At 51.6% G+C, this 546,883-nt stretch overlaps 147 protein-coding genes across 147 annotated transcripts; 74 read left to right on the plus strand and 73 right to left on the minus strand.

Annotated features, from left to right (window-relative positions):
• Positions 1–66,595: 66,595 nt before the first annotated feature.
• On the plus strand, positions 66,596–67,774 carry MYCGRDRAFT_47386 (uncharacterized protein; the record flags this gene model as incomplete). The annotated part of the gene is made up of 1 exon (XM_003849413.1): positions 66,596–67,774. One exon carries the CDS (start codon positions 66,596–66,598, stop codon positions 67,772–67,774), a length of 1,179 nt encoding a protein of 392 aa, XP_003849461.1.
• Positions 67,775–68,865: 1,091 nt separating this feature from the next.
• Positions 68,866–71,599, minus strand: MYCGRDRAFT_95836 (uncharacterized protein; the record flags this gene model as incomplete). Its single annotated transcript, XM_003849603.1, has 2 exons — positions 68,866–71,426; positions 71,479–71,599. The coding sequence occupies 2 exons, from the start codon at positions 71,597–71,599 to the stop codon at positions 68,866–68,868; spliced, it is 2,682 nt and encodes an 893-aa protein (XP_003849651.1).
• Positions 71,600–74,298: 2,699 nt separating this feature from the next.
• On the minus strand, positions 74,299–75,127 carry MYCGRDRAFT_105757 (uncharacterized protein; the record flags this gene model as incomplete). Its single annotated transcript, XM_003849602.1, has 3 exons — positions 74,299–74,557; positions 74,628–74,991; positions 75,082–75,127. The coding sequence occupies 3 exons, from the start codon at positions 75,098–75,100 to the stop codon at positions 74,464–74,466; spliced, it is 477 nt and encodes a 158-aa protein (XP_003849650.1).
• A 792-nt stretch (positions 75,128–75,919) lies between these two features.
• MYCGRDRAFT_110820 (uncharacterized protein) lies at positions 75,920–77,793 on the plus strand (the record flags this gene model as incomplete). Its single annotated transcript, XM_003849414.1, has 2 exons — positions 75,920–76,351; positions 76,405–77,793. The coding sequence occupies 2 exons, from the start codon at positions 75,920–75,922 to the stop codon at positions 77,791–77,793; spliced, it is 1,821 nt and encodes a 606-aa protein (XP_003849462.1).
• A 252-nt stretch (positions 77,794–78,045) lies between these two features.
• Positions 78,046–78,914, minus strand: MYCGRDRAFT_75738 (uncharacterized protein; the record flags this gene model as incomplete). Its single annotated transcript, XM_003849601.1, has 3 exons — positions 78,046–78,409; positions 78,577–78,767; positions 78,867–78,914. 3 exons carry the CDS (start codon positions 78,870–78,872, stop codon positions 78,337–78,339), a joined length of 270 nt encoding a protein of 89 aa, XP_003849649.1.
• Positions 78,915–79,212: 298 nt separating this feature from the next.
• Positions 79,213–81,458, minus strand: MYCGRDRAFT_105760 (uncharacterized protein; the record flags this gene model as incomplete). Its single annotated transcript, XM_003849600.1, has 4 exons — positions 79,213–79,602; positions 79,661–80,428; positions 80,483–80,957; positions 81,347–81,458. The coding sequence occupies 3 exons, from the start codon at positions 80,921–80,923 to the stop codon at positions 79,348–79,350; spliced, it is 1,464 nt and encodes a 487-aa protein (XP_003849648.1).
• A 1,230-nt stretch (positions 81,459–82,688) lies between these two features.
• Positions 82,689–85,159, plus strand: MYCGRDRAFT_62567 (uncharacterized protein; the record flags this gene model as incomplete). Its single annotated transcript, XM_003849415.1, has 5 exons — positions 82,689–82,770; positions 82,957–83,158; positions 83,220–83,336; positions 83,392–84,677; positions 84,729–85,159. Coding segments are annotated over 4 exons (1,992 nt in total), but the record flags the coding sequence as incomplete, so codon positions are not given.
• Positions 85,160–85,882: 723 nt separating this feature from the next.
• MYCGRDRAFT_101270 (DDHD domain-containing protein) lies at positions 85,883–88,645 on the plus strand (the record flags this gene model as incomplete). Its single annotated transcript, XM_003849416.1, has 2 exons — positions 85,883–86,860; positions 86,951–88,645. The coding sequence occupies 2 exons, from the start codon at positions 85,883–85,885 to the stop codon at positions 88,643–88,645; spliced, it is 2,673 nt and encodes an 890-aa protein (XP_003849464.1).
• Positions 88,646–88,816: 171 nt separating this feature from the next.
• MYCGRDRAFT_101271 (uncharacterized protein) lies at positions 88,817–91,870 on the minus strand (the record flags this gene model as incomplete). Its single annotated transcript, XM_003849599.1, has 3 exons — positions 88,817–91,684; positions 91,734–91,805; positions 91,856–91,870. 3 exons carry the CDS (start codon positions 91,868–91,870, stop codon positions 88,817–88,819), a joined length of 2,955 nt encoding a protein of 984 aa, XP_003849647.1.
• A 178-nt stretch (positions 91,871–92,048) lies between these two features.
• MYCGRDRAFT_110826 (uncharacterized protein) lies at positions 92,049–93,170 on the plus strand (the record flags this gene model as incomplete). The annotated part of the gene is made up of 4 exons (XM_003849417.1): positions 92,049–92,186; positions 92,250–92,299; positions 92,352–93,022; positions 93,103–93,170. The coding sequence occupies 4 exons, from the start codon at positions 92,049–92,051 to the stop codon at positions 93,168–93,170; spliced, it is 927 nt and encodes a 308-aa protein (XP_003849465.1).
• Positions 93,171–93,736: 566 nt separating this feature from the next.
• On the minus strand, positions 93,737–96,672 carry MYCGRDRAFT_95845 (uncharacterized protein; the record flags this gene model as incomplete). The annotated part of the gene is made up of 2 exons (XM_003849598.1): positions 93,737–95,671; positions 95,953–96,672. 2 exons carry the CDS (start codon positions 96,670–96,672, stop codon positions 93,737–93,739), a joined length of 2,655 nt encoding a protein of 884 aa, XP_003849646.1.
• A 1,039-nt stretch (positions 96,673–97,711) lies between these two features.
• On the plus strand, positions 97,712–101,734 carry MYCGRDRAFT_47599 (uncharacterized protein; the record flags this gene model as incomplete). The annotated part of the gene is made up of 3 exons (XM_003849418.1): positions 97,712–100,570; positions 100,652–101,422; positions 101,465–101,734. 3 exons carry the CDS (start codon positions 97,712–97,714, stop codon positions 101,732–101,734), a joined length of 3,900 nt encoding a protein of 1,299 aa, XP_003849466.1.
• Positions 101,735–102,063: 329 nt separating this feature from the next.
• PKS2 (polyketide synthase) lies at positions 102,064–110,274 on the minus strand (the record flags this gene model as incomplete). Its single annotated transcript, XM_003849597.1, has 8 exons — positions 102,064–102,260; positions 102,329–102,842; positions 102,904–109,046; positions 109,110–109,673; positions 109,724–109,789; positions 109,843–109,926; positions 109,986–109,989; positions 110,047–110,274. 8 exons carry the CDS (start codon positions 110,272–110,274, stop codon positions 102,064–102,066), a joined length of 7,800 nt encoding a protein of 2,599 aa, XP_003849645.1.
• A 593-nt stretch (positions 110,275–110,867) lies between these two features.
• On the plus strand, positions 110,868–111,828 carry MYCGRDRAFT_47392 (uncharacterized protein; the record flags this gene model as incomplete). The annotated part of the gene is made up of 4 exons (XM_003849419.1): positions 110,868–110,931; positions 110,999–111,216; positions 111,274–111,439; positions 111,542–111,828. The coding sequence occupies 4 exons, from the start codon at positions 110,868–110,870 to the stop codon at positions 111,826–111,828; spliced, it is 735 nt and encodes a 244-aa protein (XP_003849467.1).
• Positions 111,829–112,749: 921 nt separating this feature from the next.
• MYCGRDRAFT_117758 (putative major facilitator superfamily transporter) lies at positions 112,750–114,393 on the plus strand (the record flags this gene model as incomplete). The annotated part of the gene is made up of 3 exons (XM_003849420.1): positions 112,750–112,799; positions 112,848–113,240; positions 113,301–114,393. Coding segments are annotated over 3 exons (1,536 nt in total), but the record flags the coding sequence as incomplete, so codon positions are not given.
• An 863-nt stretch (positions 114,394–115,256) lies between these two features.
• Positions 115,257–116,564, minus strand: MYCGRDRAFT_95850 (uncharacterized protein; the record flags this gene model as incomplete). The annotated part of the gene is made up of 3 exons (XM_003849596.1): positions 115,257–115,499; positions 115,560–116,119; positions 116,252–116,564. 3 exons carry the CDS (start codon positions 116,562–116,564, stop codon positions 115,257–115,259), a joined length of 1,116 nt encoding a protein of 371 aa, XP_003849644.1.
• Positions 116,565–117,714: 1,150 nt separating this feature from the next.
• On the plus strand, positions 117,715–119,938 carry MYCGRDRAFT_110828 (uncharacterized protein; the record flags this gene model as incomplete). The annotated part of the gene is made up of 3 exons (XM_003849421.1): positions 117,715–117,748; positions 118,302–118,385; positions 118,653–119,938. The coding sequence occupies 3 exons, from the start codon at positions 117,715–117,717 to the stop codon at positions 119,936–119,938; spliced, it is 1,404 nt and encodes a 467-aa protein (XP_003849469.1).
• A 4,032-nt stretch (positions 119,939–123,970) lies between these two features.
• Positions 123,971–124,621, plus strand: MYCGRDRAFT_95852 (uncharacterized protein; the record flags this gene model as incomplete). The annotated part of the gene is made up of 1 exon (XM_003849422.1): positions 123,971–124,621. The coding sequence occupies one exon, from the start codon at positions 123,971–123,973 to the stop codon at positions 124,619–124,621; it is 651 nt and encodes a 216-aa protein (XP_003849470.1).
• Positions 124,622–125,932: 1,311 nt separating this feature from the next.
• On the plus strand, positions 125,933–131,010 carry MYCGRDRAFT_110829 (uncharacterized protein; the record flags this gene model as incomplete). The annotated part of the gene is made up of 4 exons (XM_003849423.1): positions 125,933–126,104; positions 126,717–126,754; positions 126,834–127,137; positions 127,189–131,010. 4 exons carry the CDS (start codon positions 125,933–125,935, stop codon positions 130,584–130,586), a joined length of 3,912 nt encoding a protein of 1,303 aa, XP_003849471.1.
• Positions 131,011–131,304: 294 nt separating this feature from the next.
• MYCGRDRAFT_47614 (uncharacterized protein) lies at positions 131,305–134,088 on the minus strand (the record flags this gene model as incomplete). The annotated part of the gene is made up of 4 exons (XM_003849595.1): positions 131,305–131,787; positions 131,910–132,022; positions 132,078–133,982; positions 134,049–134,088. Coding segments are annotated over 4 exons (2,541 nt in total), but the record flags the coding sequence as incomplete, so codon positions are not given.
• Positions 134,089–135,392: 1,304 nt separating this feature from the next.
• On the minus strand, positions 135,393–137,801 carry MYCGRDRAFT_75752 (uncharacterized protein; the record flags this gene model as incomplete). The annotated part of the gene is made up of 3 exons (XM_003849594.1): positions 135,393–135,668; positions 135,738–137,501; positions 137,556–137,801. The coding sequence occupies 3 exons, from the start codon at positions 137,640–137,642 to the stop codon at positions 135,393–135,395; spliced, it is 2,127 nt and encodes a 708-aa protein (XP_003849642.1).
• A 191-nt stretch (positions 137,802–137,992) lies between these two features.
• On the plus strand, positions 137,993–138,807 carry MYCGRDRAFT_75755 (uncharacterized protein; the record flags this gene model as incomplete). Its single annotated transcript, XM_003849424.1, has 1 exon — positions 137,993–138,807. The coding sequence occupies one exon, from the start codon at positions 138,004–138,006 to the stop codon at positions 138,805–138,807; it is 804 nt and encodes a 267-aa protein (XP_003849472.1).
• Positions 138,808–141,504: 2,697 nt separating this feature from the next.
• MYCGRDRAFT_95857 (uncharacterized protein) lies at positions 141,505–142,130 on the minus strand (the record flags this gene model as incomplete). Its single annotated transcript, XM_003849593.1, has 3 exons — positions 141,505–141,582; positions 141,655–141,732; positions 141,984–142,130. 3 exons carry the CDS (start codon positions 142,128–142,130, stop codon positions 141,505–141,507), a joined length of 303 nt encoding a protein of 100 aa, XP_003849641.1.
• A 1,021-nt stretch (positions 142,131–143,151) lies between these two features.
• On the minus strand, positions 143,152–145,182 carry MYCGRDRAFT_95858 (uncharacterized protein; the record flags this gene model as incomplete). The annotated part of the gene is made up of 4 exons (XM_003849592.1): positions 143,152–144,119; positions 144,177–144,387; positions 144,449–145,056; positions 145,113–145,182. 4 exons carry the CDS (start codon positions 145,180–145,182, stop codon positions 143,152–143,154), a joined length of 1,857 nt encoding a protein of 618 aa, XP_003849640.1.
• A 1,845-nt stretch (positions 145,183–147,027) lies between these two features.
• MYCGRDRAFT_95859 (uncharacterized protein) lies at positions 147,028–150,846 on the plus strand (the record flags this gene model as incomplete). The annotated part of the gene is made up of 1 exon (XM_003849425.1): positions 147,028–150,846. The coding sequence occupies one exon, from the start codon at positions 147,028–147,030 to the stop codon at positions 150,844–150,846; it is 3,819 nt and encodes a 1,272-aa protein (XP_003849473.1).
• Positions 150,847–151,442: 596 nt separating this feature from the next.
• On the minus strand, positions 151,443–152,441 carry MYCGRDRAFT_95860 (uncharacterized protein; the record flags this gene model as incomplete). Its single annotated transcript, XM_003849591.1, has 1 exon — positions 151,443–152,441. One exon carries the CDS (start codon positions 152,439–152,441, stop codon positions 151,443–151,445), a length of 999 nt encoding a protein of 332 aa, XP_003849639.1.
• Positions 152,442–154,442: 2,001 nt separating this feature from the next.
• On the plus strand, positions 154,443–156,254 carry MYCGRDRAFT_75758 (threonine synthase; the record flags this gene model as incomplete). Its single annotated transcript, XM_003849426.1, has 3 exons — positions 154,443–154,502; positions 154,573–155,163; positions 155,220–156,254. 3 exons carry the CDS (start codon positions 154,446–154,448, stop codon positions 156,252–156,254), a joined length of 1,683 nt encoding a protein of 560 aa, XP_003849474.1.
• A 718-nt stretch (positions 156,255–156,972) lies between these two features.
• Positions 156,973–158,936, plus strand: CDH (cellobiose deshydrogenase/glucose-methanol-choline oxidoreductase; the record flags this gene model as incomplete). Its single annotated transcript, XM_003849427.1, has 3 exons — positions 156,973–157,262; positions 157,315–157,493; positions 157,554–158,936. Coding segments are annotated over 3 exons (1,665 nt in total), but the record flags the coding sequence as incomplete, so codon positions are not given.
• A 1,117-nt stretch (positions 158,937–160,053) lies between these two features.
• On the plus strand, positions 160,054–161,502 carry MYCGRDRAFT_75763 (uncharacterized protein; the record flags this gene model as incomplete). The annotated part of the gene is made up of 2 exons (XM_003849428.1): positions 160,054–160,656; positions 160,714–161,502. 2 exons carry the CDS (start codon positions 160,054–160,056, stop codon positions 161,500–161,502), a joined length of 1,392 nt encoding a protein of 463 aa, XP_003849476.1.
• A 1,843-nt stretch (positions 161,503–163,345) lies between these two features.
• MYCGRDRAFT_28986 (uncharacterized protein) lies at positions 163,346–163,726 on the plus strand (the record flags this gene model as incomplete). The annotated part of the gene is made up of 1 exon (XM_003849429.1): positions 163,346–163,726. A coding segment is annotated over one exon (381 nt), but the record flags the coding sequence as incomplete, so codon positions are not given.
• A 1,983-nt stretch (positions 163,727–165,709) lies between these two features.
• MYCGRDRAFT_105763 (uncharacterized protein) lies at positions 165,710–166,127 on the minus strand (the record flags this gene model as incomplete). Its single annotated transcript, XM_003849590.1, has 1 exon — positions 165,710–166,127. The coding sequence occupies one exon, from the start codon at positions 166,121–166,123 to the stop codon at positions 165,737–165,739; it is 387 nt and encodes a 128-aa protein (XP_003849638.1).
• Positions 166,128–169,994: 3,867 nt separating this feature from the next.
• On the plus strand, positions 169,995–171,854 carry MYCGRDRAFT_95865 (uncharacterized protein; the record flags this gene model as incomplete). The annotated part of the gene is made up of 3 exons (XM_003849430.1): positions 169,995–170,064; positions 170,144–170,249; positions 170,360–171,854. The coding sequence occupies 3 exons, from the start codon at positions 169,995–169,997 to the stop codon at positions 171,852–171,854; spliced, it is 1,671 nt and encodes a 556-aa protein (XP_003849478.1).
• Positions 171,855–172,202: 348 nt separating this feature from the next.
• Positions 172,203–173,395, plus strand: GALE (UDP-glucose 4-epimerase; the record flags this gene model as incomplete). The annotated part of the gene is made up of 2 exons (XM_003849431.1): positions 172,203–172,929; positions 172,998–173,395. 2 exons carry the CDS (start codon positions 172,215–172,217, stop codon positions 173,393–173,395), a joined length of 1,113 nt encoding a protein of 370 aa, XP_003849479.1.
• A 562-nt stretch (positions 173,396–173,957) lies between these two features.
• On the minus strand, positions 173,958–175,053 carry MYCGRDRAFT_75774 (uncharacterized protein; the record flags this gene model as incomplete). Its single annotated transcript, XM_003849589.1, has 1 exon — positions 173,958–175,053. The coding sequence occupies one exon, from the start codon at positions 175,017–175,019 to the stop codon at positions 173,958–173,960; it is 1,062 nt and encodes a 353-aa protein (XP_003849637.1).
• A 791-nt stretch (positions 175,054–175,844) lies between these two features.
• MYCGRDRAFT_95868 (uncharacterized protein) lies at positions 175,845–177,947 on the plus strand (the record flags this gene model as incomplete). The annotated part of the gene is made up of 1 exon (XM_003849432.1): positions 175,845–177,947. The coding sequence occupies one exon, from the start codon at positions 175,845–175,847 to the stop codon at positions 177,945–177,947; it is 2,103 nt and encodes a 700-aa protein (XP_003849480.1).
• Positions 177,948–178,636: 689 nt separating this feature from the next.
• On the plus strand, positions 178,637–180,850 carry MgAGL1 (uncharacterized protein; the record flags this gene model as incomplete). The annotated part of the gene is made up of 3 exons (XM_003849433.1): positions 178,637–179,405; positions 179,462–179,552; positions 179,665–180,850. The coding sequence occupies 3 exons, from the start codon at positions 178,637–178,639 to the stop codon at positions 180,848–180,850; spliced, it is 2,046 nt and encodes a 681-aa protein (XP_003849481.1).
• Positions 180,851–181,366: 516 nt separating this feature from the next.
• On the plus strand, positions 181,367–182,095 carry MYCGRDRAFT_47547 (uncharacterized protein; the record flags this gene model as incomplete). Its single annotated transcript, XM_003849434.1, has 3 exons — positions 181,367–181,642; positions 181,718–181,867; positions 181,925–182,095. The coding sequence occupies 3 exons, from the start codon at positions 181,367–181,369 to the stop codon at positions 182,093–182,095; spliced, it is 597 nt and encodes a 198-aa protein (XP_003849482.1).
• Positions 182,096–182,598: 503 nt separating this feature from the next.
• On the minus strand, positions 182,599–183,392 carry MYCGRDRAFT_101277 (uncharacterized protein; the record flags this gene model as incomplete). Its single annotated transcript, XM_003849588.1, has 4 exons — positions 182,599–182,701; positions 182,754–183,062; positions 183,144–183,270; positions 183,332–183,392. The coding sequence occupies 4 exons, from the start codon at positions 183,390–183,392 to the stop codon at positions 182,599–182,601; spliced, it is 600 nt and encodes a 199-aa protein (XP_003849636.1).
• A 189-nt stretch (positions 183,393–183,581) lies between these two features.
• Positions 183,582–184,517, plus strand: MYCGRDRAFT_62604 (uncharacterized protein; the record flags this gene model as incomplete). The annotated part of the gene is made up of 3 exons (XM_003849435.1): positions 183,582–183,751; positions 183,810–183,957; positions 184,047–184,517. The coding sequence occupies 3 exons, from the start codon at positions 183,702–183,704 to the stop codon at positions 184,191–184,193; spliced, it is 345 nt and encodes a 114-aa protein (XP_003849483.1).
• Positions 184,518–184,793: 276 nt separating this feature from the next.
• MYCGRDRAFT_75780 (uncharacterized protein) lies at positions 184,794–185,549 on the plus strand (the record flags this gene model as incomplete). The annotated part of the gene is made up of 3 exons (XM_003849436.1): positions 184,794–184,976; positions 185,042–185,207; positions 185,263–185,549. 3 exons carry the CDS (start codon positions 184,794–184,796, stop codon positions 185,547–185,549), a joined length of 636 nt encoding a protein of 211 aa, XP_003849484.1.
• Positions 185,550–185,681: 132 nt separating this feature from the next.
• On the minus strand, positions 185,682–187,442 carry MYCGRDRAFT_87579 (uncharacterized protein; the record flags this gene model as incomplete). The annotated part of the gene is made up of 1 exon (XM_003849587.1): positions 185,682–187,442. One exon carries the CDS (start codon positions 187,440–187,442, stop codon positions 185,682–185,684), a length of 1,761 nt encoding a protein of 586 aa, XP_003849635.1.
• Positions 187,443–190,250: 2,808 nt separating this feature from the next.
• MYCGRDRAFT_110840 (uncharacterized protein) lies at positions 190,251–191,538 on the plus strand (the record flags this gene model as incomplete). Its single annotated transcript, XM_003849437.1, has 1 exon — positions 190,251–191,538. One exon carries the CDS (start codon positions 190,342–190,344, stop codon positions 191,536–191,538), a length of 1,197 nt encoding a protein of 398 aa, XP_003849485.1.
• Positions 191,539–193,643: 2,105 nt separating this feature from the next.
• On the minus strand, positions 193,644–194,318 carry MYCGRDRAFT_110841 (uncharacterized protein; the record flags this gene model as incomplete). Its single annotated transcript, XM_003849586.1, has 1 exon — positions 193,644–194,318. The coding sequence occupies one exon, from the start codon at positions 194,316–194,318 to the stop codon at positions 193,695–193,697; it is 624 nt and encodes a 207-aa protein (XP_003849634.1).
• A 412-nt stretch (positions 194,319–194,730) lies between these two features.
• On the plus strand, positions 194,731–195,879 carry MYCGRDRAFT_75784 (uncharacterized protein; the record flags this gene model as incomplete). The annotated part of the gene is made up of 3 exons (XM_003849438.1): positions 194,731–194,941; positions 195,004–195,163; positions 195,220–195,879. 3 exons carry the CDS (start codon positions 194,925–194,927, stop codon positions 195,877–195,879), a joined length of 837 nt encoding a protein of 278 aa, XP_003849486.1.
• Positions 195,880–196,117: 238 nt separating this feature from the next.
• MYCGRDRAFT_101279 (uncharacterized protein) lies at positions 196,118–198,583 on the plus strand (the record flags this gene model as incomplete). The annotated part of the gene is made up of 7 exons (XM_003849439.1): positions 196,118–196,600; positions 196,666–196,956; positions 197,037–197,193; positions 197,278–197,693; positions 197,747–197,808; positions 197,865–198,479; positions 198,536–198,583. 7 exons carry the CDS (start codon positions 196,474–196,476, stop codon positions 198,581–198,583), a joined length of 1,716 nt encoding a protein of 571 aa, XP_003849487.1.
• Positions 198,584–198,937: 354 nt separating this feature from the next.
• On the minus strand, positions 198,938–199,463 carry MYCGRDRAFT_82188 (uncharacterized protein; the record flags this gene model as incomplete). The annotated part of the gene is made up of 1 exon (XM_003849585.1): positions 198,938–199,463. A coding segment is annotated over one exon (158 nt), but the record flags the coding sequence as incomplete, so codon positions are not given.
• On the minus strand, positions 199,445–201,682 carry MgHetC (HET-C domain-containing protein; the record flags this gene model as incomplete). The annotated part of the gene is made up of 3 exons (XM_003849584.1): positions 199,445–200,400; positions 200,480–200,974; positions 201,027–201,682. Coding segments are annotated over 3 exons (1,776 nt in total), but the record flags the coding sequence as incomplete, so codon positions are not given.
• Positions 201,683–202,211: 529 nt separating this feature from the next.
• Positions 202,212–203,201, plus strand: MYCGRDRAFT_47503 (uncharacterized protein; the record flags this gene model as incomplete). The annotated part of the gene is made up of 2 exons (XM_003849440.1): positions 202,212–202,851; positions 202,948–203,201. 2 exons carry the CDS (start codon positions 202,212–202,214, stop codon positions 203,199–203,201), a joined length of 894 nt encoding a protein of 297 aa, XP_003849488.1.
• Positions 203,202–203,414: 213 nt separating this feature from the next.
• MYCGRDRAFT_75791 (uncharacterized protein) lies at positions 203,415–204,698 on the minus strand (the record flags this gene model as incomplete). The annotated part of the gene is made up of 1 exon (XM_003849583.1): positions 203,415–204,698. The coding sequence occupies one exon, from the start codon at positions 204,696–204,698 to the stop codon at positions 203,415–203,417; it is 1,284 nt and encodes a 427-aa protein (XP_003849631.1).
• A 703-nt stretch (positions 204,699–205,401) lies between these two features.
• On the plus strand, positions 205,402–206,234 carry MYCGRDRAFT_95879 (uncharacterized protein; the record flags this gene model as incomplete). Its single annotated transcript, XM_003849441.1, has 2 exons — positions 205,402–205,657; positions 205,726–206,234. The coding sequence occupies 2 exons, from the start codon at positions 205,402–205,404 to the stop codon at positions 206,232–206,234; spliced, it is 765 nt and encodes a 254-aa protein (XP_003849489.1).
• A 701-nt stretch (positions 206,235–206,935) lies between these two features.
• On the minus strand, positions 206,936–207,721 carry MYCGRDRAFT_47666 (putative Syn8 snare; the record flags this gene model as incomplete). The annotated part of the gene is made up of 1 exon (XM_003849582.1): positions 206,936–207,721. One exon carries the CDS (start codon positions 207,719–207,721, stop codon positions 206,936–206,938), a length of 786 nt encoding a protein of 261 aa, XP_003849630.1.
• A 2,818-nt stretch (positions 207,722–210,539) lies between these two features.
• Positions 210,540–211,966, minus strand: MYCGRDRAFT_75796 (uncharacterized protein; the record flags this gene model as incomplete). The annotated part of the gene is made up of 2 exons (XM_003849581.1): positions 210,540–211,677; positions 211,732–211,966. The coding sequence occupies 2 exons, from the start codon at positions 211,950–211,952 to the stop codon at positions 210,540–210,542; spliced, it is 1,359 nt and encodes a 452-aa protein (XP_003849629.1).
• Positions 211,967–212,262: 296 nt separating this feature from the next.
• Positions 212,263–214,045, minus strand: MgSCP3 (serine carboxypeptidase; the record flags this gene model as incomplete). Its single annotated transcript, XM_003849580.1, has 2 exons — positions 212,263–213,654; positions 213,785–214,045. The coding sequence occupies 2 exons, from the start codon at positions 214,037–214,039 to the stop codon at positions 212,389–212,391; spliced, it is 1,521 nt and encodes a 506-aa protein (XP_003849628.1).
• A 779-nt stretch (positions 214,046–214,824) lies between these two features.
• MYCGRDRAFT_75800 (uncharacterized protein) lies at positions 214,825–215,592 on the plus strand (the record flags this gene model as incomplete). The annotated part of the gene is made up of 1 exon (XM_003849442.1): positions 214,825–215,592. The coding sequence occupies one exon, from the start codon at positions 214,837–214,839 to the stop codon at positions 215,590–215,592; it is 756 nt and encodes a 251-aa protein (XP_003849490.1).
• A 233-nt stretch (positions 215,593–215,825) lies between these two features.
• On the minus strand, positions 215,826–223,589 carry MYCGRDRAFT_161269 (putative cell morphogenesis protein; the record flags this gene model as incomplete). Its single annotated transcript, XM_003849579.1, has 1 exon — positions 215,826–223,589. One exon carries the CDS (start codon positions 223,587–223,589, stop codon positions 215,826–215,828), a length of 7,764 nt encoding a protein of 2,587 aa, XP_003849627.1.
• A 1,747-nt stretch (positions 223,590–225,336) lies between these two features.
• On the minus strand, positions 225,337–225,803 carry MYCGRDRAFT_28705 (uncharacterized protein; the record flags this gene model as incomplete). Its single annotated transcript, XM_003849578.1, has 2 exons — positions 225,337–225,610; positions 225,661–225,803. Coding segments are annotated over 2 exons (417 nt in total), but the record flags the coding sequence as incomplete, so codon positions are not given.
• A 3,762-nt stretch (positions 225,804–229,565) lies between these two features.
• On the minus strand, positions 229,566–231,751 carry MYCGRDRAFT_75805 (uncharacterized protein; the record flags this gene model as incomplete). The annotated part of the gene is made up of 2 exons (XM_003849577.1): positions 229,566–229,862; positions 229,921–231,751. The coding sequence occupies 2 exons, from the start codon at positions 231,703–231,705 to the stop codon at positions 229,566–229,568; spliced, it is 2,082 nt and encodes a 693-aa protein (XP_003849625.1).
• A 2,672-nt stretch (positions 231,752–234,423) lies between these two features.
• MYCGRDRAFT_95885 (uncharacterized protein) lies at positions 234,424–237,249 on the plus strand (the record flags this gene model as incomplete). The annotated part of the gene is made up of 1 exon (XM_003849443.1): positions 234,424–237,249. The coding sequence occupies one exon, from the start codon at positions 234,424–234,426 to the stop codon at positions 237,247–237,249; it is 2,826 nt and encodes a 941-aa protein (XP_003849491.1).
• A 443-nt stretch (positions 237,250–237,692) lies between these two features.
• Positions 237,693–239,613, plus strand: MYCGRDRAFT_219764 (putative major facilitator superfamily transporter; the record flags this gene model as incomplete). Its single annotated transcript, XM_003849444.1, has 4 exons — positions 237,693–238,316; positions 238,432–238,934; positions 238,993–239,240; positions 239,294–239,613. The coding sequence occupies 4 exons, from the start codon at positions 237,693–237,695 to the stop codon at positions 239,611–239,613; spliced, it is 1,695 nt and encodes a 564-aa protein (XP_003849492.1).
• Positions 239,614–239,800: 187 nt separating this feature from the next.
• Positions 239,801–242,059, minus strand: MYCGRDRAFT_75806 (uncharacterized protein; the record flags this gene model as incomplete). Its single annotated transcript, XM_003849576.1, has 2 exons — positions 239,801–239,980; positions 240,035–242,059. The coding sequence occupies 2 exons, from the start codon at positions 241,877–241,879 to the stop codon at positions 239,804–239,806; spliced, it is 2,022 nt and encodes a 673-aa protein (XP_003849624.1).
• Positions 242,060–243,110: 1,051 nt separating this feature from the next.
• Positions 243,111–244,853, minus strand: MYCGRDRAFT_11243 (uncharacterized protein; the record flags this gene model as incomplete). The annotated part of the gene is made up of 2 exons (XM_003849575.1): positions 243,111–244,501; positions 244,589–244,853. Coding segments are annotated over 2 exons (1,656 nt in total), but the record flags the coding sequence as incomplete, so codon positions are not given.
• A 604-nt stretch (positions 244,854–245,457) lies between these two features.
• MYCGRDRAFT_110849 (uncharacterized protein) lies at positions 245,458–247,751 on the plus strand (the record flags this gene model as incomplete). The annotated part of the gene is made up of 3 exons (XM_003849445.1): positions 245,458–247,188; positions 247,245–247,478; positions 247,544–247,751. The coding sequence occupies 3 exons, from the start codon at positions 245,544–245,546 to the stop codon at positions 247,555–247,557; spliced, it is 1,893 nt and encodes a 630-aa protein (XP_003849493.1).
• A 1,624-nt stretch (positions 247,752–249,375) lies between these two features.
• MYCGRDRAFT_47526 (uncharacterized protein) lies at positions 249,376–249,600 on the minus strand (the record flags this gene model as incomplete). Its single annotated transcript, XM_003849574.1, has 1 exon — positions 249,376–249,600. A coding segment is annotated over one exon (225 nt), but the record flags the coding sequence as incomplete, so codon positions are not given.
• A 463-nt stretch (positions 249,601–250,063) lies between these two features.
• On the plus strand, positions 250,064–251,859 carry MYCGRDRAFT_110850 (uncharacterized protein; the record flags this gene model as incomplete). The annotated part of the gene is made up of 2 exons (XM_003849446.1): positions 250,064–250,185; positions 250,668–251,859. The coding sequence occupies 2 exons, from the start codon at positions 250,127–250,129 to the stop codon at positions 251,857–251,859; spliced, it is 1,251 nt and encodes a 416-aa protein (XP_003849494.1).
• A 572-nt stretch (positions 251,860–252,431) lies between these two features.
• MYCGRDRAFT_47531 (uncharacterized protein) lies at positions 252,432–253,347 on the plus strand (the record flags this gene model as incomplete). Its single annotated transcript, XM_003849447.1, has 2 exons — positions 252,432–253,026; positions 253,103–253,347. The coding sequence occupies 2 exons, from the start codon at positions 252,432–252,434 to the stop codon at positions 253,345–253,347; spliced, it is 840 nt and encodes a 279-aa protein (XP_003849495.1).
• A 1,620-nt stretch (positions 253,348–254,967) lies between these two features.
• On the plus strand, positions 254,968–258,248 carry MYCGRDRAFT_95893 (uncharacterized protein; the record flags this gene model as incomplete). The annotated part of the gene is made up of 5 exons (XM_003849448.1): positions 254,968–256,083; positions 256,412–256,499; positions 256,792–257,093; positions 257,151–257,303; positions 257,415–258,248. 5 exons carry the CDS (start codon positions 254,968–254,970, stop codon positions 258,246–258,248), a joined length of 2,493 nt encoding a protein of 830 aa, XP_003849496.1.
• A 1,347-nt stretch (positions 258,249–259,595) lies between these two features.
• Positions 259,596–261,241, plus strand: MYCGRDRAFT_47943 (uncharacterized protein; the record flags this gene model as incomplete). Its single annotated transcript, XM_003849449.1, has 4 exons — positions 259,596–259,693; positions 259,787–260,104; positions 260,158–260,329; positions 260,384–261,241. The coding sequence occupies 4 exons, from the start codon at positions 259,596–259,598 to the stop codon at positions 261,239–261,241; spliced, it is 1,446 nt and encodes a 481-aa protein (XP_003849497.1).
• A 429-nt stretch (positions 261,242–261,670) lies between these two features.
• Positions 261,671–262,912, minus strand: MYCGRDRAFT_110851 (uncharacterized protein; the record flags this gene model as incomplete). The annotated part of the gene is made up of 2 exons (XM_003849573.1): positions 261,671–262,118; positions 262,186–262,912. 2 exons carry the CDS (start codon positions 262,632–262,634, stop codon positions 261,671–261,673), a joined length of 897 nt encoding a protein of 298 aa, XP_003849621.1.
• Positions 262,913–264,496: 1,584 nt separating this feature from the next.
• On the minus strand, positions 264,497–266,992 carry MYCGRDRAFT_20590 (uncharacterized protein; the record flags this gene model as incomplete). Its single annotated transcript, XM_003849572.1, has 2 exons — positions 264,497–265,455; positions 265,630–266,992. Coding segments are annotated over 2 exons (2,322 nt in total), but the record flags the coding sequence as incomplete, so codon positions are not given.
• Positions 266,993–268,756: 1,764 nt separating this feature from the next.
• Positions 268,757–273,420, minus strand: DCL2401 (dsRNA-specific nuclease; the record flags this gene model as incomplete). Its single annotated transcript, XM_003849571.1, has 2 exons — positions 268,757–272,654; positions 272,705–273,420. The coding sequence occupies 2 exons, from the start codon at positions 273,418–273,420 to the stop codon at positions 268,757–268,759; spliced, it is 4,614 nt and encodes a 1,537-aa protein (XP_003849619.1).
• Positions 273,421–273,764: 344 nt separating this feature from the next.
• On the plus strand, positions 273,765–274,835 carry MgTAP42 (phosphatase 2A-associated protein; the record flags this gene model as incomplete). The annotated part of the gene is made up of 1 exon (XM_003849450.1): positions 273,765–274,835. The coding sequence occupies one exon, from the start codon at positions 273,765–273,767 to the stop codon at positions 274,833–274,835; it is 1,071 nt and encodes a 356-aa protein (XP_003849498.1).
• Positions 274,836–275,131: 296 nt separating this feature from the next.
• MYCGRDRAFT_62649 (uncharacterized protein) lies at positions 275,132–276,222 on the plus strand (the record flags this gene model as incomplete). The annotated part of the gene is made up of 2 exons (XM_003849451.1): positions 275,132–275,581; positions 275,643–276,222. Coding segments are annotated over 2 exons (993 nt in total), but the record flags the coding sequence as incomplete, so codon positions are not given.
• Positions 276,223–276,451: 229 nt separating this feature from the next.
• MYCGRDRAFT_62652 (proteasome regulatory particle subunit RPN1) lies at positions 276,452–279,453 on the minus strand (the record flags this gene model as incomplete). The annotated part of the gene is made up of 2 exons (XM_003849570.1): positions 276,452–276,668; positions 276,724–279,453. The coding sequence occupies 2 exons, from the start codon at positions 279,451–279,453 to the stop codon at positions 276,645–276,647; spliced, it is 2,754 nt and encodes a 917-aa protein (XP_003849618.1).
• A 349-nt stretch (positions 279,454–279,802) lies between these two features.
• MYCGRDRAFT_87598 (uncharacterized protein) lies at positions 279,803–281,267 on the plus strand (the record flags this gene model as incomplete). Its single annotated transcript, XM_003849452.1, has 4 exons — positions 279,803–279,865; positions 279,920–279,995; positions 280,117–280,841; positions 280,899–281,267. 4 exons carry the CDS (start codon positions 279,803–279,805, stop codon positions 281,265–281,267), a joined length of 1,233 nt encoding a protein of 410 aa, XP_003849500.1.
• A 2,419-nt stretch (positions 281,268–283,686) lies between these two features.
• Positions 283,687–285,397, minus strand: MYCGRDRAFT_47603 (uncharacterized protein; the record flags this gene model as incomplete). Its single annotated transcript, XM_003849569.1, has 3 exons — positions 283,687–284,895; positions 284,985–285,169; positions 285,220–285,397. Coding segments are annotated over 3 exons (1,572 nt in total), but the record flags the coding sequence as incomplete, so codon positions are not given.
• Positions 285,398–286,407: 1,010 nt separating this feature from the next.
• On the plus strand, positions 286,408–287,118 carry MYCGRDRAFT_47510 (uncharacterized protein; the record flags this gene model as incomplete). Its single annotated transcript, XM_003849453.1, has 1 exon — positions 286,408–287,118. A coding segment is annotated over one exon (711 nt), but the record flags the coding sequence as incomplete, so codon positions are not given.
• A 974-nt stretch (positions 287,119–288,092) lies between these two features.
• On the minus strand, positions 288,093–290,203 carry MYCGRDRAFT_75829 (uncharacterized protein; the record flags this gene model as incomplete). Its single annotated transcript, XM_003849568.1, has 3 exons — positions 288,093–288,263; positions 288,522–289,721; positions 289,793–290,203. The coding sequence occupies 3 exons, from the start codon at positions 289,862–289,864 to the stop codon at positions 288,093–288,095; spliced, it is 1,443 nt and encodes a 480-aa protein (XP_003849616.1).
• A 1,166-nt stretch (positions 290,204–291,369) lies between these two features.
• MYCGRDRAFT_62658 (uncharacterized protein) lies at positions 291,370–292,845 on the plus strand (the record flags this gene model as incomplete). The annotated part of the gene is made up of 3 exons (XM_003849454.1): positions 291,370–291,915; positions 291,970–292,145; positions 292,203–292,845. Coding segments are annotated over 3 exons (1,113 nt in total), but the record flags the coding sequence as incomplete, so codon positions are not given.
• Positions 292,846–300,353: 7,508 nt separating this feature from the next.
• Positions 300,354–301,095, minus strand: MYCGRDRAFT_62661 (F1F0 ATP synthase subunit f; the record flags this gene model as incomplete). Its single annotated transcript, XM_003849567.1, has 5 exons — positions 300,354–300,494; positions 300,547–300,612; positions 300,686–300,836; positions 300,985–300,999; positions 301,054–301,095. 5 exons carry the CDS (start codon positions 301,078–301,080, stop codon positions 300,469–300,471), a joined length of 285 nt encoding a protein of 94 aa, XP_003849615.1.
• A 185-nt stretch (positions 301,096–301,280) lies between these two features.
• On the plus strand, positions 301,281–302,075 carry MYCGRDRAFT_87601 (uncharacterized protein; the record flags this gene model as incomplete). The annotated part of the gene is made up of 3 exons (XM_003849455.1): positions 301,281–301,537; positions 301,594–301,704; positions 301,766–302,075. The coding sequence occupies 3 exons, from the start codon at positions 301,281–301,283 to the stop codon at positions 302,073–302,075; spliced, it is 678 nt and encodes a 225-aa protein (XP_003849503.1).
• A 1,471-nt stretch (positions 302,076–303,546) lies between these two features.
• On the minus strand, positions 303,547–304,277 carry MYCGRDRAFT_95907 (uncharacterized protein; the record flags this gene model as incomplete). Its single annotated transcript, XM_003849566.1, has 2 exons — positions 303,547–303,921; positions 304,221–304,277. The coding sequence occupies 2 exons, from the start codon at positions 304,275–304,277 to the stop codon at positions 303,547–303,549; spliced, it is 432 nt and encodes a 143-aa protein (XP_003849614.1).
• An 805-nt stretch (positions 304,278–305,082) lies between these two features.
• Positions 305,083–306,195, plus strand: MYCGRDRAFT_75839 (uncharacterized protein; the record flags this gene model as incomplete). The annotated part of the gene is made up of 1 exon (XM_003849456.1): positions 305,083–306,195. One exon carries the CDS (start codon positions 305,083–305,085, stop codon positions 306,193–306,195), a length of 1,113 nt encoding a protein of 370 aa, XP_003849504.1.
• A 564-nt stretch (positions 306,196–306,759) lies between these two features.
• On the plus strand, positions 306,760–309,752 carry MYCGRDRAFT_75841 (Ca2+/Mg2+-permeable cation channel; the record flags this gene model as incomplete). The annotated part of the gene is made up of 11 exons (XM_003849457.1): positions 306,760–306,845; positions 306,941–307,075; positions 307,124–307,812; positions 307,868–308,060; positions 308,111–308,174; positions 308,225–308,335; positions 308,386–308,441; positions 308,576–308,675; positions 308,756–308,790; positions 308,858–308,921; positions 309,309–309,752. 11 exons carry the CDS (start codon positions 306,760–306,762, stop codon positions 309,750–309,752), a joined length of 1,977 nt encoding a protein of 658 aa, XP_003849505.1.
• Positions 309,753–316,647: 6,895 nt separating this feature from the next.
• Positions 316,648–319,415, plus strand: MgGpr1 (putative G protein-coupled receptor; the record flags this gene model as incomplete). Its single annotated transcript, XM_003849458.1, has 3 exons — positions 316,648–317,377; positions 317,438–317,459; positions 317,519–319,415. 3 exons carry the CDS (start codon positions 316,891–316,893, stop codon positions 319,308–319,310), a joined length of 2,301 nt encoding a protein of 766 aa, XP_003849506.1.
• Positions 319,416–319,852: 437 nt separating this feature from the next.
• Positions 319,853–320,520, minus strand: MYCGRDRAFT_47092 (uncharacterized protein; the record flags this gene model as incomplete). Its single annotated transcript, XM_003849565.1, has 2 exons — positions 319,853–320,326; positions 320,389–320,520. 2 exons carry the CDS (start codon positions 320,518–320,520, stop codon positions 319,853–319,855), a joined length of 606 nt encoding a protein of 201 aa, XP_003849613.1.
• Positions 320,521–322,006: 1,486 nt separating this feature from the next.
• Positions 322,007–322,522, minus strand: MYCGRDRAFT_18313 (uncharacterized protein; the record flags this gene model as incomplete). The annotated part of the gene is made up of 2 exons (XM_003849564.1): positions 322,007–322,092; positions 322,144–322,522. Coding segments are annotated over 2 exons (465 nt in total), but the record flags the coding sequence as incomplete, so codon positions are not given.
• A 10,641-nt stretch (positions 322,523–333,163) lies between these two features.
• Pkc1b (kinase C-like protein) lies at positions 333,164–336,835 on the plus strand (the record flags this gene model as incomplete). Its single annotated transcript, XM_003849459.1, has 4 exons — positions 333,164–333,611; positions 333,661–335,113; positions 335,174–336,714; positions 336,774–336,835. 4 exons carry the CDS (start codon positions 333,164–333,166, stop codon positions 336,833–336,835), a joined length of 3,504 nt encoding a protein of 1,167 aa, XP_003849507.1.
• Positions 336,836–337,368: 533 nt separating this feature from the next.
• On the minus strand, positions 337,369–339,626 carry MYCGRDRAFT_75846 (secreted peptidase-S8; the record flags this gene model as incomplete). Its single annotated transcript, XM_003849563.1, has 6 exons — positions 337,369–337,459; positions 337,520–337,652; positions 337,705–338,102; positions 338,166–338,428; positions 338,481–339,284; positions 339,357–339,626. The coding sequence occupies 6 exons, from the start codon at positions 339,492–339,494 to the stop codon at positions 337,369–337,371; spliced, it is 1,827 nt and encodes a 608-aa protein (XP_003849611.1).
• A 1,432-nt stretch (positions 339,627–341,058) lies between these two features.
• Positions 341,059–341,995, minus strand: MYCGRDRAFT_47221 (uncharacterized protein; the record flags this gene model as incomplete). The annotated part of the gene is made up of 2 exons (XM_003849562.1): positions 341,059–341,865; positions 341,942–341,995. 2 exons carry the CDS (start codon positions 341,993–341,995, stop codon positions 341,059–341,061), a joined length of 861 nt encoding a protein of 286 aa, XP_003849610.1.
• Positions 341,996–347,401: 5,406 nt separating this feature from the next.
• ERG8 (ERG8, Phosphomevalonate kinase) lies at positions 347,402–349,152 on the minus strand (the record flags this gene model as incomplete). The annotated part of the gene is made up of 2 exons (XM_003849561.1): positions 347,402–348,530; positions 348,631–349,152. 2 exons carry the CDS (start codon positions 348,894–348,896, stop codon positions 347,402–347,404), a joined length of 1,395 nt encoding a protein of 464 aa, XP_003849609.1.
• Positions 349,153–349,664: 512 nt separating this feature from the next.
• Positions 349,665–353,877, plus strand: MYCGRDRAFT_101297 (uncharacterized protein; the record flags this gene model as incomplete). The annotated part of the gene is made up of 3 exons (XM_003849460.1): positions 349,665–350,308; positions 350,396–353,657; positions 353,740–353,877. The coding sequence occupies 2 exons, from the start codon at positions 349,665–349,667 to the stop codon at positions 353,544–353,546; spliced, it is 3,795 nt and encodes a 1,264-aa protein (XP_003849508.1).
• A 630-nt stretch (positions 353,878–354,507) lies between these two features.
• On the plus strand, positions 354,508–355,329 carry MYCGRDRAFT_75855 (uncharacterized protein; the record flags this gene model as incomplete). Its single annotated transcript, XM_003849461.1, has 3 exons — positions 354,508–354,634; positions 354,709–354,737; positions 354,805–355,329. Coding segments are annotated over 3 exons (573 nt in total), but the record flags the coding sequence as incomplete, so codon positions are not given.
• Positions 355,330–356,780: 1,451 nt separating this feature from the next.
• On the plus strand, positions 356,781–357,766 carry MYCGRDRAFT_75856 (uncharacterized protein; the record flags this gene model as incomplete). The annotated part of the gene is made up of 2 exons (XM_003849462.1): positions 356,781–356,987; positions 357,038–357,766. The coding sequence occupies 2 exons, from the start codon at positions 356,781–356,783 to the stop codon at positions 357,764–357,766; spliced, it is 936 nt and encodes a 311-aa protein (XP_003849510.1).
• Positions 357,767–358,243: 477 nt separating this feature from the next.
• MYCGRDRAFT_95918 (uncharacterized protein) lies at positions 358,244–358,796 on the plus strand (the record flags this gene model as incomplete). The annotated part of the gene is made up of 3 exons (XM_003849463.1): positions 358,244–358,315; positions 358,389–358,566; positions 358,630–358,796. 3 exons carry the CDS (start codon positions 358,244–358,246, stop codon positions 358,794–358,796), a joined length of 417 nt encoding a protein of 138 aa, XP_003849511.1.
• A 357-nt stretch (positions 358,797–359,153) lies between these two features.
• Positions 359,154–360,408, minus strand: MYCGRDRAFT_95919 (uncharacterized protein; the record flags this gene model as incomplete). The annotated part of the gene is made up of 4 exons (XM_003849560.1): positions 359,154–359,475; positions 359,962–360,038; positions 360,105–360,217; positions 360,279–360,408. The coding sequence occupies 4 exons, from the start codon at positions 360,406–360,408 to the stop codon at positions 359,154–359,156; spliced, it is 642 nt and encodes a 213-aa protein (XP_003849608.1).
• A 1,187-nt stretch (positions 360,409–361,595) lies between these two features.
• On the minus strand, positions 361,596–362,201 carry MYCGRDRAFT_47489 (uncharacterized protein; the record flags this gene model as incomplete). Its single annotated transcript, XM_003849559.1, has 2 exons — positions 361,596–361,901; positions 361,956–362,201. 2 exons carry the CDS (start codon positions 362,199–362,201, stop codon positions 361,596–361,598), a joined length of 552 nt encoding a protein of 183 aa, XP_003849607.1.
• Positions 362,202–365,455: 3,254 nt separating this feature from the next.
• MYCGRDRAFT_95921 (uncharacterized protein) lies at positions 365,456–368,092 on the plus strand (the record flags this gene model as incomplete). Its single annotated transcript, XM_003849464.1, has 1 exon — positions 365,456–368,092. The coding sequence occupies one exon, from the start codon at positions 365,456–365,458 to the stop codon at positions 368,090–368,092; it is 2,637 nt and encodes an 878-aa protein (XP_003849512.1).
• Positions 368,093–368,261: 169 nt separating this feature from the next.
• On the minus strand, positions 368,262–369,600 carry MYCGRDRAFT_75862 (uncharacterized protein; the record flags this gene model as incomplete). Its single annotated transcript, XM_003849558.1, has 4 exons — positions 368,262–368,545; positions 368,674–368,895; positions 368,957–369,225; positions 369,291–369,600. 4 exons carry the CDS (start codon positions 369,539–369,541, stop codon positions 368,262–368,264), a joined length of 1,026 nt encoding a protein of 341 aa, XP_003849606.1.
• A 6,707-nt stretch (positions 369,601–376,307) lies between these two features.
• On the plus strand, positions 376,308–376,877 carry MYCGRDRAFT_87613 (uncharacterized protein; the record flags this gene model as incomplete). The annotated part of the gene is made up of 2 exons (XM_003849465.1): positions 376,308–376,635; positions 376,690–376,877. 2 exons carry the CDS (start codon positions 376,308–376,310, stop codon positions 376,875–376,877), a joined length of 516 nt encoding a protein of 171 aa, XP_003849513.1.
• A 151-nt stretch (positions 376,878–377,028) lies between these two features.
• MYCGRDRAFT_101300 (uncharacterized protein) lies at positions 377,029–377,869 on the minus strand (the record flags this gene model as incomplete). The annotated part of the gene is made up of 2 exons (XM_003849557.1): positions 377,029–377,057; positions 377,112–377,869. 2 exons carry the CDS (start codon positions 377,827–377,829, stop codon positions 377,029–377,031), a joined length of 747 nt encoding a protein of 248 aa, XP_003849605.1.
• Positions 377,870–379,483: 1,614 nt separating this feature from the next.
• MYCGRDRAFT_20435 (receptor-activated Ca2+-permeable channel) lies at positions 379,484–382,618 on the minus strand (the record flags this gene model as incomplete). Its single annotated transcript, XM_003849556.1, has 2 exons — positions 379,484–381,844; positions 381,884–382,618. Coding segments are annotated over 2 exons (3,096 nt in total), but the record flags the coding sequence as incomplete, so codon positions are not given.
• An 850-nt stretch (positions 382,619–383,468) lies between these two features.
• MYCGRDRAFT_101301 (uncharacterized protein) lies at positions 383,469–384,122 on the plus strand (the record flags this gene model as incomplete). The annotated part of the gene is made up of 1 exon (XM_003849466.1): positions 383,469–384,122. One exon carries the CDS (start codon positions 383,706–383,708, stop codon positions 384,120–384,122), a length of 417 nt encoding a protein of 138 aa, XP_003849514.1.
• A 6-nt stretch (positions 384,123–384,128) lies between these two features.
• Positions 384,129–385,511, minus strand: MYCGRDRAFT_48084 (uncharacterized protein; the record flags this gene model as incomplete). The annotated part of the gene is made up of 3 exons (XM_003849555.1): positions 384,129–384,752; positions 384,805–385,328; positions 385,391–385,511. The coding sequence occupies 3 exons, from the start codon at positions 385,509–385,511 to the stop codon at positions 384,129–384,131; spliced, it is 1,269 nt and encodes a 422-aa protein (XP_003849603.1).
• Positions 385,512–385,758: 247 nt separating this feature from the next.
• On the minus strand, positions 385,759–386,577 carry MYCGRDRAFT_47551 (uncharacterized protein; the record flags this gene model as incomplete). Its single annotated transcript, XM_003849554.1, has 1 exon — positions 385,759–386,577. One exon carries the CDS (start codon positions 386,575–386,577, stop codon positions 385,759–385,761), a length of 819 nt encoding a protein of 272 aa, XP_003849602.1.
• A 583-nt stretch (positions 386,578–387,160) lies between these two features.
• MYCGRDRAFT_110869 (uncharacterized protein) lies at positions 387,161–388,392 on the plus strand (the record flags this gene model as incomplete). Its single annotated transcript, XM_003849467.1, has 3 exons — positions 387,161–387,945; positions 388,043–388,307; positions 388,369–388,392. 3 exons carry the CDS (start codon positions 387,185–387,187, stop codon positions 388,390–388,392), a joined length of 1,050 nt encoding a protein of 349 aa, XP_003849515.1.
• Positions 388,393–388,843: 451 nt separating this feature from the next.
• Positions 388,844–390,415, minus strand: MYCGRDRAFT_110870 (uncharacterized protein; the record flags this gene model as incomplete). Its single annotated transcript, XM_003849553.1, has 3 exons — positions 388,844–388,903; positions 389,019–389,658; positions 389,708–390,415. The coding sequence occupies 3 exons, from the start codon at positions 390,064–390,066 to the stop codon at positions 388,844–388,846; spliced, it is 1,059 nt and encodes a 352-aa protein (XP_003849601.1).
• Positions 390,416–390,657: 242 nt separating this feature from the next.
• MYCGRDRAFT_105787 (uncharacterized protein) lies at positions 390,658–391,275 on the plus strand (the record flags this gene model as incomplete). Its single annotated transcript, XM_003849468.1, has 1 exon — positions 390,658–391,275. The coding sequence occupies one exon, from the start codon at positions 390,666–390,668 to the stop codon at positions 390,900–390,902; it is 237 nt and encodes a 78-aa protein (XP_003849516.1).
• A 105-nt stretch (positions 391,276–391,380) lies between these two features.
• On the plus strand, positions 391,381–392,529 carry MYCGRDRAFT_47097 (uncharacterized protein; the record flags this gene model as incomplete). The annotated part of the gene is made up of 1 exon (XM_003849469.1): positions 391,381–392,529. One exon carries the CDS (start codon positions 391,381–391,383, stop codon positions 392,527–392,529), a length of 1,149 nt encoding a protein of 382 aa, XP_003849517.1.
• Positions 392,530–393,262: 733 nt separating this feature from the next.
• MYCGRDRAFT_48195 (uncharacterized protein) lies at positions 393,263–395,161 on the minus strand (the record flags this gene model as incomplete). The annotated part of the gene is made up of 1 exon (XM_003849552.1): positions 393,263–395,161. The coding sequence occupies one exon, from the start codon at positions 395,159–395,161 to the stop codon at positions 393,263–393,265; it is 1,899 nt and encodes a 632-aa protein (XP_003849600.1).
• Positions 395,162–398,055: 2,894 nt separating this feature from the next.
• On the plus strand, positions 398,056–399,366 carry MYCGRDRAFT_62699 (uncharacterized protein; the record flags this gene model as incomplete). Its single annotated transcript, XM_003849470.1, has 5 exons — positions 398,056–398,081; positions 398,137–398,271; positions 398,323–398,426; positions 398,484–398,587; positions 398,644–399,366. Coding segments are annotated over 5 exons (1,092 nt in total), but the record flags the coding sequence as incomplete, so codon positions are not given.
• Positions 399,367–399,717: 351 nt separating this feature from the next.
• Positions 399,718–400,415, plus strand: MYCGRDRAFT_47571 (uncharacterized protein; the record flags this gene model as incomplete). The annotated part of the gene is made up of 6 exons (XM_003849471.1): positions 399,718–399,737; positions 399,803–399,875; positions 399,950–399,989; positions 400,047–400,061; positions 400,121–400,189; positions 400,243–400,415. 6 exons carry the CDS (start codon positions 399,718–399,720, stop codon positions 400,413–400,415), a joined length of 390 nt encoding a protein of 129 aa, XP_003849519.1.
• A 1,714-nt stretch (positions 400,416–402,129) lies between these two features.
• MYCGRDRAFT_110873 (uncharacterized protein) lies at positions 402,130–404,572 on the plus strand (the record flags this gene model as incomplete). Its single annotated transcript, XM_003849472.1, has 3 exons — positions 402,130–403,211; positions 403,915–403,938; positions 404,089–404,572. The coding sequence occupies 3 exons, from the start codon at positions 402,130–402,132 to the stop codon at positions 404,426–404,428; spliced, it is 1,446 nt and encodes a 481-aa protein (XP_003849520.1).
• A 233-nt stretch (positions 404,573–404,805) lies between these two features.
• MYCGRDRAFT_75881 (uncharacterized protein) lies at positions 404,806–406,070 on the minus strand (the record flags this gene model as incomplete). Its single annotated transcript, XM_003849551.1, has 3 exons — positions 404,806–405,210; positions 405,266–405,811; positions 405,870–406,070. The coding sequence occupies 3 exons, from the start codon at positions 406,068–406,070 to the stop codon at positions 404,806–404,808; spliced, it is 1,152 nt and encodes a 383-aa protein (XP_003849599.1).
• A 146-nt stretch (positions 406,071–406,216) lies between these two features.
• On the plus strand, positions 406,217–407,119 carry MYCGRDRAFT_47396 (uncharacterized protein; the record flags this gene model as incomplete). The annotated part of the gene is made up of 1 exon (XM_003849473.1): positions 406,217–407,119. One exon carries the CDS (start codon positions 406,217–406,219, stop codon positions 407,117–407,119), a length of 903 nt encoding a protein of 300 aa, XP_003849521.1.
• A 324-nt stretch (positions 407,120–407,443) lies between these two features.
• On the minus strand, positions 407,444–408,698 carry MYCGRDRAFT_110875 (uncharacterized protein; the record flags this gene model as incomplete). Its single annotated transcript, XM_003849550.1, has 6 exons — positions 407,444–407,515; positions 407,589–407,671; positions 407,726–407,891; positions 407,951–408,279; positions 408,340–408,444; positions 408,643–408,698. The coding sequence occupies 5 exons, from the start codon at positions 408,404–408,406 to the stop codon at positions 407,444–407,446; spliced, it is 717 nt and encodes a 238-aa protein (XP_003849598.1).
• A 200-nt stretch (positions 408,699–408,898) lies between these two features.
• Positions 408,899–409,704, plus strand: MYCGRDRAFT_75885 (uncharacterized protein; the record flags this gene model as incomplete). Its single annotated transcript, XM_003849474.1, has 2 exons — positions 408,899–408,997; positions 409,057–409,704. 2 exons carry the CDS (start codon positions 408,950–408,952, stop codon positions 409,702–409,704), a joined length of 696 nt encoding a protein of 231 aa, XP_003849522.1.
• A 766-nt stretch (positions 409,705–410,470) lies between these two features.
• ALD1 (aldehyde dehydrogenase) lies at positions 410,471–412,279 on the minus strand (the record flags this gene model as incomplete). The annotated part of the gene is made up of 4 exons (XM_003849549.1): positions 410,471–410,715; positions 410,773–411,063; positions 411,117–412,106; positions 412,161–412,279. 4 exons carry the CDS (start codon positions 412,220–412,222, stop codon positions 410,565–410,567), a joined length of 1,494 nt encoding a protein of 497 aa, XP_003849597.1.
• A 1,291-nt stretch (positions 412,280–413,570) lies between these two features.
• On the minus strand, positions 413,571–415,081 carry MYCGRDRAFT_75892 (uncharacterized protein; the record flags this gene model as incomplete). The annotated part of the gene is made up of 3 exons (XM_003849548.1): positions 413,571–413,832; positions 413,886–414,115; positions 414,609–415,081. The coding sequence occupies 3 exons, from the start codon at positions 414,858–414,860 to the stop codon at positions 413,571–413,573; spliced, it is 744 nt and encodes a 247-aa protein (XP_003849596.1).
• Positions 415,082–417,603: 2,522 nt separating this feature from the next.
• On the plus strand, positions 417,604–418,461 carry MYCGRDRAFT_47567 (uncharacterized protein; the record flags this gene model as incomplete). The annotated part of the gene is made up of 1 exon (XM_003849475.1): positions 417,604–418,461. The coding sequence occupies one exon, from the start codon at positions 417,604–417,606 to the stop codon at positions 418,459–418,461; it is 858 nt and encodes a 285-aa protein (XP_003849523.1).
• A 1,667-nt stretch (positions 418,462–420,128) lies between these two features.
• On the plus strand, positions 420,129–421,115 carry MYCGRDRAFT_95938 (uncharacterized protein; the record flags this gene model as incomplete). Its single annotated transcript, XM_003849476.1, has 1 exon — positions 420,129–421,115. The coding sequence occupies one exon, from the start codon at positions 420,129–420,131 to the stop codon at positions 421,113–421,115; it is 987 nt and encodes a 328-aa protein (XP_003849524.1).
• A 3,692-nt stretch (positions 421,116–424,807) lies between these two features.
• Positions 424,808–427,827, minus strand: MYCGRDRAFT_47902 (uncharacterized protein; the record flags this gene model as incomplete). The annotated part of the gene is made up of 2 exons (XM_003849547.1): positions 424,808–426,458; positions 426,509–427,827. 2 exons carry the CDS (start codon positions 427,825–427,827, stop codon positions 424,808–424,810), a joined length of 2,970 nt encoding a protein of 989 aa, XP_003849595.1.
• Positions 427,828–428,758: 931 nt separating this feature from the next.
• Positions 428,759–431,091, minus strand: MYCGRDRAFT_82218 (uncharacterized protein; the record flags this gene model as incomplete). Its single annotated transcript, XM_003849546.1, has 1 exon — positions 428,759–431,091. The coding sequence occupies one exon, from the start codon at positions 429,931–429,933 to the stop codon at positions 428,932–428,934; it is 1,002 nt and encodes a 333-aa protein (XP_003849594.1).
• Positions 431,092–435,918: 4,827 nt separating this feature from the next.
• Positions 435,919–437,642, minus strand: ARP2406 (actin-related protein, ARP3 class; the record flags this gene model as incomplete). The annotated part of the gene is made up of 4 exons (XM_003849545.1): positions 435,919–437,050; positions 437,105–437,151; positions 437,214–437,461; positions 437,526–437,642. The coding sequence occupies 4 exons, from the start codon at positions 437,558–437,560 to the stop codon at positions 436,058–436,060; spliced, it is 1,323 nt and encodes a 440-aa protein (XP_003849593.1).
• Positions 437,643–438,326: 684 nt separating this feature from the next.
• On the plus strand, positions 438,327–440,246 carry MYCGRDRAFT_87626 (uncharacterized protein; the record flags this gene model as incomplete). The annotated part of the gene is made up of 4 exons (XM_003849477.1): positions 438,327–438,454; positions 438,506–438,705; positions 438,760–438,975; positions 439,456–440,246. 4 exons carry the CDS (start codon positions 438,327–438,329, stop codon positions 440,244–440,246), a joined length of 1,335 nt encoding a protein of 444 aa, XP_003849525.1.
• Positions 440,247–440,532: 286 nt separating this feature from the next.
• On the minus strand, positions 440,533–444,072 carry MYCGRDRAFT_95942 (uncharacterized protein; the record flags this gene model as incomplete). Its single annotated transcript, XM_003849544.1, has 2 exons — positions 440,533–441,428; positions 442,635–444,072. 2 exons carry the CDS (start codon positions 444,070–444,072, stop codon positions 440,533–440,535), a joined length of 2,334 nt encoding a protein of 777 aa, XP_003849592.1.
• Positions 444,073–451,024: 6,952 nt separating this feature from the next.
• Positions 451,025–451,393, plus strand: MYCGRDRAFT_47312 (uncharacterized protein; the record flags this gene model as incomplete). Its single annotated transcript, XM_003849478.1, has 1 exon — positions 451,025–451,393. A coding segment is annotated over one exon (369 nt), but the record flags the coding sequence as incomplete, so codon positions are not given.
• Positions 451,394–451,524: 131 nt separating this feature from the next.
• MYCGRDRAFT_105798 (uncharacterized protein) lies at positions 451,525–452,403 on the minus strand (the record flags this gene model as incomplete). The annotated part of the gene is made up of 2 exons (XM_003849543.1): positions 451,525–451,815; positions 451,868–452,403. The coding sequence occupies 2 exons, from the start codon at positions 452,343–452,345 to the stop codon at positions 451,691–451,693; spliced, it is 603 nt and encodes a 200-aa protein (XP_003849591.1).
• An 18,941-nt stretch (positions 452,404–471,344) lies between these two features.
• Positions 471,345–472,868, minus strand: MYCGRDRAFT_47411 (uncharacterized protein; the record flags this gene model as incomplete). The annotated part of the gene is made up of 3 exons (XM_003849542.1): positions 471,345–471,686; positions 471,735–472,091; positions 472,146–472,868. The coding sequence occupies 3 exons, from the start codon at positions 472,866–472,868 to the stop codon at positions 471,345–471,347; spliced, it is 1,422 nt and encodes a 473-aa protein (XP_003849590.1).
• Positions 472,869–473,573: 705 nt separating this feature from the next.
• MYCGRDRAFT_75897 (uncharacterized protein) lies at positions 473,574–474,734 on the plus strand (the record flags this gene model as incomplete). Its single annotated transcript, XM_003849479.1, has 1 exon — positions 473,574–474,734. The coding sequence occupies one exon, from the start codon at positions 473,574–473,576 to the stop codon at positions 474,732–474,734; it is 1,161 nt and encodes a 386-aa protein (XP_003849527.1).
• Positions 474,735–475,720: 986 nt separating this feature from the next.
• MYCGRDRAFT_47142 (uncharacterized protein) lies at positions 475,721–481,041 on the minus strand (the record flags this gene model as incomplete). Its single annotated transcript, XM_003849541.1, has 5 exons — positions 475,721–476,377; positions 476,451–477,561; positions 477,628–478,337; positions 478,557–480,916; positions 480,981–481,041. 5 exons carry the CDS (start codon positions 481,039–481,041, stop codon positions 475,721–475,723), a joined length of 4,899 nt encoding a protein of 1,632 aa, XP_003849589.1.
• Positions 481,042–483,999: 2,958 nt separating this feature from the next.
• MYCGRDRAFT_75902 (uncharacterized protein) lies at positions 484,000–485,555 on the minus strand (the record flags this gene model as incomplete). Its single annotated transcript, XM_003849540.1, has 4 exons — positions 484,000–484,257; positions 484,316–484,679; positions 484,728–485,121; positions 485,173–485,555. The coding sequence occupies 4 exons, from the start codon at positions 485,474–485,476 to the stop codon at positions 484,000–484,002; spliced, it is 1,320 nt and encodes a 439-aa protein (XP_003849588.1).
• A 200-nt stretch (positions 485,556–485,755) lies between these two features.
• MYCGRDRAFT_117814 (uncharacterized protein) lies at positions 485,756–487,528 on the minus strand (the record flags this gene model as incomplete). The annotated part of the gene is made up of 2 exons (XM_003849539.1): positions 485,756–485,928; positions 485,979–487,528. Coding segments are annotated over 2 exons (1,723 nt in total), but the record flags the coding sequence as incomplete, so codon positions are not given.
• Positions 487,529–487,982: 454 nt separating this feature from the next.
• Positions 487,983–493,450, minus strand: MYCGRDRAFT_117813 (uncharacterized protein; the record flags this gene model as incomplete). Its single annotated transcript, XM_003849538.1, has 3 exons — positions 487,983–492,480; positions 492,537–492,972; positions 493,027–493,450. The coding sequence occupies 3 exons, from the start codon at positions 493,448–493,450 to the stop codon at positions 488,112–488,114; spliced, it is 5,229 nt and encodes a 1,742-aa protein (XP_003849586.1).
• Positions 493,451–494,960: 1,510 nt separating this feature from the next.
• On the minus strand, positions 494,961–495,440 carry MYCGRDRAFT_105802 (uncharacterized protein; the record flags this gene model as incomplete). Its single annotated transcript, XM_003849537.1, has 1 exon — positions 494,961–495,440. One exon carries the CDS (start codon positions 495,431–495,433, stop codon positions 495,119–495,121), a length of 315 nt encoding a protein of 104 aa, XP_003849585.1.
• A 73-nt stretch (positions 495,441–495,513) lies between these two features.
• On the minus strand, positions 495,514–495,927 carry MYCGRDRAFT_95947 (uncharacterized protein; the record flags this gene model as incomplete). The annotated part of the gene is made up of 1 exon (XM_003849536.1): positions 495,514–495,927. One exon carries the CDS (start codon positions 495,925–495,927, stop codon positions 495,514–495,516), a length of 414 nt encoding a protein of 137 aa, XP_003849584.1.
• A 14,211-nt stretch (positions 495,928–510,138) lies between these two features.
• Positions 510,139–511,785, minus strand: CYP-11 (putative P450 monooxygenase; the record flags this gene model as incomplete). The annotated part of the gene is made up of 3 exons (XM_003849535.1): positions 510,139–510,527; positions 510,583–510,633; positions 510,687–511,785. The coding sequence occupies 3 exons, from the start codon at positions 511,783–511,785 to the stop codon at positions 510,139–510,141; spliced, it is 1,539 nt and encodes a 512-aa protein (XP_003849583.1).
• A 1,103-nt stretch (positions 511,786–512,888) lies between these two features.
• On the minus strand, positions 512,889–514,040 carry MYCGRDRAFT_87633 (uncharacterized protein; the record flags this gene model as incomplete). Its single annotated transcript, XM_003849534.1, has 2 exons — positions 512,889–513,368; positions 513,444–514,040. 2 exons carry the CDS (start codon positions 514,038–514,040, stop codon positions 512,889–512,891), a joined length of 1,077 nt encoding a protein of 358 aa, XP_003849582.1.
• Positions 514,041–514,536: 496 nt separating this feature from the next.
• MYCGRDRAFT_75907 (uncharacterized protein) lies at positions 514,537–515,904 on the plus strand (the record flags this gene model as incomplete). The annotated part of the gene is made up of 1 exon (XM_003849480.1): positions 514,537–515,904. One exon carries the CDS (start codon positions 514,537–514,539, stop codon positions 515,902–515,904), a length of 1,368 nt encoding a protein of 455 aa, XP_003849528.1.
• A 162-nt stretch (positions 515,905–516,066) lies between these two features.
• MYCGRDRAFT_75909 (uncharacterized protein) lies at positions 516,067–517,996 on the minus strand (the record flags this gene model as incomplete). Its single annotated transcript, XM_003849533.1, has 2 exons — positions 516,067–517,372; positions 517,489–517,996. 2 exons carry the CDS (start codon positions 517,953–517,955, stop codon positions 516,067–516,069), a joined length of 1,773 nt encoding a protein of 590 aa, XP_003849581.1.
• A 2,215-nt stretch (positions 517,997–520,211) lies between these two features.
• MYCGRDRAFT_95951 (uncharacterized protein) lies at positions 520,212–524,753 on the plus strand (the record flags this gene model as incomplete). The annotated part of the gene is made up of 7 exons (XM_003849481.1): positions 520,212–520,346; positions 520,459–520,599; positions 521,227–521,291; positions 521,356–521,438; positions 521,822–521,885; positions 522,438–522,540; positions 522,711–524,753. The coding sequence occupies 7 exons, from the start codon at positions 520,212–520,214 to the stop codon at positions 524,751–524,753; spliced, it is 2,634 nt and encodes an 877-aa protein (XP_003849529.1).
• An 832-nt stretch (positions 524,754–525,585) lies between these two features.
• Positions 525,586–526,824, plus strand: MYCGRDRAFT_95952 (uncharacterized protein; the record flags this gene model as incomplete). The annotated part of the gene is made up of 1 exon (XM_003849482.1): positions 525,586–526,824. One exon carries the CDS (start codon positions 525,586–525,588, stop codon positions 526,822–526,824), a length of 1,239 nt encoding a protein of 412 aa, XP_003849530.1.
• Positions 526,825–527,914: 1,090 nt separating this feature from the next.
• Positions 527,915–529,247, plus strand: MYCGRDRAFT_47776 (uncharacterized protein; the record flags this gene model as incomplete). Its single annotated transcript, XM_003849483.1, has 7 exons — positions 527,915–528,138; positions 528,211–528,300; positions 528,368–528,433; positions 528,498–528,532; positions 528,602–528,727; positions 528,780–528,955; positions 529,038–529,247. 7 exons carry the CDS (start codon positions 527,915–527,917, stop codon positions 529,245–529,247), a joined length of 927 nt encoding a protein of 308 aa, XP_003849531.1.
• Positions 529,248–529,468: 221 nt separating this feature from the next.
• MYCGRDRAFT_105803 (uncharacterized protein) lies at positions 529,469–530,179 on the minus strand (the record flags this gene model as incomplete). Its single annotated transcript, XM_003849532.1, has 1 exon — positions 529,469–530,179. One exon carries the CDS (start codon positions 530,118–530,120, stop codon positions 529,470–529,472), a length of 651 nt encoding a protein of 216 aa, XP_003849580.1.
• A 2,696-nt stretch (positions 530,180–532,875) lies between these two features.
• MYCGRDRAFT_95955 (uncharacterized protein) lies at positions 532,876–538,614 on the plus strand (the record flags this gene model as incomplete). The annotated part of the gene is made up of 1 exon (XM_003849484.1): positions 532,876–538,614. One exon carries the CDS (start codon positions 532,876–532,878, stop codon positions 538,612–538,614), a length of 5,739 nt encoding a protein of 1,912 aa, XP_003849532.1.
• A 671-nt stretch (positions 538,615–539,285) lies between these two features.
• On the minus strand, positions 539,286–540,016 carry MYCGRDRAFT_110884 (uncharacterized protein; the record flags this gene model as incomplete). Its single annotated transcript, XM_003849531.1, has 1 exon — positions 539,286–540,016. One exon carries the CDS (start codon positions 540,000–540,002, stop codon positions 539,286–539,288), a length of 717 nt encoding a protein of 238 aa, XP_003849579.1.
• Positions 540,017–540,930: 914 nt separating this feature from the next.
• Positions 540,931–542,808, plus strand: MYCGRDRAFT_95957 (uncharacterized protein; the record flags this gene model as incomplete). The annotated part of the gene is made up of 1 exon (XM_003849485.1): positions 540,931–542,808. One exon carries the CDS (start codon positions 540,931–540,933, stop codon positions 542,806–542,808), a length of 1,878 nt encoding a protein of 625 aa, XP_003849533.1.
• A 638-nt stretch (positions 542,809–543,446) lies between these two features.
• Positions 543,447–543,848, plus strand: MYCGRDRAFT_95958 (uncharacterized protein; the record flags this gene model as incomplete). The annotated part of the gene is made up of 1 exon (XM_003849486.1): positions 543,447–543,848. The coding sequence occupies one exon, from the start codon at positions 543,447–543,449 to the stop codon at positions 543,846–543,848; it is 402 nt and encodes a 133-aa protein (XP_003849534.1).
• Between the last annotated feature and the right edge of the window lie 3,035 nt (positions 543,849–546,883).

Raw genomic sequence — 546,883 nt, forward strand, 5'->3', positions numbered from 1 at the left:
AACCCTCTACAGGAAGAAGACACTCTACCTAAGGGAGAAGAAGATAACATTAATAAACAAATCCGCAAGGAAGAGGCCGCTACCGCCAGACAGGAGCGCCTCCTCTAGCTTAGCCTTCTCTAGGCACGCAATAAGGCTATAAGGGACCGTATTGCCTAGGTACAGAACGGATCTATCCCTACTGTCCTACCCGATGCCCTAATTCGGCTATCTATCCCTAAGAACGCGCTCCTAAAGGCCCGGAATCCCTATATCTTCGAGGGAAAGAACCGCGCCGACTAGGAATAGTAGCAGGAAGATATTAACCGAGCAATTAACCGGGCTAGCATAGCTACCGACGAAGAAAAGATAGAATTCGCTAAAGAATAGATAGCGAGACCCTAAAAGCAGTACTAGAAGCGCTACCTTCTCGACAAGGCATCTGTTCGGCTAATATAGAGCGATATATAGCTCGTAATGCTAGATTCTATAGGTACAAAAGACAAACGTACCTAAAGAGCTATAAATAATATTAAAGAGGCTAAACAGGGCGATAGGACCCTAACTGGGCTAATAAACTACCTAAAAGAACAGTAGGATAAGATTAGTTATACCGACATTCCTAGGATGATCTATAAATTTAAGGGAGCTCTTACCCCGGCGGTTAGAAACAGGCTCGAACAGGGCTAAGTTACCCTTACGACCCTTGTAGATGTAGAGGAACGAGCTAATATATCGTACCGACAGATACAGGAATTTAACAAAAAGCGCTTAGTAAAGACTTCCGTCGATAAGACTAACGGAAGGCGCCTAAACAAAAACAATAAGCCCCCGAGTAGGCCGAGAAGGGCTAAAACCCCCCCGAAGGCGGCTAATAAGGAGAAGTCGGCTACCGCCTGCTAGATATGTAGCAAAGAGGGCTACCGGCGCTAGGAATGCCCTAATAAGGACTAGTCGGGAAAAGGGAGAGCCTGTAGTAGATCTCCTCTAATCGCTGCGGGTTAAGTCTAGTACTTAGAGGCCTAAAGAAAGGCTGCCGAGCTAGGAGGAATTCCCCGAACTACAGGGGAAGGGCTAATATACCTTAAAGTAGAGATGCAGGGTCCTAATAGGACTAAGACACTCCGAGCACTACTCGATTGCGGAGCGCAAAGCAACTTTATAGATAACATAGCAGCTAAAGAGCTAGGCCTAAGCCCTAAGTTAGGGCAAACGGCCTAATACGTAGTACTAAACGGCTAGAGGATAGCTGTTTAGGGAGAATGCCGCGTCCCGTTTAAAGTAATAGACACTTAAGGACATATAAGAGGATATATAGAAACCTTCGTAGTCGGAAGAATCTACGGGTTCTAACTAGTCCTCGGTATGCCCTAGCTAGAACGATAGAACCCGAGGGTGAACTTTATCTGCAAAAGCGTTACCTAGAAGGGGACGAAAGGCAGACAATAGAGGCTAGTTAGGCTCGTCTTACCTAAAGAGTTCTAGAAGGACGCCTCCGGCATCCCTTCGGGGCGCGTTTAGGCCCTTACCGCTTAACGCACAGACGACGCGCTAAAAGAACCGGAACTTCTAAGCGAATTCTCGGACTTCGCGGACGTTTTCGCAGAAGGAAATAAGTCCCTTCTCCCCGAGACAGGGCCAAATAAGCTTAGTATCGACCTCGAAGAAGGCAAGGAGGCCCTGTACGGCCTATTGTACAACCTCTCTATAACAGAACTAGAGACTCTGCGCAACTACCTCGCCGATAGTCTAGAAAAGGGGTAGATCCGCCCCTCGACCTCCCTAGCGGAGGCAGGTATCCTCTTTGTAAAGAAAAAGGACGGTAGCCTACATCTATACGTCGACTATAGGGCCCTTAATGCCGTCACTATTAAGAATAGACACGCCCTTCCCCTCGTCTAGGAATCTCTAGACTAGCTAGCGCCGGCAAAGTTCTTTACAAAGCTAGATATACGAGACGCGTACTATCGCATCTAAATTAAGGAGAGTAACTAGTAGAAAACTGCCTTTCGGACGAGGTATAGCTACTTTAAGTACACTATAGTCCTGTTTAGGCTAACTAACGCCCTAGCAGTGTTCTAAGGATACATAAACTACGCCCTCCGGGGCCTGCTAGACTACTATGTTATAGTATACCTCGACGATATCTTAATATACTTATAAGACGCCGAAAGCTACAAGAAACACGTTAGGATAGTCCTCGAGAGACTTAGAAGACACCGACTCTTTGCTAAACTGTTAAAGTGCGAGTTCTTTAAGCGGCAAGTCGGCTACCTTAGGTTCGTAGTAACCCTAAAAGGGGTCGAAATAGAGGCAGAAAGGATCTAAGCTATCGCTAACTAGCCCCTTCCGGCCTTAGTTAGGGACATTCGCATCTTTATCGGATTTGCGAACTACTACCGCTAGTTTATTAAGGGATTCTCCCGCATAGCTAGCCTACTAAACCGCTTAATAGAGAGAGGCCTAAATAGTACTAAAGGAGGATACCGACAGAGAAAGGAGGAATTAGTTCCCCTCGAACTCCTACCTAACGCAGTACAAGCATTCTAGCAGTTAAAGACCAGGTTTATTAAAGCGCCTATCTTACGGCATTTCGACCTAAAACTGCCTATCCGCGTCGCAACAGATGCCTCTAGGTTCGCCGTTAGGGCAGTACTGTCCTAACCGCATAAAACGGAGGGCAAAATGCACTAGTACCTAGTAGCCTTCTTCTCTAGCAAGATAAACGCGGCCGAAAGGAACTATAATACACACGATTAAGAGCTTCTCGCTATAGTCGAGGCCTTTAAGTACTAGAGACACTACATTAAGGGCGCTTTGCACTAAATTAAGGTCTTAACAGACTATTATAACCTAAAATGGTTTATAACAACTAAGCAACTAAGCTAAAGACAGGCAAGATAGGCAGAGCAGCTGTTAAACGTCGACTTCCGCATAACGTACAACCCGGGGTCGCTTAATACCGCCGCGGACAGAGTAAGCAGACGCCTAGACTTAGAAGACAGGGACTACTTAGGACGGTGGATTAACGAAAGCGACAGTGCTCCTGCATTAGACACCCTTCGGCACTAACTAGGTCTGTCTAAGGGAATAACGGCCGAATCTAGCCCTATTCGGTCTATAATAGCAGTTATAACCTACTATCTGCAGCTCGCTAGGACCTACTGTAGCAAAACGTATATAATAGCGAGCACTCTAATAGAAGAATTATTAGACTCCCCGCTAATTAATACAATACGCGAAAGCCTGAAATATAACCCTATAGCATCGATAGTCGAACTAGCTATAAATAACCCGGATCCGCCGGAATAGACCTAAAGGTAGGCTATACAAGGCGAATTCCTCTTCTACGAACGGAAACTGTACATGCCGGCGGGCCTAGTACGCCTAGCAGCTCTCCGCTAGTGCTATAACGATCCCCTAGCCGGCTACTTTGGTTTTAAACGGACCCTAGAGCTGTTATAACAGTCGTTCTACTAGCTAGACATAAGAAAATACGTTAAGGACTACGTAAACAGCTGCTAGACATGCGATAGGGCGAAGCTACGGCGATATAGCCTATATAGAGAACTCTATACGGAAGCTCTACCAAATAGGCCCTAGGAGGACCTAACATTAGATTTTATTACCGATCTGCCCCTAAGTACGTTTATAGGGTACACATACGACTTAATCCTCGTCGTTATAGACAGGTAGTCCAAAATAGCCTACTACATTCCCGTACGGAAGGACATTAACGCCGAAACCCTCGCGGAGGTCTTCCTAAGAGAAATCTTCCGCCTTTACGGAACTCCTAAGTTAATTACGTCCGACAGAGGACTAATCCTTATATCCAAGTTCTAGAGCACGCTTTGCTACTACCTTAGGGTCCGAAGGAGCCTAAGTACCGCATATTACCCCTAAACGGACGGTTAGACGGAACTTTAGAACTAAACGCTAGAGCAATACCTACGAGTGTACTACAACTACGAACAGGACGACTAGGCACAGATGCTGTCGGTAGCCGAATTCTCTTACAACGATAGCGTCTATGCGACAATAGGGGTAACACTATTCTAAGTATGTAACGTTCGCGATCTAATTGCCGCTAGATAGCCCGACCTGCCCTAATTAGAGGGCAAAGCTCCTAGTGCGGCGGAAATAGCGTATAGAGTAATCGGCCTATAGAAAACGCTACATAAAAGACTAGCTACGTTACAGGAGAGATATGCACGATACTACAATGCTCGCAAAACTGCGAAAACATACAAGGTTAGCGACCGTATGTACCTCTCTACTCGATATTTAAAGTCTATCCGGCCGTCGGAAAAGCTTAATTACAAGTATGTCGGCCTATATAGGATTAAGCAAGTCGTGAACGACGTCGCGTACACGCTAGAACTGCCGGAAACGATAAACATCTATCCTACGTTCTATATCTCCCTGCTAGAGGAGGAAAAACCTGCTAAAATTACCGAACGGGCCTAGAATAGCCTAAAGGAGATCCGATTAGAGGAACCCGACGTTTACGTAGTAGACAAGATCCTAAAGCGTAAGAAACAACACGGCAGATAGATATACAGGATCGCGTAGAAGGGCTGGCCCGCGTCTGAAAACACTTAGGAACCTGCGACTTATATTAGCCCTACTGCGATAAGAGTATTTAATAGAAGCACGGGAGGTACTAAGGGCAGTAGACTAGCACGATAGATATACAAACGCGTTATTAGTTACTATTAAGGCCCAAAAGACACTAGTTAACACTACACTAACTCCTTAGTCCGGTTCCTAGTTACCTAAAAATTTTCTCTACCTTAGAAGAATTTTAATCTAATAAAATCCTAGGGGGGGAAATTAGGGGCCAAACGGGCCCCTAAGGACGACATTATCATACAACGAGAGACAATCGAGCATAGTAAAGTCATTTTGATTCTATCTAATCTATAAGTCGCCAAGTCGTAGCAAAAAGAAACAACCCGGGCGTTACCGCGCCTATTAGTCCTAAAACGAGCCTAAAAGAGGCCAAAAGAGACAAAAGAAATACGAAAAAGCGCTTATATGCTTATTCCTTAGGCTTAAGGTCCCTAGAGAGATCGTACTTAGTCGGACGGAGCACTCCCTCTACAACGGAGGCCTTCGAGCCCTTCTTAGCGCCCGCACGGGTGTAGACGGTGTCTAGAGCGGCCGAAAGGGCCCGAACGCAACGCCTTAGGCGGTCCTCGGTAGATCCTTAGGCCAGAATAAGTCGCTTGCGGGGGGTGTTAGGCACGTCTTCACCCTATTAGGGTTAGTAGGGCACTTTTGGGCAAGAAGGGACGCAAATACTTACAAGCTCCCTCTTTCGCTTTACAGCCTCCTTAGCGAGCAACTTCTCGCGCTTTCTAAGCACAAGCGGTCCCGTCTAGTCGAATTCGGCCTTGCCTTAGTACAGATAGAGGCCGTTAACACCGGTAAAGGAGTTAAAGCGCCTAAAAGGGGGTTAACGGAGCTAAACAGACCCGAACTAACTACATATACCCCTTAATGCGCACGTAGACTGCCTTGTAGGCCGAACAAGCCGCCGCAGCTATCGCTCTAGTACTATCGGCGGCAATAGCGGCCCTATAGAGCTTATTAGCCCTTGTAATGTCGCCTTTAACTAGTTCCGGCATCTTTTAACTACATTAGCCCCCGAAAGCCCCCTTTTAACCCCGTATGTACATACCTAGAAACAATCGCGGTTGGAGCAATTATAATACTTTAGGTAATATTCGTCCTTATTATTAGTTGCCTACTTGTCCGGCGATTCGCGCGTAAAGAGGCAGAACTAGGCCAAATCGGCCTTGTTTAAGGGCTTATTAAGGCAGTTGACGCACAGATTGCCCTTAAAGATGCTGTTAGCGGCGAATTGCTTGCGTTAGGTCGCGATAGAGGCGGGTTGCGTTATAATAGGCTCGTTCGGTCGCGGATAGGGTCGTTTAGTAAGAATAGCGGTTTTTCGATAAAATTCGAGGTCGTCCGGTATAAAATAGGGCTAGAAGGGAACTAAACGCTACGTTAGCACTATACAGGCTACAAATGCCCCTTAAGGGGGCACTTTTAGACCTATTTAGCCATCGGATAGGATTAAGTCACACTTACTAAGTCTGCACAAGGTTGTTAAAGAAGAGAAGAACTCGAGGGATCCGAGCCTAGGTTTTAAAGCCGCAGTAGACCCTAATTAAGGCCTTAGGCTATTAAACTTAGCAAACACCAAAAAGAATTCACTCGAGGTAAAACCGTTCAGAGCGCGACGCTCTGCGCAAGGAGGGGGGCTATGTTACATCTGCCTCCGCCGAATACCGACAATCGGCATCTAATCCCCTGCCTTAGCGGCATATGCACCCCTACTAGGGCCTTTTAAGCTCGTTTAAGCCAGATTGCGCCTATAGTATAAGGATACGTAGAATCTCCTCCTTCCGAGAGAGTATCGAATCGAGTCTGTTCTAAAGTGATTCATACTGCTACTCTATTCTTAACTGCACCTTTTACACCTACCCTGAACCCCAAGGTTGCTAGTTCGAGCCGGAGCTTTCCGGCCGGACCCTGACATAATTTTAGAACAAAAAGGGTCGTAGTGCGTTGTTAGATGCGCCTCGGCTTACACGCGTTGCGACATACACTGCGTAGGGGCTGCTTTTAAAGGCACCCCCTGCCTTCTAATCCGTACGTCCGGAGAGGTCGTACGGTACCCGCTTTTCTGCCTGTAAATAGGAGGGAGCGGGGCGGGGGAGGGGAGGTAATGTCATAGGCTGTGCCTAGGGCATAGGCTTAGGCTACGCTAAGCCTTTAAAAGTGGGGCGCAATTTTAGAACACCGTTCTAAAATTCTTATCTTTTGGCACTTTTGGCCTAGTAGTAAAGCGCCCTACCCTAAACCCCAAGGTCGCCAGTTCGAGCCGGAGCTTTCCGGCCGGACCCTAAAATAATTTTAGAACAAAAAGGGTCGTGGTGCGTTGTTAGATGCGCCTCGGCTCACACGCGTTGCGACATGCACTACGTAGGGGCTGCTTTTAAAGGCACCCCCTACCTTCTAATCCGTGCGTCCGGAGAGGTCGCACAGTACCCGCTTTTCTGCCTATAAATAGGAGGGAGCGGGGCGGGGGAGGGGAGGTAATGTTATAGGCTGTGCCTAGGGCATGGGCTTGGGCTACGCTAAGCCTTTAAAAGTAGGGCGCAATTTCAGAACACCGTTCTAAAATTCTTGTCTTTTGGCACTTTTGGCCCAGTAGTAAAGCGCCCCACCCTGAACCCTAAGGTCGCTAGTTCGAGCCGGAGCTTTCCGGCCGGACCCTGACACTAAGCCTCGCTTAGGGTATCCTCGGGTCTATATTAGGTCTATATCGGGCCTAGAACAGGCCCGATTTAGGCCCGGAGTAGCGACACCCTAGTCGTTCCCTAACAGTATCCCCCCCTCCCCTAGCGGCCTATCCTTAGGTCGTAAAAGAAAAACAAGTAGTAAAAAGAAACTTAATAACATCTCGAAACCGACTAACGGGGAAGGAATGTATAGTGTTTTATATACGATCTCCGGTAGGTTAGTCCGTTTAAGCGCTACTCTAGCTAACTAGGCGCGACGAAGTTAGTTTACGTATAAAAGCGCGTAATTAGATAGAGTAAGCGACCGCGCGTTAGTATATAAATGTAGCTACTAGCGCCTTCCTAAAACGGAAATCGGTATAAAAAGAGGAGCTATAAGTTAGTCGAAGACGTACTATCGATAGGGGACTCGAACCGACGGGGCTATAAGAGAAAACCGACGGAAGAAGAAACTATTAAATCGACGCGACGACTACTAGGCTATCGGAACGGAGGTAGTAGTAATCTAGTTATATATATAGGTAGAGAAAGGGGGGGGTAGAGGTCCGGTTTCGTCGTCGCTATAGTTTCCGGTCCTTATAAGGGGACTAAAGAGGGGTTCGACAGTTTAAATGCTGTCCCTAGCCTATATCCGGCGTAGCTTAGGCCTACCGGCTATTATATCTAAGACTCGGACCGAGGAGTCTAATCGTTAGGTCCTCCCTAGGTACCTACGCTATAGCATTGCCTCTTAACTACTGTTATATAGCATAAACAGCCCTAAATCCGGTCTCGTAGCTACCTACCTAATACCTAAGGCTCGTAATTGTCCGTAAATTCTTCCCGTAACTCCTTATACTCGTAATATGTTAGTAAATTCGAGTCCTTAATTATAGGCGTAGTCTATACATTCTTACGTATAAAACTACGCCGTTCTACTTATTCCTTCCTTCCTTCTTTATTAACCTCCTTTACTTCCTCGTCGACGCTACCGTCGACATTATTAAGCTAGCTCTAGCCTTCCCCCTCGTGTCTATCTAAGAAGACTTTCCGCGGAGAGTATTTAGTAATAGCTTCTTTCTATTACCGCCCTTTCCCCGGTACTCCGCCGCGCCTCGCCGAGTTTCTACTATTATAAGCTAGTAGGGTTTCGTATATAACTATCCCGGCGGTAGTAGTAGTAGTAGTAGTAGTAGTAGCCGTCCTCCGAGTAGCTTTCCCGCTATTAATAGCCCCGAGGGTTAGCGCCTCGATTAGCGTAATCGTAGCTATAGTCGGCGTACTAGCTAGGAGGCTAGTAATAGTCTGCCGACATCCCCTTAGGCTCTAGGGAATGTGCCTCGGTCGAATTCTAATAGCTCCCTTACCTAGCGTTTAGGTATATGTCCGGTCTAATTCTAGCCTACGACTAAGCTAATATAGATAGGGCCTCCTATTACCGTTCCTCTAAAGGCGAAGATTCCTACGGGTTTCTATTCTCGTAAGGAGATAGCCGTAAGCGACCTTCCGCTTACTCGCGTTCCTTACCTTCCTCCTTACCTATAGCCTCGCCCTCTAGCTCGTATATTACCCTACGTTAACTATATCCGTCGCCTCTAGCCTGTCGGCTAATATAACCTCGCGCCTTAATAGCTCCCCGTTACTACCTACTACGATATAAGGAACGATCCGAGCGGCAAGTACTCGTAGTACATTGCTAATAAGTAGACCGATCGCTACTACCCCGTGCCGGAGGAGGCTTTCCGCGCCGTAAACATTCTCGATTATCTATAATATACTATAAAGGATTACCTTTAGCGGAACCCCGGTGTTACCGTCGACGATACTACTAACGACCCTATAGTAAAGACCGACGCCGCGAAGCGTGACAAGGGAACGTGTGATCCGGAAAGTCAAGTGTGTGAAAGCTGGTTTGTGAAACTATGGAGCTATCGGTGAAGGTATACCGGAGCCGGAGTGCTAAGCATCCGGGGATCCGTAATATTACCCCCCCTCCTTAGAAACAAAACGCGTTAACCACAACTCTGTTAAAAAAACAAACAACTCGCTCCTTATTCCTACCTGTCCTTTCCTTACTCCTAGTATTCCTCGCCCTTAATAGGCTAGGCAGCCTCGTCTAGCTTCTTGCGCTTAGAGCGGCGGCTAGTGCCGCCGGAAGAGGCTAGTGTAGCTAGCATAGTCTCTGCACTCTCCTACTTGCCTATCGGCGTAGCTATACCGGTTGCGACCGAGTCGGCACGCTTGCGCTTGCTTAGACCGGTTAGGTCGAATACTAGCAGTAGGCTGCTGTTAACATAGGTAGCAGAGGTCGGAATGTCGGTGCCGCCCGGGTTAGTAATAATATTAGGGCCGCTAGGGTTAGTAATAGCTAGGCCGCCTAGGTTAATGTTAGGCAAGCCGCTTAGGTTAGTAATAGATAAGTCCGGGTTAGTGCTATCCGTAACCGTAATACTGTTATTAAGTAGGGTCTACGAGGATGCAGAGAGCTGTTCGATAACGCCGGAGGTATAGGTGTCTATATAGCGGATTAATTAACTAAGAGCGTTGGCCGGCACCTAGATGCCCTTGCGGGTCCGGACTGCGTTTACTATCGCGGCAAACTCCCGCTAGAGATCTGTAGTCGGCAACAAAGATGTGCGGTACCTAAGAACATTCGGCACCTCTACACCGGCGTTAGCAAGGTCTGTAGCTAACTAGTTTCCGTAGTCTGTAACTATTTCTAAGGATGCTTTAAGCTGCAACAGCGCTCCTTAGCCCTAGACAACTGCGCGGGCCTGCCCTATTATGCCGAGCTAAGCTAGCATAGTTAGGCTTAGGATAGGTTGCGTACTCGGTAGGCGTATTTCTACAAACTTTGCATACGTAGGTAGTTTTAGCGTTCCTAGCAGGATCGCTCCCGGCAGGATCCGCATCGCGGTAGCCTAGCGTGCTAGTGTAGAATCCGCTGGTAGAGGTAGCAGGATCGCGGGGGTCTTAACTTAAGCTAGCGACGTCTAGGGATCGATATGCGGAGGATAAGCGGTCTATGGATTAATGCGCGGAGGATAAGCGGTAGCATAAGTAGTGCCGGTCTGCGGACTAGACAGGGAGGTCTACGGCCCAGGGTTAGCGGCGCGGCGGTTGGGTAGTAAGGTTAGCTCTAGACGGGCCTTCTGCTCGAGCGTAAGATTGTTATATCTTAGCCGAAACATATAAATATTTAGCATAGCCTTGTAAAGTAGCTCCTAGTAAGCCTTTAATAGTGTAGCCGCTAGAAAGAGGTACGGCGGTGCGTCCGCGGCGCCCTCGTTCTTAACTGTCAAGCGCTTTAATCGGTAGGGCACCTCGGTATTCGTTAGCTAGGAGTAGGTGTCGAGTATATACTAGAGCGCGCTGCGGTCCTCCGTAGTAATAGTATTATCGTCTGCTGTAGATTGGACCTCCTTTATTACCGAGGGAGTTATTGCATCCTAGTCTACTTCCGTCGGCAGTATGCATTCGGCCGCGCCGGAGAAGACCTTGTCCGTTAGGGTTAGACGCGGCACCTATAGACCGTTACGTGCCGTCTTCTGTCCCTCCTTAGTGTACGCCGTAGTTAATGTAAAGTTCTTACCGTTTGCATCCTTCGATAGCATTAACTATAGTAGGTTATCTACGTCGTCGCGGGTAGTACATCCTAGATCGATCTTCTCCGCTACGTCCTCGCCTATTAGCACGATTATTCTACTCTACTTGCCGAAGTATGTACAAGCGTCGTCTCCGCGCTCCTCGTACGCCCTACCAAATAGTCGACAGTTCGCCGAGATGCACCCTCTAGAGCTAAACTCCTTCGGGTAGTTCGTCTTAAGGACCTCCGGAGTAACCTCTCTAAGGTCTATAAGTTTAGTTATTATCCCGATTATAACGTCCTCCAGTTTAGTGCCTGTAGGTAGTATACTGCCTATAGCTAGTAGCGGACGGATGGCGATATAGAACTTGTCGCTGGCCTCCTCTAGGGTTATGCTATACTTCTACTAGTTGCTACGTCTGGAAGTGCGGAATGTTAGCTATCCGGTATTGCGAGCTGGCGAGGATGCTTTACTAGATAGCGCTTTGCTAGGCGCTTTTCCGGAAGGCGCTTTACCAAATGGTGCTTTGCTAAAAGATAGTAACTCCGGTAGGGGTAGCGGTAAAGTCTCTGGCGACGAGCTTAGCGCCCGTGCCGTCTCCTTAACTAGCTCTGTGAAACCTTCCTAGTAGATAGTCTAGTCTACTAAGTTATCGCGGGTAATGTCGGTAGTCTCGTTAAAGACTTGCTTAAAATAAGGCAAGACCTTCTTTGCCTCGTTTCGGATAAACGCGCGAGGGTCGCTATGCAGCAACTCTAGGTAGCGATACACTTCCGTATCGGCTTTAGTAGGCTCTTCTCCGCGTATCCTAAGCCTCGGAACACCTTAAGCTAGCAGCTGCATACATGTAAGTCCTTTCTAATAGATAAATAGGTTGCGGACGTTGTCTAGGGTAGCCCTATCGCCGTAGTGCCGCATTGCCTTAACTACGGTCGCTACATCCTTAGTAGGGTCCTTTCGGAGGGCTGCGAGGGTGTCGTAGGCTGGAATAAACTCTTTCGCGACGTTAATGCGGGGCAGTAGTTCGCGTGGCTACTCGGACAGCAGAGAAGACGCTTGCTTAGGCTTGGCCTTTATAACGTATGCGCCGTCTACGAGTTCGTAGAGGGGCTCGAACCTTATCTTCTCGTTACCCTAGCCAGCACAGGTCTCCTAGTAGTTATCGGACGTACGGATTATATAGGAAGCTTCTCCGTAGTCGACGACCGCGGTGCGCCGAGGGTCGTATCGCGAGTGCGCCTAGAATTTCGTAGAAGGTATGTAGCAGTATTCCTTACCCTACTCGGCGGGGTTCTCTACTACTAACTTCTAGTATGCTAAGTCCTCCGCCGTGTACTTGTAGTTAGCCGAGTATCCGGGAAGGTCCTCCGGTGTAGCTGTTAGTGCAATAGAGGGTGCTACCGAGGCAGCGGCGCGCAGGTATAAGGTTGTTAGCGAGGCCTACCTAATTAAGGCAACTACGTCGAACAAGCCGCTAACTACCTCTAGAGTGAAGTAGTAGGTGTCGAAAAGGATTTGGCGGACTGTCTCCTTTAGGAGCTCTAATCCGGCGAGGTAATTAAAGATAACAATGTAGTCGTTGCCCTAAATAGCTATCGGTAGCTGTTCGCCGGTAGCCTTAAATTGCCGCAGGTCGTAGGCGGTAGGCAGCACGATAAGGGTGCTGTTGTCAACTATTCGGAATACACTAACGTAGATAATGCTAAAGCAGTCCGGTAGCAAGCCGAAGGTGTTAGACAAAGTCTGCCTAGCCTCCTAAGTAATAGGGCTGTTATATGCGACCGGGGTACAGCCTTTAAACGCGATTAGGACGCTATACGCGCTTAGCTTCTAACGGCGTAGCGACTCTAGATCGCAGATCGGTTAGCAGAGCGCCTTTAGGTCTTCGTCGCTAAGCTAATCCACGGTAGTATTATCTTAGTTCTTTTCTATGTCCTTTTGCTTCTCCTAGTTCTCGTTATCCCCCGTCTTCTTCTTTTTAATAAGCGCCGAGCTACTAAGCTAGAGTTCTTAGGTAGTCTCGGTCGTAACTAGCAGCGTGCGGTTTCGGGTATGTTAGGTAGGTTCCTACGCGCGCTGCAGCGAGGGCTGCTAGACAAACATGCTAGTGCTGTCTTCTAGGGAGCCGGCATTATTACTCTCTAAACCGAGGCCGTCGAGGCTGTTGTTAGCCGGCTTGTCGCCTGCGGTGCTCGTGTTTCCTCCCTAGCTGCCCTTGCCCTTAGCCTTGTCTAACTCGGCCTTCGTTAGTAGGCGCTAGGCGTTCGCTATATGTCGGTCCTTCGACTACTTCCGGGCTATCTCGGTATGCGCAAGTCTAGGTACTTGCGTAGGAATTCGGATGTAGTAGTCTGGCGCGGTAGGATGTTCTAGAAGGGAAGACAAACTAGTAAAGCTTATGTAGCGTATATGCGCTTCGTTAGTAAATGCGCTAGAAGTAAATAGCGGTTTATTAAAACAACAATAAGAAGAATGCGCTCTAGCTTAGCAGAGAAAAGTAGATGCCTAAGTAAGTGTATTCCAGATCTTGGCGTCGGCGAGTTAGTCGGCTTAATGCCGCTGACGACGCCTCGTACGCATAATCTCGCGATCCTCGGTTTGCTCTGCTACTATACGGCGACGAGCTTGGCGTCTAAGGACTAGTAGTAGTTCTAGGTAAGTTCTGTCGTACTTGTAGATATGTTCTAGAGAGTCGCTTAGGTCGTCCAGATCGTACTATATGTTCTTATTGTCAGGGTAGCCTAACTACTTAACTAGATACTAAGTCTTGCTGCGGTGGACACGCTTCCCGAGCAGGCGCTCGACCTCGTAGTAAGGGTTCTCTGGATCTAAGTCTTCCTCTTGTATCTAGACTAGCCCTAGTCTCGTTAGCGCGCGGTAGAAAGGGTCTTCTCCGAGTAGATACTTCGAGAGCTAAGCTACTAAGATTACGGGGTAGATCTTTATAGTTAGTAGCAACTCGAGCTCGTATACGAGACTGCTAATGCGGCGTTTGATCGTAAAGGGACCGGTGCGCTAGTAGGAGAACTTGCGGTTAGTGTAGCCCGGGATCTTATACCCCTTGTAGAGCTTAAGCATTACCTTCTAGCCTACTCGGAAGAAAACCGGGTTATAGGATACGTCGTAACGGTCCTTTATCGCGGCGGCCGCCTACGCGAGAGCGTTACAAGCCTAATCGCGTGCTTCCTGTCGAAGGTCGACGTAGTCTTAGGTCGGCAGCTCTACTAGTAGATTAAGAGCATCTAAGTTAGAGCGGAATCCCTGGATTATTACCTTAGGTACTTTACCCGTAGAAGCGTTCTTCGCGTTGTTAAGCTAAGCCTGTATATATAGCAAGGCCTTAGTCTATTGCGAGCCTAGATTGCAAGTTAGGTAGAACCGGATAGCTATCTCGACTGTCTAGTTAGTGCGTTCGGACTAGCTGTCTGCTTGCGGGTAGTATGTAGTAGTCGCGAGAAACTAGGTGCCGATTTTCTCGAAGACCCCTTTAAAGAAGTCGGATAACTAGATTAGGTCCCTGTCGCCGATAAGGATTGCTAGAAGGTTGCGCTCGGTCTTAATATACGCGAGCAGGTAGTTGTAACCCTGCTTACGAGCACTCTAGGTAGACTTAACCGGTGTTAGAAGGATGTCCTTAGAGAACTTGCAAGTCTCGGCTAGAAAGCCGTCGAAACCTTCCTATGTTACTAGCAAGCCCTTAACCTAGTCCGCAGTTGCTGCGTACTAGGGGATCGGCAACGTATGTATTAAAGCCAGCTTACCTAGCGGCCTGTCTCGCAACGTTTGCGTATTATAGCAAGGAGGGCACTACTCGATATACCGGCGAAGCTCTCTAGAGAGGCTGCGGATGTAAAAGCTAGCATACACGTTAGCGTACGCTCGGTAGAAACTAGCGTAGTAATACTAATCGTGTGCTATGTAGAAGACTTCCTTATACAAGGCGGGTAGAATGCACAGGCGCTCGCGGCCGTCCTTCTTATCTAAGAAGTAGATTAACCCCTCTCGAAGGAAGAAACGCAGGTTAAGTAGACTAGACTCTGGCTCGCTAGTAGTGCTAGCGTTTTTATTATCTAGCGCCGGAGCTGCCTCGATTGCACGCTCTAGCTAGTTAAGACGCTTCTTCTAGCCTGCATTGTCTTAGTAACCGGCTTTAAGACGACGCTTGAAATCGTCGGAGAGCTCTACCAAGATCGCATAAAACACTACCGGGTCGTCTGCTGTCTCTACAGGACTAGCATCTTCGTATACGTACGTGTCCAGCTCGTCCTACTAAGGGTCCGGTGGACTTATTTCGTCGACTAGTCGGCTAAGGGCATCTAGGATAGTATGCAACTTCCTAGGACGATATAGGATAGTAAGGCGGTATTAGGAGATGTACTAGGCTGCCCTTACTAAGCGCAAATTAAGGCGATCGGTCGAAGAAGTCGTAGTTAGGGAGTGCTAGGTTGCTAATCCTAAGGCGGCGATGTAGTTAGAGAACATATATACTTCCTTGCGAGTTGCCTGGACTATATGTCGGGTCTTGCGGAGCACCTAAACTAAGCCTGCGACTTCTAGCTCGGTTGCTAGGTAGCGTTTTTCGGTGTCTAAGAGAGCCTTGCTTAGATACATTACGACCTAGATATTAGTATGTAGAAAGCGTACTACTTTACTAGCTAGGAGGGTTAGATTAGGGTCGCCTTTAACTATATAGACTACGCATGCAGCTCCTAGATATAAGGAGTCTAAATTAATATAAAGCCGGCGGTCGGCATCGTAGTAGTGTAGGAAGGTCGTGTTAAGATACAAGGATTTTATTATCTCGTATGCCTTCCTCTAAAGAGTTAGGTCTTCGTCGGTCTGCTACGTAGCTGTCTTCGCGGAGAAGTTCTTACGGGCATAGCCCTTGTTAGAGGGTAAATTCTTTAGTAGGGCTGTCTTGCGGGCCTCGAACGGTACTACTACGTGTATGTAGTAGGGGATGTAGTTACGTTGCTAACCGGTTAGCCTAAGGTAGAATTCGAGCTCCTTTAAAGTAGTAGGGAACTTAAGGTTAACGATTGCAGCAACCTTTTCCTCGTAGGTAGTATAGCCTAAACCGCTAACCTTCTAGCCTAGCAAAGTCGCGGAAGGAAACCTAAGGAAGGTCTTATGTAGGTTTAGGGTGACATTAACTAACTCCAGCTTGGCGAACACTAACTCGAGGTGCCGGAGATGCTCGTCCTCGGATCGTAAGAAGATTACGATGTCGTTAATGTAAGCTCGGCAGAACTTGCGGAAGTCTAGGAGGATGCGGTCTAGTTAACGCTAAACATACTAAACCGAGCCGGAGTATCCTATTATAGCTACGTTTAGGTGCTCCTGTCTACGGTATGTGTTAATCGTAAACTTCTCGCGGTCTTCCTTAGCTACTAACTACTAGTAGAAGAAAGCTATAGCGTCGATAACCGTAATGTAGGTGCAACCCTAGAGCTACGCGATTATGTCTGCCTAGAGTAGCAGGGGGTAGCTGTCCTTAAGGGCCGCGTAGTTTAGACCTCGGACGTTAACTACTATACGTCCTGCTCGCACTAGTTTCTTGTCTGCGAAGACATCCTTCTAGACGACGAATACCGGGGATGCAAAAACCGTAGGCTGGGTAGACCGCTCGAGCTTAGTAACAATGCTGTCTCGCAGCTTGTTAAGGGTCTTGTCTATAACTACCTTATCGGGGGCGCTCGCCGGATAGGGCTTTAACGAGATCTTTATAGTGTAGGCATCCGGCCGAAGAGGTATTCTTATATACTCCGATTCTAGTACGTCGACGATACTACCGCGGTTAATCTAGACTTCCTAGTGCCGATGTACTAGCTTCTCTACCTTAGCTTAGAAGCTGTTTAGGCCGTATACGGTAACTCTATTCGGGAGCTTCTTCTCTAAGGAAGGGTCTGTCTTAAATAGTCGGAGTAGTAGCACTGCTAGACTATAGTCGACTAGATCAGCTGCGTAGCACCCCTCGATCTCGCACTCGTAGAGTTAGCCTAGTCTGGTGCCTCCTAGAACGTAGATCTCTTAGTCGGTATCGTTTCTTACTAATACGAAATCCGTAGTAGCGTCTACTATGTAGGCGTACATAGACAACTTAGTAGGCACTTGCAAGTTAGGGATAAACTCGAAATCCCTATCCTTTGGCCGCTCGGTCGCTACGTTAATCGGAAGGTAGGTAACGGTATATGCTAGCATAGTAAGGTCGTCTGCGGATGCTACACCTGATCGGTATTTTACGTCGTCTCGGCGCTTAATTAAGAGAGGCGCAAGGGCTCCCTAGCAGGCGCCAATTGTTACGAGCTTGCGCGGAATGTCGATTCTTATCTCTTCCGGTCCGATAACATCTATAGCGATAAGCATCTTAGCACGCAGTCCGCTAGTTAGATGCATCTCGTACTTTATCCGGGTAAGCACTCGCTCGCCTCGAATAGTAGCTAGCATCCAGAACTCTAGGTTAACGTACTCTATGCAGAGCGACTCGCCGATCCTACGAACCTAGAAGGGCGTCGCTAGCTTGTGGATCTTAATATTCGGCAAGCAACCGCGAAGCTAGTTACTATCGATTAATAACACCGTCGTACTAGTATCTAGGCAAACCGGGTAATCCTGTTGATCTACGCTAAGTCTTACAGGCACTCTTAAGTAATAGTAGCTCCGGAATGCGAAACTACCCTTGCTAGTACTATTAGCTTTAGAATGCACTACGCGGAGCGGCTCGTCCGCCGACCTCGACAGACCTGGCTCTAACCTAGGGTAGCGCTCTCTGCGATGCTCGTGTAGGTTATTCTTAGATAGGAAGGTCTCGTTGCACGAATAGCATTTGCATTAGGTGCTACCTCCGGAGTATGTAATTAGCGAGAGAGAAGCCGCTAGGACATGCCTAGTAACGCTCTCGGCATAGTTGATAAAGGCAAACGGGGTAGGGGGAGACACCTCTACGAAATAGTCTGCGATCTCTTAGTAGTTGTTTGCCGGAGTGTCGAACTCGTCTCCGTAGTACACTACGTCGTTAAAAAGGTTGTCGGCTATATTAGGTGCAGGGGAGCGTAACCTCGATCTAGATTGTCGACAGCGGTAGGCGTCCCGCTCTAACTTACTAGACGATCCTTCTTCCGCGTAGTAGTTCTTAGGGCGGTCCGGGCAGTGGCGAGCGTAGTAACTAACCTTTCGGCACACCCGGCATTCGTCGCGGCTAAGTAGTCGATCGTCCCGGCGGTAGTCATCCTTTAGACGGTTATTTCGGCGACGGTAGTTACGCCGGTCAGCTAAATCGGACTCTCTTAGCGCGGACTTCTTCTCTTAGTTAGTCGCCTTCTAGGCGTCGTTTCCTCCCTACTACCGTTTGTTAGAAGTGTCCGCTCGGGGATTGTCGTAGTACGACCGTCCGTACGAGTTGGCGTTGCGGTTACCGTAATCTAAACAGCGGGTGCTATCTCGATCGCGATTACTACTTCGCTGCCCTCGGCCAGAGTCGTCCTTCTAGGGGTACTTACTCTTCTAGTACATACGCTTCTAAGCGTCGATGTAGTTATCTAGCCTGCGAATGAACCTGTTAATCGAGGTTCGTCTTAAGGGTTTCTTAACTACATTCTAGAAGTCCGGGTCCAGGCGGAGCTAGGCTTGCGTTAACTGGGCTTAAAGGTCTAGCACTACGGCTTCCCTACTCTAGCGGACTACGTTTATTACAAAGGACTGTACTAGCCTGTTCGCGCGGACGTCTTCCTTGTCGAACTTCTCGCAGTTAATACGCTCCTAAGCCTCGGTAACCGACATGCGGTACTTCTTCGAAAGAAGCTTCTCCCACCGGTCGATGCGTTTTCCGCAGCGTACCTATTCGCGGGTGTTCCTGTCTAGGTGATATATAAACTAAACCAAGGCTTCGCCCTTAAGGCAACGGCTTAGGTATCGGCGTGCCAGTGTAGCCGAGCTAGTCTCCGCGTAGTCCCTCGCGGAGTCGATAAACAGCTAGATAGAGCGGAAGAAACACTTCCCGCCCTACTCGATTATATTATCCAGTTCGCCCTCTTCGGCCTTTAGGTAGGGGTTAAAGAAACTAATGTCCTTCGCATTAAAGTTGCGGATCTTCTGCTTAGCGTCGTAAGAGACTAACCGCTCGCGGTAACGGTAATCGTAACGATCGCGGTAGCAAGAACGGCTGCGCCGAGAAGAGTAGCTATCGTAGACGAAGTCGTCCTTAGATGACGAGGACTCCGAATCGCTCGAAGAGCTTGATAAACTAGGTAACCTACGCCGATCCTTCTTGCGTAAGGCCCTCTTACGGTAGTCCTTCTTACGTCTACGATTATAGGGCGAGGAGTTACTGTTCGAATCGCGATGCGAGCTAGGGTAGTAACTATCTACTAGGCGAGTGTATTAGGATTGGCGTAGCTCTCCGGAGAGGCTACCGGACATTGCTAGCTCTCCAAATCCTACGGTAGCTAGACGACGAGCTCTTCCTTATACAAGTTAACGCTCTAGGTGTGCTTCGTCTTTGATCTACTCTACTCCGCGGCGCGGCTACACTAGCAGTTAGGCGGCCGGCTGCGGATGTTGTTAATTAGCATACAAACGCGTAATAAGGTCCCTTAGCTAATTAGCATTAAGCTAGGCTAGTTGCTCGGCTAGTGGCACTCCCTCGTCGAAGTTTACTAGTTTAGCACGGTTCGGTCGCTACGGCGGAGGAACATCGTCTCGGCGACGCTGCTAGCAGCGTTCCTACTAGTCTTAGAAACGCTACTAGTCCACAACTACTAGAACCACGGGTAGCTAGTTACCTCGCGGCGCATGCTCACGCCAGATCCCGCCTTACTAGTTGTTCTATACGTCTTCCGCCACCCGTGGTAGGTTTGCAGCTATCTCGGGCGACAAAGGCTCTAGAGTCGGCCTACGAGGCGACAGGATATTCGGCACTAGATCTTCAGGTTTAGTAGAAGGGTGGACTTGCCGGGCTTGCTCGAGCAGCGAACTAGCGGGCGATTCGAAGGTCGACGAGGATTCGGTCGAGTAGGAAGCGCGCTCTAACGCAGGCGGCCACTAGAAAGGTTCGCTCTAGGTCCGTCTATACGAGGCCGGCGAGGTAGGCTGCGATAGCGTATACGAGAGAGCCGGCGAAGCTAGTAGGTCCTATCTCGGTACGATCGTCTAACGAGGTAGTCTTAATAGGCCTACTTAGGCTCTACGTTCTATGATCGTTGCTAGTCGAGTATATAGGCGTAGTCCAAAGTCCGCTGCGGGAATACCGGCGAGGGCAGTCTAGCGTAGTTGATCCTACTATGGCGGTGGTTGTCGTATTACTATGTCTACACTAGTCTCGCTGCTGGACGGGCTCTGCGAGTTAGCCGGAACTACTACGTTAGCGTTTCTTAGGGCTATTAAGAGGGTCTTCGCAGCCTGTGTTACTAAGGACTTGTCTACAATCTAATCGTTTAGAAATCCTAATAAGTGTGTGTTGTCGGGGAGCACGGCGTCTTCTAGGTAGTACACCTCTAGTGCCGGCAGCCGGCGTATTAACTCGTATGCAAGGGCAGGGAGCTCCGGGTGTCTCTTCATAATAACCCTTAACCTATTCGGCTGGCTAACGAAGTAGCGGAAGCTATATCCTAGGTATACAATTTCGTCGGGTAGGCGTAGGGTAGCTACAATAGCAAGTCCGGGTAGCTGCAGGCAGGTAGTCTAGACTAGGTAAACACTCGGACTTAGGGAAGGAGGCCTAAGGGTCGGTTAGGTCGTGCTCGAGCGGCTAACTTACGGCGGTAAGGCCTGTTCTAGGCTGGCCTTGCAGAAGCGTCTAATGTCGGAGGGCCTTGTAACGTTCTCTTATAGTTGCACTCGGGTACAGGTTACGGTCGTCGCAATCTAGGCGAGCGTAAGCGTAAAAGCGTGCGTCGAGCGGAATGCGACCGTGTCGGAGGGCGTAATTCTCGATAGTTTAAGCGGGTAATCGTTCGTCCTAATGAGTCTCAGGATCTTTAAGCTTCTTAGCTACTAATTAACAAGGGAACGTATAATCCGGAAAGTCAAGTGTGTGAAAGCTGGTTTGTGAAACTATGGAGCTATCGGTGAAGGTATACCGGAGCCGGAGTGCCAAGCATCCGGGGATCCGTAACAAAGCGCCTCCTACGCCGGACTAACGCGGTTCGTAACTACGCCGCGAAGCTATACCCTTAGATTACGTCCCTAATTAAGGAGGTCTTCGTCGCCGGTATAAATGCTCCTACTTACGCGCGTATTCTTACGTTCTTTACTAGGGCTCCCCCCCCCCGCGCGTAAGTATAAGGACTTAACTTCTAAGCCTACGGAGGAGTAGTAGATAGCCTACCGTTAGTCTCGTCGCGCCGATATAATTAGTAAGGAGACGCGGTTTATAGCTAGTATAGGGGTGTCGTCGTAGTAGCCGTTTAACATCGTTACGGATAGGCCCTTCGAGCGTCTTATTGTTTGTTTGTTTGTTTGTTTGTTTGTTCCATTTACGTCCTTTCGGAGTCCAAGACTATGTAGGACGGCCTTGCGCGCAAGGCAGTAGATCTATTTACAATCAAATTCTTTCGGTATTCTTTAACCTTAGGGGAAAACCCCGTGCCTAAGGTAGAATCTACAAAGCAGAATCTACTAAAGGACTTCAAAAGCAGCGCAAAACAGAGGAAATCCAACGAGTGTCGTACAGCCGGGGCTATAGAATTTTCGCGCCAAGCTTTTTGCAGAATTTTCAGCGGATCCTTCCGCTTCGTACGCACATATGCTACAAATTCGAAACGCAGTGCAAAAGCAGTGCAAAAGCAAAAGCAGCTGTCCAACTCGCTGCCTTCTCTTATCCTTAATATGCCTTTGTGGAACTGTATGCCGCTTCTAAACGTATACAGCTACGCAGGTTAATCGCAGAGTTATAGATTCTACTAACTGTTCCAGCTCTTTAAAGTGTTTCGGTTCGGATTTCGAGGAGGTGCGCGTATAGGGCAGAGTGGATTGCTTCTTCTTCTTCTTCTTATTTGTAGCGTTTGTAGCGTAGAGGGCGTTCGAGTCGTGCTGTTGTTCTGTAGCTTGTGTTTTAATAGGAGGCGTACCTCCAGGTCGTGTTGTTGTTGTTTTTGTTTTTGTAAGGGAAGAGGGATCGACGGCCTCTCCAATCCTCCGGAGGAAACTTAGCTCTGCAACGACGGTATCGTCGCAGGTTCGTAGCCGGCACCACGTACAGGTGTTCCTCGTCGCCGACCTTCGAGCGTCTTATTATCGCGGACATAAGCCCTCGTATACTCCGCCTCGTATACTACGGCTATTCGGCCTTTTAAGGGGCTATCGGTATAGAATAGGTATAAGGCGGGGCTCTTTTAGAGGGCGTTAGGGTATAACAGATAACGTCGGTATAGTATTAAAGACTATAGCGGGGCCTAGCCTATTAGACTCCTTAGTCCGGTTCTTTGTTTTAGGCTATAGAGCCTTTTAATTTCTAGCGTAGAGGGTAAGGCAAAAGCGTGCGACCTTATCTACGAGTTCTTTTCTTCTTTAGTCGCGTAGGATACCTACCTATAGTAGTATTCGGGCCTATTTTAGGCCTACCTTCGGCCTATAGCCGGGCTTACTTAATTTTAAACTCTTTAACAAGTTTACTCGCTCCTTCTATATTTCCCGCCGATATCTACTTATTATATTCTAGGGAGTACCCTAACTATCGTACTAGGTATTCCCTCGTTTCCCGCGTATCGCCCCTTATAGCTAGGATCCCTTCTACCTCCTAGTCGTCTTCCTTATTATTATTAGGCTCGAGGGACTATACTAGGGGCGGTTAGTATTCCTCTCGGGCCCGATATAGCTCTAGTAGGGATACGTAGAAGACGGAGTAGAACCGCTTTATCGATAGCGGAAGGTCGAGGCGGTAGGCTTACGTCCTAATCCGTTCCGTAATACGGAAGGGCCTAAGGAACTTATTATCTAGTTTCCGATAGGGTCGCCTAGTCTCGATATTCTTCCTTAATAGTAGTACCCTATTACCGACGTTATAGAACTTCTCTACCGTTGTCTTGTCGTAGTACTTCTTCTAAAGGGTCGCTATATACTCTAGGTGTTCTTTTACTTTAGTAAACTCTATCGCTCTGTTCGCGAGGTATTCGCGCGCGGCGTTAGCTAGCGACCTTACTTTAGACGTTAGTCCCTTCGTAGGGAAATCCTTTTATAATACACTATTAATAGCGCCTAAATTAGACCTATAAGCGAGCTTTATTAGGCTAAATCTAGACCTAGAATAGACCTTAGTGTTGTAGGTATAAGCCGCTATAGGGAGAAGGACAGCCTAGTCGTCTTAGTCCTAGTTATAGTAGATGCGGAGGTAAGCCTCGAGCTGCTAGTTTATACGCTTAGTCTAGCTGTCCGTCTACGGGTAGAAGGCTGTACTAAGCCGTTTCTTAATAGAGAGGTAGTAGAACAGAGCGCTCTAGTACGTACTTATAAAGATTAATCCTCGATCCGATACGATGTCGTCCGGGGGGCCTGTCTTATATACGATTCGGTTATAGATTAGGTCTCCTAGGGCGCTAGCGTCGATCGTATCGTTTACGGGGAAGTACCGGACATACTTAGTAAACCGGTCGACGATAACTAATATAGCGTTATATACCTTACCGTTAAATCCCTTAGATAGTAGTAAGCCGACGATAAAGTCTATCGATAGTAACTACTACAGTCTATTAGGAACGGAGAGGGGTTATAGCCGTCTATATAGCTTATAGTGTTTTGTCTTAGTCCGCTAGTATACATCGTAGGTTCCGACGTAGTTATTAATATCGTTCGTAAGCCCCTTCTAATAGTATTTAGAGGCGATAATCTCTTACGTACGTTAGCGACTATAGTAGCCTACGGTAGGGTCGTCGTAATTCCTTCTAAGGATTTCCCTTCTTAGCGATACCGCGTTAGGAACGTAGACTTTTCTATCGCACCGTAGGATTCTACTAGAGTCGAACGCCTACCGGTCGTCCTCTCCTACTAGGTCCGGGTCTAATTCGGGTATACCTAGGGCCTACTTTAGGGCTAAGGCGGCTATACCTAAATTTCGCGCGGTTATTCGACTTCTTCGTTCCTAAACAAAGGGATCCGCTTGCTAGACATCCCTAATTAGATTAACGAACGAGGCCGGTAGCTCCGCCGAGTTTGCTATCTCCCCCTCCGCCGTAGCGGCAACGAAGTAGTATAGAACACGTATAACGCTTCTAATCGAGGTGTCGTCCTCGATGCTATAAACTACGTATATACTCTATTCGCGTATCGAGAATCGTGTTTCCTCTAACGCGTTAGGCGCGTAGCCCTCCGGGCTACCTATTTCTTCTATAGGCTCCTACACCGATATAACTATAGGGCTGTTGCTAGCCTTATACGGGTCTAAAGTAGAGCCGTCCGGGAATAGTATTCTTAGCGACTATTAAAGGATAGGGAGGGCCCCTTATAGCTCGTCTTCTTTTGCGCCTTCCTTAAAGCCTACAAAGTAATTAGGGCGGCGTAATAAGCTATCCGTAGGATTTAATTTCCCTAGCTTATATTTAATAACGAAGTCGTACGCGGCGAGGGTCTCGGCGATGCGAGCCTAACGCCCGTTAAGTGTCTTCGTTATTATAAAGTAGCGTAGGTTATAGTAGTCGGTTATTACCTATATTAGATAGGTAGCGCCCTCTAAGTAATGCCGCTATGTCTTAAAACACTCCGATATCGCTATTAATTCCTTGTCTAGTATATAGTACCGGATCTCCGGTCCTACCTAGCTCTTAGAATAATACGCTACCGGGTACTAGTAGCGGTTACTATCGGCGTCCTCTTTTAGCTATAGGAGGATGCCGGAGTAGGCGGCATCTAATATATCTATAATAACTATAATCGGGAGGGATAGATCGAAGTACTAAAGTAGAGGTGCGTCCGTAAAGGCCTGTTTTAGGTCTAAAAACGCTCTGTTAGGGGTCTTATTCTACTCGAAGGGTCTACGGACTACTTGCTTCTTCCCTCGTTTCCCCTTATCTACAACCTAGCTACCGGATAGTATGTTATTTAGGGGCCTCGCGATCTTCGAGTACCTATATATAAACCTCCTATAGAAGTTTACGAACCCTAAGAACACCTATACGTCCCTATAGGACTTCGGTGTAGGCTATTTATAGATAGCCTCGATCCTTCTTTAGTCTATAACTATACCCCTTAGTATAATAACAAACCCTAAGAACTCGACGCGATCCGTATAGAACTCGTACTTCGCGGGTTTAGTATATAGCTTCTACTCCTCTAGTCGCTTAAGGACTTGTTTAACGTAGCGGCGGTATTCCTCCTCGTTCTTCGAGTAGATAAGTATATTATCTAGGTATACTATATAGATAGTGTCGACAAGCCCTATAAGGGCCTTATTAATATACGCTTAGAACGTCGCTAGCGCATTAGCTAGCCTAAATAGCATAACTAGGTACTCGAACAAGCCGTACCTTATTTTAAACGCCGTCTTCTACTCGTCTCCCTCCTTAATCCTTATCCTATAGTAGGCGTCCCTTAGGTCTAATTTAGAGAAGATTCGGGCCTAACTTAGGCGATCTAGTATCTCGCTAATAAGGGGGAGAGGGTATCGGTTCTTAATAGTAACTCGGTTTAATCCCCTATAGTTAATATATAGCCTTATCTCGCTATCCTTCTTAGGGACGAATAGGATAGGCGCCCCGCATAGGCTCTTACTAGGCCTAATCTAGCCCTTCTTTAAGGCCTTATTAATATACTCGCGTAGGATAACTAGCTCCTTCTATAAGAGGTTATATATCGGCATTTAGGGGGGTGTCTTCCCCTCCTTAATGTCGATTATATAGTTATACTAGCTGTTACGGGCTATAATACCGGCGAGCTCCTTACTAAATACGTCGTAGTCGCGGTATTCGGGGGGAACGCGGTCGAGGTCCGCTTATTCTACCGCGGCGACGGTATTGTTTGTTTGTTTGTTTGTTTGTTTGTTTGTTCCATTTACGTCCTTTTGGAGTCTATGACTATGTAGGACGGCCTTGCAAGCAAGGCAGTAGATCTATTTACAATCAAATTCTTTCAGTATTCTTTGACCTTAGGGGAAACCCCGTGCCTAAGGCAATGCCAAAGGACTTTAAACAAATGTAAGACAAAGGAAATCGAACGAGTATCGTTGTCTGTTGTCTGCAGCCAGGGCTGCAGAATTTTCGTGCCAAGTCAAACGAGTGTTGCAGCCTAGGGCTGCAGAATTTTCGCGCCAAGCTTTTTGCAGAATTTTCAGCGGATCCTTCCGCTTCGCACGCTGCGAATTCGAAATGCAGTGCAAAAGCAGTGCACAAGCAGCTGTCCAACTCGCTGCCTTCTCTTGTCCTTAATATGCCTTTGTGGAACTGTATGCTGCTTCTAAACGTATACAGCTACGCAGGTTAATCGCAGAGTTGTAGATTCCACCGAGTTCTAGCTCTTTGAAGTGCATGTATACTTCCTTCGAGGGCGACGAAGTCTCTAGAGAAGGGACATGCGATTTCGATTCGGATTTCGAGGAGGTGCGCGTATAGGATAGAGTGGACTGCTTCTTCTCGTTCGTAGAGGGCTGTTCGTTCGAATCGTGCCGTTGTTCTGTTATAGCTTGTATTTCGAGGCGGATTTCGAGAAGGATTTCGGGCGGATTTCGAGAGGTTTTCGAGGAGGTTTCTTCTTCCAGACTGTCTTGGTTTCCCTTCTAAGGAAGGTACTTACGACGGCCACCGCGTGAAGGTGCAGTCTGTTCGGCCGTCCCGCGGCGACGGTAAGTATAGTCCGATAGACCCGTTTCGGTAGTTCGCTTAGCTCTAGTTTATCCTTATATACATCGCGGTAGCGTTCGTAGCATAATAGCGCTACGATCTAGTGTTCGTATCGCTTGTTCGGGTCTACCTCCGTTAGGTCGCGGTCCCTATTAATATAAATCGCTATAGGTTCTATAATAGCGCTATCTAGGGCGTTAATGTCTACTGTTTTAGGGATAATGTCGGCGTCCTCCTTATCCTTCTACACCGCCGATCCGACTAGGAATTGTCCTTCCTATTCGAATGCGGCCTCTCCGCTAAAGATAGCGTATAGTGCTATACTAGTAGGATAGTCTCTTCGGGGCTAGCTCTCGTCCTCTTCTTCCGCGTCGTCGCTATCGTCGTCGGCTATAGCCTATACGAATCTCCCCGACCGGAAATAGATAAGAGGGTTAGATACGAGGATCTAGTCCTATCTAAGTACTATATCGTATCCGGTAAAGGTAGCTGCCTAGAAGGTCTAGTTTATACCTCTTTCGGCCCCTTTCGAGTCCTTTACTAGTACTGTTAGGTCGTAGCCCTTATAGACCGTTATCTAATAGTCGTTTAAGAACTTAACTTTTAGTACCGGTGCCCTATTACTCGGGAGCTAAAGTAATTAGACCTTATATTAGGAGATAAGGTTAATCTAAGCGCTATAGTCGACTAACGCTGTTAGCGTCTAGAGCCTACCGTCGCCGTCGCGGATCTAGACGTTAATAGCTAGTCTCCTTTCCTTCCCTCTTATTTTCGGCCCTAGCTTAAGGGAGCTAAGTTGTACGACGACAACTTTAACTAGGGCTACTCTTTTACCTCCCCGACCTGCCCCGCTAGTATACGATTAACGCCGGAAGTAGGTATGTTGTTTATGTAGTAGGCGAAGTTTCCGCGGCTACCCCTCTAGCCTAGTCGACCTCCGCCCTAACCCTTCGGGGTCTAGGACGGATTCGTAGCCGTAGTAGGGCCGGAAAGGGGTTGTTCCGGGTCCTTCCTTAGTTTAGCATCGCGAGCCCTAGGGCGTCCTTTTAGAAAATAGACGTTCTCGTAGATCGCTACGATATCTATGAGTTCTACTATATTATACGTACTAGCGAGCTTCTCGTTCTTATTAATCTCTTTTTAAAGGTCCTCCGACAGCTTAGAGTAGTAGAAACTCTTCCGGTTCTACCTTTCTTTATCGTTTATTATTAGTACTACGTCTATGCGAGCCTCGAGCCCTTATATATATATATAGAAGTTGCCTATAGACTAGTTGTTAAGCTGTTTATAGTACTAATATTAGGTCGCGAGCTCCGCTATACGGGTCGCCTTCGGGGTAATCTGGTCGCGGAGCACCTCCTTAAGGTCGCTCTATTCGAAAATAGCATCTAAGGCGTAGTCGTCGGGGTAGTCTGCCTAGTACTATACGATAGTAGCGCGGAGGTCCTTCGGCTTAACTCGTTCGATAGCCTAGGCGGTACAGCGAGACCGGTTATTAGCGGTTATATTATAGGGAACGTTGTAGAAATAGAAACGGTTCTCGTAGTCGCTAACCTATATACGAAGAGCTTCTAGGGAGGAGGTCTCTAGCGTATATCCTAGTCCGGACTTAAGAAGGCTCTAAATCGGGTCTAATTTAGGCCTAATTCCTCTCTCTACTAATTGTAGGCTAGAGGGAGCTCTCTTCCTTTTCTTAATAAAGTCTAGCTCTATGTCGTATATAGCGGCGGCATCTTAGCGAGCCTTAATATACGCCGCTCGTTGCTTCGCCGTTATAGGCGCGATCTAAACCTACCTTAGTTCCTAGATATAGTCTCTAATATACTAAGGGACCTATAGATAGTCTAGGTCCGTATTCGGGTCTGTTCCTATGTCCGTTAGGGTCTGTTCCGGATCTATATCGGGTGTTCCTATATATCGGCCTCCTATATTATCTCGCTTATCCTCTTCGTTCGGTAGGTCGCTAAGTCTCGATAACGATAGGGCGTTACTCGGGCCTCGGCCGTCCGGCTATATCTTAGGAGGCATTTCTTAGTTCTAATTCGGCGCTAAATCGGGGGTTAATAGTACCTACTCTAGTGCTTAGTGCGGCTAATCCCTTAGTAGGTTTTAAGGTAATATACTATAAGGGTAGTATAACTAGGTAGCAACTAACACGTATAAGTAGTCTATATACGAATGTCTATATTACCTACCGAGTATAACGAAGGGAGGCGAAAGGGAACAAAAGGGAATGTATGTACTAAGCCTCGCTTAGGGCATCCTCGGGTCTACATTAGGTCTGTATCGGGCCTAGAATAGGCCCGATTTAGGCCCGGAGTAGCGACACCCTAGTCGTTCCCTAACAGTAGTACTAGGAATATAGTATAGACGATATAAGCCGTCTAACGTTTACCGACTTTCGTAAGTTCGTATAAGACGTAGTCGGGGATCCGGTAAATCGTATACTAGACGTTACCTTAGAATATAAAAGAGTATACTAAGGATACGATATAGTATAGAAGTTTGCTTTAAGGCTAAACATCCTAGAGGATTAGCTCGGCGACTATACCGAGCCGTAGAAGATTCGCTACCTACTCGTAAAGCTATCGCCGTCGCTTCGCGACACTATTATAAAGCATTATACTATTCCCCCTAGTAGGTAGGAGTTAGTTAGTTTAGCGACTAGGATCGAGACTACCGATAAGTCGTTCGGTAAGCGAGCCGTAGCCGAACCTTATAAGTCTCGCTAGCCGAACAAAAAGAATAGGTTCGATAAGAAACCTTCTAACTAGTAGGCTAGCGGCCTACTACGAGTTTAGTAAGTAAGCGACTCTCGTCCGAGTAGCGGAAGGAACTTAGGTCTACCGTAGGGCGATCGTAATCGCGAGTAGATAGCTACTACTAAATGCTATAGTTATAGTAAGAAAGGCTACATCTCCCCTTACTATCTAAATAAGAAGGTAGAGGTTCGTAAGGTCGAAGCCGTTAAGGAGTAGGAGAAGAGTAAGAAGCTAAAAAAAGGAAGAGGTCTAGGGAAGGGTCGCGACTAGACCTACGAATTCTAGTCGATTTAAGGTTTACGACTCGTAAGCGAGGTATAGTCGTTACGCCTACGGGTAACGTAGTAGTAGACTTCCTTTTAGACGACTATGCTAATATAAACGTAGTTTTATAAGCATTCGCCCTAAAACACGGATTAAAGCGCATTAAGAATGCTATCCTTCTAACCGTAGGTTCCTATTAGGGGAACTAGGGCACTAAAGGGTACTACTATAGAGCGTATAAGGTGCGCCTAAGACTCGCAGATTCTAAGCAATTAGTTCGTACCTTAGAAGTAATCTTCTATAGGATTAATATAGAAGATAACGCTCTTATTCTTAGGAATCCTTAGCGAGCCTAGAATAGTATACTAGTAAATAGCGTACGCGACTAATAGTTATACTTAACCGAGTCGTAGGGTATAGACATACGAGAAGTATTTAAGTTTATTAATAACCTTAAGAAGTCGGATTATATATATACAATTATAATCCGTAGGGTTACGAGTAACTAGGGTACTACTATCGTAATCGAGGGACTCCTAGAGGAGTACCGAGATTTTAAGGATGTGTTCGTAGGCGCTAATTAGGTGTTAAGTAGGCTACTAATAGATGTAGAGCATACGATCGACCTCGAGGAGGGTAAGAAACCCCCCTTTAAGGCGATGTACTATTAGTCGCAAAACGAGCTAAAACTGCTTAAGGAGTATATCTAGAAAGCCCTAAAGCATAGCTAGATTTAGCGATCTACTAGCGAGGCGGGTACGCCTATCCTGTTCGTCCCTAAGAAGGATAGTACTATTCGCTTATACGTCGATTACCGGGGATTAAACGTAATCTTATTAAAGAACCGGCACCCCTTACCGCTTATTAGTAAGACTCTTAACCGCTTATAAGGGTGCGAGTTCTTTACGACTATCGACTTAAAGGATATATATTATCGCATTCCGATTAAGTATAAGGATCGCTAGAAGACCGCATTCCGAACGCGGTATAGTTATTTTAAGTATTATATTATGCCTTTCGGCTTAACTAATGTACTAGCGACCTTTTAAGGATATATTAACCGTACCTTAAGCGGGCTAGTTAATTAGATCTATATAGTATACTTAGACGATATCTTAATCTATAGTAAGACGCGTAAGGAGTACATACGCGCTACCCGCAAAGTACTTAAGCGGCTATAGAAGTTCGCCCTTTTTGCTAGTCCTAAGAAGTACTTCTAGTTTAAACAAAAGGTCGACTTCCTTAGGTTCGTAGTTACCCTAAGTAGGATCGAGATAGACTCTAGTAGGGTAACCGTAGTCTCCGAGTAGCCGACTCTTAAGACATACGTAGATATCTAGTAGTTCTTAGGATTTACCGGTTTCTACCGGCGGTTTATTAAGTACTACTCTAAGATCGTAAAGCCCTTTATAGATTAACTTAAGGGGATAAAGAAGGGTAAGAAACCGGGGTTTCTCGACTAGGGAGCAGCTAAGGAGCAAGCGTTCCGCTAGCTAAAATCCGCCTTTACCTCTACTCCGGTGCTAAGATACTACGATCTATCGAAGAAGCTTCGACTTAAGACCGACGCCTTAGGCTATGCGCTAGCGGGGATTATGTCGTAAGAGTTCGACTCGCAATAGCACCCTATCGCCTTCTAGTCTAGGAAAATAATCCCTACTAAATATAATTATAAAGTCTATAACTAGGAGCTTTTAGCGGTAGTAGAGTGTTTTAAGTAGTAGCGACCGTACCTCGAAGGCGCTCCTTATACGATTTAGGTACTAGTCGACTACGCAAATCTAAAGGGGTTTATGTTAGTTAAATAGCTAAATAGACGTTAAGTAAGATAGGCTGTTTTCCTTACGCCCTTCGATTTTGTAATTAAATATCGTACTAGGAGGACTAACCCCGCCGATACGCTATTAAGGCGCCCGGACTACGTAGGCGAGAAGTAGGTAGTAAATACGCTTCTCCCGACCCTATAGAATAAGCTGTCCTATTAGGTAGCTAAAGGCCCTTAAGGAGAAGGACCTTTAATCCGTAGGATTACTACTACCTATAGGTAGTAGTAGTAGGAACTTAGTGTAACTCTTATACCGGGAGTAGGTCTACCGCCGGCGTTGCCCCTTCGTATAGTAGTCGCCGCGGTTGCCGATAAATAGGCATATATACTACTATTAGAAATAATTAAGGGAATAATTAGAGTCCTATAGAAGTACGATAACGAGTATAGTAGGCACCTCGCTAAGGGACCGTATATAGACTTTACGATCGAGAATAGCCTTATATATAAGGGCGCAAAACTCTTTATACCTAGCGATCTCGCCTTACGTAAGTAGGTAATTCGTATATATTACGACGACGCCCTCGCTAGCTACTTCGGCAAAGCGAAGGTCTTATCCCTACTTAGAAGGAAATACTTCTAGCTAGGGATAGATAAGGAAGTAGCCGAATACATCGCTACTTGCCCTATCTACTAGGTATCGAAGGCTCGGCGCTATCGACCCTACGGCGAACTATATACGCTTCCCCTACCTAATAGGCTATAGTAAGAGTTGTCGATAGATTTTATTATAGACCTACCGCCTAGCGTACGAGACGGGAACGTATATACTACGATCCTTATAATCGTCGATAGGTACTCGAAGATAAACGTATATATACTAACAAACAAGACTTATATAGCGGTAACGCTTACGAAGATCTTACGAGACGAGATCGTACGGTACTACGGAGTACCTACTAGCATTATGTTAGATAGAGGGTCTCTGTTTGTTTGTTTGTTTTGTTTGTTTGTTTGTTCCATTTACGTCCTTTCGGAGTCGAAGACTATGTAGGACGGCCTTGCCCTAAAGGCAAAGCAGTAGATCTATTTACAATCAAATTCTTTCGGTATTCTTTAACCTTAGGGGAAAACCCCGTGCCTAAGGCAATGCTAAAGGACTTTAAACAAACGCAAGACAAAGGAAATCAAACGAGTGTTGCAGCCGGAGCTGCAGAATTTTCGCGCTAAGCTTTTGCAGAATTTTTAGCGGATCCTTCCGCTTCGCACGCACGCTACGAATTCGAAAGAGAAAGAGGAAATGCATTGCAGTGCAAAAAGTAGTGCAGGAGCGACGCAGATGCGCAAGCAGCTATCTAACTCGCTGTCTTCTCTTGTCCTTAATATGCCTTTGTAGTATCGTAGTAGCAGTTCTATCTACGACAACGCAGGTTGATCGCAGAGTTGTAGTTCTACCGTACTCTAGCTCTTTAAAGTGCACTTATCCGCCGTGTAGAGGACCCGAATCTCTACGAGGAAGAAAGAGGTGCAGTTCGGTTCGGATTTCGAGGAGGTACGCGTATAGGACAGAGTGGACTGCCTCTTCTTCTTCTTCTTCTTCTTCTCGTTCGTAGCGTAGAGAGCTGTTCGTTCGAATCGTGCTGTTGTTCTGTTGTAGCTTGTATTTCGAGGCGGATTTCGAGAAGGATTTCGGGCGGATTCGAGAGGTTTTTCGAGGAGGTTTCTTCCAGACTGTCTTAGTTTCCCTTCCTAAGAAGGTACTTACGACGGCCACCGCGTGAAGGTGCAGTCTGTTCGGCCGTCAGGGTCTCTGTTTATAAGCTAGTTTTAGAGCGACTTCTACTATAAGTCGCATATAACTCGTAGGCTGTCTATAGCCTTCTATCTACAAACTAATAGTTAAACTAAGCGAGCAAATTAGATACTAGAATAGTACTGTTATAGGGCAAATAGTGCTAAACATAGTTTACGGTATAGCGTAGTTTTAGGTCTTAGCGATGTATAGTAGTCGGATTCTTCCTTTTTTTAAGGATCGAACAATAACATTACTAGTCGTCGGTAGCACTTAATGCACTTTATAGCTACTACTTATTTCTTAATATAATTCTACGCTCGATACCGCGCACTTATGCACTTACCTCTTAGTGCCTTAGGTTAGTAGTAGTCGATTCTACCTACTACATTTTCTAGTAGACGATGTAAGACTCTTTACGGCTCCTTTATACGAAGGAAAGGGCATACTCGGTAAGTACATAAGTCGTCTATATTATATATAACAGTTATAGGAAAACTCGGATCTACGGACGCACCCCTTAAGAACTTAGATATATAGTACTAAGAAAGACACGCGGCATATAGAAGCTTCACTCGTACCGAAGACGGCAGTCGTGCACTCGTTCGTACTATAGGCTATTAATAGGGCGAAGTAGAAGTACTTAAATTAAGGAAACCTAAGCGTATACCGAATCTATAGCATAGCTTATGTAAGGTTACTAGAAACATAGCATATTTAAGAACACTAGGCGCATAGTTACTCGTATTATAGCTTATTTAAGGCTTAAGGAAACCTAAACGCACACCCGCTTATAGTATAGTTTATATAAGGCTTATAGTTTACCTCTGCTCTAAAGACGGCGTACGTATACCCGCTCGTACTATAGTGCGCTAACATAGAGTACGAGGTAATCTCTTAATGTTTAAGGTTACGGTTACTAAACGTATAGTCGCTCGAATTATAGTTTATTTAAAGTTAAGGCTTATAGTTTACCTCTGCTCTAAAGACGGCGTATGCATACCCGCTCGTACTATAGTACGCTAATATAGAGTACGAGGTAATCTCTTAATGTTTAAGGTTACGGTTACTAAACGTATAGTCGCTCGAATTATAGTTTATTTAAAGTTAAGGCTTAAGGACACCTCTAATTTAAAGACGGTGCACGTACACCCGCTCGTGCTATAGTGTATTACTATAAATTGTAAGGTATAGACGGACGTATGCTCGTACGTAGTATAGTCCACTCGAGATTAAGGAATTAAGGAAACCTAAATGCGTGCCGAATCTATAGTACGGTTTATGCATTGTTGTTTGTTGTTTGTTTGTTTGTTTGTTTGTTCCATTTACGTCCTTTCGGAGTCTAAGACTATGTAGGACGGCTTTGCCATAAAGGCAAAGCAGTAGATCTAGTTACAATCAGATTTTTCGGTATTCTTTAACCTTAGGGGAGACCCCGTGCCTAAGGCAATGCCAAAGGACTTTAAACAAATGCGAGACAAAGGAAATCAAACGAGTGTTGCAGCCTAAGGCTGCAGAATTTTCGCGCCAAGCTTTTGCAGAATTTTCAGCGGATCCTTCCGCTTCGCACACACACACGCTGCGAATTCGAAAGAGATGTAGCGCAAGGCGATGTAGCGCAAAGGCGCAAAAAGCAGCTGTCCAACTCGCTGCCTTCTCTTGTCCTTAATATGCCTTTGTAGTATCGTAGTAGCAGTTCTATCTACGACAACGCAGGTTAATCGCAGAGTTGTAGATTCTACCGAGTTCCAGCTCTTTAAAGTGCATATATGCTTCCTTTCGAGGGCGACGACGTCTCTAGGGACATGCGATTTCGATTCGGATTTCGAGGAGGTGCGCGTATAGGGCAGAGTGGACTGCTTCTTTCTTCTTCTCGTTCGTAGCGTAGAGGGCTATTCGTTCGAATCGTGCTGTTGTTCTGTTGTAGCTCGTGTTTCGAGGCGGATTTCGAGAAGGATTTCGGGCAGATTCGAGAGGTTTTCGAGGAGGTTTCTTCCAGACTGTCTTAGTTTCCCTTCTAAGGAAGGTACTTACGACGGCCACCGCGTGAAGGTGCAGTCTGTTCGGCCGTCTTTATGCATTGTTACTATTACTAGAAAACCTAAATGTACGTCTACTCGTAGCGTAGTTTATGCACGGCTTAAGAATTATAGGAATTACGGATTAATAGTATACCTCGAAGATACGAAGAAACTAGATAAAATCTAACTAGAATTACTAGATATCTAGAGCGTAGGCATACTAAAAACCCTAAAAACTAGATGCCTCGCGATCGATACAACACTTCTTCTCTAAGGAATCGGCGACTACAATCGTCGATTCCTATATTCCTCCGATACTTTCCGGCGATCGCTTATCGCTACACATTTTACTAGTAAGATTACTACTTAATCTATAATACCTCGTTTGCTATTAAGGATCGAGTAGTCTAAGGGCCTAACTTAGTAAGGATATCGCTATTTAGAGCCGGCTCTTAATATTGCGGTTTATAGATTACCCTCCGAGTAGGGAACGTACCGACTATATTAAAGAATCTTATAGAACCGAGCATTCGTACTTAAGTACCTCCTTATGTATGCCCGACATTTCGAGGAATTATCGCCTTCTACACTAATTAGTTAACGATACCTTAGCTTCCTTATTTCGTAGTTTATACCCCCCTCTTGTTTTAAACCTTACCGACACTAATCGCTATATCTTTAGGCAATACTAACGACCCTACTAAGGCTACGGCTTCTTCTACCGCTCGTGCTAAAACTAGCCCTTCCTTAAGTAAGGATAACTCGGAGTCTTCTTAAGGTACTAATCCGACTATACCTAGCTAAGATAGCCTAGATTCGACTAAGCTTACTAAAGGGATTAGCCCTAACTAGGTTATGCGTAAACCGAAGGGCGACGTTGTACTCTCGGACTCTACCGATAGGCTAGAGGTTACCTTCGAGAGTAGTAATATAGCCGACTATATACGTAAGCCTATAGCCGCCGGAAGACGTAACACCGTAGCACTATTCGTTCGTCTTACCCCTTTAATGCTAATGCCCGGAAGCACCGATGCTCCCCTCTTTAATAGTACCGATGTAACTACCTTCTTCGAGAATGTCGAAGACCTCTTTAAGGACTACTACGACCTGTCTAAACTGCCGGATCGTAAGAAGATCCGTAAGACTATTAAGTACTATGTCCCTACGCTACGTTCGTAGTTTAAGTTATTCGACGCCTTTACTAATAGCGACTAGTCTATATTTAAAACAGAGGCCCTTCTTACTTAGCGCTAGTTTAACTCTACGGCTAGAACTAAGGACCGGTCGTTTCTCGAACAGCTAGTAGCTCGACAATCTAGTCGTTACGAGACTACTAGTAACGAGGAGCTTCTTATATTCTATAGACACTTTAAAGCGATTGCTAGATGTCTACAACTAAACTAGCTCGATAATGTCTCTCGCATAAAGATGTTCTTTAAGGGACTTCTAGCCTGAGTTTCTTGCTCTATTTATAGTCGCCTCGGTATTAACCTCCGTAATCCTACTACGTATACTAACTTTAGTACTATCTATAAGGCGGTTTTTACTAAGATTAAGGGTAAAGCTAGATTTAAGGAACTTAGCGGCGATGTAGAAGATAGCGTTGCGGCTAGTCTTGTTAGGGCACAAGAAATATAGAAGCCGGTACCTATAGTAGAGCGTAGCTCGCATTCCCTATTTAGTCTATAGCGGCAACAAGAGCATAAACCGAGTGCCGCGATTAATAAGCTTAATCGATATATATAGGATCTTAAGATCTTTCGATCTTAGACTTAGTCTACACAGCAACCTTAAGTGCCCGTAAATCCTCTAATTAATGCACCTACTTACTACGCCCCTATAGAAGACCTTAGTTTCTAGAGTTATATATATGCGAACGCCGGTTTACTACCCCCTTAGCTTAGCCCTCCGGCACCCCGTCGCAACAGCATAGGAAGTACTAGCGCGAATAGGTATAGAAGTAGCAGAGCCGGAACTAACCGTAACGAACTTATGCGCTAAGGTCGTTACCTTAACTATAGAATGCCTAGTTATGTAGCCCGTAACTGCTATTTTATAAACTTCCTTCTTAACTAGGGTTAGGCGCACTAAGACGCCGCCTACTACTAGTATACTAGAAAACCCGGTAATCCGAATAAGAGACTACTACAGTTCCGAGGGATTAATTAGTAGCCGAGACTCTAGCTAATACTACCGAAGCTAGAAGACGTATATAATATAAGGATTCCTTAGCTAGCATCCTTTAACTTCCCCGCCGTAGAGAGATCTTAGAGCTCTTATAATATAAGCTAGATTAGCGGTCTAATTACTAGTGCTCGTAAACTCGGCTAGAAGCCTATTAGAACACTTAAGTATAGTCGCCCTTCTAAGCTAGATCCGGATGCGGTTTCTTTAGTACCCCCGGTGCCCGCGCCTACGACTAGTTCTAATACAACCCCGGTTAGTAGCCGCTAAGGACAGACTTCGAGCTCCTACTTTAATAACATCCTCTACATTAAAGAAGATAGGTACCCTATTCTAGTGCCGGTTTATAATACCGAGGTTCTAGTAGATGCCGCGGTAGTCCCTAAGAAGGCGAACCTAGCAGTCGGTAGTATCTTAAAACTATATAATAAGAACTACCGCGTACTAAAAGAGCGAGTTATCGTAGACTAGTCTATAGCTAAGATTAAGACCCTAAAGTCTTATACCGCAGATGTAGTTCGTTCTTAGTCTATACTACCTACTAATAGCTAAACGATATAAGGAACGAACTCGCTATTATCCGTTCGCTTCTTAGAACCGCCGGTAGAATCTATCGAGCGAGATTCTTAGCGCTAACTAGCTACTAAAGACTATATAGAAGACGCAGACTCGGATACCGAAGTTAGGCTAGTAAACCCTCTAAAGGAGCTAGCTAAGAAGAGAAGGACCCCTTCTAAAACTTAGCGAGCAGATAACTATATCCGCGACAGGTTAGATAGTAACGAAGTGCTAGTTAAGCAGATATAGAAGGCTCCGGTATCCCTTCTATTTAGCGAGCTTCTTAGACTCTCTAAGTTAATATCGTAGAAGCTCTTCGGTCGTATACAAAACACTCCGGTATTTGTAGACAAGCTAAGAGGTAGGCCGGTAGGTCTACTACTATCCGATAACGTAGTAAAGCTAAACTCCGTTTAAGGGGATAATAAGGTCGAAGAGATACTAAGGGATAGCTTTACCGTAGAAGTCCGCTCCGGTATACCGTAATTTATAACGATAGCGTTTCGAGCCGACCTTATAGAAGAAGGTGTAATACCTCTTTCCGACCTATACGAGGATCTAGCTAAAGCCCGGTTTATATTTAACGACTACGATTATATAACTATACCGTCGCTAAGAGTCTCGGCTATAATCGGCGATTTTAATTATAGAGAGCCTACCGCAGTAATTAATAAAGGCTCCGAGTCTTATATTATGTCTACCGCGGTAGCTCGCCGTACCGGCGCCCCGATCGGTACGGGAATTAAAGTCTTAATAAAGACGGCTTCTAGTGTTCTACCTTTCCTTAGCCTGTCTACTAGTATACGGGTGTCGGTTTATAGTATTGCGGTTTACGTTCCCTTCTTAGTTATAGACTCGGATGCACCGACTCTTCTTAGGCGACCGTAGTATCGTCGGGTCCGCCTAACTTTAACTAACTGCGATAATAGATCTTAGTAGGGCACGATTGCGGCTATAAACGGTCGTATAATTAATTTTATTAGAGTTTAACTATATAGTCTAATATACCGAGTCCTTATACCTACTAGCACTTCGGGAAAAGCCGAGTTAAGCCGCTAACTACCTCCTCGCTACTTAGTAGTCTATTAGAGGTCCTACTTCGAGCGGTCTAGTACGTATTTCCGGAAGAGTTAAGTATAAAAAGGACTTCGAGTCGAGAATCCGCATTTAGTAGACGAGGTCGAAATAAAGCGGGCTATCCCGAAAGTTCGGCTGCTCCCGAAAATCTTAGCGCCCTAGGTTACCCCTAGGGTTAGGCCGGGGAAACTTCGGAAGAAAACTCGGCGAATTTACTTATCCCCGAAGCTAGCTAATATCGCGATGTTTAACCTTACCTTATATCGATACTAAGCCCTAGCTCCCTTCTATTCGAACTTAATAGTATCGACAATAAATATAACGAGCTACTCGAGCTCGCGGCTACTACTTACTACCTCCGCTACTACGAAGAAAGAAATAGATCGCTATACGGGGGGAGGAATTTATAGTTTTCCGAATTTTCCGTCGACTACTATATACTATATAAGAGGAAAGCGGACAAAGTTAAACTAGTAGAAGCTTTAGTTTATAATACAAAGAGCGTTACTAATAAGGTAGGGAATTAGAAAGAAGCTAGCCTTAAGTTCGAAGCATCTTTGCCGCGGTCGGATCGCTAGTAGGACAACAAATACCTAATTTAGAAGTTCTCCGAGCTTAAGAGGGGGACGAGATTAACACCGGAAAGAATTAAGACACTAAATATTAGGATAGAGCTGTTTAATAAAGAGCGTAAGCTTTTTATAGAATGCCTATATAATAGGGAGGCTGCACTTTCCTTCGATTTCTCTAAATGCGGCCGCCTTAAACCCTCGGTCGTACCGCTATAACGAATACGAACTATACCTTATGTTCCCTAGTAATTAAAGGACTTCTATATTACTTATAGCCTTCGAGATGTAGCATCTAAGATAATTAAGAAGCGACTAGACCGCGGAACCCTCGAACCCTACTATAAAGCATATAAGAATCCTTAGTTCTTAGTTAGTAAGAAGGATCTTAACGAGAAAGGACAAAAGTAGTACCGGCTTATTAATACGGCAATAGAAATTAACCGAGTTACTCTTAAAGACGTATATATGCCCCCGGATACTAATAGATTTTCTGTAGACTTTGCGGGCCTTTAAGTTATAACACTAATTAACCTTTTCTCTAGCTACGACTAAATCCTACTAGACGAACGAGACCGAGACTTAACTAGATTCGATACGCCGATCGGCTACTTCCGCTAGACTAGTATTCTAATAAGAGCTACGAACTCGGTAGTATAGTTTTAGCGAATTATGTGCCGAGTTCTTAAGGATTATATATTCTACGCGGCTCGACCGTATCTAGATAATGTTAGTGTTAAAGGCCCTCGGTCTCGGTATAATAATAAAGAGGCTAAACCTAGTATTCGTCGATTCGTACTCGAGTATATTTAGAACCTCAACGGGGTTCTTACGGATATAGAAAGAGTAGGGCTAACTATTAATCTAAGTAAGATATTCTAGTTCTCGACTAGCATAAACATTATTGCACGAGGTACGAGTGCCATTTTATAAAAGACTGCAGCCGTCTTCTTCCACCGACAGGGATCTTTCAAAGGTCTGTTTTGATTGGTTTTCCTAACAAAAAGAGGGGTCTATCAAAGCTCGCTTTTAATTGGTCCCTCGCATCGTCGCATTCTCGTATTCTCGTACCGTCGCAATGTCGCATTGTTACCTCGGGCAAGGTAAGCTCCCTTGCCGTACTTCTGCGGCAGAAGAAAAAAAAGAGGCGTCGCATCGTTGTATTATCGCATCGTCGCATTGTCGTCGCATTGTCGTCGCATTGTCCGCATTGTCGTCGCATTGTCGTCGCATTGTCGCATCGTCGCATCGTCGTATTGTCGCATTGTCGCATCGTCGTAACCGTCGCGGGTTCAATTCCTTCTCTTTTTGCCCCGTCGTACCGTCGCAATCTATAAAGGTTAGGACAGTACGATTCGACGGGGCAAAAAGAGAAGGAATTGAACCCGCGACCTTAAAAGCGAGATTCAACCGCTCTTTCTAATCAGCTAAAACGCCGGCCGATTAATTAGTCTAAAAGATGACTTAATATATTAGGCTCGTAGCTCTTCCTCGTGCACATACTTGGACGTAGAGAGTCCGCTAGAAACCTTGTTAGCTACGTCTACGACTCGGCTAGTCGCTACCCGGACACCGCTAAGGTTATTAAGATTACCGAGTAGGGACTACCTATAGATACTACCAAAGCCCGCTTATTTATTAGAGTTGTAGTATATTTCCGAATCTAGATTCCGGACTTCGCTATTCTGTCTCGCCCTATCTACGTAGTAGCTAAGCCGGGTAGTATCTTCGCCTAGACGCCGCTCGAACAGTATACGATATTGTTTGTTTGTTTGTTTGTTTGTTTGTTCCATTTACGTCCTTTCGGAGTCCAAGACTATGTAGGACGGCCTTGCCCTAAGGGCAAGGCAGTAGATCTATTTACAATCAAATTCTTCGGTATTCTTTAACCTTAGGGGAAACCCCGTGCCTAAGGCAATGCCAAAGGACTTTAAACAAATGCGAGACAAAGGAAATCAAACGAGTGTTGCTGCGGCCTAAGGCTGCAGAATTTTCGCGCTAAGCTTTTTGCAGAATTTTCAGCGGATCCTTCCGCTTCGCACGCACGCTGCAAATTCGAAAAAAAGGAGCGTAGAATACAGTGCAAAAGTAGTGCAGAATGCAGTGCAAAAGCAGTGCAGAATGCAGTGCAAAAGCAGTGCAGAATGCAGTGCAAAAGCAGTACAGAATGCAGTGCAAAAGCAGTGCAAAAGCAGCTGTCTAACTCGCTGCCCCCTCTTATCCTTAATATGCCTTTGTAGAACTGTATACCGCTTCTAAACGCATACAGCTACGCAGGTTAATCGCAGAGTTGTAGATTCTACCGAGTTCTAGCTCTTTAAAGTGCATATATGCTTCCTTCGAGGGCGACGAAGTCTCTAGAGAAGGGACATGCGATTTCGGTTCGGATTTCGAGGAGGTGCGCGTATAGGGCAGAGTGGACTGCTTCTTCTTCTTCTTCTTCTCGTTCGTAGCGTAGAGGGCTATTCGTTCGAATCGTGCTGTTGTTCTGTAGCTTGTGTTTCGAGGCAGATTTCGAGAAGGATTTCGGGCGGATTTCGAGAGGTTTTCGAGGAGGTTTCTTCCAGACTGTCTTGGTTTCCCTTCCGAGGAAGGTACTTACGACGGCCACCGCGTGAAGGTGCAGTCTGTTCGGCCGTCGAACAGTATACGATAGATTAGCTTAAGGAGGCGCTTATTACGGCACCGGCCCTTGTTACGATCGATTACGTTAACGGAGGGGCTATAATCGTAGTAGTAGATACATCTAGTCTTAGCTAGGGAGTAGTGCTAATGTAGGTAGTAAAGGGCAACGACCGCCGTAAGCATCCGGTTCAATTTAAAAGTAGTTTGTAGACTAAGGAAGAAGCTAAATACGATGCTAGCAAACGAGAGTGTCGTAGTGTACTCTATGCTCTTAAGAAGCTTAAAGCATATATGTTCGGTATTTACTTCGTACTAGAAGTAAATGCGAACACGCTAGTTTACTAGCTTAATATACCGGCGAACGATCTTCCGACCTTAGTTACGGCTCGATAGATTACTTAGATTCGGCTCTTCGACTTTATAGTTAAGTATATGCCTAGCCGAAAGCATAGCGCCGCTAATAGCCTTTTACGAAAGCCTTAGACTCCGTCTAATGCCGCGGATAAGGAACATAATATAGACCCGGATAATATAATTAACCGTAACTTCTTTTAGGTATAGGTACATGCCGGTAATATTAATATTAAGGACATTATAGAAGGCGAGCTATCCGAATTCTACTAGAAGATTACGTACTACCTAGCTACACTTTTACGACCGCCCTCGGTAGATCTAGCGGATTTCTATGCCCTTAAGAAGAAGTTAAGGCGGTATCTTATTCGCGATAGGATTCTGTATCGCTAAAAGCGTATTAATGCGCTACTAGCTCGAGTAATCGATAATAAGGATAAGCGTAAGACTATACTTTTGTACTATTATAATTTCCCGGATGCCGGTTACCGCGGTCGCGAAGTAGTGTTCTATAAGCTCTCTAGTAGGTACTTCTAGAAGGGCATATATAAGGACGTATCGCGATATATTAAAGGGTGCCCGTAGTGCAACCTACGTAGTACGGGTAACTACGCGAATGCTCTACTACCTATACCTAATCTAGAGCCTAGTACGATCTAGGCGATTAACACTATAAATGTCGACTTAACTATAAGCATTATTATAGCAATAGAGCTAGTTAGCGGCTTCCCGGAGGCGCGTATTATAAACAAAAGTAGGCTTGTTAGTACGAACGGTGTTAGCTCTACTATAATTACTAGCTTTATATACGAGATGCTCTTTTATAGGTATAGTGTTATAAAATTAATCCGGCTTAATAGTAGCCGTAAGAACTTCGGTAAGGTGCTTACTCTACTTATATAAATAGACGTACGACTTAGTCGCGTGTCGCCCTATTACCCTTAAGGAAATAGAATAGTAGAGCGAGGGCACCCGAACATACTCGATGTTCTTACTAAGTGCACGAACGGAACTATAAAGGGATAGCGCCGGTATTTCTATGCCGCGCTATAGGCTAATCGATCTACTGTTCGAAGAACTACCGGCTATGCACCTTCTAAACTCTAGTATTCCTTTAATGTTATCCTTCCGGTAGAGCTTAAGTTTTAGACTTAGAATACTATAGCTTAGAACAACATTCGTACGGAAGAAGATCTTATCGCCCTACGTACCGAGCAGATCCTTATAAGGGAAACAGACATTAAGGAAGCCCGCCTTCGTAGCCTACGGCTTCGAGAGCTTACTAAGGAATACTAGGATAATACCTATAATACCGACGATACACTAATCCCTCTTAGCACTATTATTCTTATGCGCCGCGGAGAAAGAAAGTTAACTACGGAAAAGCTATTGTTCCGATAGAAGGGACTATATTATATACACTTATACCTAGAAGCTACGTCGACGTATAAGATTAAGGAATTTACTAGCGCCGTTCTTACTACGACCTTTCCGCGCCGAATGCTCCGCCCTATACCTAAGTAGGATTCTATACGCGTATTACTACCGGAAGTCGGATCTACTACACCTCTAGAGGACGAGCTTAAAGAAGGGCATAATCTAAGCGACGAAGACGATAGTCTACTACCGTCCCCGTAGGTACGACTACCTAACCTAGCCTTACTAGACGTGTCGTAGTACGAGCGCTTTGTATAATAGCCTTTAGGGGGGGGGGAAAGAGTACTCGGCGTTATTTGCTCGACCTCGTTATTTATATCTATACTAAGTATACTAACATAGATCGCCTAAAGTAGTAAAGTAAGCTCTTTTCGCCTACAACATCGCCGTCCCCGCCGCTAATTATCTACTACCGGCACCGCTAAATAGGAAATAAAGTTTAAGGGGCGCCTATACTACTACCCTTACCCGACTATAATAAATGCCGGCTTAAACGACATCTATAACATTATAGCCTAAGATAGGGCGCACCTCCGTATAAGAAGTTAATTAGCCGATTAGTCGCTATCCTACCTACCTATACTGCAATGCATTTCCTCTTTCTCTTTCGAATTCGTAGCGTGCGTGCGAAGCGGAAGGATCCGCTAAAAATTCTGCAAAAAGCTTGGCGCGAAAATTCTGCAGCCTTGGGCCGTAGTAACACTCGTTTGATTTCCTTTGTCTCGCATTTGTTTAAAGTCCTTTGGCATTGCCTTAGGCACGGGGTTTCCCCTAAGGTCAAAGAATACCGAAGAATTTGATTGTAAATAGATCTACTGCCTTGCCCTTAGGGCAAGGCCGTCCTATATAGTCTTGGACTCCGAAAGGACGTAAATGGAACAAACAAACAAACAAACAAACAACAAACGATACTACTAAACATAGGACTAAGGTATAGAAGCCTCCGCGCCGGGATGTATTTAAATTTAAGAAAGGCGCCTATTCTCTATACTAAGCTCGCGACACCGGTATCCGTACTACCTTTACTTAAGCTACCTCCGAGCTAGACTCCGAGGAGACTTCTTCTTCCGGCTACTTAGACTTAGACTACCCGGTGATACTAACTAATTTAGTACCGACGGTGCCGAATTCCTAGATTCCTATAATAGCCTATACTACTATATCGCGCATTCCGATGTCCTTAAACCTCTTCTATACGTAGCGGAAGCTTATACCTTCTCCGCCCTCGCCGGATACTAGTATATTAAGGTACAAGGACAGGTTATATACCTCCTCGACGGCTATTACTAAGTTATCGTAATTAGGCTCTTTACTAGCTAGCGCCTAGCGATAAACCTTATAGAATATCTCGAATTCGTCGTAAGTCGCGATAATACTAGCGTCGGTCTATGTTCGCATCCGATTAGCGCGCTAATAATAAGCCTACTCTCTACTACCGCAAATGCTTACGTTAAAGAACTCCTAAAGCCGTCCGTCGTATGTAGTAGTAAACTCGCACTACTAATGCTAGGTAGCACCGCGCGCTTCTTCCTACTCCGAGAGGCCGGGAGGCGGTCCGGTCTACGCCTATAGGTTCTCGACCGAGTAGAGTAGCTTAATAAGCGGAATTATCGCTACTAGAACACTACTATTAATTATAAGGCTTAGTAAGGAAGAAGAGGAGAAAGAATAGTAAGTAGTAAAGCTTTTTAGGGGCTTAGCTACGCTTCCGGAACAATTATAAGCGGTTTCTAACAATTAGAAACAATTTACCTCTAATAGAAGGTTTATAAACATCTAGAATTTACTAACAACTATCGCTGCGACTAGTATTGTTATATCGCGGCTACTGCCGCCGTCCCCGCTACCCCGTCCCGGTATTGCCCTAGGCTACCCCCGGGGGTAATCGAGGGAAAACAGCCGCATTAAGGCAGCAACTAGCACTAGCTCGACTATCTAGAAATAGCGAACTATTAAACTAACTACGCTCTTTAATGTGCGCACTAAAGCGCAACTACTCGCACTTAACATCGACACTTATAGTAGGTACGTGCTAACTACTACTTTCCGCCTTAATTAGGAGTAGCCGGCTAGCCTTATTTTCTCCTACCGGTAGTTCTTATACATTTTCTCGAGTTACTTCTTACGACTACAACCTCTTTATTAACATCCTCGTTTACTACCCCCTTTATAACCGGCCTAGATAGCCGACTCGACTTTATAAGCGCTTACGCTTATACTATAAGGCGCGCTACTTACCCCTATCTAATATAACGGCAACACCTTTAGTAGTATTAATAAAATTCGTGCCTACGTAGTAAACTTCGATAAGGAAGAAGCACTCTAGTTCTACGTAGACATAGCTAAGAAGCTTAAGGCTTTCGGCGTAGCTATAAAGGTAACTACTAATAATATACGTATACTATTCGATAAGGAGCTAGCAGTCTACTACCTAGTCGAGGTTAATCGCTTTAATCTACTCGATAGTGAAGTTAAGAACTACTCCGCTAATCTTTAAGTTTCTCGCGACTTGGTAAAGCGTAATAACTAGTATCGCCGTACGTTAAGTACAAACCTTTAAATCGAGGATGCCCCGAGCATAGTCGCACATCCGTACTTTATAATTAATAAAGTGCGCTCTAACGACTTTAACAAGCACATAAGCGTACTTATTAACTCCTCGAAGAAAGTAGAGCAAACAATTAATGCGCTTACTCGTACTATAATTACTAATATTAGTAAGACCTGTACTACCTATACGACCGAAATTACCGTTAGCAATGTTAAGCTAGCAGTTTAGAATATTAAGAACGATCCGGATACTACTATGCGCGCAATTACGCGCTCGGAATTAGAAGAATTAGAAAAGACTATTAATAACCGTAGTAATAAGATAAAGGCGAACCTACTCTTCTACTCTTAATACCGCATTAATACATAAGGTACGCTTGTTGGATTCTACCCTGCTGCCGCCCTTACTATCGACTACCCTAAGAGCCCGGTTAATAGCCCTAAGCCTACTCGCACTTTATTACCTAACCGTAGCCGTACGCGCTCTAGCGCTAAATTTACGAATAAGTTCGATACTAGCGCGGTACGACAAGTTAAGGAAGACGAGCTCTTAGCCGAGGCCCTTTAAGATATCGATAACTAAGAAGTGCGTCCTCTTAGTAAGGATGCGGCGAGTGCTCGGCCGAGTATACGGCTACGCGTAGGTGCCCGTACTACTACTACTACGCTTGTAGCTACGCGCGGCGATAATGCTAAGGAAGATAATACAGATAATACTAGCAACGACGACTTTAAGGACAAGCTAGGTCGTCGCAACCGCGGTATTAAGACTGCGGCTATAAAGGCTAGAATTAAGGATAACTATATATACTTCCGCCCGAATACATCCGTAACTACTAACCTTTCGGATAGCACTGTTCGGAAAGCCGCCTTAAAGGCGGTTATTAAGAAAATTAAGAAGCTTACTCGCCTTAAGGACAAGGCTACAATTACCGTAGCTACTCGTACTAAAGTTAATACGGTTATAGCTCTTACTACTACCTACCTAAGCGACGGTTACTACATCTACTTCGCGCATTAGCATTAGCTTCTTAGAAAGGCTAGATATTACGTTAACGCACTTAGCTACGACACCGCTATATAGCATATTATCGACTACGCGAACAACACCGGTAATCGGATTGCGGCTTTCTTATTAACTAATAATGCCTACGCTAATGTTAAGAAGTTTGCTCGGTCCCCTTATCCCCGCGACGCCTATCTTATATACCGTAAGATCCCTAACAAATTAGTGTTCGAGGTTTATATAATAAACGACGATTTCTCTATAGCCGCTAAAGCTATGCTACCCGGAGTCTACGATTAGTTCTAGCTAGACGGCACGATCGCTATTAACATCTTTAGCTAGTAGAAGAACTTCGACCTTCTATACATCTTTAAGAGCGAGTTTAAGATGTATTACTATTATTTCCTTATACCTCCCGGCACTAACGATATTAGCTAGTTACGCAACTACTTCTACTCGCTAATATAGTAGAGTATGCGCTAAGACCTAATGTACTACGCATTATACTGCCTTCTTCGACTAGATAAGGCAATAAACCTCTACTTATACCCGTACTACGCTAAGCTTATGCTTCCGGGGGCGTTTACTACTTTTAAGTATATAGATTATAACCCTGTCGACATGCTCGAGGATAATAAGTTAATAGTAATAATAATTTAAGGTTCAGTTTCCCTTACCGATAAAGATAAGGAGAACTGTACCCTAATTATCCCCGGTATGCACCTACACTAGAAGAAGTAGTATGCTAATATAGAGGAGCGTACGTAGGCACTTATCGACTCTAAAGTCGCTAAGGGTATAGATAAGGAGGCTGCTACGAAGGATGCTCGCTTTAAGCTTAGTCTACGTAATACGATAGTTCTAATAATTACCGATAAGATAATTACTACGGAGGATCTTCGGGAATTTAAGACTAACTAGCATCTTTAGCTAGTAAAGGCCGGTGTTACTCGCATCTTTTATCTACTACTTCCGTATAGATCTACTAGACTAGCAACTAAGCTACGTATAACTGCTCTACTATAGTTTGTCGCTAGAAAGCCCGGTAGTGCTATTAAGAATACCTTAGCTAGTACCGTCGCCGAGCTAGCCTATTCCTACTCCGTACGTATGCCTAGGTTTAAGACTCCGTCTAGTAAGCCTAACAACTACGGTATACCGACTACGCCCTTCCCTACCTCGGTAGTTATCCGTACGTAGAGTGCTCTATTAAACGCTGTTCTCAGTGCCGCTACCTACCTCGATACTAGTGTTAAGGCTAACTAAGATGCCCTCTTCTCTAAGTCTAAATTCTACCGTAAGGAGTACGTTACTAAGACTCGCGCTACATTAGTCGCTCGCGTCTTCCTTACTATAGCTAACTACGTCCGTCCGTAAGAGTAAGAAGCCTTTAGATTTAATAACAGCTACTTCGGCGGTAGTAAGTACGAGAAGGTAAGCGCGAGTAATGCGGAGCGTGCTAAGCGCATAGCCGCACTAGCTAAGAACAAGAGCAAGCTATAGGTTAAGGAAATAGCCTAGGAAATTAACGACCGCAATAATAGCAAGGGTTTAAAGGTAACTATTAATGCTAAGGGCAACATAGTCGAGGAGAGTAAGGCTCGCAACCCCTCGGCTAAGACTAACACTAAGGATCTGCCTGTTTTTAGTACCTCCGGTCGCGTTGCCGACGGATACGTACCGACTATAGAGTAGGTTTACTAGCAATACCTACAGTTCGGTAGTAAGGAAGAGGACTAGCTCGCTAAGAACTAGCTTAATAAGCTAGATCTTCGTAACGACGACATTAAGGAACTTAGTCGCTATTAAGTAGTACTTATTATGTCTATAGCATAGATATATAATAAGTAGGGGAGGAAAATGTTATAGGGCAAATAGTACTAAATATAGTTTACGGTATAGCGTAGTTTTAGGTCTTAGCGATATGTAGTAGTCGGATTCTTCCTTTTTTTAAGGATCGAACAATAACATTACCGGTCGTCGGTAGTACTTAATATACTTCATAGCTACTACTTATTTCTTAATGTAATTCTACGCTCGATACCGCGCACTTATACACTTACCTCTTAGTGCCTTAGGTTAGTAGTAGTCGATTCTACCTACTATAGTACCTACGTTGTTACTATAGTAAGTTCTAAGATAACTAGGCCGAACTATTAGTTTAGGTAGAATTCGCGTATAATAATAGCGAACACCCTACGTTAGGCATAAGCCCCTTCTACGTAGCGTATAGGTAGAACCTAAGCCTCGCTACGGAAGTACGTAAATCTTAAGTCGAGATTCCTAGGGGAAGAACACCCGTAGTAATTAATATAGCGAACCGCCTAAAAGAAACGTACAAGAAGCTAAAGGAACGCTAGAAGAAAGTAAGTAAGTCGTAGGCAAAGTACTATAATAAAAACTATAAGCCGAAGCACTTTAGTATTAGTAATAAGGTAGTATTATCGTCGAAAAACTTAAGGCTTAAGTAGCTAAAGAAGACTCTAGGGCCTAAATAGGTAGGCCTATTTAGAGTAACGGACGTAATCGGGACGTAAGCGTACCGCCTTACGCTCCTAAGCGAGTCGCGAATTTATAATATATTCTACGTATTATACCTAGAGCTATATCGCGAACGCCCTAGCGAATCGTATAAAGGAAGTATACCGATCGTAGACGAAGAGGGCGAGTACGAAGTCGAGGAAATTATAGCTAGTACTAAGGACAGGAAGTTTTACCTAGTTAGGTAGAAGGACTAGCCGCGAGAGTACGATAGCTAGTAGACGGCTAAAGAATATAAAGGTGCGTCTAACCTACTAGAAGTATAGGAAGTACTAGAGGATAAGGTAATACTAAAGGGGCCGAAAAGGCTAAAGAAATAAGGGTTCCCTTAAGGAGGGAGATTACTTTCCTACTTAAAGGATATAATTTGCTACGCTACGTAGGCGTAACGCTAGAGGCGCGTAACCCGCTAGTAATAGACTAACCGGTATAATGCCTACTTAAATACTACCGTTACCCTCTATGTCGGCGTCTTCGTCGTCGTTAGGCTACGACCCGCCTACGTCCGACCCGCCTTCTACCTACGAGTCGTCGTCGTCTAGTAGGACTACCTCCTACTCTACCTAGTCGCTACCCTCGTTAGCGAAGGCCGAGGCGGCCGCCTCTAAGGCCGACGCCGAGGCGCCTAATAGGCGAAGCTCCTATAAGCTATATTAGCTACGTATAATGCGCGTATAAGGAACGTAGGATATACCTCGTACTTTAGCTCGAATATGCCGCGGGCAACGGCGGCCTCGTTCTAAGCTTAGCGGAGGCTAGCGACCGCGATCGGTCTACTAGACTACGAGCCGCCTACGCCTCCCTTACGAGGCGTAGTTAGACCGCCTACGGACTTCCCGCTATTAGCCTACTTAACCTTAAGTGTAGCCTTAATGTTACGGCCGATAGACGCTATCTTAAGGAGTACGAGCTACTCCTCGCGTAAGCCCGTCGCGCTCTCGCTCTACTCTACGCGTAGCTCTAGTAAGCGAGTCGCCTACTTAATAAGGTCTAGGTACTCTAGAGTCTCGTAAGGGTAGTAGCTATAAGTTATATTAGCCGCGTACGCGAAGCGTATACTATCCGCTAGACGTACATCTTAGTATAGCGCTAGTACTTCTTCTTACTACCGATAGTTATAATACTATCGTAGATCTACTTGTTAACTATATAGGCGGTTAGTAAGAGAAGCGCAACCTACGCGTAAGATAACCTACTGTCGTACGCGTACGGCAAGTAGCGCTCGTAGATACGAACCTACTTAGCCTTACCCTACGCATCTATAGTAGTACAAGGTAGGAGGTTAGGCCGCGGGCAGGCTAGCTATAGTCTAGGAGGTATTGCGAGCCGCTTACGAGCTACTTACGAGGTGTATATATAGTTGTTAATAGGCGCGAGAGAGGAGCTTACTTTTTCTATAAGGCTTAGAGATGCGTACTGTTCGTATACGATTATAGTGCGGTTCGTATGCGAGAATAGTAATAGTAGCGTAATAAGAGCGTAGAGAGAAAAAACTTTATAAAAACAACGAAGGTTACTAAGCTATAAGACTTACGGTTATTAGGTACGACGTAACCGAAGCGTAGGCCGTAAACAATTTACTAGTAACGCGTAGCTAGAGCGCAACAAGTTAACAAAGCTAGTTACGATATAAACGGTATAAACGGAAAATAAGATAAGGCCCGCCTAGTAGGACGACGAGTGCGTCGCCGCTGTTCGGCATACTAAGCGTATAATGCGCGTAGGAGCCGAGACGTCTCCTTCGAAGGAGGGAGATAATTATTAAGGAAGCTAAGCGATATACTTAGGATTTAGACGTAAAGTCGAGCTAGGGCTCGGCGCAGACGATAGCCGAGAGTACGTAGCCTCTTAGCTACGCACGTAACGCATACTCGTATATTAGGAGGTACGTAGGTGCCTCGTAACAATAGTAAGAATTAGTTTTATTACTAATCGGACGATTAGTTAGCGTTCTATATACTGCGACATCTTTATACTTCTTATAATCTACTAGATCCGTCGCTTATGCTATCGAAGTTTAAGGAGCCTTAAAAGGCTAATAAGGGCACTAATACGAGTAACGAGGGCTCCGGTTTATCTAGACTATATATAGCCGATATAGAGACTTCCGTTATCTCTACGAGCAATTAGCGGTACATTAGAGCCCTTCTAAGGGACGTTATTTAAGAGGCAGTTAAGGGCTTAAACAAGACGGAGTTTTAGAAGCTAAGCAACACCGTTCTTAACCTCTAAACCGAGAATTACCTCCTTAGGAGCGAGAACAATAGCCTCCGGCAATCCTTTAAGTATAAGAAGTAGAAGCGACAACGTAGTAAGCTATTACTGTCGATTCCTTATAACTAAGCTACTTAGTTCTATTTACTAGCTAAACTATAAGCTAGTAAGGCATTGCTCGCTTAGAAGGAGGCTAAGAAGGTCGCTAAGAAGTAGCGTAAGGAAGATAATGCTATTACGAAGAAGGTGGACTAATAATTAAGAGCTAAATAGCGGATACAAGCTATAGTAGACAGACAGCATAAGGCGGCTTAAAGGGCTAGATAGAAGGCTATATAGAGGGAGACTAAACAGGCTAATTTATAGCTAAATACTAACCTCTAAGCCTCTGCTCGTAAAGTAAGCCGTCTACTACCGCGAGCAAGATAGCCTAAAGCGCAGGTAGTAGCTAAAAAGCAGCTAATCGTAGTGTTAAAGGTGCCCTTGCACTAGAGGGGGGGTGCATAGATAGCTAAATCCTCCTAGCCTCTAACACGTATAATATTAAGGCAACGACTTTAAGCTACTTAGAGCTAATAGATATAATTAATGCAATAAATTTAAGCTATTAAACACCTAGTTGTAACTACTAGTTGTAAAGATATTAGCTATTAAAGTAGTATAGTAAATAAAGCTATGCTCTTATAAGAACGTTATATTACGTAATCCGTGCATAGCGTAAGCACCACTTCTACGACCTCTTGTAGGATAATAGCTTAACATTTAGGGCTATGTTAGCATACTCCCCCGGTTAGGCTATTCGTCGTATAGTAAAACCCGAATAGTGCCGGATCCGATGCGCTTATATACGTCTAACTTTTACCTCGTAGACGCCGTTATAGGGGCTATAGACTTGCCGGTCGGCCTTTAAGGATTAAATTAGATAGACTTTAAGGGCCTAGAGGCACTAAAGCACGCCTACTAGACTAGAAACGGCAAGTTCGAGGGTGCGGAGGCGAATGCTCTAGGAGAGAGTTTAAGTTATCTAGCATAGTCCTAAGTTATAGGTTACTCGTCGTTACGTCGGGGGCCCCGGGCGGTAATCTCGTTCTTAAGCATAGGGTTAAGAATCCTATGCCTAATCTAGATGTGCCTACGGCGCCCCGTAGCTACGCCGATACGTTCGCATACTCTACTATAGCCTATGCGTTATATCGGAACACGGACTACTTTGCTAGCCTACCTCTAACCCTACCGAATAAGGTAAGCGCTAAGCGGCGACGACGCTAAGCACTAATAAGGATTAAGTAGTCCTAGAAATCCGACACCGTTACCTAGATGTAGTAGGTGTTCTATTAATAATTACTAAATCCTCTATGTCTGTCTAGTTAACGTAGCGTAAAATTAAGGCTATATCCGCGTAAAGTCCGGACCGACCTCGCTCGGGCGTCTTTATATAAAAGAGAAATTTAACATCTATATCTATATAAGACCTTTTATAATCCTCCGACGTAGTAGATTAAGTAGAGTTACTATCGTTAAAAGTGCCTTAACGAGGACTTAAGTCCTTAGAAGGTATTCCCGGGTTCCGACTACCTCGCTACGAATTCCTTAATTCAACCTCTCTTCTAGATACAACATAAGAAGAAACTTCCGCATTAAGAGGCACTCCCTAAGCAATACTAGAGGAATGCGCAAAATGCGCTACTCTAGAAACGAACACAGACCCGGATGCTAACTCTTTAAATCTCCTAAAACCCTACTTAAAATGCTACATAACTAATTAGGGTGCGTTTACCTCCTACGAATTAATTAGTTATTTAACGTTCTTGTATTCACGTACTACCGGCAGTCGTTAAATAGTTATTAACCGTTTAAGAGGTAAACGATGCTATTAATTAAGTAGATCTATAGCGCTGTTTACGGAAGTTACCGTCTTAGCTACGCCGTCTACCTTATTACGCGTCTTCTAGCTCGTGTTATATACGTATGTTATATTACTATCGTTAATTACTATCGTTTATATAGATCCGCTCTACTCCTCGGTCGTCGTCGCCGTCGTAGCTATTATCGTACTCGTATACTCGATAGCGCTATTACTAGTCTAGCAGATCCGCCGCTATTATCGTCCTACTAGTATTATATAGACACTCGTAGATCTACGCGCCGGTGCTTAAGAGGCGTTTAAATACATATATAGACCTAAGGACTACTACTATAGCACTACTCGGTTAAAGTAGCTAGTGTTCCGGAAGTTCGTAAAAGAGCTAGAGTATTACGGGTAAATAATGTATATACGAGAGTTTAGAGTCTATGTTAGATATAGCAAGTTCGATAAGGAAGTAGCCTAAAACCTCGCGGTAAGCGTAGAAAAGAATGTAGGCTACTAAGACAAAGCACGGGGTTACGCTACGTATTATAGAAAGGGCGCTAGTCCCTTACATAGAGGCTCGTAGAGTAGGTAGAACTATAGATACCGGTATATTAGTCGCCGAGTAAGTAGTAATATTCCTAGACTTCCTAGGCTATAATTAGTCGATGCGGTAGCTAAGAAGGACGTACTAGCACTCGTTTAGGACCTTCTATATTATTATTAAACGTATTAGTAAGATCGTATGTTTAATAAGCGAGGAATATATCTAGATACCGAGTTAGTATATACCGCCGCCGCCGTATAAGAAGCTAACGACGAAGGAGAAGAACGATACTAGCTACTTACCGTTCGGCAAGTTCTACTAGTTTAAGAACGTCGTTAGAGCTATTAATAGTACGCTACTACCGATAAATCTACCGGAAGAAGTTAGAGGTATATAGAACAGTCGTAAGGGGACGATCTTATAGAACGCTATAGTAGCTTACGACCTCGACATAGTATTCTAGTTCGTGCTCGTTAGATACGAGGGCTCTATACCGGATAGCACCGTATTAAAGAAGGCATATAAGGAGGGATTCGATGTGCCGCCTAGTCGGTATTACCTTACTAATAGCGGTTACTCTACGGTCGATAATAGGCTCCTTATACTATACGAGAAAACGCGGTATTATATCCGCGAGTAGAGGGTAGCGTAACGGCGACCTAAGACGAAGGAAGAGCTATTTAATCTACGGCATACATAACTACGTAATGTCGTTAAGCGTATCTTCGGTGTCCTTAAGAAGCGGTTTCTAATCCTCGTATAGGGCGTATATAGTAGGTATAGTATCCGTAAGTAGACGCGGTTTATCCTCTACTACTTCGTACTCTACAACTTTATTCTCTTAAGCGGTAACTAGCCTCTGTCTTCGGAGCCGGAGTTATTAGGCCCTCGCGATAAGGATAGCGACGACGATGCGGACAGTAAGGATAAGGACGGATTCGAGGACCTTAGAGATATTAGTAGTAGCCGTAGGGCGCGCTTCCGAGATAAAATAGCCGAGTTAATATAGAAGGATTATTAAGAATTCCTCGAAAAAAGGGGCTTAGATATAAGGGGACCTTAATTAGACGACGAATTTAACTAGTAATTCCGTAAGAGACTCGGAAACGTCGTTATTATAAAGAATATATATATTTGCTAGTTAAATCGTATATATCTTACGCTAAGGCTATAACACTAACCTCTTCTAAGATACGCTAAGATTCTTACATTTATAGATAGAGAACAGAGCGGGGCAGGAAGATACCGCGCAGTACTTAAAGCTTAAAATTAGCGCTAAAATAAGGTAGCTCCTTCCTAATCTGGACGAAAATCGACGAATTCTTAAAACACCTCTATATAAATCGATAGTATAGCCCTACTTTTATCTCTAGTAAGGTACTTAGGCGTATCTTACCTTCCTATACGTATCTCTACTATTAAAATTACTAGTTTTGTATTAGTAAGCGACTTTTAATATTACCTTTTCTAACTTCCGCTTCTTAAACTCTACCTCCTTTATTAACGACTACTATATAGACCGCCTTATATTATACTAATCGGCGGCAGCGAGCTTCCGTAACTAGCCTACTAATTATAAAGTCCCTAGTATAGCGCTAGCGCTACCGGCGGTAGAGTTAGAGGTAGAGCCGGAGCTAGTTTAGCCTTCGTAATAATCCTTCGTAGATACGACTCGAGGTAGCTACTTAACTCCTTCTTAAGGTAGGGTTTAGCGGCGACGGCGAGGTTAGGGTTTGCTAACAACTCTATTAAAAGTAGGTCCTTATCGTCGTCGCTAATATCTACGAGCACGCCTACTTCCGAGAGCCGCTTACTTACTAGCTCTAATAGGGTTTGCTCCTTCTCCTTCTACTTATCCTTCTTCGCTAGGGCGGCAACGGTAAGCTGTAATAGTGTTACTATCTTTACTAATGCCTTTAGATACTAAGGATTAACCTTGCTAATAATAGACTCCCTCTTAGCCTTCTTCGAGCGTTCCTTATTATCCCTTTCTAACTATACGGCTCTTAGGATCTACTCGCTTCCTTCTACCTCTTCGACCTTAATGTTCTACGACTCGCGCTCCTCGAAAGCATCCTCGTCTATACCGCCCTCGGAATCGTCGCCGCTCTTAGCTCTACCCTTACCCTTATCCTCGGAAGGAGTAGCTAGATTACGGCCGTTTGTAGTATACTCGCCGGTAGCTATATTAGAGCCTATAATCGCAAAGATAGCTTCCGAGAATAGTAGACAATTATCTCTAAACGGCTCGTACTTAGGGTAAGCTTTGTAATAGGCTACTTCGACGTCCTCGTCTACTAGCTTCGTAGGGTGTCTATTCTATCTACTAATATACTTTAGGTAAGCAGCATATAGTATATATGCCTTCTTTAGGTTACGCTACTTGTTCCCTAGCGACTAAGCGTTAAAGAAATGCTATTACCGGTTATAAAACTTATAAGTAATAGGTCGTAAGTCCCTCTTCGAGAACGAGTTGTTATACTATATAAGAGCGCGGTTCTTAAGCCTTAACAACGCCTCTAACAACACGGATATCTCCTTATTAGCTTAGCGACTAAGCCGTAGTAGCTTACTACTATATTTAAGCTACTTCTTCTACTTCTTCCGCGGCTTCTTACTCTTACTCTTACTAGATCTAGGCACTACTACTACCTTACTATTATTATCTTCCTTATTATTAGTCTTATCCTTCGACCTACGCTTATAGCTAGAGGCTAGCTCCTTGCCCTTCTTCTTCTTCTATAGTATTAGCTCGGTCGGCATTGCGAAGAATAGTATATATATAACGAGTAGACTAGATAACCGCCTACAATACGTATATAACGCGCTCGGTAACGCGATATTGCTACGGACTCGGAAGGTTTATAACTATGCCGTTTATAGCACCGTACGGGCTAGAGCTATAGCAATTAATCGACTATAGTGTCGATTAATTGTAAAACCACTAGGACAGCTATATACTAACCTTATGTAGATATAGAGCAGCGAGATTAAGCATGCAGCAAATAACTAGTTAATTTATAGCGACGGTAAGGTAAACGGTTGGAAGAATGGCCATTATCTGCCGTTTTGACCAAATAACTGATTAATTCGTAGGAGGTAAACGCACCCTTATTACTGCAGTCGAGACTGCACGAAAGCGAACTTCAAGTCGCACAAGAAAGTATGCTCGAGATCGGTCCAGGCGTATGCGGAGAGCGCGGACTATTAGGATTCTGTGAGGAGTCGAGCGTCGCCGAAGGAGGGATTTCGAGGGGGTTTGCAGAAGTGGCAGGCTAAGACGTAAGCCGCCTTGGACGGAAGATGGAAAGGCGGTCGGCGTGCGTTTAGGCCTAGCTCAACTTCGTGCGGTGCAGTTGTTTATGTTTGTTCGGCGGAGGCCCCGACGGTAGTAATATGCCTCCAGGAGCACGGTAAAGGAATCGAACCTTTATACATCTATACGCGCCGGTCTTACCCTATAGTAGGGGTGAACTAATGCCTCGCGTTCTGCACCCTATTAGGTAGGCGCGTTACGAGGTACGAACATAGTATAATCGCCTATGTTAGACGTACGCCCTAGAACTAGGGTACTAATTTACTCGTTGCGTCTAATATTATGTACTAGAGGCAGAAGGGGCCCTTTAACACTTTTATGCCTTTAGCCTCCTTACCCTATAGCTTTTTAAAGGTTGCCGGTAGACACTACTTACTATTATAAACCTCCGACATCGCTGCCGCCCTATCGGTAAAGATATAGCGTTTTAGCGATTCTATAAAGTAACTCTTCGCTAACTCCTCCTACTAATAGTTCGCCCTCTTGCTAAAGGAGTGCGATAGGTAGCACTTCTATAGTAACTAGAAGGCAACCTAGTAGATTGTAAGCTAACGCCTCTTATCTAGCCCTCGGAGGGGTAGTCCGATTGCTAGTAGACTAATTAATTCCTTTAATATAGTAAACTTAAAGAACGGTAGTGCCTAGAGCTTATTAGCGATTCGCTGCTATACTAGGCGTACCTCCGTCTAGACGGACTTCGCTATTACACAATCTATCCAAATGTAGGAACATTTAAGGTTAGCTATGTTAATTAGGTACTACTATTGCTCCTCTAGTATCTAATCGAGCCGCCGGCCAGTCCTAACCTCCCTATAAAGGAGACGCTAGATAAGGTCGCCGGTCTTTAGGACACTGTATAGCACCCTTGCTCTACGCTACAGTTTCTCTGCGGTTAACTCCCTACTAGGAACTAACCTGTTATATACCGCTATCGTGCTAACGACTTTAAAAGTAAAGTCGGTCGTTAAGAGCCGTCGCTCTAGGAACGCTTAGTACATCGTTCGGAAGCCGGTCTAAAATAGGCTTAGTTCGACTAGGTCGTCCTCGTTCTTTAGACCGCCTTTACAACGAAGGGCTGCAACTAGCATACCGCCGCCGTAAAGAGGCTTATAATACACCTCGCTAATAGTGCGGTGCCTTCGCATCGCGGAGGCGTACTTAATTAGAAGGCTATTAATAAACCGCTAAACTACAACGAGGGCACGTCCACTCTACACGCTATTAAATGTTAGCGGTGCGACAAAAGTTTAGGCCTCCTCGTCCTATAGATTAATTAATTAGCGTACTCCTGCTTCCTACAATATTAGCTAAACTCGCGCTGCCTATTTAGGTGCCCCGTGTCCTTCTCTCGACCTAGCAAGTAGGTAATAGAAGATCGGTATACCTAGGACGTCTGCTCGTGTTGCTAGAGGCTTAAATTAGAATATGCTGTCCTCTAGGTAGAGGACGTGCATCTTTCTCTATGCGAGCTAGTAGGAGCCGAATGTGCCTAGTAGCGCGCGTATAGCTGTCGACTACCTTTAAAACTACGGGTACTTTAACGCCGCCGATATTAGCTTGCCCCTTATATACCGAATTAATATCTCCGTTACGATTCGAACCTAGGGGAGGTTAGGGTTAGTCGAAGCGCGGATAGCTACAGATGCGACAGAGGCATCGACTATCGAGTCGAGGTCCTAGCAGCTAATGCCTCCGTGTTTAAGGACATAGTAGGCATACAAGCCCTTTATAGCTCCTCGTAAGCGGTTATTCTACACTAATTAGTAATACTCCTTCGTAAGCTGTTTGCGGACGTCCGCGGGGATATAAAGGAATTTAACGTAATAGCGTAAAATAGATATAAGCATTAAGTTCGCTACTATTACTCGTCCTTTTAACGAGAGGAACAACTTAAGCTATATATCCGACCTATCTACGTACTTTTAGATTATTCTCTACTAGAAGGCTTCGAGCTGCTTCTTTGTATCGATACCTACTAGTATACCTAGGTAAATATACAGGTTCTCCGTAGACACTAGTTGTATACTAGGGATATATATAGGTAGTACGTTGCTAACTTTAAGTAGAAAGGACTTCGACTAGTTAATTCGAGCACCCGAGCTAGAATTGTACGTATTAAGGAGTTTAACTGCTATATCGGCTTCCGCCTAGTTGCGCAAGATAATCTAAGTATCGTCTGCGAAGAGTCTAATCTTAATAAGCATATTTCTAACCGTCGTTCCTCTAATTCTTAGATCTTTAAGGACCGTAAGGGCTAGAGCCTTTATTACCGCAATAAATAGTATATAGCTAATCGGGTCTCCCTGTCGGACACCGCTTTTTACTATAACGAATTTACTAAGGAAACTATTAATATATACTCTAATGCGTGTATCTATGTAGAGAACTCTTAACTACTAGATAAACCGCTCTAGTATTCTAAGCTTCGAGAGGCACTCCTATAGATATATATAACTAACCTGGTCGTACGCTTTTTCTTAATTAAGGAAGAGGATAGCTATGCCTTCTTCCTCTAGAGGCGGCGCGCCGTTGTTGCTAGGGGCATGTAGGTCGATAAGGTACTAAATCGTATAGACGTTGTCGTTAATTAGACGTCCTAGAAGGAACGCAGTTTAATATAACCTAATTACGTTTAATAGCGCCTTAACTAACCTTTGCATTAACACTTCGGTGTAGATCTTATAGTCTACGTTTATTAGGGACAGCGGTCGGTAGTTCTTTAGGTTAGAGCGTTCGCCTTTGTTCTTAAATAATATTGTTAAGACACCTTCTGTCTATCCTTCCGGTGTTGTTCCTACCTTATTAATTTAATTAAATAGAGCAGCTATCCGATAGCAGACTTTAGGCGCCTTTTAGGCATTCCTTTCTTTGTCGTACCTAGAGTACTCTACGTCCTATCCTCGTAGTTTCTTGCCCTCTCTTAGGCTATCTCGTTCCCCTTTGATTTAGCGTATAAGAGACTTATAGAGTTTACAAGGCAGGCTATTAATACCCGGCGACTTACCTATAGCCGTACGCTGTATCGATGCTAATACCTCTATAGGGCTAATCTGCCGAACGAGGTTCTCCGCGTCTTCTTAGGGGACTACCTTTGTATATAAGTTAATTAGTATCCTACGTGCGCTATTATCTAACGGCTTTATATTATATAAGTAACCGTAGAAGTCTGCCGCTATTTAAGTTATCTCCGTAGGGTCTGTCTTAACTATACCGTCTAGCCCGCTAAGGCCCTTAATAAGCTTTATATTAAATACCTTCGCGCGGGCGTAGAACTACTTTGTCGGCTTCTCGTTGTATAGCTGCTTCTTAGCATACGTAGCGTACGAATACGCCTTATGTTGCTACTCGGCTAGACATTGCTACTACACTTTAACCGCCGCTATACGATCTTCGAGTCTAAAGTCGGGCTTAGCAATCGAACGCTGTTTTACTAAATTGTCGCGCCTTTTTATTAGGTTGTACGCTAGCTTACCCCGTTTCTTATACATTTCGGTAGCTATTTCTTTGTACGCCTTCTAAATAGCCGCTTTAAACGATAACTACTCGGTAATAGGATTAATACCGGGCAGAACTTTAATAGAGTTATTTAGGCTATTCGGTATCTACTACCTATCGAGTAGTATCGGGTTTAACCTCTATCGACCGGGACTACGCTAGGCGTTAGCCTCGAATCGGAGCTTTACTTCTACACTATAGTGATCGGTGTGTAGTCCTAAATAAACAATCCCCTAATCTCTCGCTATATAGAGCTAATCGTCTCGGACGTAGAGACAGTTAATCCGCGAGCAACCTCTTCCTCCTTTATAAAACGAGAATTCTACTATGTTAGGGTTGGTTTCTCGCTAGCCGTTAATTAGTATAATCTCGTTTCTACCTAGTGTAGTAAGTAGGGCGTTGTTCGCGTCTACGAGAGACCTTCGTACACTCGAACGGGTCCTCTTATCTATTAGAAGGAGGGCCTAGTTCTAATTACCGCCTACAATATTATAGGCCTTAATCGCTTAAGTCCCTTAAATGCTCTATGTTACATTAGTTAACTAAGTAAGGCGTTAGCCTTTATTAGTTGGACAATATACGCTAGAGACGACTAAAGGCCGTCCCTTATATACAACTTTAACTACTAGCAACTTACCTACGTAGTCCTTGTAGATAATATAGTCCTTAGGGTCCTAAGCGGTAGTGTTAGAGTTAATTATTATAGCGACTCCCCCTACGAACGCGCTATCCGTCTCGACTAAATAGCTCGTAATCGCAATTAATAGGAAGGCGGACACATTTTCTACTACGATGTCCTCTGTTAGACGGGTGTCTTAAACGAGGAGGACATTAATATAGTTTATACTTATTATAATAATCAAACTACGGAACCGGGCGGGGTTTCGTATTAAAGACATATTAAGGGAACGAACAACTATATTAGTGTAACTTATTAATCTATAACTAGTTTTGTCTACGTTAAACCCTCTAGCAGCTTTTTACCGGAGAACTAGTAACCGATAATATCGGGGTACTCGGTCGCTCGATAAGAAGACTTACCGCACGCCTCGCACTTGCTACTAGCTAGGTTTACCGCCCTAAACCGAACTATAAATAGCTTCGTATGTCTCCTATACGGCTTGCCGACCGGGACCTTAAAGGAGGTTATTCCTATAACGCTATTAAAGATAACGACAACGATGTCCGACCAGGCTATACCGAGTCGTAACTAACCTATCTAGTAAGGGATGTCCTTGCGCGTCTTTATGCTTATAATGGCACAAGCAATTAAATACGCGTCGTCGCGAGTAAGGCGATTAGCAATAAAGGCCCTTAGTGCTCCTGTTCGGAAGATTAACGTTGCGCACTTATGCCCTCGAATAACGACTAGTCGTCCTTCGGCACCCTACGCTGCCTCTATACTGCTACATTATAGTACCTAACTATTCGCATCTATCTAGCTCTAATAAAGAAGGTCCGAGACAGTAAGGACCGAGGTCGTTACCGTAACGAATACTTCTTTACGCGAGAGCTTAATATTACTACCTCGGAGGGCTAGTGCGAGTTTGACATATAGGTGCATGCTATCCCCGTATTAAGACCGGCCAGGAGCGACTTCTACCTCGCCGCGCTTATAACTCCTCGAGAAGGCGACCTTTAGCTCTATATAAGGAGCCGAGGATACCTTCGGAGGTACAAAAGACAGGAGGGGAGTCGAGGTAGTAGATAATCCTAATACTAATAAGTTACGGAACGAGCTAGATAAGTAATCTACCTCGGTCGAGCGACTAGGGCGTTTCGTACCTTTTCCTTTAGTTGTCGGGGCCGACATTAGTACCTTTAGCTCCTTTGCCTTCGCCGCAGCCTTCTTCGTAGGCGGCTTTAATAGGCTAGCCTTATTGTTGTCCTTACCCTTTAATGCGGGTTTAGGCTTCGACGCCGCACTCTTGTCCGCTTTAGCCTTCTTACTAATAACCTTAGCCGGCGAGGTAGGGTTAGTCTTAACCCTACGCTTGCCGGTTACACTTTCTAAGCTAGAGGAGCTTAACTTAGAGGCTACTAATTGCTTTATCGCTAACGCGTATGTCTTTAATAGTGCTACGGATTTATCGACGAAGGGATTAAAGCGCGGCGTAGCGGGTACGGTAAAGTTTAATAAGGGGACTTAAATAGTCTCCTTAACGGCTTTATCGTCCGCCGACCCTATTTCGATATCTCTATTAATGTCCTCGCCCTCGGATAAGGTAGAACTAGCAACCGCCGCGGTGTTATCCCTAGCTTTGCTAGGAACCGCCTTAGATTTGGTAACCTTACCGGGGCAAGGATTACTAACCTAGTAGACCGTACTATATACGCTATGCGGCTTAGCCGGCTTTTTACTACGCTCCTTCGCCTCTTCCGCGTCTTTAACGCGCTCGTCTCGCTTCTCCTTGCCCTTGCCCTTCTTAGTCTCCTATCGACGTGCCTTCGCATTAATCTTCTCTTGTTTCTCGTTAGCCTCGTCGGCCTAGTCGATCTTCTTCGAGGAGGAGGATAGCGTTAGTTTGTCTATAACTTTCTTGTAGCTAAGTAGCTAACGAGCATACTAGTTAGTATCTAAATCGTAATCCATTTCGAATAGAGCATTAATATCGGACGCGTCTAACTTATATTCCCCGGGCTTTGGTTAATTCTTACGGTAGTGTCTATTAACGGGTTTAAAGCTGGAGGAATAACTCTTTAATAAGGAATTTTCGCCGGCTCGCGTAAACATCGCATTTGCTTTATGCGCTATAGGCTTGCAGATCGGTGTTACTTTTCGGGTATACTTCTTTATAAAAAATAGGGGCAGTTCGTAATATTTAAAACCTATTATAGGCGCCGCGCCAGCTCTAGACGGTTTAGTAGGGTTAGGTGTTATGTTCGTACTAATCGGTAGTTAGGAGAGGAAGTCGCATTACCCGAAGGTATACGAGCGGGTCCTCTCTTTAAACCGATAGGCGAGCACGTCCACTTAATCCGCCGGCCTAATAAGGGGCTAAGCGCTTAGGTCCGAATTACACTATTACACCGTAGGTAAAAACTTAATCGCCCTACTTATTAAACCGACCTCGTATCGGGGCAACCCTGCTACCGCTAGGCAGAGGAGGGAACCTAGAGCGGAGTAAGTCGAGGGTAGCGTAGTACTGCGCGCGAAACGTATTAGAGAGGGTCTGTCGAGGTCGCTAGCGGCGTACGTATAGTATAAAGTCGTGTTTAAGAGCCTAGCACAGTATCAGTTCAAGTCGTGCTATTCGTTTTGCTTAGTTAAAGAAAACTCAGCTAATTAATCCCTTAGAGCGTCTACGAAGAGGCAATAGCATACGCTTAGAAGCATCAGACGACAAGCAGATCTAAATGCTCCCTAAGTCGTTTATCAATCGTCACTGCGAGCAGTTCGAATTGACTCCCTTCCACAGGGGGCCTGGCTTAACTTCAAGACATCGTGCAGGGCGTCTGAGTAAGGTATCAGATGGTGTCGGTCTAGTTCTATTTCCGGCACCTGTCTGGGCACGTCTTGCCCTTGACTCCTTGAGATCGTCCAATGCAGGGAAACGCAAGAACAGTCCAGTAATCCTCGCTCTGGCCGGCTGTTCGAATTCGAGACCAAGCTCCATCGCGCAGGCCCAATATGGACACCGTACGAGATCTCGGGCTGGATCTGGGACCTCATATTTGGCGGGAGGCTTTCTCGTATTTGGCGGGCGACATATACAAATTTACTCTGGCAGAATCGCTGTTTTAACTTAGATGCTAAATACGTTGCAAAGGCCTACGCAACTATGTTAAAAAGTAAGGAGCCGACGTACGAGCGTAGGAGGCTTGCCCTCCGATGCGCGCGAGCACTCGAGGCGGTCCGCAGGGCTAACATACTATTGTCGTTGTCGAAATAGTCGTTTCGGTAACGATTGTTGGATTTTAGTGGGGCCTCCCGCCAAATATGAGAAATGCTCCCGCCAAATATGAGGTCCCCTGGATCTGGACCTCCTGCATACGTTCGGTCAAGGAGATACCTGGTACATATCCTTGTGATCACGCTATTGTAAGGATCCAATCCAACATGCCGAGATATTGCCATCGGCAGTCCTGGTATTCATCGCCATTGAAACCGAAAGACTTGACAGCGACCAATGCTTGCATGATGCTACTGCCATCGATGAAGTCTCCGCTAGTATGTGGGCAATGGCTGCATCCCCCAGGCTTCTTGAGAGAGCCCATGGACCACTCCATTTTCGTTTCCACCGAATTTGTCTCGAACAGGGGCTCGGTCGATAGTTCTATTGCTGGGGCTCAGGCAAGTACCGATTCCGATGTAACCTCGTACTCCAAAACTGGTACAAAGCTTACTGTGATCAACCCTAGTTGTGACCTTCTCTAGGATGGGAGTCAAACCACCAAAGCGGACGCAGACGCAAAAAACGACCACTCTGACTGCACCACCAGGCAGAAGTCATATTGCTCGGGCAATTGCAGGGCAAGGAACGTCCTCGGGAGTCAGATCATGTCGACGACTTTCTTCTCTGCTGCGACCAAGTTGAGGTCTGAGCAGAACTCAATTGCTACGGCAGATTGACCCATCGGAGTGCCGTCCGTCCGAATCTGGCCTAAGGTTGAAGGCCTGTCAAAGTGGAATGAGGTCCAATATTGCCCCTGCTTCGCGGAAGTGGACGGCACTCCATTTCGTTCCAGCGTGTTGTGCTCCTGCGACATGCTCTGAATCTTACGATCATGATGGCCTGAATTGACGGCGACCTTAATCTACAAGCATGGGGTATAAAGTCAGTCGTCGCCGTTGCCATGAACATGCTTCCCGCCTCCCTCGTCCTCCACTTGCACTTCTTGTTCTCGAGAACGAAATCCCGCCTTTGTCAACCCGCAAGATACGTTCATCGCCTCTACTTTCCTCTATCCCGCAAGATCACCTGCAGCTCTTCTTACTGCATTTGGAAAACGCCTTTCTTGTCCAACCCAGGAGTCGTACACGTCCACCAACGTCAAGATGGGCAACATTCTTCTCTACGCCGCTTTCGTAGCATCCGCTACCCTCTCCATGGCCCAAGGTACTGCTCGCTTGCAACAGCAGCCTGGTCGCCGATTCATCAAAAGCGGTCCAATTGAAACACTCAAAGCGTACGAGAAGTACGCCAACGGAAACATTCCACCGGAGATTGTTGCAGCCGCCGCAAATGCCCGCGCCCATCAGAAGGGCGGCCTGCAGGACGGCGCGACCGGCAGTATCCCGAATTGGCCCGCTGACGCCTACTCTACCGAGTACAGCATACCTGTACAGATTGGCAGTCAGAACTTCAATATGTTGTGGGACACTGGCAGTCCTACGGTGTGGGTGTACTCCGTTTTCGAGCCCGCAGGTGAAACCTTCTGGCAAAATCGATACAAACCCGGCCCATCCGCAGAGCTGCTATCCGGCGAGAAATTCGTCATCAAGTATGGAGACGGCAGTTACGGTGTCGAGGGTGACGTGTACACCGACGCAGTCAAGTTGGGCGGTCTGACCGTTCCAAAGCAGGCTCTTGGGGCCGTCACACATGCCTCGGATGATGTTACATCGGCGCCCTTCGAGGGCATCATCGGGGCGTCGTTTGGCGCATGCGACGACATCCGTCCGAATAAACAGAAAACCTGGGTTGACAACATCATACCTACTCTTTCTGAGCCGCTATTCACTGTCGACTTGAAGAGAGGCCAACAAGGATTTTTCGACCTGGGACATATCGACCCGACTAAGCACACCGGTTCTATCAATTACGTGCCTGTTCCCGACACCAGATGTCTCTGGACGCTCACCGTTGGTGGCTCTTCCGCCGGATCTGAGCCGGTCAGTGGTAGCATCGGCAAGGCTGTTGTCGATACTGGTACGAGCTTGAACTTCATCCCCGATGCCGCTCTCAAGTCCTACTACTCTCATATCCCCTCTGCGGTATACAGCGATGATTATGCCGGATGGGTCTTCGACTGTAGTGCTACTCTTCCGGACTGGAATGTGCAAATTGGCAGCGAGACCTACACGGTGCCAGGACGGTACATCAACTATGCGCCGATCGCCGACAAGGACGGCAACCTTGACGGGACGTGCTATGGGGGCCTCCAAACCGGCCCTTTCAATGACAGTGTCCTGGGAATCATTTTCCATAACGCCGTCTTTATTGTGCATGATTTCAACAACGGATCTCCGCGGCTCGGCTTCGCTCCAAAAGCACTGTACTCTTGAACGCTTTTCGCGAGAGTGTCCATGCGACGCGCATGGAGCCAGCTCGGAAGGAGCTGCAAGGCTTGCTATTGGATTGGCGAAGTGCTCTCGCACGGAGGGATGGAACGGAGCGCCGGGTTTGCTTTCTCTGTCGTTCGTAGGCGTTTGAAAGCGAACTTCTTCCTACCGTGACACTGCGTGCCAACATCTTGTCCCGTCCTGCGTTCCGCGGCTGTCGAAGCGCCACGCTGTTTGAAACCTGTCCGTTGTAGCCTTACTTCATTGAATGTATTGTTGCCAGAATGGACGAGCCAGCACCTGAATGATTGTCAACCGGCTCCAGGATCAAGATTTATCATCCCACCCCAGAGAGCATCTCGACCGCTTCGTCGCCCAGCTCCTGGGCCCAAGCTCCCATCCTAAGAAAGAGTCGGATGCGGAGGCATCAGCATTCCAGTCAGTCCTGCCCAGCCATCTCAACCTCATCGAGATGCCATCACACACTAACCTCACACCTCCATCTCACACGGTTGCAGTTCAGGAATCCGCGTCCATTGCGGCCTACCATTCACGCCGTAGTATCCCGAGTGCAAGCACTACAGATAACCATACGTTCCCCACGGTCGTAGGCCACCGGAGCTTGACGGCATACTGATGGAGGCTGACCTTTCTCCTCTGCTCAAGATCACTGCGGCACCTTTACATACTGATCGAGAATGACCTTCCTCCTCTGCCAAAGACCACTGTGGCACCTTTCTTAGTGCTACCCCATGTTGTGATGAGTCGAAGTGTATCACAAGTGATAGGTTTAGCCTTCGAGGGACATGAACATCGCCTAATCCGGCATGAGGGTGGTGGAGGCGAGGATGAGGGCCAGGATCATCGATCAGAAGGGTGAAGGTGAAGATGACCAAACACGTTCTCCTCTCGAAACGTGACAGCTGCATTATGATGCTCAGCTTGGGAATGATTGCGATATGTAAGCACTGCATGCGAGGGGGTATCTAAATATCATCGTCCGAACAAACAACTCCAGCAAATCGCACATATCATGTTCATAATCATGTTCGCATTTACATCGTCCTTCCGACTTCTCCTTACAGAACCCCTGCTCAACGCTGTCGAGCAGGCGCAGGAGGTCTCACGATCTTTAGCAGCGGCTGCACACGCTGCATCCTGTTCAAGCCGACGCGATGGATGACCTTTGAAGTCGGCTTGATCGGGGAGTGAGAGTTGGGATTCGGCTTTGGAAGAGGTTTGTCCGCGGTCGTGGAAGTCGAGGACTTTGCCGGTATCGCTTCCTTCGTGGCATCCACCGACTTCGGGTTGGTCTTCTCGCTCCCGGGCTGATTCTCCTTGTTGCTCGAGATGTCAGCTTTCGGCTTCTCAGGAGCACTCGACTTGGCTGGGCGGCCACGAGCCTTCTTTCTCGGTGGTTCATCGTCCTGTTCTTCCTCATCATCCACTTCAGCTTCGGAGTCGTCAAGCACTTTCTCTGCTGACTTTGGTGCAACTTTCGATTGAGTCTTGGTCGCGACGATGGTCTTCTTTGGTGGCACAACAATGTCGTCCTCTTCGGGCTCCGCCTCCGAATCCTCAAGCACTTTCTCGGCCGACTTTGCCTTGCTCTGGTCCTTGGCCTTGGTAGCAGGTCGGCCTCGCTTCTTGGGCTGCACTATGTCCTCCTCATTCTCGTCAGACTCCGACTCGTCGAGCACCTTCTCCGCAGACTTTGCCTTGCTCTGATCAGTACCCTTGGCAGGTCGACCTCGTCTCTTTGGTGGCACGATATCCTCGTCGTTGCTATCGACCTCGGACTCGTCGACAATCTTCTCAGTCGATTTCGCCTTGCCATCGTCTTTCGATTTGGCCGGTCGGCCTCGCTTCTGCGGCTGCACAATATCATCGTCGTCGCTATCGACTTCGGACTCATCCAGCACCTTTTCCGCAGACTTTGATACTTTCTCAGGCTTGCTCTTCCCCGGTCGACCAGGCTTCTTCGTTGCCGCAGGCTCTTTGGAGATGGGATCCCTTGATAATTCGTCTTCATCGTCATCCTCATCGTGCACGACAGTCTGTTGCTTCTTGCGAGTAGACTGCGACGCTACACGGCTCACCGGCTCCAAGGTCGCCTGCCTCTTCGCTTGCTGTTGACTCAAGCTTGGTGACTTTTGCACTCTGCTCAGGTCAACGTGGTCCTCGAAGATCGTGGTATGACTTCTTCGAGACTTCCTGGAAGCTTGTGAGGAAGGAGGTGGCATAGCGAAAGCAGCAGCATCAGCGGCTCTTTTGGCAGATGCTGGCGTGGCAGCTTTGGTAGCTGGTGGCTTGACGGGTGTGGATTCTGAGTCGGTGGATCGCAGCATGAAGCCCAGGTCTTTCAAAGTCTCCCTCGCCTGTCCGCGGTCGATCTGCTTCGCTGCCGGAGCAGGTTGCTGCTTTTCGATCGATGGTATGACTTCGAGCTTGTCTTTCGGAGCGGCAACCTTAGTCTGGGTCGTCTTTGATGTCTCAGGTTGAGGCTCAGTCCTTGACTGTACAGAAGCGGTATCTTGAGCCAGATGAGAAGCATTCTGTGGAGGTTCAGTCTGAGTTGTAGTAGCGTTGGCGTTTGTCGTCTTCCTTCGCTTCTTTGCTGCTTTCTCAGGAACCACCGAATAGTCGACTGGCCTTTCGACCACCGCCGTAGACCTCCTGCGACTTGGTCTTGGCTGGTAACGCTCCTTTGGCAGACCAATGGCAAGGTCTTCTGAATTCAATGGCTCTGAGCTCTCTGCTTGGGCCTTTCGCTTCTTGTCTATGGCGCTTTTCTGTGTGCCGGCTTCGTCCGCAGGGACAGACTTCTTTCGCACACGCGGGACCGAGACAATGGGACTTGATGATGCTGGCTGACGCTCTTTCTCAGCAGCACTGTCGGGGACGGCCTTCGAAGCCACTTCACCGGATCCTTCGACTGTGGCCGCCTGAAGACTCTCGTCCGCGTTCTCGGGCACCTCACGAAGTGAAGTTTGCTGCGAGACAGCAGGAAGCTCGGCACCTTCGCCATGCTTCAGCTTTTCATTTCCGTTCAGTTCCTGCTGCTGGCTTCCGTCACCGCCACGCTTTGGGGTCTGTGATTCTGCTGCATTGGACCAAGGAAAAGGCGAGCTGTCCGGCTTGTCCAGATCCGGCAGTCTTATCTCGGTGATTGGCGGCGGCACATTCTCCTGATTAAGTGCTTGCTCGACCAGTCTCTGCTGTGAAGATTCATTGTAAGCCACTGTGCTCCCACTGTCCCTGAACATGACTGTCGGTTCGTGCTCTGCAAAGTGTTGGAACATAGTCCCAGTCGGTAGTGCGCTGGAACGATGAGCACCAGCGGAGTGCTCCGCGAACATTGGGAGTTGTGAGTGATCCGGCAGAAAGTCGTCTCGAAAAGCGGCCAATTGATCTTGTGACCGAGCTTGCTGCTGGCTTCTCGATGCGTATGAATCCAAGGTGGACTTTGCTCGCTTTGCAGAGCTCCGAGGACCAGGCACAGGCTCCACAGCGGGCACAGTCGTATACCGGCGATCTGCCTTCTTCGCGGCGGGAGTTGTGGATGACTTCATGTTGTGGTGAGTCGCGGAGAGGTGATCTGAGGCCGAGTCGAAGAGTCCGCGGCCTGCATCAGCGATCTGTCTGTTCAAGCTGCCTGCGAGACGTCAGATGATGTTCATGAGGAATTGGAGCTGATGAAGTCGCACCTGTTGACAGACTGCTCTTCTCTTGCCGTGCATTGGTCTCATCGGGCTGGTCGTTTTCGGCTCCTAATGTGAAGTCTTCGTTGTCGCCTTCATCCTCGGAGTCCTGGATGATCGGAGACATTGTGATGGATAAATGGCTTCGGGCATGTTCTGAAGTGAAATTCGTCGAGTTGCTTGCCTGGAAGACGCGTGACGCGATCACCCCGATGAAGTTGGGGAAAGAGCGTCGAGATGGAAAGCGCTTCACCGTGTGTCAAGCACTTTCCAATGGTGTCTATAGTACTGGCACCGACTACGACGTCGTTCTGCTTCCGTGTTCACAATCAAACATCTTCAAGAAATGGCCATGGCCCCGACATCGACAATGCCCGCATCACGTGACTTCGCGTCAGTTCCCCGCCACCTCCAAATTCGCCTACACGTCCGCCAGCTGGCTGGCCCGTTTGTCTTTCGAACATCGACTCGACACCATTTCCGAATATCTCAGATATTCATCGACTCCGACCGAGTCCTCCGATCATCCACTACTGGACCTCGATTCGACTCCGACGCCTCGAAACCGCTACTCAACCTCGCCGATCTGGTCCCCTTGGCCGCGTTCCTCCCTCGAGCATCTGTGATCTCTCAACAACACATACCACCAAGCACATACCCTCCCCACAGTCCTTCAGACGTCCATCGTTCAGTGTCGCTCGCGGCGCTGGCAACGGTTCACTCCGCGCTTCTTCCTCTGGCCAAGTCGGATGACAATCCTCGAACCTCACAGCATGGTCTCACTTTTTTGTCCCCGGCGAAGCTACTGTCGAAGTGGATGCGATGTTCTGAAGAGCTTAACCCTAAGCGATTTTCTCGGTTTCCACAAGTCTCGCGATGTCCTCTACTCCTCATGTAGAGACAAGCAGCTGGCTTCTTCAACTAGTCTACGCGGACTCTGATCTTGCACGTCAGCGTAGTTGATCTTGCATCGGCGAAAGTGGCGGAATGGTGAAAGAGGATGCTGGACGAAAGAGTTGCTGGTCATGTCCGGTTCTTCCTTAACTCAGCGGCATCATGCGTCGGTTTGATAAGACTTCCGAGGAGGCGCGCGTCGATGCTGCTGGCTGGACTCTTGCTCTGATCACGAATGCACAGTTCTGATGGACTTCACTGGAATGGAATGGGAAAGAGTCGGATGGAAAGTGTCGGGCAGTGCCATCATCGGCGCTGTCTTTAGGATCTGCATTGGCTGGAGGTTTCGGGGTGAGGTCGAGGGTATGTTCGTGGGTGTCTGCAATACCAGGTGCCGGTCGTTGGGTTTCAAGACTGCTCGAGTCTGCATCACTAGCACCTTTACTGGTGTCTCCCGTTGGTTTGATGGCTTCTGCAACAACTTGACTTGAGAGGAACACGGGAAGAGCATAGCAGTGTCCCTTTGAGGACTTCAGCCAACACACAGACGGCGCGATCTTGGATGTTTCATCAATCTGGCACCATCTCACACTCGTCTGAATCGTGCTCGCAATATCTGCAGTACGTAGCGAGGTGAGTGGGCTCACACACAGAGACATCCAGATCTGCGCTGTCGACTCGCACGAGTCCGGCATGCTATAAGCTCCTGCACTCCTTGAAGACTCGACTGGTCTCGTTGCGTGCATTGGTCCATCCTCCATGACAGGTCGTTCAGCTCTTGCAATCTCTTGTCTCTCTACACCTCGATCGGACTTGCAACGCATCAAAGACCTCACGCCATTTCTCGGTCAACACCACCACGCTCACCCCTCGGCCGCGATGCCTGCACACTTCTCCCACCCGCTACACTGCCTTCGCAGAAAGCCAACCACTCTTCACCCCAGCCCATCCCCAGCCCAAGCCATCAAAACCCACACCCCAGCACCTCGCTACCGGCGTGGTTCTCTTCTGAGATTGTCCGATCAGTCGCGTCAATCATCTCCCTCCACGGTCCCCTCGTGGCGGTCGATCGATGAACGCCGAACCCCCCACCCCCTTGCCCTGCCTCTGCTTCTCCGCGGACGAGCAGTGCGTCCCTCGCTCCACTTGCGAGATGGCGAGCGGTTTTTGTAGATGTACTTTGTCCGCTTGCGCCCGTTGGGGTATACTGCCTCTCGAAACCTGGCTGCGAAGCTTTTTTTATGCTTTAACGTCGGGCGGAGAGATGGAATTCAAAGACTTGTCTCTGAGTGGGAGTGCTTATTCACATACGGAGAGATCACGATGCCTGAGGATTTGGAATGTGTGCTAAGAACGACTGGTGAAACGAGCTGGTGTGTTTCGGAGAGCTGAAGATGAGGGTTTGAGAACGAAAGTTGGTGGGTGAGAAGGCGGATGGAAGGAAGGAGTGAGATGGTGCGGGTGTTTCACGGCGATTGCTTTGAAGCTGGACGTTGTTGCATTGCTGACGAACGATGGGATCGGGCTTTGGGACTTCTGACCGCGAAGGCTTTCTGTCATCTGATCGGGCGAACTCTAGCTTTTTGCGACTACTGCGATCGACACTCAGGTCACCGTGCGGGAAACTACGAATTGGCTGTACTCGCCAGCAAACCGGATCACAGGCGTGGAGAAGCGGGACCTCTCTCGAGTGAGGATCAAAGCTTTGGCTTGTCTGTCTTCAATTGCCTGCCGGTCTGCTCGGCAGTATGGCTATTCTTGTGCTCTTGCACGCGTGGTGCTTGTGGAGAGAGACGCTGGCGTGGAAGGCGATGACGAGATAGCTGCGAAAGGTGAAGGGAGCTGGAGTTGAAGGCACTAAGGTCTGTGAACGGGAGTTGGAAGTCGATGCGACAGCATCCGGTGAGCGGGCGGTCTGCATACAAAGCGCAGCGATGCGCTGAGCCGTCTCTCGATCCTGTGAAGGGGAGAGGACGGCCTTTTTCACTTTTTTATAAGTCTCTTCAGAATTTCGTATGTCTGCGCTGATGGAGCTGACTATTTTGACAGGTTTGAGTGTCCTCCGCGGAGATTATGGCCTTCTCTTTTTTTGTGGTCCTAAGCGGCTGGGTTTCCCAACACGCGAGCCGAGCGGATCAGAACCGCAAACGCAATTCCCGTGCAGAAGAAGTAAAGAATACTCCTCAATCGCCTACACACACACCAAACGTCAGCACATCATCACCCACACCCACAAGGTTCAACACCGCTCAAAAACTCACGCCCAAGCCCTCGTCTCCGTCTTGATATACGCGACGGTATACAACACCCGACTAACCATCCACCCGACCACAAACCGATTCAGTCCAACCTGATCCTCACCCAACCTCGCATTGGCGAACAATCCCGCAAACACGGCCGCGACGAACAACGGCATATTTTCCATGTGATTTTTGTGGCAGGCTTTGGCGCGCTCGAAAGCCGCGAGTTCGCGGGGGGGGAGCTTCTTTTTGAGGTACTCGGCGTAGGCGGCGCCTTGGGGGTTTTCGTTGTGGTGCGTGTTGATGTTGCCGGCGTTGGCGCGGGAGATGGCGATGCCGTGGGGGATGAGGGCGAGGATGTAGTAGAGGGGGATGGAGATTAGGGCTGTGGTGGGAGGAAGGGAGGGTTAGCTAGGTTCTGGGAGGAGAGGTGGATTGGGTTGAGCGTCGTGAAGAGGGTGTGGGTAGGACTTACGGATGTTGTAGGACGACATTTTGGCTGTTTCTTGCGGGAAGGTCAAGTTCTGAGTGATGTTGAAGGAAGGAGAAGATGTCTGTGAGGAGGAGAGTGAGATGGAGCGTTGGGCACAAGTGGCCTACCTTAGTTAATATTTTGGACGATGACGGAGTGGCCTGACGTTTTGGAGAGCGTTCCTCGGTGCGAGCTCCAGTCCAATGGCCCGACAACAAGGAACGAGCTCTCGGATCGGCGTTGGTGGGGAGGGCAACGTTCAAGCCACACGACAACCTGGTTGCAGTCAGATCAACTCATCAACTCTCACCAAGCACCAGTCTGGGGATATCGACTTCATTCTGGTCCTTTCTACCGTAGACGAGCAAATGCCTTGGACTGTTCAGCACACAGATGCGCGATCGTGGTGCACTGAACCCTGACCATGTTCATCCCGGTGATGGCATGGAAGACATGCATGCAAGAGCTCAAAGCCGGACCCCACTTGAGGAAGATGTCACCAAGGCTCAGCACTTCGAACGACTGCGAACATCCTTCAAACATTCTCTTGCACAGAAATCGCTGCAGCTTCTGTACGAAGAATCATCTCTCTCCAGCCACTTCGGCAGAGGAGCTCTTCCCGAAAGCCAACATGCAACCCCGCACTCCTCCATGCACTTCCAAGGTAGCACACCATCCCGCCCAAGTCATGCACATTGGTCGACTCACGATACTTTTCGTCTTGCGCCGAGCATTGGCAGGGCTGCTTTCTCTCGACCAGTGTTGCATTGATTGAACACCTTTCCTACTCTCACACAACAGTGTCGAAGCAGTCATCTCGTGAGAGAGCACTTCTGAAAACATGCTGTCCTTCCTCACCATCATCGCCGGGCTCGCCGCATTCGCCCCGCTTGCCCACGCACAAGATGATCCCGAATACACCGTCTGGTCGTCCGTCGTCCTCACCCGCACAGGAGAACGTACACCCGATATGATCACCGACTCGCCGACCGTCTTGACTTCAATCGGAGCAAATCAAGCATATGCTGCCGGCGAATTCTTCCGCAATCGTTATATCGATTCAAATTCCACCGACAATAGCACGAATGGGGTTGGCACTGCTCGAGCGCCGATACGAGGACTGAATGCCGATACATACGATTCTCTACAGACTTGGGTCTTGACAAGAGATCAACAATACTTGAGTGCGACTGCTCAGGCCTTCCTTCAAGGTTTATATCCTCCACGGTCTCCAAGTGCAGATCCCAACGACATCACAGCGGACGACACATATGTGAGTACTCGAACCCATCAAACAGCACGTCTTCATCTAACCGATTCCCCAAGATCACCGGCCCTCTCAACGGCTACCAATACCCCTTCATCCAAGCCGCGAGCGACCTCGACCCAAACTACATCTACCTCGACGCAACCCACCAATGCCCCTCCTTCACCCGCTCCGTCCGCCAACTCCGCTCGAACACCCAATTCAGCACGACCCAAACCTCCTCCTCATCCCTCTACACCACCCTCGGCAACGCCTTCTCCTCCGTCCTCGACCTCCAATACTGGAACTACCGCAACGCCTACGCCCTCTACGATTACCTCCGCCACCAAAACGCCCACAACAGCACCGCCCGCACCATCCTCTCCAACCTCCTCACCAACAACTCATCCACCACCGACCCGCTCTCCACCCTCCGCTCCCTCGCCGACGCCCAACAATCCGCTCAACTCGCCAATCTCACAGCTTACAACCCCGCGACCTCCATCACCGGCTACCGCGCCCATTCGGGAAGCATCTCAACCATAGCGGGCAACTTCCTCGCCTCCTCCATCCTCACTTCCCTTTCCACCGCCCTCCGCACCTCCACAACCTCGAATAAACTCACCCTGCTCTTCACCGACTACACACCCTTCACCTCCTTTTTCGCCCTCGCCTCTCTCCCGTCCCAATCCTCCAATTTCACCGGCCTGCCCAGTTTCGCCGCAAGCATGGTCTTCGAAGTCTTCTCATACCTCAACGCGTCCAACAGCACCATTCCCCCCATCGAAGATCTCCGCGTCCGCTTCCTCTTCCGCAACGGAACGGACGACGGGGAGAGATTCCTTAGTTACCCACTTTTCGGCCGACCGAAGGCGCAAGCGGATATGTCCTGGCCGGACTTCGCCTCTGCGATGCGCGACATCGCGATCGACGACGTGAGTAGCTGGTGCGACATCTGCGGTGCTACTCGATACGATGCGTGGATTTGTGCGGCGAATGACTTTGGCGACGGGGGGGATGGGTATACTGAGGGGATGGAGAGACGCGAGCGGGAGGGTCTCAGTCCCGTGGTATCGGGCATCATCGGCGCGATCGTAGCACTCGCTGTTGCGGGACTAATTTTCGGGGCTGTAATGCTCCTCGCCGGGCTACGACTTCATAGGAGAGACGCCTCCTCCTCCAGCAGCGGCGGTGGACGGAAGAGTTCGCTGGGAGGATTCAAAGGCGGGCGGAAGATGGCTAGTGATCAGGACTTGACGATTCCGAAGGGTGGGGGAGCGGGGGCGACGGTCGTGGTAGGGGTGGGACATGAACGGGTGGGGAGTTGGGAGTTGGGAAAGGCGGATGTGGGGAGGGAGGTTGGGAGTGCGAGGCCGAGTTTGCAGAGTGGGAGGCCGAGTATGGAGGAGAGAGGGAGGGATGCGTTTGTGGATGATTTGAAGCCTGTGGTGCCGCATGAGAGGGTGTAGAGGAGGGGAGGGGTGGGGAGATGTGAGGTATGACTTGAATGTGATAAATGATATACCTCTCAGACTCGGTCAATTGTGACCGGAACTCGTTCAACGTAGGTCTTATCTCGACATCACAGTCAGATCTTGCTGCGCTCAGGCATGTGTAGCGCATTTCACGGAGCGAGCTGTCTGGCACAAGGCTTCCGCTTTTAGCTCTCGATATCAAAGCATAGCATTTTGTCAAGTTGGTTGCTACTGACCTATTCACAAGTCCATATGCCCTTCTGTCCACAATTTGGCTTCAATGCAAGTTGGAACGCCGTGAACGCCGATGCTCTTTCGCCTGATGCACCAGTTCGTGAACTCGAGCGGTATGGAGAGTCGCTGTTTCGCGCGATGCGCTTTCATCGTTTTGCGCAGGCATCCTCCATCAACCGCCGTCCGCATCGTCGTCTCCACCGACCTTCACTCGCTTCTTCTTGTTCTTCTTCTCTGTCCTGCGCCTTCGTAGCGCGTAGTCGTCTTCAATGCTCTTGGTCGTGTCTCCAGCCGCAGTCCGTTCTAGCCATCCATAGCCGTATCTCCATTCGTTCCCTTGGGGTTATACGCCGAAATCCACAACACGTTGTTGCACCTGCACATCCTCGTCAGCAAAGAATTCTCCGTGTTCCGCCCTCATGCCCTCCTCCCTCCCTCATCCTCCCCCCTCCCCTCCCCTTGCACCCCCATCCTCCTCTCCCTCCTCCCCTCCCCATCCCCCCTCCCCCCAAAAAAGCTTAAAACCCTCAAAGAAAAACATACCTTATCAAAACCTGCCCCAAATCCCCCTGTTCGTCGCCATCCTTCCACTCCTTCGCATTCCCCAACTGCACATTCATATAGCTGTCCACAGAAACCAGTCTTCCCGTGTATTCCTGTCCCCACTTGATGCGGATGAGGACGTCTTGGTTGACCAGGGCTTGCAGCATGGGGCGGGGGTTGAGGGGGATGAACTGTTGAGGACTTCGGGTTAGTGACTGAGAGAGGATGGGGGAGGAGGGGGGGAAGGGGGGCATGGGGGCATGGGGGCATGAGGGGAGGGGAGGACGGACGCTCATTTTTGCGGTTGTGTTGATTGTGGTGTGGGTTGTTTCGTGGTGGTGTGGACAGAGGTGGTGGGCGTTGGTAAGTTTTGAGATGCGCGCCGGTGAGATGGATTTTTGGCGCAAGACGAGATTCGAGCTGGGCACGTGACCGAGAATTTATAGGCGACAGGAAGATGCTCACTTTTGACGAGCTTCACGCCGGGCATTATTCCCGATGGACTACTACACTGTGTTGATTCACGTTGGACGGCCGGCATCTTCGGTCTCAAAAATGACAATCGGTCAGCAACAGCAGGATATTCGCCAACATATAATCTATCGGATTCCTGCGCCATCTTTCCCAAAAAATGCCCATGCGCAATGCATAAGCACGAATGCACGCGCATCGCAAATACGAACTTCATAGCAGTGGTACTCCTCCCCATTTCATTCGCCGTGTCACAACTCATACACAGCCCTCCTCTCCTCAACCTCTCTCTCTCTCCATCTAAGCCTCGAACTCCTTCACACTGTCATTCATCTTACCCGGCACGAGCGCCAAAGGCACGATCCCGGAGACGTGCATCTCCGGACCGAACACGTGCATGTTGAGATCCAACTCTTTGCCCACGGCCTTGATGTTCTTGAGACCTTCCTGGTAATTGGGACCGGCGCGACGGACCCAGATTTGGACCTTGTGCTCGTTGAGGAGGGGTGCGACTTCGCGGATGGCGCGGATGACGCCCTTGAATGTGCTGGCGACCTGGGATTGATTTGTTAGTTGAGTCTTGAGGAACTGTGGCCACAGGAGTTTTACTCACATTGGTGAAGTTGGCGATACCACCACCGATGAAGAGAATCTTGCCCTCGGGGTGTTGCGGTGCGCGGAGCATGAGGTCGAAGACGGTGCGTGCGTAGTGGAAAGTCTGAGTCTCGGTGGGAGCACCAGAGTACTCGCCGTAGTTGGCGAGCTCGGAAGCGAAACCAGCGGATGCAATGGCATCAGCATACACAACGGAAGCACCACCTCCAGCGACCAATGTCCACACGCGACCTTGCGAGTTCAAGATGGTGAGCTTGAGTGAAGCACCAGTCTTTGCGTCCATCTCAGCAATGTAGGCCTCCTCCTTGCTCATCTCACGTCCGAATGGAGCTGGGAATTCGAGTGGTGGACCAGCGTCGATCTGAACTTTGGAGTCTTTTGATGCGATGACTGGGATTCCGAGAGCAGCTGGTGAACGAGCAATGGCCCACTTCACACCACATTCGAACTCTGCGGTTTGATCGATCTTCGCGGCCAAGTCGAGGAAGTGCACCTCCGCGGAGGTCTTGTCTGCGTTGGGAATGGCGACCAATGGGTTGATCTCGAGGTATGTGAACTGGCAGTCGACGTAGACGGCGTAGAGGCGGGAGATGAAGTCGATCAGAACGGGGTGGACACCCTTGGGCACCTTGGAGAGGAGACCCTCTGCGATCTTCTCGTTGCTGGGGAATTCGGACAGATCGACCGGGATGAGGAGCTTCTCGGCCTTTTCGTCGACATCACCAACGTCCACACCACCCTCGTGGTAGAACAGAATCCAGTCTCCCTGCGTTATCTTGTCAGCTGAGGGTCTCTACCACGGAATCTCAGAAAATCTCACCTCGCGAACAGAGTTGATGTTGATGTAGTACTCCGTCTCTTGCGGGTGAGGCACAAATGGCTCCACGAGGAAGTTCCTCAACGCACCCTCAACATGCTCCACCTGTTGAATCTTGTTCGCGCGTTCCGCAATCCACTCTTTAGCCTCCGCCCATGTTGCGTTCAGCTTCAGCAGTCCCGACTTGCCTCGTCGCTTGATGAGCATGTCTGGCTTCGCAACGAATTTGGCACCGGATTGGAGGAGGAATGGGTATTTGGCCTCGGCCGCGTCGAGCACTCCTCGAACATCGTCGCCGTCTGCGAATGTGATGGTTGCGAGTTTGGCGGGTGGGTTGTGGGTGGTGGACGGAGGGAGAGGAGTCGGCTTGATGACAGGTGCGCGCGTGAGGTGGTAGTTGAGGATGGCCTTGCCGTCGGCCTCGAGGATGGATTTGGCGGACATGGTGGGAGAGGTCGAGGAGGTGGTTTATGAGCTGCTGAAGCGGATTTCTCGTCAGTGATTGGACTCGTAGCTGCTGTCACTTGGTTGAGCAAAGGAATGCTGTAGCGAGGAAATCTTTGCAGGGGAACAGCTCGAGCGGAGAATGCAGCTGGGTGAGAGAGCTTCGGGACGTTTCAGCAGCAAAGACGATACCAGGTAAGGATTCGGGCGGTGGAATCTTGCGGTTTCTGCGGTGAATCCGTCGGAGGTCCGAAGCTGAAATCTTTGGTGCTGCTCGTGCTGGTGATCCTGCTGCTTACTTCGGAATTGATCTTGCTGCTGCTGGTTGTCTCGTGGTGGTGTGAATGTCGTCGTCGGAGTGTGATGGCATTGGAGGAATTCCGGACTAAAAACAGAGGGCAAGGTGGGCTGTTTGGGACTTACGCTGAGCTTGGATATCCGACTCGTGAGGCTGTCTCGGTTTCACGGGGTGTATGAAAGGTGTCGTGTGTATGAAGGTGATGTGGTATGAACAGAGGGTAGTCAAGAAGGCACGATAGAGGAAGTTGAAAGAACAATCGTGTCACAATGGATTCCACCCGACCTGCAGCTCTCTCGTCCTTCCCTTCTCTCAGCAACAATTCTTTCTCCCCACAAGCTCCGGAAGCTTTGGTTGAAGGCTGGCCCTGCCCTGCCCTGGATTTGGGGCGCGCGCTAAAATACCGTCCGTGCATATTGACGACTCCCGCGCCTCGGGGAATCCATCGGCCGTTGAATATCCTTGACCACAGAATCAAATGCGCCGACTCATATCGTCTCTGTCAACATTGCAATTCTTCGATCAAGACGACCTGGCACTTCGTCCTCAAGGGAAGATCAAGCATTGTCCTCGACCGAACAGCGGCATTGGAACAGTTCATGTTGAGAACTTGAGAGCTGCATCCAATCGGCATTCAAAGGTCCATATTCAAGGTACCCGGTACATACAAAAGTATATTGTACCAGCAGACCTGCGTCATCCAACTCGACAATTCATGCAATTGAACAGATTTCTCGCCGGTTGAACAGAGGAAGTACCACACTGGAGACGTCCCTCCCATCACACCGGGTTCCCCGGCAATCTCATGGGGTTGGCGGCAACATCGCCAATCTGTTCCAACTCAACAACCCGAATGCAGGTACAAACTATGGGGTGGTGATGGGCTGAAAGCGATAACGAGCAATAGGATCAACCACCAACCGTACTACGCCAACTTGGTAGAATGCTCGCGTGCTTGTCCGTAAGATTGGGCCGCAACTCTCCGTAGCAAATCGTACGTTTTCCGATGGTCATCTTGGACCATTCCTTCGGTGTTCACAGCTTGTTTCAATGATCAGAGTGAGGGAGTTGCAGTTCGGGCTTGACAGCGATATGCCCTGCAGGAGGACCTGCGGAGTCTCGTCAGACAGCTCTCAACCACGAGGAACAGATTCCTTCAGAGTCAACACGTATACAGAGTACAGCTGTTCTCTTCCTTCTGCAAGATTGTCTATAGGATGCCCATCGTTATCGCATATCAAAAAATAGCCAGGGGAGAAAACGCCGTGAAACCTTTCCTTCAGCCCACTTCCGGGCCGAAACGGCTCCCCTCGTGGTGGGCAGCTCCCGTCGGACGTTGGTGAGAAAGCCAAAGCTCCGTCTAGCGTCGGCAGGGATCTGCTCTGGAAAAAGAGGGTGAGGTCAACAGCGTTGCGGAGGGCTGCTTTGAATTGTCCGGCACGAGTCTCTCAATCTGCTTTCCATTGTTGTCCGACTTCCTTTACCACGGCCACCTCACTCCTCAATTCCGTCCTCTCTCTCTCTGTGACCGCGAATTGAAATAACACCCGTGAGTTGTTCCTCCCTCAAGCTGAGACGCACCTTGAAACGCGGTGCTCTCCTCGAAAAGTTGCCCAAGCCAAGAATCCGGAGCTCCAACCACGAACTTCTCATCTGCTTCTACACCTCAGCACTTGACACAACATCAGCGAGAGGATCATCAGAAGACAAACCGCTGACATTGATCTTCCCTCAGCTCACTCTCCCTCCAAATCCATACACCCTCATAGAGAGCTCATCATGGCTCCCGCAACCGCCAATGGCACCAATGGTGTCAATGGACACGACACCAACCTTTCCGCGAACGACAACATCCAGCGCTTTGCTGCTCCCAGCCGACCACTAAGCCCACAAGCCAACCACACTCTCTTCCACCCAAAGACGAGATGTTTCGTCTAGTGAGTTTGAGCTTCGAGGATTGCAAAATGGCAGCAGCAGCAGGACTAACACTCATGACAGCGGCATGCAGACGAAGGCTGTCCAGGGCATGCTCGATTTCGACTTCATCTGCAAGCGCAAGACGCCTTCAGTGGCTGGAATCATCTACACATTCGGCGGCCAGTTCGTCAGCAAGATGTGAGCATCCAGTGATTCGCACCACCTCCACCACCTCAATCTGACTCTCCTCCAGGTACTGGGGAACATCCGAGACCCTCCTCCCCGTCTACCAAACCGTCGAGCAGGCCATGTCCAAGCACAGCGATGTCGACTGCGTGGTCAACTTTGCCTCCTCCCGATCCGTCTACACCTCCACCATGGAGCTTCTCGAATTCCCACAAATCAAGTCGATCGCCATCATCGCCGAGGGTGTGCCAGAGCGTCGTGCTCGTGAGATTCTGCACGTGGCCAAGAAGAAGGGTGTCACAATCATTGGACCGGCCACAGTCGGTGGTATCAAGCCTGGTGCGTTCAAGATTGGAAACACGGGTGGAATGATGGACAACATTGTGGCCTCCAAGCTCTACCGCAAGGGTTCCGTCGGATACGTCTCCAAGTCCGGAGGTATGTCCAACGAGCTGAACAACCTTGTCGCCAACTACACCGACGGTGTGTACGAGGGTGTTGCCATTGGTGGTGACAGGTATCCGGGAACCACATTCATCGACCACATGCTCCGATACGAGGCCGACCCGAACTGCAAGATTCTCTTGCTGCTCGGTGAAGTCGGTGGTGTTGAGGAGTACCGCGTGATTGAGGCTGTCAAGGCTGGTGTCATCAAGAAGCCAATCGTCGCGTGGGCTATTGGTACCGTTGCCAGTATGCTCAAGACTGAGGTTCAATTCGGTCACGCTGGATCTCTCGCCAACTCTCTCCTCGAGACTGCCGCGACCAAGAACTCCAGCATGCGTGAGGCAGGTTTCTACGTCCCCAACACCTTTGAGGAGCTCCCAGAGATGCTCTCCACCGTCTACCAAAAGCTCGTCAAGGCCGGCACCATCGTTCCCGCACCAGAGCCAGGCGTTCCAAAAATCCCAATCGACTACTCCTGGGCACAGGAACTCGGTCTCATCCGCAAACCTGCCGCTTTCATCTCCACCATCTCCGACGACCGTGGTCAAGAACTTCTCTACGCTGGTCTGCCCATCTCAGACGTCTTCCGGGACAACATCGGTATCGGTGGTGTCATGTCTCTCCTGTGGTTCCGTCGCCGTCTGCCCGACTACGCCAGCAAGTTCTTGGAAATGGTTCTCATGTTGACTGCCGACCACGGTCCCGCCGTGTCTGGTGCCATGAACACCATCATCACCACTCGTGCCGGCAAGGATCTGATTTCCGCTCTGGTTGCTGGTCTCCTCACTATTGGTTCTCGTTTCGGTGGTGCCCTTGACGGTGCCGCTGAGGAGTTCACCCGCGCTTTCGACAAGGGTCTCAGCCCGCGTGATTTCGTGGACACTATGCGCAAGGAGAACAAGCTCAGTAAGAAGAAAACCGTCCAGCTCGTTTGACTACTTACTAACATTCTCGCAGTCCCTGGTATTGGCCACCGCGTCAAGTCCCGCAACAACCCCGACCTTCGCGTCTCCCTCGTCAAAGAATACTGCCAAGCCAACTTCCCCAACACGAAGCTCCTCGACTACGCGCTCGCCGTCGAGAGCGTCACCACCTCGAAGAAGGACAACCTCATCCTCAACGTCGACGGCTGCGTGGCCGTCTGCTTCGTCGATCTCCTCCGCAACTCCGGCGCCTTCAGCAATGAAGAGGCTGAGGACTACCTCAAGATGGGTGTGCTCAACGGTCTGTTCGTGCTCGGCCGCTCGATCGGTCTGATTGCCCATTTCCTCGACCAGAAGAGATTGCGTACGGGTCTGTACAGACATCCTTGGGATGATATCACGTACCTCCTTCCGGAGCTCGGAAAGGGTGCTCCGGGTAATGAGGGTCGTGTTGAGGTTGACATGGCTTGAGTGGGTTGACTCAGGTCATGGAGTGTAAGAGGGTGGAGTTGATAATCTCGAGCTTATGGCAAGAGCGGCGTCTGGCTTTGCGATAGACATATCGGCGAAAGTTTTGTTATTGGGTGGACAGCTCCTCACACGGCGAATAGCCCCTCGAGGATCTGCTGCGCCTCTTTTTTGCTACAACTATACAGCATGTACGAATTGACATGATATGATTGAAAGCATCGACCACATAACAAAATCTCAAAGTCTTGCCTCATAGCTCGTTGTGAGTCGGCATAGACCTCACGCTGATCATACGTACAACAAGTTGCCGGCGATTTGCATGTGACACCGCCAAAAAGTGGTCAGCTGTGCAGTGTGTCGTCATTAGCGTTTACCTCTTTTGACAACACTTTCTTCACACAACTCGATTCCAAACAATTTTCTCCGACGGTCGAGTGGACAGAATCCTGACCACTTCTGACATGGATCATCCTCCGACCTCACAGCTTTGCGTGAGCTGTGCTTGTCCTCGACCTGCGGCGCGGTAGTCGACGAGAGTTTCCGTGGTTCCCTGCAAACGGAGAGGAGAGGAGAGCAGGCATCCATTTGGTACACTTTCAGACGTACAGCATAACAGGACAGACACGATAGACACGCTCCGACTCGACCGCGATCACCCCACAAGACGACCACCTCCTCCTAAGACCAACAGTACCAGCACCTGCGCTCCCGCCCACCATGTCACCCCCCACCACCACGGCAGCAAACCAATACATCCGCCAAATCCTCCACCACACCGACCCACCCCCTCCCATCGCCGCCCGCTTCTTCTACACCTCTCCCATCCCCATCGACGACCCCCTCTCTCCTCTTCCACCTCCCACCACCGCCGCGACGGTGAATCTCAAGCAAGAACCGAAAGCTTTCTCGGAATATGATAATACGGCGCTGGATCGAGCGTGGAATGAGTTGAGGAGGAAGATTTTGAGATTTCATGAAGAGAGGGGGGAGAAAGGGGAGGGGGAGAGGGGGAGTTCGGCCGTTGGGAGGAGAGAGGGGGAGAGGGAGGGTGGGGTGAGGGGGAAGGGGAAGGGGGTTGGGTCGGGGTTGGGGAAAGATGATGGGTTGCCACAGAGGGAGGAGGAGGAAGCGGAGGGGTCGGACCATGCTGGTGTTGGTGTTAGTGCGGCGGAGTTGTCGTCTAGTCCTGCTACGACTGGGACGCCTTTTTTGCGAGCTCCGTCGCGGAGGAAAGTGGAGTCTTCTTCCGTGGTGCCGGGTGTTGAAGAGAGGCCTGCGAGACCGAAGGTGCGGCAGCTGGATACCTATGACTGGGAAGATGCTTCGCATTTGGTGGATCATAGTCCTGCTCCTCGGAAAGTGTCGAAGGCGAAGAAGGAGGAGGCTACACCGACTATGAAAGTCGCAGTGGGCGTCTCTCGACTGCATCAAGTGGAAATGCCAGATCTTCAAATGACGCCGATATACTGGACACCGGTGAACGACGTCGCGCAAGTGGTGCGTGGAACATGGTTCTACCAAGATACGATGTTACCCGTGGAAACTCCCGTCGCGAACATGTTGGAAGCGGGATACATCGATCTGCAATGCTGGACGGAGACGTGGAAGGACGAACTGGATAGTGCGGTGGAAGTGGGTGCCGCGGGGGAGATGAAGATTGTGCATATGCTGTGGCCGGATAAGCCTCCTGTGAAGGTACCGGAGAGTCGACCGTCGAGTCGGCTTGGGCAGGAGGAGGGTGGGGAGGAAAGTCTCGTTCGGACGGCCGCCGCGGCGTTGTTTGAGGGAGCGCCGGAGACGGTGGAGCAGAGGCATGAGAGGGCTGTGGAGGCGGCGGCGGATATTATTGATATTTCAACGGGGCCGGGAGGGTCGGACAATAAGGCTTCGGGGGTGACGACGTGGGGGAGAGCGGGTGCTGTGAGGGTTTATGCGAGTTGTGGTGTTATCTACTCGAACGAGAGGGAGGCGACGATTCTCAAGCCGACTTTGCTTCCGTCGGCGTACTATGGCAGACGGCCGCTGGCGAACTACATTCGCAAAGGGAGGCAGATTGGGATTCCCGTTGTGCGAGGATTTGATCAGGCGGTCTGGGATAAGCTGCATCCACCGAAGACGAGCGCGAAGAAGACTCAAGCTGAACGTGGGACTGCGACTTCAGGAGCGAATGCGGCGCGACGATCTGTTGAGGATCCTGCGCTGGCGAAGAGTGATCGACCGCAAGTCTCGGACCTGGTACTGGTCATTCACGGTATCGGACAGAAATTGAGCCAACGCATGGAAAGCTTCAACTTCACCCACGCCATCAACGACTTCCGACGAGAGATCCAAGTCGAATGTGGTAAAGAAGACGTCAAGACCCATTTCCGCCCCGACATGGGCGGCATGATGGTCCTACCCGTCAACTGGCGCCATCAACTCTCCTTCGAAGAAGGCGGCTACCGCAACGACGACGGCTCCAAAGACCAGTCCTCTGACGACTTCACCCTCAACGACATCACCCCCGACTCCCTCCCCTCCGTCCGCGGCATCGTCTCCGACGTCATGCTCGACATCCCCTACTACATGTCCCAACACCAACCCCAAATGATCGCCGCCGTCATTGCGGAAGCCAACCGCGTCTACCAACTCTGGTGCCAAAACAACCCCGGATTCGCTCAACATGGCAGAGTGCACATCATCGCACACTCTCTCGGCAGCGTCATGGCGATCGACATCCTCTCCAACCAACCCACCATCCTTCCCCCCTCACTCGCCGACCCGACATCCATTGACCTCAAAACCACGACGCTCGACCACCTCCTCTTCCAAACCCACTCCCTCTTCCTCGCCGGCTCACCAGCCGGTTTCTTCCTCCTCCTCCGCCGCGCCCGTCTCCGTCCTCGAATCGACTTCCCTTCCACCTCCGCCCTCGCCGATCCCACATCCAACACCCCTGATATATGCGGTCCCCGCGGTCAATACGGCTGTATAGCAGTGCACAACATCTACAACATAATGAACGGCTACGACCCCGTCGCCTACCAAATGAACGCCACCGTCGACCGTTCCCTCGCCTCTTCCCTACGCAAAGCCATCATCCCCTCCAACACTCCCGGCTACTGGTTCGCCGCCGGAACCTCCTCCACCACACGGTGGTTTTCCGGTCGTCCTCCCACCTCTTCCACTTCTTCTCATCCAGTGCTACCGCGCCTCCCCTCGCAGGTCGAGATGGAAGTCCATGACTTCTCAAAAGAGGAAGTCGCGGAGAAGAGAATGGTGTTGTTGAATGATAACGGACAGATTGATTTCTATCTGAGATATGGAGGGGGATGGTTGGAGATTCAGTATTTGACCATGTTGGGGGCGCATAGCAGTTATTGGGGACTGAGAGATTTTATCCGGTTGGTGGTTGTGGAGGTGGGGAGGAGAGGGGGCAGGGAGGGGACGTTGGCGGGGTTGAGGGGGGTTAAGAAGAAGGGGGGTGGTGGGGGGAGGTGAGGATGTTGTATCGGGTGGTGGATAGATTTGGAGTTTTGTGTTGGACCTATGATACCCAAGCGAGTACATTCCTATGAAATCGCATGTATAGAATTTCTTGAAGAGCGTCATTTTATTCTGGACTTTCCTGATCTTCGCATTCTCTCTGTGTAAGGTACCTATCACTCAAAGCTATTCTGCTGCAACCCCACCAACACTCATCACCCCCCGTCCAAACCACTCCCCCACAACCCCAAACCGATCCCTCTCCACCCCCCTCAAACTCTCCATAAAAACCTCATGCCGCCCCGCACTCTCCTCCTGCGCCCTTCTCGTCTGCCGTACAATGCGATTCCCCGCCTCACAAATCGGACACTCAATCTCAACCCGATCCTGCACCCCCTCATGATCCGGCACATTCAAACACCTCTGATGAAAACTATGTTTACACAAAAAATGCACCGTGGGAAGGTCCAGCGTGGTTCCACATTTCGAACATCGCGTGGCGCTGAAAGAGGCGGGTTTGGTGGCCAGGTCGTCGATTTCGATGAGTTTGGTCGCCGTGTCGGAGCGGTAGGTGGATATGAGGCGGCGGTTGGCTGCGATTTCGGCGCGTTCTCGCGAGACGGTGGTGGTGAGGTAGGATTTTATTAGGCCCATGGTGGCGACGGCGTTGGTGGAGAGGGTTTGGATGACTTGCAGGGGAGCCATGAGCCCGTCGTCGTCGATTTTCTTCAGCACGGCGGCGACTTCGGTGGGGCCGGCTTCGGCGAGGATTTGGGGGGAAGAGGTGAAGTAGGCCAGGGCGGCGGGGTAGAGTTGAGGTTCTTCTGGACCGTATTTGTGCAGGGCTTTGATGGCGCCGGCGGTGTCGTGGGCAGAGGTGTAGGAGCGGAAGACGTCGAAGCGGAGGCCCTGTTTTTCCGAGACGAGGATTGTGCCGTCGCGGAATTTTTCGAGGTCCGAGAGGAGGAGGATGGTGGAGGGGTCGATTGGGGCGGCGTTTTCTTCTTGGTCTTCGATGAGGGTTTTGGCTTTTTTTTCCCATGTGGATTTTTCGGAGGAGGAGGTGGTGGTGGCTTTGTGGAGGTACATTTCGAAGAGGGTTGTGTGGAGGTCGGCGCGGTTGGAGGGGTTCACGTTGGGGTTGGAGATGCAGGCTTCGAGGAAGATGATGAAGGCGTCTGGGTGGTCGATGAAGGCGGAGAAGGCGACGCGAGGTTTTGGGACATCGTACTCGATGAAGTCGCCTTCTGTGACGCTTTCGACTACTTGGGCCTGGCTCACTGTGTCTTGTGTTTCGTCCTTTGAAGGCGATCTTTGAAATGCGCTCGTGCTCATGTATGGTAGTGGAATGAGTGCTGCCAGGTTTTGAGCGGCTGATGTTGCCATTGTACCGAAGCCACCTTGTTGCTGTGCGACGGATACCTCTTGTATGACCACAGCGTCTTTCTTCGGCTTGAAGGTGCCGGTGAAGTAGTCGATGAAGAGCTGTGTGGCTTCAGTCGGGCAGTGTTCCAGCAAGACTGTGCCGTATTTCATGAAATTGGGAGAGGCCTCCTTCGGTTCGAGGCGGACGATATATGCCAGTGCCTCGGCATACTTTTTCAAGTCTTCGATGAGAATGTCCACAACAAGGCTGTGTTCGTCGTGCCTGCGAGCGAGGAACGCCGCTTGATCGTAGTATCCTCCCTGTCTGCACATCAAGATTGCTGTATCCAGATCGAACTTAAGCTCTCCAGGTTGCTTGATGAACTCCTCAAGCTTGTCGACATCTTTCAACTTTGCGTAGCAATTCAGCAGCAGAGTGGTATGATCTGAAGTCGCCTTGTGATGCTCATGTAGCTCTTCGAGGTATTCAATCAAATTTCGTATCCGTTGGTTGTCCAAGAATTTGCGGATGATCTGAGACGGTTCTGTATTGTCGATTGCTCGCAAGTATTGCTGCATCGCCGTGTCGTAGTCGCCCTTCTGGTATAGCCAGTCTCCGTACCTGCGGAAAATGACATTTTGCTGTACAGGATCGACCTTGTACTTTTGCGACAGGTTGATGGCCAGCACATAGTAGTTGTATTGGTAGAGGATCTCGAGCTTCTGTTGGAACGTCTTTTCGTGATAGCGCCAGAGCTTGCCGTCGATCGTGAGTAGAAAGATATCACCCCAGACGTTGAAGATGTGATTGATCTGGCTGGATACTGACTCTGACTGGGCGATGAATTTCAGATCGGTGTTGAGGATGGAAAAGGTACTCGTGTTGAAGATTTCATCCGCCCTGCTGCCCGCGAAGGCTTTCAGACCAGTAGCTCGGCCGAGGTTGTTGGATGGTGGTGCCACGATCAGAACGTAGTCTTTGCAGACGTCAACGAGCTTCTTGGAGCCTTCGTATGCGTATGATGTAGCCTTGCCTCGTGGACCGTAGGTGTAAATGGCATCATCGCGTGCCACCACAATCTCGTTCGATTGAGGATCCAGTGTCATGCAGCCCACAGCGCAGCCGTTTTCATCCAGCGTTCGTGCTGGTGTGCCTTGAGATTTGCCTGAGATCGCGAGAGCTAGTATACGATTCGTCGTCGAGATGTAGAGCGCAGTGGTGTTGGCTTCTCGAAACTCAAGTCCAGTGATAGGCTCCTCTGATTCGAAAACAGTCCGTTGCTTCGTTCCTCGATCATGAATCATATCACCGCGAACAACAGTGACACTTCCGTTCCCGAATCCAACAGCCAGCTGCGCAAGATCGCTCGTCACTGCAAAGGCAGTCACGGGGAAGCTTCTCCGTCCATTCTGAATGGTGAGTGTACAGAGACATTTCGGGATCCCGGTCTTCTTCTCACTTTGGTCGAGGTTCCAGACTTTCAATTCGGGCTCAGTTGACAGTGTCTCGGCCAGAGTGAGTAGGTAAGGTGTTTCCGGAATCTGGACAGCACGCGTGAGGCTGCCGGCATCGTGAGCCTTCCATGAACGAGCTGGCTTGAATGTTTGATCGAGGAGGTGAATGTAGCTATCAGGAGTGCCGACGAAGATGTGATTTGTCCCAGCTCCTATCGAGGAGATATTCGCTTGCTGCTTGAATTAGTATTCAAGATCTCGATGAGCTGAATGTTGTACTCACATCGAGCGATATAGCACCTTCTCCATCTGCTATTCGGACTTGCGAGACATCGAAGAATCGGAAAGCTTTCCACTGCAATCTGTTAGTTGGGGTCTTGTATTATTTGAATGCCCATGACACACCGATGTCAGCGCCATAGTTATCGAGCCATATCACAATGTATCGCAGTCGAAGGAGGAGGAGTGAAGTGGCTGGCAACCTCAAATGCGCCACGAGTTTCGGCCTCAGGCCCGCAACATACGTCGACCTCACATTCGAGCTGTCTTCCTGGCATTGACTTCACAACAACCAATCGACATTCGCTACCTCATCACAATGGAAGACGACGACGACGACTTTTACGGAAACGGAGGCGGAGAGGAGGAGGCGCAAGATGCGATGGAGACGGAGGCAGACGGCAAGGATCAAAAGATGGAGAGCGACTCTGGCTCAGAGGAGGACAGCAGCGACGATGTATGAAGATATGGATTCGTGGACGCGAATGAGGATACAATGCTGATATGAGATCTTTCGTAGGACGTACAAATCACACTCGAAAAGCCCGACGGCGCAAAGGCAGAACCTCCGTACGTCTCGCTCCCAGCTGCTCCACCAACCCTCTTCTAACACAATCCACAGTCCCGGCTCAAAAGCAGCCCGCGAAAAAGCCGCCTCCCTCAAAACCGCCGCCGCCTCCACAACCTCCCCCTCCAAACCCTCCAAAAGCAGCAAACCCCAAATCAAAAAAGACCCATCCGAACGACGAGGCTCCTCCGCCGCTCCGAACACCGTCAAACCCACCCTCACCCACAACAACAAAGAAGGCAAAGAGTTCCCCGCCCTCCGATCCAGCGCAGTCGACGTCAACGACACTCCCATCTGGCCCGCGAATGGAAAACCCATCACAGCCATCGACATCGACGCCGACCTCGCCGAACACTCGAAACCCTGGCGCTTGCCGGGGACGGACCAGACGGACTTTTTCAATTATGGGTTTGATGAGTATACGTGGGTGCAATATAGTTTACGGCAGCAGACGATGGGAAATACGATTGCTGGGTTGAAGGCGGAGGATGCGCAGTTGAAGGCTATGTTTGGGGAGATGGGTGGGCCAGGGAGTGGGGGACAAGGCGGTGGAGGAGGTGGAGGTGGAGGAGGGATGCAGGGGATGCCGCCGGGGATGCCGGGGATGCCGACTCCGGAACAGATGCAGGAGATGATGGCGCAGGGACTTGTGCCGCCGGAGTTTGCGGCGATGTTGGGGATGGGTGGGGGTGGGGGGATGGGACAGCAGCAGGGAGGACAATTTGGTCAGCAGGGTGGAGGATTTGGTCAGGGCGGAGGTGGATTTGGAGGGAACAGCGCGAGCCCGAATCCACAGCCTGGACAGGGGTTCCAGCCGCCGCAGGGACCGAGTGGAGGGCAACAACAGCAATGGATGCCGCCGCAGGGGAGTGAGAATTATAGTCCGCAGCAGTTGCAGATGTTGCAGGAGCAGCAGATGGGTGGAGGTGGAGGGGGAAGAGGACGAGGGAGGGGGAGGCGAGGAGGGTGGTGAGATGTGGCGGGATGAGACGAGGGCGATATACAACGAGCTTGTGGAACTTCGATACCACTTGCGGACACGTGGCTTGGAGAAATCCAAGGACGGGGAAGAAGATCTACGATGAAGATGCAGGATATCTTATTGATATACCGAGCGACTCTCACGCCTGGCGATCACGAAAGGCTTCCGGGAGGGGAGCAAATTCGAATTGTCCCCAAGAGCGAGGCTGTCGCTCCATCGAATCGACTGGCGTTATCAACAGCGCTCCGAATACGATTCGCAGATGCAGTGGACGCAACACGAGTCCGGTCAGTGCAATCCACGAATACAGAGCTCGGCTCCGGCGAAGAAGTCAAAACAAATCAGAAATGAAATCAAATCAAATCAAACATCTCCCGTCACTGTCAACACTGTTCCTCCTCGTTTTCCACTATCTGACACTGTAACCACAACTCAACCCATCCTCCCAACCTCGCCATCACATTTCCCCACCCCCACCACCCCTCCACCTCCCATCCACAACCCTCCCAACCCGTTCCAACACCCTCGTCCCACCCATCACAGCCGCGAATCTCCTCATCCTCTCCTCCTTGCTCATCATCACAAACGCCGCCAGGCCCGTCACAGTACCTCCTCTCCTACCTTCCGCCCCACCGTCGCTCATCATCGAGTCTCCACTCCCGTCCCCGACCCCTCCCCCTCCCTCCTCGCCCTTTCCCGCCTTTAGTAAATCGAGCACAACCTGCGCCGCAAAAGCATTCATCCCCGCTCGCCTCAACCATCGTTCCCACAACGTTTCATCTTGCAGAACCGTCATTCCAGGGTCGAGGTTTGGCGCGTAGCGAATGATGGCAGCGGCGATCCATTGTGCTAGCACGTCTGTTCCGTCTCCTCCTGGTGGAGTGGGGATGAGGGAGACTTGTACGTCTGTGTCGGGGATGGAAGTCGTGGTGAAAAGGGTGAAGTCCATCATCGCTTCCGCGTCGCGTGGAGAGAGCGGGTGGTCCGGAGAGGGTGTAGGATGGGTGATGAAGACGAGCAGGGTTTCGTAGCGGTCAGCTTGGGCGGCGAGCTGGGTGCGGAAAGTGGGGTTGTTGGGGTCGGGACGGGTTCCGGGGAGGGGTTTCTGTTTGAGGCGTTGGAGGGTTGTGAGGGTGAGGCCGATGCTGGGGGAGAGGGTTAGGTCGGCTTCCGGGGTGGGTGGTTGAGGAGTGGTGTAGTCGCGTTCGATGAGGGAGAGGGTTGGAAGGTGGTTGTTGAGGGAGCGGATTAGGGGACGGTTGGTGAGGAGGGTGGTTGAGATTAGGATTGGAAGGGGGTTGTCGTCGTGGGTGATTGATGGAGTGGGGAAGGCTTGGGTTGTGGTGGATTGAGGTGCTGGTGGTGGTGCGGTAGGTGGTTGAGCTGTTGGTTCAGGATCTGCTGCGACGGGAACTGTCTTGATAAAGCTGGCTACCGGGGTGATGCCTTGCATTGACAGGAATTCGGATAGGTGGCCTTGGCCAAGACTTTGAGTGTGTGTGTTAGCAGTCGGGCCTGCAGGATTTGGCTTGAGCTGGTCTTTGCGTTTCTTGAGAAGAGCATCGAGGCTGGAAAATTCCAATGGCTCTCGCGGAACTGTCAACTGTGGCTGGTAGCCTGGTGCGTGTGCAGCTGATTCTTTCGTGGAGCCTTCCGTGGCATGCAGGACTCGCTCCACTTGTGGAAGCTCCTGCAAGACTGGAGCAAGCTGTGGCTGCACTGCTGATACCGGTCGAGATGGCAGGTCGATTGTGTGTCCATCCAGCTCTCCAGAGGCTGGTTCAAGATAGTCATCGTCGTCCTCGCCAGGATCGAGAATGCGCAGACCTTCCTGCTTGCAAATTATCGACGAGATGTCAGGATCGCCCTCTACATCCAACTCGGCCAGATATCTTGCGAGTGAGCCATCGTCAAATTCTCCCTCTGGCTTTGGTTTTCCAAGGCGAGAGGGAAATGCGTTCCATTGCAGATGACGCTCCAGGCTGGTGATACCACTCCACTGCTTCTCGGTCTTGTCAAGTCCAGCTTTCACGTCTTGGATGAGAACGTGCTGGGTCCCGACATGCACTTGCCACGGTGCTGCTGGGGGGATTTCGTCGACTGCCGGTACCGGAACTCTCATGGTTGTGTCAACCTCGATGAGCTCTTCGTCATTCGCTTGATCGGACGTGACGTCCGCGAGTGGAGCTATCATCTCCGCAACTTCTTGCATCGCATCTTCTGCATCCTCGTATGGGTCCTCGTCAGCATCATTAGACTCGAGTGAAGGTAGGAAGCTGGCCAGGTCGTCTGAAAATGCCACAGTCTTCGCTTTCTTGGTCGGTGGCTCTGTGGGGTCCAGCGGTAGTAAAGGACTTGAGATCTTCAGCTCGTCCAATCGTCTGATCTTTCGCTGGAATGGTGAAGAAGATGAAGTATCGAGATTGTCGGACACTGTTGGGTTCGGGCGTATTTCTACGTCGTCTTGATGCATGATCTGAGCCTCAAGTCTTGCTGCTTCATGCAGGTTCGGATCTTCCGGCGTCGACGTGAGTGGAACTTCCTCTTCGACTTGAGCCAGGATATTCTGAGGACTGAACGGCGGAGAGAGTGGAAGAAGTGGAGGGCTCACTGGTGTAATCGCAGCCTGAACAGATTAGTCGACATCGCCAGAGATATGGCTGGCAGACGAACCTTGGTCCTACAATCTTCCAGGAGTAGTGCAGGTCCTTCCATGTCTTGAAATACCTCTTTGAGAAAGTTGGCCGTCTCACTGTCGACAACGACTTTCTCGGAGGCGATCTCCTTCTCTACCTGATCGGGCAGCTTCAATGACTTCTTGTCCCAAGTCAGGCGCTCATCCTTTTTCTTGGACAAGACGAAAAAATCCATGCCAGCAGTTGTCACGCTCACTACATTCCTCTCATGTAATCGTTGTATGTCCACGATCGGGTCAGTCGAAAGAAGAGGCTCATCGACCTTGAATTTCCTGAAGCCCAGGTGTGCGTCATGCTCCGGATCCTCCGAAGGCGACATCAGCGACATGACGGATGATAGAAATTGCGCCGTCTCTCTGTCAACGTTCCACTTCTCCTCCTCGAACGTCGGTGGCAGTTTTGCGAACGGATCCATCAGGGCATCCTCCGGACCTGGTGGCGTGAGAGGCAAAGAGATGCCCTGCATCGGATCGGTGCTGAAGTAGTCATGCCTTGCCGCCTTCGCGAGATCCCACTGCATGGACTGGGAATCATCATCGCTGCTCAGGAATGGGTCCGTCGAGGGAGGTTCTTGATTGTCGGAGCCGTCAAGATGCGGTGTGCTATCGCGATGGCAGACCTGAGAAGTTTGGTGACGATGTCCCTCGTCGTCGTACTTGACGAAGTCGAAGTAAACCATGGCGTCGTCCGCGTCCATGTTAACGCTGGTGGGTCTTGAGTGTTCCAAGTGAAGTGAGTCGAAATAGAGGTCATGTCAAGTAGAGGATGAGAACGGAAGAGGTGAAGTTAAGCATTGGTCTCCACGCGAGATGGAGCCAGCAGGCACCTACGTGAAGTCGATTTCGAGAAACGAGGCTCAAGAGATCTATACTCACGGCTGTGATCTACCAAAGAGGAGGCATACCTTCGCGGACGTTCGACAACGTGGACACACCCTCTTCTATTGATCTCCCGCCGATTGAGGATGCTTAGTGGAAGTTCGCATTGAGGCGAGACTGTCCGACTCACGTTTTGTGGGCATTCTGATCCTGATCAGACGGCCATGTGAAGGAGAGGGAAAGTCGCAAAGGGAACCTGAAGTTCTGCTGTGGAGGACTTCGACTTCCACCTCGGATTCGGGTTCGGCTGATCTTGGAAATGTGGCGATCTGCAGCAAGGATTCTCGCTGCTTGCTCGCGTGTCGGGTCTTGACGTCTAGAAAGATTTGCTGCCATCGCCGACGACTCCAAAGCTCCTATTGTTCAACCACCCAACTCGTCGCATTTCGTCCCTTTCCTCCGTGCAGTCCATCTTCCATCAAGAGGCTGCGTTGGCGATGAGCGACGTCGCAATAAACTAATACTGTGCATATCAGTGCGTCAATCATGCTCGTTCGCTCTGCTGGACGTAGACAACGCCGCCAGACCTCCCAGATCCTCGCCGCCTCTTTCGCACAACTATACCTGCCATGGCTTGCTCCCGCACAGCTTCAATGGAGTGCGGCTCGATCATCCTCTTCCTCCTCTTCGACTCCGACCCTTCGCCGCAATGCGCCACGAACTCCCACTCGACCACGGACTCGAGCACTCGCCACAGCCGCAGACCATCACATTGTCCCCACCGATAGCCGAATACCGCCCATTGGCTATGGCTCAGGTTTCCGCGACGCCACGTACGATCCACATATCCCGTTCGATTTCGCAAGAGACGGCAGAGTCGGGTTCAGCGGCCTGGGAGTGCACCATCCAGAGCCGCTGATGGTACCTCCGCAGATTGGACCTGAGCCTGCAATAGTCAAGATCGGAGGCTTGAATTTCGCGGCTCGGGATACCTTGACTCATCTGGTCACCAGTCTCAGTGTCGGTCGCCGTGACAGAGCAACGGCGATTGTGCAGAGGCTGTCCGAGAAATGTGCACGCGATGCGCCGGAGCTTCTGCTCGCTCACACAGTGTACTTGGAAGATTCTCTACGGCTGGTCATGGCACACGGAAGGGACTCGCCTCAGTCGCATGTGATATTGAAAGAGATGCATAGATGGTTTGAAGTGGAGATGAGGGAGAAGGGCATTCCGCTGGAAGCGAGCATGATCGTCACAATGTTGCGAGCAGTCATAAGGACTCTGAGCGGATCGCGAAGGGATCGTTCAATACGTCGGTACGCCGATCTCGCGAGTCAACTCGGTCCGGAAATGCTGGAGAATGTGCTGGAGTCTGAGGAATATGACGACAATGAGTTCGCCATTTTGGGTCGTGCTACGGTGGAATACTACGAGGACTTCGAGGAGGAGGCAATGCCTTCGCGGGAGGAAGCGGAGCAGGCCATCGAAGACGGTGTGGCCACTCAGCATCATGAATACGTCGATCTGGTAAACACACCAGAAGTGCTTGCCACCCAACAGAAAGGAGAAGGTCTGAAGGGGATCAAGCGAACGATGGACGTTTTCAAGGACTTTCCACCACTACCGCCGACCGCAACAACAGAGGAGAAAGAGAACAGGGCAGCACAACGACAAATTGCATTGGAGCGAACATCTGTCGAGGTCGCAGTTGAGCGATGGAAGAAAGCCGACGAGGAATTGAGGAAGAAGGGTATCAGCACGGCAATGCAAACAAAGGACATGTCATCGATGATGTGGCAGTGGCATCAGCAATTGCTCCCAGCGCTCAAGCAGGAACTGGAGGAGGTCCAGAAGGAGATGGCTGATCCGGGCCGCGAGCACGATAGACATCTTTACGGACCATTTCTGGAGCTTCTGCCGCTCGAACATATCGCGGCGACGACAATCATGGTAGCGATGTCCAGCATTGCGCATGGCAAAAAGGATACCAGCGGCCAGTATGAGACTGATGTCAAGCTGAGCCACCTCGTCAGTGCTTTGGGCAACACAATCGAGTCTGACTGCAAGGCAGAGAAGGCTGGCAGTCAGTCGCGGAGAGGCGCGAAGAAGGCTCGGAGCGCAGGTCGCTTGAAGAAATCCGCTGCGAACCCTGCCTTGGAAGCTCCAGACGCCGACAAGACGTCAGCATCAAAAGGCAAGCCGAAAAAGCCATCGAATAAAGAACTGCTGGCTGAGCTGGAATGGTCAAATCCAGTGAAGTTCAAGCTTGGGGCCATGTTGATCTCCAAGCTGGTCGAAACTGCAAAGCTGGCATGTCGGAGAGAGCATCCGCGTACAAAGGAGATGATCGAACAGATGCAGCCAGCTTTGCTCCATCAGATGAAGTGGATTCGGGGCAAGAGACAAGGCACGATTGCGCCGAACGTCGAGCTTGTCAAGAAGCTTTCATCTGAGCCGATACCTGCTCTGATTGCGAAGCGCATGCCCATGGTGGTACGACCGAAGCCGTGGAAAGGATGGGAGGACGGCGGATATCTCCGTTTCCCTTCACCTATCCTTCGTCTGCCTGTGGGAGACAAGCAAGGGAAGAGCTACTTCCTCGCCGCCGCAGAGCGAAACGAGGGCAAGGATCTCGAGACGGTCTATCGAGGTCTGACGGCATTGAGCAGCGTGCCTTGGAGAGTGCATCCAGGAGTCTTCAAAGTGCAGTTGGATGCGTGGAATTCTGGCGAGGAAATTGCAAACTTTGCGCCTCTTCGTCCCGCTACCGATCTTCCCCCAGAGCCAGAGTCGACTGACTTCGCCGAACGAAGAAAGTGGCTCGCACAGTGCCACGAGATCAGGAACAAGGCGACGGGCCTACACTCGAAGCGGTGCTTCCAGAACTTCCAGCTGGAGATTGCGCGGACCATCGTCAACGAGACGATATACTTCCCGCACAACCTGGACTTCCGTGGGCGAGCTTATCCGATTCCGCCGTACTTGAACCACATGGGTGCCGACAACGTGAGAGGTCTGCTAGTGTTCGCTGACGGCAAGGAATTGGGCGAGAAGGGCTTGCGATGGCTCAAGACACATCTGGCCACCGTTGCTGGTCACGACAAGGCGAGCATGCAAGAGCGTCTGGACTTTACCGAAGCTCATTTGGACGACATCTACGACTCCGTGCGCAACCCGCTTACCGGCCGAAGATGGTGGCTCGAAGCGGACGATGCGTGGCAAACGCTGGCCGCATGTTTCGAGCTGACCGCAGCGTTGGACTCGCCAGATCCCACCAAGTTCGTCTCGCATCTGCCAGTTCAACAGGATGGTACTTGCAACGGTCTGCAGCACTACGCTGCACTTGGCGGTGATCGAGCTGGTGCAGCGCAGGTGAACCTCGAACCGAGCGATCGTCCTGCTGATGTTTATACCGCCGTTGCTGATGCAGTCAAAGCCGAAGTCGACAAAGACGCTGCAGAGGGCAACCTCGTCGCGCAAGTCTTGCAAGGCCGCCTGACACGCAAATGTGTCAAACAGCCGGTCATGACCAACGTGTATGGCGTGACCTTCTACGGCGCAAAGGAGCAAGTCAGGAAACAGCTCGAGGTCCTCTTCCCGGAGGTCGGACCGTACGGCCCAGTCAACATGGGTAATATGTCGCACTATGTTGCCACCAAGATCTTCAAGTCGTTGGGAGACATGTTCAAGGGCGCACAGTCGATCCAAGCATGGCTCGGACAGTGCGCCGACCGCATCTCGACAAGTCTCACACCCGCTCAAGTCGAGGAGCTCAAGGTGACGCAAGGGACCGCCGGCAAGCGCTCCAGGGTGGGTAAGAGGAAGCCAGGACGAAGGAGCAAAGCAGAGCAGGCCGAGGAAGAAACCTCAACAGCAGCACCAACACCAGCCCCCTCCAACCCCGTCCTCGACACCCTCGCCTCGGACGTCAACAAGACCAAACCGCTCTTCAAGCAAACCGTCGTCTGGACCACCCCGCTCAAACTCCCCGTCGTCCAGCCCTACCGCGCCAGCAAACCCCGCACGGTATCCACCACCATGCAAACCATCGCCATCCAAGAACAACACGTCTGGGACCCCGTCAGCAAACGCAAACAACTCCAGGCATTTCCTCCAAATTTCATCCACTCCCTCGACGCGACCCACATGCTCCTCTCCGCGCTCAAGTGTACCGAAGAAGGCATGACCTTCGCAAGCATCCACGACTCCTTCTGGACGCACGCCTGCGACGTAGACGACATGTCCCGCGTCCTCCGCGACGCCTTTGTCACCATGCATCGCGAAGACATCGTCGGCCGCTTGCGGGAAGAATTCCAAGCGAGGTACAAGGGGTTCATGTACATGGCCAGCGTGGTGGCGCAGAGTCCCGTGGGGCGCAAAATCGCCGCATGTCGCGCGAAGCTAAGGAAGGACGAAACGTTGAAGATGAGTGAGCTTGCGTTGGAGGCGGAGAGGATGAGGTTGAAGGGGAGTGAGGATGCGGAGGAGAGGAGGAGGGGGGAGGAGATGGTTACGCCGGGGAGCATTTTTGAGAGTGAGGGGGATGGGGAGGCGTTTCTGATGCCGTCGGAGATGGCGGGGCAGAGGTTGGGGGAGTTGCCTGGTGGGGGGAAGAAGTCGAAGACTGCTGTCGATGGTGACGATGGAACCGCACGAACCGCTGATATCGAGGAGACGAATGTCGACGCGGACGTCCTTGCTGCGGACTTGGAGAGTCATGACCTCCCTGACGAGCTACCAGACGGTGGAGACGCACTCGAAGCATCTGCAGACGAGGCGTCGACTGAACCCGCGACGGAGAAGAAGAAGAATAAGACCCCAACGAAGAGGCCCACGCCCAGGAAAATCCACGTCTGGCTACCGTTGACGTTCCCCGAAGTCCCCGAGAAGGGCGACTTTGATGTGAGGAGGTTGATGGAGAGTCGATACTTTTTCCACTGAGGAGGTGAAGAGGACGGGGTTGGATCGGGTGGGACGTGTCTGTATATTTGTACGGTTGGGATTTGTGCATAGCGAAGGAAGGGCGTCTAGGGTATTGTATTGTGGGACAATCGGGGTATGATGGATGGTTCGATTACGAAGAGGGAGGGAGGTGGATGAGGTGGCTGGTGTTGTACGATACCCTCATCTCGTAGCGTTGAATTGCACACAGGCTCAAAGAAGCACATATTTCTTCCTTCGGACATCACACGACACGCGGCCCGAACATAGCCGACTTTCCCACTCCGAGCGGTCGTGTACATCTCCAAGAAGCTCCAATATGCATCTTACTACTCACGCCTAACCGTCTCCGAAAGCACAGCACTCTTCCTCGCAATATCGACCGCGAGCTGACCAATAGGCTTAGCATCCAGCAGCTCGAAAACAGACATGGCCGCTTCGACTTCCGCCGCACACCAATTGCGTAGTTCCGCCGCCACGAGCGAGTCGACGCCGTACGAGGACGTCGGGAGAGAGATGTCGATGTCTGGTATTGTTAGTCGTTGAGCACACTTCCTTCCCCTCTTTGCAGCGGGCGGGCGGGTTTAGACTTACCCTCCGGCGCCATCATGAGCGACTTGGCGAGCTTGGCTGTCAGAGCGACTTGCACGATCGCGGCGGCGTCGGGGATGGTCGTCGCGGCCGCTAAGAGGGTTTTGAAGTTCGCGCTGGGGGTGCTGGAATTGTCGACGGTGGCAGTGGGGAGGTCCAGTTGGCGGAGGTAGCGGAAGCGGCTTTGTGCGTTGAGCCAGAAGTATGGATCGCGAGTGCCGTCGGCAATGTGGGCTGCGTTGGTGCCGCCTGAACCGATGCCCATGATTAATTGCGTTGGGCACGTGTTGGACTTTGAGGTGTAGCCCGTCACTGCGCTCTTGAACATGGTCAGTAGCTCCGTTGGCTCGATTATCAGGTCACCTAGAGCCTCTGCGATTGATGATGCTTCTCTGTGCTCTTCGAGCCAACCGAAACTTCCGATACCGCCCAGATTCATCGTGGTTGCTTTCAGACCCATCTTGCGTCGGTAGTGGCACAGTGCGTCTTGATAGGTGTTGCCAGAGCTGTAATTGGACTGAGATGTATGTCAGCAGAGCGTTGCCACTCTGCAAGGGGCCTGCTTTCTCCTGACTTACCTGACCAGGACTGCCAATGAGGCCGGCGATCGAAGACAGCATGATGAAGAAGTCGACGTCTTTGGGCAGGACTTCGTGCAGATTCCAAGAGCCTGCAATCTTTGGCCGGGTCGCTGACATCCACTGTTCGTGGGTTAGGTTCTCGTACAGACCGTCTTGCAGGACCATAGCTGCCTGTACAACACCGCGAACTTTGGGCATGTCCGCCATGCTTTCCAACGCACTCTCCACATTCTCTCGATTTGAAATGTCGCAGCCAATGACTTTCACACGAGCATCGAGACTCTCAAGGTAAGCAATGGTCTGGGCGGCTTTGTCACCCACCTTCGTGGAACGAGACAGTAGGGCAAAGTTTCGCGCTCCGCAGTCTGCAAGATAGCATGCCAAAGCGCGACCCACGCCTCCTAATCCGCCTGCAATGACATAGGTGGCATCCGCGGTGAGCTTCAAGGGATGCTGGTCATGTGGCATTGTCAACACTTGCGAAGTCTCATCCAGCCGCAGAACGACTTTGCCAACGACGTCACTTCTCTGCGCCGCAAGGAACGCAGCCGTCAGATCGGTGTAGTTGAACACCAACGGCTTCGAGACCGGAGTCATACCCAAGCGGAACAATGCAAAGACTTTCGTCAGCAGAGTCGAGGCGAGCTGCGGCTCGTTTTGCAGGATGTACTTCATGTCAATGGATTTGAAGGAGACGTTTCTGCCCAAAGACCCGAGTCGGAGTGGTGCGTTGGCCTTGGTGTCTTCTAAATTGAAGTTGATGATCCTGCCGAGCGGTGAAACACAGCCGCAAAGCGATGCCATGTCTTCCCCTCCGAACAGGTTGAAGACCACATCGAAACCTTTACCCCCAGCGATGCGCCAGACCGACTGCGCAAAGACCGCACTGGACGAGTCTAGTATGCGATTGGGTGAGAATCCAAAGTCTCTTTCGAGCACTATCCGTTTGGCCGAGGAGCTGGCGGTTGCATAAATGTCCGCGCCAAGATGGTTCGCTATGGTCACCAGAGCTTGCCCAAGAGAACTCGCGGCCTGTGATATCAAAATCTTTTCGCCATGCATCAACCGGGCGGAGTCTACGGCTCCATAGTATGCAGCCATGAACACGAATGGGGTCGCCGCTGCTTCCTCAAAGCTCATGGAGTCCGGAATCACTTGCGGGATATCCTGACTGACTGCGATATGAGTCCGGAACGCATTTGGAATCACAAGAGCAACTCTGTCGCCCACCTCCAGTTTAGTGACAGCGGATCCGACCCGAGAAACAATGCCTGCAGCATCGGTCCCGAGCATGAGGCTGGGCTCCTTGCCAGAAGCTGCTCCAACGTCGGAGTAGTTGATTCCGTGCGCCTTGGCCTCGACTTCAACGAAGGTAGCAGGTAGCATTGTCGCCGCATCGTCGTCTACGGAGAAGAACAGAGTCTCTACACGGCTGTTCTTGGTCGTCTGTAGCTTTAGAGGCCGTCCGATCTGCTTCATCTGCTGGAGTTCTGGCTCTGGAGCTCCACCGAGATTCCGCATGATCCCATTCAGTGGTTCATCGTCCATGATTCGTGGCACGGTCATGTATCCATGGGCCTCCGACAGCTCGTTCTCATTAGTGATACTACCCTCCACAGCCCACAGCTCAGAAATGGTCGCCCACAATCTGCTAGCTGTGACGTGGAGTTCGCTCTGTGGCCGAGCTTGCAGCCTAATCTCGAATGGCCGAACAGCAGGATTCTCCGAACGTGCGACTCTCATCAGACCAGAGATGGCGCATGCCTCAGGTGGACAGATACCATTCTCATCATTGTTGCAGGCGCACCAGAGCAGCAGATTGCTCTTGAGAATAATGGTGCGGACTTTCTCAAACAGCTCTTGCGAAGGATTGTGGAACACTGGCGTTTCAACCTCGAGCAGAGACACTACAGCGATGTTCTTGGCCGAGAGTTCGTTGCGGTGGGCTATCAGAGCTGCTTCTTCGAGTGCAAGAGATGTGGTGTTGACACCCTTGGCCCCGAATTGTTGCTCCAGTGCGTGGAGGATCGAAGTGGCCATGTCTGATGGTATGTATGGTTTGACAATGAAAGCCTTGTCGAGGGCTGGCTGAACAAGATCCTTTGGCTTGGTCGACACCATAGTCGACAAGATCCTGGTGTTCTCGTCGTCTTCGATAGCCACGGCAACGTCAAGTCCTGAGAATTTGGCTTTCAGGAGGACCTCGCTCCACTCCTCTTGTGTCATCAAAGGGCCGCCGGTGCGCCCATCCTCTGATAGCCACCAACCTGGAAGAGTACCAAATATGACGCCAAAGTGATCAAGACGCGCTGTCAACTCTCCAATGACGAGCTTGCCACCCGGTTTTAACAACTTGAAGCAATTGCTCAGCGTTACGTCAATTCGCTTCGTAGCGTGGAGGACGTTGCTGGCGACTATCACATCATATGTCTCGGCCTCGAAGCCTTGCTCGAGCGGATCCAATTCAATGTCCAGCCTTTGGTACTTCACATAGTTCTCATATGGCTTCAGATGCTCTTGAGCTTTGGCGAACCAGCCAGTGGAGATGTCCGTGAATGTGTAAGAGCCGAAACGAGGTGCCCGGCCGTCATCGTGTCCAAGAATCGTCACCACAGGAACGCTCACAGATGCCGTGCCTGCTCCGATCTCCAACACTTTCATGCCAGGGTTCTCATGGCCGAGCAGGTCGAACAATTCTCGGATCATGTTCAACCCTGACTTCGAACACATTGCATCGGCGTAGAAGTTGGACAGCGTATCGTCAATGAGCATTATGGGCAACGGCTGCTGACGTCCTGTCAACAGGTCTGAGAGCTCGCGACCCACTGCAACGAGCAGTTTCATATCGTGCGGATGCATCTGTTCTGCGCTTTCGAGAAACTCTGTCTCCTGCGCGGCAGTCATATCGCACCAATTGTCTGTTGATCGAGCTTGACCGAACAGCCTTCCAGCTCGACCGTCTTCGTATTTGTGCTTGAGCCATTGAGTATAAGGTATCCAGTGCCCGGTCAATGTCGCTTCCACCTCTGGAGTTAGAGCTTCCACAGCCCGTTTAAGAAAAATGAACGCTGCTTGGGTGAAGACTGCCTCGGCCATTCCAACTGAAGTTCTGGACTCCATATCCCTTGCAATGAGTTTCTGCATGTCAGATCCTGCCGTGTCGACGAGACTGACCACCGGCTTCCAGACATTTTTGGCTGCCAGTCTTCGCTCGACTCTTCCTTCAAGATTTTGCTGTTTTGAATCTCCAAGGCCTGTGAAAGTGCAGTCGCTGAGCTCAAGTAAAGTCTCCGACCAGTCCTTCCTGGCTACCTTGATTGTTGCAGCACAACTTTTCTGGCTGATCCAGGCAGATTTGACGAAGCCCAAGAATCCTTCGCCACTTGCTGTCGACAAATTGTTCGAAATGCGCATGAGTTTGAATTCAGTTGGAACGATGGTTTCACCTTCACCTTCGTGTCTGCCGTGGGTTAGTGCTTGGTATGCAGACTGCATCGCGCTGTCGAGGAAATTTGGATGAAGGACATAGGGGAACTCAAAATGAGCGGGCATCGTCTTCTTGGTGTCGCTGACTTCGATCTCGAATGTAGCGTATCCGTCTCCGGTTTTGACAGCTCTGAGACCTTGGAAAGACGGTCCATAAATGAGGCCAATCCTTGCAGTCGCAGCATAATGCTCCTCGGCGGTCATAGCACGCGTACACACTCCTTCCGCATGCTCGAAAACGGCCTTGTCAGCGGCATGCGTAGCCGTGTACTCGGACACACTGGCTGGGTTGTCATCGTCGTAGACAATCGAGATCTGACCCGAGCAATGCTCCTTGTACCTCCGCTCAGGCCCGTGAGATATCTCAAGGGACTCAAAGCTGAAATCATACCAGTTAGAAAAGCCTCGAGTTCCGCGCCGCTGAGGCCGCAACTTGGTGAAAACTTCAAGTCCCGGATCGGACGCAGGAATGACCAGTGCACGACGGATGGCAACGTCACGAAGATCGAAGCTTTTGATCATCTTACCAGGCACCGCGCACTGCTTGACGCCCTCGATGGCTGCACAAATCATGGCTGCGGCAGGAAACACATCGCTGCCACGAACGACGTGGTCAGCAATCCAAGGCTGCTCCGAGACATGGATATAGTTCTTCCAAGTCGGCTCTGCCCATGAGAATTCTCGGATCGGCTCTCCCAGCAAGTCGGTGCGAGGCGAGTGACGGAAACGTAGACTCTTGGACAAAGTGCTTTCCTGCCAATATCTGGTCTCGTGATTCCACGGATATCTGGGCAATTCGATGACAGGAGCCCATGGAGCGACGATCTGAGGACGACTGTTCACCCTGGCAATGTCGACGAACACACCCGCCGACCAGAGTGCCCCGGCGGTGGTAAGTGCCGAGAGCTGTGCATTCTCCTTTCGCTGCAGAATGGAGTGGTATGCGATGGTGGCATTGGCGGTGTTGGTGCCGAGGATCTGCCGGAGCGGCCCCGCTAGCGCGGCCGCAGGACCAATTTCAACCACCTGTGTTATGCGACGACGTCCTGATCCTGCTCGTTGAAGGGCGGACTGCACAGCGGCATCGAACAGCACGGGCGAGACCATGTTTTGCACCCAATAATCAGCACCAAGATCTTCCGGCCGTACAAGAGCGCCGGTGACGCTGGAATACATGGCAACGCTCGCATTGCGATTGACTTTCGTGCTGACAGCGAGATGCCGCAGGCTTTCACGATAGTCATCCGCAAGCAGCTGCATGTGCTTGGAATGATATGCCATCTTGACGCGCAGCCGGCGCACGAAGACGCCTGCGTCCTTGAGCTTCGCCTCTAGCTGGTCGAGCAGGCCAACATCGCCAGAAACCGTGGTGCTTTCCGGCGAATTGCAGCATGCGACGCTCACCACCTGCGCGTCCGATGGCCTCAATCTCTGGATGTACATCTCCGTATCGGTTCGGGACAGTCCCACGGCCATCATGCCGCCACTTAGGTTGGGATGCTGCCGGGCGAGCTCTTCGGCAAGACGACCGCGATGGAAGGCGACCTGCCAGCTGCTGACCGCGGAGAGAGTGCCCGTCGCGTAAGCTGCAGCGATTTCGCCAGAGGAATGGCCAACAACGGCACTCGGGAGGATGTTCCAGTGCGCCAGCAAGTCGACAAGAGCCACCTGGAGCACGGTGCACAGAGGCTGCGCCAGGCCGGGTGCGCTGATGTCGGCATCAATGACCTCTTTAGCTTCAAGTATCCGCAACGCGCTCCACGTGGCGCCCAATGAGCGTAAGCAATCGTCTGCGGTTTGGATCGATCGTCGAAATACCTCGTAGCGGAGAAGCTCCCGGCCCATTCCATACCATTGCGCACCCTGGCCGGTGAAACAGAAAAGCACCAATGGATTCTTCCCGGCGCGTTCGGGCTTGACAACATTGCTCTGCAACTTGGCAACAAGAGCCTCGATCGAGTTTGCAATCACGGCTTGGCGCCACTGGAACGTCGTCCGACGATTGCTGTATGTGAAAGCCAGCCTTTGCAGGAGCTGCTGGGCCTCAACAGCGTTGCCATTGAAGCAAGCCTGCAAGTAGTCCGCATGACCTCGTACAATGCGACTCAGCGCAGCTTGGTCTGGTGCTGACATGATGAACACCTTGCAGTCCGCCTTGACCTTGAGATCGTGGACGCTTTCGGTGTCGCTAGACTCGGAGACAAACCCGGAATCTGCAGATGGAACACCGGCCGTGGGTGCGCCTGTGATCCTGTCGGTGTGGATACTGCGCTGTGTGTTTCCACTCAGCCCTCTGGCAGCGAGATAGTGCTCCGCGTCATCAACAATACAATGTGCGTTCGTTCCACCATAACCGAAGGAATTCACGGATGCTCGCCGCAAACCATCCCTCGGCCAGGCTGTGGGACCTTGTACGACCTTCAAATTTCGCGATTCCAGTCCGAGCCGAGGATTGGCATTCTCAAACAGAATATTTCCTGGAATGATGCCGGACTCCAAGGCCAGGATGGTCTTGATCAGTCCTGCCATGCCCGCTCCCCCTTCAAGATGTCCAATATTTGGCTTCACGGACCCGATCAAGAGAGGTTTGCGCCCTTCTTTCTCTCTTTGAAAGGCAGCCGCAATGGCTGATACTTCGAGTGGATCGCCAGCAGCTACGAAAAACGCCGATCGTCAGTCCGGATATCACAATTTGAGAGAGCAGATAGGCGATTCACCTGTTCCTGTGCCGTGGGCCTCGAAATAACCAGTCTCGTCCAGACCCAGGCCTGCTGACTCGTACGCTTGACGTATCAGCGACACCTGCGCGTCCGAGCTTGGCAAGGTGATGCCCGGCGTTCTACCATCTTGATTGCAAACGACGTTCCTGATGACGCCGCGAATGTAGTCTCCGTCGCGCCTGGCATCGTCGATGTGTTTCAGTAATACGACACCAACGCCCTCGCCTCTGACGTAGCCATTCGCGCGTTCGTCGAAGGAGTAACACTGGCTGTCAGGACTGAGAAAGTTAAGTGGATTCATCGCGGTCATCTGGTCTGGTAATAAGATCAGGTTAGACCCAGCAACCAGGGACTGACGGGTCGTGCTTTTCGAGTCGCGAATATTCTGGACAGCCAGGCTGAGGGCCACCAAAGAGCTCGAACATGCCGTATCGAGAGTCATGGACGGTCCCCGGATGTCGTAAAACCAGCTCAGGCGGTTAGACATCATGGTAAGACCGTTTCCGGTGGTCGTGTATGGCAGGGTGTCATTCAAGTCTGTCGAACAGACGATGTGGTATTCTAAGCCGGTCAGCAAGGTGAGTGACTGCAGCTGTGAGACGGAATCGCACCTCTGCTGAAGCCACCGACATAGCAAGACATGTCGGAGCCAACGATCGTGCTCATGGGAACGCCAGCTGGTCATCATCGTCAGTCCACCGAGGACCTTGAATTCGGGTCCACAAGATACCATTTTCTAAGGTCTCATAGGTGACCTCGAGTAACATCCGATGTTGAGGATCCATAGCGTTCGCTTCCGCCTGGGTCATAGAGACTTGTCAAAGGAGATCAGTCGGAAAATCGCTGTGCCGTCTTGTTCAATCGTGGACATACAGAACTATCATATGTCAGCGGCTGAAGACCTCATGAGATCGCTCTGGAACGCTCGTCTTACTGGAGCATCGAACAATCCAACGTCCTCGGAGAGAAAGTGTCCACCACGGGAGACCGTCGCTCCTTTGCGATCGTGGCTCGGATGCCAATAAGCATCGACGTTGAAGCGATCCTTGGGAACCTCAGACCAGCCGCTGCGTCCAGCCAAAAGCATCTCATGGAACTCCGTAGGGGATTTGGCGTCGCCAGGGAATCGGCAACCCATGCCAATGACAGCAATATCTGCCATTGCGCCGTCACCTGTCACATCTGGGGCCATCGCGGTCTCTTTGGAGGACGATATAAAGTGAGGGTCGAGTCCAGATCTGTGAGATCACGGATGCAAATTGTGAGAGGTGGTCAACCAACTGTGCCGAATGCCTCATGCCTCGAGCAACATCACGCTCCTTATTCATCCTTTTCATATATTGCGATTCGGACTCGACAGAACTGTCTGCAAGCCTCAGCCCTCCAGCCCTCCATACTGAACCCGAATCCGGTGAGCTTCGAGGAGGATCGATCCTGTTTGAGTGGGTCCATTGGCTGCGATTGGTCCGAAGAGCCTGCCTTGGCCTCTCGTCTATAAGCGGCGAGCATCTATGGCTTATCATCCCACGATCCCAACAAAGCTGCATCAATAAGTGGGCTCGGTCGCCCTGAGTGTCTTGGCACCTTGTGAGCCCGCTGCTGTTGCGTCGTGTGGCGTTCAGCAATCTCCAGACGCTTGCGCACGGTAGGTCAAAAGGATGCAGCTGATATGATCCCAGTTCCTGAACGTTGCTCCTCATATGCGAAGAAGTTCAAACTTGAAACTTTTGCGTTCGCACGCTTACAACTGGAACAATGGTACGGATTTTATGTCTCCACGGCACGGGCTCTAGTGGCGCGATCTTTGAGTCGCAGACTGGTATGCATCAGCGAAGACTCCACCTGCTGCATGTTGTTGAGGATCTGACATGCTCGTTTCTGGAAAGCTGCGCTGCGAGCGATGCTTCCGAGCCACTGGGAATGGTTCTTTATCAATGCCGAGCTCGAATGCGGCGCTCATCCTGAGCTTGCGGACTTCTACCCCGGCCCATACTATACGCCAGTCGCCGTACCCACTGTCAAGAGCATTGCACACTTTCACAGTTGGTGCTTGGATCTTGTCGCAGAAGAGGGACCTTTTGATGGTTGCATGGGTTTCAGCGCTGTAGGTCCATCTTTCTGAGCTCGTGCTGAAGAACAGTTTGATTCAAAGTCATCACAGGGTGCATGCCAGCTTCTCGGCTTGATGCTCAAGCTGCAGAAGGATCAACCCTGCCAGCAGCCTCTGTTCCGGTTCTTGATCCTAATAGCTGGTAACATTCCGTTCTCTGGGGACGAACAAGAAGGCATCGATGTCACAGACTGGATCTCATTTCATCGTGAGCCATGTGCAAACCTCGACGAACTCATAGCATTTAACGACTGGGCAAAAGAAAATCCAGATCAACGCCCGGATATCATGGACCCGACAGGCATCCATCCTTCTTTAGTTCCCCTGCTGGAAGAATGTCGCACCGGAGAGTACGCTCGAGATCGGTATCTCACCCGATTCCTGCATCCAGAGGTCTGCAAATTGAGGCTGGATCTGCCCACCGTCCATGTCCACGGCCAAGCAGACCATCTCTATGAGGGGGCGAAAGGCATGGCTGAGTTATGTGCGCCAGCTCAGCGTGAGATCTGCACACACGCGGGAGGGCACGAAATCCCTAGAACCAACAACGACATGCTGCGACTCAAGCGCATGATTGAGAAAGCGGTGATGAGATCGCAAAGCTGAGTTCTCATAGCAAGGTTTCATACGACTCTTGTTGTTGCGTATGCCATCCTCTCAGCTCTCACCGTTGCTCGGGTATTGGAGCCAGTGATCCACCTGCGTTCAGCCGCAGCGACATGGCGTCCGACCGGTGTCTTCAAGTCCCGCGTGTGCCACCATCTGCATATGATCAAGTGGTAGTACAAGTGCTCCACTGGACGCTTATCGAGGTGCAGGTCGGCGGCACACTGCAGATCGGTAATGTCGTCCCATCCTGCAGGACTCCACACGTCTCTGCGTCTACTCCAAGGTCCGAGCGCGGGAGGCTTAGAATTTCAGCTGCTTGAAGACAATGAAGGATTACCCCTCGATTGCATCCTCCACACCCTGCAGTTGCAGCAAAGGTTTAGTGGTGTGAAGGAGCAGCGGCTGAAGTCCGAACGCACGCCCAGCTCCTCGCATCACCTAACCGCTTTTAATCTATTGCGTCAAGCGAAGGATCGCTTTCAAAGTCTCGGAGTCGCATATGCCCGCGAGGCGTATCTGCAGCTGACTGCTGTCCCGCCATGCATCGACCGGTCGACAAAGACCTTCTAAAAGCGCGAGTACAAGTTCAGGAAGCATGCTGCATGTCTGCGATTGTTGGTTTTCTATTGCAATATCCAGAATCCACCCGAGGCTGCAGTCATGCACGATAAAATGAGTCCAGGAATGGTGAGCGTGGATAAAGCGTCCACGCCTGCTTTCGCCATTGCAGATGCTGCGCATACCACCAGATCGGACGGCTTCGATGCCTCCGCGGCAGGTGAAGGTTCAAGCAAGCAAATTCCGACATGGCGGTTCGTCCTGCTCAGCGTCAGGTAAGCAGAGACTCATTCTCCACATCGAGGAGCGAATGATGGGCGTGATTGTGTCGCTTCGTACTGACGGAATCTCAGTCTCGGCATTGGCCTCTTCCTCTCATTCATCGACTCCTCCATAGTATCGACTGCAATGTGAGAATTTCAGAATACCGGGCCTCCGCTGTCCCTGACAACCCACAGATTCACCATTGGCACTGAATTCAACGCAGCCACGAGAGTCTTCTGGGTCGCTTCGGCGTACACATTGGCCAACGTTGCATTCGCGCTCCCCTTTACCGCAGTAGCTGATGTCATTGGACGGTTCCGGGCATATCTTCTCGCATCGGTCGTGTACCTGGTGTTCTCGATCGCTTGCGGGTTCGCGCAGACGCTGAATCAACTCGTTGCGTTCCGTGCTCTGCAGGGCTTGGGTGGGTCTGGTCTTTACGCTCTCGGGCAAGTCATCTGGCCAGAGATGATGACAATCAGCCAGAGACGATGGTTGGGCGCGGCTATTGGTGGGATTCTCGCCATAGCGGGAGCGGTAGGGCCTCTGCTGGGAGGAGCCATTACCAGCGGTGCAACTTGGCGATGGTAAGAGATCTTGAATGAGATGGAGTGTGGTGTTCTTGTACTTGACCTGATGCTGTGTAGGATCTTCTGGTTCAAAACTCCAGTCGCTGCTGTCGCGCTGATGCTATTCCTCGTATCATGGCCGAGACAGGCTCGTCACCACGTACGTCGAGCCATACGGACTCTTGACTGGGTGGGCTGTCTACTGCTCATTGGAGCAAGTACACTGCCAACGCTTGCCTTTCAAGAAGCAGGAAGAAAGCCCATCTCGCATGAGGCGCTATTCCTGGCACCGCTAATCATCGGTATCTGCTTGTGGATAGTGCTCGTCGGCTGGGAAATTTACATCGCCAAATCGGAGCGATGCAGCTGGAAGACGGTCCCGATATTCCCGCCAGACCTGATGAGAACCCGCCGATATACTGCGGCAGCGATCAATACCTTGTTCACAGGGTTCGCCTACTACATAGTCGTGTACGCGATACCATTGCGCCTCCAGGGCGTCAATGGAAGAACCCCGGTACAAGCCGGCATCGCTCTAGTCCCGTTGCTAGGCGCTGCAGCAGTCGGTAGCTTCTCGACGGGAGGGTTGTCGTTCAAGAAAGACATGCTAGGCTGGACCTCAATTGCTGGATCTGCACTGATGGCAATTGGTACTGGCTTGCTGACGACTTTGGAGGTCCATGATACTCGTGCTATACCAAAAAGTCTGTACGGCTTTGAGGTGTTTGCCGGTCTTGGTTTCGGACTTGCAGTGGCCTCAGCCAGCATGCTTGCCAACTTCGAATGCGAGCTTGAGCATCACGCTGTTGCGCAGGGCATCGTCTCGCAGGCCCGTGTCTTGGGTGGTTCACTGGGTATTGCTGCAGCTTCGGCCATTCTCGGCCGCGAACTCCGCATACAGGCCAGCATCGCAGTCAGAGAAAGCAAAGATGCTTCATTGTCCGGGACGGCCAGTGACGAGCTGAGCAAAAGCGTTCAGATTGCGTACTCCGACGCTTTTTCCACCACATTACTGGTGGCATGTGTTGTGTGTTGCGTCGCATTTTTCTCAGCGCTTGGTACGTGGGACCGCCACAAGCAGGGCCTGCGAGAACGAAACGCCGCGCAGGAACAGCGAGAAAGCGATCGCATTGAGCGTCTCACCGCGCCCACTCGCGTTGGACCTGGATGACCACGATTAGAAAGTCGGTAGTGTCGGCGAGTGTGATGCGTCCAGTGTATGCACTCGTTGATCTCGCCGAAGAGTACATATTCAAGACGGCAGAGTGAGCGGACAAGCTCCCTTCGTGCCACGAGTCGAGGGTGGATTGTTAGTGCACACCACGTTCGTTGTCTTCCTGAATTTGACAACGCAAACGATGCATAAGAAACTCAAAGACGGCAGCTCCATGGTCCCGCTCAGATCGCACCACGTAACATAGCCACCATTGGCTCGGATCGTGCAGTGTGTGTCGGAGGACGAAAGTGTCATAGTTGCTGGTTTGCTCCTGCGAAGACAATCTTCTTTCTCTGGTGCAGACTTTTCACACCAAGCCACCGGAGTTCGAGACATGCGGTGCAATTCGAGCGGGATCGCGGAGATAGAATGAGGTCTTGTCTGCGCGCGAAGGGGACGCTGAAGATTGGGGGCGCCGGCCTCCGGTCCGCGTGGATCGAGAACTTTAGCTCTGACTGGCTCGCTTACGATCAACGCTAACGGATGTTCGTCTTCTCGCCCCGATGCCAAAAATGAAAAGTCCGAATCCGTGGAGTTTGGATTTAATTGCTGGTGATTGTGATGGGTATTTCTTATCGATAAGAAACATCATTTTCGACTAGAAAACGCCCACACTGGACTATACACTTTTGAACATGATTCAATAACCCTCCTGCGCCCACACCGAGCATCGATATGTGCCGATGGGCGCGTCATTTGGCGGCGTCTCGCGATATTCCAGAGGCAAGGACTCGCTGTTGAAAACGACATAGAAGTAAAAGAAGCAGACACGCAGAAATCGGGTTAACTTTTCCTCTCAATCTTGGTCCTCAGCAAACTCATAATCCGGGTCCAATTGGCCCATCCACAATGTGCAAATACAAACACCACTTCTGGATCTCTCTACCGTCCACGGGCTTCGGGCAAGTGAAGATGTGCACTTGCTCGATCACCCTGATGCCCAACTGCAACTTGTGCTGCGCAAGTAACCACACAACCCCGACCGTGTTGGGTAGCGTCAACGCCGCCAGGCCTTGTGCTTCGCCGGTGCTGAAAGACACACCTGGCCAGGGGCCGGGAAACTGCAAGACAAGTCATTAGCGTTCGCACGTTCCCTGCTGATGGACACGACAAGAACATACCGTCTCCGACACCTCCTCGTCCCTGCCCAAGATCGACTTCATCCCGTCCTGCGAAGCTTCATTGGCGACATCGTGCCGGAAAACATGCTTCAGCCCTCTTGCATCCTCAGGGTTGGCGAACAGCGCTCGCCAGGTCAGAAAAGTCAAGTCCGACCATCTTTTCAGCGGCACGATCGGGGGCTCGACCTGGAATGTAGCAGCCATGTAGTCAGGACTGTAGCTACTCAAAGCTACCATCGCGCCGTCCGATGGATTGAACGACCACACGTATTCTCCTCCGGATGCTTCGTATTCGGGTCCGGTGGGATCAGGACGACTATCCGAGCTTTGTTCCATCATAGCCTCCTTCCGATGAGCGTTGTCGTCGTTGATGTTGAGCGCTTCGAAGCTGGATCGAAGACCGTAGAGGTCGAAACTGCGGTAGTTGTCTAGTCTGTTCCAGCCGTAGGTGGAGATGTCGAGGGCGAGGTCCACCCAGGTTGATTGCTGGACGCGATCGGCCTGGCTGTTCATTATGCAGAGGAGATGGGTGCCGCGGAAGACCATTTTGGCGCAGGGATCTGTGAAACCACAAGGTGGAAGGGTCAGCGGAGGTTCGAGATCATTAGGTGCGAGTACGAGCTGAGCCCTGCTGCCCAGGTCTAAGAGATGGTCTCAGGCTGAGCTGCAGACCTGCTGCCTTTCGATCATACCAAGCTCGTCGGGATTGACATCACCGAGCGTCGCGACGGCGGCGGAGAGAGCGGCAGTCGCCCAGTCGCATTGCATGAAGTCGCGTTTGGTTACGTTTGAGGAGCCAGCAGATAGAGGATCAAGGTACGAGATGGGGAGGCTCGAAGTGTGGGAGGTGAGGTTCGCATCATTGGCTCGTGGGTGGAGTGCTCGTGGTGGTGAATGGGATGGCGAGTTCTGGAGGTATGGCAGGATTGTGAGGATCCACGCACATAGAAGTGCTGTGACTGCGAGTCTTGCTAGCCAGGTGTTTTGAGAGGGAGAGGTAGGCATGGTGTATTGTGGAGGTGTTTGAAGGAGGTTTTCGGCGTTGATGCTCGAGAGTGGTAGTCAAACTGGTTGGACCTATCGATGAGCATGTTGGTCGTTCAAATCACACCTGGAGTCTTCAGCGGAAGCGTGAACATTGGCCGTGTTGTCTTCAGGTGATGGCACATGCCTGCCATGCAGACCTGCTCTCATGAGCTCAAGGAAGACCTCACCAGTACCGCACGAGCAGCTGATGTCTTCAACTTGCATGAGTTATGAGACTTTTTGATCGCATTTCTCAGAGGCTTGGGAAGACGAGGGCTTGGAGAAGAGTTGCCAATGAACACAGATCTGCGACGTTACTCCTATGCGAGCCTCGTCGTCGAGGAAGGTCCACAATCATTATTCGATGCATGATGGGACCATGATCAGCTGGCGAGCGGAACACGATGACCGACATGGTGTGAAGTCGTAGATCTCACAGATCAGTGCAGCTTTTCGACAATCGAACGAGCATCGTCTTCGTAGAATTATGAAGCTTCTCCAGCATCCAGCCTCAAGTTTCGTCCCACAGAAGACCACGAAGTAGAAGAGACTTAGTCACGCTCGTGGCGTCCGTTTCCATGCGGCCAGCTGAAGATGGCCATCTTCTCTCACAAGCAGCGGACAATGGACGGAGTCGCGGACATGGCGGAAACCAAAGCAATGCTGACGATACCGGCGGACTGGTGCGGGCTAATGCAGCTCTGTACAGCGATGATCCCTGGAGCTCGCTGGAAGGAACAAGGCGAGTGGCAGAGTTCCGGTCCGTGGATCGCGAGTCGAACATTGCGAATCCCGGCTGACGGGCTGCTGGGTCATCGAAAGAACTTCCAGAATCCTCGAATGGCGTTGACATGTGGTATCTGGTCGTTCGGACCGCTGCAAATCCGATATCTGCTCTGAAGTGTGATAGATTGTGAGGAGGGAATCTGGGTGGGAAGAGACATGGAGAGGATGATGTAAGGGAGTTTTAGCCAGGGGCAGGGGTCTTGGAGTTACTTCCATTTGTTCGTTCTTTCGCTAATGAGTTCCAATGTAAGATGGCATAAAATGAATCTGATTTGGTCAGACGAATACCTTGCAGTCGATCAGGTCATGTCTGCCTCATTCCAAGCAGTCAAATGTCAACACGATGATCAAGAAGAAGCCATCGCGATGGCTGCAAAGTACCTCTGATCCATCGACTTGGCGAAGGATTCGGGCCATTCGGTCGAACCGGACTGGGGGATCGTTGCGCTCCAAGCTCGGACCACTTCAGCCTCTTCTCTCTCAGTGAATTTGCAAGCGGATTCCAAGCGGGTGGTCCTGGGATTCACTCACAAACGACGTGGCTTCTCACCATAATCTCACCAGCGTGAGGCGTGGCTTGCGTTGGCTCATCTGTCAGCCTGTGGTTCGAGTGGTTCACGCTCTGTTCTGCCTTTTCCTCCGCCCTGGAAAAAGTCAGAGAAACTCCACCGAGACCCATCTCACGGCTTCGGTGGGTTTGCTCCGGGGATGTGGTATCATCCCTGTCGCTGAGATCTGTACTCGTTTCCCGTTTCCCGTTTCCCTGGTCAGACTTCTACTTTGCTACTTCCTCGTCTTATCGCTTGGCTGTCTCTCGCTTCCTGACCCTTTCGTGACCATCGACATACACAAGCGTTCATCGCTATCGACCCACCGCGACCAGTTCTTCCACCAGACTATCAGCCATCGCTACCACTACATCGCCCACAGCCCGCCTCGCTACCACGAAACACTACTATCATCCCATCTTCGAGGGTCCGGCTCCGACCGCTGTAGTCTTCGACATCATCAATTGTGAGCCGCAACGCAAACCTGTCGATCCTCCGCAACTTGCCATGGACAACCTTTAGCACGAGCCGATCTTTTGCCAGAAACGTGGACACGTCCGAGACAATCTGTGATCGCCGTAGGGCGATCCGCACGGAAGATCTTTACCTGAGTTGTAGCGCGCTCCGACCCTGCGACGACCTGTCGTCCTCGGAATACATCTATCGACATATAACCCTCTGCGGCAACATCACTGGAACTGTTGGAAAGGATATCACGCAAAGATGAAAACAGCGGAGAGAAGAGGAAGCTTCGCAAGGGCGTTTGATCGGGTGCGTTCGGTGATGAAACGCAAGAGGAATGCGACTTCGCCGGATCTGGCCACACCAATGGAGGCGCCACGGAGAGAGAGCGTGGATTTGGTTTTGAGACCGGCGACTGCGAAAGCTGTTGCAAGAGGAGAACAAACGGAGAGCTCAGCACAGACGTCGGCACCGACCACATCATCGAGCACTCCGAAACGCACCACAATGGACCTACCAATCACGGTCGATCCTGACTACGAGTCGGAGGAAGCGCTTCTCCCCATGGTCGACAGCCGCTCGGACATCAGAGATCACCACATTCAAGAGCTATTCTCACGACATGGGTCGCACGGGTCACAATTCAGACCACACTACCGGGACCTGTCACCGGACCGGCCTACAAAGATACGACGAGTTGAAAAGCCGATCCGCATCAGAATACACTGGACATGTCACCAATGCGATAGAAACTTCGGCCGCGAGCAGACATGCGTGCAATGCGGACACCAAAGATGCAAGGAATGCCCGAGACAGCCACCAAAGCAAGTGAGGGCAATGCTGGACAGCGCGCGATGCAGCATGGAGCGCGACGAGCGAGAAAGACTCGGCTTGACATCAGACGAGGAGGAAGCAGTGGCAGTCCGACCATCCTCAACCGCCAGCTCGCCGGCCATCCTCACTTCACCCATACCCTTCACCTCCGCACCTCTCGACATCGACTCGAGCACAGACGAACAAGAGTCGACCCTCGACCTCTCCTTCTACACCCGCCCACGTTCCGCACTCCGCACCTCTATCCGCTCAACCCGGCAACCTCCAACCGTCATTCACCAAATGTGCCACGAATGCGAAGCACCTCTCCTCTCCACCACCACCTCCTGTCCACACTGCAACCACACCCGATGCGAGAACTGTCCCGCTCCAGCATCACCCAACACCGCCGCCGCTGCAACCCAATGGATTGCCGCCCGTCGAGCCCTCACCTCCCGCAGCCTCTCCGCCGACAATGCCCTCGCCGCAACATCACCACCAATGCTCAAAGCCGTCCGCCGCGTGTACCGCAAACCTCGTCAACGCGTACGCTATAATTGCGAGCACTGCGGGACAATGTTCATCGCCGGCGACCCGTGTCGGGAATGCGGACACGAGCGATGTGGGGACTGCCTGAGGGAACCTCCACGTAGGACTGCGACGAGTTTTGACCCCGAATTGTTGGCGTTGGTGAATGCGAGGTTAGCGGCGCATGCGGCGAGTTTGACGCAGCCGGTGGCTTAGATGAGCGAGATTGAGATTGTGTTGTTTGCCATCATTATACCCTTTGCTGTCATTTCCGGAGGAGATACTGCTGGTGCACGACGAAGACTTGAATGTCTATATGATACCATTTTGCTGTTATCTTCAAGACGTATATACATCTATGCTCACGACTACGACATTTGTCGACTTCACCTAATCATCGCCCTTTCACCATTCCCTAGGATCATATTCCACTTTGACAGAGACAGGAGTGGCAAACCGCAACCAACCCAACGCAAGGGCTCACAATCACTGATGAAAAGAGCGAATGCATGTTCACATTTCCGGTCCCGCGTGCAGGAATGAGTTTCAAAGCGGTGTGAGAGGTAAACGCCACCAACGCATGCGAAACGCACGGTAGCGAGGCACGTTTTCGGGCCACGAGGTTGCCATGCTTTGCTTTCCCTCGTTTCGAAATGATGGTGATCTTTGGTTACGACATTATTTTGACTGAGTCACGTGGTAGGACGATGGAAGCGAGGACCTTGCTGCTTGCACTGCTCAAATGCCCTCTCGCCTTGAGGATTCACGACGGTAGTTGTTATCTAAACGGGCCAGCTCCGCGCTCCCCTTCAGTCTTCTGCCCCTCTCGTCCGGAAGATGTGGTTCGAGCGACCGCACACAATACACTTTCCCACCGCGCATATTTAAACTTTCCACTGCTGAGGATCCTCCACTTTCTTCACAGAGAGCTCGGTGATCGATCCACAGTCGGTTGGGCACGTTGGAAACGAAGGAGGGGTTTCCGGTCTGGGCCGTCTTTGGTCTTCCCCAACTTCATTCCATCTCGCCTCGCGACTTGCGAGTCGTCGACCGACAACTCTGGTCAGAGTGCACTCCATGTCTCACCGCACGCCAGCACATCGTCCGAAACATGGCGACATCATGGTTCCCTTCGAAGCTCTGTGCTCCGAAGCGAGGTGGCGAAGTGTCAAGATTGGTTTGGCACCGCTGCTTATCTTGCGCATCACTGATCGAGTTGCGCGATCAAGTCCTAGCGTTGCTGAAATCTCTCACGCACGTGTTCGAGATGCGGACGGCGATGATGGAATCGGCATTGGCGTCTGCTGACAGACGTGCGTTCGCTCCCGGAGCTTTGGGCTGGGATCGTCGCTGCTGCGCGCTCCACAGCTACGGCTGACGCCGGATGGGAAAAGTCAATTGCTTGCGTAAGCCAGGTGGGGAGGGCAAGAAGTGTAAAGTTGATGTTGTTGGTGGTGGAGGTTTCTCCACCTGTTAATGGGAAAGACTAGGGCGAGAGGAGGGATTGCGGATATTTGCGCTTTCGAGGTTGTTCTTCTTCTTCATGGAGATCTCAGATCAGGCCGTTGATGAAAGGGCCATTCACTTCTGAAGTGCTAAACTCTGCTCCGAAGAAGGCAATGCAAAACGGCGGTCATGGCAAGTTGCACTCGACGACACACGTTGTCGGCCTTGCGAGACTCTCGTTGTTGAGCTGCCAACTCTGACCTCACTGTTGATGCATATGCCTTCATTCATTCCTGCCAAAGGTCCTGTGAGCCGTTCCTGTCAGTCGACACACCCGTCCAGCAACTCTACGCGGGCTACCAAGCAATTGATCCATCATCATGGTGAAATAGGACCGAACCCGGATGGACTTTCTGAACCCGGGACTTGGGTCGGTGTGTCCAGCGTCTTGGGATGAAGACTCCGCCTGGTCCGGACGACGTTACGCCATGTTTCCTCCACAACCGTGATCCTACGGCCGCGCGAAGTTCGGAGTTTGCGGTCAACGTCGTGGAACGGATTTTCATCACGGCTTCGGAGGTCGGATCACAGGCCCGACAATCCGCAGGCAGCCCTACCAGGACCCATCGAGATTCGAGGCTGAGGTCAGGGCACACATCATTCTTCACATCGTTGCCGGTCTTGTGAGCGTTGTGTCCGCTGCCAATTGCAGCTGGAAGACGTTGCAGCCCACAGCGGACGCAAAGCCTTCGATTGCTGCCTCGCCAGATTTCACCCAACACCGTGGAAAGTCTCGCCGCAGACCCGGTAATGTCTCAAGCCTCACTAAAGCTCCTGCTCAAGCATATATCCCTCAGTCGGCGACTCCGAGACACAACATTCACCTGGGTCTGACTATCGACCACATTCACCGCCAGGAAGCCATTAATGGCGTTCACAAAATCTCGGAGCATCGTCTATTGTTGCTCTTGTTCTGGACCTGGAGAATAACCACGAAGCGTAGCGCCTCTCGCGGAGAATGCTCCGACCAATGACAAGCTCGGGGAAAGACTTAGGTATGTCTCACAAAAACTCAAAGATGTCTGAGGTTCTGGCTGAGGACTTCCAGACCTTCTGTTGAGTTTGCTATTGCCGCTGAATATGGGAAAAGGTCCAAGGATTATGGTTGTTGCTGCTTGCTATACCGGATTGAGCTGCAAGTGCCGTGAGGAGACGTTAAACTCTGATCGTTTTTCGGGATTTTGAAAGACGTTGGGTTGAGAAGTTGACTTCAGTTGTGTCGGTACCGAAGGGGGTGTCGCAAGCATTGTTCGAATTATCGGGAACCTCACCCATGCCAGATGACTCTGATAACTTCCTGGATTTGCAAATCATGAGGATGGACACTTTGGTGGCCAGCTTCCGAACAAAATGCTGTAATGCCGCCATGTCTCACGGCAACGTTGCTCGATATGGCCCAGTCTGCAATCCAGTTCTCTTCTTGAAGACCCGCCCATGGACAGCAGGTCTGCTCGTCATTGGGACTGGACGTACAGCTGTTCGCAGAGTAAAACCTTCAGTACTTCTGTCTTCGAACCAGCAGAGGAGCGTACTTTCCGATCTTTCTGTTGAGAGAGCTCGATATCCTCGACTTCCTGCGATTGCTGGCGAGCGAGCTGATCACTGGTCCGCGAACGGCTCTCAAGCTTCGCTCGCATCAAGTTCGTGACGAAGATCAGCCATCGTGCCACATCATCAGTGGCTTCTGAAGGTCTATCACAAAGCTGCGATACAATTCCGTGGTCAACCTACCGCACCAGCATGTCATCGCGCAGTCTACCCATTCCTCGATGCATTGCAGCGTCATCTATGATACCCGCCGCCATCTTTGCTTTCACCATGGCTGGCACCAGCGTCCGCACGAGAAGACCTCAACACCGGCTTCAGGATTCAGGAGCTACAACTACTTGGTCACTTGAAATCGAGAACCGTAGGGAACGCCATTGGTACAAGCACCATCTCCGTTACACATTCAACTGCTTGTTACCACCGTCAGCATTCCATGGCGCTCACACAAGCTCGACCTCCAATATAGCAGCTCCAATCACGCATTTCTTACATTCGTTCGCCAACCTGACTGCGACTCACCGCAATTGTCAACGTTCACTGTCACCAGTACCTGCCGATGGCGTGCTCCAGCACCACGAGCCGATTGGCATGAGAATCAGCCATCGTTCTTCTCTGACTCAAAGACCGAGCTCAGGACGGTCGCATCCCAACAGCATCTTCTGCAAAGGGCAAGAAAAGAGGGCAAGAATATGCATTGGTCACGTCCGTGGCGATCAATTTGCGCGAATCGATACGAAGCAAGGATATGACACGATCCCACCAGCGCAAAGTCCGCGTAGCAAACAACATATTCCTTGGATCATTGGCGGCACACGATCACTCGCCCTGCGGTCTTCCAAACCGCATATTGTCGAACTCAAAGCCCGATGATCGGACAAGCTCCGAGCTGCCTGACAGCTCGCCGTGGTTTTTGTTGGAACTAAGCCCCTGCGCTCCATGGTTCACCGAAAGGATACCCTCTGGTAACGCAAAGAATGACTTCACGCACCGGCTTGGCGGGGATGTAAAAATGTGGCAGCCTGGTCATCCCGCTCTGTCTACCTACTTAAGTCACACGATTCCTCCGACTTTTCGACCTTCCACCGCCTCTGAACGGAAGCCCAGCTCGCGACGAACACTTCGCAATACGCTCGAAGCCAACTTGCATCAGAGTGCTCATCAACTCGCGTGAAAGACTTCTCCAATCACCCAAAGATGGACAAAAACATCTGGACCGACAATGCCATCGAGGCTGCCAGGCACGCGGCCGACCAGCACATCAAGGAAGGACTCAGAGTCGCCTACATTCCGGTCGTCTTGCTGCTGGTCGTCTTCCCTCTGATCACCTGGACATTACCTTCTGGTATCAGGAGAGCTCTCGCGAACATCACGCCACGCCTTGTCAATTACACTCTTCTGGTGAGCTGTACGACAGCATTCGTGGTTAGCGGCCTCATACCCGATTTGATGCGGATCCTCATGTACACTGGCTTCCAGTTCGGTCAACGACAAATGCTGCCGCCCGTCCTTCCGAGCTCATGCGAGCTGGCGAGGCAGATCGAGGAGAGAAACGATGTGTGGCCATGTGCGAAAGAAGAGCTACACGCGGCCTGGAGGACTGGTGGTCTGTCCGCGGAGGTGCTGTGGCAGAACATGCTGTGGTGGATGTTGCTTCAGGTCGTCTGGGTGATCGGCTTTGGCTTTGCAGCTGCCTGGATGAGTGAGACAATGAGCTCGAAGGAAGGCAAGGCTTGCACGCTGCAGAGCTGTTCATGCCACAACCCGGAGCAGGTGGAACGCAAGGAAAGCACTGTACTTGGGGCAAAGTCCGAGGCACAGATCGACTTCCCGCGCCCAAGTGCATAGCGGCAAGTCACGCCAGACCATCAAGCGAGACACGATCTCGACAAGGCCCTGGACGCAACACATACCTCGACTATCTGATCCATCCAGGGACATCAAAGGATGCTGTTCACTCACAATTCAGGGGATGCTGATTGACGGTCCGAGACCTTGATCTCTACTCATCAGAACGGGTTTACGGTGCAAGCAAACGCAAAGTGCATGCAGTTATACGGCTGGGGGGTATTGTCTGACTGACAACGGGCTCGAGGTGCTCGGTGGGCGGATAGCATCGAGGTGGAGGACCTAAGTGGCACTGGTTTTGTGGGCGGGCGGTTGCTGCGATGGTGAATCACACTCAGTTATGTCTTCTCCATCGAAAGCCATGTGCAGTACCCCAGATACAACTGCGTTCCCCGCTTTATCGTCGATAGCATATCTTACCACACTTCGCCTCACTTCTCTCGCAGTTACAGCGGTTTGCGCATCGGAGGCGGTGGTCGGCATAGCGTTCGAGCATAGGAACAGTATCGGAGTTTTCATTTTGTGTGTTAGCCTCCGGACGGTGTAGATCTGGGAAGCCCAAATGACCTTTGCTGCAGCCATGACCCTGGAAGTTTGCATACGACTACAGTGAACATCGTTCATCCAAGAATTAGCATGGTCCTCGGCCAATGTACGCTTGAGAAATTGTCGATACCTGCTAAAGCAGGGCTTCGATAGAGGACTTTGGCTAGCGTAAGCGATAATCCTATGCGTACGTAGGCCCCTGTACCTCTTCTCAGGCGCTTCGGAATCTTGAGAAGAGCAGAATCGAGTGCAGGAGCGGATTTCGAATATGCAGCTTAGTCGTCTGGAACGGGCCTGGAGGGACTTCCAAATATCCGAAAAATAGCTTCGATTTGGCATAGTTGTCACGGAGATTTCAAGCACCTCAAAGATTGGCTTGATCATTGGGCCATCCTGTCCCCCAACACGGATTCGACGTGCTACGAGGATAATACGGGACGATGAGCTTGCGCTGGGGTGTCACGAAGTATATGCGAGTGTAGTCAGTCATGCGGGTCTAGAACTACTTCGGGGCTGGAGAATCCTTGTCGAAGATATGGTCATCGCTTTTGCTCGACTGACGTCGAAGCAGAGATCTGTTTTGATGTTGCACAGCACGAGAGCATCGGTTCACGACGTAACGAAACTGTCAATCAGACCTTGCTCGAATACGCCAATGTGTCTCTGTCCAATACGTATGGTCGACTAACGCTTCTCCCGAACGGAGAGAGGCACGCCCTGAATCAAGCCATTCCGGACCCGAAACGCTCCGTCCTCTCTCTTACAATGCTTGTGCAAGCTCCAGGATGTGAACGTCGTTGCAAAGACTTTGATTCCGCGGCACGGGTGGAGCAGCACTCGGCCGGAGCAGAACTGGCCGTCCATCCGTCCTGCGTAGTGGAACTGCTGTATGATCACCAGCGTGAAGTCATCCTCCATTCGCCGACGCTGTGCTTCTGTGCGTCTTTGCAGTATTTTAAGCCTCCCTGCAGGACGGCATTGACCTCGTGATCCGAGTTGACACGTGCCAATCCCAGATGCCGATTTGGCGGGGATCTGCCCTGAGGAAAGTCAATCGTGACATTGCAATGGCCGTGAAAGGACCAGAACAGCCCATTGTACTTCCACATCCTGTGACCGTGTCGCGTAATAAGTAGCACGAGAGGGGCGGGAGTCTCATCGCTTGTATAGAATTACCACGTCGTGGCAACCTTCCCCGTTCCGCCCAGCCCAGCGAAACGACTCACACGATTCAAGCAGTGCAGTCGTTGTAAAGTCAATCCCGTCAATTCAGGGTCTTGCAGAAAATCGGGCCAGTCACAAAGTTCCATCGATGCACGCCATCGTCCATAGGTCCATTTTTGCGACTCAACATCGCCGTGTCTTTTTCAGACTGACCATGGGGAAACAGGCGGACGGCTGCAGTGAATGATGCAGTTTGCTTGATCTGTTGCTGCGGTGAATCCAGGGCCGGGTCATTCTCCTACTTCACTGATCTTGGACAGCGCTTTGTCACAAAACCCGGCACAAAGGCGTAGAAGCTCGACTTGATCTTCTACTACTACTCCAGGTAGTGTCGAGCGAAGAAAGCTGCGTCTGCGCCTGCCGGTGTGATATCACAGCTCTCTGTGTGAGCCTCACTGCACGCTGTGCATGAGATCAGCATTCGCGTGCCTCTCTTGCACAGTGCCGTGCACTCTCACGCTCGTCACCTCCTACTATCGTCACCTATTATCCCACCGCTTTGTCTACACTCGACGATCCCTTTCCTGAGCAGTGGTGTCCGGTCGGACACGCTCTCGCCGGATCTCAGGCCGGTCCGACAACACCCTCAGCTTCGCCCTCACTCAAGATGAAGTTCGGACAGAATCTCCCACGAAACCAGGTCCCGGAATGGGCGTCCTCCTACATCGACTACAAGGCCCTCAAGAAGTTGATCAAGGCCGCGAAGCAAGAGACCGAGCAGAATGGAGAGGAGCCAGATTTGGCTGGTACAGTGAGCCCGTATAGTGCCCAAGATTGATGATCTAACTGTCCTCCAGAGTTCTTCTACACTCTGGACCGCCAGCTCGAGGATGTCGACACCTTTTACAACCGCAAATACGCCGAATTCTCCCGCCGACTACGACTGCTCTTCGATCGATATGGCATGGCTTCGAAGCTCAAGGATGGCATGGATCAGGGTGATATGGAAGATCTGATGGGCACTTTGTTGGAGTTGAGAGGACAATACCGCCATCTACAATGGTATGGAGATGTGAACAAGAGAGGGTTTGTCAAGATTACGAAGAAGCTGGACAAGAAGATAGCGTCTTCGTCTACGCAGACTCGGTATCTGGCGACCAAGGTCGATCCGAAAGCGTTTGCGACAAACAACAAATTGACGCTGGACATGCGATCGATCAACGAATGGCTGTCAAATTTGGGCGAGGTAAAAGTGGTGAGCGACTCCGATTCAGTACATTCAGGAAGCTCAGGATCAATGCATCGCATGGGATCACGGACGGCTTTGAAGATTGCAACGTCCGCGCTAGAGGCCATGGAGCTTGCTGCTAGAGAGGATGACCCGGAGAAATTGCTCACACTGGTCGCGGCCGCCACACCGAATGCTAGCGAGACTGCTGAACGAGGACTCCTGTTGGACCTTTTTCAGCGAGCGATTTCGTTCAAGTCGATGAGATGTATCCAAGCGATCATTCGAAAAGTGCCGTCGATCGATCGGGAAGACGACATGAACAAGCGCAGCTGCTTGCACAAACTTATCATTGCGGCAGGACGTGCCAGAGCGTCGCAAAATGCTGGTGGTTTCGACCAAATATCCAAGACAATAGCATTTATAAATGCCGCAGAGCCGCCGGTCAGAGTTCCAGGAGCCTTCAAAGTTGAGGAGCGAGATCCAGAGCAGGAACCTTTCAAGGACGACCAAGCGGAGCGAGTGATGGACTTCATCCTCAGCATGCTTAGCGAGGAACAGCGCTCAGCGGTAATGACAAAGGACATATACGGACGCATGCCATTGCACTATGCAGCACAGTACGGGCTGGTCTTTGCCAGTCAATTGCTTATGAAGTATATGCAAGATTGGCACCTTTTCGATCTGACAGAAGGCATCGACTCTCCCATATGGCAAGATCTCGAAGGCTTTGCACCTCTGCATCTGGCAGTCATTGGAGGACACTACCGCACATCCAAGGCTCTACTGCTGGTGGACGACTGGCACAATTTTACAGACCACCGACTAACGAGCAAGCACGTCGAAAAGAGCGGGCTTTCCCTCGCATTGGCAACCAAGTCAAATTTTCACAAGATTGTCAAGCTGCTGGTCGATGCCGGAGTAAATGTCAATTACCAGGATGAGCAGGGAGAAACTGCGCTTCACATTGCCGCTAGATTCGGCCATGAGGATTGCGCCTCCGCTCTGCTTGCACCTGTCAATGGAGAGCGTCAGGTCAACCTTGAGCTTGCAGAGAAGTCATACAACTGGACGCCACTCTTCATTGCTTCGGTCAATGGCCACCTCCCCATCGTCAAAGCCTTGGTCGACGCTGGCGCTCGAATCAACAAGGTCGACTCATCGCAATGGACGCCGAAAGAACATGCTGCCTTGAGAGGCCACATGGACGTTGCGAAATACCTGGCTCAGTTCACACCACCTCCTAGTATGAATCCAAGTCCGGACCTCGCGGCGCAGCTATCTGGATCTCCACCTGCTGCGTCGTCACTTGAGGACCGTCGCTCGAATGGTGCTGAGAAAGAGCAGCCTTTGAAAGCTCGAGTTCCGGAGCCCGTCAAGTCTTTCGGTCATCGATATCTCACTGACGAGACGATGGTTCTGGTCAGTCTGGGCACTCTGGACGAACACAAGGACATATCGCCGATCAGTCTGGAGAACATTGCGATTACAGATGCGCACGCCACACAGCTCGATACAGCTCTATCATTAGTGGTGTCTGCGCAAGGAGCGAGTGGTGAACCAACTGTCATCGACCTGCCGATTCAGGAGGAGATCAGTACGGCGTTCATGACCTTCACCACCAAGGATCCTTCAAAGGTGAAGCTGTTGTTCGATTTGGTGCCTACATACTCTGGATCTACCAACAAGCGTATTGCTCGTGCTGTTGCATTACTCTCCAGCATCAAGCCTGGTGTTGGCAACAAACGCATGACCTTGCAGACTGATCTCAGTGTGCCACTCCTGGCCGGTCCTGACTTCGATGTCATCGGCTCCATCAACTTCAACTTCCTCATTATCACGCCTTTCACACACCCTGCGCTGAGCATCAGTGAGGAAAAGACGTACTGGACCAAGTCGTCTACAATGGTCATCGGACATCGTGGTTTGGGAAAGAACATGGCAACCAAGACATCACTCCAACTTGGAGAGAACACGATTCAATCCTTCATCACAGCCGCCAATCTAGGAGCATCATACGTCGAATTCGATGTGCAAATGACGAAAGACCACGTCCCAGTCATCTACCACGACTTTCTCGTCAGCGAAACCGGAGCCGACGTCCCAGTCCACACCTTGACCCTCGAACAATTCCTCGCACTGAGCGAAACACCACGCAGCACCCGACCAACCACTCCCGCCCACTCCTCCACCAACAGCAGATCCGAACAAGACTACCCCGATCCACGGCGTCCTCAACGCTCCTACTCCCTCGGCGGCGCCCCAATCCCCGACAAGTCCAAAGACCGCATGCGCCACACCCGCGACTTCAAAATCAAAGGCTTCAAAGGCAATTCCCGCGGCGACTTCATCCAATCACCCTTCACCACCCTCGAGGAAATGTTCAAGACGATCCCCGAGGAAGTCGGGTTCAACATTGAGATGAAATACCCCATGCTCTTCGAGTCCGTGCAAGAGGAAATGGACACGTACGCCGTGGAACTCAATTCCTTCGTCGACACCGTCCTCCGCATGGTCTACGATCTCCGCAAGAAACGCAACATCGTCTTCTCCTCTTTCCATCCGGACCTCTGCCTCCTCCTCACGTTCAAACAACCCTCCATCCCCGTCCTCTTCCTCACCGACGCGGGCTGCTCTCCCGTCGGCGATATCCGCGCGAGTTCCCTGCAGGAGGCGATTCGTTTCGCCAGTCGGTGGAATCTCCTCGGCATCGTGTCAGCCGCGGAACCCTTTGTTCTCTGCCCGCGACTCATCAATGTCGTGCAGAGCTCGGAACTGGTCTGTGTGAGCTACGGCACTTTGAATAACGATCCGCACAATAGCAATTTGCAGGCTCAAGCGGGGATTGACGCGGTGATTGTGGACAGTGTGGCGAGAGTGCGGAAGGGGTTGACGGAGGCTGTGGCTGGGACTGTGAAGGAGGAGATAGGTCGAGGGAAGACGGAGGAAGCGAAGAGTGAGGTGAGTGACGGGAGTGATGAGCAGACACTTTCGAAGGAGCTTGAGGGGAGGTTGGAGTTGGTCTGAGCATTTCTTTGGAGTTGCTGCATTTTGATCTGCGATCTCATGCTTTTATTGCTTGTTACGATTGCATGGATTGAGGCCTCAGCTTTCGATACCGTTAGCCGTGGCGGGAAGGATTCAGCATTCAACATGAAATGCCACTACAGCAGGCATCGAGGAAGATGGCAAAGGCGTTCTGCTGAGATTCTTGCTTTGGGCAACAGAATCATTGGCCGAGGGAGTTCTGCTCAGATGTCTGACCGTTCGGGTCCTTGGGCTGAGTTCAGTTGCCTGGTGTGTTTGACCAGTCGGCCACATTCAGTGACGAGAGGAGCATGTCGGGAAGCATTTTCGGGTTAAAATAGGTTGGGCGGCGCTCGCGTTCACAATCTGAATCGCTTGAGCTTGCCGTTGATTGCATATTTGAACAGTTATAGAATCGATCTTCCTTCGTTGTTCTGGCATGGCCTTCATTTGCGAGAGTGCTCACGCCTTCCCACTCTTGCAGGATGGATGCGGACGGCCGAGTGACTTCTCGTTCAGTGCATGTATCGTTATAGCAATGCTATGCTATGCTACGCTATGTATGTATTCCCGGGGTATACCAAAGAAAGACTTGCGCCCAAAGGACATTCACCTGTCGATGAGTCCCGATATGCTTCGCTCGCCGAAAGAAACGACCGACTTCACTCAAGTCCATCTCCCGTCCCCTTCCTCCTCCTCTCCATGCATCCTCTCACCCTTAATAATAGACCTTCTCCTCCCAAATCGGCGGTCTACCACCATCCCGATCCCACACAATTTTCCCCTCTTCATCCAAACTCGCACCCTCATCCGTAATCGGCACCACCTTGCCCGTCTCCTTTACTTCCCTCCGACTCACCCCCAACGCATCCCTCGGAATCCACAATAACGGCACCTCCGCTGTGATAGCAGGGTTGTAAAACGCCGTCGCCTCGGCTTGCGGCGTGTAGTGGATTCCAATCTCCTTCGGCACCAATCTCCTCATGGTGGCATAGTCAGTGTAAATGTCAGGGCGCAACCACTTGACGAAGAAGTTGGGTTTCTTGTGCGGTGCCGGACCGTCGGAAGCGGCGTCGTTGGTGGCGGTGCGAGCTTCCTTACCGGCGTACTGGTCGCCTTCGGACGTTGCGCCGGAATCGATTTCGAGGAGACGGCGTTCTTCGGCGTCGAGAGATTTTGGGAGGTAGTGGAGGAGAGGAGCCTAAATATCAGAGGGTATAAGGGTCAGCGATGTTCAGAAAGCACAGCGATACAGACTTAGACCTGCAACAGGCCGAGACACAGTCTCAGGCGCCGCAAGCCTTGCACCCTTCAAAGACTTACCATGGCAGAGTTGAGAGAGATGTGGTAAAGAGCGGTAAAGATGAGGAAGATAATCATCATGATCATGGGACCGAGAGCGCCGATGCTGGAACCGGTAGCGATTGCGAAGAGGCCTGTGAATTGAGATTAGTGGGTGTGGGCGGCCAAAGCTTCGATGGATGTACTCACCGATCAGGCACACTTCTGCAACGTAAAGACCGATGAACAAATGTCCGAGAGCGCGCGGGTAGACCAGACCCTTTGTATCGACGGCGACATTCGACACGAACAGGAGATTGTAGCGGTACGCAAAGTAGAACAGGAACAATCCCACCGCCGCGAACCCGAGGACCAAAGGCGCGACAACAGCATAGCAGATGGCGATGACGAACAAGTTGGTGTAGATCGGGAAAAGCGTACCCCAGCCAAGACCAGAGAGGTTAATCCAGCGATTGTACATCTTGCGTGGTGTGGTGTCGAGGAACTTGCCCATGAGCGTGAAGATGACCAGACCGACCAATCCGAGCATGAGGCCGGACACGACTCCAAGACCCTGGAGGATGAAGTAGCTGATGTAGAAATTCGAGGCCAATGGGATTGAGCTTGCCAGGAGAGATGTGACACTCATCGGATCCTCGACAACCTTAGAAATCGACGCCGACGCGGCAGATCCGAGAGTCGCCACGAGGAAGACTTGCACGATCTGGAAGGCAAAGTAGCTGTTCTGCACAGTCAACTCGACGGCACTGAGCGTCGGCGCGCCACCGATCCGGGCCATCAAGCGGAGAATGATGGGTAGCAGAGCCATGAGCACAGCCAGGAGGATGACAGGCAGAAGACCGGTGACTACTCCCATGATAACATCAGGGATATCGTTGAGGAAGCTCAGCCAGGGCAGTTGGCAGATCAGGTAGTTGATGTTCGAGATGGCTCCGACGATGGCAACAGGAATGGACCAGAAGATGACGAGAGCCACCACGAAGGTGATGGTGAGAATTTGGCGGATCACTCGTTCCCACCATTGGATGCGGAGATTGGACCAGATGACTTCTTCAGGCGACATTCCAACGAATCGAGGGGCCATCTGGAGAACTTGGTGGTGAGCCAGACTTTGGTATGCAGCCTGTGCTTGGGCCAGCGTTTCGAATTGTACGAAGACGGAGTTGAGCTTCTTGCCCTCTCCATTTCTGTGCGCGGCTTGACCTCTCTCGACTTCCGGAACCAACTTTTGAAGCTCGGCGCGGCACCAGTCGATGGTGTCCACTTTTTTACCGACGAGCAACTTGAGCTTGTGGGTTGGGCGGTCCTTCTGTTGCACGTATTGCGCCGCAGCACCATCATCGCCGATCGCGGCTTCGTCCGAGTTGGTACGACCTCCCTTCTTGTCCGCCTTTAGCTTGTTGGCGGTTGCAGTCTTGATGAGCTTGGTCTCTGCAGTCTCCAACTTGATCGCCGTCTTGTTCCGCTCCTCGACCTTTTCCTCTAGCTTCTTGCAATCCGTGGCCATCCACACATGTCGGACACCAGGATCGAGCATGCGGCGCAGCTTCGATTCCGACATGTAGTCCTCCGGAACTGAAGTGAACAGGACCGTGCGGGAGGAGATCCGACTGGCGTAGAGTGGAGACATGAGATATGCCTGGCGCAGGTTGATGTAGTAGATGCACTCGCGAGTGATCATGTAGATGATGAAGCTGAAGTAGAGCATAGCACATCCCGCGTGGGCGAACATCTTGTAGTAGTTGTCGGTAACGTTGGCCATGGTCAGCATATCAAGCTGCTTCAGTCCACCTCCACCGGTGATGTTGACCGGGAACAAGACAGGCCAGGTAATGGCACATCCCACCAAGCAGCACACGATGCAGATTTTGAGGAATCGCAAGAAGAGATAACCGTCGAGAGAGTGGTGGTTGAGAACGTAGGAGTCCGGAATGGCCCAGAATTGCGTGACCCAGGCGAAGAGGCCATCTTTGAGCTTGGGACTTCGATGTTCGTCGTGTAGACTGTTCACGAATGACCGGGGTTGGTAGTATCGCGGGAATCGTGTCCGTAAAAGAATGAAGAGGATGAACCACACGAGGGCGTATATTGCGACTGTGAGGGAATGAAGAGTAAGCGATGCAGATCAAAGATCTCGTTGTGACAGTCATGCTCGCATACCTGGCGCAAGAGTTGCCAACAGCGATCTGGCCGAATTGGACTCTCCACGAGCAGAGCCCACATTCTCATCGCCGGCATTGCTGCTGCATTTGTTGCCCTTCACCAAAAGTCAGTCTCCGAGGTCTAGTCTCACACGTAGGATCATTTGCGTTTCCGCCGTACCATGATGACCACACTAGGCTCCTGAAGGAGCGTAGGTGCAACAGGTTATCGCAGGGCTGATCGTAGACTGCTTCTTTGTCAATGTGTCGGTAGAGGAATGCCGCGAATGTTCAGGTTGGTCGTAGTGGGCTGGTATAGAAAGAAGAAAAGCGTGACGACCAGGAAGAAGACGTGTAGTGTCTGTGGGTGACGCACTGACGATGCAGATGCAGGCGCTCTCTGGATGGTTGCCCTGTGCTCCTGCTGGCCCTGGCCGTTGGTGTTCGCTTGCACGCGAAGGTGCAATCTAAACATCCACGGGCGCGTCGATCATTTCCGGCGGCGGCTGCAGGGGTGAACGACTGGAGAGGCGAGACTTCGGTTGTCCAGTTGAAATATTGTCTTGAAGACCGATCTTGAGGACCGAAGCGTCAAGACAGATGTCAAGTCCATCGTGTCTTCTGTCAAGTCTCAGCTCGCACCACGCACGAACCAGTTTGCCTCGTCCCACCATCCCAGTCGCAGTGTCGCACTCATATCCCAGCGATTAATAAACATCACGCCAGCCTGGTGCATCTACGAACCTTGCTGGAAAACTTGGAACTCAATCAAGCCACAGGGCTGCGTGGCGTCAGCCTCACGAAACGGTCGGCCGAGCAGCCCGTACTCTCGCATGATGAGAAAATCACCGTCGACCAAGGAATCGAGTACGATGATGCTTGAGCATCTCGGGGAGGCTGTGTGCTTTTCCATCCAGCGTACAGAATGATCAAAGTGTCAGCATCGTGCCCTGACTCCGAGCAGGTTTTATCCTGGTCGAGTCTTCATATCTAAAGATCTGAACCTTGCTGGCTGTCAGTAGTGCAAAGGCTATCTGTGTTCGAAGAGAATCAGAGATCAGACAAGCGAGTTTAAATGCTGAAGATCAAGAAAGAGCAGACATGTATCAAGTCAAGGTCTCTCCGATCTGTCGAGGACCAATGGATCTCGCCAAGCGAAACAGAAGTGAACCATGGGCGGCGCGGCTATATTTGACGCTGGAGTCTTGTTGGATGACCAAAACACTTCTCGCAACAACTCTCAAGAGGTAGGATATCCAACACATCACTTGTCCGGAATTCAGAGGCTGTACTGGAAATCCATGTCCTCTCGCGGCCCATCTACTGTAGCAGTACATATATACACTTACTGTCATATTCTGCTTCAACAACTCCAAACCCCAACAACACCATCCCTCCTCCCCTCAATCATATACCCATCCCGAATCTTCACCCTCTCCACCACCGCCGGCCTCGACCCATCCTCCTCCGCCATCGCACCCGCGCCACAGTCCCACTGCCTCCCATCCGTCTTATCATACACCTTAACCACATCCTCACCCGCGGCCGCCACGATTCTCCGCGCGTCGAATTGCATACTGGTGATAGGACTGTCGTACGCGAAGGCGTCGTGGATGTTGCCTGTTCGGAGATCCCATATCTGTTTATCGTGTTAGCATTGACTCCACATCACATGGTGGGAGAGTGTATAGGAGGCATGTAGACTCACCCGTATACTCCGATCCCGACTCCCCGTCACGAGATAGACATCATCGAACTGCAATGCCGTGACGGGACCCGTATGCCCCACCAGACTCCGATGCACCATTCCCGACCGCAAATCCCACAGTCGTACCATTCCATCCGCAGTGCCACATGCCAGTGCCGTTTCGAATACCTGCAACGCACCGATAAAGTCCGACTCTGCACTTTGCAGTCTGCCACCCGTAGGACGCCACCATCCTCCTGCATCGACGGTGGTGCTCGACCCGGCGGTGTTGACGCTCGGAGCAGCGGAGGTGTTGAGCGTAGCAGCTTGTGCGGCGGCCCAGAGCACGTCGAGTGTTTGCACGCAGCGGCCTTTTTCGAGGTCCCATTGTCGGAGAGTCTTGTCCGCGGAGCCTGAGACCAGAGTTGAGCCGCGAAAGTTGAGGGCTGTGATTTCCGCGACGTGGGCGGAGAGGGTGTACATGTGGCAGTCTTTCATTGCGTCGCCTCCGGCTTGGTGGTCGGGTTGGAGTGGAGTTGGGGAGCTGGGTTCCGTGAAGAGTTGGTCATCTTCGCCTTCTTCTTCTGGTACTTTCGTGCTGATATTACTGCTGTTGTTAACTTGAGGGTTGTATTCGGCTTGGCTGAGGTCCCATAGGCGAATACTGGCGTCCATGGATCCGGTCGCTACCAGGCTATCCTCAACTTGTAAGCACCTCACGCTAGAGAGATGCCCCTCGAGCATGCCCATACAGCGGCCAGCGTTGAGGTCCCACACTCGGACGGTATCATCGAGTGCAGCAGTCACTGCAATACCGAATGGAGCATCGAAGTCCAGAGCCGTAATAACATCCGTATGAGCCTGCAATTCTCGTATCCGACTCCCAGGCTCCATGTGCTCGTGCAAGACAGGCATGCTGCTGACTCTCCTCGATGTCTTCTTCCGCTTCGCCTTCGGAGTCGTTGGCGGCGGCTCCTTCACCTTTGGTAGCTGCTCGTATATGCTTTCCGACATGAACGAATCTGCCTCCTCCAACCCAGCATCTTTCTCCTCCGTGACAGGCGCCAGTGCGGGACTGCTATGGGCGGCCAGAATCGCCTCATCCGCCAATTGCTCTTGCAACGTCTCAAACCGTTCCGTCACCTCCCCCAACTCCGTGTCCAGCTCGCGCTCTTCATCCTCTAGACCTGCCAGCCTCTCCAATATGACTTTCCGCATGGTGTTCAGATTCGCAATCTTGTTATCAATCTCTCGAATCTCGCTCGCACACATCGTCTTTCGAATGCCCATCATCTCAACCCGATGTCCCAGCCGATCTTTCTCTTTTCGTAGCTTCTGCAGCTTCGGCGGCCCACTACGCTCCTCTTCCACGCCCTCCAACAATTTCTGATTCCGACTGCCATGACGCGAATGTCGTTTCCTCCTCACTGCTTTATCCGCTGCTGCGTCGTCTTCGGGTAAGCTGGCGCGAAAGCCCTCGAGTAGACTGAATGGAGAGTTCGTCTGCGGGATGTTTCGCAAAAGATCGTCCGGGAGATATGTCAACGCTCGGTGTTCGATTTCGTGGGTGTTGAAGTTGGAGCGTATGAGCTCGCGTGGGTTGGCTTTGGCAAAGGAGAAGACGCTGCGTTGGATCATGGGTCGTTTCGAGAGGCGGTGGACGGAGGAGAGAGCACTGCGGTAGTGGTCCTGTCCTGGTGCATCGTGGCTGGATGTGAAGGGAGAGGTGATGAGGGAGGAGGCTGTTGCTTGTACTGTTCGGGAGAAGGCTTCGATTTGTCGAGTCTGTTCGATATTTGATCAGCGGGGCATGTTGTTGTAACAATGCATTGGACTGACGGGTAAAAGTGATTCCTCGCCTCCAGATGATCCAGGCCTGCCTGATCTCCTCTGAGGCGAGTGGCTACGTCCTCGCGGGGAGGCCATGTCGATCGGAGGGTTGAGATTGTTATGATGATGGTCGCATCGTCGTCATTAAGGCACAATTTCGTTGTACTTTGAGTGTCTCGATCGGTGTATTCAATGGTGCTGTGGTGCCGGGTTATCTCTTTGCAAGTTCTCGTCTGTGTTGTTCTCGATGCTGTCACAAGCAAAGCAATGAAGCTCTCACGAGACATTCACGACATCCTGGAAGTCGACCGCCAAGTCTGCCAGGATCACAAGCCACTCCACTCCAACCCCGGCTACGCCATACAATACTCCGAGCCGATCTCGGACTCTGACACAAACATGCCATTGGACACTGTCCATACTCTCTGACCCTCCTCCTGCTGCACCACCTGCAGCCATGGACTCCGCCATCGACCTCTCCAATCCAGAGAAAGCCCTCTCCCTCGAACACATCCGTTTCCAGCTCATCCGCCTCGAAGACACCGTCATCTACAACCTCATCGAACGAGCTCAATTCACCCTCTACACCACAATCTACACACCTGGAGCGATTCCCCTCCCTGGCTCAGAACTCAGCTTCTCGGACTGGGTCCTCCGCGAGCAAGAACGTGTCCAAAGTCGGATCCGCCGCTACCAATCCCCAGACGAGTACCCATTCTTCGAAGACGCCCTAGAAGAACCCATCCTCCCACCAATCGAATACCCAAAAATCCTCTGGAAGAACGACGTCAATCTCAACAGCGAGCTGAAGAAGCGATATGTCGAGAGCATACTCCCAGGCGTGTGCCACCAACCGGTACGAGAAGAGCGGACGCGTGAAGCGCAAGAGAACTATGGCTCTGCAGCCACCGCCGACGTGACGGCTCTACAATCCCTCTCTCGCCGGATACACTTTGGCAAATTCGTGGCGGAAAGCAAGTTTCGCGAGAAGCCTGAGGTGTTTGTCAAGTTGATCAAGGCGGCGGATCGCAAGGGGATCGATGAAGCGATCACAAACGCGGCGGTGGAGAAGAAGGTGTTGGAGAGGTTGAGGCAGAAGGCGGAGATGTATGGAACTGATCCAAACATGGATGCGGAGAAGCCGAGGAAGATCAATGTGGATGGTGTGGTGGCCATGTATCGCGATCATGTGATTCCCCTGACGAAGGTGGTTGAGGTGGAGTATCTCATGCAGAGACTCAAGGGGACGGAGTGGGAATGAGGGATACGATTTACGACGACTTTGAGATCTTGCGGCATCAATGGTTGGATCTACTGGAAGTGTTTTGGAGGCGATGTGCACAATTTGGCGGCGTTTTGCCTCCCGTGTACCTGCTCGAACTGCACACTCCAGGCCACCAAGGTGGGTTGTGCAGTGCAGCTTGAGCTTGATCATGGAGGTATGAGATCTACTGCTTGGGACATATGGGGATCATCTTGCGGCGCCTAGGCCTGTGTGGCGCCAGGGCTTTGCAGAGCTCAGGCTCGGATACGAAACGTTACTTCATGGTGAGTCTCAATTTCTCATTCGATTCGATCTTGTAACCCTGGTTTCTCCAACGTCTGTGAGGCGTTATGCGGGCCTTTCTTCGCATGACCGCATGAAGTCCCGGAATGGTGAAGAGAACGTTGCACCTTTTTCGCCGCGTATGTTCCCTCTCTCCTCGCTGCCTACCAAGACCGCCACTTCGACCTCATCAGTGTTCCGCCTCGAGCTGATCGACACTCCTGTATCTCCTGCTGCATGATCTTGAACCTCGAACGCATCTGTTGTGCCTCAGCTCTCTTCAACATGGTCCGGAGCAGCTCGCCCATTGTCATCGCGTCCGCCCAACGGCCGTCACCCACCCATGTTGTCCACCAACTGTCTGCAGGAGGCGTATAGTACACCCCCCATATATCGCCCGTCCAGCTCAACGGCTGAACGACCAACATCCGCTGCCAGCTGCTTTTCCGATCTTTCTGCTGCAACTCTTTCATTCGATCGAGGGTCCTGAATCCAACGTCGACATCCAAAACAGATTCGGATGACGATGTGCGTCGCACGCCCACGTGCGTGGAGTTGAGACCGATGGACTGCTTGATGTCTTGCGCGAGAAAGAGGGAGTTGACTTGGGGCTTGCCAGGATCTTCTCCTCTGACTGCGGTGTTGCGCTTGACACGGAAAAAAAGCTTTTCCTGAAGAGACGGCGAGCTGGTGATGGTGTTGTTGAAGTCTCTCGATACTCTCTGGCTGAGGAGCAGGGTTCGCATGTCGACGTCGAGCAGAATCAGCTCGAGCAGCTCTGCGGTTCCGAAGACGTTGGATGCGGCGGAGGTCATGGATGTGCTTGTTGGTGAAGGCTGCATCGTCGGGCTTGGTGGTGCAGCATCCATGGTCGGAGCACTTCTCTTGTTCATGTTGATGTTTGAAGGTTGATGTTGGTGAGTAGGAGAGAAACGTTAGAAAGGCAAGTCGTCACTGTCGTCACTGGAGCTTCTTCTCAGGCACCTCTCACATGTCATTTGGAAATATTGAGCTCCGTTTGTCAGCTACCAGTTTTCAACCTTAGTCTCTTGCCATGTGTCGCTACCGACTCTAGTCGCCATTCTGCTCCAAACCTGCCTCACTCCTGCCGCTGAGCACTGCCTCATGCCAACATCGCCCTCTCAAAGCAACGAAACCGCACTCACTTCAAACTCCTGATGAACTTATCAGGCTTCGTCTTCGGACCGCCCGCTTTCACCTCCCACGGATTCGCCGCCTTCCTCTCCGCCCTCTCCAACAAGGTCCTCACCAGCTCGTCCATCGTCACAGCTTGACGCCAGTTTCCCCATCCCACCGCCGTCGTCCACCTGCTCGTCTCATCAAAAGCATAACTAAGATGCCACACATCCTCACTCACACTCGTCGGCTGAACAATCAGCATCCTCCGCCAGCTTCCTTCCCAATCGGTCTCTTCCAGTTGCTTCAGTCGCGCGAGAGTGTCGAAAATGATGTCGATGTCCAGATACCATCGGTCTTCGGCGCGCCGTTTCTGGTGGATTCGGGCAAAGTTCAGGCCGATGCGGGAGCGTGTTCCAGGTGCGCAGAGGAGTTTGTTGATGAAGTAGGGCGAGCCGAAGACTTTGCGGTTCCCGTTGGCGGGACGAATGCGGAAGAAAAGAGTTTCTTGGAGAGCCTTAGAGCCTGTGATGGTCTCAACGAATAGTTTGGAGACTCGTTGGCTGAGGAGGAGGGTGCGCATGTCGTTGACGTTGAGAAGGATCTGCTCGAGGATCTCGGTGGTTTCGAACAGGCGTTCCGCAGCTGACCTGATCGGTGCCGGCGGGCTCGGTGTGCCTTCTGAGACAAGTTCCATTATTGATGTCGTTCCCAGGGAAGGCGAGTGTACCATACGGACCAGCGCAATGTACCACGCGGTACGTGTGAGTATGTCAGAGTGTGTTCGAGATTCGTCTGCGAATGCTGCCGAATCTTAGTTTTGTTAGCAGGCTTTCATTCACTCGCAAACGACTTGCCAAAGCGTCAAACTTTATTTCATCAGATTAAGAAACATCCAAATTCCATAAATTGTATTCGTGGCTTCGTTGCGTAAAGTCAATCTGAGTCAAAGCAGTGGTATCAAGCGCTCCAAAACATGTCCTCCCGCGATCGGTGGGCAACTTCAATCATCCACCTCGATGGTCCGCCCTCCAAGCACATTCAAGCACATTCGCGACCTTGCGGAACATCTCCCAAGGGTACAAGGCTTGTAGGGCCCGAAATCGTCGCCTTTGTCAACTCCCGTCTGATTCTGTACATTATCGTATTGTCTGCGCGTCGCTGACCCTCGTGCTCTTTGTTGTTTAGGAGAGCAAGGCTAAGTTCCAGTGTAATTCGGGTTTACTGGTGCATGGTGATTAGTGACCGTGGCAGTCTCTGGTCTGTTCTCGAGATCTACCGCAGGCGTTGTCGTAGCGCCGCGCGCGGAACGACCTGATGAGTGTCGACGCCAACCCGCGAGGCCGATAAAGACTGCAGTGACGCAGAAGAGGACGCTGAACCAGTCAGCAACATGGAAGTACACCACAACCTCATCTCACTTACAACTGTATTACGCTGAACGCGATCGCCGCCTGAAACACTCCCTGGTAGTCGCTGTAGATCGACCTCTTCTCCGGACTTCTTCGGTCGATGTTGTAATAGTTTCGGGACCGTCGTGATCCTCCTACGAGATCCGCGTAGAGTCCTGCGAGGGCTGCCCAGGTCGCAAGCCAGAAAACCACGGCGAGGAGTTCGAGCGCCACGATGGCCATCCAATGATAGGCTCTGGGAACGGCATGGACGGCGACGAGGTAGTAGGTGAGGATGATGATGCTGAAGAGGGACTAGAGGATGTTAGTACAGACAGAACGTGGGTGATGGAAAATGCTCACCGTAAAGACGGCGAAAGCATGTGCGTCGAAGGAGGCGACATCGACGTTGGCGGCTGAGAGACCGAGGACAATGACTGAGAGTACAAGCTGTACAATCCTGATCGGCCAGATGAACTTTGGAAGCTGGAGATGGTGGTCGTGCGACATCTTGACCGTGTTCCTGCAATTCCTTTCTTGTGGTATGAGGGCAGATGTGGGTGAGCGGCTGGAAAAAAAAAACTGGGCTTGGTTACCAAAAGGGAGCTCTTAGTAGTATTAGAGTGACGTCCCGCAAGCCACCAAATATACGACAAAGAGGTGACGCCTCATGCCATGCTGAGCTTGGATCATCCTCTTGTAGGCCAAGGAACAGCAGTGGTGACCGCGTGACTGACGATCGGTGTTGCACAGCAAACATCGCTCGGCTTTGCTTCAGATCGATTGGTTCGTAGGCTGCCCAGTGGTGGCCAAGTTCTTCAGTTGCCAGCAGTGCATGTAGGATGGCGTGGCTGTCGCAGAGAGCCTACCTTACCTTGCGATTCTGCAGGCGAAGCGTTTCTTGGTTTTCTTGGTATTTGACGTACTTTCGTGGCTGACGATCATATGAGTCCGGGATCCTGGCAAGCCGCAGCAATCTTCCAGGCTTGCGTGCCAGAAATGATTCATCATCACAACAAGCACGATAGCTTATCGGAAGTGTCAGCACACTGTCGCAAGTGCCAGGGCGCCACATTCTCGCATGAGCGCTTCCGATGCCAGCGACCGTGGATGCGGTGTGACTTTCTTGTGTCGTCGCGAATACGAGAGGAGCTTGGTCAGGCCACCCTCAACAAGCGACAGCGGGAAGGGGATGCATTCCTCCCGCGCGGAAATCCGGAACAGTCATGAGCCATCGATGGATGTCTTCGCTGGCTGTCAACGGGGCCGAGCGACCGAGATGCTGTCTCGTTCGAGATGTTATGGAAGATGGGGTTCCGATGGCTCGAGTCCGCAGCAGATAACAGAATGGCTTAGTCAACCTAGCGTGCCTGCCCTTCCAACCCGTCTCTTGAAGCAACGACATCTCTCCGAGAGGCTCGGTACCTTACCGCCTTTATAGAGATGCTCGAGTCCACAGACGGTCGACCGCTCGGGACACGCACGATAAACCGGGTGGCATTTCGACACACTCTCCGCCCTGACATTCTATCTAGCTCGGCACCTGAGTCGGCTCCAGCCCAGCATCCGCCATCTCAGCATCCGCCATCTGAGCGTCATTCACCATCGCAGCGACTGCCCGCCCAGATATTGCCGCTCCAGCAGGACGGCCCTGTAATTCCGCATTCAGCTGCCTCGCAGCTCCATCATCTCCACTCGTCCACGACGGATCCATGCACATCCCCATCTTGTACTCATCCTCCAAATACTCCAACGTGTAAGTCTCTGAACCCTCGACATTCCTCCCAGTTCTGGCCATCTGAATGAACTGCCTCAATTTCGGCTGTAGATTCCCGACATCGTCTTTCAACCTCTTCTTCAACTCCTCAAGAGTCAGTCTGTCGTGGGGGACGAACTTCGTGCAACCCTCGATCAATTGGAGAAGCGTCTCGCTATAATATTTCACCATGAACTGGTTTCTGCTATTGTAATCCTTGCCGTCGAGGAAGTCCGGCTCGTAGTTGGCCGTGGGCCGGTCGATGCCGCTGGCGAGGTGCCACATCATGCGGCCGACGGCGAAGACGTTGGTGTAATCGAGAAGGGGCCATGCATGGACAAAGTCCATGCCGTGTGCGTTCGTGTAGGATGACTGCTCGGGGGCGCGGTACGGCTTTGTTCCAGCTCCGCTGTTGTAAAGTCGAGGATTGAACGGATCGCTGGCCGAGGTCTCGAAGGCGAGACCAAAGTCGCCGAGTTTGGGAACGGGATAGTTTGGGAATGAGTTTGGGTCGGCGGTGTCGAGGAAGACGTTGTTAGCCTTGATGTCGCGGTGGACGATTTGCAACCACTTCGGATCAGTCGTTTCAAGATCTCCCTGCCGCATGATCAGGCAAGCGTCGACCATTCTGTCGAAGATCATCCAAAGAGCGGGTTCGGTAATGGGTTGTTGTTCGTCTAATGTTGCACGTCTCTTTGGCGAGTGGTAAGAGTTTATGACAGACTGCAGATCGGCGTGCGGGCCTGGTCGACATTAGCCATGATGGAGACAAAGATTCAAGATTGCCAGAGACGACTCACAGTATTGCATGTAAATGCGCACCATCAGGTGCTCCATAATCTGCGCCCATTTTCGCACTGTCGGAAACGATTGTGGGCGAGCATCAGCACACTTCTTCTGGAGGTAGTACTCCATCGACACCCGATCATCGAACTTCATGGCGTCGCCATACCAGTCTCTGCCGCCGGTGAAATGCTGCTCGTTCATGATCTGATCCTTACGGACGAGTTTCTATTCCAACCTCACTCAGTCAACGATCTGTTCGGTCTCCTTGTCAGCCAGCACAACTTACGTCGATAACGATGTTTTGCTCATTGAGTTGCACCCACAAAGTGGTGTCACCCATATTGTGGCCCAAAGTCTTCTTCCACTGCCATTTTCCTCGAGAGGAGTCCAAGTCGGTCGAGTCCTGCATATACGCCTTGCGCAACATTTCCGTCCTCCCTTTCGCATCGTATGGCTTCTTGTCGAACTGGTCCCACCTCTCCCTCCTTCTGAGTTCCATTTCGAGAATGTTCCTGGTAGCTGTGATATGCTGGTTCTTCGCCTCCTCGTGCCTAAGCTCCTGCAAAACTCCCCTTTGTGTTATGGGTGAGAAATTGTGAGATTTGAGAAAAGTGTCCAGGCTAGTGAGGCACTGCAAAAACGTCGTGTGTAGGAGCAAATATTCTCTAAACATGGCCGTCCATGTTCTCAGATCCTCCAGTTGCAGGTCTGAAGCTTTGCCGGTGTTGTACGGCGAGCGGCTGACGAGCGAATGTTGTTGGAGGAACTCTTGCTGGCACTTGTAATAGTTTGTCACGAATTTGCGGTACTCGAATTGATCCTTGCCTGATCTTTTGCTGATCTCTTTCTTGATCTCGTTCCTGAGCTCGTCTTGGACTCTCAGTCTTTCCGCGTCTAGACATGTCAGTCTTTCATGGCAGTCTATCGTCCTACAAGCCATGGGAACTCACTGCCGGGTCCTTCGACTGGTAGCCGGAATTTCAGCTCGAACTTGATGACAGCTTCGGCTGAGTCCGTCATTTAGATTAGGCGTACTGAGTATGAAGATCGAATGGTCTGTTGCGTTGCACGAGCGGCACCGAAGTCTTCGAGTTGCCTGCATGCCGCATTCGGACACAATAAGACGTATGTCGAAGATTCATTGTGCACATTCTCGAAGGTGGGCCAATGAAGGGGTTTATTCGGATCTTTGTTTTGACAAAGAAACTATTAAAGGAGCCGCTGCATACAACTCACCGTAGGCCCGATGTGCGGACTCGGACGTTTTCGTGGTGTGTCAAGAGAATGGCAATTGTGAGCTGGACAGAAGACTGCTTACCTTGACCATCATGGCGAAAGCAGTCCATATCAAATGAACCGCAGTGAGACTCACCTTAGCAACGCTGACGTCCCAAACCATCTCGGTCAACACCACTGAGATGTATGCATGCGACACGTTGATCGTGCACTTGGTGTCGCGGATGAAGCGATTGCTATGCGCCGTGGGAGGTGAACCGGCGCGTTCTCGAATGTCGTCAGATGCGATCCGAGTGTCGCGATGTGATGTTTGGGAACCTTGGTGGCTCAACGCCGGCGCGGGTCGGATTTCGCGCAAACAAATTTGGCTCCTTTCATGGGAGCATTCTGTTTGGCCAATTTATTGTCAGGATGACAGCTTGCCATGCCATGTCGTCGATTCTCGAGCCAGCGGGGAGTTCGGACCGTGAACCACTCTCCAGGAGAGCCGAGCAATAGCCTTTGTAGTCCGCCTTTTCCGTGGCCCACGGGTTTGAAATGGCGCCTGTGCCGATGCTCCGTATGCGAGATGATGCCCGAGGGTGCCCATCGCCGCAGAGTCTGATGTGGTCAGAAGTAGTGAATTTGCGACACGTCGCAAATGCGATGTGAGAAAAGTCAGGGGATGACAGCAGAGCAATGGGAGGTCAGCGTTCGGTCACGTTCTCGGATGAATGGTTCGGGTAGCAGGCTGCACGACATTTCGCCGTTCCTTGCAAGCATCTGGGATGGATAATCCGGAGTCATGCGGGTTGCGAATGCTGAGATTTTTGACAGCAATCGAGGATCTCTGATGTCATCCGTGAGTACCGGAATGAGTAGAAGTCGTGGAGTGAGATGAGGCAGCGGAAGTATACGAAGGTTGCAGTGCCACGCAATCCGATGATCAACAGGTCCACCACCTTGTTTTGCGGTGCATTGCATCGCAGTACCTCCACAGCAACGTACATCCGATAGCGTATCTTGGCTGCGATGATTGCCGACGTTCGGCTCGTGTACCGAATCGACGTTTGCTCCAGGATCAGTGCAGAGATCACCAGGGGTGAGGCTGAGTGTCAGGAAGACGGGCGGGGAGGACTTCCACAGCGGCGGTGGGGTCGAATAAGTTCAGCGTCGCCAATAATTTGCCCACCCCCACGCGCCATAGGCTGTGAAGACGGTGTCAGGTACAAGTGTGCAATTTCAAGAGTCAATGGGAGTTGTGGGAGACTTGGGAGATTCAGTTCACCGAAAAGTCCAGAACGTCATGCGACGCTAGCAATCCGAATCTCCACTCGAGCTTCTCGGTTTTGGAACGTTGTCCGCTGGCTGGCTCTTTCCCCAACTTCACCATTCACACGTCGCCGCCCTCCAACGTGCCCCGATTGCCATTGCGACTGCCCTGTCGGCACCGCCCTCCGTTTTGCACTCACCTGACCGTGTCCTCGTCCCAGTTCCCACCGGCCCACGCTCCGACCGCCGCTCGCTAAGCCTTATCGACGACTATCGACGAGTCGACCGACGCATGCCCACGCCTTGCCATTGTCGGCACCAATTGGGAGGCGAACCGTGCGCGGGGATAGCATCGGCATCAGTAATGGTCAGCCACATATGGCACCAGTCCTGCGAGCGCAAGATCCTTGGGACCTAAACCCTCGCAAACATGCGAGATCCAAGCAGATGCGTCCGCCTGAAACGTGCCCAGGAGGAGACTCTCCTCCAGACTTGACACGACTCTCCAAGCTTTCCGGCTCTGCTCATTTTCTTGGTGATCACAATGGCTCGATTGACGCTGTCATAACTTCTCGACCCAAGGCCACCCACCGCAGTCGCACTTTAGGTGTCCCAGTCCGCGATGTTGTCACCGAAAGAGAAGACATCTTTGCTACTCATTACCACGCCGACAGCAACAGTCCTGTGACATTGTCGCCCACCATTGCACGATCCGTCAGCCGCCAGGAGGGCAGTGCGGACGACCGCGGAAAGAGCGACTCCAGTATCCGCAATGGTACAGCAGCCACGATGGCCACGACCACAACAAAGCCGCTGCCGACGCGCTGCAACTCGGTCGACTTCTCGCCTGCCCTCCACGAATACCTCCATGATAGCCCGACGTCTTCAGCGCCGCTGTTCCGAGATCCGAGCATCTTCCACGACACACCGCCGCAGTCTCGTTCAGAGAAGAACAGCCCCGCCGCTCAATACAACCGTCGGTCACTGTACGATTTCCACGATTTCAGCTCATTGACGGCGAAAATCTTACACAACATCCAACACAACGGCGCTCAGCTACCGACGACGCCGCAAACGAGGAAAGAGTCATTGCCGATCACACCCATACCTGGCGTGCAAAGCCATGACTACGCGCAAGACCTGTCGCAAAGCGCCGAACGTCAATCATACCGCTCGTGGCGCACAGGACAGGCAAAGGTGAATGGAATGACCATTGCCGAGTCTCAGCGTACCCAGAACAAAACCGAAAAGCACATCGACGCACAATTACCCCAGCCAGAACCGCTCATGGCCAATGTGCGCAGTCGCAAGGCCAGTCACTACCTGGGCTTGTTTCGGGAGAACGACGCGGAAGAGAGGAGAGATAACGAGCAGAAAAAGGCTGGGAAGATAAAGGATGGACGGACTGATAAGGACGGAGTGACATCAAACCAGGCATGGCAAGCCCGTGAGCCCACCATTTCAGAAGATGTGGAATCGGAAGAGGATGGAAACAGCGTCACAGTTTCGGAGGAGCGCATGTCCCATACCTTGCCAATTGGATTACTCGAAGAAATTCGTAACAATCAGCATTTGGTGCCTGGGCCGGCGTCGCGTAAGACACCGAACCCTAAGCATGTTCCCTCCAAAGGTCTTGAGCATCGCGTAAATGCACTCATTCAGAATGGTTCCAAGTCTGAAGACGAGGAGTCTGATCGCGAGCACATCTCTTCCGCAACTTACTTCCCGCATCAAGGTGTTACCCTTGGCGATTCACCTACAGAAGACCAGCTCACGAAGCGAGAGCCAAAGGCCAAGGCCGAGTTGAAGACAGTGTCTGATAAGGACTCTACTGGCAACGTTCAGGTCTCCCTCAACTCCGAGGACGGCCGAGATTACTTGCAGGGCATCTCGCGTGCACCTTCTACCACCGACTTCGAACCTTTGCCGCAGCCAGCGCTACCGGCAGATTACAAGTCCGACTCTGATTATGAGTCCGACGCGTACGGATATGATTCGACGGCTTCTGGGGAGGATGAGGAGGATGATGTCGAGACGACTCCCACAGCCACTCCGCTGGTAAAAGCGATAGACCAAAGGAGCCCTCCACAGCGAAGACGCCAGCACTCTCCGACCCCGATGAATGCGGTGGAATTGAAGCCATACAAGCATCAAGTCGGCGGGCATACAACCATGTTCTCCTTCTCTCGAAGAGCCGTGTGCAAACAGCTCAACAGCAAAGAGAACATGTTCTACGAGACTGTCGAGAAGAATCATCCAGATCTCCTTGGATTCATGCCTCGATATATCGGTGTCTTGAACGTCACATACCGGAAAGAGACCAAGCGGCGTAAGCAAAACAGTTCCGAGGAATCGCAATCTCAAGAAGTGGACTCCAAATCTGAGGCCGACGGGCAGCAAAGCAAGTCCGGGAATGGCAATTCTGCGACCAGCGCTCCTCGCCTTATTAGCCATTCGCTCCAGCAAACGTCTTCCTCTATACCACAGGTGATCTTCGAGAACAACCGGCATCTCATTCCGGACGAGCTCTTCCACCTCAGGCATAGATCAAAGACACCAGACTTGCCCAGGGCTCAATCCTCGCCAGTCATTCCGGGTGGTTCAGAAGACCATGATGACTCTCCCGCCGATTCACGTCGTCCGTCGCTTAAGCCGGCCTCTAGCTGGGGCTTCACTACGCGAAACGACAAGCTTCGAGACCATGTATTGCGTGAGGTCTTTACGCCTCCGGTCATACACAAACATGATCGGCGAGATCGAGCGTACCATGGACGCGCGCTCCATAAATACAGCAAGCCGGTTCAGGAGGAGATCAGCGGAACTCGCCAGAAATCAGTGGATATTCCTTCGACTAGGCGATACGAAGCTCTCACTAAAAGCGATCAGCCTATGCTCGCGATACCACGGCGCTTATCTCGCAGAGATAATGAGAACGGTCTCGAACGTGCCACGTCAAATGTGGAGCAACTTCTACAAGATAGCAGGGCAGCCCTTAGTAGGAGCGCCGATATGTCCGAAGATCCAGTCCCAACTGGCGGCAGCTCTCGTCAGCATCGACGCCGTCACTCGGGTGGTGGTCTCACCCGAAAGCCGACTGACATTGACGGCTCTCGTGGAGACTTGGAATTTCACGAGGATGAACACTATTCTGCTGCTGACGCTGAGGAGGATGTCTTCGCTATGGACGACGTGAGAAGGAAGGAGTCTTTGACGAAGCAAGATTCAAAAGTTGGACCGGTCGAAGAGTCGACCAGCTCTGTCAGCAATGATTTGGGACCTGCTAGCCCTGGAGCACCAGCAGACAAATACTCCGCACCACGCCTAGGACCCGCTATCGACCTAGGCGCACCAGGTCCTCGCAACCCCGAAACGTCCCTCGTCCAACATGACGAACGCGTCGAACACTTCCTCCTCCTTGAAGATCTGACCGCGGGCATGCAAAAACCCTGCGTCCTCGATCTCAAAATGGGCACCCGTCAATACGGCGTCGAAGCCAACGAAAAGAAGCAAGCCTCGCAACGCATGAAATGCAAAACCACCACTTCCCGCGAACTCGGCGTGCGTGTCTGCGGCATGCAAGTCTACAATGTGAAGTCCCAAAAATACTCCTTCGAAGACAAATACTTCGGCCGCGACCTCAAAGCGGGCATGGAATTCCGCGAGGCCCTGAAGCGCTTCTTCTTCGACGGCATCGGCCACGCTCAGGCCATTAAACACGTGCCCACCATCCTCGAGAAAATCACCGCTCTTGAACGCATTATCCGCCAATTGCCACGCTATCGCCTCTATGCCAGCAGCTTGCTCATGATCTACGATCGCGGTGATGCCGACGAAGCGGGTCGTCTCCGTCCTTGCTCTCCGCGGGAGGACGGCAAACCCGCACAGTACCCCGACATCAAGCTCAAAATCGTGGACTTTGCCAACTGCGTGACGGCCGAGGACGCAGATGTTGTGAGGGGGAAGCCTTGTCCGCCGAGACACTTCGAGCAGATTGATCGTGGATATCTGAGGGGTTTGAGGAGTTTGAGATTATATTTTCAGAAGATTCTGGTGGAGTTGCAAGTGGATCGCCACGTGGAGCGAGGTGAGGGGGAGGGGATGGCGGTCGAGGGAATGAGGGGTGTCGGAGCCGGGGCAGGAGGGAAGGGGTGGATGGAGGGATTTGCTGAGGAGGATGCTGGGGAGGTCAGTATTTGAGTGGGATCGAGAAGGGAGTTCTTGGGTTTGGGATTGCGACTCGAATGGTTCTGCGGCGTGATGAGAAGATATTGTAGCGCGAGCTGGATGGTCTGCTTGTCTTGCGAGTCTATTAGCATGGCGCTGGATGGCTTTTGTGTGGTGTTCAGACTGGAAAGGGATGGGTGGAAATGGCGTTCCAGGGGCTCTTGTTCGAGGGCTACTTCGACTCGTGGATTGATAGATATAACTTAGGTGTATGTATGTTTATCGCTTTTGAGATGTGCACGTCCTCTTGTAGGCTTATACAGGTGTTGTTTGTAGTTCTTGGGACCTGAATCTGTCTGTTCGACAGATGTCCGTTGTTCTACAGGCATAGAATCTAGCACAAATTTTGTTCTGAGTCTGGAAATGGAAGTCATTGGATGGTAGGAATTGGGGTTCATGCTATAATAAGGCTACTAAAATCTCTCTGTTCGTAGACTTTGTGAAACTCATGGAACTTTTTGATGATATACCACTTACTCTTGAGACCTACCGGCGATGAATCGAACTTCGACTCTTACGATGTTCGACTGCCAATCTCAACGGTCATTGGTCAGATCGTGGATACTTGTCTACTTACCAGCAGCACTCGACTGACGGCCGGCAATGTTGACTTGCCGCGCAGCCGTCCAGCTGGTCAGGCGAACCGGAACAGCCACTCCAAGAACAGCGGGCATGACAGCTACGCTGGATACCGAGACCGCCGCAGCCGTGTGCACTGTCGCATGAGTAGCAGGCTCGTCCTCGAAGCCACGATTGATGTGACACGCATCAGCAGCATCGAGCAGGAGTTGCGAGGGCCAAATCATAGGGAAGCGCAAGTCAGCAGGAGTCAGCGCGGGAGTGAAGGGAACCATAAGTGCAGTTGGAGGACCGTCCTCCATCTTAGCGGCCTCCACAGCTCCGTAGTTCAAGTTCGCGAAGATTCCGAGGATGTCCTCTTCATCCTCCTTACCAGACGAGAAGGCCACGGATCCTTGACCATCGCGAGCTTGATACGGTTCGCCGAGGAAGATTGCGAGCGAGTCGTCGGAGCAGGAGAATTCGGAGTCGGAGTCGGAGGTGTGGTAATGCCACGTTCCCCAGACCACCTCTTCAATCTCGCCGACGCACTCCAAGGGTTCCGTGTTCGTGAGCGGGCTGATGGGTGGCGGCAGAGGAAAAGCAGCAGCTTTCTTCCAATTTGGGGTGGTGAGTGTGACATCGGGCCAGTGCTTGTCTTCTTTCTCATGCAAGTTGATTCGGCGCTGTCGTTCCCAGAGCCATTGGTTGCGGTGGGAGCCCTGCCAGCCGTTCGGGTCGCACTTGCGGCCATAGTCGGTCTCACGGTTCCAGGCTCGGCGGCGGGCGAGGAGGCTGTCAAGAGGCTCGCCGATAACGACAAAGTCGGGTTGAGCAGTTGGGCTGGTTGGGGATGTGTATTGCCAGGGGTTCGCGTCCCAGACTGATCCGATGCAGAGTGTCGAAGTAGGAGCGGTCGATTCTGAAGGAGAGTCGGAGGTCTCGATGGTAGCTGTGTCAAGCCGAGGAGCTCTGGGCTCACGGCGACTGAAGTTGGGAAACGAGGCCATGTTTGCGGTGTTGGGGAGATGTTTGAGCTACTCGTATGATCCTCTGCGAGTTGGTTTGGAAGGGTTGCAGATACTGATCAGTTTTTCCAGAAAACTGTTCGATGTGATGCAAGAGGGCGAGAAGTAGCTGAGAGGAGAAAAGGACGTGTAGCAGGTTAGATGTGGATATATGCAAAAAGGAGAATGAGCAATGGCATCGTGCTCTGTGCAGTTGTGAATAAAGCGATTGTGACTTACGAATGACGATGGCATTGTTATACAACAAAGAAGATTGTTTGCCTCGCCGTCCATCGTACTCATCGATTGACTTGCGGCTTGCCGATGAGTCCTTTGTCGCGGCCGCATCGCGGAGATCTCCGCTCGATCGATCCAATGAGGCCGTATCGCCAATTTGTAGACCTCAATAACGAGGAAGGCGTGATCTGAAGCCTGCGGAGGAAGAAAACCATAGTCTTGACGTCGTTGCTGCAATAGTGTCAGTACCAGGCTATGCAAAAAACGACTGCCATCTTTCCCGCCCTCGAAGTGGAGTCCTTCCCTTCATGACGAGCGCTTGCGGGTATTCCCAGGTCTTCCTGCGATATGATCAGTATTCTTAACTTTTCAATTGCCTTCTACAATGACCAGTTCCTGGCCAACTTGTTGCCCTCCATGGAGACTGGACGCTGCGCCTCTTCGTCGTGATCTTTATAGACTCCTCGCTCTCCCGTCTTGCTCCTCTTCCTTTGACCATCATCCATCAGCTCTTCTTCTCAACTTCTGCAATCACTCCTTTTCAACTTTCCTCCTGCGACATCTCACCTTGGCCACGCCAATATACCAGGCAAACCTCCTCTCTCCGATCCCATCAAATCCTCACTCGAAGTTCTCCCGTCACCGTCCGACGACCAGCTTCAGCCTCGCATGTCGCCGACCGTGGCATCAGTTCGCCCGACACACGCACCATTCCAGGCCAGCCGCATATTCCTCGAGGTGAGTTAATCCTTGCACTGCGACGATCCGACCTTGTTACGACCGGAGGCACAATGAAGGAACTGGGGGCTCATTTGGGATCGGGGGCCGAAGACGAAGACCAACATCGGGAGTGGTGCACCACCTCTCACTCAGCTCTTCCAAGAGCGCTGACACAGGTGGCTTTCATACAGGTTTTGAAGACACCGCCTTGGACGCTGGAGCAGTTTGACGGACAAGTCAGGGCTGTGCCGAATGATCAGTTGTACATATATCATCTTGAATACAAGCGTGGACGTGTTGCCTGCGTGACACCCGACTGTTTCATTGACTTTTCAGTTTCTGTTTCGTGGCCTCAGAGGTTGTATTTTGCAGCTGAACGAAAGCACCAGTTGCCCGGCACTCACGCTCACGCCGATCTTTCTTCATCAAGAGCCTGCCTCCCTTGTTACGACAAGAGGCAAGATGGGATTTCCATCGGGGATCAGCAAATTCTCTCACTCAGCTCTTGCAAGAGGGTGGCGAAGAAAGAGGGACCGAGAGAGAAGTTGCGGAGCTTTTGAAGGAAAGATGGAGGCGCCAAGCTTGCTTTCCATGGTACTTCTACTGACCAGCGGGAAGGCTCGCTCTCTGACCAGGCCAACGAGCAACTCAAATCCGATGCGAGCTTCAATCGTATCGTAGGTATGAATCCATGCAGTCCTTTGCAGTGATCAGATATTTCCAGTAGAATGATCCCGTGGACATATGTCTTTGAGCGTGAGCTGGCATCCTCTGGGGTACGCAGTTCAGCCGTGCTCGAAAGCTACCCCAATCGGAGCACAAAGAGTCCAGGAGTGCGCTATATCGCAAGGTTGATTGTTGATCTCCTGTCCATGCATAGTAAAAGAGAGGTCTTAGTCTAGCACGTCGTATGCGAGAGAAGACGTGAAGTCGGATATTCGCATCCCGCTGACCGCCGATCTCGCTCCGGCCAAACGAGGGGCCCAACTTTTTCCTGGGGACAACGACAGCGTGGCATTGACTCCTTCCATACCCGTCAAACCTCGCGCAATGGTCTCCCCCAAAGCCTCTCAGCGCTACTTGAGCACGCGAGGCGGCTCATACGATGTACGAAGCAAGCATCCTCAAACAAAGTATTGATCGCAAGCATTGGAGCTCACGCTGAGAAGCATAGTAGCTTTCCTTCGAAGAGGTCGTCTTGAAAGGCCTCGCGCACGATGGCGGCCTTTTCATCCCCGAAGACATCCCTTCTCTCCCATCCGACTTCCTCACCAAATGGCGCGACTACTCCTTCCAAGAACTGGCCTACGAGATCTTCTCCCTGTACATCTCCCCCGAGGAGATTCCCGCCGACGACCTGAAAGACATCATTCACCGCAGCTATGCGACATTCCGCGCTGATAATATCGTCCCACTGGTGACATTGGACAAAGAGAAGAACCTGCACTTGTTGGAGCTGTTTCACGGCCCGACGTTCGCATTCAAGGATGTTGCGCTGCAATTCGTGGGCAATCTGTTCGAGTACTTCCTCGTACGACGGAACAAGGAGAAGGAGGGCAAGAGCAGAGACCATCTTACAGTCATTGGTGCTACAAGTGGAGATACTGGCTCTGCGGCCATTTACGGCTTGCGAGGCAAGAAGGATGTGTCGGTCTTCATCATGTACCCAAAGGGTAAAGTGAGCCCAATTCAGGAGGCTCAGATGACCACAGTCACGGATGCGAACGTTCACAACATTGCCGTGGAGGGCACATTTGACGATTGTCAGGTAGGCATACTTCTGTACGCCATTGCGGTGGAATATGCTGATTCATCTCTCTCCAGGACATCCTCAAGACACTCTTCGCCGAACCCGAGATCAACAAGACACTCCGTCTCGGAGCTGTCAACAGCATCAATTGGGCTCGCATTCTGGCCCAGATCACGTACTACATCCATTCCTACTTCTCCCTCGCCCGACAGACCAATACCGAGAAGCCCATTGCACGTTTCGTGGTCCCGACCGGCAACTTTGGCGACATTCTCGCAGGATACTTTGCGACACGCATGGGCCTGCCAGCAGACAAGCTGGTCATTGCTACCAACGAGAACGACATTCTGGACCGTTTCTGGAAGTCCGGCCGTTATGAAAAGCAGGCCAAACACGGTGAGGAGGCAGAGGGTGGGTTCAAGGCGGATGGTGCTCTCGCAGATCCAAGCGGCGTGAAGATGACATATGCTCCGGCAATGGATATTCTGGTCAGCTCAAACTTTGAGAGGTTGCTGTGGTATCTGGCTTTCCGCACAAGTGATACCGAGGAGGTCAACAGGCGACGGATGGAGGCGGGAGAAAAGGTCAAGGGCTGGTTGGAACAATTGAAGAAAGAAGGTGGATTTGGAGTGGAAAAGGCCATACTGGAGGCTGCAAAGGAGGACTTCGAGAGCGAACGTGTTAGCGATTCGGAGACCATCGACACGATCAAGGACGTCTACAGGCAGAAGGGGGTGCCTGCTGCGACAAATGGAACCACAAAGCCGGCTACCACTGGAATGGTCCACGATGGCCACTACATCCTGGATCCACACTCGGCCATCGGTATTGCTGCGTCTCTCCGCTCCATCGAGACCACCAAGTCGCGGAAAGACATCCACCATATCGCCTTGGCTACAGCACATCCCGCGAAGTTCTCTAATGCTGTCGAGCTGGCACTGAAGGAAGAGGAGGGGTTCTCCTTCGAAACTGTTCTGCCGGAACAATTCCAGGGTCTTATGGACCTGGAGAAGCGCATCACGGAGAGCAAGGCCAGCTGGGAGGCTGTCCGGGATATTGTGGTCAAACAAGTGGAGGAGGAGTTGAAGGGCGAGCGCTCGACGTTGTGATTGAGCATGAAACATAAGAATATCTGGGGCGTTGATACGGGTTCGATACGGAAATGGTACTACCATTGGGGTAAAAGTCGGTCTGGAGATCGATTCAGATCTTTGCACATTACCACTGTGCTTCGCTAGCATATGGTATGTTGTCTATGAGCAGATCTCGTGGAGTCCTTTGCTAGCTCACACGATGATGCGGATTCTAAATATAGATCCGATCTACAAGCACCATGACGCTGCTCACTATCGGCAGGGATGGCTCAAATGCCGTCGGCACACGTCACCTTCGACATGGGATGGCTTTCTATGATTTGATTTCGTCAAGCAACAAGTGTGACAACGTCTCCTCCAGAATGTCCTTCTGGAAATAAAGACCCAGAAGTTGTGACCGTCGCACTCTCCGAAAGCCCACAAGGCGAAACCAGCCTTTACAACTTGGAAAGCTTCGGCCAAAACTGCCGGGATAGTTCTACCTTGACGAGGCTGAACAGTAAGGTTCTGGACACTCGTCGGCGACTGCCATAAACCTTGCTCGCCATACCTTTTCTTACCCGCAAATACGAAGCCTGAATCGCTTGCACTCGTATTGCCCTGGCCGGCCTTCATCCGAGCACCGATCGTATGTCATGGTGAGATCTATTCCTGGGCCAGGTTATCCTGGTGCAAACAGCTTTCCCGCTATAGCTATGACCAAGTGGTTTGTTTGCTGTATACATCTACAAGCAAATCCTGAATCTGGTCGACTATCGTCACACACGACTACTTCAGCTCTGCTTACTGGTCAGCCTTACAGCAAACTGCATATTTGCCTTCTTTCCATTCTCCCTGATTATCACTACACCGCATCGAGCGTTGGCAGCGTTGCATTATTCTAGCCAGACGGCGACAGTGCCTCAAGACCAACAGCAGACATGAGGGTCAGCCAAGCAGTATCGTTGTCGTTAGCTGTTGCTGGTGGGCTTGCTCTCCCAGCAAGCACGACTCAGCAGGGACAGTGGGATGTTATCATCATTGGTGAGTGTCTCCCGTTCCTTTCATTATAACTCGACGTACTGACTTTGAGAAGGCGCCGGACCCGCAGGCATCGTCGTAGCAGATCGCATGAGCGAAGCAGGAAAGAAGACACTTCTTCTCGAACAAGGTGGCCCATCATATTATATCACCGGAGGCCGCGAGAGGCCTGACTGGCTTGCGAACACCAACCTCAGCCGGGTCGATGTTCCCGGCCTGTACAATTCGATCTACGTGAGTAGAGACTCCGGACCCATGACCGTCTTTGAGTTCGTTGCTGATAGTAAATGCTAGGCCACCAGAGACAGCGAGCTTCTCTGCACTGAGCAGGTTTTGAGTGGCTACGGCGGCTGCACAGTCGGAGGCAGCACTGCCATCAACGCAGGGCTCTTCCATCTACCTCCAGCATCAGATTTCGACACATACTTCCCAAAGCAATGGAGCTCAAAAGATGTCGCCAACGCGGTCTCCAAAGTCCGTGCCAGGCAGCCATTCACAGACAACCCTTCTGCGGACGGAAAGTACTACCTCCAGTCAGGCTATGACGCCGCGAAGGAGTGGCTGGTCAAGGGAGCGGGGTACGCGGAAGTTGCTCTGAACGATGTGCCCGACAGGAAGACTGGCGTCTTTGGTCATGCTACCTTCAATTATGAGGGCGGTCAGCGGTCTGGACCAGTGACAACTTATCTCCAATCTGCGCTAAAGCGTTCGAACTTTGAGCTCCGGACTGGAGTACAGGTCAAGGCCGTTGATCGAAACGGGAAGCAGGCTACTGGTGTCACTGTCCAAAGCAACGGACAGGAGTCGACAATTGGCCTTGCGAGTGGTGGACGGGTCATCGTCAGTGGAGGCGCTCTGTTCAGCCCTGGAATTCTTATGAAGAGTGGAATCGGCAACCCAGACGAGCTCTCCAAGCTGTCCGAAGCAGGTCTGCTGAAGCTTGCTTCGTCTTCCTGGATCAACAACACTGCCGTCGGCGACAAGCTCTTCGACAACCCGAACACCTTCATCGAACTCTCCGGATCGAACATCAAATCCTACACTTATAACTACACCTCTCCAGAGCAATCAGACAAGGACCTCTACTTGTCCGCTCGCTCCGGCCCATACTCCTTTGCTGGTCAGACCAGTGCCTTCTGGGACGTGATCAATATCAACGACACCATTACAAGCGTGCAAGGCACCATCGGCGCTGCAGGCTACGGAGAGTACACTGACGACAACACCATTACACTGAATGTATATGGCACCGCCGGTCTCCGCTCCAGCGGCCGAGTCGTCATCGACACCAAGACCGGCCGCCCTGGTCGCGAGAAGTATTTCCACTACACCGACGAGGGCAACATGGACAGCCTCGCCATCGCCACATTTATTCACAAGATCTTTGCGGCTTTCAAGACTTCCAACTCGGGTTTGACGCCTCGCAACATTGCTCAGGACGCAAGTGTCGAGCAAATTCAGCAGTACATCACAAGCAGTACGCCGTATACTGGTAAAGATGTCAGCCATTCGAGTTCGAGCTGTCGACTGGGAAGCTGCGTGGATTTGAACACGAAAATCATTGGCTCAGACAACATTTTTGTTGTAGATGCCAGTATTATTCCGCCACTCACAACGAACCCGGTGGCGGGAATTATGATTGCGGCGGAGAGGGCGAGTGAGTTGATCCTTGCGCTGGATATGAACAAGTGTTAGAGGACGGATGTGGGAAGTACATGGCTGTAGCATATTACTACTTACGAGGATAACGAACGCTGTCCTTGCACTTACGTCTTGTCTCTTTCGTGGTGTATCCAGAGCTCCGCCAATTCGGCCCCACGTCAGAGCTGACTTGCATCGTCTATCATCTGGTTTGAGCTGTGTCTCTCTTCTCTATCGAACACTTTGACCACAAATCAGCACTCAGGACACAATGGATTTACCAACACCCTCTGCTCAGCAAAACATGCTCTGGAAACTCCCCGCCGAACTCCGCGAACTGGTCTATATCAATGCGTTCACCTGCTCCGAAGAACACGCCTACTGCCTCTGGAAAGACGGAATCTTCCTCACCCTCGTCGACGGCAGAATCTACAAACCTGCTTCTCACAAGTCTCACAACCTCGGACAATCCACCAAGTGCGGTGCCTGTGCTCTCGGCTTGCTACGTACCTCCAAGGCAATCTACGACGAAGCTCTGCCCGTCTTCCATCACGCTGTAGAACTGCGCCTACACGTGGACGGACGCTATAGATCACCTTGGGAAGGCGTCGAGCTCGGAGCGGTGGGCGAGATGGGTGTCTTGAGGAATGCGAGGGTGTGGGAGATCACGGTGCGACTGAGCCGGTTCGAGGATGCGGATCGACTGGTCGCTCAGCTGAATAGTCTGCGAGAGATCGTGGAAGGCAATCGGGCGGTGGAATGGCGGAGTATATCGGTCCAGATTTCGCGGTATTTGGAGGATCCCGAGCTTGGTGATGGTATATTGCGAGCGGTCAGGACGATGACTGGAATTGAGAGTATCGATGAGATCAAGGATCCTTGGCGAGAAGGTACGACGGTGTTTGATCATCAGGCGGAATGCGCGAAGCGAATGAGCATATATACCTGATGATCCGAGTCATTTCGGTGATGATAAAACTGTTTTCAATGCTCTCGTATGTTGTTGTTTCTCACCATCGCCCGCCCAGCCCAATTTACCCGGTCCGACCACAGCTGGGGTGCGACTTCGGACGTCACTCCTGCCTCACGTTTTCTTCAGCCACACCACCTGCCACTGTCTCTTCGAAACTCTGCTTCTCTTCACGACAACTTTATGGCAACCTCATTACGGGACACTCTGCTCGCTGGGATTGCCAAAGAACGAGTCACCGACAAGACTCCTCCCACGGCTGGGGATGAGCTGGATGCCGACAGATGTGTACCCCTCCACAATGTGTTAACACTGTACGGCTGGGTCTCTTCCGGCAAGAAAATCTCAGAACTGAGGAAGCGAACATGGTGGAGCACACACGGGACACCTGAACTGGAGAAAATCCTTCGACCCAAATTACGGCGATATCTGTCAAAGATCTTCGAGGTGCCGAATTACAACTTCTTCTACCATGTTTCCGGTCTGGCGTCGCCCAAGCACATGCTGCAACTAGCGGATGTACTTGAAGACGACGACCATGTGGAGAAACCAGAGGACAAATACCGATTCGTGATCCTATACAAGACCTCTGAGCATTTGGTCTCGCAGCCAGCAGGCATAGTGTTTGACCAGCAGACGAGCAAGGCGATTTTGATGCCCACTTATCATCATTTATTTGACCTAAAAGGTGCTGACCTACCATGGCAAAACCTGGAGACGATCTTGTCCGCGTACGTTGACATGATCCAAAGCGAGAAGGCTTTGGCCATACATGACGAGGCTATTGTGGAGGATGCAACTGCACAGCACGCCGGCAAAGGCGGAGACTTGGAAAGGAATAAGACCTTTGCAAGATACTCCACACGACCATGGATTCTTCAGCCGTACACTCTGGATGATCTGCACGAATGTCTGGATACATGGACGAAGCTTGTCAAAACGATCGAGCAGAAAGCTGGCATCAAGCGCAGCGAAGAAGTCGCCCCAGAGGATGAAGCGCCGCTGGCTTCGAGGACAGCGCTGAACATCGCCGAAATCCCGCGAGGGTTTGCGTATGAGATCTTGTCCCACGCTCGACAATCAGAAGTCTGGTTTGTGGCGCCAGGTTTGCGTTTACCCAAAGTCGAAGAGTTCCTGCAACAGCCATTCAAGGATATTCTAAAACAGTATCCCGAAGAGACCAGAGGCATGAAAGTGCCCTTCCTTTTCTTGCGATGTCCTGGAACAGTCAGCGCGAAAGAAGCCAAGTTCAGATACCCCTTCTCAACATTAGAGTCCGTACCCTGCGGACTATACCTCGATGCATTCCCCAACGCACAGAATCCCTTCGAGGATGCATGTCGACTGGTGTTACCCATTCGACTAAGCGACAAGCGACGCTACGCACGAACGTCAGATGGACGACTACTGTTCAGAAGTCACAGCGACTTGTATCAGACAGGTATCAACCCCTTCGTCATGCGTCATGGGCCCAAGCTGGTTGCAGTATTGGACAATTGGAGGAGGCAAGTAGAGACTGGACACTGGGGTGTCAACGAGAGGGGTGTTGAGGGTGGGATTGGCGTGTGGAGGCAGGCCGAGACGAGAGAGCATTGGTGGCGTTATCAGAGCGATTCGCATTTGTTCATTTAGGTGATTCTGGGCCAGGCATGTGCAGGCGAGGTCGGATGGTTTTTGTGTATACAGGAAAGCGTTGATGTAATGCGGAAGCATGAGTGCAGTATGCTTGGGACACATCAGAGCTAGAGACGACATGTTGATGATCGACGATGACCACCGGGCTCTGCACGCCGCATATCGGTGAGGAGGAAGCTACCACACTGACGCACGATTGTGGCTCTCTACTTCTGCCGCATCGGGTAAGTTCTACGCTCAACATGCGGGCGTAGAACGACTGCAGACAATCACGCAACGCGCTCATCTAGATTGGGGTGTGCCATACAGTCCTTATCGGCTTCAGCCTTCCAGCATGCTGACCGGCAATTGATCGAAGGACGTTGAGGGAGAACGAGCACATTAAAGCGGATTTCTGCTGAGGTGGCATGAATACGCGTGAGATTGTCGATCTATAGAGCTTAAAGATCGACAGTCTGCAGAAGCGGTGCAGTAGTGGTGAGCACTATAGGATGTTGCCGGATCTGCAAAGTTCAAGGCGGTACCAGTGAGAGAGAGCGTAGCAGCTGTCTCGATGGAACTGGAACGTCATGGCGAGAGCAAAGAATATACTTATTCATCGTGTACTGTCCCAGAGCGACCTAGAGAGTACGAAGACGCTCCAATCGAGGACGCCGAGTGGGGTACCAACTGCAATGAGGCGTCCGGTACCAAGAACGACAATTACCGCTTAAGCAAAAGCTAAGCTCATGTCCAAGCCCTCTATGTCACACCAAGCACTCGACCTCGAAGCTTTTCTCCACGCGGCACGCCTTGGCTGTGCGGCTGCTCGAGGTCATCCCTGAGACGATCTCTCGTGTTGACCACATGGCAACGTTACACTGCTGTGTGCTGCGCAGCATCTTGTCTCGGCTCTTGGATTGTCGTGCAACGTCGAGTCGATTATCATTCTTTCTACGATCACGATCAGACCTCACCTCTTTGACTTGACTGTGAGTACTTCTCAAGATCCTCTTCCCAAGAAAGCCACCGGCGCGAGCGGGGCATGAAGGGTCTGCTGGAGTCGCTATAGCTGCATGTTGCGCTATCTCTCTCCTCCTCTTTTCGATAGCCACCTCGTCAGACCACGGCCAGAATAAAGCTAAAGAGCTCATGAAGAGGATGTTCCGGAAGCCCGCAAGCTGCATGAGCTCCCTGCGTTCGCTAGAGCCAATGAACCGTCCATCTTGGAGCCGCTATCGTGTCGATCAACTCCAAAGCGGGACATTGCAGTGTGGGAGCTCGCGTTGACTGTGATGCTCACACGCATGTCAGTGTGTGTAGCGGCATCCTCAACAGCGCCGTATTAGATCATGTATGTCGAGGGGCTGAGTTTTTCCCTTGGCGGTGATGATCGTCACTCATACACGGTCGAAAGGCCACATGGCGATGAGCGGCGATGGTTGCTGGATGAGATATATATTCTCCCTCTCGCTCAAGATGAAGAGAACCATCTCACCATCCAAACCACAGCATCAACAACATCAGCCACACCAAAGTCAAGAGGCATCTCTCCGCATCTCTTTGCAGCGTCAACACATCGTCTAAAGTCCTCTTGACTAGTTCGGCTTCCTCATCTTTGTGTTGACCTCGTCTGCTCACCTCCACGATGCACTTCACCTCCAATATCGTCGCCCCCATCTTGGCCTACTGCGCCATCCAGGTCGCTGCCCTGCCAGTTCCTCAGCTCGCCGGTGTCGGTCAGGGCTGCGACTCAGTCTTCACCCAGACCGACAACGCCGTCGGCTATGGCATTGAGTACGCCGAAGAGAACACCGCTGGAAACCTCAGGAATGCTCTCAGCAAAGTCCACACCCGGCGTCAACTCGCCGGAGTGGGTCAAGGTTGTAATTCCGTCTTCACCGAGTTCGACAATGGCCTCGGATACGGAATCGAGGACGCCGAAGAGAACACCGCAAAGCTCATCAGCGGCAAGGGCGGTTCGGGTGGTTCGACCGGCGGCTCCGCTCCACCACCTCCTCCACCCCCACCTCACCACAAGGATCGTCGACAGCTCGACAAGATTTCCAATGGCTTCCAAGCCATCTCAAACGCTGTGGGCGCCGGCAGCTCGACTTCAAGTCTGACCACTGAGCTCGACAATCTTGATGGAACGGGCACCAGCGGATCCGCTCAGATCGGAGCCGCCATCGGACAGGGAGAAGTCGACATCCTCGAAGGTATCGGCAAAGCGATTCCCAAGCGTCAGCTCGACAAGATCTCGAATGGTTTCCAGGCCATCGCCAACGCTGCAAATGTGGGAAGCTTGACTTCGGGACTGACCACCGGACTCGACAACCTCGACGGAGCTGGCACCAGTGGCTCGGCTCAAGTTGGAGCGGCCATCGGGCAAGGAGAGGTCGACATTCTGGAAGGAGTTGGCAAAGCTGTGCCATGAGTGTGGAGGTTCGATTTGACGATTGTATGACTATGAGCGATGTCATGGATGTATAATGTCTCTGCGTATGGCGATGCATTGGGTGGCTTCGTTGGATTTAGCGATCCTGTTTTATATCATCATCAGCAATAGTGTTCATGAATGTATGGCAAATAATGTCTCGATCATCCAACTCAACCCGGTCTGCTTGCGTCAAGGACCAGGTCTGTGCTAGTCTTGGCCTGCTGGGCTCGTACTGTAGCAAGAGGATGACTCGCGATATGTTTCGGGTGATATCCGAGCAGATCTCTCCGGTATCAAAAGCTCTTGCGTGCCACCGAAGCGATGACTTCTGATCCGTCCGGGTACGAAGCGAGCTTGGAGGTGAAGATACGAGGCTGCCAAACTCAGAAAAGGAACGAGCCAGAACCAGCCGCCTCGGCCAGCCCTCGCAAATCGACCTTCTCCTTCTGTACAGAACTACACACCACTTCCCTACCATCACAAACCCATCCACTCCGAAGATCGAACTCGAAGCGCCCACAAATGTGACAGCGGCACCAGCGGCAGACGTCACAAACATCCTCCACCCGTTCACAGTTCGCAGTAGCGGCCGCTACTGTACGAAATCCGAGGTGAACAGGGATAGCTCCGGTACAAAGCGACACGAAAATCATTCCCGAGTCCGATGGGTGGGAGAGGGGAAGTCGTGGGATGTGTCATGTGCCTGCATCTGTCTCAGAACTCGGCTGCAGGGAGTTGGGGGTCGGAAGTTGTACCTGAGGTACTTCGAGGTCGGGGGCGGCGTATTGCTTCGTACTGCCGTGATTGATCGAGGGCGTGCAGCGGAGTGGTGAGGGAAACGGACCGGAGGATACGCGCTGACGTGTGGAGTCAGCATCTATGCTATCGCGGAAGGCTGCGGCCTTCTGCAACATCTTTGTTTCTAAATTGAGGAGTGTAATCGGCTCCGGAGAGAGAGGAAGAGGTACGACTACGTACCGTTCCCAAGCCCACGGCAAGGAAGCCCCGCAAACCGTGGTTCGCACGTGGGATAGAGTGAGGATGTCTCGCATCGGCAAAGAATGGAAAGGACTCACCTTAGAATACACTTCACCCCTGTAATGTCGATGAGTGCGCTGGAATGAGGACGATCATGCGAAGAATAGACTGTAAATATTGATTAACAAAACTTCTGCCTGCCGATATGCTCAATCACACATCTCTAAACCTGGCAACGGACCGCCTCCTTGAACCGAAAACAAAAAACTCCTCAAGGACATCCAGCCCGAGCCACACCACCTAGAACGCAAGCGCAAAAAATCAAAACTCCCATCATCCCCCAAAGAGATCCCCTGAAAAGCCCGCAAGGAATACTCGCACAAAAGGGTATATGGCGGAACCAGCAAATGAACACCCCCAAGAAACACGACAACAATCGCAGTCCTTCTCGCTTTTTTTCTGTTCGCCGACCGTGGCGGAAAGATTGAACACCGTCTATTCCTTTGAGCCCAATTCGCTCCCTAAAAGCAGATGCGAAACGCTGCGCGCAATGACTCATTCTTCCAACCCCTGCTGATCCGGCTTCGGGCTCCATCGCTGCCCGAAGAACCATTCCTCTCTTCACTTCTCATCTATTCTTCGCCTTCCAGTCAAAGGCTCTCTCGCTTGCAAAGAAGCAACAGCCTGATTTCGTTTCGAACAAAGTCCAGTAGACATGGTATATGCCCGTTCATTGGGTATCATCTTGCAAAAGTGGCAAAGGTGCTCACATGTGAAAATCCTCGAAACTGCGCCACGCCAAAACATGACTCCGAACTCCAGGCAGCAGCCACCTTACGCACTGGGGTTGCGCAGGATATCCTCGCAGTTAGCATCGAACCGCATGCTCCACAGACGCATTCCGGTCATCATCTTCTCGGTGCGAGCCAATTCCCGATCCCGGCCAAAAATCGCATCGACGAATTCGCACCCGCTGTTCTTTCCCATCGTGACGTTCTTCGCATTGCCACTTTCCTTCTTCGCCGCCTTCCACATATAGTTCTCGCAGATTTTCAACAGTTTGTTGAAGCGTTGCCAGAGTCGTTCGCCGGAGTCGAGGAAGTCCTCCACCATGTCCCGTGAAGCGGTCGATCGGACCCGTGGAAGGCAGTCTTCGGCGCGCTTGACTTTGTGCGCGAGTTGAATTAGAAGCAGCCAGAGTTCGCCGGCGACTTCGGACATGGGTGTTGCGGGTCCGTAGAAGAAGACGGTCCAATCGTAGATCCATTTTCCGAGGGAGTTGGCGTCGAAGACGCTGCCGAGGAGGAGGATTGGTTCTTCGGTTGGATCCCAGTTTTTGTAAGAGTAGCCTGCTGGGATGCCGGCGCGACGCGCATCCGCTTCGGTGGCCTTGGCCGGTGGCGACTTGCTGGCTGTGCTGGGCCGCGGGCGAGGCGGTGGCACACTTGGCTTGGTCGCGTAGGATGCGCGGCGTGGGCGTGCGTGCTTCGAGGGAGTGTCCGCAGCTGCTGCTGTGTAAATTGGAACCTGATCGCGGTGTAGATGATCAGTTCGCGGTTCGTAATGGTATTGACTTGTTCGGTAGTAAGGCGGCGGCCGCTGCTCATACTGTTCGTAGCGCGGCAGCTCCTCATGCGACCGGTCGTAGTAGTAATCGTCGCCGACATACTCATACTGCGGTCGCGAAGAGTAGTGCTTGCTGTTCGTCGAGTACTTGCGCTGCTTGGTCTTGGGGGCCGACGAGTCCTTTGTCGGCACGCGATAGTATCGCGTGCTTTCGCGTTTGCGATCAGAGCCACTTACATAGTCGTTGGTGCGCGGGAGCGGCGTCGTGTGCGCAGACGTGTGGTAAGTGGGCTCCGGAGTCGCATACTGGCCCGTTCGTCGCGGTGCCGTTGTATATGTGTAGGTGTATGTTGTCGCATCGCCGGTCGCGGTCGCTCTGCGAGTATGTCCCTTTGGTGGAGTCGTGGAAGGGTAGCTGTACTGTCGCGGCGAGTAATATGCGTATGCGCCGGAGGTCGGTGTCGTCTGCGGCGGCGGCGTGCGATAGCTGCCGAACGAGGCGAAGTTGTGTGGAGGCATCGGATAGCCTGCTGTCTGGAATGTTGCCATCGAGGGCGAGGCTTCCAGACGCGCCTCGTGGGTTGTGTATCGTGGATTCGATCGGTATGGAGGTCGTTTCAAGCGTTGCGGAGTTGCTTAGTCCGGACCGTGCGGTCGACAATGAGGCAATGGCGGACGAGAGGAGGAGGTGATCGATCGAGTGCCAGCTTGTCGTCGTCCGTACATTGAAATGTCGTGAGTGGTGATGTGCGTTGGGTAAGTGAGTCGAAATGTCGATCGGAGGTCTCGGATAAGACCTCGTGAGTGAGTTGGTAGTGTTGTAATGGTCGTCTTAATAATGTCTCGCAGCCTGGGAAGATCTGGAAGAAGAGAGAAGCCGGAGGCTGGAGCAAAGCGACGGTTTATTCACGAGCCGAGTGCGACGGAGGCGCTAATCTTTTAGCGGCAACGGCTACGGCAAGGAGACGTCTTGGGCAGCAAGGTGTGGCTGAGCGACAGAAGATCAGGGGAACAGACAGCGATCTAGGTTCGAATATGGAAATGGTCGACGAGTAAGTTATGGAAACCCCTGTGTGTAAGAAGAGCGAGGCGTGAGGTGGGAGTCGCACGGCTCCGTTTTAAAATAAGGCAGCCCGCGGACGGAACGGAAGCCAGTCTGCAGTCGCAGCCCAACTCAACAGATGCCGATGCTGGGATCATGCTTGCTCGTAGCGAGCCTTATGAATGCACGTCGCCAGCCCCTCGGCTGCACAAAGAGGTGTGTGACGAGCTCGACGAGAGGAGTCGCTGCTGTATCACAAAACGACTGCGCAGTCGCTCTTGCCGTAGCACCACTCGGTGCGTATTATTATCAATACGGATGGTCTTCGTCAGCTGCCGACGACCACCTTGATCATCTCATCTCATCGAACCGTTCAGAAAGAATACGAACGGAGGTGCCACTGCCTGGTCGATTGCCGTCTGTGCTGCCATGACTAGGAAAAGGCCTTGCCGTCGATAGCCCGGACGCCCGCGCGATATTCCAACTTCTGTCTCCTCGTCGCGTGTCCTTCTTCAAGGGTGCTGAAGGAGAGTAGCTGCATGCCTAGCCGTTCATGCCAGCTCACATCATCCGTCACTGCAATTCAGGACCAATTGGAGGTGTGCCTGCAGAGCGGCAATGGGGTAGCGTACACATGCCATGCACCCATCGCTGCATGCGGCGTGCGCCTCTTCGTGTGATGCGTATTGCCGCCCCCATGCATCACGCATCCCTGGCAGAATTAATGCATTCGTCAGATCCTGGTCGGATGGCTTCCAGAAGGTGATCCGTGATCCTTCAAACTCATCGCAGAAAATCGACTCATACAATTTCTTCGTCTGTCAGCAACCATGATCGCACCCTTGGAACAACCAGAGATTCGACCAGATTCAAGTCCGTGTCCGTGTCCTTCATCCCGGGCGGGAATTTTGCCGTGCAGAATTTTCATCGTCACATCAAGCCCGCTGGAGTTTTCTGCACACCTGCTGCTCTCGGACCTGTCACTGGCGGGACGCTCGCACAACAAGGCAGACCTCTACGCTGTTGGCAGTCAAATCCCAGCGAATGATTCGCAGGAAAAAAGAGAGCGAATGCAGCCAACGACGAACAGCGCACCAAGAAGGCTCATTCCTCCCGCTTCGGCTAGAGCTAGCGACCCGCCCCACTTCCCCTGATTGGTTGCGGATGATCGTCCACCGTCAGAAATGCGACCCAAAACCTTCTGTGCCAAGTATACCGTCCATTGTGTCCTCAACGTCTGCTCTCGTCCAACTAGGCGGTGACCATCATCTTGACCTTGCACGAGGGCGGTGGCAGCAATGGAGTGAAAAGTCTGCTTGCACGTATCCACCGCGGAACATACAATCCATGACCATCTTCGATTGACCCATAGCCGAGCAGAAAGCTTGGGTTTCAGACTGGTACGACCGATCATGCCACTTTCCGTCGTTATCAGCATACCCTAGGCAGGAGCTTAACTCATGCGCCACAGAGTCCGCGCCGGTGGATGACCGTCCCCAAGTCCGTTCACCGCTGCCTGGACACGAAACACGGAACATATTCACTGTCAAGGAACGACAGGCGAAACGAAAGGCCGCCATCTGCCTGGGACTCAAGCAGGGCAGCGAGGGCACTGAGTAATGCCACCACACTTCCCCCTTGCAAGCTGCGTTCGTCCCACCGGGTGCTCGCAGTCTGTCAATTTTCTTCCCGCCTGCCCTCCTGTCAATTTCCTCCAAACCATCCACCCCGCCACGCCGCAGCGGCGTTCTCCACCACCCAAACCGGCCAGCTGCAGTAAACCGCCGCCGCGAGTCCACACTCCGCATTCCCGTACGACCTGATACCTTGCAGTGCGTTTGATCCAGTGCACGCTTTCAGACGAACCGCAGTGAGTGCAGCCAGCCGTTGTTTGTGGTTCGTTTGAGCAACGCGAACGGTGAGGTTGTGACTATCGGCGGCATCGCGCGACTGCGGCGGGAGAGTGCATGAGCATGTGATCGTTCCGACAGGTGAGGTGCGTTTACTGTTGCCTTTCCAAATTCTGTGCTGTTTGTGCGAGGAGTGGCGCGGAGTCTGGATTTCTTGTCCTGCCCACCATCATTTCTGGTCCGTTCCTGCGTCAATGCGATGCCAGAGATCTCAACGACTGGTTGAGAGACTGTCATCGCCTGTTTGCATAGTTGCCCAGTTTTCCGATTTATCTCAGATTAATTCTGTGGAGCACATCTCCATGGCAAAAGGCAAGCATCTCTCCTCAATTTCATCATCTTTCCATCATCCGCCAATGGTTCATGTAACACAAGCCCCCACAGCAAAATGCAGGGCCCAACTCGGTTCCGTTCAATGTCGTCAAATAATGGCTGGTTCAATATCCACAAATCAATGCCCACGCGGAGAAAGAAGTTTATCGAAATGCCTCATCCGTGTTTTGTGCTTCCACACTATTTCTTTGTTTCCCCACGCTCTCGCTTGGTCTGTCTTTGTGCGACGCGGAGGTGGGCAATGGACAACTCGACATCGGTCGGCAGTGATGCTGTTTTGAAAGCCCACCTCATCGAAGTTCTGTCGATGGGTACGAATTCCATCGACGGACGTTCGAATTGTGTGGGTATGTTCTCATTCTGAGTGTCCATTTGCATTACGACCTCCAGTCCGCGACTCTCGCTTCTCATTCTTGTGGATTTCTTGCTCGATTACGGCTCGCACGCGCAAGCAGCCAGCGATATGGTGCTTACAAGATGCAGAGAAGCGAGCCATGTAGGTGAGCATCTATCATGATTCACTCTATTCTCAACATTCGGCTTGTGAGTGAGACAGACTTGCATGTCTCATTCACATGATTCTGAATTTTCACATGCTTTGTTCAGCGACAACGTGGCCAAGAACGGCCTGTTCACATGTGAAGAGAACAAAGCAAGTCCTCACTATGCTTCCGAGACTACCACTTTCTACCGCATACCGGAATCCACGACGAACACAACCATAACCGCCACTGTTCTAATCAACATGGCCCACGTGTCGTTCGCACCCGGCGGATCAACTCCAAGCGACAATGGCCACGCATACGACGATGCTACTCACTCACCGCGCGGTCCTCTACGAGTGACGAACGATTCCAACCACAAACACAAGCCACACGATTTGAACCTCCAACACACAAGCCCAACCAACACCGAGGAGTCACTTGAAGACTCGCGTCAGACCTCCCTCGGCTTGGATCCCGCCAATGCCAACCTACTCCTCGATGTCATGATCAAAGTCCGCTTAATACCCGTCGCTCTCGGTCTCAAGCACTCAAGGAACTTCGAAGACATCAGTCGTGCTCTGACAGAAGCCTACGCCGTCCACAAATACGCCGAAGCATGCGGCGCAAGCACAGCGATCGTAGCGAGATGTTGCTACTACATCGCCGTCGGCGAGTACGGCGTCAATGGAAAGGACAGGTATCGAAGCCGGACTTACCTGTGGTTCGAGCAGGCTCTGGATGCGGCTGGAGTCTACGATGAGAGCATCTGGGCACAGCAGTGGATCGACTACTACGACGACTTGATGCTCAATCCGGGGAGAAGCGAGGCGGCGAGGAGGAAGATGTCTAGCTTCGGCGCCGCTCACGACCGAGTCCGCGCCGCAAAGGCTCAGCCACAGACCTCAGACAAAAGCGATATCCGCCATACCGAACTCCTCACCGAGCCCGAACCTGGCGTTCTCATCCTCACTCCCGTGAGCAAACGCTTCTCGCTGGACGTCAGAGACGACTACACCTCCCCTACCTCTCCCAGCGCCCCCTCGTCTCGACGCTTCTCCGCGGAAATGTCCACCATCTCCGGCGACTACAACACCGAATCCCCTCCATCCACATCTGATCGTGCCGGAGGTGAGCGGATCCCCGACTTTTCCAGCGAGGAGGGAAGCGGGTACAGTTCCTCTCCGTGCCCAAGTCTCACGACCGGCACGACCGTGCAATCCATCACCAACTTCAGCCCGGACTTCAATCTACAGCAACCAACCTCGCCTTCCGGTCGTAAAGACGCTGCGTCTCTGGCGGAAGAGCTTGACCGCGCACAATCGCCCAAGACGCCGTCGAAACCGGAGCGGCCGGGGTCTTCGGGCACAATGGCTGCAGCGGTCGCGGAGGCGGAGGCGAGAGAAAAGGAGGAAGGGAAAGAGTTGCTTGGGAAGAGGAGTCAAGGAAGGAAGTCGATTGAGTTTGTGAAGAGGAGTGTGAGTGCTTTTTTGTTTTCATCGAAAGAGTCGAAGTTGACGGAGGGGTTGTTGGAGGATGGCGAGAGTCCGGATTTTGGACCGAAGAGTGGAGGAAGTGTGAAGGTTGAAGGTGAGGAGGGGTTGGGAGAGACGTGGTAGTGTATAGTTTGGTCATTGTGTAAAGTATAGGTTCCTTTGGTTGTCAATAACAGGGAGCGATGGCACTCGTTCTATTGCATCGGTCTTCGTTGAGATGGTGCCTTCGACTATACTCTTGAATTTGATGTCTGTCAATCCGTTAACCATGACCACCACTCTGCTCATGCTCCAAAGCCTGTGATATGAAAGTCGTGTTGTTAGAGAAAGTGATGATCTCGTCGGGCCGTTCACCCACATCCCGGTCTGATCGAGGGGCATTGGATTTGGGAGAGCTCAATTAAAAGTTGAAGCTCACCGCCCCTCCTTCTTCACACGAACACAACATACATTTCTCCACCACACCCACTCTTCAACATCACCATGGTCGCAGGATCTTGCCTCATTACCGGCGGCACGGGCTACATTGGCTCCTTCACCGCCCTCGCCCTCCTCGAAGCCGACTACAAAGTCGTCATCGTCGACAACCTCTACAACTCCTCCGCCGAAGTCCTCAACCGCATCGAGCTCATCTGCGGCAAACGCCCCGAATACGTCCAATGCGACATCACCGACGAGAAAAAGCTGGACGAGGTCTTCGCCGCACACCCGGACATTGACAATGTCATCCACTTCGCAGCGTTGAAAGCCGTGGGCGAGTCCGGCGAGATCCCCCTCGACTACTACCACACCAACGTGTACGGCACGCTATGCCTCCTCCGTTCGATGAAGAAGCACAATGTCACCAACATCGTCTTCTCCTCCTCTGCCACCGTCTACGGCGACGCAACTCGCTTCCCCGACATGATTCCCATCCCTGAACACTGCCCTCTGGGCCCGACGAACCCCTACGGCAGCACCAAGTTCACGGTCGAAATGATGATCACAGATTTCGTCAACGCAGAACGCTCCAACGCGAAAAAAGCAGGCACAGACGGGGAGAAGTTCAACGCTGCACTCCTCCGATACTTCAACCCAGCGGGCAGCCACCCCAGCGGCGTGATGGGCGAAGACCCTCAGGGCGTACCATACAACCTTCTCCCTCTCCTCGCACAAGTCGCCGTCGGCAAGCGCGAGAAACTCCTCGTATTCGGAGACGGTGAGTCTCAACTCCCTTATCCCTGCATACGAAAACCTTAACCCACTGACACATCGCCCATGATTCAGACTACGACTCCAAAGACGGCACCGCCATCCGCGACTACATCCACATTCTCGACCTCGCCCGCGGGCACCTCGTGGCTCTCAACCACCTCCGCTCCCACCACCCCGGCGTCCGAGCCTGGAATCTTGGAACCGGCAAAGGCAGTACCGTCTTTGAGATGATCAACGCCTTCTCCAGCGCTGTGGGCCGCAAGTTGCCGTACGAAGTTGTAGGCCGGAGAGCGGGAGATGTGTTGAACCTGACGGCGAATGCGACGAGGGCGAATGAGGAGTTGGGATGGAAGACGGAGTTGACACTGGAGGATGCGTGTAAAGACTTGTGGCGGTGGACGGAAAATAACCCGCAGGGGTATAGACAGGAGCCGCCGAAGGAGTTTGTGGAGGCGCTGAAGAGGAAGTAGAAAGAGAGTGGGAGAGAAGGTGGGACAAGTGGACGGTGGAGAATTGGATCATAGAGGATACCTGCATAGGAGGGGGTTTCGCAAGAATGATTTGCATAGAGCGCTGGTTCGCAGCGTGCATATATTGTTAAAAGAGCGTAGATAAAGTTGGTGCGCATCAAATCACAAAATCATCGCGAGAGCAATAGTCCTCCGACCTGTTGAAGATCTGCCGGGGCCTCGTTGAGTAGGCTCAAAAGTGCAATCTCCCTTCCCTTTCTTTCCACTTCTCCTCACTCCTCCTCCTCGCAGCTCGCCGATCTCCAGGCTCGGGAATATACTGAAGCCAGCTTCGTGGCTTGAGTGAAGACTCGATCTCGAGTCTACGGCAATCTGCCGTTCAAAAGCAATTCCTGCTTTTCACCCATGTCAGCTAGACAGGGTGAAAGGTGCATTTCGCACCTCGATCAAAGACAGATCATCTTCGGTGGAAGATAAAAGTCTCAGTACGAGACTTTTAGCACATTTCGTGCTCGATAAATGACCACCTTACGTGGTCATACCGCTCCTTTCCGCCTCCTCTTCAGCCACTGCCAGTTGGCTCAGAGTCCCCGCTCACCATCGGCTCCCTCCCCTCCTTCAACGGCAAATAAATCCTCGTCCACAATTCACTCGCCTCCCCGATCGTATACCCCAACTCCACCATCTGCATGCCCGCCTCCTCGTCCCCACCTTCCATATGTTCCAGTTGAGAAATCACATGATCCAACCCCAACGCTTTGCCAATCGCTTGCGTCCCCGTCGCATCGAGGTTGACATGCACGATGTGGATATGGAAATGATAATACGTGGGCTGGTAATGCACATAGAATTTCAACATATCGACTTCCACATCGGGGTACATTCCCGCCACCGTCGTAGCAAGGGTAGAGCGGAGATGTCGCAGCCAAGGGACGGAAGACTTCTTCAGGTCTCGCACGGACCAGATATCGCGACGGGAGACGAGAGCGAGGAGGTGCAGTGACGACTCCGTTTGGCGATCCCAGTTCAAATCCGGGAGGAGGAGGAAGTCGTCTTGAGGATCCGACTCGGCGGAGCGGAAGAGGACGTTTTCTTGTTCTTTGCGGCCTTCGAGGATGTTGAAGACCCAGTTTAAACGCCCTTCTTCCCGGCATAGACGCATGTACGGACGTACATACTTGGAGTAGATTTCGGGGGTTTCGACGACGTAGCGGACTTGTTGGAAGGAGTGTTTCTGGATGTGCTTTTCTGTGCACGGGTAGATGAGGTTGAGTTTGAGGTCGGGAGGGGTGGGGTTGTCGAGGGTCTTGGTGGGGGTGCTGGAGGCGAGGTACCAGCGGTAGATGTCGTTGTCGCCGAGGTTTTGGATGTGGGAGAGGAGTTTGGGGAGAGAGGTGAGGTGTCGTGGGTCCGTGGAGAAGGCGCCGCGTTCGGCGATGAGGAGGGCTGGCTGGGAGCTGATTGTTCCGAGGAGGATGATGCGGCGGCCTTGAGAGGTGGTGTTGAGGAGGCGGGTGAATTTGAAGTCGGTGAGGAGGGAGTTGGTTGCAGTTTGGGAGGTGGATGCCGTCTTGGAGTTGTCCTCCGTTTGAGAGCTGGCTGCCTCCTGGGGTACTTCTGCCATGTTGACTTGCGGGACCAGTCCTGGCAGTGATTTGGAGTGAGAATGGCAAGGTGAGGTTCAGTCGCAATAGCAAGGTGGGCCTGCAATTCTCCGAGAAAGCACGGAAGAGTGGTTCTCCCGCTCGGCCCGTCCCGTCACCAATGACCCGATTGAGCTTTAGCGCGACGCTGGCACAACAACACGAAAGCGGCTTTGAACTTCACAACTCTCCGTCTCTCTCTGGAATGCGGCACGACGGGATGCAAACGGAACAATCGACCATGAACAATTCACCCTTCAACTCTGCGCGCATCTCTTCTTGCTCGATCACATTTGCGCAGAGAATGTCTCTCCCATTCACTCGCGCATAACATCGCCAGGAACGCACTTCACTCTCACCCACGCCAACCGTGTCGTCCACTTCACTTCCTCCACCAGGAAAAACATCTGCGCATTGTGAAGCGAAAGACTCGACAATCACAAGGAAACCCACGGCCCGGACCGTGCTCAAGCTCCAGCTCGAATTACTTCATCCCACCGACTCGACAAATTCTTCTCTTCTTCTTCCATCACCACCATCACCACCACCACCGCACATTGTCCGCCGCTCCTGGCCTCCACCACTCCGACTGTGCCGTCTTGGTTCGATACCACCACCCATACAACACTTGCGCCGCCGAGAGGTCACCGCCCTGTTCACCTTCACATCTCAATCACAACCCTGTTCCGACTTCATCGACATCACTCGCAAGCGCAGCGCCAAGCCAAGTCACTCGACAGCTTCATCCTCTCGCTTCGCCACCACACCCACCACGCCGCCTCTCTCATACCAGAACCATCACCATCATGGCCACTCCTCGAGTCACACGTTCGCGCGCCTCCGCCACGCCGCAGCCGCAAGCCCTCGAAGCTGCGCAGCACCGCCCAAACTTCTCGTACGGTACCCGCGGTCCAGCTGCTCCCAATGCCCAGGTCGCAAATGATGAGGCAAATTTTGATAATGTCTTCCAAAGCAGTCGAGCCACTCCGCAACCAGAGCCAGTGGCCAAGCCAGGCAAAGGCAAGGCCAAGCAGCAAGACAGCATGGAGCCAGAGAGCGCCGTCGGACCACGGCCACCCACTCGTTTCCAGAATCCCGGCCTCTACGAGGACGGTGAACCGGGACCGCCACCCCGCCCGCCAGTCCCAGCTTTCGACGCCGCTCCTCTCCGCACTGCTCCCCGTGTTCAAACCCCTGCCGCCGCCCCTCTCCGCACCGCTCCCCGTGTTCAAACTCCTGCCGCCGCTCCCATTGCCACAGCTCCTGTCCAGCCAGCCGGAAACGTTCAGCCCTGGTCGTTCACCGTCTTTCTTCACGCCGTTCCACGCTGGGTGAAGGAGGCCACCATGTTCAAGAACTGCATGGCCTTTCTCTTTCTCGCCACCTTCCTCCTTGGCGTTCTCACGGCCGGCTTGCTCACAGCGAGCTTTCTCCCGGTGGGACCGCTTGGTCCGGCGAGGGACTCTCTCCTCGGCGGCTTCAAGCGCACCCTCGGCCTCCCATACTTCGACCTCCCTCCGAACAGCACAGTCGTTGATACGCGCCTGTGGGGCAATTCACCCGCCTTGCAGGAGCAGATCAACGCGCAGACCTACTGGAATCGCGAGTTTCGCAATAACATCCTGGCGCAAATCGAAATCACCGGCGGTTTGAGGAGGGATCTCTCTCTGGCGAACGAGACACTGAGCCAACTGAGCCAGATACTGCCGTCCATGATGGCTGTCGTTGAGAGAGACGGAAAGCTCGAAATTCCGGAAATCTTCTGGGATGCTCTGCTCGACAAGGTCGGTTCGGACGCTGCCGCTCCACTTTGGGAGAACTTTCTGAGGCTCAACGAAGACTGGCTCGCCAAGCAACAAAATGCCACACTTCAGGGGAAGTTGGACACCTTCCAGGTCGATCGCAAGCTCATCGATCGGGAAGAGTTCACCGCAACTCTGGAGCGCAATCAGGCATACATCGACAGCCACCTCGACGAACACCTCGACGCTTTCCGCACCAAACTCCTGCACGATGCCCAGAGAGAGGTCCAGAGACAAGCCACCACAATCCTCGAAAGCTCACCTGCCTACAAGATCTCCCGAGCCCAGCTCTCGACACTCGCCCTCACCAACCTACTCATGAACATTAACGATGCTCAGAGAGACATCAATTGGTTGACGCGAGCTACAGACGCACTGATTGATCCTCGATACACCTCCAAGACCCAGGATAGCCGAATCGCCAGTGCCAAGACCTGGTACCAGCGATTGTTCATCAAGCTCGTACCTGCTGCTGTCCCTGCCTACCCACCGGCCATGGCACTGCTGGGCTGGGATGAAGCCGGACAGTGCTGGTGCACTCCCACCAGTAAAGGCGAGACAGAAGCCGGTCAGCTGGGCGTCCTTCTCGGCCACACGATCTCACCTCAAAAGTTCTACATCGAACATGTTCCAGCCAGGGCCACCCGCAACATCCATTCAGCGCCACAAGAGTTTGAACTCTGGGCGCAGATGAACTCGTCCGCTGAAGTCAAGCGTGTGCACGATATCATGGTCGACGACGATTACTACTACCAGTACCCACCCGAGAAGGCCTTCAAGAATGGAGGACCTTGCGGCAAACCTCCCCGAGGCGAAGACACCTGGATTTGCATCCTCCGCCAGAAGTACGACATTCACAACCACAACCACTTCATGAACTGGGAAGTACCATTCTCACCGGCGCTCAACATGACCACCAACCGTATCGTGGTGCGAGCGAAAACCAACTGGGGCGCTCCCCACACTTGCTTCTACCGCGTTCGCCTCACTGGCGTCGAAGTCCGCGATGAGCCTGATCCGGAGAGACCCATTCCGAGAATGGAGCCGAAGGAAATTGACAATTCTTACATGATGAAGACCATGGCTGTTGACCGCCGCTTCATCTGATTATTGAGGAGAGTGATGGAAAGACCTGACTCGGAGTCAATTGTGCATGCATAGCGAGGTGTTTTTGACGGACTTGATTTGCATAGCGAAGGGAAATACCCATGGGATTGATGGCGTTTTTGGGAAGTGCTGCTGCAGAAAACAGCAAAAAGAGGTTGAATACGTGCTGCGATGAGTGCAGGATAGGTCACTGTAGCAGTCAGTCGATGAAAGGGAATCAGAACCTCAATGCAACTTTCGAACATTACTTTCATGCATTTCCTGCATTGTCATACATGTCGTTGACGACTACTGATTGAGCACAGTAGCTGCTCGTGAGAGGAAGCGTATCCCTCCGACACTCACGCCAACCCTTGAACAATCGCAGCCACGAGTTCCTTCGCCGGTGCTCGAACAAACATCCTATCGCTACGCTGATCGATCGTTTGCTTACACTGAACGACCTGTCAAACGCCTACCTCCATGATCATGCGAGGTCCGAAGAACCTATTCACGACATCCATAACGGCAATGCGTCTCGACTCTGTTCCCAGATATATACACAACGCTCCAACCTCAACAAGAGCTCTCCTTCAACACAACAGCTTCAACAGCTTCAACACCTTCACACCCAGACCACCAACCCACCAACCAAGCCAACAAACCCCCAGCCAAACCCACACAACCAAGCAACCCCAACCCATCCCAAAATGGCCCTCCCAGAACGAGACCTCACAACCTCCCCCTCCACAACCTACGATCCCGCCCGCGACATCCCGCAACCCCACCCCTTTCCTCCACCTCCCCCTCCACCCAATCCCACAACAACACCTTCTCCCCACCTCCCCTCCCTCGCCCCCGACTCCCTCGGCCGACCCTGGTGGAAATCCATAATCAGCTACCAAATCTGGCCCATGTCCTTCCAAGACTCCAACGGCGACGGCATCGGCGACATCCGGGGCATCATCTCCCGCCTCGACTACCTCCAAAACCTCGGGATTGACTGCATCTGGTTGAGTCCCACCTATCAGTCGCCAATGGAAGACTGGGGCTACGACATTTCCGATTACGGCGCCATCCACGATCAATTCGGCACGCTCGCCGATATGGAGGATTTGATAAGAGAGGTGCATGAGAGGGGGATGTATATCCTTCTTGATCTGGTGATTACGCATACGAGTGATCGACATGCCTGGTTTCGGGAGAGTTGTTCGTCGAGGACGAATGGGAAGGCGGATTGGTATACTTGGGCGGATCAACGGCCGAACCATGAGATTGATGGGCAGGTTGTGGAGGAGCCGACGAATTGGCGCGCGGCGTTTGGAGGGAGTGCGTGGACGTGGGTTCCTGCGAGGGAGCAGTATTATATTCATTTGTTTTTGGAGAGTCAGCCGGATTTGAATTGGGAGTGTGAGGGGATGAGGGAGGCGGTTTATGAGAGTGCGGTGAAGTTTTGGTTGGAGAGGGGGGTTGATGGGTGTGAGTTTGTCCGAGGTTTTGGGGATTGGAGGTGGATTTTGCTGACTGTGAGACAGTTCGACTCGATACCGCGAACCGGTTTTGCAAGGACATGTCGCTTCCGGATGCGGAGGTCAAGGTCGAGGGAAAGTGGCAGCCTGGATCGAAGTAAGTTTGAAGGATGCCGCTCGAGACGTTACTCTTTGCTTCGGCGAGGTCTTCAATGCGACTTGAAACCTCCTCCTTTGAGCTGCAGCTGACGCTCTCCCTCTGTTCTCAGGTATTACATCAACGGCCCGAAGATGCACGAATGGCTCAAGGAGCTCCGTACCAAGATCGCCGCAGACACCAACGACCGAGACATCATGCTCGTCGGCGAGCTACCCCTGACTCCGTATGAGGAGCTTCTCCGCTATGTTCGACCAGCGGAGAAGGAGTTGAGCATGGTCTTCGACTTTGATGTCGTCAAGCTCGGTAACAACGACAACCCTGACGAATTCGCGAAGCACGAGGTCAGCAACTTCAGCGACAAGGATGAGAGTTATACACTTCCCAAGTTCAAGACCGCTGTCCAAAAGGTGCAGAACCTGATGACCGATACTGACGCCTGGGGTACGGTGTTCATGGAGAACCACGACCAACCTCGCTCCATCGCTCGATACGCAACTCCCGAGCCGAAACACTGGCGCGCAGCCGGCAAACTCCTCTGCCTACTCCAGACGACTCTCTCCGGCACGCAATTCATCTTCCAAGGCCAAGAAGCCGGTATGCTCAACATGCCCACCAACTGGAAGGAGTCCGAGTTCCGCGATCCCGACGCAATTATCTACATCCGAGACTACTGCGACATGCACCACAAGACCGACCACCGCGCGAATCAGAAAGCAATGGAAGGTGTGTTCAAAGTCGGCCGCGACAACTCCCGTACTCCCGTCCAATGGGACGATGGCCCGAACGGCGGTTTCACGGGCTCCAATCCCAGCTGGATGTCCGTGAACCCGAATTACCACTGGCTGAACATCAAAGCTCAGCAAGATGAGCCGGACAGTATCTGGACCTTTTGGAAGCAGCGCATCGCTATGCGGAAAGAGCATAAAGAGCTGTTCATGTTCGGCACGTTTGCAGTGTACGATTATGAGAACCGCCAGACGTTCACGTATACCAAGATGGCGGCGGATGGTCAGACGGCGCTGGTCATGTTGAATTTCTCGGATGAGGAAGTTCCGTTGAGTACGGTGCAGAGGCATTTGCTTGGGCATGAGTATCGACTGTTGGCGAGTAATGGTGGGCAACTGAAGGAGGGGTTGAGGCCGTGGGAGGGGAGAGTGTATATCATCCGGGAAGGGTTGAAGGCGGAGATGGATGCGACGAGTGTGGTGAGTGAGCTGCAGGATCGTGAGGGCAGTCATGGTCGTGGGGATGGGCGGGAGTTCTGCGATCCTGCTTGGTCTGGTCTTGATATGTGATTGCGGTTGTTCTTTCTGCGGTTCTTCATCTTGAGTTGTTTCCGTCCTGCGACCGTTGATCCTGTGGTCATTGGTTATGCAATGCGCGTTCTGCGTTCTTCCTGCGATCGGTCCTGCACTTCCATCAGTCCCTACAGCTTCAATGAGATGTGCTATTGCTTGAGTGTGCTGTGGTCTCGTGATGGCATGTGGCTACCCCACGGATGTATGACGCAGTGTTCGTTAGCATCTTCTCTTGCTGTCGCGTTCTCATGAACTTTGTCGCATGTGAAAGTGAGGAAGAGTGCAAGACAGTGCTCAAGTGAAGTCGAAATTCCACTTTAACCGCCACGCGTGTCTCACGCGTCGCAGTTGCCATGGATATCAACGCTTGGACCAAACCTTAAATTCATCTCAGAACAATGACGACAATCTTCCAGAAAGTACCTAGATCACTACAAACACCATCGACATCGACGACAGACATTCTCTGTAGCAATATCGGCATACTATACTCCATCCACAATCCTAACAACCATGCCTCCCAAACGCCGCTCCAACACACCGCGCACGACACAGCGTCAACAGGGAACACTCTCCTTCCACGGCAAGAGTAAAGTCACAAAACCGACCTCTCCTCGCGGCGCAAAGTCAAAGAAAGATCCCGAGCAGTACGAGCAACTACTGGAGAAAGATATCAAGCCCGAGGTCGAAGAACCCACCACCGCAGAGAAAGCAATCACAGAACAAGTCAAAGCTGAAGTCGCAACACTCGAAGATCCTCTCGATACCACAATCAGCAAGACCGAAGATGTCCTAGGCGGAAGAGCCACACAGAGCGAAGTCGGAGCTACAGGTGGAAAGGGATCAGGCTGGGTCGGTGACGAGGAGTCTGAAGCGAGGAAGGTTTCTGCGACGCAGATCAACAAATACTGGCGAGCAAAGGAGGCGGAGCGAAAGGCGCCGCGGGTACATCAGCAGGACTTGAGCACGCATGAGAAGATTCTGAGGGAGTGGGATATGAGTGGGAACTATGGGGTGAGTTGGTTTAAGGACTTGTCAGTCATTGAGTTGTTGCTAATAGTATTTTCGCAGCCCTGCATCGGAATAGCACGCCTGAAGCGCTGGAAGAGAGCCAACATGCTTGGTCTGAACCCCCCGATCGAAGTCCTCGCTGTTCTGCTGAAGGAGCTTGATGGTGGGGAAGTCAAGTCGCAGAGAGCGCATGTGGATGAGTTGATGAGCTCTCGCTTTATCGAAACATGAGCTTGTACGATGTTCGGCGACAATCTGATGGGAATGCAGGAAGGCATGCAACACGGCGTTCAATGGAAATGGCATTTGTGGGTTCATGCTGGGAGTCGTTTCGTTTATCGCGGGTAACACACAGAACCGTGCTGCGGAGGCTTTATTGAGAGTGACTACGACATCCTGCTCGCTATGTAGATTCTCAAGAAGATTCTCCCTCAATGTCTCGTGCAGCAATCCGTTGTCAGCCCCCGTCGCAGTCACTATCCTTAGCCAAGTGTCGGTGCATTCCAGACCGTCACTTATGGCGCTAGTATTGCTGAGCCTGCATAGAATACATACACGGCCATTACTGGAGATCGCTTTTGATCAGAGTCTATTCAGTGCAATGGCAAACTCCGCAACGCCTGCAATGTTATCGAAGTCTCTTGAAGTCTCCTGGACCCGGCAAGCCGCGGTGGATCTGAATGTACAAGGAATCCTGTCTGAGAATCATGTCCGACCGAATTCTTCCGTCATCCTCACTCGAAGTCGTTCGCATTGCCACTAAGCAAAAGCCCGATGATCAGGCCAAAGAGTCCAAGCACGGACGAGAAAATCTCAATGACGAGAACCTTCACGAACCTAACAGGAGTTAGCACGGCATATGATCATCTGAACATCACCAGAAACTCACAAGCTCGGGTCCGCCGCATCCGCCAATGCAGCACTGGAACCGTTGATGCCCACACTAACACCGCAAATCAGATTGCATCCTCCGACCAACAGCCCCGACCAGAACAGCGCATATCCCGTGAAGTAGTTGCCCGCCGAGTGTACCGCTTCTGATCCCACACCAGTCAACTTGGCCGAGAAGACAATGCTCATGATGACGCCGTAGATGGCGACAACCTCGCAGAAGATGATGGAGATCAAGTTCTTCGTTCGAATTCGAGGTGCTTTCACACCACCTCCGAGGATCGATGTGCCGGTGATGAAAATTCCCCTGGTCTCGTCTCAGTATCCGATTCATTGTGTCCGTCCTGCCTCTGCCATCTCGCTCCTGACGCCCTGTTTCTGTACTGACCATGCTGCTCCCACGACCGAAAGTCCAATGCAAAGTCCAATTCCAGTCGTTGCCCATGCGTAGGGGGATATTGATTCGAGGAACGCGCCGACGTTGAAGGCTTCTCCTTCGCCCTGGAAGAGCATGTCTGTGAGGCGTCCATCGTTAGCTTCCCTGATCTGCCTCCATTCGCCATCTTGAATCCGTACATAGACCGATGATGGTCGCGGCTGAAGTGGCGCCATAGCCGCCGTATGTTAAGCCTCCCATGATTGTGTCGATGTGCTGGAGGGTGAAGTGAGGTCTGTCGTGATGTTCTCACATGCGATGCGGGAGATGCTCATGACATCGAAGCTCTCTCGCCGTCCGCTGATGCTTGGCGGTTGAGTCAGCAGCTTCGCGGACATCGGTCTGGGCTACCACGACGCTTCACCAACACTTCTCTCTCTCGACAGACACCTCGCTCGCCAACATTTTTCAGAGGTCGTTCCACCGCCTTCACAAAGCTCTCGAACTACCAGCGTCTTCATCGCTCGCCCATCCACGAACATCTCCGCCGCACGCGCACGATAGTCGAGAATGGCGCAGCCAGCAGCGCAGGGCTTCTACGAGCTTTACAGAGGCACATCGTATGCTCGCTGCTTTCAACGGCATGCCTTGAACATGTGCTAATACAGTATCCCTCAGCATCGGTCTCGCGCTGGCGGATACGCTCGATGATCTGATCAGCAGCCGTCGCATCGAGCCGCAGCTTGCGATGCGCATCATGGCCAACTTCGATCAGCATATTGCTTCGGTGCTTGGGGAGAAGGTTAAGGCGAGGATGAATTTCAAGGTAGGTGGTGATGCGAGTAGGAAGTTCTGCTCGGCAAAGGGCGCAGAGTACGAAAGATTTGAGCGATAGCTGACCTGTCACTCTGTCAGGGCCACTTGGACGTCTACCGATTCTGCGACGAAGTCTGGACATTTGTGATCAAAGACGTCAAGTTCAAGATGGATAACAACACACAACAATTGGATGCGGAGAAGGTCAAGATCGTGGCTTGCCAGACGAAGGAAAAGGCGACGTAGAACGAAGTTCGTCCAACGATGGTGAAAGCCGAAGCGAAGGTCGAGGATCGGAGTGAGGACTACCTAGTCCCGATCAATCCGACGAAGGAGCGCAGAAGGCGAGTCAAGCGCGAGCAAATGGAGTACAAGGGGTTTTGAGAGAGGACGACTACGATACCCACGAGAACCGCGAAGACCGGCATGATGATGCGCCTTGGGCCCTGATGCCACGCTGCAAGACTGGTCCTCTCCATGTTGCTGGACCCGATGTGTCTGCACTTAAGGCCTCGAGCGCTATAGTCAAGCGCCAGGAGTAGCCTAACGATATCCATATGCTTTGAAATGGCAGCATGGATTACCTGAAAGTTCAAGTCGAACTGCACTACGATGGAAAGCGTTGAAATATGCTTGTAGCAAATAGATAAGACTATAAAGATTCTTCTCGCCTTCAAGCAAGCAAATCTTTGTCTCCGGTTCTTCCTTCGTGATGTGATGCTGTATCGATTCGCCTTGGCCCTTCTTGATCGCCATAGTACACCCGCCAAGCCTTCGACCTCAACCTCCTGATTCACGTTCGTCGACCATCTCCATCAACCACAATCACACGTCTTGCACATCACGATGTCTTCAAAACCAAAGCCACAATGGCTCTTCTACGCCATCGCATCCGGTGGTTGCGCAGCACTCAATGGCGTCTTCGCCAAACTCACAACAACGCAATTGACTACGACATGGGCAACCGGAATCTCGCATCTCTTCGGCTTGAAAGAAGCAAGTGTCGTTGTAGAAGGTCTTGTTCGAGGCGTAAGTCTAGAGTCTACATGCACTGATTACTTCCGGTATCTGCTTTATGCTAATTTGTCGTCTAGTTCTTCTTCCTCATGAATCTCGCCTTCAACGCGGTCATGTGGGGACTCTTTACACGCGCTCTGACCCTCGCCACAAGCACGGTCCGAGTCAGCGTGATTAACACAAGTGCAAACTTCATGTTGACCGCTGTATTGGGAGCGATGATCTTTCGCGAGGAATTGCCAGGTCAGTGCTTGAATTATGAACCGTCTCGAAGACGCATGCTAAGGCAATACTACAGGACTATGGTGGCTCGGCGCAGCACTGCTCGTCACAGGATCCGTCATCATCGGACGGAGAGAGGAAGGCAAAGAAGTCGGTGCAGCTGGAACGGCTGGTGCAGAGCCTAGTGTTCTGGCCAACGATGGGGATACGGACTACACGGATGAGCCAGATGCTCCGCCGCCCAGTGTGGGTAGAGACCTTTCGAATGGGAGACGGCAAGGAGCTTACGACGAGAGTAGCAACGACTTCGAGTTGATGGGTCCCAAGGCGGGTCAGCTCGGCGAAGACGAGGTAAATAGGTAAGCGACTACGACTATAGAAGAATGTAAAGGTCGCGAGAGCACTAGCGAATGATATGTCCTGACCTTATCCCCTCATGGACAACTTCGACAGTCCGGCCTCAAACTCCGCAACAAGCCGATCAACTTGAGCATCCTAGTCCAAGAAGTTGATCAAGGTCTCGAGCATCTCACGAGTATCCTCGTCCTCTGCACTGCCACCCTCGAGCCCTGCTCGCTGCTCTTCAAGCGAGGCTTGAATGGCGTCCAATTCCTGTTCGTTGCCTGAGACGTTGAGAATCCTGGCCTTCACGGCAGGCTCCTCGGCGACCAGCCAGGCGAGTATAACACCTATCGTCTGCAAGCAGAACAATCCTCCATCCAGCCGCAGCGAGAACCACTCATCTGCTCTCTCCTCGATCTCATCTTCGGACAACGTCGCTCGCTCCCGCGCAATCTCTTTGTCCACAGACGCAACTTTCCGACCATAATCTTTCCGCAGTTGTACCAGCTTTGAGACTGTGGCGTAGTCCTTTTCCCTGAACTTTGCCAGCGTCCGAATGCGCTCCGACGACGGGCCAGGGAGCAATCGTAACAGCGCCGCGAAGATGCCCAGCAAGTGCTCGGTGTTCGCACTGTCGGCTTTCTTCATGAATATGCTGAAGAGAGTCTTCAGTCCAGCCGCGTCGACCACTTTTAGACAGACACTGGCTGCGGCTTCGCCATGTCCGCCAACCGCATGATCCAGCACTCGCAATGCGCGATGTGAGATGTTCTTCGTGCCCTCCTTGAGCATGATCAAGCAAAGCTCCACACCTTCTGCGTCCACAAACTTGGTCTTTCCTTCAGGCTCGTCGACCACGCATGTCAGAGCGTCGAACAGATTCTCAGACCATTCTTCTTCGTGGGAGTCCTTTGCAGGATCGCGTTTTCGATATGTGGCCAGTAGTTGCAGGAAGAGGTCCACGCCGTCGAGGTCTTCTGCCAGCTTCCGTCGAAGGGCAGGTGATGACTGCAACAAAACCTGCAGCACTTCCGCTGCATACTGCTTGTTCTGTCCTGTCGGCTTCTCTGCACGTTTCGCCCGGTTACAGAGCCACAACAGCACTTTCTCCTGGCCCATCTGCTCTGCCACGGCCGGTTGACTCGCGAGATTCTCCATAACCGACAAGCTGTGATACACCCCACTTCGATCACTCTCGTTCTGCTCGTCCAGCCTTGCCAAATTGCTCATAAGCAACTCCATCAAGTCGGAATCCAGCAACGCCTTTGTGACTGCGCTCCACTGTTCAGGTCCGGCCTCGACATCCTCATCCAATAGCTCCGCAATGATCTCAATCGCGCCAATCGCGATGTCCGTATTCTCATGCGCCAATAAACCCACCAAATTCGGTACGGAGCTTGACTCTGCAAACTCTTCGTACAGCTCCGGGTGTTCGCTCAGCAAACTCCAGCTCTTGACCTCCGCATCCAGATCCGCTTCTGAGTCCATAAACTTCGCCGGATCACCCTCGTACCTCGCGCGCAGCTCCGCATTCTTGTTCACTTTCTTCTCAAAGCTCGTTGCGAGTCGCCGTAACCATGCCGAGTCAATAACCTCTTCCTTGTAACCTTCCTCGTCTTGATCGTCGAGGTAATCCAATGCCTCTTCTGCATCTTTCGTCACACCACTGCCGAAGAAGCGGCCGTCTTCGTCGTCGCCATCGTCATCAGGAGGAAGCTCTGGCCCAGCTTCTAGATCTTCATCTTCGTCTGCATCCTCAACTGTCGCGCCGTTGGTAGATGTGCCATTTGGTGATGAGGAGCTTGATAGCTTCGTGGCTTTGTATGCAGCTTGTGCGTCGGGGGTCTCGAATTTGCGCTTGTTGGAGGATGATGGCAGACCAGGCTTTTTGAATAGATCGTCTACGCTAGTCATGTTGTTGAAAGTTCAGGTGGGTAATGGAGTGTTTTCAACGATGTTTGAATGCTTTCCAGAGCTGCAGCTTGAAAGGAAACTGCTGACGTAAGATGCGATCTTCAGCAACTTCGTGCTTGCCGGCTCACTCCACCATCTCACAACCACACACGCACCATTTTATCCTCTTTCAGCCATCCCCGATGGACATCCAAATTACTGCCCGAATCGGCTGCTTCAGCGGCAAAGCTGAAGCTGGTCTACAATGGACTCCAGCAAAGAGCCGGCAGATAAAGGCGGCCTCACAAGACGAGGCCATGCGTTCTGTCATGTGTATTCCATACGCTACCTTCTTCGTTCAATGGATCAACATCGCCAGCGAACTCGGCTTTGAGTTGGACCATTGAACTCTGAAATGTCTTCGGATGCGCATTTTTGGGTTTGCTCCGAAGAGTGAAGGCTAGTTTGACTACCGTCTTTGTCATCAGTCGCGCTTCTGTGTTCTAGCGGTCGGCATTCAACATCGCAACCGTGGCATTGATGAGGCACACGAAGTCAAATTTAGGCTTCTAAGAATGTCAGAAGACCGATGTCCACGGATCGCACGCTCACACTTCCGAATCCTGTATCGCCCGCTCTCACTTGGACGAAGCAGTGCGCACGATACCATACGCACTTCTTGTCTCCCTTCCTGCAAGGTGTCCATGAATACACCCCAGGTTCCCGGAGTCGTTATTCGGTCCGTTGTTATATCCGTCCTTGTCAGATATGTATGCTGGTTGCTGGCAACACAATACCGAAGCTGCCGGTCCCGACAAGGACAAGGGATCGCGCATTCGTACTGATCAGCATCATCACCTTGCACCAATTTCGACTTTGAATGTCTCGCTTGCGAGGCTTTTCTTCGGTATGCTGCATGCAGTCGCACGGGCCGTTCACTCAATGGGAGCACAGACTGTGCTAAATACACTGACGACCGAGAGAAAATAAACTATTGCATGCTTTGAACGGTGCAAGAATCCTTCCCACTAGAATTATCAATATCTGCGGAACAACTTGCCTCGACAGCGATGCTCGCAACAAACGTCCCAATTCGGAGTGCGCCAAAGTCTCAGCCTAGCTGCGCTTCTTAGCAAGGTTTAGAAGAACTTCGGTTCGCGACGGCACCGTGCGTGCCTCGGCCAGAGACCATATTTCGCGCGACCTCCTTTTCCGGTCTGGTCTGTGATCCAGACCACCATCGGCTCCGCCGGAAACAGGTTTAAGAGCCGCCCATTTTACGTTTCTCGTGGCTGTCGAATGCCCGACTTTGGCGATCGATTATCGAAGAACTACAGCGTATGGGATCTGCAAAATACATGAGCAGAGTATCCTATTTTCCGAGGAAGCGCCTGAGCTGTACATGCACGACCCATGCAGCTTTCCAGGTTTTTGTGAGCTCCATTTGAGGAAAGTGGAACTGAACCCGGACGTTTGACCGGGGCCGCCGCCGTGACAGGTGACGGTCACAAGGGCAAATCTTCCACGGAGTGATTGCCGTCTTTCCCATTCGCTCATCCTCGAACGATGAGCATAACCATGAGCCATCCGATGCGGTTTCGCCATACAGAATTTTCTGCTCCTGCTTCACTGTCGCATCATGATGAACATGAACATCCCGCAACGCAAAGCTTGGAGAAGCTCAGCCGGGCAGCATGACTCGATCAGCTGAGAGAAGCGGGGAAGAACTTCTCGATTCTGCATGCGCAGCGTCGGGGGTACTTCTTTACCTGTCGAGACGTTATTCCAAATGGAGACAAAGCACGTTTCGATTGGCTCGAGGATCCTTCTTGGTGCCACATGGTCCGTGAACCGCTGCTCTGATGATGAAACAATCAGGTGATGAGCAGCACACCACTGTGCCGTCCCATTCGACTCTGATCTATGCGATCACGCGAAGACAGGACAGCGGTCACTCAAGATGTCTCGTCGTGCTTGCGCTTGCATGCGAAGCACTAGGTAGATGAGATTTCGTGAGCAACGGCGCGGAAAAGCCAACCTCGGACTTGGCGGCGATGGAGGGGTCTCGCAGCCGCGACTGTTTGTACCGATCCGGCAAGTGCAAGTCTCACACAGAGAGAAATTTAGCTTTCTGGGAGGACGACGCTGTCGACTCTCGTTTGGAGTTGCGTGCGCGCCTGCAAGCGTGTCTCGTTCCGAGTCTTCTGCCCATGACAACCGAACGGCAAGCAGCTGTCGATCGGTGGAAGTCGCAGAAGCGGATTGCGTAGCAAGTGAATGACATGATCGATGCGATACGAGTCGCAATCACTGCTGCGGGTAGCCAGCGTACTGTGATGGCGACACGATGCCACTCTGACGGCACGCGACGGGCGAAATGGCTGAGATCAACGCTCCTATCGAGTCGCATCAGTCTCCGTGTGCATCTCGACAGAATCCCACAGTCCACTGTGTATGCCTTTTAATTACCTTCCCAAATGGTGGCTTCCTGAATTGGATTTGGAAAACGCCCCATTGGGCCCAACTCCGCGTGGGCTTGGTCGTAAGTAAAGTCTACAATGTACTAGTTGGGTCGGGCTGGGGCCAATTGGTCCCGGTACACCGCACGATAATTGATCTAGAGGAGACCGCTGGCTCTCCCGCAGCCACTAAAATTCATGGATGTTCGCCCGCTCGCGCCCGTTGGTCGTAACTTCATCATCTGACCCGAAAAGAGTCCTGTCCTGTCCACTCCTTTCGTTCGGTGCCCTCTGCCTGCTCTTCGCAAACCGCCTCTTTCATTAAAGCCCTCCCCGCATCGTCGCCGCGCGTAGTCTTCGACTCGACCATCGCTTTTTCACGAACACAGCCCATATTCTTACGACCGACACGGCATGCGTGGAGCGGACGGACTCGCCGGGACATCAATGCGGTAATCATCATGGAAGCCATCCTGTTCTACGGTGACGGCGGCCATCGCGACGAGGCCACTCGCCGACAGGTGCGCTCCGTGGCCGCGCAGTACAGCCATCGCATAGGACCCCGCAAACGCAAAGCAGCAGTCAAACCACCTACCAAGGCCGAAGAGCAACAGGCGCAGCAGTTACAGCAGCAGCAGCAGCAGGACGACAAATACAAGAAGATCGCATCGGTACCGCCGGCTGCTGGCGATGCTTCTGGCAGCAGGGTCGGTGCTGCAGGGCCGTCGCAACCACCTACATACTATCCCAATCACCCTCCACCACAACCTCTGGCTTTCGTCGCACAACATCCTTCACATGACGCAGCACCACCGGACTCAGGACCGCCGGGCGTGGCAGGCGCAAGACCTCTTCCTAACGTGAGATGGCAACCGCACTGGCAACCTGCGCCGTATGCGCCTGGAGGTCCAGAAGGCTTGGAGCGTCCGGTCAGTGAAGGCCATCCACAGCGGCACAACGGAACCTACCCACCACAATACCCTCATCCACCGCAGTACCATCCGCAACACGATCCTTACCAACAACACCATCAACAACAACATCACTACCAGTACCCGCAACCGCAACCACAACCACAATCACAAGAACAGCAGAGACCTGAGTCAAGTCGAGCGCTTCACACGCCACAAGCCGCTCCAGCTTCTTACTTCGACTACAACGCACCCCGACCACAAAGTCAATCAACGACTTCGTCCTCCGCCATCCGACTGCCCGAGTACTCATGGACCGAATACCCACGCTACAGCCCACACTCCGAGTCCTTCGGCTCCATGACACCAAGTCCAGAGCGACCCAAACCGAACGACCGCCGTTCCGCCGACTTCCCACGTCCATCTCTCCCCATGCCGATTCTCACGCGCCCCGAACCACCGCGCACGACGCCAATCAGTGGTGAACCGCCGCCACCGTCGCCTACAGCAGCCGAAGGACTCGATGTCTTCCTGACAGGACGAAAGAGGCCGACTTCACGTCCCGAGCAACGAGGAACAGGCAAGGAGCGGGAAGTGGAGAATACGTTGACGCCGTTGGGACAAGCGCCGCAGGGCGATATGAGGATGCAAGTGAGCAGGATGGCTTCGAGCGCGGAACTTCCGCCGCTTGCGATGCCGCCGAGGGATGTGCGGCAGGACAGTAGTCTTGCGAGGACACCGGGTTGATGGATGGTCGATCACTGAACATATGCAATGGCGTCGGAGGGCGTTCTAATTCTTCACAGACCGCATGGACAGGATATGTCGATGAATCGGAGTTACGGGAGCGAACATGCGCTTTACATATATACGAAGTCACGCGCAAGCACTGGCGTTTATGGGGATTTGAACAATGAATGGGATGGGACGATTTGTTCTTTTGGAAGGGCGTTCTTTTTTGCGAATACGGACAAGGCTAAAGATTACCAATATTGTCAAATTGAGAGTACGCGCTATTAACACCTGATTGACCTTTGAGTTTGCATCGCCAGCGTGAGGAGTGTGTTGCTTGCTGGGCTCCGAGCTGGGCTGAGCTGGATGGTAGTGATCGAACAGATGCGCAAAGAACCCGCACAAGTCCGCTCTCACTCCATCGTGTGAAGACTGCATGCAATGACGGATCTGTGAGGAGTGCTGTACGTCGCAAATTGCTGAACAAGGTCAAGCGTGGGAGATCTCGAGACCGGGAGACAATCGCGCATAGTGACGCAGCATTTCCCTTTTCATACCATTGCTACAAGTTCGGCTGTGGTAGGACCGTCATCGCAGCATTTTCCTTTTCGTACCATTGCTATGAATTTGGTTCTGGTGGAGACCGTCTTTGCTCGTCCCGGTTCGATGATCACATGGGCGGAATTCGTACCGACTCGAGTTGCTTTGGTCGAGATGGGGGATAATTTTGAAGCTGTAAAGAGTTCGGCTGTTTGAGCGAAGCTTTCTTTGCTCTTTCCGGCGTTTCAGAGTCGTGGATTCCGCTGGTCCTAGCATTCGTGTGGCTGTTCGACTTCTGACTTCGTGCTATCTACAGCTTTGCCCTAGCGGTAGCACCATAGTGGTGAAGCGTAGAGAACGAAAAGCTCGTGCCCCTTGACTCTGTTTGGACATGCCGGGGAGCATGTGGCATGAACTAGGTGAGACGATTTGAATGCTCCAGTCTGTTCCTCTTCCTTTGTGCCGATCGAATGGTTGGCCGTAAGCATGCTAATTGCTTGGAGCATCGACAAAAGACTAGTGACGTCCGCATTGCAGCAGATTCCGTGAGTCGGGATCGCACTCCCTGAAACCTGATCATTGGACATTTCGCAGCGCTTAGGACATGCGCGGAGATTCTGTCCAGCAAGTGCGTGGATGTCAGCGCCTCCCCGCTGGAATGAGTGGTGACAAAGTGAGCGATGGGAACGTGGCTTCGATCCTCTGAGGGAGGGAGACAGAAGTCGTATTGCATCCGCGATCGATCGAACAGTAGGAGATCTTCCTCGGGAATATGTTATCCTCCGTGTCTGCGCTGTCGACATGGAGTTCCTTTGAGGTCGTCCAATAGATTCGAGCACACGCGCAGTCTGGTATCGCAGCATGCGACCACAGCACAGCAAGCGCCAGTGCTGGTGAAGTCTTTCGGCGGCCGTGGCCCCACGCGAAGGAGGATCTCGATGTGCCTGGAGCAAATGGTCTCTGTGGTACCGGCAAAAAGCATGCGCAATAGCTCCGCCATCCAAACCAAAAGGGGCTCGAACTCGGGAACGAAAAAGACCAAAAAAAAAAGGGCAGCTACAGACTTTTCGTGGCTGGTCCAGGGCTTTACGAACAGTACAACAAGTGTTCAAGGTCGGCGCTCTTAACGTAATTCCACAGGAACATTGTTGGTCCCCCCTGGGGCCTTACTTGCTATCTGTGGTCTAAACCATTTGGAGTATTCACACACAGCTAGCTGCTGATTGGTCGCCAGAAATTCTCCTTTATAAAGGTCAACCACAAGCTGGCGCCGAAGTTCTGCCTTGGCAACGCAGGAGCGGGATGTCCGGGCGGTCGGCGGGGTCGGAGGCTTCGTGCGCGGTGTCGTCGTCGTCGCTGTGGACTGAACTTCAACACCGCTGCGGCGCATTGCTTGTATCCTGCGGCAGGAGACCGATGTCGCAAGGAGCATTCCCCGTGGCATATGACATTGCTGGAGCAGACGACATGTCAGAAGCGCCGCGCCTCCGTCCATAGGACTGGGCTCATCCTATCTCGTCCGGACCTCGGATCAGCAACAATGCCAGACATGCATACTTACCGCCAGCAACAGCAGCTCTGGCCTCTAGGACCAAGCAAATCTTTGCGGACTCTCAAGAACTCCACGCTCATCAGTACATCGGGAATCGGGAACCAATGGTCTGTCTCCTCTGGTCCGCAATCTTCTCCAACGCCGACGTCTTCCTCAAGTATGTTGCCATAAACTTCCGCCAGTCCAGCTGAAGGAGCTCATCTCTTTCCTTCCAATCAAGCTTGTCGTATCTTCCTGTGGTCGTATCGCTGCTCGGACAGACACAATCCTGCCATGCTCGGCCTTGCATGTTCACCAGGAATTGCGGCGGCAGAGTGACTCGCAGCATGAGCGGATCCCGGGCAGCCACTGGTTCAGCACGCCCTTTCCATCTAGCAAGTGCCCTCTGCTTCCGCACCTCAGGATCGGATCTGATGACAGTATACTGGGCAACCTCGGTTCCATCGTCTTCCCACTGCGTGACCTGGCGGAAGCCGAACACGAGCTGTACATCTCCGCCTGGTCGCAAGGGATATTCACTCTCGAGTAGTACATTCAGGCTTATCTGGAAGTCGGGAAGAATCTCATTGCGGAAGATGTCGTCGGCGCAGGACCTGGAGCGGCGATCTACGAGTCGGACGGTTCGGAAGAGTGATTGTGAGTCGACATGCCGCAGGATCGAAAGCCAGATCTCAGTGGGTAGGTCATAGGATGATACTGTCATTTCAAGCAGCGATCGAGCAGTGTAGAGATTGATATTGTGAACCGGAACAGCGCAAGTGTGAGAGTGAGAGCAGAGGTGAAGTTCACTTGCATGGTCCGTGCATTTTTGTGCCCTATCCGGATCCCACTTTCTCGAGGAAGTCAACTCTCCAAGGAACACAACATCGCAGGATGCGGTCTTCGTGAACCTGCCTGCAAGCAAGGTGCACCTTCCACAGCATACTCACTGCATTACTTGGATGTTACCGAGAAAACTGTCAGTGGCCCGAACACTCTCTGATGAGCATTCAGGGCGGCACCTAGATCTGCCGAATGGAAGCCTACATGTTTTATACATTGCGAAAGTCCCACATTCTAGTGTGTGACATTCTCGTCCTCGCTCGAAATCATGCGATCCAGTGATTCTGATCCGGAGCATGAGTGCATTCTTCTGATCGTACATTGCTTTTACCAACCTCGAGAAGAGCCATGTGAAAGAACCCCACATCCACATTCGATCACCCCGCCCTTTCCCTCGTCATTCTTTTAGACCGAATCCAATCCTTGCTGCTTGCAATTGTTCTTCAAGACTGCATCGAGATCAAGAAGTCCGCCGTTGCACCTCATCATGGCGCCCTCCAAAGAGTACGTGAAACCTCTCACATGAAGCCTTGCACTGCTCACAGAACTGATGAGCAGGTCCGCAGTCTTCCCGCGATCAGAGCCTGTCTATTCGACATGGACGGCCTCCTCATCGACAGCGAAGACAAGTACACGATCTGCACAAACGAGGTGCTGAAGAGATACGGGAAGCCTGAATTGCCATGGCATATCAAGGCACAGATGCAAGGCAGACCAGGACCCTCAGTACGTTTGCGCAGCACACTCGATCGAAGCCAATGCTCATGAAACTGTACGCATAGGCTGGAAAGATCTTTCAGGACTGGGCACAGCTGCCTGTTCAGCGTGAAGAATACATGGCTCAAGTCAACGAATCGCAACGCAAACACTTCCCGACCTGCAAACCTTTGCCCGGTGTACCAGAGTTACTCTCAACGCTGGCGAGAAGAACCGACCCACCAGTATCGATCGCACTAGCAACGAGCTCGCACAAAGGCAATTTCGAGTTGAAGACGGGACACATGGCGGAGCTATTCGACGTATTCGAGCAGGAGCATCGCGTGCTGGGCGACGATGAGCGGATACCTGCTGGCCGAGGCAAGCCTGCGCCGGATATCTACCTGTTGGCATTGGAGACTATCAACGCGAGGCTGAGACGGGAGGGCAAGAAGGAGATTGCGCCGGCGGAGTGTCTTGTGTTCGAGGATAGTGTACCCGGCGTGGAGAGTGGACGGAGAGCTGGCATGCAAGTTGTTTGGTGTCCTCATCCGGGCTTGCTGAACGAGTATAAGGGTCGGGAGGAGGAAGTTCTGGCTGGTCTGACTGGGGAGATGAAAGAATCAGGGGAGAAGATGCCAGCGCCAGGAGCAATTGGAGATGGGTGGGCGAGGCTGTACTCCTCCTTGGAGGGATTCCCGTACGCGGACTATGGACTGCAAGTCAAGGATGGTGAGAAGTTGTGAGGGGATTCAATGCTCTGGAGTGTATATATCCATGCAGTATCCAGTACATATCGATGTGTTGCAGAAGTTCCAGCAATAGTTATTCCTCCAAATGCCCCTGTGCGAAGAATGAAAGGGAGAAACCTCACCCAATAGAATTCGACGTCATAAGTCAGCATCTGTGGAAGGCTCGGCGAAGAAGCGAATCGCGTGGAGAGCTTCCGCTTCGCCTTGTACCAACACATCTTTCTCTGCCATCTTTCCTGCGCGTGAACTATTGTCTTACTCTCCACTCCACCTGCAACAGCACTCGGCGATGATATAGGATAGTCGACCTCACCTCCTCCAATCCCTACCTACACCTATCCCGACGCCGGTGTCCTCTCGAGAGCTCCACGTCCCCCTCTCTGCCGATTACTGCGAAAACTACCTCCCACAGCGACCGCGACGATATCCTGAACTCTATACTACACCTCCCCAAGCGGCAACCATCGATTCTTTGCGATAGTCTCGCTAAAACAATACGACGTGCAGCCACCATCACCCCAGTCGGGCACTCTTCCGGATACCCGCAATGAAGGCGAGCTAGCACCATTGCCTTTGCGATTGGCGGCTATGGATGGTGAAAGCCAGGCTCAGAGGGATGCGAGGCTGAGCCAGTTATGGCGGAAGCTGGACACCCGGAAAAATGGCACGCTGGACTATGCTGATTTGAAGAGAGGGTTGGATGGGATGAACCATCGTGAGTGACGAAGAAGAATCGTTTCAACATGGATACAAGTGTAGTGCTGATACAAATCACAACAGCTTTGAAGGATGCCGACGCTCTGATCAAGGACATGCTGCGCGCCTGTGACATCGATCACGACGGCCACATCACTTTTGAGGAATTCAGCCGATTCTGTACACAGACGGAGAAGGAGCTCTGGCAATTGTTCCAGTCGATCGATCGCGACCATAGTGGGAAGCTGGACAAGGCTGAACTGTCAATGGCATTCGAGCGAGCTGGTGTGGCTGTATCGAACGCAAGGCTGGACCGCTTCTTCAACTACATTGACAAGGATCGTGATGGCACCATTGACTTCAGCGAATGGCGCGGTAGGCAGAACCCACACTTCGTCGAGGACTTTGAGGACTTGCTTGCGGCAAGGACATTGGCTGATTTGATTTTCTTGCAGATTTCCTCCTTTTCATACCCACCAACTCCCCTGGCCTCAAGGCCGTCTTCTCTTACTACCAATCCACTTCGAAACTCACATCCGAAGGAGACGTACAATTGAGCGACGAGGCAATTCAAGGGTTAGGTACGATTCTACATTTCCTCAACAACGCGCTGTTCGGCGCCATCACCCAGCTCGTCAAGCCACCCGGAGCCGCAACGACCACGTCCAACGGACCGGTCCCTATGTGGGACGGAAGTCAGAACAAGCCACAATTACATATTCCCGACGAAGACGACGACAACGCGATCGGAGACGACCCATACATTCCACTGAAGCCCGCCCGCCGGAAAAGGGATGAGTCTGGGGAATTGGCGCCGGACGGACAGCAGCTGCAGCAGGGCAAAGCCAAGAAGGAGGTAAAGCTAATGGATTTCGTGCCGCATATAGGCTACTTCCTCGCTGGAGGCCTGAGTGGTATCACCTCCAGAACCGCGACCGCGCCTCTCGACAGGCTTAAGGTGTATTTGATCGCACAGACCGGGCCTGCAGATGAGGCTGTAAAAGCGGTGAAGCATGGGAATGCAACGGCGGCAGCAAAACATGGTGCCAGGACGTTGTGGATTGCTTGCAAAGATCTGTGGGCAGCAGGCGGCATGCGCAGTCTGTTCGCTGGTGAGTCGTGGAAAGACGCACTCCTGTTGTCAAGTACTAAATCAGGTTTCCAGGAAATGGCCTCAATGTCATCAAAGTCATGCCAGAATCATCGGTCAAATTCGGCGCGTACGAGGTCAGTCTAGCGTTTCGTTGCTCGACATGCGCATCTTTCTGACATTCTCCTCCCAGGCTTCAAAACGAGCAATCGCGAATCTAGAAGGCCACGGCGATCCGAAGCGCATCGCTTCTGCTTCCATGTTTGCAGCAGGAGGAACAGCCGGCATGATAGCACAAGCGGCCGTCTATCCTCTCGACACGCTCAAATTCCAAATGCAGTGCGAAACCGTCGCGGGCGGCGAGCACGGCAACAGACTCATCTTCTCCACCGCCCGCAAGCTCTGGAACAAAGGCGGCATCCAAGCCTTCTATCGCGGTCTGCCTATGGGGCTGATCGGCATGTTTCCCTACGCGGCTATCGATCTTAGTGTGTTCGAGACGCTGAAGAAGAAGCTGATCGCGCGGAATCGCCGCTTGCATCCGAATGTCAAGCACGATGAAGATGCGTTGCCGGGCAACTTTTACCTGGCGCTCATGGGCGGTTTCAGTGGAGCTATTGGCGCCAGTGCGGTCTATCCCATCAATCTGCTGCGTACGAGGTTGCAGAGTCAGGGGACCGTTGGACATCCGAGGACGTATACCGGCATTGGAGATGTTACGAGGCAGACTTTGAAAGGAGAGGGTGTGAGAGGACTGTTCAAGGGGTTGACTCCGAACTTGTTCAAGGTCGTGCCGGCGGTGTCAATCGTGAGTAATCTGAAAGTGCGAGATGGAGTCGAACATTTGCTAACAGTTTCGACTAGACTTATGTCGTCTACGAGAACACCAAGAAGGCGTTGCATTTGCAGTGAGCATACTGCGTGGAGAGACTGTTAGCCTACACAAGCTCGAAGACGCATCAAGTCTTCCAGTCGGGCATTTGGAGAGAGGTGCGGCCAGGTCAGTCGCATTGAATCAATAGCGGCTGTAGAGGAACGGAAGAGGCGGAGGAATTCTGCATTTTGGATCTGAGAGCGCAAGGCAGCGTGTGAACAGTCACACAGGATGCACATCCGCAGCGGGACAGAGCACACCTGTGATAGATACCCTTTCGAATGCCAAAACTTCATCTTTACGGCGACTGCATCGTGAATCTCGGGTCGAGCTGCATTAAAACTCACAAAACTTTTTCGTCAATTTCTATTCGTACTCGCCGACTATCGGCTGCTGTGACAACTGAGGTTCTGCAAGTCGTTGGTCTCGTCACTGTCCATGCCCCTTCGTCACTCCGAGGTCGACTAGTACTGGTTGTATCCTTGGTGTCCGTAGCCTTGCTGTCCGTAACCCTGCTGGTTCTGATCATACCCACCGCCGTATCCGCCCGCGCTGCCCTGCTGGTAGCCACCCTGCTGATATCCGCCTTGCTGCTGGTCATCACCGCCATAGCCTTGCTGAGGCGGCGGCTGCTGCTGTTGTGGCTGCCAAGGAGCCTCATAGCCCTGCTGATACGTAGCTGGGTACGTCGCGTTGCCAGCATCGTATTGCGCCACAGGTTTCTGCTGCGGGTACGCACCCTCAGCATCCAGAGGACCCAATTCTCTTCGGCTAGCCAACATGTCAAATACGCCGCCTTTGGTCGCGCTGTGGCTACCTGTCCCTGTACCGAAGTTCACACCGTGCTGTTGGGCAAGGTGCTGCACGCCGGACAGACTGGACTGGATGTTGGCCACTTGATGATTCTTGCCCGCCTTGACGCTCTCGGAGGATAGGATGTCGTTCAATTTCGAGCCGCGATCGGGCCGCTTTTGCACCCATGCTTCGACAACGTTGAACATTTTGCGGTGGATCTCGACGTTTTGGTCGCGCGCGGCGGGATGGTGGAAGACTCGGCCAATGTCGTCGAGGATCTCGCTCTCCGGTACTTCTGGGTGCTCCCAGCCGTAGATGACGCGAGGCGCGACGTATTGTAAAATCTCGGCGGCGAGTTGACCGGCGGGACCGTTGAGGACGTTGCTGAAGTGGTCTTTTGAGAGCATACTGTGGGTAGGATCGGAAGACGTGGGGTCTGTCCATACCAAGAATTGCTGATTTGCCGAGGAATCGATGACTACGCCGGAACCCTGCTTGAGGGCATTGGAAGCGGAGGCGATAATAGGCTTGATGAAGGGAGCGAGCAAACCCATGACGAACAGAGTAACCTTTTCGGTGATGGTGTCAATCATCTTCTCAAGACCAGGGATTTTGGAGATGATCGCTGATATCTGGCGGACGACCTTGTCGCGGAAGGAGAGGATGGGATAGATCTTAGCGATGACGGCAGCTGCGTCGATGGTCGGAGGCGCAGAGAACGTAGTCTGTCCGGGAGCCGCAGCACGAGAGCCGCTGTAGTCGTTGTCGTAGGAGTAGTCGTCCATCCCGCGGTTACCACCACCAGAACGCTCATTATCTGCGGCCTGGCGATCAGATGCGGCCTGCAAATCGACCGCCTCCTGGATCAAGGAGCCGGTGCCCGGAATCTTCGCCAGTAGTTCCGTCAGCGGGGATGCTGCAGAAGCTGGGTCTCCACCACTCCTCTTCGAAGTGGCTGAGGCCTGGCCAAGAGCTGCGTTGAGCTGATCGACTTCAGAGTCGTTCACTTCGGTAGAGATCATGGTATCGCTGGCTTCGCCGAGAACAGAGTGAAGGAAGTCTGAAGTAAGTATTAGCGATGGCTGCACAGGAAACGGTCTCGGGCGACGCTGCAGGCCTCGTCTCGGCCAAGAACTTACCGACACCTCCAAAGGTACCCGTCACCAGCGGGAAGACCTGTTTTCCACGGAGGTTGACCATGGACTGGGCGCCAACATGAGGAAAGACATTGTGCATGCCCATTTCGCGCAGGGCAAGCTCTGTATAGTTTGTGTGAGCGCCAAAATCCTCGACACAGTGGAGGCCCTGGCCGAGACATCGAAGAGCTTCGCAAAGGTCCTCCTCGCGCCCCTTCCGCGCGCCGCTCGTGTACTCTCTGCCAAAGTGAATGCTACGTGCAAAACTCCACTTGATGTAGCCGAGAGATGTTGCAATACCAAGATTTTCGTTCGCGATGTAGTTCTTCATCCCAGTGTTCGGATCGATTGCTAGCTCAATTGGCTGCACAGGTCCTCTAAGCCTTGGGTCAAGTTGTCGAGCATCGATATTATCCGCGTAATCCTTTGGGTTATCGATGTGTTCTTCGGGACGGTACACACCAAGGCGTTGAGCTGTAACTTCGAACTCTTCAGTGGCTACGATTCGTCAGCTGTTGCGTTCATATGAGCGATCATTTAGTATGCCCACCATATCCGAAGGACATAAAAGCCAAGATCCAGACTAGAACACGGATTGTGTCCGCTGGCACGCCTTTCAGTGTGCCGACATCTACCGCTTGCGAATAGTCACGCAGCCAATTGCCAAAATATGCACGTTTGACCATCATGCTTGTCCATTTGTGACCGCGGATGAAGGCGACGGTCGTGAGAAGATCTTCGATATCTCCATGGCGCCAGTTGTGCCCTTCTACGTTGGAGATCGAGGCGATGTTGCCTGCTCCGAACGCTGCCACTGGCGATGCGAAGAGCACAAGTCCGACCAGGCAGAACACTAGCAGAGTGGTGGATCCCATCGTCGAAAGTCGTCGCGCGGAGTTGTGAAAAACCGGTGAAGGCTGTCGTTGAAATGACAGTTGCTTCGAGACGCTGACTTATGTAGGACTCGTCTTGTCCGCAGTCGGTCGTGCAGGTCGTGGCCAGCTGAAGCGCTGAATCAGCTGTGTGGCTGAGCTGTTCAAGTGTTCGCTGTTTTGAGTCGGCTTTGGAGCAGTCCGTTCGAATGCTATCTCCAGCGGCAGACGATGGTACAGATTCGATGCTTCAGGGCGGCGAAGATGATAGCCAAGTTTGGATGCTCCAGTGTTGTCTGCTGTCCCTGCCGACAATCTAGCTATCAGAACTTCCGACGACAAATGTTGGTGAATGATTGAATCCACATGAAGTCATACCTGGCCCTTAGTAAGCCAGCATTACATAAGCAGTGGTGAGCCTGAGGCATGAAATGCTGTCCAAGCTGTCCTCGTCAACCAATACCGTCTTCTCCAATTACCTATCGATCGCACAGTTTTGTGTGGATCTTGAGCATCAAAGGGCGCCTGATGAATGCGTAATCCTCCGATGGAGTGTAAGAGCTAGTTTACCGCTACAGCAAGCGGCAGTACATACTAACATGTTGCTATCGTAGGAGCCGATATTCGTTTCAGTCAGAACGTCCTGCGCTGACAGCCAACTGAGAGTCGTGCTATGATCAGATTGGACCCAGCATGCATCGTTACCTGATCCCTTTGTATACAACGACTGCCTTTGCCGCTTCTCGGCTTTGAGCGATGGGAAGCGACAGATTGCTTGAATCCGCAGCTGCTCTTGCATCGACCACGACCGAACATGGCAGCGTAATACCATTTTGAGAATTTGTTTGCCCCTCGGAACTATCATGGCGGCCAACTACTGGGACTCCACCCAGGCCAAATTCTGGACGTTCGCCAAAGCAGAACTCTCTGACCTACGGAAGGATCTGGAGAAGACCAACCAGCCACTGCACAACCGATACACTTTACCGGACCGCCGCTTGATGAATATATACATTCAGCAACAGCTCGTCAAACTCGCCCGGAGGATGAGTCTACGCCAGCAAGCATTGGCCACAGCTCAAATCTACATCAAGAGATTCTACTTGCGGGTCGAAATGCGAAAGACTAATCCATATCTGATCATGGCCACGGCTGTATACTTGGCATGCAAGATGGAAGAATGCCCTCAGCATATCCGTCTGATGCTCGGCGAAGCTGCTCGTCAATGGCCTGAGCTAGGCGTGACGGAGACTAGCAAGATCGGCGAATGCGAGTTTGCTCTCATCTCAACCCTGTCCTCTCGACTCATCTGTCATCACCCGTACAGATCGTTATCTGAACTCGGTCCCATATTTGGACTCAGCAGCGAAGAGACGCAGCTGGCCCACTCGATCCTCAACGACAGCTACAATACAGACCTTCCACTTCTCTATGCCCCGCATATCATCGCCATTACAGCTGTCTTCCTCGCTGTCGTCCTCCGACCCTCAGGCCAGCCCCCGGGTCTGCAAGCTCATTCGACACAAGGCTCGCCCGTTCAGCTCAGCTCGGGCATGATTTCGCCTTTGTCTTCCTCCATGCCCAGCTTTTCTCCATCAGTATCGGGGAATGCCGCACAACAAGCCTTCCTGGGCGGCTTCAGCGGCCTTAAGCAGGCAGGACCAAAGCTGAGCAAACTCGTCGACTGGCTGGCGGAGAGCAAGGTCGACATGAACTCCATCGTTGATGCCACTCAGGAATTGGTCAGCTTGTATGAAGTTTGGGAAAGCTACAGTGAGCGGACTTGCAAGGAGGCGATCACGAAGTTTGTCAAGGACGCTGGGATGGCAGGTGGCGGGCTCTTGAATAAGTGATGTGCAATCATTTGGCGAGAGCTTGCGGTATACATGGAGTAGCCGGGATCCTGGGCTCTATGGAAGAGGACGACTGATTGAGGAAATGATCGCTGAGCAGGGCGGAATTGTGTTGGTTTAAGGAGGATGACGTGCACGCCATCTTCGCGAGCCTTTCTTGAACGATAGACGGCCGAAAAATTGTACAATGGGACTTCCGGGTTGATGCCCGAATCAGCCCAAGGCACGAGACAGCTCTTCCCTTGCCTTCTCAGCCTCTCCAGCCATGTCGACACTCCAGATCGATCGCAGCCTTTTCTTGGTCAAACAGATCCAATCGTCCAGTTCCTGGCCTTCAAGCTTTTGGTCGTAGACCTCGCAGAAGCGAGGTCCAGTAATAGAGCTCAGACGATGAACTTCAGCAGACCGTGGCTTCCTCACAGCTTCAAATGCCTGCATACCAGCCTTGACAACTTCTGAAGAAGGCCCTCTCTCCTGCATCACGGACAGCACTTCGGACAGCACATACGCATCCTCTACCGCTTGACCGGCGCCCGATCCTTGATGCGGTGGCATTCCATGAGCACCATCTCCAATCAGCAGGACTCGACCATCGTAGAACGACTTTGGCTGTTGAATATGTTGAAACGAGCCCCAAAGAGCCGGATCCGCATCAAACAATGCCAGAATCTTCTTGGACCGCTCTCCCCAATCTTTGAAGCCCTCTTCGAATCTAGACTTTTGACCAGGTAGGAGCCACTCATCGATTGGCCATTGCTCTGGGACCAACTGCCACGCTCCACAATTCATCATCTTCCCGCCGCTCACTGGATACGTGATGAGATAACCTCCAGGACCATGGACGATCTGGCTCACACGCGCGGATTCTCCAATCGCCTCGATGGCTTGCTCCATCGGGACCACTTTTCTGTACAGGCCTGCATGGCTGAAGTGCGGACTGCTGACGGCGTTGTTCTCGCCAAACATCGCGGTCCTCACCCTCGAATGAATGCCATCGCAACCTATGAGCAGACTCGCAGTCTCCTCACTCCCACCCGCAAACCTTATCGTCACCCCGTCCTCATTTTGCTCATACGACGAAAACTTCTTGTTGAACTTGGCATGCTCAGTCCCCATCTCTGTAGCCATCAATTGCAGAAGTTCTTGTCGGTGAAAGGTGAGGTTGCCCGTGCCAGGAGCTTTGAGCTGGAACATCAAGTCGCCGTCTTTGTGATCTCCCGACGGTGCGCCATAGCGAAAGAGCATCCATGTCTCTTCGTTTGGGGGCGGGTTCGGTGTAGCGAGTTTCATATATTTCTCGCCCAGAGACGGTTCGATAAGACGAAGAGACTGCGAGGCCGTAGGTCCAAGGTTGATTCCCGCGCCGATCTCGGTGAAGGATTGCTTCGCTTCGTAGATGGTGAAGGAAATGTTGCGATGTTTGAGAGCTATTGCGAGGGCTATGCCGCCGAGACCGCCGCCAACGATGGCTACGTGGAAGGGTTTCTTGGTCGACATTTTGGATTGCGCACGGGTAATGCAACAACACGAAGCTCAAGGAGGTCGAGGTCGAGGTACTTAAGCTAGGCAGCAATCAGTGGATTGGTAAGCCGATATGGGATGGTTTTGCGATATCTCACGCAGGATACATGCTTCAGCTCAAAAATCGTGCAGGTGTGTTGTTCAGATCGTCATGCGTGCAGCTCGAAACGGCAGTTCGGCGCCGAATGTTGGAGGCGTTGAAGGAACTCAAACCACCGAAGGATGAGTATACATAATATGCAAAACCTCGCGGGCAGAAACGAAAGCTGCTGCCTATTCTCGTGCTCCATGCGATTTGGATTGGAACGTCTGGTTCCCTGAGAATTCTTTCTACAGACATCTTCCAAAGTCATTCACTTCGACAAGGTTCAGCCAAGCCTCCGTTGCATCGATCCAAGAACAGAGCGACCGTCTTCACTACAGTCGCAACTTGAAGTAAAAGCGCCCAATGCTACCACTCGTACAACTTCTCCCAGATTGTCTCACGATATTCCTACATCCAGCCTTGTCAGAAGTCGACAACAAGCAACAATGAATTCATCGTCCTTTGTTCAACGTCGGGCACATTCTACACTTTTCCGTCGATCGAACAAAGACTGCAAGCCCCCTCAAGGTCCTGGCAATAAGCCATGGCAACGAGCTCCCTTGTCTCCCTCCTGTGTCTGCATTCGGCGCCGAGATGGCCAAAACATACCCGTTCAGAGCATTAAATCCCAGGACCAAGCGATGGAACACAGTTCCCGCCGTGAAGAAGATCAGCAAGATCCGATTGAACAAAGCAGAATGGATCGCAGCAGCAGCTGAAAATCGTTCGGCCACAACGAAAGGAGGGAGGCAATCCAAAAAGTCCAAGAAGTCCAAGAAAACAGGAAAGCCACGAAAGACACCGACTCGAGCGATCGATGCCATAAGTCACAGTGATCCTCAGATTGATTGTCTGCATTGCAAGTCTCCTCCTCATTGTCCAGAACATCCAAAGAGGGCTCTGCTAACGACCTCGAAGGTGGACTGCTAGGCAATGACGAAGCTTGCAACAACGAGTGCTACGACGACTTCGTCAACACCGTGCTCACAAAACCACGCATCGATATCATCGGCCCTGGCAAACTAGGGTATGGCGTATTCACAGCGGCCAAGACGTTCATCAAGAAAGGCGACTGGCTGGAAGAGTATATCGGCGAAATCCGACCGATGAACACAAACTCGTTGTATGCCTTCGAACTGCCGACCGAGTGCAGACTCGACTCGCTGCATGCAGGGAATTGGACGCGATTCGTCAACTCCAGCTGCAAACCGAATGTCCGAGCAAGGGCGGCTACTGTAGGGAAACGCCATGCGATCCTGTTCCAGGCGGCGAGGAATATCGGTCCGGGCGAGGAGTTGCGAATCAATTATGGTGGGATGTATTTTCAGCAGGCGGGGTTGCTTTGTATGTGTGATGTGAAGGATGGGCCGCATATGCCAAAGGGAGGCAAGAAAGTGAAAAAGGATGACGGCGAGGAAGATCTTTGAGGAGACGAGTCGCGGGTGCCGCTGGTCCGGACATTAGGGATTTCTCGTGCAGCTTAGACGTAGCGTATCCTCCAGACCAGTCAAGTTCATTACACGGCGTGTTGACTGGCACAACACTTCCTGGTGTTCATGATCGCATAAAGCCTCGCTTGACCGCTGTACAAAGCGCGCTTCTTCCTCAATCTCAACAAATACCCGACTTGGACCCGTCCCTCCTGGAAAACGCCCTCGATGGTCATTCTTTGTGCTTTCGGACCACTCTCAGCAACCCGACTTGAGCTCCCTCTCAATCTCAGTCTGCTTTGGTGTCTTGAACCAGCTCCTCCCGCTAGAATTAACCCCGCTTGCCATACTGATGGCGCCACGTCGTTGGAAGGACGCAAGTTGCTTGTGGGGCCATGCGTTGATCTCATCATCTGGGTCCCGGGTGTCGGGGACCTCGACGGAAGAGGTCGTCGCGGTCAGGTTTGAGCTGGGCGATTGGGGCTGCGGCGGTTGTGGAGTTTTTGGCGGCATGTTTGAGGAGCGTGTGTTTGTTGTTTTGGGTGTAGTGGAAGGAAGTAGTCGAGGCCAACTCGAAGGGAATTGGGGTTGGCGTTTCAAGGCTTTAGCGCATGGCGGAGGCGATGTCTCAGTATTGAATGGTGATTCGGCTGCGTCGTACGATGGTGTCTCGACGCCACGGGTCTCGTGTCCGCTTCTCACTTCAATACGACAATCACCAAGATCAAAATAATGATCAGAATCGTGATCGTGATCCAGTTCCAATTATCCTTCCCTTTCCTCGCGATCCGGCCCAACCTCCTCTGCGCGCCATCCAGCGTATGACTATGTCGGTCCACGCCCTGCTCTACGTCTTCCAGTAGGACATTCTGTTCGTCCAGTTCGTTGCCCATTTGTATACCCAACATTCGTTGTCGTCCGATGCTCGCTCCCAATGAGTCCAGTTGCTCGTCTTGTTCACGGAGGACATTTTTGTGATAGGCGTGGATTTGTTGGTTGTCGAGGTTGGACTGGTCAGGTACTTCGGGTTCGTCTCGATAAGGTTGTCCTCCGCTGGCAGAGTTGAACAATGCGGCGCGATTGGCGATGTCAACAGTGTCTTCTTCCTCGTCTGGATCGTCGCGGAAGCGTACGCCTTTGTTACGACTTTGTGCTGATAATGGCTTCGATTGTGCGGCGGCGAAGTCGGGTGCTAGGGTGGAGTCGTTGGGTTGTTGAATGGTAGAGGTCGGCGGCGCGGAGCCATGGTATTGAGCGTACAGATCTGCATATTGTGTTCGGAGGCGGGAGAGGTCGGCGGAATTGGATTGTTGAGCTTCGAGGGAGATGATGCCTTCGTGTAGATTTGTGAGGGAACGGACGATGTGGGTGTCTTGTTTTGTGGAGTCGAGGGAGAGGGAGATGGCGCGTTGGCGTTCGAGGAGAGAGAGCTTGAGGTGGTCGGCGAGGAGGAGGAGTTGGCGGGTGGAAGTTGAGGTCGACATGGCTGTGGAGGTGAGGTTGGCGAACTGTGTCGGATGGTCTGGGTCTGGGTCCGGGTCGGTCGTGTGTTCTATGTTTCGAATAGTGCTGCCTTATCCAGGCACCTTTCGGTATGTCGTCCCCATGTGAAGTCATCCATCCATTCATCCTCCGCCGGCCGACGATCCGAGCCGCCATCGGGATCGGAAGGATGCGGGGCAGTCCAGACCCAGAGCAGGGCAACAGGGATACATATGCCGAAACACGTTTACTCTCCATCTCCCTGTCGCTTCATTCGCTGACAATCCCTCCATCACCCCGTCGCAGGCCGATGCCATCTACATTGCGGACGTTCCACAGCAGTTCTCTAGGTTCTCTGCCCTCGCTGAGGCGTCCAACGCAACTCACTCCGCCGTGGCTGGGTACACCGCTGGTCCGGCGCTCATTCATTGTTTGCTAGAATTACTTCCTTCATCCTCGAAGTTCAGCATCGCCCATCGTTCAACCCTGCGGAGCCACGGATTCTGAAACCGTCAAACTATTCTGGTATCAATGTCAAATCCGCCCAAGACACTGACACAACTCTACTGCCCCCAACCTGTCTGGCGGCTGGATACTTCCTCCATCTCCGGATCATCACGCCAAGCGACTCGTCGATTGCGCTTGCAGGGGCTCCACGAGGCACTTGACCAACCGAACTGCAGCTAAACTTGCCTAAATCGCCATCACATCACCATGTCGAGATCACCTTCCTTCTTCTCCCGATCCAACCGGAACAGTGGCAGCAGCTTCTTCACTTCCCACCGCAGAGGAGGCTCATATGCCGAACCAACGTCAAATACCTTGGCCCCACCGGATGTGCGATCCTCTCACCGGAGCAGCTCTGCCAATCGAGTAGACGCAGACATGCCTTCGTCACGAACACTGCCGCGAGGCATCGCGAGACTGGAGAAGCGAAGGACCATGGAGGAAAAGAACTTTCTCCAGGCCAAGGCCAGATCTCAGAACTTGAATCCGCCCGTGGACTTACGCATGTTGGACTTTGTCACGCCTTACGATGAGAACCTGATGTGTCCCATCTGCCGCTGCCCGTTCGTGGATCCCATTGTTTTGAATGAATGCGATCACTGCTTTTGCCGAGATTGTATACGGCAGACTTGGACTACATCGAACACTTACAACCCACATGGACCACGCGGTGATTGCCCGACCTGTCGTACTCCCGCGAAGCTGGGCGCTCGCTCGTCAATGACCAAGATCTTGACCAACATACTAGACGATCTTCTGGTCAAATGTCCCAAAAGTGACGAGGGCTGCAAGGCGGAAGTAAAACGTGGCGAGGCCCAGGATCATATGTCAATATACTGCGGATATGCTCTTGTGGATTGCGTGTCCGAGGATTGTAATCTCGCCGTCCGGCGCAAGGATGCGGAGAAAGGTTGTCTTCACCACGGAGTGAGCTGCATGTCATGTCGCACAGAGATGCAGGTCTGCGATTTGGAAACGCACTGGCGGGGTAAGTGTCCGGACAGGCTGGTCTCGTGCAACCTTTGCAAGACTCCGGTCCTCTATCGCGAATTCAACGACCACAGTCAGAACTCATGTTCTGCTATGAGCGTGCTGTGCCCGGGAGCATCGATTGGTTGCACTGTTCAAAGCAAGCGAGAGCAGGTGGAAGTCCACGTTGAAAGCTGCATATTTGCAAAACTTGCGCCTGTCCTCGCTGCACAGGCTGAAAAGATCGGCTCTCAAGAAGCAGCACAAAGACAAATGAGCCGGAAATTGGAAGTCCTCGAGAATGGCTTCTTCTCGATGCAGTCCATCCTGTATCCTCGCCTCGACGATCCTGATCGAAACAGCGCCGATTCCACATCGATTCCTATGCTACACCGCACCTCCTCTGAAGGGGAAGAAGCAATATTCACACCCCAGCCAGACTTGACGACATGGCGCGACGACCGGACATACCGCCGACGGAACGACTCCACAACATCTATGCCCGGCGACCACATCTTCACCACCGATTTCGATCTCGCCTCTCCCTTCCCACCTCCAGCCGCGGACAGCCCGTACGCATCACCTTTGCATCATCTCCTCTCAATGCACGAGGCACTCCGCGACGAAATGTCCCGCCTCTCTACATCGCTCCAGGAACTCGAAGGCCGCACGCAAATGCAGAGCTTGAATGAGAATCTCCGAACCCGCGAGGAAATCACATACGTCGGCGCGCAAGTCGCAGGACTGGCAAGACAGGTGCACTGGTTGACATCTGCACAACTGCAGCGACAAGGCGGGAGTGGGCGAAGCGGGACTCCTGGTGCTGAGGGAAGTGTCGGCGAGGCGATCTCTTCCGCTGTGAGAGGCGCTGCGAGGATTGTTGGCGCGAGTGCGAATGCGGCGGCACCTGCGGGTAGCACTGCGGCGGCGGGGAGCAGCAATGGTATGGTTATGAGACGTGGGCCTAGTGAGGAAGGGAGGACGAAGCTGTGAGAGGCGATTTATTCTTATGTCAGGCATTTTGTGCATTTTAAGCGGGTGGAAGAGAGATTGGCATGATCTCAAAAGGTGGAAGTGGTCAGCATGTCTTACGAAGTCGTCGATTTCCAGGTTAGCGGCGCATGAATCTCAAGAGACGGAGCAGTGTGGATATATGCATCATGTCCGTGGCATACTAACGCCACATATCTCTATGATTATCCAAATTTGACGACACATTCCTGCTCAAGTCAGAAATTGACAGAATGCTTCATTCCTTCTCGACAACCTCTCAACCTCTCAAACTCTCAACCTTTCATATGCGTCTATGATTTACTCTACATGACTTCGTCTGCTCAATTCATCCTACAGCTTCGGAAACCGCACCCGCAAAAATTGCGAAGGCCACGCGACATCAACTCCCAATCTCCAAGCCACTTTCAAAACCCACTCCGGTTCTCTCATGAACTGTCTCGCGATCAGAACCACATCAGCCATCGGCTCGCTTCTACCCCTCGGCTCGGTCATCTGCTTCGCCGCCTCGGCTTCGACCTTGAGATCATCGCTCCTCGTATCGACAATATCTCTCGCCTGCTCCGCCTCCGTAATCAACCCAACCGCTCCAATCAACAATTTCTTCCCCGCCGCTTTCACCTCCCTCCGAATCTGCGCGGCGATTTTGGTCTGGTAGTCTTTGGTGTTGAACATGTTGATTCTCTGCTGAGGATGATTACCACCAGACGACACGTCGAGGAGATCAACGCCCAAGTCGGCCACGATTTTGGAGATCTTGATCGTGCTTTCGACATCCCAGCTTCCGAGGCGTTTGCCGATGTCGGTGTCTTCCATCCATTCTGTAGAGGAGAGGCGGAGGAAGAGAGGCATGCTGGAGGGCATCGCGGCTCGGACGGCTGTTACGATTTCGACCAGAAGGCGGGTGCGGTTTTCGAAAGGACCGCCGTAAGAATCCGTCCGGCGGTTGGTTATAGGTGAGAGAAATTCGTGGATGAGGTAGCCGTGCGCGCCGTGGATTTCGATCACATCCACGCCCGCTTTCACCGCCCTCTTCGCTGCTGTCGCCCAGTCTTGGACCATCTCCTTGATCTCTCCTACCGACAACTCTCTCGGCGCAAAATACCCGCCCTTCGGATCATCACTCTGCACCCCATCCCAGGTGTGCTCCTCCCCACCCGACGGACCCACGACGTTCTCCGGCCATCCTCCCGCCTCCGCAGTGGCGCGCTTGCTGGGTAAGCGATGCTGCGAGGCCACGAATGGAGGGAGGGTACTCGCTTTCCTCCCCGCGTGAGCGAGTTGCATTCCGCAAAGAGCACCTTGAGCGTGGCAGAAGTCGGCCACGGCTTTGATCCCAGGGATGTGGCTGTCGGACCAGATTCCGGGACAGTTGGGGCTGATGCGGCCGTTGGGTTGGACGCCGGAGGCTTCGATGAAGATTAAGGAGGCGCCTTTGAGGGCGTAGTGGCCTAGGGTTGCGATGTGGTAGCTGAGAGGATGAGATGATGAGTAGGGTGTCTTGGGAGTATACCAGGATACTTACGGTGTGAGCGCACCTATTTGAAAACCCGCTTCGGCGGTGGAGTACTGGCACATGGGAGCGACGATGATTCGATTTTTGAGGGTGGCTCCGCGGATTGTGAGGGGTGTGAATAGAACGGGAGTTTTGTCGTCGGGCTTGAAGGGCGTGCCTGGATTTGAGGCATGTTTGGGGGAGAAGTATGGTAGGCCTTCGACTGGCGCATTGTAGCTGCTTGGAGCCATGGTAGGAATATAATGCCACGGGCAGAATAATGAAGAATAAAAGTTGAGAGTGAAAGTAGTCTATCAGAAGGTGAGGTCGAATTTCAAAGCAGGACAGGTTGCCGATCTCAACGCCTCGGGCTGTCGGCCCCACCGTGGACATGTTCCTTGAGCGTACACGTATCTAGCGACTAGGACCCTACAAGGATGATCAGAAGCATGGCGCCGAGAACAGAGTGGCAGAGCCGGTGTTCGGTTTCAATCTCACCTTGTCGGCTCCAACAGCGGCGAGAACGATACCGACACCGGCAATGACAGAGATGAGGGACTGAGCTATGTAAAATGTCCGTTCAGAGCTCTCGTCAAGGGTGTTTTATGCTGACTCAAGACAATATGCAGGAGGAATGGCACTCTGTCCATCCTGCCTGCTGCTATTCACCATGCTCTCTTCGAATGCTCACTTCCCACCTGCCCATGGCTTCTTCAGCCCTTTCTCCTCATACCACTCCCCCACCCACTCGGTCAACTGCTGCACAACCTCGTCAATCACTTTCTGCACCCCCGCATTCGCAAGACCACACTTGGTGAGCAGATCAGTAGCGTGGATTCCATTAGGCACAACCTTGACCACCACCTGTTTCGAGCTGATCATGGGGCCACCAGGGCGAAAGTCCGACGACACACCAGCTTCTTTCCACGGGTCGAATTCGCCGCTCACGTGCAGCAGACGCTTAGCATTGTTATTGTTCCAGCCGCTCGTCCAGGCGTTGACATTCTCCACAGTGCGGCCATGAGCGTATGTTTCACCGTGCGGGCCAGTTGGGAAGAGGAGCTTGCACTGTCGCGTGAAGTACTCGGCCGTGGTCAGGCGGGAAACGAGCGAAGGTCTCCCTACCGGTGCGCCGGTCTGCCAAAATCCCAAAGGCTCGTTGCAGAGCAGCCAGAGATATTGAAGATTGATGGCGCTGCCCACCGATTTGTCGGTGAAGTAGTACGAAGACGGGTCGCGACTATCCGCGCAAGCAGCATCGCTATATTCCGGAGGGCACGCTATATATGAGCGCCAATACTCGACGCCGAATGTGTTCCACCACTTGGCGTAACCGTCAAGCGCGAGTTCGACGCCGACACCGTTTGGTCCGGCCTTGCCGGGTTGGCCGACGGCGTTTTCGATGTGGTCGCACCAACCGAAGAAGACGTGGTTGTCGTCGAAGTCGTCGCTCTCAGCATAAAGGTTGTGGCCCTGCCAGGACAGGAGCGCCATCGCAAGAGCGTTCATGAAGTCGTCGTTGTAGGGCAGCGACTCGAAGTTGAAGCGAGCTTTAAGGGCGGTAATGTCCTCTTTGCTGCCACGGAGGAGAATGTCGTCCATGTGGTCTATAAGGGCTGAGGCGTCTTTGCTACAGTTCTGTGGCATCCCATGTTGTATTGGTACATAGTATTGCCAGAAATCGTTGATGACCTCCGTGAGCGGGCTGGAAGCGTAGTAAGTCCAGAAAGTTCCAGGATCAACGACAGCGGTCCAGGCGGCAATGGCACCGGTGTACGAACCACCTACGAGGACCCACGGCACATCTTTGGCGGTGCTACTACCAGTTGGTGTGACGAAGGGAAGGTCGACATTCTGTGCGAAGTAGGTGAGATCCTTGATCACGTTTTTCACCGTAAGGTATTGGAGGTTTTCGGTCGTGAGGGCTTCGAAAGGGCTGGAGTCGCCATAGTACTTATTGCAAAAAGTAAAAACGTCAGCCGTAGCTCGAAAAATCAAGATTCGATAGCGACGCAAAGCCCTGGCACAGCGCGAACGATGCCCTCGAAAGGGCCGCAGGGCTTTCCTCAGTGGAAGCACTTACGCGGTGTTCAAGGGCAATCGCAGCGGCACCGATCTGTTCGGCCAAGACACCATACGTCCCGAATTCAGAGACGATGAGGCCCGAAGTGTCCGATGCGTTGTTCTCGCCGCTCGCGAAGAGTATAATGGGCGATCCAGGGCCTTTCCATGAGGCCGCTTGATAGTAGTACTTTTGCTGAAATGTGCCTAGTGATGGATTGCCGTGATCGATGAGCTGCGGGAATTCAGCGATTTTGATGTCGTCCGTGGTTGCCATTCGAGGGAGGATAGAGCGTCGCGGAAGTAAAGCAGACGCCTGTATGCCCAGCGAGGCAAGGATAAGCAGGGAGATCATGGCGCGGACAGGAGAAGAGTATTGATGTTGGCAGAAGAGTCGGTCGAAATGTATGGCTGAAGAGGAAGTAGTTAACACACCTGCTGGCGGCCTTCTTTTATTGATTTACCGCATCTGGTGACTCGGATCCATGTCGCTTCCCTGTAGTAAGCCAAAAGGAGAAGAACATGGCCTGTCGAATATGGCCCGTCTGACATACCATAAGCTTCGAGGCAATCCTTGGAGCTGAAATGAACCCGTATCGCGTGATGCTCTGCTGTTCTAGACTCTCTGTCGGTATACTAGCGCTGCAAAAGCGACATTGCTCTTGGCGATAGCGGTGCGGCATCAGGGAACGTTCAAAGAGGGACTGCTGTTGTGAAGCCCAATCGCTACAGTTGGTTCAATCCCTTCGCGAGCGAATGAAGTATCGCGACCAAGATCCTACAAGAATAGACATAGTCAGCAACATCATAAAAAAAGTGCTTTTCGATGAATAGTCGCCGCTTTCGCTTGTGAACACAGAGGTGATGTGAAGGAGGATGGTGTTAAGCGGCAAGTGGTTCAGCCGAACCCTGATCTTTCTGCCACAATGATCTACAGCGAGGGAGTGGTCAGCACTTCGCATCAAGGGATATTTCTAGCACTGAGTGCATAGAGACATTAATGGGAAAGTTTAGACATCCCTACCCGCAAGACTGACCGTAAAGACATCAATTCTCAGCCCGACTGCTCCCAAAATGTCATCTCCTCCGCTCAACGTACTCATCACCGGCGCTAGCCGAGGCATTGGTCGAGCAACCGCCATCCTCGCTGGCGAAAGGCACTGGAACATCGGTATCAACTATGTCCGCGATATGGAATCTGCCAAGTCCTGCCAGGCAGAAGTCCAGGTATCCGGCGGTCAGGCCATCGTTGTAGCCGCCGACATGAAGCACGAAGACCAAGTCCGGGAGCTCTTCGACGCCGTAGAGAAGGAGTACGGCACTCTCGACGGCGTGGTAATCAACGCGGGCATCACTGCTCAAGCCATGCCCTTAGCAGACATGGAAATTGAGCGGCTGAAGCGAGTGTTTGATACGAACATTCTCGGGGCGTACCTCTGTGCGAGAGAAGCCGCGAGACGGATGCCGGCTTCCAAGGGTGGGCGAGGAGGTAGTATTGTGTTTGTGTCCTCGGCCGCAGCGCGACTGGGAAGTCCGAACGAATATGTCGACTATGCGGGTTCGAAGGGTGCGATTGATACCTTGACGACCGGCTTGGCGAAAGAACTTGGTCCGCTGGGAATTAGGGTGAATTCAGTGCGTCCTGGTATCATCAGGACGGATATCCATGAGCTTTCGGGAGATCCTTCGCGTGTTGACAGGCTGGGCAATCAGGCGCCCATGGGGAGGGCGGGAGAGGCGAGTGAGGTTGCGGAAGCGATTGTGTGGCTGTTGTCACCGGCAAGCTCATATGTTACCGGGACGTTTATTGATGTTGCTGGTGGAAGATGACGCGTGGCAGTGCTCGACTGTGGTGCTTATATCAAGAGACCGAACTTCTACATCTCGATCACTTCGATACTGGAAAGTGCGAACCAATGCGGTAGTAGTGTTCTCATTCTTTCAGTGGGTATCGATGCCTAAAACAGCCAATGCTCCTTCCCTTTCTACACGCTCTAACGCGTCAATCAAAGTTTGTACAGACTTCCAACTCCTTTCTATGCATTTCCTGACTCCGTACGACGTCAAGGTTCCGCCGAGAACGGCCCTTCTTTCACATAGTAAGCAGGCATTTTCGGTACCTTTGGAGACTTGCCCGCAGTGAGAGCAGCCGCAACTCTCAAGGCATCTCTCGCCTCCTTGTTTCCTCCACTACTCGTCAACCTCCTCAAGTTCGACTTCAGAGTCCTGAAACCGCCTCCGGACCCGGACGTCGGCATGTTTTTCGCTGTATGGTGCGGAGCCCGCGGATGAGCTTCCTCGGCGGTCTGCGAACGGGCGATGCGCAGTTGATGATTGGGTAAGTACTCCTCATCGCCGTCCGAGAAGAAAGCCTCGCGTTCGTCATCGGCAGTCTCGTCGCCTGAGAGGACGGCCGGGTCGTTGCGAGACGAGCTTGTGCTGAGCGTCATGATCGGCGACGTGACAGAGCGATTATGGAGGCCCGGACGGAGGCTGGTGTTCGAGGACGCAGGGTTTGCAAAAGCGGCCGGATTCATAATAGCTGGATCGGGACGCTGCTGAGGCTGGCGACGGAATTGCTCTGCAAAGCCGGTCTGGAAGGAAGTTATGCTCGCATTCCGCTTCAAAGATCGATGGAGAATAGGGAGGGCTTGCTGATCGTAGAGACTCTCACGCCGTTCGTCTGCAGCGTATTGCGTCACTGTAACATTGCTTGGGTAGACGGGTGGTGTCGCCGTGGCCTCGTCAAAGAAGTCGTCAAGAGTGTCCAACTTCTCGGCCAGCTCTCCGAAATTGGGATCAGCAAGACGAGTGTCATCCGAAAGCATTGTCGCCGTGCGGTCCGCAAAGTAGGAGTCGTACTGGCCGTAATCATCCTTGTGGAACTCGAACTCCGGCGTGGCGTCAGTCTCGTGGTATCCGTCAACAGTCGCGTTTGCAAGAGTGTGGAATACTGCGTGCACATTGGCTCTCGTTCGCGCGGAGTGTATAGCAGGCATCGGAATAGACCAGCCAGACTCTTCGGGAATGCCGTACAGACTCTTCGTACTGTCGTACTCCTTCCGGGTCGCGCGACTCGAGTGCGAACCAGCCATGCTCATGCGAAGGTGCTTGTTGTCGAGTGGTGTGCCAGTCATATCAATGACGTTGTCGAGGACATCCAACGCTTGCTGGCAGTGCTCCGTTTGCAGCAGTCTCAGCAGTGGCGATATGAGATCTGGACCTTGAGTCGCAATCTCCGGTTTTCGCATGTCGACATCTGGAATCATGACGCACAAAATTTGCATCGTCTTGACTTTGAACCAGGCCGTCTGGTTATTGACCATGCCGAGCAAGAACACCAAGCTGTTGAACTCCTGCAAAGGGAAGAACGCGGTGCGGATTGCTGCGATGCACTGGGAGAGAAAGTCTTGCTCGTTCTTGAACTTCCCACATGCAAACGCCTGCAGCGTCCTCGCGAGACTGACATAGTTCTGGCTCTCCGCTGCAAATCCAAGCACATCAGCAGATTCCAGACAAGACGCATTGCCGTCATTGTCGAACCAGTGCAGATATCTTGGCAGGTTCGCCAGGATCGTGAACAGCAGTCGGTCATCAGCTCCAACGATATCGCTCGATGGTAGCTTGACGAGCTTCTCCATAATTTGTAGTGAGCGCTCCATTGATCCACTAGACCTCACACCCTTGTAGATGAGTGCGTGGAGTCCCTTGAAGCCACCTTCCCACGTCGGCGGCTGACTCTCTTGCAGAATCTTCAACACAGCCGGATCACTGAGGTCCATCTTTGTCAACAGCAGTCCCAGCATGCTGAGACATTCTTGGAATTCCCTTTCGAAGATGGTGTCCAGGCAGGCGCACGTATTCCAGAACAGTTGCGGATATGGCAATAAATTCAGCGGATCCAATGCGTCGATGATGCTCCTCAAAGTAGTGAGAATCTCGAGCGAGAAGACGAGGTAGTCGTGGTTCTCATCGTCGGCGATGGTATTTGACAGCCTTGCTAGCATATCTGCCAGCATGGGCTGGTCCAGCGTCGTTGACACGCATCTGAAGACTTGGAAGCTCCGACATGCGACGTGCCGGACCGCGCAAGACGTAGCCCATTGCATAGTGACCTTGCCCAACTCTGCTCGTATACCAGGATACGTGATGGAAAAGATCCTCACGACTTCGTCGACCACATAGGCCATGGGCTCAGAGACAGCTCTGCTGTCCTCCTCGCCGGCACGCACCTCGCTATCCGTGTAGGACCAAGAAATCTTCGGATCCTGCTGTCTGACCAGCTCGATGAAGTCTTCAATTGATTTCTTGTCTGGCTCGGTCGTGCTCTCGTCGATCTTGGAGATGACCAGCTCGTGAATGAGATGAACCAGCATCTCACGAGCTTGATCTTGCACAACACTGACGTACTGATCCCATTGCACGAGGACGACTTGAAGTAAGACAGGCACCTTGTCCGCGGCAAGCTGGAATGGCGACACGACCAGATCGACCAGTAAGATCATGCTCAGCTGTCCCAAGGACAGGCCGTTCTGTTTGGCGCCGCTAGGCAGAACCACAGCCAGATCGGCAATGTAGGGCAGACCGGCAGTGTCGACAGGAGTCTGCATCGGCTCTCGTCGCTCCGCGACCATTGTCTTCGGCACGATTTGCATGATAAGATGCTCCACCACTCGAGCACCAGCAGGCGTCTTGGACAAGAACACCACAATCTGCTTGGCGTAAATGACGAAATTTTGCTCCTTCTTGTCTAAGCAGATGGTTATGATGAAGTCGAGAATCAGCTGCACATTTCCGCCATATGGCCCTGTCGCGAGAGCTTGCCAGAGAGCTTGAATCTCGTTGTGCAGAGCAATGCTACTTTTGACAGTGATTTCGAACAGATTGACCAAGAGCATGTGCGAAGTTCCCGTCGGTCCTCCGTTGGGATCCAATTGCAGCTCGATGGCCTGTATCCACGGCAGCATACCCGAGACCATATTGCGTTGATGGTCTGGCTGGAGTTCGTTGAAGTATGCCGAGAACTCCGAGAAGACGTGGAACGCCAACTCAGGATGCGCATTCGCCAGTCTTCGTGAAATCTCAAACTGTGCCAGCTTGTACACCGCCGTTGTCTTATCGGACACACTGATGTCCAGATCTTGGAGCTTCGACGTCCTGCCTAGCCGCTCCTCCAACGTGCGCAGCAGGCGAGCCGACTTTGTTCGTACGCTGCTGTCCTCATTGCCCAGCGTGTACAAGCAAGCACAGAGGATCTTCCAGAAGGGGGTGTGGACATTGCTATTGTCCGTCAAGACTTTGGTGACAACCTCAAAGTAGCTTCCCAGCGCCTTCGGCATACGGGCGATGTAGCACATTCTCATCGTCTGCGCCACAAGATATGGCTGATCGAGATTGTGAGCGATGAGGTTCTGCAGAGCCTTGCGGCCTACAGCGTGCGTGCGATCACTGGGTGCTTCGAAGATGCCATTGATCCACGACAGCATGCGACGCACATCGAACTGCATGAGCACTCTGTTGTCAGCAACGAACTGCAGCGGGCCAGCGCAAAGCATAGCCATAGCACTGAGCGCAGCATGTTGCAGCTCGTTCTTCTCCTTCTCAATAGCCGAGTTGATGATGGTCCTGCTTCTCATGTCGCCTTCGCGGTCCAGAATTGACCGACGAATATGTTCCTGCTGTCTGCGAAGCTGAGATTCGTTCGGCGAGAAGCCACACCAGTTTTCCAGCAGCGCGAATGTAGCCTGACGAGATTGAAAAGACATCCATTGCGAACTGTCCTTCAATTTCCGAATGCAGTCGTAAAGGCCTTCCGTCAGCGTGCAGAAGTGTGTGCGCAGCTTCTGAAACTCCAGGTCCGCTTGAATGTCAGTATCGCTCAGAAAGATTCGCAGGTGCTTCGTGTAGTCGACCATGTATGTCATGATGTAGTCTTCGCCGAGAGTCGCAGGATCTTGCAGTAGAGGGCAAGTCAGACTAAGCAGATGGGTGATCTCCGTACGTAGCCAATCCGTCTGTCGGTTTCGACGCGGATTGGTGACGCTGCGTTGATGGGACGCTAAGCGATCTTTGGCGTCAGCACTGCATAGCGCGATGAATGGCTGTAAAGATTCCAGAAGAGTCTGAAACAGCGTTGCATTGGTTGCGCCCAGCCCAGCGACCGCTGCGCTTCTCACGTTGGCATTTGATGCCGATAGAAAAGGCACGACACGAGTAAACAGCTCCGATGCGGAAGCGATCTTCTCCTGGCTGGTCGCAGATGACTTGGAGCTTTTGCGTGTATGCTGCGAGCTCTGACTTGACACGAGCGGGTAATTCGGCGCTCCACCGATGTTGGTCAAAGTCGTGCAAGCGAAGATGAGGTGGATCTTCCATTGCTCGATAACAATGTCTGGTGAGGTACTGTTGAGGCGGGTGGGAGGCTTGTTGGAAGCGAATGCCTGCTCCAGAGCATTTTGCGCCTGCTTGCTACCTTCTGCTAGGTTGCCGATTGAGCGATGGCTATGCGTCAATCGTTGGCAGACGAGCTCTCTTGTCAGTGCGACTGCGTGTAAGCAGATCTCTGAGCTCAGACGGATGAGGTTCGGAAAGACCTTGAACCACAAGTTGGCGTCGTGTGCAATGTCACTACTGCACAACTCAACAAGGGTGTTGTTGACATTGCCCTTCCGTAAACCCTTTTGAAGTCGGCTCCGTTCTGCCAGCGTGAGGCGCTCATCGTTCACATCAATCACTTGATGCGAGCCACCCTCGAGTATACTGATGATTCGTGTACAGGGCTTCCCAAGCGCCGTGTCAAACTTGGTGATGAGGCGTAGGACATTGACTGCAACAGCTCGCACAGCTCTCGATGGCGAGCACAAGAAGAAGAGTCCATGCGACTCTACTTCATCCACATGTGCTAGGACACCGGCAAGATCCAGTGGCAGGGGTCGGATGCCCTGGTCGTCTTCATCGGTTGGATCCACAACGACGGCCTTTCTCGTACGCTGCTGTATGTCGTCGATCCAGATTTGCAAGAGCTCGACGTACAGCTTGAGTGTGTTCTCAATGTGACCGGGACCCAGAAGACTGCCATCCGAGACGGTGGCATATCGATCATCAAAGTTGAAAATGAATCGGGCAAAGCCAATCGTGACTTGCTGCGCATGCGACTGTCGAGCGATAGACTTGAGCGACTGCGCCGAGGATGTAGCAATATGTGACTGGACGTGAGCTGTGCCAGTACACAGTAGATTGACCAAAGAATTGATAGGCAGATGGGGCGAAAGACATCGTGGTAGAGCCTCTACAGCGACATGCAGCAGATCATAGTAATGCTGTCTGACGTCGGTAGGGGTCGAAAATTCGTCTCTCCGATTGAACGTGAAAGCTTCTGCCATGGGCGTCTTCGGCGTCGTATGGGAGGAAAACTTCTCATCGAGGACAGCTTGACCTCCAAAAGTATTGTCGCAAATGATGGTCAATTGGCCGAGCATCTTGCAAAATTTGACATAGTATTCGCGAGCAACTTCATTAAGATTCGTGGTCATCACGGGTCGTGAAAGGCGTTCTGTCCGACCAGCGGAGAGGACAAATCCTTGAGAGCGTGTTCTTCGATGAGTGATGGGAGATCGGGAGTGCGGGTCCATAAGAGAATCGCACTCAAAGTGGGTGGGAAAGGGAGGAGGCTGACCTCCTTCAAGGTCTGCCATGATGGCGAGAAATGCTCGAATAGCAATGACAGTCTTCTCAGGGTCGAGATTCTCAATCTTCAAGTCCTTCTCCGGACTTGAGAACAGCTCCGCGTTCATAAGTGGGAAGATGATGGTCCGGAAGCACAGGTCTTGGTGTTTGTATCCAATGATCCGTATCAGCTGGATGAGAGGGTCCGCGATGGTTGGATCCGTGGATATCAGCACACGCTTCCCGCCTTGAAAGACAAGCTTGACAATCTCATCCAGCTTCCGTGTCACTGCATTCATTGATTCTGAGGTGCGGTAAAGGTATCGCCAGACGAGTCGACAAATAGCCTTAAGCGCATGTGATCTTCCTGCCCGGTCTCTTGCCTTGGGTTGAAAGGTCGTAACGAGAGGAAGCCATTGTGATGCGAAGTGCTCTGCAGGCGAAGCACATAACAGGACAGCCTGCATCGGATAGACATACGGCCAATGGTCCGCCTTTGACAGCATCTGCGTGATCTTTGGCTGCAGTACAGCCACCACTTCCTTCCACCTGGGCATGTTCAGTTCAGATGTTGCAGTGGCCGCGATGGGTAAGAGCAGATGCTCGAACAGCTCCGCGTAGGCATGTTTCATGGTCCGGCCGTGAACTTCCGCGAAGAATCTTGCCAGCAGCTGCAGCATCTGACATGACTGCTCCCACGCCTCGTCAGGCTGAGACCGCACTTTCAGCCATCTCATACTCTGGACCAGCAGAGCAGTCTTGGCCGCGAGTTTAGGCTCAGCCAGTCCTTTCACAGCCAACCGCTTTTGAGCAGCCTTAAGGTCCTTCAGAAATCTCTCCACGACTTCATCGAAACGAACCCCACTCATGACACCCAAAAGTTGTCCGCGAATGACCCAATTCGCCTTAATGACAGGTGAGGTCGCCAGTAAATCGGGATCAGCGCTCTGGAGTTGTCCGTAAATGACATCTTCAAGCCGTCCTGCGGTGTTCAAAGAGCTGTCCGGACCATTTAACGCCTTCAAGGTTGTTTGACCAATGATCTCGATGAGGACCCGGCAAAGGATGTAGATCGAGACCGTCGACCGTCGATCCGCCATTGCAACGTTAGTCTCCATCAACGTGAAAGTCTGGCTACTTGCTGAAGGTCCTGGTGCTGATGTTGGTCCGTTCGTCATCGCGCGCTGCGTGGCTCCTGCAGTCTCTCGCATGAGCTTGAGTTCGTTGTACACGGTGTTCGCTGTGTCTGCCTTCTTCTTGCGCCAATGAATGACCGAATCGATCAAAGAATTTGGTTTATGACGGTTGATATGTCCCAACGAACTGATCAACTGATCGAACGCCGGATCAGCTCCAGGGCCGCAGATGCTCTCAATTCGAAGCTCTGGCTCGCCGGCCTTAATCATACATCGCTCGATCCGCTCATCGGCCTCTGCAATGAACGACGTGAACAGGTGGTGTAACGCATATTCTCCAACGGTCTTCGGTTCTGGCTGTGGTTGTTGCGGCTGTGCTCTTGACTGTGACCTCTGATGTTCGTGACTTCTCTTGACCTTCCCACTGTGCATTCTCTCTGGTTGCCGCCTTTGCAAAGGACCACTTTCAAAGCTTCGATTCGCCGCAATCGCCGCACCATTACTTGGAGGATTCGCATGCAAAGTCGACATGGACGGACTCTTATGCAGGACTGCCATCGGATTATAGGCACCCGCACCTGTGTCTCCACCACTATTCGCCATGATCTTCTGCGGGCTCAACGGACTTGACTGGGCAGAGGATAACATGCTAGGATTTCGCGAGTGCTGTACGCCATGCACTATGGACGTCTGTCGATGGTGGCCGTAGGTCACTGAAGGTTTGCGCTCGGATTCTAAGCTGGGTCGCGACTGCGATGCTGGTGTTGTGGCTCGCGGCGATGCATTGCGGATGCTCGTGGCACTCAGCGCTCGGCCACGATTTATTGGCGATTCGCGTTGATTCGGATTAGGCGGCGGCGGTGGATAGGCAGCGGTGGGTGGGGCGACCAAGAGAGGCTCCGGCGGTGGACTGCTACTCGGATCGGGATAGGGATGTTCGGAGTTGAGGGAGAGCAACGGACGTCCATCTGAAGGTGTAGCAACGGCTGTCAAGACGCACGGTGTCGTCAGTAGAGAGTCCTGCATAGCAGATGACTGGTTCCTTTGGCAGAACACAGTTTCGCAAGTAGGGCGACATACTCATTCTATCTCACCGCGTGCAGATGCATCGCCTCGTCTGATCCAAACGGGCGAAAGCTGGAGCGTTCGCGTTTCACCAAAAGTCCGGATTACTGCGGCGAGCTTCGTGTACGTGCGCTGACAAGGTTGGCACGCCGCACGGCCGGGTAGAACGAATATGGTTGAAAGGATGATAATAGTGGTCGTAGAGGACGAAGTGGATTCATCAAGATTCACAAGTCTTCGTGCCTTGCAGATGAACGGGACGATCTGAACCCTAAGGTATCCACTCGGGGACAGCGCAGAGAGTTCGAACGTTCCGGGGGAGGCTGATCCTGTGATCCTTTCACGTAAGCACACCGTCCCTTTTTATACAGCCAATGATGATTCGACAACCTTCTTTTTTCTCACCTCGCACAAGAACCATGTTGTCGCCAGAAAGCTGGACAAGCTTCGGAGCTCCGACGATACGAGGTTGCACCGGACATCTGCACAAGCTCGTCCGGCCGAAGGATGCGGCTGAACGAGAAGACGATGACCGCGCTGTCCAAGGCGGCGACGGCGGCGCCATCTGCGGACGACAAGACATCACGATGGAATAATGTGACCGACTGGACAAGACGCGACATTCGCAACGACGACAAGCAATTGTAACAGTCTATTTACTTTTGGATACCATCGAGTCATGATTCATAGCAGCGACAATCCTCATCCATTATCCGTTCTCCATTCGACGCCTGTGAAGGCTACATTCTGGTGGCAGCCGCGCTGAAGAGCAAAAGAAGAAAGACACCGCAAACGCGAAGAAAGAAAAAAGCTGTTGTCTGTATCTGCGACCCAAAGATATTCCATTCCCAAGTCAGCCATGGCGGCATGACGAACACACATTGTTGATGTAATGCTGTAATATGCCACCATATCACACTGCATATGCGGATAGTCTTTGGCAGTGAGCGACAGTGGGTGCGATCAGGGACCGGTCGCGGCGGTAGGAATGCAGCGTTGCGTAGTGATGCGGTGAGGCGATGCGTGGTGAGAGACGCTCGTACTCAATCGTGAGCTCAGAATGGCAGCCGTGTAGTCATGATCGTGTACAGTGCGATGTACGCTCGGTCGACAGTAGTGATGTTGGGAAGAGGAATGCCTCCTACTCCTGCTCTGCTGGAGCGACAGAGTCGACTGTGGTGGTTGCCTGAGCAGTGGCTGGGGAGCCGGTGGCAGGCTTCGAGTCGGCACCCGCGTCGGTCGGAGTGGCCTGGCCGTCGGTCTTGGTGGTGACGTTGAGCTGAGCTGCGTTGGGTGTGTATGGAACGGCACCCAGAGGGCTGCGACCTGGCATCTGGCGGATGGCGGACTGGGCCCAACGCTGGCCTTGGATGGGGACTGCTGGAGTCGTACCGAGATACTGATCAAACTCGTTGGAGTTCTGACCGTCATGGGTGTTGGAGCCGGCATATGGAAGCCGGCCCTGGCGCCAGGCCTGCGTAGCGTACTCGTACTCTGCCGATCGGAACTGGCGCGCAGCTTGCGTCTGCTGCTTGAGCGACTTCTGCTCCTGAGTGTCGGCGTAGCGAATCTGAATCTGCATCTCCTCGCCGCCGGAGCTGATGGTGTGGTTGTTGAAAGTCTTGATGACCTCCTCGCAGACGTCACGGGTGTTAAAACTGGTGAGGGTCAGCGATAGGACAGATAGTGAGCATGAGAAGGTGACTGACCGAGCGAATCCGACACCTCGACCATGTCCCTCCTTGGTTCGAAGCACCTTGGATGACGCCACCTGATGAGGAGCGAAGAGGTTGGCGAGCTCATGCTCGTTCATCGACTTGGGCAGGTTGGAGACGTAGAGGTTGGTATTGGACGTGTCGGCAAATGTCTTCAGCTTGGAGTAGAAGGACTCCCGAGCGAAGCTGACTTCGTATCCAAGGTAGTGGAAGCCGCGGATGCAGTTCTCGGCGTCTTCGTAGTTGTGGTACTTCACAAACCCGAAGCTGGAAGATGTCAGTAAGAGGGAACAAGGTTCGGCACGAGAGCCACATACCCCTTGCACAAGCCAGTATTGAGGTCGATGATAGACTTGGAGCTCTTGATATCGCCGAAGCGAGATCCCCAGATCTCGAGAAGCTCGTCGGTGGTCTCGGGGAGGAGGCCACGGATGTAGACGTTGGTCTCACCACGCTGGTTCTCCAGCGCACGATCCAAAGGCTTGAGCGGCGACGATGGAGCAGGAATCGCGCGTGGGATAATTGGCTCGCGAGAGATGAGGAGCTTGATGCGTGGCGAGACGTCGACCTGTTCAGGCTGCTTGGCGATGGGCATGCCGTATGCACCAACCATGGACGTGGGTGATGGAGTGCTGTGCGTGAAGACGCCACTCGGAGAGCGATTGATGGCGACACCGCCGTGTGAGTAGCCATGGTAGCCTGCATACGACGGAGTGGTGGGCTGGTCATTCTCGTTGGACGAGATGGAGTCTCGGCGAGGTGTGATGAGTGTGGGCACTTCTCCGTTGGCACCAGCCGTGGTCGGTGTCCAGTTCTGAGACATTGGGCTGTTATCGTGTTGCTGCTGATATGCGTTGCCATAGCTGAGCTGCTGCATGTACTGAGACGCATGTGGCGTGTACATGCCCGGTGACTGAGCCGTTTGTGCCGTGGCATAGTTGTTGGGAAAGACGTATTGGCCAGCATTGGCATACATCGTGGCGGGCATTGAGGTAGCCACGGAGAGGCCACCGTAGTTGCTGGCACCAGACGACATCATTGCGTTCTTGGCCTGAGCAGCAAAGGTCTGAGCACCCATGTTCATGCCTTGGAACCCATGAGCGAGTGCGGCCATAGAGTCGGAGCCGGAATTGTGTTGCATGCCGTAGCCTTGACCCTGCTGAGCACGAGAGACATATTGCTGCTGACCGCCGTACATCGTGTTGCTGTTGTATCCGTTGTTCTGGCGGTTGTAGTTGGTGTTCTTCGAGTCCATGGAAGCCATGTTCTTGTAAGCACCATCAGTACCTGCTTGCCGACGTAAAGGATTCCCAAACGAAGATTGTTGGGTATTGAAATTGTGGTGGCCAAAGTGTGTCATGGTGAAAGACTCTGGAGTAGGCAAGGGGATGTGTGGGATGATGCTCTTTCTGAGGGGTGTGCTGGGTGAAGTGGTGTCGAATGGCTTGCCAGTCTTGCTGTCGTTACTGCAATGTGCAGATCACAACGCAGAAGAGGCTTACCGGTGATGCGTGAAGTGGATGGATATCTTCCGGTGAAGGTTCGTTCGGAAGGGTGGGTGATCTGGTTCTGCGAGTTCATGTCAGTGAGAGTCAAGGGGATGGAAATGATGCTTGATGAGTTTTGCCCTCACCGTCTCCCAATGGATGAGATGTCGATGGCGAGAGGTGACTTACCTGCTGAACTGAAGCGAATGGGATGGCCGGACAAATTGCAACGGTGAGTTGGCGATAGCTGCAGAGCAGGTGTGATGAGCAGGATGCTATGCTACCGGTGGTGGTGGTATGGTCGACAGGCGTATGCAAAGACGAATGAGAAAAGGCTGCACTGCGAGTGTTAGTTGTTGTTTGTGGTGGAAGAAGAAGAAGAAGAAGGAAGAGAAGTCGAAGATGGAGGTTTTGGAAGTTGTGAAGTGAGGGTAGGTGCTTGGAACTCTCGGGCCGTCTGGTATGAGGTTGAAGGAAGGAGCTTACCTTGATGCCGTGGAAAACGCTGCGGAATCGAGAAGGCGCCTGGAGATGTTGGCGGAAGGATGAAGTCGGTCGGTATTGATGAGTGGGATGATCGAGTCCTGTTATATGACGGTGCGCGGAAGGCCGGTCGATCTCGTCTTCGAGGAGGGGGAGGAGGAGGGAGTCGCCGCTATCGATAACGACCTCGATATGTTCCAATTTCTTCCAACGCCAGACGATACCACTCCCCAATTGATGCTCTCACGCTCGTCTGAATTGTTTTGGCCTCTCGATAGCCTCTTACTTCCTCAAAGTCCCTTATTTCTGCACAACCAGATCGATGCAAACGAAGCGCAAAGATACTTGAAGCTAAGGTAATCCGCTGAAGCTGGGGAGATCGAGGAGTAAAAGTACAGTATGAGGAGGAAGAAGAGGACGACTGAACGTCAAAAGGAAGAAGAATGCCTTACAGTACGATGTGCACTAATGCCGAGCTCCAGGGCAGACGAATGGTCGTGTTATGGCCTTGCAGATCCGACTCTGCGTACCTGTCACAAGCACGTCCCTCCGGTTGTTTTGCACCATGCAAGCCCTGTCGGCTTTGTTCAAAACAGACAAGGCTCAGTAGACAGCTCTGCGCTGTTTGGTCCTGCGACCATCCTCCCGCTGCATGATCATCATGCGGAGAACGCCACAGAATGCTCGCTCGCCCCGGTTTAGACGGTCCAACACTGCACCTGTGGATCGTTACCTCTCTCCACCTGTCCACTGCTTGGTCGCTCACTCGCTGACTCCCATCTTGATAGCACCCGGTATCTGGCATTGCCTCTGCCATCCGATCTGAATAGGGAAGAAGGCGTCTGCGATGCCCCGCTGTGCCGCACTATGCCCGTGAGCGTCTTCCTCTTTCGGTCGGGACCCGTTTGTGATAGATCACATTCGGTTCCACCCTGTCGGCATTGCCATCGAGAAATCCTTTGACAGGTGTCGTCGAGGTGAAGCCTTTTCCGAAGGTGTAGCGCCGTTGTATCGATGCTATCGTGGGTAGACCATCTCTTGCAACGAGCGCGCTCACCACCATACTGATGCAATCGTAGCCGCATTGTGAAGAATCTCACGGCTTGGGGTGGCACAGAAGAACTTCGAGTCCTGGTCGTCCAAGCACGGCGGCAGAAATAGCCCAGTCGAACAATGGAGATCATTGGTTGTACCTGCATCGGCGCTTGTTCCCCTGATCGCCTGTCCTTGAATACCGGGCTAGCAGTGCGTTGGCGATCTGGTTGAGCTGCGGCAGTATTGCACTGCGTGCCAACGCACCACATACATTGACTGGTGGTGTCCCTCCAATGTTGATGTGCCATCGACTTTCAAGACATTTGACGGAATTGATTCCTCCTCTTGCTTTCGCACGTTAGCATCACTTCTATCTCCAGCAGCGCCCTCAAAAGGCTGCGCTGTCCACAATACATGCAAGGGACCGGCAACAATGCGGAACCTACAACACTGTGCAACCAGCAACTTTGATCAACGAATCCTTCACAAAACAAACGCGCCTGTGCCGTCCGCAAGCAATCTCTCTTCCTCTGATGAGTCGATGACCTCCAACCACCAGACATCACCCATCGATGCACCGCAGCTGCAAAGTCGATCACACACCCTGCACCCTCGGCCATCTCGGTCCGTCGGCGTACAGCATAAAAATCGACAGCGCTTCCTTCGTCGACGCAAGACTCAACCCCTCATTGTCGCTGTCAGAGAGCAAGACTGCAGGTGGCCGAACCTGGTCCGCGGGCGAGGAGTGCGTCTCTAATGGCGAATTGACGAGTGCCTTCATACATCTGCGGCCGGGTGTGATGATCGCAACGGGCGCTGAGTGCGGTACGACCGTCAATGCCGCTTTCCGGAGCGACCGATGTATGCTGTTGACTTGCAAGAGGGTAAATGGAGGGAGAAGAAGTAGACGGAAGAAACGTCAGAATATCCTCCACATGCCCTGTGCTTCTCAAGGTTTTGAAGTCTAAATGAGTACCTTGGTACTGGGCATTGTTCGATGAGATTCAGCAGCATCACGATAGTGGAGGATTCGGTGTAATGAAGTGTACTAGATCAAAGACGAAGCATCGCAGCAGGAATCCATGCTATGTCCCATCCTCAACACCTATCTACAGTCCGCTCTCCGCCATGTCTTCCTCATCTCTCCCTCTAAACGCCAGCCCCGAACAAATATCCGCTCAGCCTGTATCCTGCACATTGTATAGACCGAATTCCGTCTACGACCAGACATCCTCCTGGTACAAATTCCCACTCCTCATGCCCTTGACCACATCCTCGGCCTTCTTCTTCTCAACACCCCGTTGCTCACTGATGATTGTCGACAGAGTCTCATTGACCTCTCGTGCCATGTTCGCCGCGTCACCGCACACATAAAAGTACGCCTTCTGCTCCAACAGCTTGTTGACTTCCTCGGCACGCTCCTTCAGGCGGTGTTGGACGTACACCTTCTTGTCGCTTTCGCGGGAAAAGGCGGTGATGAGCTCGAATTGACCGTCGAGGTCTTTAGTATATTGCTGTGAAGTCATGTCAATCCTGGCAATCTCGTCAAAGGCTATGCGACGCTAAGCTTACCTCCCACTCCTTTTCATACATGAAGTCCTCCTTGCGACTTCTGCTGCCGGTGAACAGTAGTGTCTTGCCAACCTTCTCGCCGTTCTTCGCTTGCTGAGCACGCTCCTGGACGAATCCTCGGAATGGTGCAACACCAGTTCCCGGTCCGACCATGATGATCGGCTTGCTAGGGTCTGACGGAAGTTTGAAGTTGGAATGACGAATGTGAACAGGAACGTGGACGCCATCGTACTTGTTTCGAGGACCGGTGATGGCGTAGTTAAGACCATGTGGATCGGGGTTGGACTGGCCTTCCTGCTTGAGCTTGAGAGAGAGTAGGTAATTTGTTGTAACACCCTTGACGATGTGAGGCGCACCAGGAACCGCAACCGAGTCGACCACGGCAGTGATGGAGACCTTGTTCTTCTGAACAAGAGATGAGGACGAGATGGAGTAGTATCGGGGTTGGATTTTGTTCAAAGACTCGACAAAAAGAGCAAATGGAATCTTATCCCACGTTTGACCATTGCCGATGTGCTCAAGGAATTGCGCAATGTTGAAATTCTTCTTGGCGACTTCGGCGGAAAAGGTCTCCTTGTCACCGCCAATCTTTGTCATTTTCTCCTTGATTTCATCGTTGGGAGAGAACTGGGCAAGAGTAGCGACGAACTGTCGAGAGACTGGGGCGCAAATTTCCAGCTGGTAGCGGAAGACAGTGTCGTAGGTAGTCGGCGTAGGGAAAGGAACTTTGGCGGTGGCATCCATACCCTTGACGGTGATCACAGTGTCTGCCTTCTTCTTCAATCCAGTAACCTTCAGCAACCGTTCCACCTCGCGGCCGGGGTTATTGGGCCAAACAGCAATATGATCACCAGTAGTGTAGGACAGGTTCGATCCGGAAATGTCAATCTCCATGTGCAGGCAGTTTCGTGATTTATCGTGGAAGAGCTCGTATGACTCGGCGATGGGTGCGATGTACGGGTTGTGTGCGTTGTAGGGACCCTTTGACTTGCCTTCAAGATGATTCTTGTTGGGCTCGCCTAGGTAGACCGTATCGTGGGAAGCGTCCATATTCTCCTTCTCTGTAACCTCAAAAACGGGCTCGTAGACGGCCTCGCGCTCTTCCAAGTTCATAGCCTCTGCAAGTGCGTTCCACATGGGCTCCTTCCAGGCCAGGAAATCCTCCTCCATAGTGCCGGCACCATCATCGCCCTCACCAGCCTCTCCAATACGCTGAGCGCCGAGTCGCGTAAGGTACTTGTCGACATTTCGAACCATGGAGTTGTAGTGCTCGTAAGTATTGTTTCCAAGGCCGAAAGTGACATATTTCATGCCGCCCAAAGGAGACTCTTCGGCGCTCTTCTCGCTGAATGAGACATCCTCCCCGCCGATGAATTCGTAAAACTCCACAGCATTGTCGGTAGGCTCGCCCTCGCCATAGGTGGCCAACACGAAAAAAGCAACCTTGTCATCAGGAAACTTGTCCAAGTTCTCGTAATCGTACTCTTCCAAATCGGCGGTCATGGTCTTCAATCCAAAACGCGATGAACCCTCCTTGGCGAGGCGAGAAGCATAATCTTCGGCCGTTCCTGTCTGAGAGCCGTAGAAGATGACACAGTTCTTGCCCGTCTCTTCCAGCTTTTCAAGAATGTCCCTGCTCTTGCCTGCCTTGGCGGATCCATTTGTGAGAGACGCGTACGGGTCCTTCGGTGGGACTGCCCAGTATGTGCCTTTGGTGAAGTATGCGATGGTTCCGAGGAGGAGGATGGCCAGGACGACGATGTCCAGCGTGTCGAGGGAGGCCATGGCGTGAGTGTGCCTGTGCGAGTGAGGTGAGAGTAGTGGGAGCAGGTGGTCGTGAAGGGGAGTGGTGAGGTCGGTGGATTCGACGGCTGAAGTTCCGCGCCTATCGGTCCAAATTTGTGAATAGTCGATGCGGCTGGGACAGCAGGCTCTCGGGTAGCGAGAACGGAGATATGACAAAGATACAAGAAGTGGAGTGCCAGGTGGGCAGATTCTACGGGTTTACAGTGGCAAGGCGTAGTCCCGGAAAAGCAGTGTCCGCCTTTCGGGGTCGGCTCTGTTCAGGGAAGCTTGGGAACGAGATGCACCACGTCAACACTTCGGACTTCTTTGTTTTGAAGCGGTCCTCGGAACGAGGGTCTCGATGCTTACATTCGACGATCCTTCGCGACAACACCTATTCAATACGACAGACAACACGACGAAGCAATTCATGTCTGGACCGTCATTCGTGGCCTTACATTCAGTCGGTCTGACGTTTCCTGCATACTCGTACGATAAAAAGCATCGAATTGACAACCCTGTAGCTCAACGAACGCGAGCATGGAATTACGACTGAAGCAGAGCAAGATTTCGGACGGAACACAAGCTAGCCGTTCATGCTTTTGGAAGGCCGCAAGCTCCCAAGCGATGCAAGCAATTCTCATGTTCATGCTGTCGCCTGCTATACGATGTCCGCCACAAGCGTACTCGCAGCCATGAAGAACCACGCGAGCATCCATCTCCGTCTTCCTGCCGTCGCCACCTTTGTCAGTCGAGCTTGTCCGTCCAGTATCGCACCTGCCCTCGATACATCTTGTCAATGCAATCATTGCAAAGGAAACAATATGCGGGAACTGCAGAGTCTAGGCTGCATATCGAGGTCGGCCAATCTCTCAGCCAGCGCCTATGGAGGAGCGCGGAATGAGGCCGCTGTTTCTGATCCATACTGAGAATGTTCTCTCTTGCGTCCTCTCTAATTCAGCCCAAGCATTGGATAGACGTCCATTCGGATTGAGTCCAAGGTTGCTTGTGCGAGGAACTCCTTCGAGACAGACAAGCGTCTGTGATACATGATGTCGATCAGATTAGATCGTGGCCGAGCACATGGCAGCCACCCAAAGAGTCAAAGACCTGAACCGGCGATCACTTATGCTAAAGCCGAAGCACACTTCGTCCTTCCCTTGTGCAGGTCCTTTCTTAATCCTGCTTGCATGGATGCTGGCCGCGTTAAACTTGAAAAGAGCAAGTACAAAACGTGATTGCGTCTGGAAAGCATAACCCTCAGCAGGGAATCCCGAACAATTTCCCACACAGGGCTCGCCCGGTTGAGACTCGAAGAGGGAATGCAACAATGGTAAGGTTCTGGACTCATCGTATCCGACAGGCACTGATGAGCAGCAGCACATCGGCACATGATGGAGATCTCGCCTTGCCGGCCATGCTCCACGCGTTCGCCGGAAACACTACAACACCAGGGAGCCGAGACACGGAGCTGCCGTTCCATCGGCTCGTTTCGCATGTTTCGTCAAACGCGCAAACACATGGTCAAGGTTCTCGAGAGAATTCGTCATAATGTCAACGAGGTTGAATTACCAAAGAATCGCGTCTGTGCACGACGACACTTCGAGCTTCAACGAACGACAAGCACAGCATTCATCACACGGTGTTCAATATTGCATGCACTGCCACAGCAGTCATTGGCGATGGTCGCTATTTCGTGCTATTGTTTCATCTGAGCACAACAGGCCATGCATGGCGTGATCGTACAAGTTTACACGACTGCTTTATTACTGGTGCGATAGTGACAAGGTCTTCGTCTTTGCGTCCACGTTCACCTCGCAAATGAATGCCCACTTGAAGAGGCGCCCGTCCGATCGAAGGCGCATAGCGATGGAGGAGCTGTATTCTTGAAACCTCGTGTAGATGGCGCCTGTCCACAAGGTTCTGGGTCACCAGCCACGCGGGCGCCACCGACGACGTTGTTATATGCATTGTCGCAGCCAACAGCGTCTCGACCATTCCCTCAAAAGACTGTGGTGTGCTTGTCGACTGTCGAAGAGTGTGGTCGTTGCTGATCCATAGCATCCGCAGTAAGCACTGTGATGCATATAGCAGCAGTACGGGACTAAGCGAGACCAGGCACCCAGTTGTGCAGGTACAAAGCACATCCGACGTCTAGACCTGGCGGAAAACGGGTCTGCATGATCGACGCTGTAGAGTCTCAAAATGGCAGTGCTAAGGCTGCGCGGCTCAAGCGCTATAGTCGTTTGTCCTGTTCTCGGCGAGAGGATGTACCTTTGTGTGACCTTGCTTCATCGTGCACTCGATATCGAATTCATGGTTGTGTACGACCGCTCGCATTCGACCCAGGCCAGGGCGACTCATTGGTCTCTCGCTACTGGTCAATCTCACATAAGTTCCATGTTCCCCGTGAGATCAGCCAACCTCCCATGGGCCGTCGCGACCCTTCTTCTCGCCTCTCTACCAATAGAACTACAGTACCTTAATCATTCGCTGCCGCCACCGTTCAAGGCTGTTCTCGATTGCCTTGCGCGCCATTCCGCGAACCTACACCACCGCAAAATCGAACTCTGACCATCTTTTACCTTCTACGACGCCGGCCACCTCGTATCTGCAAGAACACCTGTCAGCCTCCCTGCGAAGAACCTGCATCAAAGAACAGGGATGCGACCGAATCGAACTCTTCACGCGTAAGCTGTCGCGAGAGTCCTCGCTGCCATGGCCATGTGGCCCTTCAAACGACGTCGACGCGCTGTGGACTCTAAGGAAGACAAAGTGAAACCAATGGAACCTAATCAATCCGCCGTCGAGCGCGGTACCAACGACGGTACCTCCAAACCTTCAGATGCTCTCCCATCGACCCCTCCGGCACCTGTTTCCGCACCTCGATACGTCGCCTCGGAAAAGGAGAAGAAGCAAAAGCGGCGGTCTTTACAACAAGCACAAGCGCCTGCGAAACCGTGGGTTGACCTCGAGAAACGTCCGAACTCTGAGAACAAGGAGAACGTGCCTGGACCCGCGCCCGGCTACACCAGCAGAGAGGACATCACCGCGCTCCCGAGTCAACGTCATCTCGATCGAAGCCCACATCTCAGACCGGTTGATCAGGAGCGAGCGCGGATACCGTACAACTTTCGACCCTACGCCACGTCGCAGACGAGTCTCCAGCAAGACGAGGCTCTCGGCAGCCTGCACAGACCAAACACTCTCCATTCGGAACGGACAAACACATTGCGCTCGAAACGAAGCAAATCCGAATACGGTGGTCCGATGAGGAAGTCGTCGAGTAGGAGATCGAAGCGGCGGGAAGAGCGAGTGCGCGAGGAAGAGATTCGACAATTGGCATCTTCTCCCATTCCCATACCGAAGAGACCAGGTGATGGCCCTCTCCGAAGAGACAGTAAAAAGTTCCGCAGTACAAATTTGAGGGATTCGACCGTGTCCCTGCCTCCTGAGGGCTCGATACACTCCTCAATGTCAGGCGCGAGAGAACAGCGAGGGTGGGAAGTGGGCACCTTAGACATCTTCAACCCACGACCTGCGGTGCGATTGTCGGGCACGCCACAGTTCTCCGTCGCGCGTACGGCTGCGCCCAATGGTACGGGCGTCATGTTCACCATCGAATCGCGAAACGGCAAGGAGAAGGCGCCAGTGTCACGCGGTTCTACTCGCAATGACAGAGTCATCGGCGACGAAGCAGATGGGCTAGGCTCTGGTGACATTCGCGCGATCATGGAGCGTGAAGCCAAGCGGAAACAAAAGCGAGAACTGGAACGACAAGAGAAGCTCGATCGCAAACTGCGGAACAGAGTCGCACGCGATCGAGCCGATAGCGAAAAGAGAGCGCGGGATGCAACGAGCGATAAACGGGCGGAAGAGGCGAGAGTGCGCGCCGCAGAACTCATCCAAGCTCGTCGTTCACCGGATCCGCCAACTGCCATTCATCCCGCTCTACGAAGTGACACTGTCATGGCTGACGCTGAGCCCGTTGGACTGGGTATTGGCGACAGACCACAGGCATCATCCCAGGCAAAGGAAGCGACAGAGAAAGAGACAGAAGACCCCTTCTCCGATGCACAGGAGCATTTGGACTCTCCTGCACTACCCCACCCTCCACCCACAGCTGGCGTGCAGGAACCGTCAGAATCACCGTTTGACGATACTGTGGTACAGACCGCTACAGCTGTCCGCCTATCACAGGCCTACACACCACCTCTGTCACCTGTATACAGCCGAGGCGCGGCGCCCACGAGCTCAGCCCAGCTCGAAGACACTGCTCGCCAGCCGAGCACGTCCTACCAAAGTACGTCGTACTACAGCATACAAAGCGTGTCAGATCTCACCAAACCGCCACCGATCAAGCACGAACCACGTCGCAGTTCCGACACATCCAAAGAGCGTCGGACAGGCAGCACATGGGCGACCATCTTCCGCCGCGGCAGCAATTTCCGCAAGACTGGCCAAAACGATGTCAAATCTTCTTCATCCGAATTCTCCTTTTCCAACACTTCTCGCGAATCTATGCGAAACCAGCCCATTCCGGCGCATCTCATTGATCCCAACGCCCGCCGACCTAGCTCTCAACCTCGCACCATTTCCGGCACCCCTGCTCGCACCATGTCTCGCTTCCACGAAGACCTCCCCGGAATGCCCATATCCCCACCGGTCTCCCGCACGCAGTCCCCTGATGTCACCGTCGCCGCCGCCGCGGCTGCCACCCAACGAAGAAGCGGACGACTCACCCCTCAACCCATCGACATCCGCACCGACACACCTACAAGCCAACAGCGCGGTCCCAAAGTCTCCAGCTCTCTCGCTTCGATCGACTCCGAAGGCTCCTGGCTAGCCAGTGGATCCCTGAAACGCGCTTCCCACCAGTCCGTCCCAAGTCGCACTTTCAGCCGACCGACAACCGGCAAAGACTTTAACTCTAGCTTTGAAGAGCTCGGCATTGCAGATGGTACTGGAGCTCACCAAGACCCAGACGCGGAATATCTCGCTCGCAACTCCCGCCCACCAGGCAGTAATCCCGCTCTCATCGGCGCCACGCCAGATGAGGAGTTCGAGGACGAAGAGCTCGCTGTCGCCTCGATGGTGGCGGAGGAACCCGCGCTCACAGTGCGCGGCTCTGTCCGTCGCAGGCCGACTCTCGTTCAGCGTGACGAGCGCTTGAAGTCTCGCGAAGGCCTGGTCACCGAGTACCTCACCTCATCCGGCACAGAGGTCCACCCGGCCCAGTCCGGCGTCATGGACTCATACGACTCTCACTCTCACGATGACACTCCTCTCACTTCAGACGGAGAAGACGAAGAAGGAGATGAGCAGTACGACAATTCTACCATCGTAGAAGTCGAACGCGCGAGGAGTGTACAGTATGGCTCGAGACATTCCAGGCAGTTCTCCGCGGGAAGTGCAAGGCTGCTGGATGTAAAACCTGAGGGCGGTATCTCTAGGGAAAGGACGCCAACGCCAACAAGGGCAGTTTTTGAGCCGGCGGAGGAAGAAGTCACTCAGCCTGGAGCTGAGAAATCGGAGGAGGTTTGATGTGTATCTTGTACATTTTCTGGCGCTCGTCGCTTGTAACATTTGAACAGGAAGAGGACAGATCTTGATGATACCCACTCTTTAAATTTGATGATGATGGCACATATGACCAATGCATCAACAATAAAACATTCTCGACCTACTCGTTCCTCTTTCCGACATTCCGTCTCTCTTGAAGCCCGCTGCACAACCACAACGGCCACCGACGTGCTCGTCTCGAGAGTAAAGTTCTTGATCTAATTTTCCGTGCCAGGGGTCGTATGGTAGGGATCCTTGGAAAGTGCAGGACTGGTGAGAACGTGATTTAGAGATAACTTTTTTGACAGGTTTGCTCTTGCACAAGTTTAGACTAACGCAAACTCTCTGCCCGAATGTGATTTTCAATTGAAGGACAGAAAGCTGTGAGATACTACCAAGACTCCCTCCTCAGGCCCGCACAGATCATGCATACCGCATTCAGTGAGAAACACGATCCGATATCGCTTTCTGGAGCACTCACCAGCTCTCATCGGGATACTTTAATCTGTCCCGACAGTATCGAGCTGCAAGTTCCCATCAAAGAACTTCATAATGGCGTGCATGGGACCACTCTTACGACCCAGAAGACTCGCGATGAGCCCACCTCGTCAGTGCCCAACACCTCTTCGGATCTACACAGTTCACGCACACTCTCCCGTACTCGATCCGTTGTGGTGGTAGCTACCATGACCGGCCTGATGGTGCTCAATTCAATGGGCTCAGGCATCCTCATCGCCGCGACTCCTCGCATCGCCTCTGATCTAGGCCTCTCGCAAGCCATGATCCTCTGGCCTGCAGCCGTTTACTCCCTGGCCGCCGGGTGCCTCTTGCTCATCTTCGGCGCGGCCGCCGATGCCATTGGCGTCAAGCAAGTCTGGCTGGCGGGCGGGTTCCTGTATACCTTCTTCACCCTTGCCATCGGCTTTGCGCAGACGGGCGCGCAGATGATCGCCTTTCGCGCGCTTTCTGGCGTGGCGATCGCGATGTGTATGCCGACGTCGGTGAGCCTGATTACCAACACATTTCCATCAGGTCCTTGGCGCAACACGGTAAGGAATCGAGGTGTAGAAGGCCTGCGTGGTCTGAGATTGTCTCGGACGCGAGGCCTTCGTCCATCCCAGACTGTCTCAGACATCCGCTGACCTTGTACGCTTTGCTTCCTAGGCGTTTGCGATGAACGGGATGGGTCAGCCGCTGGGTTACGCCGTGGGACTGGTCCTGGGCGGCATCCTGACGGACACGGTGGGCTGGCGGTGGGCATACTACATGATGACCATTGTGAGTTTCTGCCTGACGACCGCAGCGTTTGGAGCTTTGCCGAGGGTTCCTCGCCATTCAGACAAGCCGTGGAGGCAGCAGCTGCTCGAGGACATCGACTGGATCGGTGCCTTCGTCATGAGTGCAGGACTCGGATTACTATTCTACGCCTTGGCAACGGTGGCGAGCTCGTACGAGAGCATCCGCAGCGCGAAGTCAATTGCGATCTTGATCCTTTCGATCGGCCTATTGGCAGCATTTCCGTTCTGGATGCAGTTCTGCGAGAGACATCACCGACCCGCATTGATTCCTAACAAGTTGTGGCAACAGGCGAGCTTCACCACCGCTTGCATCGCTGTGTTCGTCTGCTGGGCAAGTCTGATAGGCATCGAGTACTTCACTATGCTTTAGTGAGTGTGATGACTCGACATCGACACTGCCACTACTTTTGTGCTGACCCCAATATAGTTTCCAGCAAGTCGAAGGCATCACCGCGTTACAAGCCTCCATTCGCTTCCTCGGGGAAGTCGTAACGGGTATCGTCGGCAACATCGCAACCGCATACCTAGTGTCCGTCGTCGAGATTCGCTATCTGGCCGTTGTCACCGCGCTTGTGACCATGGTCGGTCCACCACTCATGGCCACGGTCGAGATTGGCGAGAATTACTGGTACAGGCCGTTTTGGGCATTGTTGCTTGCGCCCGTGAATACAGACGGTACGTGATGCGTCATCGTATTCGAGAGAGATGCGTATTGACCAGAGTTGCAGTCCTCTTCACCGTCTCGAATCTGATCATAGCCGACGCCTTTCCGGGCTCATTTCAATCCCTCGCAGGTGGCGTTTTCGCGGAAGTCACGCAACTGGGAAACGCTTGTGGTCTTGCCGTAACGGCCGCCATTGCCGCGAGCGTCTCTGATCGGCAAACTCAGGCGTCAGGGACTGAACTCTCTTTGGCAGAGAAAAGGGAGGCTTTGATGACGGGGTTCCGAGCGGTGTTCTGGACGGTGTTCGCTGGCACGTCGATTGTCGCTGTGGTCTGTTCGGTAGGGTTTAGAAGGGGAGGAATAGTTGGGAAGAAGAGAGACTGAGAGACGGGCTGAGCCAGCGGTCCGTGACTGGGCGAGGCGTGTTGTCGAGGGAACTGGAAGGGAGTATGCGTGCTTTGAAGTGCGATGTGCAACGGGATATCTCGGTCGCGATGGACAAGCCTTGAAGCGGAATTTGGAAGATTTGCATACGTTTGTTGCGAAACTTGGGAGACGTACCCTGTCCGTCCCATCAATCCGCTGCATTTCTCCTCGCCGCTTCTTCCGATGCATTCTCGAACGACGTCTTCCAGATATAAGCGCCTTCAAACAACGAAACGATAGCCAGACCAATAGCGGGACCAGCCCACAGGCCAAGGAGGTCGTAATGCAGAGCGAAGCCCATAGCGAAGGAGATTGGCAGAGCGATCTGTAAAGTATCAGTACTCAGATCACAAGACAGCGTCAACGAGAAGTCACTTACCGCATAGTATGCGAACAGATTGATGTACCCTCCGATCTCCTGCTTGCCCAATCCTCTCAGGATACCGTTGCACTGCGCCGCCAGACTGTCAAAGAGCTGGAACGCAGCGTTGACAGGCAGACAAGCCGCTGCTAAAGCCACGACGTCCGCTTCCGAGCTGAACAGCCAGGGAATCTTGTGTCGTAGGAGCGACAGCGCAATCATGTTGAACACGCCCAAGATTGTGCCAATGGCGAAAGCGACGTTGGTGGTGACCTGTGCGGCGGCGGGCAGACCCGCACCGATGAGATTCGCAACACGGGTGGAGACTGCGATGGAGAGAGGAAAGGGAAGTTGATATGTTAGCACGGAAAGCGATTGCAAAACAGTGTTGGCGGCCAAGTGCGTCGCGGAGATTCGGGCGGATGCCAGAGTGAGAATTTCGAATGCGAGGAATTCGGCGAGGGCCATGATGAGACCTGGGATGGCGAGGCGGATCATTGGGCCCCAGTTCGTGAACGCTTTCTTTGTGAAGCCAGGCCAGCACTCCATCCCTCCGACGAAGCGAACGTATAGGAACAGCAGAATTGGCATGAGAGTCTCCGTGGTCACGACCGCAATGGGACAGCCAATGAAGCCCCATTTCAGGTGCCAGACCAGGAGCCAATGCAGGAAGACATTAAGCGGTGCGGCGAAAAGCAGGACGTACAGCGTAGCCTCGAAACGGCCTTGAGCTTGCACATATCGTTTGCCGGCTTCAAAGCAGGCGTAGCCCGGAGCGCCGATAATGAGGACTTTGAGGTATTGGCCGGCGAGCACGGCGGTCTCCTTTTCGGGGATGATGGCGGACAGGATCTGCGTAGCGGAGAGCCAGACTACGGCGATCGGGACCGTGATGGTCCAGAGGAAGTAGATCATGCGTTGGAGTTGCAGGCCGACAAGCTTCTTCTTGCCGCTGCCGTAGGCTTGGGCGCAGAGGGTGTCGAGGGAGGTTGAGAGGCCGTGATAGACGGAATAGCCAGTGATGTTGGCAGTCATCGAGCCCAACGAGACTGCGCCAAGTTCGATCTTTCCGAGATGTCCGACAGTGAATACCGAGACCAGGGTCAAGGAAGTCTGCAAGACGAATGTCAAGATCAGAGGTGCAGCGTATCGAACGAGCACTTTGGTCTCCCGCTGCCACGTCGTCTGGATCTGGCCATTCTGGACTGCCTCTTCCCATTTCTTCGCAATATTCGCCGGGTCATCCTCTCCGCCATAGGGCGCCGAGGGATCTCTTCCAGTCACCTCCGCGCCCAGTAGCCCTGTTGTCTCGTTCGCTCGTCCGTTTTCGTCTTCTGCAATCTCCGCTGTAGCCACGCTCTTCTTCCTCGAACTGAAGCCTGACATACTCAGAACCCTCCTCAGCCCGCCTTCCTCTTCCGCACCACTTTCTGTCCTCCGTGGATGTTTTGGTGGAATGATGTTGTTGTCTCTCAGCAAACTCCTCTCCTCACTCAATGCCGCCTCCCAATCCTGCTCGACAGGTATCACTGCTTCCGGCATCTGAGCGCCGAGGAATGGCCGCCCTGTCGTTCCAATGTATGAAGGCCGGCGAAAGTGTCCGATCATTGAGTGAGAGCCGTAGGTCGTGGAGACCAAGTCGCCGCTTGGTGTCCGGTGAAGTCCCACTTCTTGCGAATTGTCGTCCTCGAGGGCGTCGTCTTCATCTTCGAGGTCTCGTCGGACAGATTCTTCGGCAATGCTTGCTATGTAGCTCTGGCCAGCATTGGACGCGCGACTTGCACCGAAGCTGCGGGACAGTGAATGAGGGTTGGAAGTGTCGCTGCGGTTTCGCGGTGTCTGTATGGGGCGGCGTTCGGTCATGGTAGGTGGTGATTTGCGTGTGGTTCTGTCACTCAATGGTCTCCAAGAGTGCTTCCCAAGTGAGAGAAGCTTCAGACAAGCCCAGGGTCTACAATGTTCCCGGCTCTTGAATCTCTGCACTCTGTCAATCTGCTTCCGTGAAGGATCTATTCCACGGCTCGCTGAATCGATCACGCTGTTGTCGCCAGAAATGCTGGATGGTATAAGGATATGAGGATGTGAAGACAATGGAAAGGAAGAAAGAAAGAAACCACACCAGGACCCCCTACCCACACTAGCACATTGATGGTCACCGCATGGCACGCATAGAGTTGTGATTAGCGGCCTGTCCTAGCGGGGCGTGAGGTGAGTGTGAAAATCTGGATAGACGGATTCGGAATGGCCAGCCGAGGGGGAAGGCGGTAAGAATAAGGTAGCTCGACGACAACATCACCTTGTCATGCTGATATATGCACATGGAGAGACATGATGAATATACCGCAAACGATGGGTAGAAGAACAGCAACAAGGACATCACGCCTCTCGACTGCATGCGAACGAATGAGTGAGGCGCAGTGGTCCAAGGCGTCCAGCGCTTGCCGACAACGCCACGGCGTGGGATGTAGTACCCTCCCTTGTCTGCACCGACATGTCTCCGGGGACATTGCCGCAAGGCATTAAGACAGGCATGATCGTGCTGAGTCGTCTGCGTGGCGGCTCCAAACAATCATATATACGTATACGAGCATGCGGCATGCAACAAGGCGGAGCAGCAATGTACTCCCTCAAGTCCACCCACGACCGATGGATTATCATATTCATTTCGTATCCAACACCACACGCCATCGCTAAATGCAAAATTGCCGCCCTAATCTGTTCATTCGAAACCGTCATCTCTCCTCTCCCTTTCCCTAACCGGACTCAACGTAGTCTGCCCCTCATGCGCGCTAGACATGGCGCCCAGAGGATCGAATCCCATCGCAGACGCCGATGAAGCCGACCCGCTTATACTTCTCCTGTGCGCCCTGGCAGCGCTGCTAAGATCTTGCACCTGTCCCAGTTGCTCGCTCTCCACATCCTGTGCCTCGACCTCAGGGTCGCCGGACAAGAGATCCTCCCCATCGATGTGATGTACACCCCCACGATTTCTCTCGATTGACTCTCTCAGCGCCAGCAGAAAGCTGTCCATCGCATCGAATCGCAGCACGCCTTCGACCTTCGCATCGTCCTCCCTGCTCTTATCCTGACTTTCGTACAACCTCAATGCCTCGCCCAGGCATTTCTCCGCTTGGCGTGTCTTTTCGCCTTTCATCCATGACTCCGCTGCTAGCATCCACCAGAATGCTGACTTTCTTCTTCGACCGTCTCCAGTCGTCACGAGCCCAGTCGTCTTGGCTGAATAGCAATTTGCGATTCGTTCCATGATCAGAGAGTAGCCGACCGGACCGACCAGGCGATCTTCGAGAACTTTCGCACACCACCTCGCGGCGTCGTCAAGGGCATTACCATCTCGCATCTTGAGTAGCTCCACCCCTAGAAGAAGCGTTCGAAGAGCATGATAGGGCATCGTGACGCGGGTGATGTATGAGTAGTACGCCGTCTCCAGGTACTGGTCGATACCTTCGATGCGGATCTTGCTATTTGCGGGTGTGGAAAGCAGCAGACTGACAGCAGCCATCTCGTTCGCACCTGCATAGTGCCGCCAAGCTTTGTCATTTTTGAAGTCCTGGCAGAGGATCTCGTAGACGCCATGTGCGAGGCGGAAGTCTCGCAGCATCATGCAGTAGTCCGCTAACTTGCGCATGATGGCTTCGGCAGAATCGGGGCGATAGAAGCCTTGCTGGGCGTCGAAGTTGGAGCCTGCACCGCCGAGACTGGGACCGGAAGCAGCGCGGCCTCCGAAAGTTGTGAAGCGTTTTGAGAGGGACATGAAGCGGCCGGAGATGCCTCGCCGGCGGGATGCGACTTGATCGTTCCAGGTCGCGGAGGCACGCTCCATTGAGGGTATGATGGATTGCGTGACCATTTCGCGGACAAAGGTGCGGACGGCTGTGGCGTCGGACTCGAATATATATGGTGTCGGATCGTCCTCATCGTCGGTGGTTTCGCGGCGGCTGATCTCGGCGAGTTCTTCTGCGGCAGCGTTCCATTCACAAGGTGGTAATCGGGAGCTGTCGTCATCAGACGGTACGCATTGAGTGCTGCGGAGTCGGAGCAGGTGGCAATGCAGGCCGAAATGTCGTTTCATTTGATCGTACAGAGACATGGACTTTGTAATGTCGTCGTAATCTTCGTCGTGGATGAGAACGTAGTATCGTAAGAACTCATTGTGTACCCATTGCGGCAACCGGTGCTCGCCAGTGTTGGAGGAATCGTAAAGACTTCGGAGCTCCTCTATGGGAGCTGGTGAGCGAGAAGAAATCGCTATGACCGAGGCTACGGGATGCGATATTGATTCGGATGGCACCATCGGGATGCCGGAAAAGATTCGACGAAGGTATAATGAGTAGAATGGAGAGGTGGCTCGCGGATCCGGCAACGCTGCTTCGTCATTTGCTGTGAGATAGTCCGTTCCAGCGGGTGCTGACTGCTCTTCGGAAAAGGTGAGGTGCCGCTCCACGAGCTGCTCGACCTGTGGCACATCTCCTCCAGTCCGTAACCTTGCCGGCTTGAACTCCAACAGAGACGGCGTCTTTTCAGATCCTTGTTGTAATGTTGCCGAGTCTGCACTACTCCGGTCTGCACTCCGGGGACTCTCCAATCCATCCTTGACCGCAACAAAACGGACCGAGTAGTCCTCCCATGACTTGCTTACTCCCGAGCTGTCCCGTATTGTAACCTTTCCTGATATATGTTCTCCAAACGGTCGTAGCAACTCCAACAGTCCTCCTGATATACCTTTATGCCGTATGAGCTCTTCCGTATCTGGTGAAGCCAGCACAGACACATGTGGTGAGAAGGCTCGAAGGATCAGATCTCGTGTGTCGCTCGTAGTTGAGGGACCTGTCAGAGAGGGCGACGGCGATCTCACGGCCGAAATCCGCGGTGGAGAGAATGCGCCATTGAGAGGGGCTGTAGTAGGAGTACCTCCACGCGAGCCTCCAGGTGATCCAGGATTCGCCAGCGTCGGGAGGGAAGAGGTGGAGGCGAAGAGATTGGAGAGGTTGGCATTGGAGCGGCGGTATGGGAGAGCGGTCGATATGGCGGAGAGGGCAGACCTGCCGAAGCGTCTCTTCTCGACTGTTATGCCCGCATCGGAGTCGGAGTCCAGCGGGTCATCCGTCGGTGGCATGAGCGGACTCGGTGATATGTAGCGACGTGCGGAGTGTGGACCATGGGGTCAGAGGTCGATGCAGTCGTGGTAAAGGAGCGGCGAAGTACGATCGAATGGGCGCGGAGGGTGGAGTGAGGTCTAACGAGGTGGACGGCCATAGACTTTCGGACTTTCCTGGTTGACTTTCTCGTGCTTGACACGAGGTCGAACAACAGCTGCCAGATGCTTCGCCGAAGAATACCCGACCAAGGTACCTTTTCTATACAGCTTCCACAAAAGTTAAAGAAACATTATTGAATCAACACTTTTCTTCTATCGCCCTCATTCTCGATCAGAACCCACCGGCATTCACACACGGCACTGGAATGACCACACGTCATATTCTATCGTAAAAGGGAGACCTTCAAGTGAATGCGTCCTGTCAATCGACGACTGACTCACTTCATCACCAACAATTCATCAACCCGCGGGCTTCCCGTTCGCACTCTTAGCAACCACTTCAGATGCGAGGCTCCTTTTTGCATGTCTCCGGCTCGCTCAGCCTCAGCATCACCCAGACCATCGAAAAGGCGTAGATTCGACTCTCCTTCCGAGCAAAGGCACTTTTCCAGAATGGCTCCCATGTTGGTCCAGGAAGTCGAGGACGATGCACCATCATCAAACACGCTTGAGCTCACGCCTGTTGAGCAGACTCTGACTCGACTTCTCCTCGATGTCTCTCATCATATCGATGAGCATCCCTCAACACCTCAAACGGAGAGCCACGTTGAGCTTCCAGCAGAGCTCGCCAATGAGAAAATCGTCCTTCGCTACACTGGAGGATGGGTCCGCGACAAGCTTTTGGGCGTACCGAGCCACGACATCGATGTGGCGATCAACAAGATGACCGGCTTTCAATTCGGCCTCAGGATGAAGCAGTACCTTGAGATTCCGGGCAACCTCGAAAAGTACGGTCTGGAGTCTCTTGCTGCCAATGACAAACAGAGCTTGAAAGCTGGAACTACCGACAAGTCCAAGACAGTTGGCGGCCTGCACAAGATCGAAGCAAACCCGGAGAAGTCGAAGCATCTTGAGACCACGACCATGAGGATCCTAGGTCTTGACATCGACTTGGTGAATCTTCGCAAGGAAACGTATACCGATGACAGCCGCAATCCCGAGATGGAATTTGGCACGCCCGAAGAAGATGCCCTACGTCGTGACGCTACAGTCAATGCCATGTTTTACAACCTCAACACCAAGGAGACAGAAGATTTCACACGCCGCGGTCACAAAGACATGGCGAGAAAAGTGATCTGCACTCCTCTCGAACCATACCAGACTTTCAAAGACGATCCGTTGCGAGTGTTGCGTCTGATACGGTTTGCTTCGAGGCTTGGCTACACAATCGAGGCAGAAGTGCTGGAGGCAGCGCGGAATCCAGATATCAAAGAAGCATTGCGGAGGAAGATCAGCAGAGAGCGTGTGGGTGTTGAGTTGGAGAAAGCGCTCACAGGACCAGATCCACATGAAGCGCTGCGACTTGTCTTCGATCTCGATCTGTACGAAACGATCTTCTCAGACCCAGCCGTGGCGGATGTGGACCATTACTCACCCGACGTCGACGGCTGGCAGATTGTCATCGATGCTCTGAGCGATGTCTTGAACAACGGTGGCACCATCGCAGACAATCTTGCACGCGATAAGGAGGAGCAATACTTTGCATGGCAACTTGCAGCGATGGTCCCATATCGCGATGCTCCGAACCCTGTCCAAACAGATCCAAATCGGAAGCCGCCGCCTCCCGTGGCCGTCACTGTGGTGAAGGAGGGCATCAAGGCTACGAATAGAGTATCGGATGTCATTCACGCCTCCGTTCGAAACGAACCCGAGATTTCAGGTCTTGTCGACAAGCTTTACGACAGAAAGCGAAGACCGGACAAGAGCTTTGACGGTGAAGATGCGACAGCTCGCGATGTCATAGGCATGGCCATTCGTAGATGGGGAGCCACTTGGAGGAGTCAGGTCGTCTACGCAATGCTTGTGGAGATTGCCAACAATCAAGTTCAGGTCGAGGGTGAGTTATACCAGATCTGTTTAGCCTACAGACCAACCACTGACGCTTTTGCCCAGCCATCGAACGCAAATACACCACATTCATCGAACAAGTCGCCTCCCTCTCCCTCCTCGATGTGATCTCCATCAAGCCTCTCCTCGACGGCAAGGCCCTCGCCAAAGCCATCGGCGCACCTCCCGGCCCCTGGATGAAAGACGCTCTCGACGTAGTCATGGCCTGGCAATTGCGCAACCGGACCGTCACCGACCCTCAACAAGCGATTGAAGAGGTCAAACTCCACCGATCCAATGGTGAGCTCTCCTCCAATCTGATCCGCCACTTCCTCAAGCTGACGATCCGCCCTCTGTTCATCAAGGCCAGTCCGTCTAGTGTTACCGAAGCGGGAAGGAAAGTCACAACGGCGGCACTACCTCAGAAGTTATCGCTGCAAACGGAGGACGAGACATTGACGAAGCCATGGAAAGGCACGAAAGGTGCCTTCTCGCTAGACATCCTGCGCTGGGTCGTAAACAGACTGGACTCAAAAATCATAGCCGAAGTCTGGCCGCTCGTCATCCCTCCAATCTTAACCCTCATCGACGACCACCAACCTCAATACAAAACCATCGGCGCCTCACTCCTCGACTGCCTCCTGAAGAGTACTCCACCCCCTCTCCTCTCTCGCACCGGTCTCGGCGAAGTCTTCGAAGACGCCCTCCTCCCCTGTCTCACTTTCACTCCACCCCTCACGCCCATCGACGAAGCCATTCCCCTTCTACAAGCGACATACCGCGCCCTGCTCACACTCGCATACGTTCGCTTTCCCGATCCACAACCACAAAGCACAACAACCATCCTCCCACCTTTGCCGCGAACGAACTTCCTCGACAAGATCCTCCGCTCAGCATTCATCACCCCTCTCGCTCACTCCCCTTCCGCCCTCCCTCCACCCTTTCTGATCCTGATTTACACCCACCTCCCCCTCTACCTCTCCGCTTTAGGTCTCGCTTCCGTAAAGCATATGCAATACATCCTCCCTCTGCTCACTTCAACACTCACCCACCCGACGTCTCCTGCCACACCTGAAGTCCTGGTGAATGCGAATGCGACGCTACAAGCTGTGATTCGGAATGGGTGGCCGAGGATTGGAGGGTATAAAGGTGAGGTGATCAAGGCCGTGGTGGGGTGTTGGGTTAGATCTTATGGGAAGGAGGGGAAGGAGGGGGTGAGGGAGGGGTTGAAGGAGACGGTGGGGCTGCTCGTTGGGGTGTTGGAGGAGGGTGATAAAGCGGAGGTATTGAAAACTGGACAAGAGCTGGTCGCTGTTGATGGGAGGGTGAAGGGCTTGTTTGAATGAGAGGATATTCAGATTGATAGCGGAGGCAAAGAGCTCATTTTGTTGAAATTTTGTTGTCTGTCGTGGTGATTATATCCTGTTCTGTAAACTCTGCTGTCATGGTAATTATGTCCTGCTCTTTGAACCTCGCGTGTTCCGTGTTGAAGTCTCAAAACCATCACATTCTCCTTCCTATGTTCTTGCGCCTGCGCCTGTTCCCATCATAAAAGCATCGTTCTTGTACATCCGTCCTCCCTTCATTTCCTCGTCATCCCTGGTCCTCATGCCCCCGAAACCCGATCCAACACCTCAAACGCCCTCAAGTCCGACACATTACATTCCCTCCCATCTGCGCAGCCCAGTTCTGCTTCCAGCTCGCCACCTATATGTGGGTTGATACTGCGGATCATGTTCGCGACGGCGTAGCAGGAGGATCCGTTCTGTTGCTGATCTTGTTGATATTGATCTTGCGGATTGAGAAGATGCTGGCTATCGTTGGGAGGCAGGTAGTAAGACTCCGGATCGGGTTGGATGTGGAATTGTGGAAGTGGGGAGAGGGATGTTTGCAGAGGAGTGGTGGAGGTTGATTGGCCGCAGGTAGAGCCACATGATGGATTGACAGTCGGAGGATACAGGTGTGTTTGTTGGGGCGTGGTTTCCGGATAAGGTGCGAGACCACGCATGGAGTCGGAGGGTGAAATGGGTGAAATGGGCATTGGCAAGCGCGAAGAGGCAGGAGGAGCACTGCATTGCCTCAAATCGGCATCTCCACAAGCCCTCCGCGTTGATAGCATAGCTCCCAGCGTCCTCGCATCGTCAGAAACCGGCGTATCTGTATAGTCCTGAACTTGCACCCGAGAGAGATCCGGATCCGATATGCCATGTGATTGGAGAAGGACTCGCAGCCGTCGGTTTTCATCGGCGACTTTCCTGGCCGCGGCTTGGATTTCTGTGGATGCAGAGGCGCCGATTTGTTCGCAAGTTCGGTATTTGGTTTCGAGTTCCTGGAGGTATTCCTTCCGGCGGGCGCGGGATCGACGTTGGTTGTCGCGGATGCGGGCTTGGGGAGATGGCTCGGATGGAGTTGTGCTGACCATGGTGGGCTGTTTTCTTGCGGATGATCGGTGGCGTGCTGTCCGTTAGGGTGGATGGTTTTTTTGATGGCAGGTGGGATGAAACGTCTTGTTAGCAAGCACAGATCATGTTGACACTCGGCGTAAGGAATCGAGTGTGGTTGACCGGCAGAGAGTAAGGTAATGGTAGCGTCTAGGAAGGCTACCGAGGTCTTGACAAGTGACGCTCCGTTGAGGTGAATTGACTGAGTCCTTCTCCAGTTCAATGTTCACGTCGTGGTGGCCACCTTCGTCAGTTATTAATGCGTCAGAAGTTAGACGACTGCCGTTTGCCGCAGGATCCTAGTCTCCGAGAGGACGGGAGCTACGGAGCGGGCCTTCCCTTTCTCGCCAAGCTTCCGAGCTCGACACGTTCAGCCGCGTCTTCTCATCAAAAGTTGCGACTTCACTTCAGCTCCATCAAGAAACAACAATACGAAACTTTGGCGACAATCGGGAAAAACACATCAACAATAGCCCAAGGAGCTCGACAATATAAGAGAAAGGCGCCATGGCTTTCGGACGGTCTAACTCGCTGTCCTTAAATACAGGCGCGACCAACAGCATGTTGTATGTATCACTTCCATTTCCCTCTGCCGCCCATCACACTCCCAAAGCACATAACCATCCCCAACAATGCCTGGAATGACCACGACCACCACCTCGGCGCCAGTCGATCCTGCCCGCGCCGCGCAACGGAAAGCGTACAAGGAGAAGCTGGAGTCGGTTCCTCTCTTCGGGGTGATGCCAGACGACGTGGCCAACAATGGCGTTCCCTTCGCGGGAGCCTTTGTCACCCCGGCGGGAGGTTCCTCTCCGGCTTCTCTTCCTCCTGCCGTCGACACTGGCAACCGTAACGCTGTCAGACGCACAGCCCAGCCTCTCAATCTTGAGATGATCCCAGTCATCTCCGCTCCTCCTGTCGTCGACCATGGCAACCACAACGCCATCAAGCGCACAGCGCAGCACTTCAATCTTGGGATCGTTCCGGCCAGCGTCTCCGTCGAAATCGCACTTGGCTCTCCCATGGACTTCATACTTACACCTCCAAGTTCACAGCAGCAACAACAATCACAGGCCAATGCCGCACCAGCGCAAGCCACCAACCCATTCGCGAGCTTAGGCGGCCAATCCTCGACTCAACAACAGCCCATCAGCAGCATGTTCGGCAGCTCGACTACACAGAACCAAGCAAAACCAGCAAGCAATCCCTTCGGCAACACATCTTCCAACAGTGTTTTTGGCGGTTTGGGAGGTCTCGGAGCTACAGCGCAGCAGTCTTCAGCGATCAACATGTTTGCAAAGCAGCCGACCACCACTCAAGCACCGACCGCCGCCAGCAGCATCTTCGGCAATATGAATGCCTCACAACAAGCACCATCACTCCTTGGCGCCGCACAACACAACAACCTCAACCAATCACAACCTTTCGGCAGGCTCAGCATGGGACAAGCTAACGGCGCCCCTTCCAACACGGTCGGCGCTGTCAAAGTTTCTCTCAACGACCTTCGCCCGACCACCCGCTTCGAAGACTGCATCGATGAAGTGAAGTCGGAGATGGAAGCCATCGACAAGATGATTCAACGTCAGGAGCAATTCGCGAAAGAGCTCGAAGCTTTCCTCCCAGCACATGAAGACAATGTCAACTCCATCGCTCCCGACGTCGACTTCATCCGCGACAAAGCTGAGGATGTCGAGCAAGCTTTGTCATCTGATGCGCAAGGTGTTGAAGCCCAGCGCAAGAACGCCGACAAAGACGTCAAAGACCTCGAACGCTGCCAGCGCATCATCACCAATCTCTCCCTCCCACAAGGCTTTCAGTACAACGGCATGAACTCCGGCGGATACGGCAGCATGTACGGATCTCAACAACGCCCCGCACAGCGACCAAGCTCCAACGCGGGCGAAGACTCGAACCAATACGACACAGATCTCGTTAATAACTACTTCGTCCCCAAAGCTTCGGAACTACAAGGCATCATGAACATGTACGCCAGCAGTCTCGCCGAGATTGAGAGTCACATGCGTGTGATTGAGATGTCAGCGGTGTCACAGGCTCAGCAGTTGGCGCAGCGGAGATCGGGCATCAGCGGTGGACAATCGACTAGTAACGAGACTGTGCGCGAGTTGGCGGATACGCTGAGAGGGTTTGAGGAGAGCATTCTTGGCGTGGCGGGTGTCGTTGGTGAGAGCAGGGATGGAGTGAATGAGCTCGTGCTGGGACGGATTGGTGGTGGATACTGAGTGGTGAGGAAAGGACGGACGGTTGCATTATGGGCGGAACACTGGCTTGATCGCATGGAGCGATGAGAAGCCACAGAGCATTAGCGACGGCGTTGTCTTGTCATTGTCTTCGGGTTGAGGACTTCAAGTCGGCAGAGAAAGCTTCGAACTGAAGATGAGAGTCGAAATACTTGAAACGTTTTCAACCAGAGCTCAGGAATACATGCGTTTCTCTCATATGTGCTTTTCTCTTTGAACAAGGGCGCATATAAGCTTATTTCACAAGCGCATCGATGGGTGCACAAAAGAGTTCATCCGGACAGCTTCTAGCGCGATCGTGGGAGAGCTTCATCGATGACGCGGTATCGTTGGAAACGAATTCGGAACGCATGAGCTCACCATTACAAGCACATCTAGGAATCCAATCCCATCTCCACGACCTGTTCAGATCACTTCACACTTCACACTTCACACTTCACAATCCACACTCCAATCAAGTCTACACCAGCATTCCCTCACCACCAGCAACCATAGCGTCCCTCCGCCCCACCCTCCGCCTCGGCCAACTAACCCACCACCTCCACCTCCGCACCATGGCCTCAACATCCAGCCCCTCCGTCCCTCAAGAGGCCCCGTGGAAGAAGACGTTCTTGGACCACATCTCCCAAATGGACTCCCCCGAATTCGTCTTCTCCTCCCTCCACCAAGCCCCCGACAAATCCAATAGCCCCACGCCCTACCTCCCCCGCGCCCGTTTCTGCATCTACCGCGGCATGTGGGCCCAACTCCCCGAAAACAAACACAACACCGCGCCGATGAACGAGCGAATCTTCGAGTCGGAAATGCCGACTTTCACGACGGATGTGCGGATGCAGAAGACGTTTGAACTGTTCAACTCATCGGCGGGACATGCGGATAGTACGAAGTTGACGCAGGGATCTGGCGGAGGGGGGCCTTGTGAGGCGGTGTGGTGGGTCAAAGGGGAGACGATGGTGCAGTGGAGGATCAAGGGAGTGGCGTATATTGTGGGGCCGGATATTGAGAGCGATGAGGAGAGTAGTGGGGTGAGGACGGTGAAGAGTGAGTTGGGGGAGAGGATGAGGGTTGTCAAGGAGGAGGGTAGGGAGGGGTGGGGGTGGGGGAGGGAGGTGACGGCTTGTTTTGGGAATATTTCGCCGGGGATGAGGGGTGAGTCTTGCGATTGAGAACTTGAAGCATTGAGGATGTGAAAAAACGTTAGGCTAACGTGTGTGTTGTGCTGTAGGCTCGTTTGCGAACCCACCGCCTGGCAAACCTGTCGATCAATCCTACGACGACCAGAAGTTGAAGTTGGGACAGAAGGTCGAGGACTTGGAAGATCCCGTCGCAAGAGAGAATTTCCGCGTGGTGGTCATCAAGCCGGAAGTCGTGGAGAGTGTCGATCAAAAGGATCCTGCGACGAACCGACGACATGTGTGGACTTTTGACAAGGCTACAGGTGGATGGGAGCACCAGGAGTGCTGGCCATAGAGGAGATGTGCATTCCATCGGGGGGGTGATTGAGATGGACGTGGACGACCGGACCGCCCGATGTGCACTGCAGCTGTTCACGGGCACGGTGCAATGCCTGGACGCCTGGTTGACGGAGCGTGTCGTCGTACAGATGGTGGCAGGAAATGTAACGTCGGCAGCTGAGCGCAGATGACAGTTGAGATAGATGCAACATAACCAGCATGCATTGCATGCCAACACATCGACTCGACTGCGACAGTTCATGCACCGTGCTGTAGCAGCAGTGCATGAGACGTCTAGAACTATCTCAGCACCAGATCTTGCATAACATAGCTTTCCCGCATTCTGGCAGAGAGCGCAACCACCACCAGAAGCAGTAATACACACAAACCCCTCCACCCCATCAAGAAGATGCAGATCCCCAATGCAGCTTGCGAAAGAAGTTGGCCATCAATCCTGTCATGCGTCTCATGAATAAACACCCATGTCCGTCCACAGCTGCATGTCACTTGCGTGGATCTAATGCATTGTATGCATGCAAGGCAATGGCTGTGAAGCCCATTCGCTGGTTTTGATTTTCGTGCCGCATGTGCCCAATCATTTGATCCTGCAAATCTGTAGTGCTGTCTGTGCGGACGTTCTGTGCGTCGATGTGGAAGAGATGTTTGGTAGGCAATTGTGGTTCTGCTGCAACGCTGCGATGTACTGTAGTTTGGGATTTTTGACATGCCTGATCTGGAAGTCGCAGAGGTTGCATTCGGATCACGGCAAGGGCTTGTCCTTAGATGGCCGTTTTAGCGCTCACACCTCTGCGAATGCCGCCTGGCGGTGCCGATGTACTTTTGTAGTTCTAGTTCAGCCTCGGTGATGGAATTGCTCTCAGGCTGATCAGATCACCCGTCACTTTTGAAGAAGATTCTGCATCTCCAACAATGGGCATAATCCCTCGCCAACTCGCAAGAGAGTGTCAATATCCATGTTTGACCACTACAAAGCGGAAACATCAGCCTCATCTATTCGACACACCCATCATCTCTCCTCCCCCAGTCCAAGTATTTGTCAAAAGCACAATGCCACAAGGCGAAAAGAGTAGCACAGCAGCAAAAAAAGCGGGACCCGCAATCCCGCAGCGCCTTTCGTCACGGGGAAAGACGCAACGCTGAACCTTGATGCTGATTATTGATGGAGCGATGAGCAACCCCCAGCAAATTCGTCAAACGAGCCGACCATACACAGCTCGTTCGTCACTCTTTGAGATCCGTCCTTTTGGCCCCTCCGGACTTCCGCCTTCGAGCACTCTCGCTGCTCGTCGTGGGATTGGCTGCCCGGTGCTGTCTGCCTGGTTGTCCATCATCGTGAGCTGCCGGTGCCGTCGTCTGCCCTGCCGAGACCCTTCCCGTCCGTCCGCCTTGCTACTCTCTTCTTTGACACTTCATCACCTCTCTGCCTCTTCTAATGTTCTCGTGATTTACTGCGATTTACTGCGACTGTTTCTGGACTGTCTGTATAGCGAATGTTGCCTGCACCTGCGACTACCGATCAATAGACGACTCACCGCCAGATTATACCGGCTTTGTACCGACCGCCGGCTTTTCACCGCACCAGAGGCGGATCTGGATTCCAACTCGACACTCCGACATGGCGGACGATGCTCTGAGCTGCTTTCAATCTCTACTGGACACCGTGCCGACATGGCTCGCAGAATTGCAAGAGATATTGAAGGGCGCGGCGGAGAAGCAAGAGGAGATACTGTTTGCCAATAAGCCGTCGGATGCTGGCGTCACTGCGAAGTGCACACCCTCCAAGACATCGTCTTTGAAGTCGAGGAGATCTACAGATGCTGTGGAGGACAACACAGCAGTCACTTCGAATCCTATCCGACCGGCTCTGCGGCACCTGACACAATCAGACGCCCTACGCTTATCGCAACGGAAACGAAAGACGGCTTCCATCATCTCTGGCGAGTCCGGCCCTTCACGATTCCGCACGAAATACGCTGCTGTCGTTTACTACGACGGCGACACACAAAAACGCTTCGAGACATTGGTACGGGCAATCGGCAGCTCTCGAAATGCGATCCGAAAGGGCAAAATGAGCGCCAAGGTCGACGGTCTATCACGGTCCTCGTCCACGTGCAGTGAATCAAGCAAGAGCGACGAAGAAGACCTCAGCACTCCTTTGGGCAAGACGGGTTACAGACCCAGTCGACCGTCCGGTTTCCCTGCTTTCAGTCGCATCACCAACGACACGCAGGCTTTCGACCAAGTCGACGGAAGATTGGAGAAGGCACAGGCTTCGTGCGAACGGGCTGCTCATCAGGTGTTGAGGGAGGGCGATTGTACGCCGGAGGTATCTCAAGCGAGAGATCACTTCACCGAAGCTTTGCGTATGGCTAAGGAGGAAATTCCCGCGCTGGAAAGGAAGGCGAAGAAGTCGGCTGAGAGGCGACGTCGGAGCGAGGAACGGAGGAGGGTGGAGGAAGAGGTGGAGGAGCAGAAGAGGGCAAATGATCTGGCGGTGAAGAGGATTGTTGAGGCGAGTTCGGGGAATCAAACTGCACCTGCACCTACTCTGGCACCGGAACCGGCTCTGATCTCTGCCCGCTTTGCGAACGACGAGGTGCAGCTCGAAGTGGACGATCTGGAAGTGGACTCGGACTCGGAAGGCTCGGATGGGGAGGAGTTCAATATCACCAGTCTGCCGTCTTTTGGAAAGTTCTCTGCGATGCGGAATGCGAGGCTGGGATCTCCTGTTGTGCGGCTTTGATGAATCGATTCGGTCTTTTTGCGGTTTTGGATTTTGCGGGCAAGCGTAAGACAGTGCGTTCGAGCGGCAGCCATTGTGTTTTTCTTTGATTGGGATTTCAGCGAGGAGTCTTGGGTGTTTATGATTGAACAGTGAACAGCACGCAAGCGAGGGGTTGAGCATGTGGAAAAGCGATGCGAGTAAGGACAGGTTGATTGGATGGAACGGTACAGCGGTTGAAAAGGACGGGGCTATGGGTCAGTGAATGTCTTTCATATCTTGGGTCCAGCTACTAGTCTACGTAACGGAGGGGAATGAAGCTTGCTTTTGATTGTAGCCGTCTTTCACTGATGTCGCGGCGGTTCACCCGTCACGGCGTGATTTGGAGCAGTACCCTACGTTCGTGGGACATCACAGCGGCGTCGGTAAGTCAGCAAGAGGAGTTCCAGACGGTTCATGAGCAGGTGCAAGACAGTGAAACCTCGCTGCTCGGGGCCGGCTGGGCACTGCGACTGCAACGCGGAGCACTTTCCTTCCTGCCTCTGTCTGAACACGCTCAACACACGTCCGCCTGGAACTTTGTTTGAACCTCACTTCACTTCACTTCACTTCACGCGCACAATGTCACTTCTCATCGGCAACATCAACGACATTCCTCCATCACTTCTACACTTCACCGACACCGACACACTCGCCGGCGACATCTCTACCGGCCAGCCTGTCCACTTCACTTCCTCTCCGTCGTTTCCGTCTCACTGCCCACAACCATCACCATGGCTCGCTCGAAAGCACTCAAGCCATCACAAATCACCGTCGAGATCTCCTCCGATGAAGAGGAACCACGGCTTCGCGGTCCACTTCGTGGCCTGAACCCACAGAAGAACATGCTGCCTCCTGCGGCAACGCCAGCGTCTACTATCGAGACGCCACAGAGCGATGCTGGTGGCGAGAAACATCTCACACGCGGAAGCAGACACGGTCGATCAGACGTCAGCTATAACATGAAGTATCACCCTATGGTCAGTGCAAGCAACAGGATGGCTTTCACCCACTTCACCTTGTGCTGACCCACCCAGGACGTTGTCACACGACCCAACTCCAAGGCTGTCCGAGAGAGGTCTGGATCCGCACTCGCCCGCGATGACGATGACGATGAAGAGAGCGATCTCTCCTTGCCCGGCGAAACGGACGAAGAGGAGGAAGAATCATCGTCATCCGATGATGAACAGGTACGCCGCCCGCGCCAGCGAGTCGCACTCACTCCTCGGACGCCAGATCCGAATGCTGTAAGGTATTCATCCAGAGCTGAGGCGAGGAAGCCTGTGCTGTACAATACGAAGTGCCACCCCCAGGACTATTGCATCGATGGGTACAAGCACAAAGCTATCTTACCGACTCCAGCGGATGATGAGGATGATCGGCCCCGACCTTCACAGAAGCGCAAGCGTGCACAGTCTCCCGTCGAAGTGTACTCGGACGATGATGCCGAAGTCGATGAAAGCATTCCAGCTCGTGGTCCACCTCGAAAGGCTCTCAAGAGCATTCAGAATAACAACCAGCGCTCAAAGGGCAAGAAGAAGCACCGTGCGACCAAGTCGACCGTCATGAACGAGAGCGACCATGAGGAGAGTCACAAGTCAGCCGGAGATGGACATGTCGATTTGATGACATTGATCGGTGATGTACTATCAGAGAATTCGGCTGATGGCGGCCAGCCTGAGGACACATTGCAGAAAATCCCGGCGTGGATCGAGGACAAGTTTGCGTTTGAGCACAGAGAGGACCCGAACGCTACGCTCACTAAAGACATGGCCAAGAACATGTTGCTGGATTATGCTCAGTCTCACTATGGAGTGCCGATCATCATTAGGAAGCCGTACCTCAACCAGACGTGTGGACCACAGCGGGACGAGAGCACTACCTCCTCAAGAACCATTGCTGAAGACTCTGCGAAGGAGACGCCGGCCGGTACGCTGGTAGAAGGAAGTAAGCCGGAAGCACCGCCGCCAGCCTCGACAGATAACCATGACGTGGAACATGCTTCGCAATTTGAAGAGCAGATGGCCATTACGGATCTGCCTCCGTCGTCGTGGTCTTCACTCCGTCCGGCCGAGAGCGATCCAGATCTCCTGTCGACTGCAGAGCCTTCTCCTCAACAAAGCAGCGAGCTGTAGGCTTGGAGCCGCAGCCAGTCCCATTCTGCCTGTACTTTCAGCCGGGCGTGATGAAGGAGAGAAGGCAAGCGAGATTCCGGTGTCCACGGCGCCATGGCATCGGTTGAATAATGTCCATTCCAAATGTATCGATATGCCGAGAGAAGTGTGTGTCGTGTGAGAGAATATTCCATAGCTAACTGTCTGTATGAATCACGAACTGTCATCTTCACTTCTCCTCTTCTTGACTACCTTGGCAGTCGCGTGGACTGTGGGTCGCAACGGACAGTAGTGAGGATGAAGCAGCAGGAGGATTCCATCACGTGGAGACCGTCCAGTTGGGAACTCCGGTGCACTGCATGATCGCTTATGTCTTGATGGCCCCTCTCAACAGTGCGTTGTATCATCAGCCGCATCCCTCTGCGAGCGCTGCGAGCAACTTCAGGACTTGCCAAAGCTACTTCCTGCAACCGGCAATTGATCTTGAACCACACTCCGAACTCCCTCCTTCAAGCCATTGAGGGGTAACCTCGCTTGCAGGCGTCTTGCTCCTTCTAACAAAGACATCCAAGACCGCGGCCAAGACACGCAGCCTCATCCATCTTGCACAACTGCTTCCTTCAACGAAGCCCAGCCGCCATGCCTTGAGCCTTACGGATCCAGACAGACATCACCCGGACGAAAGGCAGCTCTTACACACCCAGCATCTGTACATTCCCACCTCCGCTCGTCCATAATCTTGGAACAATCTTGAAGAAGACACTCCCGTTTCCCGCCAAGTCTGCCAAGACGCATAACCCATGCTGGGCAATCCTCCCACGTGAACGCCACGCAGACTCCACTCCACAACAAAGCCCGCCAGCCCATGGGGAAGCGAGAGGGAACCCAGTGGGGACCCCAGTCTTTCTCTCTTTGACAGCCTACAGGCTGATACGCGCTTCGGCGAGCGGATCCCCAGTACAACCGGATTGCCCGACCATTGAGGCTGCAGCTGCTTGCTTGGCGGGCCTGCAGTCCACACGCTCCGCGCTTCGCCGCTTGGATCGTGTGAGATTACGGGCCTACGGGCCTACGGCGCGATTCGGTAGATGGGTCCATGGATTGCGCTTGGGAGGATTGCTCGTGCTGATAAAGAGTGGTCGGTTCCGCCCTGCTTGCGCCACGGGGCTTTGTTCTTTCTTTCCCTCGTGACCTATCTTGTTTTCTTCCTCTACCTCTCTTTCCTGCATTTCTATCGTGTCTAGTTCTACTTTCTGCATACAGACGAGATTAGACAAGATGGAGAAAGATCCAAAGACTGGCGAGCTCCGGCTCGAAAAGACGGGTAGCAATTCCGATGAGAGCTTGAAGCAGGTTCGCACTCAGGCGATGCAGAATGAGCTGGATGCGATTGAGGACCCGGATCCGAATGCCACGCCTGAGGAGAGAGCGGCTTTGGATAAGAAGTTGATGAGGAAGGTTGATTTGTGAGTTTACGAAGGATCTTGCTCCCTCTTGAATCCTACCTCTTTTCGACTTGCCTGGGCGAAGTACTGACCATCCGACTCTTTCCCTTCTAGATGGCTAATCCCCTGGCTCTGTTTACTCTACCTGCTCTCATTCCTCGACCGCACGAACATCGGCAATGCCAGAGCCGCAGGCCTCGAAGCGGACATTGGCATGACTGGAACGCATGACTACAACCACTCGCTCACCATCTTCTTCATCTCCTACGCCTTGGCCGAGCCCGTGACCAATGTACTGCTCAAGAGACTCACGCCGAGGATCTTCTTCACCGGCATTATCATCTCTTGGGGTGCCATTATGACGCTGATGGGTCTGGTGGAGAATTTCTCTGGTCTTCTGGCGGCGCGGTTTTTCCTTGGGTTGGCTGAAGCGTGAGTGATGCCTAGGGCGAACGGCATTGAGAATGTTGCTAACTTCTATTCAGCGGCCTCTTTCCTGGAGTCAACTACTACCTCTCCTGCTGGTACAAGCGATCCGAGCTGGGTATTCGTGCTGCAACTTTCTTCTCTGCAGCAGCATTAGCCGGCTCGTTCGGTGGCCTTCTAGCCGCCGCCATCGCACAGATGGACGGCATCGCTGGTCTCGACGGCTGGGCAGTAAGTCTACTCACTCCATCACACAATAGAATACAAGCTGACAACCTGGCTTAGTGGATCTTCATCATCGAAGGCCTCATCACCGTCTTCGTCGGCTGCTTCTGCTGGTGGATGGTCTTCGACTGGCCCGAGACCGCTGGCTTCCTCACTCCCGCAGAGAGACTCCGCTGCCGTCGCCGTCTGGTCGAGGACAACCAGTCTTCTGCCGCTGAACACTACGATAAACGCCATATCTATGCTGCTCTTAAGGATTGGAAGACCTGGGGATTCGCTGTTATCTACATGGGTTGTTTGTGCCCGCTCTATGCTTTCAGCTTGTTTTTGCCCACTATCCTTCAGGGGATGGGCCACGCCGGCACTCGCCTCCAGCTCCTTTCCGTCCCACCATACGCCGTCGCCGCCACTTTGACCATCATCATCGGATACCTCGGAGATCGCCTCCGACAACGTGCTCTGCTCAACATGGGCGTCGCATGTCTCGGAATCATCGGCTTCCTCATGCTTCTTATCAGCGGAAACCCAACTATCCAATACGTTGGAGTCTTCTTCGGAGCGGCAGGAATCTACCCGACCATCCCGAACACTTTGACCTGGGTATCGAACAACATCGAAGGAGTCTACAAGCGTGGTGTGATTATTGGAATCGTCGTTGGTTGGGGAAACCTGAACGGCGTTGTCAGTTCCAACATCTACCTCAAGGAGGATAAGCCGCGGTACTTTACCGGCCACGGCATCGTTCTGGCTTACCTGGTCGTGTGTCTCCTGGGCGGAACGATTTTCATGTATACTGGATTGCGGATGGAGAACGCTAGGCGGTTGTCTGGAAAGCGCGACCATATGCATGATGGCTTGACGGAGGAGGAGAAGTGGGTCGCTGGAGACAATAGGCCGGACTTCATCTACAGCATGTGAACGGCCATCTAGGCGGTTGGACGATCTTGGCATAGATGAAGATGTGGCCCATGCTGGAGTACATAGACGAAGATGAATGATCGATATGAACAGACACAATACTGAATCAGTGTGACCTACCTTGGGCTCGTTCGAAATGTCGTTCTGTCCAAGCTTTGGTTTGGCACACCTTCCACGAGGCGCTAGTATCGCTGGCGTAAAGCTGCTGCGTTCAATGGACTTCGTCCAGATCCCAGCACAAGTATTGGCCTGGCCGAACGCCCGCAGTCTTGACAGCCGGATACGACCACGAAACGGTAGCGTAGGAACACAAAATAGGAACACAAAAGAACGTCATTCAGACAAACTACATACCGGTTGACATTCTGTTTCATCCTCTGCTCAAGTGCTCATCATCCTATCCCAATCACTCCGCGCTACAGCTCTCAATCACTCCACAAACACCCCACTATCCCCGTCCGTCTCCCGCTTCTTCGGCTCTCTAACCATAATATCCAACTCCACCGCCTCCCTCTCCCTCTGCAAATACACCTTCTTCACAACCTCAAACCCCATCCTCCCATAAATCCTCTGATTCACCTCCTTCGAGCTTTCCAAATAACACGCCCTGCCCTCTCGATCCGCCACATCGGTGACATAATCAATCACCTTCCTCGCGTAGCCTTTACCGCGTCCGGAAGCGCGAGTGCCAATGTAGACGAGGTACCAGCTCGAGTCGTCCCGGTCGCCGAGGACTTGGGCTTTGGTGCTGTTGAGGAGGGGCAGGAATTCGTCGAAGAATCGCTTGCGGCCTTCGGCGCTGAGTTGGTAGTTGAGGCGCCACATGCCGCTGCGGAGGATGGTGAGGTAGTCGTCCATGTTTTGGCCGGGTGGCATCCTGAGGTGGAAGAGAGTTAGTGATCCATGGTGCTGGCGGTATCGACAATGACTGAGATATGACATACCAAAGTGCGACGCAATCATAGTTTGGTCCAGCACTGAGTACCAGACCCTTCAAGATATGCGCATAGGTGATGTACTCCATTATCTTGACATGCAGTTCCCAACGCTGCTGTTCGGACCAGTCCTTTCGGTCTGGCGTATGAGTGAAGTACATGCTCGAATGGTCGTCCTTGAAGGCTTCGGCCAGAGACATAGCAGCGCCCTTATAATCGGCCAAAGTCAGGACACGCACTCCATCCGCATTGCTGCTACCGCTAGGAGTCTTGAGGTTGTCATTCCTGGCTGTATCGCCACTCTTCGCAGCAACGACTTTCGCAGCCGCTGACGAGCGAGTGGTGACTCGAATCTCCGTAGCAATACTGCTCACGGCCGCCTTCCCTGCGTCGTGAGAGATAGCTGCAGCGGAAATGGTATGGACCTTGTCATGCTTCGGCTTCACGACATTGTCCATGATTGCGGATTGGAGTCGGGATACAGCGGTTTATTCGGTTTACTCAGCGGGATGAATGTGCGGCCTGACTTCTTGGAGATGGGTTCGAAAGACGACATCAACGAATTTGGGTTTCCCATGCGGTATCCGGGGGGTTTCTGGCGGGTAGAGGCGGAGGAGCAGCTGACTTGAAGCTCCAAGATAAGAGATATATAGATCGCACGTAGAGAGAAGAGGAGAAGTTCTGAGCTGTAATATCTGTTCTTCGAGCAGTGAAGACGTGTGCACGCAGAGGACGAGATTGCTGTGGTGTGGAGAGTAAGAAGGGAAGAGGAGCGGGAGAGATAGAGAGATCCTGAAGTACCTACTCTCGGGTCGTGATCCGAAGCAAGGTGAGGTCGTATCGGTCGACACAGAGGGACCACCAACCCCACACTAGGTATCGCCAGCTACAGCCCTGCAGCGTGCTAAGCATGTGGCCATTTGGTCCGGCCAGGTCCGCAGGAGATAGCGGCACGCCTGGATTGGAGCAAAGGCGGGTCATCGTCGGGTATCCAAGTACACTCCCTCGTCGTATCTTGATGCCCGTGATGTCTTGTCCAGTCCAAACGGCCTGTCTTGCTCGTCGACTTCTTCCAGTGTGTACGATAAGCGCGGGAAAGGCGTGTGTCGTTCCGGCAGCTGACGAAGGTCGACGCAATCGGCTGGAACTTCCCGAAGAGGCATGGCGCGGTTCATGAGGAGTCCAGGTGACCACTCATCCTTCGTGACTCTCCGCGACCTCTTTCGATGTGATCCTTGGCTGGTGCCGAGAGCAGAGGGCATTCGCGTCACGCTTTGGAAGCCAATCGAGCAACAGCGTTGTTGATGTGAATCATGCGATAGGTGCGGCAGGCTGGGAGCAGAGCCGTGGTTTCAACATGTATAGGAGCATGACGATGTCGTCTGCTGTGAGGACTTGCGTGGTAGTCATCATGAAGAAGTGATGATCATAGCAGATTGAGCAAAAGGGCGCAGCAGAAGCAGTCTGATGGAGGTGAAGTCGTCTTATAGATCCAAGCTGCCAGTTGAGGCATTTTGTGCAGTAACGTGACCGCATTTTTGAGCGAATTTCGTGCTCCAGCGGACAACGACACACAGATCTGGCAATGCTATATCTTGTGCAGGAACTTGACCTTAGATGGCGAGAGATCAGCCACGACATGATCAACCGCACATTCAAGACGTGCCTCCAAATCCAATACCCTTCAAGGCTCTGGAAGCCATGCCCTTCTTCTTCTCCTCCTTCCCCTCTTTAGGGTCTTTCGTCTTGAGCTTGATGTTTTGCGCGCCACCTATAGTACCATCGTCAGTCATGTCCTTGTATTCTAGGGAATTTGTTGGAAGAACTCACCTCGTCCGTAAACCCTCACCTCACTCTGCGGCTTGATCTTCTCCCGCCTCCCTCGTTGAGTTGTCGATGTCTCGGTCTCAGCACTCTTCACACTCCTCTCATCCGGTCTCAGTGGCTCCGTCTTGTTGAATACAAACGTCGTACCACTTGACCTCTCGGTACCATTATCCTTACTCACTGACGGCGCAGCCTTTTGCGTATACTGCGACGTGGAACGATACGGCGACGGCTCGCTTTTCGGCATGGACCTCGGCGGAGACACAGGAATTCCGCGATCTTGTTGAGTATAGTGGTAGCGAAGCGAAGATGGATCGCTGGTGCTGGCCTCCGGGAACGTGTCCGAGAGTGTGCCGACTTCACTGGTGAGGTCGTATTCGCTTTCAATGATGCCTCCGCGAGGGTAGGCGCTGCTCATTGAGTGCATGTCCATATTGCTGAGGCCATGGACGCTGCCGTTCCGGGATAGATCGTTGCGGATGGAGCCGGCTGATTGGCTCTGCAGAGATTGATAGTCGAGCTCGAGGTCGGTGTGCCGTTCGAGGAGGCGGGTGTGCGCTTTCTTCAACGCAACGAGTCTACCTTGTGCTTCGGCAAGGGCTTGCTGGAGAGCGAGATACGCCGGGGAACTCGCGGCAACTGATTCGGAGCTGACCTCCCGTGGCGACATCACGGAACTGGGCCGGCTGGCCTGGACCTCCAACTCTGTGACTCTGTCTGCGTAGACTCGTTTTGCCCTTTCGCGATCGATTTCTTGTCGTTCCAACTTCATCTGGAGCGTGTCCTTCTCGCTCTTCAAGATGTCCACTTCTCGTTTCGCCTGCTCAAACTCAAACTCCTTGTACTCCATCTCACGCACCCTTGTACGGGCTTCTTGTAACTGCGACTGAAGCTGCTCCAATTGACCCAATTCTCGCTGGATCATTTCAAGCTTGTGAGATTTGTTCAGCTCGCGCGCCTCCGCGGCGGAGAGTAGGTCTCGGTAGTGCTTCATCTCAATGCGTAGTCTACGAAGCTCGTCTGCATCGGCAGCCCAAATCTCCTGCTCCCTCTTCATCTTGTTGAATCGCTCAGTCATATGACTCTCAAGATTGCTCGCTTGCTTCCGGGTGAGATTGCTATCCTTGATCGTCGCCTCGCGCGCATTACGAACCTGTTCCAGTTGCTGCTTTAGCGCTCGATTTGCGTTGATCAGATTGAGAGTCTCGGCTTCCACGGTCGCATCTTTGATGTTCTTGCGCATCAGCTGACCAATGTGCTGCGAATATTGAGACTTGTGCCATCGTTCGAAGTTGAGATCGTTCTTGAGCAGTGTAAGCTCTCTCTGGAGATAAGAGAGATTGGTAGAGGGATTGGCCGGCTTTTCAGATGCCGCATAAAGACTACCAAGACTTGCAGTGGGCATCGGAAAGTCATCAAGCATCGACGAATGTCGTGATTTGTCCGTGTCAACTTTGCTTCTCGGCCGCAGTAGCTCTACATGTTCATGCTTGGGTCCGAGGATAGGGCTTTCTGGGTCCATGGTCGTGACGCCAGATACGGGAGAGTATGGCTCCCTCGAGCTACTGCCAGCTGCAGAACGCAGACTTGCGGGACGCGAGATCGAGCCGTTGACATTGGACGAACCAGTTGCGAGAGTAGGTAATTCGGGCAGCTTACAAGCTGGTGGTGGCCCTGGACCGATGTATGATGGTCTTGGATTGGTAGCGAGACTGTGACATTCAGCTACGACATCTGCGGCGTCCATCTTCGGCCACTTTGGATCGATCAACTCTTCTTCCATTGTCATGTTGTAAAAGTTGGGATGAAGCAGATGCACCTGCCGGAATTGATCGCTTCTGCTTCTGATCACAGCTTGATCCAGATCAAATTCGTCGGCGCCTGGGAATTCGACATTCTTGAGATACCGGCGAGGTTTGCGGATGTAGCTCATGAAGTGTAAGGGATACAATCCGTACAGGTATGTATAGTAAGTCATCAGCTCCGGTGTCGTTGCTTGAATCTCTCCTTCGCTCGGTCGAGCCTTTTCCCAATTGGCATCGATCCCAACATCTCCGTTGTCCCTATCCGGTGAGGAGTCATCCTCCATCGGGTAGCGACTATCGGTAACCAGATTCTTTTGCGACGTCGAACTCAGGGCAGAGAATCGTTCCCAGCATAGCAATCTGCTGTATATGAGAAACAGTCGTGAAAGTCGAGAGCCCAATGAACCGGGAATATGTGGCAACAACATGATCAGACATGTGATTGCGACTGACAGAATCGTCGTAGAGGTGTCATTCATCAAGCACTTCAGCAAGTGATCGACCAAAGGCGTATGGATGACCGTGTATAGGTGCGGCGCTTGGTGTCGCAGAAACGAGCTGAGAAGTGTCAGGCCTTGGAGACGAGTGTCCGCTTTCTGAATTAGATCGTCGAGATGGTGGAACAAATGCTTCGGCATCTTCTTCCCAAAGGTCACCAACACGGTCTCGACTTGCTGTGCGACTTGCGCATTCTCCGGTGCGACGAACCCGTCGTCTTCGGCCACGCCTCTTGTGCGAGCAAGATACACCCTCAGTAGATCGCCGCATATCTCCTGCGAGGTCCTCGCACATACTTGTGCGTTCTCCTCCGCCTCGTCGTAGATCAACAAACTGGCCACAAAACCCTGCGCATCTTCCTCCGCTTGCTTGTTGAAGGAGGTCCCTGTCAAGACTGGCTTCGCGGCATCATAATACCACTCCAGTAGATCCTCGTCCGTAACAATAGCCAATCTCAGCTCTTTCAACGCTCCAATGAATGCACCGTATTTCTGCGAATTCCCGCTCACGTATCTCTCCCAGAACTGCCTGAGCTCCTGATTCGCCCCTGCGGTCTCGTCATGTGCGATTCGTCCCGCGTGTTCATCGATGAAGGATTGCAGCATGCGCCGGCTCTCGGAAGGCAGTGACAGCGGAGTTTTCGGTCCGGAGAAGTGAACGGACAACGCCTTGGTGGCATCTTTGAGGGACCTGTTCAAGTTGACGATGTCTTTAGCCAGCGCACATCGGACGGCTGTGATCATTTTCGAAGCATTGCAAAGCCGCTGTTCAAGCGGGTTTGCGTTGCGTAGGACGCAAGCATTTTGCTGCTCACCTCGTCATATCTCCTCTCGGAGCACGTCCCGATCTGTCGGGGACAGGCAGGGACCTGCCAGGTCAGAGGTTTTGCGTTGCGCGCTGTCAACTATGAACTAGCTGGGATCGAGGTCGAGGTTGTGACGCTGGCGTGGGTGCTGAAAGTTTAGCTCCGACCCTGACCATGGCGGGGTGTGGAGTGGTCGTTCGGTCGCTGGACGGGAGAGCAAGGAACAAGGGCGATTCTGTGTCCGTTCGGGGTCGAGAACCGATGCAGGTGAAGTCTGAGTTGGAGAGGGAGCGAGACTGCGAAGGACAGACGTCGTGGGATGGATGGACAGATGGAGGAAAGCAGTTTATGCAACCTACATATGCAATGCGGTCTATCCTGCAGCCGGCAGACGATGGGGGTTGCTCCACTTCGTGATCCGGGAGACAGAGTTGAAGACGGCGACAATAGCGATGGCAGAGAGCCGAGACGTGGGATACGACTGCGATTGGTGCTGTGCAGGTCGAGCGATAAGAAGAGATGGATCCTTCGGACGAGGCGTTCAACTTGGGCGGAGAATCTCCCTAAACTCTAAAATTCACATGGCGAGGGCTCGGAACATGCCCCTTTTGTGCCAACATGCTCTTCATTGTTGACCAAGACAACTATCTGATCTATTGCGATCACGCCAAGAACATACTCAATTGACTTCGTCCTGGCATATTCGTGTAGGCGCGGTCCTATCCGATGCACACCAGGTTCACTCGAGCGAAGGGACATTGGAGAGTCTTGGACAATAACTATCAGCCTCGCTCGAAACCCGCTCCGGTCCAAGCAGATCCATCGAGGCTGAAGGACCGTGCAAACCCACGAATCCATCAGAAGTTCAATCCACTCTCCCGTTCAGCTCAGACCGCGCTTCATCTTCCATCACGTGTAACCTGCATAAGCGAATGGAGACGACCCGGCATACAAACCCTTGTTGTCGGGAGCGAGAAGAGCAAGATCGCCGGCAAGAGTCTCAGTCTCCGACTACATTCGTACGTACTGGCCGCCTCATTCGAGATTTAGCCGCAGTCGATGTCGTGAAAGCTGGAACCGGCAGGCATGCTGCATCTGTCACATTTCATCCTCTCAGCTGTATATGTCACAAGGAAAGGATCTCCCCCGACTGGTCTATCGTTCTCTGGCACACACATAGTCTACAAGCATCTCCCACGTAGAATCGTCGATCACACGATTCCGAATCCACGTTCTCGGGCATGTAGATTCGCGTGGAGGCATCGACTCACTTCCCGACGTTACACAGTCCTCGTCCTCCGAAACCTCTCCCGATGCCCGGGTCTTGGGTCCAGCCTCACGCATCTTTCACGCTGACATCTGTGTACCGAGCAGGTCCGATTGAGGTCTCCAGACGATGACACCTTATCAAGGCTTCGTGGGCAAGTTGATTGATTTCGTTGTCGTTTCGCCAATACGCTGTATGCTGCACGCCTTGTCAATGCAGATGCTAACTGACCTAAGACGCCATGAAATGCTCCATAGAACGAAGTGCTCAAAGCGCGCCTCCATGAAAGTCGCAAAAATCATGCAACCCTCATCGTCGCCCCATACCAATAATCATCCGATCTCGTGGTCGGAGATGTCGTCGAAACACAATGTCCCATCAAACTCCACAATCCGCACCGACTGTAATCACCTCTCCACTATCCTCTACGCCCTTGCACACGCAACCAAATTTCTCACGAAACTCGAATGGCGCCAATCCATCCAAAACCTCCAGCGCCCGATTCGCCACCCTCAATCTCGCATACCGTCCACTCTTTCCTCCACTTGAAGCCACAATCCGATCGTGAATCATCACCACCGCCACGACGTCCTTCCTCTCAGCGCCGCCCTCCACGTTCGGCAACTCCTTGGCCATGAGTCGGTAGTCCATACACCCGAACCCGGTCTGTAGACGCTGGTGCAGGTGGGTGCATGGATGGTTGTTGGCAAAGGTGTCGTAGATGGACATATCCTCGAAATACCACTTGACGTGCTCTTCGAAAAAACGCTGGACCTCTGCAAAGTTGAAGTTGGAGTCGATGAACATAGCGCCGACAAAAGATTCGATGACATCGGGCAGGCACTTCGGTGGGTCGGAGACGGTGGTCCAGTAGTCGCGGCAGTCTGGACCGGAGGAGGTTCGCGCTTCGACGAGTTCGTCGACGTAGGCGTGGATCTGCTTGCCGAGCGAGGAGTGCGAGTGGCGGAGATGTTTGTGGAAACCAATGTTGACGCACAGTGCGCCGAGGAACTTGTTGGAGACCATTGCCATCTTGTGTTCGGTCAACCATTGTGGGTCGGCAGCAGGGAATTTGTAGAAGAGGTAAGAGATGCTGGCTTGGTCGAGGAGAGCGTCGCCGAGGAACTCGAGGCGTTGGTAATTGGGCACTTGAGCGTGCATGTACGGGTTGGAGGGGTGGGAGAAGGCTGAGTACAGAAGACGAGGGTAGTTGAAGCTGTAGGCATGCTCAAGTTGGATCTTCTCCGCCAGGTCGCGTTGAACGGCGGTGACGTGTGCAGTCTGATAGTCTGGAAGGAGGTATGCGGCTTTGTAGTCATCCATGGTGAGCATCGTGTGATCGTCACTCTTAACAAGCTTGGTGACGGCTTGAATCGCAGGCTCCCAGTGATGAGGCTGCCACTTCTCGTCCGGCTGGTTGTGGGTGAGAAATGCAGCACCGATAAGAGCCTCGCATACGTCGGCGATGGTCTTCTTGCCGAGCACATGTGTCATCTCAGAGTGATACATTTCTTTCTCCTGACCTTTGATGACCCCGGTACCAGCCATCAACTTCATGCCTTCTGGGTACCAGGTTCGCCTGTTGAATGCCATACTTCGGATATACTCGTAGAGCTTGTACTCCAAGGCATGTTCGAAGAGATTCTTGTTGCACAGCATCTGCATGCGTCGAACGTGGAACTCGAACTCGTTGTCGTTTGGGTTCTGGATGAAGGTCGAGATCGTCGTGGCGGTTTTCAGAAACGTATCGCCGATGAACTCTAGTCGCTCGTAATTCTCGCCCATGCCACGTTGGAAGTTGACTCGCTCTTGCGCCTCATGCTCACCTTGATTGTCGGAGTCTTTCGTGAAGGCAGCGAGGGCGAAAGTAGGATCGCAGGCAACTCCAACTGAAGCTGAGCCCTCAATGCTAATGAGGTACGCTTCGATTCGATGGATGACTGCCGGCCAGAAAAGGAGAGATGTCGCCAACTCAGGTGGAATGGCGGAGATGCGCAATGGCTCGGGGCAGATGTATGCCTTTGTGCTTACACTGACCTCCTGCTGGTCTGGAGACGCCAGCATGTTGCGGCGCAAGAGCACTTTCTCGGCCTCGATGACGGGCTGATTGTCGTGCCATTGTGACTTCTTATCAGCGTTCTTCCACAATCTAACGCTGTAGTCCATGATCGTCTTGCCGGTCCATTTGGCTCGCGGAGGCACGACATCTGAGGGAAGGTCGTCCGTTTGTCTGAGTGATCCATCGACGGCCTTGGAATAGAACTTGCGGCTACCATCCCAAGGATCGGTGATGAACTTGTTGGCTAGAAAGTCATTGGGCATTCCGGGTGTCCACTTGTGTTCCTTGTTATCGAACACACTCTCGACGAGGTTCCAATCGATGACTTCGCGGGGATCGATTGAACGAATGCGATCTTTGCTTGCCTCGTCTCCGTGCAGTGCGATGGTGGTGGGCACCAACCAGTACGAAAGCTTCGCATCGTCTTCTTCGTACGTCTTGCTGAAGACGTCCAGGAAGATCCTCAGCGTGAAAGCGGTGAGCTTCGCAAGCAGTTGGCTTGTCACTTCAAGAGGTCGTGAAAGGCTCGCGGAGACCACGTCACTTGACTTGCCAATACTCGGGAAGACCGGGAACTTGGGCAGTTGCAGGATCGAACTTCTCGTCAACATGGCAAAAGATCGGTGCGGCCTGTCCAAACCTTGCGGGAAGTCAACGAGGGTGATCCATAGCTGGCTCGGTACTATGCCTCGCTGCTCGGCCCAGATCTTCGGCTTGACCTGCATGGCGAATCCCTTCGTCTTGTCCATGCCCGTGGCAAGTAGAGCATTCCGCATGGCTGGAAGCTTCTTTTGGTAGATCGGCATGAGGTGTGCATCCAGGTACTCTTTCTTCCGAAGCTCGAGACAAGCGTTGAAAGCGGCGGAACATTTTGCAAGCTGCTTCCTCTGTTCAGGTCGACCAAGCACGGAGCGAATGGGAGAATTTCCAGGTAGGAGGACCTCTGCGAGAAACTTCTGGCCAGTGACAGAGATCACACACGTCGGATGCTGAGGCTCGTCGCTGTCGGATGGGACAGCCGACACGAAGTGCGCGAGAATTGACAACGCATTGCCATAAGTCAGCTTGGCTCCAGTGGCGGGTACTGTGTAGGTGCGCGTGTTCTTCTCCTTTTCCAGAAGCTCATTGAGTCCATCTTGGTTGCCGTCCAGCTTGCGGTCCGCGGGGAGCAGGTTACAGAAATCCCTCATGGCTTTCTCCTGGTGCCGGACTTCGTTGAGAAGATTCGTTTGGATGGAGTTTCCCATCTCCAGCATGTGAATGAATGTTGAGTTGATGTTGCGAGCCCTACCACGAGATTGAACGTACTGAATCATCGTCTTGTACATGTCGAATCGGACGACGAGATTGCAGTCTGGAACATCGAGACCTTCTTCGGCGACGGATGTAGCGAAAAGGCAGTTGAAGACACCTTTTCTGAACTTGAGTAGAGTCCAAACCTGTTGGCGGAAGGTGAATGAACCTTCATCGGCGTTGCCACTCCCATGCCCGATAAGAAATTGACTGTGCAGGTGCTTTGTGCCAATCTTTTGGAACAAGCGAGTGAGCAGCCGAGCGGTGTAACGCTGGTCGACAAACACGATGCATCGATGATTTGAAGGTCGTTCGAATTGCGCGTCGAGATGGCCGCGCAAAGACCATACCTTGGAGCTAACATCATCGGCCGTGACGGTAGCAAGGTTGGCTGTTGAGGTAGCTTGCTCTTGAACGTACGCAACTGCATCTCGGAGCTCTTTCAGCTGTCGCTCAAGTTCGGCTTGTCGTGCCTCTGAATCTGCGGCCTGGCTACGGTCTCGAGCATAGAATCGCCTCTCGACGGTGGCTTCCAGCTTCTTAAGCTTATCACTACCCAGGGCATCGACGAGATGACTGTCAGCGCACCACCTGCCGAGAACACGCGAGATGTCTGTCGCCTGCTCGAAGGTCTTGTTGAAGACTTCAACGTGGCCATAACGTGCTTTAAGCGATTGAAGGAGAAGGGTTTCCGCTCCGGTCTGTGGAAGTGCATCGTATTGCAAGACACACTCTTTGGGCTTCTTGATGGACTCTGCAAGGCTCATGTCCGAGGTGGTGGCAATCCGACAGCCAAGGAGAGTTTCCAACTCGGAGGCAGCTTGGACAACGTCCGTTTTGGCGTCGATGGGGCTGGCAGTCATACCGAACACGCGAGGGCATGATGTTGCGTCTGGCTCTGTCAGGTAGAAGTCTTTCACGATCCTGGCAATCATCAGTGCATGCTAGTAGACAGGGTGAGAAGTGGTAATAACCTGGCGAAAGGGTGATTTTGCTTGGCGTGGTGAGCTTCATCGAAGATGAGCAGATTGATCTGCTTCATTGTGATGTAACTGCGCGAAAGACACTGGAACAGAATCTCAGCAGTGCATACAATGACCTTGTTTTCGTAGAAAAGCTTCTCCCAGCTAGACTTGTTGAAGCGGTCGACATTGTCAGCACCACACAAACGGGCGACCTTGTGATCCAGATTGCACTCCAAGACGGAGTGTTGCTGGTAGACAAGGGTGACGGAAGAAACAAGGAAGAAGGAAACTCGCGAAGGCTTGCCAGCGGCTCGATCTTCGAGCTCATTGTCAATCATCCAGCGAAGCAGCAGAACAGCAATTAGAGTCTTGCCCGAGCCTGTGTCAAGGACAGCGATTGTGTTCTCCTTTTTCGCGCGCTCGAAGAGCTCGATTTGATACTCCCTGGGATTCTTCACGATCTGGACACCCTTCTGTTGCTGAGCAAGCAGTGAGTGAATGGACTGTTCTTCATCCTCGATGCCTTTCGTCTTGCCATCCTTGTGCTTGGGTTTCAATGCTTCTTGGCAGGCGGGCGTGGTGATCCAATGCTCGAACACGGCCTTCTGAAGGCGGCGCTTCTCAACAAGACTGACTGGTGCGCCCGGTGGCAGTGGGTCTTCTTCTGCGCCCGAGTCGTTGGCTTCGGCGTCTTCTTCAGCAAGAAGATCTGATGGCGCAGACATGGACGGCGGATTTGAAGGCAAATCCATTGACAGCGCACCCATGGTGGGTGGTTGGATGGTGATTGAGAAGCGTGGAATGTTCAGTCAGTCGAAGAGCAACAAAAGCAATTTGTGTGCTTGAGAAGTGAAGAGATCTTCGTCATCGATGCACATGAGAAATCGACGTCAGCACATGCGCGCCTCTCAATGTTTGTCACGTTCGTTGCTGTACAAACGAAAGGTGCAAGGGAGAAGCTTGACAGCTGAAGACGGGTCGAGCGGACCCACCTCCGCTGTTTTCACATGAGAGAGAGCATCTTCCAGCAACCTTGTCCAACCCGGGGACAAGCTCTCGACATCACACCATGGCCGAAGAACAACGCAGTCTGCGAGCAGTATACGAAGATGCCGAATCAAAACGAAACACCATCGAGAGCAGCTTCGACAGCAACTCCTCCGACTTTCAGGACAATCTTCTCGCCGCCATTAAGCTCTACGAACAGTGTCTGCAAATAGCCGACCAGATCTCTCTCTTCAGTCCCAATGAGTCACTCGAAGACATCAGCTCCGTCGATCTGCAATACCTTCTCCTCAACTACCGCATCGCCGAGCTCATCCTGCGAATAAACTCGCGAGAGCAACGAAAGGCCAACATCGAACGAGGACAGCGGAGCTATGAGAAGTTTCTCAAGCAGCTGGACAACTACGATATACTCACAAAAGATGATGCAAGGTTACTGGAACAATACCTCGACTCGCCGACCACATTCTCGGTCGCCTCAACCGCAGATGCTGCAGCAAGACGAGACACAAAGATCAAGCGTTTCAAGGAGGAGAAAGCACTAAGGCAAAAGTTGGAATATCTTCGCAGGAATCCGCTGGCTTTACAAAACGACGATACCGCGTATCGGGACCTGCAACTCACGAATGTGGCATTTGCAACGCACCAGTCCTTCGCCGCGTTGGAGTCGATCGCACAGGAGCTGCATATCCTGTCCCTCGCTCCTCCACCTCAAGCTCCGTCATCACAACCTCAAGTCCTAGATGCTCGTGAACGGAATGGCCGTGGGGATGGCTACAGCGAACGTCTCGATGCACCGATGTCCCACCTTTCCGCCGGCATGAAGGGTCCTCTGCTTGACAAAAGTGGCAAGCCACTGAGGCCGTTCACGTTGACAGGGAAGAGAACAGAGTTTCGAGAAGGTGTCTTCCGGCCGGACCATAGTTTGCCCACGATGAGCATAGACGAATACCTGGAGGAGGAGAGGAAGCGTGGAGGCATGATAGATGGTGGAGGACCGCAAAGCCAGTTGACACCGCAGGTCGACGAGGATGATTATGATTTGGCGGACAAGGCGACAATGAAGGCAAGAGATTGGGACGAGTATGTTGAAGCGAATCCGAAGGGCAGTGGGAACACCATCAATCGGGGATGATCAGATCAAGTCTGAGGATGCTGAAGACTATATGATGTGATGAAATGTCATGGGCTTGATAGCGAGATAGCCATACCGCACACGTCAGCCTGTAGGATTGCTGACCATTCAAACGATCCTCCATTCCTCCATGTTGTCGTCGAAGCGTGGATAGAATATTATTATGGAGTAAGATCCATGGATCTCACCAACAATGTCACCCCGCACAGCCGCAACCACGCGGATCAAAGAGCCCCACCAAAAGCGAACCGTCCTTCGCCGAGGGAGCGGAGGATGGGCTAGAGATATTAGAAGGGTCATGTTGGCCACGCTGCCGCGACCTCCTTCTATCCAATGCTCTTGCAGTCGTCTCGATTCCTCTCTCGATCTGCCGCCACAAAGACATGCCGTGCTGCTACCCATCATCTCCGCTGCTGCTATAACTCGAACCAACCCTCCTCCTCCGCTTCCCGCACTCGTCCGCCACTGGACCCCGCCTCTCCCGCTACGACATCCATATGCACGAAGGTGATGCCCGCCGGAGATGAGTCGGCGGCGACCGCGGGCGACGGGTTCACAAGTAACAATGTCACGCCGGTGAAAGACGAGATTGAGCCTACGCAATCGCTCGCGGAGCAATGCGAGCGAGTCCATAAACGAGTCTACGAGTTTCTTGAAAGGAAGCCGGTCTCAAGTCGGGTTGAGCAGGTACAGAGACAGACGAGAGAGAGTTTAGCCGTGGTGGAAGAGGCTCTGCAGAAGTTTAGGTGGGCATATACATACACAACAAACTCCAGAGTCGACGACGAGTGGCTAACGACTCCCCAGCCAGGATGAACTCTCCTTCTCGTACAATGGCGGCAAAGACTGTCTAGTCTTGCTGGTCATCTACCTCGCCGCTCTCCACACACATTCAAAGCGTACCGGAGCGACTCTGCCACAAACCCTCCGCAGTGTATACATCGTCTCGCCCAACCCATTCCCGGCCGTGACCCACTTCGTCGAACACACATCCAAAAAGTACCACCTCTCCCTAACTTCACACCACCAACCCATGCGGGAAGCCTTCGCCGCATACCTCGCCGACAACCCAGCAATACGCGCCATATTCGTTGGCACAAGACGAACAGATCCACACGGTGCTCAGCTTACACATTTCGATCCAACAGACGGAGGGTGGCCGAGTTTCGTTCGGATACATCCGGTCATTGATTGGCATTATACGGATATATGGGGGTTCATCAGGGAGCTGGGCGTCGAGTATTGTGAGCTGTATGATATGGGATATACAAGTCTGGGAGGCACGGACGATACGCATCCCAATCCGGCGTTGAAGATTGAGGGACAAGAGGGGAAGTTCAGACCGGCGTTTGAGTTGGTGGAGGATTTGGAGGAGAGGTTGGGAAGGGATCGGTGAGGTTGTGAGGTCTGAAGGGAAGGCAAAGGCTATACATGGCCTGGCAGATTTTGGCTCTAACAGAGATCTACGCTTCTGAGAGCACCCCAGTTGGCAAGCGTACGTCAAATATTAGAAGCATGCCCTGTGCAACGAATGATGAGATGTTTGTCAGAGCTCTAGCACATCGTCTTCACAAGTCAAGCTACGATAGCGCAAAGACAGGATGAGACTTCGCAGTGGAAACGAATGAGGAGCTTGCCGTGAACTGACTGTATAGTATGGTCGCTGCTGGAGAGCTTGCGGGCCTATGCCAGCATCCACCATGCTGGAATCTAAGTGTGCTACCTAGACATGATCGCGAAACTCGGTCGAAGCCCATCATACTTGAAGGGATGTCACTGCTCTGCCAATGCTCGCCGCTCCATAGCTTCTTACGGAGCTTGCCACTCCGGGTTCTGGAGACATGTTAGCGGAGACTTGATTGTGGATGGTGGGAACTCCACGACTCACCTTCTTCAATATGCAGATACCCTCCATCACATTCGACAAGCAAATCCACTCCTCGTCCTCCAACTCCGCACGCTCGCCGTATCCGAGCAGGACTGGAGTCGACTGTGTTTGCCAGCCAGTGATGGTCTTGGGACGACCAGCTTGACCGACCACATCCACCGCCTGACCGACTCGCACATTGACCTGCACTGGCTTGAGATCCTCGTCCAGAGTAACCAGGAAACGCGGGTACATGGCTGTGACCAGGTAGTAGAGGAGGTAGTGGTTGTCTCCCAAGATGAAAGCCTTTGGGTTATCGATGAGAGAAAGTGTGACGGTGAGGAGACCCGCGGCAGCGACCTTGGACAGAACTGAGCGGTCGGTGTGGAAAGGGTTGATGGTGAGTGTGCCCTTGCCCATGTGCAGCAGGCCTTGGGCGATGCGGACCATGAAGAGAGCGTTTGCATCGCGGTGGTAGTAGGAAGCGAGTTGTCGAAGGAGTTGCGCAATACGTGCGTTGTTGGTGCCTGCTCCCAGCATACCCATTGCGAAGATGGAATTGACGGCGACATCGATGTCGTTGTCGTGGGAGTACCTCGATAGCGTGTCGTAGACTTTCATCTGTGGGTTTGAAGGGCTGATCAGACCCATGGCAAGAGGGACGGCTTTGCGGATGTTGGGCTCGCCGTAGTGCATGAGATGGCCGAATTGACGCAGGACCATCTCCTGTCCGACCTCCTCCCCCATTGCCACCAGACTGAGACCAAGGACAGCGTACGCTTGGACGAGCTGCTCGCCAGCGACATCGACCTCCTCGCCGTCCTTCTTGTCGTCCTTGTCATCCTTGTCATCATCCTTGTCCTCGATGTGCTCGTTGCAGACGTGGAGGAGTTGTTGTAGCTTCAACACGGCGCCAGTTCCAGCCCACGCACAAATCTCGGCAAGCACAGACGCCGGCTTGGACATGGGGTGGTCGATGGCCTTTAGCGTCTCCAGAACTACGTCCACCTCTTCTTGCTGACCAAAGTACAGGAGTGCCAGACCGAGAGTCATGAATCGGGTCCACTTATCCTTCAACTGCTTGTTGCGATCCTCGTCGAGAAATGTCTGAATAATCGCTTCGCTGACATCAGATTGTGCCGAGCCAACGAATACGAGGCCAAGAGACAGTGCCGCGACAGCAGACAATTGCATATCCAAACCAGTATCCGTGACGATGGGGAGGAGCAGCTCGAGCAGGTCCTCCTTGTTCGATCCGGCATAGGCGAGACCGAGACCCATGATTCGGGACACGCGCTCACTGACCGACTTGTCCTCAAAGTCACCAAGCAGTGCCATGGTAGGGTCACTGTCGAGTCGAACACCAGAGTTCATGATACCCATAGCCATCGCAGCCCCGGCCTTAATTTGGTCCTCCGGCACGTATGTGTATGCATCGATCTTGTCCAGGCCCATCTCAACGTCCCACAGCATGAGCATACCCGCGGATGCTGCCGTCGAAACCATGCCCTCCTCTTTGACCTTCCAGATCCAGCTTTGCTTGACGCCTCCTTCGACCAACATCATCTTGTCATCACCGAATCCAGCGTTGACGAAGGCGTTGACGAAAGCGGAAGCGAGGTTGTGGCGTGCAGAGTCGGTATTGGTGAGGCCTGCGGTTCGGCTTGATTCGAGATGCGACTTGTAGATGTCCTCCGGCACTTTGGGATCAAGCACGTTGAGCTCTTTCGCGAGTGACTTGAAGTGCTCAGGCAGCTTGGTGTTGTTGAGGCACTCTTGAAGCTCAACATCATCAGCATCCTCGCCCTCCAAGTCCAGGCATATCCGCTGTCTCGCCAGGATGAACGCAAGTTGACGCTTCAGTGCTTTTTCTGTTGCGGCGTTGAAATCCGATTTGATCAACTCCATGTCGTTGAGTCGAATGGCGAGAGAAAGTGCTTGTGGGAGCTGTTTGAAATGGACGTAAATGTCGTGGGCGGTGCGGAGGAATCGGTCGTTTTCGGGGTATGTGAGCAGAGGGACCATGGTGACCATATACAAGCATACACGTCGGTAAGTGTTCTCATCGAGATGGTCCTTGATGGACTCAATCATCTCCAGCTCGGACAGGATATCGACGGCGTCGGCATCGGCGTTGTGGGAGAGGAAGAAGGGAACGATAGTGAGGACGAGCTGCGTAATATCATCAATATCCTTGCCGTCGTCCAACCTCTTCTGGTACTCCTGCCCGATTTCCAGCGCGAGATGGCGCATGTACTCGTGTCCCCAGGAGCCAATGTCAGTCCCAGGCGCGAGCAGGCGGTATTTGAGTGTATCTCGACGATCTTCATCATCAGAGTATGTCATGCCCAGGACGGACAATGTGTCTGCAAGAGAGTCCTTGTTCTCGCCTTTTGGCCACCGCTCGTATGCCTCGCAGAGCTTATCGTAATGTGGTCGGAGGAACTTCAGTGGCTTTGGCACCGCCGTCATCGAACTCGTCGAGGTCTTGATGCTCGTCTTGATGGCTTCGAGCGCCGCCTTGTACAGAGACGCATCCGACTCTGTTAATCGCTCCACAAGCATGTCCAGCTCGTCCTTGAGCTTCTGATCTTCCTCATTCAGCTCTTCCGGTGGCATGATCAGGTCGCCATCCTTCTTTCCATCTTTGCCAGCTTCCTTGGTACCGTTGGCACCATTCGTCGGTTTGCCTTCTTCTGCTTTGCCTTTACCCTTGTCATGCGCCTTCGGCTTCTCCTCCTCCTTCGCCATGATGCACGGCTGGTGCGTGTGCTCTTTGGCTGTCGATGGCAAGCTCTATGGTGGCGTGAATGCGCGGTATTTCGTTTATCGAGGTGATGCGATGTGAGGTGTCCTCGAAACGAAGTCGCGATGGTGTCGATAATGTAGATGTGATGAAGTGTAGGTCGTGGTTGTTTGATGTCGCGTTCATCATCGCCTGCAGCTGTTAGCTTCACTCATCAGCCAAGCCTTGCGGACCGGGGAGGAGCGCCCTGACTAGCTTTCGCCGCCAGCGACCTCACTCGCAAATTTCAGCGGACAACTTTTGTACATTGATGGAATACCTTGAGATGACATAGATCAAGTCAATTTTTTGATCATGAAGCTCGATACGGCCGCCCTCCGATATCTGAATGACGACGATTGGCGAGTCCTTGCAGCAGTAAGTGAGAAGATATCGAATTGGTAACCTTAACACGCTGAATCGTATAATCAGGTCGAGCAAGGAAGCAAGAATCATGAGGTCGTTCCAACACCGCTGATAGCGTCAATTGCTCATCTTCGTGGAGGGAGTGGGATCCACAGGAACATCTCCAATCTAGCAAAAGAAGGACTCATCGGCAAGGTCAAGAACACAAAATGCACGTCCACTGTTTGCGATGTTCAACTGTGGTTTACTAATTTGAGGATCAGATGACGGCTACCGTCTCACATACGGTGGTTTTGATTACCTCTCCCTGAACAACCATCGGAGAAGCAACACCATTTTCAGCGTTGGGAATCAGATCGGCGTTGGCAAAGAGGCAGATGTCTACATCACTGCATCGCCAGATGGAGAGCAAATGGCGCTCAAGCTACATCGACTTGGTCGTATCTCCTTCCGCACTGTCAAGGCCAACCGTGATTATCTGCGCAACCGACACGCCGGATCGTGGATGTATCTCTCCCAGCTCGCAGCGCAAAAGGAGTACTCGTTCATGGTCGTTCTGCACCGCGAAGGCTTTCCCGTCCCGAGGCCGATCGCTTGGAGCCGTCATACAGTAGTGATGGAGTTCATCGATTCATTTCCCCTGCGAGGGATCGAAAGCATACCGGACCCTGGCAAGCTCTACGCCGAGCTCATGGACATGATTGTACAGCTGGCGAAGCGAGGACTGATTCATGGTGATTTCAACGAGTTCAACATTCTGATCAAGGAGAAGACGATCGGTGAGAAGATCGAGCTCCAGCCAGTCTTGATCGACTTCCCGCAGACGGTCAGCACAAATCATGCGAACGCCCAGTGGTACTTCGATCGAGATGTGGAGTGCATCAGGAGATACTTTGAGCGCAAGTTCAAGTATACCTCGGATGCGCGTGGTCCCTCTTTCAAAGACGCCGTGAAGGGAGCCGATCCTGCAAAACGGCTGGACGTGGAGGTGGAAGCAAGCGGGTTTTCACGAAAGATGGGCAAAGATCTCGAGCGCTTTATCGAGTCTACGGGGGGCATCAAATCGGAAGCGGACGCGGACGTGGATGATGATGAGGACGACGATGATGAGGAGGAGGAGGAGGATGATGATGACGAGGACGATGAATTCGAAGAGGTTGCTGAGAACAACGCAGATGCGCCAGACGGGGAGGATGGCAAGGTGCAGCCCGGACTTGAGCAGAAAGAGGCGGCTTCTGTGGACGACGCGGATCTGGTGAAAGATGTAGAAGTACTCACAGTCGAAGACGACACAGAGGGCAAGCAGTTGATGCCCGAGAAGTTTGGCTTCCAGCCTATGGACTTACCCAGGGAGGCTGATGTCGCCGCTGAGAAAGTTCGATCGAAGAAGAAGGCCAGCGGATGGGCTATATAGCCGCTTCTACCAGCGCTGGACGATTCTTTGTAAGTGTTCAAGTTTCCTTCTCCTCTCTTAGTGACCTGCGCGCTGTTTCTCGTGCCTGAATTTTGTTATATGTCTTGGCTGACGCTCCTGCCTGAAAAGCAAACGCGCCTGCCAAGCTAAAGGAACACCAACGCCGCCCGCCCACTCGAGCAGAACTTCAACCCGGCAAACTCTTCCACTCTGCGAAAGACCATCCGTCCTTGCGATTAGAAGAGATCTTCCTAGTCACATCATGGCGGAAACATCTCCCAAATCTGGCGCACTGCGCGAAGTCATCAACTCCTCGAAGACCGTTCCTTCCGACGACACTTCACCGCCGAAGACTGCCAGCCATGCCCCTGGACACTCCACTGGCCATGACTCTGCGATCTCCTGCAAAGATAGCACTACTTCACCACCTCATGCGGCGCAACAAATCAGTGCTGACAATGGCGACGTTCCAGATGTTTCGACGCTACAGCTCGGTCCCAAGCACCTGTGCGCTACTTCGGCGGAAGGGCAATTCAGCAGCATTGCCGAATGCTCCGCCGTCAAACCGGGGCCAAGAGACGAGGCGACGCCATCGGCTTCATCGAAGACCGCAACGCCACCACAATCAGACCCACTTCTCACAGGCGCGCACTCCAGCGCGACAGTCTCAGCATCCTCGACTCGATCGCAGAGCGTTGCGTCCGGCCCCAGCTGCAGAAGCACTGCGCTCAGCGCAACCGCCTCGCCATTCGTTCCTTCGTCTCCGACATCATCGACCGAGCATGGGAGCTTGCCTGCGCCACTCTTCAAATCGCAGTTGTTCGAGCTCCGCGAGACTCTCGACAAAGGCTTCGGACTGTTCGCCATTTCCGACATCTCAGCCGGTACTCGCATCATCTGCGAAACACCACTGCTCGAGATTCCTCAAAACCAGTTGCACTCTGCATGGCTGTACTACTGCAAGCTCACCCCGCAAGCGAAAGCGATTTACGATGCACTTTGCGATTTTGCACCATCCAACCTCGACTTTGACCAGGCTGTACGCATCCCAAACGACTGCCCAGACAAGGCAGGTATGTGGGCTGCGCAAGTCCACGCCATGAAGATTTTCTCCGTCAACAGCTTCCGCATGTACAACGGCCACTTAGGCGTGTTTGCTCTCGCCTCTCGCCTCAATCACTCTTGCGTGCCGAACGTCCACTTCCATAGCAACGCACAGCTCGGAAAGTCCACGGTCCACGCAGCTCGGGACATTCAAGCTGGAGAAGAATTGCTTGGAAACTACATCGGCGCCCAGATTGCATACAAGACTACCGCTCAGCGCACGAAACATCTACATCTCAACTATGGCTTCCTCTGTCAGTGTCCTGCGTGCTCGGATATCACAGGTACCTGTGATAGACGGCGAGAGGTAAGCTGATCCGCCGCGTTGTTTTTCGTTCTCACCACATACTGACATGACAAACTTCAGGCTCTGACTCTAATCACCTGGGGTCTCAACGAATTCAAGAACAACAGCTCCGCCGACCAACACGACAGCCATCCATTCTTCCCATCTTCACCACAAGCAGCCCTCGCGCAAGCCGAAGACGCCGTCAACATTCTCAAAGGAGAGCGTCTCTTCACCCTGGAGCTCTCGACGGCCTACCACTTCGCCTCAGACTTCGCCTTGGAGTGCGAGGAATGGGAGAAGTCGGTGAAATATGCTTTCAGCCAACACGATGTCGAGAAAATCCTGCTCGGCAGTGACGTGGATGATCGCGAATATCTCGGCATCACGAGCGCTCAGTGGATCAAGGTGGTGCAGACCTACATGAGCAGGAAGCCCGGCAAGCATAAGTTGAGTAAGAAGTTCTGGTTGGAATTCGCGGACCACAAGGGTCTCTGGGAGAAACTTGGGAATGAGGCAGTGGTCGAGCGTAAGGGGAAGCAGCCGGTGAAGCAGCCGATGAAGAAGCCGGGAAAGAAGTCAAAGGCTCTGCGGGTATCAAACGGGATCGCTAGCAAGGAGGACAAGAAGATGAAGGAGCTCAGCGGTGCAAAGTCTGTCGGTCTCGCTGCAGCGAAGACTGAAGGTGCTGCTGCCTGAGGGAGTTCACGACGTGTTTGCTCAAAAGTTACTTGGTTTTGTTTGTTAGAGACCTTTCGTTCGGATCGCACCATGCTCGGCACACCGCAGATGGACAGTATGATTAGATATACCCGCCGGGCCTCGCAGAAAGCGAATGCAATATCGACTTCGAGTCGTTTCCAAAGAAGCTGCAGTATCAGAAGAACTCTATACTTGTCTACGTCTTTGCTCTACGTCCCCGATCTGCTTGTCGACCGACTCTGGACCTGATCCAAAGCACAGTAATACGATCAGTCTCATGCATAACCAATCTCCGCAACCTCTCACAGCCCACACTTCCATCCAACTCTACCCCCTCAACACCCTAAAAATCGGATACTCATCCCCCACCTCCAACGGCACCAAACCGAACGTCGCAAACGAATCAATATTCTCCGGCTCCAACGCCACAAACGCCAACGCCGCATTCTTCTGCGCCGTACTCACCCAGAAACTACCCGCCGGTAATTCCACATCTATCATCTCCGACTCCATGACTAACGTATTGAGCACATGCCCTTCATACAGCGATGTGTCGAGCGTGCTGTTTTTGACGTACAGCGCTTCTACACTCCCGCGATAGGTGGACTCGAGGGTCTGCACTTCCAGTCCGAGGACGCGGAGGCGTGCAGCGACGTCCGCCCAGGCGCGAGGGATGAGGTACGCCGCGGGACGAGAGCGGGTGAGGTTCGCGATGGAAGGAGTCGTGGCTATAAATGTGATGGGGACTTGTTCGACTTGGCCGGTTTCGCGGTTGACGAGGGGGAAAGTGGCGTTGGTGGGAGTATAGCTATCCGTAACCACGATGTCTTCGGTCCCGTTGATGAAGTCCTCTCGTGCGGACTCGACGTTGGAGAAGACCTCGTCGGCATCGTCGCGGGCTGTTTCGAGGATGGCTTCGATTTTAAGCAAGGCGGTGGCTACACGGCGTTGGAAGTGCTGGTCTGCGATACGGATGCCTCTCATTTCTAGTAAGAAGCTGATCGCTTGCGATAGACCCATTGCGTTGCGACCTGTGCGAGCTTCGGTCACGGCTTCCTCGAAGACGATCTCCGAGCCGGAGACATTCGACCCTGCGCCAGTAACATAGGGCGCCCAGCGAAGATTGTAGGACTCCAACCTTCGACCCATAGCGGGGATGAAGCGATCAAGGACTTCGGAGCGGATGGTGGGATGGATGTTTGGGTTGATGCCGCCGGAGATAAGTGCATCCGCCGCGTGCTGGTAGTCGCCGCCGTAGATCGTCGGAGCCGTGAATTCGTGGAGGTCAACGGCAATGTGTGGGCCAAAGTCGATGAAGCGCTGGCGGATGTCGCGGGACTGTTGGCGGTCGAGTTTGATAGCTTCGCGGTTACCGTCGAGGTTGTTGGCCAGGGCACGTTGGAAGTAGTGGACGCCGTCGACATTGTAGCGAGGGAGCATGAGGATGTCCATCTTTGAGAGGAGAGATGCGGTCCAGGTTTGATTGGCGTCCATCTTGCCGAGGAGGGCTAGTGCTGCTTGGTCGGCCGCGGGTTCCTGAAAGTATTGAGGATTAGCAGATGGTCAACAATAATAGGAGAGAGGCCAGGAAAGCTCTCGCCATGTCTGCTTTTCATTTGGCTCACATTTCCATGAATCGCAGCCTGAATATACACCTTCAACTTCGTACTGTTCGCCGTAGCCGCCAGTGGCTCTACCGATGGCTCTGAGAGATAGACATAGTTGATAGCCCGACCTTCCTCAGACAGGAACTCGCCAGGTCTGTAGCTCATCCAGTCGTTGCGATTGGCTAAAGTTCGAATGAAGTAGTCTGTAGGATTGTCAGCCTTGTATCAAGGATATCGTAGGAGTCCTACTTACCCAGCTCGCTGTCATCTGTAGGTCCCTGCGTGCCATTGGCGAAGCCCTCGTTCACAGATTCTGGTTCCATGAAGAACGGCGAGAGCAGCTCAATACCGTCGACGTCCTCGAACGCCGTGGAGACGACATCGCTGTCCCGAGTCGTTCGGAGGTAGTTGCTGCCATATGTAGAGCCTGATCTTGGTGTTGGATCAGATTGAGCTCGAACTGTGGCAGTCAGAAGTCCAAGACATGCAAGCTGTAAGCAACGCAAACTGCTCCACGAGTTCGACGCTATGCTTGCTGGCAATACGTTCGTTAAGAGAGCCGCGCGGTCGGGAGTTTTATACTTGATCTGGTGCTTCGCTCTACCGTGGGTCACACACTATCTTATATACCTACCAAGGCACATTGTCCAGCCCAAGCCAACCAGAACCATCACGATCTCATGACGTGCTAGGAGTCCGCCTACACAGCATGGCCGGTACATCAACGACCCGACTAGGAAGGAGCTCCTCGAATGCAATGCAACGCGAAGAAGCATATCTCTTGGCCGACCTGGTCGGCGAGGTCGTTCGTGAGGGGTTGCGATACCGCTGGGTCTTGGTATACTTGGCGACGACCAAGAAGACATGGTTTAGACATGTGCCGGAACTGCCGCTCTGAGGCTGTGTGCATTGGAATTGTGGATCTTTCTGTGTCTTGTTGGCCGCAGAGTTCAGGAGCATTTGGCCGACAATGTATTCGAGCATGTGAGGTACTGCTTAGGGTTACCTTAGGGTTGAGGAGGAGCGTACACGCGGGTCAGGCTTGTGATTGTCTTCGGCATGCATTGCATCGAGCATGTCCTTACTTCCAGAAGGGCCGCTTGTATGGAGTAGAGATGTTTGATATGATTGTTAAAGTGATGTTGAGCAAGCAAGAGTTGAAAGAACGGACGAATGTTTCGTCTTGGCATCTTTCACATGCTTGCTCACGTCACAGCAAGCTTCGAGCTCTCTACTACTTCGTACATGAACTTCTTCCCACACAACTAACTACAACATCCACGTCCTCTCCACCACCAACACCAACACCACCACCCCAAACCACAACCACCACAATCATGGCCTCCCCCGACACCTCCCTCAAAAAGCGCTTCGTCCCCCTCGGTATACCTCCCTCCACCCCCACCCCCTCCAAAACCCCCACTAACCTCCCTCCTCCCACCTAGAAAACAACCCCGAAGTAATGACCACGCTCCTCCACAACCTCGGCCTCTCCCCCACCCTCTCCTTCCACGACGTCTACTCCATCTCCGACCCAGACCTCCTCTCATTCGTCCCCCGCCCCGCCCACGCCCTGCTCCTCGTCTTCCCCGTCTCCTCGTCCTACGAGTCCCACCGCCGTACCGAAGACGCCTCCTTACCCACCTACAGCGGATCCGGCCTCCTCGAAGATGTAATATGGTATCGACAAACGATCGGCAACGCGTGTGGACTCATTGGATTACTGCATGCTGTTTCGAACGGCGCGGCGAGGGGGATGGTGCAACCGGGCAGCGAACTAGAGAAATTCATCAACGCGGCTGTGCCTCTCTCCCCTGCAGATCGCGCGGCACTCATTGAGAACTCCGACGTCCTAGCCAACGCTCACGCTTCCGCTGCCGCGACGGGTGACACCGTGCCGCCGGAAGCGGGAGACGATGTGGATTTACATTACGTGTGTTTCGTCAAGAGTGAGAAGAGCGGGAAATTGTGGGAATTGGATGGACGGCGTAAAGGGCCGTTGGATCGCGGGGTGCTGAGCGAGGGGGAGGACGTGTTGAGTGAAAAGGGACTAGATGTGGGCGTGCGGGCGTTTTTGAAGAGGGAGGAGGAGGCGAGTGGAGGGGGGGAGTTGAGGTTTAGTTTGATTACTTTGGCGGAGGGGTTGGATTGAGAGAGAGAGATGAATGCTGTGAGGAGAGGATAGCAGGAACGTCAGCACAAGAGCCGCGCAGAGTCGATCACCAGGAAAGTCCAGTCGCCAGCTGGGGTGAGAGGAGGCGATGAGTGAGACTTGCAAAGTTGGACGATCGGGCCACACCACCATCCGAATGGTGATTCTGGCCAACGCTCTCGAGAGCAGACTGCTGCCAACCACCACCACGAAGAGCATCTTGATTTTCGGTCCACCTTTATTCCACTGCCTCTTCACGCAGCACGACGAGATCAGCCGGTACGAGAGACACCAGGCTCTTGCTCAATCGACCCACCTCGCACGCAGCAAGACAGGAAGGGAAGAAAGCAAAGCGAATGGGTGGCGTGAAAAGAAGACATGCGTGAGAATCGAGCAAGTTCGCTGCACGAATGCAACTAATAAGCCACGGATGATATACGAGTAGCACGCGAGTTGGAGAAATAAAGAGCAAGGACATGTAACGCAACATTTGCTTTGTGTCTGTCACACAACGTCTATATGTAAGGTACCATGGTCCTCTCCGTCTTGGTGCTGCGCTTTCCCCAAAATGCGTGTACGCGGAACGTTGGTGAATTGACGGAGAGGGTTACAAAGATGAATCATCATGACTCTCCATCATAGCATCCATTGCACAGTGAGAGTTCCTCCATTCCTACAGATTTGCAAGAGAAGACAGATCATGTCTCGTTATTCCTCTCTACCTATCTTCCGTTCCAAAGTCTCCTTGAACGATGAGAAAAGCAGGCCTGTTCCAGCAGCACCCTTTCACGCTCTCCCAACTCCAGAACGAATGCATGCCAACATCCGTATCCATTCAAATGCACCACCCTCCCTCTCCCCATCCAATATTATACTAAAATGCTCCCACGGCTCGGACGACCGTCTACCAAGTAAAGCAAAAGCAGAAGAACACAACACCCCGGCTAATGTGGTAAAAGAAGATCGAGAACCGCTTACAACAACCTCTCCCTCCGACTCGCTTTACCAATACACTCCACCCGAAACCCAATCCCTTCCAACGCTTTCGTGTCGACAATATTCCTCCCATCAAACACCAGTCGAGGACGTTTCATCGTGCCGGCGATGTGCACCCAGTCGACCCTCTTATCCGCTTGACTTATCGTCTCTACAGAAGAAGAGGTGGATGGTTGAGGGAGAGTCGTGGTCGGCGCGGCCTCGGACTCGTTGAACGGCGTACCCAGCGCGGAGTCCTGGAAATCAGATCCCGCGTCGGAAGAAGCGGAGGAGTGAGATGTGGACTCTTGAGAATGAGCGTGGGAGTCATTTTTCGCGCCGGCGCGAGTGGGGAGGGGTTTGATCGATGCAGATGCAGAGGCGGGGATTTTGTCGGATTTGAATTCATCCCATTCGCAGAGGATGACGACGGCGGAGGCGTTGGCGCATGCGGAGTGGGCGTTTGTGTGAACTTCGACTCGTTGCTTGAGGACTTCTGCTGGGTGAGTGATTGACAAGTCGCGGTGGATTTGCTCCTCGCTGACTTGAGGGTCGTAAATGGCGATTTTGGCGCCCTCGGCGATGAGTTGCGCTACGATGGTGATGGCTGCGGATTCTCGGGTGTCGCCCGTGTTTTTCTTGTACGCAAACCCGAGGATGGCGATTTTCTTCCCGCGGAGGGTGTTGTACAGTCTCCGGGTGATACGTTTGGCGAAACGCTCTTTTTGGTACTCGTTGATGTCGACGACGGATTTCCAGTATGCTGCTACCTCGGGAAGGTGGAGGTATTCGGCGATGTATGCGAGGGAGAGGACGTCCTTTTTGAAACAGGAACCACCGAACCCGGCACTGGCTTTGAGCATTTTGGGACCGATGCGGGAGTCGAGACCGACGGCAAAGGAGAGCTCTTCGATGTTGGCGCCTGTGGCCTCGCAGATGGCGGAGAGGGAGTTGATCGATGAGATGCGTTGAGCGAGCATGCAGTTAGCGGCGAGCTTGGCGAGTTCGGAAGACCAAAGATTGATGGTGATGATGCGTTCGCGAGGCACCCAGGAGGAGTATACTTGGGCAAGCAATTCTGCTGCAATACGGGCGCGGTCGTCGGAGAGGGAGCCGATGAGGATGCGATCCGGATGGAGGAGATCATTGATCGCGGTGCCTTCTGCGAGGAACTCCGGATTGGAGAGGATGTCAAAGTGGATGTCCGGAGAAGCATGAGCGTCGAGGATCTCTCGAATATTCTCCGCCGTGCCGCATGGTACTGTGCTCTTCTCTACAATGATCTTGTCGGATGTGGCCACCTCTGCAATGTGTCTTGCTGCGGATTCAACGTATGCCAGGTCTGAGGCTCCTCCTGCACCCAATCCTTCCGTCTTTGTAGGTGTGTTGACGGCGATGAAGATCAAGTCGGCCTGGTCGATGGTGGTGGAGATGTCGGTGGAGAAGTGGAAGTTGGGAAGTCGTCCGTCGGTGCCATCTCTGGCGACCTCGACGACCTCATAGAGACCGGGTTCGTAGATGGGGAGGGCTTTCGACTTCCACGCTGCGATGCGGGCTTCGCTCAGGTCGACGACGGTGACGGTGATGTCGGGGTTTTGTTTCGCAATCACGGCACTGGTGGGACCTCCCTGGTGGTTCGGGTCAGTTTTATGCAGGGAAGGTGTGGGTGAGTCTGGAGGAGGGGATTGTTGCAACTTACGACATAGCCCGCGCCGATACAGCAAATGTTCTTGATCCTTCGTACGGGCGCCGAACGTGATGGAGACGACATGATCGATTCGGGGGGTTGTTAGAGGAAGAGTGACGTGCGGCGGCGCAAGGAAAGAAAAGGGCAAGGCGAGCAGCAAGGGAGGGATGAGAGAGAGTTGCCCGGGGTGTTGGAAGTCATCACGCGTCTGAACATTGTGCCCAGCAACCCCTCCTAGTAGTGGTGATGAGCTGAATGTTGGCGGCGGGCGGATCCTGTGAGAGTGAATCTTTCCATGTCGTGGGACCGGCGCTCGTCCTGACAGGTTAAGACGGATACAGGCCCGCCAAGGGCTCCGGAGGATTTGCAAACGGCCAAGGCGGACCTCTACCGACTGGGCTTTGATGGCTGTTGCGGTGGGGAGTTGAGGTTCTGTTGTCCGCAAGACTTCTTGTCGTAGTCTGCATTCAATGTTCTTCCATACGGCATCTCGTACGACAATCGTCGACGCTCGATCAACGAAGCCGACCGCGTAAACCAGAGTGAACAAATTCCGATTAGATTGGTTCCTTACCTAGTTCATTGGGACCTGCGTCACAATCTAATCTACAGGCATTGTACACCCAAGCCCTGGCAAGTAGTGCGCCTCATCCTTGTTGCAATTTTGCCGACCAGCCGCGTGTCTCCAGTCTCAACCTGATGCGAACCGTTCGAGGATGGCGTGTCACTTGCAATATGCCGATGTGATATAGGAGACACATCACCTCGTTGCAGCGATTATCTTGCAGCGGACAAACAAGATATCGTTGGCTCGGTTCTCCTCGCAAGGGAGCTTACGACGAGTATGGAACCCCTTGCGTGATGCATCCATCAAATGCTCACGGACCGACGGTGTTCACCACTGTGCATCCGCATCCTGGGCGCCATGAACAACCAGTTCCCGATTCTTGAAACAAACTTGGCGATTCACCGTCAGCAACTCAGCACGTCAGCCCTCCCATGCAATCGCGTCCCCATCGTAAGATGCGATGCATTCGTAATACCTCCCTCGCTCCTGAGCATCGTCCGAGTGAGACGCATCAACGCCCCCAGTATCAGCCGCACGCAGGAGTTGTCGTAGTCGTCAGCTTTGAGATGCTGTACCACCACACATCGACACCACCATATCTCAAGGAGTGGAGTATGTGATGCATCCTGGTCGAATCAACAGAGTAACAGAGTGCCATCAAATGCCGAGAGTCTAAAGGAGAACGTGGCTTGGCCGCCGGAGGCGTTTGAATGTGAAGCCGACGGAACCAACGGACGTGGTCACTGGTGGCGTCTCTTGGTAGACTTGTACTGCGACTCCCGATCATGTTCCGAAAAAGTCACTTCATCAATCACCGCTCCCTGCGCCTGCGTCTGCGCCTGCTTCTGCTTGAGATTTGAATCGAAAAGTCGTCGTCAGTTTGCCCTGCCCTAGGAGAGTCTTTCTCAACTTATCCGTGCCGAATTCTCGGCGAGTGGCCTTATCACCAGAGTCTCCACTCCCTTGTTACCTAGTTCTACCCTGGTCGCGTGTCCGCGATCATCCTTCACAATTCTCCACATCTTTCTGCCTCTTTCCACTCTTCGATTCGACATCATCGCGCTTCACCCTCCCGCCTCACCAATTCCACCTCCATCCTCCTCCTCCAACCTGGACCAACTCGATCCTGCCAGGTTGACAGATCTCAGCGTCTCGGTCGCTGCACCACATTCCACTCTGCCGCAGCTCACCTCCCCTTGACGATCCACTCCGAGATCCACCTCGTCTCCCGACTTCCGACTTCATCCTTTGCTCCTCCCGGAGGAACACTAGAATGTCCGACGAGGCAAAGGACGATAGACGCATCTCATTCAACTCCATGGATTCGGACAATACCCTCTCCGGTACCACTCGCGCTCAAAGTATGGAGGAAGCACATCGATTACTGGCCAAGGAGGAGCCACGCGACATTGAAGCGCAACAGCAGTTCGAGCAATTATCCCTCCCGCAAACACCTACCACTCCCATGGAATACAGCGTTTCTACCAACCGAAAGTTTCTCTACCTTGGTTTATATTTTCTCCTCAATTTGAGCGTTACTCTTTCCAACAAGGCGTTATTGAAGATTGTGAGTATTGATCTACAATGAACATCAACATCTCAACTGACACTCCATTCCCAGGCATCATACCCATGGCTTTTGACCTTCTCTCACACGTGTGCGACGTCCATCGGCTGCACCATTCTCCTCGCAACAGGCCACCTCAAACTCTCAAAACTTCCTCTCCGCGACCACCTGGTCCTCATCGCCTTCTCGACCCTCTTCACCCTTAACATTGCGATCAGTAATGTCTCACTGTATGTTCTCGTCCATCCCATCGATCGCACCTTTTGGTCTCCTAACATGCCATCCAGCGACCTCGTCTCCGTCCCCTTTCACCAAGTCATGCGCTCCACCTGTCCCATCGCCACAATCCTCATCTACCGCCTCGTCTACTCCCGGACTTACTCTCACGAAACCTATCTCTCCATGATACCTCTAATCATCGGCGTCGCCCTCGCCACTTTTGGAGACTACGACTTCACCCTCCCCGGCTTCACCCTCACTGCTCTGGGTGTACTCCTCGCCTCCATCAAAACTGTCGCAACCAACCGCCTCATGACCGGGTCTCTCAAATTGTCCGCTCTGGAGGTCCTCTTCCGCATGTCGCCCCTCGCCGCAATCCAATGCCTCCTCTACGCCGCCGGGTCAGGGGAACTCTCTCGCTTGCAAGTCACTGCCGCAGACGGACTTCTCACCCGTGGCTTATTGTCTGCCGCTGTCTTGAATGCGAGCATGGCGTTCGGATTGAACCTGGTCTCCTTCCAGACGAACAAAGTCGCCGGCGCGTTGACGATAAGCGTGTGTGGGAATGTCAAGCAGTGTTTGTCGATTTTGCTGGGAATTGTGTTGTTCAACGTACGGATTGGCTGGGTCAACGCCGTGGGAATTGTGATTTCAGTGGGTGGCGCGGCGTACTACAGCAAAGTGGAGTTGGACATCAAACGAAAAACGCAGGCGACTGCAGCGGCGACTGCAGGACGGTAGCACGTAGTGGAGCGCATATGGAAATACGGAACTCTGCTCGAAATCGATAGCAGAGGATAATCATCACTGTGTATACCTACCATTCAATCAATCGGACGAACGACACAAAACAAGCACGACCTCCTCATCACAACCGTTCGCACGCTCTCAACTGCACTGCACAACAGCCTCCTTCCACGCCTTAACACGTGCACACACACACACCCCTCCACGTATGCATGCATGGATCATCGCCTCGAATACGAGCCCTCTCCCTGCACCACACACCGAGACAACGTTCAACCCTCGCCTGCTTGCTTCGTGGCAGTCGTGGACGAGCTGCCGAAGCATATAATTGGCAAAATCCACTACCAGACCATGTCCCTGCCCTGCCATGCCCGCCACCGGAGTCGGAGCCGTGGCCGTTCCGAAGGACGACTTTCAATAATTCCGACTGGAGGGCGGAGGGAACTAGGATGTAGCTGGAAGGTCAGGGATTGATTCCCTCGATTGTAGGAACGCCACGCGGACGTTTTTGAGTCTGCCTGCGGTCCTGACGAGCGTGTATCTGGACATGCGCAGACGAACGTCGAGCCCTCCTTCTGCTCCTCCTCCGCCTCCGCCTCCTCCTCTTCCTCCCTCGCCTCGGGCGGAACCCGATGGCACACATATACAACTCGCGATCGGTCGTGATCCTCGCCGCCCTAGTCTCACCCACACCCCCAGGGAGAAGGGATCAGGGATCAGGGAGCGAGGAGAGAGATGAGCTGATCCTCAGCTGATTTCTTCCGATCGGGGTCGAATACGAATCCACACGACAGGGGAACGGGACAGGGGTTCCCGAGGCTTGGTGAGGCTTATTATTTTTTGCTTGGGAGGTTCACAGCAAGGTTTTGTGACTGCCGCTCGTGAGTGGGGGATGAGAGATCGAGGAGGTAGTTCTACAGCGTGTGATCAGAGCGCATCGGAGTGCTCGGCGCTGGTGGGCCACTTACAGGCTCATGGGGGGCCATGTCTGGCATGTCTGGGACCGGATTGGCCCACTTCCTCGTAATCAGGTCAATTAGAACTAACCTTAGACGAGGTTTTGGAAGGCGAGCACTCCGATGCGCTTATTATTACACGCTGTATACTTTGGTGTGTGAGAGGGTATAATGGACTGGATATTGTGGCCTGTTGTGGTTTGCTGTGGTTTGCGAGGCCGACGAACCCTTTTTCTTTTTTTTTTCCCCCTTTTTTTTTTTTTACTCACTCACTTTGTTGGAGATTGGTGAGTTTCGGCTTGAAAGTTGTGAGTTTCGGCTTGAAAGTTGTGAGTGTCGGGTTGGGGGTGTGTAGGTTAGAGGGTTGGTGGATGTCAGGGGACGGGTGAGGGTGAGGAGGAGAAGGAGGAGAAGAAGGAGGTCTGGTAGCGCTTTTTGTGCTTCTGCGTTGTTTGCGCTGTTGTGATACGCAGACGAGGAGAGGCCGCGTAATGAAATCGGGTTGCACGGCATCGAGAGAAGAAAGACTAAGCGATCATCAACGAAGAAGCATCAGCTCGCTGCTGGGATAAGTCGATTCAGTCATGCATTGTCGTGGTCGTGGTCGTTGTCACTGTCAGTATCATCCTCTCGTCGCATCCCTCCTCTCCTCCTCGTCGGTGGTGAAAATGTCAATCGGTAGTGAGAGAAGACTTGAAGGCTTCAGAGTGACCTCCGGGTGGAAGGAGAAACCGCGGCAATGAGATCGGACGAGCTGGCTCTGTTCGTTCGAGCGGGAGTCGAAACGGCGGGTTTGAGAATCGATGTCGTGGACGGAGGAGAGGAAATTTATATCGACGAAGAAGCAGCTTTTTTCGAAATGAGGCGAGGATGTCGTTTCTTGCTGGTGTTGTCTTGAGAAGCAGAGAAGTAAAAGGTCGATGGTAGTACAGTAGTCGTCTGTTGACATTTGTTTTCTTCGACTGCAGCTTGGATTACACTTGCTAAAAGTTCATACACTAATCGCACACAACGCTATCTGTCTGTCCGTGATCTGTCTGTCGACGCCTCGCGACCTTCGCTCAGAAGTCACAGCATGTCAAAGTAGTCGTCCGAGCATCGCATAATGCACAAGTCGCAGAAGTCGCCATCTGCGCTTCGCCGAGCAGTGCTCGTCTCAGCATTCGTACAAATCTCCTCGCATTCGAAATGCTTCACGCCGTCTGGGCTGCCGCAGCGGCAGGCGCAGCGTGAGCGATCACATGGCCACCGCCACGCGCACCACCACGTCCACCACGTGCGCCGGTCCACCCGGACTTGCGCCTCTCCGGAAGCACACCCTCGTTCTCAACGGCTGGCTTCTTAAATCCGGCATTGCCCTCCCCGCTCCCACCAACGATCGAAGCAGCAACGTTCTCAGCACCGTCCTTTCCCTTGCCATGCTTGTTGAACTTGCCACTCGGCTTCCTCTCCTGCTGAGGACCCAACGCACCACTAGCCTTGCGATAGGAATGCTCGCTCTTGGGACGATACACCCTCTTGTCCTTCAACTGCGTTCCCGGAATCGAGAGCCGGAACTCATTAGACTTTTCGAAAAAGATTCCCAAAGCGGACGTCGGTTGCACGGGTTTCATAAACTTCGCGTTCGAGCCCACCAGCTTGAGAATGTGCTTGTGTCCAGGCTGCGGTGAGAGATCGTAGGCGATGTTGTTGCGAGGGATCTTCACTTTTGGCATGGAGCCGAAGCTGAGCTCCTCATTGAACATGCGGTCGATGGTCGGCTTGGTCGCCATGTCTTGAACCACCGGGGCGGTGATGCGGCCGCCATAGCTGGGAATGCGCTGTGCTTGTGGGAGAGATACCATGGCACTGGCGGCTGCGTCGTCGTACGGAGCCCTACTAAGGGAAGCGGGCGCGAGAGCCATGCGCGGAGGGGTCTTTGGTGGCGAAGGCGGAGTCTCCGTCGAGATACCAGTACGGTTGAACAACCCGTTGAATCGCGCTTGCCAGGCCTTATCCATGACAATCGGACGTGCAGCGCGTGATGCTGGCACGGCGGGACCCCAAGCTGATCCAGGTTGCTGTGGCGAACCTGGATGAAGCTGCGCGTTCTGCTGGCTGGAGGGTGACAGCGGTGGAAGGCGAACCTTGACTTGTGGACGTGGAAGCCTCACGTGTGGGTGGATTGTGTCGGTCCCATCGTTCACCGGGTGGTCTTCAGTCTCAGGAGGCGGTGGTGATTGCTCTTTCGACTCAATAGCAGGCGCTAGCGGCGCAGTCGGGAAACGTGCTTGATTATAGTAAGACGTCGGAGCGGAATACTGCTGAGGACGACCGATTGGAGCCTGTCGAGCGGCGGTGCCGCCGTGCGCGGGATTCTGCGAAAAGTCTGGAATCTTCACGGTGCTGCCAACGTTCTGCCCATTGCGAGCATCCAGCGCAGGTGAAGCACCTGAGAATGCTGCAGGCGGTTGCGTCTGCGCTGTTGGGGGCGCTGGCGAGGTCGTGGTGATGCCGCCCGATCCACCAGCTCCGTGAATGATGATCTCGGCTGGTTCGTACTTCCTCGGCGCACCGAACTTGCCTTGCTCTGCGGACGTCTTCTTGAAAGTTTCCTGGAATTTGTTCTCTGACGGCGGTGCCACAGCAGTCAGGTCTCTCCTCCGCACTTCAGCTGCAGCCGCCGCTTCGGCCGAGTAGGCGGATGGAAGCTGACGCGCGACATTGCCCCAACTAGCTGCTGCCTCGGATCGAGCAATAGGCTGCTGCTGTGTCCGAGAAGGTGGTCCAATCGGGCCAGGAGGATGACTTGGGCGACCAAGACCGGATGGGGGTGCTACACCAGCGTGGCGTGCTTGATTGAAGGGGTCGGTACGCTGATCCATCCCAGGGGGTGCAAAGCCACGTTGCTGCTCCACCATCTGCTGCTGATGCATGTTTGGCGACCGGGTGTCCTGTGCATATCCCTGGGGTGAGATCCTGGACGCGGTCGGTGGGCGACCCATACCAGGGGGCGGCGGGAGCGATGAGCTTTGCTGATTCATCGGTAGAGGCGCGAACACGCCTGAGCTCTCGAACGTGCCGTTTCCAATCCCTGCGGTACCCCACACGTTGCTGTTCGGTGCCGTGGTCGGCCAAGGGGTGAACTCGCCGGTGTTGAGATTGTTCGGGGAGCGGCCGAATGACTGTGGTTTGCGGTCGCCTGGTGAAGAATATGACGAAGTGGGTGCCTTGAAATTTGCTCCAGATTGTTGATAGGGCGCTCGGTTGCCGGCTGCCGGCGATAAATGCGCGCGGGCCGGCTGCCTCGAGGAGGCGTCCGTCGTGTCTTGTTGTCCGACGGGAGATTGTTTCGGCGGAAATGGACCTTGTGATCTGTCCTCAGCTGGCATGACCTTTTCAGCTGTCGGCACGCGTGATTGGTCTGCCTGCGGTGCGGTTGGTGTCGACGCTGGCAGTGACTGAGCTGGGCCAGGTTGTGATTGAGCTTGAGGCGCAGTTTTGTCACCGGAAAGCGCTGCTGCAACAGCCTGCTCGCTGGCAGGTGTAGTCTTTGATGCTGCCGTGGCAGCAGCGGCAGCTTCAGCATCACGCTCCTTCTTCGATTTGCCGGCGCCCTCCAAAGACGCCAACTTAGCCCGGAGGCGTTCCTGCTTGGCCGCCTGTTCGGCTTGTTCCTCTTCTTGCCGACGCTTCTTTGCAAGCTCTCGTTTCTCCTTCATAACGCGCTCTTGTGCCTTGATCTGATCTTCTACCGAGAGAGCCGGTTCGCCCATTGGCACGACTTCAGTCGCCACATCGCTGGCTGGACGTGCAGGCATTTGCTGATCCCAAGCAGACTGCTGCGGAAATTGAGGTTTGACAGGACCACTGCTGGCCTGCGAGCCTGCATCGAATGGAACCTCGGGGGTCTGGCTGAGATCTTGGCCTCTGGCAAACGACATTCTCCTCGCGGCCGGGTTGCTACCCTGACTCACGCTGGAACCTCGTCTTCTGCCCCAGCTACTACCGTCCATCTGTGAGCTCGTTCGTGACTGGAAAGCGGCCGAGGGCTCAGCAGGTGTGAGTGCGCTATGAGATGGCCTCTGAAGTACTGCCGGCTTTCTAAAAGCAGAGTCCTGCTTAACAGAGCTTCGACGGCCTTCAGGAGCCGGCTCATACCGACCATTGGTGGAGTTGAAAAGCTCTCGTGCACCTCCTTCACCCTCTTTCCAAGACCGGTCGAAAGTATCCGCTGCAATTTCACGTGCGGCAACGGGTGGAGTTGAATCATAGACTCGCCCATCTTGAGGTGCAAGTCGTCCGTCTTGAGGCGCGAGACGTCCATCTTGGGATGCGAACGGCGTGGGAGCATGTGGCATTTGCGTCGGAGGGATGATTGGTGACACGGCATCAGGCTTTGGTACTGGTGCCCAGGGCGACTTCTGCGGGGGAGCAGGACTCTTAGCTTTCAACAGAGGCTTCTCCGTGCCTGGTCCAGCGGGCCCATTCTGCTTGGCTTGAATTGCCGCAGCGCCAGGTTTGAGAATCTTCATCGTCTGGCTGTCGTTGCGCTTCATCGTAAGGACCGGCTTAACCGCGTCCATAGACTTCGCGGGCCCAGAGCCTGGAGCAGGCGTATTGGCAGTTTCGACTTGGCTCGTGGATGGTGGAAGAGGTGCAGCAGAAGGAGCAGCAGAAGGAGCAGCAGCTTGCGCCGTTGGCTGTGCTTGAGGTGTCTGCTGCTGCTGCTCCGGAGCGGGAGCTTCCAGCGGAGCAACGGTCGATTTTGTTCCATCCATCCAAACCACAGCTTCCGGTGCCCAGTCATCTTCATCATCGTCAATGTCCGCCCACTTGTTGTCGTTACCACCTTCGTCGGCTTGCAGACGTGTTGCAAGATGAATGCCATATCGCTGTTTGAGTTCTTCGTCCGTAAATTGTTTCGGAGGTGGCTGTTGCACCGCTGGGATGATGTTAGAACTGGTCTTGCGTGGTGTCAACAAACAGCTACTCACGTCTGTTCTTATTCCACACCTTGCTGGCATCAGGGCCAGCTGCACTTTGCGGACCCGCGCGGGGCTTCTGAAGATTCTGCAGAGATGAGCCTGCTTTAGCCACAAGTCTGGGTCCGACCTTGGCTGTCAGAGCTGCTGCCGCGGAAGGGCTTGCTGTAACGTTGTCAGTGTTTCTGCCAACAGACACCAGGCGGCTTTCAACTTACGCTTGTCCCCAATCTTGCCGGAAGCAACAGTCGTTGTGGGCGCAGCTTTGTTCAGGAATGCCTTGGTGACATTGACCCTGCTGAAGGTTGTGGGCTTCTTCACTGAATTTGCTCGGATTTGTCCTTCCTCCTTCTTCTCCATGTCCGCTCTGCTCATGTCTGTGTCCGAGTTCACGCTCATATCCACTGACACATCCGCCGTGCTTCTGTTGTCATCGGCATGACCCTCATCTTCATGCACCCCATTCACAAGATCACCTTGTGTAGTAGACTTTCCCTTTCCTTCTGCGCTCGAGATCACAGCATCGCCTTGCGTTAACGCGGGTTTGGGCGCAGCTTCGCCAGCACTTGGCTCCGCCGCATCCTTGGCCGCGCCAGATTCCACGAATGTCTCTGCCGTGGTCGCATTGGCAGAGGTCGCGTGCTCGGTCGAGATATTCGAGTGAAGTATCGAGTCGCTCGCGGTGTCTTTGGAGGTATTTTCGGCTTTGGTAGGTTGTGCGGTGCCTTTAACGGCTGATTCGGTGGTGCTTTGGTTCGCAGCAGCGTCAACAAGCGGCGAGCCGCTCGTCGACTCCCGTTCGTTTACCACATTGTGGCTAATCTGCTCTGCCATAACAGGGCCTGGGTCTAGGCGCGCGAGAAGTGTTGTGTCAGTAAATGCGGATGTCGCGTGATAGGCCGCGGCTGGGAGTGGGATGGGTGGAAAGGCTGAAATCATGCTGCTGTGCTTCTGCGCGCGGTGATTGAAGGGAAGAAATGCCGCGAACTTCCAGCGCAAGCGCGCATGCAGCTGCGAGACTCGATGGGGATGAAGTACCTCAGTTGCGCTTTCCTGATCTCGCCACGGTGTTGGTTGGCTAGCTTCGGAGGTGGAAGTTCGGTATCGCAGTCTTCACGGATCGATTTTCGACGCGGGTATTGCGCTTCGAAGCGTCGAGAAAGCGGGTTTCCGGCTTCGACGAGCTCGGAAGGGTGAAGATGAAGATGATGTGTGGTGAGTGAGGATGAGGAGAATTGGGGGAGGTTGATGGACTTCGGGCTTCAGGCCCAGCTCCTTTGCGACTCACGATGTCAAGTGACTCCACTCGTTTAGCTTTAGCTCAGCGCCACGATTAATGGCTGTGCAAAGCGAACGATCAGAAACACGATACTTAGTAAACATAGGATCTCTTCGGAACGACACGGCGACTGATGATCACATGTCTCATCGTCACTATCGACATGAGAAGTCATGTGAGAGACCAGGTTATACCGTACTCTGACACGACGGCTGTTCGCGTCACGTGACTCGCGAGCAGGTCGAGATGAGATGGTAGACGACACATCAAGCTCGCGGCTCTGAAGCTGTTGGATGATCCTATGTACAGATCTTCAACTCCATGATGCTCTCCTTCGCTCCTTCCCTCCCGTCTATAACATTTCGGCTGCCCCGATCGTGTCCAGCATCTAGTGAGCGTTGTTCTTGTGGTGGCCTGTACATTGTCAGTCCTGTCCGATGCTCGACGTTTCTACCAGGAGACTCACGAAGATGGAAGTAGTAGTTCTGAGCGTAGCCAATGAGCATCAGACCTCCGATGATGTGGACGAGCGCTGTCGCGGTGTTAGCCTCCGGTCCACGCATTCCTTCCTCTCTTCTCTCCTCTTCCTCGTGGATCGCACTCACGCATTGGCGATGGCTTCTTGCCAAAGTATCGGTTCCTGTACCATTGTGCCGGTCCGCGAGCGGTTGGTTCTGGAGCTTGACCGCGTGGGAGCTTCTCGTAGAATCCGACAACGTTTTGCATGCGCGCGGCATCAGCTGCACCGCCGATGGCCTGTAGGTCCCGATATTAGCCCTGTGGTCTGTCGCAAATATCCGTCTCTTCTGCCGAAACGGGTTTCAAGGTTCAATGCATCGTGTCGAGGTGCTGAGTGAAGCCGGAAATGGAGTTGGCGAGCGCGAGTAATCGAAGGTGAACATACGTTGGGTGAGGCAATCTGCGCGCAAAACTGTCAGCGGTCATTCAATCACATATCACGTTTCCTCCATACCTTTGGTGGCACTATCGAGGAAACCATGGCTGCTGTGTAGTGGTCGTTCAAGGGCAGTGGGTGTCGACTGTAGCCGATGAAGTTAAGAAGTCAAGTTGGAGAGTGAGGTGTCTTCCGCCAATCAGCGGCCGAAATAGCCCGTGACCTCGCCATTGCCCGCAACACCACCTCCCCGACTTCACGCATTCATTCAGAGACGCCTGCGGACAACACGACACACACTCACGATGGCCTCCCTTCGATCAGCAGCGACATCTGCGCTGCGGACTTCCAGCGTCCGACCGACAATCTCCCTCCGCACACCCGTCCTCGCACGCTACCAGTCCGATGGTTCCGCCAAACCGAGAGCCCAATCAGCGAGCGGTGAATTGGCGCGGCCGCCTTCAGGTTCAATGGGACACGCTGTTGTGAGACGGGAGAATCCTCCTCATGGACAAGGGAAGCATCAGCCGGACTATAACGTGGCGGTGGACTACAGGACATCGTAAGAAAAAGTGGTCCACGGAATACGAGCCACACAGCTAAGCATGTGGTGCACAGGAACTTCTCTCCAGTACCGATGCGCGTGATGGACGGCAGCGAGCCCGGCGACGATACACCTGCGGCGGTGCTCTCTGGTGCGCCTATCGAGCTTCAAGCTCGTACAGTTCGGTACAAGACCACGATTCGCATTTTCCGAGAGCTCATACACTGACCACTTACTTGCTCTCAGCATCTACAAACCCTCCAAAACAGCCACTCAATCCGGCGACTGGCACGGACATCAATGGCGCATGGACTGGGACCCACTTTCAAAAGGCCACCGATGGGAGAACCCTCTGATGGGCTGGCAGAGTTCGGCGGATTTCATGCAGGGCACACATTTGAACTTTGACACGAAAGATGCGGCGGTTGCGTTTGCGAAGAAGCAGGGATACGAGTTCTTTGTGCAGGAGCCGAACGAGAGGAGGATCATTCCGAAGGCGTATGCGGATCAGTTTGTGCACAGCCCGAAGAAATTGAAGCAGGTCAGGACGAAGTAGAGCGTTCGGGACAGGAAGATGTTGGGGCGCAGCGGCTCCGTGTATATGATGGCGCGAAGCAAAACATATTTGACCTGCTCCAGTCTGCTTACGGTCTTCAGGCAGCATTTTCGACTGTCGTGAGACCACTGACGCTTCGACCACGTCCCGGACAATCTCAAAACTGCAGCTGCGCCATCGGAAACCTCGGTATGTGTACAAGGATCACGCGCATGCTATGACAATATACATTCTCAGCCCTAGCGAGCATTGCTCCCTTGCCTTCTTGACGTAAGATCGATTCCGCCTCGCGAGTACCGGAATTCTCTCACGGGACCATGCATGCTCTTGCTTTCCGGTCATGCTTGCGGTCCTGAGATACAGTAAGCTGGCATTCCGGATCGCAACTTGGATCTTTACACTTCAATCCACCTCCACCGATCACGCCAGCGAGCAACTTCTTCGTCGTGTCCACTGCACTCCATCTTGCATCCACTCAAAGCAAACAGACACTACGATGCAGCTTATTACCCATCTCTTGATCTCTGAAACCATCTTCGGAGTAGCTGTGGCCTACGACAACCCGGGTGTCAAACCTCTCCCGTGTGCCCGGGTGCAATGCATACTTTCCGACGAGCTCTAAAGCAATTTGTGGAGACGTGAATGGTGTTCCAGTTCCCTTAAAATGCAGAACGCGTTCAGCTCTACATTGACCACGGAAGGCTCGTTGCTAGTTTTTCCTGTGCCGCAGGGTTTGGCAACGAGTGCTTCCTCCCAGGGGACAGACAGACAGACTAGGGGACCTTTTGCTACAATCATGGCGGGAGAGACGGGCCCAAACACTATGGCGTATGCCTACCTAAGGATGATGGGCTTTTTCGACTGTTGCAGAACAAAAGCTGACCAGTGCAAACCTTCTGGGCAAGGTAATCGTGCCTAACGCCTGTGCGTCGCCCTCGCCTCCTCCCTTGACCTCTCTCATCCGTCTGTTCCAACTCCTCCTCGGCGCGCCTACCATGATGGACAATGCAACGTGGCGGTGGCAGTGAGGTCGACGGCGAAGAAGTTGAAGCTGGTCAGGACGAAGCAGAGCGGTATGTGAATATGAGATGCTGGTCTACTGTGGCTTTCTGTGTATGATGGCGGAGAATAAGATATTTCATGCAAGGGAATATGAATCTGCGAATCCACGACGAGGCAAGTTCGTCCTGTCTCGATTGTCTTCGGTATATCCATGGATTGTGCAAGAGAAAGTTTCGGCCACTCTCGATTTGCTCCTCCAAATTGATCGGTAAGTGTTGAGAATCCCTCATACCACCGTTATGCTTGTTTGTCGTTTGTTGGCGTCGTACGACACAGCAGTTAATGTGATCTGCTTGCCCCTGAGGCCACTCCTCGATATATTCGACCGTGACTGAGCTGCGCAGTGATCTTGCGGCAGCGATACTGACGGCGGCCCGGCGCCGTTAGAGTGCAATCGTTCAGTACGCTTTCAAGGGATTGGGAGAAAGACCGTGGGTCCCATCGGTTCATGGTCTTTCCAGAAGATCGGACCGTGGCAACGGTGCACGATATTTGCATCGCACCAAGCCACATTCTCTGCACCCTGGACATCCTGCCTAAGATCGTCGATTTCCGCCGAGGAGATCCACATGGCCGTCGGTTCGGAAATCAGCGATCCCAATTTCGGAGGTACAGACACGAGGAGCTTCACTCGTACAGCATCCTGACGTAGAGGATTGTTGTGCTTCTTGAGCTTCCTCATAATCTGTTGAAGGTGCTTCTTGGACTGGTGGAGGCACTTATCACTACCGAACTCTTCTCTGCGGATCTCGCGGACCATGCTCAGGCGCTTCAGGCCGAAATTCTGAACCCAGGGTTCGAGCTCACTGTGCTATCCCCGTTTGAATACATTGCAGCCATAGAATATTGGTGTTGCCACAGCTCGGATGACAGGATGAACCTCAAGTAGCGGTGGCTCTTCGATGAATGGTGTGGATCCGGATGACGTCCGTTGATACTAAGGCGTATGCGTAGATAGGGTTCTGAGCAGCGAGCGTGGAGTCAGCCAATGCTGCTCGAAAAGGCACAACCAGGCCGAGATCCAGTATAGCGCGATGAATGGTCTTGCACCGCACTGCAAGCCTTCTATCCTTCGTTGCTCACCTGAAGTTCTGCCGACAGGTCGAGAAAGCTTGTCTTTGGCGTATAAGTGAGCGCCATCATGTAGCTGTAGCATTGCGGTGGCACAGACTCTAGACCTTATTCTTGCCAATTTTCCGGATGGTATGAGAAGCCGCGGGGTGCAGAAGTTGTTGTTCAGAAGTTGGTTGTTGAGTCTTGTGTCCAGTCGATTGTGGATGTTGTGGCAAGCTGCCGAAAAGCTGGAGGTAAGATGATAGGACCTCGATATCCTTCACTTGACATCCATCACTTGACATCCTTTACGGCTCATCTTGGTCCGGCTCGTGATTTTCACATGTCAAAAGCACAAGGCAACGCACGTGCGAGACAAGCCAAGTAGATCAGGACTCACCTCCTTCTCATGCCATGCTGACTTGCCTCCTGGCTTACTCGACCATTCGATGGCCTGACATGCTACGCTTATGGCATCTTCAGCCGTCGTGCCAGATCAACGATAGTTGTACAGCACGGCCTGGGAGAGGCGCAAGTCTCCTACTTGTGCGAGATCTTGAACTGTCATGCCAGCTCATACTTAGTCGTATGGGCTGGCCGAAAAGGCATGATAGTATCTTGAACGCGCACCACTTCGTGCGTCAGTGTCAGTATCACCAATGGCCGGCTTGCATCGAATACACCATGACTGGTGTGCGTGGCTAAGGTCGAACAAAGAAGGGGCAGTCCCCCAATCTGGAAAACGCCAAGCTGTCGATCGAGCTCTCTTTAGGCGGCCCCGCGTCGTCATGATCTCGGTACGGCTTCGTAAGACAAGATCACTGTGCATGACAGCTTCTTCTCTATCACTCCTCTCCTCGAACAACACCCATCACAACACACAACATCCATCATGGCCGACCGAATACCACCCGAGAACGTCCTCTCCGGCGCCTACCTCAGTCGAGTTATGGTAGCCTCATTGCCCACCGATGTCTCGCCCCACCTCAAAACGCCGGCCGATGCAATCGCACTCGGAACACATGCTTCCATGCTCGCCGTTGGTTTCCGATTAGTTGGCCTAGGTGAAGACCATCGCATCGAAGCGCAATCCGATTCCAAAGAAACTCAGCCACTTCCCTCGGAATGGAATGCGCAAAATGGAGGCTATGCATTCAGATACAAGCATCAGCAAAGCAGCATGGAGTTTCTGGTCAAGATCAGCCGGATGGGAAGCAAAATCGTCGTGAATGCGATGGGCCTGGGAGATGACAGAACATGCACATTCGACCTCAAAGCGACGGATTTTGTGTCAGAAGGCAACCTGCCACTCACAATCGAAGGCACAAACAAGGATGAGGCGGATAAGAAAGTGATTGATACCTTCATCTCTGTTGGCCGACTCAGTGATTTGGGGAGTCTCATGCGTGTTAAGCTCATTCAGAAGCTCGTCCCGTCGCTCAACAAGGAGGGCTACGAGGAAGAGCAAGAAACGTCATCATCGAGCACACGAGAACCTGCCCCGGGACGGGAAGACAACAGACCACGTCGAGACCCATTACGTGAGGATCGCGACCCGCTCGCACAACCATATCCACTACATGATCCTCTCGCTCAGCCTCGACGACCTCGGGGTCCCCTACCGGAGCCCATTCCTGGTTTTGAAGACGAGTTCGAGGTCCAACGCCCGCCCAGAGGCATCGGACAACCAGGAGGCTATCCGCGCATTGGCGATAGAGATCTCTATCCACAAGGACTGGGTCCAAATGATCCGTTCCGAGGCGGCATGGGGCCTGGTTTTGGTGGTGGTATGGGAGGAGGCGGAATGCATCCTACGTTTGACGACCCACTCTTCGCGGGACAGGGTGGAAGAGGTGGCGGCTATGATCCACAAGCACCGCCAGGGAGTCGCTTCGATCCTCCGTTTGGACCTGGTGGGCCGGGAGGCGGGCATCCTCGCGGTGCTGGGATGGGAGGACGTCCTCCAAATCCGTTTGGGGGATTCGGTGGTGGAGACTTCATCTGAGCGCCGAGGCGCCGAGGAAGGTGTACGATTTGAGATGTGTTGTGCCGATTACGACGAGAATGAGGTATGAAGAAATGAATCCGGAGCATGGACTGCCAACTGTACCACGTCCGCGAGGCAACAGTATCGCCGTGGAGCTAAATCGTAGGCTTGTGAACATTGTACATCATATCACAATACGAAACCACAGCTCTTAGCCTCCACGTCATCTTTCAAGCAGTTTCCCTCGCCGAGATTGGGTGCGCAGCACACTAACCGCGCATAGCGTATCGTGTACTTTAACATTCATAGAAATAGCTTCATCAAAGAACGTCAAAAGAAGCTTAAAAAAGGCAAAATCTACCGCACTCTACCGACGTGACCTAACCTGGTTCACACCATGACAACGAACGCCTATGACCGCCCACTTGACCCATCCCTTCCACCCTTGCAACATCGGACGCGCTTGCGGCTAATTAGCCGCCGAAGCGCCACAAGCGCGCGTCTAGCGGCAGTTTGAGGCGGCTCCTAAACCTTTTCCTGAACGATCATGCCACGCCATCTCCTCCACAATCTTCGCCAAAAATGCGTTCTATCACGACACCCCTACCGGCGATCCCGAGGATCAAGGGTGACGAGAACTTTGATGATCTAGTTCGGGCGTTGTCTGTGTACGTCCCATCACGCTCCTTGCGCATGAAGCGCTTCAGCTGAGCCGCCAGCTTTCCCTGGCGGTGCTATTTGACTGATATTAGTGCGGCCATAGATTCTTCGTTGAGGCAATCGACACGAGTCTCGAATGGGACGAGTTACGAAAGGATGTGTATCCACAGGTGTTGAAGCCGCTGGTGAGGTACCTAGTGGGCGAAGTACAGCATGAAGAAATCGTTTGTGCGCTGCTGTAAGTGGTGTTGAGTCGAGGTGGAAATTGTGCTCTGACACCGTGCAGCGCTCTCAAGTGGCACTTTGGAGTTCTGGAAGATGGCGATGATAGAGGCGTCAATGAGACGCGCGGACTGGCCTGCGAGATGGTTGCTTGGAGATTTGTGACCCATCTCACCCGGAAGGAAACGATCGACTGCCTCTGCCACGAGCTTCCTGCGGACAACAAGTCTGAGTCGCGACCCCACAGCGCCGACGATGTTGAAGCCGCGAACTTAGACGGCGTAATGGAAGATGCTACCATCGAGCAAGCGCCACTTCTGGGAGGTCGCATGCCAGAGCTGGACGACTCATTCTACGACGAATACCCGCGACAGAGCGATTACGCAAAGGACGCTCATTTCTCTACGGTCTTTGCCACTCTGAATGCTCTGGAAATCGCTGCGGTCGCGGAAGCGAAGAGATTTCTGAGTCAAAAGTCCATTCAGCACATTATCAATGGGATCTGGAAGGGCGATGTCGTGTTCTGGACTTCCCTGCAGAAACACTCGACGAAGCGGGCCAAGATATACAGGAAGAACCACTCGGATCCATTCTGTCGACTGCGGGTTCCGTTGTATTCCAAGCTCTTCGAGGTCCTGTTTTTCGCAGCATTCTTGGCGTTTTACTATGCGGTGCTGGTGCAACGTCCGGTTCAGCATATCAGCACACCAGAGATTATGCTGTATGTCTGGCTCGTTTCTTTCGCCTACAACGGTATGTTGGCGACGATGACTCCTCGCCTACCTGTCACTGACTGTGTCATGTTCAGAGCTTGTGGAATTTCTTGATGCTGGTTCAACCTTTTACGCAGCCGATTTCTGGTCTCTGTGGGATCTAGGTATCATCTTCGTGGGAATGGCCTTCTTCATTTTGCGAATGATCGGTCTGGCAAAGAATGATCACTATGCTACTGACATAGCGTTCGACATCCTCTCGATCGAGGCTCTCTTTCTTGTGCCGCGGTATGTGGTACTGATCGATCTCGCTGATCTACCGCTGACAGATTGAACAGCATCTGCTCATTGCTGAGTCTGCATCCCTACTTCGGAATGTTGCTGCCTGTGCTGAAGGAAATGGTACGCCGGACCCATGTCATTTGCAGTCCAGCTCTGACGATGTCATGCAGACAAAAGACTTTGCCAAATTCGCCGTGCTCGTTGTGATCGCCTACGCTGGCTTCAGTTCTGCCTTCAGCGTCCTGGGCAGGGACCACTACACCTTGGGAAGAATGAATTGGGTATGGGCAATTCGATTGACAAGTGCAGATCCCACAACTGACCTCCTCAGATTCTGATCAAAGTGTTCTTTGGCAGCTCCTACCTGGGATTCGTAAGTCCACAAATGTATCCTGCATCGCCATTGAGTCGCATACTAATTATGGGCAGGACATCGCGGAAGAGGTATAATCACTCATATGAGCAACGCCACCAACGCGATCCACATCGGCGAATACTGACGGCTCCCACTTGCAGATCAGCCCAATTCTAGGACCACCCTTGATGTTCCTGTTCGTCGCGATGACGAACATCCTGTTGATCACATCCTTGACCTCATTGTTAAGCAACAAGCTCGATAAGGTAGGTGGAAATCGGGGTTCATGCATCTAAGCGCCCATCTCGGAATCACTGGCTGACAGCACTCTCCCGCACCACATTAGGTCATGGATCACGCCCGCGACGAGTACCTCTTTGTGTAAGTCCTCCGCCTCAATACAATAATAAAACAGTGGCAGTACAGTGGAGTTGACGGCTGTGTACAGATACGCTGTCTACGTCCTAGAGGCATCAACCTCCAACCGATTGACATACTTTCTTCCCCCACTGGTATGTTACACCCTTCCTTGGCCTGCACTATCATCCCGGGAAAAGGAAATGAAGCTGTTGGTGTCGCCGACACCAACAACTCAACTCCACAGTCTGCATGCACCGTCGACCATGTGATGTCGTGGAGCTTCTGCCTACAGTCATGGCATTACTGCGGCATGCGTGCAAATCTGCCCTGTCGATGCCTCCGGGACGGCAGCTCTTGGGCGAATCATGACAGCATCATTCAAGTATGGATGTTGGTTTCCGGATACCAACACAATCCGTTCATTTCATTTGTCAACGCAGCCTTGTCTCTCCGCTCGATGCCTGCCATGGAGGGTAGTAGCGTTCGAACGGCTGCATGTTGGCTGCAACATGGGACCGAAGCTAACGGACACTGCGTAGAACCTCATACCGCTGCTACTCCGTCCGTTGCGGCTGGTGCTGCCGAACCAACAGCTACGCACCTTGAGGATCTCTCTGCTCAAGGCGACGCACTTTCCTCTGGTTGGTCTGATTCTTGCTTACGAGAATGGGCGCTTATGGATCCATGATCGCCGGACTACGACTCCCGGAGACAAGATTGGCGTTTCGAAACGACTCAGTCGCCATCCGATCGGTCGAAAAGCGCTTTCATCCGCCCGCGTGCATCTATTGGACGAGCAAGCGCAGGCGCCAGACAGATCTGCCGAAGCGAATTCTCCGAAAGAGGATCTTTCTGCGGCAGCCAATGCATCTGACGAGACGATTGAGGCTTTGACGACCGCTGTTGCCGATTTAAAATCACAGATCGAGTCGCTCAGTGAGTTGTTGAAAAAGAAGTCGGCAATGGTGTCACAAAAGTCGTGATGGTGCGACAAGCCTTGAAATCCCACGAGAGGGTCACTGACAGGCGGCCTGGCTCCACAAAAAGTGTGACGGAAGTCACTTGCAAGGAAAAGGCTGATGAGCACCCCTCCGCAAAACGAGATCGGCTCGTCCTAAGCGCGAGGTGATGCACGGAGCGACGCTACCCTCGTGCTAGGTTAAGCGGATTCACACCATGGCTTAGGTCTTACCACTACGTCGGGATTCGCCAAGAGTATCGACTGGCCCGCCCGTCCTCTTGCCGGAAGTCTGATGCGCAATACTTCCAGACCATAGAGGCGATGCCAGTGGGGTCTGCGCCGACACTGCCCGCTCTTCGATTCGTCCCGGTCGTCATTCACGCTATCGCTGCATACAGCCCCGTCGACAGTCCCTCTCTTCGTGTCTTGCCTTGCTCTCATACTAGGGCATGCATAATCGAACCTTACTACTCCTGCTCCAACGCCTCTACCAGGGCCTTGCATCGCCCATCATGACATCCTGGCCATGTTGTCCGCGGCGAGAGCCGTTGGGCCTCTACTCGTCAGATCACTCTCCAGTCTCGCTTGGTTCATATCCCTTCATTCATTCCTTGACACTTCGTGTAACCGCTGGCGTTCATCGCATACTTGCAGACACTGCCTGCTCGCAAGCTTGATATCTGCCTAATGCGATCTATCACTTGGCCTCATGCTGCGCACTCTCATGTGACGAGATCCATCCATCCTTCCGCCTTCTTATATCTCCGGCTGGTGCAGCTGCCAGGAACGCTTGCAGATTCACCAGATCCTCCCGTTCCATCGCCACCATGAGCTACTATCCAGATTCCCGAAGTCGCAAGCCACAGACAACCGGATCAATGGTTTCCAACAACGCCATGGACTATTCTCCGGCATCAAATCTATCCACCTCTTTCAGTCAGCAGTACGAACAGACCCAATACAACAGCAGTACCTCATGGGCGGACGTCGGTGCATCCCTCGAAGATCAATACGCCATGGCACAGTCGATTGCTTGGTCCACCGATCCTTCGCGTCAGGTACTGCTTGACTCGATGCAGACACCCACACAGGCAATGTTCATGGACATGCCTTTGTCCCAAGGCAACAGCAATGTCACATCATCAATGACTTGGCCGGCAACACTCGCCAACTCCCTTCATTCGACTCAGTACCCCACGAGCCAGCAAGGCCATATCTTTGCGGCGACGCAGAATTGCTACGTACAACCAGATTCCCTTCAAGGACTTTCCAGCGACCCTTCGTATGCGACCTGGCCGCTCCCACAAAACAGTGCCGACTCTTACTTTGTCCGCAACAACCTATCGCCTGGTCGCTCTGACTACAGCGTATCGTCGCAGTCCGGCATTAGTCTATCTCCCTACGCGAACTCAGAGCCCGGGCGCAACGACACAGCCCACGTGAAAGTTGAAGAGCTTTACGAGCCCGCCCGCTCTCGTCTCAACTCTGACGGCGCTACCGACGTCCAACATCACCACGTCAACCTGAACGACGTACACCGTCCTCCTCGCGCTGTTGCAGAAAAGCAGCGAAGATCCTCTTCCCGCTCATCGCTTCAGAGCGAGTACATGGAACAAAAGCCTTCCATGAGCACTTCCCGAGTCTCGCCCGCCCTCCGTCGCTCCATCTCCTCCAACAACGTACGCGACAATCGCGCCGACAAACGTGGCTTTACCACCAAAGCCAACTCGACTTGTGCATGCCAGCTTTGCGGGCGTTACTTCCAACGAACGTACAACTTGCGCGCACACATGGAGACGCACAATCCAGTTCGGGATCAGCCTTGGAAGTGTCAGCACGAGGGATGTGAGAGGCGCTTCGTCAGGAAGACGGACTTGGTGAGACATTGGGACAGCGTAAGTTTCCTGTGGCTTTGACCCTCGTATTCCAGAAGCAACGTTGACGATGCTTCAGGTCCATCTCAAGGCACGACCACACCATTGCAAACTCTGCCTGAACTCATTTGCGCGCAAAGATACGTTGCGACGGTACATAAAATCTGATCGTCTTCTTTGATTGGGCTCGTGAGTTGACATATATCGGCAGGCACATCGAAGATGGTTGTCGCAGCCGTCCAGAAGGACAGCGACGAAGCTCTTCGAGGAGGGCGTCAAATTCGTCAGCCAACCACGCGCAACAACATCGGCAGCAGTACTCCGACACAGCGCCATTCCCGAAGGTCGAACCAGAGGACGAGTAGCTCTCCGCTCACCGCGCAAATTGAGAGAAAGAGAGTAGAAAGTAAAGATCAGTGCAAATTGCGAGATACCACTTGAATTAAGGGCTTGGACATTGGGCGAGACGGGCAGCATCGTTACTACATATTGCATAGCATGGCATGACATCGCGTCGGTAAAGCGAGCGGAGGCATTTGAGGATTACGTGGAAGCGGCCGAAAGTCAGTAGACAGATTCAAATGACATAGCATATGAACCAACATATCTGGACGTCGTATCTACTCTCTCAGCCATCGAGTATCGACGTCGCAATTCACGCAGTTCACTGTGATCTGCTCGCCCGGCTTCGTGCCTTTCGCTCTTCTCGTTCTCGGCATGATCAAGAGATCGACCCAGCACGACGGCACCGCGTGATCTCATATTCAACAAAAAACCAACACGACATGGCTGCTGGTCAACCCGCTTTCATGCCGACCATCGTCCGCCACAGTGTGATCGTTTCGCAACCACCAACAACAAGTCCTTGGAAGCTATTGAACGTTCCACAGTGTCGGGCCGATGGACGCGGGACGTGTCAAATAATACACTCATATCACCTGACGTTGATACACGCAGTTGCACGCGAGTGCGTTCGCTCCGACTCGTGGCGTAAGGGGAGATCTGAGATTGGGGGCTGAAGTTTATCGGGATTGTGACGATGATTCAGTTGGTTTCAACGGTCAGAGATTGGGGGCTGGGAAGTTCTCGGCTTTTTGCATTCATCAACGTTGGGCTGAGGACTTTGATTCAGGCATTGCCAACCCACAGAGCGACTCTCTGGCCATCAGACATGCTGTTACGTGGATGCCTACACTTACGTGCTGGAGACGGAAAGAAGAGCTGCTTCTGGCTGCAGCGTTGATGTCGGTTCTACTAGCCACATTAGCCGATGTCTTCATGCACGCTGCACGAGCGGAGCGGCCGAAAGACTTTGGACCGAATGAACACTCTCCATCTAGGCGCCGATGTTCTCGCATTTTGTTCATTGGTTGTCTGTGGTGAATCTCTGGACAGGGATTGGCCAGAGCCGGTTGAATTTCGCCATATTTCTGTGGATCCGGATGGGCCCCCCCTTGCTTGCATGGTTCAAGGCTGTTGATGATGGGGACGGAAGCCGTGGACTTGACTCCTTGAGGGTAATATTCGCCAGTTGATGGGCGGCGAGACTATCGTCGGACAGCAAGTTGGGCCGAGTGCACCAAAGGTCGCCGGCGCCATCGCTCGCTGGGGTCCTCGGGGGCAAGGCGCCCCGTCGCGGGTCGAATCATGAAGCCTGTCAGCGAGAGTCGGCAGTTGTGGTCTGAAAACGATACCCAGCTTGCATCGATGCACAAAGGGTTCGAAGGAGAGGTTCTTCATCGAGAAGTCTCCCGTGATGCTTTATAGTTCCAGGAACTACGCGGATGAATGAAGCACGCTCCCTTTCAATCGAGGAAAAATATAAGACCTTCGACAACCTACTCGACCTTCTGTCAGACGCGCGTCGACGTGGGCATCTACAAAGGTACCTTGTTGCCCGCAAAGGACTTTCTGCTGGATTGAGGTTATCAACGAGTGGTAGCATCATACCCTCAAGGCTCCTTACCTCCACTCACCAGTGGAGACTGACTTCAGCCAGATACGAGTACACATCGCATCGGACGGCATCAGCGTGCTCTTCAGCATCAACTTGGCAGCCGCGATCCCTTGCATCGAGCCGCATCACTGCTGAGAAGAGTCAAACATCGGACAGCATTGGACATGCCTCTCCAGACCAAACGGATCTCCGCCGCATGCAGCATGCACGAGCGCCTTCGATAAAGATTCGACACGTACTGGAGTTGTCTTCCCTTGGCTTCCGCTTGGACCTTGAATCGGCTCTACTGCAAGCCCTCTGGGCTGCTCCCAGTGCAAAGGACCACGCCTCCGTTTCATGTTCACAAACTGCGGCACGTATGAAGCGACGCTCACCTTCACAACGCTGTGCCATTTCTTGGAAGCATGCGCGTCTTCGCAATGGACGATCGTGCTGGATCTGTGGATCTGATCGACAAGTTGCTGGGATGAGATCCTTTGGCCAGAGCTGTCGCCAGTCCCGGACCCGTCAGAAGCTGTGGGAGTGATGCATGATCTCCTTGCTGATGCCTGTCATGACTCGACGTACAAGGGACTGCATGGGAGAATTGAGTCCTTTCCAACAGCTGTCTCGGGACCGAGATCCCCTCGGTGCCTTCTCCGAATTTCCACTGAAGGAAGCGAGTACAACACCAGGTTTTCTTCATCCGATGCATATCTACTTGGCAATGCGAGCTTGTCAATTCCTCGATGAGGCGACTCGGGACCGAGTTCTTGTCTAGTCCGCGAGACCTGATGACCGAAAGTATAGGCAATGCCAACAAGATTGGTTTCGAATCAACGATGGGACTGTCAGCCTTGCGTTTCGACATACGGACAGATGGGCAATGCTTCCGATGTATTGCAAGGTGCAGCTCAACATATCGTTGATGAATGCTACAAAGTAGCGAAGCCTTTCTTTCATCGGCACAATTGGCGATAAGTCCTCATGATGTGCTGTCAGATTCAACTCCATGATCGTCTCGGCGATGAAACCGCCACACCTGTTGTCAATCGAATGTGCCGTGGAGGAACATTCCAATCATCCAATTCGTGCCGCTCCGATGTGATCGGAGCAGGTACAATCTCTAGTGTTGTGAAGTAACCAGGTTCTGTGCATGAACGTTCACGCCCCGGTGCAGGGATGTTTTGACACTTGCAGGATCCGTGAGATTGACAAGGGCACCGCTGCTCTCGCTCAATTCATCATCAACCCGTCTAAATCGCCACCTCCTCTTTACGCCTCATGCTCCAAATGTTGCAATCGCATCCACAGCCAAGGCGGAAAAATATGCGTCTCGATGGCCGAGCAAGTCCGATGAAACTCGCTTCTTTCACCGTCATGCAACGATCCGTGAAAATACGTGTCGTCAACAATGCACCGCTGATCCAACCACGACGAGGTCGCACGAGCGTTCGAAGCCCTGTGTGGAGTGTGCACGACCAGATCCACATCGCCGTCCATCCCTTTGCGGGCCCGCATGAAGCTCGGATCATGTGATACAAGCGTGGAGGGACCGTGTCCGTCCGGCGGAAGAAGCTGGAGTTGGAAGGTGGACTCAGTTTTGCCCGAGTGTGGACTCTGGCCGTCGTCGAGATTGCAAGTCGCTCGGATAACGTCTTCCGGAGCTCTCTCATGAGTCGATCCTCAGAACGTGGATTGTCTGGATTGGTTCGAAATTTGGGTCATGTCTGCAGCATGAGACAACCTCTCTTCTGCCAGGCGACATAGCCTTTGGCTGATATTGACTGTCGAGCCAGATCTGGAATCAATCGCGATGAAACAATGCAGAGGTGGGTTGAGATCCGGAACGGTTTCTCGTAACAAGATCGCAAATGCTGTAATCGCGGATTCACAGCTCTTCGCAGAACTTGCTGCGTTTCCGGCCAGGTTGGTCTTCAACATCACTTCTCCGATGGCCACCACGACAACCCTTGTCCGGATCTATGGTCGACACGCGCGGAGCCTGCCCGAAGAAAGAAGACAATTGCTGGTATTCGACGAGACTCTTCTGCAAGCAGATTCCCATGGATAGTCTGCGACAGACGGTTGCACCTGTGCTCTGTCTCATCCAGGCACATCGCCTGCTCCGCGCGGTGTTCAGACACGTACGAACAGCTGTATCTGTCTGGACCTCGACGACATGATGTCTGTGATGCTTGTACGGCACCCGGAAGATATACTGCTAATCTTCAAGTTTGCGTTTGGCGCAAGTTCTGTCCCACATATGTCACAACGCTACGCAGACCCCGCCGAGCGCCACTGCCGGAGCTACCAGAGAAGACATGGCGAAAGCAATAATAATTCGACATTTGCGCATCTTGCGAATGGAAATGCTGGCATAGAAGAAAGAGCATTGAGCAAACGAGCGCAGGCACGAAGCAATGCTTATGCTGTCTCTCCTGGCATTTCCAGCATGTCGAAGCCATATCAGACCTGCATAGTACCAGCTCGGCGACTGTTGGTAGATGACAAAACCAGATGCGGCAATTGCACACCTGCTTCGCTCGACATGGCCCGGACGTGTACTGCGATTATGCGAAGATCAATCGCTCCAAGTTGCGACGCGCGCTCAAGTATGGTTCGGAAGACTCGTCCTGTGTATGAACCATGGTCCATTTGCCCTGAGAGGTGAAGATCTTCATTCATTGACGATAGTCGTCGGCTGTCCCGAACTTCCTCCCCGCTCCACATTCCGCCGTTTTCATCGACTGAAGGAATGTAATCTCATGTCGTAGCAACACCCAGGTTGCTGCGTGAAATTTACGACAGCGACACGATCCGTCATCGACAGAAACTCTTCGCAGCTTGCAGAAGGACTTTTCGGCACTACTTAGCAGCTTCGACTCGACCTCCAAATCGCCGGGGAGCAGATTATTTAGCGGTTAGCAGCAGACCTCCGGGACGATCACTCCGCATTGCGCGATCACCCTCGATTCTGCATGCCGCAAGACCCCGTCTTTTGGCGTTTTTCCCAACATCCGCTTGCAGCGTCATTTCTGCGGTTCTTTTGAACTTGAGCAAAACATCCGTTTGCGACGCATCTGCCTTTCCGACTCAGGTGTCCTGGAGATCTCGCAGCATCTGCACTACCGTGTGCAGACGGCGAAGAGGTCTAGAGCATCTTCGGGACTTTCTAAAAAATCAGCCTCCTGCCCTCCTGCCCTGCTCCGATCATGCCCGCATAGCATTCTTCTCGGCTACTGGATAACGACGAGTGACTCCTGGTGCTCAGTAAGCTCACTACCCTCATATGTTGCGTCCGAGGTTACAGTCTCGGTTTGGTCAGATGCCGGCTCTCCTGGACTGCTATGCCCTCCATACCTCTTGTGGACTCCCATGACGGTCCGTTCCAAACCGTGGGAATCGTCGTGCGCAAAGCTATAGATCTGGCCACAGGAACAGCAACCCAGCATTTTACACAGCCCGAATCGCAGCAGGCGTCTGGAACACAGCAACATGGATTACTGGAGGCTCGAGCGTCCTCGCTCGGTGCCAACCCGAATTTTAGTGCTTCGACGATCCTACTGCAACGCCAACGCTATCAACTGCAAGTCATAGCAGCCACTTTCTCCAGCGTGAGCGTATTGGCGGCGATATGCGCCCTCTACTGGTTCATGATGATGCGTCGAAACTTTCGCCGCGATCTCGTACTGCTACTGGTAGCCGGCGATTTCTGGAAGTCAAGCTGGTTTTTGATTTCCGCCAGTACTACATTGGCGGGCGTGGATGTTTCGACACCAACGCAGATCTGTCAGGCGAGTGGCTACTTCCTGCAGATGGGGATAGAGTCGTGTGGTATGTGACCGTTAGATGCAAGAGGGATAGCTGCATGTTGCTAACAAGTCACGTTTCTAGATCTGGCCATATTCTTGATGAGGTACGATTGACATCAAAGCCTGATACTCGAACTACAACTGATATTTAGCTTGTTATTAGCCTCCACATGTCGCTCCAGATCTTTCCACCAACTCGCTCGTTTCTCGGTCACGATGGCTTGTATCGTGTCCGCTACTACGTGCTTGCTGCATGGCTGATAATTCCGGGAGCTTTCGTCAGCCTGGCATTCGTGAACGCTGGCCATGCTTTCATCGCTCAAGGTGGATTTTGTACTCTGCCCATCCGACCGTTCTGGTATCGTCTCGCTCTGTCCTGGATCCCTCGGTACCTGAACTGGATCTTCATCATGGGCGTCGCCGTTCGCATCTATAGCCACGTTGGTTACGAGTTCAAAGTGTTCGCCGATGAGAGCGATCACAGCTCTAGTGCTGGAGCGATTCCGGGTGGTAGTGATGGTACACAACAGACTAGGCTGCCAGGAGAAGGAGACACAACTCGGCACTCCTATATGGAACAGTCGGACGCAGCTGGCGTTGAAAAGGCCGCAGACCAGAATGACAGCATTGCACCGGATCAGCGTGGAAACATAGTATCAGCGATCAAGAAGCCATTACGGCCGGGGATGGCTATGCTAACATCTAGGGAAAGTCGAAGACAGTCGGTCCCAACATTCACATCAGTGTTTGGTAGTGGCCCTACATGGGATGACGGAACTACAGCTGGTCAAGATCCGACACTACGACCCATCAGCCAGAGCACTCCTACCTCCCGCAGAGGCAGTAAGCAGGACAACAACGGCGGACACATCTCCACTGAGGACTTTGCACCTCCCCCTCTATGGACGCCGCAACCACGAAATCACGGCTCCTTCTCCACCATCAACTCTAACAAATCCTCAAACTCCTACGACCCTGGCCATCCAGCTCCTCTCCCTCCCATCAAGGAAATCAAAACATCCACCTCGAACTCTGTGTCAGGCGCTGCCCTTTCACGCGACAATGCCGCCACTCGCGCACTTCAACTTCGACGCAAAGCCATCCAGCGCCAACTCCGCCTCCTCTTCATCTATCCGGTCATGTATCTCATCCTCTGGATCATGCCATTCATCTCTCACGCCTTCTCATACTCCAACCACTTTGCTCAACATCCGGTCTACCCCATCACCGTATTGAGCATATTCTGCCATTCCATCATGGGCTTTGTGGACGTCTGCATCTTCTGCTGGCGCGAGAAGCCATGGCGGCACATACCTGGTAGCGATGGAACTTTTCTCGGAAGCTTTGCCTTCTGGCGATTCGGACAGGACTCAAGATACAATGCGGCATTCCATCAACAGAAGTCCGACGTCCCGAGTACCTCGCCTGATGTGCCACTGACCGAGAAGGACGAAGACAGCCGACAGCTCACCTCATCAGAAGGACTTGTGGGCTACCTCAAGCGTTGGAGCAAGTCCTTTTCTTCCCACTCCGGAACGACTACCACCACCTCCGGCTCCCGCGCTACTACCTCTCCAGACCTCCTCGGTACTAATGCCACCCCTTCGCCACGCAAGTCCCACTTTCCGCCGACCCCGCCCGTTGTCGTCCCGCTTCAGAAGCGCCCTCACCGCCGCACCCACTCCGGCCGCTCTGATCGCCGCATACTGGAAGCCGAGCATGCGCAAGAACGACTGGCGATCGAGCGTGCCGAGGCTTGGAGGAGGAGCGCGTTGATGGAACCCGACGGGCGACAAGACGGGCGGAAAGGCAGCGCGACGAGCGATGGTCAGCAGAGTCTGGGTGGTGGACTTGTGCAGCCGCCGCCCGCAAAGAAGGAGTGGTGGGATCGGCATTTGAGTTTGGGCGGGCAGAGTGTGTTTGGAGGTGATGAAGAGGAGAGTCATAAGAGCTGATAGCGCGCTGGAATCAGCATGGCATAGCTAGACAGCAATGACTGCTAGACGTAGACGACGTTTCGACACTCGAAACGATAGACTAATAATTACTAATGCGAGCTACTCTCTCCTCTCCTCGTGGTCTTTGGACCTCTATTGTGAAGCCTGTTGGGAAGGACCACGCGGGATGGCGAGTTGGAAAGGTCCGCGTCGGATGGTATGTCTCTTCATAAATGTTCACAAAGCGACCAATCCGACTTGATTGCTTCATGCAAACGGATGGCCTGGTAGTTGACGTGCTGTCTGTGCTTGTCTAGACTGTCTCAGAGTACACATTTCGCCCACTTGAGTATGTCTGGTCGCCTGTTTGTACAAGTTCTCTTCGTCATTACTGTATGCACCATACCCGTCTTGTACAAGTTCCATGTTGCACATTATGCGTTATAAAGTCATCCATGCTTCAAGTGGTAGCGCCATTCTCCTTACTCTCCAGGTATCATCGTTAATGCAAATCGTAAAGATTACGACCACGCGAGCAGCCAGGACCGAGATGTCGTTCGTCACTCAGATGTCGTCCTCCTCATCTTCGCCATACAGTTCTGGAAACCGACCAGATACCGTTTCTCCTTGTCGTCCTCGTTCCATCGCACGGGTATCACGCTGACCAAGTTCGCAAAAGGTGTGCCTTCTCTTGTGTAGTTCCCAACCATAACCTGCACCTCCTCCCTCTTGTGCACCGAGTCCTTCATTCGTAACAATTCCTTTTGCTGATCTCCCTTGTCGCCAAGCGGAGAAAAATTCCCTTTTTGGGACAGAGGAGGATCTCTGATCTCGTCGCTGCCACTGGGACTTTGTAGGAATCGACAGTTGCGTCCGAGGATTTCGGACTCGCTGTAGCCTGTTAGAAGGCTGAAGGCTTCGGAGCAGTACACGATCGGTGTGTCGGGTTCGAAGGTGTCGCAAACGATTACGGCGGCTTCGCAGTCGATGGGTCCGAGGTCGATTTGTGGGTTAGGGCGCCGAGCTACGCGGACCTGCGCAGATGCTGTTAAAGGAAGGACTTTCGAGGCTGATCAGACGGCATGCGGACACCTACCAGTATGCCCATGACATCGAATCCTCCCGGCGCATAAGTCCAGTTGTGGAAGTGCGAACTGCTCCCGGATATTGTTGGCTTGTTCGCTGGCTCAGCAGCAATGTCTTCGATTTGCTCATGCTCCTCTTCCATCAGGCGGCTTGACAAGAGTGTAACAGAAGTTGGAATGTAGCCAATCGGGGTACATTTGCGCGCAAAATGATGAACGAAGGAGGATAGAATGAGGCGAGGAGGTGTTGTCACGGTATAGATATCGTGAGCATCACGCAACACGGTGACGATGGTCTGCAAGAGGGTTCCATCACCATGCGGACCCGGCATCTCAATCTGGGGTCCACCTTCTTCACAGCGGCGAATGACCTCATCCAAAAGTGAAGTGAATGTTGCGGCATGTGTGTGATAGGACAAATTGGCGGCCCTACCTCCGCCTCGCGCGTGCGGAATCGCGATTTCACTCGGGGATCGACACGCATTCTCGATGGGGCCAAAACCCTATGTCGCTGGGGTGCACATTTTGGGCTCGTCACAGGATGTGCCGGCCTCTTCAAGCCTGCTCGTCCCTCTTAGCCCTGGAGAGTGCCCTGGACCGTCATGACGCCGTGGCTGGTACGGGAGCACTTGCCGAAGGATGTACCCTGTAGGGGTTCTCGTCGTGACCAGCGTGACTAGGAGGTATCATGTATGCTTGATACATACGAGTGATACGACTGCCACGTCACCAATCTTGAAGATGCGACTATACTAATGCTGCTTTAGAGGCAAGGCGAAAAGAAGCAGCATCGGGTTCTTCTGATAGCTAGGAGTTGTGCTTAATATATACGACTGCAACGTCACCAACCTGCGGAATGCTATCATATTGGTGTTGCTCTGGAGGTGAGGCGAAGACGAGCAGCATCTCTCCCACTGTCATCAAGCATACAGCGTGTGAACACATCGGAGTGGCCACCCCCTTGTCACCTTCCAGGGGGTGTCCATTCCGATGCACGCTGTATACGAAGGATTTGTACAATTGAACAAGGGGTAGCGTCATGGCGGTCACGAGTTGCGAGCACGATTGAACATGGATAATGCGGAACTTCGGAAGAAGCAAGGCCTTCAAACTCTGAGGACCAAACCTTGTGGGAAATGATGGTCTAGACTCTAGCAGCTGTCTCTGTATGCACCTATGCGCAAGCTGACTGCAAGCCTGCTATTCATATGACTCACTATTGGTGTAGAGTAAACATCACTAGCTCATGTTAAGACCTCCCACTTCGTATAACTAGCTCTTTCTCTTTGGGAGGCGGACATCGGGTAGAAATAGAGGGACGGATTTCTTCGAATGAGCTGGAGAAAGTCTAGAATGCCGCACTTGCACATCGAGTGTTAGCGTTTAGAGGATCGCATGAAAAGTAGGCGGTAAGACACAACCCTTAATGTTCCAGTAGTTGAGCAGAAGATTTGAGACAACTACATCAAGAACTATACCTGGCCAGCAGAACTCATGACTGATATTCTTCCAACCTCCAAGACTCCGCGCCAGCATCGACAACGAGTTTATGGGTGTGGAACGTGATGCTCTCATACCTACATCCGTTAGCACAACATCGGAGATCGAGAGGACTTTGGACCGCACGACATACATGACCCTCGCAGAAGCCCTCGCCTGCTTGTGCCACGGACCAGCACCTCCTTTGGCAGCATCCTCTCGATGACTCCACAAGCCTGTTGTCATCGAGTCAGCACATGTTGGGCTACCTCCCTCTCAGCACTTACAAGTCGCCAGATTCCTCCGCTGTCCATCGGTGCTGCCAAACCAATACTTCAACAATCCTCCACTCTCGCAAGCTTCGCGGTGTGACATTTCGTCCAGTAACCCTAGCCTCTCGCGGTCTGCAGTCTCCAGTAATTTCGACCGAAAGATGACCACGTAGAACTCGGATGCTTGCCACTCGTGGTTGGATCGATGGCACAATGTGCGCAGGAGTGCGAAGACATCCGACCAGTTGAAGGATTCGAGGTATGGCGCCGTGGCGTAGTCTGGGCGGATTGGTCGGAGGGCTGAAAGGGCGAGCGCGAATAGGCGTGAAGGAAGACTGAGTGAGGGGAGGTGGAGTTGGTTGAGAGCATCGGAATAGGGCGAGGAGATCAGGTGGGTTGCAGTGAGGTCCACTGTTGGCGGTAGCGGCGATGAGGTTGCGGGTGTTGATGGAGTTTTGCCGGCAGCCTGTTGTGCTGAGGATGCGGTATTGTGGTGGAGTTCTGATAGTGGCGTCCTTGACCTTGGAAGATGCTGTTGTGCGTGAACGTCCTTGAGAATAGCAACGTCGGCCATGATTCGCTTCCAAGGCTAGGTATTTGGTTTGCTGTATTTATCGCTCCGAGAATCCCCGTCAAGTCGGCATTCGCTGAGGTATCAATGTCTCTGCAAGCTCCTTTCTCAATGCAGGAACAATTTCTCATCCGGCGCAATACTCACATATTTATTGAAAGCAGCGGATTGCGTGCCTGGCGGTCACACCATCGCACGCAATGTCGCCAATTTCACTTTTGACGGGACTCCCCAGTGAGACGGGATAGCGACATTTCTCCGCGCACGCCATCAGCAACTCACTCTGAGGGCACATAAATAGAGACTGCGCATCATCGCCTCGAGACATCTCCCAGTCGTCGTTCCTGTCGGATAGTGCAATTTGCAGGGTTCATCGTATGTGTTCTTCTCGCTCATATGCCGTTCGTCTGATGCTCTCTTTAGTCGGGGGGAGCTTGCTTCTTCGGTTCACACGCTGGAGCTGTCCTGCTGTCTGAAGATCTCTGATCCTAAGGACCTAGATGAGAGGTTCTCCCGCTCGATGGAACAGACTGCGTACTGATGATGTGACCCATTGGAGTCGTTGTTGCGGCTTTGATGGAAGAGCTTCAGCAATTGGAAAGTGGTACCTCAGGCTTCATGACTGACTAATCTTGAGACTCGCCATACCCGGCCTCCTACCAGTGCGAGCGATAGTACGAGGCCGCTGACTTAGATCCTGACAAAGATGCTCACCAACTGGGTGCAGGCTCGCGGCCAGGATGCTAGAAGTGGTGCTCACGCTATGCACGGATCACGTAATGCAACGTTCTCGAATTCTTAGAACGTTAACAACTATAACATTCGCCAAACTTCTACGAATTAATGTGCAATAACTATAGCTCTAATTAACAAGGCGTTAGACGAGCTAATAGAGAATAATAGAAAGAATATTTAGCAAATTGCGGATAAATATGTAGTACACTGGACGACGTTGTAGCGCCGCTCTAAAAAGCTAATTAATTTAGCGAGGATACGCGACAAGAATAACTTAATTCTTTTATACTAATAAGAACGCACCCTCGTACTGTTACATCTGCCTCCGCCGAATACCGACAATCGGCATCTAATCCCCTGCCTTAGCGGCATATGCACCCCTACTAAGGCCTTTTAAGCTCGTTTAAGCTAGATTGCGCCTGTATTATAAGGATACGTAGAATCTCCTCCTTCCGAGAGAGTATTAAATCGAGTCTGTTCTAAAGTAATTCATACTGCTACTCTATTCTTAACTACACCCTTTATATACGATTCGATCCTCCCTATAGTACGACGAATTACTTCCAAGATAGCTTCGTCTCGTCCTAGCCTATTAGGGAGCAAGAGCACCCGTCGCCGTGCGAACGAACCCGCTAACAACCCGAAGACTATAGAAACCCCTACTTAGACTGCCGTTAGTAACAACGAAGACGCCGAAGGCAGGCCTAAAAACCTAGAAGAACCTATCGGGTACTAGGATACTACTAACGAGGGCGAAGAAGAACTAGAGAACCCTCTATAGGAAGAAGATACTCTACCTAAAGGAGAAGAAGACGATATTAATAAACAAATCCGTAAGGAAGAAGCCGCTACCGCTAGACAGGAGCGCCTCCTCTAGCTTAGCCTTCTCTAAGTATGCAATAAGGCTATAAGGGACCGTATCGCCTAAGTACAGAACGGATCTATCTCTACTATCCTACCCGATGCCCTAGTTCGGCTATCTATCCCTAAGAACGCGCTCCTAAAGGCCCGGAATCCCTATATCTTCGAGGGAAAGAACTATACCGACTAGGAATAATAGTAGGAAGATATTAACTAAGCAATTAACCGGGCTAGTATAGCTACCGACGAAGAAAAGATAGAATTCGCTAAAGAATAGATAGCGAGACCCTAAAAGCAGCACTAGAAGCGCTACCTTCTTAATAAGGCACCTGTTCGGCTAATATAGAGCGATATGTAGCTCGTAATACTAGATTCTATAGGTATAAAAGACGAACGCACCTAAAGAGCTATAGATAATATTAAAGAGGCTAAATAGGGCGACAGGACCCTAACCGGGCTAATAAACTATCTAAAAGAATAGTAGGATAAGATCGGTTACACCGACATTCCTAGGATAATCTATAAATTTAAGGGAGCTCTTACCCCGGCGGTTAGAAATAGGCTCGAATAAGGCTAAGTTACCCTTACGACCCTCGTAAATACGGAAGAACGAGCTAACATATCGTACCGACAGATATAGGAATTTAACAAAAAACGCTTAGTAAAGACTTTTGTCGACGAAACTAACAGAAGGCGCCTAAACAAAAATAATAAGCCCCTAAGTAGGCCGAGAAAGGCTAAAACCCCCCCGAAGGCGGCTAATAAGGAGAGGTCTACTACCGCCTACTAGATATATAGCAAAGAGGGCTACCGGCGCTAGGAATACCCTAACAAGGACTAGTCGGGAAAAGGGAGAGCCCGTAGTAGATCTCCTCTAACCGCTACGGGTTAAGTCTAGTACTTAGAGGCCTAAAGAAAGGCTACTAAGCTAGGAGGAATTACCCGAACTATAGGGGAAGGGCTAATACGCCTTAAAGTAGAGATGTAGGGTCCTAATAGGACTAAGACACTCCGAGCACTACTCGATTACGGAGCGCAAAGCAACTTTATAAATAATATAGCAGCTAAAGAGCTAGGCCTAAGCCCCGAGTTAGAGCAAACGGCCTAATACGTAGTACTAAACGGCTAGAGGATAGCTATTTAGGGAGAATGCCGCGTCCTGTTTAAAGTAACAGACACTTAAGGATATATAAGAGGATATATAGAAACCTTCGTAGTCGGAAGAATCTATAGGTTCTAACTAGTCCTTAGTATGCCCTAGCTAGAACGATAGAACCCGAGGGTAAACTTTATCCGCAAAAGCGTTACCTAGAAGGGGACAAAGGGCAGATAATAAAGGCCGGTTAGGCTCGTCTTACCCGAAGAGTTCTAGAAGGACGCTTCCGGTATTCCTTCGGGGCGCGTTTAGGCCCTTGCCGCTTAACACATAGACGACGCGCTAAAAGAACCGGAACTTCTAAGCGAATTCTCGGATTTCGCGGACGTTTTCGTAGAAGGAAACGAGTCCCTTCTCCCCGAGACGGGGCCGAATAAGCTTAGTATCGACCTTAAAGAAGGCAAGGAGGCCCTATACGGCCTATTATACAACCTCTCTATAATAGAACTAGAGACTCTGCGCAACTACCTCGCCGATAGCCTAGAGAAGGGGTAAATCCGCCCTTCGACCTCCCTAGCAGGGGTAGGCATCCTCTTTGTAAAGAAAAAGGACGGTAGCCTACGTCTATACGTTAACTATAGGGCCCTTAATGCCGTTACTATTAAGAATAGATACGCCCTGCCCTTCGTCTAGGAATCGCTAGACTAGTTAGCGCCGGCAAAGTTCTTTACAAAGCTAGATATATAAGACGCGTACTATCGCATCCGAATTAAGGAGAGCGACTAGTAGAAAACTGCCTTTCGGACGAGGTATAGCTACTTTAAGTATACTATAGTCCCGTTTAGGCTAACTAACGCCCTAGTAGTGTTCTAAGGATATATAAACTACGCCCTTTAGGGCCTGCTAAACTACTATATTATAGTATACCTCGACGATATCTTAATATACTTACAAGACGCCGAAAGCTATAAGAAACATATTAGGATAGTCCTCGAGAGACTTAGAAGACACTAACTCTTTGCTAAACTATTAAAGTGCGAGTTCTTTAAGCAGTAAGTCGGCTACCTTAAGTTCGTAGTAACCCTAAAAGGGGTCGAAATAGAGGCAGAAAGGATCTAAGCTATTACTAACTAGCCCCTTCCGGCCTTAGTTAGGGATATTCGCATCTTTATTAGATTTACGAACTACTACCGCTAGTTTATTAAGGGATTCTCCCGCATAGCAGGCCTACTAAACTACTTAATAGAGAGAGGCCTAAATAGTGCTAAAGGCGGACACCGATAGAGAAAGGAGGAATTAGTTCCCCTCGAACTCCTACCTAACGTAGTACAAGCATTCTAGCAGTTAAAGACTAGGTTTATTAAAGCGCCTATCTTACGGCATTTTAACCTAAAACTACCTATCCGCGTTGCAACAGATGCCTCTAGGTTCGCCGTCGGGGCAGTACTATCCTAACCGCATAAAACAGAGGTTAAAATGCACTAGTACCTAGTAGCCTTCTTCTCTAGTAAGATAAACGCGGCCGAAAGGAACTATAACATATACGATTAAGAGCTTCTCGCTATAGTCGAGGCCTTTAAGCACTAGAGATACTACGTTAAGGGCGCTTCGTACTAAATTAAGGTCTTAATAGACTACTATAACCTAAAATAGTTTATAATAACTAAGCAACTAAGCCGAAGATAGGCAAGATAGGCAGAGCAGCTGTTAAACGTTAACTTCCGCATAACGTATAACCTAGGGTTACTTAATGCCGCTATAGACGGAGTAAGCAGACGCCTAGACCTAGAAGATAGGGACTACTCGGGACGGTAGATTAATAAGAGCGACAGTACTCCTATATTAGACACCCTTCGGTACTAACTAGGTCTATCCGAGGGAATAACAGCCGAATCTAGCCCCGTTCGGTCTATAATAGCAGTTATAACCTACTATCTACAGCTCGCTAGGACCTACTATAGTAAAACGTATATAATAGCGAGCACTCTAATAGAAGAATTATTAGACTCCCCGCTAATTAATATAATACGCGAATACCTAAAACATAACTCTATAGCATCGATAGTCGAACTAGCTATAAATAACCCGGATCCGCTAGAATAGACCTAAAGGTAGGCTATACAAGGCGAATTCCTCTTCTACGAACGGAAACTATACGTACCTACGGGCCTAGCACGCCTAGCAGCTCTCCGCTAGTACTATAATAATCCCCTAGCTAGCTACTTTAGTTTTAAACAGACCCTAGAGCTGTTATAATAGTCGTTCTACTAGCTAGACATAAGAAAATACGTTAAGGACTATATAAACAGCTGCTAGACATACGACAGGGCGAAGCTACGGCGATATAGCTTATATAGAGAACTCTATATAGAAACTCTACTAAACAGGCCCTAGGAGGACCTAATATTAGATTTTATTACCGATCTGCCCCTAAGTACATTTATAGGGCATATATACAACTTAATCCTCGTCGTTATAGACAGGTAGTCTAAAATAGCCTACTACATTCCTGTACGGAAAGATATTAATACCGAAACCCTTACGGAGGTCTTCCTAAAAGAGATCTTCCGCCTTTACGGAACTCCTAAGTTAATTACGTCCGATAGAGGACTAATCCTTATATCTAAGTTCTAGAGCACGCTTTGCTACTACCTTAGGGTCTAAAGGGGCCTAAGTACTACATATTACCCCTAAACGGACAGTTAGACGGAGCGTTAGAACTAAACGCTAGAGTAATACCTACGAGTATACTACAACTACGAACAGGACGACTAGGTATAGATACTATCGGTAGCCGAATTCTCTTATAACGATAGCGTTTATACGACAACAGGGGTAATACTATTCTAAGCATATAACGTTCGCAATCTAATTGCCGCTAGATAGCCCGACTTGCCCTAATTAGAGGGCAAAGCTCCTAGTGCGGCGGAGATAGCGTATAGAGTAATCGGCCTACAGAAAACGCTATATAAAAGACTAGCTGCGTTATAGGAGAGATACATACGATACTACAATACTTGTAAAACTGCGAAAACATATAAGGTTAGCAACCGTATATACCTCTCTACTCGATATTAAAAGTCTATCTAGCCGTCGGAAAAGCTTAATTATAAGTATATCGGCCTATATAGGATTAAGCAAGTCGTAAACGACGTCGCGTATACGCTAGAACTACCGGAAACGATAAACATCTATCCTACGTTCTATATCTCCCTACTAGAGGAGGAAAAACCTACTAAAATTACCGAACAGGCCTAGAAGAGCCTAAAGGAGATCCGATTAGAGGACCCCGACGTTTACGTAGTAGATAAGATCCTAAAGCGTAAGAAACAATATAGCAGATAGATATACAGGATCGCGTAGAAGGGTTAGCCCGCGTCTAAAAACACTTAGGAACCTGCGACTTATATTAGCCCTACTACGATAAGAGCATTTAATAAAAGCATAGGAGGTACTAAGGGCAGTAGACTAGTACGATAGATATACAAACGCGTTGTTAGTTACTATTAAGGCCTAAAAGACACTAGTTAACACTATATAAACTCCTTAGTCCGGTTCCTAGTTACCTTAAAAATTTTTTCTCTACCTTAGAAGAATTTTACGAACCTAGTAAAATCCTAGGGGGGGAAATTAGGGGCTAAACGGGCCCCTAAGGACGACATTATTATATAACGAGAGACAATCGAGCATAGTAAAGTTATTTTAATTCTATCTAATCTATAAGTCGCTAAGTCGCAGTAAAAAGAAACAACCCGGGCGTTACCGCGCCTATTAGTCCTAAAATAGGCCTAAAAGAGGCTAAAAGAGACAAAAGAAACACAAAAAAGCGCTTATATGCTTATTCCTTAGGCTCGAGGTCCCTAGAGAGGTCGTACTCGGTCGGACGGAGTACTCCCTTTATAACGGAGGCCTTCGAGCCCTTCTTAGCACCCGCATAGGTATAGACAGTATCTAAAGCGGCCGAAAGGGCCTAAACGCGATGCCTTAGGCAGTCCTCGGTAGATCCTTAGGCTAGAATAAGTCGCTTGCAGGGGGTGTCGGGCACTTCTTTACCCTATTAGGGTTAGTAGGGCACTTTTAGGCAAGAAGGGACCTAAATACTTATAAGCTCCCTCTTTTGCTTTATAGCCTCCTTAGCGAGCAACTTCTCGCGCTTTCTAAGCACAAGCAGTCCCTTTTAGTCGAATTCGTCCTTGCCTTAGTACAGATAGAGGCCGTTAATACTAGTAAAGGAGTTAAAGCGCCTAAAAGGGGGTTAACGGTGCTAAATAGACCCGAACTAACTATATATACCCCTAAATGCGTACGTAGATCGCCTTATAGGCTAAACAAGCCGCCGCAGCTATCGCTTCGGTACTATCGGTAGCAATAGCGGCCTTGCGGAGCGCATTAGCCCTTATAATATCGCCTTTAACTAGTTCCGGCATCTTTTAACTATATTAGCCCCCGAAAGCCCTCTTTTAACCTTATATATACATACCTAGAAACAATCGCGGTTAGAGCAATTATAACACTTTAGGTAATATTCGTCCTTATTATTAGCTACCTACTTATCTAGCGAATCGCGCGCAAAGAGGCAGAACTAGGCCAAATCGGCCTTATTTAAAGGCTTGTTAAGGCAGTTAACGCACGGATTGCCCTTAAAGATGCCGTTAGCAGCGAATTGCTTACGTTAGGTCGCGATAGAGGCGGGTTACGTTATAATAGGCTCGTTCGGTCGCGGATAGGGTCGTTTAGTAAGAATAGCGGTTTTTCGATAAAATTCGAGGTCGTCTAATAGAAGATAGGGCTAAAAGGGAACTAAACGCTACGTTAGCACTATATAGGCTACAAATGCCCCTTAGGGGGGCACTTTTAGACCTATTTAGCTATTAGATAGGGTTAAGTTACACTTACTAAGTCTACATAAGATTATTAAAGAAGAGAAGAATTCGAGGGATCCGAGCCTAGGTTTTAAAGCCGCGGTAGACCCTAATTAAGGCCTTAGGCTATTAAACTTAGCAAACACTAAAAAGAATTTACTCGAGGTAAAACCGTTTAGAGCGCGACGCTCTACGCAAGGAGGGGGGCTATATTATATCTACCTCCGCCGAATACCGACAATCGGCATCTAATCCCCTGCCTTAGCAGCATATGCACCCCTACTAAGGCCTTTTAAGCTCGTTTAAGCTAGATTGCGCCTATATTATAAGGATACGTAGAATCTCCTCCTTCTAAGAGAGTATCGAATCGAGTCTGTTCTAAAGTAATTCATACTGCTACTCTATTCTTAACTACACCCTTTACACGTACGATATATCGACATCCTTATACGTAGAGGCATTCTACTAACACCTACTATACTTAGATCCTTCGTCTACGACATTATAAAGGTCTATCTAAGCCGCTACTAGGTCCTACGATTTATACGTCGATATAAGGATTAGATCGATTTATAATACCTTAATCTACTAGATAAGAGTAGGAAGAAGGTAGACTCTATAAGGTAATATAAGGCATACTACGACCTATTAAAGAGTAAGATTAAGCTAATAAGGGCACTAATACGAGTAACGAGAGCGGCTCCGGTTTATCTAGACTATATATAGCCGACATAGAGACTTCCGTTATCTCTACGAGTAATTAGCGATATATTAGGGCCCTTCTAAAGGACGTTGTTTAAGAGGTAGTTAAGGGCTTAAACAAGACGGAGTTTTAGAAGCTAAGCAACACCGTTCTTAACCTCTAAACCGAGAATTACCTCCTTAAGAGCGAGAATAATAGCCTCCGGTAATGCTTTAAGTATAAGAAGTAGAAATAACAACGTAGTAAGCTATTACTATCGATTCCTTATAACTAAGCTACTTAGTTCTATTTACTAGCTAAACTGTAAGCTAGTAAGGCATTACTTGCTTAGAAGGAGGCTAAGAAGGTCGCTAAGAAGTAGCGTAAGGAAGATAATACTATTACGAAGAAGGTAGAATAATAATTAAGAGCTAAATAGCGGATATAAGCTATAGCAGACTAATAGCATAAGGCGGCTTAAAGGGCTAGATAGAAGGCTGCATAAAGGGAGACTAAACAGGCTAATTTATAGCTAAATACTAACCTCTAAGCCTCTACTCGTAAAGTAAGCTATCTACTACTACGAATAAGATAGCCTAAAGCGTAGGTAGTAGCTAAAAAGCAGCTAATCGTCGTATTAAAGGTACCCTTATACCGGAGGGGGGGTATATAGACAGCTAAATCCTCCTAGCCTCTAATACGTATAATATTAAGGCAATAACTTTAAGCTACTTAGAGCTAATAGATATAATTAATGCGATAAATTTAAGCTATTAAACACCTAGTTGTAACTACTAGTTGTAAAGATATTAGCTATTAAAGTAGTGTAGTAAATAAAGCTATGCTCTTGTAAGAACGTTACATTACGTGATCCGTGCATAGCGTGAGCACCACTTCTAGTCCATTGCCGATAGACGTCCAGACTGGCAGAACGCGCTGCATATTCTTGTCGAGGTCGATTGCTCCTGTCTCCTATTATCACCTCCACTTCAAGTGGATGAACACATGAGATGCCTTTGCTTCACAAGGTGCTACAAGAGCGATCGATGAGATGAGCCGGGGTTGCCGTACATTATTGCGGGTCCATGCAAGTTGGCGAGCCAGGTTTCAAAAACTCGATACAAGACAGTGCGACCATCACACGCACGAATGGCTTCGATCGAGTGCAGGTATCAGATACTTCTTCTTCAATAAGTACAGTAGTCAGTAATGCACAGCACACGATTACACAGTCCTGTAACCACTTCCCAACGTCAAAACTTGTTGAGCAGTCATGTAAGAGCTCTTCTGCCCTGAGCAATCATCATCAACATTGAAAGCGTTCCCCTCACACATTGCCCCACTCTCCCTCTCCCAGACGATTTCTCCGCTGCATAGTTCTATCCTTCGGCGGCGCCTGATCAACCACAACACCATTGCATGATCGTTGTCTTCTCCGCATTGTCGAGTCTGTCCTTCTACCATTCTCTCCCTCCACAGGGGACTCCACATCGCCACCTTTGCCGCAGCGTCGTACTGCTCGTGGCTGTGTTGCAGTTTAGAGGAACTCTACCTTTTGCTAGCAGGGTCACTAAATCCTCTATTCTGTGGTCTCTGCATCACCCGGAACTTCTCCTCCACCACCGAGGGGCGCTGTTTGCTCCGCTACTGGATCTGCGGCACAAACAAAACACTAACACAGTGCTTTCCCACCACGGCTTAGACGGTTCGCCCTGCCCGCTCGCAGATAGAATCCTGAACAACACACACGCCCTGCAGCTCCTGTTTCTTACCGCACGAGGACTTCGAATTTATTCCACGTCTTCGTCCTGCCGCTGAAGGTACAGTGAGACGACGTCGAACCTCAGGCCGCCAGCAAAGCAAGCCAGCCTGGAAAGCGGCTCGTGTTTGGGCCTTCCTTGGAACGTTCGAGTAAAAGCTCTCTCCCGCTCTCCCACACATTCCTACCTGCCAACGTTTCTCGACGGCACGTGCTTGAACTGCTGGATACGACCTGCGACGCAAGCTTTGCACTCGAGTGTTGTGTTCCGCTCACCACCGACAAATCTTCTCCGGAAGTCCGCGCGGCGAGGTGCTTCACTTTGCAGGTCCCACTTCGCATCCCCGCTGGCTGATAGCTACATCCATCAATACGCCCACCTACGTTTCCTCACGTCTGGGACAGCACCGCACACCGTCTCAGACTCCTCCACCCCAACCCGCCCATCCCGGGCCAATACACCGACACCATGAACGAAGATGCGGCCATTCAAGATTTGCACCGCAAGATCGATCGTGAAAAGGCCATCATTAATGCCGCAAACCAGATGCGGCAGGCAACAAACAATGCCTCTGTCAATTCTCGCGTCGAATCCAACATTCGCGATGCCAGGCGGAATATTGCATACTTTGAGCAGACGCTACAAGACTTGAAGGCGCGAAAGATGGGCAATGACATGGGCAATCTTTCCGTGTCTGGGAATGGAGGACCGGCAACACCACACCATGGATCCCGAGGAGGCTCTGGCAGCGGCATCAACAACGAGCAAGGCTACGGCGGAGGTGCCGACTATGGGAATCCAGGTCCTGGAGGATATAGCATGGGCGGTGCGCCTGGACTCATGCCACCTCGAGCACCATACGCGCCAGGTCCTACAGATAGGTCGCCGCGAGCGCGTCCGAACTATAGCAAGCTCGGTGAGCAAGGCCGAGGGTATGGTCTGACACTCCTGCTAACTTTTGACAGATCTGATCAAATACGACACCGCTCACCTCGGCCCACGAATCCAGCTCATGTTGTCCCAGCTCGAATTCAAACTTTCCGTGGAGAAGCAGTACAAGGACGGCATTGAAAAGATGGTCACACTATACCAAATGGCAGGCGATCGTAAGAGCAGAGGCGAGGCAGAACTGCGCCGAATGGAGAGCAATCAAAAGATCCAGCTTCTTACGAGGGCACTGCGGAGATATGAAGACCTTCACGTTGATGTTGAGAATGGCGCAGATGGCGCGGATGACGATAGTCTGGACACTCCCAGCCAGCGCAAGCCGCTCACGGGTCACTTGTCGGTCAAGATTCATGCTGTGGCAGATGTGGACCATGCAGCGTCCGGCCGGTTCACGCGAGGGCCGGACACATTCGTAATCATGAAAGTTGAAGATGCTTTCAAAGGTCGAACGAAGGCGACCAAGACGGATCGATGGACCGACGAGACGCACGAGTTCGATGTGGACAAAGCGAACGAGATTGAATTCACGGTATACGACAAATCGAGCGGAGACCATCCCATTCCAATTGGCCTCCTATGGATCCGGCTATCTGACCTCGTGGATGAGATTCGAAGAAAGAGGATCGAGACAGAGTTCAACCAGGCCGGGTGGATTACCGCTGATAAGATGGACGGTTCTCCTCGCCCGGATATGCAATTTCAACCACCTCCCAACTCTTCTCATGGCGGAGGAATGGGCGGATCCACTGCTGCTGCTGCTGGAGGTCCTGCTGGCTCAGGTCTCGCCCCGCAGACAGGACCCGTATACGTCGATGCCTGGTTCTCACTGGAGCCCGTCGGAAGAGTTCAGATCACGCTCGGTTTCGTCAAGCAGACCAAGGATCGCAGGCCATTTGATGTTGGTCTCAATCGAAAGGGTGCCGTACGTCAAAAGAAGGAAGACATCGTGGAGCAATACGGCCACAAGTTTGCCGTGCAGACATTTTACAACATCATGCGTTGTGCTTTGTGTGGCGACTTTCTCAAATACACCGCAGGCATGCAGTGTGCGGACTGCAAGTACACTTGCCATCAGAAATGTTACTCAAAGGTGGTCACGAAGTGCATCAGCAAGTCCAATGCTGAAAGCGACCCGGATGAGGAGAAGATCAACCACCGCATCCCTCACAGATTTGACGCATTCTCCAACATGGGCGCCAACTGGTGTTGCCACTGCGGATATATGCTGCCACTGGGCAAACGACAATCGAGAAAGTGCTCCGAGTGCAAGCTTACGTGTCACTCCAATTGTGTGCACTTCGTTCCGGACTTCTGTGGTATGAGCATGGAAAGCGCCAACCAAATCCTGGCTGAGCAGAAGAGAGCCAAGGGTCGCATGCTGCAGAATAGCACCAAGCTGCGCCCACCCGGGCAAACCTCAACTGGCAGACCGACTCCACCCACGCAGACTCAGAGCTTTGCTCCGACACTGTCTCATCAAGATCAGGTTGCTCAGGCGCAGAGAGACGACGGCGCGAGGCCTCAGGACAGGTTTTCGTACGGCAAAGATCGCATGTCGGATTCGTACGACCAGCCTCCACGAACATCATCATATGGTCCAGCTGGTGCTGCCGATGCCGCCAAGGCTTCAATGAACTCTCCCGGTTCTCCCGAAAGCATGCACAGACCGCCTGCTAACCGCACACAGTCCTCCCAAGCTGCTGCAGCCGCGGCGGCTGCCGCCGCAGCTTTGTCTTCTGGCGGCAAGCCACAGGATCGGCCAGGCTATAACAGAGGCTCGACCGAGTATGGCCAGCAACAGCCATCATCTGGTGGCTACGCGGACGGCTATGCCGAGAGCAAGAGGCTGCCAGCGCAACCTCAACAAGCATCTTACAACCCAGCCCACTACGCGGCGGTCGCCGGCTACCCACCTCCATCGCCTTATCAGCAGCCAGTGGCCCAGCAGGCACCGAGACCACCACCGAAACAGGCCCAGTCGTCCCCGTACCAGCAGCAACCACCTCAAGTCTCTCAATCTCCAGCTCGCACGCAATCTCCCAGCACAGCACCACCGCCCAGCATGTCCGTCACCGCACCTGTGGTCGAAGAGAGGAAACCAGCTCCTCCCGCCAATTCTTCTGGCACTGGACGACGCATTGGTCTGGATCACTTCAATTTCTTGGCCGTGCTTGGTAAGGGTAACTTTGGAAAGGTCATGCTTGCAGAGACCAAAACCAGCAAGCAATTGTACGCCATCAAGGTTTTGAAGAAAGAGTTCATCATTGAGAATGATGAAGTGGAGAGCACCCGCTCTGAGAAGCGCGTGTTCTTGATCGCCAACAAGGAACGTCATCCCTTCCTCTTGAACTTGTACGCCTGCTTCCAGACCGAGACAAGAGTCTACTTCGTCATGGAGTACATCAGCGGAGGTGATTTGATGTTGCACATCCAGCGCGGACAGTTTGGCACCAAGCGCGCACAGTTCTACGCGGCCGAAGTCTGCCTCGCACTGAAATACTTCCACGAGAACGGCGTCATCTACCGCGACTTGAAACTCGACAACATTCTTCTCACGACCGAAGGCCACATCAGAATCGCCGACTACGGTCTCTGCAAGGAAGACATGTGGTATGGCTCCACGACCAGCACCTTCTGCGGCACGCCCGAATTCATGGCGCCGGAGATATTACTCGACAAGAAATACGGCCGCGCCGTCGACTGGTGGGCTTTCGGTGTGTTGATCTACCAGATGCTGCTGCAGCAATCGCCCTTCCGTGGCGAGGACGAGGATGAAATCTACGATGCTATCCTTGCTGATGAGCCCTTGTATCCGATCCACATGCCGAGAGATAGCGTGTCGATTCTGCAGAAGCTGCTTACCCGCGAACCGGAGCTGAGACTTGGTTCGGGTCCGACTGACGCTCAGGAGATTATGAGCCATGCTTTCTTCCGGAATGTCAATTGGGAGGATGTCTACTGCAAGCGTGTGCCGCCGCCTTTCATCCCGACTATCAAAGGACGGGCGGACACCAGCAATTTCGATTCGGAATTCACGAGTGTCACGCCGGTGCTCACGCCCGTGCAGTCTGGTGAGTCCGATTGTGTGTTCCCTACATTTTCAGAAATTTATGCTAACATATTTTCGCAGTACTTTCGCAGGCCATGCAAGAAGAGTTCCGAGGCTTCTCGTACTCTGCCGACTTCGTTTGAGAGGACTTCGACTTGGAAGACGGAGGCGTGACTGTCGTTTCAGGAGGTCGACAATGGCGGGTGCGAACGTTTGTGTGATACCCAGTGAAGGAGGCAGTTCGGGAGTGGGGGTCTCACGATGGACGAACAGTAGACGGAGAAGGCGCAGAGAGGGGGCCCGGCGATGTTGATGTTGATGTGGAAGCGTAGATGTCAATTCTCGGCACCAGCATTGTGGGGGTTCGGAGACGAAAGTTGACGACTTGAAGGAGAGAGAGAGGTTATGACTTGACGATTGGAGTGGACAGAACCCCGACACGAATATGTGCTAAGCCGACAGTAATATCAGCCGCTTCTGTTCGAGTTTTCTCATGATCTCATCGTTGATGCAAGCCAGACTGTAATACTGCAGAGTTCCACGATCGGGAGCTTGGTGTGTTTACTGTTGTTGTTCGAACGACCTGTTCATTCTGGTTGTCTGTCTTTCTCTAACAATACCTCATCTGATCATCCGGCGTAGACCTCCCCTTCAGCAAGCCCTCAACGACCCTTCTCTACACACCAAGAGCGGCGCGAATGTTCTTGAAATCAGGCGTGCCATATCCAGTCGCCAAATCCCAACCATCCTTCGCCGGGAAACCAGATCTAATTCTCAATGTCAGCCAACGCACTTCGCCCACAAAAGCGACCCAATGGAAAACTCACGTGTTACAACCCCAAATGTTGCCAACGGTGATATCGTTGAAACCCTTGCCAGCTCGGCTGTAGAGCCACGGGTTCATGAATCCAAGAGGAGGACGACCAGCAGCGATGAGAGCATCGTTGACGTTGGTGAGGACTACATTCAAGTCAGTACTGATTTCCCGAGGAAGACTTTCGAAACAACTCACTTCCAGCAGCCGCCGGCGACGAAGCACTGGTTCCGTCGACGAGAGTATTCTTCCCTCCGTAGACGACCACGAATCCGTACCCCTGAGCCGAGATATCCGGGTACGCCCGTCCGTTGGGGTTGTACAGTCCCTTGTGGAGATTGCCGATGCTCGCGAGGTACTTTTTGACGGCGGACTTTTGGTACAATGGTTGGGGGAAGTAGTTGGAGACACCGCCGCCGGCCACGTAGCCGTTGCGCACGCGGTAGGCGACTTCTTCGGGGTTGATGTTCTTGGTTCCGCCGACGGTGGTGACGTATGGACACGAGGCTGGGAAGGACGGTTGGAACTTGGGGGTGTTTTTGCCGTCGTTGGAGAGGCAGGTGCCGTTCTTGCCGACGCCGTTGTCGCCGGAGGAGCTGGGTAGGGGTCGTTAGCAGACGTTTGGAGGGAGGTCGAGATGTTCTTCGAAGAGAACTTACAAAAGGAGAGTGGAACCACGAGCTCCCAGGGCGGCGAACTCAGCGCAGACACGCTGGGCGTAGCTCTTTGGGACGGACTGCTCATCGTCACCGTAGGAGGTCGAGATGGTGAAAGGAACGGAGGGCTGCGAGAGAACGTAGTTCACCCAGGTCAGGTAGGGCTCGTTCGTGTTTGTTGGGGTAGCGAGATCTGGAGTGAAAGGAGGAGAGCCGCCGGTAGAGTAGGTGGTGAAACGAGTAGGGTAGGCAATGCCTCCGACGGTCTACGATGATCTATTAGCGAGCGATTGCCGTCGCACAAGACATGCAACTCACCTGAACGTCCAAGTTGGCCTCAACATCTCTCTCGCCGTAGAATTCAGTCTCCAATCCCTGGAAGTTGATACCGTTGTCCACAATCTGGTAAGAGTACTGGTACTTCGAGTCCGCGTCCTTCCTCTGCTGGGACATGTAGATGTGGAAATCAGAGTAGTTGGCAGTCTCGTTGAGGTAGTTGGTCGTGCCGACGTAGTTCAAGTGGGGTACTTTAGGTGTGTAGTCGACGGTCCTGTACAGCGTGCGGAGGCAAAGACTGGAAACGGCGGAAGTGTTGCACACGGCAGCTGCGTCGTTGCCACCGTAAGTCTCCAGGTTGGTGGAGTCGGCGCTGACAGTGGCTTCCTGGAAAGTCAAGCCTTGATCTTCCAGTCCAAATGGCAGCTTGGCCATGGCTTTCGGATCGCTGAAGTAGTTTGTAGGTTGAATGGTGTCGATGTGTTCGTGGAGCCACTTGGGCAAGCTGTACTCTGGTGTTCGCACGATGCGGCTGCCGGCATCGTTCCCATAGACGTGGTATTCGGTGTCAAGCAGATCCTCGACTTCGGTCACTGGCAGGTTGACGATCACCCAGTCCTTCGCCGGTGTGTAGCGGACTTGATCCAAGCGGATGTTGTTGTCTTCAAGCCAATCGTGCACAGCTCCGAGAGCTTGCTGAGAGGGTGCAACGAGGGAGGTGACATCGTCCTGGGACAAGTGCTTGCCGTAGAGGTGGTGTTCTGGGTCGCTGACTTCGAGGAGCTGTCTTTCGAGTTCCTTGAAGTTGCCCTGCTTCACGCCAATGCGGAGGCTGATTGTGTGACTCTGCAGACAGTGTTAGTCGGTTGTGATTGTAGGCCGTGTTCGATCGATGTTTGTGCCATCGGGACAACTCACTGGATGTGCTTTTCCGAGCTTCTTCCATTGACTCGGAACAAAGTGTGAATCTTTGATGGCATAGTCGGCCTTCTTCTCCAAAGGAACGGCAAATGTCGCCGACAGCCCACAAAGGGCGAGGAAGATGGAACTCCTCATAATTTCTCAGGATTGAAAAGTGATGCACAATAAGATATGCAGTATGATCAACGAGCTGCTCAACGATCGATGCCGCTTCTCCGTCTCTTCAAAAACGCTGCAATGCCTGTCTCTAATCGAAGGCGAGGAATGGCACAGAGACGACTTTCTCAAAGATATACAAGCAGCAAGGACGCAAGGTCAAATGGGCGCCCACCTTCTCTTTAAACGGTCGTACTTGCTCGGCACCCCCATTGTGCTTTCGACGAATTCGTGACGCCGCGCCGATAGCTCCTGCACATCATCATGCAGGTGCACGGCGAAGTGGTGCAATCCATTGGTGGCTTCCTGATAGACTCTCTCCGCCTTCTTGGCCCGGAAGCGATCATCGTCCGGAGAGGTCCACCTTCCTGATCAAGCTACGATAAGATTTCAGCAAAAGCATCCCCAAGCGTTTGCCAACCACTTGCTTGGTTAGTATCCGACTCTAGGCCAAGCGATTGAGCCGAAGCATGCGACTTGTTGGTGTTCCATTGCTTGCTGCGGTGACATTATTGGCCGCCAGCGCCAACATGCTTTTTGCGGCGATCTGCGAACTGTGTATGCGAGCCTGTACGAAAGCATGAAGAAAGCAAGGTCGGGCCAACTCTGCCGTGGTGGGGTTTTCTTGACTCTCCACAATTATCCTGTGGATCAATGTCCCTACCTTATTCTTTTCAACTCCCTCGCGGGGCTTTGGCTTTCAACTTGACGCCGATTTCTCAGATGCTCGCGGGATATTATCTGTTCCCCCTTCATCCCTTGGCGAACCTCGATTTAACCAACCTACGCCAGCTACGGCTGTAGCCAGGCCGGACTGTTATTAGCAGAGGACCTCCGCATCGCCCAGTACGCCCACTTTTTGTCGGCATCGCGGGGACGGGCTCCACACTACGGTACCGACACTTTACTTCAGACACCGCCTTTGTACATCCGGTACACTTTGCTTCTTCCACGGTTGGAACAACCTCAATGATTACAACCCTCCGCATTGATGGAGTCATCGATTAGTGTCGTTGCAATATACCCCTGGACGGTCATTCACATAAGGCGATAAACCCTGGAGATACCATCCACAAACCCTTGCAGGTCGCCGAAATAGGAAGGCACGAAAGTCGGGATATCTGCGGCTATCACATCGCCTTCCTAATTGCGCTCAATGGCTGGATACGACGATGTGGGTGAAACTTCTTAGTTCGTCCTTGCAAATGTCGAGAATCTGTGAGCGATTCTTTTCGGCGCTTGGAGACTCCGGTCCGCGCTCCCCAGTGTAGAGACTTCGCGTGGGTAGCATATTATTGCTGGCCATATAGACCGAGCCGGCTGAATGTTACATGAAAGATTCGGCCGGCCTTGGCTCGTCGAGATCTTCAGTATCTTCAAGACTTGCTCGGCTGCTCCGATGTTCGTTTCTCGTGGTAGACGCCGCTTGTGCTGTAGTGTGGTGCAGGCAGGAGCAACTCCAAGGCGAACGACCAGTCCGTGAACGCAGTCTTCCCTCAACAGTACATCCCGCCGGCAGCGACCTGATCATATCTCCATCTCCTCATCTCCCACCCAGCATATTCCTCGCCCACTGATAACTCCCCAAAAACACCGCACCACCAATACTAATCCACGTCGTCCTCGGTCCAATCCCACTAAAAAACACCTTCCCCCCCTCTTTCCTCCAAATCTCCCTCGTAAGCTGCACCACCCCAACCCTCCCCGTAGCCAACATCATCCTCGTCTTCAACACATCCAACGGCGTCGTCAGTCCCGCCGCCACGGCTCCCGAAATCGACCCAAACACCGCACTCTCCGCCGCCGTGACGTCCCCCACCCCTCCTCCTCTCCGCCGTACCGACCAACGCTTCAACCCCTCCCACAACGGAAACTGAATCACCGTAAACGGCACCTCCCTCATCACCGTAATCCCCCACCCGCGATACAGTCCCATCCACACCGCCCCATACCCCACCGTCTTCCTGACCTCCAAAATCGACCTCAACGCACTCATCGAACTGGGATACTGCCTCGCTTGCGCCCGCTGCTTGACCACCTCCGTCGGCACCCTCACCGCACAAGCCGCAATTTCCCCCAAACTCGCCGCGAGCATGTGTACCCCCGCGTCGCCATATTTCCCCCTCGTGTGTGTGCTGTCGGAGGAGGCGAAGGCTCGTTTCGTGCCCTCGTATGTCACGAAGAATAAGGCTGCGCCCGGAGCGGAACCCACGATCGCGGACCCGATTCCGCTGTAGACGCCGCGGAAGCCGCCGGAGGCGAAGAAGCCGGGAGAGGATTGGAGGCGGGTTTTGAGCGTGTCGAGGGGGAAGAGGGAGATGTCGACTGTTGAGCCGGCGAGGGCGCCGGCCTGGTGATTGTTAGATTTGAGGTCATGGTGGTGGTGGTGGTGGGGAGGGAGGTTTTGGGGAGGGAGGTGGGCGTACCAGTAGGGATCGCGCGTAGGGCGACTCGATGAGAGTCTGTGGCCGTGGGTCCATTCCCTTGCTGTGATGTTATTGAGGGTTGGGTAGAGACATGATGAGCTGCTCGAGGATTGAAGGTCCACGAATTTGTTGGACCGTCATCAGCGAAGTCGGGATCGGCGAAGAAGCACGGACTTCAGTCCGCGAGGGTATGGATAAGGCAACATTTGGATATTCTAAAGAGCAGAAGGGTCGGGACGCCAAGCCTTCTAAATCTAACTCTAACTTCCTCTTACTAATGTAGCTATTAATTCTCTTTACGACTATTACACCTGCAATACTGTATTAAACATCTTTAGAAGTGCCTTATCTTAAAGCTCTCGTTGTAAGCTATCGCCTAATGTACTTTTTATTAATATCTAACTATGCCTCGTAGCGCTACCGCTACCGGCGCATTAGCTCGAAGAAGCCTTACGAGGCAGGACGAGAACTTAATAGAAGTATGCCTTCTCGACCGCTAGACTACTCCGGACGTTGTTAACCTACTTCTAAACGATAGTAGAGGCTCTCGCACTTCTATCTACGTGCATATTAAACGATATAACCTTACTAGCACCGTCTTCCCTTGCCCTAGTAGCCGGCTACGAATAATTAAGCTATATTATAGAGACTATATCCTCGAGTGCGTTATCGAACAACTATAGCTCTAGTATAAAGAACTATAAGAGCTGCTATACGAACGATATAGACTATAGGTATCTAAATAGACAGTTAGCTGCTATCTCGCAGATAAGGACTTTATAAATAAGATACTGTCTCGGACGGCTACTTAACGAGATACTATTATAAGGGCAATATTTTAAGTATAAGTATAAGAGCTTATAGCGTGCTAGCTTATATATGTTAATAAGATATATATAAGTAATAAACTAGCATTAAGGAGAAGGGGATAGTCGCTAAGGGGCTTATAAGCAAGAGATATTTAACACCTACACTACTCTAAGCGATTTAGCGTTCTACTAGCCTATACTATCGACGGTTATCTTTCTAAGCCTCTAATTAAGTAGGGTAGTGTTACCTCTAAGGACTTTATATAGTAGATATAAACATGCGTCCTTCTACATTATAGACGGTTTCCGGCACTACGTAGTGTTATTATTATAGATAACTATACTACCTATAAACGAGCTACTCTTCGAGAGATATGTTCTATATATAGCGTCCGTCTACTGTTCCTTCTACCCTACTCGCCGGACTACAACCCTATTAAGAAGATGTTTAAGTTGCTAAAGCATTAGATATAAAGGCACTATAACCTAATGCTAGTATATAGCGAGGATAACTAGATTAAGAAGTTTAAGGCGTTTCTTACTATAGCTTGTAAGCATTAGGACAGAGGGGTTAAGTATATAAACTTGTTTAAAGCCTATTATGTATTATAGTAGCCCTCGAGGGCTATATCTCGGCCCCTAACGAGCCGATTCCTATTATTATAGGCTTAATCGAAAGCCCTTATCTTACTCTAGAAGCCCTTTGTGCTTACTTATTTTTTATGTATTATAGTAGTAGTAATATTAGCTATTAAAGAGGTGTTATAATATCTAAGAATTCGCTAAGCTTATAAGCTTTAAGGCTAAACCCTAAATTCCGTTACCTCCGCGGGGAAGCGGGAGCATTTGCTCTTAGCTATAGTCTACACCGCGCACTTATGCACGCGTTTTATACTTATAATATGTAATTTATTATATAGCGTAGGCTCTGTGCTACTACGCAAAAAAATAACTAGCGAATTTAGTTATGTTATTATAGTGCAACAATTAATGCAAGTTAGTCGTGTCGTAATTTATAGAATTTAAGGTTCTTAGGGTTCTTAAATCCGACTTAGATTTCTTGCCCCTCGATCTACGAATACCGAGAATGTATATATCTTTACTATTTTGCAACTAATCCTCCCTATTCTTTTTTGTAATACTAGCGCGCTACCTTATCTCGGTAACTATATGTCTATATTTAGAGAATGTAGAGAAACGATTGCGCGGCCGTATAGGAAAGTATTAGGTTTGCCGCTAATAAGAATTTAACCAAAAAATAAGGGTCCTAACGCTAGCGCCGCGCTAGTTACGGAGAATATTATTCGACTTTATATTAATACCGTCTATTAAAGATAATTGTTATCTATTAACATGCATATACTATGTTATAGCTCGTCGCTATTAGTAAAGCGTAAAAAAAGAACGAACATAATCGGATTTGTAGTAGTAGAGATATCGCGTATATAATAATTAACTAGCTTCCGGACTTAGCTTTAGCTTAAACTCTACTACCTCTAAGTCGACAATAACTATCCTCGTACCTCCTATATAGCCTCTAATAGCCTTAGATACTTCTTAATATTGTCCTTATCTTGTAGCTACTTACGAATACCCCTTTGTCTAACTATACGCTCTAAGCGCTCGTTAGGCTCTTCCTTTAGTATGTCTAGAGTCTAGAAGTCGTCTAATAGAGTAGCGGCAACGACCTCTATTAAGATCGTTTATATTATAGGATATCTGTTACTAAGCTATATATAGTAACCTTCTACGTTCTTAACCTTGTTAAGCTCTTCCTTCTGCCCTAGAGGGCTACTACGTTACGACACTACTACGGCCGGTAGTAGTATAGACGGCGGTAGAGGGTAGTAGTACTAGTAAGGAGGGGGGGGGGTAGTAATAGCTATTGTTGCTGCTATATTAGCTAGTCGGCTACTACCTTCTTCTTACCTCTCGTAGAGTCCTCGTTTATCTAAAACACCGTCTCTATAAGATGTAGCGGTATAGTATCTATCGTAGTAGTATTAGCCTTAATATAATTGCTCTAGTCGCTAAGGGTCTTACTATTTACGCCGAAGTGCTAACTACGGAATATTATATAGCCTACGAACGTAGACGTCTTATTAGAGCTAACGCTACAAAACCTGTCCTAATACTTATACATGTTTATAAGCTTTAAGAAGGTGTCCCTCTAAATATTAAATGCCTCCTTCGTCCGGTTATTAGCTAGTCGTCTGCCCTTAGGTATATCCTCGTCGTCTAGCGGCGTAAGTTTATCGGAGTCGAATTCGACTAATATCGTAGTAGCCTTAGCTACTCCGTCCGGTGCTACGTTATGCTAGTGCTCTGTTATAAGTAGGGTTAAATAGAAGCCTACGAAGTGTCTAATATAGGGACTTAACGACTCTATAAACGATAGCGTAATAGAGTCCTCGTCGTAGTCGATAGGCACGTTTATAGCTTACTTGCTATGTCTACGAGCCTCTAATACCGCTGTTCGCTCGGTAAGCCGCTTCCTTAAGCCTTATCGTTATGTATACTCTATAGCTAACCCTCTAGCCTTGTTAACTAAGTCTTAGATCTATATTCGCTTACTAGTATATATGCAACTAAAGTCCTTAAGCTTCTAGCTATTAAATAAGACCCTATAGGTAGTAAGAACGGAGTATTGCTCGGATAGCGTAGGCGTAGATTTATAGCGTTTTGTAGACGAGGAGGGCACCGGAGTCGACTACGGCTAAGACTCCTATAACAGCTAGCCGGTAGCTTAGTCGGCTAGGCTCTACACTACGCTATAGTCGTCGGATAGTACTAAAAACATAACGAGGTTAGTTAGCTATATTAAGAGATAGATCGTATAACTTGCTATTAATATCGGACGATAGTAGTAGTAGTTTTAGAGCCCTCTTCGATACCGGCTTAACAACCGGTTTAGGCCCTTTATCTGCTACTACCTCGGCTGCCCTCGAAACGGCTAGTTTACTCGCTTTATCGGCCGCTCGTTCCTTCCTCTTATTAGTATTTACCGCTATACGAGCCGTACCCTTAGGTACCCTCTTAGGTGCCTTTTTAGGTAGTATTTAGACTGCTATGCCGCCTGTTAGAGGCACTACCGTATCGCTATTAATGTAGTTAGACGGCCGAACAGACTGCACCTTCACGCGGTGGCCGTCGTAAGTACCTTCCTCGGAAGGGAAACTAAGACAGTCTAGAAGAAACCTCCTCGAAAACCTCTCGAAATCCGCCCGAAATCTATCCTTCTCGAAATCCGCCTCGAAATACAAGCTATAATAGAACAACGGCACGATTCGAACGAACAGCCCTCTACGAACGAGAAGAAGCAGTCTACTCTATCCTATACGCGCACCTCCTCGAAATCCGAACCGAAACACTTTAAAAAGACAGGACTTAGTAGAACCTATAACTCTGCGATTAACCTACGTAGCTGTATGCGTTTGGAAGCGGCATATAGTTCTACAAAGGCATATTAAGGATAAGAGAAGGCAGCGAGTTAGATAGCTGCTTTTGTACTGCTTTTACACGGCATTTTGCACTACTTTTGCATAGCATTTTGCACTGCTTCTGCACTACATTTCGAATTTGCAGCGTACAAAGCGGAAGGATCTACTAAAAATTCTACAAAAAGCTTAGCGCGAAAATTCTGTAGCCCTAGGCTGCAACACTCGTTTAATTTCCTTTGTCTTGCATTTGCTTAAAGTCCTTTAGCACTGCCTTAGGCACGGGGTCTCCCCTAAGGTTAAAGAATACAGAAGATTTTAATTATAATTAGATCTACTGCCTTGCCTTTAGGGCAAGGCCGTCCTACATAGTTATAGACTCCAAAAGGACGTAAATGGAATAAACAAACAAACAAACAAAACAATTAATGTAGTTAGGAGGAAGCGTAAAGGTTACTAACTTCCTTCTCGTTTATTTAGCCGGCGTTATTATTACCTCTACGCCCTTAGTCGACAACGCCCTTATACGCCTTCTTATAAGCATATAGCTAGTGTTGTTGTCGTTGCTGTTACGCTATATAGCCTCCTTAGTAGGATCCTTATTACTTAGGGTAATAACCTAAGTCTCCGTTAGTAGCTCCGGCTCTAGCTCTAGTATATTAGAGCTAGGTAGTAGTTATATCTAAAACTGCGAATATACGTCTTCTAAGGGGCTTAAAGGACCGTCTAGAAGCTCGTCGTCGTCTATATAGTCGCTACTATACGTAGATTCGTCGATAGCGGGTGTTTAAGAGTCCTAGGAGTCTTAGTAGAAGAATACTAGTTATGTCTCCTCGTATAGGAGGCTCGAAAGTTCTAGTAGTAATTGCGCACCGAGTCTTAATAGTAAGGACAATATTAATAGCTTAAAATGACGAGACGACATAGGTAGTAATAACGGGAAAGCGGTTTCGTCGCTGTTTATAGTGTAGTAGTAGTAGTAGACGCCGTGGAGGTTTAGTTAACCCGGTAAGAGAGGAAGTTGGAGTTGGATTTGGAAGGCTTGGCGTCCCGACCCTTCTGCTCTTTAGAATAACGATTAAGAAAACCGAAACTCTACTAATTGAGACTTTGGTCAAGTAAGAAGCATGCCTCATTGGGTTGGAACATTTCCTAATAACTTTTGTCCGCTTTATCGCAAATCGCAGCAGAACTATCTTCGACTTTCAACCCCTTCAGAATCCCTTCAACCAGTCGACATACTTTTGTGGCTCTTCCAATCTCACTCCTTCCATGTCCTGCCTCACACCTAGCATGCTAACTTTACCACCTCCTCCAGCAGCGCTTCCATCGCCCTTGAAGTCCCACCCCGCGAACAGCTTCTCAAGCCCGGTTACCACGTCCTCGCGATCTTCGATCAAAAGCGAAATCGCATCGTAGCCTCCTGCTCCCGGCACAACACCACCCACCACACCAGGTACCTTCTCACAAGCATCCAGCAGCTCCGTCTGCGCGGGCGGCTCGATCGGCACGCCGCTCTTCTCCGACATGATTCGAATCAACTCCCGAATTTCAGTCAGACACTTCGTGAGACCAGAGTAATCATTCGGCGACTTCGACTCTGCCACGGCTTTCAACTCCTTTGCCAAGTTCTCATTCGCTTCGTCCAGATCCCGCCAGATGGCATTGGCCTCCTCGGGCGTCTCCTTCCTCCACGCGAGAACTTGCTTCACCATACCGGGGGTTTTGCTACCGCATGAGACATCGCACATGACTAGTCGTAGTCCTTCTGGAATCTTCACTGCGTCCTTGATGATTTCAGTGTCCCACTTGCCTCCGTGGTGGTTCTCGTCGACGATGTCGCGGAGTTCGGTGGCGAATCGCGGGACACCGGGTTCGGAACGGCTGACGAGGATGTCCGGGGAGAAGCGACGATAGATGCATGTGCCGTAGACTGCAGAGGCGACGTCGAAGCCTGAGCCGACTTTGCCTTGGGCTGCACAGTGGGCTGCTTGGGCGAGGTTGTGGAGACGACGTTTGCTGATGTCGGTGGTGAGGTTGAACTCGGTTTTGGGGAGGTAGAAGCGGAGGAGAGCTGCTGTGACGGCTGTGACGAGTGCTGCGGAGGATCCGAGGCCGGTTTTGGGAGCTTTTGAGAGAGGGATGGCGAAGTTGTAGAAGCGAGAGTCGGTGTTGGACTTGCCGTTGGAGATTGCGGCTGGTGTTGAGTAGTAGTCGTTGTCTGCGAGGATTGTGATTGTCGCTGGGCAGATGCTTGGTCCAACGATGCTGGTGATGTAGCTTAGGACATAGCTGAGAGTGGTTTCCACGAAGGGGTTGCGATTGAGGTTGAGGTCAGCGTCTCTATGAGGAGATGATAGATTAGTGCATGTCACTCGAGACGACGACCAAGTAGCATGATACGAATTGGAATCGGAACACGAACAACAGAGCATCCACTTACATCCTCAGCTGAGTGACCTCAATACCGCCATTCCTCTCAGTCAGACGATATCCATAATCCCACACAGCCTCCAAGAACTGCGGGGAATGGGCAGTGAATTGATTGATGACAATGCCATTGCTCGTCGGAATGTCTTGGACCAATACATGAATGCGGGCGTCCAACCCGAAGACCAGACCGGTGTGAGCACGATCCAAGACGAGGTAACCGCCCGCCAGCAGGACTTTGCCTGGAGCTGAGACGGCTACAGCTCCATCGCGGACCATTCGGAAGGAGTGGATCTCAAGTCGGCCGATTGATGAGGCTGGCGGAGAGAGTCGGTGTTACACAGGCAGGAGGGATTTGTGGAGGTATCGGAGGTAGAGAGGTGCAAAGCCCGATGGATTGATCAGGTGGATGGACACTGGACGACTGGAAGCTTCTGATTTCTGAGAATCTAGGGTATTGTCGGAGGAGGATTCGTTGTCTTGTGAGGATGCTGAGAGGAGGTTCGAGAGGAAGTTCCTCGCCGTATAGTTCTATCCTCTGGTGACGTTGATCGGGAGTCTGGAGCAGATGGTGTTTCAATGCCTCTCGAGTCATCTCATCACACAAGAGAGACCCTCCTCCACGTTGCGGCAGGTCAATCGAAGCATCGTCCTAATGGGGTTAGATCCAAGAGACGAGAAAACGACGGATCATTGTCGGCGAGAACAGGAGTCTGCAGGACCAACTGCGACGCGATTCTCTCCTGATCACATGCCCCAGGCATCCAATGGAATCCTTCACGAGATACTCCGTAATTCATCCCTCTCAACTTGGACAACCTCTTTCTCTGCCACACGTCTCCTCACACCTCACGCCATCACCCAACCATCCCCTCCCACAATTTCACAGCGCGTTCTTTGGCGACCCGAGTCGTCAATGAACCTGCATTCGACTCTTCTCTAATCACAGTACGCGCACCACCCTGTCACTCCAGATGTCACTCCATACTGACAATCCCTTCTCAGTCACACGACCTTCTCCACTGAAGGATCTTTTCCAATCCCTGAATGCCTTACGTCAAACCGACTGTGCACATCTCTCGCATCGCAGGCACCGCCCTCAAATCTTTCACCCACGGATACGCCCAAACCGTCGTCGCCGCATCGCAATCCAGCTATGCAGCCCAGAACACTTCAGCAGTTCCGCTCGCGGACACCTTGATCGGACGGTTCCGGAAGAACGAAAAGAGCCGACTTCAAAATGCATACACTCATGTCGAGGGTTCGCGGCTGGCCAGTTCGACGGCTGGACCATCGACTGGTCGCGCCGATGCGAGCCACCCGGATTCTGGTCTAGATAAGTACTTTGATGCGTGGCAGAAGCATCAGCGGGCTGGTACAAAGGAATGGAAGCAATTCGAATTTGCACGGAGACTCGAATGGCAGCCTCCGACGACAGTACCCGTTTCGGGTCAAGAAGTGGTGGAAGCGGAGGACTTCGAGGCGCAGCAGGAGACGGATGTGTTGGAGGCTCCTGGCATGAAGCGATCGTACACGACTAGCGCCTTGGACAATTTCGAAAAGGCATTCGTCAATGATGAGGCTGCAGAAGCGATCGCCTTGGAGCAGGTGAACAATGCTATTGCGGAGGAGGTTCAGCGATCAAAGGAGGATACCGAGGATGTCCTGACCATCAGAGCCGCGTCGCCTGTGTCGGTCCTGCCCGAGGAGTCAATTTCATCCGGATCGGACAAGCAGTCAATGAGCACCCCAGCGACGGCGCATTCTCCAGTTGAAAGCGTCCAGAATCTTGAAGAGTTGGACAGCAACCCATACACTCAGGAGCTTCTTCAGCTTGCTGAGAAGAAGCAGTACGCGGAGATTCCAGCCGCGTTCCAGAGCATGCTCCGTCATGGCGTACAGAAGCCTTCTCCTGCAGCTTATCGCGTGCTTCTCAGCTCGGCCATTGAGCTCGCGCAAGGAAAGCATCTCAAGGCACCGAGGGCTCTGGAGGTGTACTCTGATATGCTTCGGAGGAGAGTTGTACCAGATGTTGCAACCTACGGCATGCTCATTGGACTTTTGTCGACTCGTGCTTCGGAAACATTGGCTATGAGGCGATCTCTGGATGAACGCCTCGTGCGATACGGTGGTCTCGAACAATCTGGCAGCTTCATGTTCCGTTCTACGTCAACCGAATACACGATGTTGGTCGAGGACAGCTCTCTCACAATCGCACTCAAGATATTCGAGAGGGCTACCAAAGCCAGCTCTGATGCACTTCCAATCGATGCATGCGCTCAGCTCGTCATCGCCAGTGCCGAGCAAGGACGTGTGGAGGACATGACCCGTGTATACCAGTACATGGAGTCGAATTCCAAGCTGCAGTCTTCCTCCATCTACCCGCCTATGATTGCCGCTTTCGGTGGAATGGGCGACCTCCGCAACGCTGTCGAAGTGTACGATGAGTACAAGGAGCTCGCGATTGCCAACAATGCTGGCAAGAACACGATCATCCGGATGGACAATCAAATCTACGCCGCACTCGTCAAAGCTTATGGAAGTGCCGATCGTCTTAAGGGCGGTCTGAAGTTCTTGGCTAGCGTTCAGTCTGAAGTTAAGGATCCCAGAGAGCTTGAGGAATTGCGTGAAGTGGTTGCGCTGGAGGCTCTTCTCCCGCTGGCACTTCAGGATGCGACTTTCCGAGACGCCATGGAGCTGGCAGGATCACTCACAGGCCGAGCCTTGACGTCTGTTCTTTCAAAGATTGTCTCCACATCAGCGGACAAGAACTTGCCAGAAATCAGTCTGCAGGCGTTTGACACTCTGGCGAAACACACGCAGGATCTTGCCGAGCCAAGCATGGCTGTCCTCGCAATGCATGTCCGCAATGCCAACGTCGAAGCGGCCGAGCCTTTCTGGAGAATACTGGAGTCTGCACCACTGAATCTCACCTTTGTCGAACCAACGACCATGCGCACTGTCGCTTTGATCGGAATCGGCCAGGCTGAGCGTGGTCTAAGACAGAGCCGTCGCATGTTCTCTCGCATCCGGGAATCGCAACCCGAAAGCCAGCAAGTCGAGACTGTCGACCACATTGACGAAGCGATTGAACTTATTGGCAACTTCATGCTCAAGAGTCAAGCAATGCTCCCTGAAGCCAGCGTGGAGCTTTTGCGCATGATGGCGGAGAATGGAGGACTTCTTGCACCAATCTCCGAACACATTGTGGCGCGCTTCAACCCGGAGACCATTGCTCGGCTCAACCCAGCTGATCTTGAGCTCCTCCTGCGAGTTCAGTCTGGCATGATTCTTGACGAGCTCTCCGGTGACATTGCCGGACCAGCTCGTTTCGGCTGCCTGCTTGAGAATGTTGTGTCCCGTGCGTTGATGCCTTCGTCCGAGACAGAGACTCTGATCGAGAGGACGTTGATCAACATTGACCGCGCCGAGCTCTCTCGTCTTTGGAACAACTACCGCTACCCATCGACACCGGCACTGTTCAACCCTTCGACGTACAGCCCCGTGGTGCCCTTCCAAGCTCCAGCAGCTCCAGCACCATTCGAAGACACCTACGACCCGTACTCCAACCGCACTGATGTAAAGGGATCTAACATCATCAATGAGCTTCTCGAGAGACCCAACGGACGCCGCACGAGCGAGGCTTTGACCAAGTTCCGCAATATGCGCCGCGTGGGAAGAGTCCCTCGCATGTTCACCTACGGCAAGCTCATCGAGTCGGCAGCGAAGGAGAACAACCTCAACCTGGCCCATGACATTCTGGAAATGGCCAAGCAAGACGTTCCGTTCGACGCCCGCTATCGTGTTGTCCGCTTCGGCTGGCAGCAGATCCTCGACCACATGGTCGCTGGATGCCTCAGTGTAGGTCGCCGCGATCTTGCCAGCAGGTATCACCAGGACATGATTGACATGGGTTTTGCACCTTCGGCCAACACTTTCGGACTCTACATCACGACCCTCAAGGAGAACACCAAGACCTTTGACGAGGCATCGGAGGCAGTGAAGATCTTCCTCCGTGCCAAGGCTGAAGGTGTCGAGCCTTCATCATTTTTGTACAATGCTCTCATTGGCAAGCTCGGCAAGGCTCGTCGTATTGATGACTGTCTCTTCTACTTTGCGGAGATGCGCAACCTTGGCGTTCGTCCAACATCGGTTACGTACGGGACTGTTGTCAATGCTCTCTGCCGCGTGTCCGACGACAAGTTCGCGGAGGAGATCTTCGAGGAGATGGAGGCTTGCACCAACTACAAGCCTCGCCCGGCACCCTACCACTCTTTGATGCAATTCTTCTTGAGCACCAAGCGTGACCGCGGCAAGGTCCTGGCCTACTACGAGCGTATGCGCAGCAAGGGCATCGAACCGACAGTGCACACCTACAAGCTTCTCATCGACACCCACGCGACGCTGGAGCCGATCAACATGCCCGCTGCTGAAGCTGTGCTCGAAGACATGCGCGCAAGCAACATCCAGCCCGACGCCGTACACTACTCTTCTCTCATCCACGCCAAGGGTTGTGTCCTGCACGATATGGAGGCCGCACAGACTCTCTTCGATACCGTCATCGCCGAGGGCAAAGTCCGCCCACAGCCCTGCCTATACCAAGCCATGTTCGAGAGCTTCAACGCCAACCACCTCTCCGCCGAGTGCGAGCCTCTACTTCAGGACATGACAGCCCGCAACGTCGAATTCACACCGTACATCGCCAACGCTCTCATCCACGGCTGGACTCTCGAGAAGAACGTGACCAAAGCCAAGGAGGCTTTCGATCGCGTTCCCATCTCTCGCCGCGAGCCCAGCACGTACGAGGCCATGGTTCGCGCATTCCTCGCTGCTGAAGACCGCGATTCGGCAAAGCGTGTCGTTCGCGAGGCCCTGGGTCGTGGATACCCAAGTGCTGTCGCTGGCAAGATTGCTGAGCTGGTGCGGTGATTTTTGCAATTTTTCTCGTGTGTGGGAATGAATTTATTGCATGGTTAGCGAGGAGTTTTGGCGCAAGAAGTAACAGGACACATCGATCGCTGCCTGCCTGTGATTGAGCAGGTATGCGAGGACGAGACCTTTGGGACGTCCCGGCTGGGAGGGTTTAAACAGGTCGACGAGGCTGACCGGTTGTAACATTAAGATACCCCCACCCTTAGACGAGCTACACTCCACTCTGCTGGATCCGAGATTCCTTTTTTTTTTGTTTTTGCCATATAATGAGGATGGGAGAAAGGATTTGGGATCTAGAGTTTCTCTTGGAATGAAAAGGCAAGGTAATAACACTCCTGTGTACACTTTCTCATTTTGTCTGGGACGGGATGGGCTTATTACCTGGTCGTCGTACAAGCGCACGAGCACGAGCAGTGTTGCTTGCAGTTGTACAAATATTGGTGGTGTCTTGCCGATGCTTGGGTCGCGTGAAACACCCGAGGCTGGCTGGACAGCTCGGTCGTACTTGATCATGAGCGGAGTGTGTCTCATTCCGAGCGTATGGACATACCTTAAGCAGTGCGTCGACGTGGAATGAATAATGTTGGTATCTTCTCTCCTGCCTATATCATTTTTCAAACACTTTAAGGTATCTCAAAATTGGGGCGGAGTTGTTGTTGGGGGATCGAAATAGCTCTCAACTCTGACGCACGTACGTTGGTCAGACTCATCAGCTTATTACTTTACTTCTTGCCGCCCCCAATCCCGTCTGCTAGGATGCGCGTGGCTTGCAGTGGGCCCTTTGCCGGGGTCTTGGAAACTGCGTCACAAGTGAAAGCGGGACGTGGAGCAGCCGTACTAGTATAGTCGCTGCGTGGCTGTGGCAGTGGCAGGACTCGGGATGATGTTGAGTGTCGCCATTCCATCCTCATTCTCATTCTCATTCTCATTCTCACTCACTCATACCACTGTCTTACGATTCTCTCGCTCGACTTCACTCACTCGTTTCTCTCGCTCGACTTCACTCCCTCTTGCGAATGCCCTGCGACGGACGGATACTAAGAGACCCTCGCGATCAGTGACGACCATGCCGAAATACGTCAAGTGTGAGTAGTGTCCCCGCGCGCGCAAGAACAGTGTCCTCGCGCAAGAAACACCCAAAAACTGATCGACGTTGCAGATACGAAGATAACGCCCTTACCCTCCAACGTCCGTTAATGCGCCCTCGTCCACGATGCGAAGAAGGACCTCCAGCTGACAAGTACCTCACGGACAGGTCCCCCGCCAACTCGCCATCGAACTCCTCCACAACCACAGCGAAGTAATCGAACTCAATCCCCTCGTAACCGGCGTCAAAGCCATCGACGCCCCGCGCACCGCCTCCTCGGAAGAATACTTCTCGCAATGGTACGAAATCTCCGAGATCATCACCTGGGGTTTCGGCATGAAGAAGAAAATCACCTTCAAAGGCGTCTTTCACGATCAACCGTGGGGTCTGCAGTCACACGTGTACGCGCCGATGGGGGTGGATTTGCGGAATAAGTATCGGATTGGAGGGAATCAGCCGGGGGAGCCGAGGGAGACGAAAGAGTTGGGGGTGGAGACGCCGTTGGATGGATTGTATTTGAGAGAGGATGTGGAGATTGTGTGTAATGTGGCGTTGGCGAGTTTCGTGAAAAAGGAGACGAAGGAGGCGACGGGGAAGATGATTGAGCGGTTGGCGAGGAAGGCGGAACTGTTGGATGAGGGGAGGTTGCATGCTATGTTTGAGGATGGGAAGTTGAAGACTGCGAAGCCGAGTGGGGGGTATTTGGAACCGCTGCCGGCGGTTGGGAGTCCGCCGACGAGTCCGGGGAGGAGTCCGTCGGTTGTGTCGGGAGGTTTTCCGTCGCCGAGACTGGATCAGAAGGGGTTTGGGAATGTTCATGATGTGATGAGGAATGCGAGTCAGCATCGAGTGAGTAATACGTATTCGCCGGCGTACCAGCAGCCGAATTATAACGGACCGGAGGATGCGCAGGCGGGAGCATCACAACCTGGACGAGCGACGAATATGCCTATGATTAATGAGTTACCCGGCTCAGAACCAATACCTCAAGGCCAACAGGGCTCGCCGAGTCTCTACCCACCACCCCTCAACCCTCAAGGCATCGTCTTCCGATCAGAATTACCCGGAGACACCACTTTCGACCCTTTCAACCTCGCTTCCCAACCACCGCATCAACAACAACCAACAACACCACCCTACCCCGTCGACGCAAAACCCCCACTAAACTACAACACCTACACCACCCCTCCCCAACACAACAACACCACCCAGCAACACCCCATCAACCCCACCCAATCCACCACCGTCGCAGAATGGCAACGCGGCCTCTCCAATCCCAGCGGAGCACAACCACCACAATCCCCCCCCATCCCAGCCCGAAACTTCAGCCGCCAGACTCGAGACACAGACCGTGCATCATCTTCCGCGTACTCGGACTACTCCTCCCCGACGACGAGTTCGCAACCCGATCATCATCAGCAGCGATTTTCGAATTTGACGGTTAATTCGACGCCGCCGCAGATCCATTCTAGGACGGTGTCGAGTACGAATGGGAATATGAATGCGAATCCTACGGCACCTGCGGTGGTGGGGGGTATGAATGGGGGTTTTGAGGCAAAGTGTCCGGTTTGTGAGGATTTTGTGGGGGATGAGGGGGCGGTTAGTTTTCATGTTGAGAAGGTGCATTTTCAGTAGGGGACGGGGTGGGTGGTGTGTGGGTGTTTTGGCAGGGTGGGAGGCGAGGCGAATTCGATCTTGCAGGATTTACGACAGAGGGTCGGTCACAGTCAGGCGAGTTTCTATGGGCGTGTCGTGGGATGGGAGTGGAGAGAATTTTAACAAAACTTGGATGGATGGATATGGAGGACTAGGGTGAGGGAGTAGGAATGGATTTAAGGATACCCGGTGGGATTGGTTCTGGTTTTGTATTACTATATCGTTGGAGTGACCAGCTTTTGCAGCTTCGTATTGAGCAGGGGAGGATTTCTGAGACGTATAGCACCGGAGAGAGACTGTTGGATCGTCTCAACAAGAAATATGTCTTCCATCGAATATGTCTGTCTGTAGAAAGGAGCGTTTCCATTCGCAAGGATGGCTGACAAAGCAATCCACAACTTTGAACGTCATGCTTCAACAATCATTCAAGATCAGGCTTCCTTTTGCCTTCGTCACTTCCATTAGCTCGAACGATTCTCTAGACGACCATGGACATCTCAACATTCGCCAAAGAGCATGTCTCCCAAATCACCGCCACCATTGGACTAGTCACATTTGCAATCGTCAAGAACAAGCTCACGCCGGCTGGCATCATTGCGGGAATCTTCGTAGCTTTCATTCACATGCTTCACCCCTGGCCAGCATTCTTCTGGCTTCTAATCCTGTTCTTCTTCTTCGGAACAGTGGTGACCAAGGTAAGGCCCCCATCAATCATCAACAAACATGAAGTCTAACACAACGACAGATCGGCCACGAAGCCAAAGCCCACCTCACCCTTTCCTCAACCGGCGGCTCAGGAGGCGAAGGACCACGAAGCTACGTCCAAGTCTTCGCCAACTCGGGCCTCGCGTGTATCCTCATCGCATTGCACGCCTACCTACTCAACAGCACACCTTTCATCTCCTCGCAGCTAGGAATCGCCGCTGGTCCACATTTCCCCGCTTTGACGAAACTCCTCCCCATCGGCATCGTGGCTCAGTACGCCGCTGTTGCCGCGGATACGTTCAGCTCGGAGCTGGGAATCTTATCGAAGCAGCAGCCGTTCATGGTGACTGCGCCGTGGAAGAAAGTCCCGAAAGGAACGAATGGCGGCATCACGATCGACGGGTTGAAGTACGGCGCTCTGGGAAGCTCGATGTTGACGTTTGTTGCTTCGCTGGCGCTTTATCTCTTGCCTCCGCATGGGCAGATGAACCCGCGTGCGTCGATTTTGCTTATCGTTGCGGGGTTGGCGGGGAGTGTGATTGACAGTGTGCTTGGTGCGCTGGTGCAGGCGACTGTGGTGGATAAGGGGACTGGGAAGGTCGTTGAAGGTGCTGGGGGCCAGAGAGTCAAGGTGTTGCAAGGTGGTAGTCGGGCGCAGGTGGGGATTGATTTGTTGACGAATAATGGCGTCAATTTTGTCATGGCTGCGTTGGCGAGTGTGCTGGCGATGGGAGCGGCGCATGTGCTTGAGGTCAGGCTGGTGAGATGAGTAAAGTGGGCAACACATGGCCTTCATCCTACGATCAAGCGGCTGTTTCGCCAGACGGAAGAGAGGCATCCTACGAAGCAGTATCGAGCGAAACCAAACCCTCCAGCGAATCATCACCACCATTCTAGCATCAAGAGGTAAGTCTACAGCTCAGACCGTCATCACTCTTGCTCCAGCTTGTCAGCTGACGGGCACCTCTAGACGTTCCACTGTCTCAGCGCGTGCTGGCGGAAGTGAATGAAGCCAGATTCGCAGCAAACGCCAGCCAAATTCACTTCACTTCCCCTTCAAGCTCATCTGAAACACAGCTCCCCTGCAGCCTACAGTTCCAGTAGACCTTCATGCAGACAAAACCTCGCAACTTCTTCCACGACATCAACCTTGACTTCTACTCTGACTTACAATCAACTTCGACACATACTACAACTTCCACCACACACCACAACTCCACCTCCACAACCCTTCCACCACTCAACCATGCCTCTCCCCAACCTAACCGACCGTGAGCTCGGCCTCCTCTACGTCGTCATCGGCGAGATGAACGCCACCGTACGTCCTCGCAACCCTCTCCACAACTCTCAACCATTCATTCCTCCATATTGACCAACAATGAATGCTACAGATCGACTGGAACGTCGTCGGACCCAAAGCCAACTTCACAACTCCCAAGCAAGCCCGTGACAAGTGGGCCGTGATCAAGAAGAAATTGAGCACCTCTGAGAACGGCGACGATACCGCCGCCGGCGCGACCGCGACTCCCAAGAGTTCGGCTAAGAAGACGGGGGCGAAGCGGAAGGCTGGTATGTTTGATAATTTCTCACGTGGTGAGACTGCGGTGATGAAGGAAGCTGATGATAGTGCAGCGACTGAGGGTACCCCGTCGAAGAAGGCGAAGCAGAGCAAGACCACCGTCGCCGCGGAGGACTCGGGTGTGGGCGATGAGGATGACGAGGAAGCCAAGAACGTTCTGATCAAGGCGGAGAAGCAGGATCAGGATCAGGCTGAGGGCGAGGGTGAGGTTTTGACTTGAGTGATGTCGTTCGCTGCGACTGCGAGATGAAGTGCGATTGAGGATGCGAGGGCGATGATACCTTCGAGGCGAGTTTGGGCGGTGGTATCGCGCACTGAGCCGGTGGTTGGAGTCGTTTGATACTAGAGCATGCGCGTGGACTAAGGAGTGACCTGACTTTGCTTCCAATTCCAACTTCTTGCCAATGCAAATCGTGGCGATGTCGCTGCTCTTCTTTCCATTATACAATCCGCGGTATCTTCCTGATTTATCCTCCACCACACTTCACCCCACCTCATCATCCCCCACCTCCATCACTCTTCAACCCACCTCACCACCACTCACCACCCACCCCTCCCCCTCCTCCCCTCCTCCCCCTCACCCCCTCCCCCCACACCCACCCACCCGAATCACCAACCCCTCCCCCATAATCCACTCCTCCGCCCTCCTCACCGCCCTCGCCTCCCTCGCCTCAAACCTCGCATGCTCCACCGCGCCCCTAATATGCGCCATCTGCATCGCCTCGTTCCGTCTGAACTCGTCCCACCGGCGAGCATAATCCAGTTCGGCGTTGGTGCGCGCTGCTTGCATTGCGCGGTGGTGGTTGTGCCGCGCGATGGAGGCGTTGAGGTCGGGTTTCAGGTAGGCGTGGAGGTTGGTGAGCCAGATTTCGAGACGGTCGAGGAGATGGATTGTTAGTCTAGAGGGGGTGGTGTTAGTGGTGGTGGTGTTTTGGGAGGGGAGGGGATGATGACTTGCTGGGCGATGTAGATTATTAGTTGGAGGGTTAGAGCCATTTTTGTAAGGAGGGTGGGCGGAGTGATGGCGCTGTTGGATGATGTTGGATGGAATTGATGTGACGGAAGACCTGTGCGTGTGGATCCAAGGCGAGGAAATCGTGTGCGTAAAAGCGAGATAAGTGCAGTGAGCAAGCGAGAAGGAAAGGAAGGGAAGAGCAAACAGTGTCCAAAAGCCTGCGCCTCAAACATTTTCTTCGCCATACCTCACTGATACTTCACGGCCGGTACAATAGCGTTCATGTTCTTCTCATACAAGTACACTCTTGTTCTCCTCTTTTATGTACACACTTCTGCTCTTTCCTGCGCTCTGCGCTCAGCACCCTGCAACGCCAACGCTCCTATCGCGATGCGCAATGCCATTTCTGTCGATATCGTTCCACGCTCACTTCTTCTCATTCTGCGCGGCCTGTGCGCCCTCCTTTTGCATCTGGTCGATGGACTTGTCGTGCTTCTCGCCCCTGATCTGTATACACATCACGAGTCAGCTCCTGTAATTGTTGGGCATCGGATGGTATTCTTCGAAGCTTACCGCACTCTCACTCTCACTGGCGAGCTTGTCATTGTGCTCGTTCTTGCCCTGCTTCTGCTTCTTCAACTCCTCCTGCTTTGCGGACTCGATTTCTTGCGCGCGCTCGGCGTTGCCTGATGTGGGTGAGAATGTTAGCCAACGTCCACCGTGGGAACGTCAGGAATGAGCGCGTACCCTCCTTGTTCTCCTTCACTACTTGCAGCACACGTCCGCTCTGGAACGACCTGAAAGCTCCAGCTTGACGGATGGCAGGAGAGGCTGCGCGGAAGGATGATCGCATGGTGATGGAGCGGAAGGCGGACATGATTGTGATGTTTGAGGTCGGAGAGGGTATTGGAAGGACTGTGTTTTTCGAAATTCCGTAGACTGGATAGAAGTGAAGTGAGTTGGAAGGAAGAATTGCCAATGCACTTGAGAAACGAGAATGTGAACGTGTGGCTACCCTAGCCGGACGCGAGAACGTCATCGCATCATATGACGAAGACGACTGGGATAGTGCGGTCCACCACTCACAACCGGACGGATAACTTTGACGGTACGGCCGACATGTGTTCAGTTCTCATTGCAACCCCTGATGCCTCACCAGGATGCTATATTGCTTTGCTCACAAGTGAATGCCCAAACTCTGTACTGGCAGGAGCTTCGAGCTGAACGGTGGAGCTGCTTGAGGATTCGGGACGGTACCTGGGGAGCCTCGGTGGGGTTGAACAATGCCATTCCCATAGGAACCATACTCCACGATCAACTTACCCGTCCATGAGCGTCGAGCTACCATGGGTACTGTGGACAAGACCTCCTTTCTTTGGCGTACCACGGTACCACGGATCACAATCAAGGACACCACGAAACAGAAGTAGGTAATGATATGAGTCTTCATCGTTCGTATCGTGCACAAAACTACAATTCGCCGAACACAAGAGAGGTCGTGACCAACTCTTTCCAAACTCCCAGAAACCCCATCTTGATATATGCCCACGTCGTCGTGTCCGCCATCATCAACACAAACAACACCGAAACGCAGTCCCAATCCAAAAATAAGTAATACTAGCCACGAGACAGTCACCGCTGCCTGGGCCAAACCCCATTGCAATTCGCCTCTTCACCTCGGTGTATCATGATGCCAGAAATTTTTGCGCTTCGCTGTCTTCATCGTGTACCAGAAACACCGCCTTGCCCAGTACCATAAAGAACAAAAAAAAAGTGAAGAGTAAAACATCCCAAGTGCTAACAAGTGCTCAACCGGAGGGAGGTATCCAAGAAATCCAGAAGCTGTAACCAGTGTATCGTCATCGCTGCGCAGAGAATAAATGATGTGCCGTTCATGCTTTCGTTATGCTGTTTTGTGACGCCGTCATCCCAGAGTGGTAAGAAGCCGTGTATCGTATTTTGTTTGTACAAGGTATTCGCGTGGAGGAGAATAGCGAATATTAGAAAGAATCTCACCAACCCGACGACGTAGTGCGTCAGAATAGCATGTTGTGCAACACTCGTCTACCAACGACGAGTGATGTACTGCTGCTGCATCTGTCGGGCTGGCGAGACTGACATTGGTGGACTCGCGACGGATCGAGTGGATGGATCCACGATCGGAATCGCGTTGCGAGAGCGTTGCGCCATTGGCTGGTGCAGCTTCACATGCTGAGCCTGCTGGAAGCTCGAAGAGTTGTAAACATTAGGGACGGTGGAGAGCATGACCGATGGCGTCGGCTGCACTTGATGCTGAAGAGGTGAGCTCTCGGGAGAGCCGGAGGAGAGAGAGCCACGGTCGGATCCAGAGGAGGAATGGATAGATTGAAGCTGTGACAGAGGGTTAGCTCTGGTATCCCAATGCGATGATGAGACTCGACATACATCATCCTCGGTCAGGAGGTTGAACGGGCAGAAGATCTCGTCATCATCAAACTCGAAACCCTTTGCAGCCTCGAGAATGCGAAGGTAGTCTGACTGTGTGGGTGGTTGTGGCAGCTCTTCCTTTGGACTCCGTTGAGCCTTGTATTGGCGGTGAGCATTTTGCGAGTGCACTCTGGGCCCTCGTCGGCTACGACCGTGGTGGCCTTGAGGATGGTTCTGATGCGACGAGGCGGCGTATTGAGGCATTCCGTAATGATAGCTGGCCATGACTGTAGGTGTGGATGAGGTGTGCGGCGGTTATTGTGTGATGATGATCGAGCCAGGAGATGATGGAGCAACAAAGAGAACAACAAAGCCGGAAGCGGAGGTGGCCGGACGAGTTGCGGAATGTAGTGCGAACGGTCGATAGAGATGTCGGAGCGAAGGGAGTATTGCGATTACGGTCGAGTGGTCGATAAAGTGCTGATGGAAATGGAATGGAGTACAGATGCGGGATGAAGGTGACGATGAAGGTCAAGGTCAGGCAAGCAAGTGGCGAGGCTGTGTGAGAGTCAGCGCTGATGGTGGGTGGGCGGCCGGCGGCAGGGACGATGCTGGGGCTGGTTCACTTTCACGGCTTTTGGCGCCAAAACTAGCGTTGAACCTTGTCCTCGCACCAATCAACATCACCTCCCCACGCCTCGTCCCAGCACTATTGCCTTCCCACCTCAGGCATTCCCAAACTCTGTGCCGTCGTGTCTCTGCTGGTGTGAGAGGGCATGCGACGATCCTCTTCGAGCAATTGATTCCATCGACTGAGCAGCCCTATGCCTGTGCGTCTGCTGTGTCGAGAAGACGCAATCAGTACGTATCATTGATCCTTGCTTGTCAACCCCTCGCTCATTGATCTGGCATGAAACCGAGCTCATCTCAGGAACCCGGCGATGGCGATTCCGTCAGCTGTGAAATCACGTGGCATCCGATCTCGAGTCTCAGCCTGCAGGAAGCGTGCTGGGGCCCGCCACACGATTGGACGATGCTAGACCGCGAACGGCCTAATCGCTATGACTAGCCAGGACAGAGAAGCGGTCTGACGATCGATGCCATCTCGACCTGGACTGCTTCTCCCGGGAGACGAGATGCCTCAACGTCCTTCTGCTCATGAGAAAGCGCAGCCAGCGTGTTTCGCTCTGCTTGCTTGCTAGAACTGCTACAATGCATTGCCTCTACCGGGCGCCTACAGCACTCCCCGGACAGTTTGAAACGACGTGACGACGTACCGTTGGACCCTTTTGGCTGGTCGGCATTCCAACCCGATCACTTCCGTCATTCAAGGGTTCCCGTGCGTTTCTGCGACTGAGTGTTACGGTGCTATCTGTACCGATGTTCTTGCAAGGATATGTTGTCTATTCCGCCTCGACTATGGCGTTCTGATGTCGTCTTGCGTGGCCGGTGCGTCAAGAAGACATGGTTATCATCCTATCGCAGACGACAGCCTCGCGATATGGTTGCAGATGTTGCTCATCGGTATACACGCAAGCAGACAATAGACGCAATCGCATGGGCAGCATATATGCCGTATCGAAAAGGGACTTGTCGTCGTTCTATCGTGTCAGGAAGCAATTTGGAATCGAGAATTCCTTGCCATCCTTAACGACGGCACAACGAAGCATCGAGGCGACCCCATCCGTCGCTGGCCCAACGATTCCTGCTGCTGCATGCAATAGCGATGCAGTGCAACCACTTATATCCTCGGTATCTGGTGATTGGAGGTCCAATGCAACAAAGGTCGGGATTGTTGAAAAAAAGTGGTCGAGGCCAAAAAAACCTACGCACACCATAGAATGGCACGATGCGTCGTACATGAACAGAGTGAGGTTCGAACTGGTTGCTATGTCAGGAATAGACGGTAGAATGTACAGGGGGTTGTAATACCTCACGCTCTTTCGAACTACGGGTTTGACTGTTTCGCCTAAACGTAGCTGGACGGTCGTCAGCATGCCGTACGGGCACATGCGGAGGCTCTAGAGGTGCTCCAAAGCAAGGGGATGGTCAACTAACCGCCTTAACCACTCGGCCATCTGTCCAAACAGTATTGAGAGCTTTTCGCCACATTCTGGTTGTTCATATTGTGGGTTTTGCTCTAGGCCAGCCAAGAGCGGCACAGCGGCAGGCCTAAGGACGCTACCAATGCAACTACAAGGCAGTCCTTCTATCAGAAGCATCTACACAGGCAAGAGAGCTGAATGGACGTGTCTAAGTCTTCATGAGAGAGCCATCGTTTCTAGGTCTGCATGCGACCCTGGAACAGCTTCATGCTAATCGGAGCTTCTGGAAATTGCAGTAACCACCTTCAAACTCACCAGCACCACAATGCCGATGCTAACGTTGGAATCGCCTTTCTTGCCGGGATGAATGCGGCCAATGGCAACAAATCGGATCAGGAAGGCATCCGATATGATCACAAGCAATGAATATCCTTGGTATCGTTCTCACCCCACCTTGGATCAGAATCCAGGCTTTGGAAGACAACCACCAGCACTTTGCCATGGCACAATACAGCGGGACATCGTTGACCGTCAACCTTTGGACCAGGCCATAGCATTGAGCACTGGAAGTGGTGGTCAGGCTGACCCGCGGCAGCCGCACGCATGGCCGAGCTCTTCGAAAGTCAAGTACGCTACTGGTACCAAGATGCAATCATCGACATGACAACGAGTTCCACACCGCAATTGACCGCCATTAAGTTGCTTTCTGCAGCGGGAACGTTTGACCAGCGATGGACATGCATTCGGTCGACGAAAGAAGTCACAACAAGGTTGAAGTCTGGATGTCTCTTTGTTCTCCACCAGCTCTCCGCTCATGAGGCGCTCGTGGACAACTTTAGCTCTCTGCCATCCTCCAACACGACTCACAAACATCCCCCGAGGTCGTCCAACATTGGAAGCAAGCAGATTGATGACCACGAATGGAAACCTGGAGCCGCATGCCCGCCACTATGCAGCTTCCATTGAGAGCGACGATTGCCCCAGGAATTCCAGGTACAGACTTCAGCAGCATGACTCCTTTTGGCCGGGTACCACCCAACAGACATACTGCTTGACATCCTAATCACAGCAATCGCCAACCTCGCAAACATCCCGTGCCGACGGCAAATCCAACAGACGTCACGCCAACAGCTATTTGGTGGCGCTTACAAGAGTCCTTTGTCAAAACGAAGCTTTTGCTTTGTACTACGATATTCGATGACCACGAGATGAGAAATGTCAAAGGTAATTATATTTCACTTTCATTGTCGACAATACGATCAAAGAATCCAATATCAGCAGCGTTTGTGGACTCGAGCAATGAAGAGGGTGCCGCTGTTTGCCAAACTTGGTTCTGTAAAACTTTCCTTCGATTCAATTCACGTTGCCATTTTTCCGTTACCACATTCGTTGTCTTTTCTTTCGAGCGGCAGCGCCCTCGACTTTCATTTCTAATACACAAAACATTACAATCTCTTTGGCCGAGTATTAAACATGTCGAAATACAACGAAGAAGACGAGGTCGATTACAGCGACAGCTCGCTGGTCGAGGAAAGCAGTGCCACCTCCGACACCGCGCAGGGCGCAGAGGATGAGGTCGCTCAGGAGCATATACCGGACGAGCAGCATCAGCCATACATGTCAGAAGAGGATGGCGCAACAGGATCGTCCTTCTCAGATTCGTCCGAGGACGAGGATGAGGTCGAGGACGGCGAGGACGACGACGAACAAGATGCCGAAAAAGAACAGGAGGGCGAGGAGACTGGCGAAGAAGACTATGCGAAGCACGCCAATTTCTTCAACGAGTTCGACAGTCAGTCCAATCTGGCATGGAACCAGGATCAGCAACTGGATCAGCACGACCACCAAGCTCCAGCGCAGCAAGAGAGGAGACCATTATACGGCATCTACGAAGACCCAGAAGAGCCCCGTTTCAGTCCCGAAACTTGGGAACGTCTTCAAGAAGAAGCTCACCGTGGATTCCATTACCATGACCGGCCAGTAGCGAGATATCAAGGCTTGCCAGACGCCGACAATCCCAATGGCGTCGGAGAAGTTGCAACGCGTTGGTGGACAGGCAGACGACCCCCGATGTACCCAGCACCACAACTGCCTCGAGTTTTAATGAAGAAGATGGGCGATAAACTTCCTGTATTCCCTCACCTTCCAATGTGCCCGAGCCTGATTGGTGCAAGTCCGCAAGCCGACTCGGAGAAGAAGCAGAAGCTTGTGCACGTGGCAAGAACACGGTCCCAAGGTTTCGAAGTGCGACCGCTCAACGTGACGCATGCTCCGGAGAGTCCTCTCCAGCCGCATGACGATGGCCATGAGGACGATCATGGTCCTGGCAACGACGACGGCTCTGGTGATGATGGGATCGAGGAGGATGAGACGTCATCGCATCTCCCTCTCGAAAGGCCCTCCAACGTCCCCGGGATCCGGGAGGACGACCCTGCAACACCGGGATCTCCTATTACAGATGAATCGGATGGCTGTGGACAATCTGCTGGCTCCGAAAGCAGGCGTCCCTCAATTCCATGGGAGAAACTCAAGGCTGCCGGGAAGAAGATTGATTGGGCGGACGAAGATGATGAAGAGGACTGGATAGGAACCTTGAGCGTACCCACTTTTCCTCGAGAGTCCGGTGAAGATCTCGTTGGCGAATCTAAAGCAAGCAACGAGGATATGTTCGACGATGAAGACTCTCAGCTTACCGCGGCTTCCACTCCTGCCACCACACCAGCTCTGGAAACCTGCCGGGAATGCGTCTTGTACCAGCCACCTATTGCGACGCCCACTGACGAAGAATCCGAGCCTATGAGCGAGAACTCCAAATCCCAGGAAGAGACTGTCATGCCACTAGACAACCCGTACTCCACTGACGAAGAACTTTGTCCTGACGATGAGAACTCCGACCTGCCCGAAGAGTTTCCCGCGAAGGTGTTGATTCCTGATCGTTCACAAGAGCCCGTACATGGCTCTAAAACCAAAGGCACTCTCGAGAGTCTCAGACGGAATAAGCAACCTCACAGCGACGTAGACAGGCCGCAGCAACAGCTTAAAAAGTCCCGACTCGGTCTCCTTCCAGAACTTGAGGACAAAATAAGAAATCTCAAACGTAAATTCCAAGCGCTGGAGGGTCGCTTTCAAGCTGGCGAGGCGGAATTCAACGAAACGAGAAAGGAGTGCGACTGGTTTCGAGAACTGTGCCAACGGCTTGACGCAGAGAGACGGGATCTTGGTCAGCAGCTGGGCGACGACAGGAAGTACTTCGAGGAGACAAACGTCAAGACTGCTGCTCTGATCAAAGGTCTTTATGAACAACTCGATGATATGAAGACGAAGCTCAAGAAGGCAGAGGAGACTTCCAAGCGTATGACGAAATGGGCAGAAGATCTCGAACCTCTTGCAGACGCTGAACGTACTCGAAAGGAGAAGGGAAGGTATGTGTTATCGTCGAGTCCTTCGGTTGAGTTCAACAATGCTAACCACGTCAACAGCACCGATGCAGCAACGCAATTCGAACCCAAGGACACCGAGGCGCATACCGCAAAGTGTGGTCCGGTCAAGTGCCCCAACTGCCAAGCTCTCATGGACCAGAACGCAACCCTCAAGGACGAACGCGACAGCATTGCCGTTCAGAACGAACGTCTTCGGGGGGAGATGAGCAGCCTCCAGGCCAGCCTTCAGGTAAAGAGCAAGGTGAGAGAGCAGGCGAGGCGTCTGGACAACAAGACGCCCGTTTTGCACAACGTCTCCCACGAGTTCCCCTCCTCCGACTCGCTCAGACCCTCTCCGGTGATGTCAGCGACGCCAGACCTTCCTTCTGATACTCCCTCGTCCGAGAGCAAGCCCGCCTGGCAAGTCCGCATGGAGTCATGGCGCAAGACTCCCGAGTTCCGCGCGAAGTGTGAGGCATTGGAGTCGCAGGCCAAAGCTCAAAAGCTCGCACGAGAGCGGGAGCGGGCGCAAGAGCTCAAGGATCGCGAGCTGAGGCTGAATGTGTACAAGCTCATCACAGGTGAGACGTATGAGTACATGCCACCCGCCGAGAGGAGTCAGATGCTGTTGGAGATGCAGTCATGCCTTCGAGGGGAGAAACGAGCAAACGCAAGCAGCGTGCGCGTGTGATCAGCTTGAGGACTGTGGTCGAATAGATTGTACATATGTGGATGAAACCATCGTCAAATGAACTTGTCATCAGCCGTGTCATAGTTGTACAACCAGCCTCCGTTTCTCTCAAGCCAGAGTCGTTCGTGAGGCGGTCATTTTCCATCATGGCAGACCTTTTGCCATCTCACTAGGAGACTCCCGCAAACCATCGATGCCGCAACGCCTCATTCGCGGAGATTCGCCGTCGCGGATCCAACTTCGTTAGCCCTTTGACCAGGTCCTTGAAGTCGTCGTCCATACCCGGCCCTTGCCAGCCCATAATTGGATTCTTACGAACATCGCGACATGAGTCCACGATGGCCTCCCACACATCTCGCATCTCGTCGTTGTCGCCGAGATACTCGAGCAAGCCTTCGACGCCGCTCTCGTCGTCTGCGAAATAGGACATTTGTCGAAAGAGAATCGTTGGGACTTTATCGTCGCCGACGAGATCGGGATTGTCCACAGCGAAGATGACGGTTTTTGTCAGGGCGAAGATGCACTGCAAGAAAAGGGGTCCCGTTGTCAGAAACGATGGGCAGAAGGAGGCTCTGCGATACTCACCACGATACCGAAAGCAAACAAGTCCGATGCTGCTTCCATTGGTCCTCCGGCGTGCGCCTCTGGACTCCGCCACATGAGATTACCCAACGTAGCACCTTGCAGGTATCGGCCCGGCTCGAGTCTTACGGCATCTTCGAGGTCGGTGAGGAGGACCCTCTCCACTACGAGCCCTGCGGGAGTCGTTGCGGTTTGCAGTAGAATGTTGTTGGGTTTGATGTCTGTGATTGTTAGGCTTAGCAGATGCTGGAACTGTAAAGAATACTAGGAGAAAGAGTTGACCATTGTGGGTGATGTTCACCGCGTGCAGTTGACTGATTCCCTCGAGCGTCCATTTCAGGGCTCGTTTGATCTGCTTCATGGGCACTTCCCTTTGCTGTATCAAGGAGAGCAGATCTTCTTCGATGTATTCGAAGATCAGCATGCGAGACTCAGGGATCGAGTCGATTGGGAGGCGAATATGGGAACATCGCGACGTCCTCCGGTAAATTTCGTTTCTCGCCTTCCAGTCTTGTGGAATCTCTTTCACCACAACTTTTTGGTCTTCATCCCTACGAGTAGTGAGTTTCGTGTTATCGATCTACGTTCAGTATCGGGGGCCAAGGAGGATCAATACGTTGTTGCGAGATAGACACGTCCCAAAGGCATCCCCTTGTCCTGGAGCACGCTTTCGATCCTGTAGCTACGACCGGAAAATCCTTGTACGCTTTCGGAAATCTTCGATGGCGATAAGCCAGTCGACTCGTACGAGATGTTCTTCGAAGTGTGGAATCGCAATCGACGATGAATAGTAGAACGAAGGGATAGAACGGCTGCGAGGTCTGGAGCCGCTCGTCTAAGGACGATCGGCCGGAAAATCGTGCTCATGACCCACTACATGTCGTTTGGCGTGAGCAGCATGAGACCTGCCAAATGTACGACCGAATACATCGTTGACCGAGGTTGAAAAGAAGGATGCAGCAAGGACAAGGGTAGTTCTATACAAGGAGTGTTGTGGATTATCAGACTGACTATTAGTAAAGTGCACGTGACTAGTGCTAAGGCATTCCTACACACAGATAGCTAAAGTAAGAATCTTATACTTAAGATTCTCTCTGTATAATAATATATACTTACTAATTAAAGGTCTTCTTCTACTTAGCTTAAGTCTAATTATAACAGGTTATAAGCCTAGCGTAACTACTGCACATTTAAGGAAGAATTGTCTATTCTAAGCGCAGCTACTAGAACCTTACTATATACTATTTAGATAGTTAACTAGCGAGCCAAGAAAGAGCTAGTTATAACAACAGCCGTAATGCAGGCTAATAAGTTTAAGACTACGAAAGAGAATAAAGTCCTAAGAAAGGGAAGTAACTTCTTAGACTAGTTAAGAATACCTAAAGCAGCCCTTATAGACAAGGAGGTATTAGGCTATATCTTTTATAATATTCCCTAGTGCCCTACCTAACTAAAGCTAGGAATTAAAATTAGATATCCCTCTCTACTAACTAAGGAGAGTACTACTTTATCCTCTTAGGCTCTAACTCCTTCCTAAAAAGAAGGAGGGGACACTCTAGTAATAGAACTTATTCTAACTAGTAGACTAAGACTAACTCCTCTCTAAGTCTAGCATAAGTATAATCTAATTATATACGGGATTGTTAGTAAAAGGATTAACTAATCTCTAAGGCCTAACTTTAGGGATATAGAGAAGATAGCTAAGGAACTATATAATACTATTATAGCTACCTATAGGCCTATTATAACTATAAACATTTATAATAGCCTAAGGATTCTTAGAATTAGTAATATTAAGATCTAAGGAACAAATACTTAAAAGTACTATAAGGACTTCTAGAAGTAGTATTACAAATATATCTCTATAATAGAATAATACTTTAGGTCTAAGAACATTCTAGTCTTAAAGCTTACCTTTAGTAATAAGTAGATTAGGCTATTCTTTATCTAGGGCCTCTACTATCTAGAATACCTAAGAAGCTAGAGACAATCCTATTATATTAAGAACATAACTCTTAAAGAGCTAATTACCTTATTAATTAAGGAACCTCCTTTATAGATATAGAGGATAGTAGGAGGATTTAGGGATACTATAGTAGATAATAATTAGTATACTAAGTATACCTATTATATCTATATAAATACAGATTGCTTTAAGAAGTACCCTAATAAGGCCCTAAAGTCCTAGGTATATAGAGGAAAAGGAGGATCTAATAAGGATAAGAAGAAGTCTTAAGATAAGAGCAAGAGATATAATAAGAAGGGAGGAAAGGGTACTATAGCAATTAAGCCTATCTCCTCTTCTAATATAAGCTTAGGCTCTAATTTAGATAGCTTATTTATAGGAGCAGCAATTACTACCGCTAGAATATAAGGGAGTAATACTATTATCTAGGATTCTAGTATATTATACTACTTCTTTAATAATAAGTCCTAGTTCTTAGACCTTAAACCCCTAGAAACCCTAATTAGGTTCTCTTAAGCTATTAGACAAAGTATAGTTATATACTTAGGAAGTGTAAGGATTATAATAAAGTATAAGGGGAATAAGTTAAATATTACCTTATAAGATATGTTATACTCTCCTAACTCTAATTATAACCTTATCTTAATAGAGACTCTTTAGCTAAAGTATAAAGTCTACCTAGATAGGCTATCTTTATATATTTTAAGGAATAACAAAAAGATAGGCAAGGTTTAGTCTACTTATAATATTCTAATCCTTTAGAATATAACTATCTCTCTCCCTAAGGGGAGTACTAAAGTTGCTTCTACAACTAATAGGAACATATCCTATCTAGCCTTTACTATACCTAAGGCTAATATAATAAGATAGTACTAGAGACTAGGCTATATAGGGAACAAGATTCTTAGTATAATAAAGGCTTAAGTCTAAGGACTTAAGCAGATTAACATATCTACACTTAAGCACTATAAGCTATACAAGCTTATAAGGTTACAAAGAGTAGTATTAAGAACTCTAAGACTAATACCTTAATCCTTATTAGATAAGGTCTATATTAATATTATAGGACTAATCTTTCTACTAGACATCTTTAGATATAAGTATATCCTTATAATTACTAATATAAAGTTAAGAAGGAGATAGGCTATCTTCTGTAAGCTTAAATTATAAGCTGCACAAATTATTAAGAAATAGACTACTAAGATATTTAACTAGTATAAAAAGATAATTAAGATCTAGTTCTTAGATAGAGGAGGAGAGTTTAATAACAATAATCTAATTACATTTATAGAAAATAAGGGACTAAGATAGGATTTCTTAGCTCCCTATACTCCTAAGTAGAATAGAATTGTAGAATTATCTAACAAGGTTATCCTTAACAAGGCAAGAGTAATAATAATTAACTCTAGCCTACCTCTCCTTCTCTAGAGTTTTGCAGTTATATATATAATCTTCCTTACTAACAGGCTAGTATACCTATTAACTAACAAGATTCCTCTTTAGGAATTTAATTAAGATCTTAATACTAGAACTCTATATATTAATTTAATAAAGGTTAGGAGATTTAGATATAGAGCATATCTATATAATTAAGGGAGACCTAATTTATAGAAGTTCTATCTTAGAGTAGAGAAATACTAAAATTTAGGATTCTAGGAGAATACTTTAACTAACTATATAGTTTAGAAGTTTAAACTATCTGCCCTTACTAGGTTTTAGTATAAGATTATAACCTCTCCTTATATAACATATAATAAGGATAAGGTATATAGTATAATACCTACTACCCTAGACTTCTAGGGGGAGAGTTTCTTATAACTAATACAACCTATTACTATAGAATAGGAAGTCTATGCTATCTATACTAAGGATTAAGATTAGGGCTAGGATGCCTAAGGGCAAGATACCTAACCTCTTACTACTTCTTATCTTTAAGAAGTAGAGAATATATTTAATACTATATAGAGAGAGAGAAACTAAGCCTCCCTTTTAATATCTTAGGGGGAGTAAATATTAGGTTAGGACATATAGTCCTAGGATAACTAATATAAGCAGTCTAAGCCTAATTAGCTAGAGGCTACTAAGTATAAAGAAGCCTCCTAGCTAGCTTAGGGGAAGTATATTTCTAAGGAAATAGGAAGTCCTAAGGGATTCTAAGGAAGTCCTAAGGGATTCTAGAAGTAGGCTAATGCTTTATTAATATAGCTATAATATTAAGTATTAGTAAAGAATTGCCCTAAAAGGGAAGACCTCTAAGATTATACTATAACTCCTTTCCTAGACATTTATATTATAGGAAAGAGGAAAGTAGGAAGAAGCCCTAAGAGACCTAAGAAATTAGGTAATAAAGCAAGTCCTAAAAGCTTAGGCATATTTAGACTCTTAAGAAGTAGAAGATTAGTTATAAGAAAAGACTATAGCAAGATCTAAAAGATAGGACTTAAAGTAATAAATCCTAATCTATCTAATCCTAAGATAGTTAAGGAAGCTCTCTTTAGATCTAACTATAAGGAATAGGAGAAAGCTATTATTAAGGAAGCTAAGTTACTTAAGTCTATAGGATACCTTAAATAGAAACTTATTAGTACCCTTCCTAAGGGGAGAGTCCCTTTTATAGGGAAATAGGTTTTTAAGATTAAGGTACTCCTAAATAGAACTGTAGAGAAGTATAAGGCTAGATAGATAGCTAGGGGATTTATATAAAGGAAGGGACTTAACTATATTAATACCTTTGCTCCTACCCTAAGAGCTATAATAGGGAGAATACTTCTATCCCTCTTAGTTAACTTTAGCTAGAAGAGGAGATAAGTTAATATTAAGACTATATTCCTAAATCTAAACCTAGATAAGCAGATCTTTATTAAGCTATTAGAGGGAGCTTATCTCTTTAAGAAAGATGCTTATAAGTACATTATATATATTAAGAAAGGACTATATAGGCTTAAGTAGATAGCTACTTTTTAGTACTATAATACTATAGACACTCTCTAAAGGCTTAGTCTAATAAGAACTATTAGTAATACTTGCCTCTTTTAAGGGAAAGGTATCCTTATTCTCCTTTATATAAATAACTTCTAGATCTTTAGATAGTTAGACTATAAGATTAACAAGCTAATTAAGGGATTAGAGCAGAAGTACATAATTAAGGTTATTAATACTAATATCTTTCTTAGACTTTACCTAAAGGAAGGGAAAGATAGCTCTATATCTATCTCTTAGGAATACTATTCTAGAGACAAACTTTAAGGATATAGTCTTAATAATGCAAAGAGTGTTAAGTATCCCCTTAACACCCTCCTTAAACCCCTCTAGGATAAGGGAACAAAGGAGAACTATAATCTCTTTAATAAGATTATTAGGGAACTGCAACATCTGTTAAACTATACTAGACTAGATATTAGCTTTACTGTTAACTACTATATAAGGTTCCTTTAGAACCTAGGACCTTTATATATTTAGGCAACTAAATATATCTAAAGATATATTATAGGCATAATTAATAAGTGCCTTATATATAGGAAAACTAAGGAGCAAATTTAGATTAAAGCATTTTTAGACTCTAACTTTACTAGTAATCTTAGCATATCTAGGTCTACCTTAGAAATACTCTTTAAAATTATAGAAGGCCTAGTTATCTAGAGATCTTAACTATAGAAAGAAGTAGTATTATCTAGTACTAAGGTAGAGTACCTCTCTCTTACTAAGGCAATAAGAGAAGTAAATTAGGTAAGGAATCTTATTAATAAGCTCTAGCCCTTTACCTAGGCTAAAAGTATTTCTACTATCCTTATTAAAGTAGACAATTAATTAGCTATTAGCCTTATAGAAAACTATGCTAACTCTAAAAGATTAAGACATATCTCTCTTAGGAACTATTACTATAGAGAATAATATAATAAGGGGAGTATTAAGGTAGAGTTTATAAGGATAGACATGCAGCTTACAAATTGTCTAATAAAACTAAAATCCCTAAATACTATCCTCTAATATATAGATCTATAAATCTAGCAAAAAGATACTTATATATCTATATTAGGCAGCTAACATAGATATATAAGAGAGGCTAATATAGGAATTAAACCTATAACCTTCTAATTTGTAGTTAGAAATTATACTATTAGACTAACTAGCCCTTAATAAGAAGAGGGAAATTGCTCTTAAATTTATGCCTTAATACCTACATTCCTACCTAAAAAGGATTCCCTCCCTAGAATTATACTATTTTATTTGTTATAAAACTAAGAAGTATAATACTTAGAATACTTATTTTATTCTTATCTATATAAAGGAAAGGAGGTAACTATATACCTTTATAAAAGCATCTAAGAAACTATAAGAAAAACACCTAGCTAAAGGAAAACTTTTTTATAAAAACCTAAAAGCATTAGAGCATATCCTAGAACCTATAGCCTGCCCCCCTAAAACTATTACTAAAAGACTAAGCTAATTCCCCTAGAATCTTAACTTAAAGCCTAAGAGAATATTAGTTTCTATTAGGGAAGAAGGGATTTTAAGGAGAATATATATAAGATACTATATTACTAACTACTGCTTTATCTCTACCTTATTAGAGCTTAATATTTAGCTAAGAGGAGTCTAGTTATAGTATAATACAAATCCCTAAGGATTAGGAGTTGTTAGACTAAGGTAGTTTTCTACTAGGAAAGCCTACTCCCTTAGGTTATATAGCTCCTTTATTACTATATTAATAAGGTCTATAGTAAGGAGATCCTTATTAAGCTTAGCTATAAACCTATTAAAGTAAACTATAAAAGAGAAAGGACCCTAAGCCCTAATATTTACTCTATTATAGTATCTATTTATCTCTCCTCTAATAAGTTAATATATAGTCTAATATGCTATAGAACTATCTTTATAGATCTATAAGAGATCTCTACTACTAATAGCTCTTGCTTTATTAATAACTTGCTAGAAGGTTTTCCTAAGGATAGAGAAAGCTACTTTTCTTCTAGAAGCTATAGCTAGTAATATAGATTATATTATTAATAGCTATAAAGGATAGATAATAGATTAGCTAATAAATTAGCTAAATAGATAAGAGGTATAGATTATAAAGTAGAGGAATAAAAAAACTAGAAGAAGATACTTTTTAATAAGCTAAAGCCGAGTATTAGCTACGTAGTAGGTAAATACCTACTATATTTAGGTAACAGACAGCTCGTAATAATGCAGCTACTAATAGGGGAGTATTGTAGATTATTAGACTAACTATTAGTAAAGTACACGTAACTAGTGCTAAGGCATTCCTACATATAGATAGCTAAAGTAAGAATCTTACACTTAAGATTCTCTCTGCATAACAATATATACCTGCCAATTAGAGGTCTTCTTCTACTTAGCTTAAGTCCAATCATAACAAGGAGGTCAAGATATGACTAAGCATGTCCTGCCTCTCTTTGAACACCGAGACGTACTCGAACCCACCGAACGATTGTAAGGTACTTTGGCAAGTCGGAAAGGTGTGGCAGACGAACGTCAAAAGAGCTCTGTTCAGTAATCAGAACCAAGGTGCAACGAAGTATAAATCGAGCTGGTGACATAGCTTACTTGACCTCCATCTGCCCGGCCCAAAGAGCTCTCCTCAACATCAACATCGTTGGCGAGCAAGGTCTATAGGGACATCCTCCTCTCAGTCGCACCGCCATCATGCCAGAATACGACGTCCGTACCGTCATTCCCCTTTCTGAATCCCAACAAGACGCCCTCGCCGAAGCCATAACCCGCATCCACAGCACCAAATTCACAACGCCCCGCCTCTTCGTCAACGTCAAATTCACCGACGTCTCCAAGCAGCGGACCTATGTCGGTGGCAAACGGCATCAGGGAAACCACATCTTTGCCAATGTTCGTGTTGGGCCTTCGAGGACGCCGGCGGACTGGGATGATTTGAGTAAGCAGGTTGTGGGTGCTTGGGAGGAAGTTGTGCAGTCCGAGGGGAGTGGGAGGGAGTGCGAGTTGCAGAGCTTTATTATTAGTGAGTTGCTTTTGAAAGACGACTTCTGAAAATTTCGCTGACTTTCGCTTTTAGTGGGCGGTATGCAAGGCGGATATGAAGCAGGCTTCCCGATACCTCCGGCGGGAGGTGATGTGCAATGGATGCGAGATAACATGGAAGGCTTCAAGAAGAAGGCCGCAGATGGTCATGAAGGCTTCATCGACATGCTGGCGGAGATTGAGGAAAGAGGCTTGATGAAGGATGCGAACGGCAAAGCTTGAGAGTTCTGCAGGCTGTTTGGTATCGTATAATGGCATAGTGAAAGTTCGTATCATCAGTCTGCTTGCTGAGGAGCGCTTCAATCTGGTAGCATTTTCCGTGAACGCCGTGAACGCCGAAGTTCCATGGATTTGATCGTCGTGTCAGGCTCACTCATCCTTTGTGAATGCACCGGCCCCAAGCTGTTGTAACGTCAGTAATTGTAACAGTAGAATCATCAAAAAGCTGCGACTCACCTGGAAGACCACATCCAAAGCCCACCAGTAAGTAGAGCAAGAAAATGACCACAACCGTCAACAATACCATCAATTTGACATTCTTCCACCACATCCTCCTCCTCAACCCACGACTCCTCACCCTAAAGTCTCTCGCACTTCCACCCAACCGATCCGTCTTGTCCACCAAAAGATCAATCCTCTCCCCTCTCTCCAGCACCCGCTCAATGTTCTCCGTCATGATACCCCTCACATTATCAATCTCATTCTGCACATTCTTGAACGCATCATCCTGTCCAGCCTTTGTCGTGCCATACTCCACCATCAACTGGCGCATCTGCGTATTGAACGCCGCCGCGCCATATGCCGGTAATGAGCTGAAACTCGTGCTCTCCGGGTTGAAAGTCGACAAGAACCGCTTCTTGATCTCGACCAGATATCCAAACGGTATGCGACGTCCGAGATCTGCTTTTGCTACGACCAGATATGTGAGACCCGCGCCGGAGAGGTTGTCAGGAGAGGCGGAGCTAGGCGCAGCATCGGCGATGTAGTGAATGAAGTTGTCGTTGTGGGTGTATGTGAGTTTCTGCGCGGAGTCGTGGGAGATTTTGGGGAGGATGATCGAGGCGAGGTTTGAGGTTCCTGAGATGGCGCTTGTTGTATGTTCGGCGAGGATGGTGGAGTTGTAGGCGATGCAGGAGTAGAGGAGCGGCGTTGCAGGGGCGGAGCCGGAGGCCATGGTCGTGTTCGTATGGCGGTCTGGCGATGGTGTTGTTATTTGGGTCTCGTTGACTCTTCGTGATGGCGGTGATGATCGGCGCGTTGATGCTGCCTTCCAGATTCGCGATGATTCTTTCCAGGTACCTCACTCACGTTACGTCAGACGCACGTGCCATAGAAGTAGCGCCGGAGACGCGGGGAGGGGTCTCCAAGTATGGGGAAGCCACGCGATGAGCTCCATTGCCCGAGGACAGTAACAGTCTCCTAAGCAGTATATCCACCAGGAGCGGCTCGTTGGGGAACACGTATCGACTCGACGTTCTCTTCCTTCCACCCGCATAAACACTACGTTCTCAGAACTCTTCTTCGAGGATAACACGAGCAATACACATATACAGACAACATGGCGTGGGAACGATACATAAAGTGAGTTGCTTACCGCCTTCTCTTCCATTGCATCGCCACTGGATTTCATACTTGGGCCGCGAGCCTCATCTCCACGATCCAACGAAGATGCCTTCTGCCAAAGCTTCGGACTGACATCTCTCCTAGCCGAACAAGCACAATGGTCATCAGCACGGCGGCTCTTGTTGGGTCTTACTTCGCCGTACGCCACCGGCAGGACCTCGCCAGGAAGGCGAATCAAGGCACTCTCCACGTCGAGCCCGGTCACCGCTCTGGTATGACAATACTCTGCGTCTTCTGGCACGATCACTGCTAACACTGATGCCAGGCGGAGGGATCTAAGCATGAGTGCGAGATGTGGGGAGGAAGGGAGGGTGAGAACTATGCGAGGATGGCTCTTGGAATTCTATATGTGAACGATCACTGAATGAACGGAACGGCTCGGGGCTGCGACTCAGGATGAACAGTATGGGTCAGCACCTCTGCTTCGAGGATCGCAATGAAAGCACGGCATTGCTGTGGAGCAAGATTCTTTTGCAGTTGCTTGAATTCTACATTGGCAGAGAACCATGATGCTGATGCTGTCGATATAAGATTCATCCGTAATTATGTCCAAGAACTACCCTTACAATGCATTCAGATCGAGAAAGCTCATAGCACCAATGCCAAACTTGCAAATGTAAATGCAAAAGGTCAAGCCGTCAACACATATGCCGCAATAACCAACCCATTATGCCCGCTCTCCAAACCATGCTCGTTCTGCTGCAACGCGAAGCCAAAAATGCTGAAGAAGAGTTCCATCATTACTCCCGATCATTATCCCTCTTCAACTCCTCATCCGTAACAGCCGTTGATAAACCAGCAGCCGCCTCATCACGCTCCCTCGCGATCTCAATGACCGACAACACCGAATCCGGAGACGCAGTCTCCACTCCGCCGACCATTTGCTCCCTCGCCAACGCCTGCGTCGCCAACTGCTGCGTCTGAAAATCCCCTTCGCTCGTAGAAGCCGTCTTCCCGCCTCCACTCAACGGCCGATCTTTCTTCCCAGTCCTGACCGCAGTCTTCCTCGGACTCTTCCTCGACTTCGCGTCATTGCCTCCGATCCTTCCGATCGGCGTCTTGGGTGCTTGCCAACCACTTCCGCTCGGACCAAAACTACCCGTCACCGCAGGCTCAATCTTCGGCCTGAGAGGTTTGGTGTGTCGACCGCCAGCAACACCAATCGGCTGCGACCCACCGGCCGAGTCCGCGGCTTCACTGTCCCGTCGTGAGCCACTGTTGGCATTCTGCGTCATGTCTTTAATCTCCTTCAACACCTCCCGGAAACCTTCCTCAAGCGTATGCATCCTCGCCAGCATAATGCGATTCACCATTCCCTTCTCCTCATCCTCTGTACGACGTCGATCTTCCTCTTTCTGCCGCTGCAAGTCGCGCTCGCGCATCATCTGCTCGCTGAAGGAGGCCGGGAAACCGGAGATGCCTCCCGCGTCGATGCCGCCGCCGGAAGGACCCCATTTGTTGTCGCCGATCTCGCTGGCGAGGTCCAGAGCGCGGGCGTTGAAGGACGGGTTGCGGTGAGCTTGGCGTGGAGTATCCATAAATGTAAGACCTCTGGTTGCTGGTGCTGTTTGTTGTCGTGTGGGCGCGATCGGACGAGGCTTGACTTGCGGTGCCATTTTACGGAGTGGCGTGCTTGCCCCGGCCATGAGAGCTCGTGCTGGAGTTGTAGTGCCTGTGTTTCCACCGCTGACGGGTCTAGAAGTTGCAGCACGAGCATTCCGTTTCGGGTTGGAGACGGATGAATCGTAGTCGACTTGAGGGGCGAAGATCATGGTGCCGCCGGAAGCTTGTCGTTTGTGAGCGCGCGGCTGTTTGTTGTGAAGATGAGTGATGCCATAGCCAGCTCTGGGAATATCTGGCGAAGCTTGCAGTCGGGCACGGGCAGCATGAGACATATTCAAGAGCGGTGCGGCCGGCGTATGGAAGTATTCAGACTCGCTGTCGTCCGCAGCTGTCCTGTTTTTGATGGATACGGCGCTTTCACCCATTCCAGGAGTATGGCTGTCCGACTCGTCATTAATCTCATCATCGCCGTCGGCCTCCGTGTCGTGCGGAAGCGTTGCCGTGCTATTCTCGATCTCAGATTCCTCCTCGATCATGAATGGCCTGCGAAGGGATGAGAATCCACGTCTTTCGCCATCACTCGCGACACTCTTCGTCGCTGTGGAGAAGTCTCTAGATTGCATGATCTTGAGTCTTTCCGCGGTTGCTGCTCTTTTGAAAGTGGGCCTTCGATGCTCTAGCCTCTCCAATACACTTCGAGGCTGTTCCATCGGAGGACTGGCACCACCCTCAATATCAGCATTATGCATCCATTTGTCGACAGCGGTGGGACCATCCTGCTCCATCTCGCGAGTGGTGGTGCGGACTGTGTCACCGCGAAATGGCCTTCGGAAAACCTCATCGAGTGCTCGATCTTTGCGGAAGCTGATGACCGAAGGCTCTCGCAGGCGATGATTCGGAGTGTACAGCTCGGGCGCCTTGCTGAAAGCTGCAGGCTGCTTCTGATGGATCTGCGTCCTCTCGATCAATTCCGTCGGTGCGTATCCGGTCCTTGCCATGATCATACGCTCGTAGGAGAAGATAACAAAGAGGATGGGAAAGTGCGTTGCCTTGATGATCGTGCGGTTCAGTCGAACATATTGACGCAACGGCATCAGGAATCGAAAAGGGCTGAGAGCCCAGCCGATGATGTTTGTAGGCGCCACATAGCTGAACAGAGCATCCGACTTGACCATGGAGATTGTGTTGACCGCGAATAGGAATTGATGCTCCTCCTCGGCGTTCTTCACAATAGCCATGAAGCTGTTGGTCAGGACAGTAATCAGTATTGTCACAATGAGGAAGTGACATATCGTGAGGAAGATCGACATGATGGCCTTGCCCAACAGATTGTATCCATCCCAGCGATCCCACACAGCAGGCGTGAAGCCCATGAGAATCTGGAAGAGAGAGTAGGCCACGCCTCCAGCGTCTGTCTTCTCATCTGCGAACGAGAGGGACAAAGCGACGAAGAAGCCGGAGCAGCAGATGACAATCAGCACCAGGACGGCCATGAGGTCCTGGGCCATCAACCGGAAAGCGATGAGCAGCTGGGAGAAGTAGCGATAGTGATCCAGAACGCTGAACAATCGTGGGAAGAGCAGAATCGCGGTCGATGCCAGCACGTCGTATGCAAGGCTGGCGATTCGATGTTTTCCTTGCTCAGCAATGACGACTCCATAAAGACGCAGGCAGTAGTAGGCAACGAAGAGTCCCAAAATACCCAAGTCAAAGGCATTCCAGAAGCTGAGGATATAGAGTCCGAATCCCTGCTCAGTGAAACCAACGACCTCGTCGAGCATGTATCCGATGCTCCAGAACCAGAACAGCACTTCAAGTGGCGTGATTTCAATGCTGCGGTCTACGAGGACCGCGATGAAAAGTCCAAGCATGGTCGCAAAGCTCAGCGTGCTGAATACTTGCCTGTAGCGTGGAACTCGAAGACGACTCAGTTTGAATAAGGAGGCCTCTCGAGGGTTGTAAAGCGTTACTGTTCGCCGAGTGAACGTCGGTCCGGGTGTCATCTTGGTGGTCTTGCCGGCATGGCTCTTTCGCGAGAGAACCGCACCTGCAGGTAAAGCCGCTGGATCGTGGTCACCAGACGTTCCATAGCTACGTCCACGAGACGGTGCATTCGGCCGGCGTTGACGCCTGTGCAGATTGTCTGCTTCAGAGTGAAAGACGATCGTTCCAGCCCAAATGGCTTCGAGATGCTGAACGACCAGAGGATGTGCCAGGAAACGCTTCGCCTCTGCGCGGATAGCAATCTCAATCGTACTTACCCTTGCCACACGTCCTTGAGATCTGCGAGCCTGCAAGTCCGCAGTAAGAGGTGGAGTCCCAGTCGGTGGAGACATGATTCCTTGCAGAGGATCGAAGTCGTACGAGAGAGAATCGATCAGTTCCCGTGTGGAGAACTCTCTCAACAATCTCATCGCCAACAATTCGCTGATCGCAGCTCTGGTCTTGGACACGCCGACATTACCGGGCTGTGCCTGGCCTTCCTTCTGAAATTGCAAGCAATTCGCAATCAATGCACACAGCGTTGCACGATTGAAGTGGTCCGCTCTGATCTGACCTTGAATAGGCTTGACCAGGAATTGGCTGATCTGCGGGCTGCGCAGCTGGTCCCATGAGAGCGTGGTCTCGCATCTTTGAACAATTAAAAGACGTATAGCATGTGTGATGTTGTACAATGGCAGCCTGTCAAGATGCGGCGCCGAGAAGATCGGTAGCAGTGGCGTCTCAACGGCGTCTTCATCGTCTTCGTCCTCCTCGTCCTCCTCTTCAACCTCATCGTCAAACTCTTGCTGAAAGTAGTCCGGAGCCGTGTTGGGTCGTCGTCGAGGCGAGTATTCTTCGTCATCGTCATCGTCTCCTGCCTCATCGTCGTAGTCTTCCGCAGCGTTCTGTCCCACGGCTCGGTGTCGTGATCGTTCGGGCGAAGCTGCGAATGGCGACCAAGCATCATTGTTGTTGTCATCCTTTTTCCTGCGTCCTCTGCTGATCGATCGAAAGAGTCTCAACATCTCATCGGTCGAGTCGGCAATCAGGTGCAAGGAGGTCCTGGTCCTTCTCAAACAATCCACTCCACGTCGCGAAGACGAGGAAGATGTTCAGTTGCTGTGCTTTTTCCCGGCTCAGCACATTCACGCAGCACACCCTCCCACTCTCGTGTGACGGCTTCGATTCCCTGCCTCGAGCCGGAGGAGCCACACACACAACACGTGAAGATAGCAAAAAGACGCGCACCGAAGAATGGGATTGGACGACACGGATCGGACCTACATCGAGTATATACAAAGCAAAGGACCCTCCCTGCACATGGCGCCAGTGTACCGAGATAGAACTAACGCGTACTCGGCTAGCCAGAGAAATATTTAGTTCACCGCCTGACTCCATATCGTGCTTGCATCCTCTGATCGATCCAGCAGAATCTCGACAATCGCACATTGAAAGATGCCGTGCCTGTATGTGCGACGCATGCATCCATTCCTTGTCTCTCGTTCGCTGCATACAATCGACCAAAGCGGTGCATGTAATCGTCACGGATCTAGGTAAGGTAGCGCGCGTGGTATCGCGTATTATGAGGCGCATGACTAGCGCCGATCGTTCACCCCACGTCCAAACCCAAAGAGGTCTGCATTTCCTGCAACGAAATGAAGATCTCTACACCGAGGACATCTACCAGAATTCTAAACCTCACACGCCCGGCGGACAACACTCCGACACGGCACTCGACATTGGAGAAACTGACTTTCCTCCACCGCCAAGCAGCACACCGCCTCATTGACTGCAGATCAGCAAAGAAATCATCTTGCCATCGAGCTCTCGACAGCTCATCACACGGCACACCTCCATTTCGGCAAGCTGCAGCTCGCCGCCATGCCCAAGCCCAAACGAAACATCCAAGCTGTGGCCGAGGAGACCCTGACCCCACCAGAAACCCTCACAGCCGATCAGAAAATCGCGCGCGTCAAAGGTGCCGCCGGCAACAACCTCTACAACTTGGAGCTTCCCTCTGGTGAGGCACTTCTCGCAGAGCTGCCCGCCAAATTTCGCTCGACCATCTGGATCAAGCGCGGTAACTACGTCCTGGTCGATGCTGCTGGACTCGCCGATCGTGGTAACAAGCTCGGCGGGGAGATTGTGAACATCGTGCGTGATGAGCGGACGTGGAGGAAGAAGGAATTCTGGCCTGTGGAGTTTGCTGCTAAGAAGTCGACGTATCAGGAGACATCCGATTCTGAAGATGCTCCGAACCGAGATATGCCGCCTTCCGACTCCGAGGATGAGGATTGATTGAAGCTACTCTGCTTTTGTATGCTCAGCTTCCACCTTCTGAGCTTCCTTTGGCGGATTGACATAATAGCTGGTGCCAATCCAAATGCTGAAGACCGTCACCGCGAGACTGCCGACGACCACTGCGGAGCTAGCGTTGGTACTTGGGTATACATTCCATGCCCACTCTTGCGCGAAGCAGATCGCATAGATCATGACGACGCTCATTCCACTTCTCCAGAGGAGGAAAGGCACCGACCACGCGATGTACACGAAGAATTGGTAGTGCAGGCTTCTGGCGCAGAGACAGCCGATGATGAGGGATGTCAGGATGGCAGTAAGGGTGAAGTCTGGTGTCACTCTTGCTGCGATGCGTCTTAGTTCATCTTTGGAAGGTGGAGAGATGAGCTGTTCGATGGCTCCTCCGAGACTGACACCGGCAGGTCTGAGCCATCTCCCAACACCGAGGAGGTGAAGGAGGAAGACGTGGAGGATCAGCATTCCGTAGGAGAATGGTTTCGACAGGAATGTGGCCTCGCTCACGAATCTCCAGTTGACGGTCCACACGTAGAGGAATTGGCGGGAGAAATCGAACGCTCTCGTGATGTAGCTCCAGATCCCGCCCCAGATGAATGGATATGCGATTAGTGTCTGTCGTGGTCAGTGAAGTGCGACCCTCCAAATCTTCGAATCTTGATCTCACCTGCACCTGCCCAATACTCTGGGCCTGATAAAACGCCCGATCCCTCCCCATTCCCTGCCAAAGCACCACCCCAATCGCCGGCAAAGGAAGCAACAAACTCATCTTGACGCCCAACCCAACACTATACATCAACGTCCCAAAAGTCCACAACTTCCTCTGCCAGCACCAAATCGCAGCAAACAGAAAGAACACCGCCCAGCAGTCATTAAATAACCTCAGCACGAAAATCGAATGCATTCGCTTGCTGAGACTCAACAGCGGGAAAATATACGGCGGCACATTGGCGGCTCGGTAGCATTGCATGACGATCCAGAGGGTAGCGAGATAGAGACCTGCGAAGATGCATTGTGCGGCGAAGATATCGGTGCCGTTGGAGGTGAGGTAATAGAGGAAGCGGTAGATGTAGACGTGGGCGGCGGGATAGACGAGGGGTCCCGTGTCGCCGGTAATTTTGGCGTAGTCGCGTTGGCCGGAGAGGTAGAGCTCGATTTGTTGCATGTAGGTGGACCAGTCGATTTCGGTGTCTGTTGGGGGAAAGGGTGAGTATATATATTGAGTGAGGATATATATGAGTGCTGTTACGTACAGGGTATTTTGAGGATTACTGCTCCACACAAGACGGCGTCGGCGAGAAGTTGTAGAGGGGCGGTCCATTTCGTGGATTTCGGATCCGTGACGAGGCTCCACGCCTGCCTGAAGAGTGCCATCTTGAGAGGTGTGTCTGTTAATGATGCGGAGTTGTAGGAAGAGTGGTCGGTGGCATTGGCCCAATTTATTTTAAGCTTTCACTTGACCAGGGGTCGGACCGATGTCCGATTCTGCAAGACATCTTTCACGATGACCACCAAGCACTGTAAAGATTGCTTACTTTTACCATTTCATTCATCCATTATCATCATCAAGCTACCATACTGTTGGACTAGAGCTCGGCTGACGACCACGTCCAGACCCCCTCTACCAAGGCTGAATCTCATCCGACCTGATGACCTTGCCGGCATCCTGATCTCGCTTGCCTTCGATAACATCCTTCATGAACTCACCTCCCAGAGAAGGATCTCCAGCACCCATCTTCTTCAACTTCTCCACTCCAACTCCTCCCAACCCGGTGGCCAGGAATCCCGGCGAGATGGAAAAGACTTTGACGCCGTCGTTGCCCAGGATCCTGTGCCACTCGCGCATGGCCATGTTCAGTCCAGTCTTGGCTGATCTGTACGATGTGACTGTGAAGGTGTTTTCTTTCGGCCAACCAGCCGGCGGAGAGGTGTTGATGCGCTTGAGGTTGGCAGTGTGGGTTTGCTCAGTTTCCGTGAGCGTAGACGTGCCGCTGGTGACGAAGAGAATTCTCGGCTTGGAAGCCTTGAGCAGCAGTGGGATGAACTCCTCGGTGATCACTTGAGTTCCGGCAACGTTGGTGTCCCAAGATGCATTCCACGCCTCTCTTGTGGTCATCTTCTTCTCTGCGCTTTGGCTGTCGAAGCCGGCACCAGCGTTGTTTAGGAGGACATCGAGCCGTCCGAAGCGAGACTGGATCTCATCTCGTGCCTTAGTGATAGAGTCGTCCGAGGAGATGTCGACTTGAATGACGGACAACGAGCTTGGGCTGTCTGACACCTCTGCTTCGACTCGAGACACTGCATCCTCGCCCTTCTTCGGGTCTCTGCTGCCGATGACGATCTCGTAGGCGGACTTGGACTTGTACAACGCTTTGACGGCCTCGAGTCCGAGACCGGTGTTTCCACCTGTGATCAGGACCACTTCCTTGTTGCTCGACATGTCGTGGTGCGAATGATGTAGTAGCTTTGTGTGTCTTGCGATTTGGACGATGAGAGGATGAGCGGAAGGTATGCTTTCCTGAGGGTCACAGCCGGCCGCTCACCATTTGTACCTTTGGCGTAGACGGAACAAAAGATGAATAACGTCAATGAGTGTCGGGATTACAATTCTTCTCGGCGTTTAGCCTGACGGCATGCCACTCATCAGTCTTGTACTACATACCATTGGCACACACGGAACAAGAGGACTCAACTCAACGTCAATGGCTGTCGGGCTTGTGATCCTTCTCGGCTTTAAGCCATGCCACCGGAGTTTGGGCTTTCGGACAGCGAGATCTCACCTTACTCCGCTCTTGGCCGTTCTCGATGCACCGTTTGCAACTTGCCTCGGTCCAGAGGCTGAACAAGAGCTCATCTCCATAGTACTCGTGGAACGTGTTGCATGCAATAGGACTTCGCTGAATGAGGACAGTGCTGCTGACAAGGTTTCCTACTAGCGCCCGTTGTTTCCCGCTTGACTCAGAAGCCGATTTCTAGACTTCAACCTCGACCATCGAAACAATGTGAGAGAATAACACAGCAGCAATCGCTGCTCAGAATCAAACATCATGGCGACCTCAACAAATTCTCCCCACTTCAAACCCTTCGACGTCGTCACGGCCTACCACCAACTCCTCAACGACGACCCCGACCTCACCATGCCCGTAGCAGCAATCGAAGCCCTCATCCTCGGACTCGCCAACACGCCCGCAACCACCGTCTCCGAAACCCTCGACTCCGTCTCCAAACTCACCCTCCAACTCAAACGCAGCGTCCCTAATTCCATCTCACTCTCCGCGGGGACGGACATTTTCCAACAATACCTCATCACTTCACTCCAGCGACCGGGCGGTGGATCGGGAGACTTTGAACAGATTCGCAGTCATCTCGTGCAGAATGGGAAATTGTTTGTTGAGCGGGCGAAAGCGGCGAGGGAGACGATCGCAGGATTTGGAAGGCAGTTTGTGAGGGATGGAAATACAGTGTTGACGAATGGCGGGTCAAGAGTGGTGGGTGCTCTGCTGAGGAGTGCGGCGGAGTCGAGTAATGGTACGGGAAGGGGAAGTATACGGTTCCGGGTGATTTATGTGGTGTCTGGGGATGGGAAAGATACGGAGGCAGAGGACAATATTGCGGCGTTGAGGGAGAGGGATATTCCCGTTGCGACGATCCCATCAACGGCGATTGCGTATTGTTTGGATCAGGTCACGCAGTGTTTTGTGGGAGCAGAGGGTGTGGTGGAAAATGGAGGGATTGTGAGCAGGTTGGGAACATATCAGTTGGCGATGCTAGCAAAGGCGGCGGGAAAACCATTCTACGTGGTGTCAGAGTGAGTGCATTGAGGGGCAGAAGGCCAGCAGGACTCAGTCTGCCCCTGTGCCATTCGCCTTGGAATGATTGCTAACACCCCGGTCCTTCCTTTCTAGGACGCACAAATTTGTACGGTTATACCCACTGGGACAGCAAGATCTCGGGATCCAACAACGAATCGTGGAGTTCAAAACATCGAAAGGGAGTGAGACGCAAGAGACGAAGTCCGCCAGCCAAGATGAAGGAGTCGCGGACCTGGAAGAGCCAGCAGAGAAGAGTTCGAGCTGGCGGCCGGAAGATGCTGTTGACTACACACCTCCCAATTTGATCAACGGGATTATCACGGAGTCCGGCGTGTTACTTCCGAGTGCGGTGTCAGAAGTGAGTAATATTCCTGCACGAACTTTCGACACACCCACTGACTTTCATACTTCACTTGCAGGCATTGATCCAAGTGTGGTTCTAGCGAAATACAGCAGCACTCAGGATAGCATGAGTAGACAGCAAGATCTACCAATTCTTCTGAAGATCTATCGACTCTCATGCTGAATAGCGCTGCCGAAATGAGCCAACCCAACCGTCCCATCGCTAATGAGCAGACCAATCCGATACTCCGCCAGATAGCTTTGCGCCGCTGTATGCCATCTGAAGGCGAACCCATTACGCCTCGTCACCCAGTGCCTCCAGCTCCCTCTCCTTAGCAATCAACAGCTGCCGCATATTCTCCGCTTCTCTACGCAATTCCGCGCGTCGACTCTCCTTCGCGTCACCTCCTCCCGGCGCACGCTGTGGTAACGACGGATCAATGTTCTCGTTCTCTCGCGACGAGACCACATTCTGATGATGCGGGTATGCGCCATCTTGATTGATGGCCGAGAATGTCCGCTTTTTGCTCTCCGCGGGCGCTTCACGTTGTCTCAAGAAGTCGGTAAAGTCCACGGGCATTGGATCTCCAGGTCGATGCGGGCGGTGTTGCTCTTCGGTCTGCATGTAGGTGTCCTGCTCGGGGTCCTCTGGGGGCGCTTCGCTCGTGGAGGCGGGCGATGTTGTTTGATTCTCTGATCGTGCTTGCAAATCTGCTGCGCCATCTACCGGGAATGTGGTGCCAGCCTCAGCAATCTGGTTTCCAGCAGCAGGAACGACGCGTTTCCTCCGCTTGATCTCGGCTTTCTTCATCTGTACTGGACGTGCGGCGCCGTGAAGCTTGTGGTACAACCCGCACGCGTTGCAGATGGTATGACCAGCTTCATCGCGTCTCCAAAGCGGTGTGATGGTCGTCCCGCAGTTCTGACACGCAACGACCACGTTTGTGGCTGTTTGTGATGGTGGCACGTAGTTCTGGACGATGGTCTGCATGTGTTGCTGGGAAGGTGTCGGTTCGGCGGGTATTGTGTTTGCTTGTCGTAGTGCGAACTGAGCGGTCTTCGATATGCGATTGTTGTATGCTGGACAACCTCCACAACCTTCCTGACCACCAGTGCCGTTGCAACGACCACCGCCGGGACACGTTCCAGTGATGGCTTTTTGTGTGGTGACATACGTCGATCCTCCACGTTGAGGTGATGGCTGTCGATCATCTCGAGCATCTTCGCCTTGCTGTGAACTCGCACCTCGCTTCATGCCGACCGGGCGCATCTGGTTGCGTGCTTTGTAGTATAGACCACACGCATTGCAGATCACTGCGCCGGCTGGAGAGCGCCTCCACAGCGGCGTTTTCGTTGTACCGCAGTTGCTGTTGAATGTCAGCTCGTGAATTCGGTCCCGATCGGTTATCAACGTACCTGCACATCTGACCGGCGGGCGCTGCACCTGCAGTCGGAGAACGTCGCGTGCTGGAGACTGATCCAGAGGTTGAAGGACCCGGAGATGGCTGCTGAGCTGGAGTCACGCTCATGTTGTATTCCGAGCTGGGAGCTGTGGAAGCATAACTCTGGTCCATCATCCGTGATGCATTTTGTGATGGCTCCACGGATAATTGCGGGTCGTATACTGAATGATGGGTGCTCTGAGAGTGCTCGACCAGATGCCGGGCGACGTCCAATTCTTGCTGTGATGGCTGTCGCTGGAGCAGGGCTGGTATTCTCGGTGAAAGTGGTCTCATCCCGCCCATCCGGTTGGCATCCACCGTGCCATGTGCCATTCTCAGCGGGTCTTGCTGACGTTATCGCATGCAGAGTGGTCTGGCGAGGGGTTTGATGGCAGATGGAAAGTCACCAGGAGTGTTCGAAGTCACAAGATCGTGGATGAGCGAAGGATGCAGTCTTCCCGTGTGCGCTCCACGTGGCGTGTCGTATGCAACGTCCAGGTATTGAGGGATAGTTTCACCTCCGGGCCTTCAGGAAGGAGGAGCAGGGATACGTGGTAGGAAGATCAAAAGCCTCGTCGCGAATGCACGTCTTTGTTGGTCGATACTTCTCCCGCACGCTCTGGTGTTCCTTCTCACAAGTCTTTCGCCCTTCTCCCGTGTACCTTATTCAATCGTCACTTCTGCCTACATGGAAATGCAAGTACAGAGTAATCGGTTTTCTGCAATCGTTCATTGGCTGCGACCGCGACGTGACGGAGACGAAGTCCGGTCAGCATTGTCATCATGAGGATATGATTGGTTGAATCAGCAAGGCCGTTCGCTGACTAACAAGAAGAAGCCCTTCAATGCTTCACATTGAGTTTGCGACTGCCACTGTCAACCGTCAACTTCTACCTTAGCGCCTTATCACGTAGGTGTGAAGGTTCGACAGCATGAACTTGTGTCGCCACTCCTATTCGCACCTTCCTCTTGGAGAATGGATCGGTGCTGTGACGCAGGCGTCGAGGAATGCACGATTGGCCGGACGAGAGACATGTCGAAACATGCATGAACCGCCGCAGACTACTCTGGAGTCGGACTTGAACCTGCACGGCGATCTTTGGAGAAAATTACTGGCATTGCTGCTACTGAGACTGGAGAGCAATCACGCCGATACGGATGTCGGTTGACAACAAGTGAGTGCAGTACAGTTCAGTACCGCTTTTCTTGGGCTCTACCTTGCCATGCGTTTGCGATTCTGCGTACACGAGGCGCCCGCTCGGGGAAGACCCTATCAGTCGCCTAGATCGCAACATCTCCACCACGATACGATGGACAGTAGCGTCTGATAGGCCAAGCAAAGCTTCAGCCACACAAGAACTCGTTCTACAGATGGCCATACCGCTAATTTACACAGTCGACTTCACCGCTCGGCGACCGCCGGATCCTTGCATGGAACAGCATGACTCGTGTCCAAGGATTTTCACCGGGCTCGAAAAAGAACCTTGACCAGCAAGCAACATCCTTGCAGCCCTGCCCTATCGACGGCGAGCCCTGGTCAAGACGAGAGCAACTGCGTCTGGACGAGCATATGAAAGGTCGACATCATCGGTCTTGAAAGCATTTTCTACTCTCTTCTTCTCCCACGTTGTGCTTCCCTCTGCAAGTATGCGCTCGTTCTTCTGTTTTGCCGGCGCTCTCATTGCAAGCCTGACGCCTGTCGTTGCTGCTCATAACGATCGCAGGCAAGACAACGCAACAGTCTCACGCCCAAAAGTGATCCTTGACAATGACTGGCCCACGACCGGATTCATTACATACCTCCTAGCACTCAACGCCGGATGGGAGGTCCTGGGCCTGGTTTCGGACACATCCGACTCGTGGGCATTGACCTGTGGTCTCCATGCTCTGGCTACGCTCGAAGTGGGAGATTTATCATGCATTCCAGTCTATCGAGGCACCGACTACCCAATCCTCCGCCGGGCGGAGACTTTCCAGGTGTGGGAAATGTTACATGGAAATCTGCCATGGCAAGGAGTTTTCGCCGTCGAGAACAGCACGAGGGAGGCGCTTGGAAACAATCCGACAGGAGGTGACCCAAACCGAATCGTTCGAGGAGCTTTCAAGGAAGGCTATCCCAACACGACATTCGCTTCTGAGATCTCCGGCGCCGAGTTCATGGTGCAGCAGGTTCGGAAATATCCCGGCGAGATCAGCATCTACTCAGCCGGCGCTCTCACCAACATCGCCCTCGCCGTCCGGATAGATCCCAATTTTGCAAAGAATGCCAAGGAGCTGGTGATCATGGGCGGCTACATCGACGGCAACCTCCTTCAAACCACCGGCTCCAAACGTCTGGCCGACTTCCAAAGCGACATTAACCTCATGATCGACCCAGAGGGCGCAAAGATGGTGCTCTCCGCGGACTTTCCCAACATCACCATCGTTGGAAATGCCGCGAACCAAGTCTTGATCACGCAAGACTTTCTGGATGAGCTCTACCAAGTCAAGACCCCTTACACCGAATTGCTGAACGCATATTCCAGCCTTGGACAACCGTTCTGGGACGAGACGGCGGCGGCTGTGATGGTGGAGCCTTCGATTGTGCGGAATAGCACGCGATTTTTCGTTGATGTCGATACGAGCTTTGGTTCGCCGAGTTATGGCAATATCCACGCTTATCAACGGATTCTGGCTCCAAGGGCTCAGCAGTTGCAGGAGGTGAATTATGTGCTGGAGATTGATGGAGATGTGTTGAAGCAGCGGATCAAGGAGAGCGTTCAGTATCCGGCGAAGGTCTGTTCGCGTAAAGCATGATGGCGGTCGGTGGCTTGTCCAAAGTCAATATTCAGGCGTACGCCCCTCACGAGAAGACACTTGTTGCACAAATATCGCTACGCGAATGGATCCATTACCGTTAGGTATACCCTTGATTTGCCGTGCGAATGCTAAGCTTCCCCTTGACTCTGGAACGTTCATTCCACGTGCAGTCAATTGCCCTTGAAGAAACCCTTGAAGAAACCCTTCAATCTGTCTCTCCTCCGGTTTCGACTGCTCTTTCCCGGCTCCACTTTCCCATGTGGTCTCACACTAGACTCCTGTAAAGACACGGCCGCGACATCGTCGTCAAGATCCGGAAGACTCAGCTGGTGGCCGTTGACCTCCGCGAGAGATACGAGTATCGCAGTCATACCAGCATGCAGATCTTTGGCCAGAGGCTGCTGCCTTGGGCTTCCATGAAGAGTCCTACAGTGTGCGTCGAAAGTGACAAGCATTGCAGCTATAGGACCGCCAATTACAAAATATCTTTGATCATCTGGAGAGGTCCGAATCTGCGCTCGGATGGCTTTGCAAATGAGTTCGTCCACATTGAAGGCAAACGGCTTCCAGTGTTCAAGTCGCCGAGTAACGTGCGACCGCACAAGGTACTCTCGCACTGTACGATGCAAAAAGTTGACCCTCTGACCGAACAGCGAGCTTGACGGTAATGCGGCCTGAAATGAGATTGTGTGGTCAGCATTTGGTGTTGATGCGATCACGGATCCAATTGTTACGACAAGGTCTTCATGCCCGTTGAGATCAAACGACTCACCCAATCTGCCGCCATTGACACCTCCTGAACTACAAGCAGACCTCTGCAGTAACTTCGCAATCGGAAGTCGATGTCTTTGCGACGTTTGTGGTTGCGACGTGACTCAGTCGGCTTGATCTCGTGGAAGCCGTCAAGCTCCGAGGATCGCTCGCTGATGAACCAGCACGCAAGGGGGGCCAGCAAGTCATGCGCGTGGTAAGTCACAGACAGCATGCTATACGAGTCCTTTTGGTAGTCTTCGTGAACCCTGTCCAGCATGTGATCGAAAAAGCTTTCAAGTTCCTTGGGCAACCGTGCGAGGCGTCGTTGTAGCTGCGCTATGGTGTTGCAATCTGTCAGGCCCTCTTCGAGATCTTCCATGACCAAACGAACCCACAGAAACACTCCGCAGGAATCATCCACGACAGTCTTGATCAGAACACGGCCAAGGGTATCTCGATCCCCGTCCTCCTTGAATCGTGAATGGCTTTCCAGTCGATGTTGCACATACTGCGTGATATCGGGCGTGTTGAAATCTTCCATGAACAGCTTCGTAGTCATGCTGCCATAAGCATCCATGAAAGCAGTATCCGGCCTGCTCGATATGCAAATCTTGACATTGGGTAGTCTCGTAAGTGCGGTCATCAACTTGATAATCTCGCTGGCTTTTCCCTCGTACTCGTCCAGGCCATCGACGAGAAGGAATAAGTGGTACCCATGGCCAGCAATGCTTCTACATGCAGTCTCCATCTTCTCCAGGAGCTGATGTACGTCAAGAGAGACCCGAGATCCAGCGAACCCTGATAAAGAGCGTTGGCCATTTGGTGTAGCGCCAGCGAATAGAGTCCATAGATCAGAATACACTTCAGACATCAACTCTGGACACTGTCTCAGGATTTGGAACAAGAGTGTACGCAGCAAGCCCTGCTGTGTTCTTAGAAGCTGTATCTTGCCGACCTCCCAGAAGAAGTACGCCGCCACGAGCAGCTTTCCATCCTGATACCAGACGTCCTTCAGCTGCGTTGTGGTCTGTGGATTCGAGTACAGAAACTTCATCAGCGTCGACTTTCCTGAGCCTGCAACACCCGAGATCCAGTAGAGCTTTTGCGTTGAGCTCAGCCATGCTTGGAAGTTAGCTGGAACCAGTCCTACTTTCTTTGCTCCACCAATGCTGCCGTCGAGCCAAAGATACGACTTTTCATGGCTAGGACGTTGATCCAATTCGTGGAGTCGGCGGTCGATTTCGTCGAATCTGAGCTGAGTCAATATCCCAGCTTGCACAGCGAAGTCTTTTCCACGGCCACCTCTTGCCGTCGCTGTCAACTCCAGGTGACGGCCAATGTCACCGTTAAAACGTTCCACTATGAGCTGCTGTACAGCATCCTTGATATCAGCAAGGTCCCTTCTTTGGTTGTCACCCAGAACTTGGACCTGTTGGTCAAGACCTGATAGCTCACTCAGGACACTGCCGAGGGTTCCCATGCTAAGCAGCCTATGTGCCCTCGTATCGATGGTCTCTAACCTTTTTCTCAGCTGATTGATGTCATTCTCCTTCCACTCGCTCTTGACGGAGCTCCAAAAGGCATCTAAGGAGACTCTGCCCGAGACTGCCTTCGCCCTGCAGCTGGCAAGCATCTCCAGAAGCTGTTTGGACACATCCTGGCTCTGTTCGCACAGCTGTGCCAGATCTTTGTCGTCCTGTGATAGATCAACGGCGCTGGTGTTCAAGCCTGGATTCAACCTTGCCAGCAATCCTTTGACGACCTTCGTTTGATCCTCGATTTCGACGAACTCATCTCTAGCTCCGGTTCTCGACAACTGCCGTGTCGTTTGCACGAGTCTCGCGGATACCTGAACAGCGGGTGACGAAGTCAGCATCTCTCGCTTGTGTTCACCAAATGCTGACGCACATCAACCACGGCCAATACATTTGCCACCAGACTGAACACCGTCAGTGGATCCATCACGAGGCGAAAGGTGTAACAGACTGTATCAATGAGTGCAAATGGGCCACGAAGATACAAGGAGCAAGACACGTGAAGGTCGCATGAGGGCATGCGGAGATGCGGCAAAAGGTGCAGCGAGAGATAGCTTCCCTGCATAAGCGCCACAGCTTTAGCTTGATCTCTGTCGAGTGCGAGCATTGCGGGTGTTATGGCTGAGGCGCACCCACGACCACCAGTCACGCTTGCATGTAGGGCCTGTCAGGTGGTATCGTCTTTCCAGCAGACCGAGTCTTCGGTCCACTGTCATTTCCTCTGTCGCCGCCGCATCTCTCCCTCATATAATCGTGAGGTCTCCGTCAACGCCATGTGATTCGCCATACATGATGCCTTCGACGTAGCACTCGCCAACGTTCCTGTAGAATGCACCTTCTTTTCTCAGCACAACCGGCACCTTCGAGCCTCGGATCAGCCACCCGAGGTCACCAGGGAGCGTGTTGGCAGGTAATAGACAGAAGCTGCCCAAACCCGTGAGGCCGAACCGTCGGTCGTACGATGGTAGACAGGCCGCGGCGAACACACGTATCGCGTTCGTCGGGTGGACATCTGGATCGTCGAGGTACGCGAGGAAATCCCGTGCGAGGGAGATCGTCTGCTGTGGAGAAACAGGCTGGTCGCTTTCCCATATATGATTGCATCCTCTTGCTTGTATTACCTCCGTGAACCGGAGGAGTAACGCATCGGATCCGTTTGGCACATCCGGGAATTCTGTGCTGCAGGCATATTCATACCAGCGAACAAACTCTGTTAGGTTGTATCCAGTCATGTCGTACTGATCGCAGATGCGTCGTGGTGGCAGGTAGCTCTGGACGATTGTTACAGAATCAATCGTGTAGCCGCTGCACTTCAATCTACCATTGGCATCCAATTCATCTCCAGAGCCATCATATTGGCCCAGGGTGGCATTCTCATTGTCATTAGATGTTGCGCGCTGGAGTGTTTCATGGGGTGCCGACGAGGTCGAGAAGTTGCTTGTAGGGTGCCCGAGTAAGAGGGGTCGCTGCTGAGTGCCGAAATGTGGCACCCACGAGGGTAGTGTAGCTTGGCTGTCCTTCTTCGCTAGTCCTGCGAGTGCCAGCGTGATTGGCAATCCGAAGTAACTGTTTATCGTCCTGCTTACAGACGTAAACAACTGCGTTGTGTCGACCGCGTAGTCCACCTGCGGTCCCTCGCAGGGGAAGCTCGACAAGCAAGTGAGGGCATAAACATCATTCAGAGGGTTGCCAGCTTGCAAGTTGCAGCACTGAGCGGCCAGCATGATCTCTGGAAAGGACAGTCTGGACTCGCGGTATTGCTGGCGAAGCATATTGGCGACAAGTATGTTCTCCACATATGGTGAGCTGAGGCCCCGATGTGTACCAAAAGTGACCATGGCTTCTATAGCATCACAGAGCGTGTCCCATGCCAGATCGACAGAGATGCAACGTAGTCTGATAAGAGTCGACAAAACAAAGTCCGGTAATATGTATTTCCTGAAAGTCGTCAGCGAAGAACCGCCACTTATGTGAATGAGGACAGCCCACCTGGAGAAGTAAACTGAATTGAGCAGCTGGCATATTTCAGCAAAGGCCCGCGTTTCGTCGAGATCTGCCATGGCAGAAGGGCTTCCGGTGGAAGACAGTAATGCGCCGTACTCGGATGCATAGCGGTCCAAATCGTCGGCCGCAACGTACCGGTGGCCTTGTAGTATACTGGTGGAAGACTGTGGAGAACATGGAGCAGGCGCAATTGTGGCGACTTGTGCCAATAGGCTAGCCGTTGATTCTGTCAACTGCACGTTGGTCCAGCCGATAGTGAGCTTTGAGTTTAGACAAATTCTAGGCAGGAGTTGTACGTGCTGCGACTCTTCGATCAGATTGGAATGATCAATGCAGATGAAGCCCACCCAGTACCGCTCGATGCCGTAAGCCTTATTCTCTCGCAAGGATTCCAGGATTCTCGCCATCGTCGGACTTACATCTAAACGCAGTCTGTCACACATTACTGTGCATGACTCCGAATCTGAATTATCGATATCATGGCTGATGTAGGCGTAGTCTGGTGCTTCGTCGAGGAGGACATGATGCATGAAGATCTCCAGGGGACTCCCCGAGCGGGCGGGAAGTATCTCTATCAAGCGGATCTCGCCTCTGTCCAGCGCCCAATATTCGCGGAAAGGTCCTGGACTAGGGATGGGCAGCCTGTGATGCGTAGGTTGCGTTGGATTCAAGACGGTGTACGTCGAGTGGCGAGCACCCCGAGAGGACCACTCCAAGGCCTTCATCTCTGACCCCGCCCAGGTGGAATAATGCCAGCTCTTGCCACGAGCGAGTTGTTGCGGGCTCCAGATATCTGACAGATCTTGATCGTGGCCGCACAAGTGTGCTCATTCTTGAATGTTGGCATGAGGTCGCCTGTCAGCATGCTGACCTTGCATGAGCTCCCCTCCATCGAACTGAGTGCTGTCAGTTCCAGCTTTCCTGCGGGTGACGTTTTCTCTTGTCAGATTTCGCGAGCCCAGAGACATGGTGGGACGGACATCCCCTATGAATTATCTCGTTGTCGAGGCGATGTTGTGAAATTGATAAGGCAGGAGAGCTGGCGACTCGGATCCGCAGCGCTCCCGATTTGGGCAATGTAGCCGAAGGCAACTCTTGCGATACCTGGTATTTCTGTTTGCTTACTCAGTGTTGTACATTGAAGGGCGTATCATGACTTCTTCATCATGCCCTAGATAACAACACACCTGGTCGCTCACTTGTGATCGGGCCTCAACTTATCGTCGCCGCCATGGCGTCAAACATTGTCGTTTTAGGGTATCTTATCTGCTGTCGAACTCTATCAATGCTCCCAAGCTCACTTACTTCCTAGTGCAGGTGTGACAGGCCTGACAACGGCACTGGTACTCGCGAAGAACGGTCATAGAGTCACCATCGTTGCGAAGCACATGCCGGGTGATTACGACATCGAATATGCTTCACCATGGGCTGGAGCGAACTATCTTCCGTGAGTGCACTGAGTCCAACCGATGAGAATTCGGTCTGAAATTCTCCTCAGAGTCAGCAAACCCAACACACAGTTCGAGTCGTTCGAGCGAAGAACATGGCCGGAGTTGGAGAGACTTGCACGAGATGTGCCTGAAGCTGGAGTTCACTTTCAAGGTGAGGAATGAGGCCATTGCTCGCAATATCTTCACGGGTCAAACTGACACGAACAAGATACCTACCTGTACCGACGATCGAAAGATGTCAATTCGCCAGTAGGAGATTGGTTCAAAGAGCTCATCAGAGAGGACGCGTGGTTCAAGGATGTCGTTCCGAACGTACGACTCACTTCAATCGATGGATCTCCTCCGCAACCACCACTAACATCTCACAGTTCAAAGTCTTGTCAAAAGCTCAAACTCCAGACGGAATGGACGGCGGCACATCCTTCACCTCAGTCTGCATCAACACAGCTCTCTACCTACCCTGGCTCGCATCACAATGTCTAGCACTCGGCTCCGTGCTCAAAAGAGGAATCGTCGAGCATGTAACCGACGCCGCGAAGCTCCACCACAGCGGCAGACCCGCAGACCTCGTGGTCAACTGCACGGGACTCTCGTCACTCAAACTCGGCGGCGTGGAGGATACCACTCTCTACCCTGCTCGTGGACAGATCGTGCTCGTCCGCAATAGTCCTGGAGTCATGGCTTCTACCTCCGGCACAGATGATGGTCCAGATGAGGCTGTGTACATCATGGATCGTGCAGCGGGAGGTGGTTGTGTGCTTGGTGGATGTCTACAGAAGGGTAACTGGGAGAGTCAGCCAGATCCCAACCTCGCGGTGCGGATTATGAAGCGGGCGGTGGAATTGTGTCCGCAAATGGTTCCACCGGGTGCTGGTATTGAGGCGTTGAGCGTGATTCGGCATGGTGTTGGGTTGAGGCCGATGCGTGAGGATGGTATCAGAGTCGACAAGGAGGTGATTGCCGGCCCGGATGGTCGGAAGGTGGCTGTTGTGCACAATTATGGTCATGGAGGCTATGGCTATCAGACGTCGTATGGTGCGACTGCTGATGCTGTGAAGCTGGTCGAGGAGGCGCTTCAGCAGAAGGCCAGGCTTTGAGGTGAGGAGGCAGGTAGTTTCGACAGAACGTGCCAGCTGACAGCTATACAATCACGTACGGTAGCAGGTCTCGAATTTAGCTTGTCAAACTGTCACACATGTCAAAGAATGTCGTGAAGTTGTTCCCGCGTGGTAGATTCAACACGTGGAGACCGGTTAAATGTGGCTGTGCAGGATGACGCTGCGGCGCCAGGAGAAACGAGAGCTCCAGCCAGGCACAACCGAGCTCATCTCAACGAACATCAATACCACCACCAGCTAGATTCCATCCCTCCGACATACTTCCAGGACCCGTCGCATCGATCGGAATATTCTCGGACACTTGCCGATACGACAATCACAGCCATGGACTTCTCCGACATCTTGTCAGTCCCCTCGCGACTCGAGCGCATCGCAGGTGCCTGGAATATACGCTGACCCGGATATCTAGTCGCATGGCCAACCTGGCAGTGGGTGTATTCATGCTTCTCGGCGGAATCGGACAATTCTTCGATGGGAGTGGCGTACACCTCTCAGTGTAAGGACCAGTGGCACAAAGATTGAATTGGAGAAACAAGCTGAGAGAACGTACAGCCAGAGCTTGATCATAGCAGTCTATCTGTTCATCTTCGGCATCTGTAAGGATCAAGCTATTGCAACATCCTACGACTTGTACTAACGATAATGAATTACAGCGACCGCCCTTCTCGGTACGATGACCCACACGACTACAGTCTCGTCGAATGCAACCCGCTTACACCCTTTGCAGAATTCCAAATCCCGCCTCAAGTCGCTCGATATGCGTCTTTCATGTTCTCCTTCATTGGACGTGGAGCTTGTAAGAGATATGAAAGATCCAGGACAGGAGAACACAGACTAATGATACAACAGTCTACCTATTCGTGGGCTGCATAACCATGGGCGATAACTGGTGGAAGTACGTCGCGGGAGGCCTTGTTGCTCTCGCTGGAGTGGGATACATTGGATTGGAGTTCGTGCCGAGCATTGAGCCTCCGGCGAATATGAGGGATGCCGATGCTGGTTGGGGCGCTGAGCAGGTCTAGATGGATGGAAAGACCATGCGACTGGACGAAGTGCTGCTCGGTCAGCGGTGAACCAGCCGGGATCTGCTGCTACGTGGCAACGAAGTCCTGCGACTTGGCGTGTACAATACTCCGGCAGAGTAATGATGGATGCGAGAGAGGAGATTTTGGATGTGGAGGCTCAGGAGCACGAAGCGAGCGGAAGCTTTGGATTGCGTCGTCGGGGAGCACTGCATAAACAGGCAATGCGCTGACTGCGTACGATATTCCTCATTCATGCTCCCAGTGATACATGTTCTCACTGTCGAACAGACAATAGTACTTCCACGTGCGTCGTCGAGAGGAGAGGCCCTCGATGAAAGTGGTAACATTTACAACTGGCAAGACCCGTGCTCAAAAGTACCGCCAATTTCCGGGCGTCAGGCGTATGTCCTGCACGCCTCGCGAGAAAAGTCATTCCCTTGACGCAGTGGCTTAGCGTGTCGTTCTTATATTTGTCCTTCGGGACTGATATGGCCTTGCCTTTCATGGTTATGCGAAAGTCGCGAGTTCGAAGTAGGTTTTATCCTCTTCCGTTGTTATCAACGATCAACTCGCTAATTTCTCTCACCAGTCTCGCAGGGAATACCAATTCTTTTTGTCTTTTTGCCTTCTGAACTGTGATGGTGACTCGGGAGTGGTAGACATGAGGTGGCGGAAGAAAACACTTGTTAGCACGCTCTTTTGACCAGTAGATGAAAGGGGTTACTGCTAGATCATGTACGGTACCTCCTTTCGCCTAGCCGAGCTACATACTAGCAGAAAGGAGCAGCGGAACCGAACCCGGCTGAACAGCATTCGACGAGAATATTTCGAGATCGCCGAGGAGCTCTTGAAGGTCACAATTGATCAGTCCTCTACAGCTGTATGCGACTTTGGGGCCACCTGTAGCTTGTAGGGTCGCGTTCAGCTCTCCTTTCATACTTTGGAGGCTCTATTCGATCTGATGTAGTGTCCATGGTTTCCGTAGCATGTCATCTAGGCCTCGTTGATTGTCGCGTGATGGATCAAATCTGATCAACTCCAATCGAAGGGATAGGGCAAGACTACGCTCCCACGCGAAGCAAATTACATCCGAACTGCCATGCAGTAGACTTGTCCTGAACCGGAACAAATGCAAGAAGCCGACCAAGCCGACGTGCGCCAGAGCGAGGATGTGGAGACGCTTGGGGGACGACCGATCGCCGAGCTTAATTTTGGGAGCGGGCTGGGCCATTTTTTCACAGCCAGAGCAACCCGGACCGAGAATTGGATCGTGTGGAAGGGGCTGTTCTCACCCATTTTCAAGTCTCCTTTTAATAGCATTTCGCGTCTTCTCTTCGACTGTCAACGACGACGCGCTTTTCCACTCCGTCAACGACCTCCTGCGACTCCATCTCACGGCCAAAGGAACCTCCGCTGCCGTAACGCGTCCCCGCATTCCTCCTGGTTCATATCACACGGCCTGGTGGCGATATGCGATAGACCGCGCATTGATCGCACGACAGGCACACGTGTACAGCAAACATCGCGAGTCATGCTCGTAAGACTACCCCGACCAAGGCGAATCGCCTTTGTTGTGCTCGCGGCCGTTGCAGTCCTCTTTTTCCTGTTTAAAGGCGAGGGCAATTCACATCCGGTCGACATCCAGGCTCTACAAAATTACGATGGAGCTCTTGCGGCGCGGCAACCGACATCGGACGAGGAGATTGGAGCCATGTGTCGAAAGCACGGATTCACGCAGTACAGAGAGCAGGGCAGCCGCAAACGCAAGGTGTATGACATGTTCCTCATCTCGACCGAGTTGGATTGGCTGGAGATCAGACTGAACACGCTGGCACCTTATGTGGACTACTTTATCATTGTCGAATCGCCGACGACCTTTACCGGAATGCACAAACCGCTGCATCTGGAGCAGAATTGGAAGAACTTTACGAAATTCCACGACCAGATCTTTCACACGGTTGTGAAGGACCCGGGTCCGAGTCTTGGCTACAGCACTTGGACTCATGAGGACTTCATGCGTGATTCCTTGTATTTCAGCGCGTTTGCAGCGTTGACCGGCAAGAAGGAGGCTCGAGAGGGCGATGTGATTATAGTCAGCGATGTCGACGAGATCCCGAAGCCGGAGACCTTGATTGCACTGCGAAACTGCGACATCCCGGACCGAGTGACTTTGAGGAGTCACTTTTATTACTACTCTTTTCAATGGCTCCATGTTGGACAGCAATGGCCACACCCGCAGGCTACCGTCTTCAAGACGCTCTCCACGACGATAAAGCCCTCTCATCTCCGGGCGGGAATTGGAGGAATCCAAACCAGCATTCCATTTTTGGGCGCAATCCGAAGATGGCGAGAAAAGGCCGACATGTGGGACGCCGCATGGCATTGCTCTTCTGGCTTTGCGACTTTGAGGGAGGTCATCACGAAGATGAACAGCTTCTCCCACACGCCGTTGAATACTCCAGAGAACCGTGACCGGGAGAATATCAAGGACCGAGTGCGGAATGGCAAGGATTTGTACGGCAGGCGAGGAGAGAGATATCAGCGGGTTGACAACAACCACGATGTGCCGCAGTATGTGTTGGAGAATCGTCAAAAGTACGGCTATCTCCTTGACCGCGATGGCAAGACTGCTGGCTTTGAGGATTGGAACGTCACCGAGGAGGACGAGAAGGCTGCGATGGAGGCCAGGAGGAAGGCTAGGCAGGAAGAGAATTTGAAAATCCAGCAGGCATTCCAGAAAGCAGAGGAGATTGCGGCGAAGAAGGCGGCCGCTGAAAGGGCCAAGCAGGGCGCGTGAGCAAGTGTCGAGAATTAGAGCATGAATGAAGAGGTGGACGTGGCATGTAGCAGCGAGCTCGGATGGATCGTCAGACTCGATATCCCGTTCGAGAAGAGCTATCGATTGCCAGAGCGCAACAGGCTACGTCTGCAAGAGAGTAGAACAGCGGGTCGAACAGTCGGTCTTTGGTCGCCACTGCTTCCCCATCAACAAGAGATTGATGACAAGAAGGTGCATAATGCGTGACAGGACGAGCTTGAAGAAGAGAGCATTGGATAGATCAGCGATTGTACATTACTTTCAAACCCAGAATCACACTTTGAGCTAGCGAATAGCAAGATAGAACGAGCCTCATTGACACGTGCGACTTCAGATCCATCCGTATCAGCGGTAAGAGCGGTTGCGTGGACAACATATCCGCCGATTTACCATGCAGTATGCGTTCTCAATGGCATCTTTACCTCTCATCATGTTTCACAAGCAAAAAGCTCCTCCCTCCCCCGCGTCCCTTCCCAAAGCAGACCTCTCAAACACCTATAATTCACTCCTCATGGTCGTAGCTTTCGACCTGATTGGTCGCCGAGCTTCCATAACAGGCAATTCAGCCAGAGCGAATGGCAGTCGGAGTCCGGAGCACAACCATGTTGACCGCCACTCGGTGCATTGTGATCTGGGTGCCGAAGTGGTGTGGTGATTGTTGTGCTGATTGATGAATAGGTGCTACGGCCGCAGTGCGGGACTGTGAGCTTGTGTTGAGGACCACAGGGTATATACACCGGAGCCACGACTTGACCTCAAAAGCTACGCGAGCTGGTCTCTCGAGTGACGAGTATTCTGTTAATCTTGCTGCTATCATTGCGATCTTAGTACAATACTCGATCTTCTACGCAGTTTCTCCACAGAAGTCGGTAGAAGTCCTCTCGCGAATCTTCCGGAGAATTCCCGAGCGACATATCGACCTCCCGCCGAAGTCCGCCAGCATGAATACAACCTCCCTCGTCCTCAACGGCCGTACAACAACCGACGTACCTCTATCCTCCACACAAGAACGACGAAGCTCTATTCTACGCAGCTTTTCGAATCCCATGCTTCCTTCCCTCTCAGCACTCAATGCCGTCAATCTGGCGAAGCTCGGATCGGCGCCGTCTTCTCCAACGTTTTCCGGCGCATCCACACCTCGTCGTCCGGGCAGTGCGCGGTCCAATTCGAGCGGCTGGTATACACCCAATGAGAATAATCTGACGCTGGAGGATCTTGCAAATCGACTGAAAACGAGGTCCAAGAGGTTGGAGATATGGCAAGGACGATGCGCGCAGAATATCGTCATGGCGTTGTTGAGGCCAACGCCGCTGGTGCTGTTCTTATTCAATCCGGTTTGTTTATTGATGGTGTGGATATGTGTGGTGGTGTGGTGGATGTGGAGCCCTGGTCGTGGGGTTGACTGAGCAAGGCCATTACCCGGAGTGGACGCTCAACCCTCTCGCCCTCGTTTCTGGATGGACCAACACGATGGGAGAGACTGAGCTCGACGAGATCGAGCTCGACAACTTTCAATTCGCAGTTGGTGCTTCAGCCGGCCGTTCGCCAACGCCCAGGGGTCGATATCTCTCACCGCGAACGCGAGAAGAACATATTGTTTCCGTCCTTATCCTTCCGAACTCCGGTCGAATAATCCCTGGTCGCATCGTATTCCTCCCAAGTACTCGCTGGATAAATATGCTTGTTGCGCTCATACCACCGGCGATCAACGACCTTGGTCATGTTCGGATCATCTTCGAAGCCTTCAAGTTCGGAGTCGTCCGATCCCACGATTGCGGCGGCTTGTTGCTTGCGTTGAGCGGCGGTCATCAGATGGTTGGCGCTGTCCGCCGCTTCCGATGCAGCGGAATCAGACGCATCGCTCGCAGGGAGAAGGTCCTTCGGTGTGGCGGAGGTTGGTTCGGAAGAGTAGACGAATAGGGGCCCCAGATATCCGACGCTACGATTGATGATGAAATGATGAAACTCATAGTGCTGTGACAAAATGTTAGCTTCACTGCGAATCCTTGTGATCGCTTCTCCTGCTCACCTGAGGAATGATCAAATCGCCCTTGACCAACATGAGATCGTCGACCGAGATTCGTGCCCAGTCTCTGCGACCCTTGTCTGCCTTGTCCGCGCCGACCTTGCGTGCTCGCTCGAGAAACAGCCATATGTGGTCGCCTTTCTTCATCCTGCACATTCCGCCAGGCTGGTTCTTGCCATCGTAGAAAACAAATGGTAGCACAAACTCCGTAGCTTTGACGGCCTCTTGTATTTGTGTGTATTCCTTCCGCAATGCCTCCTTGAGCTGAGCTTCTTTCAACAGTGCTGATTTGGTCATGGCTTTTGGCTGGTGACCGAGAGTAGCATTGGGTCGGAGCGGACGCTTCTTGAACGGTGCGGTCGATGCATCGGATACTGTCTCGGAATCGGTCGCTGGAGCGGAGGCATTCGGAGACGTGGATGTGGGTGTTTGGGCGGTACTCGTGTCCACTCCCTGCTCTTCTTCATCGTCGTCCCCGAATGACAATGCACCCTTCTTCACGGCCTTCTTCCTCTTCTTGAATGCGCTTTTGGCAACCGGTTCACTGTACTTGGTCCGTTAGTCTCCGGTCTCTCGAGGATGCCTTCCTCGTCAATTCTTACCGTACATCTGGTGTGGTCGCTCCACTTGCAGTCGTACTGACAGCTCCACTAGCACTGACATCCTGCGCTGCCTCCAAAGCTTCAGCACGACGCTTGCGGAAGTCGTTCAAGGTGACCAGTCCGACGGTGTCAGCTTTCAGTCGATCCTCAACATCTGGTGCCTGAGCTGTGAAGCGCGAGTTGGTATTGTCCGGGTTGTCCGCCATGGCTAGTGGATGTAGAAGACGAGGTTCGGTTTCACAAAAGTTGCGACTTCAAGATTCTGGGACGGCTCAAATTTGTTCCGCTCTTCACATGTCAAACCCTCCAGAGCTTCGACCGTCATAGCGACTAACATCTCCAAACACACAACATGGCCGATTCCGACTCCGACTCTGACGACTCCTTCCACTCCTTAGCCGACGGCGATCACTCGAAACCAACACCAGCTCAGCCCAAACCTCCGCAGCATCAAACTATCGACCCCGCCGCCATCTCAGACAAGTTCACACCAGAAGAAGAAGCAGAACTACTCGCATCTTCCAACGAGCTGAAGACTTCCGGCAACGAACTCTTCGGCAAAGCATCCTACAGCACTGCCATCCAGACCTACGATCGTGCTCTGTCTTCATGTCCGAATTACCTCGACTACGAGCTCGCCGTTCTCCGCTCCAACATCGCGGCATGTCATCTAAAGCTGGAAGAATGGAAAGAAGCTGTTGAAAGTGCTACGAAGGGAGTGGGATGTCTGGATCGATTGGAACCTCTGCCGAAAGCTGTACCGAAAACTGCGTCCAAGAAGGAAGAGAAACAGTTGAAGGATGGAAAGGAAGCGGAAGATACGATGGTTGAGGAGGTGTCCGATGATATGGAGTCGCGCATAGCTGCTCTTCGTGCTTCTGGTCGTACTCTCGCACAGGTTCGAAGTTTGCAGGTCAAGCTTCTATTGCGGCGGGCGAAAGGCAATACTTCGCTGGACAGCTGGTCGGCGTTGCAAGCTGCGGATGAGGATTATAGAACGCTGCTATCGCCGACGATGCAGCCTTGTCTTTCAGCTACGGACAGGAGGACAGTGATGGAATCTGCGAGGAATCTGGCGCCGAAGTTGAACGCTGCGAAGGATCGAGAAATGGCAGAGATGATGGGGAAGTTGAAAGGTCTGGGGAATAGCATCTTGAAGCCGTTTGGGTTGAGTACGGAGAACTTTCAATTTGAGCAGCAAGAGGGTGGTGGGTATACTATGAACTTCAACCAGGGTGCTGGGAAGAAGACATGATGAGTGAGGATGTGGAGGAGGATCTGAAGCATTTATGCGGGAAACGCGGTCATCGATGAGGTGTTCATACACAGAGGATTTCCCTGCATGTAATATGCTACACTGAAAGCGCAAAGTGCATACAAAGCTTTTTCTGTTCCATTCGTCGACTGTTTCGAGGGCCGCTCGATGTCTGAGGAAGACAGGTACCCGGGGAGAAGCTCCAGCCTCGCTCGCTATGCACTCCAAAAGAGTCACTTCTCCTTGTGGGAAATCGTCTAGCCTTCGACGCCTTTCTTCACGCTCCCCAACCTCGTTACTTTTGAAGAACTCAGAAGCAGACTTCTACTCGACCTCTTCGATCTTCTTGTCGCTTCCTCCAGCAGCGGCGGCGCTGGCGTCACCTTCTAGCTCGGGCTGTCGAAGATGTTAGTATGTGCTGTGAATGGCGTTCGATCACCGAGCGCGCATCGACTCCTCAAAATCTTACCATGTCCTCATCATCATCGTCGTCGCCTTCGTCATCGTCACCACCCATGCCGCTCATGTCCATGCCACCCATGCCGCCCATGCCTAAGTCATATTGTTAGCAAGAATCCAGCATACCAAGGTGATGGTCAGACTCACCTCCAAGCTTGGAGAAGTCGATGCCACCGAAGCCACCATCTCCGCCCATACCGCCCATGCCGCCCATACCTGGCATGCCACCACCCATACCACCTGGCATGCCACCCATCTTACTCATGTAGTCGTCCTCCTCACCGACAGCATCTTGCTCGTCCTCGTCCACCCACTGTATTTAATCCTCTGTCAGTATACCACTCCTTCCATTTCCTCGATATCACAACTTACGCGGTCGAAATCCGTTTTGAGGAAGTGCACCTTCTTCGAGTCCTTGAGCAAGCGAGGCCAGTACTCCTCTGCCAACTCCTTCTTCTGCAACACCAGCTCGACGGCACGTGGGGAGTGGTTGATCTTGGATGCGGACGGGTCGATCTCGGCGTAGAATTCGAGCTTGACAGCGTAGTCGGCCTTCTTCGACTCGCTGTAGCCGGTGAAGGTGAGGCTTGTGGGCTGAATGTCGAGCTTGATCTTCTTGGGATCTACGTCGACGACGGCGATGGTGAGGAAAATGTGGTTCTTCTCGGCTTCGGTCTTGCTGGAGCGTTGCGCCCAGGTGACTGTTGGGTGGAGTGTCAGTATCGTGCCGTGTGCTCCATCTCTTTCAATGGTTCGCATACCCTCTGGAGTCATGGTCTTGCTGCCAAACTCCTTCGCATCGGTGGTGTCCTTTGGTTGAACAGACATGATTGAGGTTGTGATGTGCTTGTTCGTAGGTGTGTGTTCTGTGGGAGAGGGTTGTTAGTGCTGTGCAATGTGTTTGTCCCGGCGGTGATGGCAATGAAGCTGAAGTTCGCTCTTTGGAACCGCAACGAATGAAATGGAATTCCGTTTCTTGCAAGCGCTGGCGGCGGCGGAAGCGGTCTTCGAAGTGATGCAATGGGTCGCGTGGAGTAGGGCAGTTCAATGGTGTCGGCACTCACATGGATCGAGGAGAGTTGAGGTTGTGGTTGATGGTGAGGAAGTTGTTGGATGTTTTTGAGTTCTCGTTCGTTCAAAACGTGGTTCACCAGCATTTCAGCTCGGAGGACGACCCCAGCAGCAAGCGGAGCACCCCCACGTCACTCGCCAAGGTGGAGGGCGGACATTGCCCGCGCTGCCTTGTCGCAAGCGTTCACTATTGAACATTCACTCAGAGACATGCACGTGTCGTAATTCTGCTCTCCGCAATCAGGCAGAGGATGACCAAGCTCGACGACCTCCTGTAAGAAGCAGCATAAACACACAATCATGGACGCCGCACGGCGATTCTTCTACGGGCCATCTCCCGAAGAGCAGGTACAACTCGATCGCATGAGCATGCTCTCACTCGGTATACTTACCATACCCTCACACAGCAAAGGAAATGCAAGTCGCTCCTCCGATCAAATGACCGCAAACTCGACCGAGACCTCCAAAACCTCAAAGTCCTCGAAAACAAAACCCGCAGCCTAATCGTCCAAGCCTCGAAACGCGCGCAACGGAATCCATCGCAAGCGAAGCAAGCGGCGCAGGAGACACGGATATTCGCGAGGGAATTGTTGCGGGTACGGAAGCAGACACAGCGATTGACGACGAGTAAGGCGACGCTGAATAGCGTGGGAATGCAAGTGAATGATGCGTTCGTGATGAAGAAGATTGAGGGGAGTATCAAGAACAGCGTGGGGATCATGAAGGATGTGAATACGCTGGTTAAACTGCCGGAGTTAACGGGGACTATGAGGGAGCTGAGTCAGGAGCTGGTCAAGGCTGGGATTATTGAGGAGATGGTCAGTGATTCGATGCCGAATCAAGATTTGCTCGAGGCGGAGGATGAGGAGGCTGAGACAGAGGTGGATAAGATTTTGAGTGAGGTGCTGAAAGAGCGTGTGCAAACTCCTGCTGCGCAATTACCGACGGAGCCTGTTGGACCCGTGCAGACACAACCGGAGACGGAGGAAGAGGAGATGGATTCGGAGGAGATGCTGGCGCAAATGCGAGGGAGGTTGGAGGCGTTGAAGTCGTAGGCGTGTTGATAAGAATGATGAATGAGGAATGACTCTTGATATGCTCATACTGGGCCAGTGCGATTGTGGGAGAGAAGCGAGGCGGAGTGGAACGAAGAAAGCTTAGTGTCACACGAGGTCCTCTCCGTCAGCAGAGTATGGGGAGAAAGGTATTCCAGCTCGAAGGCGAACATCGATGTTGCAGCTTGAGGACTCCCGAGACGTACTCAGTGCCAAGAGATAGAAGAGACTACGACAGGCGACTCTTCTTCTACAGATGTACTGACATTGAGCCTGAGATCTTGTAGTATCTCAAACGATGCCTGCTTAGTACTCCTGCGCCTTCTGGAGCATGAGCGTCACTCACAGGCAGAAGGCGCATTTCATCGCATAAGACATGGGAGGTCTGGGATGTCGACATGTGAACCTCACAGCAATACATGAGCGAGCGACCGCTCAGCTTCTTCGCGAACATACTCTCTTCACCAAGGCGCAAACGTTTATGTGCTTCTATTGGGTATTGCTTTCGAGGAGAGCGTTATGACCGGTGGCTGCATCGACGTTGTTGAGTCTTCCACTCCTTCCTATTCGGGCGGCTTGGTGAGCTGGAACCGAGTGCTTGCAATGTGTGCACATGCAAGACTATCGAACAACGACCATTCCGGGGACACTGGCGATAACGCGATCGTGATGATGTTATCCAAGTAGAGCTATAAGCAAGATGAAGAAGGTGCAATGAAATGGGGGAATATCATCATGGGGCAATCAATGGGGCGAGTTGTCTTTTGAAACTTTTTTTCATTTCAATTATCTCATAAGCTTCATACTCATACGTAGATACAACGAAGAGACAAACATCATCAATTATCCCACACTTTCTTCTAACCGAAGAGAGCGTCTCCGAGTCTGATGTTGACGGTCTTGGTCTGCGTGTAGTTGGCAAGAGCATCTTCTCCGAGCTCGCGACCAATACCGGACTCCTTGTAACCTCCGAATGGCAATTGGTGGTGGAGCGTGTTGTATGTGTTGACCCTGGCGAGTAGTGTTAGCCATAACCCGAACAGGAACGATCTCATGTCGAAAACTTACCAGACAGTACCGGCCTTCAATGCGTTGGAAACGTTGATGGCGCGGTTGAGGTTGGTGGTGTGGACAGCGGCGGCGAGACCGTAGGTGGTGGCGTTACCGAGCTTGATGACCTCCTCCTCAGTCTTGAACTTGGAGATAGAGCAGACTGGGCCGAAGATCTCCTCCTGGACGATCTTCATGTCCTCGGTGACGTTGGAGAAGATGGTTGGCTCGATGAAGTAGCCCTTGTCTCCCTTGCGGTTACCGCCGATTTCGACGTTGGCACCGGCCTCCTTTCCGGCCTTGATGTAGCTGGGAGGGATGTTAGTACGTGAAGTGTGAGATCGGAAGATGCAATGTCTTACTCCATGATGCGGTCGAACTGGACCTTGGACACCTGAGGACCCTGGAAGGTATCCTTGGCGAATGGGTCACCAACAACGTTCTTCGACGCACGCTCCTTGAAGCGCTTGACGAACTCATCGTAGATACCCTCCTGAACGTAGACACGAGATCCAGCACAGCAGCACTGGCCGTGGTTGAAGAAGATACCAAAGTTGACCCAGGAGATGGCGTTGTCAATGTCGGCATCGTCAAAGACAATGTTGGGCGACTTGCCACCAAGCTCGAGGGTGACCTTCTTCAAGTTGGAGCCAGCGGCAGCCTTGAGGATGGTGCGGCCAACAACGGTCGAACCAGTGAAGGCGACCTTGTCGACGTCCATGTGGGTGGAGATGGCGGCACCGGCGACCTTTCCGAAACCAGAGATGACGTTAATGACACCTGGTGGGAAGCCGGCCTCCTTGATGAGGTTGGCGGCAACAAGAGCGGACAGAGGAGTCTGCTCGGCGGTCTTGAGGACAACGGTGTTACCAGCAGCAATAGCTGGGCCAATCTTCCACGACCACATGAGAAGTGGGAAGTTCCATGGAATGATCTGTCCACAGACACCAATTGGCTCCTTCTTGATGTAGTTGAAGTGGTCTGGGTTGGTATCGACGACCTTGCCCTCAATCTTGTCGGCCCAGCCGGCGTAGTAGTGGAGGGTTCCGACACACATGCTGACGTCGACCTTGGCCATGGAGACGGCCTTGCCGTTGTCGAGCGCTTCGACGGAGGCGAGGGTGTCAAGGTTCTTCTCGAAGAGGTCGGCGAGCTTGTGGAGGAGCTTTCCGCGGTTCTCGGGGGTCTCACGTCTCCATGGTCCCTCGAATGCCTTGCGGGCAGCGGCGACGGCGATGTCTACATCCTTCTCGGAGGCCTCGTGGACGGAGGTGATGACCTCCTCGGTGGCGGGGTTGATGGTCTCGAATGTGCGGCCGTCGACACCCTTCACCCACTCGTTGTTGATGAAGCTGAGAGTGAGGTCAGTGAGGTGTTCGCAGTGAGGAGAAGTCAATGTCACTTACAGTCCGGTTGGCTGAGTGTACTTGCCAGTTGGCGTCTCAATCTCGACAGAGAGGTCAGACATGATTGCGGTATTGTGTGAGGTGGATGTGAGTTGCGGTAGTTGTTTCCTGTATCGCGCAGCGATGAGGTTGATGGAGGAGGAAAAGTGAGCGGATCGGGGCAGCCGGGGGGTTATGTAGTGCTCGCGCGCGGCAATGGGTCCTCGTCGTGCCTTTCCCGTCTCCACTCGTCCTAACCTTTCGCTCACAAGGAGTGGCCAGTGTCGTGTCAAGGCGACGTGTGAATGGCTGCTCGGAAATATGGCTGGCGGGGCACTGGAGCTGCGATGCGGGGTTCGCTCACTTTCCGGTGCAGGGTCTCGTTGCTGGGAAGGTGGACCGCACGTCTAGCGTCACTGGCGAAAGAGCTCGAAGAAGGATTCTGGTGGCGATTTCTGCTGTATTTGCATTCTAGGCCTGAGACCAGCATGCCGATCCAGCGTCTGTCGTCCAGTGTTCCGTCGTCTGCTAACGCGGAATCACATCCTGCGGCAATGGTACATGTATACATGATTTTCTGGGGAAAGAAGATGTACTCCCTGCTACATGGCTGATCGCCTACGCTTGGAGGGAGTGGTACCGAGGGGAGTGCTCGCAGAAGGAGACAGTCCATTGCGGTCCTTTGCAATGCGTTGCCTTGAACGAGCGGACGGCACCCTGCAGCCGTGGCCAGGCAACGCAGTACCAATCTGGTCGAGAACGAACATGGCTTGTGAGAGTTTGGTGGAACGAGGGGTGGAGGGGTAAAACTTCCTAAGATGAATGGCCCGCCAGTCCGGGGAAAGCTCGAAAACTACTCGGAGTTCCAAGGACCAAAGGCACCGTTCCGCTTGATTCAGAGTAAAGAGCGAGCTGATAGGCTGCCAAGTGGCCTTTCGTTATTGATCGTCGTAGTTCCAGCCTACTGTACCTTTTACCCGCCAGGTCCACGGGACAGCTTCCGACACCTTGCAGGGCGGGGCTCAAACCTGGCCGGGTGGATCATCATCGCGGACCATCAGAGTTGCTCGGTTGCGTGCACCGTAATGGCACCGTACTAGCGGTAGGGAGGATGGTCGAAGCTTTTCGTTTCGCAGGAAAGGTGGAACATGCAAGGGTCGAGTATCGTTTGCTGGAAAAGCACAAGTTGAACATGATTTTCGCTGTCTGATTTCTGCTGATCCGGCTCGTCGTCGTCGACTTCGCTCCGCTCGCTCATGCGCATCCCGACCGAAAACTCAGAAAGACCCAGTCGCCGTAATACAATTTGGAAGTGAACGATTCCGCCGCTTCGCCGCGGCGGCGTAGTGAACTGCAATGACCGCTCGAAGAACACCGTGTCCGAATCTCGTAGGTTCGACGTCGTGTCCTGAAAGAGCTCGGTATTCCTCCTTACAACACCTCATCGACCATGCCAGTATCGCCGTTGGTCGCGGCTGTAGCAGCGGGTTGAGCAGTGCCGTTGGTCGCAGCACCATTGCTGTCTCCTCCAAAGTAATCCTGCATCTCCGCATCGAGCTCTTCCGCCGTCTTCTTCGGCTTGTTGACACGTCCTGTCTTCTTCCCGGCGCGACCTCCCTTGCCCGCTCCAGCGGCGGCATCCTTCGCACCGGCAGTCTCCTTTCCATTGGGCTTCGCGGCATTCTTCGGCTTGCTACGGATGAATTAGTAACCATCGCTACCTTGAGCGTTGCGGTTGCTACTTACGACACTCTGTCTTGGAGAGACTTGGGCGCCACGTTTGGCACAGCTTTCGCGGAGACGAGGATCTCGATGCGAAGCGGTCTGCCATCCACCTTCGTGCCATCCAGGGCGACGGCCTTTGCGCCAGCGTTGGCCGAATTGAACGAAACAACCGCAGAGCCGCGCGATCTTCCGGTAGGACCATAGTTGAGAACGACCTTCTTGACCGGGGCCACCGTCGAGCTAAAATACTCCTGGAGTCCACGTGTTAGTGGGTTCTGAATATCGCAAATCGTGCCGTGTATCCCGCAGTCCTCCGATCCAAGCCATCGGTGTTGCTCGCCTCAGAGAGCAAGCAGCGCGGCACGGGTCCCATGTGCATTTTCCTCGGCAGCAAAAGCATGCCTATTGCCTCGTCGAGGATGTCACCGTCCGTCGTCCAGCGGGTGTGAAGCGCCGTCAAAACAGTGGACTTGATCCTGCATTGCTCTGCGGCCATTGCCAGGTGAGGAGAACACATGACAAATCCGTCCTGCGCTGCTTGCTCTCTGCCGTGGTACCATTCTTGACACCTTGACACCTCGTAGCTGTTTGCCAGACAGATGATAGAGGGTGGTGCTGCAAGATGCGCTGCCGGAACTCAAAGCCAGTTGCCGATCGCTGGACCACGTTTGCGCGAAAATGGACCGTTGAAGGATACAGAAACACTGCGCGAGCGATACAACACGCATCGCTATCTCAACTCACTTTGATAAGCATTTCGCTCACGTCCTCAGGCAGATTGGACACCGAGATCTTGGTTTCGCCAGTTAGGGGAGCCGCGGCGACAGCTTTGGTGGTGTTCTTGCCGCCTCGAGTCTTCTGGACGCCTCCGACGATGACGGCAGTAGCCTTGACAGCGGCTTTGCGCGGAGCGCGACCGCCGCGGCGCTTTCCTCCATTTCCAGTCTTGTTTTCGGACATGATTGTGTCGAGAGATTGCGCGAGCTTGCCGGACATGTTTGTGGCGGTTGTTGTGGGTTGTTGTGGGTGACTGAGATGAGGTTGGCGGGTCGGCGATGAAGGCGCGGTTACGTGTTAGACAGCTAGTGAGCAAGTGTCTTGATCGGGGTGGAAGGTCGCGCAATTATCGTGATGTTGGTGCGAGATGTCGGCGCGTGATGATGGGATGTGGCGGTCGAAGTGATGTGGTTTGATGGGCGCGATGTGGTGGTCGTGTCGCGGAGAGGATGGATGTTGATGGTGGACGGCGATGGAAGGTTGCGCTGGGCTTTGCTCGCGAGAAAGCAGGAGGCGGGAAGTCTCCCGGTTGCGGCGCCGCGCCGTCCGGCCCGTGCATTGTTTGCCCGTGCATTGTTTGCCTTCGTCATCACCGTTCGCATCTCCTGACAGCATCCGTGAATGAGAAACCCTCGAACGCATCAAGAAACTATTCACGGCAACTATGCACGCCTTGGACATTCGCTATGGTAAGATTATGGCCGAGATTCTGGTCTTCTCTCCGCGAGAACGTTCTCGGAGAGTCTGAAGGCGTACATGTCCATTCTCGGAAGCATATGCCCGCGAGCGCGCATTGTGCTGCGGTGCACTCGAGACCCTCAAAGTCTGCCCGCTCCAAGGCAAAGATGGAGACAGGCAAGGACTCCCCATGAAGCTGTGAGCACAGTGCCCCAACTCTCAGCGAGGTTTGTATCGAGATCCACGCATCCCCGTCTCCGCCGTGTACCATTCGTACAATGACTGTGCTGCTTGCTCAAACACGTACACGTGACCTTGCTCCTGGGAGAAGAGGCGATCTTTCGTATCGACCAATGTCGTAGTTCTGGTGGGTACAGCATCCCGTACATTGGTATGATCAGTCCCGCTCCTTGGGACGGGAGGCGGCGTACTGGCTCCAGAGATTGCCGTGGCTTCATACGCATGGTACTCGTGCTGTTGGTACAGTCTAAGTATGCCTCGAGGAAGAGAAGTCCTGAAAGATGCTGTGGCTATACTGCCCTCGGAACAAGGTCATAGAGAACTGCCTCGATTGTTCGCATATCAACCTTCCACTAAGCCATAGTTACAAGGAAGAGGCCGGGCATAAGCTGGCTGTGAATGAGAAACTTCTGCTGTCCATGATATCAACTTTGAAGGCAGATCATTTGGTTGCGGCGTACGACGCCAATCGTGATAAGGCATGCCCTGGAGCGAAACTCAGCAGCGTCAGGCCTGTGCCTCGCATGTTGGACATATGAGCCACCAGACCACTCCTAAGAAGGCAGGCAGAACACATAGCCCTCCACAATGTCTTCGGCGATCGCGGGACGGGGCGATGAGATACAAAAACAAAGCAAAACAAAAAGAGATTGCCAGCGGCAGGAATCGAACCTGCGATCTCATCCATTTCTCGCGATCCCGAAATGTGTTTGTGACACATGAGAAACCTATTGACAATAGGTTGAGGGATTGGATATGATGGTTGTGCCTTATCACTCGGCCACACCGGCGAATCGATGAAAGGTTGAATTTGAGATCGATTATATCCACTGCGCAAGACAGGCCAATATGTGTACCGTTCTCCCGACTTTCCAGTCCTTCTCGGGTGCGAGGCCAGATGAACACAACCGTTTCCCTGATTACAAGTCTTCATGTCGTTCATGTCGATGGGATGCTGCTCAAGGCTTACTGATACATCAAGGCGAGCTGCTCCTTGCTCGCGTCCATGGTCATCCGGACTGTCAGCTGACTGGCACGGCAGTGATTATGCTGCCGTGGAGCAGTGTGTTCGAAGAGAGACAGTCCAACACTGATCTTGAATATTCGACTCGTCTCGTATCCTTCTCTATCGATCCACCTCGCCGATGGCATAGATGTCGTTGGTATGCCCATGCATTGCTAAGCGGAGCCACATAGCCATGAGCTCGTGCTCTTGGTAGAGGCCGTTATCTCCATAACTATTCGACGGGCATGTGAGGCCATCATTCGCTGTTCTTCAGCTTAGCAGAACACCTTGAGAGGACAGCCGTGTGGCGGTACATAACACGCTGTCCAGGAGAGCGGGTACCAGAGCAGGCCACCTCGTTGAGGCGGGCATCTAAGTTAGCAGAACACATTCCGGAACAGGTCATGTAGCCAGGCAACTATTGAGGTGGTAGGTAAATTGTGTAGAACGCCTTTTGATCAGGTAAGAACTTACAGGCATTGCTGAGTAGCTGTATACCTAGGTACTTAGACGGGCTTGACAATATTTTTCGTTCTCTTGTAAGGCTCAAATGTCAGGCAGCATCAGAAGCCTTCGAAAGCAAGTCCCAGCGTGCGATCAATGGAATAGATGAAATCGGCAGAGGAGGTCGTCGTTGTGTCGAAGAGTGCGTATTGGTGCTGTGAGTAGAAGGGAGTACAGTCCCGGCTCTTTCCCGCATCTCACATCCCTGCGACTTCGCCGATGGCACTGGCAATAGAGGTATGGTTGAGCGTTCTCGTCCAATACGTCCACATGAGCGACTTCGCGTTCTGTGCTGAACTGGTGTTATTGTACAATGATTGTGCGTGGAGATTCCCGGCATGAGATGGAGGTGAGCTGCAGCCACGGCCATGAGGATCAACGTCACCTCAACCAAGACCTAGCATGAGGTGTGCAGACCATGCACGCTTCCGCATACAATAACTAACATTACACATCTCAATGCTTTACACTCGCCTATTCTCCCGCGCTCTCACCATCAGCGCCTTCTCATCCACCACCAGGGCCATGTCGACGATGTCCTCAGCCGTATCACCACAGGCATTCGCCCTCGACAGGTCGATCTTCAACGACACTCTGTACTCCTCGCTGCGCACGTTCTGGTTCCAAGACATACCGGCAGGCTCCAAAGCAAGCAATGAAGAGAGCATGAAACGCTGGTGGGGCAAGGGCCGCAGCTCAGAAGAGTCGCAAGCAATGGACAATGAGTGCCGTCAGAAGTTTGGATCTGCTCTGCGAGCCATTGGCCCGGAGAACCTGAAATTGCCCGACTTCAAGTCTTATGATGAGGAGCTTAAGCATGCATCGGAGCTGTCGAAGCCATTTGTAGACGAAGTCGAGGCCGCACAGAAAAGTGGAGGCGAGGACAAAGCAGCAGAGACTCTGCTCTCGCTGGTGCTGCTGCTTGATCAGATGCCACGGCATGTACACCGTGATCCGGCAGGACTACAGCTCGTCTACGGGCACTACGACCGTCTGTCTTGGAGTTTGTTGCGTAGTCGACTCGCGGCCGAGCCAGGTCTGTTCCAGCAGTCGTACTTTCGAGGGAATCCGGTCACGGTCTCTTGGCTTGGCATGCCTCTGATGCATGCAGAGCATTTGGAGTCACAGCAGATGGCGCTGAGGTCGATGGAGAAGTGTCATGAAGAAGCAGTGATCGCTGGTGATAATGCTGCAGCGGCGTCCGCGGAGAAGTCGTTCGCTCCCGCGAAGTCCCATCTTGACATTGTCTCTCGCTTTAAACGATTTCCTCATCGGAACGAGGCCTTGGGACGACAGAATACTGCTGACGAGGCTGAGTGGTTGAAGACTGGAGAAACGTTTGGCGTGAAGCAGCATCAGGAGTCGGACGAGAGTGTGAACGCGGAGCTCTGAGCAGAAACCTGACACAGTTTGGTGGTGCGAAGGCATACCCATCACTCTGACTACACTTGTTCCGAATTCATCGCTTCCCGCGTGCAATTTCGACCACCACCGCCGCTTCGAGTCCGTTGCTCCATCGCTTTCCGTGAGAGCCTTCCCTCGCTCCGAGAAAGAGGCTTGCGATGCTGTGAACGACATTCTGACGCTGCAATGGCAAAGCCGGCGCGTGGTCTGAAGCAAACTAGCATTTAGCTCGGGGGAAAACCTGTTGTACAGCTTGAATAGAAAACTGGTGCACAGCTTGAAGAGAAAGCTGGTGCACGGCTTGGAGCGAAAGCTGGTGCACAGCTTTGAGGAAGACCGGTGTGCAGCCTGAGATCAGGACTGTCCCACAGCTTGGAGAGAAAACTGGTGAATAGCTTGAAGGACACTTGGTGAACAGCTTGAAGGAAAACCGTTGTGCAGCCCAAGAAGAAGACTGTTGTGCAGCCTGAGAGGAAGACTGTTATGCAGCCTGAGAGGCAGACTGTTGTGCAGCCTGAGAGGAAGACTGTTGTGCAGCCTGAGAGTAAGACTGTTGTACAGCTTGACGAGACACCTGGTACACAGCTTGAAAGGAGGACTGATGTGCAGCTTGAAGGACAGATCTGACGTGCAGCTTGGAAAGGCTGGAATACAGCCTGAAGGGGTGATGGACGGACTGGAGTCCATCTTGAGGAGGCCGGAATGGCAGTCTGCGGTCGTAGAGATACGCCTGTGTTATCGAGGACTTGCCACATCGGAGCGAGGACGTGCAAGCACAGTGATCTACCTTGGCCAGAAAGGCGAGGTATGAGCGTGAAGTTGCCGACACTCGTCTTGCCATGATCTTCTATCGGTGGGACTAGAGTGCACCGCGATTGTCGTGTTCCGGACGAAACCCGGGAATTGTTCTGACCATACTGGAGTCCAAGGATGGTTCCACGTTCGTATTCTGCTCTTGGTCGTGTTCGTGGAGTGCGATCCCACCTGTGCTATTGCGGATTTCGGCGACAGTCTGCGCAGTGGCCTCTGTGCGACCGACGGTTGGTTCCGCATCCCGACCACGGTCCTCGCCGCGGAAGGAGTAATACCTTCCATCAGCATGAAGTGAGCCAATTGCAGTCATAACGCCGTTGGCATCGCCATTCACCAGCAGCAAACATTTCGCCTTCTGGCAGGTCCCCATCGGAGTCCAATTCCAGATCGAGAGGTGGAGCTGTGGAGCTTCGTCGCTGCGATGGTCTACAGGACGGCTTGTCGAAGACGTCTGCTGGCATGCATATCCGTGGGGTCTCATATGCTGCACACGCCGAACATGGTGAGCCTTTGATCAAGTCACAATCTTTGTTGTCTGCTCTTGCGCAGTGTTTGCACCATATGGTCGATGGTGGATTCTCTTCGACCACTTCAGGCCGAGGCGGTGCCATTGCGATGTGTGCGTGATGAGTGATGTGTTGTGAAGGAAACACGACCGCGCTCCTCGCCAATTGCTTCGAGGCTAGCGAACAGTCGCGAATTCGCTCCGGTCTTGGCAGTGTTTTTGTTCGAGGTGTTGTTTGTACTTTCTTGCACCGCTTCGCTTCACACATCCTGCTGATCCTACATCTTCGCCACCATAAAACATGGCCGAAGAAATTCATCTGCGAGGAAAGACACACATGGCGAACAAGACGAACAAACGAGCCGAGCAATCTCAAGCCAAACCAGAACAACCGACCTGGCAGCTCCCAGATGATGTCAAAAACAACGGGGAAGTGTGGTCATATCATTACCCCAACAAGATGTGGTTCTACTACGACTTCAAGAATTCCAAGTACATCTCGGTGAGATTCGACGGTCAGAGGTTCTCGCATCCGGCGCCACCACCGTCAAAGAAAGTTGCGCCTTCATCTTCAGCCGCTCCATCTTTGACGCAAGCTGCGCAGCGCAAGAGATCTCATTCTGAATCATCGCCACCTCTAATGCATTCCGATGGGAATCACCGGCGCAAGAGCATGAAAACGATGAGCGGTACGAACGGGTCAGATCAGCAGGATCAACAAAATCAACACGATCAACAAATCCAACGGGATCAAGACAACCAACTCGACATCGCCACAACGGGTGAGCCTACGTCGTGGCCATTACCACAACATCTCAAGGACAAGAACCGTACCTGGATGTTCCAGCACGACGTTCGTAAGTGGTGCTACTGGAACGCCCGGATTGGCAGATACATTCTCGTTGATCAACAAGGAAACAAATCCGCGTGGGTGGCACCACCACCTACCCCCAAACAGATTACGACGGCCTCGATCACGGCACCTGCATCCTCAGCTCCACGTTCCAGCGGTCAGAGTGCATCGGCGGAAGAAAGCCCTCTTCAGCAACAACAGCCACAACCGCAAGAGACGCCTTCCATTCCTCTTCAGTCTCAGCCTCGAGCTGCGCCGCCTGGCAATTTGGCCGCAGCGAAGGGCTGCCATACCTTGCTCGGTTCCACAACTGCTGCGCCCAGGTCCGATTTCTCCTCGGTGCTGCGTACTAGCTCGCCATCGAGGTGGGCAACTGCTGCGGAGATCGCGGACTTCATCGACGCCAAAGCCAAAGCGAAGACGGCCGACACAAAGGAGGCGGAGCGGAAGCCCGTGAACCCTGAAAGCTGAAGTCTGCCTTCATCGACAATCCGTGAATTGGCCCACATTGGCCTATGGTACGACGCTGCCTACCTTGATGCAGCTAACCAAGAGCACTCATTATTGTAAGACCAATCGACCCTGCGACGTGCTACATCGCCTGGATCTGAAACATTCCGTCGATACAAACACCACGTCGTCCACTCGACGGCCCTTGGCCTGTGCAATCGCATCAAGACCGTGAACAGTGCAGCAAATATGTCGTCCTCTTGACGGCCGCACTCTCGTCGTCCTCTCGACGATCGCACTCTTGTCGTCCACTCGACCACCGCACTCATATCGTTCACTCAACGATCGAACTCTTGTCGTTCACTCAACGATCGAACTCTTGTCGTTCACTCAACGCTCGAACTCCTGTCGGTCAGTTTACGCCCGGTCACAACGTTTCCTCGTCTGGCATACTATATGGGTGCGGGTGCTCAGCAACTGTGACAGAAATCAGACCTTTGATCGGTGTCCAAACGGATAGCTGGAGCAGAAAGCTGAAGGAGATGGAGTCGATGACCAGAGTTGAAGAGCGCGATTGGGGTCATGAAAAGATCAGATGTGGATCTTCGCTGGGAAAAGTTGATGTCTGCAGGAGAAAGAGGCAGTTCACATGGATGGAATACCGAGCGCGGACATGATGATGCAAAGTCAACCCTGAAGACAAATTTGATGCATTCAGCGGGCTACACCTCTTTCCACTCTCCACTGGCGTTCTATTCCATGTATTCGACGTCGATCCCGACCCGCAAGGCGACAGGTCAAGTTTGACGAAGCACGCAGATTTATGAGAAGGATCAGCACAAATGAGGCCGGCCGAAGACCAGAGAGACGTCTGATGGGGGCAGGAGTTAAGATGGAATTCGTATCGGCGGACTGGAGCCGTGAGAGCGAGGACAACTAAGAACCAAGATTTCTGACGAGCAAAGTGCCTTCTCTTGTCTTCGAATACGACCTGTTCCGCTCTGTACTATCTCCGCGTATTAACCGCTCCCCAGAAGACTAGTCTCGATCCTGCTTGCACGGTTCGTCGGCATCTGAAAGAAAGGCCAGATACCATGGCCGAGCAAAACTCGAGCTTCAAGCCAAGGGCTTGATCCGCTGTGCGAGGTAAAAATGCCATCCAAATTGCGAGGCATACAAGATGCCTCTGCGGTACGTGAAGTGCAGTAGTCCGAGGTACATCTCATGTCCACATTTCATTCTCTGCTCGCCCCACCCATCTCTCCTCCATCCTTCACTCCTCGGTCGCTTCGCATCGGATCCGTCGACCAACCCGAAGGCCGCCCTCTGCTGTTGCTGGCCCTCCGCTGGCTCGGCGAGCAAATGCAAGAAGATCTGTCATAAAGGACAATAATCTCAAAGGCGAGGTGTAAATGGCACCCAGTATACGAGGCGTAAGAGACGCCAATGCGGTACCTGGAGTACATTAGTGCGGATGCAAAGGACAATCATAATTCTAGGCACAAGTGACGCCCAATGAATGAGCTGCGAGACACAAATGATGTCCAACCGGTGTAAAGGACTCCGGGATTGCGAGACACAAATGATGCCTAGAAGTGTAAGTGACAAGTTGCGAGACACAGACGATGCCTAGAAGTGTAAGTGATGCGAGGCACAGAGGATGCCTAGAGGTGAGGCCTGAAGATGCGAGGCATAGAGAACGCCCAATAAGTGCAAAAGACACCTTGCGAGGCATAATTGATGCCCAAGAAGTGTAATAAACACCGGAAGTTGCGAGGCGTAAGGACGCCCAACATTTGCGAGGCGTAAAGGACACCCGAAAGGTGCAATTGACACCTGAAGTTGCGAGGCGTAAAGGACGCCCAAGAGGTGTGATAAACACCAGAGTTGCGGAGATTTGTGGAGAAAGAAGGCACATCCGTCAGAGCGGTCTCAAGTGGATCCTCGTGCTGGAATGTGGAGCGCTTTTCTCGTTCGATCGATGACAGGCTGATGATCTTTGAGCGTCGCCGTGTGCCCGTCGATAATCGTTTGCTGATCTCGAGCATGATTGACCAGTCCATCAATGATGGCCTGCTGTTCGGCAAGGGTCCGCTTGATGTTGGCGAAGGTATCCTGCTGCTCGACGATCTCCTGCTTGAGAGTAGCGACAGTTGCGTCGAGAGCGATGACGGTGTCCTCGAGCTTGATGGTTTTCTCCACGACACCGGCATACGAAGCCATGAGCGTTCCAACAGAAGAATCATGCCCAGCACTATTGTGCCCGCCGTCCGAGTTCTCCAGCGCCACCAAGCGACACTCAAGCTTGGTTGAGGCTTTCGAATGCAACTCAGAGTCTTTCTCGATAGCTATAAATCCAAGATCCACAGCCTCTTCGATGCCGTTGACTTGCTTCTTCATGACGCCGACATGCTTCTTCAGCTCGGTGAGATCCTCAGTGCCGGCAGCAGGCTGCTTTGAAGAAGCGATCAGCTGCTTCTTCTGGTCTTCAACCATCGTCACAATGCGGCCGTGGAGCACCACAAGCTTATCGATCAGCTCTCGTGCTTGTCCGACTTTCTGGTCGAAGTCTGCCGCGTAAGGGTCCATGACCTCCTTAACGAGATCCTTGATGCTACCAGGGTATTCTTGCTGAACGTAGTCCTCGACGGCATGCATGACCGTGGTCAGAAATCTGGCCTTCGCTTCCTCTTTATTCGAGCTTTCATCGGGTGTGAGCGCCGAGCGTCGCTGCGGAATCTTGTACCCGAGCTTTCGAGGTGGAGATCCATGCCATCTTCCACTGTTGTTGGAGATGTTGTTACCAAGTGACGGCTCGGGCTCTCCTTCGTGAAGCGCGGACGAGCGGTATGAAGTGTCGTGAGACAGTTCTTCTACTTCATCTCCTCCGAGTATGGCACGTTGTGCAGGAGTATAGTCTTCAGGACCAGATGTGCAAGATGACGTTGACGGCATCGCCTTGGTAGATTGCTCGGTGATTATTGCTGCAGTTTTGTTGGAGCCATATCTCGATAGCAATACGTGATCTGGCAGTAATGAATGGAGGAAGACCTTGGCCTTGGGCGGCGAGTTTTCCATGATGTCGTGCGATATGAAGCGTATCGTAAACTTCACCCAAGTCGACAAGATGAAGAAGAGAGGCTCTACCGACACCGCATTCTCAAAGTGGGAGACGAAGCTTGGCAGTGGCGTAGAGTCGTGAGGCGTCGTAGCCACAGCGGTGTTTGTCGACGATCTCGTGTCCAAACAATCGTTAAACAACCGAGGGACTCAACGGAGCTTTCTTTCAACAAGGGCGTTGGATACGATTGAAGCCGATATTGCCTCGCAGCGCCGAAGAACACGCACCTGCCACTTTGGGTAATCAGCCCTAAGCTCAAAACCTTAAAATCGAAGTGAAGTGCGTTCACGTACTGTCAAGCTTGTGCCTGTTCGTCATCATTAGGATGCATCAAGTCGATGATCAGGTTGACAATACTCAACTGTGAGTTGTGTTGTACATCATATCATTGCCATCATAAGCCATAGATATCCGTTACTCGCTCGTATGCGCATACATCAGCGTGAGCCATGCTTTCCTCGCACCTTCGCCTGAATGCATGGTACCATATGCCGCGTAGTCTCCACAGCAGCCAATACTCCCACACCCTCTTCTCCACCCCTCCACTCTCCCCTCCCCTCCAACCCAACCGTCCACTCATCCCCACCACCACTCACCCTCCTCCCCCACCACCACCTCCCCAAACAGTACTCAACCACCCCCCACCAAACCCCTGCGTAGCCGCCAAATTCGCCCAATCCGCAAACTCCCCTCCATCAACAAAAGCAGCAATATCATCACCACCCAAGCGTGTATCGATACTATTCAGCCAAGCTTCCTTGGTCGTGGGATCCCAAGCTTGCTGCTGAGGAAGACCATGCGGTGGAGGATGTTGCATTTGTTGCGAGGGATGGACGGAGTGAGATGGAGTTGGGTAGAGGGAGTGGCTCATTCCTACGGGTGTTGCGGAATGGTGCTGCGCGTGATGGCTGATTCCGTTGGTGTATGGGTTTGATGGTGGCGGCTGCATGGAGTAGGAGGTGTTTTGAGCCTGCCAAGTGCCGTATGATGTTGGTTGATGGCGGTCGAAGGGTGGAGAAGGCTGCGATCCAGGAGTCGTGCCAGTAGCGGATGTCGAGGTGAGACTCGGAGGCGCTCCTGAAGGTGTTTCGGAGAATGACGGCCGGAAACCGTTAATCTGTTGAGCGTAATGGTGTGATGGTTGTGATGGGCTTTGTGAATGTTGCTGGTGCTGCTGCGGGTAAGATTCATAACTTCGGAAATGGCCATTGACCTGTGCTGCTGTACTCGCGGCACCAGCGGAAGCGCTCGGCGCCGCATTAATGGCACTCCAAGCGCCACTGTCGGGCCTGGTCGGTCCACTGGCCGGTGCAACGCGATCGCCGGGCTCTTCACTCTTAACGGTAGATCCGGCGCTGCTATCGTCGTAGACCGCGTCAAGAGGTCTGGAGTCATTGCCGTGACCATCTGTCATCTCGACGTCCTCATCCTCGAGATTTCCAAATTCGTGTAATGTCCGCTCAAGCAGCTTGAACTCATCCAGACCGCCACCAGTGCCTCCTTCACGAAGACTGAGATGCCGAGTGCTGACGGGACTGTCGCCTTCCGACGAGCTCTCCATCGCCTGGGCAGACTTCCGGTAATCGCTCTTCAGCTTTCGGAAGTATTTATGCATGCGATTGATGGTCTTGAACCAGCCATCAGCCATCTGTAGTTTGGACCGCATCTGCCCAATCATCTCCAAGGCCTTGCGTGCAGCTTCGAAACCTTTGCTTTCGCTCTGTTTCGAGTTCGACGGCGTGTCAGAAGATTCCGGTCGGGTACACATGTAGCCGGCAGGATCCATCCAAGGGAAGTTGATGCAGTAGACTCCAACAAACGCAACGGTATATATGGCAAATCCGACAATCGGCGTTTCGACAAGAGCGTTCCACTCCTGGCAAGTTCTGACAAGATCCATGATCTCGCGAGCCGACCGAAAACAGTCGCGGGCGCTTTCCTCCCAAAAGCCTGGTGGGATCTGGAACTTATCCGGAGGAAATGTGGGTGCATCCAAAGGGCCTTCGGGTTTTGAGCAGCGGATCGGTATGAAGGGCACATACTCGCGATGGAGCATGATTTGGCATAGCAGATAGACAGTATGCACGAGTGTGTAAGGTGTCGATGTTTTCAAGCTGATGTGTGCCTGAGTGTTCTGTGCTGTGAGACCATTCTGCCGTGGAAGACTGGTCTTGAACTCCGAGCACTGTCGACGTAACTTATAAAATTCTGAGCGCGGATCCCAAGGCGGATGCTCTTCAGTCCTGATTGAGTCAGCATAGTCAGTTATTCATTTGCGAACTGCACGACTCACCTCCTCCCTCCAGAGCAGGACCATTTGATCACCTTGCCGTAGATTTCAAGAATCTTCACGTATCGGCTGACCAGGCCCTCATCCGCTCCAGTCTCGAGACGCCCCTTTTCCTCTTCCGTCTCCTGCTGAGACTGTTTCTGCGGTGAGGATGCTGCACTCGGCTCCGGTGTTGATGTGCCACGCATCACCGACTGCTGACGATGGTGCTGAACTTCTGCCCTTCCAGTACCGGCAGTGGTCTTGTCTTCCTCTCCCAACATGAGAGTACGCACTTTCTCGGCAAAAAGAAAAGATCGTTCACTGGCGGGTAGCTGAATGCGAAGCTCTCTTGCGTGAAGCATTTGCGGTCGATACTTCCCACTGCTGAGATAACGATCCATTATGTAGCAACTCCAAAACGTTCGTCGTCGGATTTCCTGCTGGATGAACGCATCTTCGCCCATCGCCTCTGCTGACGAGCCTTTGCGACTCGAATCGACGCCCATCCGCTCAGCTTCGCCATTCAATGCCAACGAGCGAGACATCGGTTCATCATCCAGGTCCAATTCGTATTGCAGACCCATCGCCTGAGCAGCTCGGATGGCCGTACCAATCGCCAACCACGCCTTCGCACCTCTACACATACCCCACTCGTGCAGTCCCAGCATCAATATCGCCTGTGTTCGCTCGATGTCGTGACCTTTGTTGTCCATCCAAAGATTTGCCACACGCTCGTTCGCGGCAGCAGCATAGTACTCGGAAGCTATCAGTGGATTGCTGGGTCGAGTTGATGTGGGTGGCGAGTGATGTGCAACAAGCTTTGGATGGAAACGAGCAGTCAATGCCAGAAAAGCCATGAGGAACTCCGTCGATGCCGGTGGTCTCGGACTTGTTGGCTCGCCTGAAGACGGATGCATACTCTGCTGATGAGCACTCCTCAACGGCTTCAAAAACGTCGGCGGGTGCAAAAACGGAAGGTCCGCAGAGTAATGCGTCTGAAAGATATCAAACAGCTCCTGCCACACCGTCGGCGTAAGCAATCTCGAATCCAACGCATCCAGTCTCGGCCTAGGACTCTCCCTTGAAGCCGACATGGGATTCGCAGCAAACGTCTGCGTGCTCTTTCTCGGCCTCTGCCGTCTCTCGACATCTCCATATGCATCTGTCCGGCTCGGCAAGCTATCCCGCCGCCGACTCCCACCACCACCACTCGTCACGGGTGACGGATATGTGCATTCTCGGCCCGAGTTCTCACATGCGCGACATGTTGTTCCCACGCCGCTGTTGACGCATTTTACTTTTGATCGGCGGCAGCGGATGCAGGCGATGCTGGAGCGCATTCGGGCTTGTGTCTGCCTGGGCGATGGCCCGGCAGTAGCGGATGGTTGTGAGCCAGTGTTCTTGTCGATGGTGGCTGTAGGCTTGAGAGGGCTCTCGGGAGCTTGGAAGGTTTCCAGAAGTGAGTCGGCCAAACGGGCGTCTTGTTGCTCCACGGTGGGCGGGATTGTGGGGTTCGGGATGGTTGGTGAGGGCGTGGTGGATATCGGCGAAGCGAAGAAACGGTCGGGTCAGAACGAGCGGAAGAAGGAGTGATTGCCCGAGTTGTGAGGAGGGCACGAAGAAGCTGTGGTGGGCAAGGAAGTCGCCGTGCAATGTGGAGAGCTCGCGGAACTCCGGTGTCGTCGGCAATGTCGGGTCTTTGGTTCGGTCCGGATAGTGGAAGCCGGGATGTCTATCTCTTGCACCGTCTTGTGAACAACTTGTCTCGAAATCAAGAAACTCCAGATTCGAAATGATAGGAGGAAGGAGTGATCAGCAATGGTAGATTGAAAAGCAAGAGCGACTAAGGTATGTAGTAGTATGCTGCAAGGTCCCGTTGCAACCAAACTCCCGTCGATAGCTGCTCGGCATTGACGGGACGGACTGAGTTCGGCTTCTTTGCTAGCCGAGACGACGCCGAGCTTCTCCATCTTCCAGGATAATGTTCTCAAACTATTACACGTCATGGACGACATGGTCGTTCCTTCCTGCAAGTCTACACAAGTGAGCCAGTATGCCTCTCAGCCGATCCGGGCGAAGAAGCGCCGTGTGCTTTACGCCCAAACAAGCATGCCGCGCTCTTCCGGCACCATGGTTCGGCTCTCGACAGGGGCGGAGGCAGGCAGCATATGTTCGGGGGCCGGCATTGGTCTATCCCTCTTCCGAAGCAAAATCTCGGAGTTGCGAGCAATTCTTGATCATGGCAAAGACGCTGTGTTGAAAGGATGTCTTGTCAAGTGATTGATTGAAGGAACTAACTACCAACTGAGAGTGAGATATCCTGATAAACACCATTTGGAGCTAGCCAGCCATTGCCAGCCACCGTATTTCAACACTCCCCCTCGTTGGCTGTTCCATGCTGGCCTCGTCAAACCCTTTCGTGAGGGAAGAGTACCAGCTCTTGATCAAGTGTAGTTCTTGCTAAGGTATTCCATCTCAACAAACGATTCCCAGCGCGGCTCCTTCAGGTCTTCTTCTTCGAAGGGCTTATCCTTAATCCAACTCATCTTGTGAACCCATCTCATGGTGTGGCCGATGCAGTGGTTCTCGTCGACTTCAATAGAAGTGTCCGAATACTGCTTGTATTCCATAGTGTCTGAGATGAAGTCGTCGTGAATGTTTCCCATAAAGACCTTCTTGATTTGCCAGCGCTTGATGATCAGCTTGTACCATTTGACGATTGATCCGTGAAGGTCCTTAAGCTTAACGGTTTGGTGTCGCTCCAGCAGTGGACCGGAATCGCAGTCGTAGATAAACAGGTATTTCCCATGAGCTGTAGGTCCACCGACGATTGCAAAAGCCCAAAGGTGCCATGGAAAGTCCTTCCAGCGCGGGTTATTAACCCAGTTCACTTGTGGACTTTTGACGATAGCAATCCAGGTCTTGGCCGTGTGCTCGTCGTCTTCGCTGCTTCGAGTCTTGGGAGTTTTTGAGAAAGCAGAGAAGATGTCGGTGTCTGCGACGTCGTCGTATGCGGACGCCCAGTTAACCCGTTCCTGGTCGGTAACACAACAAAGGGTCTTTGGATGAATGTATGGCCTAAGGATGCCATACTTCTCAGTCGTTTGAGTATCGAAAGCCTTGAGCATGTTGTTCATCTCCTTGCAGTCTTGAAGCTTTTCGGTAGCGGTGAAGTGGTCTCGGTAGATCGACTCTAGAGTGCTCTTGCTCAGAACGCTAAGATCGACGCCTCCAAGGTCTTCCGGAAGGAGTGGACGTCTCTTTTCGATCCTTTGGCGAAGGACTCGGCCAGCGGCAGTAGTCAGGAAGTCGGCGGTATCAGACAGTAGAGGTGACCAGTCTGAATCAATTCTCACCAAGGTAGGGCGGCCAAATTCGTTCTCTGTGAGCTCAAATCCAGACTCGGTTCCACGCATGTGGTTTTGGTGGAAAGGGAAGTCTTCCATAGCTGATATCGGAAGGTCTTGGAATCGGATGTTCGAGAAAGGAAGCAGGTTTGGCCCTGAAGTCAGAAAAATCCTTATACTTCATCGCTGAGGTCAGCGCCGAGAGTCACATGACTGCGAAACTCAGGCAGGGATTTGACAGCGACGGCGATATCTCGATCAGACTCCGGTGAAAGTGTCTTCAAACTTCCGTATACCGTAGGCGTGTATGCTCTGTGCGTCCTCGATAATCAAGAAAATAGGCCTTGCCAGTAGTCATGTCGCTGTCGTGGTCTTGGCACGAGATCCAGCGGCGATCTGCCTGTTGGTAGATCACTCCCCCTCGTTGTTAGGCTCCTTGGTCCGGTTCTTCTTTTGATCAGTCATCGACTGTAGCCACCGGGGAGTTTCAACGTGGGAGGGGAGTGCTAGTCCGAGCGCCCTTCTGAACGCATGGAACTGTTTGTTAGCGAGAGGTTTTGTCAGGCCATCGGCGATCATCTTCTCGGTTTCAACCCAGTGCAGCTCGATGTCCCCTTCTTGCACTCGTTCGCGAATAAAGTGCGTGTCAACGCTGAAGTGCTTTGACCGCGAGTGAAAGGTAGGGTTCTTAGCGAGCGCCATTGCACCTTGGTTATCGCAGTGGATGATCGTTGCTTGCGGTCCATGATTTCCTTCGGGAAGGAGTTGATCGAGGAGCGTCTTTAGCCAGATAGCTTCTTTCGCCGCCTATGTTTGTCCCATGTATTCTGCTTCAACCGTCGACAACGCCACTCTCGTCTGTCGTTTTGACGACCAAGAGATAGCTCCGCTACCTAGGCTGAACACCCAGCCGGACGTAGAGCGGCGTGTCTCGGGGTCTTGCGCCCAGTCGGAGTCAGTGTAGCCGCTAAGGTCCTTCAAGTCTCCTTGGAACACCAGTTCGAAATCGACTGTGGCTCTCAAGTAGCACATGATTCTCTTAACGAGCTTCCAATGTTCTTCCGTAGGGTTAGCGCAGAATCGGCTGACAACAGATACGGAGAATGCGATGTCTGGTCGTGTGCCTAGCATGGCGTACATCAATAATCCAACGGCAGACTGATACTTCTTGCGGAGTTCGTCTAGGGCGATGTAGCCTTCTTTTGCTAGCTCGATTTTGGACGCCGAGTCCATCGGTGTTGTGTAGATTTTCTCTTCCCATACACCGTGTTGTTGAAGGAATTTCTCGACGTAGGCTCTCTAGCCGAGGAAGATCTTCCGGTTAACGCGGTCGCGGCGAACAGTCATTCCAAGGTAGTATGCGCAAGGGCCGAGGTCGGACATTTCGAAACGCTCCGACAGCTGGTTCTTAATCTCTTGAATCTCCAGTTTCTTTGGCCCAACGATAAGTAGATCGTCAACGTAGACAGCGATGAAGGTGTGTCCTCGGAAGAATACGCTAATGTCGGCAACGAGGGGCTTGAATCCGATCTTATTAAGGTAAGAGGTTAGGGTGTTGTACCAGGTGCGAGGCGACTGTTTAAGGCCGTAGAGCGCGCGATCGAGCAGACAGACGTTGTCACTCCCTTCTTCGAATTCATGGGGTTGTTCGACGTACACAGTTTCCTAGATAAGTCCGTAGAGGAAGGCGGTCTTAACATCCATCTGTTCGATTTCCAGGTCGAGAGCGGCGGCGATAGCAAACAGGGCCTTGTAGCTCATTGGCTTTACGACCGAGGCGAATGTCTCGGTGTAGTCGGAGCCTTCTTCCTGTGCGTAGCCTTTGACGACCCAGCGTGCCTTGTATTTAAGTATCTCGCCGTTCGGTCCCCTTTTCAATTTGAAGACCCATCTGCCGGGTAAAACCTTCTTGCCGTTTCTTAAAACTTCCGCTCGTTTCTTCAATCTCCATGTCTTGTTCTTCCGAAGTGATTTTACTTCTTCTAACATAGCGTCCTTCCATTCGGACCACATTGTATCAGCCTTTGCTTGGTAGACAGTCCGAGGTTCAGACGGTTCCGTTGCAGCGGCGGCGGTGGCGATAAAAGAGAACATCAGAATAGCTTGTATTTCCGGGAATTCGGAGAGTGCTTTGGCGAGCGGATTGCTTTGAGCGTTCAATGTAACAAAGAGGTTGTCTCGGTGACTTGCGAGGCGGCTCTCGGTTTCCGCGTCTTGTTTGGCGATCAGTGCGTAGTCGGTTTCTGGAAACAACGAGTTCGGCCTTCGCTGGCGTTTCTCTCTGTATCCGTCTGGGATGGTCTCGTCTTGAGGGCGTTCGTCAGGCGGAGGCGTTGGCGTTCGAGGAGGCGGAGTTGGCGTTCGAGGAGGCGGAGTTGGCGTTCGAGGAGGCGGAGTTGGCGTTCGAGGAGGCGGTGGAGGCGTTGGCGAGCGAGAAGGACTGACTATTTCGATGTCGGAGTCACTGCTTGATGCTTCACTATCCAATTCTCCCCCTGAAGCGTTATGCCGTGAGTCTTTTGCCGATCGGCGAATCGGACCAAGGAGTCTAACGTTACGCCTCTTAGACGGTGGCTCGTCTTCGCTGTCGCTGTCGCTACTGTCGGTTTCCTCGCGGATGTGCTTTCTGTGTTCTTTAAAGATCACGTTGTACACCCAGCGTGGCTCCTTCCAGTTTGGGCAGATGACAAGGTATTGCTTGTTTCCCTTGAATCCGAGCAGTTTACCGATGTCAGCGCGGTGAACGTACCCGGGGCGTTTGTCCTTTGGCTCCTTTTTCAGGACATAGGCTTTTGAGCCGATCTTGCGAATGTTAGAGATGTCAGGGCGTTCGCCTGTCCATGCCTCGTGTGCGGTAATATCGAGTCGGCTGTTCGGGCACCGGTTGCGCAGGTAGGCCATTGCTTCGACGACGGCGGGCCACCATTTCAGCTCGAGTTTGCCCGCGTACAGCGTAGGCTCCAATTTCTCGAGGATGATTTTGTTAACGACTTCGGCAACCCCATTTGATTGACTTTGCTCGGTGCTTGTGAATTCGAGTTCAATTCCTCGATCATAGCAGAGATTTTTGAAGTCGTTTGTAATGAATTCACTGCCTTGGTCGAGGCGAATCCGCCGGCATTTGAACACAGGCGTTTCATGATGGTCGAGGTAGTGGCGTACGAGGTCGACAACGTCACGGACATGCTTGTACACTAAGCAGTCAGTATTTGTTGTGCTGTCGTCCACGATTGTGAGCCAGAAGCGAGAACCGTCGTATCCTCGAGTCTCCTTTGGGCCGTATTTTGAGTCCATGTGGAGAAGGTCGAGCTTTTGCTTTCCGCGTTTGATGTGCCCTCGGTGAGGTTTTGCGTGGAAACGACCCATAACGCACGCTTCGCAGATGCATTGGCCATCGAGAGTGTGAGCGTCCATGCCGTCTACCATCTTCTTTAGCCTGCGGACGTTTTGTTCACCTAGGTGACCGAGGCGTTCGTGCCAGAGTGAGGCCCATCCGTCCTCGACTTCGTATGCGGCCATGCAAAGGTCGTCCTGTGGCGTTGGCATCGTGTCGAGGATAAGCAGTCCTTCCTCGAATTGGGTTCGGAAAGCCTTATTTCCCTTTACAAACGAGAGACCGGTAGTTGAGGGTATAACCTGGTCAAATTGAGACCAGATTTGGTCGAGGGAGAGCAGGTTAACACCGGCATTCGGGGAATACTTCACATTTGTAATGTTCAATTTGTGAAGCTTTCCATCGACGCGAGCCGGAATTTGAATAGTGCCAATGCCGATAGGATTGACGGAGTTGCCGCCAATGCCGCGAGAGGTATGTCCATGGATTTCCTTGAAAGAGGTAAAGACATCGCGGCGGCCGATTAGGTGAGAAGAGGCGCCGGAGTCGATGATCCACGTGTCGAAGAGGCTCCTTCCTTTGTGGAAAGTCATCGTTTCTCCAGAGCGAGAGGCGACGTTAAAGGCGCTATCGTCCGAGATAGCCACGTGTTGCACTGTTTTCTTCTTTGTTTCGGAAGAGAAGAATGTTGTCTCGTCGTCGTCGCTGACCTTTCGCTTCTTTGACTCTCGTTCTTTCCACCATTCAGGCGCCTTGCTCGGGTTAAGAGAAAAGCACTCACCGCGGTGAGGGCGTTTGCAGTGCTTGCACTTCTCCCGAGGCTGATGTGGTTGTGCCTTTGGCCTTCGTCCGGCGAACATGTGCGATTCAGAAGATGCCTTCTGAATGTGATGGAAACGCTCTGCGTCAGCGATAGCGTCCGCAAGAGTAACTTGCACCGTAACTCCCCCAGTTGTCTTCGGGAGTATGTTGTGCGTCTGCATGAAGGTCGTTTGCCACATGTCGAACTCGGAGGAAAGGCCAGTAATGAACTTCATTACGGCGAAGCATTCGTCTTGCGTAACCTTCGAGTGGATCTGGGTAAAGCGGTTCCAAAGGCGTCTTACCTCAGAACCGTAGGCGTTCACTCCTTCGGATTGGATGGTAAGTTGATTCCATTCCTCGATTAGAGTCTTGAATTCGCCGTCTCCGGAAAGAGAGTAGTTCTTCTCGAGGATCTCCAGCGCGTCGAGTGGTGTAGTACATTCCTTAATAAGGTCTTTTGCGTTGTAGCAGCACTTATCTTTGATGACTCCGAGCGCTCTTTCTTGCTTGTCTCTAAATTCGCGTACGTACTTCGTCCAATCGGCAGGGTCGTAGTGAAGTTCGCCTTCTGGGTTGACAGGATCCTTTGTTTTAATCATGGCCGAGAAGCCGTGCGTTGCGAGTTGATTTCGAATCTTGTCGCTCCAGACCTCCCAGTCCTTCTGGGTCTCGAGGACCGGGACTGACAGGGTTACTGCTTTCTCGGAAGACATGGTCGCACGAGTGGAAGAGACTTTGGAGGTGTTGATTGTCTTCTAAGTATTTTCCGGTTCTCGTGGATTGGCAGATCGTATCCGGGACAGGGCGGATCTGAAGATGCTCGTGAAAAGCAAAGGTGTTGTTCTTGTCCGCGATGTCGGTCAACCCGGAGAAGTAACGGCGGTGGTGTTAATGGCACGAGTCCAAACAGTTCTCGAAGGTGTGGAGATGGAGGATCAGGGATATCAAGCGCGACTGCTCGTGGTAACGGAGAGCGAGATTGCCTGTTTTTCTTCCGTTTTCGAGGTGGTTCTGGTTCGTAGTCGCTTTCGAAGGTGAAAGGAATCGGTGCGACGGTGCGGGAATCGAGTCGACGGATGTCCTTGTTCTCGGTCTCGATAGTCTCGAAAAGGTATGGGAAAGAGGCTCTTGAGAGGCGTCGTTCGATAATGGACTTCTTGAGGAGAGTGCGGCTCCTAAGGAGGTAACGATGGGTTCGAGGGGTTTCGGAGGTTTGGAAGGTATCGAAGAAGGATACAAGTTGACTGTAGTATCTTCTCTTTTTCGAGTAAGTACTCTCGATACTTGTATTCTCTTGACTGTCCATCGTTAGCGTAATATCTCGAAAAGAAGGAGGTTGGTAATTAAGGTGTCTGGTGGTTTAGCGTGAAGAAGTTTTTCTTCCAGCCATCGAATTTTGAAAGGTGGCAGGTAATTCCAGCCATCTTGTTTTGAAGGGCTTGCGGGAGCATCCGCTTAGCCGAGGTATGAAATCCTTTCTTGTCTTGGTGTCTTCATTCGTTTCGGTCGTGTGTGGTATAGCACCGTGAGTGCGGAGCGGAAATGCAATGAAGAATGAAGACGGCGGCGCAAAGCCGGGCTCATAACCTGTTGAAAGGATGTCTTGTCAAGTGATTGATTGAAGGAACTAACTACCAACTGAGAGTGAGATATCCTGATAAACACCATTTGGAGCTAGCCAGCCATTGCCAGCCACCGTATTTCAACACGCTGGACATCAAATATATCTCTCCTCACCGCAAAGCCGTAAGGCGAACGCTTTCTATGCGATTACTCCGATGGCAACGATCGACCGACTTCACGATATTGACCTGCACTCCTCCATTCCTGCGATGTTCGCGGCTACTTTACCACTCAACCGGGCTCGCATGGCAGATCGACCATCCCACCTTGTAGCCAGTCATGGAAAACATAACAAGCGCCAAGCGGCTGTGGAAAGGGTGTTTGCATTTCTGGTAAAGTAGGGAAAAAGCCGGAGCCCTACACGTGTCGTCTCTATTCTCTTGGTCTGCAACTGCTTTTACCTGCGCCATCGTCGATCTGACTCCGTTCGCGATCGTTGGAGTCCTTTCATCATTCCCTCCCTCACGTACTGCCCGGACCTCCCAGCAATGCAAATCTCCTGACGATACTGGGTCCAATCTCATCGTACTCCGCTTTTGTGTGACAGTAGCTCTTGAACTCTGGTGTCTGCCCGAGCAGCGAACCTCCAAACCATGGACCGTGGCGTTGACGTTTGTGGGTGATGACTTGGACCTCAAGTCCACCACTCTTTGCCGCGTTGCCTGCGCGAGCTTCTGAAGCCGCAATCCTAGCATCAACCAGATGACGGATATCTCGTTGTAATCGTCGTCCAAACTGATTGTACAAAGTCGAACCTCCAGAAAGCACAATGTTCTTGTACAGTCCTCTCCGCACGTCAATAGGCGACGTCTGGATGACGGTGTCGACGATGTTCGGAAGAGGTGTCAGGAAGTCGGAGCTGTAGATTTCCGGGTTGAAGAAGATCTCGGGTGCCAGGAAGCGCTCGTATCCGACATCCACGGTCACGCTGCGTCCACCCGGCTGCCTAACGTCGTACTTCTTGAAGCGGTCTTCAGGTTCTCGATCGAAACGAGCAAACTCCTTGACAATATCCGGGCAGACGTAGCAAAATTCTTCCTTTATCCTCTCGGCCGTCTTCAAGCTGCTGTCGGGCTCTCCTCGATCGCGGAGAAGCGATTGTACAAAGTAGGTGATGTCTCTTCCAGCAATTGGTATGCTCTTAATACTGCTTCCAATGACGTATCCCTCAGCGACAGGAATAACATGTGTCACACCCTCGCCAGAGTCGATCACAGTACCTGTGAGTGACCGGTCCTGCACCTTGGAAGATGTCCACGAAGCTGCCAAAGCAAGAACGGCCTGCACGGCAATGTATAGTCCAGCGCAGTTGAACGATTCGAACATGATCTCGGCGGTGTTTTCGCGGTTCTCAGGAGGGTTGAGTGGAGGCTCGGTCAGGAGGAAGTGGTGATCTTCGGGCTCGACTCGGAGGTATTTGAAGATGCTGTTGGACCAGAAACGCTCCATGTGGTCCTGCACAGGATGTTAGTAAACCATGGGCAGATATACCAAGGCTCTTGTTCTTACCCAGTTCTCGATCTGCCCATGTCGGATGGGATAATGCAATCCGTAACCTGTGACCCGTATCAGCATGATTGTCCTTCCAACTACCCCCACATTGTCCAATGCCACATACCGGGACCAGCAGAAGCCGCAAGAGCCTCATCTCCAATGAAGAAGTCCAAATCTTCTGTGCCTCTCTTCGCCGATAGATGTCCACCTGGGCCTGCTCCTCCGGTCAAGAAGGACGGCTTGTTCGCAACGGCCGGTCTGCCTGATCCTGATCCACCTCCTGCTGAAGGGCCTTTGGTCGCAATCGCAGTGGGAAAGACGAAGGAAGGAGAGTCATTGCCAGCGAATCCCAATTTTGAGTATCCAGTACCGCTGCAGTTGTGTCAATTATGCTCGAATGTCGTAGATGTTGGGAGTTGGCGGAGAGGGCACTCACTTGTCCATGACAACGGCTGGTGTTTGGTTCGCCATGGCGGTGGAGGTTTCTCGCAAATGCGAGGTCGAGTTGATCGTGGTATGAGAGAGTCCTGAAGGGAGTCGCAAGCTGTGGTAGTGGTCGTGGTACCTGAGAGGAAGCGAATGATGGCGGCCTTCGTCCAAGCGACTGGAGTTGCGTAGGCGAACGGAATGAGCCCCGCGATCGCCGCGAGGCGGTGCCAAGCCAATGTTTCAATGTTTCCACCTCTTCGACTTCACTTCGTCTTGTTTCTCACCCTTATCGTTGATCTCGGGTATTGCTCTCACGTGTGGACAGGGAGCCCGTGAATGAAGTTGAAGATGCGAATGGGTGGATGGAGTGCTGCAGAAATTGATAAGATGGTGTTCAAGACGAGAGGTTCGCTTCCGTTCTTGCCTTGTCCTTCTTCATCCGTTTCGAAGGAAAGAGAGCATTGAGTCGGCTTTGCAAGCAATTCGGGATCGCCGACCGTGACCTTCCCGGCGGTAATGTAGACTTCGCTGCGACTCTCCTTCAGCACCTCTTCTTGTTAGACATCACCACCACCAACATCATCACTACACCGCCCTCACGTCCTCGTCGCGGACATTCTTTCGACGCGGACCATCATCTTCGTCGCCACTGTCATTTCGAAGCATCACGAAATATCTCTTCCGTGTCATGCTGGCAACAAACACGTGCCAGCGACTTCACCTACGATAAACCTTCTTCCTAAGATTTCTGCAACTCCACGACCATCCGCCCACACGACATCTTCATCCGCAGCTTGAACCAATCACAATGTTCTCCCCAAAGTCGAAGAGTCGGAAAGTTGAGAAGGGTGGTGATCTGGCCTGCATGTTTGTACATGCTGGCGCAGGCTACCACAGCCGAGACAATGAGATCCATCATCTGCAAGCATGTCAAGAGTGAGTTCACCAGTCCACGAGCATTTGCGAGCCTGCAATGACACCAGACAGCGCATGCAAAGCCGGAATGGCCGTCATGAGAGGAGGAGGGTCGGCTGTGGACGCCGTGGAGATTGCCATCAAGGTCCTCGAGGACCGAGAGATCACGAATGCTGGCTACGGCAGTAATTTGGGTTACAACGGTGTGGTCGAGTGTGACGCGATCATTGTTAACCACAACGGAAGCAGCGGAGCGGCCGGCGCGGTGGCTCGTGAGTGCTTCTGCGATCTAGTCTTGAATACCGCCTCACTCACATCCTCCGCAGAAATCAAGAATCCCATCTCCCTCGCCCGACTCGTACACGATCACTCGACACAGACACTTTCCCTCAAGCGCGTTCCGCCCAATATCCTGGTCGGACAAGGAGCGACCAACTTCGCCTACGCCCACGGCATGCCGATTGTGAGCTTTGACGATCTCATCTCGCCGTATGCGAAAGCACGCTGGCAGAAATGGCGCGCGGATCTTATCAAGTCCGAGCGTATGGAAAGGCAGAAAGAAGACCAGCGTCACGGCCTGACGCCTCCAAACTCGGACGCCGACCTTACCGGATTTCCTGATGACAACGATGAGAGCGAGAAAGAGCTGCAGCAGCATACAAAGCAGATGTACGAATCGGCGAGGAGGGTTCTTGAAGCTCGTCCGTCGTCACCTCCGCCTTCTTACACCGTGGATCCAGAGTTAGCTCCGTCTCAGAGCCAGATAGACTCCAGTCTTCCGAATCCGGCCCCGAACGGTACAGGATCCAGGACATCAGACCAGCATGCCAATGAATACACGGATCCTCAGCCGCTCGAACGTGAAAGACCTACAGTTCTGCAGCGCATGGCTAACCATCCATTTGTGAACAGTACCCAGCAAGTTTCTCCAAACCAGTCATATGCCCGATTGCCAACCTTGGCCACCGTTGCCACCGACGGCGGTGGTCATTCTCAAGATGTGCGGATGGAGGATGCACCAGAAGCTGATTCGACTCTTACGCAATCGGAGATCGGGAGAACAGACACTTCATCTCCGATCGACTGTCAGACTGACGGTCCATCAAGTACGCCTTCGCGTTCCACTGCCGACGCTGCTCAGCAGAATACACGATTTGGCTCGGGCGATGGCGAATCTATGAATCCCAAGTTCACAACTTCCAAAACCCCTCAGACTGAGCCAGGAATCCCAGCGGCTGGAGAAGATCACATCACCGACACCGTTGGTGCCATCGCTATCGACATATACGGCAATATTGCGTGCGGAGCATCTTCGGGAGGCATTGGAATGAAGCATCGCGGCCGACTTGGACCAGCCGCACTGATTGGAATTGGAGCAGCAATCATCCCGACTGACGAAGACGATCCGGATCTTACCTCAGTCGCGACCGTCGCCAGCGGCACAGGCGAGCATATGACTACCACATTGGCAGCAAGCGTCTGCTCAGAGCGTATCTACCATGAGCAACGCAGAGTCAAAGGCGGATACAAACAATGCACGGAGGACGAGGCTATCACCGGATTCATCAAAACCGACTTCATGGATCATCCGTCAGTCCGCCACTCTCAATCTGCCGGTACTATCGGCGTGCTTTCGGTGAAGAAGACCAAAGACGGCGTCTGGCTCTACTTTGGACACAACACGGATTCGTTTGCACTAGCGAGTATGCATTCAGATGAGCAGAAACCTATCTGTACCATGAGTCGGAGTAATGGCAATGGCACGATTGCTCAGGGTGGGAGGGCAGTGAAGTTTCGGAGAGGGAGGAAATAGAGATGTGTTCTATGATGAAGGGGGAAGAAGATGGCAGGAATACGGGATCTCCGGATTGCGCTGATAAATGCGATCTACACGACGACCTGCGAGGAAGAAGTGGAGGACCTGGTGGTATCCTTTGTAGAAGGAGGTGTGTACACCTGTCCTAGTACCTATGTGCGCGGAATTATCATCGACGAGCTACAAATAGAGCATGCAAGCGATGGAACAGAGACATCGAGAGCCGACTTTAACACCACGTCCACTGCATACAACAATATCTACATCTCCAGTCACATCCCCCTCAACCCCAAGTCCCCCCACCACCCCTCCCCGCCTTCCTCTGCGAACTCAACCTCCAATCATCCTCCCCGGCAAACCGATTATGCAACGGCTGAATCCTCTCCGCCTTCTTCCTCTTACTCATCCCCGTCCCATCCTTCCCCGCGACCTTGAAGAACGTCGGCGCCGCCTCCACCAACCACTTGGGCTCAATCGCCGTCACATTGTGCATATACTCCCGCGTCGTCTCCACCAACGAATGATAAATGACGTGTTCCGCCGCTTTGCCAAACAGCGCCGACGCGGGATGCATGTACACCGGCGTCCCCTCGACGAGCGTCTTATACCCTTCTTGAGGATCTTTGCGCGCGGAATTGCGGAAGAAACCGGAACATAACGCTTGTCTCACGCGGGTGGTGTCCCGACCGCAGGAGACGACTTTGAGACGATGACGGTCGATGATTTGCACGAGTTGTTTGCGGACGTCTTCTGCCCGACGCATGGATCTTGGTTGGATGAAGTTTTCGAAACACCATGCGTCGTTGCGACCGGCGCCTTTCCAGCCGTTGTAGACGTTTAGAAGAGTGAGGTGATCACCCGCGGGGTCGTGGAAGCGAGCTTTTTTCTGATCGGCTTGTTGTTGCTTTTCTTTGGGGCGGTGGAAGACGGTTTGGACGGCGGAGATCATGGAGACGATGGAGAGCATTTCGTCGCTGCAGCCGAGGTCGACGGACATGATGAGGGATTTCGCCAGCGCCGGGTCCATAGGGAAGTCGGCCATGCGGCGACCTAAGCGGGTGAGGAGACCTTCGTCGTCGAGGGCGGAGAGGGCGTAGAGTTCCTCCAGAGCGGTGAGCATGGTGTTGGTGGGAGGGGGGTCCATAAAGTCGAAGCCGAGGAGGTCGTTGATGCCCATGGCTTTGAGCATGAGGATGGTGTTGGAGAGGTTTTGGCGTTGGATTTCCGGAATGGTGGTGGGTAGCATTTCGCTTTGAAAGGCGGATTCGGTGTAGAGGCGGAAGCATTTCCCTGGTCCGGTGCGTCCAGCTCGACCGGCGCGTTGTTTGGCCTGGGCTTGGGAGATGGGTGTGACTTGGAGTCGATCCATGCCGAGTTTGGCGTCGTAGGCGGTTTGTTTGACGAAGCCGGGGTCGACGACGAAGTAGATTCCGTCGATGGTGATGCTCGTTTCGGCGATGTTGGTGGCGATGACGACTTTTCTGCCGCCGGGTGGTGGAGGTTCGAAGATGCGACTTGCGATCTCGGATGGTAAAGCGCCGTAGATGGGGAGGATGACCAGCTCTGGCACTGATGGACCTAGCGCTTTCATCCGTTCGTGTAAGATCTCCGCGCTGGTGTCGATTTCCTCCTTTCCAGTTAAGAAGAGGAGGATGTCACCAGCTTTCTCCGTCAGATGAATCTGCATGATCGTTGTGAGAGCAGCATCGAGGTAGTCGCTCTCCGGCTCTCGACTGTACATGATTTCGACCGGATATGTTCGTCCAGGGATGGTCAGAATCGGACATTCGTTGAAGTAGGTCGAGAACTTGTCGGCATCCAAAGTGGCCGAAGTCACAATGACTTTCAGGTCGGGTCGTTTCTTCAGTGTCTTCTTGAGTAGACCGAAGAGTACATCCGTCGCGATAGTACGCTCGTGGGCCTCGTCAAGCATAATCACGCTGTACTTCCTCAATTCCGGGTCGAGAAGAATCTCGCGCTGCATGATGCCGTCCGTCATGTACTTGATCTTGGTCTTCTCAGATGTTTTGTCTTCGAAACGGATGGTATATCCGACTTCTTCCCCGAGCCTGCATCCGACTTCATCACTCACACGAGCGGCGACGGACATTGCTGCCACACGACGAGGTTGTGTGCAGCCGATGATGCCAGCGTTGGCAAAGCCATCTTCTGCGAGATATTGCGTGAGTTGGGTCGTCTTTCCAGAACCGGTATCTCCAACGACAATGAGAAGTTGATACTGCGCCACGGCTTCGAGAAACTGCTTGCGCATCTTGTAAGCCGGTAGACTCTCTCGCTGATCCTTGATCGACATATCCGTCCGTTTGCCAAGTTCACTCTTGTTCGTAGCAATCTTCTTCCACTCAGGCACATCGGCAGGCGCACCATTGCCTCGATTCGCCTGCCGTAGGTCACTTGCAAATCGTCGCTCTCCTGGTGCAACCATGGGATCATTCCACTCCTGGCCCAGATCCGTCTTCGCCGCTTCCTTCGCAGCCTTGTCCTGCGCTTCCGACTGACGCAGATCTCTTCTCTCCTTCGCCAGCACGTCTCCTTGCATCGCAGCTCTATTCATACTGCCATCAGGAGCTTTGATCACACGAATCGGCGAAAGCTCCAGAGACTGCTTCGTTTGACCCGCCAAAAACGGCGGCTCTTCCTCTCGAACCTCAATATCGACATCTTCTTCCTCCTCAATCTGCTCGCCGTTGATGACCGCATTGTAGTCCTCATCCAAATCGGGGTAGTCCGCCGCCTTGACCACTCCCGACGCAATCAATTGCCGAATTTCCCATCGCTCCGGACTAGTCATTCGTTTCCGCTGTCGCCGATTATTCCCAGAATTATTCTCAATCACGGGCACCCCAGTCTCGAGCCCATTCGACCCATTCAGACCGACAGCATTCGCTCCGGTGGCTCCAGTCTGCAGCCTTCGCGAGGGATTGAAATCTTGTCCACTCACTTGATCTACCTCTGCCATACTCAGACTGATGCGATTATCCTGTATCTTCATCACTTTGACTTTGACCTCTTGATTCCGCGATACGAGGTCGCTGGGATGATTCACTTTGCCCTCTGCCATTGCGGAGACGTGGACCAACCCATCCACCTTTCCGCGCACATTTTGCAGATTCACGAAGATACCGAAGTCTTTCACTCCAGTTACACGTCCGTCGTAGACTTTATACAACACCGGGGCATCGTCCATCTCTTGAGCCGGCGGTCGGTCGAAGGAGTCTCGTCTCGTCTTTCGTTGCGAGTCTCCTTTCGAATCGCGGGAAGGTCGATGCGAGCGTGTGCGTCCGAATTCGTCCTCGAACAGGTAATCATCATTTCGTCGTGGACTTCGTGACCGTGATCGTGACCGTCGCGAACGCTTTCGCTGTTCCTTCTCCGGCTTCTGCACCGGCGACAGACTCCGTTTACGACTCGTCGACGTCTTACCAGGTCCCGCCATGGACTCGAGAAGCGCAAAGGTGTCATCCAAGTCATCCTCCACCGGTTTGTCTGGTATTGCCAGACCTTTGAATGTCGTGCTCTTCGACTTGTCGTCTCCATTTCCAGCATCTTTCCCATCTGCTGAATTGGTAGATCTCCATTTCGGGTGTAGAGTCTTGATCAGGCGATCAATGCTCTCGGTGAGCGACTTTGGGAAGTCAAACTCGGAGAGCTTCTCGGTGAAGGTGGTGATGTCGGGACTGTTGGCGTGCTCCGCAATCACGAATTCGGCGATGGTTTTGTCGGAGATACCCATGTAATTGTTGATTTCGCTGGTGACCTTGCTCACCAGCGAGAGGATCTCGAGCTGCTCCAGGTCGTCCATATTGGCGGTGGACGGGGTTGTGGTACGGCGCAAGTCGCATCGAGAGTCCAAAGCTGAACAGAAGTTAAGATGCGGCTCGGCGGGGCGGACGGACCATTCACCGGCCAAACGCGAAGTGTCTAGAGGGAGAACAATAGGAAAGAACTTCCGGCTAGAGATGACTAAGCTCGTATAGCTCGTATACCATGCCGAGACTTGCAAATTCGACTTTATCTCACCGCCCTTCCACCTTTAACTACCACTTAATGCACCACTACACTATCGACAACAAGCAAAGCGATATTAGGATCTATAGAGCGTATTACGAGCTTTACGTTAAAAAAAGAATTATCCAAATCGGCGGTGTTTTGAGCCCACTATAATTCCACTAAATTCACCGCTAGTTTTTAACCCTTAACTACTAAAATAGACGACATTAGCGACTCCTCTATAGCGGATTTACCGTCCCTATCGGACATCTACCGCGACTATAGCCTTTAGCGCACTACTTAGGACGACTACCTTAACGACTTGCTTAGTAAGGACTTCCTTAACGACTCGCTATCTGCTAGCGTCCTTATAGGTCTACTACCGAGCGCTCTACCGGCTCTACGTAATTATAGTACTAGAGTCTCTAATGCTATCGACTTAATAAGTAGTCTAGCGGCACTAGCACTAGTACTAGCTCTAGCTACGGTGCTCGTAGAGCATCTATTATCTATATTAAAGCCGGCGACGGTCGTTTATAAGGGTAAAATACTAGCTAAGCCTTATCTACCTACCGTTGTTAATGTGCTATTACTAGCTCCCTTACTAAGAGAAGTATAGCGACTATATTATCTACTCGCGCCGGAGCAATACGAGCTTCTTTAGTCGTTTATAGACTCTATTAAGCCGTCTTACTTCGAGCATCTACGTAATAGTAAGGTATTCCGTAGTGCCGACTATTACCTTATACGACTATAAGACTACTACTTTATAACCGGTAGCGCTATCGTATATATATCGAACAATAGCTAGCGAGCGCTCTTTAAGTATATCTACTACGGCGATGCTATACGTAACGACGAGGACTTCGAGGAAGCTATATATAATAGTAACGACGAACACCGGTATCTACGAATTAGGGTAGTACGTAACATCCGAGCTCGTAACTACTAGTAGAGTTGTCGTCTATCCTATAAGCGCGTTCGCCGAGATATAGAGGTAAAGTAGGTAGTCCTTATCGTCTATAGCTATAGTTATACGCATAAGGTAGTACTAATGCCTATAGTCTATTCGGTGCACTAGAAACGTATACTAGTATATTAAGAGGCCCTCGCTATTATAGCGTAGCTCCGACTAACCGGCGAGTTATATAAGACGGCATATAGACAGTTGTTATTAAAGGAGCTTAAGCTTAATCGTAAGAGGTACTATAACCTCGTTAAAGGGTATACGCGTACCGGTAGTAGGAACTCCGAGACGGTTATAAACGCCTTCCTCGGCGTACTTATATCGCTCGGCTTTAACTACGAGGCTCGCTAGTTATACGAGCTTAATAAGTAGACTAGTAAGGCTGTTAAAGCGTCGCTTAAACAAGTCGTCTTCTAGATAGTACGGTAAGAGCGGTATATATAGCGTTTCTTACCGGACTTCTTAACGTAGGTAGACGCTACCTTTAATGTTAACCGCGGCAATCTGCTACTCGGTATAATAACTAGCACCGTAAACACCGGCCGAGGATTCCCTATAGTATATAGCCTTATAAAGAGCGAGAGCGCTAAGGATTAGCATTTTATGCTAGTAGTAGTAGCTAACAACTATCTTAAAGGTCTACGCATGCTAAAGGTTATTATATCCGACCGCGGTAAGGGCCTTACCGCCGCTATACTAAACACCCCCTTTAGCGGTGCGATATAGTAATACTATTAGCTTTACGTAGCGAAGAATATCCGCGAGCGCATTAATTAAGGCGCGAGGCGTAAAGCCGCTATAGTAACCGCTATAGCTAAGGTACGCCTCGAAGTAGTAGTAGTAGCCGCTATAGCTAAGGGCTTACAACATAGCTATAGTAATAAAGCCGAGCTAAACGAGCCCTCTATATAACCCTCCGAGCCCTTAAAACGAGCCTTAAAGCGGAAGCTAGGCTATATAAGGGAGGACAAGGACGCTCTCGCTAAGCTAGTATAGCTATAGCTACAGTCTAAGACTATTAAGGCTACTAATAAGAGGGCCGAACGTATGCTTGCTCTATTTACTACGGACGATAAGGTATATTTTACGAGCATGTAGTTAGCCGTAAAGGAGCGGCTATTAACATACTATATTAAGCACCTTGCTAACCTTAGTGCTAACTCGTTACAGCGAGTAGAGGTTAGTAATCGTAGTATAAAGGGCTTTACGAACGCTAACTATAACATTAAGTAGTACGTTAAGGGCATTAAGGGCTACGTTAATAAGGTGTTCGACGAGCTAGAGCCGCTCGAAGTAAACACCTATACTAGCTTACTACTACTAGCTATATCTATAGATAACTAAGGCTACTTTAAAGAGCTCGTTAGGGAGGTAATAGTCTATGCTCTAGAGCGCGTATTAAGGAGCTTCTACGTTGCCCTTAAATTAAAGCGCTTAATTAACTGTTAAAACGCTAGCCGTAGTAAGGAGATAAGGGTGCTATATCCTCTACGTAAATACTATACAGACTATAGTAAAGTAGAGCGCTATAGACTCCCTTATAGCTACATACTACTTACGGCTATCGTCGAGAGGCGTCCTATTATAGTACGGATATTATATCCTCGTTACTTCGTAAGCAATAGAGCCCTTAGCCGCGTTAAATAGACGCCTTAGTAGATATCTATATATAACGAGGCGTTTAATTTACTATAAGAGCAACTACTAGAGCGCCTAAGCGCGGTAGACCGGTTAAAGGCTACATTCCTTCGTATGCTAGAGTTTGCTAAGAACGTACATAAGTCTAACGCTACATACCTCGCTAACGACATTAAGGCCTTCGAGTATACTTATATACTAGCTACTCGGGTACGAGCCGCGGTTGCTAGTCTACTAGAGGCAACGCTATTTAAGGCTCCGAGGGATACCTACTACGCTCGTAAGGCGACTTATAAGAGCAACAGCCGCAATATACGCCTTTAGACCTCTACTAAGATAACTATAACGGCTACTTAATAGGTAGAGCAAACAGCTACTCGTACTAAGGAAGTAGCCTTAGCGGCTAAATAACGTATAGAGCCTATAGTAATAGTAAGGGGTAGAAGGGCTCGTAGTAGAAGAGCTAGTAGAAGGGCTAGTAGAAGGGCTAGTAGAGTAAGGGGTAGAGGGCGGGGTAGTATTAGTATAGCGCCGGTAGGCGGTAAGGGCGTAGCTACTACTAATCTTAGTAAGGAATCTACACCGGCTCCTATTAAGGCTGCCTCTATATCGTCGACCCCTCTAGTAACTAGTAGTAGAGGTAGACCGATCCGTCGCCCTCGGAAAATAGTATATATCTTAAGCGTAGCTACTAGTACGAGGCCGTAGATCTGTTACTCGCGCAAACGACTCGTACGGAAGCTAGAAACACCGAATCCGGTATTAAACGCTCGGCTAATTAGAGCGCTAAGAACTCCTTTAGTTTTAACGCTCTTAGCTATATATAATATTACTATTTCCTTCCTTTTATTAAGGAGCTACCCCTCTTCCGGCGTATTAGTAAGGTAGTATATAATAGTTACTCCTCTGTTTACTAGCCCTTATAGTAACGTTTAGTTCGAGCCCGGCGCGACTACCTCTTATATAATAGAAGGGGGAGTAGAAAGTAGGGGAGTATAACTTTTTGTACCTGCCTAATTAGGTAGGAGCAACCCTTTTTAGAGCGGAAAACTTCCCGATCGGGCTTAGCGCTTTCCCGATCGGGCCTAGCACGAAGCCCGAAGATAGGGCTATATAAACACTTTATCTTTTGCTTTATTTATTAGCGGTAGAAAGGGTAGCTTAGTAAAGGGGCTTAAGTGTTCGTTTCTCCTTCTATTAACTACCTCCTTTAGCGTCCTTAGTTCGAGCCGATCCGGAAAGCCCTTTTACTAAGGCTACTAGCGTAAGCGAGACCTTATCTTTTTAATGTTGCTTTTTAGTCGGAAAACTTCCTTTTTAGGTTTAGCGTGCTTAGTTAGGGCTTAGTTATCTATAGCCGGAAGTTCTTTCCTAGGCTACTAACGACTTATTAATATACTAGAAGAAGGGGGGTATTATAAGGGACTAGCGCCCTTCTTTAATATATAGTATAGCCCTATACTTTATCTTAGTAGCCTATATCCTTTTCTATACTTACTATAAGGTTTTAGGCTACTTCCTTATTAAACTTACTATATCTAATATAGACCCTAAACTCTCGTATATATATTATTTACCCGTAATAGTCTAGTAATAAGGAGTAAGTAATCTACTACTATATCTACTATAGCGATACTACTTATAATAATAAGGAATATAAGAAAGCTATATATAATAGTAATAGTAATTACTATAAATCCGGTATTAAACGCTTAGCTAATTAGAGCGCTAAGAACTACTTTAGTTTTAATACTCTTAGCTATATATAGTATTACTATTTCCTTTCTTTTAGTAAGAAGATATTCCTATTCTAGTATATTAGTAAGGTAGTATATAATAGTTACTTCTCTATTTACTAGCCCTTATAGTAATATTTAGTTTAAGCCTAGTATAATAGCTTCTCTATAAGGTAGAAGAGGAAGTAGAAAGTATAGGAGTAAAGTTTAATGTTTTTATAGTTACCTAAATAGGTAGCTATAACTCTTTTAAGACTAGAAAACTTCCTAATTAGGTTTAGTATAAGCTTAGCCTCTTAGCTAAGGTATATATAAAATTACTATTTTATTAGTTTTAATAAGAACTCCCTTTAGTACGGTTATTACTCCTCTACTTAGTAGCCCTTATAGTAACATTTAGTTTAAGCTATTCTCTTCTACCTTCCTAACCTTTAAAGACGGTAGAGAGCTAGGGTTCTTTTTGCTAAGGTAGTGCCTTTTGATCGGAAAACTTCCCTCTTTGGCTTAGCGTGAAAATTTGCTTAGTTCCTTTAGTATCCGGTCGTTCTTTACTGTTGTTCTCCCCCGAGACATTTGGTCAGCTTTGTGTCGACACCTGCGTAATGGTTCGCTGCCTAAGACATGGGCCCGATCTTTTCGACTCCTGCGAGTTGATAAAGAGGCGTTGTCCACGCAGAATATGCCAAACAATCTACGATCTTCAAAACACGTGTTACTCACACGTGGCACTCACACTAAAGGTTTCGCAAGCATACGGCCCCGAAAGCACACGGGCCATACAAATTCAGGAAGCGTCGCGAGCCCGACATAACCAAAAGCAAAATGGTTACGATCAAACACGAATCCAAGCCCGTCTTTCCGCACGTTCCACCCAAGCCCAACTGCCCACTTTGCAACCGCTCCGATTCCAATCTCACCGACGAGGTTACAAGGACAAGCAACCGAAACGGAAACGCTGGCCGTCCATACCTCAGGTGCCGACCTTGCGACCGTTTCGTTACATTTCTGGACGACCGTGGTACCCTTGCGGTAAATCCGGATTGCGGTTGTCTCAGGGCGAGCCGTATCCAGGTTGCCAACAAAAAGAAAGGAAGTGGCCTGCACTATGTCTGCAGCACTGGAGCTTGTAGCTTCTATGAGATCGCCCCTGACGAGAACGGCAACCAGGTCAAGGTTGTTGACGAGGCTTTCTTGAAACAGCTCGCGCACCTAAAGTTGATCTAGGATAACTTTTGCGGAACAGAGTAGGTCATAGATATCAAGAATCTCCGTCGAGAACATCAGTAACCGAGTCAATAGTGTTGGCAAGTTGGAAGAACTTTGAGACATTCTCTTGTCTTCTGCGCTTACGAGCGAAGAAGAGGAATTGGAACCTTCCCGAAAGTGTAGCCACGTCTATACAAAACGCTCCTTTGACCGGTGGACAGGTAGATGAGCAAGCAGTAAGAATACACTTCTTTCAAACAATGGTGTCATCACGTGCCAGGGAGCATGTTGGGAGCCTGCGCGTCGTCTTGTCCTCTGGGATCGGTATCGTGGTAGGCCTTCTGTAGAAGGGGCTCCAGATGTTCGATCTGCCTTTCTAGCCAGGTTGCGTGATGGTCGAGGGGAAAACTCTCTCCGATAGGAGTCAGCACAATGAGTATGTCGACCGCTCAAGTTGCTTCCACGATCCTCGGCTGAGTCTACTTGGAGCGGTGCAGGGAGATGTGTGAAATGCCCTGATTGGGGGCAAGCAATGACCAAGATATGCATGAGCATCTGTCCCATAGTTGGAACAGGCATTCATACCGAGTCAGTCTACCCTACCGGGACATATGGCCATGCATGCAATGCGTTGTGTGATCAGGGAGAACAAAAGGCGAGGTACGAACACAGCTACGATGTCAGAAAGCACCGTGGTGGCATTTCTGTTCTTCACTCTGCATGAAGAATGCCCAACAAGCTCCCTGCGGAGGATCTGTCGGGGTCCGACTGAGAATGTTTTGCCAGGTCCGACGTTGTAGCAGCAACGTAGTGTAATGCACCTGCACAGCTTGCAGATAGCTTCTTGTGCGAAACCACTTGCATAGTCGGTCAATGACGAAGTATTCCGCTTCGCACAGCTCGAAAAACATGCCCACACAGCGATCCACGGAGCTTGACTTTAATTGCGTCACGAACCGAGAGGATCTACGAGATGCGTTGGGCTGAGACTTGAGTTGGTCGTCAATGTGCGAGGACTGAGCTACCCGCACGTAGCCGCGATCGCGAGAACCTCGAGGCTACTCCACAGCGCAACTAAAGCGCCATTACCCGCAAATGCAGCTCAAAGACGTCCGAGCCCATATCGAAACTCGATTGGTGAAACCGGAAGGCCCCCAATGGCGACTACTCTGCCATCTGCATCGCTGTCGCTGGGCTAGAACGTCTGGTCATGGCGCGCTGTCAGACGAGCCGCGTTGGGGATTGACTCGCGGCAAGACGACACAACAATCGAGCTGCACTCCAAACTCGGATGCGATCGCTCCACCCGCCAAGCCTTCACGGGGCGTCAACTCATGCGAACCCTGGAGGGGGGATATTCGATGCCCATTGGCGCACAGACCGAGGAGGCAGTGACGGCTGAGCTGATTGTGCGGGCGATCGTGGTCAGTGTGTATGGTCGGAATGGGGCGGAGATCAGGACGAGGATCAGAGCACGCAAAGCGGAAGTTGTCGAAAACGTCGGCTTGCGATGGGAAGACCTTCGTGAAGACATTGGCAGAACGGCTGTGCAATTTGCACCTGACCCCTGTGACAAGAAGACGTAATATTTCAATTGTACATCAAAATGGGAGGACGGGAGCTTACTCTATTACTGCGCATCATTTTGTACGAAATCGACCGTCTTCAACGTTTGAGGAAGACACGTCACGACAGTCACATCAAACGCTGGGGCTGTCGAGAAGGCGTTCTTCGGTTTTCTACAATATACGTAGCCGGGTTAATACCCTTCTCATTGTGCGCCAGGGTTCATCGCTGTCTGAGCTCGATTAACATCGCAGGACGAGATACTGGACCAGCGCCATGGATAGTCGAAGCGCTGTACATTTTGAGATGACAATCTTTCACAGCCTTGCGACCAGGCCGACGCCTCCATTCCACTTCATGCCCAACCTCTGCATGTATGAGAAGACCGAGCCGATTGGAACACGGGCTCCGTAAAGCGAATGCCAACGGGAGGCGAACGAGCCTAGCTTGCAATCAGTATTCTAGAAATGGCTGCACTTTTGGGCATTGCTTACCTGGAGCAGGACCAAGTTCTGTGAACCCGAGAAGCTCAATGACTGCAGGTGCCAGTAGGTAGAGAATCCCCAGCGCGAGGATGGCGCAGACGATTCCTGCAATTATAGGATGTTCCTTTACCAATTCTTCTCCGAGCTCTGTGATATTCTTGGCTGATTCCATGGCTTTGTTGAATGCCTCCTTCATAGCAGGTCCCATGCTTGCTTCCGCTGCGAGAGCAGTCTCAAGAAGACCAAGGATACGTCTCGCGATAGACTCGGCCCAAGACGTCTCTCGGATGGCTCCCTCTAGGGCCACGCGGAGTTCACCAGTAGACATTGACCTGGTGTGGAGCGTGAAGACCATCTTCTCGGCGAGGTGCGAGTCGCTGTAATCTTCATACTTCGAGTCGCAATTTTTCTCGGACAGCAGGGAGCAGTGAATGGAATCCTTCGGGGAGGACAGAAGCCTGGTTCTTCCAAAGCAGCTAAAAACCATGTCGAGTGCTGTGAGAACGACGAACGGCAGTTGATTCTGGAAGCGCAGGAGGAGAGGAGCGAGCGGACTTCGGAGTGGAGGGAAAACACATGGGAGGACAGGGCGAAGAATATAATCGGTCTAGTGCATCACCTTGACTCGGCACAAATTTCAACCAACACCCTCGCTGTTGAAGGATCCTGCAATTATGTAGCTTACGCATAGCCGAAGGCTTAGCTACCTTGGTCAAGCAGCGGTCGGCTGGGTTCAACATGTGAGACGGCATCGGAACCCCATTCCAGTAGCTTACCGGCCATAGCATGTTGCATCGCGGGTGACCGGTATAGTCTAGACCCGGCGAAGTATTTCGCCAGTAGTTCAGCGTTTGCGTTGTGCGTTCAGGCGGAGTCTGTACCGGCGTACCGGAAGGGAAGGGGACCGGCATCCCACTCCGAGCGCTTCCTCGATCAGCAATGCTTCCTCTATCAAGTCTTACAGTCCTTGTGGTGTTTCAATGCCGCATCAAACTAAGAAGAGCGCCCTAGTTTTGGAACAATATCATGGACAAGGATTACGCAGAGGCCTCACCTTCTCCGGCGTCAGCTATCGCACAGCACAGCTTTTCGATCAAATCTGAAGAGGAAACGCTTGTAATTCCTATCGAACGAAGCTGGAGATCATGCCAGGTCTCTGTCGCTAGAACGCTAGAATTAAAGAACGAGCCACCCTCGGTAGTTACGCAATAGCAGAGAACGCGCGTACCTATTTTTAGTACGCGCGTTCTCCACCCTTAGTTAGCCGTAGAGGATTGTATGTATTTATGCTTTATAAATACTCGTCGTCGCTAATATAGTTAGTTACTATCGCTCGTATTATTACTCTTATTATTACTACTTACTAACTATTATAGACTTAAGGTTATTACCTTCTAGAGTACGTATAATACTAGCTCTATAATGTATTTAATACCGGGTAGAGTAGTCGATATATCGCTAGATAATATAAGCTAGATCGTGTAAATATAGTTATCTATAGAGTTATTTAGTACTACGTATCTACTAGCTCTTATTTGTTATAGCTAACTAACTGTTCTTACTACTACTAAGGAGCTCTAGCTCTTAAGCTACCTATGCGACTAGCTATATATATATCTAGATAAAATAGTATAGTTTATATTTAATATAATAGGTAAGGTAGTATATAATAGGATAGTATAGAATATTCTCTTTAGGTATAGCTAGAGTCGGAAGGTAGCTTAAAGAATTACTAGTAAGCGTAATAAGAAGCTAAGAAGCTATTAGAAGGCTAAGACGATAGGCTAGCTACGCGAGAAGCTAGTATTTATTAATAAGTCGGTAGTAAATAAGTATAATAGACTAAGGAAGTATTCGTAAGGGCCTATTAGTCGTCCGGCGAATACGTCGTCGCCGTCGAGGTAGTTAGAGTAGTAGTTATTAGTACCTATAATAGTAATTAATAGCTACCTTAATAGCCCTATACTTAAGTAGGGTACTATTAAGATAGAGGATATCGTTAGCTAGCTACGCGACGTTATCCTTCTATAGCTCTTACCTAGCTCTATTATTATTATAGATAATATAAGTATCTACTAGTATAAGGAGATATCTATTATAGTCGCTAATACCTTCTACTTCCTCGAATACCTACTACCTTACTTACCCGACTTTAACTCTATCTATAAGGGTAAAAGAATATATAGTAATATAGAGAACGCCTAGTATCTATAGATAAAAGGTAAGACTAATTCTTATAGAATTTAGTATTTATACGCGAGCCCTTCGAAGTTATATATATAGGCTACACTAAGTATTAGTTATTCCCTTAGTTATAAGACTAGAGTCTTACCTTATATAGTATAGATCTAATAATCCTTACTTAAGCCTTAGTAATACTATTATACTATTAAGTAGTTCTTTAACGTACTAAAGGCGTAGATTAAATAGTACCGGATAGAGCTACCGGTATTCGATAGTTTTAAGGCGTTCTTAGTATATATAGTACGTAAGTAGAAGTTTAGTAAGAGGGCGTAAAAGTATTTTAAGAAGAGTAGTTATTACTAAAGAATTTAACGTTATAATAGAAGCTTCCTATTAGCCTACGCTAACCCGGGAGCAACTATTATAATACGTTACTAGTACGAATTAAGGTAAATATATCTACTTAAATTATACTCTCTTATAAGGGTAGTATAACTAGGTAGTAACTAATACGTATAAGTAGTCTATATACGAATGTCTATATTACCTACCGAGTATAACGAAGGGAGGTAAAAGGGAACAAAAGGGAATATATACGCTAAGCCTCGCTTAGGGTAGCCTCGGGTCTATATTAGGTCTATATTAGGCCTAGAATAGGCCCGATTTAGGCCTAGAGTAGTATACCCTAGTCGTTCCCTAATAGTATCCTCCCCTCTCCTAGCGGCCTATTCCTAGGTTATAAAAGAAAATAGTAAAAAGAAACTTAATAATATCTCGAAACCGACTAACGAGGAAGGAATTAAACCGTAGTATTTTATATCCGATCTCCGGTAGGTTAGTCTATTAAAAACTACTCTAGCTAACTAGGTACGACGAAGTTAGTTTACGTATAAAAGCGCGTAATTAGATAGAGTAAGTAACCGCGCGTTAGTATATAAATGTAGTACCTAGCGCCTTCCTAAAACGGAAATCGGTATAAAAAGAGGAGCTATAAGTTAGTCGAAGACGTACTACTAATAGGAGACTCGAACCGACGGCGCTATAAGAGGAAACCGACGGAAGGAGAAACTATTAAATCGACGCGACGACTACTAGGCTATTTAAACGGAGGTAGTAGTGCTCCGGTTATATATATAGATACGTAGGGCGGGGGGGTAGAGGTTCGGTTTCGTTATTATTATTATCTTTAGTCCTTTTAAGGAAATAGAGAGGCGTTTAATAGCTATCCTTAGCCTATATCTAGTACGGTTTAGGCCTACTAGCTATTATAACTAAGACTCGGACTAAGGAGTCTAACGTTAGGTCCTTATTTCCTATATACGCCGTAGTATCCCTTCTTCACTACTATTACGTAGTATAAATAGGCCTAATTCCGGTCTCGTAGCTACCTACCTAATACCTAAGGCTCGTAATTACCTATAAATTATAACTCCTTATGCCCGTAATATATTAGTAAATTCGAGTTCTTAATTATAGACGTAGTCTATATATCTCTATATATAAAACTATATCGTTCTTCTTAATCCTTCCTTTCTTCTTTATTAACCTCCTTTACTTCTGTTCTCTTTAACCTCCTTATCGAACTTTACTACCCTAGCTCTAGCCTTCCCCCTCGTATCTATCTAAGAAGACTATCCGCGTAGAGTTTTTAGTAATAGCTTCTTTCCGTTACCGACCTTTCCTTAATACTCTTCTACTCCCCGCCGAGCGCTAACTATTATATCGGTCTAGAATACGAGCGCCGCCTTAGGCTCCGGAGGTAATAATTAGACCTTAAGTAGTACTATAGGAGGTCTAAATCTACGCCCTAACCCTTAGTCTCCTAGCGTAGGCGTCTAGTAGCGTTGTTTAGTAGGCGCTTCTATAGGAAGTAGTCGTCCGAATCCGAGGGATTTGCTATCTAATATTCCGCGCGCGAACTCGAATAATTCGCTTACTTAGCGTCTCGGTATATATCTACGCTACCTCCGGGCTAATTTGTTACTAATTTAGATAGGTCTAATAATCGTCGTCCTAAGTAGTATATCTATCTCTAAGGATCTATATAATTATAATAAGATAGCTATTTCGTATATACCTATTAGTTACGCTAATTACTTACCGTAGGCGATTTGCCCTCGTCCGGACGCTTATAAGCTCCCTTATATTAACTATATCCATCGCTTCTACGACGTTAATTAGTACCTTACCGCTATATAGTAGCTACCTATTAGCTATCGTTATAATATAACTAAGCTACCTAAGGGTACTTACGTCGGCTATACTAATCTCTAGTAGGGCGCGGCGTACTACCTAGTACTAGAGGAGGCGTACCGCGCTATTAATATCCTTAACCTATTCTAGTCGGACTATATCGTCTACTACTATCGCTTTCCTACTATTAGCAATAACGATTTTGCGACTAGTCTCGATACCTCGGCTAAGGCGAATCGTCGCTATTAGTATATTTCTAACCTTTATTAGGGCTAATTTAGATATAAATCCGAGCTAACTTCGTTCTTAGCCGCGTTTACTAATTCCGTAACTACGCTAATAGGCTCTATCCTTAATTACGTAACCTTATTAAGGAAGTCTTTACCGTTAGGGTTAACGCTACCTAGGGCTCGCGTATCCTCTCGTTCTTTACTAGCGCCGCTCCGAAGCCTTGTTAGTATAAGGACCTTATCTCTAAGCCGACAGATAATTAGTAGTTAGTATACCGCCGCTCGCGCCGCGCCGATATAGAGATTAAAGAGCGGACCTTTAAGGCGGGGCGTAGGATAATAAGCGTTATACTATTTAATATCGTAGCTAATTCGGAGGTGGAGCTTCGTATCGTACGCGAGTTATTATAGCGCCTTTAGCGGTTAGTATACTACGGCCTATTTATATACTAATTCGGCGCTAAGATAAGTATATAGAAGGCCTAGTAGCTATTAAGTATAATAGATAACGTCGGTATAGTATTAAAGACTATAGCGGGGCCTAGCTTATTAGACTCCTTAGTCCGGTTCTTTATTTTTAGCTATAGAGCCTCTTAATTTTTAGCGTAGAGGGTAAGGTAAAAGCGTACGACCTTATCTACGAGCTCTTTTCTTCTTTTAGCGAGTCGGATACCTACCGGTAGTAGTATTCGGGCCTATTTTAGGCCTACCTTCGGCCTATAGCCGGGCTTACTTAATCTTAAACTCTTTAATAAGTTCGCTTACTCCTTCTATATTCTCTACTAATATCTACTCGTTATATTCTAGGGAGTACCCTAACTATCGTACTAGGTATTCCCTCGTCTCCTATATATCGCCCCTTATAGCTAGGATCCCTTCTACCTCCTAGTTATCCTCCTTATTATCTTTTAGCTTAAGGGACTATACTAGGGGTAGTTAGTACCCCTCTCGGGCGACGGCCGAACAGACTGCACCTTCACGCGGTGGCTGTCGTAAGTACCTTCCTTAGAAGGGAAACTAAGACAGTCTGGAAGAAACCTCCTCGAAAACCTCTTGAAATCCGCCCGAAATCCTTCTCGAAATCCGCCTCGAAACACAAGCTACAGAACAACAGCACGATTCGAACGAATAGCTCTCTACGCTACGAACAAGAAGAAGAAGAAGAAGAAGAAGAGGCAGTCCACTCTGTCCTATACGCGCACCTCCTCGAAATCCGAATCGAAATCGCATGTCCCTTCTCTAGTAGAGACGTCGTTGCCCTCGAAAGGAAGCATACATATACTTTAAAGAGCTGGAACTCGGTGGAATCCACAACTCTGCGATTAACCTGCGTAGCTGTATGCGTTTGGAAGCGGCATACAGTTCCACAAAGGCATATTAAGGACAAGAGAAGACAGCGAGTTGGACAGCTGCTTTTGCACTGCTTTTGCATTTAAATTTGTAGCGTGCGTGCGAAGCGGAAGGATCCGCTGAAAATTCTGCAAAAAGCTTAGCGCGAAAATTCTGCAGCCCTAGGCTGTAACACTCGTTTGATTTCCTTTGTCCTACATTTGTTTAAAGTCCTTTAGCATTGCCTTAGGCACGGGGTCTCCCCTAAGGTCAAAGAATACCAAAGAATCTAATTGTAACTAGATCTACTGCTTTGCCTTTAGGGCAAAGCCGTCCTACATAGTCTTAGACTCCAAAAGGACGTAAATGGAACAAACAAACAAACAAACAAACCCCTCTCGGGCCCGATATAGCTCTAGTAGGGATATATAGAAGACGGGGTAGAACCGCTTTATCGATAGTAGAAGGTCGAGGTAGTAGACTTACGTCCTAATCCGTTCTATAATACGGAAGGGCCTAAGGAACTTATTATCTAGTTTCTAATAGGGTCGCCTAGTCTTAATATTCTTCCTTAATAGTAGTACCCTATTACCGACGTTATAGAACTTCTCTACTATTATATTATCGTAGTACTTCTTCTAAAGGGTCGCTACGTACTCTAGGTATTCCTTTACTTTAGTAAACTCTACCGCTCTATTTACGAGGTATTCGCGTACGGCGTTAGCTAGCGACTTTACCTTAGACGTTAGTCCCTTCGTAGGGAAGTCCTTCTATAATACGCTATTAATAGTACCTAAATTAGACCTATAAGCGAGCTTTATTAGGCTAAATCTAGACCTAGAATAGACCTTAGTATTATAGGTATAAGCTACTATAGGGAGAAGGATAGCCTAGTCGTCCTAGTCCTAGTTATAGTAGATACGGAGGTAAGCCTCGAGCTACTAGTTTATACGCTTAGTCTAGCCGTCCGTCTATAGGTAGAAGGCTATACTAAGCCGTTTCTTAATAGAGAGGTAGTAGAATAGAGCGCTCTAGTATATACTTATAAAGATCGATCCTCGATCCGATACGATATCGTCTAGGGGGCCTATCTTATATACGATTCGGTTATAGATTAGGTCTCCTAGGGCGCTAGCGTCGATCGTATCGTTTATAGGGAAGTACCGGACATATTAGTAAACTAGTTAACGATAACTAATATAGCGTTATATACCTTACCGTTAAATCCCTTAGATAGTAGTAAGCCGACGACAAAGTCTATCGATAGTAACTACTATAGTCTATTAGGAATAGTAAGGGGTTATAGCCGTCTATATAGCTTATAGTGTTTTATCTTAGTCCGCTAGTATATATTATAGGTTCCGACGTAGTTATTAATATCGTTCGTAAGCCCTTTCTAATAGTATTTAGAGGCGATAATCTCTTACGTACGTTAGCGGCTATAGTAGCCTACGGTAGGGTCGTTATAATTCCTTCTAAGGATTTCCCTTCTTAGTAATACCGCGTTAGGGACGTAGACTTTTCTATTATACCGTAGGAGTCTACTAGAGTCGAACGCCTACTAGTCGTCTTCTCCTACTAGGTCCGGGTCTAATTCGGGTATACCTAGGGCCTACTTTAGGGCTAAGGCGGCTATACCTAAATTTCGCGTAGTTATCTAACTTCTTCGTTCCTAAATAAAGGGATCCGCTTACTAGGTATCCCTAATTAGATTAACAAATAAGGCTAGTAGCTCTACCGAGTTCGCTATCTCCCCCTCCGCCGTAGCGGTAATAAGGTAGTATAGAATACGTATAACGCTTCTAATCGAGGTATCGTCCTTAATGCTATAAATAGCGTATATACTCTATTCGCGTATCGAGAATTGTATTTCTTCTAACGCGTTAGGCGCGTAGCCCTCCGGGCTACCTATTTCTTCCCTAGACTCCTATATAGATATAACTATAGGGCTATTACTAGCCTTATACGGGTCTAAAGTAGAGCCGTCCGGGAATAGCGTTCTTAGCGACTATTAAAGGATAGGGAGAGCCCCTTATAGCTTATCCTCCTTTACGCCTTCTTTAAAGCCTACGAAGTAATTAGGGTAGCGTAATAAGCTGTCCGTAGGATTTAATTTCCCTAGCTTATATTTAATAACAAAGTCGTACGCGGCTAGGGTTTCGGTAATACGAGCCTAACGCCCGTTAAGTATCTTCGTTATTATAAAGTAGCGTAGGTTATAGTAGTCGGTTATTACCTATATTAGATAGGTAGCGCCCTCTAGGTAATACCGCTATACCTTAAAACACTCCGATATAGCTATTAATTCCTTATCTAGTATATAGTACCGGATCTCCGGTCCTACCTAGCTCTTAGAATAGTAAGCTACCGGGTGCTAGTAGTAGTTACTATCGGCGTCCTCTTTAGGCTAGAGGAGGATACCGGAGTAGGCGGTATCTAATATATCTATAATAACTATAATCGGGAGGGATAGATCGAAGTACTAAAGTAGAGGTATATCTATAAAGGCCTATTTTAGGTCTAAAAACGCCCTATTAGAGGTCTTATTCTACTCGAATAGTCTACGGACTACTTACTTCTTCCTTCGTTTCCTCTTATCTACGACCTAGCTACCGGATAGTATATTATTTAGGGGTCTCGCGATCTTCGAGTACCTATATATAAACCTCCTATAGAAGTTTACGAACCCTAAGAATACCTATACGTCCCTATAGGACTTCGGTATAGGCTATTTATAGATAGCCTCGATCCTCTTCTAGTCTATAACTATACCCCCTAGTATAATAATAAACCCTAAGAACTCGACGCGATCCGTATAGAACTCTTACTTCGCGGGTTTTATATATAGTTTCTACTCTTCTAGTCGCTTAAGGACTTATTTAATATAGCGCTAGTATTCCTCCTCGTTCTTTAAGTAGATAAGTATATTATCTAGGTATACTATATAGATAGTATCGACGAGCCCTATAAGGGCCTTATTAATATACGCTTAGAACGTCGCTAGCGCATTAGCTAGCCTAAATAGTATAGCTAGGTACTCGAAAAAGCCGTACCTTATATTAAACGCCGTCTTCTACTTATCTCCCTTCTTAATTCTTATCCTATAGTAGGCGTCTCTTAGGTCTAATTTAGAGAAGATTCGGGCCTAACTTAGGCGATCTAGTATTTTGCTAATAAGGGGGAGAGAATACCGGTTCTTAATAGTAACTCGGTTTAGCCCCCTATAGTTAATATATAGTCTTATCTCGCCGTCCTTTTTAGGGACGAATAGGATAGGCGCCCCGTATAGGCTCTTACTAGGCCTAATCTAGCCCTTCTTTAAGGCCTTATCGATGTACTCGCGTAGAATAACTAGCTCCTTCTATAAGAGGTTATATATTAGTATCTAGGGCGGTATCTTCCCCTCCTTAATATCGATTATATAGTTATACTAGCTATTATAGGCTATAATGCCGGCTAGCTTCTTACTAAATATATTATATCCGCGGTACTCTAGAGGGACGCGATCGAGGTCCGCCTATTTAACTACGGTAATAGTAAGTATAGTCTTATAGACCCGTCTTAGTAGGTCGGCTAACTCTAGCCTACCCTTATATACGTCGCGGTATCGCTTATAGTACGATAACGCTACGACCTAGTATTCGTATTACTTATTTAAGTCGATCTCCGTTAGATCGTAGTCCCTATCGATATAAATTACTATCGGTTCCGTAATAGCGCTATCCGGGGCATTAATATCTACCGTTTTAGGGGTAATCTCGGCGTCCTTATCCTTATCCTCTACTACCGCTCCGACTAGGGATTATCCTTCCTATTTAAATACGGCTTTACTACTAAAGATAGTGTATAGGGCTATACCGGTAGGGTAGTCTCTTTAAGGCTAGCTCTTATCCTTACCCTCCGCGTCGTCGTTATCGTCGTCGGCCGTAGCCTATACGAATCTTCCCGACCGGAAATAGATAAGGGGGTTAGATATAAGAATCTAGTCCTATCCGAGTACTATATCGTATCCCGTAAAGGTAGCTACCTAGAAGGTCTAGTTTACCCCTCTTTTAGCCCCGTTTAAGTCCCTTACTAGTACTATTAGGTCGTAACCCTTATAGACCGTTATCTAATAGTTGTTTAAGAACTTAACCTTTAGTACCGGGGCTCTATTACTTAGGAGTTAAAGTAATTAAACCTTATATTAGGAGACGAGGTTAATCTACGCGCCGTAGTCGACTAGAGCCGTTAGCGTTTAGAGCTTACTATCGCTATCGCGGACTTTAATATTAATAGCTAGTCTCCTTTCCTTCCTTCTTATTTTCGGCCCTAGCTTAAGGGAGCTAAGTTATATAACGACAACTTTAACTAAGGCTACTCTTTTACCTCCTTAACGTACCCCGCTAGTATACGATTAACGCCGGAAGTAGGCGTATTATTTATATAGTAGGCGAAGTTTCCGCGGCTACCCCTCTAGCCTAGTCGGCCTCCGCCCCGACCCCTTAGGTTCTAGGGCGGATTCGTAGCCGTAGTAGGGCCGGACGGGGGCTATTCTAGGTCCTTCTTCGGTTTAGTATCGCGAGCCCTAGGGCGTCCTTTTAGAAAGTAGACGTTCTCGTAGATCGATACGATGTCTATAAGTTCCGCTACGTCGTATATACTAGCGAGTTTCTCGTTCTTATTAATCTCCTTCTGGAGGTCTTCTAATAGCTTAGAGTAGTAGAAACTCTTCCGGTTCTACCTATCTTCCTTACTCGTTATTAGTACTATATCTATACGGGCTTCTAATCCTTATATATAGGTATAGAAGTTGCCTACGGACTAGTTATTAAGCTACTTATAGTACTAATACTAGGTCGCGAGCTCTACTATATAGGTCGCCTTTAGAGTAATCTAATCGCGGAGTACCTCCTTAAGGTTACTCTACTCGAAGATAGCGTCTAAGGCGTAGTCGTTAGGGTAGTCTACCTAGTAACGTATAATAGTAGCGCGGAGGTCCTTTAGCTTAACTCGTTCGATAGCCTAAGTAGTACGGCGAGACCGGTTATTAGCGGTTATATTATCTAGAACGTTATAAAAGTAGAAGCGGTTCTTATAGTCGCTAACCTATATACGAAGAGCCTCCGGGGAGGAGGTCTCTAATATATATCCTAGTCCGGACTTAAGAAGACTCTAAATTAGGTCTAATTTAGGCCTAATTCCCCTCTCTACTAACTATAGGCTAGAAGGAGCTCTCTTTCTTTTCTTAATAAAATCTAATTCTATATCGTAGATAGTAGCGGTATCTTAGCGGGCCTTAATATATACTACTCGTTACTTTGCTGTTATAGGTACGATCTAAGCCTACCTTAGTTCCTAGAGGTAGTCTCTAACGTACTAAGGGACCTATAGGTAGTCTAGATCCGTATTCGGGTCTATCCCCGGGTTCGTTAGGGTCTATTCTAGGTCTATATTAGATGTCCCTATATATCGTCCTCCTATATCTTCCTACTCGTCCTTCTTATTATCCGGTAGATCGCTAAGTCTTATTAATAACGATAGGGCGTTACTTAGGCCTCGGTTACCGTCCGGCTATTAAGTAGGTTTCTTAGGAGGCATTTCTCGGTTCTAAATCGGGGATCGATAGTACCTACTCTAGTACTTAGTACGGCTAATCCCTTAGTAGGTTTTAAGGTAATATACTATAAGGGTAGTATAACTAGATAGTAACTAATACGTATAAGTAGTCTATATACGAATGTCTATATTACCTACCGAGTATAACGGAGGGAGGTAAAAGGGAACAAAAGGGAATATATGCGCTAAGCCTCGCTTAGGGCAGCCTCGGGTCTATATCGGGTCTATATCGGGCCTAGAATAGGCCCGATTTAGGCCTAGAGTAGTATACCCTAGTCGTTCCCTAACATCTCTATACTAACTATATAATAACTATTCTATTATATATTCTTAATATTAAACACTATATATAAAAAGAGCGTACGAATAAGTATAACTAGAAATCTAAGCAAAATATAGTAGTAGTAGCCTATAATCGTAACGGCTACTTAACTTTACTCTTAAGAGCTCCGGCGCCCCTTCTAATATATCTTTTCTATACCTTTATAGTACGATAATACTTTAACTAGTATCTAATATAGAAGCTATCTTATATATTCTAATACTTCTTATCTAGTAAATAAAGGTTAGTAACCTAGTTAACCCTAGTAATCGCTTATTATATAGCTTCTAAACCCTTTATACTAGTAGGATTACTAAACTCCTTACGAGCGTATATAAAGGTAAAGAACGCGCTAATATTGTTAACGTCGTCTATTTAAGAGCTCGGCAACTCGTAGTTATAAGCTATTAAAGGCCTTAAGCCTTTAATAGATTTTATATAAGGAACGATAGTAGCTACTAAAGGGAGGCTACTAGATACTAAGCTAGTAGTATAGATATAGAAGATAAGGTCCTATTATATAGTCTTTATCTTCGAACATATAGAGTAGATAGTACCCTTATCCGTAGTTAGACTACTCGTCTTCCTATTTATAAGGTCCCTATATATTATAGGGCCTAGATCCTTAGTCGTAAGTTAGCTATTCGTAATACTAGAGGCCTATATAGTAAGAGTCGTTCTATAAAGAGGGTAGTAATTAGTAGGCTCGTTAGGGCTATAGATATAGTATATAAAGACCTTATTCTTATAATAGCGTTTATATATAGCTATTGTCTTATAATGTCCTTACTCCTATTACCTAAGCTAGATAACGCCTTATAGTCGTTTAGTAACTAACTTAATTAAATTGTCGTAGCTATTCTTTAACCTAGTATCGAGCCGACGACTAGAAGCTCTACCTTAATAATAATATCTACCTTTTAATTACTATAGCCGGTACGATACTATATCTCTAACTACCTTATAACGAAGTGCTAGCTATACTCGTTCTTCTAAGGAAACTATATATAAGAGCGGACTATAAGCTTCGGATATAATATCTTTATTTATACTTAATTAAGAACGACCTTTAGATCTATAATAGTACTTTAAATCTATACCTTAATATCTAATACTATTAAATTAAATCCTCGTAGAGGTAGTCTAATAAGGATTCTAGAAGGGTATAAATGTAGCGGAAGGTATTATAAGATAGGTATAATGTAGGAACTAATATGTTAATTAAGTTAATTATCTAGGGTAATATCTAATCCTCCTAAACTTAAAGTTCCTAACTATAGATTACCTAACTAGATTATATAACCTAGTTTAGCTAGTATAGCTACTAAGGGCTACACTTTCTAATAAATACTACCTTATCTTAGTTATTACTAGAGCTATATAGCGTGTCTACTTATAACTTAGTTTGCCCTTAGTGTACGTATAAAGTAATAGTAAATTTAAATAGTATATTATCTATCTCCTCTTCTTCTTCCTTAATAATACGGCTATAAGCTAACGACGTAGGAGTAGAAGAGCGGTAGTAACGATAAGAAGGCGCTAGCGTTTAATATAACGGCGGTAGTGCTAATAAAGTTCTATTATCTAACCCTTCTTCTACCTTATTCTTATCCTTACTATTAATATTAATATTAATATTCGGACGCGCGCGCTTACTAGTAATCGTACTAACAACCTAAGTAGCCTTTAACTATAGCCTATACTACTATAAGTATTTACGCTTTAACCTCCTCTTATCTTCTAATATTACTATAGTATATAGATAGTCTTAATAATAAGCCTCTTCTTTAATAGTAGTATTAATAGCGGCCTACTCGCTAATAGAATAGTATTACGGCTTAAATAGAAGGAAGAGACATAATTCTAATAACTCGGTAAATAGACAAGTTTATATATAATACTATAGAAGAGAGTCTAAGAAGGACTCGAAGATATATAGAAATAGTTACGGCCTTAGGCATCTACCTTAAAGGTAGGAAGACTAGCCGTAATAAATAGATAGTTCTACTAGTAACTTCTACGTCCTTATTAACTACGTCCTTATTAACCGCATTACTATAAGTAATATTATCCTCCTCTTCCTCTTCGATTTAACTTAATTTAGCGTCTACTACTCTACCTCTACCTCTATAACGTCCTAGCCTTAACGCGTTAATAGCTTCCTTAATAATATATATATAAACGACCGTTTATAGCGAGCGATAAGGACTTAACCTAGCGGTAGAAGGAGGGCTTAAGGGTAGTATAAAAAGAGACGGTATAGTAATAATACCTTAAAGAGCTAGTTTATAGCGATAATAGAGCTATATCGACAATATAAGAGTAGGTAAATAATAGAAATTAATATTAGAGCTAACTAGATTTAGTAGAGAATACGTATACTAAACCGTAGTATAAGGGCTCTCTATATATCCTAAAACTAAGAGTAGCTTATTCTTTATTACTAGCATTCTAGCCTATAGTAGCTAGACGTTATTAATTGCCGAGCCGGTATAAGGACTAAATCTATATTAATCTAAGGCTTAGGGATAGAGTATTAAGAGGTTATATTAATAGGCTTAAATCTTAATAGAATAATAGCGGAAAATAATAGTTAGTAGCCTAAATAAGAGTACTTAATATCTTTTATTATTCTAGTATAGCGCTAGTGTAAGGGTCTAAACCGAAGTTGCGCACAAAGGTCCAGATCCGAATGTATAAAATTCTAAAGCTACCGAAAGAAGATCTATCTAGAACAACGGAACGTCGAGTATAAGCTATGTATGCGCGTAGCGTCGCTTAGCGTATACGTAGCCTTCTAGTCGGCCGAAAGGAAGCTTGTTCCCGATTCGGCCTAGTGGATTTCTGAACCGGCGTTCGTCCGTTGGGCGTTGGCCCTAGGCATCGGCACAGCTGATGTAGCCTTAGGAATACCTCGATCCGACGTAATACCGGTAGGCAGCTAGTGTATGCCGACGTAGCGTTCGATAAGGAGCTCTACGACGCCCTTAGCGTCGAACCGGCCGGGAGGGACTCGTAAGAGTATAGTACCTTTCCCGAGGCGATCCGTAATAATAAGGAGGGTAGTAGCGCCGTCCTCCTCGTTAGGCGCTAGGTCTATAACAAAGTCTATCGATATCTCTGTCTAAATACGCTCCGGGATCGGTAAGGGACGTAATAGCCCGCGTCGCTTCTCTCTCTAGATAGTAGTCTGCCCGTACGTAGTACAGTTTCGTACGAACTTACGTACTTCGGCGTTTATTCCTAACTAGAAGAACTATCGAGATAGAAAGTCGATAGTAGTATCGCGTCCGGCATATCTACCGAGGACCGAGTCGTACGTCGTTTAGATAACCCTTATCGTTAGCAGTTCGAAGAGAGGTAGCTAGATCCGTTCTCGAAAGCGAAGTAGGCCGTCCCGTATATCGCATTCCCCGATAGAGAGCTTAAGGTTAAGATCTATAAGGAACGCCCGTTAACCTCGTTCGACGGCCTCGAGTACGCGTAAGTAACTATTTCCGTACAGTAGCGAGAAGGCGTCTATCTAAAGCTACGATAACTCGGTATCGTCCGGGAAGGGAGAAGTAGGCGTAGATAGCTCGGCAGGGAAGGCCTTTAGGCTAGAGTCGAGTAAGATTCCCTCTCGACTACGTAGCCTATCGTTAGATTCGTCTCGCGGCATGTCCTACTCCTGTCGAGATAACGCATTCGGGACAGTAGCTTATTTTCTAGGGCGATAAACTAACAATATACGGAAGGGCGCGAGGAACTCGCTCTATCGGATTTAGCGTTCGTTAAGAGACTTCTTAATAAAGAAAGGCTCGAGGTTCTTATAATCCGTAAGGACCTCGAATTCGTACTTTAGTCCGCGTAGTTCCGAATTCTATTCCTTTAAACACTTAACGATAGCTAAGAGTTCTTTGTCGTAGATGTCGTAGTTAATCTCGGCAATAGCGTATCGCTGCGAGAAGAACGCTACCGGTCGCTAAGTCTATAGTGCCGTATCGAATTAATATAGTACACCGCCTATCGCCTAGCCTAAAGAGTCGGGCTCGACTCGCGTCTTCTTATCCGGGTCGTAGCTCGCTAGGACAGGTCCGTAGATAAAAGCGTCCTTAATATCCTCGAAAGCCTTGTCCTATTCGTCTCCCTAACGAAAGCCTATCGTCTTCTTCGTAAGATCGGTAAGAGGGCGAACGAGATCGCTATACTTACGGATAAACATCCTATAGTAATTAGCGAACCCGAAGAACAAGCGGACTCCGCGAATAGTTAGGGGTCTATCCTAGTCCCGGATAGCCTATACCTTCGCGGGGTCTATTCGTACGCCGATACCTACTTCGACGATATATCCTAGGTACTTCGTAGTACGAGTCTCGAACTCGCACTTCGATATATCTAGGACAAGCTCGCTATCCTCGATACGTTGTAAAACCTACGTTACCTTCTCCCGGTAGTTAGCAAGGGTACCGGAAGAAAAGATAAGGATGTCGTCGATATAGGCTATACAAAAGTTGTCGAATAAGTCGCGTAGGATCTAGTTTAGATACTATTAGAAGGTAGCCGGCGCGCTAGTAAGACTAAAGGGGCAAACGTTCTACTCGAATAAGCCGTAGCGGGTACGGAAAGTAGTCTTCTATTCTTCGCCTTTAGTAATACGGATCCGATAAAATACGGTAGAAATATCGAGCTTCGTAAGCTACTTAGCTTTACTAAGAGACGTAAGCGTCTCTCGGATAAGCGGGAGGGGAAAACGGTCCTTTAAAGTAATAGCGTTTAGGCTACGGTAGTCGACATAGAAACGAAGGCCGCCGCCGGGTTTCTTAGCGAAAAGAACTGGCGTAGCGGTAGGGGACTTACTATACCGAATATAGCCCTTCTTAAGGAGCGAGTATAGTTCCTTCCGGAGGACTAAAAGCTCGTCCCGGGTTATATTATAGAGAGGGCCCTAGGGAGGTTTGCTAGGTTTCCCGTTACTGTCGGTAGTAAGTAGGATCTCGTAGTTAAATCTAGGTCGATACGGCGGTAACTACTCTCCTTCCCGGATAAAGGTACGTATCCGGGGGCGGTAGTGTTCGGGAAGCTTCTCGATAATGTCCTTATAAGTAAGGGCTTTCTTTGTACGTAACGCCTTCTCGATATCTTCGAAGAAGGTAGTAAAGATAGTAATATCTCGTTTCCGAGATAACCGAGCGAGGTATCTAAAGGCAGCTCTACTAACGGCCTTAGCCTTTGTAGAACCTATTAGCCGTGTTTTGCAAGGTATCGAAAAACCGTCGAGAAGGAACTCGAGATAGTTCGTCGACTTAGTAACTTATACACTCTCGTAAAAGAGATAGGGCCTTCCGAGAATAAGATCCTCTTATAGGTCGGGTATAGCGTAAGCAAACGCTATAGACTTATGCCCGCCGACATTAAGAGAGAACTTAGTAACAAAAGAGATTCCCTTCTTCTACGAAGGGGATCCTTACGCGCCGATAACCTTTCGTCTCGGAATAGGAATCTACGGGAGCCGGAGTCTCTTAGCTAACTGTTCGTTTATTAGACAATACGATTAGCTGCCGTTGTCGATAAGAGAGAATCGAAGTACGTCGTTGTTAATAATAGCGGAAGTATAGAAAAGAGATCGTTCTATTTTTGTATCTCGAAAGATATTCTACTCTACTTCTACTTATATCTAACTCTGCCTCTACAGACGACTTGTCGTAGAGGCTACTCGTTTTCTAATACCGAGTCGTTATCTTCTTCTAGAAAGACTTCCCGTATTTCGCGCTTAGCCTTACTAACTGTAGCTTATATAGCGTTCGGGTTTCAGGCGGCAAGATAGGTACAGTCGGCGATAAGGTGCCCTTTTATCCCGCAACGGAGACAAAGGCCTTGTTCCCTTCGAGCCTATATTATTTCTCTCGTAACCTACTTTGCTCTCTTCTTATTACTTAACTCGACTCGGTTAGACCGAGTCGGTTCCTAATCTATTTCGTCTTTCGATTCTCGCGGCAGGGTCGCCCGTAACCCTATCGATAGTAGGGTCGCCCGTAACCCTATCGATAGTAGGGTCGCCCGGGGAGCGGAGGGTCTAGACATATTCGACCGAAAACGAAGGTTTACGAGCGATCCGCCGATAGTAAGAAGGTTTCTCGTAAAGGTTAAGTACTTATCCGGCGGGTTTAAGGCAAACGGGAGTAATACCTTACGTATCTCTTCGTTAAGAGAGTTCTCGAGAAGGGTAATCCGAATACCTTCGAGCTTCGGGTCCGATTCCGTATCCGGCGAGAGGGTCTCGGCTATTCCTGTATTAGCGAGAACTACCTCGAATCGAGGTAGGTAGGTCGCGATAGGTTCGTTGTTACGCTATTATATCCTCGAGAGGGTTTGTAGCGCTCGTCGTTACTAGTTTATATCGCCGTAGATACTATTTAGGTACTTGAGGAAATCGTTCGCGTTACCTTACCCGAGTCGGAGAGCGTTCTCGATAGTTGTTCTTACTATTCTCGCCGCACTCTCTTCGAGCCTACTTATTAAGTAGAGGAATTAGTCGAAGTCCCTACCGATAGCTACTTTATCGATAGCGAGCTTCGATAAGGTAGCGAGGTGCTAGTCTTCCTATTCTAATCTTTTGCCGCTAAAGGTCCGTAGCGTCGGGAGACGCTCTTTCGGGCGTCTCGGTATATAGTCGTCGTTCGTATTTATGTCCGTCGTTATTATTTCGATTGTCTCCGGGGCGAGTATAGAGCTACTTGCTTCTAGCGTCCGTTATACCGGTCGTTTTCCGGCTCGCTCGAGACGTATCTCGAGTTCGCGTCGTACTACCTCGAGTTCGCGTCGTACTATCTCGAGTTCGCGTTATGCAAGCTCGTTAGCTCGATGTCGTTCGTTATATATAGCTTCGGTCTCTACGATAGTAGCGCGATATTCGTTTCGAATCTGCTCTATCTCTATAGCGAGCTACGCCTAAAGTTTAGGCGGTATTTCCGTCGAGGAATCTATTCGATAACGAGCTTTAGAAAATGTAAGGGTCTAAACCGAAGTTGCGTATAAAGGTCTAGATCCGAATATATAAAATTCTAAAGCTACCGAAAGAAGATCTATCTAGAACAACGGAACGTCGAGTATAAGCTATATATGCGCGTAGCGTCGCTTAGCGTATACGTAGCCTTCTAGTCGGCCGAAAGGAAGCTTGTTCCCGATTCGGCCTAGTAGATTTCTGAACCGGCGTTCGTCCGTTAGGCGTTAGCCCTAGGCATCGGCATAGCTAATGCAGCCTTAGGCACTAGCCTCTAACAGCTAGTATTTATATAGATTATAGTAGTAGATATTTAATAGTATAATAATACGTAAATCCTTAAGATATAATAAATTTAATACTACGGCTCTACCTATAGAATGCGGCTAGACCTACTTTTAAATAATATCCGAGGTTTACTAAACGATAATAGTAATAATATCTACCTTTAGATCTCTTAGTAGACAATAAGGCGCCCTTATATTAGCGTTAGTCCTATAGCATTATATTACGCTATCTAAGTATAATTTAGTCCGCATTAGACAGCTCTATAGCTATATAAGGCAGTCTTATAAGATCGATAAACGAGGCTAGAAAATTCTCCGAACGAGCCCTAAGTTATCAATTCTACCGCACCTTAATTACCTCTTAGTCCTTCTTCTTATTCATCCTCGGCAACCCTAACCACAGAAGAAAGATGGCCGCCAGCAACGACAACACAATCGGCTGTAGCACTTGCACACCCTTCGCTTGAGCAATAGCTCCGACAGCATAAGGGAATAAAGCTCCTCCACTTCCACCAAAAGCTGCCGCGAAGCCAATAGCACTGACGTGGAGGTGCTTGGGTAGCAGCTTCGTACAAACCACCACCACAACCGGGAACAGCGGGCCCAGGAAGAAGCCTTGGAGGGCGACTGCCACTGTAGAGACGTAATACTGCGGCACGAGCCAGAAGATGAGTTGAAGACCCATCGTGATTGGGAGGTAGATCTAATGATATGTCAGTAAATATAGGGCTTCGTGCTGAAGTGTACTCACCATCAAAGCCAATTTCTCCCCAATGCGTGGCGTCACGAAACCCAACACCACACGACCAACTGTAATGCCCAACCAGAAGCCTGTGGCGCTCATACCGCTCGAGAATGGGTTCGCATCTCGGACACGGATCATGAACTCGACGATCCAACCTCCGAGTGCAACTTCAATACCGACATATCCAAGGAAGAATAGGGCACTGATCCAGGTGACTCGTGCTGCTGGCATGGTGAGGCAAGCTTCTTTGAGGCGTGAACCTGCAGCATCAGAAGTGCGGGGGTGTGCATCCCGGAATGCTTTTCCGTTTGCTTTCCAGAAGGCGTGCAACGACGTTCCCAGCTCGAGGGCTGCGAAGCCGATCTGATTGAGAAGTCAGCGATGTCGATAGACGTGTAAGTTTGGACTCAAACTCACCATGCAGTAGTACCAGTAGTACCATGGTAAGTTGGCCTTTGTGATCATACTAGTGGCAACCAGGGGAGCGATCGTTGCGCCTACACCATAGAATGCGTGTAGGAAGCCTAGGATCTCGTTTGCGTTCGCCATGGCTCCGATCCAGGCATTCCAACCAGCATCCAGGAGTCCGTTGCCAAAGCCAGCAAATATGAAGGAGACGATAAGTACCGGGTAGGGTGGATGCAGGGCGATGACAACGTATGCGATGATATGGCACATCGCTCCGATGAATGCCACTCCTCGTTGTCCGAATTTCATGTGCACCGCATTGTTCAGTAACGCGGAGAGGTTGTATCCCACGAATGGCGAGAGGAAAACGAGGGAGATAATAGAATATGGCAGGTCGTAGAAGGTCTGTAGATACGGAATGATGGCGCCGTATGTTGCATCGTTCATGCCCATTACCACAAAGGCCCAGAATGCAGCGCTGACTCGGTAGAGGTTGATGCGTGGTGTCTTCCATGTCTGAAGAACCTCGTTCGGTGTCGTGGTCGGAGATGGAAGGGCTTCGTTCCTGTCTGACTGTTCTTCGCTCGGGTCTTTCGCGGATCCAAGACTTCGTCCAGTGATGGAGGGCACTTTGGTCACACTCGGCCGTTCGGACTTATTGTATACGGGTTCCAGTTCGATCTGGTCCAGGACGACTGTAGAGGAGCCTCCGTTGGCTCGTTCGGAAGTCATGTTGGCGGTATTGTCTTGCGTGCGTCGAATTCCAAGCGGCACGGATTAGGCAGAAGCTGGGACGAGAGCTCATGAGACTTCAACAAGTCAATGCAAACGAGAGCAGATGCGAGACCATGAAGAAGTGTGGTGGGAAAGAAGTGACTTGGCGGCAACTGCCCGATTCGGCCTTGCCGCTCAGCTTCGAAGTGGCGACCAGGATCAGTGTTGTCCCGCTTCCAGGAATGGAGCAGTTTTCCGCCAGAGAGCTGAGTCACTTGTACTATGCAGCAGGTCAAGTCCACGCACTTTTGGAGCTGATCAGCTGTAGCAAGTGTCCTTGTTGCAAGCGGTGGGCATTTCGGGAGAAGGGCGACCGAAGTCTGCCGGGCCTTTTCTCGGGCGTGGAGCCGAAGAGAAGGAGATGCTGCTTGACGGTGGACATCGTTGCTGTCATGTGGACGGGAAGAATGTCAGTGGTATCGATGCCAGCTGCGTATGACTGTGAAGCGTGTCTGAGTTTGAAGCATCTCGCGGTTGATGTTTCATGATTCGTACTGGGTGAAGTGAGGTCGACATCTGATCGACCAAGCAATTTGGCACGATTTCGATCCCACAGCTTGTGCTTGCATGTCTTCACTCACATCCTCTATAGAGCCAACGACAATCATGTCACAACTCGGCGTGCATGCCTCGTAGCATCTCCGGTTCACTCTTCCTCACAACATGAACGCCGTCGATGCCACCGAACGTGGCAGCGGTCAGCAAGATGGAGAGCCGCCGTCCCTCCTCACCATCATCCTCGACACGAATCCGCACGCCTGGGCTCTCCTCGAAGACTCCCTCTCTCTATCCAAGGTCGTCGTGAATTTGCTGGTCTTTGTCAACGCTCACATCGCCATCAACCACGCCAATCGAGTCGCCGTTCTCGCCAGTCATTCGGAACGCGCGGAATGGCTCTATCCTACCGCACCGAGTTCACATTCTCATCGGACCAACGGCGACGATGTCGAAATGGCAGACTCAACCGCGACCATGAATGGAGGCGCCAATCACCCTCCACCAGATGATCCCAACAAATACCGTCCCTTCGCCCAAATCGAACACGCCCTCGCCAACAACCTCCGAAAACTCATCGAACGCACATCAACCTCCTCCCTCTCCGCCACTCCCGCAACCATGATGGCAGGCGCCTTGACAATGGCCCTCTCCTACATCTCAAAACAATCCGCCGCTCTCCCAACAACCACCTCCAGCGCGCAATTCAACTACTCCGACCCCAACGCCGGCCCAGCAGGCGGCAACGACCTCGCAGCCGACAACAAAGGTCCCAACAACCTCCTCGGCCTGACCTCTCGCATCCTCATCCTCTCCGTCTCAGGCGATCTAGCGGACCAATACATCCCCATCATGAACTCCATCTTCGCCTGCCAACGTCTCAGCATCCCCATCGACATCCTCAAACTTGCTGGCGATACCGTCTTCCTCCAACAAGCCGCTGACGCCACGGGTGGGATTTACATGGCGTTGGACGAACAGTCTCGAGCGGGTTTCCTCCAGTATCTCATGTTCGCCTACCTTCCCGACCAGACCGCGAGGAATCATCTCATCATGCCTGGGGAGAGTGAAGGTGTCGACTTCCGCGCTGCATGTTTCTGTCATCGACGAGTGGTGGACATTGGATTCGTGTGTTCGATTTGTCTGAGCATTTTCTGCGAGCCGATGCAAGATGGTCAGTGTTTGACGTGTGGGAGTCATCTGAGCATGGCGAATTACGGACAGAAGCCGGCTGTGGTTCCGAAGAAGAAGAAGAAGAAAGTGCCGAGGAAGGGGATTGATGGAGTTGATACTCCTAGTAGTCGGGCGGGTACTCCTCTTCCTGCGTGAAGTTGAGGATTGTCATTTTGGTTCTGTGAATTACTCGATGAGTCTACAGGACATTGGAGCATCTTCGGCTACCAAGATCGTCTCCCAGAGAACGGAACGCCTTTAGCAAGGAGGCGACTCCGGCCTCGCGCCGCTCAATATGCGATCCGGCGGACAACGAGACAAGTACCCAGTGCCTACCTCGTGCCATTCGGTCGATCGGAAGAATCACTCCTGGCTTCCGATCAGCTTGAAGTTGTGCACCTTGAGCAGGAGAGTGAAAGATATCCATCCCACACATTCACACGCCACATCAAACGCTTGAGGCTCGAGTCCCAATTGTAGCAACAGCACCAACCATGCCTCAATAAACCGCTCACTTGGCTATAATGCTGTTCTCCAACACAACTCGGCCCCTCCCTCACGCACGCAGCACTTGCACCCCAACCAAGGACGACCTACACATGGTATCTCCTCGAAGCACACACCACGGAAGCAAGTCCAAGTTCGGCTGAAGGAGAAAATTCATCACACAGCAAGCTTAAAAAAAAAAAAGGGAGTATTTGTCCACAAGAAGAGTAGAAAATCCATCTACAGAACAGCTAGAGTACAAGCAAAGCAGGGGCCAGCAAAAAGGGGTATGGTAGTAAGTAAGGTAGTAAGAGGTAGTAGTTACAAAAGCCCTCTTCTCTCTTCTCTCTTGAGTACAACAAACAAAATGTACCAAAAAACCAAAATCAAGAACATAAAACAGAGAAGTTCAAACGCAGAATCTCAGGTCGAGCCATTTCAGCCCGGTGACTGCTCATTCTTCTTGCTCCTCCACCGTGTAGTACGACGACCGCTAAAAAAGCAAACACACAAAACACAAGGAACAAAAAGAACATTCATCGTACAACACATGCAAATTTTCTCGTCGCACCCAAGTCTCGGCGGCGACGACGACAAAAGATCGGCCTTCCCTCCTCATCTCGGACAGTAAAGACCAATGAACCTCCAAGCCCCACCTAGAAGCAATTCAGCCCGCTCTTCTTCTTCTTCTTATTCGCATTCAACTCCGCCATCCTCTGCTCCAACGCCAACCGCGCCGTCTCCGCCCGCCGTCTCATCTCCCTCTCCTCCTCCACCGCCTGCACGCTCGCCCTCGAATTCGTCCTCTCCTTCCTCAAGCCGACGAGTTCATCTTCCAATTCCGTACACTTCTTCCGCCAATTCTCCATCTCCGACTTCGTCCTGTTCGCGCTCGTTTCGAGATCCACGAGAGCTTCTTCCAGCGTCGCGGTGAGTTGTTTTTCCGCAAAGAGGTGTTTTTCAATCGTGCGGATGCGGGTTTCTTGTTCTTCGATGAGTTGCATGACGGCGGGGCTGGGGGGTATGTCGGTGGAGCCGTGGGCGGAGCCCGGGGGTGAGGTGGCGGCGGGGTGGGGGGAGCGGCCGCGGGGGGTGGGTGATGTAGGGCCGTCGAAGCTGCCGGCTGTGGGTGTGCCGAGGGGTGGGAGGGGTGGGAGGGGGATGGAGGGTGGTGGGGTGGGGAGGACGCCGCCTCCGGTTTTGCGCTGTGCACCTGCTGAACTGGATCGAGCGGGCGCGGTGGAGTTGACTTCTGGGGAGAGGGAGTCTCGGTTGATTGCTGTTGATGAACCGTTGGACGCCATGGAGAGATGCTTGAAGGCGTTGAGTTGTTGCTGCGAGATTGTTAGTGATGTTGGGTGGAGGAGGGCTGTCTTTCCAACTTACCTCGAGATGAGCACTCCTGAACTTGGCCTCTTCCAACTCCCTCTCCAATTCCACTCGCGCTTGACCGGACTCTGATTGCAGTGTCGACAGTCGGTTCGTCGTCGCTTGATGTGTGTCATACGTAGAGTTGAGCTGCTCCTCGAGTTGCTCACAGAGTGTGGAGCTCTTGTTGTACTTCTCCGTCATCTTCTCCAGCTTCTCGGCACGTTCCTCACTGACAGTCTTGAGCTCCCCGATCTGGCTCTCCAATTCCACAGAGCGGTTGATGGCACTCTGGAGCTCTTCTTGAACATCCTTGAGCTCGTTGGTCGTCTTGAGATGTCGTGTGTGCAGATCCTTGCCTTCCTCAACGAGTCCCTCAATCTGCGATTGTAACGCTGTCGCACTGGTCTCGTAGCCGAGGGCCGCTGAAGCACTAAGCAAAAGGTTCTTCGCTTGACTCTTCGCATCTTCAAGCTCCTTCTCCAGCTCGGTGACGACGGCCTCGTAGCTGTCCTCCAGAGCATCATGCTTCGCGGCGGTCTCATTCTCGAGGTTCGCCATGGATTGCTGCAGCTCCTCAATCTCCTTTGTATGCGAAGATTGCAACGTCTCCAAGCTCTCCTGATGAATCGCAATCGCGGACTTGTGCATTTGGAGTTGATTCTCCAGATTTGCGACCAGATCCTTGTGTGTGCTTAGGTCCGTCTGAGCCTGCTCGCGCGACTGCGAATGATCTTCAGCCTCCTTTCGGACGGCATCGTAGGATTTCTGCAGTTCGTCAAGCTTTGAAACATGCTCGTCCGCGAGGGATCGATGCTTCTCCACTTCTGCAGTCAACGCGTCGACCATCTCCTGATGCTTCACGCGCTGCTCCTCAAGGGCAGCGGAGATGCCATCCGAGCTTTCAGCTTCTCGTGAAGCGCCCTTGTCTTCCGCAGCTCGCAACGATTCTTGCAGCTCCGAAATCGTTGCCATGAGTTTCTCCTGGGATACATTCATGCTGTCAACAGCCTCGCGATGCTTGCCTTCCCATGTTGCGACTTGTTCTTGCAGCCTGGCGACCTCTTCTGAGTCGTTGGACTGAGCAGCGCCAGCCATTGCTTGTTCTTCGGTGATCTCTTTATTCGCGCTGCCCGCCGTGAATGATGGAGTGGCAGGGAAGTCGCCTGGCATCACATCACGATCTTGTACTGACAACGACTCGGCATTCGCCTTTTGATGATCATCCAGCGATGTCTTCAGACTCTCGACCTGTTCCTGAAGTTCCTTCTCTCTCGCGGCATGCTGTTCGTGTAGAGCCCGAATTTGGTTCTCGCTCTCCATCAGTTGATCACGCATTTGACCAACGACTGAAAAGTCAACGGCAGAGGATGCCGCCATGCTTGAACGCTCACGGGTGAGGCCTGCAATGATGGTCTGCTTCGTGTCCATTTCCTTCTTGACAGTACCAATCTCCGCCTCAAGCGCTTGCACCCTCTCCGATCGCGAGTGCAGCTCGGCCATGACGTTGTTCAGGTTCTGCTCGAATGTGTGGCGGACATCGGCCTGGTCCTCGAAGTTGTTCAATACCAACGTCTTCAGCGTCACGTAAGATCTCGCCGCACGGTCAGAGCTGTTGCTGAGGAGCTCCTCGGACCTCCTTCTCCAGCTCTTGGGGAAGGTCGAGGGAGATGCTGGTACTGTAGGCGATGCCGCGCGCGCCTGCTGCGACTTTTGGACCTCTTGTTTGAGGCTCTCGACTTGTGAGAGTGTAGCTTCATGTCGCTGGGCAAGACTCATGTAGTTCTTGGTGAGTTCGGTCACCGAGACCTCCTTCTCGGCATGGAGTTTTCGCAGGGTTTCCATTTCTTGCAGGATGACATCCTGCTCGACGGGCGAACGGCCTGGAGTCGAATCTCGGTCCGACTGTGAGGTAAAATGTTGTTCCACAATCTGGCCATCTTCAAGCTTGTTCTCCTCTTTGGCTTCCGCGCCAGTATTCTGTGGCTCCTGCGATGACAACTCCGAAGACAGCGACCGCGAGGATGTAGGCTGTTGTCCATTTGTAGCCTTTTCCTCGACCTCCATCCCCGCGCCTGCTAAAAAAGAGTCTCGATCGCTCTCGAGTGTAGGCGACTTCGGGACGTCCTTATCGTACTCCATTTTCGCCAAAGTCTCGAGAGCGGTGCGATACTTTTGCTGGAGGAGATCGTAGTCCGTGAGGACATTCTCATGCTCCGAGCGAAGATCGAAAAACTCCTGCGTCAGGCTCTCCAACTTCTCGGCCATGAACTCCGCCTGAGCTGGACTGCGCGGTGCTTCCGTAATTGAGGATGGAATTGTCTCGGGCGTTGGCTGAGAGATATCGCGCTCCATGTAATCCGAGCCATCGCTGCTGTAGCGAGTGTGAGCCGATGAGCGTACAGAATCGCGAATGTGGCCGTTGGCTGCGGCATGCACTGCTTGAGGAAGATGTGAATCTCCATTGACCTTGGCCTCGCCATCGTGACCGCCATCGAGCTCAGTCAGAATGTTGTCCAATCTGCCGATGCTGCGCTGGCGCTCAACAACATGTTCAAGACGGTCAATTTCCCGTTGCATCATCTCATGGTCTTGCTCAGCCTCTGCCAGTCGCTCCTCGAGTGTCGAAATGTACTCCTCAGCTCCCACTTCGCTGTCCCTCGCACGAGCCACTTCTTTGCGGAGTTCCGAGATCAACGTTGCGTTGCGCTCCTCATCTGTGGTCGCACCGTGCATCTTCTCCTCCAACGTCCGAGTATATGAATCGTTGTCCGCTTCTCGTTCCATGTATTTGGCAACTCGAGCTTGCAGCTGCTGTTGAATAGTGTCCAGGTATGCTATACGCGTCTCTTTCTCAAGCAGAGTGCTCTCGGTGCTTGCAAGCGATGATCTCGTCTTTGACAGTGATGTCTCCAGGCTTTGAATGGTCTTTTCGTACTCCAGCACCACCTGCTCAACGGCTTCGGCGAAAGAGTTGGATCGCTTGATTCGTTCGCTGGCGTGCTCGCCAATCGCCTCATTCAACAGTGGTGTTTCCGCTTCTTCATTGTCCCGACTCTTGGAGATCTCGGAAATGAGTTTCGCATGGCGCCCGCTGAGTGCGTTGTAGTTCTCGCGCATGTCAAGCAGCTGGGACTGCAGCTCAGTTTCCCGACCTCGAGGACGGTCCGTTCGCTCACCCTTGTCGTTATTACGGCCCGCGTTGTATTCGTTATGCCGGATTTGATCTCGAAGGAACGACACCTCGGCGCGCAGACGATCGATGACTGCTTGCTTGTCTCCATCTTCGTGACTCTGTTGAATCGTCGGCTTGCTTTGGATAGATCTCGCTCGGTAGGCATAGTGAACGGTGTTGAGAGTCTCGCTGAGGTGGAAAGCTGCGGGTGTGACACAAGCCACCATGAACGTGATGGCGTTGCCTCCTAAAGAGTCTTGCAGTAATCGAGTCAACTTGGCGTCGCGGTACGAGATGTGTCCACTACCCTGTTTCGTGGACAGCTGTGAGATGACCTTGCCCAAACTCGCCAATCCCGCGTTGATGGCAATCCCTTCTTTGGCTCGTTCGCCCGTGGCGCCAGTGTTCTTCAAGCGCTCACTGCCAGCCAAGTCCACAAAATGTAGCTTGCTGTCGAGTGTTACAATATTCTCGGCGCCAGGAACATCATCGGTAGGCATTGACCGATGCTTTTCGGCTTTTGTGAGTGGAGCTGATCGTCCGTCCGCCTTCTTCTGGATCAGATTCAAGCTGAAGACCGCATGTGATCGTGAGGATCGTGCGTTGATGGCCGTGGCGTCCGTCTGTCTGATGGTTGATCCAAAGTTCAGCGCATTGAGAACGTCCTCGGCGGAGTTGATGGGCAATTGCGTAAGGCCAGTGAGCATTATCCGACCCTTGGCGTCCTCACGAACCAAGACTTGCCCACGTTCATGTTGTGGCACAGCCTCGGGGACCAGGAGGTCGCGAAACTGTTCGTTGTAAATCTCCACATATGTTGCTCTGAGTTCCCAGCTTTTTGAGGAGGCATTCCCGCCTCGCGCGACACCGGCAATACTGGGCATGTTTTGTACCGAGTATCGCTTCGGTGTTTGAAGTCCAGAAGGTCGTGACGATGACCCGTTCAGCGCCTCGAACAGGGCTTGCGCTGCTCTGGGAACGACGCCTTTGACCTCTGGATCAGCCTGGTCTTCCGGACCGGATGTTCCCATGGTGTATGATTTGCCGGATCCCGACTGTCCGTAGGCCAGTATTGAAACATTGTATCCCTTGACGAATGATGTTACACTGTCACTCAGATACTCCCAAAGTCCTTCTTGACTCGTGTTCTCGTCGAATATCCGGTCGAAGATGAATTCTTCCTTCTTTTGCGGCGATTGAATGTGCAAAGTGTGGGAGTTGGGGACCTCGCAGGTGCTCTCGCGGAATCGTTGCGGTATGAGATCGAAGCCGGGGTCTTCAGCTTTCAGCGGTGGTCGTATGCGGACAACTAGAGGTACACAGCATGATCAGTGGAATGTCTTTTTGTCGCGTAAACGATGGATGCCACGCACCAACTTTGACGGCGGTTCGAGCGGACTCCTCGTCGCTGGACCGGCTCGCGACCTCGGCCATGCGACTCTGGGTTCGATTGTGAGGTCGCATGGTCGACGGGTGGGCTGCAGTGAATCCAGGCGATGCAGGCGGAGTCGCATGGCTGGCTGCGTTATTAGGAGCAGGAGGAGGCTCCATAATCGCGCGCAACCCCTACGAGTGGCAGAGCGCCCGACGACCAGGGTGTCGTGTGGAGGACCTCGCTAGAGGGAGCAATCGGAATGCGCACGGGCGGTACCAGCGGCGCTTGGAGGCTCGCGGAGTTGGAATTGGCGCAATCACCAATCAGTCAGTGAAGAATGTTATTGTCAGTGATGCACACAGGTCGCGCTCCTCTCATTGAACGAGAGCGTGTGCTCCGAGTCGTGAGTCGGCATTCAAAAATTGCCACGACGAGGTGGGTGATGATGAAGAGGAGGATGGGGAGTGGCCGAAACGGACCTAACGGGCTGCCGTTTCGAAACTTTGGCTTCTAGTTCTATCAGCTGAATGTCAGCCTCCCGTCTCCACTTCCTACGAGGCGCGAAACTAAATGGTCTGGAGGCTGGACGATGGACTTACCTTGCGATTGCCTACTCTCAAGAAGTTGGTTGATTTTTCGAAGACGGTCTGCAGTGGAACGCGGCGAGTGATTATTCCAGGGCGGATCGTTGCAGGGCGCCACCTGTCGAAGACGGAAGACTGAAGCGAAAGACTGGGATCCCCTCGCATGTTCTATTGCCAGTCATCACCGGGAAGTCCAATCAATGCGATGGCACGGGAAGAGGCAGTATAATGCTTCTCTTCTGGCTGCCAACACATACATGCACAGGCACGAGGCACAGCTCCATCAACTCAGGGGAACGATCAGTAAGAGAGGGGCGATCATATACGAGGCGCCGGTACTTTCATAGCTCGCAGTCTCGCCTACAAGCTGTACAGCATTCTTCACCCCGCCGCCAGGGGCCTCACTTTTCATTTCCTTCAAGAAACAGTTTCCCTTGTGACAGGATTGCCACAGACACAATGATACCGTAATACACTCTCAAACTGGCATTGCCCTGCGACGTGGATGATCATACACGTTCCATTTTTATCAACATCACACATGGCAATCAGGATTATTCAGTGCCGCACCTTGTCTTGCACGTTGTTGTTCCTTTTCCTCCTTCCGAGCCGCGGTACCTCTCGGTCCGTCGGTCTCCCAAAGCTTCCAGCCTCGGACTTTGGCCCCGTACCTGCAATTCGGCAGCTGGAGTTTTAAACATTTCGCCTATTATCTTTTAGTGTGAACCGTCTTTCTTGTTGACTTCTCGATGGGACGGGAGTGTGTTTCATGTCATGAATCCACCACTCTGGCATGCTACCTTCTCCAGGGTGCGACTGAGGCGTCACAGTGGACGTCGTACAACTCACACCTCACCGTTGTCAATTGGCATCACTCCACCAAAACCTCCGGTATGATAGATATCTCGACCTCACTGCTCATCCCGCCCCACGCGAGAAGCGCGAAACACGCTTATACCGCCTTACCTCGATCGCCCGGCGCCAACCCTGAATTTTCCACGCCTGTGATCCGATCAGAAGCTCTCATCTCACTCGACTCGCGAGATCACCACATCAAATATCTTTTTTCCCGTGATGAACAGGACAAAGCCGGTGAAGCCACAGTAAGATAGCCACACTTTGACCACCTCACCTGATGACAATGATGAGTGAACGAACCTTCGCTGGGAAATGTCAGACTCGTATGTCGTATGAAGGTACGTATATCCATCAATGTCTGACCGACCACGATCATCCATCGACTCCCCATCGCAATTCTCGTAGGGCTGGTCCTCCCCACCGATAAACGAGGCCCAAATCCGAGAACCATCATCATCTGGAGAAATCGCGACCGTTGGGCGAACGGCGGTTCGTCGATCTGTGATGAAGTCGCGCCAATGGCTCATTTCGACGCCAAAAAATTCCGTCTTAGCTCACGATTCTGCAACGCTGGCTTCCGAAAATTGCAATCTTGGTTCAACGTCGAGTCTAGAACTAACAGAAAAGGCTATCTCTCGTCCCGGTTTTTTTTTTCCCGGGACGAGGGGTCTGGCGTTGACGGGTCCAGCATCTCTGTGGAGAGGGAGACATTCTCGCACCTCCATACTCTGGCATGGATCTGTCCTGTCGTTGATTGATCGTGATGATGGGGCTGATGGCGACATCGATCAGGGTTTTGCGCAATTTTTGATGAGTGGGGGTCAGACTCACAGCGGCTGACAGCATGCTGATGGGGAAAGCTTGTTCGCGTGGAAAGACCTCGGGATCAACGGGATCAACGAGAGGTGCGAACATATATGTCGATAATGAACATCTGGGAAAACCTAGCGGCAATTCGACCTGCTTCTGTCTTGTGAGCCGCAGAGGCGAAGAGTGGGTAGATCGTCTGAAGAGAACGTATATGTAGATTAGGAAAATGTATTCAAAAGCACGTTCGACTTTATCAACGCCCTTTGGTCGAAGTAGATCGTCAAACGCTTTGACGGGATGTACACCATCACAGCTTCACAGTGTCATTCTACTCACGCCGCGTCTCACGCAATCTCGACTGTCCTCGAAGCTGTGTCGTCTGAGCACCCACCATAGCCTCCATCTCGCAGGGGCCTCTTTCAGTGTTCAGCTGCCTGGTCCCTAACCCTAGCAAGCAAAGAATGCCATCGAATGTGTGCTCAGTCCCAGCCTGAGTTCAAGCACAGTAGAACAATCTCGTGGGTATCATATAGATTGTGCTCTACTCATCTCCTCCGACTATCGTACACGCCTCAGAACGCCCTGCAGGTCAAACACCCAGACTCCCATATCTTCATAGGTCTTCCCTTCATGCTGCCGTGCCCGCGCGGACAAAACCTTCGTTCCCCAACGACGAGCCCTCAGACCGAGCACCCCAGAATACCAAGTATACGCACTCATGAACCATCCCAAGTGCTGTCCCATCCATGGGCGGATATACTGTGCTCACAAAAAGTACTCTCCTCTCCCTTGACGTCCCGCCGGCACCGCTCTCCTATGGTCGGGAACGGCGGAGAAGATCTTGAAGTCGGGCTCCAGATCATCGCCGAGGGTCATGATGCTGGCGACGTTGCCGCAGCGGTAGCAGTAATTCGGCGCCGACCAGACGGTCACGACGTCTTGCGTGGCGAAATGGTATTTGTAGCCTTCGTTGACTAGCTGATGAGCGCGGGCGATGAGCTGTAGGTTGTTGACGTGGTTGAACTGTTTCGAGAGGTCAGGACGTCCCACACCAGAAGTCATTTGTTAGGATTCGACTCACCTCGCTGGACACTTTGTCTCCGAATAGCCAGCCTGCACCTCGAGGCGAGACGGCCCATGTTTCGACATCTTCCGGATCACTCCATACCAAGTCGCAGAACGCTCCTTCGTGTGGGATTTCCTGTGCTCTTGCAACAACTCTTATTTGATCAAGAGTTCGGATTTCCGGAGAGAGGCCGCCGTGAACGCAGAGGACTTTGCCGTCGATGATGGCGGCAAGGGCGAGAAAGTCAAAGACCTGACAGCAAGACTTCCAAACACTGGCGTTGCCGTATTTCTGCTGACACTCCTCGTAGAATCCGTAGACCTGTGTGATTTGGCGAGACTCGTGGTTCCCGCGAACAAGAGTGACCTTGTCGGGATATCTGTACGTTGGTTAGCCAGAGCGATGCATCAAATGTTGTTATTCATACTTCGCCTTCAAACACATCAAGAGCGTGAACGTCTCGAGCGAGAAGTATCCTCTGTCGACAAAGTCGCCCAAGAAGACGAAGTTCTGGTGTCCAGTCGCCAGGTCTACTTTATTGCTCTTGCTCTTACTCCGACTTGCGTTGGCACTTCTGACGCCAACACCACTATCCTCACTGCCGTCGTCGTCATCCTCATCATCCTCCTCTCCATTCATGCTCCGGCTCCGCACTCTTCCTCGCTGTTCCTCATCGTCTTCTCCACCCTGCTCAGACCCATCATTTGATGCTGCAGATGTGTACGCGCTGTCCTGTTGAAACCTTCGCTTCATCTTCTTGCGCACCTTCGGGTCGGAGATTTGTGTGGGAGGTTCCAGATCCGCTGCGTTGAAGCCGGCCGCTGCTTTTCCTCGAGGGCTCAGACTTGACCTCGCCTGTGCATTTCTCGCACCTGCCGCCGCCTCAGCTGCTCTTTGGTCGACTTCACCAGGCATGCCACCAGCCACATGGAATAGCTCCAGCAGATCGTAGAACTGGCCGTGAATGTCTCCGCATACCGTGACGGGAGATTGCACAGGCTGTATATTCGACTCCTCCATCAGGCACTCCTTCACGATCTCGCAGAGGCGCTTCATGTCAGCCTCCGGTAGGTATCGACATAGCTTGGCCTGTTCGAGCCATTCATCCGGACCAGAATTCGCGCTTAAGGTCGCAGGTCCGGGTTGAGGGACGTCCGAGTCCCTCTCGCGCACCATCTTGGAGGATCACGAGGGCGAATCGGTGGGTGAGCTGAAGGACGCAACTGACGATTCGGTCGGTCAGTATATCTCGAGAGCACGGGCGATGTCCAGGGGTTTTGACGATGTCTCGTGCGCAGCAGGGTTGTAGGTCACAGGGTATGAGGTTGTGAGTGAGTTCGTGATGAAGTGAAGTGGGTCGGTGTTGCGCGCTTTCCCGCCGGCGCTACCTCCGCAAAGCGGCAGAGATCAAGGGTCGTCGATCCCGAAAGACCTGCGACCAACAGCTCTTTTCAGCTACTTGAGATCACACTGTGCACGACAGCAGATGATAGGAACGAGAGAGCGAATGGCCTCAGGTTCTGCTGACTTTGGACATACTGCTATAGATATTCGCCTCTCCCAAGGCCCATGATCCTCGATCATGATTGCGCATCGACTTTCGTAACGCCCGGAGTCGAGGGAGTGGACTGCATCGTCTGCGCCGTTGTGGCAGATGTCCCAACAACTCCTCCTCTACCTCCACGACCTCCTCGCCCTCCGCCTCTGGCACCGTTGAAGCCGCCTCTGCCTCCTCCCACTCCACCTCCACCGCCACCAACCATCCCACCAACAGCATTATTGCCCGCGTTCCGATCCTTGAACTCGAACACTTCAACATGGCCGTTCCCTACGGGTATCTTCTTCGCTTCCAGCGCCTTCTTCATCGCTTCCACAGTCTTGAATATCGCAATTGCAGTTCCCTTTCGAGGATCGATCGTGACATTAACGACGTCACCGTGCTTCGCGAGCGCTTGCTGGATCAGGATTTCGGTCATGCCCTGGCTGGGATTGGCATGTTTGAGGTAGGCTTTGTGATTCGATGTGATTGCATTTGGCTGCGACTGAGCTTTCGGGCCTGTTGGCGCTTTCGCAGGTGCTGAAGATTGGGCGGCTTGAGTCGCTGCGGGCTTGTCCTTTGCATTTGCCTGTGCAGGTGTTGGTTGGGAGGCTGCGGGTGTCGCCGGCGGTTTCTGTACAATGGCTTTTGGCTTGATACCCAGGTCTTTCTGCAGCATTTTCTTGATCCCTTCCGTGTTATTGCCTCGTTGACGCTGCCGCCCAGGAGCAGAAGGCTGTGCGGTACTTGCTGCAGCAATAGTTGCCGCAGGAGCCACAGCTGGTGTCGTTCCAGCAGGTTGTGCTTTGGCCGGCGGGACGGCTTTCTTCCCTTTCGCGGGACTGGCAACTTTTGCATTCGTCTGCAACGGCGACGCAGGCCGCTGTTGTGGCTGTTGCTTAGAAGCAATTTGCTTGTTCAAAGCCTTGACGGCTTCCTTTGATGCTTGTTCAACCTTCTGCTGCTGTCCTTTACCGGCCTTGACATCCTTCTCCGTAGTGGGGACCACCTCTTTGCTGTCCTTCTGGGCAGGTCCTTTGCCGTCCTTTTTGTCCTCTTTGCTCGCCGCTGCCTTCGCCTTGTTCGCCTTCTTCTCCCGCAGGGCGTCAATCAACGGCGTGCTCTTGACCTTGACCTTCTCCGTCACATCTTTCTCCACGTTCACACTGTCAATCGCGGCCGGCTTGACAATCGGCTGTGTCTCCGCTTCGAGAAAGGCGATGAATTCCGGATCCGTATCGATAGTGCCTTGACGATTGTCCGCCCGTACTTTGACGTTGAGAGGAGTTCGTTGAATGGGTGCGAACCCAATAGTGGGCGGGAGATGTTTGAGGTCCGAGTGCTTGTAAGTGCCAGCCTTGTCGTGGAAGACTATGGCGAGGAAGCGCGCGTCCAGCTCTTTTACCATCGACTCGTTCACCAAATGGATGTAGCATCTGCTCTGCTCGGGGAATTTCCCCAAACCCGACTTCACTTTACCCTGACGGTACTCTCTCCAATCCACCTTGCCATTTCCCAATTTCCACTCATCTCCCAAAGTCTCTTCGAATTCGGTCAAGGTGAGTCCCGGTGGTAATCGACGGATCTCCAGCTTCAAACGTGGTGCGACCGCTTTCGGTGCTGCGCGTGTGGTGGTATTGACCGGTAGCACGCCTCGCTCACCATTCTTGGAGAGCAATTTGGGCGGCATGGCGTGCCGTGGGAGGCCAGGAGTTGGTTGGTGTTGGGTCAATGTTTGTGGTCGAGAGCGTGGGGTGCTAGAAGTGACGGCGATCGATGGCAGCTGCCCGAGCCGCAGCTCCAAACGGCCTTGGCAGGAACTGACTTCTTCACATGACGGAGCGGGTCCTGGTCTCACCTTTGTCTGACCGTTGTCACTGGAGGAAAGGAGAATTTGTTGACTTCGACCTTGATCTTCATTCAATGCTTCTACATTTCAAAGCACATGGTAGCTCGCTCGGACTACTTAAGAGGTTCAAAGTGGCTCAAATCGATGTCCCAGCTCTCAGCTCCACCACCCCTCCACATGCAGCGGGCATGGCGAACTGCGAATCTTCCATCTCTTAAATCTCCGCAAAACACTCGGCGTGCAATGTGATCATATGACGAATCATGAAACGCCTTCGCTCATGAGAAAACAAACGACCGCAAAATGTCATCGCTGAACAGCTCAGGGCTGGAAGAAGATGATGTGGATATGTACTACTATTATGGTCATCAAGGTCGTGAGGGAGGATGTCTTCTCCGGATATGGCAGCCGTTGTACGATACCCCTCACAGGAAGCCGCCTTGCGCTCCGTGGTAAACACCTTGCTGCAAAGTGTCCGGCGGCATATTGGCGCGGATCTCCTTGGGATTCCTGTAGCCGGTGCTACTCTGGCTACGGCTCGGCAAAGTGAACGGAGGAATGGTCGTTTCGTTCAGACGAAAGTCGGAGCCGTGCATTGGAGCCGGCGGCGGGGGAGGCGGCACTGGAATCTGATCGACGCTCTGGGCTGCCATGGCTTGTTCGTAGGGGGATTTCGCTCGCTCGGTCATGCTCTCTCGACGCAGATGGCCTCGCTGCATGGGCATTGGCGGGAGCACCGTCTCGTATGGGTTGGGTCCGGAGGGTTTGTAGTCGACTGGTGGCGATTTGGCGCGACTCTTTGAGCCACTGCGCATGCGATCGCCGAATCCACGGAACCGAGCGCCGAAGCCATCGCCGCTGGGTTGATTCCTTCGATGCTGAAGGGAGGGCTCAGCTGTGGCTGCTCGAACCATGGGCATTGGCAACATTGGTCCTCGAGGGTCTATTGCATTCGTGGTGTCATCATCTTCGATCGCGATTTGGATGTCGCCCACGTTACCTCGCGCCGGCTGATACATGGTTGGCGGCGGAGGTGGTGGAGGCGGCCCGGCCAGATGCTGTAACTCCGGAAGCAGCATCGGTGGCGCCTCTGGAACGATCACGATGTGGTCTTCGCTGTGAAGAGCCGCATCTATGCTGGCCGGCATTGGATCCTCCCGCAGTCGCCCAACATCTGGTGGCGAAATCTTGCGGATGTGACCGCGACCTCCGGAGAGGCGGCGAGAAGATTGAGAAGCGGCAGGTTGATACGAAGAACTTCCAAGCATGGACTGCTTTTCGGGCGGAGCTGAAGCCGATCGCTGTGGTCCTTGTGGAGTCTTCTGTCCGAATACGGTTGAAGGCAAGAGTGGTCCGACTGAATCGCTGTTCTCGGAGAGGGCAGAACGAGCGACATCCGACGACATGGTAGAGTAATGCAAGCCGGAGGACTGGAGAGAAGATGCTTGGCTCAGACTAGAGCCCGTGACTTGACTCAGGCTGCTGCCCAGCGAAGACAGCTCACTGAACTTTCCAGGAATATCCGGCACAGGAGGAGCACCACCCTCTCGCTCATTCGGATCGGCACTCATGTAGCGCGGATGCCTCATGGCTCTGGGTGTCGCAGGAAGGCCGATTGGTGCAGACGGAGTGGACGTTCCGGTGATTCTGCTACCGTAGTTGCCGTAGCGCGACATCGCTTCCGGGTCGACCGTCTGGCTTCGTGATAGTGGAGGTTGATAAGACGTCGGACTATCTCCAAGTTCAGTGTGCGATCGAGAGGCCATCGGTGGTCTACCACCGCTAGGAAGGTCGCCAGGGAGAGGAATCGCTGGAGCAGATGGTCTTCTTGCGAGGGAACGACGCCTTGCCTCCAATTCTTGTGCAGCAATTTGCTTGCGAGTGAGCGTGCGAGCCCTTGGTTCTGGAGTCCTGGAAGTCGTTGCCTCCGAAGGCATGTACGCTCCAGGTTCGGCATCATTGTGCGACACTTCCGAGCCAACAGCATTCGCAGCGCTGGGTCCGCGACTGCTTGATCGCTCACGTTGATCCCGACTGGCATGCCTGCGATCTTGCAGTGCATCCCCACCAGGTTGTCGGCTTGAGCCACGAGCTCTAAAGCGAAGGCCATGACCATCACTCTTTGTCTCGTCGTCCTCTTCCCCGAAGCGTTTGGAAGACAATACCGGCAGAGATGGCGAACGAGGTGCCGATGATGCATCGCGACCTTGACTCCTGCCGCGGGTGCTGCTAACGTCAATTGGTGCCAAGCTACCAATTCTCGCCGCTTTCTCATCCGCTTGCCGCCGAGACTGTTTCCCAGCCGACATTTGAGAAATGCCGCTTCGATGAGAGTCCGTGGGAGACGTCATCTTGTAGAAGTTCTCGTCATCTGTGGTGGCGGGCTCAGCGGCTTGTGGGAAAGAGGCTTGCTGGAACTCCTCTGGTGACATGGGAACCGGCGACGAAGGCGAGCGTTTTCCAGGCTTAATGTAAGTAACATTCCTGCCACGAGACTCCGACGGGTCGCGCATGCGGCTGCTGGCGCGACTCTCTGCACGCCTGCGGCTGGTGTTGCGAGATCTGCTCCCGGCCCGTGACCGACTCTTCGCGCGCTCTTGCCGGGCGGCATTGCGAGCCTCTTCGACGCTGTTGATGTACGCGTCTATGGCTTTGCCCTTGTTACTCCTCATGCTACCTCCAGTAAGAGGCCCCGGACTGAAAGCTCCGCTACGACCGGTGCCAAGGTTGTCGCTCATACCACTTGCGTTCGTACTGGGACCAGGAGAAAGTGCATTGCCGTACGACGTCTGCACAATCTCAACTGCGAGACCTTCCGGCTTTCGTCCATGGGAATCGCTCCGCTTGCCAGATTCTTCTCTCAGCCTTGCAAAGACACCTTGAGCCGGGGATGGTAGGTGATCCTCGTCTTGGATCAATTGTCCGAGCCTTGCGGCATCGAACACGCTCGGCCGCACCGCTGTTGCAGGCTCCGGGACGCTGCTGCTGACGGACGGCGCACGACTCGATCGACTTGGAGCTCTTGGTGGTTGATCGCGAGCGGCAGTGAGCGGGGTGGCCATCTCTTTGGCTTCTTGCTTTGCTCGTTCTATATCACCGCGCGACGGAAGCCGTTTTCTTCTGGTGAAGCCACCGGGAGTGGCAGTCCGTGCCGTAGATGGCTCACGAGCCTGGTTGCCAGTCTTCCAAGGCTGGACACCTCCCGGTGAGAGCGCTGACTGTGCGATCGGCGTGAAGCCAACGGCAGTGGCGACTGCTTTGGTTGTGGCTGGATCGTCACCAGATACTGGCGCCCCTCTGTCTCCAAACGTAGTAATGAGCTTGAGAGATGCATTCATAGCTGTAAGTCGTCCTGATCCAGAGCGAGATGGCGGTGATAGTGGCGGACTAGACATCCCGCCGGCGCTTGTTGGCTGCGTGAGACGCTCTTGTTGTGCTGCGTAGACAGCATCCTGTGCTCGTGGGGAAAACCAAGGCTCAGAGGTCTCAATGCTGGTGCACGAGAAGCATCTCACGGCCAGTTCTGCCTGTCCTTGTCCCACCGCGGCTTCTCCCCATTTCCGGATCAAGTATGATATCCGTTGCCAGTCCGAAGGGTACGTTAGGCAGGTCAGAAGCACAGCTTCCACCCAGTACTTTTGAGAGACGTAGATCTCGATGGCATCGTTGTTTTCTCCAAGTCCCAGAAGGATGGCGACTGCTGGATGAATGTCACCTTTCTCAAGCAAACGCTGCACGAAGGCTTCTCCCACTTTCTTTTGCGACTCTGCACCGATTGAGCTCAAAGCAAGGAGCATCCAGTCGGAAGAGGTCATAGATTCCGAGCCAACCATGGAGGCCATGCTGTCCGCTCCCATGTCGCCGAGCCACTTGGCAAGGAGGACAGCGCTCGCAGAGCCAGGACGGTGGCGGGCGAGTTCGTCCCTCAGCAGACTTCGAACGTCGTCATTCCACCCGAAGACGGTGCTCAGCATCTCGCGTTGCAATAGCTCAGGAGTCCGGGCCGACTGTCCGTAATGTGGTGTTCGGAAAGCCACGTTGGCTAGTCGAGCTTTGATCGTTGGGAAAAGTTCCATCGATGCCGTTTCTTGAGACTCCTGTGGACTACGCAGCACCTCTTTGCGAAGATTCGAGCTCTGTCGTGAATGGCGAGCCTGCGATTGAGATTGTGACAAGCCTCCCATCGATGAGACGGATCGTATTGACATACTTTCATGGCCCGTCCTCGATGGCGCGCCGAATGAAAATTCAGTCCCATCATACCCTGTGCTTGTCGAGGCTCGTGAAGAGTCGGGTCGATCGTACAAGTACTTTCGTCCCGTGCGTCGGCCAGAACTTTTGGAACTGACAGAGGACGCCCTGCTCGAAAGTGGACTCAGGGGCATCACTTTATCGCGAAGTTCCGATTCGAGAGCATCGAGTGAGTCCATTTCTTGTGCGATCTTCTGCAAAGGAGAAAGTGCTCCACTTTCGTCGGCGCTACTTTCCGTATCCGTGTATGCCAGTGGGACTTGATCATATGAGGGTTGGTTCGTGTGCTCTACGTAGGGGTTCTTGCGCTCCTCGAGCATGGTAGGTGGAGTGGGAGGAGTGTTCGCCGGCGCGTGTTGAGCATTGGCAACCTGCGCGGGCTGATTGCCCGGAGTGATGTCGTACTGGTAGACCGTGTGATTTCGACCGAGAGCGAACAGTGTCGCAGTTGGTCCAAAACCTGCAATTCCCACCACGCCATCCACGGTCGGGATCATTTCGTAGGTGACCTTTTTCGTCCGAACGTCCCAGGATCGAGTTTCACTGCCCTGTGGATTAGCTGTACTCATTCATCGAGCAGGTCACAGTTGAGAGCTTACCCATCAGCATGCTGTACAATGCGACCGTTCTTTGACCACGCAAACCAACAGGGCCGACCAGTATTCTGTACTTCTGGTCGCTGCAACACTCGGATGATGTTGGGTACCTCCGTGTGAGGTACTTTGGGCACGCTCCATACCCGGAGATCGCCATCCGAGGTTTGCGTTGCCAACATGTCCGTCTTTTGTTTCGAAGAAGAGCCGTGCCATGCCAAATCAGTGATGCGAGATGGTGATCGATTTGTGTTTAGCGTATGGAGGATTGTGAATGAGGGTTGCAATGTTGCGATTAGTATTGAGCCATTGAGGTAGCCTATGGCAAAGGTTCTGCAGTCGGAAGCCGGTGCTATTGCTGTGATCGGATCGAAGATCGTTCGTGCCGAGACATGCTCGGATGTGGATGGCTCGAAGAGGATGATGTTGCCCTGGTCGTTGGCTGATTGACATCAGCTGAATGCGCATCGCGACCAACACAACCATTCAGACGTACCGAAAGCAATATTGCCATTGCGCATGAAAGCGGCCGCGCGCATGTGCTCGTAGGCGGAAAAGCGAGCCACTTCTCCACCGCTGAGGATATCCCATACAATTGCGGTCTTGCCAATGTCGAAGCTCACAGCCAGCCGACCCGAGCCTCGATCACTGATATTGTCAACAGCTATCCATAGCACATCTTCGCGGTGTTTCTCGAATCGCCGCTCGATCGAGAGGGTATCGTGGTGGAGGACAAGGATCTGGTTCCGCTGTGCGTATAGCATGTAAGAAGCCGTGGCTGCACACGCCTCAAACTCTTGCTCTCCATTTTCAGGTGTGAGGGTCGTCGGCGGTGGTGTGGGCCTCGCGGAGAGCGAGTTCTTCGAGGCGGTTGATCTCGTGGATTCCGACCTTCGCCTAGGAACCGGACCGAGAGACATGGTGCTGGACTAGAGGAAGGGCGGTCAGTTCATCAATCTGGTGATGTCGTGATGGTGCTGGCCGTAGGCATGGTCTGGCTCGACAAGACAGATTGGAATGGGCCACTTCAAGGAGGCCGGCAGGCCAATGCAGCACGGACGGAATCCGACACTCTTGTAGGGAGATGGGAGGAAGTGCGTGCAGTTCCACGTACCAGACATGCGCGCTAAAAGACTGAAGTCACACGCGGTGTACCTCGAGCCGCGAGCGGAGCTCTGGAGGAGTTCTCGTGCGCTTCGGGCTCCACTGCCGCGAATTGAGATGCCGGACGACGTTTGCAGCAGACTCGTGCAGCCGCGCTTTGAAGGGTGGGCGTCTGCGATGGGAGACTGCAGGAAGAGCTAGAGCTGGCGTCTAGAGCTGGAGCTGGAGCTGTCCCTGGTAAGTAAGGGTAAGGAAACAACGCAAGGTGAAATGCAGATGGAGGAAGACAAGCAGAGACGGACAGCAGAGGCTGAAGTTGGACTCGGGGGCTCGCAAGCGATCAGACCTGAGCCATCTCACCTGGCATGGTGATGAAGAGCTCGGGGGTCTCTAGACGAGCGGCTAAGCATCTTTGCAGGATGCACACTTCGTCGTCGCTGTTGGCCCAGTATTTGGCCGTGCAGGCCATCCAGCGGCTATGGTGTGCCTATGGCCCGCCGAACGAGCCGAATCGTCGTGTCATTCGCTCCACCGGCGGACCGCTGGGGTCACCGAGGGCCGGCCATGACGCTCCCACGCGCCTTTTCATGTGCGCAGAGGTGCAGACGCCCACCGCACGCTGTTCGCTGTATGGAGCAAAAGCATCAGGGAAGTCTCGACCGACGAGGTCGAGATATGCGGAGAACCGTTCGCTTCGGCGCGCTGATTGGCCGCGCCGTTCCGAGCTAAGGTACGCCACGCACACTTTAAACGAGGGGGCCGGCGGCTATTGCTGTGTGAGTGTGAGTGGGAGTGTGATGCGAAGATGTGTTGAATTCTGGGTATATTGCTCCGTCTAGTTACCTTATATCATATAGTCGCCTGTCATCGCGCTGATGATATCGTGAAGACGGACGATCTCAGGAGTGACGTCTCCCGCCACGACGTGCCTCCCCCCCAGTTCACACATCAATCACCACGCCGCATGCGAACTGCATCCTCATCGCTCCCCGATGCCCAATCCACGCAGCTGGGTCCCTTTGGACCTTGCATTGCTGTGCATGCTGAGCTACTTTTAGTTCTTTGCCCAACCAATACATGAACGATCCCGGTTTGCTGCGCTGTGCTTTGCTGGCCGCCATCGATAGTTCCTGACAGCGATCCGCATGGCCATGCTGTCCGACATCAGCGGAGCAATTCCCGTCATACGACTGCAGAGTCACCTGTTCGGGATATCAAAGGTGACACCTCATCATACCGTTACATGCGGCCACACCGCTCGCATTTCAGCCCAGCCATCTGACTCTTTTCTCGGAGAATACACAGACTTGTACATGTGAACGTATTACAAGAACGTGTTCTGCATTGCTTAGTATCGGCTTGTCTGCGGTAAGTACCGCCTCTCACTTCTTTCATTCAGGTACGCGCACAGCTTGGACGGAGACGGTGCTCGTCAAAGCTGCCAACGTGTCCGATCGGCCCATACGCTGCACCGTCCGCTGCATTCACGGATCCTGCTCCCCGCCGAAGCGATCTCCACCTTTCGTTTCCTTGTGACGAACCAAGGCTGGCTTTGCTGGACAGTCGAGGTATGCGAGTTTGGTTCTGCTCTGCCAATAGCCTGCATCCTGGCAGCGAGGCCCAGTGTCTGCATGGCTCTCTGGCTGGTCGCAGATGCGATGACAGCACATACACATGGAAGAGCCAGACGCATCGCGCGAGCATCGTTGGGAGGATGGGGAGTCTTGCTTCACGACTCGTAGCTGGCGGTCCGCAGATCGATGTGACGATGCGTGCTCATGCTTTTCGCATGGGATCATTGGCTCCGGAGCTCGTTTAAACTGACAGGGGGACTCAAATGTTGGTGATTTCAGTTGACTTTGAAAGGTGGCGATTTCGCTCAGGTCTTGCGCTTGCTGGAAGTGGAGCTACTGCGTCGTTCTTTCTTGGGCTCCGTACTGCAGCGTCTGGGCTTGATCGGAACGACGGGAGGCAGTAAAGGTCGGGCAAGCCAAACTTCAGCCGAGCGCGGTGGCGGCGGTGGCTCACTCAGATATGCTTCATCGTCGTTGCCCCACAGGTCCTCATCGCTGACATATGCGCTCGTGTGGCCAGTGGATGAAGATTGCCAGCTCGAGTAGGCGCAGGATGAGTATGGATTTGAGATGGAGGACGGAGCGTTGAAGCTCTCTCTTCGAGATGAGGAGCAGGAGGGAGACGTGGCGATAGCGATAGCGATCGATCGACTTGATGTTGAGGTGGAGAGAGGATCGACCGTGGTGATGTCGCGGCTGGTTGCAGAATTGAACGACATTGTTGTGATTGTGGTGATGTCTGTGCAAATTCCTCGAGTTGTTGGTTGAAAGTTCCTCAATCAGGCAAGCAGTGATGTGTGAGATATGCCGACGATGAGTGCATGTAGGCTGGGGCCAAACGGGATATAAGTAGATCCAGTCGACGCAACAAACAAAGACTGCGTCAAGGGCAGGACCGGTAGGTCGCAGATGATGCGAGAGAGCGACAAACGACTCAGCCGTGTGATATGATGTGTCAGTTTGCGACTTGTGTGACTCGGCGGACAAAGCAAAAGACAGAGGACCGAGCGGCGGATGATATAGCAACCTGACCGTGGGCCGTGGCCACACGGCACATCATCCTTTCATCAGCCCAGTTTTTCCCCGGACGAGGGGCGTGCAAGGCGTGTCACCCACATTCCGCGCCCCACGGTACGCCCGCAAGGAAGACGACTCGTCCGAGAATCCCACGGGTGACGAGTCGACGAGCAAACGACGGGAGTTGCCCAGAGCGGTAATCCCTCCATCCGAGGCGGCAGTGAAGTCGGGAATCTAGGGCTGTGGGGGTTAAAATGGAGAAGGTTCAGATTCCCCGCCGGCCATGACGCTGTAGTCTCAGACGCACAGACTATACTTGGCGGCGCTAATCCCCTTCGGGGGCGCCTTCCTGTATAGTCTAAGAGCGCAACAGCCGAACTAGGTAATAGAGGGTTAGCTGAAATCTGAAAACTTGTATATTAGTCTGAACGCCTGTCTAATACCCGTAAACGATTCGTATAACTTGTAGAATTAATCTAATATAATTTGTTTACGCCTGATCGCAATAGCCGTACCTTAGTTGCCTAAAAGGGAATCTCTAGCCGCTCCTAGACCTCTAGACGTATTATATCCTCCCTTTATATAACACTACCTCTACCCGCCTTTGCGCTACTAATCGTCTATACCTATCCGGCGAAGGTAGCTATTATATAACTTATACTTAGTTATACCGCAGGGTACTCGACTAAGCCTGTGCGTTTATGCGTGCTATTAGGGCTTCCCTCTTCTGCTATCTAACCGCTCTATCCTCTGCCTCCTGCTAAGCGCGGGCAGCTATACTAGACCCGCGACCTAAAGAGGTTAAAGCGACGTTTATATTAGTACTCGGGGTTAGGTCTTAACGCCTAGCAGCTGCCGGTAGTACAGTAACTAACTAACGTCTAACGCTTAGCTCTCGTCTCTCTCTATGCCTGACTCTACTGCCGTCTAGCGCATTTCCGCTATACTCTAGCCTCTACGATACTAAGCTGCCTAGCTAAATAGTATCTACCTTCTTCTAAATGTTCCTAGTGTGCGTAGGCTTCGGTTCGTAGTACGGAATCCTAGGCGCGAGGTATCTGCTCGTAGTCTCGCGTGCTAGCTACGCTACAGCAGCGTAGTAGGATAGCGGGTTTCGGTTGCGGACGTCTTCTAGCACGGCGCTACGCCTATCGCCGACGCCTGCGCGGCTGCTGTATGTTCCCCTAGGGCGAGGAGCTGCTATCTCGTATACGTTGTCGTACTCGTAGTCTAGGAAGGTGCTCGATAGTAGTACCTCTATCTAGCGTCGGACGCGCTAGCGCACTCTCTAGAGAGTTCCTTTGCGAGGATTACGCTCGACAGTCTCTTCGTATTGCTAGCACATGCTAATCTTTAGATGTTAGTAGCTGCGAGCGACTAGTCAGGCTCGATACGCACCTAAATAGGTAGTAATTAATAAGTAGATGCGGAAGAGGATAATTAGGCTAGACTAGTAGAAGGCGATCGTTGTTAATGTCGATGCGATATGTTTAAACGTTATTAATATCCGAGAGATAAATGCTTCGCCCTGTTGCGTCTGTTTTGTCTTCGCGTCGTCGTCTTGTTTGCCTAGTAAATGTGCAGGTCTACGCAGGCGTTGCGCGTACGTAATGTCGGATTGTTTCCTTAATCTATGTTAGCTGTTATATAATCTCGCTAGACGATCCGACTAATGTGTAGTTTAGCTGTTAGTCCGCCGGTCGCAAATATCGTAGCTAATACTCTACCTAACTACCCGTGTGCTGCGTGCCGCTCCGCCTGTCGATTGTAGCCTAGGGCTCTAGGCGATGCTACTTTAGCTGCTTGCCGTTTAGCTGCTTGCCGTTTAGCTGCTTGTTGTTCTGCTACTTGTCGTTCTGCTACTAAGTCTGCGTTATTAGAGGCTCTAGGTAATAGTCTTGCGTCGGATAACGTGCGCCTATCTAGATGCTCTACTTCTTAAGTAACCTGGCGAGGTTATTAATAAGTTTTGCCGGCCGAGGACTGTCTAGCTAGTATTATGTCGGTTCTGCTATTACTGCATTACTATGCGGGCTACACAGGTAGCCGGGCGCTCTACTGCGCCGAGGCTAAAGGCTATGTTAGACTCCTTAGTCCGGTTCTTTGTATTAGGCCCGTCCCCCTTACTATCGGCTATTAGGCGAAGGTTAATATATCTAAGTTGTCGTCGTAGCCTGGCTTAGGTTATATTACGGTATATAATACTTTTAATAAGAAACTGGTAGACATAAGCAGGCTTTTAGGGTTTAATTGAAATCTACTTAACTAAACGCTCGAGCTATCGCCTGTAGGGCTATCCTAACGACAGGCAAGCAACTAATAGTAGTGCTAAAGGTTCTATGCACTTTACTATTAAAAGGGACTCGCGAAATAAACACTAAAGCTAACACCTGTAGGGCTATCCTAGAGACAGGTAAGCTATAAAGAATGCTCGTGTCGCATCTTACCTAAGTGCTGTAAACATACTTATAAAATTAGTTAAATGTAGTTAACGCTCGCGCTCGCCACCTCTAAATTATTTGCCTCTACGCCTGTCTAACTTCTTTAGCCTACTACTAGGAGGAACCCGGCTACCGTAACTCTAGTCCTAGTGCAAAAAGATGCTTCGGACGACGTATCTATCTAAGTCGATCGAACCCTTGTTTCGCTTACGTCCCGGGCTTAGGTTAACCTATCTAGGCGAGAAGAACGTGCCGGTTAGTTCGCCGCCCTCTAAGACGTGTCTTCCGCCGGAAGGGCTGTCCTGCTAAACGTCGAATCCGAACGGGGTAAATAACTTCTTCCCGCTTCGCTTAGTAGAGTTAGCTATTAGAGTATGCGGATCGTTGTGCCGGGACTTCGTAGGCGTCTCCTTAGGCGTCTGCTTCTTCGCCGGCCTCTCCTTCCGAGAGGACCTTATTCTAGCCTCCTCGCGGGCAGCCTCCTCCCGCTCCTCCCTAATCTCGTCCGCTAACCGCGCCTTGTCCTCGCGCACTTTATTACTCGTGTAGCAAGTTGTCCTACGACCTAGGACCTTAGACGCGTCTGCTATCTCTACGTCCGATTGCAGAGCGCCTATCGAACAAGTACTTATGCGCCTATTATATGCAGGCGTCTTTAGCTAGATAGAAGGCGGCGCTATCGTTACCGGAGGACTGTCTAGATCTAGAAGGTTGCAACGGGAGTAGTCTTAGTTAATTACTTTGTTAACCTCTCCCTACGCTTCCTTTAGAGCGGTTTTTAGGCAGTCGGTGTACTCTTCCGCGTCGAATCGAGCGTCGTATCTAAACAGGACTATAATGTACCTATACTTCTTATATTTGCCTGAGACGCGTCCGCTGCTGTAGTGCGTTACAACCTCGGGGACATTCTCTATGCTTATAAAGAGTAACATGTCGGAGATCTTTATTTAAGTGTCTCCTAAGCTAGGAAGACGCTCCGTCTCTTCGTCCTCCTTACTCTCCTTACGGTCCGGCGTCGCTTCCTTCGTATACTTCGTAGCTAGACTGTTCGTAGCTAGACTGCACTTGTTGTAATTGCTATAAAGTAGGCAGTTAGTACAGGTACCTAAGAAGAGGAACTCTCTATCCCTAGCCCTCTCCTGCACAGGGTATAGCCAGACGATATAGTCGTTTGCGAATCTATTCGGATCGTTAGCTAGGCCGCACTTTGTATAAGTCTTAGTAGCCGATATAATAGCACCGCCTATCTAGAAAGTAGCTAGAATAGCTACTAGCTTCGTAGCGGAGGTACTAGGCACAAAGGTGCGTGTCTAATTGCCGAAGCGCCTTAGAATCTCCTTACTAGACACGAGCGCGTATAGACCGGTTCGGGAATCGTCTGCTAGTTCTATAATACTGGAATGCATGCGCCCTTAACGCCCTACGCGCTTGTTCACGTCCCTAATCACCGAGCCGGATTTCTAACATACTGCGCGGTAAAGCCCTTAAACGAACTTAATAATGTTGTCCTTGTAGAGCGTAACTTTTGCCTAGCTGTACTATTCCGTCCAAAACCACTCGGCGTACATATCGTACATGTCTTAACCCTCTGCCGAGATGCCCTAGTCGGCTAGCTTCCTCTGCACGCTAGGTGCTATAGTAAAACTATTTACGTATTAGTAAATCTCTATCTTTGTAGGCGTGGCGAAACTTACGCTTAAATGTAGTCTGCTAACGAGATTCTCCGTCTGTCGAAAGCGCAAGGTAGTTAGCGAGGATAGATAAGTGGTATAACGAGTAGTGTAGTAAAGGATAGATAAAGTAATAGTTAATAGAGGGATAGAAGGGCAATCGGATAGTATAAGAAGGTTAATAAAGAAGGAAGGAAGTTTAGTAACTGAAGTCGGGTAGAAGTAGGCGTCTTGCTACCTCTGCGAGCTGTATAATTAACGTCGTCGACGTAGTACGTGCACAGGTGTATAACCAATCTGCGTCTCGTAAAGGGCGTCTACACGTGAATTAGTCGTGCTAATGCCTAAAAGGGCGGTTAGTAAGTGCCTGAATGTAATGTTAAGGGCGTCTAACGTGTATACATGCGAGGCAGGTAATAGCATAGCTGTTAGCAAGTAAGGTTAGTCGCTATCGAAGTAAACATTACCTGCCTCGTCTTCGCTGTTAGGATCCTAAGGCGTCCTTATTAGTCTAGGAGTGATGTCTATCGCTGCTATGCGGCGGAGGTAAGGATCCGTTATTAGGTCCGGTAGTTCTATGTTTACCGGGATTAGATCTTAGTCTGCCTGTATAATCTAAAAGTCCTTTATAACTACATTCTTATTAAACCTCTCTAGTTAACTGCTACCCTTTACGTTGGTCACTAGGTTCTTAACACCTATAGCATACAAGTCCATAGCGTAAAAAGGGAGGACTGCATTCGCATCTGGATCGACTGCCTTCGTCGGCAGTGTTTCCTAGTAACAAATCGTTGCGACTACATATATCTCCTCGACTAACTTTGGTAAGGTATGCTTAGTATTCGTTACCTCCCCGAACCTAGCCTTAATAACCTCTCGTAGGTAGCCGGTATAGGTCGCTAAAAGCGCGGCTTCTTCTAGTTGGTTCTCGACGTCGAACGTGCCGTTGCGCTGGCTGGCCATTAATGTCTTTAGATACTAGTTGAGAAACTCATTCGCCCTGTCGATCTCGAACTAACTGTCGTCCGCACTAGCTATGTTCACCAGTCCGTTAGCTAGTATAGCCCGCTGTAGTATCGGATAAGACGTCTCGGTGTCCGTTAACTACTTTATCTATAGCATAATAAATGTGTAATTCTTGTGTAATCTGGCGTAGAAGATTAAGATGCATTAGTTAATTACCTGGCGGAGTAGTCCGATATCCGTATACTTTACAGCTCGCGATAGTATCTAATACGTCTTAACGACATAAAGGAATCGGATGTAATTCCTACGCTCTTCGTTGCCGTCGGCTATAGCGGCAGCCTTATTAGTCGCACTAGCCTTCTTCGACTAATGCCTCTTTAATAAATACGAGTTCTTTGCCTTAATAGTGTCTCCCTCTAGGTAGTCCGCATCTAACGAGCGGGCCTTGTGCGAGAAGGCCTTCTCGTAGACCTTATCTATTAGACTAGTAAACCCTTGGCGAGTAAGTGCGCGAATGTAGGTCGATATCGCTGTCCGACTGCACACGACTAGCTTAAGCTCTTCGTACACAAATGCGAGTATTCTAGTATTAAAACTGTCTAAGGTTAGACGCTCTAGGTGGCTGTAGGGTGCATAGAATAAGGGGTATATCTTCCTTTCTATTAGTCCTCGATAGACTATTAATAAAGATTTAGTAGCGCAGCCTTCCCGCCTATTAAAGTTATTCTCGATTGCCTAGATAAGGCACATCTTTAGGTAGAACAAACCTAGCAACGGTAGTACCTATTACATCTTATCGAATGCGTCGTCGTTCTCTCGAGCCTCCTTAAGGCATGTCCGGATGTTCTTTACCGACAACTGGTCGCTATACATTAGGAAGATAACATTCGTCCGATTGTATATATAGTGTTCTAGCTTCTCTCTTAGCGACCGCGTTCGTAGAATGTATAGTACCGTACCCGGCGACTGTCTAAGCGCCCTCGGGGGTCCGCTAGGTGTACTATAACTACGTAAGGCCGACGAATCGCGTCTGCCGTATAGAAAACTACTACTTGTTACCGCGGATGGCTATTAGGAAGTCGCAGGGGTGCTCTAGGCGGACGCAGAAGTCGACTATATCGCCGGATATAGTAGTTAGGAGGTTATAGGCGTGCTCTAGGACAGCTAAAAAGTCGACTAGGTTGCCGGATACTACTATTAGGATAGCTAGAAAGTCGACTAGGTCGCCGGATACTGCTGTTAAGATAGCTAGAAAGTAGACTAGGTTGCCGGATACTACTGTTAGGATAGCTAGAAAGTAGACTAGGTTGCCGGATACTACTGTTAGGATAGCTGGAAAGTAGACTAGGTTGCCGGATACTACTGTTAGGATAGTTAAACAGTAGACTAGGTCGCTGGGTATAACTAATAGGGTTGCTAGGAGTGTTTAATAGGACGACCTTCCGTATCTTAGGTAGCGTCGCTATTAGCGGCAGGATAAGGATTCTAGTAGTAGATTTGCTAGCTGCTAGTAGCGCCTTAGTAGTTATAAATAGTATCCCCTCTAGCCCTCGAGGATTGTGCGTCTTAGTGCCGTAAGAACTCGTTATATATGTCTCTATATCCGAGTTAGCGCTCGAGAATGTTCTCGATTACGGCATATATGCCTTCAGTCGTACCCTCGTATTCGAACATAAGATTTAGTATACATATTACGCTTTTCTACTTCTCTAGCCGGTCGATTGTAGGAAATGTAGGGAAGCCAGCGACATTGTCCTAGTCGATCTTGCTCTTTCTATGCTTATTACATGTAGCGGTCTCCCTACTAGTGCCCGGGTTAGTGCTAGACACTACTGTTCGATTACCGCGACGCGGAGGATCGTTATCGGCAGTAGTATCGACACCTAAACAATACGCGACTACGTTAGGATACAATCTAACGATAGCCGAGGTAATAAGGCTGCGTAAGATTTGTTTCTAGACAGCGTCGTATCGATTGCCGTCTCCTTCGAGTACGTCTGCGAGCTAAAGAGGCTTGTCCTTACGAAAATACTCCCGCTTTAGACTAGTCTGCGGCACCTCGATGCTTTTAAGCACTATGCTAGTCGTAACATGCTTTAGTTTATCCTTACGGTTATGCCTATGCTCCCCGGTTTTGTAGTAGATGTCCAGGTTATTGTGGACACTATGTATGCAGCAATCTCGTCCAAAGCCGGTAATACGGTCCTTCGCTAGGGAGTGCAGTTGTCGATTGCAGCAGTATATGCTTTTTAGTAACGCGCAGACACCTATTCCGGACAGCACTGCGATTACCCGCCGCTTTACGCCCTAGCTCTGGAGATATATTCCTAGCTAGTTCGGGAACTAACTGTAGTATCGCGGATGCTATGTCCGTCCGAGTAAGCTAGCAACTAGACCCACGCGCCTAAGCATGTAATTAGCTAGGATAGCCTTCCGTAGCAGACCTAATATCCCCTTAAAGAGTGCCTGTATTAATAGTACGCACTCTCCTATCGACTAAACCGCACCCTTGTAATCTAGATCTTCCGCGGGCATCTTTTGGTCCTACTGCCCGAACTCCTGAAAACGTAAGCATGTGTCCGTATATACACTAGACCTCCTTACCTAGCGCCCCCGCAACATCTCCAGTTCGTTGCACACTGCTTCCGTGTTTATCTACTTACCGGGAGGCATATGCTTAGATACTCTTGTATATATCTGATCTTTCTGCAACAGACTAGCTAACCTCTTAGTCCTAGTAGCTGCCGTCTCTGCCTAATTAGACGACGAGGCGCCCTTCTCACATAAGATATACAGCTCTACAAAGGTCCTAAATGTTATCCCTAACTCCTTTATTTAGGCTAGCAGGAGGTCTACCTTCTCTCTCTTCGTCTTGCCTTCGCCGTAACGGTTTCTCGGTCTCCGGACACTAGCATCCCGACTCTTGCTCGATCCAGACCCGCTGGCATTCGACGTCGACTAGGAGGGCGTTCGGACTAGAGGCGCCGGCTTAGGTAATTTGCGTTTACGCTGCGGACGCCCCCTTCGGGCGGCTAGAGTCGAGGCTTCTATAACTGTAGACATATGCACGAGGACAATATACTAGTAGAGAGAGATAACGAGGCGATGTTAAGGGCTCGAGCGGGGCTATTATTATAATACGCTAAAATCTGAAATCCTTAGCAAAACAGTCCACATCTTCAACTAGTCGACCTCTTTATAGACACTATCGACACCTAAACCCTACTAACTAAACCGATGCTTCTAGGGCACTGCGTTCGCTACCTGCGTCCGACTGCGCGATGTTGTTACGATTATTAGTTCGGGCGACACTATAGCCGGCACCGGAGAAGCTAACTAACGTCTAGCTGGCCGAATCTAGTTCGGATTTAACACAGTGCCGAAACGACGGCCGTCCGAACGAACTCTATTGTCGGATGCTTTAGGCGTAGCCTTTCGATAGCTAGTAGAAACTCCGGAATACGCTCTAGGCAGCGGGGTAAGACGGCGGACGGAAGAGCTAGGCGCGCGATTAGGAGGGAGGACGGCTCTACTAGATTACGCCTGCATAACCTTTAGCCTTTTAGGGACAGGCGCAGGCGGCTTACCGACTAGAGGGCTAGGCTCTCGTACCGGACCGGCGTAAGGACTATAGACGGACTAAGCAGCAAGCTTATAGTTTGGCTTACTAGCAGCCCTTACATCGTCCGAAGCGGACCTAGGAGATCGCTTAGGACTTGCAGAGAGTTCGAGACTTAGATAGCGCTTCTACGCACGAATACGATGCGCCCCGACGCGTTCCTAACTCTCCTACAATTCCTAGGCCTCGACCGATTACGCTAGCTTAAGCAACACTAACAGCTTCGAAACTAGTATAGTTACAAGCTTAGGAGACGGTCGGAAGTCTACAGCAGAACAGGCTAGCTCGACCTAGCGAGCTATTACGTCTCCCTTCGCATTAGGCGAGCCGAATATAGAAGCAAGATGCGCGATTACCGTCTAAGGTAGAAGAGAACCGGGCATACTAGGGAACAGTGCCTTTTTGTAATACAATTTAGCTGCGCTAGGCTCCCATTTGTTTAGACCCTCGCGGATCGTCTTCTCGTACGGGCGTCTAGCATAGGCAGCATCTAGGTCCGCCGAAGACAGAATCTATTCGGAAAAGCGGTCGGTAGGTAATATTATATCCTAGTCGCAGATGTCATAGTAGTTCTTACGGATACGCCCTTTAGGCAGTGGCTCTACGAAGGGCTTTAAAGCAGCGACGCGACGACAGTCGACCGGACTATCTGCATTACGTCTAGCGTTCACAAACTCCTACACAGAATAGTTTATGTTGTCGCGCTTCTACTAAGGACCTAGTTTCGCCCTCGGCTTCTTGCGTGCCGCCGACGGCAGTCCGACAGGCGCCGGCTCGTTAGCATCTAATCTAGCGTCAGACAGCGCATCGGCGAGATCACTAGCCTCTTTCTCCTGCTCCGAGTTTAAGAATCTGTCCGGGACTACACGAGTCTGGTTTAGTCGGGCCGGCGACCGGGGGCCTACGATCTATTAGTCGTAAAGGAAGGTAAAAGTTCCGGTGCCCTACTACTTGCTGTTACGCATAGCGCGCCCGGCTTGCTATATAATAGTCCGTATGCTAGCGTTCTGCGGAAGGCGGTATTAAACGACCCGTTTAATGTTAGGCAGGTCGACGCCTAGACTAAGAGCCTTAGTCGCGAACAGGATCCGGATCTTCGAGTCTGGTTTCTAGAACTCCTTAATTACATTTGCCTGCGTTCGCCTAGCCGTCCTGCCGTAGTAGGTTCTTACTATAGCATAGATCTGGTTAATCGTTAGGCTTCTAGAGAATTAGGCATGTAGGTAGGACCGGAGGCTAGACGCTACGGTATAGATACCCGAGCGACTGTCGATAAACACTACTGTTTTCTTAATCGACTAGGGATTCGGCACGCTATTAGCTCTAGTAAGGCAATCGGTTAGATATCGAAGCGTCTTGTAGTTCCCGAGCATACTATCTAGAATAGCGCAACATCGCATAGATATCTTAGATCAGTTAATCGAATCCCGCACGACAACTGTATCGTCGTAAAAGCCGGAGGCCGTCCGATACTTGACAAGGGTGTCCGGCTCGAGAGTCGCTAAATAACTAAAGAAGCGAACACGATTAGTTAGGGTAGACTAAAGATTCTTTAGACAGGCATATTCTTTCCGAAATCCTCTATCCTCTATCCCCTACTAGTAAACCAGGTAGAACTCGTCTAATACAAAGAGGCCGAGCCTTTGCCTTACCGCTAGTTTAACTATTAGTTTTATAAACTACGACTGTATCGCCATCTTAGGAGACAATATTAGGTAGGTACACTTCCCGGAATATAGCAGCTTCCACTACTAGTCGGTAAGCTCCGCCTTAGTATTCGAGTTTAATACTAATAGTTTTCCCTTTAGACACTCGATCTTCTCGAGCTGTTCCTTACTAATCTAATTAAGTAGAAGTACTAAGATCGACATCTTCTTCTGTATTAGCGCCTATAACTAATATGCTAGACTCTTGCCTACCGAGGTAGCCGCAATCTAGACTAGGTCTTTCTTCTTGAAGAGCAGGTGCTATAGCATACGGACTTGTAGCTTTCGGGCATAATACGGATACATTAGACGGACCGCGCGCTTAGTTATGTCTACCTACTCCGCCATACTTGCAGCTTGTTATCCGTCTAGAAGCACAGGCGTTTCGACGGCATAGTTAATCTAGCGGCATACCTTATTAAACGCGCGGCGGCGCGCTATTGCAACTAGCTAGTCTAGCATATTAGCAGGCAGAGAAATAGAAGGTGTGTAGCATTCGTTAGGGGCCCCGACCTAAGCGGCTTTAACTACGTCTACATTGTAGGCATTCCTCTATACCGACTAGAATACCCGCTCTAGCAGCCGCCTAACTAACACGTCGTCTTCTTCGACCGGAATCTCTTCGGTTAGTGCTAATACTATCTTCTCTAGCTATCCTTCCCGCCGAATAAAATGCACTTTTATACTGCCCCTACATAAAATCGTCTAAAGGGCGATGTCTAATACTAACGGTTCTATAGGGTTTTGCAGACTACCCTAGAGGTCCTCGCTATTATCGAAGTTACTTAGGACGTTAGACAGACTATTACTGTCGTCGTCGTCGTCGTCGTCGACCACCCGAATGCGCTTAGGTACGCTAGCAAAAGCAGTAATTTCTGCACGCGAAAACGACTCGTCCGATCGATCCTCCTTATTAGTCGCCTTATCTAACGCATTGCCAACTTGTCCGGACTCGCTAGCGCCAAAGCTACTTAAGGTACTCGTCGCGAAAGATCGGGTTAGGTTGGAATTCAACCTAGAAAGACAAGATTTATAGCGCGGCATCCTAAAATCGGCTTTAGTTAAGTTAGGGAGCAGACAGCTGGCTATCTAATAGACAAATTTTGGTTAGCATTAGACAAAAACTGAAGGAGGAGTAGGCATTGCCGTTTCGCTATATAAACGCGTCGGTTAGACTAAAGATACGCGAAAGCCTACTCTTCGTTCGTCTAACGCGTTAGGTTAAAACAAATAGCAGGAGGTTGTAGAGCACGTTAATCTACATTAGATAACTAAGCCGGATTTTTAGATTTCATACCTGGTAATGCTGTCGTCGCCGTTAGTCGTACAGACGCGTTTAGGTGCTAACACTCTATGTTAGTGTAATTTACATATAAAGCTAACACTCTATTACCAAAAAACACCAGTTGGGCCCTTAGACTACCTACAGTAGGGCCAGGTGCTTGCACCTGATTGGCCTGATACGCGAGGTGGTCTGAGCGTCTGAGACTAATGACGCTGCCCTGGTCTCTCCCCGACTTCTTCCTGCCGGGGAACGAATCTTCCTTGTGAAGAACGTCTTTCGGGTACGTACAGCAGCGACATCTTGACATGTACACGGCACGGCGTTGGCAGTTCCCCGGACCTGTGCCTTTTCATATGCCGCGCTGACCTCCTTGCACTCGTCACCGCCATTCCTCGGTGATCCGCCACCACCGGTCAAGGAGAGCTCGCTGTGAGATTCCCTTCCTCGCAATCCGGCCTTGCGCCTTGCGAACATCCCGGCGCATCGCACCCATGTTTCTCGTCACTGTTCGACTCACACTCCCCCGCCGAGGTCACTCGGATCCGGATTTCGACATCTTCCATCACGTACGCCGAGACCGAGTCTCTGGCGATTTAGGCGAGAGCAGGGAGTTTGATGCCAACTTGAAGATTTGCCGTCGGCTGCGACACTCCGATTGGTGCAACGGCCTATACGATGTCCTCCCCCGAGGACGATTTCTCTCCACGTCGGAATTTGAACCGAAGACTTCACCACAACGAGGAGTCGAGTCAACGTCGATTCCACGGCTTAGTCCGCTCCTCCGGGTTTGAATACCATCAGAACATGCCGTCATATAAGACCGATATTCAGGCATTTGAATATACTTCTTACACTGTGCCAATCGGATTCATTGGCAAGAAGGCGTGCATGCCGCACGCTCGTCGTCGCTGGCAGCAACAACCGATGAAATGCCTGCCTTTCAGCCCTAGAAGATCCGATGCTGGCCCTCGTGAGCGCACCGAGGATTACACAGATCTTTCATCTTTGGCTCGGGCTTTGAGGGTGACAGAGCTGTACAAGCATATCTCCCGCACCTACAACCAGTTGACTGACATGAGCAGTAAGCAAAGGCAAAAGTGCTGTACTCCAATCGCGGCTATACAACGACACGATTGCGCATAGACCGAGGAGCAAGCGTTACGTAGCTCGTTCAGTCGTCATTCCTCGCGTCAAAGATATCAAATAATTGCAACGAACACTGCACGGGTATCTCGCCGATCTCCGACCACACGCCATCCGCGAGCAGAGGTTTGCTGCCTACAGGACTTTTCACCCTTCCAAGCAGGGAACACCAAGTCTCCTTCGATCGCTCTCCAGACACGATTCTTAACCTTCTTGGCCAGCATTGCCTTGTACAGTCGATCTTCACTTTTCAATCCTATCCAAAGCATCGGCCTTCGCCTAGACCTGTCACCCATCGTCGGCTCAGCGCCCTAATTTGACAGTGGATCTCACGGATGTTCGGGCCTGTCATTACCTAGCAAGGCCACGTGCGGACCACACCCATGCACGAAGTCCGCAGTGACGAGGTGTTTAACATTTGGCGACTTCAGAAACTCCAATAATCTGCTGGAGATCGCAGAATCTGCGCATGTATTCGCGGAAGGACAAAGGTTCAGTTTATGGTCGTCTGTGACTTCGCGATGACCATCAGAGCGAAGGTTTTGCAAGCTTGACATCGCTGAAGCAGTCTTTCCGGATATCTCTCGTTCGCTTCGTCATGCTTGATTGCTGACGCTCCTCGATCTCGCGATCCGAGCGCTAGCTCTTTTCAAGATCATCACGTTGGCCATGCAGCCTTATGATGCCAGTGATGCACTGTAGAAGAAGCGACTAGGAGGCTTGGGTGTATAGAATGCGCACTGTCCTTCACAGCCAAGACTGTGGCCACAACGAACAGGGATCAGCTACTGGCCGAGGACAGTTCTCGGGCTTGTGCCTCGTCTCGCGGTCGTCTTCGCCTACTGTTGCCAGTCGATCATGACATGAAGCCGCGAGCGCGGGTCTAGAGAGCATCATCAGAGAGCCATACGGAGTGACGGACTGGTGTCTTGGCACTCATATCATCAAGTCACTCGGCCTAGGTCTCGGACGGGCGGCTCATTGTAGCTTTCACGATGGCACAGACGAGTTCCGGCTTGTTCGAATACTGCCATGTCCACGCCGGTGTCATACTTCTCTTCAATTTCATCTCCCACAACCAACTCAAGCCATCGGCCGCAAAACATCAATCTCACCCTCCCGCTTCCTAACCTGCATCTTCGTCGCAGGATTCGCAATCATCGACCCTTCGAACTTGAGATCCGGCAGTCGTTCTTGACCTGACCCAAATCTCCACTCGTATTCGATGAGTAAGAAGCAAACAATGATTTTCATCTCGTTGGATGCGAAGAATCGCCCAGGACAGGCGTGGACGCCATGACCGAAGCCGAGGTGATCTACGGAGGTTGAGACGAATTGATGTTGGTTTTCCTCGCCGGGTCGCTCGCGCATTTTGAGATATCGCCAGGCGTCGAAGGTCGAGGGATGAGCGTAGATGTTGTTGTCGCGTGTTCCGCTGTCGATGAAGATTGAGTAGCTGTTCTTTGGGAGGACTGCTGTATGTTAGTCGCCGGATGCTGCTTGCGGCTGCGTGGATGGGTGACATACCTGTGCCGTCTGACAACACAACGGCCTTCTCGGCGACTCTGCCCATTGCCACTATAGAAGTTCAGCAGCTGTACGAAGGAGCATTCGAGGTTCAACAAACTTACTGCTAGACAAAGGAAAGTATCTCTGACACTCCTTCATAAACGAGTCAAGTAACTTCATCTTATAAAACGCACTCATCGACCACCCATCACTCCTCAAAACCTTGACCATCTCCTCTCGCAGCGGCAGCTGAATCTCTGGATGCTCGCAACTAGCCACCAAACACCGCATAACCATCTCAGTCGTCGTGTGAATGGCCGCCATGGACAGAGCCAATTGCGTCTCGACGAGGAACATCTGACGACCCTTTGCCATTTCCATCGTCCAAGAAAAGACGTCCGGCAGCGACTTCGGCGGCGCACCTGCCGCAATCGCCGCCTCGCGGATCTTCAAGCGCTTTTCAACCTGCGGCTCCGCCAAACGCTGGGCAGCTCGAAGCTCCGCCTTAGCATTTCGAGACTCCGGTAAAAATCGATGAGCAATCGGACGAAGAATCGCAGGAAAGCCGCGCAGTCTGTTCACAGCCTGATTGACAGAAATCGTATAGCGCGTTGAGATGCCCAACCACTCTTCATCGCGTGCGAGTTCTTTGCCGCCAAAGATGCGACTCGATACGCGGCCTACGACATTGTAGATGAACGTCCTCACCTCTACGTCCGACCAGTCTTTCGCATCGCCCAGCCATGGACGTATGGCGCAGTCTGCCTCCTCGACGAGATCCTCTGTAACGAGACCTAGACTCTGAGTGAGCTTGGCCTGCACCACGTCTCGAAGGATACCATTCGATGACTTGAAGAGCTCGCGGAAGGGTTCCATTCCCGGCAACTGCGCATGGAAGTCGACGTCGCCGACGCGGGTGAAGCTCATGTCGGGGTTGTTTCGCAGCTCGTGCGCGAATCGATTTGGCAGGATGATTTTGTATCCGGCGCTGGTGAAGACTTGGAATGGGCCATTGGTCGTTTCGAGCCCTTTGGCGGTGAGTTCTGTCTCGCGCGTGGCGAAGATGGATGGATCTGGACGCGAGGATTTGGTTTTTTGATCGTCGAGCTCGATGACGGGTATGCCTGGGTAGGGTCTTTGTACGTCGATGAGCTTGTAGTAGATGAGAGCTAGAAGGAAGGCGCCGGCAATGATCTGGAAGAGAAGCGGAATATCTAGCATTGCTTTGAACACTCCCGTGGACGCCATGATTGAGAAGGTGGATGGTTCGAATTGGTGTAGAGCTCATCAAGCAAAGGTGTCGGTGTGATGTCCACCATCTTCTCCGAGGTGCACCTGATCGTTTTGAACCACATCTCCGCATCGTGTTCCTGTGGTAGCCTGTCCAGCGTAGCTAGGATGCCCTGTCCAGTTCGATAGGCATCCGGACAAGGCGACCTACTCTGAACTCGGTGTCCTCAGATCGGAGGTCGTCGCCGACATAATTCCGCTGCTAACATTGGTGGGAGATTCCCGGCCATCACTGGTAACGGCAAAGGCACCCAGCATCATCCAGAGCCGATCATGTCGTGTATCTCCGCGAATCTGGGTAACGGCCTGTAGACAGAGTTGTGAGTCCTGGAGCGGTGTATGTTGACCTCTCACGACTGACGGTGAGATCTGTCTCCAAAGACACTCACATCAATTGTTCAAAAATGAACGCATGCTCAAGCGAGCGCGGGGTCATGAATGCAGTCAATGTTTTTGTTCCAATCCGTCGTTGTGCTGTCTGTGGTGATGTCAAATCCGAGCTAGCGTGGAAATCTGACAGTAATGGGCAAAAAGAATCGCACGCTCCATAATCCCCATTGTCTCATACCGCCGCCGCCACGTGTATTCCAATACCGCCACCTCATGGTCTGAAGTTCTCTGCCCGATTTCTCGGCTGAAGGATTCCTCAGAAGCTCAAGGCCGCACGCAGCAATCGCTCGTTGCCGAAGCGAGTGGACGACCACCACAAGGCTCGAACTGAGCACATGACGTCGGAGTGGAAAGGTACCAGAAGTGGGGGGAACGTGTTCTCCTACTTGAGCCATTACAGCTGATGTCACGTGAGAGAATTGAGCAATATATAGGTACACTGATGCTGTTGTCTTCCTCCATTCACGATGAGCACTGTCAGACTGCACGACAGCACTCAAGATCTGATGAGCTGTTCAAGAGCATGCCTCTGTATCAATACCACAATCCATGTACACTAATGCCTCAACTGCGGACACCTCCAACGCCATCGCTGTTGACGCCAATACCACGGATCTCATCCTCCTGTATGCTAGACGACCTACTCATATCCCAAACGCAATCTTCATCCTTTCGTAAACATAGAAACTCGTAGCCACCATGGGCACAACTTTGACATATCCAATGCCGAGTCCCACATAAAAGCCACGCCATCCTCGCTCCTGTAGAATGCTGCGCCCGACCTCGATCATCGTAAGTCTGTGCCCGTCGCCTACCACTCCACCGACTTGCATTCTCCTGCGAACGACCTCGAATGGGTAGCTGACGGTTTGGCTCACGAATCCAGCGATGGCTCCAGTGGCCAGCTCCGCCCATGCTCGTAGTGGAGCGGGTTTGCCAGGCGCTAATTGTCGTTGCGAGCGCTCGGAGAGAGGAAGCACGGTATATGGCGCAAGCTTGGGCAGTCGCATCATATCTCCGGCCGAATCGTGCGTCAGGAATGATGCTCCTGCGTATGGTATCATGCCCCATAATGTTGGTGTGAAGCCGCGATAGAAGTTCCCCAGACCCGTTGAAGGCGTGGCCTTTTGCACAATGGTCTGCGTGGCTTCGATCGTAGCTGCGGCCGTGGAAGGAAGTCCGGCAGTCACTGTACGAACAGGCGCAGCAGCGGGAGGACGCTCATTGTATATTATACCACATATATCACGCACGCCAACTCTTTTCGTAGACTTGGTCTCCCATGCCAGTCGCACGCGAATAACCTCCAAAGGATACGTGCAGAAAACAGAGACGATCCCGGCAAGAGATCCCGCCGCGAACCGTCGAGCGTGCGTTTCCTGCTCTTTACTGGGTATCACTACGGCTCTTATCTGTTCGTAGGTCAAGAACTTGATCCCACCGTAAGGGAAAATCCTAAGAAGTGTAGCACTGTGGCCTCGGAACAGTCCTCTGGTTCCGTTCGCGCTGTAGATGTCCCTGATCGCTCGCACTGCGCCTGCCCATGTTCCCGTGTACTTTTGGAACTGCGGGTTGTTGGCTTGGAAGAGGATCTTCACTCGGTCCAGTGGCGCAACGACAGTCTTCGCAGCACAGGCTGCTAGTCCACCCGCTGTCCCACTGCGTACGACGTATTCCCAGCTCTGCTTGGGCACTTTGTGCTCGCTCTTGGAGTTCAACGGGAGTATGCTGGAGTGGTCGGTGGGGCATATGGCGGCTTGGCTGTTGGCGGACGCGGACCGTGTGGTGTCCGTCATCTCATGTGGTTCGTGGGGCGTTGTGTTTGACGTGACATGGCCGGCATGCCCTTCGAAGATGCTTGTCATCGATCGCAAGCACCTGGCTGCGGGGATGTGTGGTTTCCGAACTACTCAAGAGCGTGCAATGAGCGACATCGGGTGCTGTCCGTCCGTGGTGGGGAGGGGATGAGACTGGGTGTGTCCTGTATGGAGGAGGGAGTGCGGCGGCTTCACTGCGGACTCGAGGTGGCAAGATGGTAGGACCTGAGGGCTGGATAGGTATGCTGTTCGTCGAAGTGCAATGTCGGGAACCGCGTGCGTTGTGTGAGGGAAATGTGTAGTAATAATACAGATGCTCGTGATTGCTTGCGGACCATCGTCACTCGGCATGCTCGGCTCTTCGCGCTGCTTTTGCCGATGAAAGCCGGGTCCAGCTCTCCTCATCGTCCCGGTCGACTCCACGCTTCGGATCCGATCGAACAAAGGGAGTCTTACTCATACACTGCGCTTCTACATGAGCTCTCCGATCTTGTGGGAGAACCATGACCGAAGTGTGGTATTGATTGACATTCCTCGATCCATTGCGGCGGCGCAGGGCAGCCATGATCATCCTTGTTCCGATTCTCTTCTATCTACTGAGCCTTCGACACGGCCATTTGTGACGAATGAGCCCAAGACGGCTGCAGCGAAAGCAAAGCTAGTGCAGAATACTACCGATGCAGGTATTGACTTGGAGTATCAGGGAATCATACAGGCGGCACTGCGAGATGTGAACGATAACTACAAGGGCGATTGGTGTCTTCCTCGCCCTTTCGTTGTACCATCTACGGTCAATGGACCCGGAGAGAAAAGAAAGCATTGTGTGGGAGATGATTTGACTAATAGTAATGCTGTGGTGCAGGCCATCGAACCGGAGCTACCTCACGATCTTCTGGCCTCGTGCGACTCCATCTCACGCTCGACCGCGAGCTGTCAGGAATGCCCAGATGACGATCCGTCCTTCCACTCCAATTGCTACTCATCAACCCAAAGTATTGAGATCCAGCACGTTCCCGAAGATGGCGAACGCAACGTACACTCCTTCCGCATCCCACTCAAAGCGACCTTCTCCCTCTCCGCCTGCTCCTCGTCGCAATCATTCATGAACGGCATCCGAAACCAAGCCCAAACCCACTCCACCCGGCGACACTTCGACATAATACTGCTCGACCCACCATGGCCAAATCGTTCAGTCAAACGCGCTCGCAAGTCTCCGGGTTCAAGCTATGCGACTTCGAGTTCCCTCCACGACATATATCAGCTCCTTGCAGGCATGGATCTGGACATGCTGATGTCCGAGGAATGTCTTGTGGGCATTTGGATCACGAATAAATCTAGAATCAGGGATCTTGTTTTGGGAGATGATGGTGTGTTTGCCATGTGGGGATTGAGGTTAGAGGAGGAGTGGATTTGGGTGAAGACTACGAGTGGTGGGGAGCCTGTTACTCCGATTGACTCTGTGTGGAGGAAGCCATATGAGACGCTGTTGATAGGACGTAAAGGGCGGGAGGTGGGAGAGGCACCAAAGCGCAGGGTTATCATCAGTGTGCCTGATCTGCACTCACGCAAGCCGTGTTTGAAACTCCTCCTGGAACCCATGGCTCCTCGTTCGGATGGCTGTCGGGTACTGGAGGTCTTTGCGAGGCATCTAGTGGCTGGGTGGTGGAGCTGGGGGAATGAATGTATCAAGTTCAATTGGGATGGATATTGGCGGGCTCCAGTAGGGAACCGACGTGACGAGTCGCGGACATGTCGGCGGCGGCCTTCGGAAGCTGAATGCGCTTCTCAACTATCACAGCCAGCGGATTGCGAACGCCCAGCGGATGAATCGCAGTCAGCTTGATCTTCACGGAGGACGGCCGATCAACGAGCTCAAGATGCACTCCAATCGCTGTGGAAGAGAATTCATGACGAACTGACTCAAGCAGCACCCTGGGTTACTTGTTGGGTGTCTTTCACTGGCAGATAGAGTGCTTTCATATCGGCTATCGACGATTCACTGCCCTCACTCCCTCGGCACCCAATCCTTCCACGTCGCCTCCCTGGCCTTCATATAATCCCGACTTTTAATGCTCTGCCTCAACCCATACAACCCCGCAAACGGCCACATCTCCCTCACCCTCTGCGTCCAAGACCTGCTTTCCCTCGCCTTTCGTTCCGCCTCGACATCCACGCGCACCTTTTCATACACGGTCGGCAGCGTCGTGGCGTGGTACTTCTCTCGCAGTCCATTGTACCAGTCTTGGTCAAAGTCTTTCCAGAAGTCTGTTTCGTTGAAGTAGGTTTGCGCATATAGCCACTTCATGCCGCCCAGTTCTTGGAGGGTTTCTTCGATGGCACGATTTGTTTTGATGAATGATTCTGATGTTTGGGGAGGAGGGGAGCGGCCCCAAAGCCCGATGTTGAGTAATTGTTCTGGTTCGACTTTGTCCGCTTGGAAATGAGGGTGCATCGTCTTGCCAGTGCTCTGCCTGAGCGGGCATAACCACAGCGGCCAAATTCCCGTCAATCGGTCCATCCTCTCGACGAACTCGGTTGCGGTGTGGTATGGAAGAGCTAGATCTTGCACGATCATCTGTTCGGATCGTCCGCTGGAGTGCAATGCGTTGTAGAGCATTCGCGTGTGGAGGAAGTCGTCCAGAAACCAACGTGTCGTTCGATTGAATGGAAACTTCATGTACTCGAAGGCCCCCTTGCCGACCCAGAACCCGCCGCGGTCGTAGCGGAAGAGGTATTCGGGCAGGGGAACTGCTTCTGAGGTTGGCTCACTAGAGCGCGAGATTTTGTCTTGGACGTGGAGGTAGAACCAAGGATCCTTCGCATCACTGAATCGTTGGATGGGAAAGGTGGAAGTGTCGGTCATCTTGCCTGTTACAATCGCTCCACTGGTCAGGGAGAACATGATCCCGTCAACGTAGTCAAAATCATCAGGCCTGGAGGTAAAGTCCTGAAGCTTCTCAATCGCGTCCTGCATGCTGACGACCGGGTGGTAGGTCGTCTCAACGAATTTGGTCGCAGTGTGAAGATTCTGCAACTCGACCATTGTTGTGACCCCCATTGTACCGACTGCACCTGCGGCACCGCGGAAGAGATCTTCACGCTCGCTTTCGGATAATGTGACGACTTCACCCGTGGCGAGGACCATCTCCACCGATTTGAGAGTGCGGTCGAAGAAGCCATGTTTGAAGGAGCTGCTCTCCCCTGAGGTTCCGCTGTAGCCACCGCCGACTGTAATTCCTGGGAACTCCATGACGACGGGAGGGACCAGGCCATGCTTGAGTAGCTCTTCTACTAGTCGGTCCATCGGCACGCTATGGTTGAAGCGTCAGCTATGCCTCAGATACCAAGTATAAGGACAGACTGGGACCTCTGCGTAGCGTCCAAAAAATTGAGCTTCATTGCAGAAATTCCGCTCTTCTATTCTTACTTCGGTTCAACCAGCGCCGTCTTGTTGACAGTATCCACCTTGACAACATGATTCAATCTGCTTGTATCCACCAGCTTTTTGGGGTCCTTGCTATTCTTCCTCGTCGAGTTCGTCGAGCCATGTGCTATCCTGAACTTCTCTTTACGGTCGTAGAAATCACGCACTCTAGCAGCGATGCTGGCCACTTCGCGATTGTGAGCTTCGAGGGTCGTGGGAGCGGTTCCTCCATGTTGTATTGGCCGGAATGATGGTGACGAGCTGGAGAGCTGTCTCGTGGCGGACAATCGACGTGACGGACAAGGCTTCTGGCGCGGGAGCTCCAGCGATGTTCTCCGCGATGTCCATTGGGAACAGAACCTTGCTATGATCTGGGATTGCGTCGGTAAGGCATCCTGCTGTGCGAAGCATAGACTTGGAGCACTTTTCGCAATGCCATTGAGTCGCTTCATGGAGCGGGCATTGCTCATTGCGGTGATGTCGGGAAGTATGCTCAACCAAAAAAAGTCTGGCTGGCTGACAAGACAGGAACGAGATGCCCAAAGCAATGGATGCAGAAATGTAGACATCACGTCCATCGACATAATGTCGATATGCGGGAGCAGCTCCGGCGAGCGGCCCGTACTCCGCTGACAGGCGAGTCTCGTCTTCATCCTCCCTACTCACATTCGCCGGACCGGCTCAGATCTGCTGGTGATGGCTTCCATTATGCTGGACCGCCACGAGTCCCACGAGGTCTGTTGCCAATTTGAAGACGAACGACTGGCAGCAGGGAACTGATCACATAGAGCCCCGTCGCCTCGATCCAGAATGGCGCGCTTCTCTTGTGGTCACGAGGACTCCAGACCACTTCTGTGACCGCCATGCAAACGCAATGGCCGGTGCAGTGATGTGAACGAAGCATGTGACAGAAGCGCGAGGAAGCAGGTCGACTTGCACGTGCAGGAGGTGATCCAGGCCGCATGTGCGGACGACACGACTAAGCTTCACGGCTAACGAGCGTCGCTGTTGAGGTTGAGGTCCACGGTTCGAAATGATACTTGATCTGTCTGCATCTGTGCTTTGTTGAGCATGGCAGGTCTAGACCTGCTCCAATCCGCGTCGGATGAGGCCAGGCCATGGATGTTGTCGGCTTTCACCGCCAGACGACTTTCGTTCACCCACTGCCGAAAGATGCCCCTTGTCCTCGAAGCAAAACTTAGAGTCGACATGAGATTCTTCCACCACTCACCATCCGTCGAGAGCTCCCTATCGTGCGGGCTAACTGATGACACGAGTCTAGCATGATCATCCCGCCATCGCAGGCGTCGGTCTGCATGACAGGCCATTGCCACAGGCTCGCACGGTGCGGATACCCTATGAATGGACATTCTCGTTTGCAGGATACGAGCTACACGTCTGGGCAAGGGACATTCCTTTGAATCAATCGTCCGGTGGACCGTGGAGCAGGTGCTACTAGGCTGGGTAGGCTTCAGATGGGCGCTATTTTCTATGTTTTGAAGGATCTCACTAATCGATTGTACGCTTTCGACCAAGCCCAACAGGGAGGCGACAACGCGAAGAAGTCGTTCTTGCGCTAGGACCGGCCGTTGGAGATGCAAAAAGGATATACTTTATTGGCTGGCCGGGGTCGGACTTGTCAACAGGGGCACGATGGATCTGAATTCTGAAATGTTCCATGTCCTTCGGCATTTCTTTCGTTCACCGCCTTCTCCGTTCGGCAATTGATACAGCGAGCCTCGCATTGAGAGGTGGTATATAGGGCCGGTTGTCCCGCGCTTGAGAAGGTACCCAAACAGCATTCAGTTACTCCGCTACGATTGCCATCAACAACGAAGCGGCCCGCGAAAACTCCATTGCTCTACGACGACATCATTTACTACACCAACACCTTCAGCTCGACATCTTTCGATCCTGCAACAATGTTCCGTCTCGCAATCATCAGCATGCTGGCCGCTACTGTCGCCGTCAACGCCCTCGTTGCCAAACCAAACTCGGCGGTGAGTGCTTCACTGCTTCCCTCATCACGCTGCGCTGAGAGTCTCATGCTGACTGAATGACCATTTCTAGAACGAGATCTTCGAGCGCGCGACCCAGTTGAGATGCGGACATTTCTACACTTGCGACACCGACAGCGATTGCCCGGGGTGGAGGACGCCCGAGCAGTGCCATCGATGCCTGCCAGACTACGACGACGGCGCCCTTCTCGGCTACTATTGCGCTTGAGGTGGATCGAGTGAGTCCCGCGGCACGATACTGAACCGGCAGCCGCATGCGAGGTCGAGCAGGCTTCCGGTCCGGTGAGCGATGATTCGTCACACTGGGACTCGCGAGGATAGGGGCAGGTGGAGCGCCCGCGGTGTTGCATAGAAGGTTGTGTTTCGAACCAATTTGGCTTGGGATAATTTCATGGGAAGAAGGGCTCCTGCACAAGACATCAATGCTCTGCTCTTCGCTTAGCTTTCAAAGGAAGGACATCCTGCTTCTCGCTACTAAGACCTTCCTTCCCAACCTCACTCTTTCTGTCCATTCACTGCAACATTGTCACCATGACCAAATAATACTTTCTGTCTCAGCCAGACCTAAGAAGCCGGAAAAAATCTGGCAGCTCTTCTGCAAGGTACCTTACAGTTGCACTGCCGTCAGCACGCACTTAGTCTCTCGGTCCAAACATCACTCGCACCGCACGAACACCTCCAAGCTCCGTGGCATTCGATCGACTTACGATGCATTTCCGGCAGCTCTGGCAGAAGTCGACGGGCATGATGTCGATGTGCGGGAACACGCGCCTCGCGTGGAAAGCTCCGGCGAGCGGCCCGCCACTGCAGTCGGGTGCCTCGATGATCGATACCGCTGACGTGGTGAGTCTTCCCTGCTATTGTGAGCATGCGGCCTTGATTATCACAACTCCCCATAAATCTGGGCTGTGGACTCATGGATAACACTGCGATCGTCGCATGGCCCGAGGTCCAGCCTGCATTGACGGGCTTCCTGGTGGTCTCTGACCCGCAACGCAGCACAGCTCGCGGACTTCTGACCAGCACAACGTACGATCAAGGAGGGTCACCTCACTGGGCAGAAGCACACCCTTCGTTCTCCCTCGCCCGGAGGTCAGTAAGTACACACGATAGCCGCGGCCCTGTCGATTTCAGATGAAGCCGGATCGCAGCTGTCGACTGAAAGACTGTTTACATTCGCCGGGCTGTCCAGACGTTACAGATGTCAGATATGCAGAAGGTATTCCTTATCTCCTAGTCCTATTCTCCCCTGCTTGGATTCTTTCAACGCTGTACGCCTGCTGTACTAGGACTCGCGCCCGAATTACACTATCCGCTCCTCTTCCCGCTCCATGGCGTGCTCATCCCACAGAAGCTGGACTGGCTCTGCCGGTAATATAATATGTTACATTGTACTCTGACCCGTCTCGTCGAGGGTTCTCACCTGACTTCCTTGCGAACCGGGCTGTCTCCAGCGCCTGCCATCGTGGAGACCTCTGCGAGTTCGTATAGACGGCGATGAGACCGTGGTCAGTAGCAGCGTAGTCCGTACTTCGTGGATGAAGTATGTGTTCTGGAGGCAGGAGGTGGACGAGGAAGCTGAGAAAGATGGTCGGCAACGAGCTCTTGAGAGCTAGCCACTGACAGAGGTGGATTGTCGCCGTTGTGGAAGGTGGTCGGGGTTATGGTTGTGATTGTGAATGCAAGAGAAAAGAGGGCGAAAAGGCTGCTTGACGGTGTCAAGCCTGTGGTGTTGGTCAGCTCCACGGCCTGCTCCACGGACTCGCTCATGGAGACGCTATCATTGAGGTACGTATCCACTGGAGGCTTCGGCGTCAATCGAGAGCTCCGTCAATGACAGATGGAACCACAGTGCCCAAAAATTTGCCATTGTTAGGAAACAATATGCCACGGCTGCAGAAGGATCTCAATACCAGGGAAGTCTGCTGTCTTATGGTGAGAAGGCCAACAATACACCGCCATCGCATACACTTGGAGCCTCCATCGCATCGTCCTCGCAAACATTCTTCAATCTCATCTCTTCCTCCTCCAAGGTCCATCCTCCCTCGCTCGACACCGCCGTCGTTTTGCGCTCCGCATATGACACCGCCGCCTCTTCCGCCTGCCTGAGGCCGCCGCTGCTTCTTCTCCTCCGACATCTGCCACCCCATCTCCGGTGACACTTCGACTTCCGGCCATGAAAGAACCCTGCGAGGGAAGAAGGAGGTTGGAGATCGGCGAGCCAGTCATGTCGAGCAATGTGGAGCGTGCGGAGCCCTGGCGTTGTCTTCACGGGCGCATATGATCTGCAGCATTGGCGACAAATACCACTTCACCAGTATCGGAAGCTGCGCGGCGGCAAGGGGAATCTTTCCATCCGCTCGGAATTTCTCCTAGAGGAAGGTCAGTATTGCGAGTGAATGATATCCATTTTCTCATGACATTCCGCTGACCAGTCACCAGCGAGGCAGTGCTGAAGCTGAAGTGGAAGCCATAAAAAACTTCTCATTGGCCGGAGGAGGCTTCGTCGTCATGTTGAAGCTGGACCCTGTTCAGCTGCTCGAGCGACTCTCCCAAACACGATTTGCTCTTCGGATTCAGCGCAACATGATCAGCAGTCACAACACCAAGATATTCTTTGAGATGAATCTTTGCAACGAGCGCTACAATCTCCGACAGAAATCATGCAAATCCGAGCACTGAGTGTTGAGATATGAATTCCTTCACTGTTGGGCGATTGGGAAAACATTCACTTCACTTCCTCCCAGCAGTTTCCCAATGCGGCTAAGCTTGAAACGCCAAGAGCTACTTTCACAGGCCCGAGCACCACGCACGACCAGCCACCGCAATTGCCATTGAAGATTGAGGAAGATGTCTACCTTCGTCGTCTGCTCGTGCAGTTTCTTCCTCTTCTTCCAGACATACACCACATTCCATTCTGTACACTTTCACCAGCATTCTCCTTGACATCGTTCAATTCTCCGCATACCGCACACAGCATTCGCATACAGCATTGCATTCACCCTCTGCGCATCCGCCAGCATACCAATCTCCGCCGGTCAGAGACTCAAGACAAGAACGCCAGTGCAAGGCCTTTTCAAGACTGCAGCGCAGTTTTCACCACACCTATTCGCAGCTCCGCAGCGCTCAAGCAAGAACTCGACAGCATCAAGCACTCGCTCCGCCAGCTTACACTGCAAGACTTCGTCTGAAGAACACTCTGCTCAGCACTCTGCTCAAGACTGCCGTTCGACACTTCATCAAGCTTTTCAGCAACCCAAGAAAGACTCCCACAAGACTTCACCACACAACCCAACACTCTTCAAGATGCAAGCATACCACCCCGAGACCACGAAGGACTGCTTCGTCTGCCATCTACCTTTTCCTGAGCAACAGCTCGACGAAGGTAGTTGCTGCACACAGTGCGCAATATCCGTGTTCGGTGCGTTCGACTTTAACGGCGGCGCTTTCAACGACGGCTTTGACATGGCATTCGACACTCCATTCGACACTCCCGCCAACACCACCATGCCCATTCAGGGTCCCGCCAACAGCGTCAATGCAGACTGGGCTCCTGTCGATACCAACAACGCTGTTCAGTATCCTGTCAACATCGGCAATGCAGTCCAGTTTCCTGCCAATGCCAATAACGCAGTCCACTCTTTCGCCAACACCAACAACGCAGCCCAATTGCCTGCCCACTCCAACAATGCAGTTCAAATTCCTGCCAACTTCAACAACGCAGTCCAATTCCCTGCCTGGCCTGCCACGGCCAGCAACGCAGCTCAGTTCCCTGCCAACACCGACAACGCAGTCCAATTCCCTGCCTGGCCTGCCACGACCGGCAACGCAGCTCAGTTCCCTGCCAACACCAACAACGCAGTCCAGTTCCCTGCCTGGCCTACCACGACCACCAACGCAGCTCAGTTCCCTGCCAACACCAACAACGCAGTACAGCTCTCTACCAGCTCCAACAACGCTGTCCAGTCCCATAGCAACACCGACCATGCTGCGCCTACCCCAACCACTACAGAGAACGCAGTCCAGTCTCCTGCCAACAGCGACAGTGCTGCTCAGTCTTCCTTCGTTATCGACGAAGCAGCTCAGACCGCATTCTACGATCACATCTGGTCCGAAGACACCCCCGTCAACAATCAACAGCCAGATCCCAACCTCCCATCTTCCTGCATCGATCCATCCACTCTCAACGCACTCGATGCCAGCGACAGCGTTCTGTTCGGCGGCTTTGACCTTGGTCAGCAAGACCAGCAGTTTGGCTTTTCTTTCGACGACGACATCTCCTTCCCCGGCGGCTACGACTCTCAAGCCAACAACAACGTCACTGTCGCTCCAGCTGCTGTTGCCGCCGAGGAGAGTGTCATCTCTCCGCTCTCGTCTTGCTTCCCTGGGATGAGCAATCTCACCTCCGGTTTCTCTCCACAGGAGAGCTTCTCCTCCTCTCCCGCCGACTCTGCGGTGAGCTTCTCTCCCGCGGCATCCTCCCCTCCGCTCTCCACCGCCGCCAACAACCTCCCCGCCCCTGCCGCCAATGCTGAGCAGACAAGCTCGCCGGCGCAGGAGGAGCCGAGAGACCCTCGCGAAGGGTATGTCCTCCTCTCCTCTCTCGAGGAATCCTCCGCCGGCCCTGCCGACACCGCCTCCGCCGAGCCAACAGCCGGCTTCACCCTCGAAGAGGCGGAGATGAACCTCTTCATCGCTTTGGGCGGCGATCCTTCTCCTCCCGTCTCCGACGTGGTCCCGGCTCCGGCCACCTCCTACCAATCTCCTCCTCCCGCCGCCAACGCGGTTGCGCCTCCGCCCGCGTTCCAATTCCCTCCTCCCGCCGCCACCTTGATCACCAACCCCGACCCCTCCAAGACTCTCTGCCTCCCCTTCCTCAACAGCGGCGGAACCTGGTGCCCGGCAGGCCGCAAGTGCCCAAACCACCACTTCGTCCACATCGTCACCGACCGAGGCCACATCACCGCCGCCAACCCACCCGGCAGCACGACTGTCGCCACCAAGAACGGCCTAATGGTGCTGTCGGCCGAGTACATCGAGGAGACGCAGAAGGCGTTTGAGGTCCATCGCAAGCTGGCACATGAGCGTCGGGGTCCGAGATTCGAGTGCGCTACTTGCCACAAGAATGCGCCGAAGAACCCGGGCAATGATGGGGTGCGGTGTACGCCGTGTTTCAAGCGCAAGGCGGCTTGTGAGGCGCTGGGTGGGATTTGGGAGGACAAGATGCCGAAGCGGAAGAGGAAGAACTGAGTTGAGATTTGGATACGATGATGATGATGACCGGCGTTTGGGGGCATGGTGCGATGGATGCTGCTGCTGCTCTTTCTTGTTTGCTTTTCTTGACTTCGCTTTGCTGGCTTTGTACTATATCGACGGCGCTCCTCATCAAGGATGATGTTGGAAGGCGCACTTCACGGCAATGATCATACGGATGATCGAGGAAAGAGAGAAGGATGATACCCACACGGAAATGTCTATACAGCGGCGTTTCCACAAATCAAAAGTCTTGCGCACTGATCGTCTTCTCACCTCGTCGTCGCCAAAGATTCCCTTGCAGCTCTGTCGTCAACGCTTGATCGTCCTCGCCGTCTCATCATGACTTTCTGCTTACGCTCATCGACTTTGCTGCCTCCACTCGAAGGCTCTGAGAACTGTTCGAGACTCTGCTTGAGACATCTCAGTCACCTCCAAGCAGTTTCTCTTCTCCAAGAAAATGGTTCTTTTCTTTCCTGTCTCACTTCACCTCATCTGCAACACGTTCCTGGCGCCTCGCCCTCCAGCACAGTCTCGAACTGCCGAGTCGAGTCACTCGAGTTTCCTCCGCTCGGACATTCTCTCCAACACAAAACATTCCAACACAAAACACGAGCAACGACGTCGATGTTCGGCCGCTTAAGATGGCTGCTGTCCTCGAACTTCTCCCAGGCAAACCAACAAATCCAGACGATTCGATCACAAGAGAACGTCTTCTACCTCATTCCACAAGACATTCACCCAGAGACCTTCGGCTCGGACGCCCTGTTGATCGATCGGAGAGAGCCTTCGGCCACAGATACAGCCTTCATCCAACTTCACGACCGCCATGACAGATCAAGATGCAGACTATCAGGCCTACTTGCAAAGCTTCGGATACAATCCTCAGTCTCCGCCAGCAAACGAGACGCCCATGCAGCCCTTTACGGACGAGCAATTCGCCCAGTGCGTGAAGGATCTGACTGGGCTTGAGTTCTCTCCTCTACCCACGGAGCAGCACGCTGGCATTTCCAACCAGCACGACCCGATGCACAATCAATCAAGCGCAAACATCCTTCCTGACGAGCAAATGATCGATCCACGACTTGGCCACAACGACGCTGGTGAGGCTCATGCGCAGCCCAGCAATGGCTCTGTCTTGACCTACAACACCGGTCGCTTCGAGGACGTTCTCCCCGAGGACGATCTCAGCTGGGTGCTCCGCACACCGCCTCCATACACCGTCCCTGCTTGTCCTGACATTCCGGAGCTCATTGAAGCAGCAAATTCCGCGGTCGAGCAGAACACAGGTCCCGGCCATGAATCGCTCAATGATCTCTCCCAGTGTAGCATATGCGGCTGGCTATTCGATGTCCATGCTCCCGGGTGTGGCGTCGAAGCTACGCAGCATCTTATTGATGCTGTTCTGGGAGGGTCGACGGATGCTGGGCAGGTCCTCATTGATGAGTTCATGGACGGCCAAGTCGAAGTGCAGACCCGCGGCACCAAACGACGACGAGAATCTTCATCGCCACCCTCCGCGAGCAAGCCAACCCAGCAAACAGCCGAATCTTCCACTGCCCGACCCATCAAGAGGATGAAGGCGCCCCATACTTTTGCAGGACCACTCATCCCAGCCCCAGCCACTGGCATCTACACAAACAAGTTCCACAGCACCGCCGACGCTCGAGGCTATCTCGTCAACGGCAGTCGCAGCGCCGACCACAGTGGCAATGCTTCCAAGATCCATAAATACGCCACCATGGTCATGGACGCTTGTCTTGCGACACTTCCAGTCTCATCCGCGAACGCGCATCAGAATCAGATCTCGGAGGCTGTTCACAATGCGCTTAGGCTAGCACCCTCGCGAGTGGAAGCTCAAGTCTACGTCTTCACTATGGGGTTCTTGGATCGTGTTACTGGCAATACCAATTGGGTTGCCAAAGGGATTCGTCCGGAGGAGACGCAGCCTGTGATACGGCTGGTGCAGCGATTGATGGTGGATAAGTCGTTGGCTTTGGATGTGGTGACCGGGAGGGCGGAGAAAGACTTGATTGGCTTGATGAAGGCGATGAGGACGGGAGCATGAGCGATGGACAAGGTTCGAGCGTGTTGCGGAATGTTGAGGTGCTGTTCAGGAATCTTGATTAGGGATTTGCGGACCCATGAGCTCGATAAAGGAAACATGCGTTGAGAGAGGCTGTCGGCATCGCGACGGATTGAAGGGACAACGTTGAGTGTACGAGTTTCTGGCATGGCATCGACTTGGAGATCCCAATGAACATTGCTGGACACCAGAATGATTGCGACTTCTTTGAATGGCGTTGCTGCATGTCTCAATCCCTGAACTGTCTCCCTCATTCTCCCGAAGTCTTTCTTTCTGCTTGCTTGCCGTTTCCGGGCTGCTTGCCTCTCGTCTTATTCTTTGTCATCGATTGCTATACTGATTGGCCACTTGTGAGTACCAATGTGTCATTGAAAGGCTGAGGAGTGTCATCACACCTGTGCTCATTGCTCACCCCAGTCGATGACAAACAACAAGCAACAAGCGCCCACTGACAAGCTTACTTCATTTAGAGTTTCTTGGCCGCTTCGCTCCATTGCAAGTGAATGAAGTCTGCCTACAACGATCTGCGTGGAGTTCTGGGCGTGGGCGGACTTCCGGCGTCGGTTATGCGTAAATTGCTCCAGCACTTGATATGTTCCTGTTTCAACGAAGTCTCATCCACGCATGGCAATTCTTCGCAATGGCCAGACTAGCATCACCATCCCCTGCTAGTCGCCCGGCGGAAGCGCTCTGCCAGAACATCCGGCGGGGAAGTCGATCTCGCAAGGGGTCTGAGACCCGGCATGGTACTCCGCACATCATCTCATCCTCGTCTGGCGTTCACGCAGACGTCCTCTGCGACAACATCGGCAACCTCGTGACGACCTCCTCGAACCACAATTATGTAAAGCTCGTCCGAGTCGTCCCGTAGCGCTGCCACTCGTGTAGCTGTTACGCAATGCCAGCTCAGGGTAGGCTGGAATGAGTATCGGGTATATAGATTCGTAGGTCCTTGTGAGATTTGCTGGATCATTCCGTAGCATCTTGTCCTTGAATCTTGTCGTCAATCTTTGATAAAGAACCATTGACCATCTGAGCGTCTCCGCCGAGTCAACTCCACAACATCGCAGCAATGGCCGACTTCGAGAAAACCCACGCTCTCCACGAGCGAATCAACAACCAACACAATACCAATGACAGTGACACCGACTTCATCCCTCGACAAATCACTCGGTCCGGAACCAATGTCACCATTTCCTCCGAGCTGTTCGAGAAGATGTACCTCAACCCCAAAGTGGCCGATCCGCCGGGGATGAAACATCCGCTGCAGAAGTTGTTTGGGAATCCGACGCCGCTGTGAGTGGGCGTCCTACTACCTCCAGGGCGAGGGATGTGGATTTCATGTCGTAGCTGACCAGTTTCTCGCAGCGGTATCGTTGGCTTCGAGCTCAGTTTGATGCCATTGGCGATGGAGATGATGGGGTGGCGGCAGGCGGGTGGAGGAGGATCGTTCCAGAAGTATGTTTCCCGCAGAGAGAGGTCCGTGGGCGATTGGTGAATCTGGCTGACCTGGTTCGTCTCGCAGTGCGGCGATCATCTTCTACGGCGGCGTTCTCGTGTGGGTTGCGGGCATCTTCGAGTTCTTCTTGGGGTATGACGATCTTCCTCCTCTTCGTGACCTCCGTCAGCAAGGGTCAAGTACTGATCGCCAATAGCAACACCTTCTCCTTCCTCGTCTTCATGTCGTTCGGTATGCCTCCGTTCCTCCCCAATTTCGTCCTCGTTCCGCCATTTCATCCAACTGACCTCTTCTCCACAGGCTCCTTCTACGCATCCTCCGGCGCAATGTACATGCCCAGCTTCGGCGTGTACGCCTCCTACTCCCCTGATCCGATCAACGATCCCGCGGCCGGTCTGAATTCGCCGGAATTCAACGCAAACATGGGTGCGTGCATCTCCATCCCACGCAACTCACCTCAAAAGCTGACAAGGTGCAGGCTTCTACTGGGTCGCCTTCACCCTCTTGATGGCATTCTTCTGGATCTGCACGATCCGTACGAATGTCGTCTTTGTTGCGCTGTTCGCGTGCATCGTCCTCGGTTCGTGCTTGCTTTCCGGCTTGTATTTCTCTGTTGCGGGTGGGCATTTGCAGACGGCGCATAATCTTCAGTTGGTAAGTTCTCCTTTCACTTCACTTCTTCTCTCACCTCATATTCGCGGCGGAGGTGTACGGCTGACTAGTCCGATTCATCTAGGCCGCCGGTGGGATTTTCTTCGTGGCGACAATCATCGGATGGTACCTTTTCGCAGCGCTGGTCTTCCCAACGGTGGACTTTCCCATCAGTCTTCCGATGGGCGATCTGACGAATGTGGTCCCGAGTCTGACGCAGCTGAGGAACCGAAAACAGCACGAGTTGGGACAGAGGAAGAAGAGCGATGCGGACAGTGTTGCGGATAAGGTCTGACGGAATGAAGAGAGGTGGAAGACGTCGCTGGGACTGGAACCGATGAAAGTTTGATGCTGGCAATGATTAATGAGAGGTGCGGTACTGTTTTGTTCCTGTTCACCTACGTGACCTGTGATCGGCGCCGAGCTCTTTTCCATCGTGTAAAAGCCAATGGGAGGCAGATCTGCATATCCGTCAAGCAGCTCGTCATGTTCGCCTCGATATTGATACGCCGCCTTTTCAGAACCCGTCCGTACCATCCGTACCGCCCAGAAAACCCGCCGTACTCTTCTCCAATACATCTTGCAGCAAGCCGTCCAGATCTTGTGAAAGCTGCGAGGTGCTGTCGAGCGCCTTCTTGCGCTTCACCACAGAGCTACTGGAGACCTGAGACTCTTGTTGGCTGGGATGCTGCATATTTGCGCCAATGCCTGAGACGAAAGCATGAGTTTGCGTATCGACGGTGGCGATGGCCATGTCCGTGGTGCTGTCGAAGCCAAAGCTGTCGTCTTCCCACACTTGTGCTTGCTGGAAGCTCAATCGTAGTGGACCATCCTCCTCTTCAGCCACATCGCCAACTCGAACAGACGCCGGCGTAGCCAAACAGCCCCCGGAACTCTTCTTTGGACTGCGATTTACACGCAGCTGGTCAGTTTGTACGGACGAGAAACCCGCGTGGAGGGACAGAGTAGATGGCATCTGAAAGTTGTGGCTGGAGGTCAAGGGAACTTGCTGTCGATGCGCTGCGACAGGACGTGGGCGGCGATTAGGCGCCACGGTATCGATGCTTTGGTCAGAAGATGATGTTGTGACGTCCTTGTCGGCCGACGAGCGCAATGCTGGGAGATTTGAGCTGAACTCGCCAGTCGTTGACAGTGATTGTGGTATCATCGTTGCGCCAGCTCGACCATGACTTGCCTCGTCCTCCACTTCCTCGTTCTCGCCAGCAAGGGTGAAATCGGCCTCGAAACGCAGGCTACTGCGCCTCATGTCCTCATTCCGCCCACCTTTGCGCAGCACCGTTGGTGATAGAACAAGGCTTTTCCTCTTCAGGTCGTCGCTTTTACGTCGGGGCTTCTTCACGCTTGACCAGCCTTGCCATCCGTCCAGCAGTGCTTGAGTACTCGGTAGTGGAGCTCGAGCCTGTTCTTGAGACAACTGCTTGAGTGGTTCCCTTGTCGCGCCGGCCTGCGAAGATGTTGTATGAGCCGCGGCGGCGGTACTCGGATCCGGCTTCTCGGGTGAGGTGAAGAGGTCGGTCTGTGCCTTCGCGAGCAGGACCTGTGTGCCCGGCCAGAGTTGAGGTTGGGAGTGCTCCGTGTTGTCACCGATCGTGCCATTATCAGTGAGGTCGTCGTTAACTCGGGAGAACTCCGCGCCACTGGTCAAGAGCTCCTCGCGAAGAGCTTTGCGGATGGAGGAACTGCGACGATCAAATTTCCTTGGCAGAATCTTGTTCAGATGCTGGTCGGTAAGTGGTGTGTTGGAGGCCGATGCTACATCGACTGGCTGTCCAGTGGAGGAGAAGTCGACCCTTCGACGTGGTGTTTTCGCTGGAATCGGCGCTTTTGCGTTTACTTCACCAGACGACACCGGATGCACGCCGTTCGAAGGGGTCAAGTTGCTCGAATCCTTGCTGAGAGGGCTGTTCTTCTTTGATTCACTCTTGCCTGAAGTGCTTGCATTGCTGACCTCGCCCTTCTTGACCTTTCCACCTCGTTTGCGGAATAGAAACGGCGAGGAACCTTTGCTCGTAGCGGCGGTGTAGTCGATTCGCGCTGCATGGTCGATAGTTACAGGTTCGGATACCGTTTCGTGAGCATCTCCGCCGTACGCTTGAGACTGAGAGGGCGCGGACTGTCGTCTGGCAGCACAACGTGCAGGTCGATCCAAAGATGTACCGACCGACTTTGTGGCTCGCTTAGCTTTCGATGTCTTGCCGGCATGATGTTGGGACGAGTCCAGTATCGCAGAACGAATGGCAGGCTGGATCTCTGGGCATGCAGCAGAAGCATCAACATGATCTGTTGTTGACGGGTTATGGTCTGCAGTCGAGGTTGTGTTGATAGGAGCCCATGATCGCCGAGGTGCAACATGTATACCTTGGCGGCGAAGGATCTGATCTTGACTGTCTCCTTGAACGGGGTGACTCTCGGTATGATCTCGCGAGTCGTGATCCTCGGGCATTTCCTCTGGTGCAGTCTCAAATATACAGTCAGTCCCAGCCGACGGATCGGTGCCAGTAATTACTCCTGAGAAAGAGTCTTCTCGTGTGGAGATCGGAGCAGAGTTGACGGATGAGGAAGCCTCGGCCTGAGTTTGAGAGGCCGCACTCCGACCGCGACGAAGATTCGCAACCGTTCTGACAGGTGCTCTTTGTGACGGTGTGGCGAGCGAAGACACCCCAAGCTCGTCTCTGCTGCATTCCTCGTCTACCGTCTTCCTGCGTAGCTCGAGGAGTCCGCTCTTGATCCATTTCGAGCTCGTCCAAGCGGCTGTTGGCGTGGGACCAGTCTCCGAGATCGAGTCTTGTATTGAGGTCCCGGTCGCATCGTCCTGAGTCTCAGCAACAACTTCCGGCGAGAGATCTGACTGATTTTGTAGGGGACCAGACAGCCGACTACTCCTCCGGCGGCTGATGTGATCCCGTAGTTCGGCCGCTATTCGAAGCGCCTCTTCGCTCGGGCCGGTAGCCAGCTTCTTTGTGAGACGAGATTTCCGTGCGGACGAACAGCTGGCCTGAGCGGTTACGACAGTCGACCTGACCAGATCGTGGTTCACATCCTCCCCAACAATGCCGTCATCGTCCATTCCAGAGACTCCATGGTCGGTCAATTGCTGTCGATTGAAGTCTCGCATAAATTCAAACTCGTCTTGAACATCTTCCCACAATACACCGCTTCCTTTCGCCGAAGTCGTTTCCACCGGCCTCTCCGCGAGAAAAGCTCTACCATCCTTCGGTCTTCGAAACGAGCGGCACACAGCATGGTGCAATGACGGAGGGACTAATCTGGCCGATGAAATGTAGAGAGGTTGGCCATTCAGGAAATCGTCTGCCAGAGCCTCGATCCGTCGTCGCTTCGTCGCTCGTTGTGAATCGGGAAAGTCATCCTCATCGATCACGCAGTCCTCATAGTTGATCTTGCGGAACAGCTCTGTTTGTTGAAAGGCGGAGGGACAGTTCCATGCGAATCCACGGGGTCGGTGAGTGCGTATCATCGCGGAGAGAGCGATCGTAGGGCAGTGTCATCATCTTCTACGCATGTTGAAGTGCTGTGGCAAGATTGTGGTGTCTGCCCGTACCAGATGTGATCGTCGAGGAGAGAAAGGCAAACCAAAAGCCAGAATATAAGTGGGGCGTTGCTATGGGCTGTTTAGACCTTTGGGGAGACGCGACCAGTGCCGGCGATCTTCAAAGACCACCGTGCACGATTGATATACATCATACGACACACTCTCGATATTACTGTGCTTGTCGATTGATTTTGCTTTTACTCTTCTTCACTGCTTGGTTGGCGATATTGGAGTTGTTGCTGGACCATACGAAAATTGTCAGGCATCGTGGTCGCACAGCATCTTCCCACCAAAACAACAACGCGAGCTTCATCCCGGAGCAACTTTCACACCACCACCATACCGCACCATCATGTCACAAAACGTCGCGCCGTGGCTACAAGGCCTGACCGAGACATGGGAGATTCCTGCTGGCTTCGCACCTCCACCTCCGCCAGTCTCCTCCGCTACCCACGCCGCCGACAGCCTCTCCAATGCCTCCATACGCCAACCAAAGAAGACTCTCTCGACCCGACGTGGTCCACTACGAACACTCTCACAAAGCGACAACAACTCCCTCCGACGACTATACGGCTCTTCAAAGCTCATCCCATCACGATCCTTCTCAGGCGCCTCCGACAACTCCGTGCTCCAATACGACACGATTCAGCAGAGGTCGAAAAGTGCTTCTCCCAAAAAACAGCAGGAAACACTGGAATGGAAGCGACGGCTGGTACGTGGTCAGGTCGGCTACGGCGATCAGACTGATCTATTCGGTGCGAACGGACTGGAGAATATATTCGCACAGACGCCGCAGAAGGACAGTGGTGCACCCAAGACGAGAAAGAGCATGCATTGGATTAATCACCCCACTGTCGAAGCTATGCCGTCTAGCCCGCCGATGTGGAACACGGAGCTGGACGACTCTCGGTACGACGATTCCGTGGACGATGGCAAGCTGGCTGCTGTGGGAGAGGAAAGCGAGGGTCTGGGTCAAGAGCAGTACGAGGAGGAGAATTATGAGGGAGAGCAGTACGAGGGTGAGCAATGCGACGGGAGGCATCAAGACGAGGAGCTGGTGGGCGAGGAAAGCTTCGACAGCAATCCATATGGCAACCACGACAATGCAGGCCGGGAACTGCAACACGATCAGACAGCTATCTTCTCGAGCGCTCAAAAGCTGCAGGCTGGGAGCAGGGCAGTGAGCGGTCAGACTGAGCTGGAAGAGGACTTCAGCCCTGTCTTCATCTCAAAACACACTACAGTCAATGGCTCGGTCGACTACAAAGCTTTGGACTCGCACATGGTGAAGAAATCCAAGGACATGCACATCGATCTGCAGCATCCAAGTCAAGAGCAGGGTGGACAGGTCGATGATAGCATGTTGCCGAAACCGGGGAATGGCCATGCTCGGTCTCGAGATGGCGGCGACGACGAAAGCAGGGCTTTGTTCGATGAGTCCACTTTCACCGACGGCGAATCCTTGTCAGCTGCGCCAGATCTTTCACTTTCGGAGAATCTTCCCACTGGTACTCCGGAGACACTGCCAGATCGTGTTCAGGTCGGACGAGGTGGATTTGCGGACCACGGATCTTTCAAGAACAGGCCACTCAGTGCATCACAATCGACCACTGGCCTTGCAGCCAATGCACGTCAATCAAGCGGATTTCTGTCACCATTGCCGATCCGCAGCCGCCCATTGTCCAGCGACGACCATCACGCCCCAAGCACGCCTGCGCAGGATATTGCTCCCAATGAACCACGATCGAGATCGTCAGGCAGCCCTCTGAAGCTTTTCGGACCGCATGATACTTATACGAGCAAGCGACTGTTGAGACGACTCAGTCAGCTGGATCCGGATTTGTCCAACGTCAGATCTGAGGACGAGGATGAGGCGCGTGACGAGCAGCAAGATGAAGTATTCGAAGACGACAACCCCGACGAGAGAGACGCTTCCTACGCTTCTTTCGGGAGTGGCAAGTTGAACGATCGCCACTTCAACGCTGAAATCACCATCACGGGTGCATCTGATGAAGATGAGAGCAGACTGGATAGCGACCGCTCGCCTGGCTCGGATGTCCCTCCACCTGGCATGAAAGCTCCTCTCAAGTTCAAGTTGGAGGTCTCTCCCGATGCCAAAGACACATTTAGGGTCAAGCGCAAGGCTTCACTACAGACTAGCTCAAATCACAGCTCGCGCCGGTCGACTCAGGATCATCGAAAAGTGTCTGCGAAGCAGCAGGTGTTCTTGAAAGCTACCGTCGAGGACGCTACTGACATGGTTTCTTCGTTCATTGCCATGTCTCCCGCCAATGGCAAGAAGTCTAACATCCCAGTCGCCATTGGGAAGAGAGGACCAAATTCTCCCTTCAAAGCTCCTACACCGAAAAGGAGGAGGACACTCCACGCTTCTGAGCTCTTGAGCGACGCTGCAGAGGTCAATCGCTCATACCACGCACAGCTCCAGGAAGCCATCTCCGCCACGAAATCAAAGATCCCTCAACCGCCCGTCTCCTTTGCGCATCCCGACGTCCTCGCCGAACGTAAGATTCTCCGCCCTCGCAATCCTACCCCGGCTTCACATCGCAGCAAATCCCTCATCGAGGCCGAAATAAGAGAGGCCACTGAAGCATTTGCGAAGGAAGACCCTTCCGCTATGGAGGCCGTACTGGATCAGATGAACACTTCGATGGCATCTGGAAGCCCTCCGACTCTCCAACAGCAAGCCCGAGCCGTCGCAACCGAGGTTGCTAAGTTCACCCTCCGCGTCCAGAAGGCATCAGGCGAGCATCAGCAGCAGGAAAGAAAGAGATCTGTCACGACACAAGACTTCTTTAACGAGGCGGTCATGGTGATGAGACTGATTCGGGAGAAAGCAGGCCGGAAAAGTGCTGGGTTGGGTAGTGTCGCCGAGTCTGATCAGGAAGCTGCTGGTACGTCACCGAGTGAGGAAATGGGCAGCTTCATGGGCAGGGATAGCGAGGGCGCCATGCTGAGGGTTTCACGTCCGCCATCGAGAGAGGGAGTCAGTGGATGGAGACCGAGGACATCGCAGCACACGAATGCGAGGGTCATAAGCCACTTGAGGAAATTCGAGGAGAAGGACGATACAGAATTCATTGCGGCTTCCGTGGCGGACATTCAAGTCGACGGTGGGGAGCGGGAGACCGAGAACGTCTACCATGAGGAGGAGGCCTTCTACGAGGACGATGACATCTACGATTCTCAAGATGAGCAATTCGTCGCAGTGGACGAGCACTCCAACATTCGGATCCGCGGACCAATTGCCACCGCGCCGGAAGATGACTCCCGCCCGTGCTCTCAACGATCAGCGCAGTCGACACAATCCGATGCCCAGCATTCCCAGGCCACAAATACAACATCAAGCACGAGTCGCAGCATCAACACTTCCGGCACGAAGAAATCGGCTGAGAATGTTGGTAACCTGGCGCCAGATGCCGTGGCACATCTCATCGGAGAGCAGGTGGGGAGCATGGTCTACGACAGGGAGAAGAAACAATGGGTCAAAGTCCGAGCCGTGTCTGTCGTCAAAGAGAAGGCGCAGAAGCAGAAGCGTGGCTATGGCAGCTTCCGCGAACCACCTTCAAGTAACATCACCAGCGATGACGACCCATTCGGCGAGATCTCCGACTTGCCCGTGGACGAGCGACGGGAGCAGGAAGAAATCCGCCGTGTCAGCGCCGCGCGATCGAGGCGGGCGAGTACATTTGATGGCAAAGGCGAGGTGGAGTCAAGAGTCACATCTCAGGAGACTGTACTTGCGCGCCCTACCACGGCCGATAGCGCGCATGTATCGTCGAGGTACACGCATTCATCAAAGCATACGGCGTTTGGCTCAAGTCACCAAGCTGAGACGGAAACCAGAGTGACGTCTTGGGGAGATGAAGAGTTGGAAAGCCTGGCCAAAGAGGGCAGAACAGTCGAGGAGCAGCAGCCATTGAAGTATGCGGCTGCACAGGCGGCGTTGTCGTTGGAGAAACAAGCCAGGTCGATATTGGCAGCTCGAAATGCGGATGAGAGCGGCCAGGAAGACGAAATGGTGGACAACACTGACTTCGCATACGAGCACGACCACAACGCTCTGCAACAACTTCGCGACGACACGGCTGTTGAAGATGATGACTCCGACATTGCCGACCTCGCATCTCCCAAGCTCCGCCAGACCCCAGCACGGACACCATATGGCACTCAGAAAATGAAGCAGAACAACAGGCAAGTCTCTCTTCGACGGCAGACACTCACCAACAAAATCGCCCACCATGAAGGGCGCGAGCACAGCGAAGTGTCCTTCATCGCCGCCCTGCCAGGTGAACGAATGATGAGCGTCAACCTGAGCGTCTCCCGGCCTCTGACCCAACGCCACCCTCAGGGACAGATCGTTGAGATGTCATCTCCGTCCAGGAGTCTCGAAAGGCCCTTTTTCTTCAGCGACCTCCCAGAATTCACGATCAGTGAGGAAGATGAAGAGCGGCCATCGGAAAAGCACCTTGCTCGTCGTCTGGCGCAGCATGCCATCGACGAAATGGACGATCGATATGCCCTGGCTGTGAAGGATCTTGTCAAGACTCTGACGGATGTGTACGAACATGAGCCGTACTGGGAGGAGATGAAAAGCTTGGACCTCCGCAGTCGTGGTGTCAACTCATTGCACGGATTGGAAGACTTCTGCGGCAGAGCACAATCGATGGATGTGTCGAATAATGCCCTTTCATATCTCAATGGTGCGCCTGTCACAGTGCGACAGCTGACTGCGAGGGACAATCAGCTCTCAAGTCTGACCGGCTGGACGCACTTGATGAACCTGCAGTATCTGGACATTTCGGGCAATCGACTCGATAACCTGGACGCACTTGGATGCTTGGTCCATCTGAGGGAGCTGCGGGCGGAGAACAATGAAATTGCTGACATGAGCGGAATCATGGGTTTGGACGGACTATTGAAGCTGAACCTCAAAGGGAACAGCATGACTGGCGTGCTCGACTTTGAGGGCTGCCAACTGCAGCGACTGGATGAACTGGATTTATCGAATAATTCGATCAAGCAAGTGCGCGGTCTGGAGTCCTTGCGCTCGCTGGAAAAGCTAAATCTGGACAACAACTCGCTGAGCTTGCCCCTTGGGTCGCAGAACCATCCACTTCGCCGACTCACGCATCTGTCTCTCCGATCTTGCGGATTGAAAACCCTCAATGTAGCCGGTCTGCAGTCTCTGACTACCTTGCGACTGCACGGGAACTCCATCGCTTCGATTGCTGGCCTGTACAACGCTCTCCCGAATCTCACCCATCTCTCCCTCACCTCGCAGATCCTGCCAGCTTCGACACCTTGTACTCTACTCTCCAAGCCTCTTCCATCAACGCTGCGAGCGCTGAACCTTTCGAATACGACCCTCCCTTCTACCTTGGTTCTGCCATTGACGCCTCAGCCAAACGTGCAATGTCTCGATCTATCGAGCTGCGGTATTTATGTCCTCCCACTGGATTTCGGAATTCTTTTCCCTGGTTTGCGAAAGCTGAATCTCAGCGACAATGGGCTCAAGGACATACGCCCACTGCTGAACCTGGCCTCTTTAGAGGAGCTGGACTTGAGGAGATGTCGAGTCGAGAGGTTCAGACTGAGCGTCGGAGTCGTCAGTCGACTGAAAGCGCTGAAGAGGGTGAACTTCCGGGGATGCGGTGTGGTGAATGGCTTCTACCCCAGCTCCGCAAAAGATATCATCGGCGTCGGTAAAGGCGAAGTCGTCAAGCGAGACGCTCAACTGGACGACGGGAAGGAAGCAGAGGAGGACGACTGGACCATCCACGCTGACATGCACTCTCGCGAGCCTGAGGATGTCGAAGCCCTTGAATCCGCCGACGCTCTACACCTCACTCGTCTGGATCCAGAGACAAGACTACGAAGAAACGTGTACGAAGTCTTGATGCGCTACGCGGGCGCGAACTTGGAAGTTCTGGATGGAAAGAGGATTGATGATGGACCGCGCGGGATGCAGGTCTCGGCGGATCGGGATAATGATGCGATTTGGATGAGGTTGAAGGAGTTGGGGGTGTTGAAGGTTGTGGAGAGGGAGAGGAGGGTTTTGATGGAGAAGTGAGTGATGTTTTGTTAGGGTGTTGGGGTGTACTGCCTTGATTAGCGGGTGCGTTTGGAGGGAAAGTGGGTGGGATAGACATGGATGGGAATTGTATTGGTAGCTTGTAGGATGCGGTGTATGATGAGTGGGAATGAGAATGAGTGCGATCATTCTCCAGCTGCCAACCTCGAGCATTTGTAACGTCTCAATTGCGGGATACGATCGATGTTGGTCCCGCATATTGCTGCTCGTCCACGCCGCCGTTCAGCACCAGTCTCGGTGGTCACTGACCTCCTACTCCTACTATGTTGCGACTCGGCTATGATATGAAGCCATTGAGGTTCAAGCACTGTGTACGATTCGACAAAGAGGGGTCCAGATGTGAGTAGAGAGACCAAGGAACTGCTTCTTTGTTCCACACCCGCAACCGACACAGACAAGGAAGACGACTGAGGCTAGGAAATCATATTGAACAATGGAAGTTGCTATCACTCCGCTACGGCAGAAGAGGCTCTTTGGAACTACCAAAATCACACTTTGGAAATCAGCGCTCGTCGATGTGCTTGATCGCAAACTTTTGCTTACAGTCCGCGCTTGCTGTCCGAACCGTTCACCGTTGAATATTCCGGTACGCTACTTATGATATCGCTCGTCTCAATTAAACTCTGTTCTGACGGAGGTGGCATCTTTACTCATGGGTGCTTTGGTGAAGTCGTGGTCTTGAGGCGCTTCGAAGGTCCTTGCAGTGTGCCGGAATGACTCGAAGTTGGAGCTGGATCTGTGGCAAGGTCAATGTCCATATCGTCGGTTGCTGTTTCTCCTCCCTCGTTCTTGCTGTGGATGCTGTCTTTGCGCAGAATGTCGGGATCTCGTCGCCTTCGAGCCATCATAGTGCCACGGTCGTTAGCTTCGTGACTTCCAGTACGAGTCACTTCGGCTGTCTCATTGTGAGGAAGTTCCTTAGCTCGGCCGGTCCTTGTGCGCGGTGGGGAATGAGGAACGACAAGATCCTTCATCGACACAGTCGGTTGTTCTCGGCGCACTCGTCGTCTTCCCAACCGCGGCGCAACACGATCCGGCATGCCAGGCCTCGTTTCGCAGAGTACCACTCGCTCGCCTCGGTCGTCAATGTACGGACTCGACGTGCTCGATCTCGCCGCCGGGTGCAGCAAGTCGAGGGATGCTTCGGGCGATGCAATGGAGATGAAATATGGTTGGTGAATCCAGCGCGCTTGGCCGAGCGCGTTGTCCGTCAGTCGAAGCGCTTCCTCTGCCGGGTAGGGTAGAGTGAGAGCGTGAAGTGGTGGTGGTGCGCTGACGCCAGGGTGAAGCTCGTATGTGGTCGTGATCGCCCTCTGTGCGAGTCCGGCTTGGAGGAGTTGGCCATCGATTCCGTGGATGAAAGGCATTGTGGACTGGTGTTGCGTTAGTATTGAATGGTATGGAAAAGTGGGAATTGGTCATTTGGTGGTGTAGAGACCGGTATGAGACTTCTTCGACGCACTTGAAAAAGGGGTACTGGCTACGCTTGGCGAATTCGCAGCTGATCAAGATTTTTCATGAGCTTCACGGCCATTCACTCTTCCTGACTTTTTGACGCACGATGCGCTTATTTCAGGAGCGATGTTTACGCTTGCTGTCTGCTGATGGTAGCATCCTGTTCTAGATCCTGTTCTAGCCCGATGGTCGTGCTTGCTGGGATCTTCCAGTCGACAACCTGGAAGAAGCACCACGACAAAGCGGACAGCGCTGGCGAATCCATCTCTATCACACTGAGTTTGCTCTCTTACGGTGACAATCCGGCTCGATGTCATTCTGTTCTTGCATCTCACGAAAGAGCTCGAAGGTCAACAAAGTTTCAAGTTCTCTCCCACTCCAATATCCATAACACTCTCCCACCTGGCGATGAGAAGCATGCCTCTTGATTCAATGGCATCCTGTCAATGCTCCTGATGAAGCCTTTTCCGCTTCACCTCCAGCGGCAAGACCTCGCCTTCACTCGAGCAGTCTTGGCAGACTCGACAATACAATCAGAAGCTCGACATATTCATGTATAGACACGAGATTTCCAACAATCGGAGCATGAAATCAGCGACAATGCGAGGGAATGTGAACACACTGCTGCTGGCATGCGCATCCAGACACCCGCGAGTGAAGCACAGACTTTCTGAGGTCTTCAATAACTATATCTGCTTCAGCTCTGCTCCAACTTGGTCTCCTTCTCCTTATACCAATCCGACTTCAGCTGACCAGGCCCTATACTACTCGAGCCTTTCTGACTCCAATCACCTCAACAGGCACCACATCAACCACTCACCGAACATGTCTTCCACCAACATGGACATTCCTGAGCTGACCTTCGAGGAGATGCTGGCTACGCTCACAGACTCCGCACCGAGCAACAACACACTCAACGAGCAGCAAAACGCTGGTCAACTCGCCTATGCTGATGATTTTAACCACCAACAGCAAGCCTTCAACGCGCCACAAACCTTCAACACGCCGCAAGCCTTCAACACGCCGCAGAACAACGTCGCCAACAACTTCAACTTCCACACGCAGCGGATCGAGAACGCGTATGGCAACGTTACCCACAATCACCATCAGGTCACTCCTCTCCCAATGCTCTCTCACTACAGTGACGAGGGCCTCGAGCTTGCAATAGAGCAGAACAACCAGCGAACAGATCGCGGCCTAAGATCTTTCAACACGTTCCAGGCCGCTCCAGATTTGCAGCACCACCACCATGGCTTTCAAGGCCAAAACGAGCTCATCAATCAGCTAACTGCCGACGAAGCTGCATCGTTTCTCAGCCCTACGCTGCAGCCAAAACCTTGGGCTGGGCAACAGGAGAGTGACTTCAACTTCAGGGCGGGAGGTCAAGGCCACCATCATTATGGCCAGGACAACTCAGCCGCCTTCGATCCTTTCTCTGCGAGTGCTCCGCATCCACAATGGAACGACCCGTCGACTTTCCCACTGATGAACGACAATACTCAGCATCTCTTCACTAACACCCACGACGACTTCGCGCAGCAGGGCTTCAACAACGGGTTCAATCAACGGTATCCGGAGGAGTCATTCAATGCTGAGCTCGAGCGAGATTGGAGCTACAAAGCACCTCCTGGACAATTCGCGAGTGGCATCGTTAATCGATTCAACCATTCGGGTCAACAAGTATCCACTCCCTCGCAGAGAACTGATTCTGGGCGTGGTGTGGACAACTATGACTTTGGTCTTGATGCGATTGATGGCGCGCAGGAACTGATCGTGCTCGACTCCGACTCGGACTGCGACAACGCTCCGGAACCTCGGACGGGTGACCACACACAGAGAGTTCTCCCTACCTGGGATCCCTCGATCAACGACATCGACTCTGCGAACGCTTGGTTACATGAGAACAAAGACGAGCTGAGGTTGATGGAAGTCAAACGCGACGATGCTGAGGAAGTTGCTGCCAAACTCCCTCAACATGCGCGCGAGCTATTCAACGCATTGCAGGCACCATATCCACCTGCACCTCAGAAGTACCATGACCGCAAAAACGGCGTCGAATACTACAACAATCATCAGGACGGTGGTCTTAACAAGGTCAATGAACTACTGACCGAGCCCGCGAGCAGCAAGAGAGTACAGTGCAACGCCTTCACCGTACTCCAGATGGCTGTCGATGTTCATCGCAAAGGCCTCCCGAGCTCTCATCTCGAAGATGAGAGGAAGTGGAGAGCAGCGCCCTCGGAGTACAAGATTCGCTGCTCGGAAAGAGTCAGACTGATACTCAAAGCCGTTACGCAGAGCAAGGCACTCGCGCATGTAGTCGCAGTCTGGAATGCGCCCCGGGTCGAGATGTTGGTTCGCAATCCGCGAAAGTCCCTTCACTCTAGTTGGGAAGCCATCTCGAGCAACCAGAACAAGAAGTCGAGAGCACGGCCTGCTAGACCTGCACGGTGTCAGTCATCAACACCTGTTCCAGACCCAGCAACCTCACGCCGGCGAGCAAAGGATGCACGCAATTCGCAGCCGAAGGTGATCTCGCTCTTGGATACGGACGATGATGAAAACGCTCCGTCTAGTCGGTCTGCCTCATCGATGCGATCTAAGCGCTCACGACCAGCTGAGATTGACGACGACCATGAGTCCCATCTGCGAACAGTGAGGCCTCGGAAGAGACAACGAGCACCAGCCGACTTCTCTTCTGAGGGTAACTTCCAGTAAGATGTTGCGACTGCTGAGGTTTTTGGTTGGAAACGGAGAACGGACATTCGCACATCGGACTGTGCCAGTGACAAGGTAGGACAGTATTCAACATCATTCTTCCCAATTCAGCCATCGCCTCCATGTTGTGTTTCACACCATCGTTTCGTTTCAGGTCCCTGTACGACGTGAGCTCCTACAGTTGTCTCCCAATACCCATCAACAGCTCTCTCCTGTGCGCAATGCTCTAATTTCCCGACCCCTGAGTGCTAACTTAAACAAAGACCCAGTCCATTTCCGCAAACACGTTCGATCAGTTGATCATCCAATTGAAAAGACTTGGCCGAACGTTGGTTCTGAACGAGACCGCCTCAAAACATGATGTTCGATCAGATGTACAAAGAAGTCTTTGTCGGTTCAGCATTGTGTTGGAGGCCTATTGAGTACCACTTCTGGATATGACCTTGTTCTCGGCATCAATACCTGCAGGTTTTAAAGCGCAGCATCGTCCGCATTCGACTGCTTCAGTTCGATGCACATCCTCTGCTCAACACAGTCTCACAACACACTCATTTCGACACAACCAAACACAACTTCCGACCGGAAACCAACATCCGGCCACTCAACACGACAGACTCTTCGACAGATCTGACGCAACCATGCAATTCTCAATCTTCCGATTCCTCCTCCTCGCCCTAGTGGTATCCTGCCTCATCTCAAGCGTCATGGGCGAACCACTCGCCAAGAAGGCGAAGGCCAAACCGCCCGTCAAAACCATCCAGGGAGGCAAATACGAGTGCAAAGCCCGCCGCCGAGGCTATGTCATCAACTACAACGTCCGCATCGGCCGTGCGTGGAACAAGAAGCAGTGCAAGCAGGCCTACAATGCCCTTCACTGGGTCGGGCGCTCCGCTTACAAGTGCAACAAGATGGCTGGAGGCCACATGCATCTCAAGTTCAACGCCATGTGGGACTCGCAGAAGAGTCTCAACGAGGCGCTTAATAAGGTTTTCCCTGTTATCGCGAACAATAATGGTGGGTTCAATTGCCCTAGGCAGTGAGCTTTGGATGCGGTGGATCTCTATCCGATGTGCTTTTGATACATGCTAGGGGACTGTCCTTAATAGTTCAGATTCGTAGCAAATACATTCGTTAACGCATGTTCTGTCCTGTCGTCTACCTTCCTATAAGGGGTTCCGTACTCTAACTTAAGAATGTATGTTGCTTATCGAAGACATCTCTCGATGTTTTATTAAACCTGTCCTAGATGCTACGGAGAGCACTTCCTTTATAGCCTATTTTGTCGAGTATAACCGTAGTACGTAGCAATGCCTAGAGCTACAAAAGCGGCTGCTAAAGCGGCTCTAAAAGCTAGATAGAATTTATTTGCTTCGGATCGCCTATTAATATAAGCCGATTATAAATAGTACTTAACTAATGTTAAGGTCCTACGTTTCCTCTAAAGAGTAATACTTAGCTTATCTTAAAGGCCTAGAGCTATTATACCTATATATATCGATATTACTCTTAGTAGGCGGCTTCTAGTAATAGCTATTATAATACTTTAAATATTAAGACTATTTATTCCTTCTTAAGAGTAATATATAACTTTTCTTTAAGTCCTAGTACTATTTTACCTAGAAATACCTTTATTACTCTTCGTAGTAGACTTCTAGTAGTAGCTATTATATTAATCTATATCTTTAGGTTTTTCGTCCTCTCTAATAAGTAATACTTAGCTTATATTAAAGGCGTAGAGCTATTATACCTATATATACCTATATTACTCTTAGTAGGCGACTTCTAGTAATAGCTATTATATAACTTTAAATATTAAGACTATATATATTCTCTTAAGAGTAATATCTTACTTTATCTAGAGATATATAGCTAATATAGCTATAAATACCGGTATTACTCTTCGTAGGATATTTCTTATATACGCTATTTTATTATTTTAAATATATAGCTTGTTAGTACCTTCTAAAAAGTAATAACTAGCTTATAATAAAGATCTATAGTCTATATAGCTATAATTACTTTTATTACTCTTAGTAGTAGACTTATAATATAATCTACTTTATTACTTTAAATATTATAAATCTATGCCCTCTTTTAGGAGTAATATTTAGCTTATCTTAAAGGTATAAAGCTAAATAAGCTATATATATCTATATTACTCTTAGTAGTAGATTCTTAATAGACGTTGTCTTATTACTTTAAATATATAGGATCTATATATTATCTAAGAAGTAATACTTAGCTTTTATATAAGGCCTAAGGCCTATATAGCTATATTTGTTATTATTACCCTTTATAGTAGACTTCTAGTAGTACCTATTATAGTACTTTATATATTAAGATTATATATTCTCTCTTAAGTATAATATATAGCTTCTCTTTAAGCCCTAGTACAATTCTACCTAAATATACTTATATTACTCTCTATAGTAGACTTTTAGTAGTAGCTATTATATTACTTTAAATACTAGTACTATACGTCCCTCTTAAGTATAATATATAGCTTATCTTAAAGGCTAAGAGCTAAAGTAGCTATATATACTATTATTACTCTTAGTAGTAGGTTTTAAAAGAGTTTATTTTATTAACTAATATATTTAGTTTCTATATTATTTCTAAAGAGTAATACTAAGCTAAATTTAAAGGCCTAGAGTATATATAGCTATAACTACTCTTATTATACTTAGTAGTAAACTCTAGTAGTAGTTATCTTATTAGTTAAAATATTCTTAGGTAATATATCCTCTCTTAAGAGTAATACTTAGTATATATTAGAAACCTAGAGTATACGTAGCTATATATACTAATATTACTCTTCGTAGTAGACTTATAATAGTAGTTATCTTATTAATTTAAATATTTAGCTTCTATATCTACTCTAACGAATAATACTTAGCTTATATAAGAGGCCTAAGGCCTATATACCTAGATCTATTATTATTACTCTTAGTAGTAGATTCTTAGTAAACGTTATCTTATTACTCTAAATATATAAGATCTAAATATTATCTAAGAAGTAATACTAGGCTTATATAAAAGACCTAAGGCCTATATAGTTATATTTACTACTATTACCCTCCGTAGTCGACTTTTAGTAATAGCTATTATATTACTTTAAATATTAGAACTATATATATTCTCTTAAGAGTAATATATAGATTATCTTAAAGATCTAGAGCCGAATTAGCTATATATATCTATATTACTCTTCGTAGTAGATTCTTAGTAGACGTTACCTTATTACTTTAAATATTTAGGTTATACTCTATCTCTTAAGAGTAATATTTAGCTTATATTAAAGCCCTTAAGCTATTTTACCTATATTTACTATTATTACTCTTAGTAGTAGACTTCTAATAATAGCTATTACCTTATATTAAATAGTTAGTATTTATATCTCCTCTTAAGAGTAATACTTAGCTTATTTTAAAGATCTAGAGTCTCTATAGCTAGATTTATAATTATTACTCTTACTAGTAGACTTAAAATATTAGTTATTCTATTAATTTAAATATTTAGAATATATATTTTCTCTTAAGAGTAATACTTAGCTTATATTTAAGATCTAGAGTCTTCGTAGCTAGATTCACGATTATTACTCTTACTAGTAGACTTAAAGTATTAGTTACTTTATTAGTTTAGATATTTAGATTATATATCCCCTTTTAAGAGTAATACTTAGCTTATATTAAAGATCTAGAGTCTCTATAGCTAGATTTACTATTATTACTCTTACTAGTAGATTAAAAGTTATAGTTATTTTATTAATTTAAATATTTAGATTATATATCCCTTCTTAAGAGTAATACCTAGCTTATATTAAAGGTTTAAAGCTAAAATAGCTATATATACTATTATTACTCTTACTAGTAGACTTAAGGTATTAGTTATGTTATTAATTTAGATATTTAGATTATATATCCCTTCTTAAGAGTAATACTTAGCTTATATTAAAGCCTTAGAGCCTATATATCTATAATTATTTATATTACTCTTACTAGTAGCCTTTTAGTTATAGCTATCTTATTAGTTAAAATATCTAGATTATATATCCCCTTTTAAGAGTAATACTTAG

The sequence above is a fragment of the Zymoseptoria tritici genome, chromosome 9 (genome assembly GCF_000219625.1).
Source record: "Zymoseptoria tritici IPO323 chromosome 9, whole genome shotgun sequence".
Lineage (NCBI taxonomy): Eukaryota > Fungi > Ascomycota > Dothideomycetes > Mycosphaerellales > Mycosphaerellaceae > Zymoseptoria > Zymoseptoria tritici.